Source organism: Malaclemys terrapin, chromosome 3 (assembly GCF_027887155.1).
Source record: "Malaclemys terrapin pileata isolate rMalTer1 chromosome 3, rMalTer1.hap1, whole genome shotgun sequence".
Lineage (NCBI taxonomy): Eukaryota > Metazoa > Chordata > Testudines > Emydidae > Malaclemys > Malaclemys terrapin.
The window spans coordinates 135,369,172-135,945,887 of NC_071507.1; the positions used below are offsets into that span (position 1 = coordinate 135,369,172).

General features: G+C 41.7%; 4 protein-coding genes across 11 annotated transcripts; 3 read left to right on the forward strand and 1 right to left on the reverse strand.

Annotated features, from left to right (window-relative positions):
* Positions 1-24,858: 24,858 nt before the first annotated feature.
* MMS22L (MMS22 like, DNA repair protein) lies at positions 24,859-166,452 on the forward strand. Its single transcript, XM_054023847.1, has 25 exons — positions 24,859-24,918; positions 27,210-27,403; positions 28,672-28,797; positions 32,658-32,710; positions 38,714-38,801; positions 38,914-39,091; positions 40,383-40,476; positions 46,807-46,937; positions 48,623-48,736; positions 51,379-51,558; positions 59,995-60,057; positions 67,037-67,156; positions 67,586-67,812; positions 70,705-71,214; positions 133,347-133,537; positions 139,208-139,358; positions 141,582-141,724; positions 142,531-142,673; positions 142,839-142,998; positions 145,512-145,681; positions 154,534-154,745; positions 159,249-159,415; positions 160,470-160,566; positions 161,610-161,777; positions 165,740-166,452. Exons 2-25 carry the CDS (start codon positions 27,225-27,227, stop codon positions 165,819-165,821), a joined length of 3,747 nt encoding a protein of 1,248 aa, XP_053879822.1. The 5' UTR covers positions 24,859-24,918; positions 27,210-27,224; the 3' UTR covers positions 165,822-166,452.
* Positions 166,453-175,083: 8,631 nt separating this feature from the next.
* KLHL32 (kelch like family member 32) lies at positions 175,084-351,938 on the reverse strand. Of its 8 annotated transcripts, none has more exons than XM_054021346.1 (12): positions 351,736-351,938; positions 335,544-335,667; positions 306,305-306,393; positions 303,425-303,605; positions 269,658-269,765; positions 244,041-244,139; positions 218,371-218,586; positions 196,669-197,395; positions 186,684-186,742; positions 183,486-183,678; positions 181,043-181,137; positions 175,084-176,321 (listed from the first exon to the last, which is right to left on the reverse strand). In XM_054021346.1, the coding sequence occupies exons 3-12, from the start codon at positions 306,325-306,327 to the stop codon at positions 176,160-176,162; spliced, it is 1,863 nt and encodes a 620-aa protein (XP_053877321.1). In that variant the 5' UTR covers positions 306,328-306,393; positions 335,544-335,667; positions 351,736-351,938; the 3' UTR covers positions 175,084-176,159. The 8 variants fall into 8 exon arrangements, 7 of the variants coding, with proteins under 7 accessions (XP_053877321.1, XP_053877322.1, XP_053877325.1 ...); XM_054021349.1 differs by having other exon boundaries at positions 176,219-176,337; XM_054021347.1 differs by lacking the exon at positions 335,544-335,667.
* A 29,280-nt stretch (positions 351,939-381,218) lies between these two features.
* NDUFAF4 (NADH:ubiquinone oxidoreductase complex assembly factor 4) lies at positions 381,219-386,900 on the forward strand. Its single transcript, XM_054023972.1, has 3 exons — positions 381,219-381,441; positions 384,548-384,645; positions 386,336-386,900. The coding sequence occupies exons 1-3, from the start codon at positions 381,315-381,317 to the stop codon at positions 386,618-386,620; spliced, it is 510 nt and encodes a 169-aa protein (XP_053879947.1). The 5' UTR covers positions 381,219-381,314; the 3' UTR covers positions 386,621-386,900.
* Positions 386,901-437,497: 50,597 nt separating this feature from the next.
* Positions 437,498-478,353, forward strand: GPR63 (G protein-coupled receptor 63). Its single transcript, XM_054023514.1, has 3 exons — positions 437,498-437,799; positions 467,363-467,479; positions 476,604-478,353. The coding sequence occupies exon 3, from the start codon at positions 476,748-476,750 to the stop codon at positions 478,005-478,007; it is 1,260 nt and encodes a 419-aa protein (XP_053879489.1). The 5' UTR covers positions 437,498-437,799; positions 467,363-467,479; positions 476,604-476,747; the 3' UTR covers positions 478,008-478,353.
* Positions 478,354-576,716: the final 98,363 nt, after the last annotated feature.

Consider the following 576,716-nt stretch of genomic DNA (forward strand, 5'->3'; position numbering starts at 1 on the left):
TTCCCTGCACAAACAGCGGAACAAGTTTGGGAACCACTGGTCTAGATAATACTGAGTCCTGCCATTAGTGCAGGGGATTGGACTAAAAGACCACTCAAGGTCTCTTCCAGTCCTATGATATTATGATGACTCCTAGATCAGCCCCTAACTTAATCTCTACAGGCAATTTAAGTTGTCCCTCACACTGCTTTTTCACTATACTCCTGAATAAATCTTTGCTCATTCCTAATCCTCCCTTTTTTCTCATATAATTCCTCCATGCTCTTATCAATGAAAGAATCCTCCACTTCCACTGACTTCAATAGGAGTGTTGCCACTTGCAGCCTCTGACTCTTGGCATCCTAATAGTTCACTTTTGGAGATGCATTTTCAAACATTTCATAAATATGCCAATAAAATACTTCCTACAAATTAATAAGAATTGAGAGAAACAGCAATAACCGCCCCCTCCCCCGGGAAACCCTAAAAGCAGTCTTCAGGGGTAAAATAATTACCTTAATTTTAGGGTGAGGAAAAAGCAAGACAGAAAATGACACAATCAGAAGAAGTTCTAGAACCTCAAGAGTACAAAAGACATGTAAACACATTAAATGAAAAACCAGCCCATATGATGACCAGGACGGGCAGGACCAGGATGGGCAGTCTGACCTAGTGAGGGGCCAGGCCAAGTCAGATAGCAGGAGATCAGAGTCTGAGACAGGCCAGAGGGTGAGTCAGGCATAATGAATCAGCCAGGGTCAGGTTACTAGGAGGTCAGAGTCAGGCAGTAGGAACAGGTAACACAAGGAAAGCAGTCCTAAGCAGGGAAAACTGAGTTTCACGGACAGCCTCCTGGTCCTGCACTTAGTTTAAATACAAGCAGGGAACCAATCAGGACCCTCAGATTTCTGCCAATCAGAGCACAGGACCGGTGTCCTCTGTCAGAGTTCAGATTCTAGTTATGGTGACTGTTAGAATGTCACTGGGTGGCAGGTCAGAATTTACTGGTTCCTAAGTGCCCTGTGAACCAGGGTTCAAGATCCAGTCTCTGGCAGACCAGTTGTGCCAATATGTATTGAAAAACTTATTATGAATATAGAAGTAGCTCAAGTACACTACTAGCATTCTAGCCTAAAAAACAGGAATCCCCTACAGCAATATCTACAATATGTTCCATCCAATACAGATTTAAATATCCAACAATGAAGAAGAAATAATCACAGCCTTCATAAATGGTACAGGAACTTTTCACCAAATAGTTAGGAAGAACCTAATCCCACTTTCAAAACTCAGAATTGCTTGAAAACATCCAAGCTCAATAATCTTACTTAATACCAGGTGGCAGCTCTCACAAAGCCATTAGAAACAGAAGGTTTAGGAGGCATCATACCCCTTAGAAACAAAAACCTCCTAATGAGACAGACTCTTTCACAAATTCCATGAAACAAATGTGTAATAAAACTTACAAGAATCACTCTCATAAATTCAAATGTCAAGCTACCTCCTTCAAACCTCAAAACAGCAATCACCAAAACATTACCCAAAGACAAGGGTTTTCTCCAAATACATTTCTTCCAGAACCATCTCCTTTTTTTGGTGAAGATTTTATTGTCTGTACCAAATAAAATATACTAACCTCACTAATTAATTATTTCAGATACCTAGGTCATCCTGCTTCATAAAAGGAAGTCCCGGCTCAAATAACCAAAGAAGGATTTCAGATAATATTCTCCAAAACTACAAACTCTGCAGATGGCTTTCTGCCCTGGCACTGCTGGATACAGAGAAAGCTTTTGACAGGGTGAAGTGGACATACCTTTTCTAGCTGATGAAGCACCTGTGATTCAACTATAAAGTCACAATGAGGATTTAAAGCTTTACATTTGTCCCTCTCTGCAAGGGCATATGCATGTTTCTTCAAGTCTACAGCAGGAAGGACTGAAGAAAAAAATAGGGAGAAACTCAGCAATGAAGTAGGCAGAGAAAGTACCTTTAGGGATAATACAATACCACTTTCTTTAGTATAATAACATTCATTTTTCAGCATTAGGACAGTTACTCTTTTTTCAATTCTTTGTCATTGTCACAGATTCACAGAGTTTAAGATCAGACGAGTCCATTATATCATCTAGTATGACCTCCCGTATATCACACACCACTACATTTCACCCAGTTACCCTTGTATTGATACCAATCACTTGTGACATGACACGGTGTCAAAAGTAAACTAATTTTGAACAGTCATAAATAAAAGAAAAGAAAAAGGCCAAAGTTCAACCCTCTATGACACTTTCAGTTTATTAAGCTATGGAATGGATTAAGTGGAATCGGCACTTCACCAGATTTCATAAGAGTGGCAAAGTACAAGTAAGCTCAATCATTTATGAAAGGAGGAGTAAAGATGAAAACATTCATTAATCAATCAATTGCCTCCACTGAGAATAGAGGTAAGATAAATATTATTCTTTAAAAAGTTTGATTTCAACTTTTTTTCAGAGTATGTACTATGGAAATCCCTGTACTGTATCCAGAAAGATACCAGTCTTTCATTTATATACTAAATAGAACCGGGCAAAAATCTTCTGTCAAAAAAATTGATTTTCGATTTTTGGGGGGAGGGGCGTACTCACAGAAAAAGTTTTCCATTTTCTGACCAGCTCTATTGCTCGCTAGAAATTTTTCACAAAAATGAAATTGCAAGAAAAATGGGTGGAGGTCACTAATTTTCCCCCAAAAATGTATCAGTCACCTCTAACATTTAGGTGAGAACCTGAGTAAGCGCATCAAAGGCTTATGAGAAATGCTGAGAAACTTATATGGGAGGCCATAGAACCATCTCTCCCAATCAGAATGCAAATTCTCGTACATCTACTTGATTACAAGAACTACACCAACTACTTGTGCAATTACGAGAAAATAATATTGCACCAGATAAAAAACAAATGCTATGTTTATTCTTTTCTAGGATTATATTGTACTATATTTACATACACCTCTACCCTGATATAATGCTGTCCTTGGGAGCCAAAAAATCTTCCTGCATTATACGTGAAACCGCGTTATATTGAACTTGCTTTGATCAGCCGGAGCATGCAGCCCCGCCCTCTGGAGCACTGCTTTACCGCCTTATATCTGAATTCGTGTTATATTGGGTCGTGTTATATTGGGGTAGAGGTATATATGTTAGCCTGTGTACTCACCTGTAAATACCCTATAAAATATAGGTGAAAAATAAAATAAACTAGTTGACAGTGTCCATTTAATGTATAAGACAATAGTCCTACCTTGAAGTACTTGAATACATAAAACCCTGATCCTGCACTGGATCCTCTAGTATGGACTTCTGGGCCCACATGAAATCTCATCATCTTTGTTGGACCAGGACTACATATAGATTTCGATTATGGCTGGGTATATTATTCTTCAATTCTTACCAGATCAGAGGGAGTTCGAATTCATCCAGCTAGCAGATGTTTTGTGTTGGTATAGTGGCTATTCATGAGCACATATAATAGGTATCAGAGGAGTTGTTACCAAAATGATTCTAATAAAATTACAAACTGTCAGCTTTTTACTATTTAGCTCCTATGCGTCTAGATATATTCCAATTTGCTTTAGTTTTCTAGAATGAAATGAGAAAAATTGATGACAAAGAGATAACAATTAATCGAGATGACACCATATTAACTGAGGATACTAAAGCATTAAAAAATCAAACTGATGATTTAGCAACATGCAAATTGTCTGATTGGCAATCATTGCTGAAGGTACAGTATATTGTTTTTTGCAAATGCAGAAGAATCTTGGGAATGGAATGGATTACTTGGAACTAGGCACCTGAAAAATCCATTTAAAAGACAATTATTTGAGTAATGGATAAAGTAGTGAATACTAGATACCAGTAGATGTAGAGGAAAGAAGCCAAGAGTGGGAGGGAGCCAGGCAGTAGGACAGACAGTGGAGTGGAGGTCTCTAGGGCTAGAGAAGGGAAGTAGGGGTAATAACCTTCTTCTGGCAGCCATGCTAGCCAAGATCCTGGTAACTGAATTGATTTTTAAGAATGAGATTTTTATGAACAAGAAGCTAGAATTGCTGAATTCATTTACAAAGTGACATTGACCTTATATGATTCTTATTGGAGTCCTCTCCACAGTAGATCCTAGCTCATTACATTCCTAATAAGCCTATCAGACAACAACCCTATGTAGTGTCTGCGGATAAAGCTAGAAGACATATTGAGATTTTCAAAGGCTAGTTTTCAAAGACCTCAGAGTAAGCATGCAATTAGGGACTCAGATATGCAAAGGTTTACGGGGGATGGGGGAAACTGTTTTAAAAAGTGCAATGGGAGAACCTTATGCAACTAGAGATAACTACATTTTCACATGCATTGGGTCTCCAATTCCTTAAAATAAACATATGCTCATTACATTTAAGAATAAAATTTGTGTCCTGTGCTGAAAATCATTTGCATTCTTTCACAGATAGTCATGCTCTAGATTTGCTCACTTAAAATTGTTCTCTTGTTTGGACATCATATGGTAATGTGCAACCAACTGAAATCGTGACGGAGTATTTTGAAGGTGTAGCTGCATGTTTTGTGCAACTATTTCAGGAGCATCTTTTGAAAATTTTAGCCATAGGGGACTTTTACCTGTCCAGATAAAACTCTTTCTGTCTTGAAATAAAGGTGTATTTTAATACCAGAGAAAGAACCGGTTGGAAGAAGATTTCTGACCTGACAGTTCTGCAGGTTGACAGGCAGAGGCAGAACTGACCATCATGAATCACGACATGTAGGCATACCCATAATGATGTTTTGAGTGGTAACATTTTAGCAATAATATTTGGTTCTCTTTTTATATTATTGTTCTGCCAAATGCACCCCCCTCCCAAAAAATGTTTGGAGAAATTTCTTGTGGAAACGTTTGTCTTGCTACTGTGTCAGAGTGATAACATTTGTGTTACCGAGTTAGCCACGCTGCAGGTAACATGGCAGGAATCATAAAGATAATTTTAGCAAAATTGGGGAGGAGGGATAGCTCAGTGGTTTGAGCATTGACCTGGTAAAGCCAGGGTTGTGAGTTCAATCCTTGAGGGGGCCACTTAGAGATCTGGGGCAAAATCAGTATTGGTCCTGCTAGTGAAGGCAGGGGGCTGGACTTAATGACCTTTCAAGGTCCCTTCTAGGAGATAGGATTTATTTAATTGCTTCACTAGACTGAGATTTTGCGCATGTTCTGCACTTGAATTTGTCTTCATAGTTTTCCATGAGAGGGTGACTCACATGGATTCTGGCAGGGAGTGGTTTTACTCTGCCTCTGAAACAACCAACCACTCTACACTCTACTAAAAGATGTAGGGTCCAGCAGATTTGCCCCTCAACAATGCTGTGAACCTTGTCAGCAACAAACAAACTATTCCCAGTGAAATAAAGTATATTTATATTTTATATATAATATAAGTATTTACTTACAAAAATGTTGTTAAACTGTAATTAAGATTGTGTAACCCACACACCTCCTAGGTGTGGTGTTCTGTCCCATCTAGTGGCACTGAGACCACTTAGAGAGAGAGAGATTAATGAGTTTGCTCTACGGCCCAAGCTAACAACTATATGGCTTTTAGCTCATACGATAGAGGCTGATGCATTTGGTTCCAGAGGCCCAAATTCAATCCCACCTGCTGATGACAGGGGTCTCCCGGCATTACAATTGCCCTTGCAATCTTCTGGAAGGTGGGACTTCAAAACACCAAACTCAGATATTAGAAAACCAGCATCATAGGACATTTTTCAGTTTACATCTCATTAGGTTAGGTACCATGAAAAGAGCAAAATCATAATAAGTATTTAGTAAATTAAGCGTGCTTTAAATCTATTACTGCCTACATTTTATTGCATTTATCTGGAAAACATCCACAGCTCTGTATATGGGTTGGAGGAAATGACTAAAGAATATTACTTTTGATAGGAAGACTTGGGTCAAAAATACTGCTGTTCCTATAGGTAATGTAACACACAATGTAGAATTTAAAATGAAAACTATCCTATGAGGCTTGTTGTGTGTAAACAAGTCTTGCACTGCAACTTAATTAACAGTCTTTTAATGTTTGTACTGGCCTAAAGACAAGTTAATAACAGTCTTAAATCAGTTAAATGATTGACATTCCTTGGCTTTTTAACTAGTAATAAAGTATGTGAAACATCCACATCTTGATAACAGTCTCAAGACTTCAATGGAGTCAGGATTTCACACAATATTTCTGGCTGAATCCAGTATCTTGCTTTCCGAAATACTAAAGTTGAGTGTTCAATTTTTGCAGAAAGTTATGCTGGAATACACAGCACCTCACCAGAGACTAAATTATTAATTTTAAAGATTATCTGCAGCATTTAATTTAAACTCTCCACACCTTCCTATAAGCACCCACCAGCAGCCCCACAGATCAGCACCTCCCCCTACCATCCTTCTCTCCTCCCACCTGCTGGTGATGAGCTGATCAGTGGCATGCAGGAGGCGCTGGTGGTAGTGGGAGGAGTAGAGGCAGGAAGAGGCAGGGGAAGGGACAGGAAGAGGCATGATGGAGGCAGAACAGGGGTGGGAAGAGGCGGGGCAGGGGTGGAGTCTTGGGGAAGGGGTGGAGTGGGGGCAGGGCCTGGGGCAGATCGGGGGTCGAGCACCCCCTAGGAACTGTGGAAGTCAGTGCCTATGCTGGCCATGATCTAAAGTGTTTCCTGGCATATAGAATTTGCTGATGTGGGTAAGAGGCAAATTGCCTGAGCTTCCTAAAGTTCTCTGTACTTTTATTTTTGAATTGCCATACTCCGATCTGAAGAAACTCTACATTCCAGTGCTTGTTTATGGATGGTATGATGCATGCTCAGGGCTGGATTAACACAAGGCTTTAGGGGCCAAGGCCTCAGGCTAAGAGGGCCCCCTCAAAAATAAATCCATAATTATATACAATTTAGTGGTCACCAACCCGTTGATCGTGATCAACTGGTTGATCCTGAAGCCTCTGCCAGTTGACTGTGATCTCCAGGCTGCTAAAAGTCTAGCGATGCAGCAGGGCCTGCCTGCCATAACCCCACACCGCTCCCGGAAGCAGACAGTTGCTGGCAAGTCTCTGCGGCCCCTGGCGGGGGGAGAGGCGGCTTTGCATGCTGCCTCCGCCCCCAGCACCATCCCCACAACTCCCATTGGCCAGGAACCAGCCATTGAGAGCGGCAGGGGTAGCACTTGGCGATGCTGCCAAACAGCTGTGGCTGGTGAGTGCTGAGCAGCCACTCTTTTTTTTCCCATGGGTGTTCCAGCCCTGAAGCACCCCTGGAATCGGCGCCTATGTATAGTTGCAAATATGGCAACTGAATGGTTGAATTGAATGTACACTCACTTCTTCTGTAGTGAGTGTACATTGAGAATCTTTGGATCTGCTGAAGTCACCCTGCAGACATCCTCCTCTTCATTGGTAATCTCTATGTCCTCAATCACTGCATGTACTGCTGCTTTATTTTTCTTCGGGTAGCTATGGCATTAGGACATGAAATGGTTCTGTTTCTCACACATCTTGCACTGTTGCCCACAGGCTGGGCATTTTTCTTTTGGCCTTCCATGCTGCTGGACAATGATGATTGTATTCTCAATTGGTCTTTCTCTGTCCTGCCTCCTGGGTACCTTTAGCTTGACCCCATATAATACAAGGTGGAACAGATTGTTTAGCATAAGTAGTTAATTCATATTTCAACAGATCATTCAAGGAGAAGTGGCCCATTAACATCCTTCCTATCATAGGGAGGAAAGGAGAGGCGAAGTAGCTGAGGAGGAGGGGGTTTGCTAGAGGAGAGCCTTATAATAAGCCAGGGCCAGACTTAGGGAAAATGGTGCCTTGGATGAACTTGTATTTTGGTGTCCTTTCTTTGAATTTGAAAACAGCAGGGTGGGGTGCAGGGAGCGAGGACCAGCTTCTGGTCCCAGAGCCCAGCTGGACTGCATGGGGAGGAGTTTCTGAGCCCACCTAGCAGGAGGAGAGCGGGTGCGTGGCCACTGCCCATGCCTGCAGGGAGAGGGGATCCAAGGGCTGGCCCCGCTGCTTCCACAGGGATGAGCCCTGCTGCCTGTGGCTCACCACCAGGCTTGCAGCTCTGGAAGGCATCACCCGCCTCCTGCCTGATTGGTCAGGGGCTCCAGCCCCGGGCTTGCCTGCACTCACCCCACTCCAGCAGCCCAGGCACGCAGCTTCTGGCACTCAGATGGCGCCCACCGCCCTCCGACTGCGGTGCCCTGGATGGTTGCCCATGTCACACACCTGTAAGGCCTGCCCTGTAATAAACCATAAATCCAGTGTGTCTATTCAGTCCATGATTTTTAGTGTCTAGCAAATTTATGAATTTAAGCTCCCAGGCTCCTCTTTTGAAAGTGTTACAACAATCTATCACACACTAACAACCCTTCCGCCCCCCACCACCAGCAGCTGTTTTCCACACACATCCCTTCCCTCCCTGTGACTGAAGGGGTCTTAACAGGCCACTTCACCTTGAATGGTCCCTTGAAATATGTATTAATTGCTTATGCTAAACAATCACCTTGTATTTAGCTGTGACACTCTGAATAAGTTTCCCAGACTGGAAGAAGAGCTCTGTTTAAACTTGAAAGCTTGTCTCTCTCACCAACAGAAGTTGGTCCAATAACAGATTTAAAATTTTTATTAAAGTTAATGTTTAAAATTAAATATACACAAGTTAAGAGGGAAGGTACTGTACATCTGGGGTCAGGCTTGAGCTATGAGGGATTACAGGTATCGGTTGCAAGGATGAAGAGATACATACATATCACATAACCAGCATAGACCCAGACCTCACTTACCCACCTTGTCTCTCTAGCTGCCACCATGTTTCATGTACTGTGTACTGGGAAATAGCATGAGAAGACTCCTGGCTTGTAAAACTAAAAATTACATAGTTTTAATACTTATCATTATTTCCTTTGTCTTTGTATTGTGCTTGGCCTGGCATGACAGTGACTCTAGGCCCAAAGGTCTGATCCTTCAAACATCTGTTAACATGAATTGTCCAGCTGACTTTAATGGAACTACTAACGCCAGATCCTTATGTAAGAAGCATTTACAGGATCAGGCCCTAATTGTTTACCTCAGGTCAGATTTTTGACTGGCCCTTAAATGTTCTGTAGAAGGGAGCCATACAAGGAGTCTTCTGGGAGGGGCTCAGGGCAGGGGCAGAGGGTTGAGGTGTGGGGGTGAGGGCTGCGGGTGGGGCCGGAAATGAGGGGTTCAGGGTGTTGGAGGGGGTCAGAGCTCTGGGCTGGGGCCGGGGATGAGGAGTTTGGGGTGCAGGAAGGGGCTCCAGGTTTTGGGGGAGGCTCAGAGCTGGGGCAGGAGGTTGGGGTGCAGGAGGGGGTCAGGGCTCTGGGCTGGGAGTTCAGGCTCTGGGGTGGGGCCGGGGATGAGGGGTTTGGGTGCAGGAAGAGGCTCCGGGTTTGGGGGCGGGCTCAGGGCTGGTGCAGGGGATTGGGGCACGGGGTTGGAGTGTGGGATTACCTAGGGCAACTCCCGGTCAGTGGCACAGCGGGGGTGCAGAGGCAGGCTTCCTGCCTGTCCTGGCACCGCGGACTGCCCTGCGCCCCGGAAGCAGCCAACAGCAGGTGTGGCTCCTGGGCAGAGGCACGCAAGCAGCTCTGCGTGGCTCTTGCCTGCAGGCACCGCCCCCGCCCACAAGCTCCCATTGGCCGGGAACTTAGGGTGACCGGATGTCCCGATAAAATCAGGACCGTCCTGATATTCAGTCGTTTGTCCCACGTCCCGACGGATGTATTTGGCTTTTGTTTGTTTTGTTTTGTTTTTGCTTCGGCGGCGCTTTGGACCTGCTCCCCTATGTGTCCCGATATTTTGTTCATGTAATCTGGTCACCCTACAGGAACTGGCCAATGGGACTGCGGAGCCAATGCTTGGGGTGAGGGCAGCGCGTGTGCCTAGGAGCCAAATCTGTTGCTGGCTGCTGCCAGGGCGCTGTGCAGTGTTGAAACAGGTAGGGACTAGCCTGCCTTAGACGGGCAGCACCACTGACGGGACTTTTAATGGCCCAGTCAGTGGTGCAGACCAGAGCCACCGCGACCCAGTCCCTTCCATTCCGCAAGCCAGTTCTGGGTCACGAGCCACGGTTTGAAAACCACTGAACTAGAAAATATAGCTTAGATGAACCTACAAATAGGTAGTTGCACAAGTGGCTCAGAGAGTAGTTATCAATGGTTCACAATCGATCTGGAAGGGCATATCACGTAGGGTCCTGTGTGGATCTGTCATGGGTCTGATTCTATTCAATATCTTCATTAATTATTTAGATAATGGCATAAAGAGTACACTTATAAAGTTTGCAAATGATACCAAGCTGGGAGGGATTGCGAACACTTTGGAGAACAGAATTAGAATTCAGAATGATCTTCACAAATTGGAGAAATAATCTGAAATAAATAGGATGAAATTCAATGAAGACAAATGCCGAATACTACATTTAGGAAGGAATAATGAATTACACAAACACGAAATTTGACTGCCTAGGAAGGATTACTGCAGAAAAAGACCAGGAGGCCATAGCAGATCAGAAACTAAATATGAGTCAAAAATGTAATACTGTTGCAAAAAAGCAAACATCATTCTGGGATGTAGTAGCAGGAGTGTTGTAAACATGATATAAGAAGTAATTTTTCCACTCTACTAATAAGGCCTCAACTGAAGTACTGTGTCCCCACACTTTGGGAAAGATGTGAACAAATTAGAGAAAGTCCAGAGGAGAGCAACAAAAATGATCAAAGGTCCAGAAAACATGACCTATGAGGAAAAATTGAAAACACTGGTTTTGTTTAGTCTGGAGAAGAGAAGACTGAGGGGGGACATGACAACCATCTTCAAGTATATAAAAGGTTGTTTTAAAGAGAAGGGTGATAAATTGTTCTCTTTAACCACTGAGGGCAGAACAAGAAGCAATAAACTTAAACCACAGCAAAGGAGATTAGATTAGATTAGACATTAGGAAAAACTTCCTGTCATGGTAGTTAAGCACTGGAAGAAATTACGTAGGGAGGTTGTGGAATCTCCATCACTGGAGTTTTTAAGAACAGGTTAGACAAACATCAGACAGTGATGGTCTGGATAATATTTAGGCCTGCCTCAGTGCAGGGGACTGGACTAGAAGACCTCCTGAGATCCCTTCCAGTTCTACATTTCCATGATTCTAGGATTTCTAGGCTATTCAGAGGGTGAAGGCACCAAATACCAGCAGCAGTATTAATTAATGCTCCCTCTCCTATAAACCCCCTCTTCTATCGTAGTGTTGGACATTGTGGAACACTCACACCATGTAATCATGCTGATTGTTCCTTTGTTGTCATGATTTTTTTCCTGCCAACATGTCTGTTTCAAACTTAGCATGGGATTGGAAGTTGGAGGACTGGATTCTCTTCCCAACTCTAGCGGCACCTTTCTGTTGTAACAACTCACTTTATGCCAGTGATTAGCCCATCCATAAAATGAAGATAGTGCTTACCGACTTTCGTAAAGTGCTTTCAGATCAGCTGAGGACAATTGGTGTCTATGTGCAAAGTACTATTATTGTTTTAATAATGGCTAATGGCTCCTTGTTAGAGAGCTGTATTGATTTCTATTGAAATCACTAAACGTTTGTTTTTACTATGTCCTATTAAGTTTTAGGAGGCATTTCAGAGAGAGAGAGAGAGAGAGTTACAGATAATCTGTCCCCTTCACCACCCCCCCCACACGCTTGACAAAAAAATGTCCAAAACCCAATATGAATTAATTTTAGTGGATTGGGATAGCAATTTTAGTGGATTGGGTGGTCTGTAACCCACAGCCATTTCAATATCTCCAAGACCTTGACACAAATATTGTAGCTAATATCTTAATGAAAAAAGAGTTTCACCACTATATGATTGCGTTGTCATGTTCATGTAGTGCAACCTTCCTCACTGATATCTAGAAAATAGGTAGTCTCTCTTCTGATAACTGGAAATAGTGGTAGGGGTATATAAGGTGTCTTCAACTGACCAACACTGACCTAAACCAAATTAAAAAGAAACCAGATCTACAGAGCTTTAACACAACTCAAAATAAAAATTAATATTTTTATGGAGTTCCCCCAGCAACTCTGGAAATAAACTGCTATTCTAAAAATGGAAAGAGTTTTGCATTTATTAGAGTGCTCTGTCTACAAGGTAGCAAATGTGTGTACTTGTTTGGAAATGCTTGTTTCCCTGAGGAAAAATAATTCCAATTGTTTTTAATATGAAGTTGATAGATTATCAAGTATTTATTGCATGTAAATTCTTTCTAACAAGACATAAAAGTATGATTTGGGCAAATAAAACGTAACATCTTGAATTTCTTTTACTCATTATCTGACTGAAATGATTTTTATTTAGTTTATTTATATTGCTTCAAGTTCAATGAGCAATGTGGTCAAAATGAATGAAAGAAGAGAAAACATTGACTTATGCAGGCCTGAAATGTTCATTTATGACGCTAGAAAAAGAAGGCAGTCATCAAGGATATGTAGTATTGTGTGGAAAGCACTGGATTAGCATCCATAATACTGGGGTTCAGTTCCTAATTCCACTGCAAACTTCCTATCTGACCCTGGGCAAGTCAATTAATCTCTCTGTGCCTCAGCTCCCCATCCATAAAATGGGGGAAATACACCTTTCCTCTCACCTTGTGTCTCTTTGGACTATAAGATTTTCAGGGCAGGCACGGTCTCCCGTTATGTGTTTTTAGAGTGCCCAGCACAATGGGGTCCCAATCTCAGTTGGGGCCTTTAGGAGAGGAAAGATGCTCCATTGGTTGAGGTACTAGCCTAGAATTTAGGAGTCTGGGGTTTAAGTCTACCACAAAGATTCAAAAGTTACCTTTTGCAAGTTACTTAGTCTCTTTGTGTGTTAGTTCTGGAAAAATGGAGCTAAGAGGATTACTTTACCTCAAGATGGTGGTATGAGTGTAAATACGTTATAGACTATGAAGTGCTCAGATACTATGGTGATGGGGCCCTATCAGTACCTAAGATAGACAGATACTGTAATACAAATAAAGATGATAATGGGAGTTTCTATGTGTGGACTGAAGGCCAAATAAGGCCCTTTGTATAATTTCAAAAAATGTATACATGTGCCAGGATATCTCACTGCGAACATATGCTGATGTTTTAGCTTAATAGAGTAAGGATGTATACAATCCAAAAGGAACTACAAAATTTGAGATGAAAAAGCACCTAAGCAGTGGTGTGTTTTGGGTCCTATAGAAATTAGTTTTTTCATCAAAACTTAAGCATAACTCGTACCACTGACATTAGAACAAGGCACCTGGTACACTTTCCAAACAAATGCACGTTTTCTCTAAATTTAAAAAAGTTATTTAGAGAAGCACGAGCAAAAACAATGAGTAGCCACTGAATGTTGGTAAGAATGAGGAAGGAATGTTGCTGAAATGTGAAATGAGAAGTTGAGTTATATATCCTCGTTTACTGTAGCTTTACAAAATATATATAGGCCAGAAACTCTGATTGTTTCTTGAATGATTCTTGTACTTCTTGGTTAGCACTGGTCATAGATTTGAAATACAAATTTTATTTTTAACTACATATTTAGAAACTAGGGAGGTGCCCTAGAAGTTCCATAGTTAAGATTGCATTATGAACCTCTCACCCCACTTCAACTCACCTACCTGCCCATGCTCCCACCTGCTGGGAGCTGAACCTGCCAGGGCAGGGCTACATGAAGGAGTTCAACTGAGAAGTGAGAGGGGATTTCACTAGCTCAGCAATGAACCACATTCCTAGCCCCACAACCACGCTCCTGCCAGATTTTGTGTAAGCTAGAGCCAGGGAGGCTCCAGCTCTCCCCAGAACATGGCCTCCCTTTGGCCCTGAGCAGATATCTCTTATAGAGACAAGGTGAGGCAATACACTTTTATTGAACCAAATTCTGTTGGTGAGAGAGACAATCTTTCAAGGTACACTGAGCTCTTCTTCAGGTCTGTGTAGCTCTGGGTAGTTTGAAAGCTTATCTCTTCCACCAGCAGAAGATTGTCCAGTAAAAAATATTGCCTCACCCCTCTTGTCTCTCTCATGTCCTGGGACCAACACAGCTACTGCAACATTGCACACATCTTCTTATACTCCCTTTCCTCTTACCACCTCCATCCAAACACCCTCAGCAGCACATCTTCCAAGTCATAGCTAAGCAGAGACTTTTTATGGGATAGTATAATAACTTAATTTTTTTTTCTCCACTGGAAATTCTATACTGGAATTTAATCATATTGAGAGTCTCTGCTTAGCTTGGTATTAGGTTGGAAAGTTATGCTATATGTGTTCTCCTCCATTCCTTCCTCCCCTTCAGTTCCAAGCCCCTTCCACCAAACCCCATTCCCTCTGCTAGAGCCACACACCAAATTCCCACCAAATATCTTGAGCCAGACATCCTCAGTCCATAACCAGAATACAGCCTGCACCCTAGAATATCTACATCCCTCCACACCCCATGAACCAAACACCTTACCCCGTCAAGGTTTAGCTTATCTCCCACCCTCCTGACCAGATCCCTGACACACCCCTCCCAGCTATAACACAGCCAAAAGCAGCCTGTAATTTATACCCTACACCACAGTACACAGTTTACACAGAAAGCTCACAGCCCTGATACTCCCACCCAATCTCTTCAGCCAGTCTCCCACATCCCCTCTATCCAGATCCCTGCATCTCCCATTGCCCTCCAATATATAGCCCACATTCTTCTCCTGTCAGCTAACCCCCTACCCCACTCCAGTGCTCCCAACCCTACCAGAGACCTACATTTTACTCCCCAGCAGCTCCTTGCACTTTCAGGTGTCCCCATCATAGCGCTGGGTTACTCCCCCTCAGTCTCTTTCAGAACCCTGCTACCCCACCATAACCACTCCCCTCTCAATACCCTCAGCCACCACTCCTTCTGGAAGAAAAATCCCCATTCCCCAGCCAGTCTCTTGTACAGACAGCTGGCTACAGTCTGCTTCTCCCTCAACCCTACCTTACCAGAATCCAGCACCCCCCAACCAGAGCCTACATCCCCTCTGTGCATGCACCCACTGGAGCTTTGAAACCTCCTATGGCCAGACTCTCCCCATCAAAAAAAAAATCACACTCACCACAGCCTGCACTCCTTTGAGGGGGAGTGCTGGGCAGGGAAAGTGGAGACACTAGGGAACGTTCGAGAAAAATATAAGGGGGTCAAAACCTGCTGTTCTCCTATTCCCCCATTCTCTCCCCCTCATACCCGCTAATGCTGATTCCTCAGTACCCCTGCCCAACACTACCCCCACATTTTTAAAAAGAAAAAGGAAATGTCACAAAACGCTATGGAGTCTGTCAGTGTTTTTAGGTATTAAAAAGGCTAGGCATTAAAGTATGTGAGCTGAGGTTCGTCGGGATGCTAATGCTGCCTTTTCTGGTGGTTTCCTTGGGCTTTAGTGATAGTGCCGTGCAGGAGGCTGAACTCACCATTGGAGTACCCCCTTCTGGCTAGCCCTGGCATAGACGCTCTTTGCACTCTAGATCCCCCTATTGATGGTCATTCTGGTCTGCCTCTTCTTGCATCTTGGCCCTCCAGCCAGGTCAAAGTTTAGTCTCACCCGTTCTGGAATAACATTGTAAGTCCAGCAAATAACAGTCTCAATGTCCTTATAAAAGGTCTTCAGGACCAACTTTGTGTCCTATAGTCTTCATGCCTCTTCCCTCAGGGCTTTCAGCTGCCCTTATCCCCTTCTCGGGAGCTTCACACTTTTCCAGGAGCTGGTGGGGGAACCCAGGACCCCCAGCTATGCTGGGTTTCAGTCCAGAGACCCTGTAACCAGTTGCTATGATCTGCTCCACCAGACTCCTTGCTGCTGCCTCCATGGACCTCTTACTGCCAGTCACAACCTTCACATCAGGCTCCTGCAAGCAAGTGCCCTACAGTGTTCCACTGTCCAGGTCCTCCGCCTGTGAATCCTATGCCTGCTGTATTCCTCCAGGATCTCCCCTTGCTTTCAGGTTCAACCTCTCCTGGCTTCTTACAGACTCTACCTCATGGCCTCCCACTGGAGTCTAATCTGCTCCTTTTAGTTCCCACAGGAACCTCCTGCTCTTTTCAGCCTCCATCACAACTTCCCTCAAACTTCAGTTCAACACCTCCCCAGCCCAGGTTTCTCTCTACCTTTAGCCCAAGAGAGGAAACTCCCTGCTACTCTCACCTGGGTCTCCTCCCCGACGCTCCTTCCCACTACCTGGGTCTCCTTCATTTATGAAGGCCCAACTGATCCTCAAATAGGTTTGATCTCCATTTATGCCAACCACCCCTCCCAGTGCCTTCCAGTAGCTGAACTGGGCTCAGGCTCCCAATGACCCTGGTTAACCTCATCACATGCTGATATGAAATATACTTGAGTATTATTATTATTATTATTTATATTACCATTGCACCTAGGACCCTTAGTCATGGACCTGAACCCCACTGTGCTAGGCACTGTAAAAAAGTCAGTCCAAGAAGACGATCCCTGCCCCAAAGAGCTTACAATGTATGTATAAAACAAGAGACAAAAGACAGATACTGACAGACAAATGGGGTAATACGAGGAAACAATGAAACAATATTGGTCATCATGATATGCAGTGGTCTCAATACACCAGCAGCCTAACTATTATCAAGTTTTTTGTAGGTACCCTAGCAAAGGAAAGTTTTAACAAATGATTTGAAGGAAGACAATGAGGTAGCTTTGTGGATCTTTATGGAGCGCTCCTCCCAAGCAGAGGGGGACATGGTACTTGTTTGAAAATTTAGCAAGTGGACAAGAGAGGTTGGAATCATGGGAGCAGGGCATCAACATCTCAATAGTGAATGACAGAAGGTACTAGGAGTGGAGATAGGCTATTAAGGGCCTTGAAAATCAAGACAGGTAGCTCATAATTGATATGACAAAGAAGAAGGAGCCAGTGGAGGGATGCAAAGAGAGGGGTGACATAGTCAGACTCTTCAGTTAACGAAGTTTTTGTGTGCTATTAAATATTCTTACTCTGTTTTATTCTGGCCTACTATAAAATATGTATAAGAGTCATAAAGATTTCATAGATTTATATTTTTATGGGCACATTATGTTTGAGCTCATATGGTCTATTAAATCTTGCTTGACTTGGCGATGATTCTTTGTTATTTGTAATAAGAATATTTATCAGTGTTGTGTTTTAAAGTACACACTGTCTTCGGCTTGGATAGACACTATTTTAAATCTAAATAAATATTGGATTAACTATATGGAATTTTACTGTATATTTGAATTTATTTACTCTGTTTTCCCAAGCAACTCTAGTAAAATATTGGGAAGCATAAATATGATCCCATCTGTGATTTCCACCAGGTATCCTGATTATAATTGTTCTATACATATGTACCTTTTGGTGGAGATCCAATTTCTTTGGAACACAAATCACCATCAATGTTCAATTTCTTTTTCACTCTGAATATTTTAGTTCCTTTTAGTTGCCCCTTACTCTCAACTTATCAAGCAAAAACAATAATTCTGAAGTGAGGCATTCTGGCACATGTACTTGAATATAATTTCTGAAACTATATTAGGCTCAGTCCTTACAGTCCTGCTACATGCAATATTTCTCTGATTTCAACGGGATCTATGCACATGAAAAGCTTCAGGCCCAAATTAAGAGAAGGCTTTCAGAGGTGCATAAACCACCATTCCTCTTCACAGATTTTTACTCATAATGCTCCTTGAACTTGGAGCAATATAAACAAGATCAGAAAATATCACCCATTTGAATGCATTATGACTACAATCTTCTGATCTTGTCATTAGTATTAAAATGTTATTGAATGTCCTTTATGTAGTTGTCATGTCCTAGAGGCCAGATTAAGGCAATCCTGGGCCCTAGACACATGACTATGCCCCCTCAACTTTGCCCCCACTTGGAGAGACCGGTGGCATGGGGTCCTCCCTTCCCAAAGAAGCAGGAACATAGGTACAGAACCCCATTGTGTTCTGCAGAAGTATTATCAGGCCCCCCCCCTCCTCAGGAGTACATGAGGTCCCCTCAACCTCCTGAGAGACTGGGTGGAAGCAGGCTTATCACTCCCGAGTATATACCTCACAACTGGAGTGCATACGTCTGGTGGGTGGGATGGATCCACTGTACTCTTCTGCATCTACAACATAGAGTCCTCTGCTGGAGTGTTGTTGGTAGGGTGGGTCATTGGGTTAACATCACATTGAGATGCCTTGAGTATCACTCAGAGCTCTTTCACGGTGTATGCCTGAGCTGGCAAACCTCACTGCATCAGTTATACCAGGTCACATTTCCAAGCTTTCCTTCAAAAGACAAGGTCTAGGAAACTAACTTTCTTTAAATTAAAACTTAGAATTTGTCTGTGTGGAGAAACTGACCAGCAGAACTAGACTGGTCAGTTGACCAGTGACTCTACCCTGGAATAAAATGATTTTATTCTGATATAATTATTCTTCTGCAGAACTGGTGAATTTTCCCACAATTTCTGCAGTTAGGATTTTGTGTTTCCTCAGCAACTGTTGAAAGTAAAAGGCACAATCCTGCAAACACTTAGGTCCTGATCCACAAAGAGATTTAGGTCTTGCAACACCTAACTTTTAGGCATCTAGAAAATCAGTGAAACAGTGGGATCCACAAAGGCTGAGTTAAGTGCCCAGACTCCCTATATAATTTAGAATGCAACCCACAAAAGCCAGAACACTAGGTGGGGAGCTGCTTAAACTAGCTAATAGGAGATGCCAAGGAGAGTGGTGGTTCCTAAGCCTGACCACTCTCACAAAGATAGTTGGCTAAGCCTAGGAGGCACCTACCTCTGCTAGTGATCCACAACTGGGAACCCCTCTCCTGGAGTCAGGCAGCTTAGTCATTACTTGTACGAATGAATTAAGCACCTGCCACATCCCATGCAAAATGATGCCATTTTAGCCCACTGGTTAGAGCACTCACCTGGGAGATCTGGATTCAATTTCCTCCTCAGGCAGAGCACGAGAAAGAATTTAGATGGGTAATACCCATCTTTCAGCAGAGTGCTCTAACCACTGAGCAATGGGACACTGTGATGTGAGGCTCCCTCACTCTCTTCTGTTGAAATTGTTCCACTGTGTATAAATACTTTAAAAGTCATTGGGCCAGGAAGAGGGATGAGAGAGGGAGTGAGAGAATGACTCTATAGTCAAGTAGTTAGGGCACCCACCCTGGGAGGTAGGAGACCCAGGCTCTAGCTCCCCGGTCCAAGGACTCCAGAAACCAAGAGTGAGGCAGCAGAGCGCATGCTCGGAAGCACAAACTTAGGCACTAAGGGAACTTTTACTCTGAAAACTTAGGTGCTGAGTGAGTGAAGGAGCCTACAGGTTTCAGCAGGAGTTACATGGATTATAGTGGAAACTAAAACTGAGTTTTAGGCATCTAAAGCCCAGATTTAGGTGCCTAAGTTCCTTTGTGGATCCGGGACATAGTGCCTACTATTGGCTGTAGCAAATAGATCTATGTCTGCTATACGCAGTAGCCTTAGGTAGTTGTTAGGTTATTTCAGGATCAAACCCTAAAATGATTCAGGGAACCCTACTATCAGCTGTTGAAGGGACAAACTGAATTCTGAACTTAGGGCTTGGCAAGAAAGTAAAGAAGAATCTGATTTTCAAATATTTTGTTTTAAATTCTAGATGTACTTAAAATTATTAAGCCTTTGTCTATATTTGAGAACTAATTTGAAATCTTTGATAGTTTTTTATATCTATATTAAACTTGGTAGTCATCATTAAAAATCCTAGCACCCAACTTGCAAACACTTAAGCATGTAAGTAAATTTACTCTCCCGAGTATTGTCTCTGAAGTCAGGAATACATATTAATCAGTGTTAAAATCAACACTCTCAGCTCCAAATAAGATACTGAGATTTTAAAAATGACAAACGTGCCCAGTGAGTTATTTCCAATTAAAATTTTATAAGACACTTTTAGCACAAATTCACAGTGGCCAACCTGATCAGTGCCTGAATATGACAAAAAAGTTATGGTGATTCTTAACTTTTTCTCAACTTCCTTTATCATCACAAACCAGCAATGTGAGATGTAAGGATATGATGTAACCATGCATACTCCCCTAAGTTAAATCACCGAGCCTTACATAATACAAGGTCAGTGATCAATACAGAAAGGGAGGATTGGCACTCTGAGCCACAACAGCACTTTTAGAGTTGGTATTTTTTAAGTGAATAACATGCAGTTTTCTAAATCAACATGCATTCCAAAATATGTATATACTATAGATTCTGAAGATTGAAAAAAATGTCACTGCAGCCATGCTGTTAATTGGTAAGTGCTCTCAAAGTTAATACATATAACAAAACAGTTACTTGTTAAACCATAATAGCTTGATTTAGTTGCAAACTTCTGGGTTCAACATCAACTATAAAATCATTAAAATATATTTAATCACTCTGTTCTCCTATACATTGTTGCTATCTGATGTGTAAATTACTGTCTCCTTTTCACAACAAAGTTTATTTTAAAAACTATATATAAAAAAATGATGGGGAAAAACTGTCAGTCACAAACTGCCAAAAGCAAGGAAATTCAAAGTTTAACTTAACTCTTTTAACTTGCTCCCCTGAACCTAAGTATTGCTGCACATATTGTAACATACTATCACGTGTTATTTTTAAGCCTCCTAAGCACAATGAATGAGAAAGGAACATAGTTTCAGCATTAAATTTGAACTCCCCTGCTTTTGTTAGTATGTGTCACAACCTTAACATTATCTCAACGGTAGACTTTTATCTGTGAATATCTAAGTCCTGTCTGGTGGAAAACTAATTACTGAGCCACTGAGAGCTTCATAATGTCCTGCATTTAAGTCCTGAACATCATACATAATGCATAGGAAGCAGTCTCTGCACTCTGATTACAGAACACTGTCATTAAGTGAGCAAATTAAAGATGTGAATAATTCACTGGCTGAGCTTATTGTCAGTGCTGCATTGTGAAATTAGAATTTCTAATAAGTACTGCAATTTTTAACCCAATTAACACAGAGAACATCTTGAGTTTGATTAGTACAATAAAAAATATTACCTTATTCTTTTGCTGCACAACAGCCAAATTAAATACTATACTTAATTATGCAGCATTCATTGCGTCTCTGTTAAAATAAAAACCCACTATACTTTAATAAGAGTTCTAGTATTTGGGATGCAATCGAAAAAGACAGCACATGCATCTGTAGCTCAATATCTTATTGCAAAGTTGTTGTTGTTGTTTTAAGACTTTGCAGATCAGTTTTAGCACCAGCTGTAAACCATGATGTCACTCCTGAAGTCTGCTTTGGAAACAAATATCGAACAAACAGCACAGAAATAATTGACAAAGTAATCCTTCCAAACGGACTACGAATATGTTATACATTAACTTTTTTTCTGGGTTTCTTTAAACACAGATAAAACACATTTTTGCCTCTTATTGGTTTAAAATTTAAAATATATCCAGTTTTAAAAGAAAGTTCAGGAAACGTGATTACTAAAACAAGATTCTTACCTCGGATCCCTATTTGGCACAGGATAGATTACATTATCTCCTTTCATCCTCGAAGGGAGCCAGGGAGAGAAGTCCAACTGAACATGCAGCATGTTGATCCTCCCCACGCACGGCGCCTGCTGCCATGTTAAATAAAGAAAATGATCATTTAGGCTGCAGCTTTTGTCTCCGAATATTTTCTCACGTTGCTTTTTAATGTCAAGGACCCCAGAAACCCGGTCACGTCTGGCAGTGGCCACCGCTGGCTGCAGCTGCAGCAATGTGATCTCCCCCAACCCTGTTTATTTCCAGCTCCTTTTCCAGCTCCATCCTGGGGAAGTTTAACCACCGAGCCCGAGTGAAAAAATGGCATTGCAATAATGAGCTTTTTTCCCAAAGACTGTGACTGCAGCAACCACCTTGCATCTTTGTCTGGATATTTGAGCCTGTGCGTTTGAGAGAAATAAAAAAATAAAGGTGCCCTGAAAATCAGACAGACACAGTGTAGAGAGAGAAAGAGAGAGAAAACAGAGAGACTGAGAGAGGGAAAGGGGGCTGTCAGTGCAGATAAATCTGCATATGGAAATCAGGGTTATCCTGGGTACAGTTTTATTTAACCATGATGTACTGTTTTTTTAATTAGGCAGGAATTTAGAGAAGGAAAAAGAGAGATTCTTGTAAACCCAAGAGTAAAAGTAGCTTTCTAGTCACCACAGAGGCTTTCACAGCAATAACCCCACCAGCTGTAGCAGCAACAGCAGAACTTTTTTATAACTTTCAGGTTGGGAACAAAAGTTTCGTGCACTTCTAGTAATTTATGTAGAAAAGCCAGAAAGAGTGTTTTGTAATTACCAAAATCAAGACAATCCATAATAATACAATAATTATATAAATGAATAATCGGTTATAGGCAGCACAATGTTAACCTTAATAAAGCTGTGTCACGCACAGAGCTTAGAGGGTTTTAAGGCTTTCACAGAGGGCACCATAATGACTGAGTAATCAAGAGTTTTCAATTCATAACAATGGCAGGATCCGACCTGGATGTTGTATTTATCAGGCACTTTTGTGCTTATTGGCTGAGAACTTGTGTTCCTTCCATGCACTGGTGTATTGGCAGAGAGGAGTGGGCAGCCGAAGGGGGGGCTGATAGGAATACAGAAGGGACAGGAGGTTAATTTTGGCTGGCATGGGAAAGGGTTGGGGACTCTTGTGCAGACTATTGGCTTGTGAGAAAGGTGGATTGGGTGGAAGGATTTGGGTGGTAACATGAGAAGGAGTAACAGGAGAAGACCTGCAGGTTAGTAGGGATCTATGGCAGGAGGCACTAGTTTGGCTGGGAGAAGAATGAGAATGATAAGAGTGATACACTGAAATGTAAGGGGAGGGGAGGGAGGAATGGGCATTTGGGAAAAATGGGAAATGTGTGAGGGAGGGGGAGGGAGATGGCTGATGGGGAACGGGAGGAGAGTGGGTGAATGGCAGAGAATATTGGTTCCTGGCAAGGCAGCTATCATGGAAATGTACATAGAATGGATGGTGAGTGAAAATGGGTGGAGGGTGGCTGGTAAGAGAATGGGGTTTTGGCAGGTAACGTGTAGGAGGGGAGCTTAGGTGCAATTGGTGGGGGCAACAGTGTGTGTGGTGGTAGTTCAGGGACGGATCGGTGGGAAGCAGAATTTAAATGGGCGTCTGTCAGCACAAAACGGGAGGTTGGCTGGGTGGGAATGAGGAGCTGTCTAAATGGGAGACTGAGGGAATATGATGGGCAGTTGGCAAGGAATTTGGGGTTGGATGGATGGGAGAGAAATGAGTGGGGTCACAGGAAGGAAACTGTGGCAGGTATTGTGGGAAATGACTAGGAAGGATGTGGTTGGATCCGTGAAAGGAAATGTAGTGTATGTGTGTGTGTGTGTGTGCCTAAAAGGGAATATACAGGTGGCTGGCAGAAATGATAGGCAGCTGGCAGGGAGTGGGGTGTGTGACCAGGAGGGGGAAAGGTGGACAGCAAGGAATGCGGGGATTTGAATGGGTAGCTGGCAGGGAATGTGTGTGTGGCTGATAGAGAACTTGTGAAAGGTGCCTGGAAGAGGGAGATAGGCAGGGAGGGTGACAAGGAATGGCTGCCATGAGTGTGTGGGATGGGTAGGGCTTAAATTCTCATAGAGTATTTTCCAGAGCCCCCCATGTCTCAACATGCTATAAAATCTCCAGGAAATTTACATGTGCTCCACTCCAGACAGCTCCGGCTGAATATAAGCCCTGGGCATACAGGAGATGCTTGGGTGGCTGGCTGTCAGGAAAAGTGGGAGGTTGCTGAGAGAGGTTGCTGATGAGAGCCTGGCCCAGAATGTGTGGTGGGGCTGATATGGAATAAGGAACCTGAGGGTGTGTGTAGCACAGCCTGATGGATGAATGAGTGCAGGAAAGGTGAAGGATAGCTGGGAGAGGGTAGTCTGAAATACAGGTGGTGGCTGGGAGGAAATGTGTGAATGCTGACTGCTAGGCAGATGCGTGCGGATGACTGGCTGATTGGGGCATTGGCTAGTGGGGAGTAGCACAGAGCCCTATGGCAGGAACGACAGGGCAGAATGCTGAGGGGGTTACTGGTGAGGAGTGGTGCAAAGGCCTGGGGTGGAGCTGGTGTTAAGGCGTGGTGTGTGTGGGTGTGTGAATGGCACAGAGCCCTGGGGTGGGGTGACTGAGGCCAATGGTACAGACCCCCGAGGTGGAAGCAATGCTGGAGAGGTGGCTGGGGCGGATGGTGCAGAGCCCTGGGGTGGTAGAGGCAATGCTAGTGAGGGGGAGGAGGGCAATGCTGTGGGGGAAGGGTGCAGAACCCTGAGGAGCAATGCTGTGAGGGTGGCTGGGGGCAGGGCGTTGGATGTAGCTAGGGGTATGTGGCAGAGCCCAGAAGGGTGACGGGGGGATGGAGCAGAGGGCTGGGGGGGAAATGGAGCACTGCTCAGGAGAGGGCAGCCTGCCCGTCCGGAAAGCAGCGTGCGTTGGGCGGGGGTGGCTCGCATGGCTGTCTCCCTTGCAGGCGGCACACAGGCAGCGGCCCGGTAATTTGCAGATGGCCCCTGCCAGGGGTTTGTCTCTTTCAGTCTGGCGGGCCGCAGGCGGAAGCGAGGTTGGGAGAGCGCGAGCGCCTCTGGAGACAGAGTGGGCGGAGTCACACAGGGGCCTTGTCCAATGAGCAGGGAGCGTGGCCGGAGATCCTGCCTTCGAGCACGCGCAGTAGCTGGATAGTTGTTGTGCGCGGGACGTACGGAAAAGTATCGGGGTTCGAACGGAGAAGAAACCAGAATCCCGAGACACGTAGGTAGCGCGTGCCCTGTGCCGAGGGCCCAGCGCGTGCACCTGACCCCGGGGCTCGCACCTTCCCCGGCGCGTGCTCCTCCCCGCGCGCCGCTCTCCTTCTCTCGCCCTGTGCCCGATTGTCCCTTCCGTGTACACCAAGTGCCTAGTGGGGACCCTCAGGGCATGACCTGCAGTGACTGCACCAACCTGGGTTGTCCCCAGCGCCCTCCCTTCTGCCCCCTGTATGGCCTACAGTGACTGCAACACCATGGGTGATCCACGGCACCCTCTCCACTGCATAGCCTACAGTGACTGCAGCGGTTGTCCCCAGCCCCCTCCCCTCTGGCCCCTGCATAGCCTGCACTGACTGCCTTTGTACCCAGCCTGGGTTATCCCCAATGCACTCCCAGCTGCCCAGTGCATGGCTTCCACCGACTGCTTCTGTGCCCAGCATTTGTTATCCTCAGTGCACTCCCCTCTGCCCAGTGCCTAGGATATATTTTCTGTAGTGCGCTTTTCTCTGCCCAGTGTGTGGCTTCAAGTGACTGCATCCTTTACCCAGCATGTATTATTGCAAGTGCATGTGCTTTATGTGAAGTGTGTGTGTGTGGCCCTAGTTTGTATGCCCCATCAGGGTTTGAGAAAGCCCCATAGAAATAATGATTAGGAAGCTTTCTCTGGCAAGTGTGAGCACCCAACTTAACAAGCTCTTATGGTGGTGACGAAAACCTTTCAAATGTGACCTGATGCAATGTCGTATTGCCTGTCTCTGCAGCCAGACAAATTCCTAGGAAGCGGTAATGGAAGTCTTGTGTCTGTTGCACTGGGGCTATTCAGCACCCTCTTATTATGACCCATTTTGGTGTTACTCATGTCAGTTACGTTCATTTGACTGGAAAACCAATAAGCAGCAGAATGGGAGAAGGACTCCAAGATGTTGGGGCGGAGGGTAAGTTAGGCAAGAGAAACTGGTTTCCAACAGTCAGAAAGTAATGATCGGAGGAAGGAAGAAAGTGGTTCCTTTTGTCTTTGTGCAGAGGTGTAGGGAGGAGAAACTTCCAATTTATCATATACATAGCAGCTAGATTCTGATACAAAAGATATGTGCCCTCTGCATGGTGGTCGGAATTGCCGCATGTTTTTCGGCAGCTGGGGCTACTCTCCTTCCTAAGACATTGACCCTAACATCATCTTTTTTTATTGTCCTCTTGTTTGCATCTCTGGCACTAGATATCTGATTTTTTTTTTCAAATGCTTACTGTAACAACCTAAATAAGAGAGAGTAGTTTTGCATTTTAAAGGAGGTATTTCTTCACTAAGAGCTTGCAAGGAAAGTTAGTAAAATCTCAAATCAGCCATTGATTCAAATGTTCAGCAATACTGCAGGTGGGAAATGCACAGAATTGTATATGGATGGTAACTATGAAGATCCGTCCCTAATCCATCTCTGGAGTTAAATTAAAATGTGCTGTCCAGAAGTCATTGCCCTTTTTCTCCTTAAGGGATTCCTTCTGTGATCAGTTCCTACTGTATTTATAGTCAGGGTTAGTTCAGGAGTGTATGAAGTGATCCCTTTAATTTGGGTCAGCCTATTAAGCTGTACGTCTATGTTTACTGTCATTTGCAAAATTACAATGAATATGCTTAATAATTCATGGGGAAGTTCAAAACCAGGCATAAAAGGTTGAAGATATGCTTAAGCAATGAATATTTGATGATATTGACTTGAGACTAAACAATACTGCAGAGTTAGTTATATCATGTAAAACATTACTAAGAAGTATCAGCAACCAAACTGAAACCATGGTTGAACTTAGAATAGACATAATTATGGTAGAGCTCTATAACCTGCACTTTCAGGTTACTGTTTAAAACATTAATTTTCTGTTGTTTTTTTAAAGTCAGTTACAAAGTTTTCTTTTAGACATATGCCCTTGTTTAGTGAACATTAGTCTTCTTGCTTTTGTTCTCTCCCTTTTCACTTTCAGACTTTTTGGTAAACAGATTTTAAATACAAGCTTTCTTGCAGCCTTAGCTGAATCCGAATTAATCATATGGTAATTTTACTCACTTTATCAACATGCGAGTTACATAGTTGCATAATTAATATTGGAGCAGTGATTCAGTCTGCAGATTTATTGCTATTTAGCATGCACTTTAGCTGCAATGCTCTTTTATTGTAGGTCATGGATAACAGGGGAGTCTTTAACTCAATTAAACACTTTTTTCATTCAGTAGGGAAAATGTAGCTACAAGAAACCCATTTTCAGAAAACTAAGTTTTATTTGGTTTTTAAAATATATTTTCAGGAAAAAGTGTGAACAATGGATGATGACTTCACTATTTCCCTCACACCCCCATACTTCACTGAAAGCTTAGAGATGGCTATGGAAGTGGAAAAGGAGAACTCCAGCCCCCCTTGTTTTTCCTGTGCTTTAGACAATCGAGATGGAGGGAGAAACTTTTCTGTAGAGTCTCATCTAGCAAGTGGGTCTCTTAAGAGGTATGTTTATATTGAATATAAAGTATGTTATACTTTTGGAATGTTTCAGTTGCTTCTTTGTGTCCCTCATACAAGCCTGCCACTCATACCAGGGAAGAAGAGTGGTTTTATGATTAAAATACTCAGGTTTTTGAGTTTATGATTAAAATATTCAATTCCTAGCTCTGCCACAGACTTCTTGTGTGGCCTTGGGCAAATCGCTTCATCTTTATTTTCCCATCTATTCCCCATTTGTAAAATGAGGATGATAATTTCTTTCTCTGCCTTGTCTAGTTAGACTGTAAGTTCTTAGGAACACTGATCAAGGTATTCAGTACCTAGAACAACTGGGCTGCTTGGCACAATGGTAATACAAATAATAATCATACTATCCTAGGCTGTGATTGGCTCACATCTCATAAATAAATAGTGTTTTGGTCCTCACCTAGAAGTATATAGGTGTTGCAGGAAGTAGCACTGGTAATTTAGTAGGTGCTGCCTTTCCCTCTGAGTACTGAACTATGTAGCCAAACATAGTGTCACTATGTTTTCTTTACAGTTAAACTAGAAATGCTGTTTCTTGCTTTTCTTTAAGCTGTGTGCAGTAATGATGCAGAATCGACAATAGGTGGCTGAGGTAAACCCTGAAGTCTGTAGAGCACTTGAGTGTTAAGATCAAATTATTTTCTTGGTCTAGAGTTAGAGTAATTTATTATGAAACCACAAACTATGTGGATGTGATTATTTCAGCTGTTGAAGGTTATGTTCTGTATCTATGTCCAAAGGGTTACTTATAAGTACTAGTAAGTCCACATGGAAGAATAAATGCTCATTCTAGAGATAATTATTAGACATGCTGGACCATTCAGGTGGATCAGTATTTCAACTGTGACATACATTGCAGTGGAGCGCTTTAGGTAATGTAGCAGTCTCCTTCGTCGTATTAAAAACAAACTGTATATCGTGCCTCAAGCAGGCTCCGCTGTAAGGGTGAAAGATGCTTTAGAATGATGGGCTAGTTTTTCTTTGTGTCTAAAATTTATTGTAGTTTATGACAGAGAGATGCTTTTATGCTGTTGGAGCTAGGAGCTATATTTTATATGCTAGATATTGTATCCTTATAAAAGGTTTAACAGCCTTTCCTTAGAGAACATTGTTGGAACTTCCGGTCTATAGCATGTACACTACAGATATATTGATAAAATAACACTGATACACAAGTCATCTGTAAGTACTGTATCCTTTATAATATAGAAGAATCTGTGAATGGTGCTTGCTTTCTTTTTCAGGCTTTTGCTGAGACTGGATCCTTCTCCAACTGACTATGAAGAAGATACAGTGGAAATATTTGGCTTTCATTGGGTTACTGAAATTGCGTTAGTTGAGTCCTGTAGACTTCTCTTCGGTTTACTTAGGTATGATATTCTTATTACCTCATTGGCCCATTTCCAAGATTTAATTATACTGTGTTGCTTAATAAACTTCGGGGGTTTCTACATATGAAAGCCATAGACAAAATATCTTAAAGTGTAGTAAACATGATATTATGTGAGCAGTGCAATCCAGTGAGTGGCAGGTGACTTACTGGTAGAGTAACTAAAATTGATGAACTATACACTAGTGAACTATGCATTAGAATTGGGGAGTAATGTGACTGGATGTTGAATTTTGAAGCAGCATGGCGCATGAGAAGAAATATATGTATTGCAACAATTTTATGCTTAATTCATAATGTACAGTAATACTTGTCTAGTTTCAGAGTCCATCCCTAAACTGTATCAGGTTTTGCTTTAATTAAATAGACTAAATGAACTTTTTTGTATGTGCACATAAACAAACGTGGATGCTATAAATCAAATACTGTAAATGTTGGACGAGGCATTTTCTTCACTTGTTTGGATTAGGATAGTGTCAGCAATCTCTTTGGATACAGTTACTCTGTATTTGACTTATTCAGTGCACATGTTTAATCTGGTCAGTGCAAACATACAGATCATTGATAATCCTCTTTGCTACTGTTAATCCTCAGGATGTAAAGCACATGGAGGGTGGACTGGTTTTTTTGTATGATACTTCAAACATCTGTCATACATCCCATCACTCCTTTGATTACAGTGAATTCTACTGTACCTTGAGGGTATGACCATGGGCATGTCATGGAACATGTCATTAATAGGGTCTGGTCTTTGTAACATAATGGCACAGATCCTGAAAAATGGGGGAGAAATGATTTTTAAAAAATACATTGGCTCTGCTTCTTTGATATAAGCTTTGACTTCACTGTGGGTTTTTTCCCCACATAGAAAAAAAGATGGCAGGATAGCTCGTTAATGGTTTTGATTAGTTAATTGAATTTCTGTGTATCCCTTTTCAGCATTCTATCTGATTCATTTTGTGCCAAAAATTGATCCTGTTTGGTCACAGGAGTGTTTTCTATCCATGTAACTGATCTTCCTAACCCCTCACAAAGCCCTGCTCTCTAGACTCAGATTATCTTGTAGGATGGTAGGGAGGCACTAAGCACATTAATTGCCATCACTGGTGTCATTCTCTAGACTCCAATTGTCATATATAGCAATCAGGCTGGTGGAGTCACAGAGTTCGCCCTGGGGAAAGCAGCAGGGCTAGGTGGCCTTCTAAGGCTGCTTCTGATGGGGAAGCATTTCTTCAGCATAGAATAGAGCTTGTGTGGCATCTGAGCCCACAAGGTATGCATAGCTTTAGCTAACTCTTCACCTACAGAGGCAGTTTTGTAGGGAATGGGGCTCTAATATGTGAACTCTGCTTAGCCAGTTATTTTCACGAATAACATTTGCTTAAAATTGTATTCTGTATGTTTACTGTGCGCATAAAAAAATTGAATGTATCTTTCAAATGAGATATAAAACTGAGTTCCTGAATATTTGTGGCCAGGAAACTTCCTCTTGAGCTTTTTATAAGAATACAGTCATTAAACACTGGTGTCCTGGCCCAAATCCAATTTTGGTAATTACATTTTGCTAGATACATTACCCTTGTGTTTAGTGTTGGATATGGCTGTGTTCATTCCATCCTGCCCTAAAGATTTGTTTAGTGGTAAGGTGATTCCAAATTCCACACCAAAGATTATTTCAGTTGTGGGTGAAGTGAACCTTGTACGGATTTTGTAGCTGAAGTGTAAAGCATTTATCTTTTTGGATGAAATATACTCTATTTATCAAGGCAATATAATTATTCTTTATTTCTGTTCGTTGATGTCTCCACCAACTCCCAATTAGAATCTCTCTCACTCTCTTTACATTTTCCCAAACAGCGGTCTTTATCTCTCCCAATACCATTTGTTCTCCTTCACCAATACTCCATTGCTTTCTTTTTTTGTGACCTTAGGCTATGTCTACACTACAGACCTTACAGTGGCGCAGCTGTACCACTGCACCTGCACCTCTTTAAGGTCTCCTGTGTAGCTGCTTTATGCAGGAGGGAGAGAGCTCTCCCACCAGCATAATTAAAACAGCTACCACCGCTTGTTGGGTGTATTTCGGTGGGACTTTTGTCAGTGAAACTTATGTCAGTCACGGTGTGTGTTTGTTTTTATTTCCCCCCCCCCCCCCCCCCACATCCCTGACCGACAAAAGTTTTGCCATCAAAACTGCTAGTGTAGACAAAGCCTGAGTCTAATTGACTCCTCTCCTCCGCTTCCGCCCCCCTGGGCTCACTCCTTCTCTGAACTATATTGATTTAATGATTTCTTTTTTAAACTATTACTTTATATTTGACTCCTATGCTTCCTGCTCTCTCCACTTATCTAACTTTCAACTTTGGTACTCCTCTATGTTGAAATCACCAAGTGCTTCCATCTTTTCCCATACAATGGTTGTGGTTGAAAAAACTTATCCAGTGTCTAATAGAGTTTGTAGTGTGGATGAGATATAGCTGGCTGAAGCTCAACCCAAATGACTGAAGTGGCTTTTGTACAATGTGGGGAAAGAATGGTGGAACTTATTTTGGTGTCTCCACTTGTAGGAGTATTCTCAACTCTCCTTGTACAGGCTTCCAACTGGGGCTTATTGGATCCTTGCAGGATAGCTGGAGATTTCATAGGGTTTTTAAAATTTGCGCTTGACAAAAAGGATGCAGCCTTTTCTTTCATGACCTCACCATGGTTATGTATGCCTTTCTCACATCCAAATTACTGCCATACACTCTACATGGGGGCTACACTTGAAAGCAATCTGAAAATTACAGTTAGTGCAGAATGTAGCGGCATTATTATTAGTTGGCACTTCCTGTTGGGTTACGTTGCACCTGTGTGCTGTGATTTGCTGTGGCTGTCAAACACATTTCTAAGTGAAGTTGTTGGCTTTCACCTACAAAAACCATGAATTATTGAGCTCTTCCTACCTTAGAGACAATCTCCCCTTACCCAATACTGTGGCTGTTACTATTAATTAAAGTACCCCAAATTAGTAATAGTCATCACCCTACTTTATATAATGAGGGGGCTGCTGGCTGGGCAATCAATCTCCATGGGGGTCTTCTATTCTGTAAATCATTTCTGCCCCACTTGTTTACCAGAGCTTGGAATTGGTGGCCTTAAGTGTGGGCTGCATGACTTGTCTGTTCTCCCAAATTTATATTGGGGCAAGATGGGGGTGTTGAGGAGTGTTTGGGGATAGATGATAAGAGGAGAGTCTGTTGAACTGACTTTTGTAGTTGTTTACTTTTGGACACAAATTAAGAGACTGACTAGTACATTTTATGAATCTAAATAAATCACTTAAGCTACACCTTGCTTATCTCTTGTCTGATCCTTTTTTTGGCTTTCTCTTATCTGACTTCTCTAGTTTGTTAGAAATGCTGCTAAAGTCGTCTTCTGCCACTCCATTCATGTATTTTCCCCCAAAATCCCTTCAGTAGATTGTCTTTTTCCATATCAAATTCTTCACTTTCAGAATCCTGCCCAGTCTTGCCCCTCCTACAACTCTATTCTCATGTCTGCCTGCTCCAGCCCTATACACTTCTTGCTTTAGCCATTATTTTTTCTTGGTGCCCTCCCTGCCATGCTTGGAACAGCATTGCATTTTCCTTATGATGATCCCTCCTATTTGATGTCTCTGTAGCCTCTCCTGAGTGACCTGGTGCCCAGTTTATGCTCTTGTAAGCTTTTGTAGGAAGAGACTGTTTCTTATTTCGTGTTTTGAAAAACATTCTATACATTTACAGCACTATAAAATAAATGTTTGTGAAATATCCTTTAACTCTATAATACATAGTTTTGTGGTATCTTTTTAATTAGGCAACACATACACAAATTGGAAAACCTAGTACAGATGAGTTCATCAGACTTTGGTAAGTTTGACATATTTCCATTTATATTGGGGTGGAAGATGGTCTTTTTATTATATGGGTGTAAAGAGTCTAGCACAACAGGGCTTGATTCCTGATTGGGGCTTCTAGGTGCTACTACAATACAAACATTAATAATATGTATTAGCGTAAGCCTGCAATTTCTTAATATCTCTGGCTGTATATATTTCTGACATTATTGCTGTGGTAGGCTAAAGTGAGTGGGAAGAAAGATGTCTGCTGTTCTTAGCAGAAGTGTCGTGACTCACTTCAGTACCAGCCTAACTATATGTTGATTATCTAGGAAATGCCTAGGGTGAAATCTCGGCCCCCTTGAAGGCCATGGGATTTTTGTCATTGACTTCAACAAGGCCAGGATTTCACCCATAGTGCAGGGCTTGGTGAACTGTTAATTCTTTGAATTAAAAATAAAAAGTTAATTCAAGCTCACAATGATTTTAGTTATTAAGATAGCATTTTTCCGTATCCTCCTGGCTTATATATAAACAAGCTGTTATATTTGCTTAGTTTAGAAATTATTTATGGACTTCATTTGTCCTTGCAACAGAATTGATGAAATGGCAGCGCTACAAAACAGTTAATTTGAATTAAATACTAAGGCATGAGAAGTACGTTTCTGAAGGATTATTGCAGCCTTAGGCTTATTGTGAGTTTGAAGGCCAAATTACTTCAGCGAGTTGAGAACTGAAGTAATTGCTCAGAAATACGCTCCCTATGGTATCCTGTTGCTACTTGGAAATGCTTGTTATAAAGGCACAAATAAATATCTGCTCTTTTTGTTTGAGATTCTTATAATGGTGTTAATTTAATTGATGATCCAACCAATCAGCTGTTCCATTATAGTTGTAGGTCTGAGCTTGTCGTCTTGCTTCTTTTATAAACATCTAGTTTCAAGGGCTAGTTGATTTGTCATAAAAGTCTAGTTTTGGCTGAGATTTTACCTTTAAGGTCTCAGCCTGGAAAGGATTTTATTTTAAATTCCAGTTAATCTTCTATATGTTGTTTATGGACCAAGAAAAAGTAATTTATTTTTTAAATTTAAGCTTCTATTTGAGGCTCTTTACTTTATCTTGTTCACTTTGTCAGATATCAAGGTAGCAACATATAATAAAGTAAAATAGTTAACAAAATAGTACAGAAATGTTTGCCAAAAATCAAATGTAGGAGCCATACTATGTCTTCTTTAGGTGAGGCGCCATGTACTTCTGGGCAGACTTAGCCTAAATTCTGTGGCACTATTGCTGCTATTTCCTCTTCCAGTGAGTCATATGTAACTTCTGTAACGTTACCTGCTTCTGGAAAAACCTTAATAACTTCATGCAACTGCTAATGCACTTCCTTCTTTTACAGTCTTTGGTATAATAATGCTTTCATTCATGTAAGAAATACATGCTGTTGAAGTTCCAGGGTTGACTGAAGACATGGTTCCGTTCAGGCCCTGAGGTGCATGCAGTCTGTAAGAGACACACACGAAACAAATGTTTGTAAAGCATTTGGGTGTCCTTTGTTCAAAGATATCATAAATATTATTGTTACCAGACCTAATGCTAGAAAATGGAGCAAAGTCTGAGTAAAAGCAAACCATTTGCTCTCCTGAAAATAATTGCAAAGCTGAGGGATTAAATCCTCTGCCCCAGTTGCCCAGAGTGCACATGCAACTAGGCCACAGCCACTAAATACAGAGTATTTGAGGGAGGAATGGGCCAAACCTGCTTCTTCCATCATCCCCCAAATTTGGTTTGGGCCCTGTGGATGGGTTGTACATGAACACCAGGCCAACCCATATTACCCTCCATTTCTCCCTCTACTCCCAGTAGGCTTTGGAGAGTCACTGCAGAAATCTCTGAGGTGTGACGGGTGTGTGCAGATCCTTTTTCCCTTTTACGTTTTTGTGTTTCATATTTCAAGTCACTTACAAAATGTTTTACTGTAATGGGAGTACTCACCTCTTGAGTGCGTCCTAGCAGATGGGTTTGGTACTGCAGTCTCTCGCACTCTGCTCTCCCTCCAGACTGCCAATCAACACTGGTGGATCTTCAGTGGCTCGGCCCTCCAACCAAGTCACAACATCCAAATGAACCTCTTCTAGGATAATAGAGAGTCCAATAAATGAACAGTCCTGTTGTCCTCACTAGTGTCTTCAGCCTGTGCTCTGGGCCCATTTAATTCAGTCTTGTTCGGGCTCTCAAATAACTCCTGTCCCCTTCTTGGGGTTTATGCGACTATGGCTGGTGGGGGAATCCAGGCCTGCTCACTACTCTGGATTCCAACCCATGGACATTATAAACAGCAGCTGCACCCTGCTTGATTTTCAGTTCGTTGGTGCTTCATCTCTGGGCCTGTTCCTACCTGGCCCCTTTTAGTTTCACTCTTATATCAGGGTTAATGTTCTTGGGTCCTCTCTCTCTCTCTCTCTCTCTCTCTCTATGCAAACCTAGCTTAAGCAAACACAGCAAGAACTAAACTCTAGCTATCCCCCATACACCTTTGACGAGAAAAGCACTCCCTTCCTCACCCCTCTGGTCCTAGCGAGGAACTGACATGCTGAAACCCTGCAGCTCCCTGCTGGGCTTCGATTGCATGCTTCTGTGAGGTCTCTTTAGGCATTCCTGGAGAACTCACTTTCATTGCTCCTTTCCTGTCATTTTGCTGCTTCGTGGGGAGGGGTGTAGTAGGACTTTTGGGCCTCCCGTAGGGAGCTGCATAGGCCAGGTACACCCCATCACATACTTCAGTTACAGTGTCAAACAAAATTAACAATATTTAACAGCATGTTGCATATTAATTGTACCTGTTTATATCATTCCCCTTTCCCCTTCTTTCAAATGATATAAATGCAACTGTAACATGATATATGTATATTTAATCATTCATATTAATTTTTAAAACCTTTATTGGGAAGCTGACTATTTTCCAGGGATGAAGAGGAAGCTAGGAAATATGGAAAGTTAGAGGTGGGATGGGGAATGTAAGTCAGTTATTGTCCTACGTGTATGCCCTTCTTGACTATTTATTGTTCCTGTAAGTACAAGATTATTGTGTTCATATAAAAATATCTTGATTACTTCAGTATTTCTGTTGTATTGTTTTCCTATCTAAAGTAGACCAATACTTTTATTTGTTTTTATCCCTTTTTTGACAATATCAATAAGTAATAATCTCCTCCTGCCTCGATCATTGCAAATAATTTTCATTACTGGAGCTCAATATTTAATTTAAACAACTTCCCCATTTAGGTCTTATGTCAATGTCCAAGTATCTAATTTTATTATCCACTACTTTTGTTGAGCATTTGTAATCTTTTAAGAATCTTTTGGATGCAAGACATAGTATTAAAGGCTTGTCTACACTTGAAATGCTGCAGCTGTGCTGCTGTAGTGCTTCAGTGTGGACACTACCTACACCAACGGGAGGGGTGGTTCTGTTGGTGTAATTAACGCAAGAGGTAGTAGCTAGGTCAATGTAAGAGTTCCTCCATCAACCTAGTGCTGTCTACACTGGTGGTGGGGTTGGTTTAACTATGCTACTAAAGGAGGTGGATTTTTCATACCCTTGAGTGGTGTATTTAAACCAACTTCATTTTCTAGTGTAGACTAGGCTTTAGAGTAGTTTAGGCTGTACCCCAATTCCTGACCAAAAGCTTCAATTATTTATTTTATACTAGCCAATTTTTATTTATAACTTGCATAACAAGCATAAGGTCATCAGCATATAATGAAACTGTTTTCTATTCTATCTATACACTTATTCCTTGAACATGTGTCCCTGAAATTTTGGGCTAGTGCTTTGATAATTAAATCACGTAAGAAGGGTGTAAGGGACGTCCCCTCTCATTCTGTGTAATGGTATTGGCTCAGTATTTTCCCCCAGGTGCATGTCATAGGATTTTTATAGATTGTTTTGTTCCACTTCTGCAAGTGTCCCTCAAAACCATATTTCTCTAACATTCTGAATAGAAATATGCATTCTATTGAGACTGTTCATAGTTAGAATGTAGACCTCTTTAGTGCTTCTGGAGTGCTGTACCACATATAAAAGTTTTCTTCTTCTTGCTTGCTGCTTCTTTGTGCTTGCTCGTGTCAATTCTATTCTAGTTGTGTGTGCTCTCACGTGCACGGTTGTTGGAGATTTTTGCTTTAGCAGTATCCATAGGGCCAGCTGGCCCACCCCTTGAGTGCCGCACTCGTGTGTCTGTATATCAGGCACCACCAGCTTTCAGTTCCTTCTTACTGCCCGTGGTGGTTAGTCGGAGCGCCTTTCCTTGCATAGCAAGGGCTAGCGGCTTCATTTCTTCTGACTTCAAGCCTTAGGGTCTTGTAAATAGTTGTTTATAGTAGTTAGTGTTAAGTAGCTGTTAAACATAGTTAGAAGTTAGAGTCCCAGCGGGGACTTTGCCCCAGGTGGGCCATGCTCCAGTCTCCGGGGTTTAAGCCCTGCACAGACTGTAACAGGCATATGCCTGTAAGTGATCCTCGCAGCAGCTGCCTCAAGTGCGTATTTGTAAAAATCTTTGACTCAGGACTCAGAAAGAGCGGGATATTCATTTGTGAGCGCTCCTTATGGAGGCTGCCCTTCATCTGGCTTCCGAGTTGTCCCGCCAAGACTCGCCTAGTACCTAGGCCTCGGTGCGCAGCGCACCCCCGTCACCAGTGCCCAGAAAGAAAATGAAGAAGCACAGTTCTGCAAAAAAGGCCATGGGGCATTGGCCAAAGGACCCAGTTCGGGCTGCCCAGCCACTCCAGAGCCATGTGGACATGCCTCCTTGGTCGGGGCCCTTAGCCCCTTAAAGGATCCACGACTGACTCCCGGGAGTGGTAGGGGACCCAAACTTCTGGCAGCATTGACGCTTTTCTAAGTTTCCCTGCCGTCGAGAGAGTGGAGGCCTCCACAGCGGTGGCACTACGTGCACCGCAGGAAGTGGCAAAGGCTCCCTACGAGGGCAAGCCAGCCTCTAAGACCCCTCAGGGGGCAATGGAGCGCCGCCGATCTCCCGGGCCAAGGCAGTGCTCTCCATCTTTGCACCGCAGATCTCCGGCATTGCAGCCCAGATCTCTGTATTACTGGCACCGTTTGCCCTCATGTCAGTCGTCCTCTAGGCATAGATCTTGGTCGCCTGCCCCGTGGGAGCGTTTCCTATCACGATTCTGGTCCCCCTGGCCCTGGTCCCCTGGATACTGGCACCAATCTTCCCACTCCAAACACCAGTCTCTGGCAGCGACGGTCAGCAGGCAGACTCAGACATCAACGGCCCTGCCGTGGTCCCCGGAAGGGGATTCCTCTGGCACGGAAGGGTAGTTTAGCCTCTTGCCAAGACCCCACCAGCGTGACTGGGCACCTGAGGCCGCATCGACATCTATGGCACTGCCTTGGCGGCATGGCCAGTGGTCAGCAGAGTGGCCTTATTGGAGTGTGTGGGGCATGCTGGTGATGATGATGCCCCTTTTGCACCGCTCATCTGCCACCACATCGGAACAACAGCTGTCTGCACCGGCAGCACCGGGCTCAGTACATGATACGCACTCGAAGGTCTGGGTAGAGGAGGCAGTGTGCCCACCCCATAGTGTACCTAGGAATTTGTCTGATGATGGTGTTTTTCCATTCTTCCATCTCTTCTTATTAAAACTAATCCATAACAATGTTTGCTTACATCTTCACAGATTCTAAAGTTGTGCTTTTCTGTTTTTTAATCTACTGTGTCAGGGAAGATAATGTGAATGATTCCCACTGTACTGAACTATGTATGGCATTTTCTCTTTCTTTTTACCTTTAACTGGACCGTGTTTTGTGATAGTTTGTGTGGAGGATACTTAGCAGGGAAAAATTGTAATATAACATTTTATTTACAGTTGAACGATATTGTTTAAACAGAATTGCTCTTAGAACTTATTGTGAAATATTTTTATCACTACAGTGTCATTAGTATTATAAAGATTTCTTTTGAAAGAAGTGATTTATGCCTCTGACTCGTTAATTTTCTGTTTTCAGGTCAGGCTGCAAATCTACACTCTGAAGCAGGCAACATCAGACATCAGTGTATTGCATTTCTGCATTATGTGAAGGTGTTCATCTTCAGGTGAGATGACATACACAATTTCAATAACTAGTTAACTTATTGTGTGTAATTAGTTTTGAATAACCATCTGTTATGCACCCTTAAATTATATATTGATGTGCTGTTCATTCAGATACCTGGAATCACACAGAACAGAGGATGACGGGCTACTTCATCCATATGAAGAACTGGAAGTCCAGCTCCCTTCAGTGCTGGTTGAGGAGCTTCATGCCTTGACCTTACATATTGGACATCTGTATGAACTCCCAAGTAGTATCCTGGGAGCATTTACCATTCAACATCAGGCAAAGGTTTGGCTTATCTTTTTAATACATCATACAACAGTCCAGATTTGACTCTTACAAATTATGATGAATAAAAGTTAGTTTTATTTAAAAAATGGGAATGCATCTCATGCACTTATTAGTTAAGTGTCATCCTATATTGCTCAAACAGTTATTTTTTGACATTGGGTGTATTAGACCTTGCATTTTCTTTGTACAGTATTTCCCTTTTAGAATCCTTATTGGCATTATGCAAATAAAATGTAATTTATATTTAGAGGTGAATAAATAGGCTTGATCAATCGGCTTGTCATAGTGCTATTATTTGTTTTTCAAAAATTAATTGTGTTTATCCATGATGACAATGGGAACTCTCGAGTTCCCAACTAGAAGAGGCACTTTTATAAAGACAAATTCTGAAACTTGTCTAAAACAGGAAAAGAGCATCTTTGTGCAGGAGAAAACTGCAATAACTCCATTTCCCTTTTGGGGGGGAGGGATAGTTCAGTGGTTTGAGCATTGGCCTGCTAAACCCAGGGTTTTGAGTTTAATCCTTGAGGGGGCCATTTAGGGATTTGGGGCAAAAATCTGTCTGGAGATTGGTCCTGCTTTGAGCAGGGGGTTGGACTAGATGACCTCCTGAGGACCCTTCCAACCCTGATATTCTATGAACATTTAATAGACTAGAGCAGTATACAGTTGTAAGATTTTTCCATTTGGGGTAGGGAATATTTTTATTTTATTTTGTTTAAAAGGGATTCCATGATTAGAGCGCTATACAAATCATTACGATGAAGGAAAATACCTATGGTAAGGAGTGACATTTTGATTCCTGCCATTCAGTCTGTTTGGGTCAAGGACTGATGAAGAACTGATGTTCTCTGTCTCTAGGGATGGATGCGTTACACTTTGAGTAGCTCTGAGGTCTCAGAGGTTAAAATGGTTAGGGCTCTGAATAAAAAAGTTGATCCTTATTATGGTCCATTTACCAGTTCTCTGCTGTCTAATAATGTGTGTGCTAGAAGGGCACATAGGGATTTGATGGTGCTTCACCTGTTAACCTTGAACTAAGATGTTTTGGTTAGTTGGATTGTGGGTTAGATTAAAGATTTTGTGAACCTGCTCTAAACAGAAGAGTAAGTGTGTGAGGAAGAACATTTTCTCTTTCACTTTGGAACGTATTATTTAATGCGATACTTGCCATCAGTGGGACTCCACATGGTCATAGGAGTCTGCCTGTCCCCGTGGTTCTTAGGATAGGATCCAGGCTTTGCTTAGGAAATATGAAATTAGAAAAAAAAATTGTCTTTTATCACAGCTGTTTCCTCCATCGTGGCATTTACTGCATCTCCACTTGGATATCCATTGGCTAGTGCTGGAAATTCTTCATGTCCTAGGCGAGAAGATGCTGCGTAAGTCCGTCTGTTTATGGTACATGTTTGTGCTTTGCATATTTTTAGTGATTTAGTTTCCGCCCCCCCAGGTTATATATGTTTCTGATCTGAAGTTGTCCAAATTATTTTACTTTCTTTGGGGATTAGTTTCTGCATTTACTTTATTTTTTTTTTCTTTTTAATTGCTATTAGATACATTGGCTAAAATCAAGAGTGGCGAGGGCAGATTATTTCCAAGTTTTCCCACATGCTTTGGCTAACGCATCTCAATCTGGATGTACAGTACAGTTACTAATCCGGGGTTGATCCTGTCCTAATGAAGGTTGACAATTACATCAAATTGTATTGTGGATTTGTGCTACTGGGATTAGACTGAGCCATCAAATTATTTTCTCTTGAAACTTCAAATGACTCAAGTTTAATTTAAAAAAATACACTTCTGAATGTTGCTTGCAAAAAATCAAAAGATGATGAACAGCACACAATAATTTGATGTGAATGGGGTGGAAAGGGTATCCAGGGATGGCTGATACAGATTTGAAGAGAATGGTCAAGACCATAGAGAAACTCGTTGATGTTCTGTTGAGGCCGTGATTTTAAAAGAGGACACTTCCTCATCAGTTCCAAGCAACATGTCTGTGCTTCATTTATGAGAATTCTTGAGGAGATTTTGTGATTGATTTAAAAAAAAAAATCCACATTTTTGTGCACAGGCGACCACTGAGGAGGTATTGGGAGAAGAGAGAGACCTTGGCCAAAGGAGTGTGTGAAAATATAGTGAGAAAAGGGCAAACCAATATGTGTGTGTGGGGGGTTTTAGTGGCTTTACAGGGCAAGGAGTACACTGAAACTAGTAAGCTGTTTATGGTAGCAACTAAAGTAAAAGGTCAGGGAATGCAGTCGAGGAGAACAGCTTCAAAGCAATTCAGCTTGCTAGAGAAAAATGGTTGAAATACGAAGGAGGGCAATATGAGTTGCATAGTGAGGATTATTTATGTATTATTCATTTGTATGTCAGCCAAGTCAAGCACAAAAAATAATTCTATAGTACTATTTCTTTCCCCTTTCTATAAGTGTTGTGTCACATTGCATTGAAATCCACTTTAGTATAGAGCTTCTAAATAATGGTCCAATACTGGTACATATGTGAATTACAAAAATTGTAGTCATCTAGACATTGAGGTATATGAGAGCCAGCTCCTCTTTTAGTAATTCATTTGCTGTTGTTGGGGTGGAGTGAAGGAGGCCAACAAGACTTCCTTTTAAGTTTCCATTCATAATACAGTGTTATGGAAAGGCAGATATATACTTGTCCAAGAACTACAGTAACATTTAACTGCCATGTACAAGTTGGAGTAATAATAAATATATTTGACATTCATATATCACTTTACGTTAACTAATCTCCACAACTTCCCATAAGAAAGATATACTAAAACATATAAGGGGCTGATTCTGCCACCTTTACTCACGTTGAGTAAAATCTTACTCCATGTGGGATCCCATTGACCTTTCAGCTGAAATTCAACTTGACCTAAATAGGACCCAATAAGGTGTTGATCAACATGAGAAAAGGTGGCAGAATTTCGCCCATAGCTAATACATTATATAATTGTACAAAATGTATTATAGTAGGATGTCGCATAATAAAGAGTTTTCAGCAAAAACAGTTATAAAGTATATGTTCACTTGAATTCAATAAGCGTAACTTTGATATTAGCTGCCCTCAAGCAATGAATTTCTAAACATTTATATCACTTGCTTTTGTTTTTTTTCATGTGTACAAAAAATTTTAGACACTTGATTGCTCAGTTACTTGAGACCCAATGCAGCTGCTATTTAAATTAATAACAAAATGCCTCATTATGTCACTAAGAGCAGTACTCATGCTTGGTCACTTATCTACAGTGTTGTGAGTCCTCCAAAATATTCATCTTTGATTTTGTTCAGCAGTTTAGTTATGGATTCCGTATCCAAAAAAAAATCTTGTATTCCTGTGCGAATTCTGCACTACTGTGCACATGCATAATTAATGACCCATACATATTTTAATTTTTTGCGCAGAAAAAAGCTTCTGCTGAAATGTTGCTGCAGTTCTGCCTTGTGCCCACCAGAGGGCGCAGTGGCGCAAGAACAGCAGCGGCTCCCAGCCAGCAAGGGAAGAGAGGGAGCCTGTAGTGCCTTCTTTGTAGTGCCTGTCAGGCCAGATCAGGAGATAGGGGCTATGGGTTGACCGACAGCATGGGGTGCTGGGGGGAGGTGAGAGTGTCAGACAGGGGCTCATAAGGGCTAGTGCAGGAGGATAGACTGGGGTTGGGGTTGAATGGGAGTGGAGACAAAGGACCACGGGGGAGGTGCAGGGCCACATGGTGATGGAGGGGGTGTAGAGCTACATAAAGACAGAGGGTGGCTGGGTGGAGGCACACAGAGACAAATGGGGACAGGCAAGAGGGTACAGGGACACAGACAGGGGAGTAGCTGAGTGGGGGCACAGAGCCACATGGGGAGGGGGGAGGGATGCAGGGCCACATAGGGATGGGGGGAGTGGGTGTCCGAGTGGGGGTGGAGGGACACATGGGGATGGGCAGATGTGCCTGACTGAATGGGAGAGGCTAGGGGTCTGCATGGGGAAAACTCCCTAACAATCCCTCCCTGCCCCGCAAAAAAAACCTGTTCCATACTTTTCCCACCCATACCCAACAACCCTCCAAGTTCACACCCAGGTTTCTTCCCAGCAATTTACCTCCATCTCCCTCAGCTCCTCTGTTATCCCAGAATCCCCCCAAGTCTTTGCACTGTTTCTGATGGGCGTGGGAAATACGGTTCTGTATTGTAGTTTAAAGGAATTATTACTCAGAGTCCTGTATTAATATGCCTCGTAAGGAATCTATTTGTCCAAAAAAAAAAAAAAGACATTTTCTGAATCTTTTTTGTTGTCTGTCTTGTTACAGACAAACTTGCTGACTGGTATTTTGAAATAAATGACCCAAAATAATTGAAACTGGTGTGATTAACTCCTCACTTAACATTGTCCCGGTTAACGTTGTTTTGTTGTTACGTTGCTGATCTATTAGGGAACAAGCTCGTTTAAAGTTGTGCAATGCTCCCTTATAACGTCGTTTGGCAGCTGCCTGCTTTGTCCACTGCTTGCAGGATTCTCTGGAAGAGCAGCCCCTCCTTGTGGGGATTAGAACCAAGGGGGGCCATCAGCTCACCTAAATGAGCTCGGCAGCTGCCCAGCAGCAGTTCAGCTGTCCCTCCCCCCACTGCCGTGCTGCTCCTGCCCTGCCCTCTGCCTTTGAGCTGCTCCCCATCTTTTTAACCTCTCCTCTTATGGAAACTGTTCCATATACCTAATAATTCTGTTAACTTTTTCCTGCTTGCTGGGGGAAGAGGGAGAGAGGGGTGTTGATATCAGGATGTCCCCCTGTTCCTGCCCCTCCTCCCCCGCTCTGTACCCCCTCTCCACAAAGTGGAGGAGGGGACAGAAGGTGTGGGGGGGAGCTTGCTGGAAGCTGTTGCTTCCTGTCTGAACTGGCTCATCTGCTTAAAAGGGCAACGTACTTGAAGTGGGGTCAGTGACCTTAAAGGGGAAATGCACGTCTCTCTCAGGGCAGGTCTTCACTATGGGGGGGGTTGATTTAAGATACGCAAATTCAGCTATGCGAATAGCGTAGCTGAATTCGACGTATCGGAGCCGACTTACCCTGCTGTGAGGACGGCGGCAAAATCGACCTCCGCGGCTCCCTGTCGACGGCGCTTACTCCTACCTCCGCTGGTGGAGTAAACGCGTCGATTCGGGGATTGATTGTCGTGTCCCGACGAGACACGATAATTCGATCCCCGAGAGATCGATTTCTAACCGCCGATTCAGGCGGGTAGTGTAGACCTAGCCTCACTCATGCATGCACCTCCCAGCACTTTCGAAATTCAGCCTCTGCAGCCGTGCATGTGCTGTCAGGAGGAGGGATAGCGTGAGCTCATCATCATGTTCAGTTTTTGCAGGGAAGTGTTTGCAGCTACTGTCCTGCATCTATTGTGTTTCCTTCCTCCATGCTGCCTTGTAGAGTGTGAGGCTACATTAACAACAGCGTATTAACCCTTGAGGGCTCAGCCAAATGCTAGTTCATCATTTAGCAGCACAGCATTCCCTGGGAAATATTTCACCCTCTTACTCCACCACCTCAACCAAGCTTCACAATCATTCAATGCTGTGTACAATATTAAACTGTTCGTTTAAAATTGTTTAAAACTTATACTGTATATGCATATAATGTTTTTTGTCTGGCAAAAAAAATTTCCCTGGAACCTACTCCCCCTCCCCCATTTACATTAATTCTTTTGGGGAAATTGGATTCACTTAACATCGTTTCACATGAAGTGGCATTTTTCAGGAACAAATCTACAACATTAAGCAAGGAGTTACCGTACTTCCTTTTGTTTGTTTTAAACCTGCTGTCTATTAATTTCACTGGCTGACCTCTAGTTCTTGTGTTATGTGAGCGACTAAATAACATTTCCTTATTCATTTTCTCCACACCAGTCAAGACATCTGTCCTATCCCTTCTTAGTTGTCTCTTTTCCAAACTGAAAAGTCCCAGTCTTTTTAACCTCTCCTCTTATGGAAGCTGTTCCATACACCTAATAATTTTTGATGCCCATCTCTGTACCTTTTCCAATTCCAATATATCTTTTTTGAGATGGGGCGACCACATCTGCTCGCAGTATTCAGGATGTGGGCGTACCATGGATTTATATAGAGGTAATATGATATTTTCTGTCATATTATCTATCCATTTCTTAATGATCCCCAACATTCTGTTAACTTTTTTGACTGTCAATGCACATTGAGCGGATGTTTTCAGAGAACTATCCACAATGACTCCAAGATCTTTCTTGACAGCTAATTTAGACCCCATCATTTTGTACGTATAGTTGGGATTATGTTTTCCAATATGCATTACTTCGCATTTATCAACATTGAATTTCATTTGCCATTTTGTTGCCCACTCACTCAGTTTTGAGAGATCCTTTTGGGGGAGGGATAGCTCAGTGGCTTGAGCATTGGCCTGCTAAACCCAGGGTTGTGAGTTCAATCCTTGAGGGGGCCACTTGGGGATCTGGGGCAAAATAAGTACTTGGTCCTGCTAGTGAAGGCAGGGGGCTGGACTCGGTGACCTGTCAAGGTCCCTTCCAGTTGTAGGAGATGGAATATCTCCATTAATTATTATAATTATTATTATTTTGTAGCTTTTTGCAGTCTGCCTGGGACTTAACTATCTTGATTAGTTTTGTATCATCTGCAAATTTTGCCACCTCACTGTTTGTTTTCCCAGTTCATTTATGGATATGTTGAACAATAGTAGTCCCAGGACAGACCCCTGGAGGACATCACTATTTACCTCTCTCTATTGTGAAAACTGGCCATTTATTGCTACCCTTTGTTTCCTATCTTTTAACTTATTACTGATCCATGGGAAGACCTTCCCATGAAGCTTACTTTGCTTAAGAGCCTTTGGTGAGGGACTTTGTCAAAGGCTTTCTGAAAGTCTAAGAACACTTTATTGATTGGATCACATGTTTGTTGACCCCCTCAAAGAATTCTAATAGAGAGGTGAGGCACGATTTCTCTTCACAAAAAGCCATCTTGACTCTTTCCCAGCAAATCGTGTTCATCTATATGTCTGATAATTCTGTTCTTTACTTTTGTTTCAACCAGTTTACCTGGTGCTGAAGTTAGGCTTACTGACCTGTAATTGCCGGGATAGCCTCTGGAGCCTTTTTAAAAAATCGGCATCACGTTAGTTATCCTCCAGTCGTCTGGTATAGAAGATGATTTAAGAAATAGGTTACATACCACAGTTAATAGTTCCTCAGTTTCATATTTGAGTAACTTCAGAACTCTTGGGTGAATACCATCTGGTCCTGGTGAGTTATTACTGTACAATTTATCAGTTTGTTCCTAAACCTTCTGTAATGACACCTCAATCTGGGATGGTTCCTCAGATTTGTCACACAGAGGCATTTGTTACTGAGAAGAATTTGCAAATGAAGAAACCTTTACTGCAATGTAGTGACTGCAGGGATTATGCCAGCAAAGTAACTATATAATGCCAACCATTCTATTGTCAATCAGAATAATATCAAACTTTTATGAAATGGAGAAGACGACAGGATTAATTTGGAATGGGAAAACTTTCCTCAAGTAATTTTTCTGCTTGTAAGCAAAAATGATACTCCTCTCAGAATTGCTTGTTGACGCAAATACAGTGAATAGAAATCGTTGTCTTTGTTTCCATAGAATCAAGCCCAAGTATTAAGGAGATCTGATCTTTTGTTGTGTTTTAGGACAAATTGTGTACGCTCACCAATTCATGAACCTAACCGGAGAAAATTTAACCAATATCAGTTTATTTGAAGCACACTGTGGAAACCTCTTCTGTGATTTGATAAGCTTGTCAATCAACAAATATACCAAGGTATTATTATTTTATTTCTTTTATGCAGAAAGCATCTGAAAGCCCCAATCACAATCAGGGCTGCTTTGTGCTAGGTGCTGTACAGATGCATAGGAAAACATAGTCCCCTGTTATTGGTGTTTTAAAATTTTGCCTTTGGTTTAATATTCCCAATTTTTAAAGCGTGTTATTTGTTAGAAACTCATACTGTGTTGTATTTATTCATGACCATCTGGCAATTGATTGGGAGAGTAATTTTGAAATGCACTGTGTACAGAACTGAAGTGTGTGCCACATTTAATAAGTTCAGTGTGGTGGGTTTCATGCCAAACATGAGCTATAGATGCAGAAAATATCTTTCCAAACTCTCTCAAAAGGAACAAAAAGAGAGTGACTAAAACCTTGGCAGTAAGCTAACTAGGCACTTACTTACAATGTCATATTACAGTTTATATTTACACCACTCCTATTTCAACAACTTCAGCTTTCCGTTACAGCTTCTTTACGTTTGTCAAGGGAAACTTTGGGTAGACAGACAAACAAACGCTAGTTGTGTTCAAGTTAGTATGCTAAAAATAGCAGTATAGCCAAGGTAGCAGCAGCTCACACTTGCCACCTGAGTACAAACTGGCCCGGACCTTTTGGATGTGTGCTTAGGCAGCTAGCTCATGTTACCCCGGCTACACTGCTATTTTTATCGCACTAGTTGATCAGAGCTAGTGCTTTTCTCTATACCCGAGCAGCATGCTCCAAGCTGCAGTGTAATGTACCCTTTTTGTGTAACCTCTTTATTTTATTTTTTTAAAGATTGGTGCGCTGACTTTTCTTCACAACCTCCTATCATTAGCAGATCTAAACTAGGAAGTCTAATTGCTGTATATACCAGCCAGTAGAGTAATCTCACATTCTTCTTTGATATGTTGTCACTGTGGATTCCGCTCTAGGTGCACACACACATCTCTGTTTCTCTATTCAGAGTATGAGAAACTGAAAGGTAACTCACCACAAGACTGCTTTACATATTAAACATCAGTCAGAAGAGAATTTCTTTAAACAACAAGTAATGATCAGATAACACACATGACTCAAAATGTGCTCTTTGGAGCATGTTAAAATAATGTCTTACCGCAGGACTACCAAAATGCTGCTATGTGAAATATTGTAGGGACATTGAGGCATTTTAACATACTCCCATGAATAAAAACTATCTTCACATGAACAAATTCTATTCTGTTAGCATTACACATAACCATTAAGGGATTTGCATGTTAAAAATAATAAATATTAAATCATTTGGAAGCTTTTTCTTCTCTTCCCAGGAACATCAAGTGAATCTAATCAATCATTTTCTCTCTCTTTCACTAATAGACAATGAATTGGTATTTAGTGCTGTTTCTTTTCATTAGTACTTAGATCATCCCTTTCACTTATTAAATATTTTTTGAAAAATCATTTGAAACTGGTTCAGTAAAAGCTTAAAAGTAATGCTGCTTCTACTGTACATTGGTAGATAATGGTTCCTTTGCTGTGTGCTTGATTTATTTTAGATGTTAATGGAATAGTGCATTGTGCTTCACAAGAATCCTCTGTAATTGTGTATAAATTCTAAATTGTTGCAACAAAGAATGGAAATATTAGTATGTAAAATGCAACTTCAAATACCCTGCTACTCTGTGAGTGAATGGACTTCATATTTTCTTCACCAGGTTAGACCATCGGAGGCTCTAACTAGTCACCACTACCCCTGTAGCTGCATTAAGGAATTATGGGTTCTGCTTATTCATCTGTTGGACCACAGAAATAAAGGGTCTCATACAGAGGTAAGTGGGAACATTGCTGCATGAACAGCATGAGGAAAATATAAGAAAGTGTTTATATCCAAAATATTCAAATAGTGATTGGTCAATTACCAAATTAAGCACCAGATTGTGCCATGAATGCACTAGTTCACATCCAACGTGATGCAGAGTTGCACTGCCCTATCAGGAGCTTTAGGAGAGATTATGCTCCCTGACATACAAGAGACAAATGTGCCAGCTATGCCAACTTAGCCCCCATGCTTGAGAGTTCATTGTGTCCTGGTTCGAGCTTTGTCACTGGTAGCTTTCTTGTGGCCCAGGGCACTGATAGGGAGCAGTCCCTGTTTTCAGAAAAGAAAGGCAATAGAGGCTGGGAGGGGAACCACAAGAGAAGGGAAGTAGTCCTTGCATAAGTGACACACACACACACACACACACACCCCACCCACCATTAGGTTTGCATGGCAAGGCCCAGCTATAATCTTTCCCTGAATATTTATTACTAGAAAAACTCTTTTGAAAGCTGCCAATCTTCATAAAAATCCAAAGCGCTGTTCATCTTTCAAATGGGTTTGTGCACTGCAGTAATGCATATTTAGTCTGTATATCATCAAACAGCTTCATGGTAGAGTATTCAGACTTTTTAATGTGAGCAGACAAAAAAGTCTCTGGTGAAATTTTTTTTTTGGTTAATTATTTGTGCTACAGGAGCATCTACAAGTCAGTCAGAATCAGAGTGCCATTGTGCTAGGTGCTGTACAAATGCTGAGTATAACAAAGTCTATGCCCTGAAGATCTTATAATCTAATTAGACAAGACAGACAAAAGGTGGTTGAACAGGAGTGTTGTTCACATTTTTAGAAATGGTACATGTGCATGATTTGGGTAAAGGAATGGAGAGTATTCTTAACATTTGAGGATGACACCAAGCTGGCAGGGTTTGCAAGCACTTTAGAGCACAGAATTAGAATTCAAAATGACCTTGACAAATAGATATGAATTCAGCAAACTGTAATTCAGGCAAGACAAGTAAAAAGTACTTCACTTAGAAAGGAAAAATCAAATGCACAACTACAAAATAGAGAATTACTGGCCAGCTGGGGGTTATAGTGGATCACAAATTGAGTATGAGTCATCAATGTGTTGCAGTTACGAAAAAGGCGAATATCATTCTGAGGTATATTAAAAGGAGCGTTGTATTTAAGACAAGAGAGGTAATTGTCCCACTTTACTCAACACTGGTGAGGCTCAGCTGGAGTACTATGCCCAGTTGTGAGTGCCCCACTTTAGAAAAGATGTGTACAAATTGGAGAGCGTCCAGAGGAGAGCAACGAAAATGATAAAAGATTTAGAAAACCTGACCTACCCTGTATGAGGAAAGGTAAAAAAAAAAACCTGGGCAAGTTTAGTTTTGAGAAAAGAAGATGGGGGGGACCTGATAAGTCTTCAAATAATAGAGGACAATGATCAATTATTCTCCATGTCCACTAAAGGTAGGACAAGAAGTAATGGGCTTAATCTGCAGCAAGGGAGATTTAGGTCAGATATTAGGAAAAGTTTCTAACTATAAGGGCAGTAAAGCTCTGGAATAGGCTTCCAAGGAAAGTTGTTGAATCTCCATCACTAGAGGTTTTAAGAATGGGTTAGACAAACACCTGTCAGGGATGGTCTAAGCTTACTTGCTATGGCCTCAGCTCAGTAGGCTTGTCTTGATGATTTCTTGAGGTCCCTGCCAGCCCTATAGTTCTATGATTAAGTGTCTTGCCCAAGGTCACAAAGGAAGTCTGTGATGGAACAAGAAATTGAATGTGAGATTTCCACTTCTCAGGCTAATGTGCTAACCACTGGACAATTCTTCGTTCCCATTGTGCTGGGCTGTGGCAGAGCTGGAGACTATAAAAAGATCTGAGTCCCCATCCAGTGCCTTTAACACAAGATCATAATAAATATAAAAATGTCAGGCTAGCTCCTTTAATTAAAATAAATAAATAAATAAATGTCTAGACCTTGTTCTCTCTTACTGGATCTCTCCCTAGCTAATATTTCATATAATTATTTATCTGCTATATGAGGTGCAGGTAAACTGTTACCCATTTTGAGAACTAGGTTGTGTCTAAAGTTCCTGTTCCATTTGATATATTTTGTATATTCTGAGACACTTTTTTTTTTTAAGAATATTTTCATAAACTGTTTTTCACTATGAGGGTTAAATAATTCAGTTTTTCTTTTGTTAGACAAGTCAACTACAGTCTACACCAGTGCAAGATTATTCTGTTTTCTTCATTCTTTTGACGATGGTAGAATACACCATCTTCTAGACCCCTGCTCTATGTGCTTTTGAGCTAGCCTGTAAAAATTCTAGGGGAATGTTCTCCCAGGATGACCAATGGTCATCCTTTTACTGCCCTTGTTTTCCATTTGCCTTCTGAAGAATAAAATCCTAAAATGGCTCTAGGTTTTCCCTGGTGCCACTTAACTTTGTTATTCAGTATTTTTTTCATGACTATCAGCTTGTTTTTTCCTTTAATACCAAAAGCACAATCTTAAGAAGTAAACAGGATAGTATTGAGAGGAATCCCTTTAACATAGACTTAGGTTATTATTTAATCTACTCTACAAAGTCATTTAACACAGCTCTGGTTGGCTCTCTCTGTTCTCTGCAGTCTTTTTGGAGCTGGGTGAATAAACTACTAAAGAAGGTCTTTGAAAGACCCAGTACTGCAGAAGGGATGTCTGTTTCTGAGCCAGTGCAGTGCAAAGATCCATTAAGTTTTAGCTGGTGGATTATTACTCATCTGGCATCACTTTACCAGTTTGACCGTAACGGAAATGTAGAGGAAAAGGTAGGTTTGTATTTTCTAATATTTTAACATTTTATTTAGACCAGTAATCTCATACAGGTATTTGGTGGTGGGGTAGTAACGTTACAGTAATTTTTGATGTCTACATTACAAAGTTCCTTTAAAGGTTCGTGATTTTAAGGTATACTGTTTACAATCTATTCCATGAGCCCTGAGCATATGGATCTAAAAAACAGATTCAGTCAGTAAACCAAGTAAGGGGACTAGAAAGTCCTGCTAGTTAGCAGTTCATGTACTTATTGCTGTAGCATATGTTTTAAGACTGTCTGCCTTCAGCATAATTGCTTCATTGAGTTCACTGCTTCAATAACCGAACATATTAGAATGATTATCTGCATTGGATGCTAGCGTCATGTAGGTTTTCTATTCTTTAAATGAGGTGTAAAGCTGAAGCATTGACTGCACTCAGTTGTTAATGCCACTTGTCATAAGAGTTAAGGGTGTTAATGTTGGTGCTCTCACTGAATTCCAGTCTGGCTAATGACATTCTGCCTATGTAATTTCCCTTGCAGTTTAAATTGCATTAATATTTTTCTTAATTTCCTGTTCTAAACTGTTATGTAGTGTTGCTTTGTACTATTAAATAAACTGCATATTATTAAGATTGCTTGACACTTCCCATTAGAAGATCCTGTTTTCAATTATGTATGACTTTTTACCAAACTTTACCCATTTGGGCTGAAATTTCCCGTGCCAGATGTCTGCCGCAGGATGAGTTTTTTTTGTTTTTTTGAGAAATTTCACTAAAACAATTAAGCTGTTTCTGAGCATGAGGCTAGGAAAAAATATGTTGTTTTGCAATAATACAAAACAATTGGCAGCCTTTTCTTTGGAGAACTCTAGTGCCCTGGTGCTTTGGAGCAGGGGCTTGAAATTTGGCAGTTTGTGTTCGGAGAATGCCTTTTGTTGTCCCTGTAAAAATCCACCTGCATTTGGCCAGCATATGCTCAGTGGAGTCTTTTAAGGCTATAGCAGGTAAAATCTCTGAAGAATCTGTGCCCACTGGTTATGGTCCTGGTGCTGATCAGACTGTGCATGCCCACAGAGCAACTGAGCATGCTCCCTCCAGCCCAGGGCTATAAAGGTGGAATTGCACTTTCCCTGTAATGGTTGCTCCCAGCTGCCTTGGGCAGGAGTGGAACTGAAAGCAGGGAGCCTTTCATTCCTCTGCTTTCAGTGACCCCACTCCTGAAATCCAGACAGCATGAGGGAGGAAGCCATCTGGCTCCAATGCAAAGGGATTGGGAAGATGGGGTAGAATGGATTCGGATAAGGAATTTGGAGGGCGAAATTGGAAGTGGAAGCTGGCAGGCAGGGAGTGGGGAGGAGAGGGAAATTAGGACTGGTAATTGTGGGGAGACTGGGACAAGCAGCCAGTGGAAGACTGGGATTGGCTGGGCAAGGAGACTGGGACAAAGAGGCCTGTCTAATGTTGGTCCACATAGAAGATAAAAACCTACTACTGCTATCAGTTACCTCAAATGGCAGAGGTCTGTGCAGTGGTTCTAAAAGTTCCAACTCTGCTGGTGAACCATATGGGTGTCAATATGATGCCACATGATAGAATTTCTATTTTTTTTTTTCAGATTGTATTTTTAAAACCTAGGAAATTACATAAACACAAATTATGTTAAAGGAACATTGAAGTTACAAAACCAAGCAAACAAAAGAGGTGGTTGTCTTTAGAATCCCAGCTTCATTTGTTGTAAAAATCGGAAGGTGTGCAGTGAATGAGGCAGTGTATTTCATGAAGAGCAAGAATGTTCTCCTGGTTAGGGCAGTGGAATGCTGCCCTAGAGAATTGGATGCTATCCATGTCTCTCCCACAGAGTTCCTGTGTGATGTTAAGCAAGTCATTTAAACTTTTCACAAGGGGCTGCTAATTGTGTACTCCTTACTTTCTGAGTGCCCAATTGAGACCAAGGGCTCTGATTTACAGAAAAGTGCTCATCATTCGCAGCTGAAGTCAATGGGAGCTGTGCTTGGACCATATTGAGTAGTATATAATGTTAAGTACTCTGAAAAATCAGGTCCCAGGTGTCTCAAATTGGATACTTTTGACCTTTGGACCTTAATCTCACTGTGCCATCTATAAAATGGGTATATCTTCCTTCCCCAAATCTCACTGAGTTGTTGTGAAAATAATTGAATTTGTTTGTGAAGCACTCAGATGGCATAGTGATAAGTGGCACAGAAAAGCCCATGAGATAATTAATAATTCTGTCTTCAGAGTTGGGTTTGAATAGTGCAGTAAATAAGGCATGGGACCACATGTGGAACAGTGAGGAGATAACTAAATAATGAATAGCTGCTCATTAAGAAAGCACCATCCATTCTGTACACTGAATTCCTGTGGAAAATATAGTACAGTAGAACCTCAAAGATATGAACACCAGAGTTATAGACTGACCGGTCAACCGGACACCAAGTGAGACCGGAAGCAACCAGTCATACAGCAGCAGAGACCAGAGGGGGGAAAAAAGAAGCAAATATTGTATTGTGCCTGTTTTGCATCTTAAAAGTAGGCACATCTGGGCGGGCTGCCTGTCGCCACCTCCCTACCCCATGCGCAGGGCAGCCACTTACAGCAAGACGCTGGGACTACCAGCCCAAGGCAGCCAGAGCCAGCCAGCAGCGCAGGAGCAGCGCTTCACACACACCCCCCTCCGCCCCTGCCGGGAGGGGGATGCACTGATTTTCCCCCCACCCCCTCCATCCCTGGAAGGGGGACACACTGTTTTCTCTCACACCCACACCCACCCTTATGCCCTTACCGGGAGGGGGACAAGTTTGCAAAATCATGCCAGGGCTCAGTAGGCAGTTCAACTGCTGCTAAAGCCTGGCTTGGAGTGTCAGCTGCTGGTTGGATCTGGAGCCTGAACTGTGCTTTCTTCAGTGTTACAAACATTTCAGAGTTACGGATAACCTCCATTCCTGAGGTTTCTGTAACTCTGAGGTTCTACAGTGTGCAATTGTTATGGTTCCAAGGTGAACTGTAGCTTTGACTTGTTACTCAGTCTTTCCTTGTGCACACCTTTTAAATGACAGACTCATGCCTTTACCTCTCAGGGGGGAATCAATTCACCTCATGCTGAGGGCTTGTCTACTTAAACACTATAGCGGCACAGCTGTGCCACTGTAGCACTGTCACAAATATAGAAGAAAGAGTAGCATAAAATCCCTCCTTGGCAGCTGTACTGAATTGCCTTACTTGTAAGGGGTTAAACAGTTCAAATAACCTAGTTGGCACCTGACCAGAAGGACCAATGAGGAAAGAAGATACTTCCAAATCTGGGGGGGAAGGATTTGTTTGTTGCTCTTTGTTTTTTCCCTCTCCGGACAGAGAGACAAGCCAAACAGATACAACTCCTCCTGAAAATATACCTGGAATAATCCATCTAAAAATCACAGAAATTGTAAGTAGGGGAAGGAAATGCATTAGCTTGTGAATTTTTCCTGTGCTACAGAGGTAGTTTTATTCCTGTTTTTGAAACTGTGAAGCTGAGCCTAGAGGGGGAGCCTCTGTGTTTTAAATCTTTTTATTACCCTGTAAAGTTACCTTCCATCCTGATTTTGCTGGTGTGATTCTTTTACTTTTTTCTTTATTATAAAGTTTTTCTTTTAAGAACCTGATTTGATTTTCAGTGTCCTGAAGACAAAGGGTCTGGTTTGTGCTCATGTTGCTAAGGCAATTGGTTGGTATATTATTCTCAAGCCTCCCCAGGAAAGGGGATGAAGGTGCTTGGGGGGATATTTTGGGGAACATAGGGATTCCAAGTGACTCTTCCCTGAATTTTTGTGTAAATCACTTGGTGGTGGCAGCAATACCGTCCAAGGACAAGGAAATGAATTTATGCCTTGGGGAAGTTTTAACCTAATCTGGTAGAATTATAAGATTAGGGGGTCTTTCATGCAGGTGCCCACATGTACCCCAGAGTTCAGCATGGGGAAGGGGATCCCTGGCATTGTCTACACCAATGGGAGGGGTTCTCCTGTTGACATAGGTAATCCACCTTGCCAAGAGGCAGTAGCTAGGTTGACGGATGAATTCTTCCATTGACCTAGCACTGTCTACACTGTGAGGTTGGCTTTTTCACACCCCTGAGTGATGTAGCTATGGTGATGTAAGTTCCCAGTATAGGCTGGTCTATATATATATATATGGGCTATAGGCCTGGTCTACACTAAAAAAATTATTTTGGTTTAACTCCATTAGTCAGCTGTGTGAAGCACCCACATTCCTGAGTGGTGGTGTTAAGCCAGCTTAAGTCCCCATGCAGACAGTGCTAGGTCGATGGAAGAATTTAAGGTCAAAAAGTCAAAGGTGGACTTCCGGCAGTGGATTCACTTATTGTCCACTAATCATTAGCAATTCTCTGCCTTCCTGCAGAGGAGTAACCCCTCAGAACTGAATTAATGCTTTGTACCTGTGAAGCAGACAACTGATAGTATCCAAATAGAGCTACTCACAATGTTTGTTTGTTTGTTTTTAATCTGGCATCTCCCACATTCTTCACATTGATCATGTAATTAATCTAATTAAAGATTATCATCATGCAGATGTAAAAGTGGGGCAAGTTTAAGCTTCCACAAGCAACCTTAATTCTCAGACTTCCTAACTTTTGAGTGCTTGACTTGGTAACCTTAATATTCTTTTACAGTAGTTTTTGTAGGTAACTCGCTTCCCGGCTCTTTGAGCTCTGGTCAAGCTCTCTGAGCTGTGGTCCAAGTGTAGTATCTATTCTGTGTTCCTGTCTTATGTGTAATGCCTGAGATGAATATAAATCTTTCTTACTTATTAAATCATTAAAGTAATGAAAGGTTCAGTCAAAATTATAATACTCCTAGAAGATTCTAAAATATTCAGTCTGCTCTCAAGGACAGATGCATTGAGGTCTTCCTAAACCACTATGCAAAAATCAAGTGCTCAAACCTTTGCCTCATGAATTGAATTGTCTTGATTTACTGTTGAATAACCCCTGTGCTCTCTCCCACAGACCAGCTCCTGAAATAATGATGATTGTTTCCAGACCCTAAAGGGAGCTGTGTCTAATCTTTGGCCAAAGGGGAGGAATACATGCTTTGGGTTTGCAAACTGGGAAAGATATTTAGAGAGAGAGAAGATCTTAGTTCATCTCACTGCCTCACTTTGACTGTGACACTTGTTAATAACAAGGCTGGAAGAAGCCCAAGAAAATATACCTAAATTTCCTTCTCTGCCAAAATGTCTTCAACATGAGGATACTCTGGTCGTATCACCCTTCCCATCTCTCCTTTATCCTAACTGCATCCGTTGACTGATCCTACATTTTGGATAACCTCCACTTTCCCAAGCACCCCATACCCTTTGTCTCCTTCAAAATTGTCCTTAAATCCTACTTCTCCTGTGGAGCCTTCCTTTGTTATTTTTTATTATTTGTATTTTGGTAGTGTCCAGTAGAGCTGGCCAGGAAACATTGTTCTTGTCCCAAAAGTGTGGTGGTTTTTTTTTTTTTTTTTTTTTTTTTTTTTTGAGATTTCCAAAAAATGTCCTACCCCAAATTGCGACAAAAATTCAAAATCTCAAATTTTTGCAAACAGAAAATCGGACAAATAATTTGGATCAGGTCAATTGAAACATTTCATTTCAATAATTTGTAAAAATGTTGTTTATATTTTGTCTTTTTAATTTTTTTTAAACTAAAAATTAAATTTCAAACCCAAGTCATTTGGAATTGAAAACGAGAACTTTTTCATTTTGAAAATGTCAAAACATCCTTTTTTGACAATCTGAAACGTTTTTAAAAAAAGTTTCAAAATGGGAAGTTTGTCAAAACTGCCTCTTTTCTGCAATTACTGTTTAACTTTGAATTTCCATCCAAAATTAATAGTATAGTAAATAGGAAGTGCATCATTGACCATTTTCTAACCTGATGAAAAATTAAGAAACTGAGTATGTGTAAATTAAGCTATATACTTGCTTAAATAAATATGTATAGATACACTACATTGTATCTTCTTAGTAAGCAAAAAGGAGGACCAAATTTATTCTATAGGCTAATATTTAATTGCAGATCAACATGTTTTAACAAGTACAAGTCAATGAGAATCAACTTTTCTGTAGGAAAATAACTATAAAATAGAAATGCAAACCATGACTGAAACTGATGGTTTCAATCAAGTTTTCCTGCTTGCTGATTGAAATCGTGATTAAAATGGGCGATTTAAATCAATCCACCCAGTTGGGCGCCAGGGCTCCCAGGTTCCAGAGTAGGACCCCCGAGAGCCCCGGCTTAAGCTGGGGGTTATCAGGGCTTCCGGGTTCCCTGCTGAGGAGTCAGGAGCCAAGCCCAGCTTGAACTGGAATACTCAGGGCTGCCAGTCTCTCTGGCTGTGCAGCAGGGAGCCTGGAGATCTCTTGCCCTGGGGCAGTTTGCATGGTAGAGTGTCCAAGAGCTGTGGACCCTGGAAGTCCTGGGATCCCTGATTCTGAGGCAGCGCTGCCCTGGAGCCATGGACCTTGGAAGCCTGAGCCCCGCAACAACCCGCAGGTGAGCTGGCAGGAAACCAGGCAGGTTTGCAATGGACCCCTGCCTGTGTTTTATTGGAAGTTCATTGAAACATGAAGTTCATGTTTCTGTGAAACATTTCAGTGTTGACAAGTCAGCATCTTCTGGTGAAAATCTGTTTTGTAGGAAAATTCTCAACTAGCTTGCACTCCGAGGCGCATAAAACCAAAATTTTATTTTCCAATTTTCTCTGCTTGGTGTTCAAAATAACACCAGAGTCTAAAATATAAGAGCCAAATATGAAGTGGAAAATATTAATATTTATATTTAATATAATATAAAAAGCCTTTAAAATTAAACTTATCTTTGTTCCAGTGCAGAAATATCCTACTAGGTCTATTGCTTCTCTGCTACTTCAGGCACCACATTTACTGTCCTCATTCCTAAGCAGGTCACCTGCCTTAATATATGCCCATTTTACCTACTCTTCTTCCTAACAGAATGACATCTCCCTTTACCTTTCAAAATGGGAGTATTTTTGCTCTTTGCTGTTCCTTTCTGTTCTGTGTTCATTTGTCCTTGTCCTCCTCTCCTGCAGGCCATCCTTTTTTCACCTCTGACCTCTAGTATTAATTTGTGAAGAACCAGTACCACCACCTCCATCATATTCCTTTGAATATTTTTTTTGTCATGCAAAAGTGTGATATCTGCTAAACTCTCAAATGGTACTAGTGTTGAAAAGTAGACGGCAGTATATCTTTTTACATGAGTTAGTATTTAAAATTCTCTTAGCTGGGATAGGCACTGAACTGAACCATAGTTATGTGAAGCAGGAGAGGAGAGTTATTTTTTTATTACATTTGGAAATCCTAATCATAGGTCCATTATGCCGGACTCTGTGCAAATTTATAAAGGACGTCTGCTCCAAAGAGTTTAAAATTTAGATAAAGACAGGATTCAACAGAGGAGTGAAGAGGAGAAAAGTAATGGGAAAATAAGGTTACAGAGATCCTCTATGTGGATATTGTAGCACAGATAAATGAAGTAAGAGATTATCAGGGCTTTAAGTAATCAAGTTTGTGGTAGAAATCTATATGTACATTTTTATTGGCAGATGTTCTTGGTTATAAAAACATGTCTCTTCTTCCACACCTTACATAACCAGATGTTTAAACAGCTTTACTGTCTTTAGTTTAAACTTTTTTTTCCACTTAATACTTCTGCTTTGTAGAAGTGATCTGAATGCCTATTTGAAACAACTATCAAATTTGTCAGACATGAAGGTGATGAATTATGATCCTTGTTTGATTTACCCTACAATCTTTTGAGCTGGACTTTGTCTAAGCAACAGATTATATCCTGGACCAAGTTGGTACTGACTGACATTTATTAGCATTAAACAGCTGTTTGACCTAAGTAAAATGAGTTAGTGAAAGATTTGCAAAGAAAGCCAAGAATGAGTCTGTACTTTGCTTCCCTCCTTTCCATTTTAGAGGGCTGCTGATCTTTTTGTTACTTTTGAGAAACTGTAATACAGAGTTATTACACGTGGAAACTGTCACTAGAGGGATTGATGTACAAATGGCATAAACGTTTTGTTTCTTTACTAATTTTTGGTGACTGAGAGCTATGCATAGGAATAAAATACAATCTCCTGACAAGGTTAGAGTAACACTTATGCTATAAAGACAGAAATAGAGACACATTTTTTAAATTTTATTTTTGAGAGTGCAAATAGTCTAAAGTGGGAGGAAATATCAATTGCATACATAAATGCAAAGGGACTCTTTTAAACAAACTATTGCAAAATGCTTTCAGGAAGTGGAAATTTTCAGGAAATCTCTTGTACTCTTGTTTTTATGTTTTACAATATTATATAATGTCTACTCTAAAAAATAGATATTTAACATTGACAACCATTCCTTTCCAGAAACAAGTAGAATCCAATTGGAATTTTGTGGAAGAACTGCTGAAAAGGTCCACTGATGCTCAAGTAAGTACGGGGAGGAATAAAGAATAGTGGTTGAGGTGATTTTTGAGAAGCATGCAGCACATGAAGCAAAGTATCTAACCAACAAGTTTGTCTTTGGAATTTAGTTTCTTTATTTTGATTGTATGAACATCTTTGATGTAGCTGAACTAAGACAGTGTACAGTTGGCTTCTTGTTAGCGACTACACTTATTTTAAAGTGGTTGTGCTTGATGTTAAATTGTCAGATAAAGGGAAAAGATAATTATCCTGGAAGTGCATGTGGCTACTTTGACGAGATGTATTCAGAATAAGAGCTGGATGCTTAGAAAATGTAAACCGTACACTGAATGTAAGGCTATCAAGTTGAGGAGACATGATGGGAGAGATAGTCATTGCATTGAAAATTCAGCTATATCCTCATCACAGCAGGAAGGTGACTTGCCTTGCTGAGCAATTTGTCTTACAGGCTTGAATCAAACTCTTCCTGATAAGGTTCTAGTTTCTGAGCACTCATTTCATACCTTATCATTTTTCTTTCTGCAGAGCTGTTAATGCATTGCTTCATGGCCCAGAGGTCAGAATTGACCTCCTTTTTAAAGAGCTTTTAAATATGCTGTTCTTCACATTTTTAAATATGTTACATTGCAGCTCGGTATATGTCTTCTTAAGTTGTGTGGTACAAACAGTAATTTCTGTAACGACAACAGCTACAAAAATAATTGTGTGTGCGTAAGACTACCTACATACTAAGCAATAAGAATAAACCTGCTGATTATTTCCCTTTTGATACCAGTTGAGAGAAAAACATGTTGAAATATGATACGGTTGAAAGAGGAAGATGGTTTTTCATTTGGGCCTTCTCTACACTATGGCTGAAAGCCATGATAAAGGGCGCAGTGTTTCTCACAAATACAATTGTTGCTAGCACAGCTCTAATGTAGTTCTCCTGACCATTGAAAAGAAAGATAAATATATTTTAATGGCGCTAGAAATTATGCTGTAGACTATAGTCAGGCAGTGCTGCAAAGTTTTGCTTGAACAACTCTCAGAGGGAGGGGAAAAAAAAAACAATGGACTACATTGCTTAGAGAAGGCAGGGTATCAACAACCACATTTGTATTTAAAAACAGTTACTATTAGCACAGTTTAAACAATGTTGGAGAGAGGTCCTAGAGTATGATAACATGGCTGCTGAATGAAGACCAATCTCATCTAAGAGGACTCTTTTTTGTTAATTGTATCCTACTGTGAAAATCTATTAGACCTGTACCTTTGTTTTAACATCTGTCCGAGGCATGTGTGCAGGGTTCGAATGTACGGTCTAGATTTTGTTTAAACACTTGAATATGTAAATGTAGTCAATATAAAAATGGGTCATATGTTGTAAAAATTGACTTTCACATTGACAAAGGAAATTTATCTTCAAACCTTAATTTAAATTGCAAACTGTATTTCAATTCATGTTAGCATCTGCGGTTTTAATCTGTAATCCTGCTAGCTATGAGAAAGTTATTTTCATGTACCTGTTTTTGTTTAGAGAAGTCATTTGTTAGAATATTAGACTAACTATCTCTTATTTTCATGGTTTATTGAACATTTCAAAGTGTGCGTAACTGCATCCATATCAAGGGTGTAGTACAATATGTACATTATAGATGTATCAAGGATTTTAAACAGAGAAACTAGAGAAATTTGCGATGGGGACCATTTGTTACCCCCTGCCTGAAAGGACCATGTCCAAGGCATGTTACCTTTGGGTAACCTGCCTTAGCTCCAAGGCTTTCTGAATGTAATTTTCAGTATAGATACATAACTTCTTACATTTTTATCCATACATATATTTCACAATGATTATTATGACCTGTGGGCTACTGGCTTTTACACGCCACACTTTGGTGAGCTATTGTGCATATAGCTGACCCCAGAGATCCCTATAAATCCCTGTGACCCCTGTGCAAGTTTGCATCAAGTGGACTCTGGGTCACAGTTGGTAACTCCTGCCGGACAACGGAAAAGACATACCCATCCTTCTGAGAACTACAATAGCAACTGCAAAAGAATAATCTTTAAGAACTCGATAGAGTTGAACCAATCATCTGTTGGCAGTACAGAGATAAGCAGTGATGAGATCCTATTCATGTAGTACATATATCGGGGAGGTTGGCCATTATTATTATTTAATATTTATATTCCTTCAGGGCTCATATCAGCCTGGTGGTCCCCAGGTAGTTAGTGCTGTATTAATGCCAAAGAAGACATGCTCCCCACTATCAAGAGTTTATAATCTAAGGAGACGAGTGACATATGAAAGATGGGGGGAGATGTTTAGGTAGTACTATCATTTTGATTATATCTGGTGTTGAACCCCTCATAAGTTCTGATTATATCCAGCAGCACAGGAGTTCATATTAAACAAAAAAAAGTAATCCTAAACGGAGAGTGCATGATACCCAATAATATATAAAGTCTGAGGACTGTTTCATGTTACATTTGAGATAAAATCTACAATGTATATCTTGTAGTAGAAGTCTGCTCTAATGTAATATTGGACACTGGGATAATGAAGGTCTGAAATCAAAGAAGAGCTCAATGTTGTTTTTTGTTGAATTTTTAAGCTAGGTCCCAGATATTATCCTGTGGGCAAAAATATGGCTCTAAGAATGGACACTATTAATTTTCTTCTTATAGTTTTGGTATAACAAGTCTTGCAACTTGGTTGGTGTCTAGAGAAACTAATACGTTGGCCTGTTGTAATTCTTATATGCAAGATACCCACTTTCACTCTCCTTTAGACAGAGGAGACACTGGAAACTGTTATGGTTGAAGAATCTTAGTTTTCAGATTAGATTTATTCTCAGGGTCTTCTTTTATGGAGATTATTGATTAATGTGTAAAATTATATTAAATGTAAAAACAAAAATTGGGAAGTCCTCAGCTGTAGTATATTCTTATACTTAATAAATTCACGAAGTATTTTCTCCAAAATTTTTTATGTTGGGCTCATTGAAGTAGAATGCAAACATTTGTGGGGGTTTTCACATGCTTCCATATATAAATTGTAGAGAATATCCTTTTTCCAGATTTACAAATGAAAATTCTGCCTCACCCTTTAATTTATTTTAGAAATATGCTATTTTGTAAAGTTTGAGAGTCTGCCAGGTGACCATGCACCCTATATTCATTGCACATAGGAAGAGAGGGCAGAGAGAATTTGAGTCTATTGCAAATGATTTCTTTGATTGCCCACACTATTCTGATAAAATGTGGCAAATAATATTTTTCCCCAGGGATGTATTGATTCAGGGAGTCAAGTGTGACTTAATGTGTTTTAATCTGCATAGCTACTTTAGCATCACAGGTTGAAATGGGGCTGGTCTGAAGCCCAAGAAAAACAACTAGCTACTTGAGCTACGCATTCTATGCAATGCAAGGACTGGCAGTGGGACTGGAATTGGAGGAAATAACTCCATGACCTTTATCTGTGGGATGGGCAGGCATTTCTGTTCTTCCCCAGCAAGATATTTCAAAGCTTCAGATAGTAAGGCGAGTCCTGGATTCATAGAATCATAGAAGATTAGGGTTGGAAGGGACCTCAGGAGATCTAGTCCAATCCCCTGCTCAAAGTAGGACCAATCCCAACTAAATCATCCCAGCCAGGGCTATGTCAAGCCGGGCCTTCAAAATCTGTAAGGATGGAGATTCCACCACCTCCCTAGGTAACCCCTTCCAGTGCTTCACCACCCTCCTGGTGAAATAGTTTTTCCTAGTATCCAACCTAGATCTCCTCCACTGCAACTTGAGACCATTGCTTCTTGTTCTGTCATCTGCCTCCACTGAGAACAGCCGAGCTCCATCCTCTTTTGGAACTCCCCCTTCAGGGAGGTACTCTTTTATTGCTCCTTTCTCTCCCCCTCGCCCCCCCCCCCCCCCATAACTCCTTTAATTATTCTTAATATTGCATGAGTTTGGTCACTTAGAAATATGCAGTGGAATCCTCGAGTAGTGACATCCCTACATGTCTAGAACAATTTCACTGTAATCTCACAATGACCAGCATTTCAGGCTGGACTTGCCAATGTGTTAAAAACAATTTTTGATTTTTCTCTGTCTTTACTATGGCCAACATCTGGGTGGAATCTTGGGAGTGGTAAATGAACAGAATGCTCCCTTCTTTGCAACAGAGCTAGCAAGGATATTGAAACCTCACAGGTGCCATAGTGGCAGTGGCAAGCCCCCAATCTTCTCATGCACATGGTTCTTCTGCGGACATGCTGCAGAGAGGGAAGTGCCTCCTGTTTGGAGCAGCAGTAACATATGCTGCAAAATGTCATTAAGTTATTGGCAATGGCAAGAGTAACATTACTTTTAGATTAGCTGTTCCCTGGCTGCTGCTCATCAGCAGTAGCTAGGCCACCCATCACTTTGTCACATTACTCAATGGAAGCTCAATGGGGCAAGGTCAGGCCTGATGGCTATAAGAGGGTCCAGGAAGGCCAGTAGGTTAGCCCTAGAATGTTAAAGGCTCTTTTTCTACAAGCTGAGAAGGGGTTACCTCAGGTCAATTAGGGACCCCTGAATCCAATTAAGGACTGCCTGAGCCCTTTAAAAATCTTTCCTCTGGAGAGAGAAAAGGAGAGAGAGACAAGCCAAGCTGCTGCCAGGCTAGTGGCAGCAGGGAAATAAGCTTCTCCAGGATGAGAGTTGTGCTTCTTCCCATAAGGGAAACATCCAAACCTGAGTGCATGCTAGGGGAAGGACTGACACCCTGGGGAAAACAACAGGACAACACCCTGCCCCAGTGAGGAGGCAGGGAAAGGTATCCCCCTTTGGTTTTGAGTTTGAGAGACTGTTTCCTTTTTGTTTGGTGGAGGATCACCCCTTAGGCCGAACCCGAGGCCTACCCTGAAAATACGGCCAAAGAAACACAGAAGGAGGAAGGCAAATACTGCTCAGAGTGGGGCTGATTTACCCCAGGCCCGCCACCACCAGAGGGGGAAGTGCTAAGTCTGGCAAGACGAAGGAGGTGCCTCGCCACAGTAAGCTATGCATAACTTGGGCATGTGCTATTGGAGGGTGCTACTGTGCCTCTCACATTCCTTGTAGTCCCTGCCCCATGTACCGTCTTTTGAGGTTTCTGCACCATGCTAAGCGTATGGCCCTATAAACCCGGTTTCGCTATATGTGAGTTTACTGTATCTAAATACAACTAAGAATGTGCACCATAACCTACAATTGTAGTTTAACAGCTAACTGCTTTCTTGTAGAGTATTACTGGGTGACAATGCCGGTATTGCATCACCTTCCTCAACATTGCGGTCAGTTTAAACAGTGAAACACTACAGACAACTATGTACAAGAAGCCACGGATCACTACATCTACCTTCATAGATCCAGTAATCACCAAGAAATCTGTTAGCTACAGCGAGGCATGGAGAGCTTGCCTAAACTTAAAATGCTTCAGCAGCACAGTTGCATCACCGTAGGGCTTTGGTGTAGGCACTACCGATGCCAATGGGAGGTATTCTCCTGTCGGCATAGGGATTCCACCTCCCTGAGAGGGGGTTGCTAGGTCAACAGAAGAATTTTTACATCGACCTAGCACTGTCTACACAGGGGCTTAGATTGGTTTAACTACATGGCTCAGGGGTGTGGATTTTTCACACCCCTGACACACGTAGTTAAACTGACCTAATTTTCTAGTGTAGAGCAGGCCTTAACTACCACAGAATATGCTCCGAGGAGAAAGTTTGGGATAAACACCTTAACACACTTAAAACCGCCTTCTTCAAACAAGGACACTCCACCAGAAAAGTGGATTGTGTCATGGAGTGGGCTACCCAAATACCCTGAGAGAACCTACTTCATTACAGAAATAAAATCCCCTTCGACCGCACATCCTTAGTGGTTACCCCCCACACACACACTAGAACTCATATGGGAATATTCTCAAACAACTACAACCCATACTCGATGGGAACCCCACCCTGAAAGAAATCTTTCCTGAAGCCACTCTTCTGGCCTTCAAAGAACCACCCCAGCCTCTCCAACCTCATCATCAGAAGCAAACTCCCCACAGACCAACACTAGTCAATGTGACACCAGACCCTGCCAGAGCAACAGATGCAAAAACTGCAGACATATCTGCAGTGCTACAGTGATCAACACCCTCCACAGCACACCTTTCAAGATCCATGGATCCTATACATGCCTATCACAAAATGTTGGGTGCACCTCATCCAGTGCACTGAATGCCCCGTTAACAACTATGTGGGTGAAGACAGACACAATCACTATTATCTTGAATGAACTCTCATAGAAAAATGAGAAAAGACAAAAATATATCACCTGTGGGTGAACACTTTTTTCACAAAACAACAATTCTACATCTGACTTCTCAGTTCTCATTCTCAAAGGAAATCTGCACAACACCTTCAAAAGAGAAGCCTGGGAGCTTAAATTCATAACTTTACTAGACACTAAAAATCTTGGACTGAATAGAGATGCTGGATTTATGGCTTATTACAACAATCTGTAACCCACTAACATCATTCTGGCCCTCTCCCCCTCTGGCTCCCTTTTTTCTCTCTCCCTTCCTTTCCTCCTTGTGACTGGAGAGGTGTTAATGGGCCATTTCACCTTGAATGGCCCCTTGAACTATGTGTTAACTACTTATGCTAAACAATCTGTTCCACCTTGTTTTTAGCTGTAATACTCTGAATACATTCCCAGACCTGAAGACAAGCTGTGTAAGCTCAAAAGTGTCTCTTTCACCAACAGAAGCTAGTCTAATAAAGGATATTACCTCACTCGCCTTGTCTCTCTGCCAATGCCTGCATTTGTCAGATATTATTTTCTAGCTCACTGCTCATAATAGTGGATACTTTTACTCAAAAGTATATAACTAGAAATAATATTTATAGAAGAAGATTGTCAGCAGTCTGGAAGTTATTTGTAATCTAAATGGGTTTTTTTAATTAACATATTATTTTATTATTATAAGGCTGCTGTATTAGAGGAACAGATACGAATGCATCTTCAGTGCTGTTTGACTCTGTGTAGCTTCTGGGACTTGAATCTACCTACTGTCACCATACTCTGGGAGTATTACAGCAAGAATCTGGTTAGTAAATGCATATGTGAAAAATGAGAGTTACAAGTGTGCCCCCTCCCATCTGAGAAATTACTTTATGCTCTGAACTACTTGAAATAGCAGTCACATTTGTGAAAAAGTTCTAATCGGTTTTAGCTCAACGTGGGTTGAAATGTCCCAGAAATTGCTACCATGTAACAAAAAAATATTCTTGAACATCTCAATTTCTAGATATTGCACATGTCATGGGGAAGTTTGGGGATGTGTTAACCTCCATTATCATTTGTGCTCAGAGCTGAGAAAAGTGAGATTTCCTAAAGAAGTTCTGTACACAGTGACAGTGCGTTTTGTTCTGGGTGGCAGGGGTGATATGAAGATGACCTTTTGTTGTTTGTATGAAGGAATTTACATAGTTATTTAGCACTTAACATTCTTTTCTGCTTTTACTTTGTCTTCCAGAATAGTTCCTTCACCATTCCGTGGCTTGGTCTGAAGGGTCTAGCAAGTGTTAGTAAAACTCCTTTGTCTATGCTTGAATTGGTGAAAAACTGCTGTTCTGACCAGCAGAGCCCTGACCTGTATAAGTCCAGCAACAGTTACCTAATTTTTCTCTGTATTTTGGCACAAACAATGAAAGAAGCAATGGAGAGCAATGTAACCCATCCTTGGAAACAAATTAAAGGAAGGTATAGTAATCTTTTAACTTGGCAGGTGCCATATACCAGTAGTTCCAATAATATCCTTTTCTTTCTTTTTATAGCCATTTCAACTTTTCCATTTTTAAGTTTTTCCTTTTTTGTGAGGTTTTAGTTTGTTACTTTGTGAGTTTTGAAATATGGCAATAGCCATAAAGGAATAATTAGGCTGTGTACAAAGACATATGAAAAATAGTTAACTGAAACATTAGTTTTTCTAATTTAATATAGGTGTGTGATTAACTTGTGTAATCAGGCGCAGACTCTCCCCTGCGGCGCCTCCTGTTGGTCATCTCAGGAATTAGCTTGCCAGCCTCCAGAGCGCCCTCTGCAGGCCAGGTGTCCCGCCTGTCTTTGGCCCCCGTGTCCCTCCCAGACCCCGGTGCCCTTGACTTAGGTGCTGCCCCCCTGGCAGTACCCCACTCTTTCTCTCTGGGTCTCCCCACCCAGGGGAACCCCCACCCCTTCTCCCAATGTTGCCTCAGTCATGGCTACTGCCAGTCACCATCTAGCCCCCACACCCTGGGGCAGACTGCAGTCTATCAGCCAATCAGCACCGGCAACAAGGGGTTTGGACTGGCTGCCTTTACCTACCCTCAGGCTGCCCCTCTGCAACCCCAATACCTATATGGCCTAGGACCAGACCCTGCAGCCTGGGGAGTTGCACTGGCCTAGGGCTTCCCCACCCTCAAGGCCTTTCTCCAGCCCTGCTTCACTCTAGGTCCCCAGGTGAGCTCCCTGCAGGCAGGCTTGTCTCCCTCTCTCCTGTCAGAGGGAGACTCCTATGCGCTGGCTACCCTGGCCTTCTTATAAGGCTGAGTGGCTCAGTGTGGGGGCGTGGCCCCAGCTGCAGCCACTTCCCCAATCAGCTGGGGTTTTTGCTCCCTTTTACCCAGCCCCTTGCCCTCTGCAGGGCTTTTCCAACTCCTTCAGGGCTGGAGCGGGTAATCACCCCGCTACAACTTGCAATCTTGTATTTTAAGAAGAATAACAACTTCTGCTTCTGCTGATCAGTGAATGCGCTATAACTTTTCAAATGACTTGCATTTACAATGGTTTAACCTCTAAACAAGTAGATTTTCACTTCAGACCACAAATAAATTGATTAGTATTGTTATTGGATGTAGCAAACTATTAGATTAAGTTCTGGGTGTTTTTGCAATATCTTTATTAAGATTTTATTGGACTACAGTACATTTATTACCAGAAAGGAAAGTGTATTGTGATAAACAAGGTAAAAGTTATACATATCACATTTCTGTGTTTCTCTTGTTATACTCAAAAAAGTTAAGGTTTTTAAAAAATGCTCACACGACCAAGTCTGCTGAATCAGTGTCTTGTTTTATTTAGCAATTTTAATTAATTTGCTTTATTGAAAAGAAACTATACTTAATATTTCTCTTATTTTAACTTGCTTTTTAATTCCTTAATTTAAGAGGGGGAATAATAATAGATAATCAATATCATGTGCAAGTCTGCTCAACCAGCATTCATCATTTCTACCTTGAATAAGTCAATTATACAAGTAACAAAATTTTAACAGCCTACAGCTATGATTTTGGGATGAACTCTGTTTTCGGCAGCTAACCAAGCATTAATTGGTGCATGAAAAACATAAATGCCTGTCAGTAGTAATTTACTACTAAACAACATTAATGGGATTTGCTACAATTTTTGGTGGCTAGATTTTAAAACCTCAACACCATTTCTAACTATTTTTCCAGGTGAAAGGATAGGAGGAAATTAGTGTTTATGGAAGTTAACTATTATGCGTAGAACGGGTCGTAAATGGAGGGTGAAGAGTATACCATATTTTTTAACGCCAAACAGTAAAAATTTGGACAAACCATGCTGAGTCCTTTGTTCCCTCATATCTTAAGAAAAATATTTAAAATATGGTAAAATTTATTTAGAGTTCAGTCTAACAGTCTCCACGTTAAAGGGCACCTATGTGAAAGCTTGGGATATGCAAAGTAGCAGCACTTCTTCTTGCTACACTTGACCACCAGTTATATGACCAATGCAGCTTAAAGCCCCCCATCACACTTTCCCACTAAATAGAAATTGCACTCTCAAGTGCCTCTGCCCTCTGTCAGTGTCCTCTCAAACAGGAAGGGCGTTGCAGTTTACACAAATAAGTGTGTTTGGGCCATTCCAGATTGTTGGGGAAAGGGGGCGAGCATTCTGAAGAAAAAAGGTGGTCAATAGGGAATGCTGTGTCAACAGCGCCCGAACCCACCTCTTTTATCACAAGGGGGATGAAGCACAAAGGTCTTATCACAGCTGTGGCAGTATAGCATAGGAGAAGAGGTATTTTTTCATGTACGGTGTTCTCAAGCCATTGTGAGCTTTATAAGTCAAAACAGACTTCTTAAACTCCACCTGAAAACCAGTGAGCATCCATTGCGGAACCTGGAGCACTAGTAACACATGCTGCAACTGAGAGGCCCCACTTAATATTCAGGTTGATGGTGATGTGTTCAGTTCTGAAAGGGGGAAAGGTATGAAGGAAACCATCTGAGCCAAAGCTTTGTTCCAGTAGTACTGGCTAATCTAATCTTTCTGCTAGAGGTGAGACGCTTGCATCAACAGTAGTTGACATGGGGAGAAAGGTTAGGTTTCACCGTGGGTTGGAAATCCCTTGGCATGCACCCTGGATTGGGAAAAAGAAGGGAAGGAATTAGCTTGTTCCAGGTTAAAACAGGTTAAAAGGATGGGGGAGAGAAGAGAAATTTAAAAATAGAGAAGAATTGCTTAAAGTAAGTGTGTGGAGCTAGAGTAAAGGTGTAAAATGGGACTAGTACAGCTCTTCAAGGAGATGGAAAGAAATATGCTTTAACATAATTTAAACTTTTTTGTATTTTTTTTTTTTTTATTTTGTAGAATTTATTCCAAGTTCCATCAGAAAAGAATGCGAGAGCTGACAGAGGTGGGGCTGCAGAACTTCTTTAATCTTTTCCTTGTGTTAGCGGCTGTTGCAGAGACAGAGGACATTGCAAGCCGGGTGTTGGATCTCCTGGATTTTCTTAGCCCAACCTCCACCAGCACGTCTCAGAGAGCTCTAATTTGGAGAGGCTACTTTGCCTTCCTTTTGATGTATATTGAGAAGAACATGGACATCAACGTTCTAGCTGAGAAACTTTCACATGCTTTCTGTGAAAAGGCAAAGGAGTTTTTGGTCACCAAGAATGATCACACACACAAACAAAATCTCTGGACACCACTCTCCACTTACATTGATGGTGTTCAAGAAGTGTTTGAGACCAGCTGCTACTTGAACCTTTCCCAGGAAAAGTTATTGAATGATGGATTTAGTATGCTGCTCCCGGCTTGTCGAGGAACTGAACTCAACATGGTCCTAAACTTCCTGCAGGTGGTTCTGTCCAGGCTCAGGTAAGTTATTCAGATAAATCATGAACACAGACTGGTATCTTGCTTTGTTTTTGTCACTAAATTGTAGTCGTTGAACCAATAAGAGGTGAAGCCATTTTAGATTTGGTATTGGTGAGTAATGAGGACCTCATAGAAGAACTGGTTGTAGGGGACAACCTTGGTTCAAGTGATCGTAAGCTAATGCAGTTTAAACTAAATAGAAGGATAATCAAAAATAGATCTGCAACTAGGGTTCTTGATTTCTAAAGGACTAACTTAAAAAAATTAAGGGAATTAGTTAGGGAAGTGGACTGGGCCAAAGAACTCAAGGATCTGAATGTGGAGGATGCTTGGAATTTAAGTCAAAGCTGCAGAAACTATCTGAAGGTTGCATCCCAAGCCAGGGGAAAAAATTCATAGGGAAGGGTTGCAGACCAACCTGGATGAGTAAGCATCTCAACCAGGTGATTAAGAGAAAGCAGAAGGCCTACAAGGAATGGAAGATGGGATAGATCAGCAAGGAAAACTACCTCTTGGAGGTGAGAAGGTGTAAGGATTAAGTGAGAACTGCCAAAAGTCAAGCAGAGTTGGACCTTGCAAAGGGAATTTCTATAGGGAAAGGTTCTATAGTCAGATAAACAAAAAGAAAACAAGGAAAGAAGAAGTGGGACCACTAACCTCTGAGGGTGGGGTAGAGTTTAAAGATAATCTAGGCATGGCCTAACACCTAAACAAATACTTTGCCTCTATTTTTAATCAGTCTAATGAAGAGCTTAGAGGTAGTGGCAGGGTGGCTAATGGGAATGAGGATATGGAGGTAAAAATGACCACATCTGAGGTGAAAGTCAAACTCAAACAGCTTAATGGGACTAAATTGGGAGATCCAGATAATCTCTATCCAAGAATATTAAAGGAACTGGCAAATGAAATTGCAAGCTTAATAGCAAGGATTTTTAATGAATCTGTAAATTCGGAGGTTGCACCCTATGACTGGAGAATTGCTAATATGGTTCCTATTTTTAAGGAAGGGGAAAAAGGGGATCCTGGAAACTACGGGCATGTTAGTTTGACCTCAACTGTATGCAAGGTCTTGGAATAAATTTTGAAAGAGAAAATAGTTAAGGACATAGAGGTGAGCAATAAGTGAGGCCTGGTCCACACTAACCCCCCACTTCGAACTAAGATACGCAACTTCAGCTACGTGAATAACGTAGCTGAAGTCGAAGTACCTTAGTTCGAATTTACCACGGGTCCAGACGCGGCAGGCAGGCTCCCTCGTCGACTCCGCGTACTCCTCTCGCGGAGCAGGAGTACTGGTGTCGACGACGAGCACTTCCAGGATCGATCCCAGAAGATCGATTGCTTACCGCCGGACCCGGAGGTAAGAATAGACCTACCCTGAGATAAAATACAACATGGTTTTACAACAGGTAGATCGTGCCAGACCAGCTTGATCTCCTTCTTTGAGAAGACAACTGATTTTTTTTTTTTTTTTTTTTGAGAACTAATCTACTTGGATTTCAGTAAGGCATTTGATATGATTCGACGTGGGAAATTATTAGTTACATTGGAGAAGATGGGAATTACTATGAGAATTGAAAGATAGATAAGAACTGGTTAAAGGGGAGACTACAACGGGTCATACTGAGAGGTGAACTGTCAGGCTGGAGGGAGGTTACTAATGGAGTTCCTCAGGGATTGATCTTGGGATCGATCTTATTTAACATTTTTATTACCAACATTGGCACAAAAAGTTGAGAGTATGCTAATAAAATTTGTGGACGACACAAAGTTTGGTCATATTGCCAATACAGAGGAGGACCAGAATATCATACAAGATGATCTGGATGATCTTGCAAACTGGAGTAATAGGAAAGGTATGAAATTTAATATTGCAAAATGCAAGGTCATGCATTTAGGGCCTAACAACAAGATTTTTTTCTATAAGCTGGGAACATACGAGTTGGAAGTGACAAAGGAAGAGAAAGACCTGGGTGTATTTGTTGATAACAGGATGACTATGAGCCACTAATGTGATGCGGCTGTGAAAAAGGCTAATGCAGTCCTAGGATGCATCAGGAGAGGTATTTCCAGTAGAGACAGGGAAGTATTAGTACTATTATACAAGGCACTGGTGAGACCTCATCTGGAATACTTTGTGCAATTCTGGTCTCCCATGTTTAAGAAAGATTAATTTAAACTGTTACGGGTGCTGAGAAGGGCTACTAGGATCATCCAAGGAATGGAAAACCTACTTTATGAGAGGAGATTCAAAGAGCTTGGCTTGTTTAGCATAACCTGCAGTTATCCCTACTAATCCATCCCTCCTAGGAGCACTGGTAGCTTTCCAAAGCCATCAAACAGCAAAATAGACAAACTGAAAACCAGAATCTCCTCAGCTGTGGGGAACAATCCTGACCTGGCAGAGGGGAGGTGGAAAATGTGACCAAAGATGATTGCTCTCTATAAATACATTAGAGGGATAAATACCAGGGAGGGAGAGGAATTATTTAAGTTAAGCACCTGTCAAGGCTGGATCCCCTGCATGAAAACTTCTAAGCTTAACTACCAGCTTAGCTCTGGTTCGGCTGCCACCATTTCAATGGATTCCATTCCTGGGAAACCTTGAAAAACCTTCACCAAATCCCTGGTGAATACAAATCCAACCCCCTTGGATCTAAAACAAGGAGAAATTAACCATTCCCCTCCTTCCTCCCACCAACTCCTGGTGAATCAAGATCCAAACCCCTTGGATCTTGAACAAGGAAAAATCAATCAGGTTCTTAAAAAGAAGGTTTTTAATTAAAGAAAAAGGTAAAAATCATCTCTGTAAAATCAGTATGGAAATTAACCTTACAGGGTAATCAAACTTAAAGAGCTCAGAGGACTCCCCTCTAGTCTTAGGTTCAAAGTACAGCAAACAAAGATAAACACTCTGGTAAAAGGTACATTTACAAGTTGAGAAAACAAAGGAAAACTAACACGCCTTGCCTGGCTATTTACTTACAAGTTTGAAATAGGAGAGACTTGTTTAGAAAGATGTGGAGAACCTGGATTGATGTCTGGTCCCTCTCAGTCCCGAGAACGAACACACTCCCAAACAAAGAACACAAACAGCCTTCCCCCCCCAAGATTTGAAAGTATCTTGTCCCCTTATTGGTCCTTTAGGTCAGATGCCAGCCAGGTTACCTGAGCTTCTTAACCCTTTACAGAGAAAAGGATTTTGGAGTCTCTGGCCAGGAGGGATTTTATAATACTGTACACAGGACAGCTATTACCCTTCCCTTTATAGTTATGACAGCAGCAATGTCAGCACAAAAACAAATGGATATAAATGGGCCATCAACAAATTTAGGCTTGAAATTCAGATGACGGTTTCTAACTATCAGAGGAGTGAAATTGTGGAACAGCCTTCCAAGGGGAGCAGTGGGAGCACAAAACCTAACTGGTTTCAAGACTGAGCTAGATAAGTTTATGGAGGAAATGGTACAATGAGTCTGCCTACAATGGCATTTGGCTGATCTGCAACTACTAACAGCAAATATCTCCAATGGCTAGTGATGGGACGCTAGTTGGGGAGGGCTCCTGACTTAATACAGAAAATTCTTTCCCACGTGTTTGGCTGGTGGGTCTTGCCCACATGCTCAGGGTCTAACTGATCACCATATTTGGGGTTGGGAAGGAATTTCCCCCCCGGGTCAGATCAGCAGATTTGCCTTTCTCTACAGCATGGGGCACGGGTCACTTGATGGATTCAATTAGCGTTAATGGTGGATTCTCTACAACTTGAAGGTTTTAAATCATGATCTGAGGATTTCAGTAACTCAGCCAGAGGTTAGGGGTCTATAACAAGACTGGGTGGGTGAGGTTCTGTGGCCTGCAATGTGCAGGAGGTCATACTAGATGATTGTGGTGTTCCCTGCTGGCCTTAAAGTCTATGAGTCTATAATGTATTCACTTCTCTGTCAAACAGAACAAAACTGAAGAGGTGACTCTGCAGGATTGTGAATTACATTTTAAATTCTGAATTTCAATCCACAAATCTCTCTGTTCAGAAAATCTTTCTCTGCTGTTTCAATCCTGAGGTGTGAGATCCCAGATATCTCTCTTTGCTATGAATTGATGCCACTGTAGGCCAAATTATTTATTTTCCATTTTCTTGGACAGCATTGTGAGCAAAACTGAAGTTCTCTGGGTTTTGGCCTCTTTTAAAATTATAATCAGTATTCAATTAGTAACATTTAATTATATATTGCACACTCTGCTCTAATTTTCCGGTCATATTTTTTCACCTACGCATTCATGCAACAGTGCACCAGGTAAGTACCTAGTTAGAAATAAAACACAGAAAATGGAGGCAAGAAGTGTCTGATGGAAAGAAGGAAATCCTATTTTATCACTAAATAATCAATTTTGCTTTGATTTATTGGTGTAGTTTCCAACATCCAAATTGCCCTTCCTGCAATAAACATTTATGTCTACTAATTCACTTTGGAGGTAGTCCTGCAGTTTAAAGCCAAAACTGCTTTAGGAGGGCTGAAAAAACATTTCCCCCATAATTCCACTGCAAGCCATAATAAGACAGTTATTGATCTGCCACTACATGAGACCTTTGAGCTTGAGATTTGTGGAGGAGGGGCAGTGAGAAATGCACATTATGAATAGTGAGAAAAAATTGACCTGCATGTAAGATCTCTGTTTAGCTGGGGTACTTTGTTACTGTCTAGATAGTTTGCCTGCAGCTGTCAATAGCTTATAAATCCAAAGTCAACTGCTTTTCAGGCAGCCTTTGAAAAAAGATAAAGTGCAGCTGATTTATTAGAAAGGTTTTCTCATTTCTGTTCAACTGAGTTTATATATTGGAATACATTAGAGACTTCAAAAATATTGTGTATATTAACCAAAAGAGAAAACTACCCTCTGTGAGGAAGGTGAACCTCTTATTCCCACTTTGCCTTGGCCAATCTGGCAATGGGAGAAAATCCTTCCCAGTCCCTGAGAAAGGAGTGGCTAGTGCAGTGCCCCCAGCGGATCCTGACCAAACCTGGTCTTTCACCAGGCCATTTCCAAGGCTGGGAGGGTGGGTGCTGCTCCACTTGGTCTGGATATGAGAGAGGGCTTTTCCCTCATGGCTTACCCCCCTACCTACTCTCCCCACCCTTCTAGTCAGGTCACCTGGGGAGATGCGTCCTCTACCTCTTAAAGAGGTATACGCCTTCCCCTGGCAAGCCAGACAACTGCCTCCATGCTTAAGGTGTGGAACAGTCATTCTTCAGGCAATCTCATGGAAATCATTGGAGTACTTGAGGAATAAGGTACTTCTCAACATAAGAAAGGATATCAGTGTCTTGCCCCCAGTCCTCCTGTGCTTCAGTTTCTCCATATGTAAAATGGGGTTGATGGTACCTACTTAGCTACTTTAATGTTTGTAAATCATTTTGATATCCTCAGGTGGAAGGTGCAAGAGATATGTAAAATATTGATGGAGCTTCTCTCCTATGCTAATAGGTGCTCTAAAAATAAATAAGGTAGATTAACACCCTTCCATTCATGGAAGGAAAATAACATTAAAAACTAAATGGTAATTACTTAGCTCAGTCTGAATACTATACCACTATATTTCTTTGCATCTCTGTGTGCCAAGCAGAGGTTAACCAGATTGATGATACTCATTCTTGGCTGCATCTCTGACTTTGAAAAGAATGAAATGACTCACTGTAGCAATCGCTCCTGTTTTAAAATCCAGGTGGGAATAAGATAGCAGACCTTGCATAAATGTAATTTTTCTGTACACTGTACTGTGTAATAGTTTTATAACTGTATGACAGAGAATTTACAGGTAGGAAGGAAGTGAGATCACTGATTAAAGAGAGAAGCGGCTCCCTCTAGGCTGTTAGGAAATAATAACTTCATATGCCACTTTCTGCTAACCCAAGATGATGGCTCACAGGAGCATTCTTTATTGCTGATTAAGTAACATTATGAAAATAGTGACTTGGTTATGTTAAGCAAATGTCTCACTATTTAAAGCTTAGAATGTCAAATAGTTTTAGCAATCCCCTTAACTTATCTCATTGCATTTCTGGAATCACATTTCTGGTTTCCCAATTACTTTTATTTGAGGTTATTGTAAAACTGGCAATCGTTCATTTGCAGAGTGGGATGTAGCCAAAAGTTGTGCTTTAATTATAGCCATTCATGCTGCTGTGGTTAAGGGTCTGTCAGCATTTCCATTATAAACCTTTATTTTCAAGGGTTTGTATCATAGCTATGAAAATTTGCTCTAGGCTGAAACTTGTATAGAAGGTCCTGTAAGAGTGCTCATTTTCTTTTTTTCTTAAATAGGAGTTGGAAAGCAGATACTCCTTTTTTTTCACTGCTGCCTCTAATCTTTTTATTTTTTTTATTTTTTTTTTTAAATGAAGCTTTTAAGGCTTTTCCATATTGTGCTGTCCACTAGAAAAGTAATAGGAACACTAGAGTTTCCTGTCTATGTGTGGAAGATAGTATTAAAGTGGCAGGCTCTTCCACATAATTCAATATTTTCTTCTTCTATCTTTTTTTGGGTTTAAGAATAGTAAATATTATGAGTAGTGTGTGTGTGGAGGGGGAATGGCTATGTTTTTGTTAGTAATTAACTTTTGATCAGTGGTGATTAGGATGCCCAAGCAGAATACTTGTTAGTACAGCACTTAGCACAAAGGGGTCCTAGTCCATGAGTGCATCTCACAGAACAAGAACTTGGTACTGATTGTGGGATGGGATTGTGAGGCTGTAATTAATATAGGTTAAAAAAAAAAGTAGAGTACGTTAAATTAAAAATGTGCTGATGAAGTCGTCTTGTATTTATTTGGGGTATTCCATACCTAACACAAGCTTTAGAGAGACAAGGTTGGTGAGGTAATATCTTCTATTGGACCAGCTTCTGTTGGTGAAAGAGACTTGCTTTTGAGATTCACTGAGCTCTTCTTCAGGTCACAAACCTTTTTCCCTTTTTTTTTCACAACACTGTCAACATGTTTAAACCCTGCCAAAATATCCTTTTTCCTTAATAAAAAAAAAAAAAAAAAGTAAATCCCATGCAGCATGCATATTTATATTCATAATGGTGCCCACCAGCTCAACACATCCAAGTGCCCTGCATCATTGAAAAAAAAAAATTAACGAGGAAATAGTCTGACAGGATCTGACAGAATTCCATTCCCTGCTGTTAAAATAAAGAACAGGGTGAGTTAGAGGCCTAAAATTTACTGAACTTGTGCTCTGGTGTCCACGCACAAGGAACACATTCTGGTGGCAGAAGCCCTCCACTGACATATGTAGTAGAAGAATTTTAAATATTTTAATATTTCTTTATTTGATAAAATTTAATCTCCTTGGTCAAAATGCATCACTTTAGGGTGAGCATTGTATTCTCATTATCTCATCTTTGTGTTTTACTTTGTGCCTCATGTAACAACTGAGATGTGTGTTTATGATACAACAGTGCTTGTCCTATCGTAATACAAATGCTGAATTCTAATACTCTTTGCTTAGAATAAGAGACTGTTGCTACTGATTCCCAAGGTAGATTTGAGAATAATCACTAACCAAATAAAATAATATGTAATCCACATGATTCTTTATAATTTTACATGATTTGAAAATGTGTATGCCAATTTCTAGTGCTCTGGTAGGGTAGCAGGAATCAGAAATGTTACAGAAAATCTCAGTGCACAAATTTCATAGGCTAGTTTAGTATGGCACTGTAATCTCTTGCACATATATGTACAGTTGTCCCGTTGCCACAACTATTTGGTGTCACTGGTAGATGCCTTGTCAATATCCTAGATACCGTATAACCTGTGTAAACTTGAATCACGATTTCCACTAATCTCTCACAGGACGGGTTTTCGTTTGCCTGGCTTTGGACTGGAGGGCAGCCAATATTCCCATTGGCAACACCACTTCCCAGGCTAGTGCCACTTGTTTTTCAGGCAGCACTGGGCCCTTATAGGATGGATTGAGACTTTCACCACCACAGCCATACCCTGCCCAGCAGACTTTTGTCTGTTGTGGGATTGGTGACCTGGTTTATACCATAAAAAGTTAGCTTAAACTGGGATGAATCTTGGCTTGTATATTATTAAGGAGACAGGGTAAAAATAGAATGCTGTCATCATGGCAACTTGACGATGCACAAGATTAGAAACTTCGGCTCCCATTTTACCTCACACCATATACTGATCCCATTGTCACCATCCTCCTTTGTTCTGTCCATTCTTTTTTTGTCTCTGTTCGTGTGTGTGTGTATGTATGTATGTATATTCTCTCCCCCACCCTCCTACTCTCCCCTGCTTCTCTTCCTAATAGCTCTGGTACTCCTCACCTTTCCCACACTCATTAGAAGGCTGCATTATGCTGAGAGTGCCCGCTGCCAGACAAAGCAGTACTAAAATATGGAACCAGAGAAGTGCAGGGTGGAGGAACTGCTGCCTGAGTCTGCAGCCCTGTACAGATGAAATGCTTATGCAGCCACCTTCATTGTGTGCCACAACAGGAGCAGGAAGGGGAGGTGGGTGGCTTTCAAGGAGTCATGTGCTGTTTTGCTAACCATGAGTCATCACTTTTGCTCCCTTTGAGTTTGTGTGTGGGTTGATCTGGGTCCTGTGGCTTAACCTACCCACATTGAACTCTCTGCCTGAGTCCCCCTGTGCTAGTAGGAAAAACTCTGAGGTAGAGGATAACAAAACAAACTAGTGTGATCCAACAGAATATGGAAAAATGGTGGAGAGATTTACACTGTAACGTACTATTTTGTTTTTGGGATATTAGTATTTTTTGGAGGTTTAAGCCAAATTCTGACTATTTTTTTTTTTTTTTAAAAAGGTGTGTGGGGAAAAAAAACAGTGCATACAGATCAAGTAATTCATAGAATATCAAGATTGGAAGGGACCTCAGGAGGTCATCTAGTCCAATCTCCTGCTCAAAGCCAGACCAATCCCCAGACAGATTTTTGCCCCAGAGCCCTAAGGGGCTCCCTCAAGGATTGAGCTCATAACCCTGAGTTTAGCAGGCCAATGCTCAAACCACTGAGCTATCCCTCCCCCACATTGTGTGCACACATTTCTGCATGCATACAAAAAAGCAGGTCTTGGGTATGAGCCTTTGTTACTCCCTTCAGAATGTAAGCCCTAAAAGTTATTTGAACTTGAGAGAAAGGGCTAACCTTGTGATTAAAGCACAGGATTGGAATGCAGGAGATGTGGGGTCAGCGTCCAGCTCTGCCAAACATCCTGTGTGACCTTGAAAAAATCATTTTAATATCTCTCTGTGCCTCCGTTACCTATGTGGAAAATGGAAATAGCAATCCTTCCTTGGTCTGTCATGCTTTTTAGAGTGTAAACTCTTCGGGGCAAAGGCTGCCCTTTACTGTGTGTTTGTATAGTGCATGTAGCATAACGGGCCCACGATATCAAATGTGCTACTGCAATACATAACAATAACCAACTGGTGTATGACTGCAGGTGTGTAGTTTGTAGACACAAAAGATGGTGAAGCCACACAGCAGAACTGAGGGTATGAAAGGTAATGTTCTCATTCTTTTATTAACTTTTGCCAGTGGCTAAAAAAAAAATCCTAGTGTTTCTGCAGTTAGCTGATTGTAGTCATTCAAATCTCAGTTATTTTTATTAACTGACAAGAAGGAAAATCCTCAGAGCACTGGGATTGAACAAGTTTATATTTTGGAAATTAGAGCGTGTCTAAAAGGTGTGTTGTTTCTAAATTGTTTCTAATAAATGTTTAGCAGATTGCTCTGGAAACACTGGGTGTAGGTAAGTTATCCATAGCTAATTTCAATGTCAGTATGCTACTTCAAGGCGTGGCTCTGGTTATTAAAAATGAATTTCATTTGTCACTCTTTTTGCTTTGCCTGGGCTTGAAGTCGTTTCAGGTGTTTTATTAGGGTTACCATACGTCCGGATTTTCCCGGACATGTCCGGCTTTTGGGGGCTCAAATCCCCGTCCGGGGGGAAATCCCCAAAAGCCGGGCATGTCCGGGAAAATCAGGAGGGAGGGAGGGCTCGGCCGGGGCCTCTTTGGCCGGGCCGGTGCGGGGCCGGGCCGGGGTCGCGGGGCCGGGCGGGGAGCAGGGGGCGCGGTGCCGGGGGCCGGGCCGCTGGGGGGTGCGCCGGGCCGCGGAGCCGGTCCGGGGTCGCGCCGGGCCGCGGAGCCGGGCCGCTGGGGGGTGCGCCGGGCCGGGCCGCTGGGGGGTGCGCCGGGCCGGGGGGGTGCGCCGAGCCGGGAGCCGCGGGGTGCGCTGAGCCGGGGGGCCGGTCTGGAAGCCGGTCCGGGGTCGCGGGGCCTGGGGGTGCGCCGGGCTGCGGGGGTGCGCCGAGCCGCGGAGCCGCGGGGGTGCGCCGAGCCGGGGGGCCGGTCCGGGAGCCGGTCCGGGGTCGCGGGGCCTGGGGGTGCGCCGGGCTGCGGGGGTGCGCCGAGCTGCGGAGCCGCGGGGGTGCGCTGAGCCTGGGGGCCGGTTCGGGAGCCGGTCCGGGGTCGCGGGGCCGGGGGGTGCGCCGGGCCGCCAGGGGCCGGCCGGCAGTGCTGGGCGGGCCGGGTGTGGTCGGCCGGGGCCGGCCGGCACCCCAGGGCCCGAGCCGACCCAGGCTGGAGCCGCGGGGGGGCCAGCCTAGGCCGCACCTCCCCCCCCCCCCCTTTACCTGCTTCAGGCTTCCCGCGAATTAAATGTTCGCGGGAAGCAGGGGAGGGGGCGGAGACTTTGGGGAGGGGGCGGAGTTGGGGCGGGGGCATGGGCGGGGCTGGGGGCGGGGCCGGGGTCCCCTGGAGTGTCCTCCATTTGGAGGCACAAAATATGGTAACCCTAGTTTTATGTGTGAGTTGTTATGAGTGAAACATTTTGACTCCAAAATAAAATTGCATACTTAGATCTGCCCTCTTGTGTTGTGCTCCTCAAAGATAACTCTGGTGCAAGCTGAAGTTTCGATTGAATGTCTTTAGCTCTCAGAATAATTATACAAATGAATGAAATAAGGTACAGAATATAATATTGCTTAAGAGTGTGGAAGCAGAGAGAGGGGATGCATTGCATCCCCTTCCTGTCAGTTCTTTCTCTTCTTCCACAACAGATTCATATAGTGCATTGCAGCTATATACCCACTGTTTGGTATATGGAAAATCCTTGTTTTTAACTCTTGTTTTATCTAGCTTTGCTTTAGGATCTCATAAGTATTTATTTCCAATATTTAGCATCCATCTTCTGAATGAGTAGATGAAGATCATGAGAGAGCTACTGCTTAAAATCAAGTTCATATTAGCTAGCTTTTAGTGCAGTAATGGAAGAGCATCTTCCTTGGAATTATTTTTAAAATAAACTGAAAAGATTGCTGGGGTCAGAGAATCTGTTAGAGTTGCTTTTCCCAGCTGCTGATTGTTGATAGCCAAGTAATGCCAACGATGGTAAATATTTGAAGTGAAGGAAAATCAGATGTATTGTCTAACATTAATTATGAAAATATGCTTCTCTTTACCAAGTGCTACAAATTCAAAAAGCCTTCATCCTTCATCCGATCCATTCACTTTCTCTAGTAAAAACTAATTCATAGAAGCTTGTGTGTAGCCTACAGGTCAGCAATACAAGACTTACGGTAGTGAAAGAATAAAATCCAGCAAATGCATTTTCTTAAAATAAAAAAAAAAAAAAAAAAAAAAAAAAACCACGCAAAATCATTTTCAGGTGCCCTGAGCATCTGCTGCTTAGGACCCAATAGTTGTTTAGAAAAGTATGTACTCCTTGGAGAACATCAATGCAGATTTATTTTCTGGTTGAAGCGTTTCACTTTTGAACCTGTATTTTCCGCAAATGAACTTTTCTTTGTCTTCTCCCTTTTTCATTCTTTGCAGATAGTATGGAAAAAAGCTTTTTTTTTTTTTTTTTTTTTTTAAAGATTCTTTTTTGTTGGGGTTGTTAAACAAAGAACTATTTTTGCTAATAAAAATATTAAATGCAAGTAGCATTTAAATCTCTTAATTTTGATTGTTTCTTCTTTACCTTACAAGATATATATTTCTTCTCTCTTTAGGATATCCCTTGTCAGATTTAAGGCTTATTTAAAATGAAAAGAAAGCTGAAGCAATTTTCTTTATTCCATTTCAGTCTCCTAAGGCCTATTTCCCCCTGGTGAGCTCATAGCAACAGGGGGGTTTAAGGGAATTCAGCTTTCTGCAAATTAATGTCTCACATCATGAAAATTCAGGACTTTTTTTTTTTTTATATCTTGAAAAGTAATACAGTGAGTGCGAGTATTATTTCTTGCCAGCGGGTGGAAGATGAATGATTTTGTCACAGTTTTACTGCTTGATGAGCAGTGTCCTGAGGGTCAGGCTTAAGTCTGTGTCACTATGCTGCTCATTACTCTTGAGCTAAATAAGGGCTGATTGGATCTAAATTGCCTAGCACATGGGCCACAGATGAGCTCAGTGAGTAGGGGATGACCTGCTATTCAGGCTGGGAGTAACCCTGGTGTGCAAATGCTGCATTAGAACACCGTGGGAGAATGAGAGGCTACCGACCGCTGCCAGCAAAAGAAATCGAAATGTAAAAACTCTTTGATGCTGCAGTGTTAGAATTTGAAATGTAGGAAGTGACAGGTTGATGGTACTTATCAGCTTTGACTGGATTAGAGAACAGTGTCATCTTGCTTATATAATGACAGAAGAATGAAGCTAGCTCCTAACTACTCTGCAGTGCTGAGCCACTGCTGCCAGAATCAATGCTGCCTTCTACTGGTAGTTTTGATCGAGGGTTAGAAGAAGGGTTGAAAAGCCGTGAAGATATTCCTAAACTTTTTAACATCCCAAAATAGTAAGGGGGTATGTATTCTCATGTGTAGATGTGTGTATTCATGTATGTAACAAAGATTTGATAGATAAAATAGTGAACACTTATTTTTGGACAGCAGCTCTCAAGTTCTGTAACTTGAGAATACGCACATCTACAGCACTGAGCTTTACCCTTCACTTGCTATAAAATACTTCCCTCATATTCTTTTCTGCACCCCCCCCCCCAATCTCTTTGGAAGGATGTCATCTCTGGAGAGAAATACTAATTTGCATCTGCATGTTTAAAGAAAACTTGACCTTTTAAAAGAGTAGAAAAAGCTGCACAAACACAAAAGAGCAAATGAACTTGCTTGTCTGTTAATGGAGGAAAAGTGACTAGCAGGCAAACAACCCACAAAGAGAGCTGAGTGAAACAAGGGTTTTAACTTCACACAATTGTGAATGATTGTCAACGGTTCAAAAAGGATTTTTTTTTTCTCGCATTGTTTTTTTGGAGATTAGTAGAGGAGGATGCAAACTTGTCTTTCCACTTCCTTCATTTTCTGCCAATCTGTACCAGCATCAGTTACTTAAAACCCTGTTTCAGAGTAACAGCCGTGTTAGTCTGTATCCGCAAAAAGAAGAACAGGAGTACTTGTGGCACCTTAGAGACTAACAAATTTATTAGAGCATAAGCTTTCGTGGACTACAGCCCACTTCTTCGGATGCATATAGAATGGAACATATAATGAGGAGATATATATACACACATACAGAGAGCATAAACAGGTGGGAGTTGTCTTACTAACTCTGAGAGGCCAATTAATTAAGAGAAAAAAAAAAAAAAAAAAACTTTTGAAGTGATAATCAAGCTAGCCGAGTACAGACAGTGTGATAAGAAGTGTGAGAGTACTTACAAGGGGAGATAGTCAACGTTTGTAATGGCTCAGCCATTCCCAGTCCTTATTCAAACCGGAGTTGATTGTGTCTAGTTTGCATATCAATTCTAGCTCTGCAGTCTCTCTTTGGAGTCTGTTTTTGAAGTTTTTCTGTTGTAATATAGCCACCCGCAGGTCTGTCACTGAATGACCAGACAGGTTAAAGTGTTCTCCCACTGGTTTTTGAGTATTTTGATTCCTGATGTCAGATTTGTGTCCATTAATTCTTTTGCGTAGAGACTGTCCGGTTTGGCCAATGTACATGGCAGAGGGGCATTGCTGGCACATGATGGCATAGATCACATTGGTAGATGTGCAGGTGAACGAGCCCCTGATGGAATGGCTGATGTGATTAGGTCCTATGATGATGTCACTTGAATAGATATGTGGACAGAGTTGGCATCGGGGTTTGTTACAAGGATAGGTTCCTGGGTTAGTGGTTTTGTTCAGTGATGTGTGGTTGCTGGTGAGTATTTGCTTTAGGTTGGGGGGTTGTCTGTAAGCGAGGACAGGTCTGTCTCCCAAGATCTGTGAGAGTAAAGGATCATCTTTCAGGATAGGTTGTAGATCTCTGATGATGCGCTGGAGAGGTTTTAGTTGGGGGCTGAAGGTGACAGCTAGTGGTGTTCTGTTATTTTCTTTGTTGGGCCTGTCTTGTAGGAGGTGACTTCTGGGTACTCGTCTGGCTCTGTCAATCTGTTTTTTCACTTCAGCAGGTGGGTATTGTAGTTTTAAGAATGCTTGATAGAGATCTTGTAGGTGCTTGTCTCTATCCGAGGGATTGGAGCAAATGCGGTTATATCTTAGAGCTTGGCTGTAGACAATGGATCGTGTGGTGTGTCCTGGATGGAAGCTGGAGGCATGTAGGTAAGTGTAGCGGTCAGTAGGTTTCCGGTATAGGGTGGTATTGATGTGACCATCGCTTATTAGCACAGTAGTGTCCAGGAAATGGACCGCTTGTGTGGATTGATCTAGGCTGAGGTTGATGGTGGGATGGAAATTATTGAAATCATGGTGAAATTCCTCAAGGGCTTCTTTTCCATGGGTCCAGATGATGAAGATGTCATCAATGTAGCGCAAGTAGAGTAGGGGCGTTAGGGGACGAGAGCTAAGGAAGCGTTGTTCTAAGTCAGCCATAAAAATGTTGGCATATTGTGGGGCCATGCGGGTACCCATAGCAGTGCCGCTGACTTGAAGGTATATATTGTCCCCAAATGTGAAATAGTTGTGGGTGAGGACAAAATCACAAAGTTCAGCCACCAGGTTAGCTGTGACATTATCAGGGATACTGTTCCTGATAGCTTGTAGTCCATCTTTGTGTGGAATATTGGTGTAGAGGGCTTCTACGTCCATAGTGGCCAGGATGGTGTTTTCTGGAAGATCACCGATGGATTGTAGTTTCCTCAGGAAGTCAGTGGTGTCTCGAAGATAGCTGGGAGTGCTGGTAGCGTAGGGTCTTAGGACAGAGTCTACATAACCAGACAAGCCTGATGTTAGGGTGCCAATGCCTGAGATGATGGGGCGTCCAGGATATCCAGGTTTATGGATCTTGGGTAGCAAATAGAATACCCCTGGTCGGGGTTCTAGGCATGTGTCTGTACGGATTTGTTCCTGTGCTTTGTCAGGGAGTTTTTTTAGCAGATGGTGTAGTTTCTTTAGGTAATCCTCAGTGGGATCAGAGGATAATGGCCTGTAGAATGTGGTGTTAGAGAGCTGTCTAGCAGCCTCCTGGTCATATTCCAATTTATTCATGATGACGACAGCACCTCCTTTGTCAGCCTTTTTGATTATGATGTCAGGGTTGTTTCTGAGGCTGTAGATGGCGTTGTGTTCAGCATGGCTGAGGTTATGTGGCAAGTGATGTTGCTTTTCCACAATTTCAGCCTTTGCACGTCGACGGAAGCAATCTATGTAGAAATCCTCTGATCCCACTGAGGATTACCTAAAGAAACTACACCATCTGCTAAAAAAACTCCCTGACAAAGCACAGGAACAAATCCGTACAGACACATGCCTAGAACCCCGACCAGGGGTATTCTATTTGCTACCCAAGATCCATAAACCTGGATATCCTGGACGCCCCATCATCTCAGGCATTGGCACCCTAACATCAGGCTTGTCTGGTTATGTAGACTCTGTCCTAAGACCCTACGCTACCAGCACTCCCAGCTATCTTCGAGACACCACTGACTTCCTGAGGAAACTACAATCCATCGGTGATCTTCCAGAAAACACCATCCTGGCCACTATGGACGTAGAAGCCCTCTACACCAATATTCCACACAAAGATGGACTACAAGCTATCAGGAACAGTATCCCTGATAATGTCACAGCTAACCTGGTGGCTGAACTTTGTGATTTTGTCCTCACCCACAACTATTTCACATTTGGGGACAATATATACCTTCAAGTCAGCGGCACTGCTATGGGTACCCGCATGGCCCCACAATATGCCAACATTTTTATGGCTGACTTAGAACAACGCTTCCTTAGCTCTCGTCCCCTAACGCCCCTACTCTACTTGCGCTACATTGATGACATCTTCATCATCTGGACCCATGGAAAAGAAGCCCTTGAGGAATTTCACCATGATTTCAATAATTTCCATCCCACCATCAACCTCAGCCTAGATCAATCCACACAAGCGGTCCATTTCCTGGACACTACTGTGCTAATAAGCGATGGTCACATCAATACCACCCTATACCGGAAACCTACTGACCGCTACACTTACCTACATGCCTCCAGCTTCCATCCAGGACACACCACACGATCCATTGTCTACAGCCAAGCTCTAAGATATAACCGCATTTGCTCCAATCCCTCGGATAGAGACAAGCACCTACAAGATCTCTATCAAGCATTCTTAAAACTACAATACCCACCTGCTGAAGTGAAAAAACAGATTGACAGAGCCAGACGAGTACCCAGAAGTCACCTCCTACAAGACAGGCCCAACAAAGAAAATAACAGAACACCACTAGCTGTCACCTTCAGCCCCCAACTAAAACCTCTCCAGCGCATCATCAGAGATCTACAACCTATCCTGAAAGATGATCCTTTACTCTCACAGATCTTGGGAGACAGACCTGTCCTCGCTTACAGACAACCCCCCAACCTAAAGCAAATACTCACCAGCAACCACACATCACTGAACAAAACCACTAACCCAGGAACCTATCCTTGTAACAAACCCCGATGCCAACTCTGTCCACATATCTATTCAAGTGACATCATCATAGGACCTAATCACATCAGCCATTCCATCAGGGGCTCGTTCACCTGCACATCTACCAATGTGATCTATGCCATCATGTGCCAGCAATGCCCCTCTGCCATGTACATTGGCCAAACCGGACAGTCTCTACGCAAAAGAATTAATGGACACAAATCTGACATCAGGAATCAAAATACTCAAAAACCAGTGGGAGAACACTTTAACCTGTCTGGTCATTCAGTGACAGACCTGCGGGTGGCTATATTACAACAGAAAAACTTCAAAAACAGACTCCAAAGAGAGACTGCAGAGCTAGAATTGATATGCAAACTAGACACAATCAACTCCGGTTTGAATAAGGACTGGGAATGGCTGAGCCATTACAAACGTTGACTATCTCCCCTTGTAAGTACTCTCACACTTCTTATCACACTGTCTGTACTCGGCTAGCTTGATTATCACTTCAAAAGTTTTTTTTTTTTTTTTTTTTTTTTTTTCTCTTAATTAATTGGCCTCTCAGAGTTAGTAAGACAACTCCCACCTGTTTATGCTCTCTGTATGTGTGTATATATATCTCCTCATTATATGTTCCATTCTATATGCATCCGAAGAAGTGGGCTGTAGTCCACGAAAGCTTATGCTCTAATAAATTTGTTAGTCTCTAAGGTGCCACAAGTACTCCTGTTCTTCTTTTTAAAACCCTGTACTACTGGCATTGACCTCCCTCACCTCTAACTCCTATGACAAAAGCTGCCTTACTCAGAAAAGTAATTTGGTTGGATCATGAATCCTGTGGACTAGATGATGTGAAGCAGAAATATGAATTAAATCTCTCTCTTCATATATGTACTGCTTATATGTATGCTACCTGTGGATATACCTTCTGGCTTTCCTCCCTTGGGATGCTGCTGCTTGCATTGAAATATCCTCTGAAGAGTTCTGGGACATTAAGCAGCTTGCAGCATTAGTCTATTAATTTCTGTTCACCTTAAATAATAATAATCAGAAAAACAAAAAATAGTGCCAGAAGCCTAGCATGCATGAGCAAACCTACAACAAACCAGTGTGAGTCCATGTGTTTGAGAGGGAAAATTGTGATAAGGAACCATTTAACTTGAAGCTTCTGAGCTACGTGAAAACTAGGGCTATCAAGCAATTAAAAAAAATTAATCGTGCTGTTAAACAACAATAGAATACCATTAATTATAAATATTTGTGGATGTTTACTACATTTTCAAATATAGTAATTTAAATTATAACACAATACAAAGTGTACAGTGCTCACTTTATATTTATTTTTTATTACAAATATTTGCACTGTAAAAAACAATTTTTTTTCAATTCATCTCATACAAGTACTGTACTACAATCTCTATCATGAAAGTTGAACTTACACATGTAGAATTATCTGTAAAAAAAAAAAAAACAAAACCTGCATTCAAAAATAAAACCGTGTAAAACTTTAGAGCCTACGAGTCCACTCAGTCCTACTTCTTGGTTACAATTTGCAGGAGATAATGCTGCCGGCTTCTTGTTTACAATGTCACCTGAAAGTGAGAGCAGACATTCACATGACACTGTTGTAGCTGGCGTTGCAAGATATTTATGTGCCAGATGCGCTAAAGATTCATATGTCCCTTTATGCTTCAACCACCATGTCATAACTATAAAGGGAAGGGTAACAGCTGTCCTGTGTACAGTACTATAAAATCCCTCCTGACCAGAGACTCCAAAATCCTTTGCCCTGTAAAGGGTTAAGAAGCTCAGGTAACCTGGCTGGCATCTGACCCAAAGAACCAATAAGGGGACAAAATACTTTCAAATCTTGGGGGGCGGGGGGGGGGGGAAGGCTTTTGTTTGTGCTCTTTGTTTGGGAGTCGTTCGCTCTTGGGACTGAGAGGGACCAGACATCAATCCAGGTTCTCCCCATCTTTCTAAACAAGTCTCTCATATTTCAAACTTGTAAGTAAAAAGCCAGGCAAGGCGTCTTAGTTTTACTTTGTTTTCTCAACTTGTACCTTTTACTAGAGTGTTTATCTTTGTTTGCTATACTTTGAACCTGAGGCTAGAGGGAGGTCCTCTGAGCTCTTTAAGTTTGATTACCCTGTAAAGTTATTTTCCATACTAATTTTACAGAGATAATTTTTACCTTTTTCTTTAATTAAAAGCCTTCTTTTTAAGAACCTGATTGATTTTTCCTTGTTTTTAGATCCAAGGGGGTTGGATCTGTATTCACCAGGAGTTGGTGAAAGGAAGGAGGGGGAATGGTTAATTTCTCCTTGTTTTAGATCCAAGGGGGTTGGATCTGTATTCACCAGGAGTTGGTGAAAGGAAGGAGGGGGCATGGTTAATTTCTCCTTGTTTTAAGATCCAAGGGGTTTGGATCTGTATTCACCAGGGAATTGGTGAAGGTCTCTCAAGGCTACCCAGGGAAGGGAATTAGCTTTGGGATGGTGGCAGCGGACCAGACCTAAGCTGGTAGTTAAGCTTAGAAGTTTTCATGCAGGCCCCTACATTTGTACCCTAAAGTTCAAAGTGGGGAAGCAGCCTTGACACACCATTCCAGAGGACTTGCATCCATGCTGATGATGGGTTCCGCTCGATAACAAGCGGACTGATGCATGTTCATTTTTATCATCTGACTCAGATGCCACCAGCAGAAGGTTGATTTTCCTTTTTGGTGGTTTGGGTTCTGTAGTTTCTGCATCAGAGTGTTGCTCTTTTAAGACTTTTAAAAGCATGCTCCACACCTCGTCCCTCTCAAATTTTGGACGGTACTCCAGATTCTTAAACCTTGGGTCGAGTGCTGTAGCTATTTTTAGAAATCTCGCATCAGTACCTTCTTTGTGTTTTGTCAAATCTGCTGTGAAAGTGTTCAAAAATGAACATGTGCTGGGTCATCATCTGAGATTGCATAACATGAAATATATGCAGAATGCAGGTAAAACAGAGCAGGAGACATACAATTCTCCCCCCAAGGAGTACAGTCACAAATGTAATTGACGCATTATTTTTTTAACAAGCATCATCAGCATGGAAGCATGTCCTCTGGAATGGTGGCCAAAGCATGAAGGGGCATATCAATGTTTAGCGTATCTGGTATGTCAATACCTTGCAATGCCAGCTACAAAAGTCCTGTGCGAATGCCTGTTCTCACTTTCAGGTGACGTTGTAAATAAGAAGCAGATCGCAGTATCTCCCATCAATGTAAACAAACTTGTTTGTCTTAGCAATTGGCAGAATAAGAAAGGCCGTACCAGGTCAGACCAAAGGTCCATCTAGCCCAGTATCCTGTCTACCGACAGTGGCCAATGCCAGGTGTCCCAGAGGGAGTGAACCTAACAGGCAATGATCAAGTGATCTCTCTCCTGCCATCCATCTCCACCCTCTGACAGACAGAGGCCAGGGACACCATTCTTTACCTGTCCTGGCTAATAGCCATCAATGGACTTAACCACCATGAATTTATCCAGTTCTCTTTTAAACTCTGTTATAGTCCTAGCCTTCACAACCTCCTAGGTAAGGAGTCCCAGAAGTTGACTGTGTGCTGCGTGAAGAACTTCCTTTTATTTGTTTTAAACCTGCTGCCTATTAATTTCATTTGATGACCCCAAGTTCTTGTATTATGGGAATAAGTAAATAACTTTTCCTTATCCACTTTCTCCACATCACTCATGATTTTATATACCTCTATCATATCCCCCCTGAGTCTCCTCTTTTCCAAGCTGAAGAGTCCTAGCCTCTTTAATCGCTCCTCATATGGGACCCTCTCCAAAACCCTAATAATTTTAGTTGCCCTTTTCTGAACCTTTTCTAGTGCCAGTATATCTTTTTTGAGTTGAGGAGACCACATCTGTACGCAGTATTCGAGATGAGGGTGTACCATCGATTTATATAAGGGCAATAATATATTCTCAGTCTTATTCTCTATCCCCTTTTTAATGATTCCTAACATCCTGTTTGCTTTTTTGACCACCTCTGCACACTGCGTGGACATTTTCAGAGAACTATCCACGATGACTCCAAGATTTTTTTCCTGACTTGTTGTAGCTAAATTAGCCCCCATCATATTGTATGTATAGTTGGGGTTGTTTTTTCCAATGTGCATTACTTTACATTTATCCACATTGAATTTAATTTGCCATTTTGTTGCCCAATCACTTAGTTTTGTGAGATCTTTTTGAAGTTCTTCACAGTGCTTTGGTCTTAACTATCTTGAGCAGTTTAGTATCATCTGCAAACTTTGCCACCTCACTGTTTACCCCTTTCTCCAGATCATTTATAAATAAGTTGAATAGGATCGGTCCGAGGACTGACCCTTGGGGAACACCACTAGTTACCCCTCTCCATTCTGAGAATTTACCATTAATTCCTAACCTTTGTTCCCTGTCTTTTAACCAGTTCTCAATCCATAAAAGGACCTTCCCTTTTATCCCATGGCAGCTTAATTTACATAAGAGCCTTTGATGAGGGACCTTGTCAAAGGCTTTCTGGAAATCTAAGTACACTATCTCCACTGGATCCCCCTTGTCCACATGTTCGTTGACCCCTTCAAAGAATTCTAATAGATTAGTAAGACACGATTTCCCTTTACAGAAACCATGTTGACTATTGCTCAATAGTTTGTTTTTCTATGTGTCGAACAATTTTATTCTTAACTATTGTTTCGACTAATTTGCCTGGTACAGATGTTAGACTTACCGGTCTGTAATTGCCGGGATCACCTCTAGAGCCCTTTTTAAATATTGGCGTTACATTAGCTAACTTCCAGTCATTGGGTACAGAAGCTGATTTAAAGGACAGGTTACAAACAAAGTTAACAGTTCTGCAACTTCATATTTGAGTTCTTTCAGAACTCTTGGGTGAATGCCATCTGGTCCCAGTGACTTGTTAATGTTAAGTTTATCAATTAATTCCAAAACCTCCTCTCGTGACACTTCAATCCGTGACAGTTCCTCAGATTTGTCACCTATAAAAGCCAGCTCAGATTTGGGAATCTCCCTAACATCCTCAGCTGTGAAGACTGAAGCAAAGAATCCATTTAGTTTCTCTGCAATGACTTTATTGTCTTTAAGGACTGAGTGGACTTGTAGGCTCTAAAGTTTTACCCGGTGTGGTTTTTGAGTGCAGTTATGTAACCAAAAAAAATCTGCATTTGTAAGTTACACTTCCACGATAAAGAGATTGCACTTCAGTACTTGCATGAGGTGAATTCAAAAATACTATTTCTTTTATCATTTTTACAGTGCATGTATTTGTAATAAAAAATAATATAAAGTGAGCACTGTGCACTTTGTATTCTGTGTTGTAATTGAAATCAATATTGAAAATATAGAAAAACATTCAAAAATATTTAATACATTTCAATTGGTATTCTATTGTTATAAGTGCAGTTAATCACGATTAATTTTTTTGATTTAATCGCGTGAGTTAACTGTGATTAATTGACAGCCCTAGTGAAAACATGTTCTTAAAATTATAAAAAGGATGACAAGACTGCTCTTTATTTATGCTAAATGTTTTACTTTAAGAACATAAGAACGGCCATACTGGGGCAGACCAAAGGTCCATCTAGTCCAGTATCCTGTCTTCTGACAGTGGCCAATGCCAGGTGCCCCAGAGGGACTGAACAGAACAGGTAATCATCAGGTGATCCATCCTGTCACCCATTCCCAGCTTCTGGCAAACAGAAGCTAGGGGCACCATCCCTGTCCATCCTGGCTAATAGCCTCCATGAACTTATCTAGTTCTTTTTTAAATCCTGTTATAGTCTTGGCCTTCGCAACATCCTCTTACAAGGAGTTCCACAGGTTGACTGTGCATTGTGTAAAAAAATTCTTCCTTTTGTTTGTTTGAAATCTGCTGCCTATTAATTTCATTTGGTGCCCCTTAGTTGTTGTGTTATGAGAACAAATAAATGACGCTCTTATTTACTTTCTCCACACCAGTCATGATTTTAAAGACCTCTATCATATCCCCCCTTAGTTGCCTCTTTTCCAAGCTGAAAAGTCCTGGATTTATTAATCTCTCCTCATATGGCAGCCATTCCATACCTCTAATAATTTTTGTTGCCCTTTCCTGAAACTTTTCCAATTTCAATATATTTTTTTGAGATGGGGCGACCACATCTGCACGCAGTATTCCAGATGTGGGCATACCATGGATTTATATAGAGGCAATATGATACTTTCTGTCTTATTATCTATCCCTTTCTTAATGATTCCCAACATTCTGTTAGCTTTTTTGACTGCCGCTGCATATTGAGTGGATGTTTTCAGAGAACTATCCACAATGACTCCAAGATTTCTTTCTTGAGTGGTAACAGCTAATTTAGACCCCATCATTTTGTATGTATCGTTGGGATTATGTTTTCCAGTGTGCATTACTTTGCATTTATCAACATTGAATTTCATCTGCCATTTGTTGCCAAGTCACCCAGTTATGAGAGATCCTTTTGTAGCTCTTCGGAGTCTGCCTGGGACTTGACTATCTTGAGTAGTTTTGTATCATCTGAAAATTTTGCCACTTCACTGTTTACCCCCTTTTCCCTGATCATTTATGAATATGTTGAATAGGAATAGGTACAGTATAGACCCGTAGGGGACATCACTGTTTACCTCTCTCCATTCTGAAAACTGATAATTTATTCCTATCCTTTGTTTCCTATCTTAACCAGTTACCAATCCATAAGAGGACCTTGCCTGTTATCCCATGATAGTTTAGCTCACTTAAGAGCCTTTGGTGAAGGACCTTGTTAAAGGCTTTCTCAAAATCTAAGAACACTATATCCACTGGATCCCCCTTTTCCACATGCTTGTTGACCCCCTCAAAGAATTCTAGTAGATTGGTGAGGTATGATTTCCCTTTACAAAAACCATGTTGCCTCTTCCCCAACAAATTATGTTCATCTATGTGCATGACAATTTTGTTCTTTACTATAGTTTCAACCAGTTTTCCCGGTACTGAAATCAGGCTTACCAGCCGGTAATTGCCGGGATCACCTGTGGAGCCCTTTTTAAAAATTGGCATCACATTAGCTATCTTCCAGTCATTTGGTACAAAAGCTGATTTAAAGGTTACAGACTACAGTTAGTAGTTCTGCAATTTCACATTTGAGTTCCTTCAGAACTCTTGGGTAAATACCAGCTGGTCCTGGTGACTTATTACTGTTTAGTTTATCAGTTTGTTCCAAAACCTTCTCTAATGACATCTCAATCTGGGACAGTTCCTCAGATTTGTCACCTAAAAAGAATGGCTCGGGTTTGGAAATCTCCCTCACATCCTCAGCCATAAAGACCGATGAAAGTAATTCATTGTGTTTCTCTGCAATGGCCTTATACTTTGTCTCATTTAGGATTAAAAACTATTTTGTAATGACTAGTTTTAACAGATGAAAATGTGTATGTTATAGTATTCTAAAAGTTGTATTGAAATGTAGTTTTAGCAGTACACACTTGATGAAGTGTCTACTGCTACAATATGCAGTGTTCTTGTATGTATTCCTATTTTGTACTAATGGGTACTTTGAGATTCTGGCCATTGAGCAGCAAAGGTGCTCCATGTGCAATAGGCTACCCGTATCTGGACCTGATATTTACAGAAAAGAAGCCTTAGTGAAGTGGGAAATTAATTCATGTATGTGAAGAGAATATACCTGAGACTGGAATTTGATTTATAAAATGTTTTAACTTCTGCTTTATATCTGGCAGTAAAGTTTGTGTGTGTAAGTTATTTACATAGCTTTTTCTTAGGTTCCATGAAGTGTGAAAAGTGGTGTGTGCTATATATACAACCAAGGAGGTATTATTGGAGAGCACTTTCTGTGTTATATGTATTTTTCTGTGTAGGTCTTAAAATCTTAATGAGAAACAGCTTTTAAAATACCAGGTTAGGGCTTTTCTGTGGAATGCTAATGTAGTCAGGGTGCAAGAATTTTTATGATCATACTGTGTAATCCTGCTTGGCATAAGTTATGACCAAGAGAGGTAAAAATGCCATATATAGCTTGGTCCCTGTCTAACCTAAAGTCTTTTCTATGGGAGAAAAATGTACCAATATACCAATGTAACTGAATCTGTGTGTGTGTGTGTGTGTATCTATCTATCTATCTATCTATCTATCTTTTATGTCTATTCAGCTTAAGTCTGTAACAGATTTATATAAGGCACTCTTAAATAAGGGTGTTCATTCAAGGGGATTGAACAGTTGAATAAATTAGTTTCCAGACTGGTACAGCTTTCTCATGTAGACAAGGCCCAAAGCTCCTACTATCGCTAACACCAGTAGAAGTGCAATGGTGGGAGATTTCAAGGAAAATGCCAGTGTAGACAAAGCCTTGTCCATATTCATAGAACGGAATCTGTTCTTGGGGGAAATGAATTTCTATTCCATTTAATGTAGGGGTGCTTACATGGGGAGTTTTTGCTACCACTGATTCCTTTACACAAGAGGTGAAACACTGGCAGCACTAGTATAAACAGGGTTCTAGGCAGCTGCTCATAGTCTAAGCTCAGAGCAGATCTACACAACAGAGTGCTTGTAATGCCATCGACTTCTGACGCCTTGGTGTCACGAGTGCTCCTGCTTTTGCTGTCACACTGGTCTACAACTTTTGAGAAGTCGTCTGCTTTAGAGATAAAATGTGCTATTTATTATGTATTTTGATGTGCTGAATTCAAATATGACAATTAAAACAACTGATGGCTACTGTTTCTAAGATATTTAAGTTTTTACATTTTATGTCTATGTATATTGTGTAGATAGTAGAGTTTTAATCATAAACTGTAAACCTAGGTCTTTTCATATGTTTATGGTTGCTTTACATGATAATATTTCACCTGCCCTGTTTATGTAACACTTTAAAAATCAGCAAAAGAGTTATATAAATAAAATGTATTATGAAACAAAAGGCAAAAAACTATTATGTACATAGTTTAGTCCTATTCAGTGTCTACTCGGCACTTCTTGGCTTGTCTCTTGTATTCATTAAATGGAGCATCTTTTGTCACTGTCCAGCAATAGTCTGCAAGCATTGATGGGCTCCATTTGCCCTGATAGCGTTTCTCCATTGTTGCAATGTCCTGCTGAAATCGCTCGCCGTGCTCGTCGCTCACTGCTCTGCAGTTTGGTGGAAAAAAATCTAGATGAGAGTGCAAAAAATGTATCTTTAGTGACATGTTGCAACCAAGGCTTTTGTATGCCTTGAGGAGGTTTTCCACCAACAACCTGTAGTTGTCTGCCTTGTTGTTTCCCAGAAAATTTATTGCCACTAACTGGAAGGCTTTCCATGCTGTCTTTTCCTTGCCACGCAGTGCATGGTCAAATGCATCATCTCGAAGAAGTTCACGAATCCGAGAACCAACAAAGACACCTTCCTTTATCTTAGCTTCACTTAACCTTGGAAATTTTCCACGGAGATACTTGAAAGCTGCTTGTGTTTTGTCAATGGCCTTGACAAAGTTCTTCATCAGACCCAGCTTGATGTGTAAGGGTGGTAACAAAATCTTCCTTGATTCAACAAATGGTGGATGCTGAACACTTTTCCTCCCAGGCTCCAATGACTGTCGGAGTGGCCAATCTTTCTTGATGTAGTGGGAATCTCTTGCACGACTATCCCATTCACAGAGAAAACAGCAGTACTTTGTGTATCCAGTCTGCAGACCAAGCAAGAGAGCAACAACCTTCAAATCGCCACAAAGCTGCCACTCTTGTTGGTCATAGTTTATGCACCTCAAAAGTTGTTTCATGTTGTCATAGGTTTCCTTCATATGGACTGCATGACCAACTGGAATTGATGGCAAAACATTGCCATTATGCAGTAAAGCAGCTTTAAGACTCGTCTTTGATGAATCAATGAACAGTCTCCACTCATCCGGATCGTGAGCGATGTTGAGGGCTGCCATCACGCCATCGATGTTGTTCCAGGCTACAAGATCACCTTCCATGAAGAAGAATGGGACAAGATCCTTTTGACGGTCACGGAACATGGAAACCCTAACATCACCTGCCAGGAGATTCCACTGCTGTAGTCTGGATCCCAACAGCTCTGCCTTACTCTTGGGTAGTTCCAAATCCCTGACAAGGTCATTCAGTTCACCTTGTGTTAGGAGGTGTGGTTCAGAGGAGGAGGATGGGAAAAAATGTGGATCCTGTGACATTGATGGTTCAGGACCAGAAGTTTCATCCTCTTCCTCGTCTGACTCAAGTGAGAATGATTCTGGTGCATCAGGAACCGGCAGTCCTTCTCTGTGGGGTACTGGGCGTATAGCTGATGGAATGTTTGGATAATGCACAGTCCACTTTTTCTTCTTTGACACACCTTTCCCAACTGGAGGCACCATGCAGAAGTAACAATTGCTGGTATGATCTATTGGCTCTCTCCAAATCATTGGCACTGCAAAAGGCATAGATTTCCTTTTCCTGTTCAACCACTGGTAAAGATTTGTTGCACAAGTGTTGCAGCATATGTGTGGGGCCCACCTCTTGTCCTGATCTCCAATTTTGCAGCCAAAATAAAGGTGATAGGCTTTCTTAACCATAGTGGTTATACTGCGCTTTTGTGATGCAAAAGTCACTTCACCACAAACGTAGCAGAAGTTATCTGCACTGTTCACACAAGTACGAGGCATCTCTGCTCACTTTGGCTAAACAGAAATGTGTCCCTTTGCAAAATCAAACACTGACAAATAAGAGAGCACGACACTGTATGATTTCTAGAGCTGATATAGGGCAATTTGTTCAGCAGAGTGATGTAAGCTTCGTTATGATTGCATCATCCATGACTTCTAGGAATAACATGATGCAATTCATATCATGTATGATGCAATACCAGCTTCAGATTGCATCATTCATTGTTTTGCCTAAAAATTAAGTACTGTCCAAACCCAGTCAGAGATTTATTCATAGATCCAGTCAAAGATGTATTTTAGTCATTTCTGGTTTAAATTGAGATCCCTTCCCTTTATAACTCACTTATCCTCCGCCATTCCCAAGTCCAGGGTCGTATATACTGACCCAATAGCATATCTTGAAAACTAGAGCCAATCAACAATTTTAAGCATCATTTTCGTTCTCAGTGACCCAGAATTAGTAAAGTTTGAGTACATTTATTTCAGAAGCATTTTGACTGTAGAGCAGTGTCACCAGTAGTAGGTATGATGGGAAATTCTAGAGATGTAAGCCTAGTATGGAAGGGCATCACATCTTCTCAGATGGTAACATGAAGAGAGGAGGATGCCTTCAGCAATGTGTACTTTTGCACAATTCTCATGTTGCGAGGTTCCCTTTCCAATATTGTTTTGAGAAGGAGCAAGTAGGGAGGGAAAAAAGATTTTGTTTTATTTAGTTCTCTAACAGACTGAAAGTGCTGCCTATTCTCCTCTTACTTTTTCACAGCCAGAAGGTCTTGCTTATCTCTAATCGGGGTTAATTAAAGCCCTAGGGCAGTGCTGAGACCCTGCCAATGGCTAGAAGGTACAAACATAATCAAGACTACAGCGCCTCACTATAGGGAATGGAGAGGTAACCATGAGCCAGACACAGAATCTGATAATACAACTCTTGGTAATTCTCTTTAACTTATATGAGTGAACTTTTATCAAATCGTTTTACACATGTAGTAATTTTCATGATTTTAGCACAATGGAATGGATTCTTCAACTTAGAGAGGGTGCCTGGAAATTTATGTTATGAAATAGCACCTTTTAGTTTTCATTCATTCATTCATTCATTCATTGATTTATGTGTGTATAAATAAAAACTGAAGAGTGTGTGTGTGTTTGTATATCATAGAATCATAGAATCATAGTTCCATGTTTGCCAGTATACCAGTTCTCTCATTGTTTTTATTTCTTATTGCAGTTATGAAAAGTCAGCAAAGCAAGCAAGAGCAAATATTTGCCTCGTTGCCCTTAACAAATATGTCTCATTGCCCTTTACCTTCTTGACCTGAAATACTTTAATTGATGTTTGCAGTTGTTTCAGAAATATACATGTTGTATAAAAAATAAGAAATTTTTATGAAAATTATTTTGGAGCTACTGTATAGGAATAGAATTGTGCTCAGTCACACTGCAACAGTAAATTTACAGTCTCTTTTGCAATGGCTCGACATGTGTTTGGTTGTGTTTTATGTTTTGGTGCAGGGATGGGAGTCAGATTGTTTCTCATAAAATAATCAACTTTAGCACAGCCGTGATCATCTGATTGTCAAAGGGACATTGAACATATTTAGAAAATGTAAGGAATTTTCAGTGTAGTTATTAGACACTGGGGCAATGTGACCCTGGTTTAGATACCAGGGAGTGTTGGTTAATTGATGTTAAGATAATCAAAGTTGTATTATCTATTATTTCAGAATACAAAGCTATTGCTGCCAAAATTCAAATAAATAAATAAATAAAAAGCATAATAGAGAATCTTCAGCTAGCACTCTTGCACCCCCTTGCTGTATTAAATTACTGTTGTCAAGATTATACGGATTCAGCAATAATATATATTGACTGTAAATTGTCCACATTTGATGCTGCAGTGAAACATGCCATATATTTTTACTCTGATTCTTTATTTCTTAAAGGCATCTATCTGTTTTTCTAAGACACCAAAAATTACTAGCTTTTTAAAATTAACTCAAATCAAAAATTGAGGGTTGTTTTTTTTTACTGTAGCAAAGAAAGGAAGGAAACCCCCTCCCCCTTCTGTATCGGAACCCTTTGATGTATGTACAGTAGCAACATTATGACAGAAAATGTAGTTGATGCAGTCCCCCTTGAGCGTCATTGTCTCCTGTAAGATTAGAACATGAGGACAGAACACAGAATTTCATTTCAGTAGAGTTTATGAAAGGGTTTCCACTATATTGCGATGATACTAAACGCCTGGAATTTCTAACGTCTCAAGCCACCCTTTGGAAGATGTGAAGATTAAGAACACCCTGGCTAATATCTTTTACTGAAGTTTCTCTCTCTTTAAACAGGGTAATTTCTGAAAAGTCTTTAGCAGTCCTATCTCCATGTAAATTAATATTGTAAATTGTGCAGCTAGTGAGGATGGAGGGAGTGGTGGGGTGGGAGAATTAAAATCATTCCAATAAATGGTTTAATTTATGCCTCAGCAGTTAAGCGTGCTCCTGGTTAACAGAAATACCCTTCAGCTACACAGGATTTTGGAGGGTTGGAGGGCACTCATTTGCACATAAATAGCCATTAACTGATAAATTCCCAGAGGTCTCCTGTTGCATGCTAGTGATTCTGACCTACTTAGCTAGCTTAAATTTGTTTTACAGAATTATTATAATTCCATCCTTGGTACTTAAACTTTCTGATTAATGCATGCCTCACAATACAATTAAAGTATAATTACACAGTTTTACAGTTTGCTATCATGGTGTTATTATTATTACAAAGAGCTGGATTTTGCAAATATTAGAAGAATTAGGGTTCCAGTACCCATCACTTTGCTGTTATTAAATGATTATGGGACCCCTTTATGTCTGAAGAGTGAATTGGAGAAAGGTGAGTCATTAACTAACAAGCACATTAAGGTTTTGCAAGTGAGTGAACAAGAGATGTATGGTTGTTTCTGTTATACATCCATAGTTGATAGGTGCAAAGACCTTTGCTCGCCTTATTTTTAGCTGTCCCTGAAATACACTAGAAAAACTTCAGCTTAGTTTCAAAAGTAATTCTGTGCTAAATGTCTGTGATTTGTAACTCTATTGCTGTAAATAATTAACTAGTGTTAAACATTAGAGGTTATTAGGAGTATTTGCTATAGGAACAGTTACTTTGGTATTCTCATAGAAAGCACTAATGGACAGATACTGAGGTACAATTAATCGGAACAGATCATAGGTCAGGTGTGAAAAGCTGTCATAAAGTATAATTAGGCAGGCCAAAAAAGACTTGAAGAGCAACTAGCAAAAGCTAATACAAAAACTGATAGCAAATTTTTTTTTAAGTACATCAGGAGGAACAATCAGTAGGGCCATTGGATAATCGAGGTGCTAAAGGAGCACTCAAGTAAGACAAGGCCATTGAAGAGAAGCTAAATAAATTCATTGCATTCGTCTTCACTGCAGAAGATGTGAGAGATTTCTGTACTTCACGCACGATTTTTAGGTGACAGATCTGAGGAACTGTCCCAGATTGAGGTGTCAGTAGAGGAGGCTTTGGAACAAATTGATAAATTAAACAGTAATAAGTCACCAGGAGCAGATGGTATTCACCCAAGAGTTCTGAAGGAACTCAGATATGCTATTGCAGAACTGCCAAATGTGGTATGTAACCTAGCAATGAAATCAGCTTCTGTAGCAGAGGACTAGTGGATAGCTAGTGTGATGCCGATCTTTTTTTAAGGCTCCAAAGGTGATCCTGGCAGTTACATGCTGGTAAGCCTAACTTCAGTACCAGGCCAATTGATTGAAACCATAGTAAAGAACAGAATTATCAGCTCCATAGATGAACACAATATTTTGGAAAAGAATCAACACATCTTTTGTAAAAGGAAATTATGCCTCACAAGTCTATTAGACTTCTTTGAGGGTGAAAGAAAACATGTGGACAAGGGTGATCCAGTGGCTATAGTGTACTTGGACTTTCAAAAGCCTTTGACAGGATCCCTCACCAAAGGCTCTTAAGCAAACTAAGCAATTATAGGATAAGAGGGGAGGTCAGTAAAGATCAGTAACTGGTTAAAAGATAGAAAACAAAGGGTAGGAATTAACTGTTAGTTTTCACAATGGAGAGAGGTAAATAGCAGGATTCCCCAAGGATCTTGTCGGAGAAAAACTGAGTTCTCACTATTTGTTTTGGTACAGCAAGTCAGACACTTTATTAACTCTCACATGTGCAGAGGGAGAGCAAACAGGTCTCTCCCTGATAACTAATTACAGCAAGCATTTATACCTTTCATTACAAAAATAATGAGGGACAGCAGCATTTTTGTTTATACATAGGCCATCTTGATATCTCATTTCCTCAGTTGTTTTGACTCTTGCCAACATACAATTATTTTCTATACCTTATCTACCCAAGGTCTTCTACACTTTATCTATGCTGAGGTCATCATAACTTCTTACACAGCTCTTTCTCACCCGCCTCACACAATCCTCGCTTCTACAAATCTCGCGTTATCAGGGTTACAGTTAGCCTGACTCTTGCTAACAAACGTCATGCATTACAGTTCCCTTCTGTCAGTTCTTTTCTCTGCTTCCACAACCCCCCCTTTTGTACTTCTAGTACAACAAACATTCTCAAATCTCTATTTGCATCAAGTCCTGGACTTCTGATTCTAAATCAGATGCTTCAACCTTAGGGGTTTTGATTGGATGCAATGACAATGCATGATTAGCATGAACATGAAAGGTATTACTATTATTACGTCTTTTACAACAACAATAACATAATCCTAAACTAACTAATAACAATACAAGCAATAACATTCCCATAGCAATACTATAATGGGGTTGTTGTACAGCCTTTGTCATAAAGCACAATACATCATATTTAATACATAAGGTAGCTACTCTATAAGCAGTGTGAAAGGCATACTTTTCTACTTGATATACATTTTGAAGCATGTGAATTTGCCCTTGTACCTCAGAGATTTTCTGAATCTCAGGTAACAATGAAAGCAAATTTTGAAATCTATCAGATAGTAAGCTAGTCCAATTAAAGGGTATCTGGAACCTAAGGGCTACTTGAAAAACTCTATCTGCAGGCCAATAAATGATATGATTGCCTGCAGTGGTAGTGAGATTAAAATGTATGTCTTGCAATGTAGTGGCTTTAACATACACACAGCTATCATTAGCTTAAAAAAATAAGTGTCCTGTCAGGGTAGTTCCTTGTCCCCTACCCTCCCAGCAAATGTAGTCATGAAGAGTAACAACTTCTCCTGGCTTCAGTTTACGGATACACTGAAGCTGTGGGGGTTGTAACGGCCAAAATGTCCATTGACTCCCTAACCCCACCCAAATGTCAGATGTAATCCCAGGAGCACTGACTAAAAATCGATTGGGCATACCAGGAGGTCTAATTTCCCAGATGTCTCTGTGAATTACCCAATCCCACATGCATCCTCCCCATGGACCCGGCAGGATTCGGTATGTGGGAGCCCACACCCCCTGAACCGGTCCATATGCTTGGAAGGAGCACTGAGAACGTCCACACTTCCACCCAGAAAGTTTCCAAGTATGTCTCCATGGCCACAGATCAGATGGTACTCCTGATGTGTCTGTAAGGGCAGTGGGCCAAGCCTGATGCTCTAGATCATTCCGAATGGCCATTAGCTGGTCATTCAGGAAATCCTGAATTTCTGAGCATGCTAGATCCCACTGCAATGCCTTCCCAGCCTCAGTGATATTCAATACCATCTCTGTCAGCAACTTCTGGGTCATTGAACTAAGGGCAGAAATAACATGTAACTCACCAACTCCAGCCTGTACCTGGGTTAGTTGTGCTCCAGAAACAAGGCCTATGGCCTTCTCTAGTTGGCCCAATTTCTCATCATGTTCCTGGTTCTTAAAAATATTCCAGACTGCTACTGCATTATTGGCCCCATCCCACAGGGATCCGGTCAAGTCTCTCTTCTTTCTAGAAGAAATAACCCAAGCCCTCTGTTGTGCTAATCTAATGGCAGCCCCCTGTGAGCAATTTGGGTATGTAGAGGTAATCTGGAAACTGGATAAGGGTAATGAAAATTTAACAGTCCCTAGTGTAGTGTTAATCACAGTTCATTGATATCCTAATACATTTCTTTTTCCTGCTGTCCAGAAGACACAGCAGAGCTAGAAGGAGAAATAGGCTTATCAGTCGGAGAGTCCTCCCGAGGTGGAGGGGTCTTTTTACAGTGAGAAGCATGGGTCCAGGCAGGTAGTCCTTGGCACTTCATAGTGGTGGTGGTTAACAGGACTTGGAAAGGGCCTTTCCAGTGTGGAGCCAAAGCAGTCTTTCGTTGATAGACTTTACGTAGACTCAGTCTCCTTGTTTCAATGAATGGCAGGGCTGCTAGGGTCTTTGGGTAGCACTTCTTTTATCTGTGAGAAAAGAAACCTAACACATTTCATTAATGCCTGGCAGTGTTTTTCAGATCTCATAGTTGCTTGGGCACATTCAGGCCCCCCTTTTCTTGGCTATCAGCCAAGTCTTAGCTGTGGGCAGTGTCCTTGGATGGTGCCAGCATCTTATCTTTGGACTGAGCTTGCTAGCTATTTTTTCTCAGTTAACTCATTCTGTTCTTTTTCCTTCTCCCCTTCTTGGCTTCTTTTAACCTACAAAGGAAACTTCCACTCTTCACTTATACACCTTTTCCCAACAATGAACACATACACATTGCCATTATACAGTACATTAGTCTTATTATTCAATGTATGCCATGTACACCCTTCCAGTAAAATAACTTTATTACAGAGCTTTGGACCAACAAACCAGGACAAGCACACCCACTTTTGAGGAGTCCACTCAGTACAACCTCAGGTGTCCAATAGCTTTCCTCCCTCCCCAGCCCTCTGGCTAGAAATCTGAGGTAGCCAGAAAGATCCCATGGGCAATATGGGGAGTGGGTTAACCTTCCATGTCCTTGCTTCCAAAGACTGTTGGTATGCAAATTTTAACAACAATTTTTTTCAATTAAAAAAAAAATCTGGCCAATGAAGTTTTTTTTTTTTCTTACTTAAGCAACTGTATTACACTTTAGTATATCACATTTTCCTGATTTATCCAAACACTTTTTGTATTCCAAGTTGAATAAAACAAGTATCTGCTTTTTTTGATTTAACCCTTCTATTTAATTTTGAACTAGACTGTCTTATGAAAATATTAAACCCAACAATTCTGGCCACAAGACAAACACCACAAGACAGGACAAAGAACACAAAAATAATTCCTATTGTACCAGTAAATGCATGGTACATTGAATGCTGTTCAGCTGGCATCCGTTTTCTCTGATGATCTGAAAGACAAAAGAACAGAGGTCTACCCCTTCTGGGTAGTCAGTCATTGCTTAAAATATTTCCTTTATATACACACATACTCTTGTTGATTTTAGACAAAACAGAGGAATTACCCCATATTTCTTTGTATTTGTTTCATAGGCAGCCCAGGTTTCAGTGGCTTCTACCTTATTAGTTAGAAAATTGCATTAATATAGATGCTTTCTGGCTTGCTTCCAGATCCAAAGCTATCCACAGCTTAAAAATTCTTATGTAAAAAGTCACAATTAACTTTCCCAGACTTTTGATTGCCTTTTACTTCTAACTCCTGCTTTCAAACACCCAGTGATCTGAAAGAGACAACACAACCTATATTGGTAGGTTTGCATTTCTTTTACCTCTGCTACAATATACACTGCACATGTTCTGGGGAAAATGCACATCCTCTCCACAATTCAATTTCCACAACACTAGCCACATCAATTTCTACACAAGGTGTAACTGTTTCTTTTGTGCTTACAAAATCTCCATGCACCCCTAGTAAAGTGACAGTTCGACCACACAGAGCCAGGGGCACTGTCCTTCTCTCTCTTTTTACCAGATCTTTTATCTGCTATTTTGTTACCCAAAAACAAATTCAAATCTTTATTCTTTCCTGAACACCGGGTAAAGGCCATTTACTTAACATATAATCCAAAGGGCTATCCTTAGAGAGTTTTACCAGAGACCCACCCATCTGCCTGCTGATACTCTAACAGAGAATTACACAGAACAGAGGGAATTATGGCCTAATAGGATCCTATTACAGGAATTTCTACTAATACTGACCGCTACAGGGGACGGGACAGAAGGATCCCAATTCAACCTCAGAGCTTCATTGCACGCGATGGCTTCCACTTTGAGGAATTACAAATGAGAGGCTCAGTTCCGTCCACACACCTAACACCTAAATGTATAAGACAGAAATTCATTAACCGGAGTTGCCAGTAACTGTCACCAAAATATCAGGTCCACCTAGCTGAGAGCCAATAACAGCCAGACAGGGATAAGGAAGAGTTGCTTTATTCAGCAGAAGAAAGGAGAGCCTTGCACCTTGGTACAAAGACTCTGTCTTACACACATTTTACCATTTCAATTATTATCCTGGGAATTTGAAATCCCCATGCTTATAATTACTTACTCCTTTCCTTCCACTATGCCCTCAAAGTTTCCAACCTGTTCTCCAATCTCTCTATCTATTGCCTGCCCGCTTGGGCCCGATCCTGCTTTTCTCGCTGAACCGTCCCTTCCATGGGCACCAGCTTTTTCACTACCAATTTAGATAGGAGGGTGGGCTTCTCAACTAGCCCCCACCCTTCCTGGTCTCTTCTCTTTATCTTCTTACTCACAAGGCTACCCAAGTCCTCCCCCGTGAGGCTTGCCACTTGGGCAAAACGCATTGCCCATTGGCATTTAACTATTCAATTTTCTCTTGTGGCAAACACACTGCTCTTACAGCATATGCAAACACAAATGGTTAAATTCTGACAAGTCCCTGAAGGACCGGTACTTGCTTAGCCAGTGCTTCCTTTTCTGCCTGGAAGTCCTGTCTCAAGGCTTGCAACTTGCCCTGGGCGTAGGTTTGAGTTGCTGCCTGGTTCATGATCTATGCTCTTAATTGCTCAATTCTAGTTATCAAGTACACAACTCTTCCCTTTTCTCCAACTTCTCTGTTGCCCAGTCCTGCTACGACTGGGGTAGATCCACCTGACACCCTTCCCGGTCAGCCGGGGTGGAAAGAGGAATGCTAAATCCCTCTCCGGTTCTCAGACTTACTGCGGCTGAGAGTAGGCACACTTTCATACTCACACACGTACGTCCAGACTGGCCACGTCTGTGTATAACGTTCAGAGAAGGTGCTGTGCAATCTCCAACTTGCTTCCTCTCTTGGGAGAGCAGTTCTTTTACACCCTGAGGTTTCCTGGGGCGTCTTTTCAGTGATTCCAGTCCAGGCCGGCTGCCTGTGGCTTCTTCAGCTTCCCCAAACCACGCCAGCTCCAGGGTCGCAAAGGCAGACTGTTGGATCTCACTGGACAGTTAAGCTTTGCAAATGTAATCTCAGCACTTTAACTTGTATTGCCTTTGGTTTGACTATGTCTATATTTTTTCACAGTCAGCTGGGGCCGAAAGCAGTTTTTCTTTATACTTAGTCTGGTCTGCATTGATTCTTGACCTTGAACGCAGATTAACTTTCTCTTTATCTCTGGACCAAGCTGAATTTCAAATTAACCCGTTCCTTTCCTCAATAGACAAATTGCTCCCATTGTGTGTCAGAGGCTTTTTGGTGATTAAAAGCTCCTCTGAGATGTATGATCTTATCTAGATTGAAGGTACCTTCTAGTGGGCATTGTTTAGATGAATTTTTCACGCGTGTAATGATTCCAATTCTCTAAATACCTGCAGGTTTTAGTACCATAATGTACGTACATGAAATAAGCTGGGGTACCCTTAGTGGGTGAGAGGGAATCCTTAGACTGTCCCCCACCCATTTTCCAATCACACACACAGGGAGGAGGATGCCCTGTCCGCGCTAGCGGCACATAAACTAAGGATCTCTCCCTACAGGGTATTCACACAGGAGAGACTAACGAGGATGGCCACGACCCTCCTACACCTCCCTTCAGCAAAGAGCGTCGGCTAGTCTCAGAGAGACGGCGCCGCTTACTCTGTTGCATCCAGTGAGATGATCAGACTGTCAGTGGCTCACACGGAGAGGAAAAGGGGAGGGAAGATGGGTTCACACACTCCTAGACCCAGGTAGCCTCCTCGCCGGACGATGCCAGGACGAGTTAGCCCACCGTGGGTCGGATCTCCTAAAAGATCCTCTAGTTACCGGGCTTGCATTAGAGTAGTTCTGGTCACGAGCCAAAAGACTTCGCAGAGTACTCTGGGCGTCTTCCGGTAACACTCAGTTCACACTGGTGTACACACACACACAGACCACACACACACCAAGGCCTTATACCAGGTACTACTCCTGAGTACCTCCAGGTACTATTCCCAAGTACCTCGATGCATCACTTGAGGCGGTAAAAACCCCTCTTGAGGCGGTAACAACCCCTCAACACAGGTGCAAACCTTATGCACCTAGCATATGCATACAGGGGGCGGCAAACAATTCCCCTATTACGCCGCTCAGCATCTGACCTTGCTGCACAGTCAATAAGTTCGGATGGCGTGAGCCCAACAGGGGCAGACGGCCCCACGGACAGTCCTCCTCCGACACCCCAATAGAGATTTCAAAAGGTCTCCTACCTCTATTGTGGCGCCATGGGGTTCGAAGGGGAACGATCCGTAGCAGCTGCCGGTGCCTCTGCGGGCGTTGCCATCCCGGACGAGCCCCCAAATTGTCGGAGAAAAACTGAGTTCTCACTATTTGTTTTGGTACAGCAAGTCAGACACTTTATTAACTCTCACATGTGCAGAGGGAGAGCAAACAGGTCTCTCCCTGATAACTAATTACAGCAAGCATTTATACCTTTCATTACAAAAATAATGAGGGACAGCAGCATTTTTGTTTATACATAGGCCATCTTGATATCTCATTTCCTCAGTTGTTTTGACTCTTGCCAACATACAATTATTTTCTATACCTTATCTACCCAAGGTCTTCTACACTTTATCTATGCTGAGGTCATCATAACTTCTTACACAGCTCTTTCTCACCCGCCTCACACAATCCTCGCTTCTACAAATCTCGCGTTATCAGGGTTACAGTTAGCCTGACTCTTGCTAACAAACGTCATGCATTACAGTTCCCTTCTGTCAGTTCTTTTCTCTGCTTCCACAATCTGTACTAGACTTTTCTGTTCAATATATTCATAAATGATCAGGAAAAAGGGGGTAAACAGTAAGGTGGAAAAGTTTACAAGCAATGCAAAGTTATTCAAGATAGTTAAGTCCGAAGCAGACTGTGAGTGTTACAAAGGGATCTCACAAAATTGGGTGATTGGGCAACAAAATGGCAGATGAAATTTAATGTTGATAAATGCAAAGTAAGGCACATTGGAAAACATACTCCCAACTATACATACAAAACAATGGAGTCTAAATTAGGTGTTAGTTCTCAAGGTAGAGATGTTGGAGACATCATGGATAGTTCTATGAAAACATCTGCTCAATGTGTAGTGGCAATCAAAAAAGCTAAGAGAATGTTAGCAAGCATTAGGAAAGAGGTAGATAATAAGCCAGAATATATCATAATGCCACTATATAAATTCATGGTACTCCCATACCTTGAATACTTTGTGCAGTTCTGGTCTCCCCATATCAAAAGAGATATATTAGAATTAGAAAAAGTACAGAAAACGGCAACAAAAATGTTTATAGATATGGAACAGTTTCCATAGGAGGGGAGATTCAGAACACTGGGATGGTTCAGCTTAGAAAAGAGACGACTGAGGGGGAGATATGATAGAGGTTTATAAAATCATGAATAGCGTGGAGAAAGTAAATAAGGAAGTGTTATTTACCTCTTCACGTAACACAAGAACCAGAGCTCACCCAAAGAAATTAATGGGAAGCAGCCTGTGGAACTGGTTGCTGGGGATATTGTAAATGCCAAAAGCATAACTGGGTTGAAAAAAAAATTAGATAAATTCATGGAGGATAGGTCCATCAATGGCCATTAGCCAAGATGGTCAGGGATGCAACCCCATGCTCTGGGTGTTCCTAAACCTCTGACTGTCAGAAGTGGGGACTGGACAACGGGATGGAACATTCGTTTAATTGCCCTTTTCTGTTTATTCCCTCTGAAGAATCTGGCACCGACCACTGTCAGAAGACAGGCTACTGGGCTACATGGACCATTGGTCTACCCTTTATGGCCGTTCTTATGTCCATAAAGCTAATTTCTGAGCAGTAGTGCTGGAACTAGGGATGCTGGGGGTGCTGCTGCAACTCTGGTTTGAGGTAGTAATAACAAACACCAAATCCATGGTTTCCATCATTAGCACCCCCACTATAAAAATTGTTCCAGCACACCTGCTTTTGAACTTCCATAATCCCTGTGCTGGTCTGGGTATGGCCAGTCCTCCTGCACTGGGTTACATCAGTGTGAGGGCTTATCTAATTTTGTGAGGGCTGCAAAAAGCCACAAAAGGCAAAAATCCTCAATTTTTAGTACAGAGTAGAGGACTGCCTGACCTGCTTCCCTTTTTGCTGATGACACCCCTTTTCCCTGTTACACCTGTGGCTGGAAGGAGTGACATTAACAGTCCCTATGCCAACTCTGCATGAGCTGAGTATCACCTTTGTGCTGAGTGATTTGCCTTGGGTCCTTTATGATTGTGTTTGGGGCCAGTTTATGTCAACAGTGCAGTGCAAAGGGACTTCACCAGAAGAATCTCACTCTGCATGTTTACATTTTAAAAGGTAGTACTTGGGAAGAGGACTTTTTTTCAGTCCTATCCTAATTGTTCCCTACTCTGACCTCGTTTCGAAATTATATTTGCTCTTCCTTTTATGTGTATATTTAAGTTTCTTACATAATGAGCTTCATCGTGATGAAATTTATCATCTGCTCCACTTTCTGAATGATTCTTTTAGCCTGCTGCTCTAAAGCTTGTGAGTTTAAAAATAAAGAATTTTAGCTAATAGTTGCAAAGAGCAAAATTCCAAAGAGTGAATAGAAATAAAGACTACTGATCTATAGTTTGGGTTTTTGATCATTTTGAGAGGAAGAGAAGTTAAAAGTACCTGTTGCTTTTGTGGGTTTGTGCTCTTGAATAGAGCCCTGTAAATCCATATATATCCCCTTTATATCCGCAGATATCCTCATCCACGGATGTGGATATCCGCTGACAATTTTGTGGATTGAATGCGGATACAAATTTTATATCCATGCAGGGCTATACTCATGAATAAAATAAAACCAATAACCAGCCCTATACTTATGAAGTTGTGCTATACAGCACCTTATTGATGGAAAGAATTCTTATTTTTAATTCCTGGCAACACACATGGTGCAAGGTAGGTAGAAACCTTTTCTCTCTGTAACTCCTTTAATTTTAGTCAATTTATTATGAAGCTAGTACAGTGATATAATCTCTGCAGGGCCGGCTCCAGGCACCAGCTTGTCAAGCAGGTGCTTGGGGCGGCCACTCTGGAGAGGGGCGGCACGTCCAGCTATTCGGCGGTATACGGTCCCTCACTCCAGCACGGAGCGAAGGACCTCCCGAATTGCCACTGCAGATCGCGATCGCGGCTTTTTTTTTTTTTTTTTGGCTGGTTGGGGTGGCCAAAACCCTGGAGCCGGCCCTGAATCTCTGCTTCCACTATTATCTGCTGTCACTGAGTCCAGAAAGCACATGCCACCTGAGGCATGTTGTGCATACGCTAAGAAGTGTTACTGATGCATGCAAACATTTGAGCTGGTAGCCAGCAATTACAGCCAGAAGAATTTAGTATATTTCAGTGCTTCCTACTTGAATATATGGGAGTTGGTTTTATTCCTTGTCTTTAAAAAAAATAACTTGTAGAAGTGATTTAAATCACTTTCATGCTATGGCACAGCAAAAATGCAAAGGCACTGCCAGAAAGCAATGGTCAGCTATAACAGCTGTTTTGCAAAGTTGGCTAGCAACAACTACTTCTCTATAAAGAGAAAACAGTCCTCCTGTAATAATAAGGCTAATTAATTCAGAAACCCATTGATTGTCCTGGCTCTGGTTAGATTACGTGCAGACTTGCTTCAAGTAGAGGAATTTAGGAAATGTTTGCCGTATCCAGCAAGCAGGGCTGCTATAATACAGCTGCCTCCTCAGTGGTTTGCTTTGATCCTGTGGAATGAAAGGACAGGAGGATCAGCTCAGGTCTAAATGAGATTACAGCTGGTTCGGCAGCTTATCTGGTCTAATGCCAACTAGTGTGGCTTTGCACGTCCTAAGGGGTTTACAACAGAAACTGTTTATTGAGTATCATCGGTTTACTCAACACAAGCAGGCTAATCCTTCCCAGCCTCAGCATGTTGTAGGATTGTGCATGAGCCAAACCAAAGGCTGTGTAGCCAGGGCCTCTAGAGCCCTTTGTCTCGCTTCATATTGATTTTTTACCTGAGTTAAAGACAGTAAAAATAAAACCAATAACCAGCCCTATTGTGAGCAAAAGGTTAATCTGACCTAAAATCTTACAAAAGCATCTGTTAACCCTAGAAGGGATGGCCAGCCTTTCTTTGACTTTCCACTCAAGGGATTTTCTAGTTTTGAATTTTGAAGAACAAGATAAGAAAAACAGCTTAAACATTTAAGTCTGTATGTCTTGCAAGATCTTTTAAATCTTGTTTAGCAGCTGTAGAGCAAAAAGCTTTGCACTTTAAATATTGGACAAAGTTGTTTTAGAATAGCAGCCCTTATTCCACTGCATCCTATTGCAAAGCAAATTTAGTAGCGTGCTGTAGACAAATGAAATGTAGTAGGTCAAAGGATGCTGAGTACGGAAAAAGAAAGTCAGAGGCAGATGAGAGGAATGCACTGGTTTTTACTGGTGCCAGTTATGTATTGCTTCAGTATGCCACCAGATGAAATTTCAATCAGCAGTTTCCTCCTGGAACAAGCAGGGCCGGCTCCAGGGTTTTGGCCGCCCCAAGCAGCCAAAAAAATAAAAAAAGCCGCGATCGCGATCTGCGGCGTCAATTCGGCGGGCGGTCCTTTGCTCCCAGCGGGAGTGAGGGACCCTCCGCCGAATTGCCGCTGAACACCTGGACGTGCCGCCCCTCTCCGGAGCGGTCGCCCCAAGCACCTGCTTGCCAGGCTGGTGCCTGGAGCCGGCCCTGGGAACAAGCGATGAAGTGGGGGAAAATCACTGCAAATTCATCATCTTAAAGAAACCCCCCTTCCCCGCCTCCCCCCCATTGGAAGACACATGCATATTGTGTGTTACAGATTTTTAAAAAGGTATTTCCTGTGTGGGGAGAACCTCTCTGGAAGTGTGTGCCATATTACTGATGAGGAAAAATTTAAGTAGAGCAGAAATGATAAGCTAAACACTAGGAAATTCTGCGTAGCAGTAAGAACATCTAAACATTAGAACAAGCTGCCAAGGGAAGTTATTGAATTGCTATCACCAGAGATCTGCAGGGCTAGACTAGATACCAGTATATTAGAGGGGGTTTAGGAATAATTAAATCAGTCCTGCCACGACACAGTGGGATGGATTAGGGGATACACTTATCAAATATATAAGGGAGGCATAATAAATGTTTCTAAGTGCATTAAGCACTGAGGAAAAGAAAAAATAATAAAGAGTTGAGCTTTAAATGACTATTTTCTATATACTTCACTTAACTGGAAGTGAACATGTATTGTAAACTATGTGTAAGCAAAAAGGTTACCATGGAGACATTGTGACTCTCGTGTGTGGTGGACTAAAATGATATTTATCTTAAACATGAAGCTTCTCCAATATTTAAACCTAATGGACAAGATGTGTACAAGTTGAAACTGTAATATTTATCCAATCTCTTCTATTTTATCAAAACTGGTTCTAAAGCAATAGGTTGAACTCGTATAGTAATAAATTTTTAGCGCGTTTGGAGATAAAAGCTATTGTTGGTGATTGCTTAAACTCTCTTTGTTCAATCATCTGAATGGTGCAAATCAAAGCATTTTGTCAGACTGTGAGAAGTTGCGCCTAGATATTGCTTCCCACACATGCAGGTCACCAAATAAATTACGTTCATGGTTTTACAGCATTGCTGGTGCTGGAAGTTAAATTGATGCCCAGTGGTGGAACTCGTAAAACTCTTTCTTGTTAACACAACCAGGCAGAGTCGACACTGTAGATGGTGGCTTTGATCTAATAAACTATTGGTTCTAACAGTGATTTTTACTGTGTTTCAGAGGTGATGATGGTAAAAGTTTAGCAAGCCTAGAGTTTTTCCTGAACGACAGAAAATTGGCTCTACTGTCTGTATGGGGAACAATTCAGATGTTGGGAACAATCTGAGTAGGGGTATTTTGTGCCTAATGTAATCTTACTCACTAAAAAGACTTATTACATGAGCAAAATCCTTTAATACAGTAGCTGTCTCACTCCATAAAGAATAAAACTGATTTACCAGGAAAGTTGCAATATCTTGCTTGCTGAAAATTTGGAAACAAGATCCCTAGTTATCGTGTATTCAAGTTTTGTATCTTCTGACATCCATCTATTTTATCTCCCTATTTAGGAATATCTCATAGGATTTTTTTCTCTCCTCTTTCATTGTTTGCTCTGGTGTGTGTTCCAATCTCGTAATGAATAGGAATAGCAGTCAGGGAAGACTGTCACAGATTGCCTTGTATGCAGATGATGTTCTGCTGTTCTGGCTAGCACAATGGATTTCATCCCTCCTTACCAGATATTAAACTATGAGTTACTATTCTGTATACAAAATTGAATATAGATAAGTTTGAGCTATTTTTAGTGTCTTTTCCTTCAAGTCTTCCCACACCACCCTGCAGATTAAAATTGTGGGGATTAAAATATTTGGGAAATAAAATTGGGCCAAAGATGTCTTCAGAGGTTGTTAGCAAGAGTCCATTAGAGCAGTGGTTCTCAAACTTTTGTACTAGTGACCCCTTTCACATAGCAAGCCTCTGAGTGTGACCCCCCCCTTATAAATGAACACTTTTTTATATATTTAACACTATTATAAATGCTGGAGGCAAAGCGGGGTTTGGGGTGGAGGCTGACAGCTCGCAACCCCCCACCATGTAATAATCTTGCGACCCTCTGAGGGGTCCCGAACCCCAGTTTGAGAACTCCTGCATTAGAGCGTCTTAAAATTTTTAAGCAACAGTTTTACATCAAAAAATCCCAGAAGTATTTAATGAAAAATGGACTTTTTTTTGAGCATTTTCATGGCATTTTTAATTAGAACTTTAGTCAAAATAAAAAAATACTGAAACTATTATGTAATGTTTTATTCACTGATTTGTTAATATATTTTGATTTGTAAAATGTTGTGAAAAAAATAGAAAAAATTAAAAATGAGCCTGTTTCAAACCCTGTGAAATGGAAACAATTTAGAAATATTGAATTTTTTGTTATGAATTAAAAAAAACGGGTCAGCTCTAGATTCCATCAACTTGAAATTGAGTCAATATTTTTAAAAAATATGGGTTTAAAAAAGTAAGTATTTCAGGTACTGTATAGTTCTGCCTGAAAATTATATTTTCCACTTTTATAATCTTCCTCTTTCCTGTTGCTGTTTGAAAGATCTGTGATCCTGAAGGGTGTTGGGTGCTCTGGCTTGATCTAGCAAATCACTTAAGCACATACTATAGTGATTGATCCTGCTCCCATTCACGTCAATGGTAAAACCCCTATTGACTTGAATGGTGCAGGATGAAGCCCTAAATGTTTGTCTGGATTAGGAAAAATTGCTCAGTACTTTGCAGGATGGAACACAGATTGGCTGGTTTCTTGTAGGCATTGTGGCAAAGTGAGTCTTGAGAGGAGGTTTTGGCAGGAGGCAAGGTAAGCCTTACAGATCAGGTAATACTGAAGAGAGACACTTTCTCTTATTGAACAATATAAGTAACTATCCCAGGTCTGTAAATTGTGAAAGTGCTTAGATTAAGGAACAAAGAGCTAACCAATGTTCTGTAACTCTGAATGTTTTCCTTCTCCATACCCCCATGTTTTACGGGGGTGTGGGGTGGGGTGGGTTTCTAATATTGTGTATATCTTCATTTCACCTTTTGAGGAAAATAAATTTGTTGGGTGTTCTGTGTTGGTTTTTAAAGTATTAGTGAACACACACAATATTGTCACAGGGCTTGTTCACATGGGAGATTAATGCGCAGTATGGGGGTGTGATTTCTAAGGGGCACCAGTGTGTGGTACATTAATTAGTCCCTGTAGCCCCTGCTGGTGTGCACTAAATGTTCCCTAGTGCACTTTAATGTAGTACTTTTTCAAACTGCACTATCTTAAAGCGCACTAGGGAACATTTAGTGCACACCAGCAGGGGCTACAGGGACCAGTTAGTGCACGCACATTAGTGTGCCTTAGAAATCACATCACCGTAGTGCCTTACTGTGCTGGTGGTGGTTTTGATTGTTATGGTCAGCCTGACTACCTGAGAGCCATTGGAGAGCTGCCATGGAAAATATGAGGGACATACATGTGAACATATATGGGACTGAACATGTGGCTGCCAGCAGGATACACCTGAAAGATAGGTGGGTTCAGTTCTGAATGATACCCTGCCCATCAGGCACCCACCTTTTCTACAACCTATTACTTTCTCCTCAGAGAACCACAGAAGGCTATCTCCCGAGGTGCAGAACTACTTAGTGTCTCTCATGATCAAGGATCCATACAATAGACAAGAAAGTGTAGGACTTGTGGAGAAAGATTTGTCTATTCACCCCTCCATATCCAGAATGGGCAAAACAGGCTGTAGCACCCTGGTTGTCACCTTAGTTATATCCAGAAGTTGTGTGGAGGATTAACAAACTGAACTCTGCCATCCTGAATACCTGGATGGCACACCCTGGTATGGACTTGGTGGTGCTTGCCCAAGGCAAACCAACTAATGATCCTTTAAACAGGGACATGGACAGAGTAGTTATCTCCACAAACACCAGTTATGGCTCTTTATAATTTGACCTTTCCCAATTCAGTGTGTCCCCCATACTTTCCATCGCAGCTCTCCAATGGCTCTCAGGTAGTCAGGCTGACCAGAACAATCAAAACCATCACCAACACCTGCAAAAGATTGATCCTAACATATTTAGGTAAAATCTGTCTTACTGCTGTGCATATCCTAAATTAGACTGCAAGCTGACTTCTCTTGGGACTTAGTCGTGGCATGCAGAGCTGTCTGGATATCTCCATGAGAAGGGTACCTATCCTCTGACCTCAGACTCTTGGCTTGTCTTTCTGAGGGCTCCATGCTTTTGAAAGAAGTGCTAGATTTCTACCTAATGGAGGTTTTAGAGACGAAAACAAGTCTGCCAGCATCTCAGTTTTCATCGTGTTTTTCAAACAAAGGGAAGCCACATTTCTGTAGTCATACTTCTCCAGTGGAGTACAGGCCAACTGTATATCACCACATACGTTGTACAATCATTTGTTGTGACTAATCAGCTACAATTTGAATAGGGAATGTTTTCTATTTATTTCTTACTACATAGGCGGCTGCATTTTATAAATGGGGGGGGGGGAGTTGATCCAACTGAATATTTTAAAAATGTCATTGAACTTGGAAAGCTTTTCTTTAAAAGGGTATCACTGTTTGAGGGCTTTTTGATTTTATGTTAAAATGGGAGATATCAATGCAATGTAGTAATAATAGTAATGTAATTACTTGTGAAAGCAATATGCAAGTAAAAAAATTGAGATTTCTTAACATTTAAATTGCTTCTGATTATTAAAAGGGGGAAAAATAACGAAAGACCCACTTCTGCAACTGTGGATATTGTAATTATGTATTGATACAAGTTATTGATGTGTAGATTGATTTTTCCTTTTAATTGCTGAGAACCTGTATCATATATACTGATGCACATATTCCAGTAAGGTAATTTAGTGAGAAAATATTACTATAGCTGCATTGTATTTGCCAGTACAAAGTTCCTGTAAGTTGAACCTTGGTTACAGCCTTGGAACTAGTTCTGGAAAAAAATGGGTATAGTCAAATCTCACAAATAGTTAAATGGTTTAGGATATTTGTACCTTCAACCAGCTTTGTTTAATTTTCATAATTTGTTGAATATGTTTAAGCAGTGAACATGTCTTTGAGTATAAAGCATTTCTGTATTGATATTATTTAACTTAGATAGGTGACCCTGGGCTGAATTTAAATGAGAAATTTGGATACCCATAGGCCTTCTTCCAATGGCTTGATAGGAGGAGATAAGGATTTTTAATACACTTAATTACTCTGCTTGTATAAAATGTCATATTAGAGGTTTATTATCTGTTGGGTCTGTTGTGTCAGTGGCCACTAAAAACAGGAGTATACTATACTCTTCTATTGAGATCAGAACAGTTATACGATCTATTAAAAAAATTATAGTAGTACCATTTGGATCCATGCTGTGTTCAGGGAGAGTACCTAAGGCGCTTCCACTGAGAGATTAACTCATCTGTCGGGAGACCTGAAGTGTTCTGTTAGCTTTTTATTTCAGTAGTGCAAATATTTTTACAATTAAGAAAAATTGAATGCGTAACCTGCATTAGAGAATAGATGGGGCAAAATTCCCACCATAGCCTCTAACTTTGTCTCCACGTTTGCATGTGGAAAACTGAGGTTGGCCTAAGGGTACTTTTTAAAAAAGCACTCCACAGGCTGTGACTTACAAAGAGGTTGTCACAATTGACAGGCATAAAATATGGCGCGCGCGCGCTCTCTCTCTCTCTAAATCAAGGATTTGCAACATGGCTAAAATCCTAGCTTTTCATGTTGGCAACTTGTTTTCCAACCCAGAGTGCTGCAGTGGTTCAGGTCTGTGCTCCTGAGCTTTATGCCATCTGCTTGCCTGCCAGCTCCATTCTTGTGAGCTGGCAGGTTATTGAAACTTGGAAGAATCCTATGCTACTTGAAAGTAGGACTCTTCCAAGTTTTAGTACACTGACAGCCCACAATAATGAAGCTAGTGGAGCAGACAACTCATTTGGCTTGTACGATGTGCACACCTTTAAATTGAACCACATCAGTTGTCTTGATCATGTCCATTTAAAGGCATAAAATCCAAAATTTAAAACATCTCAGTCTATCCCGCCCATCACACTGTTGTGCCTGGGTATTGCAGAAGCCTCTGATGAATACGTGCTGTAACACAGTGTCGTCTGTAATTATGGGGTACAGCCCTTTCTGATATAGAATGCCTGTGCAGAAATGGGTGAGTTATAGAAGCATTTAACAAAAACTGGCCTGCTCTTATGAGTGTTTTCCCCTCCCACATTTTCCCCTTCCCTCCTTTTTCTAGTAAACATTTCAGCGTGCAGTTTATTTTTGATTATTGAAGCAGACAAAACTGTCGGAAGAACACCGAAACATGTTGTAATAAATACTAAGCTAATGGAGGAGCATTAATGTCTGTACAAGCAGAACTGAAAAAATAATGATAAAATATTATGTCTGCATTACAGCACTACGGTAGAGATGCTATCATTATAGCTCAGGCAACACTGACAGATTCATTATAAGCCCCTCTTTTCAAGCATTTCTAACTTTCTGAAGGGGAAAAAAATATTTTGGGGCTGCAGTTTCTCATGCTACTATCTTGAAATCCAACTTTTTATTTCCTTAAAGGCTTGGTAAAATTCTGTGTGGTTGTTTTTGAGTTATCAGAGCATGGAAAACCCGTTTCTCACATATTAAGAAACTTTTTAGATGCTTTGTTTATATTTGGAGAACTCAAAACCAGCTTAATTTTTGAACTTCTGACTTCCTGAGAGATTAGTTCTTATTTGTATTATGGTAGCAGCTGAAGGCTGCAATCAGGATCAGAGTCCCATTGTGGTAGGTGCTGTACAATCAGATAAGATAAGAGTATACCATGCCCCAAACAGCATACAATCTGAACAGTATATATAGGTAAACACACACAAATACAAACATTTATACTGTGCTCATTGCTGTGGTAGGGACAAGCACTTTTGATGTGTTTGGAGAAATTTCACTAGATATAGTGAATTTAGTCTGTGAAAATTGTTGAACGTTTGTCCATATGCACATTCACTGATGGTGCACATGCGTCTCATGTGCTAGAGATTGGAGTCTTTTGGCCAGCAGTATCTGTAGAGTACACATGTACTCTTCAGACTTCATGCACCTCTGCAAGGGGGTATGTGAGTGAGATGCACCTGTTGCCATTCAGTTCCTGTCTCTGCCTCACAACTTTGGGATTGAGCCCAACAGTCTTGAGAGACTGTCAGCCTACTTTATAGCTTATTTAACAGATTTTTACCTTTAGTCTTGTAACATAATTAGTAGTTTTAGTACTTTGTTAGCTAACCGCCTTCAGTTGTTAGAATTTAATGGTTGATATGGTGCCATCCTGTTCACCTGGGTTTAAATGCTGCCCGTCTTGCGAGGGAGCTATCTCAGCATCAGGTGGACATTCGAAGTGCCTCTGTTGTCTGGGATAATTGCATGTTCTCAGTAAATGTGCAATCTGCATGTCCTTCTGCTCCTGAGCTAGGAAGGCCAGGAAGGCCGACCTTCAGGTCTTCCTGATGGCCAAGTCAATGAAATCGACTTCCAAGCTAGGCTACTAGACCCCTCCTTTTGAGCCACAGAGTGCACGTGAGGGTTTTTTGAGAACCCCAACTTGAATCATGACTACGATGACAGTGTTGTCCTCAGATAGATCTTAGGAGGCTAGAAGTTCCAGGACAGGTGGTCCACTAGGGTTTTCTATAAGAAGACCTCCCTGTGGCACTAAACAGCATCTGACACATCATGGCCCAGAACAGTTCCCGCTGAACATCAGTCTCATACTAGTTCCAGCTGTACAGCATCAAAACACCTGGTACTGAAAACTGGAACGTTGGGAAAAACCCCAGCACCAACTACTTCAAGGGCCCTGGCACCAGCCATTCCGGCACTGGAACAAAGTTAGTTGGGGCAGTGCATAATCACTGTGGTGGAGATTGCTATGCCACTTCGACACAACCTGGATCCTGTGCAGCCATCCGTGACGCCCCACATGGTACCATTTAGATATTTGACAACAATGGACCTGCAGATTCACCCAGAGCCTCAATCTTCTTTGCTGTTGACTTCAGCACTGCAGTTGGCACCAACAATATCTAGTAGCAAGGCACCATCCTCCCCTAACTCACGGCACTGACCGTGGGTCTGAGCTATGCATTCTCTTTGGATTCATCTTCAGAATTGGAGGATGAAAAGATTTTACTACAGCAACATACTTATTCACTCAGACTGTTATTGCAGCCTTTGACATTTTATATAGGATCCACATACTCCTCACGAGAGAGATATTGAGTCCCACAGAATCTGGCTCATGGTTCTCTATCCTCTGACCACCAGGCTGTTACCCACCAATGTCCATGTGGTCTTGCTGAGGTCCCTGGTTGACTCAGAGCAACTTTGGACCCAGGGAAAACACCACCACCAGAAGGCTGCTTCTTCTACAGAACTATGTACCCAGAGACTACAGCAGCCTCTCTTGGTTCCTGCACAATCACAAACAGAGGAGAAAGTAATGAGAGAGCAATGAGGGATCGGCAACCTTTGGCATGTGGTCCGCCATGGTGGCCCCCAGTGGGCCGGGCTGGTTTGTTTACCTGCTGCGTCCGCAGGTTCAGCTGATCGCAGCTCCCACGGGCCGCGGTTCACCGCTCCAGGCCAATGGGGGCTGTGGGAAGTGGCGCGGGCTGAGGGATGTACTGGCTGCCGCTTCCCGCGGTCCCCATTGGCCTGGGATGGCGAACCGCGGCCAGTGGGAGCTGTGATCGGTTGAACCTGTGGACGCAGCAGGTAAATAAACCGGGCCAGCCCGCCAGGGGGCTTACCCTGGCAAGCCGCGTGCGAAAGGTTGCCATCCCTGCATTGGAGGCTGCATTGCTGGCCTGGAGAATCCTTTCCTCTTAATTTCCCAGTGAGGTCATAGTGCCACTGCGACCCCTCAAATGGATGATTATCAGAGCATCCAGGAACTACTAAAAAGGATGGTTGATGCCCTTCAAATCCATATTGAGGAGCTGCAAGATCAGACACACAAACACATAGATTCCAAAGCCAGAAAGGACCATTGTGATCATCTACTCTGAGCTCCTCTATAACACAGGCCACAGAATTTTCCCCAAAATAATTCCTAGAGCCTGTCTTTTTTCAGAAGAACATCCAATCTTGATTTAAAAATTTGTTAGTGATGAAGAATCCAGCCTGACCCTTGCTAAATTTTTCCAGTGGTTAATTACGCACTGCCAATAATTTTGTCATCTTTCTAGTCTGAATTTCTCTGGCTTCATTTTCTAGCCATTGAATTGTGTTATACCTTTCTCTTTGTTAAGCTAAATAGATTGAGATCCTTGAATCTATCACTGTGACAGCTTTTCTACCCCCTTCATCATTCTTGTGGCTCTTTTCTGATCCTTCTCCAATTTATCAACATACTTTTTTAATTGTGGGCACCAGAACTGGACCACAGTATTCCAGCAAAAGTCACACCAGAGCCAAATACAAAGGAAAAATAACCTTCCTATTCCTACTCAGGATTCCCTTGCTTATGCATCCCAGGTTGCATTATCCCTTTTGGCCACAGCATTGCACTGGGAGTTCACGTTCAGCTGATTATCCACCACAACCTCCCATCTGTCACTGCTTCCAAGATAGAGTCCCCACATCTATAATTATGGCCTGCAATTCTTGTTCCTAGATATATATGTTTACATATCACCATGTTAAAACACTCATTGTTTGCTTGTGCCCAGTTTACCAAGTGATCCAGATCACTCTGAATCAGGGACCTATCTTCTTCATTATTTGCCACTCCCGCCTTTTTATGTCATCTGTAAACTTTATCAGTGATGATTTTATGTTTTCTTTCTGACATACTCCAACCCTCCCAATTAACTATATGGATCCTGCCGGTACCCTGTGGCAGACACCTGCCTTGGCACCAAGTATTTCTTTGTATGGCAAATAAAAAATATCAGGTGTCTCCTAAGGATGCAGAATTCTTCTACCGTTGTGGTCACACCAGTGAACAAAAAGGAAAAACAACTCCAATCCATACCAAAAGAGAGAGAGCAAAAGAGACTAGATTTATTCAGGCAGAGCTTACAGATCTGCATAGCCAATTATCAGGCCATATTAGCCTGGATTCGTGAGAGACTGTTTGCTTTTGCAGGCAGACTTCCCAATGACACTCATTAGAACTTCATGTCACTAGTCAGTGAAGGCCAGAACAAATCTCCAAGCAGTGCTGAATGCAGCAGATATGGCTGCCAGAACAATGGCAATGGCTGTAGTCAGGCGTGGGCCATTGTGGCTTCAGGGATCAGGTTTCCCCAGGGAAGTCTAGACACAGTGGAGGACTTGCCCTTTGAAGGAGTCTATTGTTTATCTCTGAAGCTGATGAGTCTCTACACACTCTGAAAAAGGACTCATGAGCCACCTTGCATTCCCTCAGAGCCCACAAGCCAGCTTCTAAAAGGAAGTAAATGAAACAGCAGTATCCCTCACAGAAACCAATCCAGCCATTCTTTTACATCAAAGGTATTTGGAACCACCCAGGAAATGACAGTGTTTCCACAGGAGAAGACTGCCCACTACTCTGCCACAAACTTCCCAGTCTTCCTTGTCCCAGAAGCATGTATTTTGATGTGACAGCCAAGGTTGTGTCCTGCCTCCATTGAGTCCAGAAATAGATGATATCTTCGGAAATCGTTTAGCTCACTTCAGGCACACTTGGTCTCTTATCACCAGCAACCAATGGTCCATGGATGCTTACTCCTTATCCCCTTTCCCTGTCCCTTTTCATGAGGATCTGTGTCAAGAGATTCTCATGCTTCTTTCTCAGAACAATAGAAGAGGTCCTTCCACCTTAGAGAGGATTTCTAAAGCAACTGTTTCCTAATTCTGAAGAAAAAAAGAGGTTGACAACCCACCCTAGCCTTGCAGAACGTCTGTACTTTCATTTGCAAATTAAAATTCTAGATGATCACCTTCAGATTGATAACCCTGACTCTGAAGTCAGGAGACTGGTTTGCATCTCTTGACCTTCAGAATGCATACTTCTGCTTTTCCATCATTTTGTCACACAGGAAGTATCTGAGATGTACGGTGGAACAGGACCACTACCAATACTGGGTGCTACCATTTGGACTCTCTACAGCACCAAAGGTATTCACCAAAATGCTATCAGTAGTGGCAGCTCACTTGAGAAGACACAGTATCAGCATATACCCTTACCTGGACAGTTGTCTGGTGTGGGGAAAATCTGATCAGATCTCAGAAGCTGTGCATGTTATGCTTGACCTTTTCATGAGGTTAGATCCTAGATTCCTCCACATCCAAGGCTTATCTCCCTCAGGACAGATTCATCTCCCTAATTATTCAGCTAGAAAAAACGCAAACACTGATGTGAGGTAATGCTGCACCCTTCTAGGTCATAAGGTCTCCTGTATGTTCATAGAGTGGCACGCCAGACTTCACCTCCAATTCTTGTACATTGGTTGAAGTTTGTCTTCACACCTTCCAAATGTCACTTGGACATGCCCCTCATCATCCCACCCTTTGTCCTATCCTCCCTGAGATGATGGAAGGAGGGGTCCCATTCAGAGCATCTCTACCTTCAAAGATGATAGTCACGGATGCATTCTTACAAAGATGGGGTGTCCATATGGATGAACAAATAACACAGGCCTATGGCCCACTTGAGAGAGGAGAATTCACATCAGTGCCTGAAACTTGGAAGACCTGCAAATCCTTTCTCCATTGGATATCAGGACAGTCGGGCCAAATAATGGCCGACAACATGACCACCATGTTTTACATCAACAAACAAGGTGAGATCAGGTCCTCCTCACTCTTCCAGGAATCAATCAAACTCTGGAACTGGCACATCATCCATCGAATATACCTAGCGGCAATACATTTACCTGGATTGCAGAACACACTAGTAGTGGACAATCTTACCAGGTGTTTTCTCTTAAACAGTGAGTAGGATACTTGCAGACATCTTCATGGGCTGGAACAATCCCACAATAGACCTCTTTGCCACTCAACACAAGTGTCTGACATCCTGCTCAAAAGGAGGGTTGATTCTGAGATCCATAGTGGAATTTTCTATACCTGTTGTGTCTAACTGATCTGATAGGCAATTAGATGCCTATATTAGGGTTCCATGCTCAAGTGAATTTCAAAGGGGTGTGCTCTGCATGTGCTAGGAAATTTTTGTTCTTAAGGAATAGGCATACCTAAATTTGTAGCAAAAAGAACAGGAGTACTTGTGGCACCTTAGAGACTAACAAATTTATTAGAGCATAAGCTTTCGTGGACTATGCATCCGAAGAAGTGGGCTGTAGTCCACGAAAGCTTATGCTCTAATAAATTTGTTAGTCTCTAAGGTGCCACAAGTACTCCTGTTCTTTTTGCGGATACAGACTAACACGGCTGCTACTCTGAAACCTAAATTTCTAGGTATTGTATGTGTAACCAATGGTATAGGTGTCTAGGTGGGACTTACAGGTGGGATCCAAAAAGCTTTCTGTATACCATTTTTTTTTATGCTTGTTTTTTAAGACCTCCTTCCTATTGAAAGGTATACAGCTTGCAGAGCAGCTATGAAGACTTGCTTGTAGCTGCTGCCTTGAATTTCTGTCTCTTACTCCTGGGCGAATTCTGCGCTACTGCACATGTGCATAATTAACAAGCCCCTCAGATTTCTAATTTTTTGCACAGAAAAAAGCTTCTGTCAAAATGTTGCTGCAGTTCTGCCTTTTGCCTACCAGAGGGTGCTGTGATGCAAGAACAGCAGCAGCCCCTAGCAGAAAATAACTTCTGCAGTTCTGCCTTTTGCCCACCCAAGGCACTGTGGGGATAGAACAAAGCTGCAGCTTACGGCCAGCTAAGGAAGAGAGAGCCTGCCTTCTTCACAGCACCTGTGGCCAGGTCAGGAGATAGGAGCTAGGGGGAGACAGACAGCATAGGATGCTAGGTGGGGGGTCAAACAGGGGCTCATAAGGGCTAGTGGGGGAGGACAAACTGGGGCAGGGGGTGAAAGGGAGTGGAGGCACAGGGCTATTGGGGAGGGAGGTGCAGAGACACATGGGGACAGGGATAGGAGGTGCAGAGCTACATAGGGACAGGGGAGTAGCTGGGTGAGGGCACAGACATTGATGCTGGGAACTAGGCGTGCTGGGGGTGCTACCGCACCCCCTTGCTTGAAGTGGTTTCCATTATATATACGGTTTACAGTTTGATTCAATGGCTCTTAGCACCCCCACTATGAAAATTGTTCCAGCATCCCTCAGCACAGAGAAACATGGGAACGGGGGGAAGGGGTACAGGGACATAGGGACAGGGGAGTGGCTGGGTGAGGGCACAGAGACACATGGGGGCGGGCAGATGTGCCTGACTGAATGGGAGAGGCTAGGGGTCAGCCAGGGTCTGCATGGGGGAAGCTCCCTAACAAGCCCTCCTTCCCCCCTCTCCCCCCCCAAAAAACCTGTTCCATACTTTTCCCACCCATACCCAACAACCCTCCAAGTTCACACCCAGGTTCCTTCCCAGCAATTACTTCCTTCTCCCTGAGCTCCTCCATTACCCCTGACTCCCCCAAGCCTTTGTACTGCTTCTGCAGGAGTGCGGGAAATACGATTCTGTATTGTAGTTTAAATGCATTATTACTCAGAGTTCTGTATTAATATCCCTAGTAAGGAATCTATTTGTCAAAAAAACATTCCTAGATCTTTTTTTGTCATCTGAATTGTTACAGACATACTTGCTGACAGGTATTTTGAAATAAATGACCAAAAATAATTGAAACTGGTGTGATTATATTGTGTTATTTTGATAAATAAATTTTGCAGAATTTTAAAATATTGTGCACAGTTTTTTGTTTTTTTTTCCAGAATTTTTAATGTTTTGGTCCAGAATTCCACCAGGAGTAATCTCTGAAGGGGTTGGTTGTCTTTCTTTTTATTTTTTTAAGGGAAAAATCCAAGACAAGCATGAGCAATATAACAAAAGATGTAGATGATTTTAGAGGTCATTTCAGAGTCCAGTGGAGGGTGTCTTCATTTGAAAATATTTGTCTTTGTTGTATGCTGAATGAAAACATAGCCACTGAAGTAGACTTAAATCATTCGGCCAAAAATAAGGAACTTTTGTGACTTCTGTAGACGACTTGTTCATGATCCAAGCTTTGTAAGAAGCAACAATTCTTAAAGAAAAAAGTGCATAGGCGTGTTGATGTTTGTGATGTTTGAAAAAGGTAAAAGTGGATGAATAATCTTAACTAAATTCTAGAATACTGTTGAGTGATCAGATCCGTTATCTCAGTGAATGGAATTTATAGACTATCCCTTCTAACAAAGATCTTAGAATTTTGCTCTTGTTATAAATGCGATACCGTACAAGCTTCAAGTGCATTGTTATCAAAGGTTGTGTATATAATATGATTATGCAGCCAAGATTTTTGTGGCTGCATAAATTGCTGAATGATTGCCCTTTGTTTTGAATTTGCCATGTAATTGTACTCCAGAATCTACATTTTCTTTTTTTTTTTAAGGCACTTGCCTCATCCATATCAATGGATTGTTAACACTGATGCTCAAGGATGCTACTTTAAATAATGCCAACTTTGACAAATATTTCACTCCTGGTCATTTAGCGGAAACATCAGAGTAATGCTCTTTTCCACCATTGTTGATGTAGTGGCAGATTTTCTGGCAGGGTGCAGAGGAGAAAACCTAATAGCTGCCCTTCCCACACACTTCCAGATTTGAAGTCCCTTCTGCCCATGCCCAAAAGAGGCAGTGTAAAGCCTCTTCCCCCAAATCAAAACTCCTCAATTCACACAGGAGCCAAAAATTCAGAACCAGCTCCCCCAGTTTTCTGAGTCCAGGTATCAAAAGACTAAACTGCCCCCCCAACTCCTGTCATAAAATCTCAGCTTTCCTCCAACAACTTCTGTGATGCAGTTATTTGTCAATACTGATATTGAAAACCAAAGATTTGGACCAATGTAAAATACATTGAATTTGCTATCAAAGCGACTGAATAAGAGATAGTGTAGTGATTATACTGTACTGGGGGCACTGAGGGGAAGAAGATTTGGAGCAGGAGAGGGGGAGTGCTTCATTATTTAGGCCTACTGTGCCTCATAGGACACAAGGCCTCTATTATTACCCATACAAAGCTGTCAGTCTTGCTGTAGTGATGCTTTGTTTCATTTGACTGCTTCTGGCCTTTTTTGAAAGAACTGATATTAGTATTTGAAATTCTAAGCATCGAGGACATTTATTGCCTTAAAAATACAGATGTCTCTCAACCCAGTCTTTCTAGTTTTGTCCAAGGATGCTGGTTCTACCCTTATTTATTTATTTATTTATTTATTTAAACCCCTCAACCTAAAAAGATTACTGGGCAGTTTTTGAGCAACATTTCCTGGATTTCATTCAGATTACGGAATGTATTGTACACTCTGCTTCTGTAAGCGCAGCAGTAGGCCTTGGCTGGAGAGTGCAGAACGTAGGTTGTGCTGCCCACACACACAAAGCAGGAACTGTGTGGTGGGGGAGCCACAGAGAATGGTGGTTTCTTTTCTCCAGCCCTGTGGGATATTTGTATGTTCATGCTGACCTTGTCAGCAATATCTAAACCACCTTTTCCCCCCTCCAATGCTGGTATGCCCCTCTCTATTTGCGGGGAATTGGGTCCCTGTCAGCATGGTTTCTAGGGCTGTGATACAGTACTGAAAGAGCAGAGAGGGCTAGATACCATGCAGAAGCACAAGTCATGTGTAGATACAGTTGGGCTCCCTAGTTTCCCTTGTATCTACATGGATCCTGGAGGAAAGTGCTAGTTTTGGTGGCAGATCTTCTGTTTCTTCCTCAGCATGTACCTAATACAGGATTAACCAGGTTGTTACCTTTAACATATCTCAATGCCTAGTCCAAGTCCTTGATCTTCCCCAGTAGAAACCAGGTAAAGGCAGGGTTGGTTTTAATATTTGTTTGTAAGGAAGTATTGATTTTAGGTCATTTAAAACTGCTGTATACACCTTTACTCAGCTGTTAAATATCTCCTTAGCATTCCTGTGAACGTGAATGATTATTTTTCTTCCTAAAAAAATCTCATTCCTCTTACTGATTTAGACTATTTCAAGCCTGGGGCTTGTGGGAGGGAGCCTATTTCAGAGCTGAGGACCTTTCACAAAGAATGCTCTACCTCTGGTCCCATTTCTTTTAAATCAAGAGGGATACGACACAAATGTCTCTGCTGATCACATCCAAACAGCAAGGCAGCCTCTCAAGTTGCAGGGTCCCAAGCCTTTATAGATCAAAATAAACACTACATTCAGCCAGTATGCAGCCAGGGCAGATCATGGAGCACTGGAGACATGCACCTCCATTTAATAGGCAATCTGTGGCATTCTGCACCTGTTTAAATTTCTGGATTGACCCAAAGTATAGCCCTAATTAGAGTGCATTGCAGTAATCTAGTCTGGAGGGGACAAAGACACAGATCCTGGTGGCAAGGGCCAAACCTGAAAGAAATGGCTGCAATCTCCTGTCCAGGCACAAACAGTAAAAAGTGTTCCTGAACACTGCTGCTATAGGATTATCCAGCACAACCTCCAGGCTGCGAACAGGAGTAACAAATGTCCCTGGCTTTTTTAAAGCCAGATTTTGTCGGTTAGTAAACAGAAAAACACCTTGTTTTAGCGAAAATACAAAATTCATTACAAAAACAAAAGAAAAACCCAAGCTTTTATTGACTGTTGTAATGAGATGGCGAATGGTTCCAGAAACTATTAGGACAGTTTTACCTATGGCAAACAGAACGTATATGATCTCAGCAGTGGAGCAGGTTTCTAGTGAGCACATTTGTCGAGACCGCTAAATGAAAAGCGTGGCTGTGTTTATCAATATTGTTATTGCAATAAATGGGTTTGTTTATTGGTGGAGGTGGCTGACTGAACTTTGACTCTAGCACAGGGGTTCTCAAACGTTTGTATTGGTGACCCCTTTCACATAGCAAGCCTCTGAGTGCAACCCCGCATCCCCCGTCATAAAAACACTTTTTTATATATTTAACACCATTATAAATGCTGGAAGCAAAGCAGGGCTTGGGGTGGAAGCTGACAACTTGCATCCCCCATGTAATAACCTTGTGATCCCCTGAGGGGTCCCGACCCCCAGTTTGAAAACCCCTGCTAGCACATATTGAGGCCCCATTGACTCTAAGCATTTACCTCATTGCAAGTGTTTGTTTAGGTCACTATGAATAAACATAAACACAGATTTGTGCATGTTGCCCTTCTCCTGACACAGCGATATATTACCTTACTTTGGAAGTCTGAACATCCTTCCATTAGGCATAGATGGCTAAAGGAGATGCAAACACTCTTTCTTTGGGGAGGCAATTTGGAGGAGTAGAGAAGGACTTTGGACCAATCAGTAGGTTCGTACAGATGTGAGTAAGGACAGAATTTGGTTCTTGTTATTTTATTTGCTGTACTAAAAGGAATTCTCCCTCCCTTTATTAAAACAAATGGAACCATTCAGATTTTTTGAGCCATTAATTTCTTTTATTTTTTTAACTCAGTCTGTTAGCCCTTTGCCCTTTATCTGCTCAGAGTTAACTCAGCCATATTGTTATAAACCCAAATTGTTAAATACTTGTTTTTTTAACTTGTATTTCTGTTGTTGCTGTACCTGTTGTGTGTGTCAGAGAAAATCCCAAAGAAGCACCTTTTTATGCATGTTAACTTAGAGATTATTTCTTTAAATGGATTACTCAACTGTTATACTGAATAGAATATTCATCTTCTAAGCGTTTTTTTACAAGCATTGATTAGTCTTCATAGCATCCTTTGAAAGTGGAGATAAATATTACCACCCCAATACCATGGATCAGATACCCTTTGTGAACTTCAGTAAGTTACTTGTCTAAGGCAACAGAGGGATTAAATGCTAGAGGTGAGCTTAGAATTCAGGAATTTCTGGCTCCCACTCGTGTGTGGACCATGATCCTCTCAACAAAATATTTGATGCCTTATACTACATTACACAACCTATATTATGTGTGTTAAGTGTAACCAATCAACATTCACTAAATTCCCTGTGTATATCCCATTGAAACTAATAGCTGCCTGCGGATAGCCATAAGGTATCTGTTACCTTTGATACCTAGTATGCTTTGTTTTAAAATTATCTGCTTGGGAGAATTTTTGGATACTAATTTGTTATAATGATAAACACTTCTAATACCAACCATACTAAGAGTAGGCCTTGCTGCCTGTCTGCTCTTTATTTAAAATTATTCCATTCCAGATGTCCTAATGAGTGTCATGAGTTGTATAATTCTTTCACATTTCCTAGTGGGGAACTTTATATATATATATATATATATATATATATATTTAGGATGAGCATAGAATAAAAACCTAGGAAGCCAGAGAGAGGAGTTTTGTGCAACATTTGCTACTGTGACTGTCTAATTTTTTTTCTTATGTTATAGTCTACAAACATTAGTGTTAAAGCAAGTCTCCCTGCCTTCACTCTATGCTATTATCTTATAAATATCTTGACTCTGACTTTACAGTGCTGTTTATAGAATTTAATAAAGCAAATGTAATAATGCTGCCTGTGCTTTAATGCACAATCTCAATTGAGTTGACCAGAAGATAAATAGGAACAGGAATGATAGTGTGTTCCTGCAGATTGTTTTTAATAAGCATGTTATTTAGTTGATCAGCCCACTGCAGTAATGCCTCCTATCCTAGTCTACCAGACAAATTTATTAATGCTGCCCCCCCCCCCACCATTTCTCTGAGAACATTGATTCCCTGCAGACATACCTCTATTAAACCTCTAGAAAGTCACAACTTCCAAATTAGATTAAGTAGCAGGAATGGTACTAGAAGAATCAAAGAAAATTGAGTGCATTATTGAATTTATGCCACATTGTCTCACGAAGAGATGGGAGTTGTGTGATAGTTGTAACTTTTGTCCTTACTGTACTAACAAAGCTATGGGCACTGCTGTCAAACCTAATTGTCTACAATGCATCAGGAAAACATGAATCTTTGCTCTTATCCAACCATGCATCTACTGAGGTTTCCCAAATTAAAAAGTAAACTTTAATACTAAGTCTTGCAATTAAGAAAAGGCATTTTTCATTATTTACTCTTTTTCTGTACAGACCCAGCACTTACACTGTTACAGACAATTTAAAAAAATAAAGTGCCTGGCTATGGATTGTAAGCAAGGCTCACTTGTCTTGCCAACAGTTGCAAAATGCAAACGTTCATTTTAAAGCGGCCTATTTCTCATTTTGATCTGACATATTAAAAAGCATATAATTAATGGTTGACATTAGTAATTAACATTAACTTTATGGTGCTTAATATGCCATCATTCATCCATCAAATAACTAGTATGCATAATGTCTTGCATAAAGGTTTTAATTATACAAAATGATCCTTCAGTTCTCAGACTATACAGTTTAAAGAAACTGTGAAAAAATCTGTTTTTTCATTTATTGCATGTTAATGTTGTTTTTGTTTCTCCCTAGGAGTGTGCACAAACGTATGATCCAGGGACCTCAGCTAGGGAAAACGGGCCCAAACACACAACTTCCATTAGTGGCTAAAGAGCACCACCTTGCTGTTGCCAGTGCTCTCTGGAGAAATTTTTTCCCCTTCTTGAAAAGCCAAAGGATGTCACAGACACTGCCTCCTCCACAGCTTGCAGATACAGCTGCAGGTCAGCACTGACGCTCCTTTTTTCTATTGCCTCCTTTGCTATTTCCCTGGATGCAAACTTTTATTCATTTTGAGGTTTTGGCATATTCCTGCTTATGTGTAGTAGCTCAAATCTACCTAAATGTAGAGACGAAGCTCTGTGATAATGGTGGTAAATATTTTGACAACAACAAAAAAATGAACTGCTGTCTCTGTCGATAGGATGCAGATCTATAATACTGGAGTGCTTTGAATCTATAGGACTCTTTGATTTTTGGCATCACTGACAGCTTAAATTATATTTGTAATGTTTGCTGTAATCTAAATAAGGATAATGATTTATGGTTCATTACATTATATCTAAAATCTATTCTATTGCTTTACATGAAAGTTTGTTCTCATCTTGTCTTTTTCAGTATTGCTAATGGTTTAACATAATTCACATTTTGATATCATGTTTTGACATCTATGTAGATATTTTTTAAAAGGTACATTTCATTATCACTTTTTGTAGCATTTTTCCTTTCAGATACGTTCTGACATTACATTGGACTGTTCTGACTGGTCATTTTGTATTGGAAGCTGTTGGGTTGCTAGAATTTTATCTTGCAAATACCACTGCGAATCCAGACAGATGGATAGTGTATCAGTGAATAGTAAGAATGCTGGATCAGATCCTGGGCTTCCCTGGAGCTACACTGATTTGTGGCAGCTGAGGATCTGGCTCAATAAAAATGCAGTATTATTTTTGCTGAAATTTTAATATAATACTATGTTTCAGTTTGAGGGGGCTGATCTCTAGCTATGATGATGTCCTGAATCTAAAAAGTCCAGATTGAAATGGAGTCTTTTTTTTTTTTTTTCACCTTCATGTGAATTAAGAACTACATTTATAAGCTTCAAGGACTAGGTCAGTAACGGAAATGCTAAGAGACCCTTGAACTGGAGCAGTGCTGTCATAGTTGAGAGAGAATGGTAATGAGAGAGACTATTGTGAAAGGATAATGGTCTCTCACCACTGAGGCATTTATAGAAAATGGCAATACAAAACCAAAGCAAAATCCATTCTCCTTCTATTTTCTTGTTTTTCTTCTTCTTCGTCATCGTCATCTTCATAGAATGAAATAGTGAGAGAACCAACCTCTATTAGAAATCTGCTTAGAGTGCTGTAGATATAATTGTAACTTGTGTTATGCACTGATATAGGGGAGCAATGTGGAAGAATGCAACTCCTTACCCCACTGCGCGGGCTACTTGCATTGAAGGTTGCAACACATGGGAGAGCGAGCAGCCTCCACAGCACTGCTACTCCCCCTCCTATTCAAGTGAGTGGGGAGTGGACATCCAGGGACAGGAAGTGGCAGCTTTAACCATGCTGCCCCCTTCCCCTCTCTCTCAGAGTATACTGGTGTTGGAAAACCATTAAAACAACTAAATATCAAGGCCCCTAAAATGGAATCACCCCTCAGGATGCATTCGCAGGAACATTTCTAATGAAGTTTCTTTGTAACGATTTACAAATAAATCTGAGCTTTGAATGAAGATATGTGGACATTAAAGAATCCTAATGTTTTCTGTATCTCCCCTCTCTTTCTAATAGATTAAAGGTAGCACAGAATAACATATACTGACTTGTAACATTGAAATATAAAATGAAGAATTGTTAATGGTAAGATTAAGAGCTTTGATAGCTATATTTTAATGACTTGTAATTATGTGCAGTGAATGAGTACAGATGAGGTATCTCTTAAGCCAAGGTTTTGGTGGTATGAGTGTAGTTTTGCCAATTTTTCTTTTACATAGAATTTCTAATCTGCTTAAAATGTTATTGCCAGCAGAACAGAATCAACGTGTTGTTATATTGGGAGTTGTAAGTAGTAGATACACAAACAAGTACTGATAAATAAAAACACAGAAACAAAAAAGACACAGGGCAAGATGACACAAAACAACATCACCCAGAAACTGCAAAACCAGCAGGAAAAATACCGAAGTTCGGTAACTGAAGCTTGCACATGCGTAATGTACTCGGTTACCTAAAATCCATAAGGTTCATGTGCTTAAAGCCAATTGGATAAAGATTAAGGACTCTGTAGTGTAGAAATGTATAAAAGATTAAGCAAACATGGACCCACACTGGACCAGAAACTGAAGAAAAGGGCTGAAGGACCAGACCAAGGGATCAGAGTAGGTGAAACTATCATGGAAGGTGGAAGAACCTCCCAGTGCTCCAGAATGTGGCAACTTGAGCCTATTTACCAACTCTGTCTCATCTGTTGTTATCTGGATGGCATAAATGTATGTCCAGACACTGAGCCCTGGTCTACACTATGCATTTAGGTCGAATTTAGCAACGTTAGATCAATTTAACCCTGCACCCGTCCACACGACGAAGCCATTTTTGTCGATTTAAAAGACTCTTAAAATCGATTTCTGTACTCCCCGACGAGTGGATTAGTGCTGAAATTGACCTTGCTGAGTCAAATTTGGGGTAGTGTGGACGCAATTCGATGGTATTGGCCTCCGGGAGCTATCCCAGAGTGCTCCATTGTGACTGCTCTGGACAGCACTCTCAACTCAGATGCACTGGCCAGGTAGACAGGAAAAGCCCCGCAAACTTTTGAATATCATTTCCTGTTTGGCCAGCATGGCGACCTCAGAAGTGACTGTGCAGATCTCATCAGCAGAGATGACCATGGAGTCCCAGAATCGCAAAAGAGCTCCAGCATGGACCAAACGGGAGGTACTGGATCTGATCGCTGTATGGTGAGAGGTATCTGTGCTATCAGAACTCCACTCCACCCCAGAGGACTGCCCAAGCAACAGAAAGCTGGCATTCAATAAGTTTTGAAGTGCAGTGTGGCCTTGTCCTTCCCTTCTCCCCTCCTCCACCACCACACCCGGTGCTTCCCTCCTTCCCCACCCCTCCTGGGCTACCTTGGCATTTATCCCCCCATTTGTGTGATGAATTAATAAAGAATGTATTAATTTGAAACAACAATGACTTTATTGCCTCTGCAAGCGGTGATCAAAGGTGGGAGGGGAGGGCAGTTGGCTTACAGGGAAGTAGAGTGAACCAAGGGGGCGGGTTTTCATCAAGGAGAAACAAACAGAACTTTCACACCGTAGCCTGGCCAGTCATAAAACTTGTTTTCAAAGCTTCTCTGATGCACAGCGCGCCCTGGTGTCTGGCTGCGCGTAATCAGTGGCCAGGCGATTTGCCTCAATCTCCAACCTCACCATAAACGTCTCCCCCTTACTCTCACAGACACTGTGGAGCACACAGGAAGCAGTAATAACGATGGGAATATTGGTTTCGCTGAGGTCTAACCGAGATAGTAAACTGCGCCAGTGCATTTTTAAACGTCCAAATGCACATTCTATCACCATTCTGCACTTGCTCAGCCTATAGTTGAACTTCTCCTTACTACTTTCCAGGCTTCATGAGCCATGGGAGCAAGGGTAGGCTGGGGTAGGTGTGACCGCGCGGTGCTGCCGGCTAGGAGAGCAGCCTGAGGCAGAAGCCTCCAGCTCGTATGATATTCCAGGCAGGACTGAATCTCCATGAGATGAAACTTAAAGAAGAGAATGACCTGGAGTCACTCCCATTTATGTCCAGGCGCCCCTAACCGACCTCACCGAGGTCTGCCCGGAGCACCCATGTCTGCCCAAGCACCCCTGACCGACCTCACCGAGGTCAGCCAGGAGCATCCAGGAGACGACGACGACGGCAGTCGTACTGCACCATCTGCTGCCGCGAAGGCAAGGAGCTGCTGCTGTGTAGCAATGCAGTACCTCATCTGCCAGCAGCACCCAGGAGACGTACGGTGAGCTGAGTGGGCTCCATGCTTGCCGTGGTTTGTCATCTGCACGGGTAACCCAGGAAAAAAGTTGAGAAACGATTGTTTGCCGTCGCTTTCACGGAGGGAGCGAGGGAGGGGGGCCTGATAACATGTACCCAAAACCACCCGCGACAATGTTTTTGCCCCATCAGGCATTGGGAGCTCAACCCAGAATTCCAATGGGCAGCAGGGACTGCGGGAACTGTGGGATAGCTACCCATAGTACAACGCTCCGAAAGCGACGCTAGCCTCGGTACTGTGGATGCACGCCGCCGACTTAATGCAACTGTATAAAATCGATCTCTATTAAATCGACCTAATTTCATAGTGTAGACATACCCTTAGTGATATTCCTTTCTGAAATGGTATAAATAAAACCAAAAATTGATTAAGCCTAAATTGGGTGGACTTGTGACTCAGTTTCCCAACTTTTACCCCCAGCACTGGCCAACACTGCTGAACCACCATGGTGGGGAAAGTAATCTGTGCTAAGTATTTAGGGTTGGCATAATTACTTCCTTCCGCGGGGTAAGGGGTGAACTAGGCACCATATTGTTACTGTAGTTTACAAAAGGTCCATAGCCTGCTTCTGGGGTGGCAAAACTACGCACTGACCCTTACTGGGGACTTGTAGTAAGACCACAGACCTAGCCCTGTTCCATTAATTCAAATAGCTACATTTGTATTGTTTCTGAGAATTGACTTATTCTGTACTTCAGCTAGTCAAAAATCAGCTTCTGGATACATGTAGTTCAAAGTATACTGTTAATTTATTAATATGCTGGTTTCTGGGGAGCTGGTGAGCATCTTACATTTTATCAAAAAATAAAGATCAGTCTTCCAAACCTCCTTTCCTGTTGCCGATTTCATTTAGTCTAATAACATATCAGCATTCCACGATATGTCCCCTGCCTGCCTTGAAATGTATTTGTTATCCACGGCATAAAGAATGAGCTCTGAGAATAATTTTTTTATTGTTAGTGTTGGATGTAGGTTCCATGGTGGCCCACCAATTTAAAGAGTATGGTTATGTCTCATTAAAAAATTCTGTATGTAGTGTTGCTATAGCTGTGTCGGTTCCAGGATATTAGAGAGACAAGATGGGTGAGGTAATATCTTTTATTGGACCAACTGCTGCTGGTGAGAGAAACATTATGACATCTAAATTGTAGCGCGAAAGCTTCTCTCTTACCAACAGCAGTTGGTCCAATAAAAGATATTACCTCACCCACTTTGTGTCTCTAAAAAAAATTCTGTGGCAGGTATTTATTTTACAGTTTTCTAGATCTGAAGATGTTGTGTTGGCCTACGTGGGATTGTTCAGTTCAAAAGTAACTTTGTCATTAGCACTGTATTTACATTCTTCTCCACCCCCTTCCCTCCCCCCCCCAGAACTCGCATTTACAAAAGTTTATTCTAAACATAGCAAGGAACACAATTCTACAGATCCCATACCTTTCGAAAGATAGTTTAATCCTCCAAAATTCATTCCTGGAGGAAGAAAGTGTTTTAAAAATGGTTATAGGACAAAAAATGCTCATGCATGAAGGGAGGGGGAATGTATTTTTAAACGGTGTGTATTTGATTGTATCAGTCTGCTAAATTTTGCATCTTGTGTGTTGTCATGGATAGTAAGCTCCTCAGGATAGGGACTGCATCTTCATATGCGTTTTAAACAGTGTCTAGCATGATGGGTTCCCAGTCATGATTGTGGCCTGTGGGAGTGACAGAATCATATGTATTAAATAATAACTAATAGCAGACTCTGTTTGTTAGTAGAACAGGAATATATTTTAAATATTTGGAGAAACTTAACACTCTGCCCCTCCCTTTTCTCTGTTGAAAATCAGGTTTTACTCTGTTAGCTTTGGACATGCCCTGTACAGCTCCATCAGATCTCCAGCCACAGCCTGTTTTAGCAATGATGCAATTGTTTGGATGGGATGATATGGTGTGTCCCCAGCTGGTATCAAGATATCTCAGTCATCTAATACAAAACAGGTGAACAATTTAAACTTCTTGTTCTTTCAGATCCTTTCTAGCATACAAAGTCCCCTCATTGCTCATCGGTCTAAAGGAAAACGTTATTTTAAAAAGCAGTGCCTCCCTTCAAGTGATCCAGTTTCTTTGTTATAGACTTTTTGCAATTCTCTAAGTTCTAGATTCCTTGAATTTATTATAGTTTTGTCCTCCTTTATTTTCTAAAGCTTTTTTCTTATGGCTTTGGATAATGAATGTTGACAGGTAGACATTTAAATTGCAAAGTTAATTTTTCTTTCATGCAGCAAGTCACTTTTTTTTCCAAATGGAAAAAGTGTTCTTGCTAATTGGTATTGGAAAACTGGGATCTGGACAATAACTCTGTATCAATACTCTTCTGAAGGCCATTACATTGCAGCTAAATGAAATGCCTTGACCTACGCAGTATTGTACTTTATTTAGTTGCATATTGACTATTCCTCCTCTTCTACTATTGTTACCATCCCTACCGCTTAAAAGGTAAAGCAGTAGCACCCATAGTTGAATTTTAGTATGTTGAATGTTATGACTTGGTAATTCCAACATCTGTTTATCCCCTTTCATTCATGCTTACAGGTTTTAAGCTTGAGTCTTAATATTCCTCTGGACTTTTTATGATATTGCAACAGAGATCTTACGATAGGTGCTTAATATTACATTCAAGAGAAATAATTAAATATTTAGGTTTCTATTATAACAAAAACATTTAGGGAGGGGTGCAATATAGTATCAATAATATCCAAAATAATAAAATTGGACTTGTGGACGTTTTCATCTGGCAACCTCATACTGGTTTTCTTACAATACTAGTGTCTGAGACTGTAAGAATGAGCACATTGTGTAGAATCCTAAGATTTATTTAACAGATTTTTGCCCCAATCCTACAAACATGAACATGCTTAAATGTATGGGTGTGAGTAGTTCCATTGACTTAAATGGATCTGCATAAAGTTAAGCATGTACATAAACATTCACTGAATCAGAGCCTTCATTCTGAGGGGGGAGGGGCGTCTCTCTTTCACTCTCTGCTGTGGGCTGTATTAGCATTGGAGGTGAAGAAATTAAACCACATGTTAGTTATTATACAAAGTAAACCCAGGTTATGATTCTGTCTGGGGGATATGGCTGGGTTCTGGGGGGCGGGAAGGGGCAGAGAAACAGGAACTGGGTTGTCATAGGGGTTTCTTTAACTCTCTAGTCCTGGGGGAATTTTTGTGTGTCTGTATTGTTACAGACATACTTGCTGACAGGTATTTTGAAATAAATTACCAAAATAATTGAAACTGGTGTGATTATGTAGTTATCTTGACAAATAAAATTTTCAGAATTTTGTAGAATTTTAAAATATTGTGTGCAGAATTTTTAACTTTTTGGCGCAGAATTTTTAATTTTTTTGGTGCAGAATTCCCCCAGGAATATAAATTGCATCACACATTTAAATGTTATAAAATGGTGCCGGTTTCATAATACTTAACATATATATTCAGTGTTGAAATTATGTTTGGTCTGACAGAATATTTTCAAATGATGTTGGGAGTCTATGTGGGACTTGGCTACTGGAAATATCTGGGAAGTGTGCTGCCATGGACTTGTGCACTTGATTTTTCTTCTCTCTTGCACAGTTTTGTACACAAGTATAGCTGCAATGGCTCTGATGTAATTAGTCCTAATTTGCTGTGGTGTAAGCTAGGGGAGAATCTGGCCCCCTTTGTGTTTAAGAAGGGAGTATAAAAGGAACTATCCTCCTCTACAGTCACATCACAGTCGTTTGTGCCATCTCTAGATTGCCTTAGTGAGGTTTTTCTCCTTAACTATTTTTGATTGGTCACAATCTTTTTTGTCGAAACAAATCACCTCTCTTCTAAGTAGAGAGAGACTCCCATTGCTGGATTGAAAAATAACAAACTGTGCAGATTTTCTATACATCAGTTTTGTGTCTTACATCTGACCTGTAAATTATATTGCCATATATGGCACTAGTGAATATAGCAGATCACCTGTATCTGGGCATCTGTAAACTCTGGGCAAAATTCTGTAGGTTGCATGTATTTAAAGGAATGCCAAGTTTGGCCCTCTCTTTGTGTTATGTTTGTATACAGTTATAAATAGGGTTGCTAAAAACATTCTCTATAAAACTAAAGTAAAATTAGGCTTTTTTCCAGCTCTTTACTTATTTCCTTTCCCCCCACCACTGTATCTGTGCAGCACATTGTCTGAAGCTTTTTCTGGTATGGGACATACATCCTCTGAAGCCTTGTCAGTACGTTCTTGGTTTCGATGCATTTTACAAATGTACATTGATCAGCCTACTGGTACATTGACCAGGACAGATGTTGAGAGAACAGTTGGTAAGTGTTCACGTTTCCCTAGTGTTTGAATTGCTGTAGCGATTCTATATAGCAAAAATGGCATATATTTTCAACTAATTACAAAATGTATTTTTGTTTGTATTTCTTTACTTTTACCTTATTACAAAATGTGCTTCTTTACACGGCTTGTGCTATTTCTTGATGTTTTGCCTGTTCTATATATGACAAATTTATCACAAACAAAGATAAAAGAGCTGTTTCCTTGGAAGCAAAGAACAAAAACTTGCTCCCAAGGAGACAAGCTATTTTTTCCCCCATGAAGAACTGCTCTAAAAAAGTGAAAATCTGAAGTAAATAACCAGGAATCATGCTGTGAACTCCGTAAAAAGAAAAACATCCAATTATGAATAATTCTTTCCCATTTTAGATTGGATATTTTGCTTTCTTGGCTGCTTCATCCGTATGTGCTGAATGATATTTATTCAGACTTATTTCGAATACTGCACTTCTAATTATCTATAGGGCAAATCTTCTAAAATATATTGTTCATGTATATTCTGTAAATTGTAATTCATGTATATTCTGGAAGGCTAAAAGTAGAGTGAAGGGCTTGGATTACTCCTAATACTCATTACTCTCACCCAGTGTTGGATACTTGCCTAGTTTAGAAACAAGCCCTTTGTCTAGTAAGAAACCTTAACTTATGGAATCTTCATATTTTAAAGACTTTGAATTGTGTTTTACTTCATGATTTTGTTAACAGATAAATAGAAAACTCAACTATAGGTGGAATTGACTAGCAAAGTATACTGTGTTCTCAGTTATATTCCCTTTATAACAAACAGGGAAAGTTTATATGGAGCAGCTGACTGAAATGACAAGGTTGGTTTTTAAACTCTCAGAAATAGAAAACATCTTCTCAAAGGCACATTTTGATGAGTCAATCTTCAAGCAAGACCCTAAGAATGCTCTTGTCCAATTCATTAAGGTACTGTACCTCTTATAAACAGGACAGTTACAATGTGCAATGTAAAACCAAAACTTGAATGTGATTTTTTTTTTTAAATATTTAGCCAAGCTTCTGCACAGTACTTAATAAAAACAAACAAAATCCAACAGAGTCTGATCTATTTAACTTTCTTTGTGTTCTCAGGCTGTTGGTGTAACTTACAGCGGCCTTCAGACTGTAGCTGAGAAATCTGCCATGGTAACAAAGACTTTAGACTATCTAGGTGACGTGGTAAAATATGTAAAACCTTATTTGCAGAAGAAAGGACCTGCTGAAGGCCTGCAGCTCACTTACTCGATTATAGGTAATTATTTTGCAACTGTACATCATCTTGTTTCATAATTCAGTAGCACAAGAAATAGTTTTGTGCATGGAATGAGTAAAATATTGTGACTCAACACAGCACCAATGAACAACTTTTTGTGTGGACTTTTTAATAATCTATTTTCCTGATGTTTAAAAGATTAAATATCAGAAAAATACTAAAAGGCAAAATTCCTAATTTTCTTTCATCTTTCTTACCCTTTTATCTTGATCCTCTGAAACAACAATATTTTCTCTCCTCCAAAAAATAATCCTTCCTCAGTAGTTGTGCTGTGAATACAACAAACTTTAGCTTTCATTTGAAATCATGAGGTTTTAATATTTTTGTTCACTGAAAATCTTTACTGGAACAAAACAAGGAAAAATGGCAACAGAATGGGATTTTTATTAGTCTGCAGTATCTTTGCTATAATGCTATGGTAGTGCGTCTGACTATGTAAATTATCGATTAAATGAGCATTACTTCGGCACTCTTCTCTTCGATCCTGTGTGCACATTATTAAATGCCATATTCTGGGAGCCTTACCCATACTGAATAGTTCCTTACTCCTTGAGTATTGCCATTAAAACCAATGGGACTGCTCAAAGAATAAAGTGGTACTACCTATGAATAAAGTGCCAGAATCTGACCCAAGGCCTGCCTACCTTTAAATAAAAGATAAAGAGGGTTGTGTGCACATGTATATGTGTAGTGAAAGCACCATCTTTAAAACAGTGGGAATTGTTTACTGAAGTAAGCAAAACTAACATTTGAGTAGAATGCCGAATGTATATCTGATTTAACAGAATTATTGATGGGTAAATGTTTTTATTTTCTGATTCCCAGATCTGTATATTCTGGTACATAAGCTATCAACCAAATGAGCTGTGTTAAGTATCCAGATGCCAGAACCATTTTTATATTATAAAGTGACTAAAGGGTATTTTTTCCCTCTCTTTGCTTGCCCATAGGAAAGGGTGATATTATCAGAATCTGAAATTGTACCACTCGATACAAGAAATTGTCCTTTTCCTTTAATAAAAAAGTAGTGAGTGAAATGGGAATTATGGTTTTGTTCTGTCAGTTAAGGTAATCTCAGACATTTCTTCACCTGCTGTGAGCTTGTAAAACTGCAGTCACACAGTAAGATGCTTTCCAGATAAATCTGGAAGCCTCTCAAATATGGGCGTCATACGTGTCTCTAAACTGCATTGCCATGTGCCACCAAATACATAGTGTCACTGATAATGGGCATAGAACTCTGGGTCAGAGTGATTATGCTTCTTCGAAATATTTGTGTATGGTAGTTGGAAGAAAACTGGGCACTAGACAGCATTATTAGAAATATTGCTAAGTGATCACTGTGTTTCATTATGATTGATCACTGTGTTTTCTTTCACTCCACAAGATGAATGTTGTTGTTCGTTGGTTTTAGAGATGGTAATGGGTTGACTTCTATACATTAATAACGTCTTTTAAAGCCTATTTTTGATCTCTTCCGTTACTTATTCAATCTTGAACATATTTCCTTGGGATGCCCCCATATTTTGTGACGTAGGAAACCTTTTCTTGTTTATAATTGGATATACACTCAAATTGTGCTCAGTTGATGAGAACTACTTTGTATGGGCAAGAATCTGTTTTATTAGACTGTTTATATTAGTTGCACTGTACTTTGAGTAATAAAATGCTGCTGAGTATGCAGCCATTTCCTCAATAAAAACTGCACTTCAGCTTTAATGAAGCTGTTCCTGGATGTCAAGGTATTTTTACATTAACACCCTTTTACAGTCAGTAAACTAAGGACAGGGAACTGTGCAAATCAGTACACAAAGGTATTGAAAAGAGGTAAGAAGTGCTCTTATATAGCATGGAAGTTTTCAAACTATAGATCACGAGCAGTCTATAAAGAGGCACCTGGTTCTATGGACCTGGCTTCTCCTTGTTTTCAGCTGGTAAATTGCATTAAAAGGAGTTAAAATATATATAAAATATTTTCCTAATATTACTCTTTCGTGTAAACAATGTTCTTATTGTCATAGGACTGTTATGCAGTTTTGAATGGAAGCTAAAGGCAATCTGTCTGTTGAAGATGTGATTCACACTGAAAAAGTTTGAGAACCCATATTATGGCATGTGTGGGGGAGGCAGATGTAGTGTACAAATATGCCAAATACAGTAGTTAAATAGTGGAACGCTTATAGCACAGAGGTATAATAAGATGTCCCCCTTGTATGTTGTAGCCATTCCTTTTGCAAAACAACTTCACTGTAATTGAAATTACAATTTGTATGTTGTTATGCATTGAAACAATTTGGGACTTCCATATTGCTGTGCTGTAAATGGACTTTCATTGTATCCAGGTTCACTAAGCAGGGTGGACTGTACTTGAAAATGAGACAACTGGGTTGCTATAGTTACCCATGGATAATGTAACAACAGATTGCCTGTTTGGAATTATTTTTGCCTGCTTGTAATTTACTTTTTTGGGTTTCTTGACTGTTCTTCAATAGGAGGCCTTGTAAAGTTCTGGGCACCAATACTGGCAACTTCCAAAGCACAACAGCTTTTGTTCCGCATCATAGATAGCTTGCTATTGCCACTTGTCGTGTTTCAGCAAGACAAAGAGCTGCCTGCCGTTATGCTGTCTGCCATTCGGGAAAATCTTCCTCTTTATCTTCAGGTAAATATCTGAATTCCTTTATCAGCAAGCAAACAACATCTTGAACAGCAATGGAATTTTTTTCTACAAAAATGCCTTTGATCTCATTTAAATCAAGCACAAGAAGCGGTAGCATTTTTCCTTTTGTGGAGAGTGGGAGGAAAAAGAGCCACCCCAGTTGGTTCACCTCTCTCTGAATATGTATAGCAGTGATGGAGGATGCACTCCAATATACACTAGCTGATCATTGTGTATAGAGAAGATTTAGCTGACCTATTGCCAACACTGGCTTGTTAAATGAGGGACTTTTGACACAGCAGATCAAATAAGCATAATGGATAAAAGGACACTGGTTGAGATTAGAAAGCAAACATGTATTTGAAAATATACGTTATTAAATATACCGTAATAACACTCTAGTGTACTAGGGGTTAGATAATTTTAAATGTTTATTTTTTACTGTTTTTTGTGTTTGTGGACTTTCTGAGAAGACCCTGTTGTTATTTCAGTGGTTTGACAGTGGATTTGGTCCAGTCATTGGTTCCAGTATTGGTTGTAGTCTGTTTCTCCCCCACCCCCCGCACATTTTCATTTACTCTCAAAATGCTGTAAGGCTTACTGGAAGTGCAGGAGGTTGTTTACATTGGGGTTGAAGGAAGACCTATTTTTAAATAAATAATTAAATGTGCACATTATTTTCTGTCAAACCCTTTTTTACAATCCCTCAAAACCTAACTTTGAGCATAAACTTCTTGCTACTGTTCTTAAAAGCAACTAAGTAATACAAGGCAGTAATTAAATTCAGAGGTTGTGGTGACATTGTAGACATCCCACAGCTTTCTTCCTTTATCCAAAAGTCACATTGTGGTTGATGGCATGTCATAGTAAAATTAATATCACTATATAATGACATAGCAGTATATGACTTAGTTCTTTGCTGGTTTGTGGGAATTTTGAGACACTGTCTATACCTTGTGACCATCTTGAAGCTGATATTACTACAGAATGTGGCAGCCTGCTTGCTAAGTGGTATTTCATCCACAGAGTATATTACACTGGTGCTCTGTAGTCTGTGCTGAAAACCAATAGGCTTCTGGGTGTAGTTTTCAGATAATGGTTTTCTATAAAGTCCTAGACTGTTTGGGTCCTAGCTCCCTGGCACTGCTTAATTTGTGCCAGTGCTGAACCCCGGCACCTCTGGGCTTGCTGCATCAGTTATGAATGTAAAAAAAATTGCCGGAGCCCCAGCACCTCTTTCATTACAAATTAAGCAGTGCTCCCTGGTTTCGCTCCCTGACACAGTCCTTATTGAGCTCCCCCTGCAGGTCCACACTCAGCAGCGTAGGGAGTGTCCTATCTGCTGGATCCATGAGCTTTTGAGCACCCTGCCCTGAATCTGGTCAGACTCCAGGCATTGTCTCTGCCCTCTAGCCTCACCCCTTGAGTGCTGACTTTCTGCTGGTACCCTTTTGTGAAAGTGGGACCCCACAATCCACTTGCCCTAGGTCGCACGACCAGTGATGCCCCCCTCTTCCAATCTTCCCAATAGCTTAAGCACACCCTATCCCAGATCTCTGCCATAGTGGGTAGTCCAGTTTAAAGTTTAGCCTTTCCGGGGCATATGACAGTGAGGCTTTGCAAAGTACACATGCTGAATTCATAGAGAAAGCCTAGAGACTTACAGATCCATGCAAAAAACCTGCATTCAAAACCCATCCCTCCTTTGCCCTCTCACTACGCCAAGATGTCTTTGGGTTTATAGCCAGTCCCTTCAGGAGTCCCTGGACTTGACACATCTGACTCAGTCTTCTCTCCCTGGTCATGCATTCTCCTTGTTGACTCCTGTAAGCAAGCTTGAGCTGGTCTGGCAGTCAAAAGATTCCCTCCGAACCAGAAACCACGTCCCTTTGTGTGTGCGCAGCATCTGAGTTTTTAACAGCCAGTCCAAATGCCTGATTTTTTTGTTCTCCTTCTGGGGATTTTCCATCCCTCTGCAGACAATCTGAGGAAAACCAGTTTCCGTACGCTTGAACCATCCATTGTTCTAAGGTGCTCTTTCTCTTTGTGGCTATTCATGTTAATGATTCTCCATTGTTACTGGCCTGGGAGAGATGTGCCACCAGTGCTGGTAACAAGTGGCTGGTTCCAAATACAATGAATTTCATAAAATCCACCGGAATTAATAAGTTTGTATGTAGACAGATTTGCCAAACCATTACACTCCCCATGTGATACTATTGCAGTTGCAATTGGCAAATTACTCAAGGCAACAGGGCCCTGATTTAAAAAGAAGGGGGCTCTCTTCCTAAGGGGTCCTCAAATCTGGAACTTCCCTAACTTATACTGGCAAAGCCCAGATCTTTTAGGGAATATGGCAAAGCTCCTCTCTCTCTCTTTCTCCCCTTCTCCTTTTTTTCTTTTGATTTTCTGTGTTGTGAGTACTTTGAGGGCTACAGCATGAATAGGTGTGGTTTATTAGAATCTCAAGTAAGTATTATTGTGGGAGTTCATTATGATCACTGTGATATGCTCTAACTACGCTAAAAACCCCAAATTGTAGGTATGTTTTAAAGAGCTGAAAATAACTATCAGGTATATCTAGGGTGCCCATTACATATGTCTGAATGCCACGTGCATGAATTAAGAACTGCATTAAGATTGGCCATAGTGTGTTTTTTTGGTTTGTCTAATTACACTTACAGCATTTATTTTATTTTATTTTATTTTAGTTAGCTGCTTAAATAAATGTGAGCTAAAGAACTTATGTATGAGAGAAATTGATTTGACACCACCACACCCATTTTGTCCACTTAGCCACCATTAACTGGAAGTGAGAACACCATGTAGTCAGGAATAATTTGAGCTTTGTATAAGCATATAAAATAGCTGCAGCTGCAGTTTTGCTGATAAGGATAGAAAGTAAAATTGGAGGAACCATGGGAATGGGCGAAAGTGTGGATAGCTGACTTGGGATATGGATGTTCCTGATTATGAGTTTTTGTTGATCTGATACTAGGAGCTGCTTGCTGATGTTAGGGAATTTTTTTAGTTTGCAAGGGGTGACTGAGTTATGCGCTTTGTTCTGAGCAACCTATAAAAAGATGTGTCTGAGTGCGTGAGTTGGAGAAGTTCAGAGAGGTTTTCTACAAGCTAGAAGGCTGACACTCAACTCCCCAGCAACAAGGAGGAAGGCTGACCATTAGAAACCTACCACTGACCACTCGACACCATCTCAGACTTTTGGTAACTATATCTGGGTTGTTCTAAACTGTTGCTATTTTAGATGTGTGCTTTGGACTCAATAAAAAGGGATTTGGGGGCAAAAGCACTCACGTTTGTACCAGTCATTCATCAGAGGAGGAGCTGTGTTCCCACTGATTTATTTCCTGAAACTATCTGGAAGAAAAGATAGTTACCAATAGGTTTGGGTTCAGAAAACCCTAAGTAACATGTACACATCTCGAGGGGTTCCTGATACCCAGAGTCCATTCTCCACTACATTCAGGATACTTACTGGAGATTCTTTAGTGTTCCCTAATTGATCCAGCCTTCTCAGGCTTGCTGAGGCCCTGGCATCACTTCACAATTTTAAACTGGTACTTTTTCTTATCTTAAGAGGTGCTGAAGGAAGGTTGTTCCTTCTACCATTGTACAGACTGTTCTTGTGACAGCTGATGACCTCCTAGGAAATGCTGTAGTTAAGAATTTGATAGGATTTGTTGTCAAAGTTGTGTGCAGAGTGGTTAAGTGTCAGACATTAGAAGGTGAGGCACCAAACAAATGAATGGATGGCCATTTTAAAGTTTTTATGGCACTGTTTTTAATTGTGAGATGAGGAGGCAAGGCATATAACATCCAACATTAGGCATTTTATTCCTTTGGAAATGTTGTTGTAGAGCTGGTTTTATGTATTAGTGAATTGCTGAAGTTTATTACTGGGAATCCGAAAATCGTTCTGATTGTTGATAAAATGGATTTAGAAAATGATTTGGAGGAGTGTTGGTATAATTTGCCAACAGTGATGAAGATAACAGTGTTTGTGCACTAAAACTATTATTTCCAAATTTAGTGGTATAAATGTCTTGCAGAATATGATGTGTGTATGTGAAATGAATATGTATTATATATATATAGGGGCCTATAGTGTCCTCTGTTCAAATGATCAGTATTATAAGAGCTTGATCCTGAAAGGCACTGTGCATGCGCAGCTCCTGTTGTCTTTAATGGAATTGACCATGCTCAGCATCTCTCAAGGGACAGGCCTTCAAAGCCCTCATCTGTACTGTACTGTCAGAGATCTGAAGAAGTTCAGTACCGCATTTTGTGAATTATAGCATGTATTTAATAGGCACTGTACAACATTAATTGGTGAACAGATTTATTCCATCAGCAGGATTGACATTATATGTCATCATTAGACAGTTTGGTGTTTCTGCAGTGAATAGTACCAGCAGTCCATACTAAAAGGTCCTTCTCTCTTCATAGGTGATTGACAGATAGATAGATGAATCAGAAGAAAGAAGCATTTCCTGGCACAAACTGTCCCTGCTGTTAGTGCACACAAAAATCTATTGCCACTCTGCTTAAGTGAGGAGATGATGCTGGCATGCACTTCTCCTCAGGAGACTTTTTTTTCCTTTCTTCAGAAGATGCCTGAAAAACATGATAAAAGTGGAGAAAAATAAGGCAGCCTTTATCAACATTCTCTGTAATGCCTATCTGCTGTATAAAGAAGGTCTGTGTGTCTGAAATGGATGAGGTCAAACCTCCAGTCCAAAACCCAGTTAGCTGCAGTCTAGCAATGTAGGTTCATCCTCTCCTTCACACAAGAGGGCAGGTTCCCAGCTAACTTCTGACAGGATCTACCAAAAGAAGATAGTACCCATCCTTGTATTTGCTTCCTAGGCCACTGGTGGCATGAATGTTTCTCCAAGTCGCCTGACAAAGCTTTTGCTCAGTCCACTTTGCCACTTAGGATATGGAGCTGGCAAAATACCTCAGAGAAGCCAAACTCTCTAATGCTACTGTATCAACTCTCTATCTTGGCCTCCATGTAGATCTTGCCTTCTCTAAACACTTATAAGAGCAAGAAGTACTCTTCATCGCCAAACAAAGAGCCCTATATTGCACAACAATTCTGACATGCCTTTGTGTGCTAAAAACAAATCCAAACTTCTCCCTCAGAAGGTTTGAGGAGGCAGGGGAAATTTATTCAGCATCCTCTTCAGGGTCTGATGACTCTTCACTGAGGCACTTTAAAGAAGAGGACATGAGCCACCCTAATGAGATCAGTGCCCAAGACTTGACTGAAGATTCTGCTTCCACAGAGAAGTGTTTTTTCCTGATGCTCACAAAAAGAAAGGTGTTTTCGCACTATTTCCAATCTAGAGTAGGTGGAGATCAAAGGTCCGTGAGAGGGAAGACCCATGAGGGGGAAGTTTATCACCCATGAGCTGATAAACTTCCTTTGCCAAAAAGCATATAATACCCTCCCCTAAGGAGAAAAATGGTCTGAGGGCCTCTCTAAAAATAGACTCCCATATTACTAGGTGGTCTACAAAATCATATATGTCTTTTGAAGAGGTAACTTTATCTGATCCATCAAACAGGAAAATGGAAGCATCTTTAGGAAGGTATTTGATTCAGGAACGAAAGGCTTCAGCACAATTCTAAATAAATCTTTTGTCACCAGAGTTCTTTTTGTTTGGGTGTCAAGATAGATAGCTCTCTCTTCTCATAAAATAATTAAAGAAAAATGAAAAGTAACTTACATCATATTATTTTGGCTACTGATGACCTAGAATCCATGATGCTACTTCAACTTTGTCAACATTTTTGTTAAATTTTTAGCCAGTGGAGTATGTTACTGAACTTCAGAACAAACAATCACTTCCATCCCTGTCATTCAGTAAAGGCACACTTTTTGGTATTGTCTTCGTTAGGATGGCTAAATATGTTTAGAAGCAGAATTACCCATTTCCTAAGAATAAGAAAACATACCATCAGCCAAGTGGATTATTTTTGTCTTTTCACCTGGCTGCTCTGAGAATTTGCCTTGTTTCTCTCAAGCTCAAGGAGCGTTCCCTCATCTAATCCTTTAATAATAATAATAAATGTTGCTAATATTATTATTTCTTCAGCCTGTGGAAAGGAGAAGCTGTAAACAAGTGTATCCTATACTCCCAAGTTATGTGGTGGTCTTCCTGTCTCTCAGCTCAGCTAGATGAATGTCTTTTCTCTCCTGTTTCCAGTGTTGAAGCATTCAGGAGACTTGACAGTAATCTTAGATTGCAGGTAGCTGTGCTAGTTTTTGGAATAAAGGGAATTCAATATGGAATCTCTTAAGTCTTATTAACAGCTGTGCCACAAGAAGCAATCTTCCATGTACATCTAGTGCAGCATCTCATCAGAAGATACAAGACCATAATAAATAAACTTCAATAACAACCTGCATGTATTTCACATATGATACACTTAAAACATTCTTTCAGTGGTGTTTGAGTTATCCTCAGGCAACATCTATCTGTCAGACAGGTCCTTAAGCTCCTTGGTTTTTGAGTTTCTGGATTTCTCTCTTCCCTGAGAATGGAACCAAAACATCTGTTCTCCAGAAAAACGACTCTCAGTTCCAGAAAATGTCAAGTCTCCCAGTTTGTTTGATCAACCTATTAGTGTGTGAATTCCAAGGAAGTTTCTTTTTCTGGTTTCTGAGTGCATTCTCCATTATGACACTTTGTGACAGGATAGGGCTATCTTTTTTCCCCCTCTAACTCATCCTTCCTGTCAGTCACCAGTGAAGGGAGGAGGACCTATTGTGATGGACCTACTCTCACAGAAACCTATTACACAGGTAGGGGATTTTTTTTCCTTCACATATATTAATATATTATTAATAATATATATTAATTTCCCTAAGACATTATTCAGCTCACTCATTGGGCAGACATTTGCTGCCTAGTTTATTCATTGTGTTTTTTAATGGGTTTTGGTTACAACATGACCAACGTAAAAAAGCAATCTGCTACAATTTTTTTTACATATGTCTAATGATTTTTCACCTTACTCTGTAAAATAAACCACCATGAGGAAAGAGGCAGCAAGAAAAGAAGCAATAATGAATTATTGCATAGTCTCTTGACACCACCATCATGAGCTTCTTTAGGGAGCTAACTTTGTTCGGATACTTGCCACTGAAATGACTTTTAATTTCTTTTTTCTGCTTTTAATTTTTGCGTGTGTAGGTGTGTATATTTTACATCCAAAATTAGAGCAGGTATAATTTTTCATTGAAAAAAAAATAGCCTTTTTCAAAAATTAAACATTTTCACCAAAAGTTGTTTACATTGAATTGTTTCATTTTTTGTATTAAAAAATAATAATCAAGACATCATTTACCATTTTTTGTCTTGGGTTCTGGTAAATAATATTTCAATAGGTTTTGTTTAAACTCAATTTTTAAAAAAGTGACACTGAAATAAAAACAACTTTGAAATTTCAACATTTCAGTTTTTACTATTTGTGGCCAGCTGTCTGCAAAATTTAGAATATAAAATCAGATTTGAAGAATATGCTGTGCCAAAAATAACATAGAGCAGATTTTGGAAGCTGAAAAATATTAAAACTTATCTAGACTATAGAACCAGAACACTGCAGTGTGAATTTGGCTCTTCCCCTATATAAATGTAGGTTGTATACAATATTTTCTTCATTCCCACATATGCCTCTGCCACTGATATAATTTTAGCAGTCAAATTTATAACTAGCTTATTGCCAGGACAAAATGAAATTGATGTGATCCTGGTCAGTTTCAGTACGTATCTTCTTGAGTTGGTATAAGATAGGGGTACACCTTGTATATAACTGTTATAGAATCAGCATGATCATTTGAGTAGAACAGGTAAGGAAAAACACCTTTGCAGCCCTATTTCATCAACCTTAGTGCCCCCATTAGGATAAAATGACCAGTTCCTTCCCTGTGTAGAGGCCAGGATGGTGTCATTTACACTTGGTTGCTGTAGAAGCACTATGGGAAGAAGTGACAGCCCAGTCCTTGCTATAATCCTATCCTGAAGGATTGTCTCACAAGGAAACTCAAAATTGTAGGAAAACAGAACTTTGGCCATCCTGCAGCAAATATAAACTCACTATTACAGTAGTGATCGGAGGCCTCTCTCAGAATTGGTTTTCCATTGATGTTCCCATCTCTCTGCTGTTTGTTTTCACTTCTAAGGACTTGTCCAGATTAGGGGTACCTGCACCAGTGTAATTAAACATTGTAGGTATACCAATAGATAGCCTGTACCAGTGCAAAGCAGAAAGTGATATACCCAGGATAAGTTGCGCTGAAGGAAGCATTGCCTTAAACTGGTGCAACAACCTCCCTATCCCCCTACCCAAAAATCCAGTATAGCTGGTGTCTAACTCAAACAAACTTATTTCATGTCATACCCAACACTCTCCTATCAGATCTTTATTCTAAGAGTTACTTTTTCTATTATGTCATTAATAGGAACAATATTTAACTTCGCTTGGTGCCTTTCGTACTCCAGTATCACAACGTGATTTACAAAGCATTGAGATTCCCTAGTTATGCAGGTTTCAGAGTGGTAGCCATGTTAGTCTGTATCAGCAAAAACAACGAGGAGTCCTTGTGGCATCTTAGAGACTAACAAATTTATTTGGGCATAAGCTTACGTGGGCTAAAACCCTCTTCATCAGATGCTGTTATGCAGTGAACGTGTGAGCCACAGTTACCATTCTGCATGCAGCAATAGCTCACACACAGCTTTAGGCATCAGAAACTGTTGCAGTTAGGAGGATGTTGGACACTTATTTATATTTATACTAGTTAATTTTTTTTTTACTTTCCACAGGGCTTGTCCTTTATATGCTGTCAGTCCCAAACTCAAGGTGCCTATTTGAACCAACTGCTAGGAAGCGTTATTCAGCAGTATTTTGGGCGCTTTCTCCCTCCTTCACCATCTTCTCCCGGAACTGGACAGCATCCCATGCTGCTAGCATTATGCAATTCTATTACCATCCCACAGAACTTACATCTGCGGAAGACCACTGTGCATGTCATAAAGTAAGACCTGAAGAAGGAGTAAGCCAGTTTGTAGATATCTAGACTTAACTTCTTCCCAAATAAGCCATGGGGGGACAATGGTATTAATTATCATTATTGTTTATATTGGAGTAGCGCGCACACAGCCTTCAGTCTGGATCTGGGCCCCATGTGCTGCGGGTTGTACAAACACATAAGAGACAGTCCCTGCTCCAAAGAGCTTTTAATCTAAATTAAGTCAAGATGCAATAGTTGCCTGTAGCAAACATCAGAAGGTGGTTGATGGTGGGGGAAATGAGGATAACTGTAATGAGAACACAGATTATACAGACCAGCTAAGAGCATAATTTTCAGGTGGCATGTCTTTTTTTTGTTTTGTTTTTGTTTTTTGTTAGATGAATAAACAGGCGATGAATGGAATGTCTACAGGATTTACATTTTTAGTGACTTCTGTGTGAAAAGAGTTCTCATGTCAAGTACATTATTATGTTGGTTTATTTCAGTTTTATTTTAAATGAGGTTGAAGTGGGAAAAAGATAAAGCAGTGCAAATATTTTTATTTTTGGTCTATTACTTCCTGAATGTGCAGGCTGGAAAACAGCAGGGAGAATAGAGACTCTGAAATGAACCTCGGTTCAGGACTCCGTTGAATAGTTCATCAGAGATCCTGGTCTTTGTGAACTGGGAGCAGACTCGATAAAGAACAGAAGAGAAGGCAAATGTCTTGCATTGGGGCCATTATTTATTCATTTAAAATTTACCCTTCTTAGCCTCCGAGCACATGCGCAGCAGCTTGAATTTAACAATTAAAACACCACAAAACTATCTTAAAGTACTCTTCCCCAAACACCAAATAAACTTACTGCCTACTTCCCTCAATCAAATCCTTGAGAAACTAGATACTGTATTGTAATCTCTAATTAATGTGACAGATAATATCAGAGGTAGTCTGGCTCATTGATGGGGCACTGGACTGGGAGGCAGAAGATCAGGATCTACTTAGAGCACTGCTGTTGACTCTAACTATGGGCAAATCACTTCAGCACTCAATGCCTCAGTTACTTAATAGGTAATGTTGGCATAATATTTCGACCCACCTCTGTAAAGTGCTTTGAGATCTACCAATGAAAAGCACTTTATAAGTGTTTAGTGAAGGTGGTGGTGTTATAATCTATTATTTATTATTATAGATAGGTCTACTAGCATTGCCTATTATTAAGGTTGTTTGACACTTTCCATTATAAGACCCTGTTTCCAGTTGCTTATAAGTTTGCCAAATTTTAACTTTTGGGCTGAAATTTTACATGCTGGGTTTTTGCCTCAGGTTAAATATATCTGGAAAATTTCAGAAAAACTCAAGAATGAGGTTAGGGAAAAATACATTGGCTTGCCCATTTAAAAGAATTCTGGTGACCTTTTCTTTGAGACGCTCTAATGCATCTATACTTTGGAGCCGGGACTTGAACTTTGGCACTAGGGTGGCTTTTTTGTCAGAAAAAATCCCCCCAAATTTGGCTAAATTATAAGCAATTGGAAAATCACAGTTTTGACTTTCCTTGACTTTCCTTGTGATTGCTGCTCTGGACTACTTATGGACACTGGAACTTGGAACAGAGATCCTGTCTCGTGTTCTCAGTACCTTCCCACTGGCTCAGACAGCATGGAGGAAAAAGCTGGTTGATTCTATAGCAGAGAGGTAAGAGCCAGACTGGCAGGCATAGGGAATAGATTGGAACAAGGAGCTTTGATGTAGGAGAGGGGAAACTGGAACAATGGGTTGGAGTAGGAAAGACTGGGGCTTGCTGGACAAAGAAACTGGGAGGCAGGTAGGGAAGATGAGGACTGGGAGCCAGTCGGTTTAGGGGTTGAGATCAGACCCAGAGAGCGTCTGGGACTGGTTGGGCAAGGAACCAGGGAGAGTGGCGACTGGGAGTAGAGGTGGATGGGAAACAGTTTTCCGGGCCTATTAACGTTTTTGAGATTTCAAAAATTTTCCTGTTCCAAAACAGAGATTTTAACATTTTTTTTTATTTTTATTTATTTATTTATTTATTTGGCAAAAAAAACCAGAGAGAGACCCCCACCATCCACCCCAGAATACCCAATAGCCTGGTGATTAGGGCACTCACCTGGGATATGGGAGAACCAAGTGTAAGTCCATGTTCTAAATCAAACAGAGCAGTTACTTGAACCTGGGTCTCCTACATTCCTGAGTTCTCTAACCATTGGACTATTGGTTATTCTGTGGAGGAACGCTTTTTCTCTGGTTTTGACCAGAAATTCCATCCTGCACCTGAGAAACATTCCCAACAAAAGTTTTGTCAAAACTGATAAGTTCCCACTAAAAGTTTTGGTTTCAAGGAATCAGCATTTTGTGATTTAACCCATTTCATTGAAAAATTCCTGACCAGCTCTAGCTGAGATGAGGCAGGGAAGAGTTGGAGCAAGGTAGACTAAGAGTTTGTCTACATGTAAACCATTTCAGCAGCATTGCTGCAGCTAGTTGGCTATAGCGCTTCAGTGAAGACGAAGGGGTTCTCCCATCGGCGTAGGTAATCCACCTCCCCAGGAGGCAGGTAGTAGGTTGCTGGGAGAATTCTCCTGTCAACCTAGTGCTTTCTACACTGGGTGGCTAGGCCAGTTTAACTGCATTGTTCAGGTGTGTGGATTTTTCACACTCTGGAGCAACGTAGTTATACTGACCTAATTTCCTAGTGTAGACCAGACCTGAGACAAGTTGAGGAGCCTGGGGAGTAAGACTGTGACTGGGAGCCAACGGGGATGGGAACAGGGGCTGGAGGAAAAGTAGTATGTGATTGTATAAACAAACACTGTATCATCATGCATACACACCGGGGAGGGGGGGCAAATTAACATTGCACAGGCTGACAGATCCAGAGGAGCATGTACTGTAATGCCTTGTACTCAGTGTCACTGGAACTTTTTGTAATGTTGCACTTATTAACTGATTTATTCTTAGGACATGTCTACACTTAACATGCTACAGCGGTGCAGCTGCACCACTTCAGTGTACACACTGCCTCCATGGGTTCTCCTATCAGCGCAGGCACTCCACCTCCCCAAGAGGCGGTAGCTAGGTCAAGGGAAGAATTCTAGTGCTGTCTATACTGGCGGTTATGTTGATATAGTTACGTTTCTCAGGTGTAGATTTTTCATACCCCTGAGAGACGTGGCTATACCAATGTAAAGCAGGCCTTATTCCTCATGGGCAATATTTTTTTTTTAAGCTAGTGTTAGATACCTGGAAAGTTATTTTGCATGCTCCATAAGTTATTGTATTACCTGATGAGTAAATGCAATGTTATGTTATTGTACTACATATATTTTCTCTTGAGCTCATAAAATCAAAGGATTGTCTTTATATTTCAATAAACTGATTCCTAATTTCAGACTAACTATGGTTTAGATTCTTGCATCCTCTTGGTGAAAAACAATAACTGAAGTCATCAAGTTGGAACACTTAAAATGTGCTTGATGTCAAAATTCATTCCTGCCCTAGGGTGTCAGTTACCGGTTGTCTTTGTGACCAATGTTATATTTGAGTCTGCTGTATGTATTCTGGCTGAGCAGAGGTAGAGGTTGTCTGTCCCTTTACAATATAATGTTGGCAAAGATGAAGTAGTAGCAACTGTGTTAATATAACTTCAAACCATACTGACTGTGAATAGTTAAAGTTCTTAGGGTTTTAATCAACCAGAAAGCATGTAAGAAATAAAATAATTGACTAAGAATTCTTAAAATATTTTGGAGGCCTATTTTCAAGGTCACACTGTTTGGATACTTTGTCCTTGGAAATCTGGTGGATGTTTCCTGGAAACAAAGGAAAAAGTCAACTTACACAATGGGAGTTCTTTGTTTAAGGAGAGCAGACAATTGGAGTGGAGATCTCAAATGGGGATCTGAGGAGAAGTTTGCCCACAGAGCATAAATGCAAAGGGTCAAATATGGTGTGGGTTTGAAAGGAGCTTATGCATTTAAGGATATGTCCTTGGGTATTATTGCTTATAAGTAGCCATTTGCATGTGTATAATTGGGTTTTGCACAATCAAAAGTTGTCTATAAAAGCTGAATCCACACAAAAAACAGACATATTTGAGCATTTGACCATAATTGTGATAACTGCCATTTCTGGGTTAGCACAACAATAGGTGAGTTGTAAGCCCCTACTCTGTGGTGCTCTGCTGAATTGTGAGTAGGGTGATCAGCTATCAAGTGTGAAAAACCGGAATGGGGTGGGGGGTAATAAGCACCTATATAAGACATAGCCCCGAATATCAGGACTGTCCCTTTAAAACTGGGACATCTGGTCACCCTAATTGTGAATCATTTCTAAGACTAAGATTAAGAGAAGCCAGTAGCTGATAATACATAATGATAGAAATCTACTTAATGGCCCTCCTGGTGATATACGGCAATACTGTGTTTAAAGGATGTAATATTTTATTTGTTGTACCATTGCTTAATGAAGAAATAAGTTATAGACTGAGCTTTATTTTGTTCCAGGGAAAACTACCTCCAGTTCAAAGGTAACGCCCCTCCTCCTCGCCTGGCCTCAGTTCTGGCTTTCATCCTTCAAGTATTTCAAAGAACCAAGAGCACTGAAGTATGTGACATTGAGTTGCTTCTTCCTGCTGTGTTGAAATGCATGGTATTAGTTAATGAAACACAAGGTGAGATGCTTGTTAACTTTAAATATACTTGTACATATGTAATATTTTATACTTACCGAGCACTTTTCCTTCAAGTAGGTAGGTTTATTACACTGCAGAGAGTGGTAGAGGCACATTCCCAGCCAGTACCATCCAGTTTGCAACTGTGTTATCCAGCGTTAGGCCCCCTCTTGAAGCATGAGCTGGCTAAGTTTTGTACTGCCAGGACCCGCTGTAGGATGACTTTCTGCCAAGACCAGGAACCCAACATAACCCAGGGTTGAGTACAGCTCCAAATTTATAAAAGAAGAAAATCAGCTTTGCAAATTAGTATTATCCCAAATAAATTGGGGTGGAAGGAAGGATAAATATATTGAGTACTTTTTGGAGGAGGGGAGGGGGGCGTGGGAGGGGAAGAAAAAGAGAGAGAAAAAAGACAGTAGTACTGTTGGTGATAGTTGATAGTTCCTGTTCTTAGTTTTGATCAGGGTAGAATGGCCTGACTGCTTCCTTCTCATTCAGAGTGGGAATGATCTAAAGAATACAAACAAACCCAAACTGAAATATATACCTCCATTTCCATGGAGCGTGTACGTCTTTAGGGGACAATGCTTAAAATATACATTTCCCCCTTTTAAAAAAGACAGTGCTTAAAATCTGTGTATTTCAATCATAACAGTGGGGAGGTCAGAGTTCTATGGCAGTGGTTCTCAACCATGGGTCCGGGGGTCCTGGGGGGCCATGAGCTGGTTTCAGGGGATCTGCCAAACATGGCTGGCATTAGACTTGCTAGGGTTCAGGGCAGAAAGCTGAAGCCTGAGGCCCTGAGTTCCAGCACCTGGGGCTGAAGCCTGAGCAACTTAGTTTCGCTGTGCCCCTTGTGGCATGGGCCCCCAGGCAGTTGCCCTGCTTCCGACCCGTTAATGCTTTGATATGGAGAAAACCAGTTGTTGTGGGACATGGAATGTTGGAGGGGCCTCAGAAACCCCTTTTCTGTTGAATACGTCTGTGATTCGTTCTGTTCTTTATAGCCAACTTAGCTTGTGATTTTTTTTTTATTTTTTTTTTTTTACAGTTAAGAAACTATCTAGCGAGATTCTGCAGTATATGGTAGAAGGCTGCCAAGCAGGGTTGGGAAGAGAACCTGCCACCCAACTGACTTCTGTGTTTAGGTAACCAGAAAATACGCCAACTGGCAGTGCTGCTATTGCAAAGCATTTGACAGTGAACATATTTTTTTAAATAACTAATTATCCCTAACCTAATGCACTGTTACTTGTTTATGGTACTTAAATTATTGCATTCTTGGCAGTGGTTTAAAATACTGGTTGGCTAAAAAGTGAAAGAAAAAAATACAAATTTTCCTGTGGATTCCATACTGTTTTGAAAGATAAACAACAGAGGGATGTATTGCAACCATAATGGGAGAAACTCCTTGGGCGAATGGTGAAGCATGATGTCAGAGGCCACATTGCCAAAGTGTCCATTCCTAAATTGAAAGGCACATCTGACTTTTTTTTGCTTTTACATTTTTTATTATTGAAATTCTGAATTTGTGACATTCAGATTTTTCACCGTGAAAATTGAGCTTTTTACCAAACTTGACAGGATTGTATTGCCCATGAATCTCACTCCCCATGCACATACAGTGAACAAACTGCATGAGCACAGTGCCCAAAGAAATTTTGCAGACATAGACCCTGATCCTGTATTGTATAGTGTGCAGGTTGACAGCTGGGTGGACAGTCCCATTCAAATCAATAGGGCTCTCTGCTGGAACACCAGTCTGCCCACACGCTACAAAAAGCAACTTTTTCAGGGGGCATTTTATGTCCGATTTTGCATGCCCTCACCTCACCATTCTGACTATTTTATATATATATATATATATATTTAAGCCCTGATCCTGCAAGCTCCTCCAGGAAAGAAGACGCCTGCTTCAGGGCAGAGTGCCCTGGACGAAGGGGTCAGCCCACATGGACCAGCTTGCAGGCTCTCCGGGCTTTAAGTTTCACTGGTAAAAATGTGTGCATGTACATGTTGATCCTGTAGCATTAGCCTTTAAAAATGCAGCCCCTAAAGTCTTTTGTATAAAATGAAAACTTCCAAGCATTCAAGATGGTTCTGCTGATCAGACTCTTTTGGTGGTTGTTCCTTTGCACATTCTCTATATCTAGTTTTGACCTTGCATGAAGTGCCCCTGTTTCTCCTTCAGGCAATTTATCCAGGACTATACCACAGTATACGATCATCAGGTTTACAGCATCCTGGAAGTAGTGGCAGTCTTGGATCAGCCCCTAGTTATCAGTCTGATTCCAACAATCACACAGTCCCTGAAGGATTCAGAGCACAAACAAGGGCTTGGCAGAAACACTGCACAAAGGTACATTTTGTATTATTATTGCTTTTTGTCAGTGAACAACAGAGGTGTATTCTCTTGATGGATGGCAACTTTAGACTGCAGCATAGATTTCGTGTAACTGATGTGTAAGTACATTCAGCCAGAAATTTACCTTTTTTTAGAAATTTAGCACATACAGATAACTTAGAATTGTGAAATGCTCTCTCAGATGTTTTGACACCAAGCTTACAAAAACACACACAGTAATTTAATGCAGAGCCTGCTGGCTTCCATATAAATAAATGATGGTTATTTATATTACATTAGCACTTAGGAGCCCACTCATGGACCAGGACGCTACATGCGATACAAACACAAAACAGAAAGTCAGTCCCTGCTCCAAAGAGCTTACAATAGATTTAATTCCTTAGTTTGATTGTGCTATAAATCCCTATTTTTAAGGATTTATACTGCAATTTTAGTGTAAATATCTGATTCAGGCTTGGCATAAGAAATATCCAGGGATTAATTTTAAGGGTTTTTGTACACAGTATAAAATAAAAAAAATAAAAGCTGGTGATTTCAGAGCTTTCAAAAAAATCCTTTCCTCAGAGTCATTTTAATTTTATATAATATAAACTGAAAATACTAAAATTAAAACAAAAAGAAGATACCAAAATATACTTTACAATGAACCAGAACTTCACCAGTAATGTATGATTTCCCAGTGGAGCATGAGAGAAAGGGTCAAGAAATCAGTCTTGTAGAGAGGATACAGTCATGCAGGATACATATATTAAGGAAGATGCTCACTTAGAGGATTCTAAATGAGGAGGAACGATTCCATTTTCTCATGCATAAAAGTATAATTTATCTCACTTTTATAAGTCAAGAAAATAGAATGCATGCTGTGGTCCTAAGCACTAGTAAGAGATTGGTGTTCAGATTTTTTTTTTCTACCAAAGTAAGACTAACATAATGGGGGAGCAGTACTTTTCTGTAATAAGGTAATGTGTTCCTTTTCATTCCCTTGATACAGAAAAGAGAGGGATGGAGGTTAAAATTTAAAGGGAGGAAAAATACTGAAAGTCAGGAGTTTTTTTTTAATTGAGTAATATGCACATTAAAATGTGTAATGTTTGTTCCAACATGAGTACAGTGTTTAACCATGTAGAATATTAACTCTCATAGGTCCTAATTATTCTTACATTTATTGATTTTTGATCTAGCTAAGGATCAAATATGTAAATTTACTATTGGTGTTTCCTATTCAGCTGGGTATTTAGGCATATGACTGTAACTAACGTCACTAAGAGGTGTGAATAACCCACATCCCTGAGTGCCGTAAATTATACTGACCTAAGTGCAGGTATGGACAATGCTATGTCTGTGGGAGAAGCCTGGGGGAGCTTCTCCCGCCAACATAGCTACCACTTCTCGTGGAGGCAGGAGTTTAGCCGACAGGAGAGCATCTCCACCACAAGCGTTACAGTGACACAGCTGCAAGTGCTGTAGTGTAGATGTAGTCTTAGTCTCTAGAAGTGCTTAAAATTATGTTGTTGCTTAAGTTCCTTGTTGAGTGGGGCTAGGGCTACTGAACGGGTGAAATCCTGGCTCCATTGAAGCCTTTGCAAGTTTTGCCATTGACTTCAGTGGGGTCTGGATTTTACCCACAATTTGTAAAGTTACACACTTGCTTAACTCTTTGCAGGATTTGGGGCTATAAATATTATATTCATTTTGTATTTTATACAGTCATACAAACTCCAACTCATAAAATATGTACAGTGTCTAAGCATATTTTTCAGTCATTGTCCATGCGACGAGTTTCATTTTCAACAGAGAGTACAAATGAAAGGAGTTAAATATAAAATAAAATATACCATGCTTTTTATTCAGTTTCTCTCCTTTTAAAGCCCCTCTTACCCTCCACGAAAAAATAGTTGCTTCTATTTTAAATAAGTACATGCTGTGTTAGACTGCTATTCCACTATTCATAGAAGGATTTTCAAATTCCCTCAGTTTTTCCTTTTGATCATGTAGTCTGTAGACACTTCTATAACATTTTTTATACTGTCAGTAAAGCAAAGCTCATCCATTTGCTAATAGAGCGTAAAAAGACAGTTTGTTTGAACTTCCCCAAGAATATACTAGGGGATTACCAAACTGTCAGTTTTTCTTTAGTAATAACCTCATAATATATACTCTAAGATCTGGTGTTAATGTTCTCCACAATGTTTTCTCTATAAATGCGTAAAAACTTTATTAAATGAATTATTAAACTGCTTCCCTGTCCACCTCTTTAAGGTGATCCATGAATAAGGCTATGATTTTGTCATGGATATTTTTAGTAAAAGTCAGGGACAGGTCACAGGCCGTGACCTGTCCCTGACTTTACTAAAAACACATTCCTGACAAAATGGGAAGGGAGGAGGGTCTAGCACCCTTCCCCTGCCTGCAGCAGCTGGAAGCTGCAGGGTCTCCCTGCCAGCGACGGTGGCGGGGGAGCTGTTTGGGGGCTCCTTCCAGTGGCCGCTGAGCAGCTCTGGTATCCCTCTGCCTGCGGCCCGGAGGGAGGGGAGCGGGGAGGATGACACCGGCTGCTCACAGTGGCAGCTGAGGAGCTCAGGGGTCCCCACCAGCACTGGCAGCAGCCTACGGAAGCTGGGCTACTGCAGGAGTCCCCTGCTGCTGGCTTCAGCAGATGTTACTGAGCATGCGTAGTACACTCTAAGTAGCACATTCAGTCAGATAGCAGTTTTTTACACTACAGGGCGGCTGGTCAGCTGAGAGGGCCCTCAATATGACAAAGGTCACTGGAAGTCAGATTCCGTGACCTCCGTGACATAACCGTAGCCTTATCCATGAACAATGAAAATACAGTCATCCTAGTAAAAAGCTTTTTCTCAAATCTAGATCCTCTAAGCATAAATATCTATGTATATAATTTTGCATTATTCTACGTATGCTTACTATATTTCTTAAAGTTCAGATCCCATGTAAATCAGAACCAATGCCAAGAAATTACACTGGTAATGAACTATCAAATGTTATGGTTTAACATGAAAATCACAGCAAATATATGCAACCTATTTGTAGAATTGAAATGACTGAGAAGGATATTTTGTGAAGAAAAATAGAAATATTTCATATCTGTTCTTTACATAAATGTCTTCATGGATAATTAACTAATGATATGGTGATATCTTTAACCTTCTTTCTAAGCCCATTGTAGCAACCTGTCATAGTGTGCCGTTTTAGAACCACCACTCCACAACTACATACAAAATATCCTAAACAAAAATTGAATATGTGGTAACATAGTGAGCTCTGTACATGATTTTGGTTTTGAGCCTCAGCTAGACAAGTAAATACACAATTTAAAATAAAGAAGTGTCTAGCTTAGGAGGAAAGTTTACTTAGTAAATGGAATATCTTCAAGATCTATGTGCCAAACAAACTAAAGGAAGTATTTCTTCACACAGCGCACAGTTAACCTGTGGAACTCTTTGCCAGAGGATGTTGTGAAGGCCAAGACTATAACAGGGTTCAAAAAAGAACTAGATACATTCATGGAGGATAGGTCCATCAATGGCTATTAGCCAGGAAGGGCAGGGATAGTGTCCCTAGCCTCTGTTTGCCAGAAGCTGGGAATGGGTGACAGGGAATGGATCACTTGATGATTACCTGTTGTGTTCATTCCCTCTGAAGCACCTGGCATTGGCCACTTTCGGAAGACAGGATACTGGGCTAGATGGACCATTGGTCTGAGCCAGTATGGCCGCTCTTATGTTCTTAGGTGCCATGCCATTCGATCCTTGTTTGCCCCTCAGCCAAACTTCGCTAAAAATTCATAGTAAACAAAGCAATTGCGGAAGTGAGGAAGGAAAAAGTTCTGGTTTTACCTCATGTTACGTGAAAAGCTTGCATGAAAACTATTTTTTTTACTCTTCAGTCCTATGAAATTGTTTAACTAACATATTATATGCTTTTGTTTTTAACAGAGAAGCCTACAAAAAACTGTTATCTCGCCTTACAGCAACTGGTCAAAATGAGATACTAAAACTGGAAAATGAGACAAGTTAACGATGTATTGGTGATTAATTCTTTCCCCCTGAAATGTTTGCACTTTGTTACTGCCTGTACTGTTATTGTAATGCACTATCAAAGTTGTTTTTCTTTACAGATAGAATCTATTTAATGCTTTTAAAAAGTTAAGCTGTTTTTCCAATAGCATTGGTAGCGTTTGACTATTGCCAGAAATATGAAGAGTAATTCAAATATTTTGTCTTTCAGTTGATGACTGAAAGATATTGCAAATTCATTAAATATTAGAAACATCCATCTAAAATTCACAAGAAGACACAAGACAATGTGTGGGATTTTCAGTAGAGCCTAAGTGACTTAGCGCAAGTCCCATTGACGTGTGTTTTGAACAAAATTTTAATTTCTAAATTTTTAATGGGAAAGTGTTTTGTAGATCAGAAATAAGTGTGATGTGTAGAACTCTGGGGGTCAGGCAGCGGGCTTTCATACTGAGCACACAAAGGCACTTCACGTCCGTATGTTGAGCTCAGTGAATGCAATGTCTTCACCAAAAGCTGGGTCAGGGTTAGGCTATCTTACGTTAATAGAAAGGCTTATGTATGTGTTACACAGAATAGAGACAGGTGTCCTAACCTTGCTCTTGTATTGAAACCTTTCAGGTCTTTCAGGTTCCTCATCTCTGTTGTCCTGGGGGGGGGGGGGGGGGAGAGGAGGGGAGGGAGGGAGGGAGCAAGCAAGTCAGTCTCAGGTTCCTGAATATCAAGGAGATCTCCCATTCTGACTGAAGGGGTAATTTCCTATTCTCCCTCTTATCCTGGATTTAAAACGAACTAAATTAAAAATCTAGTTAAATCCACAAAATTTTATGTGAATTTCATTAGCTAGTTTAACTTAGACGAAGGATAAAGGAAGAGAGCGAGAAGGCTGATGCACTTAGAAAAACCGATTTCAAAATCTTTAGTTAGTTCAGACTGTGTTAAACATTGGGTGAGTCTGGCTAGATGGATTTCTCAAACATCTCACTGTGTCCTTGACCCTTTCTCTAGTCCGGCATAACTTTTCTCAAATTAAAGTTAAGGAACTTTTATTTTATTTAAAGATTCTGTAGAATTCACATCTTTCACTTAACTCATTAACATGAGTTCCTAAGAGTTATTCCTGTGGCATGGGAAGTGGCATGTGTGTACCTTCTGACAACACCATTGAATTGGTTATCTATTTTTAAAGTTATTCAGCCTTAACTTTACAGAGTTAATGGGGGAGGAGGAGAGACTATTTTTGTGTAACAACTACAGCTTCAGAAATGTCCCTACAATCTTGTTCAGAGCAGCATCTGTTTTGTTACAGTGCTCCTATCACGTAGAAACAGATAATCTTTTCCCTAAATCAGCTATTGTTACGTCAGATAATGTAGTAACTAAAAGCCTCTTTAGGCTACTTAATAGTGCAGAACATGGAGGTTCTTTTCATTATGAAAGTGACTTATTGAACTTGTGTTGTAAGCTTCTGCACCTGGAAGGAGTCTTATTCATCTCAAGAGGCTTGTGCTTCTAAAAAGCTTTTTTTTTTTCCCTTCAAGAAAACTCTCTAAATGAGATTAATAGAGATGCCTTCGAAATCTGAGTTTTATCACACAGTAGGTAGCAGAACAGATGTCTTACTGTAGTATTACTTCCTGAAAGTAAACCCTTTGACTTTTAAAGAATAGGTAGAGTAGGTATTGTAACAAATTATTTAATGGTGTGCTCAGTGAGGTTTTTAAAGGTAGAGTGGATACTGTCTGTAAAGGTTCTAAAAAAGCAACAATGCTTTATGAAAATGTGACATAGCTCTTGGTGCATGAGACACTAATTTAAACAGTTTGGAAACTATTGTTCTTTTCTGTCAAAAAGTGAATGCAAACAGAAATAAAGCATTTTACATGATATCACTTAACTACTGTCAAGCAGGCAATCTGGTATAGTTTAATTATTTGGTGTGGACAGGGACAGATGTGACTGACTGACAGTCTTGCTAATAAAGAGAGCAAGGCTTTTGCAGAGTATTATGGGGTAGGGTGGCTTGTCTAGTATACCTCAAAACACTCCACCCAAATATTTCACTAGGAGAAAGGCTGCTGAATTAAAATACATTGAAGGAAAATTAAAATAAGTCTAAAACCAGCCGTCTATTGTGTATGTCTGTTGTATGTTGTAGCCATAAAGACCCTTTAAGATACTGAATATTGCATGCATGTACAGAAAGTATATTTAATGTTTTTATACTTCCTTTAACAACACATCTGAACACTTTAAAAGCAGAAATACTTCCTTTTAAACAAACCATTCATTTATAAGCTACTGCAGACACATCGTGGGAGGCACTGTGCACCTGCAGATCAGTTGTACGTGGGGCCATTTGCAGAGGAGACCGCAAACAAGGTAGAGATCCTTTCCTGTTCCCTGGAGAAGATCTCAAGAGAGTCTCTGCGGCTAGCTGCAGAGCAAGAGGGATTTTGGGCGGGACTGGAACTACCCAACTGATTTGTGCATTTGTGGATCAGCTGAGCCAAAACCCCATGCAAGGGGAGCAATGGGCCACATTTGTATCTCCTCCCCATTTATGGTAGCAGGAGTTTTACCCAGCTCGTCAGGCATCCTGCCTGCAAGGGACTGTAGATTCTGTTCAGCCCTGCAATATTTTAAAATGGAGTACTAAGTCCTTTTATGCCAGCTTTGCTCCATCCTTGTGATTTGGCCCTTTGCAGGTTTCCCTTGGGGGATCCTCATTTGTATAGTAATAGAGCAGTGCCGCTCCAAAAAACATAATAGCAGAAATGGTCCCCATGTTTTGTAGAACATTGTTAAAGCAATATTATGCTTAGGTGTTTTATAACATTTGTGACTTATTTCCATAATCAAGAAGAAAACCCAGAGAATAAGACTGTAGCTAGGATTGCTAATGGAATTCAGCAAGACTTATATGTGTACGCTTTGTCCAGCTCATTTTATGAATATGTGAGCTGGTGTCTTTCTAAGACATTTATGACATTATTCACCAGCATCCCCACAGCAATGATTGTAATCACATCATTGCAGTATTCAATGGTATTTTGATCAAATATTAAATTTCTGTTAAAGTTTTCAAAACTACTACAGTGGCTCATTAAATGTCATTTCCCTCCCCCCACCCTCATAAAAAAAAAACAGCAGGAGTGCTGCTGTCAGTGTAACAAAAGCCTCATTTATACATCTTCTACTCTGATAGCTGCTTCAGTACTGTTACTGTGTATATAGATGAGGCAGGCTTTCCTCACTGAGACACACAGCACTGATAACTGGATAAAAATAAAATACCTTTTTAATATATTTCCTCTATTACTGAATTCAGGATACTGATCTCCTCTGATCCGTAACACTTTGGTATAGAACAACTGTCCAATATGCCATGCCAAACTGCAGATTCCTTTTTTTTTTGGAACCCTAAAATGATTATCTAAAAGAATAAGAAAAGGAAAAAAAGCATTGTTAAAAATTCACACTAACTTCCATTATTCCCATGGAAGTGTCCATCTATTTTGTAAAATTTTCACATTTTTGTATTGTTAGTGGAAAGCAAGAACAAGATATATTAAATTATGCCTCGCTTCCATTTTCACTGACAAAAAATGAAGTGAGGGGGCATTTCCTAAGATGAAATAGCTCATAAGATAGCAAATTTTACCCTTTTATGATGGAATAAGGCAGTGCACACATGCAAAGAATAAAGATCTGTACAGTATTTGGTGTAATTATACAGAACATGAGCTTCCAGTAACATACACCACTTACATTGTCATTTATGAAAACTTCCATAACTGTCCATTTAAATGGAATTGCCATATTTCCCTCAAGAAATGGATAATAGGCATTACTGCAGTCGTCTTTTTCCCTCTTCTGTAGCTTCTGAAAATTAGATATGTTGGGAGGTTTTTTTAGGAACTACATTTAGTCATAATTTATCTTAATTATTTTTAGCTGCTACTGTATTTAAAATGTGATCTAATCAGCCCTTCTGTTAGAAATGGTTACAAAAATATACTGAAGATAAAAACCCATTGTGGTGTCAGTATGTCATAGCAGAGTTAGATTGTTGTAGAATACACAGAAGTATGAATGGTTAGGAAGTGAGTTTTGTCTCAAAAAACTTCTTTGAGCTATGTATAAAACAAAACCTTTTGAAGGTGGTGGTCTGCCACTACACAAATGAAAAGCAACTGTTAACTAAAAGACCCTTATTCTGTATCTTGATCTATATAGTCTTGTTACAGGTACAGGAATTTGCCCACATCAAAGGGGTTACAGGATTGGGACCAAAATTCACTAAGTTTTCTAGACCAACTTGTTAAGCCCTATAGTGTAGTTCCTGGAAGAGCTTGCCTCTTACATTTGAACAGGACATCACTGTATAAGTATGTTATCCTAGTACCAACTGAATACCCCATATTTATCAGTTGTAAATCGATTTCCCTCATGTCTGTTTTGGTAAAAAGGTTAATATAAAATTATTAATATAAAATTAGCTCATGTGATGAATTCTGCGAGCAACATCAAAACCTGGCACAGCTAGTTCTGTAAATTAGACGTCCATACTGTAGGCTTATATTTCACAGTTGATGTTATTTATACATATATGTCTTAAAGGTGCATATTTATTTTATCAAAAAATGGTCAGAAATTGGCTGAAGGGCAAACATTCAATACATTAAAAAAATACAAGCAACTTAAATTCACTATGGAATTATAGAAGTGTGGACATGAAGAAAAATTGAGATGATGCAACTTCCATTTCGTAGAAGCAGTGTGATGTTGCTAAATAATGCCTTAGACAAGCAGCGCTCCTGCAGAAGGTATCTTGATTTCTTCATATATTAATTTTTTGAGTTCTTGCATTATAAGAAGATAATCTCTACTGAAAATACCATTGAATACTGACATTCTCTCCTTTTCTTTCAAAAATTATTTTGAAAAAAATCTAAGTAATTTCCCTAGAAACAAAATATCCCTTTACATAATCTACATTCTTAAACTGCCTGCCAAGTCCTCCTTCCCTGCAAACTCTTGACTGCAGAGGAAGTATTTTAACCTTGCCCTCTTAATTTATTCTACGTTCTAATTTTCAGTAAACAGATGCCGTCTTTTTTTGCATTTGTTCCACATTCTGCCTATGTTGTTTCTGCTTGTGTGCACATTCAATTATCTATTTCTTCCTGATTCTGCAACTGATGTACTAAATTTCTATATTAGTAGGGGGGGGGGGGGGGGGGGAGAACCCTAGGCAAATCTCAAGGCAAAACAGTACAAACTTTTGTAATTTTATCTCAGGTCCAGGTACTCTACCTGAAAGCTAATAAGTCATGAATATACAGCATACAATAGATATACTGGGATTTAAAAAAATACATATTCTACAACATTTTTGTCATACTGACAAGTGGGCCATAACATCTCAATATTTCTTTGGCCCGTGCTTGGATGTGAAATGCTCAAGGGAAAATGAAGATGCTGTAGAAAGTAAAGTTGATGTTATCTGTGTTCTTTCATCTGTGTCAAACCAGTGTCTTAGCACTATGCTCGGGAATCAGATAAGCCACACAAGATGGCTGAATTTCAGTGATGTGGTGCTTATATGTACAACTGATAAAACACCTCCATATCCTTTGGGATTAAATGCCCTCTATAAAAGGAAAATATTACTCTTTATGGGTGTGACCTAAAAAGTAGACCACAGGAGAGAGATACAAGTATTAGACGCTTCATTACAGCTCAAGATCTTGTGGCTCAAAGATCTATTACAAGATGCTAGCAGATTTAGTCAATAAAATAAGACCTCAGTACCCACATGGCCTCTATCCCAACAATTTATAGACCCACTACTGAATTATTCAGTCTTACCGCTATTTCCCCTTGTTAAGATGATGAAGAGGCTTGAGTGAGTTGTTATTGCTTGAGATCTTGTCCATTACTCCACATTCTTTTCTCCAGTTGGAAGCCCAAGTGAATGATGTTACCATCAGCTTTCTCACTGTTTTCTTCTCAATCCTAGAGTAGACTGGCCATCTGGAAAACATTCTTTTCCTTTTCTGGTCCAAAAGTAAAGTGACAACTTAAGGCTCTGTCAAAAAATAGCAGTTGGACAGATCTTCTATTCGACCGCAGTGTCAAAACTGGTGACTTGGCAGGAACAGATGCTGGGTTTGATTCACTCCAAGATTTGCATTGGCAGAAGATTTGGTAAATTTCACACCACTGAAGTCTCTGGGGAGACTGGGCCTATGGAAGGCACCCACCAACACCAAGGATCCTGCAGCCCATCTAGCCTCAGAAATGGGCGGCACTAGTTGGGGACATGTGCTGATTTAATTGCATCCACTGCACAGCCTCTGCCAGCAGGACTCCTACAGAACCCCAGCTGCTAGTCAAAGCTGCCTTCTCCAAACCATCACCTGCTCATCCCCAATCCTCCCGAGAGCACAGTATACCCCGCTGGCACCAGGGAGAGCCTCTTTGCATAATCTCTCACCTGATAAAAGATAAATGGTACTCCCTAACTTTAGGCACTGAAAAGTAGAATTCCTCTCTCTTGGAGTCAGGTACAAGTCTGCATGTTCTATAACTGAAGCTGCAAATAGCACAGCATGCAAAAGGTAAGTGATCAACATGAAAGATGTCTCTGATTGCTGGAGTCTGATGATTAGAAGCCAGAGCAGAATCCTGACACTAATTGCCGCATAGGCTATGTCCTCAGGCTCTGGAACCATACAACTAATTTAATGCAGTTGCACAGCTGTTTAAAACTGCTATTCACCAGGATAGACAATTGATGAGGACCAGAACAGTAAAAGTGTTGAAAGATCAGAGCAAATGTGATAACTTTTTCTTGCCATATACTCTCCTGTCTGTTGGTCCTTGACCTGTACGGCACGTGCAGCTTTGCATAAGGAAACTAATGCCACTCCAAGTTCTTGAAACTTTCTACACAGCCTGCTGCCATGGATGAATGGCCAGTTAAATAAATGGTAATCCTCTGTCCTTCTGAAAGAAACCTTTTAACTATAACTTCACAGCTATGGCTAGTCGGCCATACAGGGGACTGGTGAGTGGACTTGGGTTTACAGAAATTAAAATACCAAAACAAGAAAACTTGAGTTGTAAATGCAGAAAATATCCTGGGAACTTTTGTCTGTCTCAGTGCTTTACAAACTTCAATAAGTTCTCCCAACACCAATGAAATGGGTAGTATTATATACACCTTTTCCAGATGGGGGAAAATCAGCCTAGAGGTTGATTAGTGATCAATGGCTCCATGTCTAGTTGGCAGCCAGTTTCAAGCAGAGTGCCCCAAGGGTCGGTCCTGGGGCTGGTTTTGTTCAATATCTTCATTAATGAGCTGGAGGATGGCGTGGACTGCACTCTCAGGAAGTTTGCAGATGACACTAAACTGGGAGGAGTGGTAGATACGCTGGAGGGTAGGGATAGGATACAGAGGGACCTAGACAAATTAGAGGATTGGGCCAAAAGAAACCTGATGAGGTTCAACAAGGACAAGTGCAGAGTCCTGCACTTAGGACGGAAGAATCCTATGCACTGCTACAGAGTACGGACTGAATGGCTAGGTAGCAGTTCTGCAGAAAAGGTCCTTGGGGTTACAGTGGACGAGAAGCTGGATATGAGTCAACAGTGTGCCCTTGTTGCCAAGAAGGCTAACGGCATTTTGGGCTGTATAAGTAGGAGCATTGCCAGCAGATCGAGGGACGTGATCATTCCCCTCTATTCGACATTGGTGAGGCCTCATCTGGAGTACTGTGTCCAGTTTTGGGCCCCACACTACAAGGATGTGGAAAAATTGGAAAGAGTCCAGTGGAGGGCAACAAAAATGAGACTGGAGCACATGACTTATGAGGAGAGGCTGAGGGAACTGGGATTGTTTAGTCTGCAGAAGAATGAGGGGGGATTTGATAGCTGCTTTCAACTACCTGAAAGGGGGTTCCAAAGAGGATGGATCTAGACTGTTCTCAGTGATACCTGATGACAGAACAAGGAGTAATGGTCTCAAGTTGCAGTTGGGGAGGTTTAGGTTGGATATTAGGAAAAACTTCTTCACTAGGAGGGTGGTGAAGCATTGGAATGGGTTACCTAGGAGGTGGTGGAATCCCCTACCTTAGAGGTTTTTAAGGTCAGGCTTGACAAAGCCCTGGCTGGGATGATTTAGTTGGGAATTGGTCTTGCTTTGAGCAGGGGGTTGGACTAGATGACCTCCTGAGGTCTCTTCCAACCCTGATATTCTATGATTCTATGACTCACTCATATGCAGAACTGATATAAGAAGCTGGGGGCCCTGACTCTCAGACCATTGCTCTGATCACTTAGGCCACACTCCCTAGACAATAAAACACTTCAGGCTACTGGAAAATACAAACAACTTGGTCCTGGGAATCCCAAATACAAAGCAAGGCATAGACCTTATAGAGTACTTTCTAATGTCAGGGTAAGTTTTCAAGAATTCCTGTTCTGTATTGAGAAATTAAGAAGTGCCTCTGGATGCAGGAGACCAGAGAAAAGCAAAATCAAAAATTCAGTGACCTTCCAGACCCATGAGCCATGCAGTTTTACATACAATTAGTGTCTGTGTGTGTGTGTGTGGGGGGGGGGGGGGAAATACCTTGATCTAAACTTCTTCACAGCTGAGTCTTCATGGAAAGAAAGTATTGTCAGTGCTCAGATAATCATTCCTGGTGACAAATATACAATTAGATCTCTTCTACCCAGTCTACATTTAAGTTGTCTAGGACAATTGACAAAACGATTTTTGATATAAAATCTATGCTGACACATTGAAAAGGTGAAGTTTCCTAAGGACAACTCCAAGAAGAAGAATCAGATGGGATAAGTGGAACTTCCTTTTATCACTAACAGTAGCCCTGAAAAGTTACCATCTGTATGATCAAATTTATTTAACTCAGTAACAGCTCTCAATGGACTAAGAGCAAAATGCTCCTCTCCAAAAATACATTGGGTATTCCTAGATGCTATTCTGAACTTAGAATTCCTGCTGCTATTCATGGTAATTTCATGTTCTGAGATCTGTTCAAACGTTATGGTGGTGCAGGACCTATAAGTACATAGATCAGAGAAATGCACTGTGCCCTTAGGTCATCAACCAAGAGGTTTAATAGTATTTTTCTTGGTTAATATTTACAAACACCCATGTCACATATATGCAAATAAATGGCAAAAACATCCAAAAAAAGCGCCGGGGTCACAATAGCCAGAGAAAACCAGAATATAATGATTTGGTTTTATTATTATAAATTGTACATATGCCTGGAGTATTGCATGGAGACACTCTATAAATTGAAAGAATAAATAAAATATTGACTTTATTATACACAGATTTAGCCTCTGGAGGCCAGTGATTTGTGGTACCATATGTTGGACAAAATGAGACTGTTCATTGAGAATTGTAAATAGTACATATGGTAACCCTTTACAAACTGGCTGTTAAAAATATTAAGTGAATGGTGCATTTTAATTATACAGTAAAGAGGTTATTTCCAACCATTAAAAGATTGCAGGTGTCAGGAAGAATTGACCATCTGATAGAAGATAACATTTAAAAGTAGACCTTGGTAAATAAAGGTAATTTTGTATATCAGTTTCTTTGACAAGCAGGTTCAGTACAGCGTTGTACAGTAATAGCCACTGAAACCTCAGTCCTTCTGTATTTCAGGTGAGATGCAAAAAATCAGTTCCTTGGTAGATGCCCATAATATATTTGGGGGAGGGGGGGTTGGTTTTTTGCTTTATTATGCTTCACACTATCTAAATTTCAAATAAGTTTTGTTAAATGAAAAACTTTAGTGGTGATGAAGTTGGGAACTGAAGGTCAATGCATTTATCCTTTTTTGCCACAGGTACCTAGCATAATAGAATATTGTCCTTGTTAAGCTTATAAACATTGTATTATATTGTCTTTGAACAGTGCCACCGGCACTCCATTTAATGTGAAGACCCCAAGGAACAATAGGCAGGCAGAATGCTGAGTGCACTCAGAATGCCTTTCAAAGATGTATAAAGAACTTAAATAGAGGCAGGTAATAAGTTGTCACCCAGAGAAAATGGCAAACGGGTTAGTATGAAGTGTATGTTCCTAATTTGGGCCGGAGAGAAACTGCAGACTGGTGTGGAGCCTTTAGTGGAAAAAAATGTTCATTTGTTTGTCTGTTGTTATTTGACTTTAAGACAAATGTGTAGAAGATAAAGAAGCAGTTCATGCTTAATTGATCCAAAAGTGAAATTGCTGTATGCAGCATTCCTCCCCCCCCCCCCTTTTGCTTTTATGGATGGTGCATTCTTTTTCTCACATAGTGCCAATCCTGTGGTGAGGCACTTGTAAAGTCTGGAGGTTGGGGCATGTGAAATAGGGAGCTGGAAGGAAGCATGCTGCTATTCCATTAGAAGCAAAAGGAAGTGTAGGCCCGTAGAATACTTCTTCTTTCCCTTCCTTGCTAACATCCAGCACCTGCAGGACCAAAATGCTGAAAATAATATTTCAAGGATCACAAAAGAAATAGGAAACAAATTTGCTGGCACATATTATATACACTTATTAATCCCAAGGAAAGGCAATTTCAGCCCAATGGATTTTATTTAGGGATCAACTGATGTATTAATGTCCATATCACCCAAATCTTATCCTAACCGTCACTTGATAACAAATAGTAAAATTTGATCCCACTTACTAGCTGTACACTTGCATGGTTGCAAATGTAGAACTCTGCACAGAGATGCTAAACCATTACTGCAAAATATGAATCATTTGTCAAACTGGTATTTAGAGGAGCAAGGGAACTCAGGGCTGGCTGAATGACAGAGTAAATGAAGACATACAGAGAAAAGTGTTTTTCTTCAGAAAGAGGGAACAGCATGCTGAATTTGAAAATAGAAGGGCTCATAGTGCTGGTTAAAGCTAGGCAGTGTGCCAGCAACTGAGAGCATATGTAGTCAACACTTACAGCTCTGCCAAAGCACTTTCTCATTTGTTATATTTTTTTTCCTCCTAGGCTCAGGTCTCTCTTGGGCAGACTGCCAGTTCTGAGACGGTTCTGTGATGTGGGGAAATGTCCACTCAAAAGCAGGACCCGAAATGCATTTTCACTTGCCCTCAAGTAGTATTTGAACAGAGATGAAATAATACTCAAAAGGTCCCACAGATTATAAACAAGTGTGTTTGTTAGTACGTTTCCCAACTTGATATAGTGCTGTGTTACATTTTATGTGCTGTACAGTGTTCCTATCCAAGCCATTGTGAATTAATTTTCCATTTAAAATTAATTTTTAATTTTACCCCACTCAACTTATCACAGATGGTTCTACAACTGGGGCACTGCATCACTCAGAAAAATGAAAATAATTCACCTAAAGCCCAGAGTTAAGTATATATAGAGCCCTGTGCGGATACAAATTTATATCCACGTATGTGGATATCCGCAGATATAAATCAGTATCCGTGCAACTGCAGCGGTGAAAGGAGCAGAACATGGGGCCACCACTGCCAGGAGCTAGCGCCAGCAGCTCCTCCAGCGTGGCTATACCGCCCGCAGCCCCGCTCCCAGCTCTACCTCCATCCCTTCCACGCAACTGTCTGCATCTCCTGTCGGGGGCATGCATGCCACTTGAACACAAGAGTGCAACCAGGGACAACTGCTGATGAGCCTGGTGCCCACCCCAGTGGGCGGGCTGGGGGCCGTACAGCCGTGCCGGAGGAGCTGGCTCCTGGGAATGGCGGCCCCACGTTCTGCTCCTTTCGGCGCTGTGGTTCCCAGGACAGCACTGCGGTTCCGCGAGGCAATAGAAAATTACATTAGGGTCATAGAAGCAACAAGAAAGAAAACAGTGGGGGAACTGCTCCACATTTTAGATGTCTATACACCAGTACAAGGAATATGGGGAAGACCTGGAAATATTAGTACAAAGAAATTACATCTTAAGTGGCATCACTGAAACTTGGTGGGATAAATCGTGTGACTAGAACACTGGTATAAAGGGGTATAGCTTGTTCACAAAGGACAGGCAGGGGAAAAAGGGAGGAGGTGTTGCATTATACATCAAGAATATATACACTTGTTCTAAGGTCCAGAAGGAGGTGACTGGCAGAACAGTTGAATGTTTGGGTGAAGATAAAAGTGTGTGGGGGGAAACCAGCGGGGCAACATCATGTAGGAGTCTACTATCAGGAAGAGGCAGAGGTGGATAAGGAATTTCTAGTAAAAATAACAAAAATCCAAAACAAGACCTGGTAGTAATGTGGGATTTTAACTATCCAGCCATCTATTGGAAAAATAGTATGGCAAAACAATATGTCCAATAAGTTCTTCAAATGTATTAGGGACAGTATTGTTTCCGAAGATGAAGGAAATAACAAGGTGAAAACCATTTTAGATTTGATTCTGGATAACGGAGGAATTGAGGCAAATCTGAAGGTGGAAGGCAATTTGGATGAAAGTAATCATACAATTACAGATTTAATGATTCTAAGGAAAGGAAGGAGTGAGAGCAGTAGAATAAAGATATTGGACATTGGACTTCACCAAACTTAAAACTGATAGGGAAATATATGGGAAGAAAATATAAGGGAACAAGTTGTTTAGGAGAACTGGCAGTTTCTCAGAGACAATATTAAAGGTGCAACAGCAAACTATTCTGAGGAGAAAGAAAGATAGGAAGAATAGTAAGATGCTGATACAAGCTCTTTAATGATCTGCAGATTAAAAAGGAATCCTACAAAAAGTGGAAACAGGGACAAATTGTTAAGGATCGGTCCAAAACAATAGCACACGCATGTAGGGACAAAATCAGAAAGGCTAAGAAACAAAATAAGTTACACCTAGCACGGGACATCAAAGGTAATAAGAAGAGTTTCTATGGATGAAGGAAAATGTAGTTCCACTACTTAGCATAGGAGAACTATTAACAGATGACCTCAAGAAGGTGGAGGTGTTTAATATCTGTTTAGTTTCAGTCTTTCTTAAAAGATAATCGTGACTGGATACTCAACACAATTAAAATTAACAAGGTGAAAGGAATACAAGCCAAAATAGGGAAAGAACAGGTTGAAGAATATTTTGATAAAAGTTAGATGTATTCACTTCAATAGAGCCTGACAAAAATCACCCTTAGGTACATAAGGAACTAGCCGAACGAATGTCAGAATGGTTAGCGATGATCTTTAAGAACACATGGAGGATGAGTGAGGTCCCAGAGGAACGGAGAAGGGCAAACATAGCACCTAACTTTAAAAAAAAGGAACAAAGAGGACTCAGGGAATTACAGACCACTCAGCCTAACTTCACTACCTGGAAAGATACTGGAGTAAATTATTAAACAATCAATGTGTAAGCATCTAGAGGATAATAAGGTGATAAGTAATGGCCAACATGGATTTGTGAAAAACAAATTATGCCAGTCCAATCTACTTTCCTTCTTTGACAGAGTTATTGGCCTATGGGCCAGGATGTTGTAGACATTATGTATTTTGATTTTGACACAGTCCAACCTGACATTCTTGTAAGTAGAGAATTGTGGTCTAGATGAACTTACTATAAGGTGGGTGCAAAACTGGTAGAAAGAATGTAATAAAAGAGTAATTAACAATGGTTCACTGTCAAACTGTGAGGATATATTTAGTGGAGTCCCACAGGGGCTTGTCCTGGGTGTGGTACTATTTAATATTTTCATTAATGACTTGAATAATGGAATGGAGAGTACACTTATAAAATTTGTGGATAACACCAGGCTGGGAGGGTTGGCAGACAGTATTAGAATTCAAAATGATCTTTATAAATTGGATAATTGGTCCAAAATCAACAAGATGAAATTCAATAAAAGCGAGTTCAAACTACTACACTTAGGAAGGAAAAATCAAATGCATAAATACAAATGGGGAATAACTGGCTAAGCATTAATATTTCTAAAAAAGGATCTGGGAGTTTATCGGATGAGCCAACAATGTGATGGAGTTGTGAAAAAAAGTGAATATTCTGGGGTGTATTAACAGGAGAGTAGTATGACATGGGGCATGTTGTGTAAGACATGGAAAGTAACTGTCCTGGTCTGCTCAGCACTGGTGAGGCCTCAGCTGGGGTACTGTGCCAGTTCTGGGTGCCACATTTTAGAAAAGATGTGGGCAATTTGGAGAGTCAAGAGGAGAGCAACAAATGACACAAGGGTTAGAATAACTGGGCATGTTTAGTCTTGAAAAAAGAAGATTGAGAGGGTCCTGATAATAAGTTTCAAATGCTTCAAAGTTTTAAATTAAGGGCTGTTACAAAGAGGATGGTGATCAGTGTCTCCATGTCCACTGAAGGTAGGACAAGAAGTAATGGGTTTAATCTGGAGCAAGGGAGATTTCGGTTAGATATTTGGAAAGCTTTCTAGCTATAAGGATAGTTAAGTACTGGCATAGGCTTCCAAAAGAGATGGGTTCCCCATCACTGGAGGTTTTTAAAAACAGTTTAGACAAACATCTTTCTGGGATGGTCTAGGTATTCTTGGTCCTGCCTAGATGACCTCCTGAGGTTCCTTCCAGCATTATATTTCTGTAATTCTATAATTCCACTTTCATTATTATTATTATTTATAGCTTTGGGGATCTATGAAGAGCCAGGGATCAAGAGGGCAGCTGCTGTTATGATGGAATCTAGAGCAGCAGAAGACTGGAGAATGTAGTACCAATGGCAAAGCTATCAGCAGTATTTTTAAACATGCAAAGTAATGAGCACATGCACAACTAAGGCAGGTTGCGGTGTTCCAGCCCAAATTTTGACCTAGATCAATTACTGGTTATTTCTGGCCTCTTTATGGAAAATGAGAGGGCTGAAAAATTAATAGGACATTCCCCCTCCATTTAGACACTTTAAGTGTCATGGCACCTGGTAATATGCAAGTGGTTTGTTTGTTTGTTTGTTTTTTTTTAACCCAAATCTTGTCAAGAGAGGAATTTTCCAGTCCATAGTCCCAGAAAATTTAATGCAGAAGTATTAAATCTAATTACTAACCTGGAAACCTGTTAATATCCACAACATTTCCCAGGTATGTTTTAGAGATTCAGTGACTGCATAAGAATCATCTCTAATCTCGCTCTCTCGCCACTTCAAATAAATTTTGCTTTTTGATAACAGCTATGCAAAAAGTACCCTTGCAGAAACCCTTGAAGAGACTTCAAAAGGAACCTAAATCTCTCACCTGGATACATGCCAAAGGCTCATTTGTCCAAATAGAATAGCCGCCAACTAAATATATTCTTCCATTGTGGACAGCAACGCCAGATTCATTCTGACCTAAAGCAAAGAGGAAATCGAAAGCACTCGCATCTTTTAATTAACTCTGTTAGTATCAAAAGTTGGAGATTTCATTCATGAGATGCACATGGATTTGCTGTAACATGACAGTTTCAGAACTACCAATTCTGGCAGTTAAAGTGGAGAGAAGGGCTTATCATGTGCTATCCCCAGGAATGCAATTTGAGTGCTATCCTGAAGGACAGAGATGATGCCAAAAACCACACACTGCAAGCCAGGTTAGTAACACTTGAATAGGGAACAGACTGCAAAGTTTAAAGTGTATTAAAGAAAAGTATATTTTAAAAACATTATTTTCAGTAGCGTAAGAAATACTAGATACTAATACATCTCTGAAGTAGGAAATAAGCCTCGTGTGCATGTATCTACAACTATACGTGTTTGTGTGCGTGTATTCCATATGTTTAATATAAACATACTACTCTAACAGGGTACACTGTTAGACCAATGAAACCAAACTGGCACGTGTGCAGACCTCTTGAATTCTACGGGGTTAGATGGGTATAGCTAAAAGCAGAAGTTATTCTACAAATCTCAATCCTATTTTAAATAGCAAAAGCCTGTTTAAGAAATCCGCACATGTTAATGACATTCTAGAAAAATGTAAACACTGTTTAAAACTCAGTGTCCCATCACCAAGCACAGCTGTAAGTGGAATCTTTAGTGGCAGTCTCAACAGAGAGGCTGAGTACTGAAGGCACAGAGAGGAAAAAGTACCCTCATCCTTGGAACCATTCCTTCAAGGTCAGGTTTGAAGCACAGGCCCTGCTACTGATCCCGTTGACTTCAGAGGTGCTCAGACACATCCAAAGTGAGGAAGCCCACATTGCCACTGCTCCTGTTGTGCTGCCTATTCTGTGCAAGAACAAAGTGTTTCTTTGCCAGAGGCTGTCAACCCTGCACCTTTAAAAGCACTGAGGGGGGAAGAGAAGGATGGAAAGGAAACTTAATTTAAAACAAAGTTTAGTCCCGCCCCTGTTTTACCAGTTCCAGGTATCTATCAACAGGAAATAGATTAACTCAATTAAGTCTGGCATTTTGATTCCCTGACGCAGCCACCAAACAGCCAGACATGTGTATTATCTATGTCTTTGCTTCCAGAAGTAGCAGCCTCAAAGTAATACTTAAAGAATGCTGTTGACATCAAGCTGGCCCTTAAAGCAACCTAACTGAAGATGAGATTTGGTGACCACTGTGTATTACTCCCTTCCCCCAACTTAACCAGCTGAGCAAACTCCCTGTTCTCGCTGCTGCTCAGCCTTTAGCTCCAGAATCCTTTGTCGGGCTGCATCAAGAAAGTTGTTGTGGTACCTATACAAAGGATTCTGAACAACAACCGAGCAAGATTCTAGGACTCTTACAGCTGATTGAGCAGCCACAAGAACCAGCATTTGGGCGACCAGAAACTCTGCATCTGAAGGAACAGTTGTTCAAGTCAGGCCAATGATGGAATGATCTCAGCATTCCTGCAGTGTGGTTCTGGAGATGCCTCTTTTAATGTGGCTCCCAAGGCAGCTGCCACTGGTTTACTCCTGGGACACATTACTTTCCTGGCATAATGTTGGCTGTCTCTCCTCGCTGCTTATAGTCAATAGTATATCTGAGAGGCACATCAGACAGTCATGATGCTTGGTAATGTGTGTAGCACAGGTAAATGAGGTGCGCTGCTTTGGTAGCTGTTACTGCAATGATCCCTCAAGCTACTTACGAGGAAGTTTTCAAATCCAACGTCCGTCAATGCTAATCTACTCATCGCTGATTGGATTTAGTTCTAATAAATAAACTCCTTTCTGGCATCCTGTTAAGACACTATTGTGTAGTAATAAGTATGGGACTTTTATGCATCTCCATAAATACTCTGAACACCACCACCAGCAGCAGACCCTATAAAACTGCATTTTCAAGGAGTGCAAGGAATAGTTGAATTGCCTTTGTGTACTCAAAAAAGTGAGATATTTCCATTGGTGCAATTAAGCACCTAGTGAAAAGGGAAATAAGATTTAATCATTTTATTATTTTGACTGTTTAACTAAACTCCTTTTAGTTGCATTGTTTTGAAAATGTAGCCTGCAATGCTCCAAAAGAACACTCTTCTTAAATGTTTTGTGCCTGATTCTCTTCTCTCTTAGAGCAGCAAGGGAAAGACTCCTGTTGACATCAATGGGCTCTGCATTGGTTCCTAAATCAGGCGTGATTCCATTGAAGTCAGTGGAGGTCCACCCTTGTAAAAGTGCTGTAAGGGAAGAGAATTAGGCTCATAAAATAAAACAAAACAAAAAAACTCCCACAACATTGCTTTCATTGTACATTTCATGAAAAAGACTTGCCTGTCAACATGTTGAAGCTGCAGCGCGTCCATTGGTCAGTGTCTATGTTATAGGAGTCTATGTGGCGTACAAGAATCCGATCATTATTGTAGTCCAAATCATTCCCGCCTAAAACATAAAGTCTCCTTTGGACAGCAGCCATGGAATGGTACACTCTCCTCTGTAACATGGGGCTTCGGCTTATCCACTTATTCTAGAAATGTAAACAAAGAAAAACTGGTCTTAGGCTAAGCAGTCATTGGAGACTTGCAAGTGCTACAAGTGTCATATATCCCTCTTGCGTAAATATATTGCTAAATTTGAATGTTACTTAGAACAGCAGGTCAACTGATTGGACACCCACACCATAGCTGGCAATCTTTGTAGCTCTGTATTTTAATATTTATCTTTTGGGAGAATTCAGAGGTTTTTTCCACTTCTTTAGAATGTAGCCGTGTGGTAAATGTTGTCTTTGGTTATACTTCAGGCATTGTTGGTTTGATAGGATAAGAGGACAGATGGAAGACACAACCAAATGTTGATTTCTTAAGTGTAACGGAACCATGAAAATGGTGATGCAACAGGAGCACAGGTGAGCCAGGGACTTTTCTCTCATGGACACAACATAGTATTTCCACCATCCCCCAAAACATTAACTTTTTCATCTTATCTCCCTTTATCCTTTATTTTAGAATATATTGAAAAAATCTTATTTCATGACATATGGTAAATCTGAATTACTCATGGACAGATTTTAATCAAGGGATAGATTCCAAGCAAGAGTGTAGATTACAATTATAATTTTCATCTGTTACACTTAATATTATATTGTATCTGTGCTGAAAGAGTCATGATAAAATTTTTGAAAGACTAAAGGTTTCAGACGTTGCTCTCTCATGTCACTATTAAAAAAAAAAGCGATGCGGACGTGTTTCAGTAAGAAAGTATTAGATCTCTCCTCTGCATATAGCATTGAAAACTGGAACAGTAAGCTATATCAGGGCTAGAAGAGGTTTTTTTTCCCCGCCCTTCATTCAGAAACTTATTTGGTTTTTATCTTTAGGAAGCAAAGGAACGGGGAAAAAAAACCTCATAGCATCTTACCAAAGTATTCGTGCATTCCGTTTTGTTTTCTTTATCCCTCCATATTTTGATTTAATCATTTATATAAGAAAAATGTTTTTGAATATGTATTAACCAGGAAGGAGGCACTGCAGGAGTTTTACTACTTTTTTAGGGGTAAAAAGACATGAATCTTTAAGAGTCAGAAAATAACTGCTCCAGCTACCTTTAATAGTCAAACAACCTGCTACAAAAAGTCTAATTTAGTAGTGGGAGAAGCTACAACTATTAGTCTGTGGGGTAATTTCTTATATTAAATACCCTGTAACTTGATAACTCAATAGCCTCTGACAGTGGCCTCCACAGTATATAGCTATACATTACAATATATAAATATCTGAATATTAGGAATTAATTTTTGCATTAGCAGTCCAGTCCCTTGACACAAGACTATAGACACCATCTGCTTTGCAAAGCCTGCCTGCATCCCCTGATTATATCTTTAGCTTCCTCCACTGCAGTGCCTGCCAGGTGAGCCGCCAAGCACTGCAAAGGCAAAGAAACAGAGGGGCCTGGTGGGGTCATTCCTAATAAGCCAGCGTGTGAATACTAATCAGTGGTGGGGAAGCAGAGGTCACCGCAGCCTGCTTGTTGGCAGGTAGCTGTGTGCTCTGTGGCAGATGGCAGGCATTATCGACTCTCCACAAAGGCCTACCACAGAAACAAGCACTACTGCTGAATGATAGAGTTATTGAGATTCTGTGCAAGATGCAAGCAGATGTGATGTTTTCCAGTACCCACCGTAAACAATATGCCAGCAGAATTTTTAAAAAGAGCATGTGTGTACAAACATGAAGTAGACCTCATTTAAAGAATGCTAACACATTCTTCCTCTTTAACTGTTTGTGTTTCAGACTTGCCCTCCTGCAATTAGCAATTTACGCTGAAGTAGCCAAGCCACAGATATTTTTAATGTGCGTCTGCGGAGACTACCTGAGCAACTAAGGAATCTAGGCAAAGCATACACAACATAAAAAGGAGGCAATGTTTAGAAGTATGATGCCCAAATCACAAGCAAAATAAGACTGTATCCTGTGATCACTGTGGGCACAGATTTATAACAGAACCTCTGTATAATCAATAACAACATATTGTGCCCTTTAAAAGAAATTGTTAACTGTGATTCCTATAGCCAAATTCTGCTCTTGGATACAGACGTGGTGCTCCCCATAAAATCAATGGGAGTCACACAAGTATCTGTTGGCAGAATTTGGCTTTAAATATAAAACTCAAAGCCCCTATCCAGCAATCAGAAGTCAATATCCTTCTATAGGGGCATAAGAGTACACCCATGCTGATGTGACTGTAGGATTAGGATGTTTGTTTCCCTAATACAGGAGGAAAGGACATATTACCATGTCCCAGTGCTCTGAAGTTGTGACTGGAGAATTCTAATCTAATCAAAACACATACATAATGTATGACCAAATTCCTAAAAGATATTTTTGGTGCTCAGATAATAAAGAGATAGGCACTTCAGCAATATAAAAAATGGTTAATTTCTTTTTTTTTTTTTTAACAATAATATCTATTTTAATCAACTGCTTTGCAATAAATCAGTTTAACAGATCACTGATGGGCAGTGTAGGTCCAAAATTATGTTTTTGTGGTAAATGAAAATTTTACAAACCCTATTATTAATAGAAATAGTTTCATGTTCATCAAAACACTTTTGTTTGGTTTTACACATTTCTCTGTGGCATGTGGAGCACAAATATCGCAACACTGGGCTACCATTGGAGAACCAGTATGTGAAACTGACTACTTTATTTGCATTGTCCAAGGCTAATGGTTTGCAAAAATCAAAAAAGCAGACTAAATGGTGATAAATACAGTAGATTTTTAACATGTTTTCAGTGTTGCTAATCTAAGACGCTTCTAGTAACCCAGTTAAGGAGTGTTATTTTTTTTAAACAGTCGCCCTTATTCTCTGTTACTCTGTACATGTATACTCATTTACAACAGTGGAAAGCAGGTATAAACCACTAGTAGTTTGAATTGGCAGTATTTTTGATCTGCCAGTATTCTCTAATATACATGTGTTATATACCTTGTCCATGCAAACATATAAGCAAAACCTACAACATAGAAACTCACCTGCTTAGGATCATATACCATTAGCCTGTTCTGGTATTGTGCAGTATTTGTTACTCCTCCTACAAGAGATTTTACATGGGTTAAAATATTTTCATGAGTACCAAAAAGGACCAAGATCTTAGTAAAGCAAATCAATCACATTTAGGACTATAATTTTATATACCACAGTATTAAGTCTACAACATAATTATATTACTTATTACCAGTTTTACTTTCACGCAGTTAGACCTTTTGATCTAGTTAATAACTAGCACAGCTGATCCATGTTGCCAGAATACAAGGCAAAACAAAAACAAACAAATAAAATAATTGATCTCTCTCTGTAAAGCTAATACCTTGGGCTAAAACATGGTACAACAATACTATTTGTTTAGTACACTGACCAGTCTTCAAATGTGCTAAGGACTATTATAAAGAGCATGGTTCAATTGTTCTCCATGTCCATTGAAAGCCGGACAAGGAGTAATCAGCTTAATCTGCAGCAAGGGAGATTTAGGTTAGATATTAGAACAATCTTTCTAACTAGAAGGATAGTTAAATTCTGGAATAGGCTTCCATGGGAGTTTATGGAATCCCCAACACTGGAGGCTTAGACAAGAATAGGTTTGTTAGACAATCACCTGGCACGAGTGACCCTGGTCACTCCTTGGTCCTACCTCAGTGCCGGGGGCTGAACTAGATGCCCTCTCAAGGTCCCTCCCAGCCCTACATTTCTGTGATTCTATGTGCTCAAGCCTGTTCAAGACACAAAGATTAATCATAATAATAATAATCCCTAGCATTTATATAGCACTTTTAGTCAATAGATCTCAAAGTGCTTTATGAAAGAGGTCAATAGCATTATCCCCATTTTACAGATGGGGAAAAACGAGGCACAGAGAGGTGAAATGACTAGACTGTCCCTGCTCCAAGGAGTATGCAATCTAAGAGGCAGTCAAAGAGAAGAGAGGATCTATGGAGGAAACCACAGCACAGGAGAAAATTTAGGAGTTGGAGGTGGGGATTAGAGCTGTAACCAAACAGGAATGGCACTATGAGGCATCATTTTCATTTAGAAACATTGCGCTGAATCTTAGAACAACAATCACTTTCACATATAATTCTGAAAGAAAAACAAAATGAGATTTGTATATAGGAAGAGAATATCTTGCTCATAGAAGTAGCCATGTGAGTAACTAGCATATGTATGCTGTGGGCTCCTTCAACAATGGTTAAGTCTGAAACACCATTAACCATTGCCAAGAAGCATATCCAAATACTGCATCCTGGCTGCTTAGCTGTCAATATAATTTACAAACAAAGATGAAAGGCACCTTCAAAATTCCCAGGATAGTTCATTTGGCCCAAATTGATGCTTCACATTACTGATTTGATATACAATAACCCTGTGCTCTCTTGGTTTTAAATGTTTGTCCTCATAGACCCCGATGCTGTAATCTGATCCACACAGGTGAAGCCCTGCGCACACTCACATCATTGGGACACCACGAAGCATTGCAGCATCAGAGCCTTAGGCAATTCTTTGTGTCAGCGACAATCCTCAACTGTGCAGAGCACGGAGGAGACAAAGTGGTCTCTAAACTGATTTTTGGATTAGTGGGAGGGTGGGGTAGATCAGCCTTCAGTGCAAGTCACAGCAGTCACAGACCAGCTCTAATTTATGTTGGCTAAACTAGTCCCAAGGGGCCAATCACACATTGCGCTTCAGCTCTGCCTCCTCTTGTCCCCAGCCAACCCTGAAATGACCCTACGGTTGAGATAGTGGCCAGGAGAGCTGTCCAGAGAATTCTCCCATGCAGGAGTAATCCTCAATTGCTCTTTGTAGCACTCTGCTTACACAAAGTGACCTTAATGGGGCCCAGGATCTGACCATGTGTCTTCCTATGGGCAGAGCGCACTGTTACCTTTAAAAAAATCATAATTAAAAAATAATTTGCCAATATCTGCTTCCGGGCTGCTCATCAGAAAGCTATAATCATATTTCCCCTTCATCTCTAACCTCAACTTCTCTATTTTTTTTAAATGAAATACTTAAAGGTAATGTCCAAAATAGAGCGATTTCCAGATATTTTGTACATAGATACTTAGAAACTTTGTATCAACATCTATATTGTCTCCATAATTTGGTTAACCTCAAGATTCCATCGCGCCCTGCTGTGATTATTTTTTAATCTCCTGGGTTAATAAATCTTGAAATTCACCTAAGCAAAAGTCAATATTTATTATACCACGTCCTATGGTCAGGAATAGAGACAGTAATGATATTACACCTGGTCATGGAAAAAAGCAAGCTACATCCTGCAATGTCAGTAGTACAACCAATTAATAGGAAAAGCCTCCCATTCAATGTCTTGCAGTTCCAGACATTTTTACACATATAGGAGAAACTAAGGACAAACATATTAAAACAAATTGCCCTTTACTGCTTGGTGATAACACTGATTATTTATATTACAGCCACGTCTTGAGGTGCCAATCCCATTGTGCTAGGCACTGTATATGCATGTAGTAACATGTGGTCCTTGCTCTGAAGAGTTTGCAATGTAAACAGACAAGCCAGACTCTGGGTGTTCTTTCAAAATATTTCCACCCTGCTACGATGTTGCTATTTACTGTCTATCACAACCTCTGTAGATTACATATGCAACAATATGCATAGGCAAGTTCTGATTATTCCCCTTCCTAACCTCAGGATACATTATGTAGCTCTGTGTTGTTGTACATCCTTGTATACTGTCAACTGTACATACAGCTACACAATGATCCTTGTATACTGTCAACTGTATAAACAGCTACACAATGATCTTTTTTCCTAATCTTTGTTTTGTAATTCGATTTCTTTTGCATATTTCTTTTCTCTTGTACAGTAATATTTAGAAATGAGATGTCAGATTACTATTTTGAAACATAAAAATCAGTTATTTTCTGAATTCCGTTAAATGTTAAACTACAGGAGGTATATTGGAAACATGATGCTGGGCCTCTTACCAAGTTACTCTTAGGAAAGAAAAGCCTGGAAACGGTTTTGGTTTAGTTTTGTTTGATGGAGGGGTTGCTTCCTAGTAAAATAATTCATAAATAATCAAAGAAATTAAAACCGTTTCTGTTCCCCATAAAAAGCCTCTCATACCAAGTACTGTACACAGCCTACATTTTTTTCCTGCAATACTACTCATCGGTGGTGTTTTATCATTACATTCCTTTCACATGCTGCTCTTCACTTTTAGATTAATCTGCCAAAATGAGATGCTAAGGATTTGCATACAGATTTGACTACACAAAAATAGATATGGAATTAATAACAGTCTCTATATGTTTTAATTTCTTCTAGACTGGAGTACCCTTGCCTCCAGCAGTATTCTTGGCTTTGAAAGTCATCAAGCTGATTTGTCTGCTCTTAGGTTATGATGCCACATGCTGCTACACTGTCCCCTGCAATCAAAGTGCTTGCATAGATAGATTCTATGCCTTCCCCTAACAAGTATATTTTATAGATTGGCAGTTTTGATCTCCCCTCCCCAAGGGGATAATCTGCATCTTAACAGCTTTCTTTAGCTACATCTGTCATTAAATATGCCATCTTATATCAGCATCAGTTTTCAAAACCAAGTTTCTCCTAACTTTGAAGTGCTATAGTGAAAATTTTAAATTTTCTGCCAAAATTCCAGTTTAACAAGCCTGAAAGTGTCCTCTTGAACTACTGCTTTAAAAATACTGAAGGCAAAAAGGAAAGGGAGGGAAAGGGAAAAAAAGAAAATGTCTCTTAAAAAATACACAATAGGGAGAAATAAAAGTTTAAATGGTACCAACAAGGATAGCGGCTTTCCCTCATAAAAATGGAATTTCTTAAAACTTTTCTGCATTATTCTCCCCAAGATACAGGAATGCGCAAGTGATATCATCTCTATAGAGATACATTTAAAAACAAAATTCATATTAAATTCAAGTGTCAAGCCATAGCAATTACGCTGTAGTAGCTGGCTTATGTGAGAAGAAAGTCTGGGTGTAAATTACTACAGTTTGGGAAGTCCAGCCAGCATTTCCCAAATATCAGGCACTAAATAATAATAGTACATTAAATTCATTGCACTGTGACAGAAGTGATTTGATTTTGGGACCCAAAGCTTCAGTGAGGAGAGGCATTCCTCCCCAGTGGCCTCCCCATGACAGCACAATGCCCAGATCTTCCTTCTGAAGGTGATAGAAAGTGAAAAGGTGGGGGTCCAACCAGCATTAGCGCCATACACCTGTCAAGGTCCTTATACTGCATTCATCAATATTGTCTAACTCCTGTGCAGATTTTGAAGTGGAAATCCATGCCAGGCCTGCCGGAGTAGTGCAATATAGCAGGTACTTCCCAACTCAATCCACCCAAAAATCCTAACCACACAATTCAGATCTCAGATGCCCACCTACACAAAGAAGTTTCTGGAGAAGGCGAGAGGCTTGCCACAGAACCACTTCCCCTCCCTCTTTCACTGACTTAGCCTACATGGGGAAGACACTTTGTTCCCCTGTAGACTATGAAATGATTTGTAAATTGTGTTGAATAACTTCATCCTGCAGCCCTTACTCAAGCAAGTCTCATAGAAATGTGTGTGGGTTTTGGGGGTTTTTTTGCCTTAAAAAGGCTTGTAAAATCAGATCCCAAGTGCAGAATATTATCCATAATACATATGTCCTAGATGCAAAAACCATCACATGACAGGGGGAATGTAATACAATCAAAGTCCCAGAGAAAGTATCACAAACCCATTTGAAGTCCCTGAGTGCTGAATTTTTGAGTTGGCCGGGAGATGTGTAAAACCACATGTTGGCAAAGAGCTCCCATGTACATTTATTCCAGCAAGTACATGGAATATACGGTATTCATGAAATGTACCCCAGGGTACACTCTGCTATTTTCAGGAAAGAATCACCCTCTTCTCTTCCAGTTGTGTGCCAGGAACTGCAGCCAATGGGAGCTGCGGGGATAGCGCATGCAGTGCGCAGATCCCCCTGGCCCCTCCGCCTAGGAGTTGGACATGCTGGCTGCTTCTGAGAACTGCCTGAGGTAAGCACCTCCTGGCTGGAGCCACACTACAAATCCCCTCCTGTACCCCAACTCCCTGCCCAAGCCCTGAGCCCCCTCCCATACCCAAACTCCCTCCTGGAGCCCACACTCCCTCCCATACCCCAACTCCCTGCCCCAGCCCTGAGCCCCCTCCTGTACCCCAAACTCCTCATCCCTGACCTCACCCAAGAGTCTGCATCCCTCAGCCAGAGCCCTCACCTCCTCCTGCATGCCAAACCCCTCGGCCCCAGCCCAGAGTCCCCTCCTGCACTCCAAACCCCTTGGCCCCAGCCCGGAGCCCCTCCTGCACCCCTAACTCCTCATCCCCAACCCCACCCAAGAGCCCGCACCCACAGAGGCAGCCCTCACCCTCTCCTGCACCCCCTGCCGTGAAAGTGAGTGAGGTTGGGGGAAAGCAAGCGATTGAAGGGGGGGGAGGATGGAATGAACAGGGGGCGTGGCCTAGGAGAAGGGGTGAGGCTTCGGGGCGAGGCCTCGGGACAGGGGGTGGGGCAAGATGTTTAGTTTTGTGCAATTAGAAAGTAGGCAACCCTAGCTGCTGCTCATATTTTTCCCTAAAGAAGCAGAAAAAAATTGACCAAGGTTTCGAATAGTAGCAATGAAATCCCAGGAGTCTCTGCTCAGATTTCAATCAGTTGCACCTGGAAAGGCAATGGGCAGCAACAAAGGCACCGAAGTGCCCTGTCTGCAAGATAAGTAAACAGAACTACAATGGTTTGCACTCTGTTCATGTTTGAAAGATTCTATTGGCAATCAGAGTCTAGATACATAAGTGTCATTTTTAAAGGAAAGCTTATACTGGCCAAAATTTTCAAATTTAGGCCCAAATATTTAAGGTGACTCTCAGGGGAGTTAGGCACCTAAATATCCTGGAGATCTGGGCCTTTGTGCCTGAAATTATGTATGGATTTAGATACCTAGGCAACTAAATAGAAATGGCCTGATTTCCCCAGGTGCTGAGCACCCACAACTCCCACAGAAGTGAACAGGAGATGCGGCTACTTAACATCTCTGAAAACCAGACAACTTATTTAATCACCTATTTTTAGGCACTTACATTTGAAGTTTTTGGCCATTCTGCAGTAGCTGATTGCACTTGCTCTGAAAGCTTACTATTGACTATTGAAAAGTGGATTTTTCAAACAGCGAGTACTAATATTTTGGAATAGCAAAATATGTTCTCTGCACTATCCTCCCACTCCTTCTGCATCTACATAGAGAGCACGATTATCTGGCCCTGAGAGATTAATTAATGATAGAAAACTGACTAAAGTTATGGATAGTATCTATACACTACCTTTAAAAATACTAATATTTTCAATGTACATGTCCCACTTATTATCTTGCCTGTCCGTAACATAGATCAATACAATACTAAATGGATTTGTATCATATGCTTTAGTAATTCATAATAAGATGTCATAAGCTAGCAATCAAAAATACACAGAGTACTCTCTTATAAAGATAGAAATTAGATATAAAAGAGAAGACCTATCTAGTTCATCCTACTGCCAGTACCTTGCTCCTTACTGTGACCATACTGTACCATCCATTTTGCAGCAGAAATTCCACCGATACCAATATCAAATACAGATGGTATGATCTGATCCCGTATATTTTCTGTTGCTCTGTCCAATTTTCAATCACTCAAGCAATGGGGCATCCACCAAATTTCTTGGAAGGCTATCCTACAGTCTGATTAATGTATTTTACACATATATTTAAACACTCTACTACACTGGTTCATTAAATAAATAAGGATTTTATTGAAAGATATAAATACATATTTAATCCTGTCTATTGGGCACATTAACTGTCTTCAAAATGCTTCAGCGTAATTATCTATTTTCCTTTACTTTGTATATCTTGATGGCTTAAACATTGCTTTTAACTGCTCCAATGTTCAGCTAAATTCTGAATTGTTTATTCACTGTTGTATGCAATGGGTAAGGTACACCTTCAAATGGGTCTAGCTCTTATTTCTACACAAGCCTGGGTAAACATATTCTCCCACTAAACTTAGCATGGCCAGTTTTGGAAGCCATCAGAAATGTAAACTGTGAGGAGAAATAACTAAGGGCGGAGAGGGAGCATGTCGTACCTGCCTATACTGATACTATGTCTGGACGAGCACCAGGGCTTAACAGACATAAATCACTATTGGCAGATCAGAAGTCAGGTAGTTTGTAACTTAGGTTAGTATACAACAGTAAGATGTTGCACTATTAAGCACTGCACACTATTCTTCCATGATCTCTGACATCCTATGATGCCTCTATCTTCAGCCCCTTTATAAATGATGTTCATGAGTATGTATATACATATACTGGCCACCTGCTATAACTGATTCCCATGTTTTCTTTCTTTCTTAATATCAAAGGTCCCCATCCTGCATTATGATCTATGTAGGCAGACTGCTGCACCCACACCGTTGACCTCATTGACTTCCCAAGAGGGTTACACTGCAGGATTGAGACATAAATACATAACATAATGTTGCATTCACACAGCATCTTCTCTCCAGAGGGATCTCAGAGCACTGTATAATACATTCACTTCTAGGGTGAAGGATGGCAATCAATGGATGCCGTATGTGAAAACTGGACCAGCTTATTCTTGACTTCCCTGAAAAATATTGCACACTTTATAACCTTCCATGACCTATTTCTTAATAAATAGCAATATTTTTCAGAAAACCTATGTAAACACCCTTAAACTTGCAAGGTAACTAATGTCAGGAAAATCAATATGAAGGTTGATTACACTTTGTCCTTAACTCACACCACTGTGAATGGATAAAATAATGTATATTGGACCAAGTTAAGAACGGTATGCTAGTTTGAAAATTGAAATGCTTTACTTTCATCAATTTGGATCATAAAATTGAGATTCATAGATTCCCAGGCAAGCAGGGACCATTGTGATCTAGTCTGACCTCCTCTATAACACAGGCCATAGAACTTCCCCAAAATAATTCCTAGAGCAGAGCTTTCAGAAAAACAGCCAATCTTGATGTTAAAATTGTGAATGATGGAGAATTCACCACGACCTTTGGGAAATTGTTCCAGTAGGTAATTACTCTCACTGTTAAAAGTTTACACCTTATTTCCAGTCTGAATTTGTCTAGCTTCAACTTCCAACCATTGGACCATGTTAGACCTTTCTCTGCTAGACTGAAGAGCCCATTATTAAATATTTGTTTCCCATGTAGGCACTTTTAGACTGTATTCAACTCACGCCCTAACCTTTTCTTTGTTAAGCTAAATAGGTTGAGCTCCTTGAGTCTGTCACTATAAGGCAGTCATGGATCTTCTCTGAACCCTCCCCAGTTTTCAACATCCTTCTTGAATTATGGGCACCTGAACTGGACACAGTATTCCAGCACTGGGCACATCAGTGCCAAAGACAGAGGTAAAATAACCTCTCTACTCCTATGCAAGATTTCCCTGTTTATGCATAGAAAGATTGCATTAGTTCTTTTGGCCACAGCATCGCACTGGGAACTCGTGTTCAATAGATTATACACCACAACCCTCAAATCTTTTTCAGTCACAGCTCCCCAGTATCCCCCATTCTGTAAATATGTTGCATATTCTTTGTTCCTAGATGTATACATTTACCTGTATTAAAACACACATAGTTTGCTTTTGCCCAGCTTACCAAGCAATCCACATTGCTCTGTTTCAATGACCTGCCCTCTTCAGTATTTACCACTCCCCCAAATTTTGTGTCATTTGCAAACTTTAATCGATTGTTTTAGGTTTTCTACCAGGTCATTGATAAAAATGTTAAATAGCATAGGGCCAAAAACAGATCCCTGTGAGATCCTGCTGGAAACACACCTGCTTGATGATGATTCCTGATTTCTATTTAATGTGTGCCACATTACTTTTATTGTTCTAGTTTTTTTAAAAATCAAAATGTTATGCAAAACCAACTCAAACACCTTATGGAAGACTAAGTATATTTTACATCAACGCTACCACCTTTATCAACCGAACTTGTAACTCATCATTTGATTCTTTATTAATCTAGTCCTGTGGCGGCAGCTCCCAGGATCAGTGTCAGACTGATACGCCTATAATTACCCAGGTTATCCCGTTTACCGACACTTGATCACAGCATGGATACAGAGGTTAGGTTTTTTTGTTTGTTTGTTTGTTTTTTTTTTTAAGTAAATATGCAGCATTTTTAATCTTGTATTTGTCAGCAAATAGATTATCATTTTGATCACTGTGATTTATGAATTGTGATTGGAAGTAGCACATATGGTACGCAACTTTGAAGCAGGACATATTTAACAAAGAGAAAAGTACTGTATGAACATTCTAGTGGCACCTTAAAGACCAACAGATTTACGCTCCTCATTGTTTTTGTGGATACAGACTAACACGACTACTCCTCTGATACTTGTATGAGCATTATGCTGCTTCTCTCATTCTCCAGTGGTTTTATGTATCCATACTAAATTCTTCTAAAACAGTGATACTCAGATTTCAGTGGTTCAGGTGCCAAATTAGCAATCAACATTACCCAAAAGAGCCACTGTAGTGTGAATTCATTGTTTAATTTATTCATATTATATAGCATATATATTATTCTCACAGCAAAATGACGGACCAAATATCATTATTTTATCAACTACAATTGGTTAATATCGTAGTAAAAGCATCCTGATTGGTTAATAATTCAGTCACACAGTGTTTGAATATCATGGGCTGCAAAGAGCCACAGGAGACACAATAAAGAGCCCCTTGCAGCGTGGGAGTGTCAGTCTGAGTATCACTGGTCTAAAATAAAGGCTTAGCCCGACCTTTCCAGACATGTAAACCAAAGTAAACTTATTGGTTTAATTCATGACAATAATTTGGTATTTTGTTAGTACCTCAAATTGTGTGAAACGTTTTCTACCTGATATCCAAAGAAGTCCATCCACCACAGATCCTGCATGACATGAAAGGGATCTGTCAAAGGACTGAACAAAGGCCCACTTGTTCTTCTTGGGACAATACCGCTCGACTGTAGGCAAAACTTGACGCAGTTCATTTCGTCCCCCTACCGCATAGAGGTTCTCATCCACAGCTCCCAATACAAAATGTTCCCGGCAGTTCTTCATTGGAGCTATCTCAGCCCAAGAGTTACTACGGGGGTCATACCGACAGGCAGTCCTTACCGCACAAGTGCGGCCTGTGGCATGCTCAACCTCTCCACCAGCTACAAACAGAAAGTCTCCCATGACAGCTACACAGTGGTGACTTCTCCCAACAGGCATGGGAGCCAGTTCACTCCAGTTTGCAATCCCCGCTATGTGAACATTCTCCTGATCTACTGGATTGAAGTACCGGAGTTCTTTTACTTTACAGATCTCACGTTTTTTCCCACCGATAATGTAAAGAGTGTCCGACTGGAAGCGAGGTTTCGTCCGTCTGGTCTGCCAAACTGGCTGTGCATAGATGCTCTGGTGGTATGTCAAGGCCTCATTAATAAGTGCTGTCGCAGTTTCACTAGCTTGGACAAGAGGATGAGAAAGGGCTACAGTATGTAGTGTATCCACATCCATAAGGCCAAAGCGGACATACTGGAGAAGTTCATCCATGTACTGATAGCGGCAGTTGTGTTCCAACCACCTCACAGCTAGCTAAAAAGTAGGGAAAAACACAAACACAAAAAGCAATTATCTATATTAATGTCATGACAGTGTTTGCATTCCAAGAGGAACTATACATTTGAATTATTACACGCATAGAGCAATGTATGAGATACTTATGAGTACATAGATATCAATATATGAGATGCATTCTCAAATTTCATCTGCTATTTACATAAAAAGAAAATGATTATCTACTGTATTAATATATGATCATCATACTGCTATGTAGTAAATAACCTGTTCCTCTCCCTCTACAACATCAGGGGGTTGCTACACAAAATTAACAAGAAATGTTAGCAGTTAGCAATGCTTTAGGAGCTCATAAGGTCCAAGTAATCTGTCAACATAGGAATCAAGCTCCTGGAGAAATATAATAAACAGAAGCTATTTGGTCATTGAAGACCACAGGGTACACTTGATGGGGGAGGGAGGGGGGGAATCAGGAAGGTTATGGTATGGTGATTTAAGAAGAAAAGGCTTTTTCCCCTCCCCACCTCCCTTCATTCCTGTTTATAACAAAATACTGAAGGAAGAAAAATTAGGTAAGTATAGCATGCATCAATTTTCTTCCTTCCTGATTTTTTAAACCATAATATTAATATGTATACACCCCCACACAATGCACAGAGGACAAAATTCAGATTAGTCGGGGTAACAACAGTGCCTTTCACCCTCATGTATTGTTTACCTTAAAAAATAAAATTGCCAGTCCCCCACCTCCTTGCCTGTTCAAATAAAAAACAAACGTTTTCTTGAAAAAATAGGTAGAAATATTAGTCTGGGATAATGAATTGGAATGAAAGTTAAGAGAATAAACAAAGCTAGAAAACTAAAAACTTCCTCATATTAAAAATTAATGTAAATGCTTTAACCCCTTCACTACTGAATTCTCCTGCAGCTGTGGAATGCAGTGGTATTCGTCATTTCAGTGCCACCATAAAGCAGAACAGCAAAAAAGGACTGCAGAATGTCAGTGATGTACAGGTCCTGGGTGGTTCCAATGTGCATATAACATAGCTTGTTGAATAGTCAAGGAGCTAAATTAAAATAAATGTAAAACTGCTCATAATCTGAAATCCCCAACTGAACAGTTTACTAAAGTAATATCCTCTTCTGTTTAGCTGCCATAACTTGAGTTTAATAGATTGCATTTCCCCATCTTCTAGTTGTTTCCACCACTGACACCTAAATCGGTATAAGGAACCCAGCTCTCAGCTCTACTTTAGGTAACAGTGATGTCACCAACTGTAGAAAGAGAGAGATCTCTTATACCTGGTCTGGGGGAGCAAAAAGCCCTTATAGTTCACATTTAAAATGTATTTCTTTGTAATCTGTAATCTAATGTCTGTTAGTTATTTAGAATCTCATCCCCTTTCTCCCTTTAGATTTTTTACCATATGTGTGTGCGCACGCACACCCGCACTCTGTGACTGTGACCATGGTATCTGGATATTTGAAGAGTTATTGAGCTGCAGCACAAGGAACCGAAATCTCCATTATGAGGCACTCAGCCTGCTGCGTGAACTACGGCAAAAGCAACTTCATTTATAAGCAGCTTCTGTGGTACCAACAGTGAAAGTATACATGATTTTGTGGGGCAGTATAAAGGCTTTGTTGGAACTGTGTACTGTCTATATAAAATATAAATTTTTCTCTAAAAATGTGTGAAATACTATTAATATGTACACTGCACATACATGACAGGCTTTAATGTCAGATTTGCCTATGCCCAGCTCCCCCACCCCAGCTTGTGCTGAGCACAGCATGGCTAATACAGTGATCCTAGGCCTACATTTGCAACTAGCATATATTAATATGATTCCTCGCTGGGCCTTTTCTAGGTAGGTAGGTAGGTAAGTATGCAGAAAGAAAGCCAAATGCTTTAGACTTGTTTGTTTTCATTCCCTTGTCTTGCTACTGGTAACGATGACGGCTGTGTCAATTTCAGTGTCTTGAAAAATGATATTTGCATAAGCTTGTTTTTATAAAAGCCACAAAATCCACTAAATATGCCATTCAGCGTATACATTCACAGCACATGCAATGCCCTCCCTGTAATAGTGAAAGTTGCTGAGAAGCGGAGTGCCTGGTGTTACAATGCTATCACAGAGCTGGCTTTAGGATGTGCAGTACCCTGTTGTCATAAAGGTAGGTCCCATGGTTTAATGCCTCAAAGACTTAGCCTCGGGGCTCCAGCAATCCAGTTTCCCTCCACAAGTCCAACTGAGACAGATTCCTGGTCACAGACTTTCACCCTCTCCAGGGATCAATGCACACCAGCAAGTATTTGCAGTGACATCAGGCAGCCTTTCCAACACAGAGTAAGCTTTATTAGTCTACTGGAATACAGCACCAGGAAGTCCTTAGGTTAGCAGTGCACAGAAAGGCAAAAGTTCAAACATAGTCCATCCTGGTCAATGCCAGGGCTCCACCCAGTCAAGTCGTTGTGGAATCCACCTTAGCTGTCCCTCTCTGTCACCTCCAGGTGAGAGCTGTGTGCGACCCTGTGAGCTCAGCTCTTAAAGCCACCAGACACCTTCCCCTTTGTTCTCCAGCTTCTGGCCTTTGCTCAGGTTCCCTGATGAGAGTGGGGGAAAATCTCCTCTTGACCACTGGTCTCTAGGTGTTAATGTCCCAGCCATTCGGTTTCCACAGTCTCATCAAATCCTTCCATTGATATGGGCTAATTCTAGCTAGTCCTGAACAATCCATTCATATCACTGCAGACAATTATGTGACAGTTTTAGATCAGAATCAGGCCTCAGAGATTGAAAACAAAACAGGACATTAAAAACAAACGTCAATAGATTTCTTCAGTTCTGTCTATAACATATAATGTGGAAAGAAAAAAGAAGCAGAGATTTTTTTGACACAATTTTTTTCTGAACAACCTCTCTACATCTCACTGTGGAATTGTAATCAAACAAGCCAAAAGAAAAAGTCATAATTACCATAAGCACTTGGGACACAGTTTTAGACCTATTGATATTGATGAGACAAAATGAGTAATGAAAACAATGCACTCTTTATAGAAAGAGAACTCACTAACATTCTCCATCTATTTATGATCTGTGCCAAACTAATGGAGTTTGGGATTTATAACTTTAGTGCTTTATCTGGTTGTTTGTTTTCCAACTGACAAGCCTGCATTTCTATGTGCACCTACTATAGTGAAAATGGGTGTGTTGGCTGTAAAATATTCCTCCAGAACAAAATTTGGAAGTGTGATCTGGCCTCTGATTGGAGTTCAGGTAATTCAGGGGTTCTTAACCTTTTCCTTACTCCCCTCTTCCATGAAACCGCTTTCCCATCTGACTGGGACCCTCTCCCTTGTAGCAATATGGAAAGGGCATTGTGGCTGTGACCTCAACTCCTAGGGGGCTTGCAAGCCCAAGAATGAGCACTAATGAACCAATTGTTTATTAGGGGTCTGATCCAAAGCCCACTGAAGAAAATGGAAGGACTCTCTGATTCCAGTGGACTTTGGGTGGACCATTAGTGCATATTTATAAAAACAAATGGGGCCAACCCAAATATTGCTTTTGGAAAAAAAGTACCAAATCCCATGAGCTTCTCAAAGCTAAGCTTACACATGAACATTTTAAAAAACAAACATGGAACAGGGTTGCTTGAAGTTGTTGGTCCCCAGGATATTAGAGAGACAAGGTGGGTAAAGTGATATAATTTAGTGGACCAACTTCTGTTGGTGAGACACAAGCTTTCAAGCTTACTCAGAGCTCTTCTTCAGGTCATGGGACAGAGTTAACCACAGGCGCCAACTCCACCCATCAGCTGCTCAGCAGGCCCTGCCAATCAGCTGTTTGGTGGTGGGTGGGAGAAGCTGGGGGAGGGGGTGGAGCAGGGGCAGGAAGAGGTGGCATGAGGGCAGGGTGAGCTCGGGGAGAGGGCGGAGCAGGAGTAAAAAGAGGTGGGACGGGGCTTCAGGGGAAGGGTGGAGTGGGGGCGGGGCCTCAGGGAGATGAAAGTCAGCACCTCTGGAGTTAACAGTAGTCTTGTGACTAAATGTCCAGGACTTCCTTTGAAATTGTGCTCTGCAGGTACTACCTCATATTTGTTAGCAATATCAAGAGCGAGTGACTCAGATCCAGAAACAACATGGCTAAATATATAAAATCTTTTTCCTTCTGTCATTTTTTTTAATTAGAAAAATGTGCATAAAAGTAAGATTGTAATGAGCTGCATGTAGAACAATCAAAATTATTATGTATTTGCATCTCTTTTACGCCATGAACCAAACAACTACAAAATTATGCATAGGATTCTCTCAATCTGAAATTGGTAAATATTAATAATCTTTGAATCTGCAATGAAATGCCTCTTGCCCCTCAACCCTGAAAAGAGGGGAGACTTTCTGATTCAAAAAGTTGTAGGATGTTACTGAGATCACATTTACACTACATTAATCTGTGTATGTGTATAAAATATGCCCCGTCTCACAGAGATATTTTTAAACTGCTGTTTGTCAGTTTTATGAATGTGTGTATATATAAGCAACCCCCTTTGTGACGCTGCATTAGCAAGCAAGCAAACTTCACTTTCATTTGTACACTCTTATTTTACCATCAGAATTAAAACATTTACTTTTATTCAAGGTGAGGGCTAAACAGTGATTTTAAAGTTTCCAGGGTTTTAAGAGAAAATGAAAGAAAAAATGTTCTTCTGGATGTGTTGTGCCTTTGGGCTCCATTTGAGGGGAGGGGAAAAAAAAGACAGAGAAAGCTACTGTGAAGGTCAGAGAGTGAAAGAACTTCCTCAGGGCACAGAATAAATTAAATCCCAAAGAAGAAATAAAATGTGATTTCCAGAGTGTGAGGCACAAACTCAAAATGACAATGATTGACAGCCAAACTATATCCGTGCAATATCGAAGACTGCACGTTCTCATTTACCTCAGTGTAGCCAGCAAGCGCCCATTAAACATCCGTCTGATGCCCAAATTAACCTTCTTGGCAAACTGAAAGAGGCACAAACTATCATAATCAACCTTTCATTATCACAGCAGCCTCTAGTTAAAGGGTCAGAATAATTGTGCCATCAGAGCCCTGATTGTTTTCAATCAACAGACGGCTGGAGTGACAGCTCAGTGATGGAGTAGTTTGATGAAACCGCACCAGGCCTAATCAGAGCAGATGAAAGGAAGGCATGATTGGTGCAAATGAACAGTCGTGCCTCTCTTTTTCATTTACAATCTGAAATTACTCTTAAATTTACAGGGTTTTTTTTCTCTCTTATGAGTACCTCTGAAAGAATGTTTGACTTATTATGAGTTCTGACAGTGCAGAGTTATAAAACACAGGTAGGGTTTTCAGCTGAGGCTTTAAGTGGGTATTCAGCATAATTTTAACAAATTCGCTCTTGAAAAGCACAAAATGACTAAAGACTTCCAATGACCTAACCTTTCAGTGCTGTTTGATTAGCAGAACAGTTTCTCACAGCTAACATTCTTCATGATGAAAGAAGATAAAAAATGATGGGCAAAGATCTCCTGCAAATGTTTTCTCTTAACCAATACATTTATTGCATTATTGCTCTCCTTTCCACAAAAAAACTTTAAAGAATGTCACATTAATAATCTTTTTCCGCTCAGAGTGAATAACAGAATCAAACAGAGTCTGTTTTTTGAGATTAAAGTGGAAATCAGTTACTGTGCTCAGTGTATCAATACGCAAGCTTCATGCAGGCTGCAGTTGATTCAGGCAGAAGTTCTACAGGGATGGAAAGTGAACCTATTTGTTTAGTTGTCATTACCACACTTATCAGTCTCGGATCTGAGTGCCTTACAAATTTTAAAAGTTAATTTTGGCCCACGTTGATTAAAATTGGAAAGATTGTAAAGCCCCAGTTCTCTCCCAGCTCTGCACTCCAGCCACAAGGCTTTCCATAATGCCAATGGCTATTGAAAGGGAAGCATTACAAATCAAAGGAATCTCTCTGTACAGCTGAATAGAGCAGGTATTTCAAGTGGAGAGTGGTAGATCTTTTCTTCCCCGTTGTGTTGTTCGTGGCCAGCATCAGATGTTCTCTCACCAATCAGGCCCCACTTCCATATATCAACATGCAGCTCAGTGCTGCAAAACAAAAGGAAGCTTAGCAGCAAAGATTAATGTTTGTCTGAAGTGGGGGAGGAGGGAGGAGGCTGATGCTAATGCAAAAGGCTTTAAATAATTTTGTAATGTTTCCTGTCCATTATGTATGTGCTGGCTAATGAAAGATTTAATTCTTTGAATGGATTGGGTTATAAGCAGAAATAACACACATTAACCAAGTTAATGAGGAAACCGCCATAAGCACCCACATAATAAAGGACCCTAACTGAGCTGGTGGCAAAGAGGATTCCATTTTATTTTGTTTGTATTTCCTTTTTCTGTAGTGATGTCTATGGCTGACAACAATGTATTTTTCTTTGGAAAACCTGGGGCTGTGAGCAGTACACCTGTGCATCAAATGGATATTAAACCTCATGCTTCAAGACTTAAAACAATCCTTGCCTGTTCGGGATCAGGATGAGGCCTTTGTGAGGGTAGATTATCACACATCTATGGTGTTTTTCCTCTGAACCATCTGGTACTGGCTACTGTGGACACAGGTACTGGAATAGATGGACCATGACAATTCCTACGTTCCTAAAATGTGTGTGCTTTTTTTTTTAAATGAAAGAAGCTCACTCAGGTTGTGTAATGGCTCCAAAAATAAACACAGACACTGAAGTGCTATGGATCCAAGATGAAAGGGAATAGATTAGGCATTCCAGGACCAGGGTTAAAGTAAAGGGCATTTGGGGGGGGGGAGAATTGGGAGATCCCCATCCTCTCTACTCCCCCTTTTTCTTGGCTAGCACAGATGAGAGCACCAGCTTCCTCCTATTTCAATCTTTAACCACTGCACATTCCCACTCACTCCCTGCCAAGCCTAAGCTACTTTGCACAATTAACATATAGGTCGAGTGGACTCTTGGGAATATTGTCATGGAAGTCTGCGACTAAGCTTGCTACTGTTAAGCAGAAAGGTGTAGTTATCTGTCACCTTACATGGGGCGGGGACAAGAGTCGGTGGCTGCTCTTGGGCACCCCAGCCCCCTGCCCAGGGCAGGTGGATGGTTGGGGGCTCCCCACAGTGGCCCGGGCTCTCTGGGAGGCTCTTACCACAGCCCAGCTGAGGCTTCCGGCCTGGCCAGGGAGTGGGGCCTCAGGGGGAAGAGGAAGAACAAGGGACAGTACCACAGATGGGTCATGGCTCCTTCATGTGACCCGCTTTTGCCTTTTGAAAAGGTGGCCATCCTACATTGGCCACAGGTCAATGGTCCATGGATCAGGAATCAAGTTGAGTCAGAATACCATGAGATCAGGACCAGATGATGGAACCAGAGGGCAGGCACCAGGAGGTAGTTACCGGGCCTTGTCAGCATACCAGATCAGGATCAGAAGACAGGAACAGATAAACATCGGACCAGCGATCCATGACAGGGTGAAGCTCAGCTGTACAAGACAAATTCCTGATTCCTCCTCTGGCTTAAATAGAGGCTGCAGTCCAATCAGAAGCCTTGGAGTGCTCCCAACCAGAGCATAGGGGAAGAGGCTTGTGTCCAAGTTGGGCTTCCTGGACCCCAGTTCCAGCTGCTGTCTGTGAGCTGCTGGATGGAGGATTTGCGTGTGAGGACTCCCAGGATCCCCCATAGACCCACGTTCAAGAGTCGTGGAGCCTGACAAGCACAGAGAAGGGAAGGCCAGCCTTATTCTCCCCAAAATGTGAATTAGCTAGGCCCCTTGTGCATACATGATCAAAGAGTGGGGTAGATGAGCCTAAATCTCAAAAGCGGTGGATAGCAGGATGTAGGGACCTCATTCACATGATGTCTTCCTGCTCCTGGAAGCTCTGCAATTTGCTACTGTGAAGTTTCTTGGGAGGCTTCCTTAAGAAGCCCTTACTCAGCTAAACACAGACTTTCATGTCTCAGATATCATGAACATGGCTGGTGTATTCCTGATCTGGGCTCTATTGGCCTTAATGATGACAACCCAGAATGCAGCTACCTAAAAGCATGCTTTATTCCATGAATTAGCTAGTTTCTAATGGTTGAAATTTTGTTTTTAACTTTCAGCACCGAATAACATTCAGTCATCCAGCATTGTGACCGGCTGGTTTTGCAGTCTGGTAGCATAAATGATAAATTACAATGTAATTTAGTTAGAGGTACATAATGCTGCTATATTAATAGCAATTGAATTAATCAGAACTAACTGTATTAAAGTGAATCACAATGTATTAAAATGATTTCTTACTTATTCTCAAGTGTTAATAAGATATATTTGCCTAAAATGTTTAAGCTTTAGGGCACCATTCATCACTCTTAATTGCTTGATTTCTTTGTGGGGCTAGTCAGATGCATTGTCCTGTACAGCCCTCACCCAGAAGAATGAGAGAATACATATCCTAGAGCTGAGGTCTGGCAGACCATATGCTCCGGGCTGCAATTCAAATATGGGCACACGAGAAACAACTTTTGGGGCTACCTGGGTAGTTCTATCACTGGTGGATCGCTATGCCTCACAAACTTTAATGCACTTATCCTTACAACACCACTGACCTAGGAAGTGAGGTTTTTAACCACGAAAGCTTATGCCCAAATACATCTGTTAGTCTTTAAGGTGCCACCAGACTCCTTGTTGTTTTTTTAGGGAAGTATTAATAGCTCAATGCTGAGAATGAGAACTGAGGCTCTGAAGTGCCCAAAATCACACAAGATGTCTCTAGCAGAGCCAGCACTTGAACCTGGATCTCTGGTGGCCCAGGCCAGTGCCTTAACTGTAAGACCATCTGTCCTTCCCTAAATGACAAAACTGTGCAGGCCCTTTCTCAGGCCCATTGGTTTACACAATACTTGTTAAGACAGAAATAGTTTTTGTAAGTGATAGAGAACTTTTGTAAAATCTCTAGGCATTTTCTAAAACACCTTGAAGCTCTGCAGAATATTTTAGAACTTTAGAAAAAATATGTTGCAATTTTATAATGATGGACATTCGTTTCATTAGGAATAATGGGTAAAAAGTTACCTAAGTGCTTCTGAAAATTTTACCTGATAACATTTATTTTACTATTTCTGTTTTTTATTTTTCTTGGAAATTAACCTAGACCCAAGTTTAGATAGACATACTGATCAAGTGAATCCTGTGTTAAAACTAAATTCTGTTTTCTAGAAACAGTCAAACCTTAATGTTATGAGTCTCAGGTGACATTTACATAAGAATTGTGTAAAAGCAGAGGTATATATACTAGCCTACAATCCAGCTAGGCGATGTAAAGGCTTTTTAAATGCAAGAATTCCATAAAATTAGAGTTCATAAAGTTGTGGTTTACTTACAGAACATAGGGACAAGAAAAAACTTCACAAAAATTGCAAAAAGGTGGCACTTTTTCAATTGAAGGAATGTAAAAATTTCCTTTGTATTTTCAGGAGAAAAAAATCTGCTTCATCATTAACCTTATCATTTTGTAAACTTGAAGATCTGTTTTTTCCAGAGTTACAAGGGGGAAGATAGTACTTAAAAGTCAGCCTTATTACAGAACACAGGTTGCAACCATAACTATGCAGATACTATTTCTCTCTACATAACAACACTTTGTTTTTCATGAATTATCTTGATAGACAAAGACAAAAGGGGAGGTTGGGAGGGTGGTAGAATGGAGAATAAATCCCACTCATCTAGATTATCATTACTTCTATGGGACTAGGCCCAAAACATTACTGGTATTATTTTAAAATTACATAGCACCTTTCTTCTAAGGTTCTCAGAGCAATTTATGGGAATTAATAAATTACAGCATCCCTCTGAAGTACTTGTTTACAGATAGGAAAACTGAGATAAAGGGAGATTAAGTGAAAAAGAACAGGAGTACTTGTGGCACCTTAGAGACTAACACATTTGTTAGTCTCTAAGGTACCACAAGTACTCCTGTTCTTTTTGAGGATACAGACTAACACGGCTGCTACCCTGAAACCAGAGATTAAGTGATTTGACATAAGAAATCAGTGGCACATCTATAATCAAGATCTCTTGGCTTTTACACTCTTGTACCATAACCTTCCCAGCAGAAACCCAGCTAACATTCTGTCAAATGTCAAGCCACAAAATAAAGCCTGCTAAAACTTTGATACCAGGCTATTTTGCCTCTGCATAAGATAGGCCAAATCAGATCACTACATTTGACCTGACATTACCATATGAGGTTCATTTGTGCCTTTAGGGCATCATATTACCAGGAAGAGTCAGGATTCCTCCTTGAGCAAATTGCAGCACCAGGGCAAAAATAGCCTATATTTTGATGGGAAGGAAAAATTGCTAGTTTCAGAGGGTACAGCATAATTCCCACTGGGCAGCTGGCTAGCTCCACCGTTTGGTGCATGTTGTTGATGCAATGACCTGTCCCTTTTGGGAGATCTGTGCTTGAGGCCTTAGGAATGGGCTCCTCACACCCTCTTCGTCCCCCGAACCTTTGTGCTGTGGTGGAGCAGTAGGGCTACCTAGTGATGAAATTCCATTGCAACAACCAGCTGCCTTGCTTGAAGACAATTTATATTAGTGGGTTTCCCCTGGAGCAAACAGCTTTGATACACAACTGTTAGCAACCATTCTCCAGTCCTGTGCTTCTAGAATGAGCACATCTGGAAATTTAAAGAAATAAATAAAATAAATTAGTTGGGACTGATGGCAGTGGAAAGCCTATACTTGCTGCTGCAATCAATATACCCTTTTCTTTATACAAGATTGTCACAGAGAAATAAGAGTGCAAAATTACAGCAAGTGACAATCTACCAGAGCATATGGGAGCATAAAAAAAAATAGGGACCAAAGGCCAGGCACCTTGCTGTGTCATTTGGAACAGATCCATCCACAGAAAAGAGAAGGTTAAAAATTATAAGCAAGTACCCACTGTAAACAATTATTTGGTGAACAGATTCTAAAAGCTAGTAATGAACAAACAGCTCTGGGCTCACAAATAGATTTGTCTAGCCATGACTCTCCATTGTTGTTTGATCTCAATCTAGGAGACTGAAGTTAGCAACTGCATTAGATCCATTTTAGGCTGGGGGGAGGGGGGATGAAATAACAATAATAACTTTTTCTGTAAAGTTTAGATTAGACTAGGCTTCAGATTTGCATTGGATTTTTAAATAATGTTTTAGGCTAAGATGTCACAGAAATGCACTGTAACTTTTGATTAAGTGTTACAGATTTGTGTTATAAGTGTTATAGAATTAATTAGGCAGGAAAAAGAATTCTACAGAAATGCCATAAGATTATATAAAAATTAATCTAAATACCTATAGAATGTAATTATTATATTTTCTATAGGTTTTTGAACCATCCTTTAGAAATCTATTGTTGCTATATAATTTTCTATGAAATTTTATAGGCTGGTCCCACAAATCTATAGGACTTTTACATAAGGGTTTATATATTACCATCTCAGGCCCTATGCAAACCATACAATTAAAATGCATATTCGTCATTAGGTTACATATATTCTATGTTGCCATATTGCTACAAAAACATTAGGGCTATTTTTCCAAAAGTGTGTGCCAGTATTGTGTCTACAAAACGGAAGAATGAACATGCAGCACCTCAGAATTGCATGTGTAAATGTGGCTTCTGTTATCCGAATGCATGCCTTTTGTAAGGAGAAGATGTATGCATACTTTTTGCAAGCATAACATGTGAATTCTCCTTTTAATGCCTTGAAATAACTAGGCAGCTTTTCCTAGTCACATCACAAATACATTAACTGCAAGAGGAATGGGGTTCCCCCCCCCAATTCGTTTTAAAAAACCCCAACTCTTAAGCTCTTTGGTAAAAAGTCCGTAACTCTGCCCTTTTGGATTTCCTACCCTGATGCTTCCTGAGTTTGTCTATTTCCTCCTCTCCACTTCAATACCTTCGTTATCAGACATCTGATTGCAGAAGTCCACTCAGAGCACATTATGAGCTCGCAAGTCTGGCACTACATCTCTAAGCACTGCAGGAGCCTACTCCTAACAAGGATGGGCCCAGTAATGTTAACTGTAGGAACATTTATGCATTTTCACGTCAGCAGCCAATTTGTTTTTTTGTTTTCCTTGAATTCTGCCAAGAATGCGTCTCAAAGGACAGCGCAACAGCAATAAAAAAAAATCTTTTAGGACTTACTGCTCAATTCTGATTATTTTTGATTTAGCTACAGAAAAGAACAAGTGAGTACATTAGATGCTGTTCACTTATCTTCTTCAAGTATAGAGCACTTCACATTTTAATCAACTGACCTTCTGCCAAAATGTTGCCACTTTTGTTTACTCTGGCTGAATCTTCATCCCCGCATGATGGTCTTCAGATTAAAAAAAAAAAAAAATGTAATGAATTAAAGTAATGGGTAAAATTTTCAAAAACACCGTAGTGACTTAGGAACATTAGTGACATTTTAAAAAGTGACTTAGGCACTTAAGAGCCTAAGTTCCATTGTTGTCCAATGAGATGTAGGCTCCTAAGAGCTTAAGTCATTTTTTAAATGGGACTTCGGGACATATCCTCAAAGGTATTTAGGTGCCTAACTCCCATTGAAATAAATCAGAGTTGGATGCCTAAATACTTTTCAGGATCCAGACAGATGTTTTTGAACATTTTACCCAATGTGACCAGCGTCATAAAATTTCCATAAGGTGGTGTTAATTTGCAAAGCTTTAAATGGCCCAGAATCCAGCTCTCTCCCACCCTCTGTTCTATCTCACAGGTACAAGCTGCAGGAATGGGAGGAGGGATAGCTCAGTGGTTTGAGCATTGACCTCCTAAACCCAGGATTATGAATTCAATCCTTGAGGGGACCACTTAGGGAATCTGGGACAAAATTGGTCCTGCTAGTGAACACAGGAGTCTGGACTCAATGACCTTCCAGCTCTATGAGATAGGTATATCTCCATATTAAAAAAAAAAAAAAAAGCTTTTGCTGCCCATCTTTAGTGATAAATTTACTGAAATGGGTAGCTGGGCATTCGGTATAGAGGCCTCTTATCTCTAGATTTTGCTCCCATTGAAGTCCACCCCCACAGCCTGAGTTAGGCAACTTCTAAGAAGTAGTGCAGAACTCATTTGTTTAATCAGGTTTTTAACTAGCAAAGGTTTATTATAATTGTGTGTCTGGGCGGAGGGCTGATGTTAAGCACTGTGGGGACAACTGTTTTGAGTGGCCACCTTGCTTAGACATGTGTTATGATTACTGCTTTTACTTTTTGTACTTGTACTTAGATGTCCTCTGATAGGTATGTTATCACTGCAAACAATAAATAGATAAAGTCAAACCTATAAATATACTGTTCCTCATCTTGTAGCTTTAATAGCAGCACAACACTAATGATCAAGAACACTTCCTTTTACTTAAATATACACCTGTACATTGATACATACAATTATACTTCAGTAATCTTGTGTGTTAGACTCCGTGAAGATAGACCAATGCAAATACAACATACAGAAACCATCTTGTTGAGCATGCGCCGCAGTGTCATCTTTCTGCACTTTGTTTTTAAACTAAATCCCATGTTCCCTACTTAGCTGCAGAGATGACCTAAATTCAGGAGCTGCAGGCACAGCAGCCCTTCTGCCTACCAGTGTGATGCTCTATGCAATTCTACAGTTAATCCAGGATAAATTAGGTGGGGCAATATTATTGCAAGACACTGAGGCAAAAGTAATGCACTCCAGTAATTTCTTTATTGCTTACACCTGCAGCAAAAAATCATGGAGTGGAATCGACATGTATCAAAATGATAATTAGAAGCATAGAACACAGAGATGCCTTTCATAAAACACTGCTTTTTAATGTAAAATAAAACCTTTCTGTATTACTATTACATAGGTTTACAGTAGCAATAAGAAATTTTCATGTTAAAAAACAGTCAAACTTGGAATAAGTTCAGAAGAAAGTAACACACAATCTTATTGTCAACTAATGACAAGATTAAGAAAACATTAAGCCTACTGCTAAGGTGAATGAGGGGAGATAACTCCACACATATGTAAAGGGATGTTATAAAGAGGACAGGGATCAAATTTCCTTGTTGGTCAGTGATTCTAAGACAATAAGAAATGGTGCATAAACTGTATTAGGAAAAATGTATGTTAGTAGGAAAAAAGTTATGTAACTATAGAGTCAATTAGTCAATGGAAGAAACAGTCAGAGAGATTGTTAGGAACACCGTCATTGGTAGATATTACAAGTCAGTTTAGATACTCGTCTATCAGGAATAGATTAGGAATAACAAAATCAACCCTCCAAAGTGGTCTTGACTCTGATCTCACAACAGTTTATCATCAATATAACTGCACTGACTACAGTGGAGTTATTCCTGATTTACACCAGTGCAAGTGAGACTCAGAATCAGTATGTTTTATTCTGTATTATGGCCCCTGAGTTGTTCTTTGTCTTGGTTCTTATTTTTACGTGAAGTAGGTGCTTATGAAAATGAGGCATTAAAACCACTAGTGTAAAGCAGACATAACATGCAAAGACAATAGGCTGATTTTTCTAATACATCTTGGCCCTCAGACATGCACCAGTCCTGCTTTTACAGTCGTGGACCTCTCCTAAAGAGAGGCTAGCAATCGTGTTTAAGTGTGGTGGTTTACTGTTGAGGTAAATACCAACTATGGACTAGCATTAGGCCACCAGGCACAATTTCACCCATTGCCAAAGACAGCATTTCTCCAGAGGTAAAAGGTCAGTGTACTAGACACTGCACCACTTCCTCCCACGTTTACTTCCTCTTCTGTATTGTTATTTATTATTTGATTTATGGTACCACCTAACTGCCAAGGTTTAGGTCCCATCTTGTCAAATCACATCGAAGCCCCTGAGAAATGTCAATTTTTTTCACTCCAAGTTAAAAATTACTGTATGGAGTCAAATAATTTACAGTGAAAAACTTCAGATCAGAGCTGGTGTGATAGCACATTTCAACAATCCAAAATGACAACCAACTACTAAAAATCTGTTGTTCTGGATAGCAATCTAAATTTGGGCTTCACTCAGTCCCTAGATGGTATGGGGGAAAGACAGATTTCATATCTCTCAGTAACAACCTTGTATTAAGGATAGAAGGTGGAATTTTCAGAAGCACATAAGTGACTTAAGCTCAGAAATTGCATTGAAAATTAATGGGACTTGTGCTCTTCAGTCACTTTGTTTTGTTTTTTGAAAACCTCACCAACTCAGAATAGCACTGAGAGTTTGAGAAAACGAGGCATTAAAACCACTGGTGTAAAGCAGACATAACATGGTTTGAGAGGGAGCTGTAGCCACACTTCTCAGCCTCTGAGTAAGAGGCCCTCAGACACAGCCTCTGATTGCTTTTGGGAGTGGCATGGGGCCGGGGCAGGCAGGGAGCAAGCCTGCCTTAGCGGCAGCCCCACTGCACCACTGGATCGACAGGGAGATCCTCTAGGATCGACCAGTTGAACGCGATTTACCAGTTGGTAACCACTTCTTTAGAGCCTACAAGTCCATTCAGTCCTACTTCTTGTTCAGCCAATCACTAAGAGAAATAAGTTTGTTTACATTTATGGGAGATAATGCTGTCTGCTTCTTATTTACAGTGTCACCTGAAAGTGAGAACAGGCATTCGCATGGCACTTTTCTAGCTGATACTGGAAGGTATTTACATGCCAGATATGCTAACCATTTGTATGACCCTTCATGCTTCAGCCACCACTCCAGAGGACATGCTTCCATGCTGGCGACACTCATTAAAAAAATAATGCGTTCATTAAATTTATGACTGAACTCCTTGGGGGAGAATTATATGTTTCCTGCTATTTTACCCATATTCTGCATTGTATTTCATGTTATAGCAGTCTTGGATGATGACCCAGCACATGTTGTTCGTTTTAACAAAATTTTCACTGCAGATTTGACAAAACGCAAAGAAGGTACCAATGTGAAATTTCTAAAGATAGCTACAGCACTTGACCCAAGGTTTAAGAATCCGAAGTGCCTTCCAAAATCTGAGATGGACAAGGTGTGGAGCATGCTTTCAGAAGTCTTAAAAGTGCAACACTCTGATGCCGAAACTACAGAACCCAAACCACCAAAAAAAGAAAATCAACCTTCTGCTGGTGGCATCTGATAAAGATGATGAAAATGAACTTGCGTCGGTCCGCACTGCGTTGGATGATTATCTAGCAGAACCTGTCATCAGCATGGACACATGTCCTCTGGAATGGTGGTTGAAGCATGAAGGGTCATATACATCTTTAGTGCATCTGGCACATAAATATCATGCAACGCCAGCTACAACAGTGCCATGTGAATGCCTGGTCTCACTTTCAGATGACATTGTAAACAAGAAATGGGCAGCATTATCTCCTGCAAATGTAAACAAACTTGTTTGTCTGGGCGATTGGATGTACACGAAGGAGGACTGAGTGGACTTTCTAGCTCTAAACTTTTACATTGTTTTATTTTTGAATACAGTTTTTTTTTAATATAAAGTCTACATTTGTAAATTCAACTTTCATGATAAAGAGATTGCACTACAGTACTTGTATTAGGTGAATTGAAAAACACGATTTCCTTTGTTTTTTACAATGCAAATATTTGAAATAAAAAATAAATATAAAGTGAGCACTTTACACTTTGTATTCTGTGTTGTAATTGAAATAAAAATATTTGAAAATGTAGAAAACATCCAAAAATATTTAAATGGTTTTCTATTATTGCTTAACAGCGTGATTAATTGCGTGATTAATCAAGATACATTTTTTAATCGCTTGACAGCCTAATTTATATATGTGTAAACTTTGAAATAAAAAGTCATTTGAAATGAAAAATTGACACTTTTTATACCAAAAATGTCAAAATGGTGTTGCAAAAATTTTTGGTTTTGTCAAAACAGGATTTTCTAATAAAAAATTAGTCAAAACAGCATTCTATTACCAGCTCTAATATCTATATCTACTGATAGATGGATGGTGGATGGATATGAAGGTGCTGGACCTTCTTGTAAAATTTTAAAAATAATCTTTTTAACCTTAACTTCACCAAAAAAAAAAAAAAAAGTATCTAAAATGGCTGTTGATCTCGTCCCAAAATTAACTTTAAAAAACCATTTTACAACCCTTCATATAAGTAAAAGAGGGGAAAAAACAAATCTGTGTTAAATCTCTGTTATACTCACTTTCAGTCCAATGCGATTCAGAGTTGGCTTTTTGATTAAGATCAAATGTAGTACCGGTGTAGTATCATTTGATAAATTGGAGGACTAATATTACTAGTACTACTGCGGGGTTCAGTGACGTAAGAAATATTTCCATCTCTAACTATTATTATGATCCTATGAACAGTGAACTTCTAATCCCTTGAAAATCAAAGTTCTCAATTAAGATGATAGCTGATTCTTATGTATAGCAATATTAAGTGTAACATCAGTTTATTGCTTAAATAGCCTTTAAATTTAGCATATTACCACCCTAAGTTTCCAGCAAGAAGCCCTCTGGTACTAGATTTCTCTGGGAACATGTATTACTGTATAAGGTTGGTTACCTTTTAAATTATCAAAGGAAAGAAATCAGCTGCTTCCTTAAAGTAGAGCCAATGAGCCCTTTTAGAAATAGCCAATTATGAGAAAATTGACTTTCCACCTAATGATAATCTAGACATTTATATCCTCATCTGGAAAGCATTTACAACAACTTGTGAATAAATATCAGTGTTGATCATCTCAGTCAAACATATGACAAGGGAAGGACAAGCTCAAAGAATTATTCACTTTTGTTTTAACTTTCTCAGGATTTTTCTTGTCTTTTCTGTATTTCTATTTAATTCTCTCTTCCCACCTGGATCCATTATTACACACACAAGCCATGAATCATACACACCTGCAATGATCCATCAAAGTAGCATTTAAATATCCCACATAGTAGTTGAATGTAACAATCTATATGGAAAAATCAATAAAATATAGATTCCAAAACACTAACGCCAATGTCCCCTTCTTACACTTATGTTTTCAGGAACTGGTAGCCTCCTCTACTCTAGTCATTTGTTTAGAAGAAACTCTATTTCTTCCCGCTCCTCCTAATCACCATTGTTATTGTTTTAGCACAGTTAAAGTAAGGTTAGAAAAATTCAGAGTTCACATTGAAAAAAATAGTATTTCTGTATTCCTTGTAGTTATCTTTACAAAGGAGAGCCCCATTTAGGCTGGGAAAATGAGGTTCATAAGATTTTTCTGTTAATCACAGTGCACTTTTTACTAAGGAGTGCACTACTACTTACTTTATTCACTATATCCTTCATAAAATCTTGGCTTTCTTTCCAAGATGATCTAGGAGAATTATCACCATAGTACTGTAGAATCTTACTGAACATTAGTCATATTTTGGTGTGTGCTAGAAGCCAATATTACTGTTAAACTTTCCAAAATATGTCTTGCTTCAGGATGTAGTTCACAACATTCAATCAACTGGGGAATCCACAATCAACAACCTAACAAAAATCTAGCATGGACCACACATGAGCTACAGTAGATTTTAGCTTTCATCTCCAGCAAAACTACATCAGTTATCCCAAAGCCAAACTTTCCATGTTTTTCTTTTAACTGTCTTAATCTTTATGTACATTGGGCTTGATTCACCCAGGGGATGCTGTGATTTAAACCTCGCTGCACCAGTGAAAGTAGTAGTGCCCTGGGGACACTGTGATCCTCTCCAGGGACCCTGCGTTGGGAGGGTAGCTTTAATTTGTGGTTGGAATATCATGTGAGGCCCACTGGTGAAGTTGCCTTGGGGACATGTTGCATCAATGTTGTTATAATGTGTGTGTATCTGTGTGTTTTTGGGATGCTACACTAGTTACAGGTAGGACACATTAATCAAATAGTAGTATCCCTCATCAGCTTTTCTATTATCTGCCCCACTTTGTGCCAATTTCCTCTTGCTTCCCCAACACCTCCTGCTCTGCTGTTCTTCTGCAAGACATGGGATAGGGATTTGTCAAAGTCAATGAGCACTTTATTACAGGGAGAGTGCTCAGTAATGAACAATTCAGCAATTTAATGAGATTCTGTAGATCTGTCTCCAGCCTGTCCATCAAGTTTCACTTCTATAAAGCACCCTGACACTAATCCTCTGGCATACCCAATCTTCACCCTGGGCTGAATATTAGATTCTTCCATGGTATATTGCATTACCACTATAACCTTAGCAAAAATGATGAACTTAACTACACTTGAGGCAATATAGCTGGTCTGATTTGATTTTCCTCTATTGGGTTGACTATGAGGGAATTATTTATTTACTAAGATAAAGCAAAAAACAGTTTCTTATTGCCTGCTGAATGCCTAAATTGGTAAATATTTATGTGTGTCTTTTAATTCATTCTGGAGAAGCAGAAATAAAATATATATTTTTTCTGCCCGCAGCAGAAAACTAGTTTAAAACATTCTACATAACAGCATTAGTAACCTTTACAGAGGCAATTATGATAATACTTAAATGGACAGTGTAGAGTTTGTTGTCACTCAAAAAGAAGCACATTATCACGGCTGTACATAGCAGTATCTGCAGTGTGACCTGCAACACTGGCATAGACTATCATATTTGCTACATGGAGTGTCCACCCTACTGTCACGGAGGCCATTAAGAAAACCTTTTCCAGATTTGTCCCACAGGGCAAGGCCAGGGTCACAGTACCAGAGACCTAAGAACTTCCACTTACTAGACTGGAAATGGCAAACGTGGGGAGAACGCATGCCATACCGCACTGACCAGTGCCAGCATGCTATTTAATGCAGCTTGGCTTTCTGCAGCATCTCTCTTATCCAAGATATCTCAAAGCACTTTACGAAACACTTTCATCTTGCAGTGAACCGATAATGAAAGCAAATGGGCCAGTCAGCAATACCCCCACAACCTCACTCATCAAAACTGCTTTACAGAGCAAGGGAATGAGGGCTAGGACTCCGGAGTATCCCCTCCTCCTTTCTAAAAGAGTACACCACCAGAGGATCTCTCAAAGATGGGTAGGCGGGAGTCCAAGTTTATATTTCAATTTTAATGGAAATAGCAGCTTTGGAAAAGACTACATATTCTACCCTCAAAATCTGAGAAATAAATCTGTGCGGTAGTCTCTAGAATAAAGGATTAAACTTTATCTCCACTCTGCCTTGGTAGTTTGAAGAACTTTGTTCTTACATAGCACTGCTCATCTGCAGATCTCAAAACACCTTAAAAAGTAAGGTAAGTATGATACCCCCCATTTCACAGATGGGGAAACCAAGGCACAGAGCGATGAAGTGACTTACCCAACATCACCCAGCAGATATGTACCTTATTAAGAGAGCCATGAATAACATTCAGGTCTTCTGATTGCTCGTCCTGTCCATTAGCCGAGGGTACCTCCCTTTTTATAAGATAAACAGTATTCTCCAAAACTGATATATTTAACAATTTTTTCCTACCTTGCCCTGTCTTTCTCCCATATTGCATGATAGCAAATAAGAAACAAACAGCAGTGTTCCTGTAATGAATATTACAGATGTTTACTTCCACTATATTCTGGAGCTCCACAGATTTACAGTGGGATTGTTTCACAGATTTTTTTTTTTTTTGGTAACAAAACATATTATAGGTATTGGGCTGAGTGTTTCTTTATCATTAAAAGCTATTAAATCATATTCGGTATTATGCCACAACGTTGTTATTCCCCCCCCCCCCGTTATACTAGGCCATACAAGTCAACCATCAAAAAGACTTCTTCCAAATTAACAAATTGTATTAGAACAGAGCAGATCCTGTGTTACCACCAAAATCAAGTTTTCCCCCTATTGTTTCTTTGAACCTTTAATCATTTTAGTGTCTCCAGCACAACAGTTTTCCCTGGTTTTAAACAGTGTCACACATTACACTAACTGATTTCCTTACCTGCCAGATTTGCTCTTCGCTAAGGGAAGTGAGTCGGTCACTCTTCAGGACCTCTCGAAGGAGACAGTATGGGAGAGTCAGGACTTCCTCCGGGTGACTCTTCAACAGCTCAGAGAGGTGTTTAACTAAGAAGTCAACCACTGCCTTCTCCAGCAAAGTGAGGTTGAAGAGGTCAGCGAGCTTATACAGGTCCAAGTAATTAAAGCTATTTAATTCCTGGGTGAGTAAAGGAAAACAAAAAATGTGTCTCAGAAAAAAAGGCAAAAGAGAAATGGGGGAAAATGTGACTTCAGATTGAGGATCATGATCTGACCCGTGTGAAAAAAGCAAATACTGCAATTGCATGTGCAATTACTGCAAATACTGCAACTGCATGTGCAAACTAGGCAATTGTGAACAATAGAGGGTATTCAGAAATCATTTGTGTTGAAATTGCCTGATCTATGCATGCATCTGCAGCAACTGTAAGACACGCAGTTGTATGTGGACCAATAAATAAACCAATGTGTTTCATAGTGTATTACAAGAGCTGGCAGAATTTAACAGGTTTTAAAAAAAATCTTTCCACTTATTAAAAAGCTTTGTTACAGAACAATTGTTTGCTCTTTATTGTTAATTTTATCTACCTTGAAAAGAGAACAGCATGCACTTTCATAAATAAGATTTCTAGTTTCACTGAGGACTTCTGTTTTCTATGCTGAAATTATGTTTCAATTTACATATATATCATCAGTGAATTAAAACAGATTTTCCTTCACCTCCTGCACCAACAGTATCCTGATTTGCCGCTTTTTCCTCTAGAAGCAGAAAAATGAACACTGACAAAAGCTAAGCTAAACCAAAGCAAAAGTACTTTCTACCCAGATATCAACATATCCCACATTTAAAGGCCCACACTTTCAGCCTGGCATATTGCTGCAATTACTACAATCTGGGCAAGTTATTACTACAATCTGGACAATCTCATGCTTTTCAAGATCAAGATCACGTCTTCATCTATGTTAGGAGAACACCTATTACACTAGGCACTACCACAAACCAAGTAAAAAAAAAAATCTAGAAAATAAACAACAAAGTAACTAGTCACCTGACTGCTAATATTTGTACCCACAATCAATTGCAGGTACCATTTTGCAGGCACAGTTTGCACCCATAAAAAGGGAGGCGGGACTTTAGAAAATGTAGCCTGAAGTGCAAACATGAGACTGTCTGATAATTAAAGGTAAACCGTAGTGGAACAAAAGTTTTTAAACAACTCAACACTACATCTCAATGTATCGTGAGAATCAGAATATGTGGAATATTACCTTGTGGTAATTAATTTAGATGGAATATATAAGCCAAAGGTCTATAAAGGTCTAACAGAACCCAGTCACTAGCCAACATTAAATAATGTTAAACTGGGTCTGGGGTTTGATCTACAGAGACCTCAGACTGCTTAGAACATGGCAAACACACCATTAAAAATCCTTTGAACCTTTCATTAAGTATACAGAAAAGAAGGAAAAAACAGTTAAAGCATCTGAAATGTAAAATATTAAACAAGGCAGCTTGGTAGAGTTTTTAGAAGGAAAAACCCCTCATTCCACAGTCTCTTAGAGCGCATTAAAGATGGTAATAACTGTCCTTTTGGGGAAAAGAAAAGAAGCTGGCTGAGATGGGCTAAAGCTGTTGTTGTTCCTGTTGTCATTAAGATCCAAAACTGCCCTTTTGAGGAAAAGAAAATAGTTAGTTGAGATGAACTGGAGCTGCTGTTGCTGTTGTTAAAGTCCAATCCCATTTCATCCAAGGTGCAGTTTGGAATTCAGCTGGAGTTGATATAATGATCCAGATGACATCACCAACCCTCTCTGGCCTGAGCTGGTAAGGATACCCCTCAAGATTAAGCCAAAGAAGGTCTAGGGTCCCAGGAAGTAGTGGGGGTGGCAGCCATGACAGTGAAGCTTGGTCCAGTAGCCTCCATCTGTTCTTTCTTTACCCCCAAAATCTCAGTCTTTAAAAAGCCACAAAGGGTATGGTGGGTGGAATAACCCAACCCCTCAGTATTTTGTCCACCAATTAGGCCCACTATCCAACACACCAATTTTGGTTCATTAACTTCCAGCTCTATATCATCTGTTTTTAACAAGCATAATTTCAACAGTTTTTGGATTATATCAAGATGGACTTTTGGGTTTAGAGTAATCCAGTTTCTCTGTCTGGTTATCTAGCATTATTCCCATCAACATTTGTTATTATAGGTTATTGTGACATGTTATAAACATTTTTGACAGTTAATCTCTCAATTAGGGTAAATTTGTAAGCACAATTATCATAACACTCCCTCACTCTCCTTCCCATTCCTATTCTTACCCAGCTGAGCAATAAGGGAATCAAAACTATACACAGTACCTCTGAATAATAATGGTCCAAATGGTCCTGCCAAGTACACAATGTGGAGGAGAATAAGACAAACTCCTGGAATAAACACCTAAGGACAAGGGAGAGTGAGCAGAGACTTCACCGTATCCTTCCCAACTCTGAAAAAGGCCACCTACAAAAACTGTGTGTTGCTGGCTCTTCGTGGGTTTTGGAGAGTGATAGAATCAGGGAGCAGTTGCTCTACAAGGGTCACTCGCCTCTAAAACCTGTGGATATGCAGACAGAAATCCACATGGGAGTTAATGCTTTCTGATGTAGTATTAACTCCCCCCCTGAAGCTTCTATTCCACACACAGAAGGACTAATCATGTAAGAGAGACAATGGTAGTACATCTCCTCAATGAGCTATTCTGCCACGGGAAAGAGGAGGCTAGAAAGTAACACAAAGGATCATGCAGACCAGGCAGAGGCCCTAGAATCCTGGGATTTCCCACAGCCCCTTGGGTTAAACAGTGATTCCTTCATTCTCAGTATGCGTCTGATGGAGTGGGTATTCACCCACAAAAGCTTATGCTCCAATACATCTGTTAGTCTTAAAGGTGCCACAGGACTCTCTGTTACTTCATTCTCAGTGTGTCCATACACCTCAGCTTCCTAAGGACAGCACAGCAGAAACTCAAGAAGTTATATTATATAGAGCAGGGTCAGCAAGAACAAATATATGTTATTTGAGACATCAGCGTGACAAAGGACCCTAAATAAAATTCATAGAGTTTTATCGGCTTTTCTCTGTTTTTGCTCTTTGTTCCTGTTTTTTTCTCCCCCTCTCCTAATCCCAGGTTTTCTCCTACAATTTACTGCTCTGCTCCCTGCTACCAGACCCCTCATTGTCCCAGTCCTTATGCGAAAATTACAAGAACTCTCGTCAGTTTCACTTTGCTGCTTAGTTAGCATAGGAAGCAGAGCAGACAAGAGGAAAAGACTAAATTACCTGAATTACACTTGGCTGCTCTGCTGGATGAACTGGCAGAGCCAAATGAAACTGACAAGAGATCTTGTAAATGGCCATTTGCTGCTCTGCTGGCACATAGAGTGGACCAGAAGGAAGATGGGAAAGGGAGAAGAGAATCTCCAGAAGGTTCTGGGTGCTACCCATGGGATAAAGTCTGCTTGGTCAGTGAATTCAATGGTTTTCCCATTGATTGATGGTAGAACTGCTACTCCAGGATAACCAAATTCCTTGTGGGGCTCCCATTGCAACATGCCCCCCCTGCATAACCTCCAGTTTGGGGCTGTGTATTGAAGGCAAATTCTATTTAAGATGCTACATTCTATACAGGTATCAGAGGGGTAGCCGTGTTAGTCTGAATCTGTAAAAAGCAACCGAGGGTCCTGTGGCACCTTTGAGACTAACAGAAGTACTGGGAGCATAAGCTTTCGTGGGTAAGAACCTCACTTCTTCAGATGTCTTGCATCTGAAGAAGTGAGGTTCTTACCCACGAAAGCTTATGCTCCCAGCACTTCTGTTAGTCTCAAAGGTGCCACAGGACCCTCGGTTGCTTTTTACATTCTATACAGAATCTCTTCCTTATTTTTTAAAGGATCAGGAGCTGAGGTTTATGCATATTCACAATAAGCACTCAGGGCCTGATCTAGTCTCAAGAGCCACAGGTTTTCTGGTAGATCGTAGGATGCCCCACCTCTCCATAATGAGACAGGTGAGGTGAGGACAAATCCTTCCCCACTACTGTAGACTAGGACAGGAATTCTGCAAGTTGAAACTCCTGGCATTTCTTGTTTCCTACATGAAATGATTTTGCTCATAATCATGGGGAAACAGGGCAAGGGTTGACAATTTTTTGCACTCCTGATCCCCAAATCAACTCATATACTCATTAAAAATAGACAATGGCATTATAGAAAATCTTTGGATTTTACAGTAAAAAAAAATTCTATTAATTAAATATTTGGATTTTTAAGGCAATTTAAAAGAAAAATTTAATCTTCATATAAATTTCATTTTGACAGATTTATAGGATGTTATTTGATTGCTAATTAATAAAGAACTGACAAAAACATTTTAGAAACTACAGTAGTCACCACTGAAAATATCCATATTTGCTAGCAGTTATCACAGTGTGGTATCTCAGGTCTGGCAGCTATTCCCTATTCTAGGCATAGGGAAAGGTTGTGCTTTCTCAGATACCAACTGCTGGCAATTGCTGACCTACTAGGAGTTCTGTTTCCATTTATTTTTTTTAAATGACCTGTATGTATATAAATATCTTGCAAATATTTAGTCATTCTTGGTTCTCTTTAAAAAGTGGAGATGAATAGAAAGAAAAACTTACATTCCAAAGACAGTATTGACAACCCTACGCATTCAGAAATCATAAACCAGTTTCCCAAAATCATGAGATTAAAACAACAAACAAACAAACAAAAACATTTGCAGTTGTTTTTATTTGCTTTCTGGTTTTGAGCATGGAGGGTTAACATTTACATGCTTTTGCCCGCAACCATAAAGGGTTAAAAAAATTACTTTTGCTTTTTAAATGAAAGCTGAGATGCTCAAATAATCAGATGACTTCAGGAGCAGGGACTTAAAGAAAATGCTAAATAGCACAAAGGTTGTGCTAAAATTGAGACAGTTGGCAGCATAACAAAGGGCATGTCTACACTGCAATAAAAGACTGGCTCACAGGACTAAAAATTGCAGTGTAGACATTTGGGTTTGGGCTGGAGCCCAGACTCTGAGGTTTTACACTGCTATTTTTTTGCCCCACAGCCTGAGCCCCATGAATCTGATGAGGGGTGGAGGGGGGTATGTCTACAAGGCAATTAAATAACGGTGGCTGGCCTGTGCCAAGTGACTCTGGCTCACGGGGCTTGGACTGAGGGGGTATTTAACTGCAATGTAGATGTCTGGGCCTGGGCTGCAGCCTGAGCTCTGGGACCCTCTTACCTCGCAGGATCCTAAAGCCCGAGCTCCAACCCAAGTCCGAACGTCTACACCGCAATTAAAAAGCCACGCAGCCCATGTCTGAGTCAGCTGGCACAGGCCAGCCACCAGTATTTAATTGCAGTGTAGACATACCCTGGGTCAATTGGCCCAGGCCAGCCAAAGAAGGCTGGGATTTAGGCCCTGATCCTGTAAACACTTACATATGTGACGAATTTCAAGCATATGAATTATCCAACAGAAAACACAGTTTCTACTTTCTAGGTTTTTATATGGTCACCTCTTACCACGGTAGTTGAGTTAAAAGGAAGAGGAGTAAGATTATACAACCAAAGATTGGGGAGCCAATGGCAATTTGGTACAGGAGCTGACTAGGCTGATGGGGATTAAGAACCTGGATTCATGTGAGACATTTGCTATATGTGCTAGCTCTGGGAAATGCATCTCTGCAGATCACAGATAGTACTGTAGGCCCTGTTCCACCTTGTCTGCGAGATTGGCATCCTATGCATTGAGGCAAGGATGCAAGCAATGTATGTCAAACTGAACTTCAGAGTTTTGCACTTGCAACCTTGTTTAGTCGACTTTGCTACAGAAAGGGATGTTCTGAGCCACTGGAATGCGGTCTTCTCTCGCTGATGGAATGTCAATCATCCAAAAAGAAATTTAAGAGACATGAACTTAAATAAACTGAGTTCTTCTGTAATGGATAACTTCATTTTTGGAGGTCAGCAATAAGGAGAATAAGATCAAAGCCTTGTGACCTGAAGATTAACTTTCCACCAAAGAAAGGTGAGCCTGATCGAACACCCAATAGAGTCAATGGAAAGTCTCCTATTGATTTCAGTCAGTTTTGAAATAGACCCCAGGTGCAGAAGGTGCAGCCTTCTGGATCTTAGCTGTCATGAGTAATGCTGGTCAGGATATTATTTATCTGCTGAAAAGAGCAAGGCCTTACACTCAACTTGATGGCATTTCTCGGTCTGAAACATAATTTTTGAATGCCGATTAATTCCAAAATTTCAGGGAATGTTGTAGGAATCAATAGGCAGAACCTTATTTATTTTGCTGAAAATAGGAAGAGGAAAACGGGAATCACACGGAGTCCCTTGTATCTGGGTTAGCAGAATCATAACCTTCAACCAGCTCTGTATCTATCTACTGATCAAAGAATCGGGTTGATGGCAGCCATTAACACCTTCCGGCATAACAATACTCCCATCTCAACCCATGGTTCCAATACAGTTTAAAATGATGACACCCTGTATGACTTCCCTCCCAGACAGAAAGAAAAGAATGGTTGGGGCAAGGGAGCAATGGGGGTTCACATACAGCTGCTGGCAAGGTGGGTATGGTGGAGGGTTGCAGGGAGTCTCTGAAATAGAGGGGGAGGGTAGCACAGTGGCAATTTGTTTTTTTTTTTTGGGGGGGGGGGGATTGAGAATGGAGGAATGCAATTGAATTTTTGTGGTGAAATTTCCATTTTGTCCAAAAGGCATTTTCCATGGAAGGAGGGGGAAAAAGTTTCAATGGAAAATTTTCAACTAGCTATAGTCAAGAGTCATCATCCCTAGACTGAGCATAAACTGAGGGGCTCAACAACTTGCAGATACTGATCAGCGTATTTTGTTAATTTTTAATTGTTGGGGTTCAGCAGAATGCTGACTCTTCCTCAGAATAGGTCAGCTTGACACAGAGGCTGAAATTAATCACCTTCCGGGGGCTTGCTAGCTTAGAAGGCTATCAATATATTTAAAAAGATTGGGCTTCTAAACAGAAATACTCACTTTTGACTCCAGAAGGTCAGATTTGGCCTTTAGCTTTGAACTTCACAACCATGGAAGCTGGTTTATCAGCTTTCTCAAAAGAAAATCATCCAATTGTCATACCAATCATTTGCTCAAATCAAAATTATACCGGTATTGCACATTGCTATCCTGCTGAGGGCAAAAGTGTCATGCTGAGATTGTGAGATGTATATTACGGATCAGATAATCCATCTCCCAATCAGTGATAAAGCTTTAACAAACATATGACTATGGCAGAATATAGAAGCCTCTTCCCAAAGTTTCATTTTTTTTGTTTCAGAATCTCTCTCTCTCTCTCTCTCTCTCTCTCTCTCTATATATATATATATATGTGTGTGTGTGTGTCTCTCTCACACACACACACACAAATATATATAGTAAAACAGAATCACAATCAATACATCTGCTTCCTCTGAATACATTTCCAAACTAAATTCTTAACTAGATGAAAACCTTCAGATTAACAAATCAATGAAGTGTGCATTCTCTGAAATGGGCTACCCATTCAATTCTGTTGGGATTAGGCATAAGCTAGTTCTGACTGCATTCACCTCCAATGGGTTTTGTTTGATTTACAATTAAATGACAAGTTACTGCTTTGAAATAGTAATTACATAAGTTTAAAAGACTTATTTCTTAAAATAAATATTATACATTTGTATTACAGAACACTGTCCCCTAGTACTATTCATTAAAATGATATTTTTAATAAAAAGTATTTAACACATAATTGAAAGCATGAGGCATAAATAAATTATGTAAAAAAGAATGTACATTGTACAAAGGCTATATGTGTTATGTCTTTTTATGGAGAGCTGAAAAACAAACTAAAAGAGAGCACATGAAGACTTAAAGAAGAGTGGTAGGGAAAGAAAGAGATCCAGTGTTTTGCTAATGTGATCTATGTTACTTTACTAACCCACATTCAGACTAAGTACATAGTTCTTATTACTGAGTTACAGTATAAATGGTTGGTATATTCCATACCGAACATGTACCTCATTAAATAAATTAGTCAAAATGTTAGTCAATGTCTACCTCCAAAATGAACTTGTGTATCTGGTCCTATGCATTCAGCTCACTGTACTTTACTGAAGAGGGTCCCCCCCCCCCGCCCCCACAAACTGCTCTTTTTAGTAGTGAGTGAATCCATCATTCCACGTTAAGCATCTTACTGGGCTTCTATGTTATTAATATCAACCTTTTGGCTGCCAAAACAATTGAATAATGAGCTCACATTTAAAATCTTAAGTTTAGGGGGAATACAAGAAAATCAATTTTTCAGACAAATATGTCCTAACAGAAAGACAATATTAAATGTTTACGTAGACTACATGATACTAACAGCATTTTAATAGAAGGATACAGAAGAGAGTCAAACAGGAGAAAGAACATTTAGAAATATTCTATTTCAAGTTATTTCAAATCGATCTTTATTTAATTTATACTTTTAAGAATAATTGCATTGTGCAAACCACAGAAAAGGATATAAGTAACAGATTGATAAATTAGAGTTCATCATAACCAAGTGCACGCTAGAGTACAATATACTTCTAGTCCTGTGCTCTGCTTTATAAATAGCAGAAAAATCACAAGGAGAACTAAGGGGAGAGACTGCATTTCTTTATGACCTTATTTGAAAGATAAACTCCTTGGGGAAATACAATTTATTCAGATTATCAAGACCCTGCTGTGCAAATCTACAGTCTGGGAGCACACTACAGAGATCAAAAAATATTTACTTTATTCTGTTGGGTATAAAATCTTTTAATGAATGCATAATTACAGAAAAAGTGTATAGAGCTTTAGAAATTCCATTGCTGAGCCAAGCCATTAATATCCAAGGCATCATACCCAGTTGTGACTCCACCTGCTTCCTATTTGGATTACAACACAGTTATAAATCAAGGTATTATGTGACTACCCATATTGGTGCCACAGAAACAGATAGCTTTGCATTATTTCCCCTCTGCAAAATGAGATGACAACCAATGCCTGAAAGCAAAAACATGTCTTCTAAGAGTGTAAGCCCTTAGGGGCAGAGGCTCTGTCTTCGTAATTCTTTGAACAGCACCTAGCACAATGGACTCTTGATCTTGATTGGGGCATCTGGGCGCTATGGTAATATAAATGTTAAGTAAAATAAAATAAGTAACAAATAATAAATAAATAATAAATACATAAAAATAAGTAGATGAATGGTTAAATGTAATTCTGGTGTAAGTCAAAATAGAAATAACATAAATAAACTATTTAAAACAATGAGAAATCTGTAACAAGGCAAAAATACATTAGGTACTGTACTACACTGAGAAATCTAGTGGATAGTTTATCTTTTTAAAATAAAGTTATTACAGAAGAGGAGCCAAATTCTGCCATTTCACACACAGTGCATTATTATTAACTAAGGCTCTGATCCCACAAAGACTTACTCATGTGCTTAACTTTAATGAGACCATTCAAGCTCGAAATCCATGCTAGTACTTATGAACTTAAATTTACGTATATGCATAAATCTTTACAAGATTGGGGCTTTAGGCCTCATTCTGAAACTCTTGCTCATATTGAGCATCTGAGTAGTCCCACTGATGCACGGAAGTAATTTTTGCAGAATCAGAGTCATGCTGGGATAGTAAGGGTTGGGGGGAGGGTTCAAATTCAAATCCCCCCCCCCCATATAGAATAGCATAGACATAGATCTATATATATTTTTAGTAAGTAGACGAATGGTAACTGATCAGTGGCTAAATGTAGATACATATCCTTGAAGACTTAAGGGACACTATCAACTTTATTTTCTTTTAATTGACTAATTATACAAAATTCAATTTATTGGTAGAACATGCTTTCCATAGGAATTAAAAAACCTAGGATATGCTATTTTTTAAAAGTGTAAAGTTGATCTGAAATCTCTGCTGATGTTCTAAAGGATGTTCTGAGTTAGGCTCAAGATCAGCAACATCAAACAGGCTCAGGCCCACTCATTTCCCTCCTTCTCTATTTTCTTTCACACTGTGTCTGCTGCCTTTTCAGTTTCAGCTTTATTGCAGCTGTTGCTAGTAAACACTCTCTTTCAGAGCAGGGGGGAAAAAGGGTCTGTGATCTTCACAAAGACAGAGTATGAAAGTGATGTTATCATCTTAGTACATAAGACTGAAAATGCAACTGACCACCACCAAAACCGTGAAACTGACTATACACAAAGTGCCACCAAATGTACAAGGTAAACCAACTGACAAAAAAGACGACGACAACATATTGTATCTGAGAGAGATTTCAGTGGTTACTTGTAACAACAATAGTTGTGTAAATTTTCAAGATGAAGGGGTCTGACCTTTTAAACGATCATGACTACAGAGATATCCATTCATTTCTGTTGTATATTACATATGCCTATTTCAGAAAAATGATATAAATGCAACATTAAGATGGCGTAGTTCAACATTTTAGCACATCACATAATAGAAAAACAAAGTTTGTACAGCAATGTTAAAGTAGCCACAAGACATTTATGGAGTGTTTTCAATTCCTGTTTACATTTCTTTACCTCCAAAGTTAGTTGGGCCGTCCTGGGAATCCCACATGTAGCTGGCACAAAACCTTCTCAGTTGGGAGGTTTCACATAACAGAGGCAAGGTTAGCATTACTTTGCACAAGGAAAATCCTGTGGGATCAAAGTGAGTGCTACAGCAGAGGCCACCTCTTCCATTGCCTGCCCCTTCTCATACTCACAGTCCCAGGCTCTGGAAATCCCCAAACCCAAAGAGAGTGTTTCTGGAGGTTTAAAGACCTTAAAGATTTTACAAAACTTGGAGAGTCTCCCTCTTCTCGGAGGATACATCATGTGGGATGATTTGGTCCCTACTCTTTACCCTGGCAAGTATTATTTATGGACCTTAAATACGTTTTTTTACTATTTTTTACTCCTGTGGCCTGGCAGAGTGAACACAGTGACGGGAGAGAGCTGAATCCTATTTTGGCACATTTAGCATCAACAATCTTGTTAGCTGACTTCCAGTTACAGCATCTTTATTACTAGTGTCAGAGCCAGAGAGAACAAATTTTGACTTTCAGATCCCAGGCTGACTTTACAGGGTTGGCAGTTAGGAAAAAAAAACATTTACCACCTATAAAATGAAGAATTTTGATAGAAGCCTCTGAAGAGTCAATAAATATGGAATGCCATAAAACCATATTCTCAGTCACTTTGTAGAATATAACCACAACTGAGGTGCAGAATGTCTGGGGAATTTTGCTCCTCTGTGAGGCACAGTAGGAGCGTCTGTGCCTGACAGACAGGGCAAAATGAATCTGAGATGTTACAAATGAGTGTGGGGACTTATTAAGATCAGTTTTAAAATATGCCACATGCTCTGAAATGATTTTTCAGTTGCTTATATCTTATTTTGCAGCTTTTCAGTTAACAGTGCAGCAAAGGCCCTAGTACTCATTGGCAATTTACATGCAAAACTTAAAATTTCAGTTGTTTTTGCATGAATTGTGTCTTAAAAATATGGTTTCAAGTATTTATTTATTTATTAGAATTTTTTCCCCCTTCTTGGAAATAAAAAATAACTGAAGAAAGTTTCCTTAATTTTTTGAGAGAAGAAATTACCTTTAAACTGAGATCATGGACAGAAAGTTTCATGTCAAGAAGAAAGATTCATCAGAAATTTATGAGTGTTTATAAAATAATATTTTGAGTCTTTACTACCAACTGATAGCACAATCTAATATCAAAGTTCCCTTACACTTCCCATTATAAGACCCCATTTCATTTGCTCATTTCCCCCCCTCCCCCACCTAGGCTGAATTTTTCCAGTCTCCCAGTTTTATATTTTCCTTAATTTCAGCCAAAACAGTTGTGTGTTACTGAGACTGATGCTAGGGAAAAATACATTGTTTTGCCAACGTTAAAAATTCTGGCAGCCATTTCTTTGAGACATTCTACCACCCCCATATTTTGAAGGAAGAATTTAAAATTTAGCAGGTGGGTGGGCCTTTGTGTCAGCACCTCACAAGGTTGGGCTGTGGGAGACCTATTGTGAAATAGCGAGTAAGGGCTTGAAGCTACATGGTGCTGAGTGCCATCAGCTCTCATTGAAGTTCATGGGTCATGAAGAAACTGAGCACCTATCAGGATCTGGCCCTAAAGGAATGAACAATAAAAAAGCAAGGATAATGAGTCACAAAATTCACTCTGTTAATTCATTTGGGTAACTATATATCTATTTAGGAACCTAAGTGGCCCCCACCACTGTGGTATCTGAGCACCTCACAGTCATTAATGGATTTTATCCTCACAACAGAAATTAGGCTAGGCATAACAGGTATACTTTTTAAAAAACTAGAGTTGGTTGAAAATGGGATTTCTTTCACAAACATTTGAGTGAAAAATTAGTCCCTTTTTGTCACAATTTTGATGAACTATTTTGTTGAAATTTCAGAATTTGGAATATTTCAACCATCTCTAAAACCCTTACCAATGTCTTGATACAATGGCAGGCTCGGACAGATTATATGTATTTTTAAAGAGGGTGGGACTAATACAACGTGACCCTCGTCATTACTCTGCTCATTTGTTTATATGTTTTAATCCCTTTTCTACAGCCTTCATTTGTTTGTTCGTCTATTGAGTCTGTAAATTCTGGTCAGGGGCTGGATAGTCTTATCTGTTTGTATAGCACATTGCCCAGTGGAACCCGGGTCCTTACCGGGGCCGCTGTGCACTGCCACAATACACATGGTAAATAATGATAATAATCTAATGTTCAGAGGAGCATGCACCACATATTTATATACATACACCCCAATCCAGTAATTAAACCTCCACTCAACTCCCTGAACAGATTGCTCCTGCTCCCAGCAGAAATAATTTGTGCAGGTATTGTGGAGGCTGAAGTGCCAGAACAGAAAACCACATTAATACTGCTTTTGAAGTGTGTACTGTGGGCCCAAGCCTCCTAGCCCTTCATACACAGAACTCCTTTTGAAGCCACTAGGAGTTTCGTGAATAAAGTGTTTTCAGGACTGAGACCTCATATGTATGTATTTGGGGTAGCTACAACACTTTCTTCACACTGGGCAGAAATGTTTAGATATTATAATGATGGGGATCTTATAAATACATAATTAGATTAGATAGGGTTCCAAGTAAATAAGGGGGAGATTTTCAAGGCACGAATAGTTGTTAGACACCTCACTTCCCCTAGTTACTTGGAAAATCTCCTCCTGAAATACTTTGTCCCATATTTTAGAAATTTAGTGAATAGCTTGTTACCACTGTCTCTCTGCTCCAAAGAACATATACAAATTATATACACACACAATATGTGGAGAGAATTCCATATGTTTTTCCCTTCTGCTTGAGACCTACCTACCTCCCTGTTCTTTGACGTCAACAGTTTGAATGTCATAACTGTTGTATGTATTGTAACCAAATGCAAAATGTGCCAATTTAGAAATACTTAGGTTCAGAGCAGACTTAGTTCTACAAAACAGAACAGAGGTGCACATCTTTCCACATCCAAGGCCACATGTACTCCACAGCAAGCTAGACCTAAATTCTGTGACAAGGTCCATAGGTTCTGCAACACTCTGCTGCAGCAGATGGGAAATTCTGCAGCAGCTTTACGCTTCATTCAAATTAATAAGCAAGGTTTTGAAATAATTAGATTGAAAACGGGGGACAGCCAGGGCTTTGGGCATCTGGGTGGCACAGGAGACAGTTTTGGATTGTGGGATAAACATATTAGCTGTCTGTTTCTGCTAAAATAATCTGTAATGAAATAGTTAATATTGATATTTAAATTGTCATCTTTAAATCTGATCATTAGAAACCCATTGAGATGAATGGGGACAGTTTACACATCACAGAGCTGTTGTTCCACATTGGTTGAAGACTGCAGACTGCATAGATTTACATTTTGTTCTGGTTTTCAAGTTTTCTTCACTACCAGGCTGGATAGAAATGTTTCTTTTTTAAGTAGAAGTTTACATTCTGGAACACAGATCTGATGCAAGAAATAGCGTTCCATGGCAAATTCTATTGCTATGGAATTTTGGACAGTACGTGGCACTGTCTAGGTCTATACATACTACAGATGATGGATTGTGATAAGACACTGACATTTACCTTTACTAATGCAGAGCCATGGAAAACGGTCACTATTGGCCTTTCTAGTTAAGAGTTTTCTCCTCTTCTTCTCTCCCATGAAATTAAATGTTTAAATGTAGACCACACATTGTTTAATATAGATTTACAAAGAAACTTCAAAACTGGACATTTATTTTTGGGGTCTCTATTTTTGCACTTACTTTTCAACATTTTGACCTTAGTATCTTGTCATTTTTATTTATAAAGCACCCCCTTTCCTTTAACCATTTACGGCGTTGCACAGTTAAAAAATAACAAACAGCAACAATTAAAGCCTCACAAAATACATTATATAATGCAAAGGCGCCAAATACACAAGGGTTTCAAGTTCAGATTCCAGACCATTTTGGTTCCAATCAAAATCCCTAAAACCAAATATCCCCAGATGTTAAGTATTTAAATCCTGATCGAGTTTTGTGTGGTTTGGGTTCATTTCTGCAACTCAATAAACAGACCACCATTTTCCCATGGTCTTCTCTATTAATCAGATTGTGAAAGCAGCATAAGATGTAGAAGGCTGTTTTTAATGTCTGTCTTATACTGGGCCCAACATTCTGTACTGTCCTGCATTTGTGTAACTGTTTCAAGGATGCAGTTGCCACTTATAATTTAATTTTTAATTTAAAATATGGAGATATCCCATCTCCTAGAACTGGAAGGGACCTTGAAAGGTCATCGAGTCCAGCCCCCTCCCTTCACTAGCAGGACCAAGTACTGATTTTGCCCCAGATCCCCAAGTGGCCCCCGCAAGGATTGAACTCACAACCCTGGGTTTAGCAGGCCAATGCTCAAACCACTGAGCTATCCCTCCCCCCAGAGAGAATGATGAGAGAATGATTATTTTTCAGTAAATATTCTTGACAAAGATTCCATTCCTGCTCAACCTTTGAAATCTCCTAATTGAATGTAATAATAATTTTGCTTCAAAAATACAAAAGAATATAGGATGCAAAGCTTAGTCATCGACTTCATAATGGAAAAAGTAAGAATTTATCTTTCTGTTTTAACCAGTTTAGTGTAAATAAATGAAACAGGGGACAACTAACAAACATCTGATACTTCAGAGATGAAATTTGACTCCAACTCATTCATTAGCTTCATCAGGCCCACATTGCCTTCAAGTTCCTAGGTTTACAAATGATTTATAGTAACTATTTTCGTAGCTTTGTAGCTTTTCCATACTGGTAAAGACTGTAAAACCAAAGTCCTTCCATTTTTCAGAAATATCTTTGCTACAATGTCCAATAACAACTGGAAAAATTATTTATATCAAAAGAAACTTAAATAAAATGTCCCTCTGTTTCTTTACAGGAGATAAAAAGCTCCATAGATCTAGTACTTGTATTCCTGTTCTCTCATATTACAGCAGTAAGTCTCCTCTTTCAGGTCACGTCTTCCACATAAAAGTGCTAAACTAATGCCGCTTAATGACAAATTAATGTCCATGAATAAAAAAATACACCTCTAATAGCATAGAGTAATTTGCCATTACAATATCATCATTGGACATGCCCCTGGTTTAATACGATGTATTTAATTCATAACTTAATGAGTGATATATAAAAAGAGAGAGATGAACCCTGCAATTACATTTATGTGAGTCTGTCACCTTATTTGTAAAACCTTAGAGTCATTTACATTCAAATTAGAACAAATGAGTGATTTCACAAAGTGCAGTGATAAATGACCATTACTGCACAAGACAGAACTGTATTTCCTGTGAAAACATTAACAGTTTCCTATTATTTGTTAAAAATTACAATGCATATTGCCCAGCGTTGTGTGAATAATGACTTTTTTACTGATTAGGTCAGAAGACTAATATGGAACAAAATAAATAATGTTTCTTTTCATTTTTTCTGATTTTTGCTTTAATTCATCCACTCGACAGTGATGGACTTACACTGCCACCTGCTGCCGAGAAGTGGGTACTGACAGCATCCGCTTGGATATATTTTAAAATAAATTCAGCCATTTACCATTTCGGGTTTTTTTTTTGTCATACAGCCAAGTGATTTTTCCTGGATGTACATTGTGAGATTGGCTGGTAAATATAGAGATATTATGTAATTATAAGTAACATGATTTGCATGTGTATGTGTAATTGCCCCTTTTGGTAAGGAGAATGTAACAGCTAAAGACATAGAGAAAATATGTACTGTGAAACCTTGGAGTTGGTCAGATGGTGATAAAAACAAAAAAGAATTGTATGTGATGACTCTAAACATTCAGGGCCTCAATTCAGTCCAGGTTTACACCCACATAAAGGCCCATGAAGGGTCCCAAAGGCAGAAATCCTCCAAGGGGTGGCTGTGGTTAGAAAGAGGATGTGGCAAGGGCAGTCAGGACTGCATTAATTCAGTGAATTTCCTCCTACCAAGTCAAAGGCAAAAACCAAAATTGTTCCTTCTTTCTGATGGAAACCTCTGAGGGAAGGCAGTGACAATAACATTGCCAGCTCTCCCATTTGGGACACAGGAGGCTTGACAATGCAAGGAAGAATAAATTGAATGTCCCTGCACCTCTCAGATGAACCTGAGTTACATCCTGGTGGATGGGGGTTAATGCTCTTGGGGTAGTTTGTCTACCACCATGAGCACCTCATGTAGGTAACTGGCAGTGCAGTAACACATCACAATAAGAACAGGACTCTGATCATATGGGTATGTCAGAGTCCTTTTTCTCACTGCTAGCAGTTGAAAAAGGGAAGAGGAAGTGAGATGAGTGGAAGGGGGGGCACAGTATCATCAGTCCTCCCTTAGTCTCCCAGTTTAAGTACTTAGCTGCATAGACAGAGACACAGCAGATCTTACTTCCTAATGCTGTCTTTGGGCTGCTTGTTCCTGCCCTGGTTCTGTTGGTAGCTCTTCCACTCAATAACTGATAGAACATGATACTCTTTCTAGAATTGCTGGTTCAGCACAGCAGCCACTGGCTGCATAATGGTGAAAACAAGGGAACTGTAAACTGGGTTGTTATTTTTTCCTGCATACATTTGATGTATTCTTGACATTGAAAAGGGTCACCCATTTCCTCCACTGGAGAAAGCTGGTGAGCTTAGCCTTTGGCCTGGTCCCCACTAAGTCCCCACTTCGGACTAAGGTACGCAAATTCAGCTACGTTAATAATGTAGCTGAATTCGAAGTACCTTAGTCCAAACTTACCGCGGTCCAGACGCGGCAGGAAGTCTCCCCCAGTCGATGCCGCGTACTCCTCTCGGCGAGCTGGAGTACCGGCGCCGACTGTGAGCACTTCCGGGATCGATCCGGGATCGATTTATCGTGTCTTAACCAGACGCGATAAATCGATCCCAGAACATCGATTGCGTGCCGCCGGACCCTCCGGTAAGTGAAGACAAGGCCTTTATGGTGATGGCTCTTTTATACAGCATCACTTTGTAATATATATGTATTTTTTAAAAACTCAGTCATACTAAGTAGGTCTTGGTTGCTTGGTGACCTTCAGATTTTTTTCCAGGAGTTTAATTTGCTCTATATGAAAAACCCAGAAGCTAAATTCCCACATGAGTTTGGGCTGCTAGCAATACAGAGGTGATGCTCTCAATCTCTGGTGTAAGAATTAATGTCTCTTTTTAGGAGTGTATCTTAGTGTAGGTTGGGAGTGTGCTATGGGCACAACTCCAGCTGGAGGGGGTGGGATAAGGAAGATTTAATACCTTATCAAACTCTGGCCCTGAATCACAAGATGAACAAAAAAAACCTCTTTTTTCATACACCAGCAGATTTCATTGTAGCCGTTTCCATTTGAAAAAAAAATAGAAAATATATAATTTAAAATATATATAAATAAATGTAAATAGTTGAGAGTCAGTGGAAGGAAATGGACAGGTCACTTGTAAGATGCTCATATTCCATGATGACAAATTTGGTATAAACACCTAGAGAGACCAACGAGAGAGATAAACATTACATGCTCTTTCCTGGGGCTGGTCTAAACTGCCGTGGTAAATCAATCTAACTTACGCAAATTCAGTTACATGAATAACGTAACTGAAGTTGACGTAGTTAGATCCACCTACTGTGGTGGCTACACTGCGCTGTGTTGACGCGAGAGTGTCTCCCATCAACTTCCCTTACACTTCTCAGGGAGGTGAAGTACACAAATCAATGGGAGAGTGCTTTCCCATCGATTTAGCGGGTTTTCACCATACCCACTAAATCGACACTCACTGCATCAATTGCAGCAGTGCTGATCTACCAGTTAGTGTAAACATGCCCTTGGACAATTCCAAGCAGTTAAAACCAAAAGTAAGTTTTGGCATCAGGTTTTACCTTCTTAGAGGGGAATATATCAAAAATTCCAACACTCAAGGAAGCATGAATGGCAATCAGGGCCACCGCATGTGACTAGAACTTCTGCCCTTCCTGGATATAAAAAGAGCAGAAAACACTTGGAATCCCTACATATAAGGACTGTCAATACTTCCTCAGATGAGGAGAATGAACCACATGTGCTAAAACATGCAACTGTCCAAATTACTGTCCAATGTCTAACTTCTCTTCTCTACCAAGGTAATCAAAAGCTAGCAAAAAGTTCCAATGCCACTTGTTGCATGTTTTGCCAGTACTTTGATTGCCATCAGTCAGGCTTTAGCTTGGGTATGGTACAGAGACAGCATTTCTCTCCCAGTACATAGACAAGATAAATATATCCATACTCATCCTGCTGATTATCAAATATTCCTGACCTGACTCCTAGGCGAATGGTAATACTGTGAAATGATTTCTATCATGTGCTTCCTCTGAGACTGAAACAAGGCCCGGATCTACAGAGTTCCACAAGGCTCTCTCCTCTTCCCTATATAATTCAGCATCTATATGAAGCCACCGGGAGAGCTAGTGAGACAGCATAGGCTCAAGGTCCACAGTATGGAGAAGTCACCTAGCTCTACATCCCCAATGTGTCATTTCTCAGCCTTATAAATGCCTGGCTGAAATCAGCACCTGGCTGATGAGCAGTTGGCTAAAGCTGAACCGAGGCAGAGTGGGCTGATACTGTTAAGAAGAGCTGAAGAACTTGTCTTCTCAATAAGCATTCCCCATCATTAAGGACATATGCCCTCACATTGTTCAAACAGTTCGCAGCTTGGAAGTTCTCTTGAGCTCCTCACTCCTATTAGAGGCCTAAATAGTCATGGCAGAAAAAAACACCAACTTCCATCTACAACTGGCCACAAGACTGAACCCCATCTTCTCAGACATAGACCTAGCCACAGTGAGCATTTGTGGCCTCCAGACTTTATTATTGCAGTTTATATCTAAGAATGAAGCCATACACCTGATGAGCTAATAAACAGATGCAAAACGCAGTGACCCATCAGCTTAGCAACAAACTGAGCACATCACCCAATACTCTATTCTCTGCAGTGAATTCCCATTGAATACAGAGTCCAGTTTAAGGTCTGTGTCCAGATATTCAAAGCCCTCTGTGAGATTTCCCTTAGCTACTCCAAAGCTATGGCCTCCTATTTCAGCTATTTTCCACTGGGACCATGAAGGCTGGGATTTTAAAGAAACCTTCAAGATTTAGCACACCAAGTGCCATTGAATTTCCTTGGGAAATCCCAGCCAAAACTGTCAATCAGTTTGGGCTGGGTAAAACACAAAGATTTGTGAGTCCAAAAGACAGAAATCTCACAGGATTGGGATCTAGATTATGGAGAGCATTCCCACAAGAGATAAAAGTGAGCATGGACTTCACCACCTTCAGGTCTAAATACAAAAAATTCATCTCCAACTTAACTTTCCCTCAGTAATTTGTGATTTCTCACACACAGAAGCAACAATAAAAACTATAAACTAATCAGACTATTTCTTCTGAAGGCTGGGATGGCGGAGAGAGATTTCTATTGTTATTTCAATTTTTAAATAGAATCATAGAATATCAGGGTTGAAAGGGACCTCAGGATGTCATCTAGTCCAATCCCCCGCTCAAAGCAGGACCAATCCCCAGACAGATTTTTACCCCAGTTCCCTGAATGGCCCCCTCAAGGATTGAATTCACAACCCTGGGTTTAGCAGGCCAATGCTCAAACCACTGAGCTATCCCTCCCCTCCATACTTAGTAAGCAATCAGATATTACAATGATGGGGATCGCAAGCACCTAGATAGATTAGACAAATAGAACTGTGTTCTGGAAAGAAAAGAAAAAGGTGTAGGGCGCTGGCAGAGAAAGGTCTGTTGAAGGGGAAGCTGAGGCAGTGCAATATACAAACACTGATGAGTAGAGGAATTTTTAAACTAAGAGCTGGGTGAAAGCCTACAGGTGTGGAGGAGCACATGATTCAGACAGACACATCCCTTACTCTATATCCCAGCAAAGAGGAGAGGACAGAAGTTGATAAAGTTCAGGTAGAAACTGAAGAGAAACAGTCAAACAAAAAAGAGTCCCATTCAGTTACATCACATGAAGGCAGGCAATTAAATATTGACAAATTTTATAAGTGCTTATATACAAATGCTAGAAGTCTAAATACTAAGATTGGTGAATTTGAGTGTCTGATATTAAATGAAGATATTGATATAATAAGCATCACAGAAACTTGGTGGAATTATGATAATCAATGGGACACAATAATACCAGGGTACAAAATATATAGGAATGAGAGAGTAGGTCGTGCTGGTGGGGGAGTGGGACTATCTGTGAAAGAAAGCATAGAGTGAAATGCAAAGTAATGCACGTTGGAAAACATAATTCCAAATACATATACAAAATGATGGGGGTCTAAATTAGCTGTTAGCTCTCAAGAAAGAGATCTTGGAGTCATCATGGATAGGTCTCTGAAAACATCTGCTCAGTGTGCAGTGGCAGTCAAAATAGCTAACAGAGTATTAGGATAGAAAATGCCCTGACATAAATGCATAATGCCACTATATAAATCATAATGCCACTCCCACCCCTTGAATACTGCATGCAGTTCTTGTTGCCCCATCTCAAAAATATATTTAGAATTCTAAAAGGTACAGATCAGAGCAACAAAAATGATCAGGGGTATGGAACAGCTTCCATATGAGGAGAGATTCAAAAGACTAGGACTGTTCAGTTTAGAAAGAGATAACTAAGGGGCGAAATGGTAGAGGTCTACAAAATCATGAATGGTGTCGAGAAAGTGACTAGGGAAGTGTTATTTACCCCTTAACAAACACAAGAACCAGGGGTCACCCAATGAAATTAATAGGCAGCAGGTTTAAGACTAACATAAGGAAGTACTTCTTCACACCACACATAGTCAACTTGTGGAACTCACTGTCAGGAGATGTTATGAAAGCCAAAAGTATAACTGGGGTCAAAAAGAATTAGATAAGTTCATGGAAGACAGGTCCATCACTGGCTATTAGCCAATATGGTCAGGGACACAACCCCATGCGCTGGGTGTCCCTAAACCTCTGACTGCTATGACAGGGGATGGATCATTAGATTAGCTGCTCTGTTCTGTTCATTCCCTCTGAAACATCTGGCACTGGCCACAGTCAGAAGATAGGATACTGGGCTAGATGGACCATTGGTTAGACCTAGTATGGCCATTCTTATGTTCTTATCTTATCTATGCAAAAGTCAAGAGAACATGGAATTCTGGCCTTAAAACAAGGAACTTCCTTCATTTTTGACTGAATACTTTTGTTCCCATGTTAGGCAAAAATATAAACTTTATCATTTAAAACTATGTTCCATTTAGACTTCTAAACTTAATTCATACTTCTTTCACAATCAGTTGTTGATCTTAAATTAACAAAGATTTTTCCAGATAAAAACATGGAATCCACGGTAGGAGTAAAAGAATTTGGTGGTAATATGTGAAACATAGAAATAGAAAAGTTCATTCAGTGAACCAGAAATATCACATAGCTTGATTCCACAGTGTTACCAGAAATTTCTAAGATATGTCCATTACATAATTTTGAAGAACTGTCCCAGGGTCTTAAGTTTATTTTGTTTCATATAACATTATCTTTAATCAGAAATTCGTATTAGTGATTTCATACTCTTGACTTGTGTTTGTGATTCAAGCAATTTGTTATAGAAATCTTCGTGAGATTTATCAACAGATTCAATAACTTGCTCTAAGTTAGTCATTCTAAGAGAACTGGCATCTACACTGGAGTCAAATGAATTGAATATATCTTGCAGAAAACTAATTGCAGTGAACTTGGGGCCAAATTCTCCTCTCACTCACATTGGTCTTACACTGGTTTATTTCCACTGAGCGTTATGGAATTTCTGCTGATTTGTATTAGAGTAAGTGAAAAGAGAATCAGAATAACATTTTTCTTTGTATCTCCAAAGAAAATTTGCTTCTATTTGGAGAAAACAATGGCCCAGTCTAATTCCCACTGAAATCAACAGAGACTCCCATTGACATCTATGGGAGTTCAATTGGGCTCATATTCAGGTGGAAGGAATGGAGTCAGACAGTTAATCTTGAATGCCCGTGTTGGCAAAAATTTAAGAATATCCAGGGAGAAACAAGGAAAGCTATTATTAAAAACACCCTCAAGAAGGTTGTGCTACACCCAACCCAAAAATTAAGAAAATCCTAATAACCAAAAACTCTGCATCAGCATCACACAACAATAATAAACTAGATACGTTCAATATAATGTATTTCCTTATGCTATGCTGAGCTAAAGCTCAATATCTCAACAATTCAAAACAAAAAGAAAAAAAAAAAAAGAAAAAAAAGAAATCCAATGCCATGGTAAACCGAGAATTATGCAGCACCCAGGGATCCGACAGCAACATTAGAAAAAGACAAGTGTGGGAAGGGATTATTCCACTCCCCATCCCTTACCATTTGCATCATACTGAGTGGAGTCACACCTGGAGATACTTCCTGGGTCCCACCGGCAGCAGTTTTTAAGGCGGCCTGGTTAACTAAGGCTCACATTTTTAAAGATATTTACGTGCTGCTATGCATTGCAAAGCCTAACTGATTCAGGAGCCTAAACCTCATTTTCAAAAGAGATTTAGGCATGTAGGAGCCTGAATCCCATTGACTATCAATGAGCTTTTGGTTCCTAAGTGCCTAAATCACCTTTGAAAATCAGACGTAGGCTCCTAAATCAGTTAGGGATTGCAATGCTGATTGTAGCAACTCCTAAAAATCTAGGCCTTTTTCTTAGGCTAGGTCTACACTACCCGCCTGAATCAGCGGGTAGAAATCGACCTCTCGGGGATCGATTTATTGCGTCCCGTCGGGACGCGACAATCGATCCCCGAATCGACACTCTTACTCCACCAGCGGAGGTGGGAGTAAACGCCGTCGACAGGAAGCCGCAGAGGTTGATTTTGCCGCCGTCCCTACAGCAGGGTAAGTCGGCTGCGATACGTCGAATTCAGCTACGCTATTCGTGTAGCTGAATTTGCGTATCTTAAATCGAACCCCCCCCTGTAGTGAAGACCTGCCCTTAGTCCTTTATACGATCACCAAAAAAAAATATTTATTTTTTTAAATTAATCAGTGTCATGTGGACTTTAAATAGGCATCTGATAGCTTTGATTTGGACAGTGGGAATTCTCTCTACACTGTTATAAAATGTATTTTGTCAATGTCTAGAAAGAGGTTTTAATATTAGACGTGACACTTGCAGATAGCTTTATATGAATAGACCCTACCCTGCAAAGGAATTAATGCAGGTGAATTCTGACGCGGATTTAGTGGTATAAATCTTCCTGTACAGATCCCTTGGCAGAACCTAAATTTAGTAAATAAACATAATAAACCAAGGGCCAAATACTGAGTAAGTATGAACTGGTGTAGCTACATTGATTTCTATGCAGCTGTGCTGATTTATACCAGCTGAGCCTGACCAAAATTACTGAATAGAAATATATCAGCGCTGTCAGACAAAGAATTTTTTCCTAAGCCTTTACAAACTTTGAGCCTGATTCATGAAAATCATGATTTTACACTGTTTGTAAAAGAGGTGTAAGTGAGGGTAACTCCAACTACTCTTGATTAATATAAGTGCAACTAACTGCTTGATCCTACGACGACTCTAGTCAGAGGAAAGACTCCCTTTGACTTCAGTGGGATCTGGAGAGAATAATTTGCCTGTTGGTTCCAGTCTGGCAGTCCTTGCTCAGTGGGATTTTTGCAATATCGGGTTCATCATTATTATTCATTTGACAGCCTACTTGAATGGACGTCTTCAGATTGTTTTTTGGGTGAGCACAGCAATATAGCACTGAACCCTTTGTGTTACACATCAAGGACCTAACCCAAAGCGCATTGAAACCAATGGGAGTCTTTCCATTGACTGCAATGGACAATGAATTGGTTGTATGCGAGAAATATTAAGATGGTGCAGCGGGAAAAGCAACTAAGTAGAGGGACTAAGGTAAAGTAGAGTGTGGGCTCCATGCTGAACCACCCCAGCCCCTTTCTTTACACTGTCTGATTAACTGCCGTTCCTGTTACACACCTCTTTCATTCTCTAAGAATAATGTACAGTCATTCTGTACACTCACCGAATGCCAGACTGTTGAAAATTTCACTATTTTACCATTTACTTTGGTTTTCTGATTGACTTACACTTCATAGACAAATTAACACCACCATATATCATAAGCCATTGACCCTGTCTCAAAGTGTCTGATTGTGGATAAAATATAAAAACACTATAAAGAAAGGGGGGAAAAAATCAAGTGAAATTGCTGCTTTTAACAGTGTATGCCATTGCGACATTGGTGATTTAAAGCTGCTGCTTTTGCTACCATCAAAATCTGTTTCATTTAGCCAATCCAAATAAACAAACATCTATTTTGTTGCCTCACAACATTGGTACCATTATTAATACTAGAAGAGTGCATGGGGTTAGTCAGTAATGGGGCCGCATTGTGCTAGGCATTGTACAAACAGTGATAGTTCCTACCCCAAAGAGCTTACAATCTATATCTAGATATCTATGGTACTTATATGAAGTAAGAAAGTGCTATTATCCCCATTTTACAGAGGAAGAACTGAGACATAGAGAGAGTAAATGACTTGCAGTAGGTCACATAGGAAGTCCGTGGCAGAACATGGACTTGAACCCAAGTCTTCCAAGACCTAGGCTAGCACCCTAACCACCGGACCATCCTCTCTCTCTAAAGTTAAATAGACAAGACAGACAAACGGTGGATGCGGAGAAAGAGGTTCAATGTCTAGCCCAAACTCACAGAAGATCTGTGGTACAGCCAGGATTCAGGTCTCTTGACTTCCAGTCTAGAACCTTACTAGACCACGCTGACCACAAACTGAACTAGTATTATCCTAGTTCCGTAACATTTCCTATACGTAACTCAAAATTATGGGATATAACCTTGGAAATAAGGTCTGCAGTCAAAGGGAAATGGTCAGTTAATTAGGTATAGGAGCCTTACCTGGATGAGATAGTGAGAACATAAACTGAGGAGCTCCAACAGCTGCAGGTGACTACCAGCTGCCAGCACATCCTGGATTACTCCTGGCTCCAACAGAATCTATATGTAAAAAGAAAAAAAATGAATATCTGTTGTAAAGAACTATCCTAAGAATGGGGAAAATATGGAAAGAAAGGAAGCCAACATTTTAGGACTTTCTAACTTTAAACTCTGAAGGCAAAGCCACACAAACACCTTAAAACGAACTCCCATCAAAATCCTCAGGCCAGCCTTTCTCAGAGCAGAGTGATCATTGTGAACAGAAGTCAGTTACATTAAGGGAGCAGAAAGCGGTTTGCCAACCGCACACAAAAATGCTAAGGCAGCTCTGCCAGTTAGAGTTCTTGGCCTTTCCTGAACCTAGGACTAAGCTGGTTGCTCAGTCAGGTGCTGCTTTGCAGATGCGACTGCCATTGCCACATGTGCAACAGCGGTTTCAAGAGGGAATTCCATCTTGTGTCTTCCACCAGGCTTATTAGGAGTGTCTGGTGAAAGCATCATCGCTGCACCTCTCCCTGATATTGATCATTCCAGCAGTGAATGAAGAAGAAGGGACAGGGCCAAGGTGCTGCTGCTGCACTCGGTGAAAGTCCTCCAGCCACTCTCCTCATCACTGACTGCCTGTAGAGTATGAACAGCCAGTAGGAGAAAACCTGGAGATGTTGCTCCCCCATCCACCATCGCCATCACCTCCCCACTCTTCTACCCAGACCCTTCACACCAGATAGGAAAGGCTGCCAGCAGCCAGGGCATACACACCCACCTCAAGAATCAAAGGGGACCCATTCCCCAACCACAAACTAGCCCAGCATTAGAGGGATTCACCCAACCAACTAGTCAGAGGTTTCAGGAAACCCACCTGACAGCCCTGCTGCTGCTGCAATGCAGAACAACTTCCAGATAGACTAGCCATCTAGAGGATTCTTCATGTGGTGCTAGTGAAGGGGAAATATGGTGGAAAGAGAGGAGTGGAGATAAAAGGATTAATAGATGTGTACTGGCATGATTGACAGGGCTCTTGGGGGTGGATGTGGGGAGAAGAGCATGGAATTAGTGGATGGGAGTTGGTGAGTACTTTACTTAGGGGGATATCATGTGTAATCACCAGCTGCTCTGGAAATCTTTTGAAGGGGCCCTTTATTAAAATTTTGGCAGTGTATTGATGAGAATTTGTGCCTTCCTAGTGTATTCAGGGAAATTTTAGGCAGCATATTTCATTTTTGTTTGTTTATAATTGAAAAATTACAGGGAAAAAAAATCACACCCAGCTAAAATATACCTGTTCTAAGCTTTACTGAATTCAGATGCAGAAAACTACATATAATACAATTTATTTTTGCAAAACCTTGTCCTTACAGAAGTACTACAGAAGACTCCACTATCAAGTGCTATAATAAACTATGTGCTACGGATTGCAATATACCCAATCAGTATGTGCAATATACTTTGTGTCTCCTTGCATAAGACTGTTCATTGTAAGTTTTACTTCTGACATTTCTTATTAAACATGGCTAAGAAAAACAGTGGTTAATTTGGATCTAAAGAAAGCTAACTGTGGTTACAATATGTTATTTTTCTAAATTATAGAATTGCACATAGTTTAATCATAGCTATGGATGACTAAAGCCAATAGAATGAACAGGTTATATTCCATAATTAAACATAGCAATCAATATTATTTATTTAGAGTTTTTTATACCTACACATGGAGACCCATTCCATTCTCTGTATATCCCTTCCAATATTTAAAACATAATAATCAATAAGTACACAATGAACTATTATAAGCCATTACCCACCTCCAAACAATTGTAATTCAACCCCAACACATTACCATAATAAACAAATCCAACCCATTCCATCCCCTCCTCAGATACCTGCCAAAATAAATTAAAAAACAGGAACACTTTGCAAGGTAAGCAGAATGTTACAAATCCAGCATACCTAGAACTCATATAGCATTCATTTTCAAAGCACTTTAAACACATTATCAAATTCTTAGTATTGTCTCCATTTTATGAATAGGGAAATGGAAGCACAGAGTCAAAGTGCCACTGAGGGAGTGTCAGAAAAGGGATGAGAAACTGTCAAGGCTGGATCCCCACTTTGAACTTTAGGGTACAAGTGTAGGGGCCTGGATGAAAACTTCTAAGCTTAACTACCAGCTTAGCTCTGGTTCCGCTGCCACCATTTCCCAATTTTTCCCTCCCTGGGAAGCCTTGAAAAACCTTCACCAATTCCCTGGTGAATACAGATCCAAACCCCTTGGATCTTAAAACAAGGAGAAATTAACCATTCCCCTCCTTCCTCCCACCAACTCCTGGTGAATACAGATCCAACCCCCTTGGATCTAAAACAAGGAGAAATTAACCATTCCCCTCCTTCCTCTCACTCCTGGTGAATCAAGATCTAAACCCCTTGGATCTTAAAACAAGGAAAAATCAATCAGATTCTAAAAAGAAAGCTTTTAATTAAAGAAAAAGGTAAAAATCATCTCTGTAAAATCAGTATGGAAATTAACCTTACAGGGTAATCAAACTTAAAGAGCTCAGAGGACTCCCCTCTAGTCTCAGGTTCAAAGTACAGCAAACAAAGATCAACACTCTAGTAAAAGGTACATTTACAAGTTGAGAAAACAAAGGAAAACTAGCACGCCTTGCCTGGCTATTTACTTACAAGTTTGAAATAGGAGAGACTTGTTTAGAAAGATGTGGAGAACCTGGATTGATGTCTGGTCCCTCTCAGTCCCGAGAACGAACACACTCCCAAACAAAGAACACAAACAAAAGCCTCCCCCCCCCCCAGATTTGAAAGTATCTTGTCCCCTTATTGGTCCTTTAGGTCAGATGCCAGCCAGGTTACCTGACTTCTTAACCCTTTACAGGGAAAAGGATTTTGGAGTCTCTGGCCAGGAGCGATTTTATAGTACTGTACACAGGACAGCTGTTACCCTTCCCTTTATAGTTATGACAGAAACCAAGGACCTGATTATCCTGTCCATTGTTCACATGAAACTCCCGCTGATTTCATTGAGAAGTTGGCTGGAAGCAACTGATAGAATCATATGGCCTCAATTCAGAGCTCCCACTCTTGTGGTCAGATCATTAGACTACGCCTCCCTCAGGAGACCAGAAATTCTTAGTATTTGTACATAAGAGTTATTGGGGAATCTCATTTTTTTCAGGAATCACATTACAAATTACCAAAACTAATATTAATCCAAGAAGAATGGTGCACAGGCCCTCAAATAATCAACAGTAGATAATAGATACCACATTCCTTGAATGTTTGTATTTCATTTAAAAAAAATTAGGAGTACCAAGTACTCCTCATTCTTTTGCTGATATAGATTAACATGGCTACCACTCTGAAACCTGTATTTCATTTGGCATTCTTCCTTGTAACCTGGGACCTAGAATTGAGATTGTTCCCTTTGCAGTTTTGGCTTTGCACCACAAGGGGCCACTCTCTTACTTCTGTGCAGGAAACTAAAGTCTTCAGCTATTTTTTTTTCTTCAATCCACCCTGCTAGCTTTCCCTGTAGTTCTGTCTTTGGGCCTCCCACTAAAATGCAGCGAGAAGCAAAAAAGCAGGAAGGGAGACACTGGAGGCAGTCACCAAAAGAAAGTACAAGTCCTCAGCACTAACATTAATTGCACTTTCTTTCAGCAATAGTATGCTGTAAAAACTGGAGGTAAGGGGCTTGATTCTTGTTTACATCAAGGTCCTTTTACACCACTCTGGCAGAGTAACTGATCCTTCAAGTGGGTGTAAATTACATATATTATCACTTTAAAGAGCCTTTACCCTATCAGAATGGGGACTTTGTGTAAAGTGGTCTTAGTATAAAGAAGACTACGGCCCAATCTGTTCCAGGCTTTTAGTTGATGCTAATTCGGTTTCCACTCATGATGGTATGTGGCACAAGGAAAAGTTGGAGAGGGTTTTAGTTATAAGAATCTGTCAGTTCTAGATATATTAAAAATATATGTTCTATAGCACTTGTCAAATTTGTTCAAATGATAACTCAGGGTCAGACTGCCATACAAATCATTCCCATTCTTTAGAGTCTAAGGGATGTAGACCTTGCAATGTTTATTATTCAACCCTGGTTTAAACTGAACGAGTCCTGTCATCTGTGCTGATGTCACATTATTTATTACATGCCAGCCATGTGCTTGATGCTGTAAAAGGCTCAAAATAAAGAGAACCAGGGACCCAAATAGATTACAATCTTGTGGACAAAGATACATTTGTATTTGTGGTTCCTCTGATGCATGAATATATTGTAAAACTATCAATCCATTTTATAGCATCATGTAGGTAGCATTTGTAGATGTGGTAAGACAGGGTTAAATGAATTAAAATTTAAAGATGATCTGCAAAAAGCCAGTGACATAATTTTATAATTAGGTAACTGATACTCTCCAAAACAGCATAAAGGTTTTTAAAATATCCTGGTTAGCATAACTATTTTTGCCAGGTTTTAGCAGACAAATTTCTCAGTGCTTACAAGCGTTCCACGCCATGTAATAATTCAACGTGCACTATGCTAAGATAACAGATCCACTATTGAAGACCAGAGGCTGCCAACAGAGCTAAGAGAAGTCTGGTTTATTCCAATACTGCACCCTAAACAAATTATTCTGGATTCTTATTTTATACTCATTTAGATATATGATAAAATATTAAATAACCTATGCTGGATGTGACATCACCAGCAGACTGGGATGCTGGGGTGTCTCACAACAGAAAGGAGGACAATTCTACAAAGAAGAGGAAAAATGTCTTAAGATAAATTTAAGAGTGTGCTGGAAAGCCCTCCTTACCCTTTTCACTTGAGTCAGTCAGCACCTCATGCCAAAGTTTCAGACCTATTAAAAAAAGTTAATAGCTCACTTTTAAAGGTCTTCTGGAGACTGTTTTCCTGGCTCCCTGAGGTGCTATTAAACCTGAAATAACATTAGCAGTTTATGTCCAGCTGACTCTTTGGCAGTAAATGTTTATAGTACACCTACCACACTACACATACCCGTGTGTGCACTGGGTCTAATTCTCCTCTCACATTGCTGTAAGCCACAAATAGCTCTACTGAAGTCAATGGAGTTACACTAGTGCAAAACCAGTAATCTTTGATTGAATTCACACCCACAAAACTAATTAAAATATTAGGCTGAAAACTAAAAAGTGAACTATTAAATAAAATCCAGAATTATGAGGCATAATTAAACGTAGCAGGGCAGAACCTCAGCTGATGTAAATTGGCAGAATTTCCATTGACTAATTTACACCAGTTGAGGATCTGGCCCTATGTGCATCACCAGAAGAAGGTATTTGTGTACCTTGGTTTGCAGTGTTATTGTAGCCGTGTTGATCACAGGATAGTAGAGAGATAAGGTGGGTGACATAATATCTTTTTATTGGACCAACTTCTGTTGGTAAAAAGGACAAACTTTTGAGCTACACAGAGCCCTTCTTCAGGCCCAGAACTCGAAAGCTTGTCTCTTTTACTAACAGAAGTGGGCCAATAAACGAATTACCTTGCTCACCTTCTGTTACTTAGGTGTCACTTCTACAGCTAGCCCTAAACTCAGGGTTCTTTTTTAAGGTCTAAGTAAAACTTAACTCAATCATCACACTTGTGATATTATCGTATTAACTTAAGCATGTAGGAAAAATGGTGAGTTACAAATTATTATCAGAGACCCAGGTACTTTGACAGGTCCAATACTATGGAATCCTGGAATAGTCAAAGACTTTTGTGTTGATTTTATATAGGTTACATGCATCTTTAAGGGCTGGCCAGCTATTCCTGGCTGAATGGGTCTGAGACAGAATGTTTCCTACAGGAATTAAAGTCAGTGGGGGTAATTAATGCAAATTAATGCAATACTGAAACAATGCAGGTAACAAATGTTTTGAAGCTTCATTCCCCTGTGGAGACAGCATCCAAACTGGTTTGACCTGGTTCAAATAATGAATAAAGGACCTGAAACTGTATAAAGTGACAGCCCAGACTTGGGAGATGGTCACTTGCACTTGATCCAAGAACTCTCAGGAGTCTGACCAGAGACAGAAAAGGAACAAAAAATACCTTTAAACCAGAGTCTACATATGGAAGATGGGTGACCATTAGTAAACTAGCATGAATGTAAGCTGTTTATTGTTTTTAAGATATGGTTTCTTTGAAATGCTTGTGTTCTAAATAAATAGTACTCTGCTTTATGAGTGCTTGCTGGTTGCTGATTTACCTTGTCATTGTCCCTGAGAGAACAGAACTGTGGGTGTTGACCAAAGTCGTATCTGCTGAGGTGATCACAGTGAATTGCAGGAATCTGAAACCTAGTCCCTACTCTGGATGGAGAGGATCCGTGGATCCTAACCCCAAAGAGATCAAGGGTAAGGGTCTGAGATCAAGCAGGGTGCCCTTGTGGAGGCCACCAGGGGACCCTGGAGGTCAGAGGTGCAGTTAAATTGGGAATTCTGCCACTCAGTAGTACATTGGGACCAAATTCTGAGACATTTTATTCTATCAGCAAGCAACACCTTTTTCCCCCCCATCCCTCCACCCACAAACACACACAGCTATGTCTCATAGTTGAAAATACTCATTGACAGAATATTTGTTGATTATTTTTTACCATGATTATTTTTGAGAATGGATTTTGTCATTATGCTCTCCAGGCTTCATCTCCTAGGATGCGGTCCAAGCGACCAATCTCAACCTCTTTCTCCCTTACGTCTTATGGAAGGGGAGAGCTTGTAGCCAGTTTCAGTAGCTTCCCAGCTCCCAGGCCTCAAGTGCTTCACTGTTCTCCAGACAGCTTAATTTGCTATGTTATGTCTCCAGATCCCCTTGCTCCTCAGTTACAAGCTGGCCTCCATCCCTAACTCCCCAACATTCTCCACCATTGCCTAGCTCCCTGGGGCACAGCAAGGAGCATGTGGTGTAATCCAATTAACTTTGCTTTGTGGGGAAATCTGTAGAGTAAGGAACAGCAATGGGGTGGCCCAGACATAGCAGGGAGACAGAAAACAAAATGTTGGGCACTTGTCAGCAGCAGAATGCTGAATCCTGTAGCATCTTGGGAAAATTCCAAATTACACAGTCACGGAATTGGGGAGTTCAATTCTGGTTAAAGTGAGCAGGGCAGGTCACACCTCTCAGAGCTATTGTTTTGGGCTGTCAGTAGATGCGGGCAGATGACACTGCATTGGTTTACAGTCAGTTCTTGGTTTACTCTGCAACTATATTTTAAATGAAAGCTGAGTTTCTGAAGCACAGTTCTGCCACAAGGGGCTGAATTCTATGACAAATTCCATAACCACGGATACATGGGACTCTGATAATCATTGTTTGTATTAAAGTAGTACCCAGAGGTACCATGAAGAATCAGAGCTCCATAGCGCTGGGCACTATGCAAACAAATTAAAAGATAGCCCCTGTCCCAACAAGCTTGAACACCTAGTTTTCCTTTAGTAAGTGGTGGAAATAATATCTGGGGTTCAGCCAAGGTAGTTTAAGTTTGCTTACACAGTTCTTCATATCCCCAGCTGAACACAATCAAACAGATAAGAGAGGAGACAAGAGAAGAAAAACAGGTGCTTCTTTCGCAAGGAGGTGCTAGGCAGGCAATGACTGTTAACCTCAAGCTAAAGTGGTGGCTCCTGCCTTAGGCAGGCAGAATCCACAGTTCATTTGTCAGGTTAGAGGGCTGGTGAGGTAAAGGTTAGTTCCAACTTCATCGTCTCTCCTTTTGTCATAAGCTAACAGAGATAGACGACCAAAGTCAGGACCATCTGTGATACTTTTTTAAACCCCCCAAAACACCCAGTCTCAGATTTGATTAGAAATAAAGAACAGCAAAGGACAGAAAAAGCAAACCAAGCCAACAGACTTGGACTGGCCTGGTTTACCCGAAGCTTTATACATTCCCTGGCCATGGAACACTACCCAGGCTGTTATGTCTTGCACGTGTCTAATATAGAGCTGATAGGCATGAATCATGGTACCAAGTCCACATCAGAGAATGTTTATGTAGAGTGAAAGTTCTTTGGAGCAGGAATCATCTTTTTGTTCTGTGTTTGTACAGCACCTACCACAACGGGGCCCTGGTTCATGACTGGGGCTCTTTGGTGCTACTGCAATACAAATAATAAAATAATAATGAGAGAAGAGGATGCAATCTCCTGACCAGACACAGGTGGAAAAAAAGCCATGCCACTCACCACTGATAGTCAAAAAGAAGTGAGGACTCTAACCAGACTCCCAATTTACAAGCTTTGGTAACAAGTGGTAGACACAGATCCTCAACTTTGGGAAGGGGGTGGGAAAGGGAGTCTGATATAACCTCAGCCAAATATTTTAGTGGCTTTTTCCTCTACCCATTATAGTCACCTCAGTCTTCTCTGGATTGAGTGTCAACCAATACACTCCCATCCATGTTCCAAGACCATGGAAACACTAAAATATAGATTGTCCAGCCTGGGAAGTGCAAGAATGAGATACAAAGCTGAGTGAAACTACAATATTGAAAGCACTTCAGCCCTGTCTCCTTACTAACTCTCCCAATGGCCTGTCATATGCAATGAGTAAGAGGGGTGATAGCACAGAACTCTGCAGGAGTTACTCTCTGGGATCTCCCTGAGAAAAAGGAACAAAGACATTTGAGAACAGTTCCATCTACTCCTACCAGGGACCAAAAGCAATTTAATAAACACCTCATGATCCCCAGTATCAAAGGCAGCTGATAGAACTAGTTAATAGCTACATGGATCTTACCAAGGAAAGATCATCAACTAGTTTTCTCAGCGATGTGCCCAAGACCCAAACTGAAAAAGATCAGGAAAGTCAGAGGTATCAAGATACGCTCAGAGTTGTCACCTCCATGACATTTTGAATAATTTTAACTGAAATCGATGATTAAATACTGGTTGATAGCTGGATAGATTGTCAACATCAAGGGGTGGCTTTTTGGGCAGAGGTCAAACACATGCTGCTGTAATTGCAATCATTAACAGTACACCTCTACCCCGATATAACATGACCCGATATAATATGAATTCGGATATAACGCAGTAAAGCAGCACTCTGAGGGGGGGGAGGGGGGGCGAGGCTGCGCACTCCGGCGGATCAAAGCAAGTTAGATATACCGCGATTTCACCTATAACGTGGTAAGATTTTTTGGCTCCCGAGGACAGTGTTATATCGGGGTAGAGCTGTACTAGTTGCACTGAGTACCACTTGTTTGTTATTTGGTAGGATTCCCACTACTCTGCGGACTCTGCTAGAATAAATTAAGCTGGAGCACCTAACTTCAAGGGAGCAAGTTGAAAACTGAGCTTCAGGATAACTCATTGACCTTAAAATCTATGAGTCTGAAGGGACCATTATGATCATCTAGTCTGACCTCCCGCATGATGCAGGCCACAAAAGCTGACTCACCCCCTTTCCCTTTACTCAGCTGTTGAAGTCCCCAAATCCTGTGATTTAAAGACTTCAAGTCGCAGAGAATCCTCCAGCTAGCGACCCCCGCCCCATGCTGCGGAGGAAGGCGAAAAATCTCCAGGGCCTCTGCCAATCTACCCTTGAGGAAAATTACTTCCCGACCCCAAATATGGCGATCAGTAGAACCCCGAGCATGCAGGCAAGATTCTCCAGCCAGACCCTCATTGACCATGGATACTGTTTACCAGTGATGGCACGTTGTTGATTAATTGACTAAAATCACGTTATCCCATCAAACCATTCCCTCCATAAACTTATCTAGCTTAATCTTAAAGCCAGAGAGGTCTTTCGCCCCCACTATTTCCCTCGGAAGGCTGTTCCAAAATTTCACCCCTCTGATGGTTAGAAACCTTCGTCTAATTTCAAGCCTAAACTTCCCCACGGCCAGTTTATATCCATTCGTTCTCGTGTCCACATTAGTACTGAGCTGAAATAATTCCTCTCCCTCCCTGGTATTTATCCCTCTGATATATTTAAAGAGAGCAATCATATCCCCCCTCAGCCTTCTTTTGGTTAGGGTAAACAAACCCACCTCCTCAAGTCTCCTTTCATACGACAGGTTTTCCATTCCTCTGATCATCCTAGTAGCCCTTCTCTGTACCCATTCCAGTTTGAGTTCATCCTTTTTAAACATGGGAGACCAGAACTGCACACAGTACTCCAAATGAGGTCTCACCAGTGCCTTGTATAACGGAAGCAGCACCTCCTTATCCCTACTAGATATACCTCGCCTAATGCATCCCAAGACCGCATTATCTTTTTTCACGGCCACGTCACATTGCCGACTCATAGTCATCCTGCGGTCAACCAGGACTCCGAGGTCCTTCTCCTCCTCCGTTACTTCCAACCGATGCGTCCCCAGCTTATAACTAAAATTCTTGTTAGTCATCCCTAAATGCATCACCTTACACTTTTCACTATTAAATTTCATCCTATTTCTATTACTCCAATTTACAAGGTCATCCAAGTCTCCCTGCAGAATATCCCGATCCTTCTCCGAATTGGCAATACCTCCCAACTTTGTGTCATCCACAAACTTTATCAGCCCACTCCTACATTTGGTTCCGAGGTCAGTAATAATAATAGATTAAATAAAATTGGACCCAAAACTGAACCTTGAGGAACTCCACTGGTGACCTCCCTCCAACCTGACAGTTCACCTTTCAATATGTATCAAACAGTTGTTTTGTGTGTGCGATTTCAGTAATGAAAGGATTTTCCAACCACAAGATGGCACTCCCACTGAAATATTAAATCTGTTTTCCTGGTTTGCTGAAGTGCTGTCAGAGACCGGTCACAGAGCCACATACACCACTTGTGTAACCGAAAAAGCTTAAAGCCACATCATGGGTGAATGTCCTTCCTTTTTGGAGAGTTTTAAGAGAACATTGACTACAACCCAAACATGTGAAAGAAACCAACAACTCATTTTACAAGAGCTCATTTCAGAAATAGCATTTGTCAGGAAATACAATAAAGCTGTAAACAACACACCTAATAAGAGAGACTGATTTTAATCTTAATTTTCAAATGGTAGGATTCCTTCTGTTTTCCTACTTAATGGCTAAAAAGAACTTTGAATTTCCCTTATTGCAATATTGATTGAATAAGATAAACAGAGACAGCTAACGTAATATATTCATGTAGGTATGTGAGTGTTTCAAAGACAAATAGTTTTTTGCCACAAAAAACGCACTAGCCAAAAATAGTTTTAAAATGATTTTTTCCTTTACTTACAGAGTAGATACAGTTTCCCATTTGGCTTTCAGAAATGGAAAAGAGTTCTAATATAAATGCAGATTTAAAAACAATGTACATATTGAGCCTGAATTTCAGAAGCTCTGAACACTCACAACTCCAATTGAAGGTAATAGGGACTTCAGATATCCAGAACTTCTGAAAAGTCCAGCCCATTGATGTCTAAAACATCCTTTATACACACAAATTGTAATGCTGTTCTAATCCCAGGCAGGCTGGAAAGCAAATCCCAGCTAGAGTCAAGCCAAAAGACTGTCTTGACCCATGAATCAAGCGCTCAATAATTGGGAAAAAGACACAGATACAAAATGATATAGGAGATCCCTGTGATTAGCACGGTCTCACTCATTCTTCTTAATGTCAAATGCTTTGTTGGTTTACAAGAATTTTAAAATCCAAGGAGACTGCTGAATTTTTTGGTAATGTAGCAGCATCTTTACAACATCGGGAAAGAGAAAAAACCCACACTGGTTGTAAAAGGCCAGAACAATCTGTTAAGCGTTACCTAACGGCTATATCGACACTCTGACCTAGGGATTCCCAGCTTGCGTAAACATACTCGGGCTAGTTCTCATCTGAGCTAGCGTGCTAAAAATAGTAGTGTAGCACTAGCAGCAGCAGAGGCAGCACAAGCTAGCCACTGTGAGTACAGTACCCACGAGATTCAGGTGGGTTTGTATTCAGGGTGACTAGCCCATGCTGCCACTGCCCATGCTGCACTACTAAGCATGCCAGCTCAGATGAGAGCTAGCATGAGTATGTCTACAAGAGCTAAGAACCACATCCCTTAGATGTAGCCTAAGCATTAGAACACAGAACTTAGTTGGGAGAGCTTGGTACTAATCTTTACTATGCCACTGACTTGTTGTGTGACCTGTGTTTCGGTTTCTGCACCGTTACTGCAGTAAAATGAGAATAATGGTTAACCACTTTTATAAGATGCTTAAATTCCTCAGCTGTAAGGAGCTATTTCAGTGCAAAGTATTATTATTGATTATCATATATTAAAAATGTGTGAGATAATGTATTCTATGGGGATAAAAACCCCAATTCAGCAAAGCACTTTAGCTTTTGTTTGAATCAGTGGGACTCAAGCCCTTGATGGTTGTGGGCTTCGCTGCATCAGAGCCAAAATTATTTACAGGAACGCTGCGTTTCTTTCAGTCTACATACTCTTCTTTATTGACAAGATCCCTTGATTCCCCTCTGATGATTTTCAAAGGGAGATTTCATATAGTCAGATTGAATGTAGAAAGAATCCATGGGAAGGGTGTAGCCAGTTGATCTTTTATAACAATGTCTATGTTGCACTGTGTTTATAGCACTATGCATGTATTGGAAGAGTCTGTCAAACTGACAAACTCTGTAAAGATGATGACTGTATTCTGTTTTAATAGGTTATTTAATAAATTCAAAAGTAGAAAATTAAGGCATTTTTGCCAAAAAGTTCATTACCAGGGGCTTACTGAGAATCTACTTCATAGACCATATTACTAAAATTGACTATGTATTGGCTGAGAAAATTTGTTGCTTGATAAACAGACTTGGTACATATATGGCTGGGTCTACACTACCCTCCTGAATCGGCGGGTAGAAATCGACCTCTCGGGGATCGACGCTCTTACTCCACCAGCGGAGGTGGGAGTAAGCGCCATCGACGGGAAGCCGCAGAGGTCGATTTTACCGCCGTCCTCACAGCGGGGTAAGTTGGCTGCGATACGTCGAATTCAGCTACGCTATTCACGTAGCTGAGTTTGCGTATCTTAAATCGACACCCCCCGTAGTGTAGATGTAGCCTAAGTATAGTTGGTGCAAACAGGAACAAACAGGATTGTTATTCCTTAAATTTTGTTTTTAAAATATATTTATCTCCTTTATGTACTGGAGGCCTCATTGTTGTTGTTCTGATGTGATTAGGGACTGTGGGATTGATTCAGTCAGTTGTGCAGTTTGTAATATGAAGAAAAATACACTTTTCTAGCATTTTATTTTCTGAGATAATCATTTTAGTTTCAATTTCAGTTCTTTTATGGGCATAGCAAAGTATATAATATTACATGTATATAAAATATACATCAACAGTCTGTGTATAGGACAGGTTTCACGGTGGTAACAGTGCAGATGGGTTTATATAATGAGCCAGTTTCTGGTCTAAGGTATATGCATAAAACCATTCTAAACATTAATGGAGTTATACATAAACAAACAAGAATGTGACTCATGTTCGTTTTGATTTGATGGGAGCTGTCACACATTTCAAGGCCAATTATTCTGCAGTAATTTTCCAGCATTACATTCCAGGGGGAGGGGAGCATGGTTTAGGGATCTAGACACAGGACTGCAAGTCAGGTATTCCTGAATTTTAAGCCTGGTTCTGACAATACTGTGGCCTCAGAGTAAACATTTGACCTCTATGTCTCAATGTTCCTATCTGTAATATAGGATTTTAATGACCAACTTTGCATGGTTAGTAAGATTGATTACTGAATGTTTGTAAAGCATTTTGAAGATATAAAGCAAATTTAGGCACAAAGAATTATTATACCACACAAAGAATTATTATGCACACAATTGGCCTGATCCTGATGGTACTAAGCCAGGAGAAACTCCACTGAAGTCAGTTAAGCTACATCGGGGTAAAACCAGTAGGAGAACAGAATCAGGGTCATTCTATACCACCGAATCATGAGATCAGGATCAAGGCTCAGGCCCTCTTGGGGGGAAAAAAAAAAAAAAAGCCCCAAAGTGGGAGAAATATTTACTCAATAGTTATAACTTGAGTTTTAATATAATTTATTCTATTGAAAAATCAATTTCCCCTTAAAACCAAAAATCTTCCATCAATAATTAGGATAAAACATGGTCTGCCCATGTGTATTTGACTGCACCATTGGGGGCCTAATTTTCTCTCTTTATCTGTCCATTTCAGTCCCGAGGATGAAAGAACTTCAGAAATTTAAATTTCAGGTAGCATTCTCATGCTCTTTCCAAAGACAGATGACAAATTAAGTTTCTTAATTTTAATAACCTTTAACAACATCTTGGAAACAATGAACTGTACTGCTAACTTCATAGAATACCAAACATTTCCACTAGAGGTCTCAAATATCCCAGAAAGGAAGGCTAAGTTTTTAGTTATATAGCATTTCAGTTTACAGATGAAACTTAGAATGGTTTACAAAATTTAAAGAAAATCAGATGAAAGATTAAATACTTAAACCAGTTTAGATAGCCTATCTTATAAGTAGTAAGTCTACACTACAGCTTATACCAGCTGTAAATCACCCCCCGAGTGACAAAAGTTACACAGACATAAGCACCAGTGTGGACAGCGCTATGTCGGCGGGAGAGCTTCTCTCACTAACATAGCTACTGCCACTCGCAGGAGCAGGTAAGCCGACATTGGTATAGCTGCGCCGCTGTAAACTCTCTAGTGTAGCTGTGTCCTGTGACATCCCGGATAGAATTTCCCCACCCTGTATAACCATTAGTCACCATACCAGGAGACAGAGACACAGAGAGAGAAAAGCCCTCTTAAAAATGAGGCTTGAAACAGATCTTCATCCAGAAACTGAGTGCCAGCCATTTGGTTGATTTTGTCTATGAAATGCAGGGTCCCTTCTGTGGCAGGGGTTATGCTAGGAAACTGATCAGAAGCAATAGGTAACTTGTATTAGAAAAGAGTTTATCGAATTTGAAAGTGTAAAGCCTGAGGTTGCATTCTTATGTTCATATACAAGTTATACAGAAAATATCTGCTTTTCTGTACTATTTTATCTTTGAATCTGTGGTTTTTCTACTAAGTAAACCTTTTATTTTTACCCAGAGCCGGTGTGCAAATTCTGTGGAGTGTGTGTATCAAAGTAAGCTGGTATCTGGGGGTCTGGTTTCATGCCTTTGGCAATGATGAACAAGAGGGAGTTCAGGGAAGTCAGAGTGTCTGGTAGTTAAGAACTCAGGGTGAATGGATTTGGGGAGACTTGGGACTGGAATGGCTGTTGGTGTCGCCCTGCAGTGAGTAACGAGGCTAGTGGAAGCCAGGGTGAGACCTTGTGCTTGTGTGCAGGTAACTGTTGTCAGAGTTCTGAACCAAAGACAAAGAATAAAGGCATCCAAGGTAATAGGGTAGATGCTGATGGTACCCCTTACTGGTCTAGGAGATCCCAAAAATGTCACATATTGTTCTTTCTATATTTGTTTCTGTTTTTACTGGCATACAATCCTTTAACTCTTTTTTTGTGAAAGATTATCCACTTGACCATCCCAATGATTGTAATGAGAAGTTACTGGGGGGCGGGGGATTGGTACGCAGAATAATATTTTCCATTACAAAAAATACTTCTCCAATCCTTACCATCAACTTAGCATCAAGACTCCCAACAATTTGAGTCACCTCATAAGCACTGTGGTTTCACACTTTACATGACAGTTTCCTAATTCAAGAAGGGTACAATCAAGACCAGAAAATTCTACATTACACCTGGTCTGACAAAAAAGAGAAACTGATCACCAAACTTAAAATTAACGGTAGCTTATGTACCTGTGATCTTGACTTCACCACATTTAAAATTTGTAAGTAGAATATTACCAGTAATAGATAAATATAGAAAGAGACAAGCTCTCACAGCTAGTGCTTTGAAAGGCCCAATTTCACAAAGCTGAAAACAATTATGGGCCAAATCAGCTGTGAGGAAGAATTTAATCAGAAAAATGTGAATAATAACTGGGAATTGTTTAGGAGCACTTTTATAGATGCCCCCCCAAAAAGCCAAAATTGAGGAAAGCCATGTTGTTTAAAAAAACAACCTGGTTTAGAGGGGAAGTGAAGGCAGCTATAAAAAAATACACAAAACAAATGGAAGGGAAAGTTGATAATAATGAAAATAAATCACAATTTAGGAATTCTAGAAAATTGATAAAGGAAGCAAAGGGACACAAGGAGAAACCTATTCTCAGCAAAGGGACACAAAGAGAGAGAGTTAAGGACAAAAAGAAGTTTTTAAAGTACATTAGGAACAAAAATTTAAAAAAGGGTAAATGAGATGACTTGGGTAATTATAGGCCTGTCACTCTGACATCGATCCTGGACAAGATAATGGAGTGAGTGATTAATATAGAATAAAAGATGGGTAACACTGCTCTACAGCCAAAATGCTTCTGAAATAAATGTAGTCAAACTTTACTAATTCTGGGTCACTGAGAACGAAAATGATGCTTAAAATTATTGGTTGGCTCTAGTTTTCAATATATGCTATTGGGTCAGTATACACAAACACTTGACTTGGGAATGGCGGAGGATAAGTGAGTTATAAAGGGAAGGGATCTCAATTTAAACCAGAAATGACTAAAATACATCTTTGACTGGATCTATGAATAAATCTATGACAGGGTTTGGACAGTACTTGCTTTTTAGGCAAAACAATGAATGATGCAATCTGAAGCTGGTATTGCATCATACATGATATGAATTGCATCATGTTATTCCTAGAAGTCATGGATGATGCAGTCATAACAAAGCTTATATCAGAAATCATACAGGTGTCGTGCTCTCTTATTTGTCAGAGTTTGATTTTGCAAAGGGACACATTTCTGTTTAGCTAAAGTGAGCAGAGATGCCTCGTACTTGTGTGAACAGTGCAGATAACTTCTGCTATGTTTGTGGTGAAGTGACTTTTGCATCACAAAAGTGCAGTATAACCACTATGGTTAAGAAAGCCTATCACCTTTATTTTGGCTGCAAAATTGGAGATCAGGACAAGAGGTGGGCCCCACACATATGCTGCAACACTTGTGCAACAAATCTTTACCAGTGGTTGAACAGGAAACAGAAATCTATGCCTTTTGCAATGCCAATGATTTGGAGAGAGCCAACAAATCATACCAGCAATTGTTACTTCTGCATGGTGCCTCCAGTTGGGAAAGGTGTGTCAAAAAAGAAAATGTGGACTGTGCATTATCCAAACATTCCATCAGCTATACGCCCAGTACCCCATGGAGAAGGGCTGCCGGTTCCTGATGCACCAGAATCATTCTCACTTGAGTCAGACGAGGAAGAGGAAGAGGATGAAACTTCTGGTCCTGAACCATCAATGTCACAGGACCCACATTTTCTCCCATCCTCCTCCTCTGAACCACACCTCATAACACAAGGTGAACTGAATGACCTTGTCAGGGATTTGGAACTACCCAAGAGTAAGGCAGAGCTGTTGGGCTCCAGACTACAGCAGTGGAATCTCCTGGCAGGTGACGTTAGGGTTTCCATGTTCCGTGAGCGTCAAAAGGATCTTGTCCCATTCTTCTTCATGGAAGGTGATCTTGTAGCCTGCAACATCATCGATGGCGTGATGGCAGCCCTCAACATCGTTCACGATCCAGATGAGTGGAGACTGTTCATTGATTCATCAAAGACGAGTCTTAAAGCTGCTTTACTGCATAATGGCAATGTTTTGCCATCAATTCCAGTTGGTCATGCAGTCCATATGAAGGAAACCTATGACAACATGAAACAACTTTTGAGGTGCATAAACTATGACCAACATCAGTGGCAGCTTTGTGACGATTTGAAGGTTGTTGCTCTCTTGCTTGGTCTGCAGACTGGATACACAAAGTACTGCTGTTTTCTCTGCGAATGGGATAGTCATGCAAGAGATTCCCACTACATCAAGAAAGATTGGCCACTCCCACAGTCATTGGAGCCTGGGAGGAAAAGTGTTCAGCATCCACCACTTGTTGAATCAAGGAAGATTTTGTTACCATCCTTACACATCAAGCTGGGTCTGATGAAGAACTTTGTCAAGGCCATTGACAAAACACAAGCAGCTTTCAAGTACCTCCGTGGAAAATTTCCAAGCTTAAGTGAAGCTAAGATAAAGGAAGGTGTCTTTGTTGGTCCTCAGATTCGTGAACTTCTTCGAGATGATCCATTTGACCATGCACTGCATGGCAAGGAAAAGACGGCATGGAAAGCCTTCCAGTTTGTGGCAATAAATTTTCTGGGAAACATCAAGGCAGACAACTACAGGTTGTTGGTGGAAAACCTCCTCAAGGCATACAAAAGCCTTGGTTGCAACATGTCACTAAAGATACATTTTTTGCACTCTCATCTAGATTTTTTTCCACCGAACTGCGGAGCAGTGAGCGACGAGCATGGCGAGCGATTTCACCAGGACATTGCAACAATGGAGAAACGCTATCAGGGCAAATGGAGCCCATCAATGCTTGCAGACTATTGCTGGACAGTGACAAGAGATGCTGCATTGAATGAATACAAGAGAAGCCAAGAAGTGCCGAGTAGACACTGAATAGGACTAAACTATGTACATAGTAGTTTTTTGCCTTTTGTTTCATAATAAATTTTATTTATATAACCCTTTTGCTGATTTTTAAAGTGTTACATAAACAGGATAGGTGAAATATTATCATGTAAAGCAACCATAAACCCATGAAAAGACCTAGATTTACAATTTATGATTAAAACTCTACTATCTACACAATATACATAGAGATAAAATGTAAAAACTTAAATATCTTAGAAACAGTAGCCAATCAGTTGTTTTAATTGTCATATTTGAATTCAGCACATCAAAATACATAATAAATAGCACATTTTATCTCTGAAGCAGACGACTTCTCAAAAATTGTAGACCAGTGTAATTAATGTCAATCAACACAGGCTTAAGAAAAACAGACCCTGTCAAACTAACTTGATATCTGTTTGGCTGATAACAGGTAACAGTGTTGATGTAATATGCCTTGTAGACATCTAAGTGTTTCACTTGGTGCTGCCTGATATTTTGGTCAAAAAACCTAGAACAATATAAAATTAACATGGCACACATTAAAATGGGTTAAAAGCTGGCTAACTGATAGGTCTCAAAATGTAATAGTAAATGGGGCGTCATCATCAACCAGTGTTTTTCTATTTGGGTCCCATAGGGATTTGTTCCTGGCCTTATGCTATTTAACATTTTTATCAACAACCTGATAAAGTTTGGAGATGGACACAAATAATGAAGATGACAGGTGACTAATACAGCAATCTTAGATTGTTGGTACACTGGACACAAACAAATCCCTAAATGTATATGTATTCAGCTAGGAACAAAGAATCTAGGCCATAATTACAGGATGGGGGACTCTATCCTGGGAAGCAGGGACTCTGAAAATGATTTGGAGGTTGTAGTCATCTAAACAGGAGCGCCCAGTGTGATGCTGTGGCCAAAAGAGCTAATACAATCCTGGGATGTATAAACAAGGGAATCTCAAGTGTTGGTACTGGTGCAACTGCTGCTGGAACTCTGTGACCAGTTCTGATGTCCACAGTTCAGGAAGGATGTTGATCAATTGGAGAGGATTTAGAGAAAAGCCATGAGAATGACTTCGCATTAGAAAGGATTCGAAAATATGCCCTCTAGTGATGGAAACAGTGAGTTGAAATCTATTTAGCTTAAAACAGAGTAGGTTAAGGGGTGACTTGATTTCAGTCTATAAATACCTACCTGCTGTTGCAATCTGGCAGAGAAACTTAAAACATGATCCAATGTCTGGAAGTTGAAATTCAGACTGGAAATATAGTCGCAATTTTTTAATGGTGAGAGTAATCAACCATTGGAACAATTTACCAAAAGATGTAGTGGATTCTCCATCACTGTCAATTTTTAAATAAAGATTGGAAGCTTTTCTAAAAGATATGCTCTAAGAATTATTTTGGGGAAGTTCTATGGCCTGTGTTATACAGTGGGTATTCTTAGATGATCACAATCGTCCCTTGAATCTATTAATAAAGATCAGTTCACAACGGAAAGCATTAAAAACACATTAGGGAAACATCATATTGTCTCTGTAGTTCTGAGACTGCATATCATTGTCTGAGCTATATTTATGAAAACATGATTAATACTACTCTTCAATGGCACTTCTTATTTGCTTACACTTTCATATTAGCATTTGGTAGGTCTGATACAGAGAGGAGAACATAGGCCCCAATCCTGCAAACACTTTCACGCATGAGCAACTTTACACACGTGAATAGTACCAGTTAATTTACCAGGCCAACTCATATGTACAATAGCTCACAAGAGTAAGAGTTTGCAGGATCAAGGCTGCAAACTGGAAGGCACCTATTTTTCAATAGAGGATTGTAGACATTATGTCACCCTGGGGAAGCTCTTGTAGATCTTATTCAAAAACCGAAGAAAGTATGCTGGTATCTTTTAATCACTGGCACAATTTAATAAATTATATCATCAGTATATTTCAGAATAATAAAAATAATGCTTTGCACTTATATAGGCGCTTTCATCTGAGGCTCTCAGTGATTTATGAACATTAGTTAATAAAGACTCTGAATACCATTCAGAGATAGGTGAGTATTATTATCTCCATTTAATAGATGGGAAACCTCAGGCACAAAAAAGCGTAGAGCCAGATTTTCAGCAGTGTCTGGTAATTTTGAGGTATCCCAGTTTAGAGAGCAAGGGCCCTGCTTTGAGGGAAAGTAAGCACCTACAGCCTTCACTGACTTCAACTGCAGTTGGAGATGCTTGGCCGCTATGAAAATAAGGCATGATATGTCTGAAATTGGACACTCAAAATGCTTTGAAGGATAATTTTGAAAATAGGCTTCATTAAATGAGCCAGTGCAGTAACAGAACCTGGAATTCCTGGTTCATTGACAAGAAAGTATGATTTAATGGTTAAAACTTTCTCCTCTGGGTTGGCATATTTTCACTGTCATACAAAATAATACATTCTTCACTAGAAGCACAAGAAAGAAAAGCATTTAAAAAAAAACCCTTCCATTTTATTAAGGAATTCAAGAATACTTAGCTTGAAGGAAGAACAAAATGAGTACGCATGACATGCTTTCAGGATACATACAGCAAAAGGCACTGCTGAACAATGGCTGAATTTCTACCCTTCTTATATATGGCAGAGGGAAAACTTCTTTGAAGAATTTTTATATTCTTCAAACTGACAGAGAGTTAGTCTATAAAACCAAAATTAATTTGTTTACATCTTTGTTGTCTGTGCCACTTGGCTTGGTAACAAAGAACACAACTTTTCTAAAATCAGTTCAAACAGATTTCCTGCCTTCAGAATTTAATTTTCTCTTTATTTATTTGTTTAATTATTTCTTTATACAGAAATTATGGGTTTATAATCTAACCATATTTTGGAAGCAGATATATTAAATGAGATTTTTACAACCTTGTGCAATAATGAAATGGTAACCGATTCTTTTTTCGAAATTAAACAACAGCAAATGTTCACCATGGGATCTATCTACTACATAAGCAATATTTCCAGCAATACTCTGGTTAGCCAAAGTTTCCATAAATAAGAGAAAATTCAACAGTTTATGTATTCCTGATGTCTGTAAGAATAAACATACACATTTTTTAAACAGTTTCTTGTGCATGGTACCTAACAGTTTAGAGTTGGCGCAGCTTTGGTCTCCACATTTAAAGTAAAACTGACAAATTGGAAAGCACAAAGATGAATAATGTGAGTGACAAAGAGTTTGTGAGATTAGATTTTAAAAACTGGGCATATTCAGTTTATAAAAGGAGGTGGGGTGGGGGGGACAAAGGATCTAATTCTCCATTGAAATCAGGAGTAACATAATTTAAATCAAATTTGTGCTGCTGTAAGAGAGTGAATAATCAAGCCCAACAAAGTCTACTAAAAGATTCCAGTCTAAGGGAATGTCTACACTGGAGCTGTAAATTCTAGCTGAAGGAGACATACTTGCACTAATTCTGATCTAGTTAGCCCACTACATATGAAAATGTAGCTGTGGCAGCATGAGGGGCTAGCTTCCCCTAGTATGTACCTATAATCTAGGGCAGGATTGTATTTAGGGACGCTGCTCATCTATTTTTATCACATTAGCTCAATCAGACCTAGAGCGAGTATATTTCCTCAAAGTGAAATTTACACCTTCCAGACCTAGTGTAGACATACCCTAAGACTTGGAATGTCACATGGTATTTTAAAACTAGTTTTTAAAAAACAAAACAGTAACAAACCCAAGGTAACTGGATTAAAAACTGAATATTCTTAGCAATTAAGGAGCAGACAGAAATGTCTTCCAGTAACTTTCAGAGACAGAAATATCATTTGCAGAAGCACGGATTAGGAACCTTAATTTATAGGTTAACTACTGAAGGTCACTGGTCTGGGACATAGGTGATGATAAAACAAAAAGCTTTCTACATTCAGAAGGGGTTTGTTTTTATCCTGATAATGTTAGGTGGTATGCATCCTGTTTTCCATCAACATTAAATAGATCTTTAGTACCATAAAAAGTCATTTCAGATAGATCAAGGCTCCCAACCCTTTCAGAGTGTGGACCACATCTTAGCAGAGAGACTGTCTCAGGGATCACCCCCTGCTGCGATTAGTGAACTTAACATCTGTGGCATCTACAACAAGTGCTTCCAGGAAGATTTATTATCAGGAAAGTCTTTAGTGTATTTTTTTTCCATTTTTTAAATAGGATATAGCAGATGGATATTGTGAAGATTAAAATCATGTGATCAGCCAGCTTTCTGCAGACCACCACCGAGTGCTCTATGGACCATCATTGGCTCAAGCCATCATGACAAAAAGTGATGCAACCACCTTATATAAATTAACCTAGACCATATTTCCATAATTTGCTTATGAGAATGTCATGTGAGACTGTCTCAAAAGCCTTATTAATATCAAGATATATCACATCTACTGGATTTCAATAAAGATTACCTTAAACTCAGATAACTGGTCTGAAGGGTTCCATGGGGGGGGGGGGGGGGATCTAAACGATAAAGGAGCTCAGGAGAGCGAATAGTTTCTCAAAGAGTTAATATTAAAGGCACACCAGCAAACTATCCCAATGTGAAGTAAACATAGAATAATCTGAAGCCAATATGGCTTCATTAAGACCTCTTTAATACCTGAAAAATCTAAAAGGACTCCTACAAAAAGTGGAAACAGAGACTAATTGCTAATACAAATGAATAGCACAAGTATGAGGGACAAACTTACAAAGTCTAAGACACAAAATGAGTTACACCTAGCAAAGGGATATAAAAGCCAATAAGAAGAGGTTCTATAAATACATCTGAGCCTGCCCAAGCCCCACTGTCCTGGGTGGGAGGGCCAAATCTGGAGCCTCACTGCTCTGGGCAGAGGGGCCAAAGCTGACACTCAAGGGCTTCAGCCCCAGGCAAGGGGCCTGCAACCTGAGCCCTGCCACCCAGGGCCGAAGCCCTCGGGCTTCAGCGCTGAGCCCAGCAAGTCTAAGCCAGCCATGGCGACCCCGTTTGGAGTCCCAACCTACAGTTTGAGAACCACTGGGTTAGACAAAAACCTGTCAGAATGGTCTAGGCATAGTTGGTCCTGCCTCTGTTCAGGGGGCTAAACTAGATGACCTTTTGAGATCCCTTCTAACCCTACAGTTTTGGGATTCTAGGATTTCAGAACTACTAGGATAAAGAGATTTTTCTGTTTTATATGGATTCATAGGACTCAGATTCTAGGACTGGAAGGGACCTCGAGAGGTCATCGAGTCGATCCCCTGCCCTCATGGCAGGACCAAATACTGCCTAGACCATCCCTGATAGACATTTATCTAACCTACTCTTAAAGATCTCCAGAGAGATCCCTAGGCAGTTTATTCCTGTGTTTAACCACCCTGACAGTTAGGAACTTTTTCCTAATGTCCAACCTAGACCTCCCTTGCTGCAGCTTAAACCCATTGCTTCTTGTTCTATCCTTAGAGGCTAAGGAGAACAAGTTTTCTCCCTCCTCCTTATGACACCCTTTTAGATACCTGAAAACTGCTATCATGTCCCCTCTCAGTCTTCTCTTTTCCAAACTAAACAAACCCAATTCTTTCAGCCTTCCTTCATAGGTCATGTTCTCAAGACCTTTAATCATTCTTGTTGCTCTTCTCTGGACCCTTTCCAATTTCTCCACATCTTTCTTGAAATGCAATGCCCAGAACTGGACACAATACTCCAGTTGAGGCCTAACCAGCGCAGAGTAGAGCGGAAGAATGACTTCTCATGTCTTGCTCACAACACACCTGTGAATACATCCCAGAATCATGTTTGCTTTTTTTGCAACAGCATCACACTGTTGACTCATATTTAGCTTGTGGTCCACTATAACCCCTAGATCCCTTTCTGCCGTACTCCTTCCTAGACAGTCTCTTCCCATTCTGTATGGGTGAAACGGATTGTTCCTTCCTAAGGGGAGCACTTTTCATTTGTCTTTGTTAAACTTCATCCTGTTTACTTCACACCATTTCTCCAATTTGTCCAGATCATTTTGAATTATGACCCTATCTTCCAAAGCAGTTGCAATCCCTCCCAGTTTGGTATCATCTGCAAACTTAATAAGTGTACTTTCTATGCCAATATCTAAGTCGTTGATGAAGATATTGAACAGAGCCGGTCCCAAAACCGACCTCTGCGGAACCCCACTTGTTATACCTTTCCAGTAGGATTAAGAACCATTAATAACTACTCTCTGAGTACGGTTATCCAGCCAGTTACGCACCCACCTTATAGTAGCCCCATTTAAGTTGTATTTGCCTAGTTTATTGCTATGAATATCATGCGAGACTGTATCAAATGCCTTACTAAAGTCTAGGTATACCACATCCACCGCTTCTCCCTTATCCACAAGACTCGTTATCCTATCAAAGAAAGCTATCAGATTGGTTTGACATGATTTGTTCTTTACAAATCCATGCTAGCTATTCCCTTCCACCTTACCACCTTCCAAGTGTTTACACATGATTTCCTTAATTACTTGCTCCATTATCTTCCCTGGCACAGAAGTTAAACTAACTGGTCTGTAGTCTCCTGGGTTGTTTTTATTTCTCTTTTTATAATTGGGCACTATATTTGCCCTTTTCCAGTCTTCTGGAATCTCTCCCGTCTCCCATGATTTTCCAAAGATAATACCTAGAGGCTCAGATACCTCCTCTATTAGCTCCTTGGGTATTATAGGATGCATTTCATCAGGCCCTGGTGACTTGCAGGCATCTAACTTTTTTAAGTGATTTTTAACTTTTTCTTTATTTATTTTATCTTCTAAACTTACCCCATTCCCATTAGCATTCCAGAAAATAATATCCACTCCAAAGTAAAGTCCATTAATTTTTGTATTGACATGCCCAAACACTTCATACTTTGCAAGTGCAGAAGATTAATAATATCAAATGTAAGCTTGTATACCTGACACTTAGCATTTCTATAGTAGGAAGAATGATTTTATTTTTTGATTTATGTGTTTGAATTTGAAGAATTGTACAATACCTGTCCAGTGTATGCAAAGTCCAGGGCCTGCCTTAAACCTAGGCTTGTGACACCATGCAAATTCACTTCATCAGCTCCACTCTCAACCATACAGAGACTGAACATTGCCTAAGAAGAGAAAAGAAACATTTGCAGACATTAAAAATGAGATGGAGGGAGAAACATGAGAAGTTTCAGATGAACACTGTTGATTTTTGCTACCTAACAACCCCTTGCTATTCTCCAGGTAAAACACCTCCATAGCACCATGACTACTATTGAGGTGCCAGGGCTCAAGCAATTTTTTTACATTTATAACTGATGCAGCAAGCCCAGATGTGCCAGAGCTATGAACTGCCAAGCTTAGAGGTGCCGGGGCTCAGCCCTGGCATAAATTAAGCACTGATAAGTTTTCATTATTACGGTTTCCTTTGACTCCCCCTCAGTAAGTAGGTTAGCAACTGAGCTGTTTCACTGATAAAGAAGTGCAAAGACATATCCCTGAAGAGAAAAACTGCAACTAATCCAACAAGATCCAATTCTGAAAGCTTTACACTGAGTAATACTTTACTATGCAAGTAATTCCACTAAAACCAGTGGGACCACTCACATAGTATGGTACTATTCAGTGTAAGTGGGCAACTTGGACCCTGAAAAATCATTCTAATCAAACACCACTAGAACAGTAAATTAGACTTGCAGGTCTATAAAATATTTAAAGAGTTAAAAAAGGCAAGGTAAACCCTCCATGGTTATTTGAAGAAGTAAATTAGTGTATTAAGACAGTTAAAGCATCTTTTTAAGAAGTGGTAATCCTATCCAAATAGCACAAAAGAATGCCAGGAAATTAGAAATAAAAAAGGCAAAGAGGTAACATGAAGAACAGTCATCTACCGATATTAAGGTACACAAAATATTAAAGTACATTAAGAGCAAGGCCACATATGTATGGATGCAGAACTGTTAGGCCCCATTTTTACGCTCCCCAGAAAATGGAATGAGTCAATAAACTCACTCATTTGTCAACAGTGACAAACAAAAAGAAATACTTCAAAGTTTGTAGCTGGCTGCAGAACAGTACTGCATAATTGACCAGGGCACATGATCTTGGTTTCCTTTCTCTCCCACCTTCCTCCAAGGCATAGTTTGCTGACTGAGGAAGGATGCTAGACTTGACAGGCCAAACTTGCATGGCCTATTTGGTTTAAGATCATTCTCTCCCAACATGATTTGGGACTTAAGATCTAAAAATTGAAAATGAGCTCATCAGAGTTCATTTTTAATATTTGCACAGAATGTCATTGAGTTGTAGACGATGTCAATCCCTTCCCTTAAAACAATGTGAACTTCCTCTTAAATTAGAAACTGAAATTTGCTGTTTCAAAAGTATTTTCCTCCCTTAAGGGTGGGGTTTCCTTCCCCACTTTATGAATACTTTCAAGCTCCCAAAGACACTAAGAACAGACATTTCAAATGTTGTGATAATTAATAAAAATATTTTTATTAGGCCTAGTTCTACCTTCAGATACATATGTCTAAATCTCATTAACTTTGGCATGTACATATATGAGGGCAACAATTAGCCCTTGCGTAATACATTATTTGCTCCAACTCATACTACCTTCCCTTCCCCAAGCCTGATCCATGTAACCTCTCTTTATTCATGTCCATCAATGGCTATTAGCCAAGATTCAAGAAGCTGGGAGGGGAAGATGGGTGGATCACTACAACTGCCCCATTCTGTACATTCCTCCTGAAGTTCTGTTACTGGTCAGTATCTTGTTGGAGACAAGATACTGGGCTAGGTGGACCATTGGTCTTACTCCAGTATGGCAGTTCTTATGTTTATGCAGCACCATTTTGGATTGTCAAATAAACTGCAATCTGCCTCGTACTGGCTATTTGAGTGGTGTGGCTAGGGATGTGACTGAAGCCACAGACCACTAATTGAGTGTTGAAGCAGAAACATTCACTTATCAGCTACTGCAGAGAGCCACCCAGGCCCACACCTTCTCTTTGAGATGGACTCCAAGGGTGAAATCCTGATCCTATTGAAATCAATGGCAAAACTCGAGCTGATTTCCAGGTTGCATGTGTCAATCATATATGGCAGTGGGAGTGACATGATGGGAGGCACCTGGTGTGGAGGGTGAGCTCTTCTTGTCTGAGTGACAGCCAAGAAGTTATTGAAGAGGTCGAGGAGCTCCTGAGCCTACCATCCTAGCTAACATCTCCCCATAACTAGCCTCAAGACCCTCACATCCCCAAAAATCAGCCTTTTTTTAGGGCTCATACTGAGTTCTCCTATAGTCTCTCTCCCTTCCACATACTGCTGAGCAGGGGTCATTGCAATCCAAATGCTAGTGTAGCTAGTGAGAGAAAAACACTAGGGCAGGATTCAGAGGGGCCAATCATGGGGCTACATGAATTTCCCACCCCCATCAGTGGGTCTGCAGGTCCCAACTCTATAGCCCCTTATATCACTACTAAAGTCAATGGAAGACACAAGAGCTCAGCACCTCTAAAATCTGGTGCATGGTATCTCAGTTGAGACTGAGGAGTTTCAGTACAAAAATTGAAGCACCCAAAAATGTGTGTCCACTTCCAAAAGCATTGTTCTGATTGCCACTGAAATGAACTGTTCTGAAATGAATTTGTTCCCTGGCAGTGATCCAATTTAAGCAAACATGCCATTTATCAAGGTACTTGTTCTGCTCTTCTGCAATTTGTATTTCAATTAAAATTTTATCAGGGTTTTCCCTAACTGGCAGTATAATAGAATATGTGTTAAACTAGGTATCACATTTACACAGTAAGAAATAGTCATTCTAAGTTTACCCAACTGAAAAGAAATCAGAACTGAAAAATTCAATGACTTGTCCAGCTCAGTAAAAACTGTAGTTTATTAATTACCATGCATGTCACCCAAAATACCAGTTGTCATTTATTTGTATAGTATGCCAGGATGGCTATTTCATTCTGGCTTTCAACAATATTTCTCACCCTTGAGCAGGTTATAGCTACAATCTTCTTCCTTGCATTAATCACATAACACAAAAAGTCTGCATTATGAATCCTCTCCCTCCAATGTGCTCTGTTCAGTGCCATGTTTTCTACCACATCACATGCTGGCATGTCTTCATTTATGACATCCCACCACTTCTCTGCTTAGCCTGTCTTTTTCCTTCAGTCTGATCTGTTGGACTCTCTTACCTACAGTGTTGTCAGAACTGCACTTTATAGCTACAATATGTAATATTGAAGTATGTAGCTCACCTGGCTAGCTGCAGATCTCTTGTTGCCCTCCCCTCCCCCAACTGAGTTACTGTAAACATTAAAACTAGAAAGGTAGCAGTTTCCAAACATATGAACTGCAAACCTGTTTGTAGGGAGTGATTTCACACAGCATGAAAAGCACTCTAACCAAAATGATGAAAAGTATTCTGTAATGGGGTGTAGGATGCCATGTAGTGAAGTCATTTTAAATGTCAGTCCATAACCTGTGGAATATAGCAAATGACTCAAAATAACCATCACTCCTTTCGGAAATAATTGCACAGAGCTGTGTGGTGCCCCACATCAGATCTCTAAATAAAGTACTTTGAACTGGTAATTTATAAATACCCTATCATTCAAAAGCAGTGGGTTTTGTTATGCACAAAATATGATTATTAAGTTTTGTTATTTTCTTCAGTCAGAAAGCAAACACCAATTAGATCCTATCCAATAATTGTCAGAAGACATTAGAAGATAAGTTTGTTCTGTTGAAATTATCTCCTTACTGTTTTATCCTAATTATTCTCAGACCTTGTCTGAATCATAAACCACTTATTTTTTTCTTAAATTTAGGGCCTTAGTTGGTGAATCTAAAAAAAAATTTAGGAAAAAAAAAAGATTAACACCAGCTGCTGCTCACAAATGTCAGGGCTAGCAGGGTTCTGATGTTATTTTGCTAAACTTCTGCACTTCAAAGAAAGAATTCACATTCCAAACACTACACCACAACTAAGTATTTACATTTTCATATATTCAAATGATACACATGTCATTAGATTTAATTAAAACATATTGATGATACAGAATTTAAACTAAAGCACAGTTACAGAGCTTATTCTGCCTCAGTGCAAGCAGGAAAAGAGTGCTATTCAAAATTGGTTATGCACGTGCAAATCCACATTATTGCTAATGATATGGTGGAAAATGATTTGTGCATCAACTATTATTTATTATAAAGAGTAAATTACCGTTCTAGCACCAGGCATTGTTGCAGTGCTGACTACCTGTTTACTTAGTATGAAGTGTGGAACTGTGGAACAGAAAAGTAACAGCAACAATATGGAACTCATTTAAGATATGCAGAGCTAGATCTTCACTCATTGTAGTCGGCAAAGCTGCACTGGCTTTGATGTAACTATGCTGGTTTATTCCAGCTGAGGATCTGGCCTGAAATTGGAAGGAAGTTTCCAGAAGTTCCCTATTATTATTATTATATTATATTTCAAAGCTCAGAAACACCAGTGCAAACACTTTAACAAACTATTCTGAAGTTACATAAAGGATATATTGTTGTATTGGCAAAAAAACAGCAATTTATACCAGATACAATTTACTTGGCTGATTATCTGTACTTTCTTTCCTACTAGGGCCAAATCCTGGTCTCACTAAAATCAATGGCAAAACTCCCATTGACTTTGATGAGAAAAGGATTTTGCTCTAATTACAGATATTTTGTATTGGGGGGGGAGGAGAAACTATTTCCCCACAGCCCATATTCCCCCTCTACTTAAGCTCACTACCGAGTCAATATCACTTCAGAGTGTGTTGCCAGTGACTACACTGTTTCAAATATAGCAATATAATATAAGAGCTTGTTGCTGTTGTCAAAAAAGAAAACAAGATTGCATGAGGAATGCAAGGTTGCATAAAGAATAGTATGGTAAATATTCTCCATATTATTATATGCCTTTATCTAAAACAATGGTGCAGCCTCCTCTAGAATACCGTGTGCAGGTCTGATCATCTCCATCTCAAAAAGGAGATCACAGAACTAGAGGGGATTCAGGGAAGGGCAACAATTATGACTGGGGCAGGGAAAAATTCTCATCTGAAGAGCGATTGAAACGATCCGGATTGTTTACCTTAGAGAGGAGATGAAAAAGAAAGGACACGATAACAGTATGTAAAATAATAAATGGTCTGGAGAAGGTACATAGGAAACTTCTGTTCTCCCTGTATCCTAACACAAAAACAAGGGAACATTCAATGAAATTAAAAAGATGGCAAATTCAAAAGCTGATGCAAGGAAATACTTTTTCATGCAATGAACCACTGAACTGTGGAACTCACTGTGACAAGATGCTGTTGAGGCCAATAAGAGTCAGAAAGGGATTTTACAAAGTATGACACCCTGTACCCCATGTTCACCACTTGTATATGGTTATGGTATGTTTTTTTTTGTTTGTTTGTTTGTTTTTAACTAAGTATGCCTTGTGAGGTATCATTTGAAAAGCCATAATCTGTTGAGCATCATTATCCTGTTAAAATGTGTGTAACAATATTGTATGTCGGTTAAAAGATTTTGCTATATGTTTGTTACTGAAACATGTTGTAATTCTGGGGAACATTCACAGACTAGCTCCCCAGTGTCAACAAAGGACTGACCACAGTTAGAAAACTATTAACTACTGAGGCAACCATTCACTGTCAGAGGGTACTTTAAATCAAAGATTTGAATATCATCCCTCACATACCCAGAAGGTATGAATAAGAAATATACAATTCACGTAGAAGATACTTCGAATCTCAAGTAGGCCACACACTGATTGTCTGTGCCCCTGCAGGGGGTAATCCTCAAACAGAGGAGGAGGATATAAAAATAAGAGACAATGGCTTCCCCATTACCTCTCCTCCCCCACCTCTACTCAGGGAGCAAGATAGTTAGTTCAATGATGTTTCTTTGTTTGGAAGACTGGGGGGACTGCTGTAAGCTTTTGGGTGAGAGAAATCTTTCTGCTTTCTAATCTTATTTAGCTTGGTAAAGTTTAGGAATTAGATTGTGGTTTTATTCTTTATTTCTTTGGTAACTAATTTTGTCTTTTATGCCTTAAACACTTATAGTCACTTAAAATCTATCTTTCTTTAGTTAAGAAACTTGTTTAATTATTTATCAAATCCAGCATGGTTTTGGTTGAAATGTCTGGGGAATCTCTACTCAGGTTAACAAAAGCTGTTGCATAATCATTACTCTTTGATGGAATGACTTTAATGAGTTTACACTGTGGGAGGGGGCATAAACAGTAGAAGATGTACATTTCTGCGGTGAAAGGCTGGAACTGAGGAATATGCTAGGGTTGCCCTGTATCTGTTTCATGAGTGGCTGGGAGAGCATTCATGTAACTTTGCTGTGTGAGCAGAGCCTGGAGAGGCTGCTTTTCACAAGCAGAGCAGTGTAAGAGACACCCTGGCCTGGAGAATTAAGGTGACAGCAGTTCAGTGGTCCCCCAGCTTGAACCCTGGGAATGTCATACAGGGATTCTAGATAACAAGAATATCCAGAGTTATAACAGCCAATGCTAACATACATGATGGAAGTGGTTTAATATCTCATCTTTCAGGGCTGTAGTCAGTCTCCAACTACTAGGATTGGGGCATTCTTTGCACCTTTCTCTGAAGCTCCTGATGCTGGTCACTGTCAGATGCAGGATGCTAGACTAGATGGACAACTTGCCTGATGCAGTGCAACAATTCCTATGTTCTTTAAATAAAAGTATCTGAAATGATTACTAGAAATACTGTCGCAAAAAAAGACATGAAAAATAAGTACATCTAAACAAGCTTAAACTTTTTGGCTGAAGTCCCTTCCCCAGACTCAAAACAAATTATAGTATAAACAGACTATGTATATTGATCTACGTGGTATTAGAGGTGTAGGGAATAGTAATCGTCATCTGACTCACAGGCAGGGGCAGAGCAGTTTCAGAGCCACACCATGGCTGCTACTTCAGCCCTGGATTGGAATAAGGAGTGTGTTCCATGCATGCTATGTGTAGGGGTTCATTGCCACTGGGTCAACATAAATATGGACCGCGTAGGAATATTAACAAGTGGCCTCCAGCTCACCTTCAGACCCTCAACCCTCCATGCAGAACTGGTACAGATCCCAGATCTGCTGAGCTTTAGAGCCAGAGTCTTATACCACTCTCATTACAGTAGTATCTGAGTGTCTTCTAGTAGTGCATTAAACAGTATGACTGACATCTGTCACATGTATTTTATTCTCTCTCATACTCTCTCCAGGGTGAGAACTGTGTGTACAGTGGAGTGTTTTGGTTTGGTGGTGCTTTCGTTTTACCTTTTAAAAGCTACATGCTGCTGTTTATCTTGGAGAAGGCAAGGTCAAAGAAGTACTCCTTGCATTTGGTGCAGAAGGTGGTGAGGTTTGTGATGGTCCTTAGTTCCCGTGGGAATCCCTTCAACGGGGATGGACTGGCCCCAAGAAAGTGGTCTCCTGCCCAGAAGAGCTTTATCCTGTAAATCCTTCCATGGTGCTTTCATCCATCAACAAATTTCACACACAACCTAATATGAGTGAAAGGTTAACCCAGCATGAAATCCCCTCTCAAAGACCCATACAAGCAAGGGAGTTCAGAATTCCAGTTGAAATTCAGTGCATATGCTCAGTCCTTAATTCATCCTACTGTGCCTGAATATTATAGTAGATACAGTATGCACATATGGATCATAATATTCTGTTTTGAAACTTTTGCAATACTTAGGGAGTGAGTTAAGCATGAACTGTCAAAATCAGATTTCAGATGCACCTCTGAATTGTTCGGTTTTATAAGATTAAGTAAGTCTATCAATAGTGTTTTTATGTAGTGGTAGTATCTCAGTTTATTTTCCCCATAGTACAGTTAAAGGGGGGTGGGGGACATCTCAGCTGGATGCACAGTAACAGAAAAGATATAAACTAAATACTAAATATTTAGACAATTGTCAAAATCTGCCTTAAATTTACTCAGCTCATAGTCAACTGTATCATATTTGATTTGAATATATGTATACAGTGTCTTTTTAAAAAAGTGAATGAAGTTTAATGTAAATCTATAAAATCATTGATCAGACTTTGCTTGCACAAAAAATATTGGAGAATGCCCCTCTCTTCCACCTAAATGAGGCTTTTGTGGACCCAGCTGTCCTCTCAGTTTCATCTTTTCAGTCGCTGTTCTGCTACCCTCCCCCTTCCACTCAGTCAATGAGAGTATTAATACTGCATAAAATTAGGTATTTGTTTGTCTTTGCTGAGCAGGGTCATAGTTTGTTTACCCAAACGGCGAAGCGGGGGTGGGGGGAAAAGCCGCGATCGGTGGCACTTCAGTGGCAGATCTATCGCGCCACTTCATTCTTCGGCAGCAATTCGGCAGCCAGTCCTTCCCTTCAAGAGGGACAGAGGGACCCGCCGCCGAATTGCCACCGAAGACCCAGATGTGCTGCGCTGGTGCCTGGAGCCAGCCTGGTTATTAAACATGTCTTCATTCACAATGGTTTCACCAGAGATCAGAGCATTTTTAGCAGCTATGTGCCTCACCAGCCATTTTTGATGTCCCACCTTTGTTACTATTCAAAGGAAGTCAGCAATCTGCTTGCAGATATTATCCTGTTCCAGATAAGACATACCTATTTAGGAAATACAGCTAGGAGACAACTGCCCTGTGAACTATTTTTATTGATGGAAATTTGTATAGCAAAGCTCTCTTTCAGCATTCTGACTTGAGAGGGTGACAGTAAAATATTATTGAAAAGTTTGAAATACTGCACAGCAAAACTCAAGTGCAAGATAAACATTTTTCCAACTTGTCTGGATTTGCAGTAACTTCCCCCTCCCACCCAGAATATGTTATACATCTGCTTTCACACTAATAATGAAAATTCATACTATCCAACTGTCTCATTCACTTTTTACAGGCTTGTTGGTACCTACTTAAAAAACAAATAGATAAAATTGCATCTGCTCTAAAAAGAGCACAGAAAAATCCATCCTCCCTTCTTTCTCAATTTGAGCTCTGAATTTAACCTGATATGGAATAGGGAACGGGAAAGAGAAAATTATTATTTTCAAATAGGAAAAAGAAAGAAAGGACATAACCTTCTGATAAGCATACTCTCGATAGCCATTTTAAATAATTCTATTTGAGAGTAGCAAACTTCACATTTTTCTACAAATGCAAATTTCTTCAAGAAAATGTATTGCAAAAGCTTTTATGCCAGCAGAGGAATCTGAAATAAAGCAGCGAACAGGATTTTTGATTCATCTAGTATAGTTCTCTCAAGAACTACACTGAATTTTAAGAGCAGTCTAAAAACATGAGAGTCCACTCCTGGGGGGAACCACTTAGATGTATCAGCACAAAAATTATATTTCCATTACACTTTTTCCTGTTCTTAAAGTATCGCCTACAATTAAGTGTTCTGTGTTGAAGACTGAGATTAGAAAAATTGTTAAAAGAAAATTTAGTCTGATAATTTTGATTAAATAATTTACAGTAATTCAGTCAGTTTTCAATGGTTCTTTCCTGTTAGCTGCCATTTATTATTTGTTTACGTTCACAAAACGATGTAATTAAGGAGGAATAAATTATAGCAACTTTTTTTAAAAAATTGCCTTATGAAATCCTTAGCTCTGTACATACATATCAGTATAATACTGTTAGAATAGAATAATGCTCAGCGATTATGTCCAAAGAACTGTAAAAACAATGGCTAATTAAACATACACCTCATCTATGTATGTAGAGACTGTCTAATCCCCATTTTACAGATTGAGAAACTCATGGGTTGCAGGTGTAAGAGGCCAGGGAGGCTAAGCCTCCCAAAAGAGAATGTGGCACCACTCCCTCTGGAGGCATGCCAGTCTGCCGCCTTTGGAGCACCGCCGCTGAAAGAGTGCCCGGGCAGTAGCCCCAACTATGTTGCACCCCAAGGCCCCATTCCCATTCATCCTTTTTCCTGTGTCCCCACCCATGCTGCTCCTCTTCCTGCCCCTGCTCTGCCTCTTCCCCCCTAAGGTCCTGTACTCATGCTGCTACCTCCCATGAACTCCCACCACCTGCCACTTGTGCCTCTTCACACCCTCCTCCCCAAGACCACCCCCCAAGCCCGCTGAGAAGCTGTTGGCTCACAGACCTGGGGGAGAGGGGAAGAGGCGCAAGCAGGGGGGGGGCCAAGAAGAGTGGGTGGAGGGTCTCGGAGGGGGTTGAGAGAAGTGGGCGGTGGAGGACTCGGGTGGGGGGAGGCAAGTGGAAGCAAGCCTCAGGGCAGAGCAGGGGGTGGGGCCACGGTCTGGGAGCCAGTGGTCCCCTCCAGTTCTAGGAAGCTTCTGGGGCTCACCCCCAGCCTCCCCAAATGTAGGAGTCACAAGCCACCCATGGAGAAACTGAAGTACAAAAGGGGTAAAAGCCTCAATTTTCAGAGGTCTTCCATAATTGTGGTTCTCAGTTTCTGGGTGTACAAACTAAGGTATTTTCAAAGGTTGTGAGCTCCTACAATTGCTGTTGACTCCACTGGGAGTGGTGGGTGCCCAGCACCTCTGAAAAATCAAGCCCAAAATATCAGAAGTTGCCACAATCAAGCCATGGGTGTCACCTAAATGTTGATGAATTCAAAATTAGTAGACACTTAAAATTTGACCCCAAGCAACTTGACCAATCTAGGGCTGGTGATCAGTACACAGCATAACACATGCAGATGTAGTGTGCAGCTTCCTTTGTCTGCCCTTCCAGGACCCTCAGCACTGCAGCCAAACAGATCTTCGCACATCAGCCCCCCCATGTACAGAATAGAAAGTAAGATCAGAGCTTACAATTGTATATAGAGCTGTACAAGGGTGATGAGGAGCAGAGGTATCACACTGATGGACCGGATATAAGAACCTACATACAGCAGAACGTCCATCTGGACAGACATTAGGCCTAATTTTCCAGTGCCTTACCTTATGTAGCATCTTACAAATATACAAGGTGAGCACAAAATGGATGTAAATGCTACCAAATCAGAAAAGTAATGTTTAGCAACACTTTGCATAGGTATAAGCCACTACATGAGATACAAAGCAGTGGAAAATTTGGCCCATTGATTTGATCAATGCAGCAGTGCAAATAGAAGGCAGCTTCTGCAACCACATTTAACAGACTCTTTCAAAATGTGCAGGTTTAAAAACCAGAGTCCAGGGAAGAAGAAACAAGAAATCAATGTCCAAGTGCCTAGAAGATGCAATTTCATTCACTGCCATAAGTGATGGGATGCCACATTCCTGTCTGCCTTGGAATTACTTTTCCACATATTCATTCAAAAGAATCAAAGCAGCAGATGTCCAATGTCTGTGATAATATCAGGTTCATCCCTGTTTGTATACATTATTCTCTCAGCTGTGTCTTGCATATCAGATACTAAATCATCACAAACTAATTAAATTGACTATCAATTTATGCAGCAGTTTGCATCAGCCAAATGTGTGGGCTAATTCTATGTGAGTCAGAGTTCTTTTTTAAGATGATGAATAGAATTATGGCATGTACATTGGCTCAGAGGATTGTTAAAAATCAATATAAGATCAAATGGACAGGTTTAAAAAAACCCACACACAAACCTGCATCTAGTCCACTAAATTAGGGTTGTGAAAAAAACAATTTTATTTTTATTTTAGAAAAAAAACAACCTATTTACTTTTTAATGGATTTTAATGGGGTTTTTTCTGTGAGTTTTCATTTTTTAACTTCTACATCACTCCAAATTATTTATAAGGACATAACATTTTTGAAAGATTTTTGATATATAGAATCAAACGTTTTTATTTAAATCCTTGTTTAAAACTTTATTCTAAAATATTAACAGGAAAGTGATGAGATCAGCAAGAAACTGGTTATACTTATTGGGAAGTAATATGGTATTAGAATTGTATGGAAGCCTGAGGGAAAATAAGTAGAATCATTGGTGATTGGAGAGAGAAGGAATAACCAATGTTTAATGACAGTTGATTATACCTATTAAAGAGAGAGGAGTGGTTGGAACTGTGACCCTTTTAGGGGAGGACTACATTTTCTAGAACATAGAAACTTCTAGAAAGTGGGAAAGGCAACTGATAACATGGTTCTCTCTATAGTGCTGACTCACTTACCACTAAAAATGGAAAATAAGGTGATTTCACTTGGTGGCTGCTTCTCATTCTAACTGTAGTAAATGTGAAAGCTGCTGATCAATACTGCAAACAGGATTGGTGATTAGAAATGATCAAACATCAGTGGATGTATGAATGTATCTGACTCAACATGCCTCAAGTAGAAGGAAGTGTAAAGAAACAAGTGATTGAATGAACTGAAGTAATGGGACAGAACAGAAAATAAAAATACAAATTTTGACTATATTTCTTAAGCAGCAAGATAAGAATGATTCAGCCTTATCACAAGATCTACTGAAAATGAGTTTCTTTGCATTCTTCAAGATAAAAATGTACCAGTGAATGCAATTTTGTCTATTCAAGTAGAAGAGATCAACACTGACTAGTTGGATGATTCTGCAAGCGAGACATTATCAACGGCATCATCACCATCAAAATATATGCATTTTAACCACAAGTCCTCTCCATAATTAAGGCACAAAACTGGGATTCAGGAGACCTGCATTCAGTTCCACACTCTCCCATAGACTCCCTGTGTGACCCTAGGAAAATCAACTAACCTTTGTGCCTCACTTCCCCATCTGCAAAATGGGGATAATAATCCTATCTTATTTATTTAGATTATAAACTCTTCAAACTGTTACTATGTGTCCATCTAGTGCTTAGAACAGGGGCTTCTGGTCACTACTGGAATACGACTAGGGTTCCTGGGTGCTATGATAATACTAATAAATAAAAAATAAATCTAGTTTTCTGTATGCTCTCCTGAGACACTTCCTAAGAGTGCAATTACTTCCATAAAATATTTCACTCAATTGGTGTTAATATGCTTTGAATTAAGGCCAATTCTGTTGTTCTGCTCAACCCCACCTATGAGACAATTTAAGTCACTTTAGTTCACTCCCACATCTTTGATGCTGATTGCCACTTCGATCCTACTGTGACAGATGTCACCCAACCTCCCCCGGATAATCTCCAGTGTTATCCTTATCTGGAAGGCCAGAAACCTGACACTTACGGTCCTGAAGCGTGTAAGTATTTCAGAACCTTTTCCTCACAATCAGAGTAGACAGAGAGAATGGAAAGTTGGTATAATGTGAATGTGGGTGCTTTCTCCACGTCTTTCACTACAACACACACAAAAAGTGAATATCCAACTGGAAGATATGAACTTAATATGTCAGCCCTGACGCTCAACTTCTCTATTTTCAGAGAAGATAAGTTCTCTGTTAAAAACTGTGTCTGCTATTTTTCCAGCAAAACAATGTCACAGTATACTCTATAACACACATACATGATGGCCAAAGCAATCCAAGCAGGAAAGTTCTCGGTCTTCGCTGGCACAAGTTAACCAATACATATATATGCCTTCCTGCCACACTTAGCCCTCTCCTCACAGATGAATAACTCCATAGGCACTACAATTGGACAGTAGCTGGATAACTTGTTTGGCAGACACATGTGTTAGAGATGGTGTAATGCCATTATTTTTATCATGAGAGGTGAGATATCTTTTATTGGACCAACTTCTGTTGATCAGAAAGACAAGCTTTCAATAACATTGCATACTTTTTACCATGTAATTTACAAAAGTTATCCCAAGAATGTGAGAGATCTTCATAACTGGTTACTATAATCAAACACCACCAAAAATATGCTGGTGCACAAAACAACTGTACATCTGTTCTGACTTTCTAGCAAGTTAACTGTTACTCACAATTCCCTACCATGCCAAGCTTTTCCTTAACTTAGATTGTAAAATCACATACCGTGGAAAGTAGTTTTTATAACTTTTTTTAGGTGAGCAGAATCAGCACTGTAGATTTTTTAACTATCCTCCACACTTTCACAGTGACTACCTAGACTGGTCTTTTTTATTTAATAAATTTAGTACCTTCATTTTGTAAGTACTATATTTTGTTTATACTTGCTTTCCACAGTACACACATTTATGTCTATGCTCTGGTGTTCCCCATCAGTTTTATTCCCCTCTCTGTTTTAGGTAGTTCATAGTTTGTATGATCTAACATCCCTCAGCCCGCACTGCTTCCCGCCGCCCCCATTGGCCTGGAGCGGTGAACTGCGGCCAAGGGGAGCCACGATCGGCTGAACCTGCAGACACGGCAGGTAAAAAAAACCAGCCCAGCCCGCCATGGTGCTTACCCTGGCGGGCCACGTGCCAAAGGTTGCCGATCCCTGCAATAGTCCAACCAACGCTGAAGAAACCCTGAAAACTGCAGTGCTAACCAACCACTATCCAGTGTCAACCTTCCATTCCTGAGCAAGCTCATAAAGAAACTAGCAAATGGCCAAGATCATCTAGCTGAAGCCAACATTCTAAACCCACCACAGTCTGGATTCAGGCCAGAACACTGAACTGAAACCACTTCAGTGGCACTGATGGGTGATCTGCTCCTGTCAACGGAAACAGGACAGACATCAATTTCCATCCTCCTGGACCTCGACACTGTACTGCTGTCTTGCCTGAAAGAAGTGGCAAGAGTTCAGGGTAAAATGCTCAAATGGCTTTAGTCCTTCCTGGAGGGATGCTCCCATCACTACTCCTCCACTGCTAGATTCCTCACTTTGTGGTGTTCCACAAGGCTAAATTCTTTGTCCAGTCCTTTTAACCATCTACATACAACCACTAGGTGATCTGGTCAGACAAGGTGGACTCAAGTGCCAGCAATATGTGGATGACATATCTTTTACGATATCTGATTACATCACTAACAGTAAGATGGCTCAGTGGTTGGCTGAGATCAGCTTATGGATGGAGAAGAATTAGCTAAAGCTGAACCCAAGCAAGACAGAAGAGATGCGGGTGAGCAGAGAAGAGGAGTTTGCAGTCACAGTGAGTCTTCTTTGACTGGAAGTTCATATCCACAATTGGTCAAGAGAGTCTGTGTCCAAAAGTACTCTTCGATTCCTCACTGACACAGAGCTCATACATTGCAATGGCTTCAAGTAATGTTTTCTACCATCTTCGGTTAGCTACAAGACTCCATCCCATCCTGGCAGACATTAGCACATTATAACTGTCTTCCACTCCCTATGCTGGCTTCCCACAGAATTTCGCATTAAGTTCAAGGTCTTGGTCCTTATCTTCAAAGCACTCCACCGCCTGGTCTGAGGATACCTGAAAGACCGGGTCTGACACCTTCACTCCTCTGGCACAATGAAACTCTCAATAATGAGAGTAAATCTCATCTGTATGGGGGAGAGAACCTTTTCTGGAGATAGTCGAAGACTGTGGAATTAACTCCGCCAAGAACTAAAGACCATCATAAACCTCACTACTTTCCTCTCTGAGTGAAAGGCACATTTCTTTAACCTTGCCTTCTCTAATGTAAACACAGAGCAATGCATATATTTATTTAATACAGAATTAGAAAAAATTCTACCAAAACAAGACACCGCCCCCACTGTACATGCTTCCCCCTCAGGGGAGAAGATGAGAGAACAAACAATACATGAAAGATGTGTAGTCCTTGTTGCTTAATGTGCTTGGATATTATAGTGATGATCACAGTAAAAGAAACTATAGAGAATAGAATGTTTGGTTTGGAAATTCCATTCCTGTAATTAGCATTCCCTCTCATGCGCGCTCCACTTTCAGGTCAGGTGAAAGCCTGCTTTTCTTTCAATTTTTACAATGGGGTGGCACCCGCCTTTTTCAAGCGCCCCCACAGACAATAGTTTTTGTAAATTCTTCAGTGACTAAGCCCTCCAGCTGAGTCACGTACACTGCCCCGCCCCCTTCCAGGGTATACAGTCTCTAGTTCTTTCTCATGGCCCTTGTATGGGGCCATAGCACCAAAACTTCCCCCCCGGAGGCACTGCCTTTTTTAACAGCCTACTAGGGGCCCATCTCTATACCCTCATTTGGTGTCTTCTTGGCAGCCCACCCTTGGCTCAGTTTTCAACCAAACCAGCAGGGCCCATCACTGTACCCTTGCCTGCTCTGGCTAGGTTCTGGGCTCAGTCCCCTGTGGTCAGCCTGCCTACACTGACCTGTCCATGGTCCTGCTGCTCTTTCATCCAGCCAGGCACTTCATCTTCAGCAGCCTTCCCTGGATTCAGTACTGCCTGCAGTGAGCTGTCCATGGTCCTGCTGCTCTTCCAGCCAGGCACCAGGATCTTCCATTTCGAGCTCCAGGCAGCAACTGACCACTCTGCCTCTGCTGCTTCCTTTTATATGGCCCTTCTGGCTCTTTATATTGGCCACCCCAGCAGCCCCTCTGATCGGTTGCTTCTCTGCAGTCATTCTAGGCCACCAAAAGGACTTCTCCTCTGCTCTTTTGGGGGGCAGGGTGAGGGAGGGCCACAAGGCCTCCAGCAGGGCCTCTAGCCCACCTTGTCACAGTTCCATTTTCCAATAATAGGTGCCAATCTACAACTGAAATACCCGAAAAAATATTTACCATAAGGATTTTATCTTTTTAATTAAAATAGCATCTTGAAATATATTTCAGTATTTAAAATGTATAACTCAGTGAGAAGGACACACATATTGGAATCTTGTGTAGTGTAGAGCGGTTAGTAGAGAGCAGAAAATGTAAGAGCACAGGAGATTGCTATAGTTCTTCCAAAGTTAGGTTAACTTTGAGATCACATATAATGAATTGTCCTAACAGTCTAAATCAATCAGTTTGAGATTAATAATATTTTATCAATATTTGCCTATGCTGAGAAGGAAAGCCCTCAGTTTAGTTCCTTATATTATCTCCTTTTTTCAGCTTTCATTTTACAGCAAATGTTTAACATAAAATGGCTAACAGAAAGACACTAGATTTGCTATCAACACTTTTCAATAGCATCCTTTAGAAGAGAAAATGCTGAAATTGTTCTAAAGCTATTCTGTGTTTTGTTGACATTATAGTTTTGTTTCCACAGATGGAGGTGGGTGTTAAAATCTATAATATATTAGGGCCAAGATTTCAAAATGCATTAGTTATTTTGATAGTTCAATTTCTAGGTGCCCAGCTTATTCTTTTTATGGTGATAGCACATATGGACCCCAATCATTAGGACTCCATTATGTTAGACACTGTACAAACACAACAACAAAAGACTTCCTGCCCCAAGAAGCCTAAGCTTTTTCAGTGGACCTGATTTTCAGAGGACAGGGATCCACACGGTCTAAAAAAAACAGGCCCCTTCACATTATCTCCAACTGGGCATCAAAAAGCATGAATCACATTTGAAAATTTTGGCCTAACCTAGCTTTGTGTTTCCCAATGTTCTTCTGACAACATTATCACGTGGTATTAAAACCAAACTTGAAAATAAAATAGGAATAATAGCTAGATCTGATTGTACTAGCTCTTAAGCACACAGTCTCCTTCATTTATAAGTAGCAGGATCTTAAAACTGTCCTTGTTGGTTTCAAAAGCATGTTGACAAACTGCTATAACACCTTTCATTGGTCTTAGCTCTTTTGGGGACTGACTTTTGAAAACTAAGCACATGCGTCACCTTAAAGACCACAAATATCCTGTCCCAACGCATATGAAGCACAGTTAAACCTACATTACAGGACCAGGATTGGTCAGACAGGAGGACAGCTAGGATATGCTGGAGGAAAGGAAAGGACTACCACATCCATTATCCTGCATAATCACATTAGACCCTCCATTTAAGTGTGCGTGGAGGGGGGTGAGGGAGGGAGGAGGTTCGTTAGAATTCTGGTGGGGCAAATTCCACTCAGAGTACTTGTGTCCCATCCACATAATGAAAGTGTGATTTAGACCACTGTGATACACAAGCAAGTAGCTCCATCTGGTGAAAGGGTACCAATTAGGAGCTATGCTAAGCTTGTCTCAGATAGAAGTTACTCTTTGTGTATGGTATAAGAAGCTATACAACAGAACACATCTACAGATATTCAAAATAATTAAGGTCCTGGATCTCAGCTCCAATCAAGGTAGCTCAGTCTGGTCCCAGGAGCCATTTAGAATTAATTGTGGGACTGGCCTCTGGAGGGGATTATAGTTCAATATAAACTCTCAAACTTCCAGTAATACTTGATTTCTGATTATGTAGCCCTCATGCATTTTGAAAACCCTCCTGAATTCCTACAGATCTTTGGTCATGTGCTGGCTCTGAGAATAAGATAATTAAAACTCATTCAGTTCATAGAGGGTAAGTGGAAAGTGAGTAGGTGGAAGGGCCAGGAGGCAGATACAGGAAATTGTGGAAATGGCCATAGAGGACTATCTAAACACAAATGGAGGTAAATGTGGTTTTGCTACCTTCACACTGTAAAATGAATGCGTAGGGGCGCAGCTCCCAGCTCAACACACACATTGTGCCAAACCCCTCCGAAGAGCACCCCAGTGCAGGTCCAATGAGCTTGAGCTCACCTAAATGTACATTTAAGATTTTTCAGGGTGTATGGTAGAGAGGTTTGTGCTATAAACACAATCCTGCAGTATAGCTATACCCATAGAAACTTCTCTAAGGGCATGTCTACACTAGAGATACAACAATCGCCATAGCTATATCAGCACCATAGCCCATAGCATAGACACCACCCACACTAAGAGAAAGGTTTTTTCTGCTGGTATAAGAACACCTCCCACCCTAGCTACTTGGACGGAAGCATTCTTCCATTGACATACCTCTATGTACATCGAAAGTTATGTCAGCATAGCTACATTGGTCCAGGTGTGATTTTTTCCCCCACACATGGCCTAGTGTGAACCAAGGCCAACACTCCATGAAGTGCTTAAAACTGCCCGAAAAATACTCACTGCAACTGATTATTCGGTACTTCAAGTGTCATAGCTACAATGATATCCTCTTATTTCAAAGGTTAAAATGCTATATACATATTGGTTCAATTCTTTTAATGTGGTTAAAAATCATTTGTTTTCAAGGGATTTTTTTTAAAGTCAATCTGTACTTCTCTAATAACCTTCATGGATTTTCAAAACTAAGAACCTTTACTTGCTCAAGTAATTTCCCCCATTTTCTCTGCCTATTCAGGGAAAGTTCAATGTGAAAAGTTGAAGAATTTAATCATCTCACTGCATAGCACTACCTTTGTCTGCACTACTGTAAAATCCTTTTTTCTGGCATCAAGAGCTTTAAATTTTAGATATTATAATTATTCTGCTATGAAGCCAATTTATAGTGGTGACAAATCCCATTACACATTCAAATCCAAATGTAGTGGCCTATGATAGAATACGTCAATTACCTTCAACTCTTGTAACCTCAGTGTGACAGTGAAATAGTATTTGAGAATCCAAACAGGATGTACTTTTTATAGTCCATAACTACATTGAGCAGTTTTAATCTTAAGACTTGCTACTAGAAGTACCCTTAATTTATATTGTCATATTGGTTCAGCAATAGTTTAATAAATAGGACCAAGTGTGAAATCTGCTCACTGAGCACTTTTCTTTTGTCTTTCATCTCCTTTACCAAGAAACCCTAAAATATTAATTAAAGCCTAACAGCCAAATAAAAAAAAAAAAAAAAAAAAACAAATGTCACGCTTGTGCTAAATTAAAGGTCATCCCAGTTCTCATCATGCCAGTAGCAACTGAGCTGCTGTCCTTTTTATGTAATTTCCTCCAGAATAAGTGGCTCTCTAAATAATTTCTTCATTCTTAGTTAGCACACTAAACTTGGCCATGCTCATTTGTCATTTGGCTTTGTTCTTTATAGCCAACATTCAAACTATAGGCCTGATCCAATGCCAATTGAAATCAACAGAAAGACTTACATTGACTTCAGGTCCTCAAAGCCAGATTTTTAAAGGTGATTAGGTGCCTAAAAATGCAGTAAGGCACCTAGTGGGATTATCAAAAGTGCCCAGACACCTCACTCATTCATTTCAGAAATAGCTTTGAAAATCTGGCCACGACTTCAATGGGAATTGAACATACTCAGCACTGTATAAGCATATTGCTGCCTCCTCCCATTCCTTGTTTCCAGATGCTAAATTGATATCAATGGAGCTAAAATATAAAATATTTTTCAGTATTACTTTTCCAAGTAAGCAGTTGCTGAAATTGCCACAGATATATTATGAAATGGTGAATATGAAGAGGGGTGGCCTGCTCAATTGCAAATAGGAGAGTAGGTGGTCGACAAAATAATCTGTTTTAAAATGTGGTCCATGCTATGGGAAAGTTTGCAAATGGACTCTGTAAGGATTTTTCCTAAGCACTCTTGTGATTATTAGGCCTAAAAATGTACCCCAGTTGTAAGTTCATATGTGAAAAGCATGTGCATGTTCATAAGATATAAATAAAAGGTTTTTTTGCCTGCTTGGAAATTAACCATGGTCAAGAAGTTCTCAATAATGAATGTTATGAACAAGTGCAAGAGAACCAGACAGAGAAACGGGATTAGTCCAAACAACAAGGACCTGCTGATATGGTTCAAGGACTGTTGAAATCATGATGGTAAAACCAGAAGATTTGATCCGTTAATTTCTGGCTTCACAATTGGTGTGGCAGATATTAAGCCTAACTGGTGGACAAAATATTGAGGTGATGAACTATGCAGCCCACTTTTTCCCCAAGACAGAAGGAGCAGACCACACTGAAAGTTTTTCTTCCTCAGAGGAAGGCCCATAGGGTTTGCTCTTGTTCAAGGAATTTTGTTTTTCCACTTGTGAGTTCTGAAAATCACCATATCATCATGACATCCAACTCTCAGCCCATCAGTAGGGATACCCAAGGCCGACTCTAGGTTTGCCGGCTCTAGGAATGCTGCCCCTGGAATTGTGCTGCCCCAAGCATGTGCTTGGTTTGCTGGTGCCTAGAGCCAGTCCTGGGGATACCTAATTGCCGGCACCGCAAAGATCTTGTTCTGCCTGTCTTCATTTTGGGTCACTTTCTGTTCCCGCTCCTTTCTCCTATCTCTCACTCTCTCAGCTTTTCATCAAATCTTGAAATCAACTGCACTGCATCAGCCCAGAGAGATAAGATGAACACAATTCTGTCCTGTCTAAGGAGAAAGGACCCAACCAGATGATGTCTCTGACCAGTATATGAACCAGAGTCCAAGCAACATGTGTCGTAGTCAGCCTAACACCCAAAGCATCCATTTGTAATTGACCAGCTCTCCAGTGTTCAAAAAACATCAACAAAAGCCATAATTCCTCTCTTTTCTATCCTCTCTCTCCTCCACCTTGTGTCTGTCTGTCTGTCTTATAGAAACAGAAGTGAATACTCTTCACATATCTGGACTGAGAGTAAAATTAACCCTTTCCTTTTCATAAAAGAATGGTTGTTAATAAAAGTAAAGGGACTTTGATACTTTGCCTCCAAAAAGATATTTTAAAGTTTCTGACTGAATCTGTTTTGCATAATCACTCCATTTTAGTTTCAATATAAATGCTTGCTTTAATTTCTTCTTTCTTGTGTTCGATCAATAAACTTCCAACTTTAGACTGTATTATTTTGGATGTTTCCAAGGAATCAAGTAAAATAAATGCCTCTGTAGAAAAAAAACTCCCAAACCTAAGTATCACCATTTTAATGTTGAGTTGATAAATGCCTTTACTTCTTTTGGCCATTGAGATCAATGGAACAGCAATACATAGAAAAGGAAACTTTCACAGAAGGTTTTTAACAACTGTGTCTATTTTTGACGAGATCACAGATTGGATTCACAAGGATGACATTTGTCAAATGTAAAGAATAAAAAGTTAAGTGATTAAAGAAAGGGAAAGCAGGAAAAGTACAGCTCCCACTCCTCTGTTGGATGCAGAGGGGAGTTCCGCCTCCTTGACTGGTGCATTGAGAACTCCTCCCTGCTCTATGCGCTGGCTCATAACTGCTTTGATGTTTGGATTTTAACAAATGCAGGACATGGATGATTTAGTGCTTCTGGAGCTTGATGTCAAAATGTACAGGATTAACAGTCATATAGGATCGATTCATCTACAGAACAAGTAAAAACTTCCTCCCACAGAACAAGGAAAACCATTAATGCTCCTCAGCCACATTTTAAAAGAGAACTACCATGTCAGGATGCAGACAGACAGACAGACAGAGGGTCGATTCTAAGGTGAGCAGTGTGGTTGCCCCAAATGCCAACTTCCAGGGGTCGACAATCTGATTGGTCGTCCATTTTTTGCTCTGCTGATGACTGTTCAGCCATTTATTTTGGGGGTTTTTTTGCACTGGCCAGCAAAAGAGCTAGGGACACTCCTGCACAGAACTTCTTGCATACATGACTAGATAATTTTCACTTACTTCACTAGATTTTATTTTTTTTGAAGATGTGAAGCAGAGTGGCAGAGATGGTTGCAGCTACTGTTTTGTTAATAGTGTCTAATTCTTTTCTACTACTGATGTGTGTAAGAAGGCTGCTCTTGCTTTTTATAGTAATTATAAGGTATTTTACGGATTTTGAAAACTGTTTTATTTCAAATAATCAGGATCACACACATGGTAATTCAGAATTATGTTCAGATGAGTAACACAGTGGAAGAGAGAAAATGTTCCACTGCTAAGATATTGAAGCATTACAGATGCAGATTATGCTAGTCATCTAGCAGCATTCCACCAAGCTGTTTGTAGAGTCAAATGTGGTGGTTTCAATGCTCACAATCAATATGAAGAGTATATTCTAACCCAATCATCCTTCTTCTAGATGAAGACCTACAGTCTCATTTCAGATAGCAGGAATCAAATCAAATCAACTGAAATGAAGTAGACATTATTTTAAGGGTCACTCTGTTGATGCTCATGAAGTTACTGCGGTGTTCCTTAAAGGAAGAAAATTTCATGTAAAATTTCCATATAGCATAATAAGTAACATGACAGATAAAACATATGCATTCTGTGATGGGCCTCCCTCACCTGGGGGTTGGGTTGCAGGTATGTGTGTTGTGAGAGTCTGGGAGACTAGGAAATTGAAACAAAGTGTTATTGAGGTGGGTGGAGCGGCATGTCACCAGTTCTAGGGGAGGCAGGTGCTGCTGTTTTAGGGCTCTGATGGCATTAAAGTTTGTTGGATTTTTAGACAATGTGATCTTGTCTCATTCCTTCAGGTACTCTGATGTTATTCAAATACACACACTCTCTCTGTATCTCTACACATACATACATACGCTCACACTATTTGCTGTAGCTAGCAAGTGCCACTATACCCAGGGAACTCACTCAAGGTGGTGGAGAGTAGGCAGTGTTTCTGGTGTTACCAGCCACACAGAAGGACAGTTTTAATCTCTGCTAGAGGCTCCATAAAAGCTCTGCTTGTGGAGATTGCAGTAAGGACCCACTAAATGTGTGCATCCTATGACTGCCTCCACAGCCAATAAAAATACCACTTTGGGGGCTTCCCTGACAGGTTTTGGGCACACAGGAGAAAACAGGTAATGTCACCCACCACAATCTTCCTTCTGACAAATGGCCTTCCCATTGCCAAGTCCCTTCAGTAGCATAGACACTGGAGTGAATCTGAGCCAGTTTCTCTAACATCCTCTGTAACTATTTCATACAGTTAGGGTTGTCAACCTTCTAATCGCACAAAACCAAACACCCCTGCCCCACCCCTTTTCCAAGGCCCCACCCCCACTTGCTCCATACCTCCGTCACTCGCTCTACCCCATCCTCACTCACTTTCACTGAGCTGGGGCAGGGGGTAGGAGTGCGGGAGGCCAGTGAGGGCTCCGGCTGGGGATGCAGGCTCTGGGGTGGGGATGATGGGGGCTCTGGGCTGGGGCAGGAGTTGGAGTGCAGTGGGGGGAGGTGAGGACTCCGTCTGGGTGTGTGGGCTCTGTGCTGGGGCCAGGAATGAGGGGTTTAGGGTGCAGGAGGGGGCTCAGGGTTGGGGTAGGGGGTTGTTCAGCAGGGGGTTCAGGGTGCATGGGCCCAGCGGTGCTTACCATGACTGCTAGGAAGTGTCTGCCAGATCCCTGCAGCCTCTAGGTGCATGGGCAGCCAGGGATGCTCTGCACACTGCCCTTGCACCTGCAGGTGCTTTCTCCGCAGCTCCCATTGGTCGCAGTTCCTGGCCAATGGGAGCTGTGGAGCAGGCACTTGGGGTAGGGGCAGCACACAGAGCCTCCCTGGCTGCCCACGTACCTAGGGGCCACAAGGACCTGGCGGCTGTTTCTGGGAGCCATGCGGAACTAGGGCAGGCAGGGAGCCTTAGCCACCAGAGTTTCTTTTTGACCTGGTGTTCTAGGGTGAACAGACAGCAAGTGTGAAAAATCAAGAGGGGGGTGGGGGTGGAGTAATAGGAGCCTATATAAGAAAAAGACCCAAAAATCAGGACTGTCCCTATAAAATCGGGACTCTGGTCACCCTAGGGTGTTCCGGTAGAGAACAGGACACCTGGCAACCCTACATACAGCAGAAGTAAGTGGCCCTGAAGAGCAAAGTTCAGCCTTAGCAAGGTACATTGTACATGTAACAAAATACAAATAACCAGCTGTGCTGAATATATGGAAAGATATCAGTTGACAATACTTCTTCCTGCCAGCAATGAAATAGGAGACTCAAAACTCTCTCAGAGAATGGGTACTTATGAAGCAGCTATGAAAGTTACAGGAGAAAGGAGAAAATCTAGTTCTATTTGGCTCATCTTGAACCAAAAGTATTTAAACTAAGAATTGAAAATGCTCACTATCAAAGATCCAAGTAGTAATGACATTTTAAAATCTGATCTTATTGATTTAGATTGTCCTGATCATCCAGATTACATGAAAGATTTTTGTCTTTTTGGAGATAATTCAGTGGTCTGACTATAAACCCATTCAAATGGAAAAGAAGAAGAAAGAGGGTTGTTCAGACTTTGAGAAATTGAAGCTTTTCATTAAAAACACACACACACACACACACACACACACACACACCCCCAACCCACCCACCCAAGGTAATAAAATCAGCTGCAAACAATCCAAATGTGTGCTAGTAAAGTCATACTTTTTAGTAGCAATGCTCCATATCTGAACCCTGGAGAAAAGAAGAATCTCTCAGTGGAAATCACGTAGCTCGTTAGTACAATTACAATGCAACTATACATCCATTGACTAACCCAACTTTCCAAAGACCGCTCAAGACAATCTAATCGGCCACCTTAGGCAAAACTACAGTCTGCCACTACCCCTCTTCTATTCATTTAGTAGTCTGTGGGAAACCCCCAAGTACCCCCCCACTGCTGCCATCCCTACCCCCCGAACCTCCTGCAGCTGTGTTAGACGATGATGGGGCAGACCCCGGTCTGGGGCTACCAAGGCCTCTGGGCCCTGGTGACAGACCCTGCGAACATTCAGGCACCAGCAGGAGGGCAGCTCCCAGCTCCAAGGGCCCCAGTTAAGAGGCAGCAGCTAGCTCCCAGCCATTATGTCCCCACCCCACACAAGGCTGCCCAGGCTGAAGGTGCAGATCTCCCTCACACAGGAGGCAGCTTGCTCCTTCCCACTGGACAGAGTGGGGGTCACCACACTTTGGCCCCCCACACCTGACTCCCCCTGCTCAGCCCCACACCTTGCATTGCCAGTCCTCCACCTGGCCCCAAGCAACCCCTGCACCTTTCTGGATGAGGTCCTTGCTGTCCAACTTGCAGCCTGTGTCACAGTTCAGGGGACATGTATTTCCCCTCAGTAGTCCAGCCAGGGACATCAACTCTCAGGCTTCCAGCTCCCCAGTGGTTACTTCTCATGGGTGGAAACCTGCATCTCATTCCCTTCTGACTGGGGTGTTTCTAGACTGCACAGTTCCCTGCCTCCACTGTGTTATTCTCAACATGCACAGGCTTCCCAAGCATACCTGCTTGCTTTCGTTTCAGAGACTGTTAATGGTCTGACTGCCCACAGTTACAGATACTGCACAGCTCTTTTTATGCTAGCCTATTTTATTCTTAAGATAAAAGCACTACAGTGAAAACAAATTAAATACAATGAAAGAATCTACATCTGTACGAATAAGTTTGTCAGAGATTTCCCCCCCACACACTTTACTCTGATAAGAGTTCTGATTGGCTATTAGTCCTTCCAACTCTTCCCTAAAGATTAGGGGCCCACCTTGGACCAGAAGTCCTGTCCATTTGGTGGATCAGAAAAGAGGCCATGAGCCAGTTTAAAACCAGGCTATTTTCTTTCTTTGTCTGTTGGCCCCTAGCGACTCCAGTTTGAACCAGTATATTCAAATCTGTTTAGGGGGTGGTGTTTCTCTGAAACTGTTCCAACCTGCATGAGTTTGCCTAACCACCCCCTGCTGTTCTCCTATTTACATTTTCCATGAACATACATTCACAATCCCTTAACACCATAAACAATTGCATTTTTAATACAATGGACCCCAATGTTATTAAACCTAGTTCAATAAGGTTTAACTTAATTCATTAAAGCTTATTCAGGACATTGTCAGTCTGTCACAGTCAGGCCCCTCTCTCCCCGATCAATTTCAGAGGCCTGCTGCAAACAATGGAGGGGCTACAGCTGTCCAAAAAAAGATTGCAAGAACCTTCTATAAAGCAAAGTATAAGCAATGCCTATATTTCGGTTGCCTACAAGGTTCTCCTATAATTAAGGCTGGGTTATTGAAGGGATCTATCAGATCGGTCATTCTGAAAGCAATATTAAAAATCAGTCCATAGACAAAAATCATTGGAAAATTTGATCACAGTAAGGAAGCATAATCAAGGTAAAAAAGTATAGTCACTTATGTGAAAAAGAAGCAATTCTCAGCTATTGATTGTGGTATTTCAATTCACAAGGACTAAGTTTACTAGCAGATATTGGTATGCTAAAGTTATTTTTAAGAAAGGCACCCCTTATCTTACTCTCTCCTGCAGGAAAACACTTACAGGATTACACATTTTCAGCTCTGGAGCCATCTAAAGTTCATGCAGATATAAGAGAAAGTATGTACCCCATTTTCAAGATACTGTACTACCCCTTTTATAAAATTCAAAAACAAGCAAAAGAAAAACTTCAAGAGTCTATGTAAATGAGAAGTACCCAATGGGCTTTTATTGGGAGTTTCATGGTATTTGTTGTTGTTCTTCGAGCCCCAGCTCCTGGAGTCCTGTGATTACATGAGAATCTCACTTTTTTAAAGCAACGAAAGCGAAGTTTCTAGCCCTCATGGTTGAAGAGAAAACCTGTAAACATGACCCAATGAAGCCTCAAGGCTCAGAAGCCAAAATGTAAACACTTTAAATAAAATCATGATTTTAAGCCGATCTCATGATTTTTTATTTGGGGGGACAGTTAGAGGGAAGCTGATTCATTATGTTTGGATGCTTATTGTTTCTATGCTTATGCATTATGTTTCTATGCATCTGAAGAAGTGAGGTTTTTACCAACGAAAGCTTATGCCTAAATAAATCTGTTAGTCTTTAAGGTGCCACCAGACTCGTTGTTTATGTTTGGATGGTTAGGTTTGGCTATGCTGCATTTATTTCCTTCCTCACTTATTATCACCCCATGCAACGTCAATCTTCTCACCCCACAACTTCCTAACGAAGTTTGTGTCTACTAATAGCAGCTATTGTTTGGTTGATTTTCAGCAAAGAAGTGGTACATTTTTTTCAGCAGATATTTACAGTGTGGACAACGTGTCCCACTAAATTATAAAAAATTTTGAGGCAGATCAAATTACTAAATTCTGCATTAAATCACTCCCACAGTATTTTTCAATAGAAATGATGTATGCAGCTTAATAATTTGAACCATCTTAAAATTGTTATTTTTTTCACAGTGTAGCAAGACAAAAATTTGCAATGACAATTCACCAAACACCAAGTAACCCAACTGGAAACAGGGTGAGTCACAGTGCCCCAATCTCAAGGTCAATCAATCAGTAAGCAAGACAGGAGCTGTTCTTGTCACACTGCTAAAGAACACAGGGCAGGCAGGCAGGCAGCCGCCCACTCTTCATGAGAGTTGCCAGGCATTAGAGGGGGGTGGGGAATGAGAGAAGAGAGTGTGCTGGGAGGGATGGGAAGCCATGTGACTACCACACAACTCTTGCAAGGGGTGGGAGAGTAATAAATGACTGAGAAAGAAAGGAAGCTCCAATCTTAAGTCCCCAGACACCTAAGTGGAAGTGGGGATCGACAGGAGCCCCATTCTCCATCCCCTAGACTTCTTCATAAGGCTGTGGAGCAATGGGAGCTGCATGGAAGTGGGAGGCAGCAGGTCCTCATCTTTTCTTCCTGGATCCCTTTAAAGTATCTGGGGAATACTTAACAGCAGTGGGTGCATGCATCCTACCCTAGACCCTTTCAGCTGGGACAGGAGGCAACAAGATTACCCCTCTTATCACCTCCCCGTTGCAAGACTGTGGGCACCAGACAGCAGGCAAGAGAAAATACCTCCATAACCTCAAGCCACTCAGAAGGAGAGTAATAAAAAAATCAGGCTGGGAGGAGAAAGAGCTCTACAGCCATTCCATGGGACCAGGAGAGGCTATGGCAAAAGATCTGGCTATAAGAGGAAAGAGTCAGCACCTATTCCCTCTGAAAAACCAGAGGAGGCAACCAGACTGGGGCAGGGGAAGACTGAGTTGTCAGCAGCAGAATCAGACTGCAGGGGGAAAAGTGCCCCTCTCCTCATTCCACTCACTCCTTGAAATCAGACACAGGTGCCCCAACAATCTACCCTCCTAGGGTTGCCAGGTGTCTGGTTTTCAACTGGAACACCTGGTCAAAAAGGGACCCTGGTGGCTCCGGTTAGCACTGCTGAATGTGCCATTAAGAGTCCAATTGGCGGTGCAGGCAGGCTCCCTACCCAGCTCTGCATAGCTCCCGGGAAGTGGCTGGCATATCCAGCTCCTAAGCGAAAGGGCAGCCAGGGGGGCTCTGCGCACTGTTCCCGCTCGCAGGTGCCACCCCCGAGCACCAGCGTGGAGCCATCTGGCTGCCCCTCCTCCTAGGAGCCGGATACGCCAGCCACTTCTTGGGAGTCACCTGAGTCAGCACCACCTGGAGCCCACACCTTCCCTTGCACTCCAACCCCCTGCCCTAACCCTGAGCCTCCTCCCGCACACCCAGCTCCCTGCCCCAGCCCTGAGCTCCCCAAACCCATCATCCCCAGTCCCACCCCAGAGCCCACACCCCCAGCCGGAGCTCTCATCTCCTCTTGCACCCCAATCCTCTGCCTCAGCCTAGTGAAAGTGAGCGAGAGTGGGGGAGAGTGAGCGACAGAGTGAGGGGGGATAGAGTGAGCAGGGGGCGGGGCTTTGGGGAAGGAGGGGGGGGCGAGGTGTTGGGTTTTCTGCAATTTGAAAGTTGGCAACCCTATCAAGGCCCTCTGTACGCCAGGAAGAAGAGGAGAAACAGGTGTCCTGGCTGCATATGGCCAAGAGGCAACATAGTAGGATCAGAGTAGCAGCCGTGTTAGTCTGTATCCGCAAAAAGAAGAACAGGAGTACTTGTGGCACCTTAGAGACTAACAAATTTATTAGAGCATAAGCTTTCGTGGACTACAGCCCACTTCTTCGGATGCATATAGAATGGAACATATATTGAGGAGATATATATACACACACATACAGAGAGCATAAACAGGTGGGAGTTGTCTTACCAACTCTGAGAGGCCAATTAATTAAGAGAAAAAAAACTTTTGAAGTGATAATCAAGCTAGCCCAGTACAGACAGTTTGATAAGAAGTGTGAGAATACTTACAAGGGGAGATAGATTCAATGTTTGTAATGGCTCAGCCATTCCCAGTCCTTATTCAAACCGGAGTTGATTGTGTCTAGTTTGCATATCAATTCTAGCTCAGCAGTCTCTCGTTGGAGTCTGTTTTTGAAGTTTTTCTGTTGTAATATAGCCACCCGCAGGTCTGTCACTGAATGACCAGACCGGTTAAAGTGATATGCAAACTAGACACAATCAATTCCGGTTTGAATAAGGACTGGGAATGGCTGAGCCATTACAAACATTGAATCTATCTCCCCTTGTAAGTATTCTCACACTTCTTATCAAACTGTCTGTACTGGGCTAGCTTGATTATCACTTCAAAAGTTTTTTTTCCTCTTAATTAATTGGCCTCTCAGAGTTGGTAAGACAACTCCCACCTGTTTATGCTCTCTGTATGTGTGTATATATATCTCCTCAATATATGTTCCATTCTATATGCATCCGAAGAAGTGGGCTGTAGTCCACGAAAGCTTATGCTCTAATAAATTTGTTAGTCTCTAAGGTGCCACAAGTACTCCTGTTCTTCTTTTTATAGTAAGATCAGCAACTCACACTTAAGAATAGTGCATATATCTGGCAGAAGTGTTCTCTCCTGTTAAGTGTGGAGGGTCCCCTCTGATAGCAATAAGGGAGAGAAATTGGGAAAATGTACTCAAAAACTGGAAGTTAAATTGATTTAGTAGTCATTACAGTGAAAGTAACTGGTTTGAAATTAACAGCGTTCCTTATATGTATATAGCAAGCTAAACCTCAAATTTAACAAAAAAAGTTATCAAGTTCCAGGGGAGGACGAAGATCCTGTTTAGACAATTAAGGATACAGAATAGCTCACAATACGTGGGTGTTAAAAACATATAATTACATTAATGGAATGAAAAGGTCACTGTAAAGGCATTTAATGCTACAACTACTATAGCTAAAAATTTAACTGTATTTTGTTACTGAAAACAGACTTTTAAAGCAATTACTCCTTTAGTCTCAGAATAGTGTCAAGGTGACTCACTATTTAATGAGATTTCAAAATAAACCTATAGATACAGTTTAGAATCTCACTTTCTCTCTCTCACACACACACACGCACACGCACACGGTAGGACTGGTAACAATGCCTATAATTAAGCTTGCACACTTCCAATAAAAAGACCTGTTTTTCAATTGCTTTGAATTTCACCCAACTTTCATAATTTGGGCTGAAATTTTCTATGCTGGGTGTCTATGTCAAACTGAAATGTTTTGGAATGTTTCAGCCAAAATCATTCAGCTGTTTCTGAGAACAAGGGACGGGAAAGATATGTTATTGTGCCATGTTAAAAAATTCTAGTGACTTTTTCTGTGAAAAGCTCTAGTACCCCAATGCTTTGGAGCATGGGCTTTAAATTTGGCAGAGGAGTCATCCCCATAAAAATCCACCCAATGTGGCGAAGTTTTAAGCCTTTGGGCGGGGGGAGGAAGCACAGTTCACATATGCTCAGTAGTGGCTTACTAGAACTTCACAGCTAAATTCCCAGAAGATTCCAGCCACAGTGGGCATGCTGCAGCCTGGGGCCTAGCAGGATTTTTCCTGCAACTGCGGGCTGCTGCAGAACATGCTGGGGGTGACCACCTGAACTGTGAGCAGGGAGCCTGTCTCAACTGTGCTCTGAATGAACCTCCAGCTATGCAGAGGGAGCGCGGAAGAGGAAGCTGCTTGGTTTGAATGAAGAGTAGAGAAGAGCTGGACTTGCAGCAGGCTTAGGGGGAGTAAACAGGGGATATGGACCCTGTGGGGGTTGGGGGAGATTAGGACTTCAGTCTGGCAGTGGGTGAGGAGACTGGGAATCTGTGTGGCAAGGAAAGGGCGATCTGACAAGCAACTGGAGGAGAACAAACTGGCTGGGCAAAGACACTGGGTAAAAGAGCCAGAGAAGGAGGGGATGCAGATATTGCATGTGGAGCATAAGAAGGGAGATTGGGAGCCAGCGGGTGTGAGGAACATGAATGGGGTGTCTGGCAATAGGGAAAAGGAGAGAGATCAGGTGAGGAGCTGGGAAGAGAGGACTAGGAATGGTGACAAGACTGGGTCAGGGAGTTTGAAGGGATGAAATTAGCACTTTCTGGGCAAGGAGACTGGGACTAGCTAGGTGAGAAGAATAGGGCTGGGACAAGGAGCCAGGGGAAGGAAAGAGACAGGGATAGGCTGGAGGGACAGGGCAGAAGTGATCTAAACAAGGCAGGAGTGGTCCAGTAGTGTAAACTCCCCTCCAAAGGCTGGAAGGGAACTTCAAGATTTCCCAAGTCTCAGCATGCCACTGCTGTCAGCAAATATATGAGAAATCCTCTGGTAAAGTGTCACATCCCCCTTTAGTGATGGTCCACGTAGAAGATGACAACCTACTATTGCTATTATTTACTCTTTTAGCGCACGTGGCATAGGTCTTTGCTGTAGATCTAAAAGTTCAAACTTTCATGATGATCCATGGGGGCATCAACATGCTCATTAATGATCTGGAAAAGGGAATGAACAGTGAAGTGGCAAAGTTGGCCAATGACACAAAATGATTCAAGATATTAAAGTCCAAAGCAGACTGCAAGGACTTAAGGGATCTCACAAAACTGGATGAGACCAGGCAACAAAATGACAGATGAAATTCAACATTGTTAAGTGCAAAGTAATGCACATTGGAAAAAATACTAACTCAGGGATCGGCAACCTTTGGCACGCGGCCCGCCAGGGTAAGTCCCCTGGTTTGTTTACCTGCCGTGTCCGCAGGTTTCGCAGCTCCCAGGCCAATGGAGGCTACGAGAAGCGGCACGGGCCGAGGGATGTGCTGGCTGCCCTTCCCGCAGCCCCCATTAGCCTGGGATGGCGAACCACAGCCAGTGGGAGCCGCGATCAGCCAAACCAGCCTGGCCCACCAGGAGGCTTACTCTGGTGGGCTGCATGCCAAAGGTCGCCAATCCCTGTACTAACTATACATATACAGTGATGGGTTCTAAATTAGCTGTTACCATACAAAGAAGATCTTGGAGTCACCATGGATAGGTCTATGAAAATGTCTCCTTAATGCACAACAGTAGTAAAAAAAGGTTAACAGAATGTTAGGAATTATTAGCAAAGTGATAGAAAATAAGACAAAATATCATAATGCCATTATATAAAAAAGTATGAATGATGTGGAAAGAGTGAACAGAGGGGCTGTTATCCACAATTGCCCACAATACTAAAAAAGGGGTCACCCAATGAAATTAATAGGCAGCAGTTTAATACAGACAAGAGGAAGTGCTTTTTCACACAACTCACAACTAACCTGTGGAACTCACTGACATGGGAAATTATTATGGCCAAAAGTATAACTGGCCTCAAAAAAGAATTAGATAAGTTCATGGAAGATAGCATCTTGGCTAATAGCTATTGATGGACCTCAGGCATGCAACCCCATGCTCAGGGCAACCCTAAACCTCTGACTACCAGAACCCAGGAATGGAAGACAGGAGTGGATCACTCTATAATTGCCCTGTTCTCTACATTCCTCCATGAAGCTCTGCTACGGGCCATTGTCGGAGACAGGATCCTGGGCAACATGGGCCATACTGACCCAGTATGGTAGCTCTTATGTTCTAATATGATGCCACATAATGGAATTCCCACTTTTTCAGTTTGCTTTTTTTTTTAAAACTAGGAAATTACACAGACACAAACCCCTATACCTCTGTTAAAAGAACATTCTTAAAAAGTCCAGACTCCATATTAAAGACAAAAACTAAATTATACTCTTAATTAGAAAAAATTGCAAATATTCACACTTACAAAAATTATGGATATTTTAATAGCATGATATGCAATTAAAGTGCAGTATGTGCATTTCAAAAAACATAAATCTCATCCTTTTCAAAGACTCAGTTTTAAATTATAACTTGCTCAGCATGGAACCTGCAACCATTTTTTTCTTGAAGTCTCATCATATTTCTTAGTGATTTTATAAGGGAAGGAAAATGCAGAGTTAAAACTTACTCGGAAATAATCACTGCATGCTGCAAGTACTGCCTTATGTGCATGGAATTTCTGGTCTTCTGCAATGAGGGTGATGTCACACAGTATACCATCACTTCTTTGTTGGTTCAGGGCCGCCAAGACAGCATCATTATGTGAACTGGATTGGCAAAGCCTCTGACCTGTCAGCATTTCTTGAATACTGCAAATGAAGGAAACAAAGATTCTATCAACAAATATAAGACCCATCTCCGAGGCTCAGTAATTAATGCGGATCAACGTTTCTGGTTTAAAAAAAATAAAGCAGTATGTGCCCAGACAGAGAGACTCTTGTATGTGGTATGTTTAGCACAGGAAACGTTTCACATAACTTAGTCTTATTTAGGATAGAAAATGTGTTAGATTTACAACAACTCAAGGGCCCTGATTCTTTTCTCCTTTACTCCACTGTTGGGTTCTGTGTTCTGATTTATACAAGTGTTAAGTAAGAGGAGTACAAAGATTTAGGGCTTTATCATCTTCTCACAGGGTAACAGAAAAACAACCAAAGTGGCCTAAAGTAATATATTAGTAGAAAGGAATATTGAACATTCATGTAACTACGTCTACAAATGGTCTGGCTCACGTATTATCACCAACAACAGTTTCTACTACTAGTACTTCATAAAGAATTCTTCTGATTCTGTGCAAGCCAGAAGAGATTCCATCTAATTTTTCCATAGCTATGCTGGTTTAGCTGAACTAATGGAGGTTAAAAAATAGTTCTGATTAGTTAAAATTGTCACTTAAAAAAGCAGATATGACTCACAAGCAGCAGATTTGTGATACCAGAAGGTTCAATTTTTTTTGTTACTATTACTTTTCAGATAATACCTACAATTTAAGGTGTCAAAGCAACAGAACATAGTATTCCTTATTCCTTGGTAATATTGTAAAAGTGGTTTCAACCAATAATTAGTCATTTGATATCAACTTTTGCTACATTTTCACTTTAAAATATGAGCATATTTTAAAATATATAAGTAGGGGCTAGATTGCTGAGAAATTAATAATAGACTAGAGACTTTCACCTTTAGGTTGCGTCTTTAAACCCAACTCAGAATGGCTGTAACTTAAAGTTGTCAGATGGCTACTTGGTGGTTTGTGTTAAGGGCTCAGGTGACTTTTACATGGTACTAAGGACCAATCCAGGTGCTTTTGCAAAAGCATCTCCTCTAAATCCCTGGTGTTTGGACAAAGCCATGGAGCGGATAGTCCCTGAGCTTCCCTGCCTAAATCTGCCTGATCCACGTCTCCTCCACTCCAGGAAATGGAAAGGACAACCTCATCATATGTATATAAAAAAAAATACATGGAATGGAGAAAGAAAAAAAAATCCACATACAACTGGCCAGATACTCTGCTGGGCTAAATCACGTGAATTATATATGAATTTATACCACCTGAGGGGCTAATCCTTTATTCAGTTTCACACCAAAGAAATAAGTGCAAAATAACTTCTGACTATTCTGCTTGTGGAATCCTGTTCATATACAATAAAGTACAGTTGTCAGGAAAGACAATCCTGTAAAAGTGATTTCTTGCTGTTTTACATTTATTTCCTTTCTGTAACTCCATAGCAAATGCACTAAGTCAAGTCAAGATTTAGTATTTTAAGCAGTTAGTGCTGTAAATTCAACTTGATAACTGAAAAAAAATAAATCCAGCTGTGTTTTTTCAGGTTCATTCTTCAGCACCAACAATAAGGAACCCGGAACCAAAGCAAAACAAGCAATTCTGTTACTGATGCTTGAGGAACAATAGAAGACAGTTCGGTAATGTGCATCCTCCCTTCCCATTTCTAACAGGAACAAAACACTGATTTTGTCCATAAACTCAGCAGAGTTAGAATCAGAGGGAGCAAATATTTGTAATGCACAACGTCAACTTTTAGTAATTTTTCTGATTACAACCACATACCATGCAACTATGTTTGTACGTATGTACATCTTCGACAGTTTCAACTGAAAGTTATAAACATGAGAGCATTGATTCACAGGCACACTGTGCCATTTTGTACCATTCTGCGAGTGCAAAGTGGCCATAAGCATAGTAGAGCTAGACAGTTCATTATCCCCCAGGTGTGAGGGAATCTTCCAGTGTTGGGGTCATGGCAGAGGAAAAGGATGTATCGTGGGATACCATTGCCAAGTTGGTCCCAGTGAGATGTAGGCAGTGGGTATAAAATAGAGCAGCCTCCAGGGAACCAGGCTGGTGTTAGGTCCTGCAGAAATTCCATAGCATGAATATATTTTGTATAGCACCTTCTGTGCAAACATTCCCAAAATGAATTCAATAATAATTATTGTCTTAAGTAAAGTAGCCAGTAAGAAGAATAAACAAGAAACAGATTGAAGCATCAGATGGATAAGGAAAAATAGAAATGAGAACTTTGGAAGGGAAGGAATAGGAAGTGTATGAATAAGAATGCATTGCAGCCTTCTTATAGATGGCCATTGTGAAAGTGCCCCAATCACAGCAAACAATTGCCAGCCACCATTATGGCTGCACCAGTGCAAAACCCCATTGATTCCAGGGTTTTCTTTGTCTACACTTTGGGCATGCACTTGCATTGCAAATGCCCATGGGCAAATTCCAAATTCCTAAGGACATAAAGAACAAGAAACAACAGAGAATTGAAGAGGATTGTGGGGTTCAAGTAAATTACTACTGTCTCATGCATGCTTCATGTTGTTCGTGATAATGCCAACAGCAACACTTAAAGCAATCTCTTCCAGGTTATAATTTGGAGATCCAGGTGTTAAATGAATGCTTTTGTTAATGCATCATATGCTGACTAATGTTTCAGTAAACACCATGCTAAATGACAATGACATCCTGCACTGTTTTAAAGTACCATACCTGAGGCACCTCTCAGATGGCATCCTTCACGTTTGTTCTTCAGAGTCTCAATACTTAAAATCTTGTGGAGGAGGAAGAAAACATTACAGCTAAAAAAGACAGAGAAGGTATATTAAAATTTGAAGCAAAGGCAACCTTAACCTTAAAGGACAAAACTTTTAGGAGGCCAAACTCAAATGCAACATTTTTTGTCCATCCTTGGCACAAAACATTATTGGATAGATTGACCCTGGCCTAGAGATAACTTCCTCCCCTCTTTTCTTCCCCAGCACTTCCTACATAAGCCCAAGTGACAACTGCAGTCACTGAAGTCACAGGCATGCACCTTCTCTAACACTAGGGAGGCATATTACCCAAACAAGGTGGGGAGGCAATGCAGACCCTCAATACTAGCCTGCAGAGTTGGCTGGCAGGCAGGGCCACTTAGAATGGTGCAATGTGCATACTCTCCCTGCCCACTAGACAGCTATGGATGGATTACACATCCACAGACACAATCCATCCTAAAGATCCTCCCAAGGTTAGTGGGGCTCTTCACTACCCTCTATTCAGAGCACTATCTGTATTACTTTCCACCACCCCCCACCAGGTGTGTGATTGCAAATTAGTTTATGATTGTTAACTCACTCTACCATAGCAAAACATTGAAGTATTGACTGTCAAAGCAAAAAAAAAAAAAAAAAAAAAAAAAAAAAAAGCACTTATCACCAATATAAACCTGTATGGAAATAAACCAAACAAATGTGATGAGATGACAATGTTGTTGACCTATAGACTACAACTAATCTTCATCCTGCTCTTCAATTTATATCCACAGAATCATAGACATGTAGATTTGGAAGGAACAACAAGAGGCAGGATTGAGTCAACCTAAATCATCCTTGACAGGTGTTTGTCTAACCTGTTCTTAAAACCCTCCAATGATGGGGATTCCACAACCTCTTCTTGCATCTGAAGAAGTGAGGTTCTTACCCACGAAAGCTTATGCTCCTAATACTTCTGTTAGTCTTAAAGGTGCCACAGGACCCTCTGTTGCTTTTTACAACCTCCTAGATAACCAGTTCCAGTGCTTAACTAAATTTATAGCTGGAAAGCTTTTCTAATATCCAACCTAGATCTCCCTTGCTGTAAACTAAACTGCTTATTCTTGTCCTACCCTCGGAGAGAACAAAACTGATCACCATCCTATTTATGAAAACCTATTACATTAAAAAACACCTGGAGGATTAACTATAATGAACATAATTTATATGACAGCTTGAACTGAGGCATTTAAGTACATTACAATAGATAGAGAACCCCTTCCAAACTTTGGCAAACGAGTACAGGTAGCACATTGTTCTCCTTCCAATAGCTACTCCTGGGGAAATTCTGCACATGTGCACTGGTGCAGAATTCATGGGTCATGCAGAATTTTTACCCCCGCAGAAAATACATTCTGCAGGAAAGTTGCTTCAGTTACACCTTTTGCCCACCAGGGGGCTGTGGGTCAGGAGGCATGGCATATGGAGGGGGTGCAGACAGTGGGGGCACATGGGGCTGCTGTGCGGGGGGTGACACAGACTTGGGCAGGAGCTGAATGGGAGTGGGGGTACAGGGACACATGGGGACAGGAAGGCAGGGGTGCAGGGCCTCATGGAGGGAGGGTGCAGCTGAATGGGGGTGCAGGGATATATGGGGACAGGCGGGAGTGAGTGACTGAATGAGAAAGGCTAGGGGTCAGTCGGGGTCTGCATGGTGGAGGAGCCCTAACAATCCCTCCCTGTCCAAAAAACCCCATTCCATACTTCTCCCACCCACATCCAACAACCCTCCAATTTCACACCTAGGCTCCTTCCCAGCAATTACTTCTCTCTCCCTGAGCTACTCCATTATCCCTGAGTCCCCCCCAGCCAGGACCGGCTCTAGGCACCAGCAAAGCAAGCATGTGCTTGGGGCGGCACATTTCCAGGGGCGGCATTCCGGCCATCCTTTTTTTCCGGAAAAATCCACCCATGTACAAAAAATAATAATAATAATACGTGAAGATCAAAAAAAATCTCCAGTAGTGCAATAGGAGCATGACATGAAAAATATCGGATCACATCGTGACACAGTCACTCAATGTGAATGTGTGTAAATGTTAATGGTTATTGATTAATTAAATCAGGAATCACGATTACTTGTGTGTACTGTGCCCTCCGATCGGCGCCATTCCCGCCAATTTCCGTGTTGCATCAGTGCCAGTGGTTATAGGGCTAAAATGCCGGGACAAAAACAAAAACGACTTTCCGGTGCTGCCTACCAGCAACAAAGAAAGAAACGGCAAAAAGATTTAGAAAAACTCTCGTACTTCAAATAAATATTTTAAAAGAGTCAACAATCAAGGAGAAAGCTCTAAGCAATGCATTAAAAGTGATTATTTATCAACTGATGAAGACCAATCGAACCAAAGATCATCTTTATCAACTGATAAAGATGAACAACAATCTGACCAAAGATTATCTTTGCTAACTGATAAAGACGAACAATCACAATCCATCCAAAGATTTACTTCTTCAGCTGAAGAGTCCAGAAATGAAGAACTGTTATCCAAATCCAAGAACAATTATTGGAAGGTGGAGACACTGACATAGGATCGGATCCAAGTACATGGCCGACAATAATTACTGATGCAATGCTAATGATTATTGTGATTAAAAAGTCCTTCAAAACGAAATCCTAAATTTCAATATCCATTTAATGAGTCGAATTGTCGATTTATGCCATCCAGTATGAAGAAAAAAAATGAAAAATGGGGAACAAATTAATAGATTGTGGTTAGTGTATTCACAGACCGAAGACGTAGTTTTTTGGTTTTGCTGCAATTTCTCTGTTTTCATTTTTTTTTTTAATTTTAAACAGTCAAAAAAACAAACAAACAAAAAAAAACCCTGCAAAGTGCAAACGTGTAAAAGCCAAAAAAAAAGGGGGGGGGCGGGGGAGAGAGGCGGCCAACATTTTTTTTGCTTGTGGCAGCAAAAAACCTAGAGCCGGCTCTGCCCCCAGCCTTTGCACGGCTTCTGAAGTCTGCACATGCGCTGTGGGAAATACGTTCCTGTATTGTAGCTTAAATGAATCATTACTCAGAGTTTTGTATTAATATGCCTAGTAAGGAATCTATTTGTCATAAAACATTTCCTGAATCTTTTTTGATGTTTGTATTGCTGCATAGTTGCTGACAGGTATTTTGAAATAAATTACCAAAATAATTGAAATTGACATGATTATATTGTGTTATTTTGACAAAATGGGCAGAAATTTGCAGAATTTTAAAATATTGTGTGCAGAATTTTTAATTTCTTGGTGCAGAATTCTCCCAGCAGTAAACAGTTAATCAAGACATAATATTTTTTTTCACTTTTCTATCACTGTTAATTACCCAGGCACGTTTGTGTGTGTGCACGTGTGTAAAATCAGCTCTCTCTGATATTAGACCTTCCTCCTGCTGCCTGATTTATTCACTGATGCCACAATCTGGTGCTTGTGTTATCACATGCTTCCATGGCAATAAATTTTGATACCACCAGCATCTATCTGTGACATTACCAAAGAATGTAAGCAAGAGAACACAGAAGAAAGCGGTTTGCTTATGTTCACTTTGGGCCTAATTCTGCCCCCTAACCATTACTTGATTTGTGCCAAGGCTTGCCAGGGCTGAACCGCAGCACCTCCAGGTTTGGCAGTTCATAGCCCTGGTACCTCCGGGTTTGCCGCATTCGTTATGAAAGTAAAAGAATTGGCTGAGCCCAGCACCTAATTTCTTGAGGCCTGGCACTTCTTTCGTTGCAAATTAAGCACTGTCCCTAACTCACATTGAATATTATAGCTCCTGTTCACCCGTGTTATGATTTCTTCATTATACATTATCTAAGGGACAGATTCTGCCTGGACCTTACATATGTATATAGCGGGGGCAGGGAAGACAAAAGAAGTCTTCTCCCTTCTTCCTCCCACCTTGCATGTGCTGTCTAAAGACCAGACAGAGTTGCAGCTCCTATCCCCTTGTGAGGCACAGTGGCATAAAGAGGGTAGGGACCTCTCTGCCTCCTCCCATACCTCCCCAATGCACTAGGCCTACACTGGACTGGTGCAGCAAAGCAGAGTAAGCCACAACTCACAAAGATGTCAAGTAGCATACATGCTCCCCATAGGCAATGCAGCACCACATCACCCCTTAAGATGAGCAGTGCCCTAAAGGCAACACTTTATTCCAAACTACAGATCATCCAGGAACGTTTTAAAACAAATGTAAACTAATTTAGCCCTAAGAGTGTAATGAACTGAACTGTATACTTGCGTGTGAAATTAGTCTCACATTCAAGCATATTTATATTAAATTTTAAAAAGCCCTACATTCAAAGAATGTTAAGGTCACAAAAATCAAATACTCAGAATTAGGAAATGCCAGAATAACGTTGCCTGAGCAACCTTGCTTCAAAACCCTTATGCTCATGTATGATGATACAGTCTTTAATTACATGAACACATATACTGTGTTGTTTCTCCCCCCCCCACAGGACACCTCCACGTTGCCTGGCCGCCAGCAGAGGGAGAACTGAGAATAAAAGGCAATTTCGTTACTCTCACTTCTCGTACCTGGCCTCACAGAGGCACCCAGAAGCCCACAAGAGCTATTGCAGGAAAAGACCTGCTCAACCCCTGCAGTGCTGCTGTGGAGAAGCTCAGTCACTCCGTGGAGATGGCACACACGCAGTCTACTTGTCACACAGGTGAGTACTCAGAACAGATGGAATCTTCAAACAATTTTTCTGCCAGCTCTATTGACCATGTGGGAACTGAGATTTGAAGAGGTTTATAGTTTGGTTGACTTTGGGTGAATTTTCAAAAGAAGAGCAAAAAAATCACATCCTTGTCACCAATGCAACTTCCCTGCTCCAAAGCATCAGGTGTTAGAGCTACTCACACAGTTGTAACAAATTTCTATTATAAACAGTAAAAAACATATTTTCCCTAACTCATTTTCTTAAATGGCTGAATCATTTTTGCTGAAATTCCCTCCCCCTCCGCCCCCCCCCCCCAAATTTCAGCCTGAAGCAGACACCCTCACCAAAAATCTCAGCTTGAACAGTTTAAGTTTGGCAAAAGTTATAAGGAACTGAAACAGAGTGGTATTTAGACCTTGCATACAAATTATTTTCCATTAATGTCCTGTAACAGATTAACTAGAAGAAATCTATGCTACTTTGGTAATTTAGGAAATAACTTGTATAGGGAAAAACTGATATGGTTTACTGTTTAATGTAATTCACTGACGAAAAGAAGGGAGCACAGTGATCTATGAAGAATGAAAACTTTTTTCCTCCTCTCGTTTCTTATATTCTACATTTCTTTTATTACAAGACAAATTTGGTAAGGGATGAAATTATAAAGGTATATGCCTCTTATTCTAATCAGTATTGTATCAAGATTAAAAATACTTTAAAATGAAAAATAACTTCTGTTTATAGACAAGTATGTTTCTAATTAACAACATGAAAAAAGGAATATAAAAATGATACAGTGAGGTCCTTCCCTCATACACCACACACTAAAATATTTGCTTGGGAGTGGATTTGGTTCTTCAGGACTGAAATATAAACCTTGTGTGGGCTCCTAAAATGGGAAGATCAGATTTTTTACTGCTTGCCATATTGTAATAGGTTGAGAACATTTAGTTCCACAATAGTTCTTTTGCAGTTTTCAGAGACTGATGCTTTTCTATGCTTTGAAAGCAATTTAAAAATATCATAAGGCCAAATCTTCATCTCATTTAAGCTGGTAGAGTTCCACTGACTTCCAGGGAGCCACACCAATTAACACCAGCTGAGGACCCGGCCCTATGATTTTTATTTTTGTTAATGATATTGCTTTGGCTTCAATATTATTGATAACAGAACAATCCAGAAAACAAACTGTGTGTTAGTTAGTGGTTACTACAGAGTCAGCACAAAAATGTGCTGAATTGGTCTTTTCAGATTTTTTTATGAGCATTAGCTAATGATTTATTATTGGTAATTGAATAGTAAATTTATAAAAGATATTTGGAATCTAAGGAGGACAATCTTCATAGCCTTAAATACATTTTAAGGTAAATAAAGTTTTGATTGGAATTTACTTTACAGTGTTTCCTTAAAGCTGCCTACATATACACACCTTTGTATTTTCAACTCAAATTTACTGTCCTGGATTAGCATATAATCTAGAATTTGTAGAGTTTATTCTCCATAATTCAGGTACAACCCTTTCATCCAACATGCATTCCAAACTAACACTTTTAAAACCTGGATGTCATTGATACTTACAAATTTCAAAACCCCTTTTATCAGGAGTTTTAGCATTTGATATCCTCTCATCTTTACATAACCTAACATTCCTTGACACAAGGAAATGCTAAGCATTATGAAGGTTGAAAACCTAATATTGTCTGTTCTATTTAACTGCCTCGAATTACTAAGTCGGTTTAAAGGATTAGTTTATGAGTTCTGGGATAAAGTTTTCTGCTTAAACCAAAAGTCATCATGTGACCTAAATCTCAATGCTCTAGGAGAATATTCCATTGTGTTGGACAGATTGACTGGAAAATAATAGGCCAAATGGAAAGCACTAGCTTCAATTTAGATGTTAGACAATATATATGGAAAATCCTTGCCTTTGTTCTGTTCAATGTACAATTTGAGATTATTTGACTCTTTTAAATCTATTGTTATATTAGTTATCTTATTCCTGTTACACTGAATTAACACTGTTTTTTCTCTGTCATTCCTTCATTATTGTGGTTGGTGCATAAAACAGGCCACAGTATTAAAATTACCAAACAAAAACTAAACAAAGATGGAGATAAAAAGTTGGGAGAACATTAGGTTAGGGGGAAAAACATGAAAGAGATACTATAATTTTTCCCAAAAATCATTGTAAACCCAGGAAATTCAAAGCTAAAAAAAAGTAAAAGAAATGAAAATGTGTATGAAAGTGTATAGTCAAGGTACCCAAACAACCTTAACTCTGCTCTATAACTATATCATCGGATAACCATATGATTAATACATATTAGTGTTTTGAGTCCCAGATAAGATTTTTAAAAGACATTATATTTTTACATTTTTTTTCCTCTTGGTGTAACTACAGGGGCTGAGGTAAGATTAAGGCCGATGGTGCTCTGTGTGAGCACAGCAAGCTGCTTATGCCACCCCATGTTGTAGTACTGTGATTTAAGATTTTAAATATTGTTTTAACTTGTAATAACTTGCTATTACTGATGTAGTTAAAAAATTGTTTGTTTACAAATTATGATTTTAAGTTGCTAGTATCCTTTTAAATGGTTTGTCTCCCGCCCCTCAGCATTTATTCTCAAGTATAAAAGGTCCATTCACATAGCTTCAGAAACATTACTGTGATATCCAAAATGTACTCATGTTTCCAGAATAATATCGAAGGGCTGAATCCTCCTGTTTTTAAAAAAAAACAAAAACAAAAAAACGAACAACTATTCATTTAAACAAGGTTAATGTGGAGTAAGAACAGCAAAAATTTGGCATAAACATATTACTTTTACTAACAAAGCCATAGTCAGTGCTTATAAAGAATGCATCCAAGTGTATTGAAATCAATAGGACTTGAGTTGTGTAACTACACAGATGTTTGCCTAATTTGTTTACATTTATTTCCATCTCTTCCACAGGATAATTTACAAGAGGGTAAGTACTTCTGTTTATTCCAAGATTTAATATTAGCATTGGTACCAGCAGCATCTGATTTTTGTTGTTTTTCCTTCTAATCTTACTCTTTCAGCTTTCTTCACAACTAAATATAATTTGTATACTGCAAACATTTCTTTGGTTGCTTTGCCTCAACTAAATAACAATTCCCCAATTGTGAGTGCAATGGGACCATTTATACCTATAAAGTTACTTATCTTTGTGTTATCAGGATCAGGGCTCAAGTGCCTGAGTGTATATATACACACACCATATTTTGTTCAAAACACTATTCAGATCTGTTTTATCCTCAGGCTAGCAAGAAAATATATCTGTGTATGTGATACCCAATCAATGATGGCTGAAGGCTTGTAGAGCTTTTCCATGTAATATAAACTCAAAGCTCACCAGGCTACAGTTATTCCAAATATCAACAACTTTAATGTATTTACTCCATATAAATATCAATCCATGGTTATTCTCAACCGTAGCACTATAATTTTGACTGTACCGTGCCATAATTATTTGCAGTGGCCTTGATAATTCAGAGATACAGTGATTTAAAACCCAGAACTGAGAAATGTAAATCAGCAGGAGAGTGGAGATTATTTTAAAGCTATTGACTCATTTCCCCCAGGTGCTTAGCAGAGTTGCCGAGACATAATAGTGGGAAATGTGACAAAACCACCACAAATAAGACATAACATGGTTTTGTATAAATTTGTCTACTTAAGGCAACCGTATACTGCTGATTAATATATTATGTACCAAAAAAAAAAAGTGAAAAATGTTATTTAAATTGCAAAGTCAAGCAGTCAAAGTTAAGAAGATGCAGATATATGGTTGTCCATGCTACCTTTATTCTGCCCCCCTGTGCACTGAATGAGGCAGGGGTCCTGTGGAAAAAAAAAGTATGTGATCACATAATTAACGAGCATATTATGATGCATGTGCACAAGGGGGCAGAATTAAGGTTGCAAGGGCAACTGTAAACCTCATTCTTAAACTTTCAAGAACTTCACTTTGCAACCTAAGTAATATTCTCTTAATGTATTTGTATGTAATTTCTAGGGGCTTTTTGATTTTTTAAAGGAAAAAGATAAATTATATTATGTGCAACTGTAACGATTTCCTCATCATGCATCAGCAGAGTTTGAATTCTGAACTTTCACTGCTGTTGCACAGACTGCTATCACTTGAACAATAAAACTAACTACATCACCCAGTAGGAGGAGAAGGTTGTTATGCTAGAGTAGGAAAAAAAAACACTGCTGGTACCATATGCTGGGTCCAAGAGATGGTTGAGAGAGCCAGGCATGGTCCTCCTCTCTCGCTGTTCCCCTTCCTCCTCAGAAGTTTGTGGGGGAAGAGCCTGGCCCCAAGGGAGAGCATACAGTATTGGGCCAGGCTCCCCCAGTGCAACTCTCCCCCACTTGCAGCTCCCAGGCATTCTCAATTCAGTATGTACTGCTGCTTGCATGGGGCCAGCTTTTTAGAATACTCAGGTCTAGTTATTTTGTTAGATTGCCAAAGTTTTCCTGAGGAATGCAAGTGAAAGAAAGCAAATGCTGATTTTTAACTATTTATAACTCAGCTAAATCTGATCAGAATTTAATTGTACAAAGAAAAGACCCTTCTATGGCCCAAGGTCTCTCTCCCTGACAGATTTGAAAGGCCTGCTGCAAATATTGAGATGCTAGAGCTTCTGAAAGTGTAAAATGTCACAATAATCTTTTATAAAAGAAAACGTTAGAGAAATTAGATACAGGGATCACTACCAGCTCCCCTAAAAAAAGATGTGTATTCTATAACACTGATGATTTCAGTAGTACATTAAATCAGCCCTATTTTCTAAGACCCATGAACCTCCAAGACATTTTAACTGATTACCTTAAAATCCCACAGCAACTACTTTTTACAGCAATGTATGATGCAATTGCTTTTATTTACAGTGATGTATGATAAAGAAAAATATGCAGTGCTTAGAGAATATAGCAAATGTTTATATGACGTATTTACTTAGGATTCATAGTACAGTACATGGAGACTAGTTTCTTGGTGTTTAGATCGTATGGCTCTACTATATTTACAGGACAGCTGTTTGATGTGTAAATAGTATTTTCAAGTTCTCTGTCTTACAATCACAAACAAACAAAAACAACTGAATTTCTTATTAGCTAGATAGCCTTGTGTAACCGAGTATTTTAAGTGGCTGCTTACAAGTGAAGTAAATTGGCCCTGTATATAAAAGTTGAATCTTGGTTTCAAAGTAGAGGTATCTTAAACTTTCCTCCCTTCATTTTACTCACAGAAGCAAAAATAAAAAGGCATTTAAATTTTACAGTGTCAGATTTGTATTTATTTCAGTGGATACTTTAAGAGAGACAGAGGGAGACACTCCTCAAGCATTTTAAAATACCCTGCAATTCTGCCATTCACAGTATTCAGAAAAAAGTTTTTTTTTTTAATTTTAAATATATCAGTCAATCAAAGAAGAGGTTGTGAATGCCCGTGGCTGTTATTCCGTGCCTGTGCACTGTTTAGGAATGACCTTGCATAGCCACTGGGTGGCAGAATCATACCTCACGACTGTACGTACCTCCAGGAGGTAGAACGGAGTGTACTTCAGGGAGTCCATTTTACCCAGACTACATACAAAAGTAAAACATCTGGCAGTTACCTGAACTGGGAGTTTGCTCTGATCTCTACAGATGCATCCTCGCTAGGGAAAAGGCACATTCTTATCATGCTAGCTAACACTTGATAAGGAGGTAAAATCCTACTGAAAACAAGTCAATTTGAGGTTTTTACACATTAACAAATCAAAGTAAACCTTGGCCTCACATTTGAGAACAGTAGTGTGAATTGAAAGAGTGTGATGATGTTAGCTCAGTTCATCTCCATTAATGAATATAAGTTGTTTACATCAAACATGACATGTTTGGCTTCCTCTAGACTATGTTAGAAGATTCTATTTCAAGGGATCACCAAGAGTTTGTCTAGACTAAGATAAAAGGTGTGTTTTTTAAAAATGCTCACCAATGCATTTTAACATTCTAGTGTACATAGGACAAGATGTACTTTAACACGTTAAAAGCAACAGAGGGTCCTGTGGCACCTTTAAGACTAACAGCAGTATTGGGAGCATAAGCTTTCGTGGGTAAGAACCTCACTTCTTCAGATGCAAGTGAGGTTCTTACCCACGAAAGCTTATGCTCCCAATACTGCTGTTAGTCTTAAAGGTGCCACAGGACCCTCTGTTGCTTTTTACAAATTCAGACTAACATGGCTACCCCTCTGATATTTAACACGTTAGCTAATTGTGGTGAAACTCAGAGGGGACTAGGAGACACCTTGACCAGGTATAACATGTTAAAAATCCATGTATCCTGCTTGTAACAGGGTGTGCTGACTAAGGAGCTAATTCAGCATTGTCACTCAAATCCCCACCAGTTTATATTAATTGAGCTCTGGTTGAAAGACAGTCAGTCAGCAGAGGAGGCCAATTATCTGAGTGGAGATACAGCTGAGGGGCTAATTGGGAGGAAATAGCCCCAGCAGGTAGGATTATATAAACAAACAGGAAGGAAATGCTGGGAGGAGAGTAGGGAGCCTGAAGGAAGGCAGAAGTAGGCCAGAACTGGCAGCTGCTACTAGTATACCCTGCCCCAGAAGCAAGTAGGGAAGCTGGCTACTGATTGTAAATATACTATAATAAAGCCTGGTGATGGTGAAGAGGACCTGGATTGGTTGTGGTAGGTGACAGAGGTTGGAGAGGCCTTTTGAGACCACCCAGTGACACTCCTGTAGACAAACCCCAAGCAGTGAAAGTGGGAGGATGAAACTCTGCTACTACTAGTCCTTTTGTTTTTTTATGCCCAAATACTGATTCACAGTCACTTATGAGTAAAAACGGGGGGAGGTTTTTTTACTCCTATTATGCTGAGAGGTAATGGTGACTGCTTGGATCACAAACCTCTTAGAGATTAGGAATGAAAGCACCCTTCACTTGAGTGTTTCATATAACTATCTTATGGGGCCACATCTAAAACAAGGCCTAATAGCCTGCCCAGAAACCTACCACCATTTTGGCAGGGGATTCCACTGGGGGGGCGGGGTCAGGGGAAGCAAAACATACAAAAAACTGGGAGAGCTGGCAAGAGAAGCAGCAGCTGAAATCCATGTCTGATCCTGGAAGAAGCTTGGGGAGAGGTTTTTTGGTCAGGTGCAGGCTGAAAAAAAAGAGTATTTTTGGTGCTTGTAAGCAAAGCTGTTTCCTATTATTTGATTCTTTCTACATTCAGAGACACAGCACTTTGTAAATTCTTAGTAAAACAAACAAACAAAAAAAAACATGCAAAGAAATAGTTATCACCAAATGCTACTCTCAAACTAAACATTGCTAAAAATTGAGCTCCTAATCTCTAATCACCTCCCATCCCATCCCTGCATCCTCCTCTCTAGATCACAGTGGAAAACATCATCATTCTACATGTCATTCAGGCATCATTATTGACTCACACCTTTCTATTGGTCATCACACCAGGTTATGTCTAAATCTTGCCAGTTGCATATTATCTTTAAGACATGGTCTTTCCTGTCCATCCACACAGCTAAAATTCTTCCCCAAGCTCTCATCACATCTTGCTTATTGCAACATCCTTTTCTCTGGCCTTGATAAATGCAATCTCGCCCCACTCACAGCCACTCAGAACAAAGATCATTTTGTTAGTCCATCACTGACCACGACACATTCACACCCCCCTTTGAATATCTCCACTGGCTCCCACTTAGGGTAACCAGATGTCCTGATAAAATCAGGACTGTCCTGAAATTTAACCCTTTGTCCTGCGTCCCAATAGATGTATGATCGGGACCCCATTTGTCCCGATAATCAGGTAAGGAGGCAAGCAGGAGGGGTGAGTAGATGAGTGGCAGGGGGTGAGTAGGTGAGCGGGGAGCCAGTAGCGGGCGAGGATTCTTGGAATGGGCGTGGGGGTTTCTGGCAGGGGAGTGAGGAGGTGAGTGGCAGGTGGGAGGGGATGAGAGGAGGCGAGCAGTGGGTGGGGGACTGAGGAGGGATGCAGCAAGCCAGTGGCGGGTCAGGGGGTGAGGAGGGGTGGGGTGGTGGGGCCAAGTGGGGAGGGGAGTGGAGCCTGGGAGGAGCAGGTGGTCTGTGGGCGGGGCTGACGGCACCCAAATATGTCCCGATATTTTACAGTTCTGATCTAGTCACCTTACTCCCACTTCTTTCTCCCACCAAACATAAGCTTCTTGTATTCACTTTATAGGCCCTTTACAGTCAGTCAATCCCCACTCTACCTATGATCTCTCATTAGCTACTGAAGTTTTCTTCTGATTGACCATGATGCCAGCCTCCACTGCCCATTTGCTAGATTTTCAAACAAGCATCTCTTGTGCTTTCTCCCATGATGCCCTACACCAGGGATCAGCAACCTTTGGCACACGGCCTGCCAGGGTAAGCACCCTGGGAGGCAGGCCGGTTTGTTTACCTGCTGCATCCACAGGTTCGGCCGATCGTGGCTCCCACTGGCCACAGTTCACTGCTCCAAACCAATGGGGACTGCGGGAAGCGGCGCAGGCAGAGGGATGTGCTAGCCGCCGCTTCCCACAGCCCCCATTGAGCTGGAGTGGGAAACCACGGCCAGTGGGAGCCACGATCAGCTGAACCTGTGGACGCGGCAGGTAAACAAACCGGCCCGACCCACCAGGATGTTTATCCTGGCGGTCCGCGTGCCAAAGGTTACCGATCCCTGCCCTCGTTATCCATCTTCAGCCATCCACCATTATCTGCCTCATAACTCTCCTTCGCTGTGATGCTTACAAAAAAACTTGACAATGGTTAGGTATTTGCTGGGCACAGACTACTGCCTATTATGCTGACCAACACGGTCTCATTATTTACTTGTACTCCCCATCTGTCTGTATCCATCTATTGTCTCTAGTCCTATACTTAGACTGTAAGATCCTTGGGGCAGGTACAGCCTTTTTGTTGTGTGTTTGTACAGTGCCTAGTACAATAGGGTCCTGGTCCATGACTCGCGCTCTAGGTGCTATGGTAATCCAAAAATAAGTAATGACTAAGCCCCTACTTAATTTGTGATATTGACACAATATTAGACTTCCACCGCAATTTTTATTTTAATTAGCTTACTTGCACAGTCCACAATTTTGTATACATTTTGAGGTTTGCAACACACTTTTTTCCCCCCATTAGTTCAGTAGAATCCCATTTATCCTCGCTGATAGTAGCTGGGGTTCAGGCTGTCAGCCCCATGCATTTATGACTGTAATATAGGTGCAGGAAAATGTCTGGCTATCAAAAATGTTAGCAGTCATAACTTAATACGTCAGTGTTTATATTGTTCCAGCAAATTTCTCTTAAATATGTCTTCCCTGGCTTTTCCAAATTATCACAATTAATAAAGGTCCATTATTACTTTTCCGCAATTTTCCATGTCTTTTCCATAACTCGGCCACAAGTATTTGACAATCATCCCACAATTCAAATAAAACCTTACTAGTGACAATGTACAGGGTGCAACAGCTTTCTGAAGTTTACTGATTGGGGTAGAAGCAATTCAAGCAGATTGGAAGAAGATACAAATCAAAGATGACCAATAAAATAAAGCCTCCGAGGGAGGGTGAAGACTGTCCCACTGAATGCAAAAAGTTAGCTAACGCTATGTTTAGTTCTTCCTTTTCACCTATGGTTGGTGGTAAAGATACTGAAAATTACAGCAAGGCATCCTAAACCCTGACATAACCTTTGCAGAAACACCTGTACAGGTACTTGTATAGCCCCCACAACTGTAGTATCTGAGCACTTTTACTCAGATAAGTCCACCCAGATGTGATAACCTATTTTAAACATTAGGCCCTGAGTCCTATAAGAAGCTGTACTTTATGCAGGCTTTTTTTGGTTTGTTTTTTTTTGTACGTTTTTGCTAGTAGATTCATAATAGGTTTCCGATACATTAAGTCTATATTACAGGTGGGGCTGATCACACCACCGATTAAGGTTACCTGACTCGTACCATTGTAAGACTCGGTTTTCAGCTGCTTGTAACTTTGCTAGACTTTAACATTTCAACCCAAATGGTTACACCTGCCTCATGCTGAATATTTGTGGAAATTTTTAGCCAAAATGGTTCAGCTGTTTCTGAGAATGAGGCTAGGACAAAATACATGCTGGTAACCTCTTCTTTGGAAATATCTAGTGACTCCATGCTTGGAAGAGGGACTTGAAATTTAGCAGTGGGTGTCTGTGTCAGGGATGTCTCTGTCGCCATCCCTATGAAAATCCACCCAAATGTAGCCAAGTTATAAGCCTCCGGGTTAAAAATTGCGGTTCACACGTACTGAGTAGAGACTTCAGAGATTTTAGATGTTAAAAATCTAAGAGTCTATCCTTAATGAGCATGCTCAAGCCTCTCATACCTCCTAGTGCTAACTACACAGACCATGTTCCAACTTCACAGAGCAATTGAGCATGCTCCATTCCCTCACAGCTCCTACATGTCAGCAGCCACCAATTCAAATGTTTTGGAGGTGGTGTGGTGAGGGGGGATTCCTTCTCCCCCCCCCCACCCACCTCCTTCATCCCCGGTGTCTCCCTTGACCTGGGATTCTGCCCTCTCTCTTACTTTCCCATTGCATGAGCCAGTGCTGCCAGGGGTCGAGTTCTCAGCAGACTCCCATGGGTTCTGTTTTGCAGGAGCTAACTCTGTGTGTTCCAGGTCACAACACCATTTGGCCATGCTGGGAGGGACACCCCGATCAAATTTTGACTCCAAGATCTCTTTCTTGAGTGATATCAGCTAATTTAGACATCATTTCATATGTATAACTGGGATTATGTTTTCCAATGTGTATTACTTTGCACTTATGAAATTGAATGTCATGTGCCCTTTTGTGGCTCAGTCACCCAGGTTTGTGAAATCCCTTTGTAACTCTTCACAGTCAACCCTGGACTTAACCATCTTGAGTAAGTGAGTATTTGCAAACTCTGCCACTTCACTGTTAACCCCTTTTTCCAGATAATCTATAAATAGGTTATACAGGTCCCAGAACAGATCCTTGGGGGACCCCGCTATTTATCTCTTTCCATTGTGAAAACTGACCATTTATTCCTATGCTTTGTTTTGTATCCTTTAACTAGTTACTGATCTATGAGAGGATCTTCCCTCTGATCTCATCACTGCTTAGTAGGATTAAGAGCCATTGGTGAGGGACCATAGCAAAGGCTTTCTGAAAGTCCAGGTACACTGTATCAACTAGATCACCCTTGTCCACATGCATATTGACCCCCTCAAAGAATTGTAATGGATCCGTGAGACGTGATTTCCCATTACAAAAGCCATGGGGAAGAGTCAAGAACATATCATGTTCATCTATGTGTCTGATCATTCTGTTCTTTTCAACCAATTGGCCTGGTACTGAGCTAGGCTTACTGGCCTGTAATTGCCAGGATCACCTCTGACGCATTTTTTAAAAATCAGCATTACATTAGCTACATTCCAGTCATTTGATACAGAGGCTGATTTAAGGGATAAGTTACATACCACAGTTAGTAGTTCTGCAATTTCATATTTGTTGAGTTCCTTCAGAACACTTGGGTGAATACCGTCTGATCCTGGTGACTTATTACTACAGTATTTCAAAACCTTCTCTATTGACATCTCACTATGGGACAGTTCCTCAGGTTGCTCACCTAAAAAGACTGGCTCAGATGCAGGAATCTCCCTCACACCCTCTGCAGTGAAGGCAATGCAATGAATTCATTTAACTTCTCCACAATATCCTTGTCTTCCTTGAGTGCTCCTTATCACCTTGATTATCCAGTGGACCCACTAATTGTTTGGCAGGTTTCCTGCTTCGGATATACTTAAAATTGTTGCTGTGTTTTTGTGTCTTTTTCTAATTGCTCTTCAAATTCTTTTTTTTTTTTTTTTTTTTTTGGAGGGGAGGCATGCAGAGGGAACAAAAACTGGACTCGGGAGAGGGAAAGGAGCAAATTGAGACAAGGAGCTTGGTAAGACAGTCTGGAGTGCGAGACTGGGACTGGGAGTACGAAGAGAGGATGCTGGGATGAAAGCCAGTGAGGGAGCTGTGGGAGAGGACTAGGGGCCAATTGACTGGTGGGGAGGGAGTGCTGAGATCATCTGAGGAGCAAGGAAGAAACAGAAAACTAGAAGGAGGAGACAGACAGGAGATTAGGACTGGGAGTTTATAGGGAAGGTTGGAAGGGCTCAGAGAGCTGATGAGGAGGCCAGGAGGGGGAAATTTGGGACTAGTTGAACAATGAGGCAGACTTAGATGAGAAGCCCGAGGACTGGAGACTTGGATTAGCTTGGTGAGGAGACTGGGCCTGGGATGAGGAGACGGGTGGGGAAGAGATAGGATTGAGACACGGACATATTGGAGGGTCAAGTTTGAGGGGGAAAATGGGCAGACGAGTGTGAGCCACAGAGTCTGGAATGGAACCCAGGACTCCTAAGTCTCACCATTACCCTACTGTTAGCAACTATCTATGAACCCACTGGTAAAGTGTCTCTCTCATTTCCCTGTAGTGCTGACCCACATAGATGACAACTACTACTGATATAATTTACTCCTTTAGCAATTGGTGGTGAATTTAAAGTTTCCAACGTTGCTGATACCCATGTGGGTCTCATTACGATGCCATATGATGGAATTTGTTTTTTCAGTTTGCTTTTTTAAATGGCTAGGAAATCACACACACACACACACACCCCCATATTAAGGTTGCAAAAATCAAGCACTCAAAATTTAGGAAATACCAGAATTAAGATTACATGATGACATAGTATTTTTCTATCAGGTAGGGCACAGGCAATTAAAGGCTGCACGCTAATGAATGTGCACAAAGAGGGCTGAAGTAAGGTTGCACAGGCAACCTTAATTCTGGGATTTTTAACTTTTGCATGCTTAACTTTGCAACCCAGCAATTATGTTCTTTTAAAATAGCTTTTTTGTGTATAATATGTATTTCTCCTGTATGTGGTGTTACAAATGTGGGGAGTAGTAGTTTATTTCTATTTTGAATTAGAAGTGCCTATTGCAGTGATTTTTTTTATGTTGAGATGTGAGGCTTCTTCAAGTATAAAAGGAATTTGGTACAAGAAATTGTACAAGAAAGCACTACTACTACTACTACTACAATTTACACATTATGCTCTAAAGTAAGGGAAAGCTGACTATTTTCCCACCAAAGTGAATTTTTCCACCAGAAGAATTTCTCTCCACCCTCATTCCCTATACTCGTTTCCCAATTATGATCTGTTTAATTTTTTGTGCTGTGGTGAAAACTGGTAAAATATAATAGGATTTAGAGACTGCTACAAAAAACAATTTTATTTTTTGTATAGGTTTTCTAGAGAATACTTCTAACACCATTTACCTGGTATATTGGTAACCCGAAAATACTACTTCAAATTTGTTCACGAAAAACTTTTGCAAAACTTGAAATTTCATGATTGTTTATTTTCCAAAACCTGAACTTTCCAAGAACTGGCATAGTATTGTTGAAAGGATCACAGTCAAATTTGTTGCCACTGACCCTGAGTGAGGCAGTGTCTGAGATTTTGTTATTATAGGATACATTGCATCCATCTATAAAGATGAAAACATTGATATGTTCTACTATAGTTAAACATATCATCAGATATTCAGACTAGCAATAATTGCCTCCTTTATAAAAGAAATTGTTATAAAAGAAATGAATATTGTCATGAAGGAAGCCATTTGCTCAGCAAGAACCATTTCTCACACCACTGGTGTGAAACTGCAACTCTCAGTCTAACAAAAACGACAAAATCAGGACAGATGTGTGTCACTTTCCTAACATTGCTTGGGGGGGTAGCAGTTACTACCTAACAAAACAGAGACATTGGAATCTAGAATATGCAAAAATCTCTGAGCTCAAGACGTTCAACCACCACATCCTCAGTAGTTGCTATTCTACAGTTTCCTTCTTTTGGGACTGGCAATCTACCTGAAATGTATTCATTTTTAGCATTTGCTTTTTTAACCCTCAAAAAATATCATTCAAATGCTGTGAGCACTTGAAGCAGGGCTACAGATTAAGGAGGCATGAAGCCTATGTCGCTCTGGTTGGGATATGGATTGTCCTATCTACAATCTGCTGATTTCTGTAATTCCTGTGTTTGCATGGGACTCTCTCCCAGCCCTGCAATACATTTTAGAGTGCCTTCCGTGGAATAGTAATACTTTTATTGTTTGGGGAAACAAACTTTCACCTCTATCATCTTGATTAATCTTTTGATATGGATTATTTCTTCCAATAGGTATTTATTATCTAAAATGTATTTACACAGTAATCACTTGAGGCTGCAGGATTTGGCCCTTGTTGGCTCAAAATGCAGGAGTATACTGAGGGCAGGAAGTAAAGAAGGTGTGCAGGAGGATTCTGCAGCCCCTTGTATATCCCAAAACCAACCTCTCCAGCACAACAGGGCAGGGGAACAGTTATAAGTGTACAGAGGTAGTGAGAGAACTAGACTGAAACATAAAGGGGAAACCTCTCAGTGTACCAGTTGAGGAGTGGGAAATCCCCAGGCCAGGGAGAGAAATGGGGAGCTTCTCTGCTTTTAGTACAGCAGGAGGGGCTGCACTGCCCCTGCATTCTCTTACTTTAGTCCCTAGCTAGCCCTATGGACCACACCAACTCTTATATTAGGGATACAGCCTATATCATTGTAGCTGCAGATAGGTTGCCCTTGTGCTCCATATTCTGCTCCTGAATTGGAAATGGGGGTGGAAGTTTCTTTCCTCATAAAGATGCCTTCCAGCACTTTTATTTAGGCATTGCATGGGAAAACCAGATTTCATCCCAATCTGTTCATACCTTCTTCTGTCATTTTCCATTTTTAGTTTAACTACCCAGGAGCAAGAATAAATGGTTTTTCTAGAAAGTCTTTCACACTGTCCATTGTCTTCACTCACTGTCAACCCTGCTGATGTAATTTCTTTCTATTGATAATTATTTTTTAAACTTTAAAACAGAGAGTGAGAGAAAGCAGAAATCATAGGTTACATTTTAAAAGAATCATTTGAAGGAGCCCATGGTCCACCTCATGAGTATGACTCACATCTCAGCCAACAGGATTTAAGAAGCTCACTTTAGTGCAACGAATTCTCAAAAATGTTCAGTCACCCAGTTTAAGTTTTTCTGATTACTCTCCTAAGAAAACATGCCAAACCCTATTTCACACACAAAATTTCAATATACTGTACACTTCTCACAAAACAACAAGACCCAGAATTAATGCTTTTTACATATTAAAAGGCTATTAAGGGGAACTGGATGGCTCAGGTGATTGGTAATTGGTAGGGCCCTACCAAATTCACGGCCATGAAAAACACATTACAGACCATGAAATCTAGTCTCCCCAGTGAAATCTGGTCTTCTGTGTATTTTTACCCTATACTATACAGATTTCATGGGGGAGATGAGCATTTCTCAAATTGGGGGGCCCCGACCCAAAGGGAGTCATGGGGTGTTGCAAGGTTATTGTAGGGTGATTGTGGTATTGCCACCCTTACTTCTGCGCTACCTTCAGAGCTGGGTGGCCAGAGAGTGGTGGCTGCTGGCCAGGTGCTCCACTCTGAAGTCAGCGCCCCACCAGCGGCAGGGCAGATGTAAAAGGTAGCAATACCATAACATGCCACCCTTATTTTTGCGCTGCTTCTGGTGGTGGCACTGCCTTCATAGCTGGGCTCACAGCCAGCAGCTGCTGCTCTCTGGCCACCCACCTCTGAAGGCAGCACCACCGCCAGCAGTAGCACAAAAGTAAGGGAGGCAATACCATGACCCCCTATAATAACCATGTGATCCCCCCATTATCCCCTTTTGGGTCAGAACCGTACAGTTGCAACACCATGAAATTTCAGATTTAAATATCTGAAATGATTAAATTTACAATTTTTAAAACCCTATGACCCTGAAATTGACCAAAATGGACCATGAATTTGGTAGGGCCCTAGTAATTGGATATGGATTCTTTTCTAAATCTACACAACTCACAGAGTCCAATTTGACTCATGTTAATAGGTGACAGTTGGCAGTCTCAGCAGAAAGGTCAAGCCCTAATAAATAGGTATGGAAACCTTCCTCACTTCTAAGGATGGCCTCTCAGTAATACAGTTGATGCATATTGGTAGTATCCTGGCATGAACCCTACTTCTCCATTGCCATGCACTTTGTGTGCAGAGAGCCATGCGTGGCATATACTCTAGAGTTCTGGCATGTAGGTTTCTCCACTCTACTTGCCCAAGCAGTGCCTCACTGTCTACACAGCTATTTATACCCATGCTAGCTGGGGTGCAGTCTGTGCTTTATACCCTGCTGTAAATGTAGATGTGCCCTTAGATTCACCTCTCACTTTGTATTGGCCTGATGTATGGCAAATGTTATAGGTGGCATTATACCTTGAAAAATTAAGGCTATAACAAATACTATGAAATAAATCATTTCTTCAGCACTTTAGACTGAAAACATTGAGCCCTGTAGGAAGTCAACTTTGTATGATTACGTTCTGCAATTTAAAAAGCGCTATGAACGTTTATGCCTAAAGAACATCATTCTTTGACTACAAGCACCAAAGTGAAGACAGATTATACTGGTTCTAATACAATAAATGCTGGATATAGCTGCTCATATTTATATAATTTTGAATTGAAAAGGTCATATTTTGAATTGGAAATATGACCTTACGTTTATATTAAACAATATTGGACAGCAACTTCTCCCTGCTCTCCCCCCCAAGAGAATGCTATTATTAATTTTTCTTTTTTTTTTTTCTTTTTGTAGATATTAAACAAATGTCAAAGTTAGTTAAACTCCCATCCAAAACTAATCCTAATCCAATTTAAAATACAGGGTTTGGTAAGTATTTTGTGCACACAGAGACCTAGCATAGGCATGAGTAAATTGTTTTTTAAGACCATACATTTGTTTAAACAGATGGTATCTACACCACATGTTACATTCTGTTGCCAGATAACTATTTATTTGAATTAATAGAAAAGGAGCTACTATTTAAACTTTTTAAGACATCTCATCAGAAAAAACAACATTTCATCTGTGTAACATTGAGGTTATACAAATGAAACTGAAGTTGGAATATAGCCATTAAGGTTCATTATACACAACTGCTAGAATTAACGAGTTCAAGTCCTGTCCCAGCTCCCATCCTAAACTACATATCTGTGACCCAAGGAAATCTTGTATTGGCTCAAGGAAATTCTTCCTACTCCAAAAACTGCAGAGGGATTCCACAGCCATGCCTGCTGCAATAGTCTATGTAATAACTAGCGGATTCATGTAGCCATGAACACAATGGCCGCACTATGCCCTTCTTTCCTGCTACCCACAGGAGTTCACAGAGCGCCTTTGAAAAATCCAAGTTCTATAGCAGAACGGTACGGCAGACCCATTATTCAGACTCCTCAAATCCTGCATCAAATGGAACCCCATTAATTCCAGTCCTCTCAATTGGTACTATACCAACTTAGAGACCTTTGAGAACCCTGGCTGTAATCAGTGTTGACCCCAAAGCTACTCACCTAAAAAGGGTTCAGAAACAAATTTATTTTCATTGAAGCTGGAAAGGCTACCCCATGTGCAAGAATAGGAATTTTTCTTCCTTGAAAGTATCCAGTTATAAGTATTTCATTGTAATTATGATTTGGATGGGGTTTGCATTAAGGAAGACGCATGCTACCAAATATTTTTTAAAAGGTAATCTTTAATCATGGAACATTGACCAGTTTGTTAATGGACCAATGACCAAGAAGGTGTTTTTCCACACAGCTCAAATTTTAGCTGATAATTTTGGAAGAAGTTCCCTGATAAAAGCTCAGAGACCAAAGGGATTAAAATCCACACACTCTATAGCTGCCCTTTCTAAGTAACTAGGTTACCAAATATCAATAGAGTGGTTGGGAATATGTCAAACAGTTTTGTGAGATTTACTCAGGGACCACCTAGAAAAGAGTAGTTGCTAAGAGTAGAGTAAAGCCTCGTGATGTCACACTATTGACAGGGAAAACTATTGCAGACTATTGAATGCTGTGAATTAACATAGAAAAAACCTAACACAGTAATAAATTCAGATTACTGCATCATAATATATGCTTTGGACCAAGCCTTGTTCTCATTTAATTCAGTGACAGTTTACTCACTGACTTCAATAGGAGCTGAACTGAGCCCTCGGCTCATTTCTCTCCACAGCTGTAGTCATTAGAATTATTTATGGAAATACTTCATAATATGCTAGTAAATGTACTACACTATATTTTATAAACAATAATGAAGTCTTATTAATGAAAACCTCACCATAACACTAAGCAATTACATATTTGCGGAGAAGTGGCCACCATTTTTCTGGGCAAATTATATAGTATGCATTGTAGTGAAGTGCAGATGAATGAGGATCTAATTGTATATAATTTTTAAAGAATTATTACAGCTGATGAAGGAAACGAAGTTAGATTCTGGGGTGAGATCTCGGATCTCAGCACTCATCTCCCATTTCCCTTCTGTGACCCAAGTTGTTCCTGGGCTCAGATCAAAGCAATACTGAGCCCTTGGGTGCAAAGAAACAAAAAGTGTTTTTATTTGACTCATCCCTTTTAGGCAGGGGACCACCTGCAGCTACTGAGGTGACAACTGGAGGTATGCTCTCCTTCCCAGTCAGCCCCGCGCTGAGCTGTGCTCTTCCCTTTTAACCCCACCCGCCAAACATGACATCTATAGTGGACTGGAGCTGAGTCCACTGGAGCTCATTCACTCTTTCCTAGTCAGTGTGGGGTTTGTATATCCCCATTGCCTCCTCTCACAATAAAAAGGGAGCCTTAGATCTATCTGCAGAGTAGGGCCCTTCCTGTACAATAACACCACTCTTTTTGAACAAGAGAGGTTCAGACACATCCATTACATTGCTGGGACACCCAGGCAGGACTGTCTACTGGGTTAGGATCTACATGAGGGGAGTAGGTGAGCCAGGCAGGCAATGGGCAAGCCCAGCTGGGTGAGGGTAGGATGGGAGAAGGTCAGGGGAATGCATTTCATCCACCAACTGATGAGGTGAAGTTTAATAGATAAAGGAAATATAGCCTGGGGCAGCATTAACCTTTACGTGCCCCCTCCCTAGGGTGACCAGATGTCCCAATTTTATAGGGACAGTCCCAATTTTTGGGTCTTTATCTTATATAGGCTCCTATTACCCCCAACCCCCATCCCGATTTTTCACATTTGCTGTCTGGTCACCCTCCCCCTCCCATTAAGATGGGGTCTCATGGGCAAATGCAACTAGAAAAGAAACTGATAGCACGGCTCTATTAGAGCCACATTGCCAGGAAGCAAGGGGCTGGTGCGAGGCCCCACAGACAAAGAGGCAGGAGGGTTCCGAACAGGTCGCTGTTGCCCAAGATCAAAGCAGATCCCAGAAGATCTAGGAGATTCTCCCCAGCAGGACACCTGGAAGAAACTTTTCAGAGGACAAGCTTGTGGAGATTTCCTTCCCCAAGCCTTTTCCTATGGGTTTTAACTATAGGAGGGGACAGGGCATTAGCCCTGTCATTCTAGCTGTGACAACCTGCCAGTGAAGTCAGTGTGAGCAGGGTCAGGCTCTGGCTCTACATTTGGAAGTTCCTAGCTCTTCATAGCAGTACCGGGCAAGCTCCTAGTCAGGAGGATTACGTTATTTAATCTATTTCCATGCAAGTATGCATTTTGTAAGAGATTTCACAGACCTCATTTGAACAGATCCCTATGCTGCTAAATGTAATGCCTTTTACTGGATATTGGCACTGTATATCTATGAAGACATCACAGGTGATGTTTTCAATTATTTTAAAAAATTAAATATTGCCTGGTGTCAACAAGATCGCTGATTGCCATTTTAATAATCACAGGCATTTGAATGTCAGGCATTTGATTCCAGCTGCTATGATCTTTTGTACAACTGTGAGCAACATTCCCCTGGAAAGGAAATGGTGATTTCAAAAAGGACATGCCTCTCCAGGGAGGACTTGGTGACCAGACTAAAGTCATGATCTCACAGACATCAAATAAACAATAATGTTTAGCACTGGCATAGCACTTTTCATGTTTAAGGTACTTTATAAACTTTGCTAACAATATTAATTTGTTAAAAATAAACTGTCATAATGAACTATGCCATTTGTAATCATTCAAAGAGTCTTGTTTAAGACCAATTAAAGTATATTCTAAAGTCAGTTTTAACTAGTGCATAAATTAATTCTGGTTTATTCTACAGTTTTTAGATGAGAAAGTTATAAGTGACTTTATAGGATCCTTAGGTTAACCTTCTCTATTCATAGAACTGTATGTGCAACCTATAAAACTAAGTGACAACATTTTGAGCCTGATTCAAAGCCCACTTAAGTCTTTCCACTGACTTCACTGTGCTCTAAATCAGGTCCTTTGAACTGCATTATACTTGATTTTGTATTGCCTTTGTTATACACTATTTCACAATATTCAACAATCCACACTAGATCTCCCATTCATCTGAGTGATTTAGTGATGTTCTGGTATAGTTAAATTCTTCACAGAGCCTCACAGCTAACAGGACACCTGGGGTAACCTGTTTGTTCTCCTTAGGGCTTGCTCCCTTTTCCCTTCCAGAGGTGAGTCTGAATAAGCTTAGATAGTGGCTGGCATAACAGAGGAGCAAAACTATAACACACGCACACCAGTGTGCAAAGGTGAAAATCAAAGCTGGGCACCCACTACTTTAATTTACCAAAATATGAGGTGCAATTTACATGTTGAGAAGCTGTATGCTGGTGTAAGTGAGTGTAAACACTGTAGGAGTCAGGGGATCAGAGTCTAACTGACAGCATCTTCTACATCAATTTGATCCAGAGAATGGTTTATGCAAAACATTGCTCGACTGGTTTTTTCAGAACAATGCTAACTGACAGGTGCCGTCTGCACCAGTTAACCTGGAAAGGTTAATTACAAATTGCCAGAGGTGTATGATGAAAATAAGAGAACAGGAGAGTTAAAGCAACTGTAAGTAAGTAAAAACAGAGGAGAGAGGAAAACTGCTTGCTAACATTATCCAAAATGATGCTACATCTTCTGTATATTACCATGTCTAATAGGCCTATTTGGATTTTGTGCTTATTATAAAGTTCTTTAATCATTTGTTGGTGACAGGATATATTCCTCCCATAAAACAGAAATGAAAAAAAATTACATTAGTACTCCAGGGTCAATCTCTACCCTCAGTTACACTACACCACCACCTCAGAAGTCAGATTTTTTTCAGCATCTAAACAAGTGACTAAAATACCAGTGGTGCTAACTGTCAAGATTTTACTGAAAGTCTCTGGTGGTTTTCTTAATGTCCCAGCTCCTAGAGGCAAATTATGTCAAAATCTCATCTTTCATTTGAAAAATAAAAGTAAGCTTCCAACCCTCAAGATTGTGGGGAAAAGCCTGAAAACATGACCAATGAGTAACCTTCAAGCTATGAAAGCAGAAGCCAAAACCCCTCAAATACTTTTTTTTTTTTTTTTTTTTTAATTCTCATAATTTCTGTGGCCTGGCTAATACTTGGGATTGGCAACATTGAAACCCACACACTTAAACCAGACCTCAAGGAGGATGCTACATGGAAGAGCTATTCATTAGTGTCCAGAGTGTATGTACAACTATGCAAAGATCTGGTGGTAGTGGTTCTGGATGACATTAAATTTCCCTAGAGTTCCTACTCAGCACAGATTAATCCAGTAACTAGTCCTGGAAAGGCAAGCAACCAAGGACATAACAGATGAATGAGCATACTGCAAGGACTAAACAAATAATTAAGTACATTTAACTTTTCTCCATAGTAAGTGACACACAGCAGAAAACCTGCATTTGAATCAGATGACCTCTTACAGACAGATTGTGCCCTCTACAGCACCTTGTCTATGAATAGGAGTAGATGTCTTGCACACAATCCTATGTGATATTGTCAGCACAGAACTATAGATTTTTTTTCATCCTGAACAACATACACCACACCACTACGAAGCACAGGACAGCAATTCTGTCAGTGGGGTACTATAACAAAACAGACAGTAGACTTGAAATTCTATTTGCTCAGCTGACAGGACTGCAACTGTTTTAAGTTAATCAGTAATACAAAGTATCCAATGCACATCTGCAAGCTGAGTTGAGAATAGGTTTTGCACACATTTCAGGTTGGATGCAAGTCTCCTGGGTTGATGCTGGACTTCTCTTCCAATTTTGTAATTCTTGGGTTTAGCAATACTGCCACTCAGCGTGCTACTTCAGATACTGTTGCATCACCACTCTGTCTTGTCTTGCCTCACAGAAGGCGAATTCATTCAGTCACACAACCGTTTATTGAATGTGATTTTTAAGTCTCTTGTCATTGTGATATATCAGAGCTCTATCCCATTGACCAATCCTGGTCATTTCACCTTGGCATCAATACTGATTCTGACATTGCCTATTAAAAGGTGTTCCCGGCCCCTGAAATGAACCAATAATTAAGGCTGTAAGAAAGTTGTGATTTTTTGGTTCACAGCCACAGTTTCAAGTATCAGGGGGGTAGCCATGTTAGTCTGAATCTGTAAAAAGCAACAGAGGGTCCCGTGGCACCTTTAAGACTAACAGAAGTATTGGGAGCATAAGCTTTCGTGGGTAAGAACCTCACTTCTTCAGATGCAAGTAATGGAAATTTCCAGAGGCAGGTATAAATCAGTATGGAGATAATGAGGTTAGTTCAATCAGGGAGGGTGAGGTGCTCTGCTAGCAGTTGAGGTGTGAATGCCAAGGGAGGAGAAACTGCTCAGGGTCGACAACAACGCTTAAATGGAGGGGCATCTAGGCCAAATTTCAGCGAGTGACATTGCAACCTGGTACATGGTGTTGGAACATCACTCACATCTGCAACTACAAAAAAGTTGTGTTGTGTGTGAAAAATTGCAGCTTCCACAACAAAACTGCAACCTGCGACCTTCTTACAACCTTAGCAATAGTCCTGTTATGAAATGCCATGTCCGGGCTACCGTAATAGTGCTAGACCAGGGGTCGGCAACGTTTGGCACGCGGCTCGCCAGGGTAAGCACCCTTGCGGGCCGGGCCAGTTTATTTACCTGCTGACGCGACAGGTTCGGCCGATCGCGGTCCCCACTCGCCGCAGTTCGCCGTCCTGGGCCAATGGGGGCAGCGGGAAGTGGCGCGGGCGAGGGATGCGCTGGCCATGGCTTCCCGCCACCCCTATTGGCCCGGGACGGCGAACCGCGGCCAGTGGGGGCCGCGATCGGCCGAACCTGCCACATCAGCAGGTAAATAAACTGGCCCGGCCCACTAAGGTACTTACCCCGGCGAGCCGCATGCCGAACGTTGCCGACCCCTGTGCTAGACCTTCTTGGATCACTTAAAGCCTGGCTCTGCAATATTATTGTGAGCAGTTTCCCAGTGTTTAACTGAGGTCACTGGAGGAATCCAAACCCTCAGGTCTGGATTACAATTTTCCAAAAAAATGACAGGGGAGGGTGGGGGGAGTTCTTCAATGGTCTTCTAAATGAGAGACTCTTCAAGAAGGGTGGAGGGCTTTGCCCCCACCTGCAAGATACATTGCACTTTGGCCTCCTATCCCACAAATCACAAGGGAGCTGCAGGAGCCAATGGCAACTTGGTCTATGGCACCTCCCACCTCCAGTCTTCCTGGGCACACAGCTCGAGTGGAGCCATGCTACAAAGGCTATCTGTGCCTTTCAGAGAGAACCCATCCATAAAAGTTGTTTCCACTACATGGAGGGGTGCTGCAGGAAAGGTAATAAACTCCAGACATGATCTCCATGGAGCTGGTGAAGAGACTATATGGTCATTCCCAGTTCCAGCCTGAGCATAGCCATTCTCCACCTTAGTTCATCCTAGCCCCTACGCAGATCTCAGTACCAGAGAGCCCTCTGTGGCGACTCGAAAAGCACAGAAACAGTTTCACACAGATGACTGATCTCAGAGACATGAACTGGGCCATAGGTTTTAATCAATCAAAACTCCCATTGATTTAATTAAAAATGGAGTAAAGATTTCAGGTTTCGGCCAAGTTTCTTTATAAGTACTATTTAAAATATCCTCAAGCAAATAGGTACATTCTTCAGCTACATCACTGGGAATGTAGTTCATTCCCTAATTCATTCATTAAGTAATATTAGACTGCAAATTGCGATTCAGCAACAGTACAGGAAATTTGCAAAATAGAGAGCTAGTTTTTAATATGGAAAGATTTTTTCCAGTTTAATTAAATACTAAAATAAGGAAACTCATCTTTGTGTTTAATATTTTGTTAGTGGGGGGAGGGGGAGAAGACCTCTTCACTTTTGCATTACTGCAGTATCACTTGCTTATTATTAACTTGTTCAGCAGCACCTCAACATATGGAAGGAATTTTATTTGACAATACCTTGTAGGAAATTCAGCAGATTTCTGGCAGTATTAATTTGAGTAATTTGAGCAGATTTTCACCTTCCTTTGAGGCTGGAATTGGCTGGGATCACTGCATTTAATTTCCTTGTATCCTCTGGAGGCTGGGAGCAAATGAAAAAAATTACTGAACTTTGCCTCACAGAATCATAGAAATTTAGGACTGGAAGGGACATCGATAAATCTAGTCCAGTCCCCTGCACTGAAGCAGGACTAAGTATTATCTAGATCCATCCCTGACAGGTGTTTGTCTAATCTGTTCTTTAAAACCTCCAACGACTAGATTCTACAACCTCACTAAGTAATTTGTTCTAGTGCTTAAATACCCTTACAGTTAGAAAGTTTTTTCCTAATGTCTAACCTAAATCTCCCTTGCTGCAATGTAATTCTATTAGTTCTTGTCCTGTCCTTAGTGGTTAAGGAGAAGAATTTATCCCCCTCCTCTTTGTAACAACCTTTTAAGTACTTGAAGACTGTTATGTCCCCCCCTCAGCCTATTCTTCCCCACACTAAACAAACCCAATTTTTTTATCTTTCCTTGTAGGTCATGTTTTCTAGACCTCTAATCATTTTTGTTGCTCTCCTCTGGACTTTCTCCAGTTTGTCCATCTCTCTCCTGAAGTGTGGTGCGCAAAACTCAACACAATACTCCTGTTGAAGCCTTATCAGCCCGGAGTAGAGTGGAAGAATTACTTCTCATGTCTTGCTTACAACACTCCTGCTAATACATCCCAGAATGATGTTTGCTTCTTTTGCAACAGTATTACGTTGACTCATATTTAGTTGATCGACTATAATCTGCAGATCCTTTTCTGCAGTACTCCTTCTTAGGCAGTCATTTCCCATTTTGTATTTGTGTAATTGATTATTCCTTCCTAAGACTGTATTTCGCATTTATCCATATTAATTTCATTCTATTTATTTCAGACCATTTCTCCAGTTTGTCAAGAACATTTTGAATTTTAATCCTGTCCTCCAAAGTGCTTACAACCACTCCAAGCATGGTATCATCTGCAAACTTTATAAGTGTACTCTCTATGCCATTATCCAAATCGATTACAAAGATATTAAACAGACCCAGATCCAGGACAGATTCCTGCGGGACCCCACTCCATATGCCTTTCCAGCTGGACTCTGAACCATTTATCAGTGCTGTAGCTAAACATTTTAGCACGAGGAGCGAGCAAGCATATTTGCACCCTTTACTAGAGTCCTGCACAGGACTATTCTTTTAATCCCGCTCCCATCCCATAATACCCACTCCCACCTGCTCCCGCATTGTTTATTCAATTCTTATGCATTCCCACTATTTTGGAAGTGGGTCTTTCAGAGCTGGGCAGCCGGAGAGCAGCAGCTGCAGGCCGGGTGCCCAGTTCTGAAGGCAGCACCACCACTGCCAGCAGCAGAAATAAGAAAGAAAGAAATTAATGGAGATATCCCAGCTCCTAGAACTGGAAGGGACCTTGAAAGGTTATTGAGTCCAGCCCCCTGCCTTCACTAGCAGGACCAAGTACTGATTTTGCCCCAGATCCCCAAATGGCCCCCTCAAGGATTGAACTCACAACTCTGGGTTTAGCAGGACAATGCTCAAACCACTGAGCTATCCCTCCCCCCACAAAAGCACCACAGAAGTAAGTGTGGCAATACCATGCCTGCTGCAGGACTCTACCCCCTACTGTTTTTTCATCATTTTTCCATCCCATTCTTCCGCGGTCCCCAGCTTTACACCCTGGATGGCTGCCCCGCTCACCCCACCCTGGTTATGGTCCTGTCATTTATAACTAATCTGAGTATGGCTTTCCAACCAGCTGTGTACTCGCCTTACAGCTAGGCTACATTTCCCTAGTTTGTATGAGAAGTTAATTGGAGACAGTATCAAAAGCCTTACTTAAAGTTGAGATGCATCACATCTACCACTTCCCCCCCCCTCCACAAGGCCTGGTACCCTGTCAAAGAAGGCTATTAGGTTGATTTGAAGATTTGTTCTTGTTGACTAAATCCATGCTAACTATTACTTATCAGCATCTTATCTTCTATGAACTTACAACTTGACTATTTGATTATTTGCTCCATTATCTTTCTGGGTACCGAAGTTAAAATGACTGGTCTACAATTTCTTAATTGTCCTTATTAGCTTTCTATAGATGGGCTTTTTCCAGTAGTCCGGAATCTCTCCCACCCTCCCTGATTTCTCAAAGATAATCGCTAATGGCTCAGACCTCTTGTCAGCCAGGTACTTAAGTATTCTAGGACAGTGGTTTACAACTGGGGGGGCGTCTGTGGACGATGTCTAAGGGGTCCGAAAAAGGTTGTCGTTACCATAGAACAGTGGTTTACAATCTGTGGTCCGGGGACTACTAAGATGCATTTCGTCAGGCCCTAACAACTTGAAGACATCTAACTTGTGGAAGTAAATCTTAACTTGTTCTTTCCCTATTTTAACCTCAGATCCTATCCCTTTTACAGTGATGTTCACTATGTTAGTTGTCCACTCATTGCTAACCTTTTTGGTAAAAATTGGGGGGAGAGGAGGGAAGAGAAGACATTTAACACCTTGGCCATTGCGGAGTTCTCCATTATTGTCTTTCCTGCCTCATCAAGTAATGGGCCAACCTTGTCCTTGGTCTTCCATGTCTGGCAAACTAACAGCTTTCAGCTACTTAAAAAATAATTTGTTCCTTTTTAGCCACAAACCCTTTTTGCTTTTGTAAACTACCAATAACTGCTGAGCTTTTATTTATTTTGAGTCCATTACATAACCACATTTGTTGTCATTTGTTGTCTCTCCTACACAAAAGCTGCTCAGGAACTCTAGCACCATTTAGGAAATCTTTTACCTTTTTTGTGAATTGTGGTAACAGCATTTGTTTATTCTGATTCAATGACACAGCATTTGTAAACAAAAACCACCAATTTAACATATTTTTCCCCACTGATTCAAGAATCACATGCTCTCGAGCCCTTTTTTCCTCCCATCTTGAGGATCTGCTGCCAGAGATGAGCAGAGTCTGAGCCTACATCTTGGATGTTCACTCAGAGGATACTTCGACACAGCAATTAACTCGCAGCTGGCCCATGCCAGCTGACTCAGGTTTGCGAGGCTCGGGCTAAGGTGCTGTTTATTTGTGGTGCAGACATTCGGGCTTGGGCTGAAGCCTGGGCTCTAGGGGCAAGGGTCCAAGAGCTTAAGCTGCAGCCAGAGCCCAAGCAGCTACACCGCAATTAAACAGCCCCTTAGCCCGAGCCCTGCAAGTCTGAGTCAGCTGGTATGAGCCAGCTGTGGGTGTCTAATTGCAGTGTACACATATCCAGAGAGGCTGACCTGCCTCCTCCAGTCAGCCCCCATCCACCTGACCAGAACAGCAAGATAAGGGTGCATGAGCCAGTAAACAAGGAGTATATCTTGTATGTGGGAGAGAGCAATTATGTTGGCAGCATTTTACCACTCACCTACGTAGACTGGTATCATTAGCTGAATGCAGCAACATGTAGGCAGATTATCTAAATGGAGCTCATATCCCTGATGGAGGCTCCCCACACTACAAATAATAATGTTTAGTTACTTTTTCTGCATCACCCTATGGCATGTTAATTTTGGGAAGGGAATATTGTTTCCTTTGGTTGGGGTATTGCAAAATTATATGTATGAAGAATAATCTAAACTGAGAATTCATATAGCACTCTGCATTTAAAACCTCTCAGGCCTGGTCCCCACTAAGTCCCTACTTCGGACTAAGGTACGCAAATTCAGCTACGTTAATAACGTAGCTGAATTCGAAGTACCTTAGTCCGAACTTACCGCGGTCCAGACATGGCAGGAAGGCTCCCCCCATCGATGCCGCGTACTCCTCTCGGCGAGCTGGAGTACCGGCGCCGACTGCGAGCACTTCCGGGATCGATTTATCGCGTCTTAACCAGACGCGATAAATCGATCCCAGAACATCGATTGCGTGCCGCCGGACCCTCCGGTAAGTGAAGACAAGGCCTCAGTCACTTCTGCCCCTTTAATTTTGAGCAGCACTCCTTCACATCTTTATTTGGAATACACTTCTGTCCCATTTCCTTCTTTAAAGACATGCTCCTGTTTCCATTGTTACAGAAAGTTTTCCTTTTTAAAAACTTGCTTGTGGTGGGGGGCTTTTAAGCCCCATCACATGCTAATATATTAATAACATTTCTTTTTAGCAGAAATCTACTCTGGTCTATTTTATGGGAGAATAAATAGGCCAGAAACTAAAATGGACAACTCACCACTTTCAAAGCAAAATACAAAATTAATTCCTTTTAGTTTTTCCTATAATTATTTAAATAATATTAGTTAACAACAAAACTAAACCAACCAAAGGAAAGGAGTTAAAAGATGATGATTGCCAAAGGTGTAGAAACTAATGTAAAACTAACAGAAATGCACAACTGTGAGAAGAGAGTCTGGCCCCTAATGTTGAAGAGCCAAAGCCCTATAATTTGTAGGACCTATTTAGCACCTTTCCCACTTCTGCCACTGCTTAGAGTCACTCTGCTCCAGAGTTAAAGACCTATTGGAAATCCAAAAGGTTATGAGAGGAGCATGCCACACAGGCTTTGACAAGTTGCCTCCTGACTCATGGATCCCCAGTTGTTCAGTAAGGAGGCTTGACCTTGTAAGGTGGCAGCTACTCTGATGCTGATCCACCAAAACAGTTCAGCATGAGCACAGTCTTACTGAAGTCCACGTGTGCGCTTAAAATTAAGCGCATGCTAAATTGCCTTGTTCAATTCATGCAAGAGCATTCAGCACCTTGCAGGTACACACCCTGACTGCAGAGGGGTTTCTGGGGGCATAGTGGGCAGGGTGTACAGCTGTATTCCTTAACCCATTTCCACATACATTCATGGTTCCCCTCGTCCTGCGTAAGTGAGCAGAGAGCATCCTGCCCATTGTTATTTAAAGTTCAGCAGCTCTTAAACTTTCCCATTTCTAATAGTAACCCTGTTGGAGAATGTGGTGTATGACATACCTTTTGTTTTCTGTGTACAGCACCTTTAAATTCCTAAGCACTTTCCTGGTGAGCAGAATTCAGCGGCCATTTTATTCTCAAAACTCAGCACACACTATAAGGCCTTGGCTACACTTACGAGTTACAGCGCTGTAAAGCCTCCCCCAGCGCTGTAACTCACTCCCCGTCCACACTGGCAGGGCACTTACAGCGCTGTATCTCCCTGGGTACACCGCTGCAGGTACTCCACCTCCCCAAGAAGAATAAGGGATACAGCAGAGTGGCTACGACTCACAGGTGTGAGTGTAAACGCTTGCAGCGCTGTACTAATCACCTTGTCAAGTACCAATCCTCTCCATTGTTGTGACCAGCTGCAGGAATGCGGAAGTGCCAGTTTCAAAGCTCGTACAACAGAGAAAAAGCAAACATTTTGCTGTTTGCTTTGAGTGAGTGAATGAATGAGGAGGGGGCCGGGAGTTCAGAACTTGCAAAATAGAGAGCTGACACATTCCAAAAAGCACTCTCTCTCCCCGCACACTCCCTGTCACACTCCACCCCACCCCACCCCACCCCGGTTTGAAAAGCACGTTGCAGCCACATGAATGCTGGGATAGCTGCCCATAATGCACCGCTCCCAACACAGCTGCAAATGTTGCAAGTGTAGCCACGCCACTGCACTGGCAGCTGTCAGTGTGGACAGACTGCAGCACTTTTCCCTACTCAGCTGTACGAAGACAGGTTTACCTCACAGCGCTGTACAGCTGCAAGTGTAGCCAAGACCTTATAAGAGACAACACTGCATGCTCTTGAACCCACAGAAGATGAAAGTCTATTGTAGTCCCTGGCTAGAGAGCAGGGGTGGGCAAACTTTTTGGCCCGAGGGCCACATCTTGGTATGAAAATTGTACGGTGGGCCAGGAATTCTCATGAAATTGGGGGTGGGGTGTGGACTCTGGGGTGAAGCCAGAAATGAGGAGTTCAGGGTGCAGGGGGGGGGGGCTCCGGGCTGCAGCAGGGGGTGGGGTGGAAGGCTCCGGCTGGAGGTGTGGGCTTTGGGGTGAGGGATTTGGGGTATAGGAAGGTGCTCCAGGCTTCTGGGACCAAGGGGTTCAGAGGGTGGGAGGGGGAATCAGGGCTGGGGCAGGGGTTGGGGCACAGGGTGGTGAGGGCTCTGGCTGGGGTGCAGGCTCTGGGGCAGGGCTGGAAATTAGAAGTTCAGAGTGCAAGAGGGGGCTCTGGGCTGGAGCAGGGGGTTGGGGTGCAGGAGAGGGTCAGGGGTGCAGGCTCCAGGTGGCCCTTACCTGGAGCAGCTCCTGGAAGCAGCGGCATGTCCCCACTCCGGCTCCTATGTGGAGGTGTGGCCAGGTGGCTCGGTGCACTGCCCTGTCCACAGGCACCGCCCCTGCAGCTCCCATTAGCCATAGTTCCCAGCCAATGGGAGCTGTGGAGGTGGCGCTTGGGATGGAGGCAGCACACACAGCCCCCTGGCTGACCCTAAGCGTAGGAGCCAGAGGGGGGACATGCCGCTGCTTCCGGGAGCCTCAGCATACGTGTGCGGAGCAGCCTCTGACCCCACTCCCTGGCTGGAGCGTGGGAGCAGAGCAAACCCCAGACCCCACTCCCCAGCAGGAGCTCGAGTTTTAAACTGGTTTAAATCGTCTGGAGGGCCGGATGTGCCCCCGGGCCATAGTTTGCCCACCCCTGCTATAGAGCCTTTTTGGATTTTTTTTAAATTCATACTGGAAAGGTTCAAGCTTCCAGTTCTGGACATCCCCTGTTCAATCCCCGGTGTTTGCTATAACAGTCATTGCAGTCTCATAAAAGCTTCACTTTTGTTCTCAATCTAAAAAAAAGGTCATTCAGATTTAAAGTATCTTTAAAGTATCTCTTTGTGAAACATCACAGGCACATACAGTTCATTCTGAGAGAAAAAAAGCCTTTCAACAGGGGAACTAAAATGCTTTAGTTCAGTTTTAAAAAAACAACATAGCTTTTGGATGCTATTTGGGATTAGGAATTGGCTGGAAGAAATGTGATCAAAAACCACACTGCTGGTTAGAAACTTAATGGATTGTGGAAACAATTATTCAAAAAAAGGCACATCAAGAGAATGAATCCTGAATATAAACCTTCAAAAAGGTACACACTGTATACCATTATAGTATTTGCTAGATGCAGGTTTTACTTCCATATATCTGGGTAAACCAGGTACAATGCTGGTTCAGCTGATAAAGCAATAGCCCTTTTACCTTCATTTCACCTGAAGTGAACACTGATGGAAAACGTTTTAGACATAATAAGGACATCAGCCTGTTCACAAACATTTCAAAATCCATTATATGTGATTAAGAAATATTGTTGTCCCTTGAACCAATCATTTTTCAAAAATGCATATACTTACAAATCCTTTAGCAGATTTTATAAAACTCGGGTCTATATTGTCTCAGAAGTTACTTCGTGAATAGCCCTATGTCTTCACACGATCCTACTTCACGTGGATCTCAGGGGATCCATGGGGCTTGGGAGCCAGACATGTTATTTTTGTGGGAAGGAAACCTTTCCTCCTGATGGAAGAATTTGGAAGGAAAACTCCTGGAGTTTTCCAACCCAAAGCCTCCTTTCCTGTGAGTGTTTTCAAGAGAGTGAGTGATCATGCCCACTGAATTTGAGAGAGGAAAATATAGGCGAATAAAAAAATAATAATAATTACAAGTGATAGATCATTAAATCAGTTCTGGGGTAATCAGAGACTCCACGGAAATTATCATAGACTCCTAGAATCATAGAAGGGACCTCAAGAAGTCTTCTAGTCCAGTCCCCTGAATTCAAGGCAGGACTATGTATTATATAGAGCAGGCCTGCACAACATGCGGCCCGTGTGGGCTCACTGTGCAGCCCGTGGGGGGTGAGTAGGCAAGCGGCGGGTGAGGGAGGGGGGCTGAGGAGGTGAGCAGGCGGGTAGTGGCGGGGGGTGCAGGTGAGCCGGTGGTGGTGGAGGGGGGCTGAGGAGGCGAGCAGTGAGTTGGTGGCTGACCTGGTCTACTGATCTGGTCTGGCTCCCATCCCCTCTCCAAGGGTTGCAGCTCTCTGGAGGTGCCTGCCTTCCATGCCTTCCTCATTCACACCTCATTCATTCAACAGGGCAATTGATTACAAAGTGGGGGGGAAGATCTTATTCTACTTCTAGCAAAAAGACATTTTTCTTTTACCTTAATTATACTTCCTTAGGAGCCCACTATAACATATTACAAAGATTCAATATCGCTGTTTTGGTGGGGTGGTGCTGGGGAAGGAGGGTTTGTTTCTGCGGGGCAAGCGGTGCTGGGGGGGGTGTTTCAGGGGGGTTGGGCAGCGCTGGGGAGGGTTCGGTGGCGCGGGGGTTGGCGTGGCCGGGGGCGGCTCAGCCCTCAGCTGTTTTCTTTGGAGTAATATGGCCCTCGCCACCTTACGAGTTGTGCAGGCCTGATATAGAGCATCCCTGACAGGTATTTGTCTAACCTGCTCTTAAAAATCTCCAGTGACTGAGATTCCATAACCTCCCTAGGAAATTTATTCCAGTGCTTAACCACCCTGACAGTTAGGAAGTTTATCCTAATATCCAACCTAAACGGCCCTTGCTGCAATTTAAGCCCATTACTTCTTGTCCTATCTTCAGAGGTTAAAGAGAACAATTTTTCTCCCTCCTCCTTGTAACAACCTTTTATGTACTTCAAAACTCATATGTCCCTGCTCAGTCTTTTTTTCCCCATCAGACTAAACAAACCCAAATTTTTTAAATCTTCCCTCATAGGTAATGTTTTCTAGACCTTTCATAGAATCATAGAATATTAGGGTTGGAAGAGACCTCAGGAGGTCATCTAGTCCAATCCCCTGCTCAAAGCAGGACCAACACCAACTAAATCTCTAAAGATGGAGATTCCACCACCTCCCTAGGTAACCCATTCCAGTGCTTCACCACCCTCCTAGTGAAATAGTGTTTCCTAATATCCAACCCAGACCTCCCCCACTGCAATTTGAGACCATTGCTTCTTGTTCTGTCATCTGCCACCACTGAGAACAGCCGAGCTCCATCCTCTTTGGAACCCCCCTTCAGGTAGTTGAAGGCTGCTATCAAATCCCCCTCACTCTTCTCTTCTGCAGACTAAATAACCCCAGTTCCCTCAGCCTCTCCTCGTAAATCACATGCCAGAGCCCCCTAATAATTTTCATTGACCTCCGCTGGACTCTCTCCAATTTGTTCACATCCCTTCTGTAGTGGAGGGACCATATCTGGATGCAATACTCCAGGTGTGGCTTCACCAGTGTCAAATAGAGGGGAATAATCACTTCCCTCGATCTGCTGGCAATGCTCCTACTAATACAGCCCAATATGCCATTGGCCTTCTTGGCAACGAGGGCACACTGCTGACTCCTATCCAGCTTCTCATCCACTGTAACCCCTAGGTCCTTTTCTGCAGAACTGCTGCTTAGCCAGTCGGTGCCCCGCCTGTAGCGGTGCATGGGATTCTTTCTTCCTAAGTGCAGGACTCTGCACTTGTCCTTGTTGAACCTCATCAGATTTCTTTTGGCCCAATCCTCCAATTTGTCTAGGTCACTCTGGAACCTATCCTTACCCTCTAGCATATCTACCTCTTCCCCCAGCTTAGTGTCATCTACGAACTTGCTGAGGGTGCAATTCATCCCATCATCCAGATCATTAATAAAGATGTTGAACAAAACCGACTCCTGGGGCACTCCGCTTGATACCAGCTACCAACTAGCCATTGAGCCGTTGATCACTACCCTTTGAGCCCGACAAACCAGCCAGCTTTCTATCCATCTTATAGTCCATTCATCCAATCCATACTTTTATAACTTGCTGGCAAGAATACTGTGGGAGACCATATCAAAAGTTTTGCTAAAGTCAAGATATATCACATCCACACTTTCCCAATATCCACAGAGCCATAGTAGAAGGCAATCAGGTTGGTCAGGCATGACTTGCCCTTGGTGAATCCATGTTGACTGTTCCTGATCACCTTCCTCTCCTCCAAGTGCTTCAAAATGGATTCCTTTAATACCTGCTCCATTATTTTGCCGGGGACTGAAGTGAGGCTGAGTGGTCTGTAGTTCCCCGGGTTCTCTTTCTTCCCTTTTTTAAATATAGGCACTATATTTGCCTTTTTCCAATCATCCAGGACCTCTCTGAATCACCACAAATTTTCAAAAATAATGGCCAATGGCTCTGCAATCACATCAGCCAACTCCCTCAGTACCCTTGGATGCATTAGATCTGGACCCATGTACTTGTGCACATCCAGCTTTTCTAAATAGTCCTTAACCTGTTCTTTCACTACTGAGGGCTGCTCACCTCCTCCCCATACTGTGTTGCCCAGTGCAGCAGTCTGGGAGCTGACCTTGTCTGTGAAGACAAGAGGCAAAAAAAGCATTGAGTACTTCAACTTTTTCCGCATCATCTGTCATTATCTTGCCTCCCTCATTCAGTAAGGGTCCCACACTTTCCCTGACCACCTTCTTGTTGCTAACATACTTGTAGAAACCCTTCTTGTTACCCTTCACATTCCTTGCTAGTTGCAACTCCAATTGTGCTTTGGCCTTCCTGATTACACCCCTGCACGTGCAAGCAATATTTTTATACTCCTCCTTAGTCATCTATCCAAATTTCCACTTCTTGTAAGCTTCCTTTGAGTTTAAGCTCACCGAAGATTTCACTGTTAAGCCAAGCTGGTCACCTGCTATATTTGCTATTCTTTCTGCACTTCGGAATGCTTTGTTCCTGCGCCCTCAATAAGGCTTCTTTAAAATACGGCCAGCTCTCCTGGACTCCTTGCCCCCTCATATTAGCTTCCCAAGGGATCCTGCCCATCAGTTCCCTAAGGGAGTCAAAGTCTGCTTTTCTGAAGTCTAGGGTCTATATTTTGCTACTCTCCTTTCTTCCTTTTGTCAGGATCCTGAATTCAACCATCTCATGGTCACTGCTGCCTAGGTTGTCACCCACTTCTACTTCTCCCCCATTCTTCCCTGTTTGTAAGCAACAGGTCAATCATTTTTGTTACTCTTCTCTGGACTTTCTCCAGTTTGTCTACATCCTTCCTGAAATGTGGGGCCCAGAACTGGACACAATACTCCAGTTTAGGCCTAATCAGTGCAGAGTAGAATGGAAGAAGTACTTCAATATAGGGCTGTCTCACCTTTTGCCTACAACACTCCCGCTAATACATCCCAGAATGATGTTTGCTTTTTTTGCAACAGTGTTACACTGTTGACTCATAGTTTGTTGTGTGATCCACTATGACCCCCTGAGCTCTTTCTGCAGTACTCCTTCCTAGGCAGTCACTTCCCATTTTCTGTGTGTGCAACTGATTGTTCCCTCCTAAGTAGAGTACTTTGCATTTGTTCTTATTGAATTTCATCCTATTTACTTCAGACCATTTCTCCAGTTTGTCCCGATCATTTTGTGTTTTAATCCTATCCTCCAAAGCACTTGCAATCCTTCCCAGCTTGGTATCATCCACAAGCTTTATAAGTGTACTCTCTACACCATTATCTAAATCATTGATGAAGATACTGAACAGAACCGGACCCAAAACTCATCCGAGTGGGACCCCACTTGATATGTCCTTCCACCTTGACTGTGAACCACTGATGATTACTATCTGGGAATGGTTTTCCAACCAGTTATACACCCACCTTGTAGTTGTATTTCCCAAATTTGTTTATGAGAAGGTCATGCGAGACAATATCAAAATCCTTACTAAAGTCAAAATATACTACATCTACCGCTTTCCCTCCCCCCCCCCCCCATCCACAAGGCTTGTTACTCTGTCAAAGAAAGGTATTGGGATCATTTTACATGATTTTTCCTTGACAAATCCATGCTGTTACTTATCACCTTATTATCTTCTAGATATCTGCAAACTGATTGCTTAATTATTTCCTCCATTATCTTTCCAGGTACTGAAGTTAAGATGATTGGTCTGCAATTTCCCAGGGTTGTCCTTATTCCCCTTTTTATAGATGGGCACTCTATTTGCCCTTTTCCAGTCCTCTGGAATCTCACCCATCTTCCATGACTTATCGTTGAGTTAAAAGTGCTCAGATACCACAGTGACCTGACATGTGTGGTATGAAAACCTATATAGAACTGAAAAGATTGGAAATGTCAAGGATAGGAAATTTCCTGTATTAAGAGACATAAAATACGGAACAATGGTCACACATTTACTAAGAGGAAAGCATAACTATAGTGGATGACATTTAAGCTTGGTCAGTTGCTGCCAAAAGAACTGTCAACTATTATAGCCTAAGTGTTTAAATTAAATTCATTTCTCACTTCATTCAAGTTCTCAAGTCTAGTCCAGCTATAATCAACATTCTCTGTACTAGTGTGGCAATACTTTATTGCCATTCTTGGCCTTTAAGTCAGTCATCTTCCACTCAGGAAAGTCAATTTAAAAGCACTGCTACGGTGCCATGGGTTTCATATTAAGCAGATTCCTTTTCATTGCGTTGTAGCTGCTCATCTCAAACTGACATTAAACACCAATCATCTTTTTGTCAATGTCACAAGCTACATAGTATCGATATGTGATTTTCAAGCAGTAGCTGCAGCAACACATTCTGAATGAAAAATGGAGAAGCTAAAAGCAGTAAGAAAAGAATCCTATTTCTAACTGAACTGGGAATTATCTGGGGCCAAATCCTGTTCACTTTACTCATGCAAGTATCCACTCAACCAATATTTTTACTCCTAAGAATTTTAACAGAATTTGTCCCCTGATGTATGAGTAGATTTCAGTGACAGTGTAATGTGCTTACACCAATCTGAATACAATTCCCTCATGTTCTTCACTGCCACCAATCTTCTTCTTAACTCTCTCTGTACATCTCAGCTACCTGAATGAGTCATAATCTGGTTCTCAGTGTTTTAATTTTCTTCCTGCATTCAAATTCAAGTCACGAGCCAAATTCAGACCTAATGTGCACTCACCCTGACTTTTGGAATTGTTACCACTTACATTATTTCTGAACTTGGCCAGTCATTCTTTCTATGACTGAGGTGCACTCAAGTGAAGTTGTGGGCTCTTCCACAGATTGACTGAAGTCCTGATTAGCCAAAGTTTACTCAAGTTCCCTGAAACTTTCTAATTGTCCAGTTGCTGATTTCAAGTTTGTGAATACAAACCCTGCTGTACTGGTTCCAATGATTATCCAACCCTCCAATTATCTCAAGTTCTGGGGCATCCTCAAGACGTTTTGGCAATCAGGACTGCACTTTAGCTGGCATTTGGTATGGATTAATGTGTTTGACTAATAAGAAATCAAGTGTAGTCTACATAAAGTTTTAAATACATAACTCAATTATTTCTATAATGAGTTTCTTCAACAAGTTAAAACTACTTGCCCTCCCTCAAGACTACATGCATTCTAAGCTGAAGATTTTTAACTTCACCTGTTTTTGAGGTATCCAAGCCCAAACAAACAAAAAGATTTTGAAAACATTAGAAGTACTGTTTCCCCTATATCAGTGGTTCTCCACCAGGGGTACAGGTAGCCCTGTAGGGTATACAGGAGTCTTCTGGGGGGGTACATCAACGCATCTAGATATTTGCCTAGTTTTACAACAGTATACATAAAAAGCACTATTGCAGTACAAACTAAAATTTCATACAGACAATTACATGTTTATACTGCTCTATATACTATACACTGAAACGTAAGTACAATATTTATATTCCAATTGTGTTATTTTATGATTATATGGTAAAAATGAGAAAGTAAGCCATTTTTCAGTAATAGTGTACTGTGACACTTCTGTATTTTTATGTCTGATTTTGTAAGTAAGAGAGGTGAAACTTGGGGGTATGCAAGGCATATCAGACTCCTGAAGAAAAAGTATCATATGGGGCAGTGGCTCTCAACCTAAAAACTGCCCAACTGGTATTTTACCAAACATCGCTATAAAGGAAAAACCAAACAAACTAGCTTTTTGCTGATAGTACGCAGGATAAATCTCAGACCAAATTATATTTTTATTAGCATTATAAATATCTGAGAATAAAGGTTTATACTGAAAAGTATCTCCTCAGACTTAACTATAATATTTACTACTGCCACACTAAAATGAGGGTTTTTTATGTCCCAGTTAGTCACAGTAAAAATACAGTACTTAATATATTACATCTGCAAAGGGCTTTTCAAACATTGTCAAATTGTTTAGCAGCTAAAAATAGACAATAGACTGAAGAAATTTCTCTGGAACTTTTTCAATGCTAAATAAGAATTTCTTTCATTATTTATAAACTTGGTAAAACAAAAAGGTCTACGAAACAACAACATACTGCATTTTAAACTATCTTGTGACCATATTATTTACCCGGCATGTCATCACTAGATTCCTTTCTTTAGAGTCTCAGCCAAATAATAAAAACCCTTACAAAATGTATCTGAAAAACAACTTTTGAACAATCCCTGCAGGCCCTGATCCTGTATGCTTCCCCATGTGGGCTGACCCCAAGACTCTGCAAATGCAAGTGATTCACCCACGTGGTACAGCTAAGTCTTAAGAGTCCAATCCTGATCCCTTTTATTTCAAGAGAAGTTTTGCTATTCACATTCATAGGAACATGAATTTACTTTCTAAATTGAATAATCTGCACGTTATTCCCACACATACTAACACCCCCCTCCCCCAATACTAAAGCAAACCATATTCTAATCTTTTGGAAATTTACACCTTTAAACCAAATATACCTGAGCTCAACAATATTGATATTTTTCATCAGGGTGTGTAAGAACATTTTTTAAACATAGCCATCCAGATCCATTTTTAAAGTCTGGCTTCAGTCTGAATGGCGATTTTTCAAAAGTGGCAACATGGGATTCCAGGCTTATTGTTTCTCAATTATTTCATACAAAATCTGTTCTGTGTATACGGGGGTTGAAGTTTGGTTGGTTGTTTTAATTGCCAGCCCTACAAATTCAGCTAGGAACTTGAAAGCCAACCTGTGTTTTTCCTGGCTCATCCATCAAGACTAATAAAGATTCCATAGACTAAACTCTGCCTTCAGTTACTCCTGTGCAATCCCATAATCATTAGATTCTTTAAATTGCTGCACCTGAACAACCCCATGGTTTTCAGTAGGGCTGCCCAGGTTTAACCAATAGGGTTGTTTTCAATGTAACCAAGGGCCAAATTTGGTCCTGCAACTGGAAGTAAGGCACCAATCCTGCAAATATCTCCCCATTTATTTAAGCACATGAGTAGTTTCATTGAAGTCCATGGTATTGGAGATTCCTCTAACATGCATCAGCTAGGAAAAAATTCAGATCCCTTTTTTTAGTTGGTGGGCTAAAGCTTATTTTTGTCCCTAAATTAAGTAGATACCAGTCTAAATACAAACAAGAACAGCTGTGGCATTTAAGAAGATGCCATTTTACAGGCACTTTTCAGAGCAGAAACACAGGGCTTTTTGTTTCAGAAACAAAGTTGTCTAAAACCTAATGTGTCACATTTGAGACCAGAGCAACTTTTTGTATACAAGTTATAAACCTTCAAGGCTAGTAAAAGGGGATAGGGAGATTAAAATAGAAATATTGACTCATCTATCAATAGTCATTAGTGCAAAGAGAAGCCACTGAACAACGCATGAAAAGTCCTGTTCGATTTATTTCAGAGCACATTTTATACTCCTGGTGACGTGCAATCCCGATGTTTGAACTAAAGTGACGGATACATACAACAGTGCAGATCCCAGCTGAAGTACTGCGGTATAAAAACAATCCCTTCCACCTCGCCTCTAGGATGACTTCTTTTTCGATCACACACACACCCTAAAACGAGACTCTGGTTGTTCTAACCTTACAATGCAGCCAACACCATCGCCGGGCACAGAAACCCCAAGCATCAGTCACTGTTTAAGCGTCTCCTTGGCAACCAAGCTTCCCCACAGACCCCTCCCTGGCTGGGGGGGGGGGGGGGTGCAGGACTCCACTGACAGGTTGGGGGAACTAAGAGGAGGGTGATTGATTCGCGCGGGGACAGTGCAACCCTTGCAGGCGGGACTCCCTTCCATTGCAGGTTGCGGTTCTCCAGCCCTGGCCCCCCCACCAGCCCCACTGCACAGCCCCGGGGGCAGTGACCCCTGATTAGGTAACAGCAGCAGGCGCCTCCTGGCGCACAAAGGGCTCGCTCACCTCCCCGGGCGACACAAAGCGGCTGCGGCTCTGCCCCAGCCTCGGCCGGGTGCTGTCTCTCACGCGCCGGGCGGCCGGGAGTCTCTCCGCTGTCTCGGTGCCTTTGGGAGCCAGGCGAAGCGAAGGAACCGCACCGGCCGGGCTGCCCGCACCGCGCCAGCACAGCGGGACTGAGGGGCTGGCAGCGGCTGGGCAGGAGGAGCTTCTCCTCTGCCTCCTCCCCGCAGGCGGCGGCAGCGGCGGCCCGGGCCCCTTCCCTCAAGTGCGCAGCGGCGGCAGCACAGACCGGGCGGCACTGCACGCACCTGCAGGAGGAGGAGCTCGGCACGGGCATCGGGAGGGCTGGCGGGCTCGCTCGCTTGCAGGGGCACAGCTGGCGGGCACCAGGCGAGCTCCTGTGCCCACCCACTGAGCAGCATCGGCCCCTGCCCTCTCCCATGCGCATCCTTCCCCCCACCCCCTTCAGCTGCCTTGGCCTGGCCAGAGCTATATGCGGCGGAGAGGAAGGATAGGCTAGTGGCTCACAGGCTTCCTGGGCCAGTCCCGCCGGGTGTGTCTGCCCCCCACGTTAGGGTGTAATTACACTGTGGGTAGGCAGCCCTCTGCTGGCTTTAAACTAACTAGCCCAGGTGACGATAGTAGTGAAGATGTGGCAACACAGGCTTCGCAGTAGGCTAGCAATGCATACCAGCAGCCCTCGGTGGGCTTGTATGAGGGCAGCTAGCCTGCATTGACACCCCATGCCACCATGTCTCCACTACTGTCGTTACCTGGGCTAGCTAGATTATAGTGAGTGTGGGTATGCTTATCCTCATTACAATGACACCTTAATTTGCAGCACCTCTCTGGCCCTAAGTTCCTCATCTGTAAAAGAGGGACAATACCCCCCTACCTCACAGGGGTGTTTTGATGGTAAACACATTAAAGACTGAGTTGCTCAAATGCTATGGTATTAGGGCTGTAGACGTACCTAAAATTGATTATTACCAAACCTGTTATGTGGCATGATAAATTTGCCTAGCACTTTAGTATCATAGCTAAAACACAATCCCTGCCCCAAGTGCTTACAGTCTAAACAACACAGACAGGGACTGACAAAACACACAATTTGAGGACAGAAAAGTGAGGGGATTATTAATGATGGAATGAAAAGATGGATCACCCATGTGAGCTGTGACCTAAAGTGATCTTAAAGGAGAGATTTCAGAGTAGCAGCCGTGTTAGTCTGTATCCGCAAAAAGAACAGGAGTACTTGTGGCACCTTAGAGACTAACAAATTTATTAGAGCATAAGCTTTCGTGGGCTACATCCCACTTCTTCGGATGCATCCAAAGAAGTGGGATGTAGCCCACGAAAGCTTATGTTCAAATAAATTTATTAGTCTCTAAGGTGCCACAAGTACTCCTGTTCTTTTTAAAGGAGAGAGCAAATGTATCATGTGTCTTACAGCCATGTTCAGACTGTCCACTGGGGTACTCTCCTTTAGAGGCCTGGTCTGACTGACTACTAAAAAAAGAATCCACTTATTGATTGTCAGGATGTGATCACTAAAAGCCAATCATAGTTAAGAATTTATTTGAAGAGTGAAATTTTTCTATGGTTATTGGAAACTGGAAGCTAGACAGCTGGCAACGCACTGTGTTCACAGAGAGAAGGAATATATTTATTTATTTCCCACTTCCTCTCAAGAACAATAATGATTTTCTAGTTATGTCATTTACAAAGTGTATGCTTCTGCTAAAGAGATGGACAAATTATCCTTACAAATATACCTGTCAGACCTGTGTGTGTGTGTATACACACACATACAATAAGGCATATATGCCACAAATAGAGACATATATTTTTTAATGTTTTTAAAAATCTGACTGGACTTGGAGACTGGATTTTATGTAATTTCTTTCTAGCTGCAACAGAAGGCAGCATTACCAGCTGCCAAAACATGGCCCTCCTTCAGCCTTAGGATAGTGCTTGGGTGAACTCGAAACTGAGGCTGTTTTCACACATGGGAACAGGCATTTATTTTACTTTGTTTTGACAAAATAAAGGAGCAGTAAATTATAAATCTCGGCTCTGCACTTGCATAGCTATGAGGCCCATGGGACATTGAGAGGTGCCAGCTAATATTTGTACAAAAGCGGGGGGAGGGTTCTAGCCAGTTGTAGGGAGCTTTCAAAGAAGCATTTTTCCTGGTAGCCTTTTGATACAGTGGGTAGATTTTGCTGCTAGTACAGTTTTAATATCTGGGCCTCAGTACTTATGCAAGAAAGAAAAGATTATTTTATATACACAAAACTAGGAATCACCAGACCTAGGTTCTGCCTCAGATTTACTGTTGCCAGTCATGTCAGCAAGAATTTTCAGATTTATGTGTCTGGTTCAAAATCCATTGAAGTTAGTACGAATCTTTCTGTTGCTTTGGATCTGGTCTTAAATAAGTAAAGTTTGTGGCCAGATCTTCAGCTGGTGTAAATGGACCCCAGTTTCCTCCAGAGATAGAGGATCTGGCCCTGTGTTTGCAATGATGAGCTGCCAAAAACTTAACAACCGGTTCCCTCCTCACCCCACGAGGGGGTCATGGCCCGCCCCCCCGGGATTCCTGCCCTATCCACCCCCCCGCGTTCCTTGACACCCCCCCCCCGGGACCCCTGCCCCATCCAACCACCCCTTCTCTCTGTCCCCTGACTGCCCCTGGAACCCTTGCCCCTGACTGCCTCCCACCGCCCCATCCAACCCCCGCTCCTTCCTGACTGCCCCCCCGGGACCCTTGCCCCCATTCAATCCCCCTGTTCCCTACCCTCTGACCGCCCTGACCCCTATCCACCCCACCCCGAACTCCCCTGCCCTCTATCCAACACCCCCTCCCTGCTCCCTGCACCCTTACTGCACTCCCTGGAGGTGGCTGGTGGCGCTACAGCCGCGCCGCTCGAGCCGGGCCAGGCAGCTGGAGCCGGAGCCCAGGCCGGGCTGGGCCGGGCAGCTGGAGCCAGGCCAGGCCGGGCGGCTGGGGCCGTGCAGTGCCTGGAGCCAGGCCGCGCAGAGCCTGGAGCCAGGGGTGGGGCGGGGAGGGGGTGGGGTGGGGCGGAGAGTTCCGGAGCTTTACTGGTTGTTAAATTTAAAAGCCCTTTTAGAACTGGTTGTCCCGCGAGACAACCGGTTCTAAAAGGGCTTCTAAATTTAACAACCGGTTCCTGCGAACCAGTGAGAACCGGCTCCAGCTCACCATTGTGTGTTTGCATGTTGCTTGCTATATGAGACCATTTTACTGACTTCATTTGTCTAAGTAGACTTCTAATAAACACCATTTCCTGTCATCTCTCTTAGCTACGTCCTTTTAATTAGGAAAATCTACACTAAATGTGAAATCCTGTCTAGTTCATTTGTAGCATGACTTTTTATTTAAAGGAAGTGCTGTAATACAAGGGGACGAGGTGTATGTATTCTGGTTTTTTTTGAGCTTGGAGGGCTACAACAAACCACTTAAAAGCCGTTCTGCAAATAGAGGCTGCTAAGCATTGCAGAAACCTATGGGATCTGTAGCTGGCTCTGGTGCCAGTATATCTAAAGGAATGATCTAAGACAGGGGTGGGCAAACTTTTTGGCCTGAGGGCCACATCTGGGTGGGGAAATTGCATGCAGGGCAGAGGCAGGGGGTTGGGGTGCAGGAGGGAGTGCAGGGTGTGAGAGGGGGTACGGTGTGCAGGAAGGGGCTCAGGGCAAGGGGTTGGGGCAGAGGTGGGGTGCGGGGTGTATCAGGGAGCTCAGGGAATAGGGTTGGAGTGCAAGAAGGATGCGGAGTACAGGAGGGGGCTCAGGGCAGGGGTACAGGGAGGGGTGTGGGGTGCGGCAGGAGGCTCAGGGCAAGGGGTTGGGGTGCAGGAGGGGTGCGCTGTGCGGCCGGGGCTCAGGGAAGGGAGTTGGGGTGCAGAAAGGATGCGGCCGGGGGCTCAGGGCAGGGAGTTGGGGTGTAGGGTGCAGGAGGGATTCAGGCTCCGGCCCGGTGCTGCTTACCTGGAGCAGCTCCAGGGTGGCAACGGCCTGCCCTGGCCCCAGCCCGGCCCTGCGCTGCTCCGGGAAGTGGCTGGCACCACATCCCTGCCGCTCCTGGGGGATGGGGGGCAGAGGGCTCCGCGTGCTGCACTTGCTTGCGGGTACTTCTCCCGAAGCTCCCATTGGCCGTGGGGTTCCCCATTTCCGGCCAATGGGAGCTGTGGGAGCGGTGCCTGGAGGCGAGGACAGCATACAGAGCTCTCTGCCCCCCCCAACAGGGGCCGCAGGGACGTGGTGCCAGCTGCTTCCAGCAGTGGCATGGGGCCCGCAGTGCCATGGGGGTGGCAATCCCATGGGCCGGATCCATCATAGCAACTGTGTGTGCAGTTTCGGGTCTTCATGGCACTCGTGCACCGGCGAAGAACACCATTCGTTCCCAGAGTGAAAAGAAAAGAAGAAGACATGTTACCATCTTACCTGCCCTGCACCTGGAGAATGTCACCATCCAGAGAGTTCCTGGTCCACTTCTTCTGTCCTGACATCCATCAAGGGACTCTCTAGTGTTCCTCCTCCAAGAGTTTCAATTACCTATGGAGTAGAGGTCCTGGACTTCACCACCGTCACTGAAGTGCTGGGAATTGAGTGAGAAAGCAATTAGGGTTTCTAAGTTGGGGGTCATATTTCTTGAATGCCAGGGTGGGTTTAGTTTCATTCTTGAGCCTGAGCTTCACGCTCGCAGGGAAGAGCTGCTGCGTCACTGGGTTTGTTTGTTATATAGCTATTAGTCATTTACATTTACCCCTTCCCTATCTGTGTAATCCTATCCCCTAATACATTTACCTGTTTGTTTTGAACCTTATCTCTTGTCAGTTATATTTATTGTGCACCACACAAGGGGAGAGGGGTGGAGATCTGCACCAGTACACCGGTGACAGATACGGCAGTGGGCGAACCTGCTCTTTTGAGAAAAAGGGGCCTGTTTCTATTCCGATACCTACACCACTTTACACATTCAGAGTTATCTTGGCTCCCCTTTGAGATAACAACCCCTGTGAGGTAGTAAAGTGCTATTACCCATTTTACAGATGGAAGCTGCATAGAAAGACTAGGTTACTGGCTCCAGATCACACAGGAACCCTCTGGTAGTGTAGAAAATTGAACTTGAGTCTTTCAAGTCCCAGCCTAGCATCCTAACAACTGAACCATCCTTCTTTCTCTATGGTAAAGCCAAATATTTAATTATGGTATACTCCTCATTCTACTGGTGATATGCTTTACTGAGATGCAGTCATCTTTCATCTTTTTATAAGCCACTTCAATTCAGTTTTCTTCTAGCACAGGTTCTTACATTCACTCTCAGATTATATCTATCTCAGATCAAAACTACCTATATGGGTAAGTATATTCCTTATTTCATCTGTGATCTTATTCATGAAAATTTCCTATTTTCATTTATTGTCCAACCCTGCGGTGGGAGAATCAGACTCCTTGATCTTGTTTATAAAGTATGTGGGTGACTATGAGAATCTACTCAAACTAATTGACCAGCTGTCATTTCATGAATTTTACTAGTCATGAAGGATGTTACAGGCAATAAAGGAGTTTTGAGATACTACTCAGGAAATCTTGTTCTGCATTCTACTATTGTACATAGAAAACTGAGTTAACTTAGGCCCTGGTCTTGTAACTTCTTGTGCAGAGAGTGGAAAGCTGTGCCTGTGTGACGTCTCATTGAAGCCCGCCCATGTGAAGAAGCTGCAATATTGGGGCTTTAGAGCTTAATCCCATTCTTATTATGTAGGCAATAAACTGTTGAGTCTATAAGAACTGGATAGCATCCCTTTAAATAGTTTGGGAGCCTTCTAGTGAGCCTCCCTGTCTTCTATTGCAGTAGCCATAGAACCCTGCCAGAGCAGCAGTATGCATATACAGGTAGGCCTTGTATATTAGTAAACATGGTTATATGGAAATAATGTGTGTTCATGTAGTGTCCACCTATCCTTAATGTAGAGAGCAAAGACACAACAAAACTCCCTTTGATTTCAATGGAAGTAGGCTAATGTTGTAGCGTACTTTATGTAGTATTAGGGAATAAATCATTTGCTGCATTCTGTACATCAATAATAATAAATAATTAGTAATAATGCAGCAATATCTTTCAGATTTGTGTTTCACTCTAGAGACTAATGAAACTCTAGATATCCTGTGGATACATTAGGGAGGACTACTAACAAAATGTTTTGAACTAGGTGTACACCAAATCTCGTTGGGGTGGATGAAATATTTATGTGCCTTGGTACTGTTAATCTATTTAAATATCAATCAGTCTTATCTTACCTTATCTCAAAGGCAAATCTAATACTACCTTTTTGTGGTAGTAAGGCAAAGTGGGAATAAAGCTACTTTCCACTGTGGTTACAATAGGGGTAGAAGGCTAAACATTATAGTTAGGAACATAAGAACTACCATACTTAATCAGAGCAGTGGTCCCTCAGGTCCAGTACCCTGTCTCTGACAGTGATCTGCACCAGATGCTCCAGAGAAAGGTGCAAGAACCCCTGTAGTAGACATTTATGAGATAACTGCCCACACGAAAAGTTTCCTCCTAATCTCCATTGGTTTATGCCCCAAAGAATGAAAATTTATTTCCTTTCCCAAACTCTTGGGTTTTTATTCAAATCCCTGCATAGCCCTGGATTCTTCCCACCATTATTATTATTTATTATTATATTACTGTAGCACCTAGGGGTCTCAGTGCTGGGCCTGGACCCCATTGTGCTAGGCACTGTACAAAGATAGAACCAAAAGATTTTCCCTGCCTCAAAGAGCTTACAATCTAAGTATCCCTCATTTCAATCAACCTTGCCCATACCCAGCTCTCATTGAAGTAATGAAAGTTTTTGCATTAACTTCAGTGAGAGCAGAATTAATACTTAACTGATTATTATGAATAATAGGCAAAGAAAGAAATGCACATACTGATCTGTATCACAGAAAGTCTGTGCTCAGGTTCAGAATACTGAGCTATGGTAATCTCTTTGAAAGAATTATTTCTATTTTTCCCCTGTGCGTACAGTAGGTTCATTCTCTGTCAGGAAGATGTGAGTATGAGACGACAGCAATGACAATAACATAAGAATGACCATAAGGGTCAGATCAGTAGCCCATTTAGCTCATTATCCTGTCTTCTGACAGTGGCCAGTGCCAGACACTTCAGAGCGAATTAACAGAACAGGGAAATTATTGAGTGATCCATCCCCAGTCATCCACTCCCAGCTTCTGGCAGTTAGAGGTGTAGGGACATCCAGAGCATGGGGTTGCACCCCTGACCATCTTGGCTAATAGTCACTGATGGACCTATCTTCCATGAATTTATCTAATTCTTTTTTGGACCCAGTTATACTGTTGACCTTTACAGCATCCCCTGCCAACAAGTTCCACAGGTTGACTGTGAGTTGTGTGAAGAAGTATTTCCTTATGTTAGTTTTAAACCTGCTCCCTATTAATTTAATTAGGTTCTTGTGTTATGTGAAGGGGTAAAAAAATCTTCCCTACGCACTTTCTCCGCACCGTTCATGATTTGATAAACCTCTAGCATATCCTCCTCCCTTAGTTGTCTCTTCTCTAAGCTGAACAGTCCCAGTCTTTTAAATCTCTCCTCGTGTGACAGCTGTTCAATACCCTCTTCCTGGAATGACTCTTTAAGAGTTTAAAGGTCCGACTCTAGATACCTGGGAGGAAGACATGTTTGGGAGGAAACTCCATTACTGTTTCTTTAAGGGACCAGGACCAGGACGGTAGGGCAGAGAGGGTAGGGCAAATCTCCTCTCTCACCCAATCAATTGGAAATGAACTGGAAGAAAGGAACCAGCATTAATGCTGCCTCCTCCCTCATAGCAGGACAGATGCTTGTAGGCACAGAAGGAGTAAAAAGGTTTCTGCAGGACCGACCCTGAGTTAGCGGGGAGCAGATGCCAGCAGGAGAAGGCTGCCAAACTCCCTGAGCCTGAGGACTAAGGGTACGTCTTCACTTACCGGAGGGTCCGGCGGCAGGCAATCGATGTTCTGGCATCGATTTATCGCGTCTGGTTAAGACGCGATAAATCGATCCCGGATCGATCCCGAAAGTGCTCGCCGTCGACGCCGGTACTCCAGCTCGCCGAGAGGAGTATGCGGCATCGACAGGGGAGCCTTCCTGCCGCGTCTGGACCCGCGGTAAGTTCAGACTAAGGTACTTCGAATTCAGCTACGTTATTAACGTAGCTGAATTTGCGTACCTTAGTCCGAAGTGGGGGCTTAGTGGGGACCAGGCCTTAGTGTGTGCCAGTTTAGGGAGACAAATTGCAACCCAACTCTAGGATGAGGGCTGGGGGTTCCTGATAAGGAGAAGGACAATAATTGCTGGAACTACCCAAGCTCCAGGAAGCTGGCTAGGGCTCCTGCCATTAAGAGAAACATAAAGACTGAGAGATAACCCTGAGGTGACTGGGAACAGAGCTTAGGGTCAGGCTTCAGAGGAACAATGAGCCTTGAACACCTTTTGTTTATTTGCGACTTTTTGTTAGGGACCCTATTGTATGGAATTTTGTAATAAACAAGTCCCACTTGGAGGTATTATTAAGTCAAGTGTCAAGAGTGCCTGAAGTGAAGTTATTGGCTTTTTGAGAAGGGAAACTGAAGCAAGGGGTATGTGCAGTGCCACACTTGCTCAGCAGAAGGTGCTACAGGACAGACATGCCCTATGACAGGCTCGTACACCATTCCCCTCCTAGAATCCACACAAATGGCTGGCAGGCATATCTCTACCCTCAGCAATCCTCAGGCACTGAACTTGCCCCTGGGGGGTATTAGCAGCTGGCAAAATGTAGAGGCAGCCTGGCCCTAGAACTGGGGCCACCTTTGCACCATTCTCTCTTCCCCATGCATTGTGCAGGATCAGGTCTATAATATCTTGCTCTTTTCCAGTTTTGATTAGGGTCAGTTGTGTGGATCTCTGAATGCGATAGTTTCTATCAAATCAAAACCAGCCATTACCAAATATACAGAAGATACACAAATATATTGGAGACATCAAATAAGATCCCTTAGGATTGAGTACAAATCTTAGAAAGATTCATGAGCGGTGTTTACCTATTTAAATACTATGTTGCAACAGTATCTTCTTAGCTTAGTATTCAATTCAGTTTTGGTCCTTTATTTACTTGCCAGAAAAGTAGTGCTATATTAAGTTATGATTTAAGTTATAATTACAATTAATGGACTAATCACAAATAATTCCTTTGATTTTTAATACAATAGCATTCATTATTATCTCTCTTCTTTCCCTTTTCCCAGATAGCTGGGGTCGGGTTACCATCACCAGATCAATCTTTTCCAGGCTTGCTGGTCCAACACTCACTCTATATCAACTCCATCTTCCCGCACACAATCCATCCACCATTTTCTTGGCCATCCTCTTGTTCTCCACCCTCAAACACTAGTCTCAAATGCCTCCCTTCATCTGTCCTTCATACACATCCATACCATCTCAGCCTCCTCTCTTGCAGCTTCTCTCTGATAACGCAGATCTTGGTCTCATTCCTGATGACATTATTTTGCATGTGGTCTAGCAGTGTCACCTCTTTCACTGGCCTCAAACATCTAATTTCAAGACTTCTCAAGTGCATCTCTTTGGTCACCCATGTCTCTGATCTGTACAGAAGATCTGGTCTTACCATAGTTTTGTATAGTTGTCCTTTAAGTAGTCTGGGCATCAGTTTATCATAAATCACTCCACTTATCTTGTGCCAAACTTCCCCTGTAGGCCTGAGACCTGATCAGCACCACTCCATCCCCATGTTAAACCAGCCTTGCGTGAAACTCAGGGAGTTCATCACTAAAATTGAAAAAAGGAATGTTTTGCTGCTGATAAAATACCATACCTCAGGAATGTCCCTAACGAGAGTTATAACCACCAAGGTTGTAAAGACGCTGGGAAATTAGGGAGGATACAGAAAGAGACTCAACAAATGGTAAGATAAGCTCTGACCAGCGTTTTATGCTGACCATCTGGACAAATAGAGAGGTCACAACTAAGTTACAAATTAGGCATGAAAGATAAAATATAAAAAACTTGGGCAGGAAGGAGGTGCCAGTGTGTAATTGGTTAAAAGTGTTGTTATTTAGGAATGTGGAATATAGCTAATGTAACTGGAAGATAGCTAATGTAACGCCAATATTTAAAAAGGGCTCTAGAGGTGATCCCGGCAATTACAGACCGGTAAGTCTAACGTCGGTACCGGGCAAATTAATTGAAACAATAGTAAAGAATAAAATTGTCAGACACATAGAAGAACATAAATTGTTGGGCAAAAGTCAACATGGTTTCTCTAAAGGGAAATCGTGTCTTACTAATCTATTAGAGTTCTTTGAAGGGGTCAACAAACATGTGGACAAGGGAGATCCAGTGGACATAGTGTATTTAGATTTCCAGAAAGCCTTTGACAAGGTCCCTCACCAAAGTCTCTTATGTAAATTAAGTTGTATGGGATAAAAGGGAAGGTCCTTTCATGGATTGAGAACTGGTTAAAAGACGGGGAACAAAGCATAGGAATTAATGGTAAATTTTCAGAATGGAGAGGGGTAACTAGTGGTGTTCCCCAGGGGTCAGTCCTTGGACCAATCCTATTCAACTTATTCATAAATGATCTGGAGAATGGGGTAAAAAGAGAGGTGGCAAAGTTTGCAGATGATATTAAACTGCTCAAGATAGTTAAGACCAAAGCAGACTGTGAAGAACTTCAAAAAAATCTCACAAAACTAAGTGATTGGGCAACAAAATGGCAAATGAAATTTAATGTGGATAAATGTAAAGTAACGCACATTGGAAAAAATAACCCCAACTATACATACAATATGATGGGGGCTAATTTAGCTACAACAAATCAGGAAAAAGATCTTGGAGTCATTGTGGATAGTTCTCTGAAGATGTCCACGCAGCGTGCAGAGGTGGTCAAAAAAGCAAACAGGATGTCAGGAATCATTAAAAAGAGGATAGAGAATAAGACGGAGAATATATTATTGCCCTTATATAAATCGATGGTACGCCCACATCTTGAATACTGCGTACACGTGTGGTCTCCTCATCTCAAAAAAGATATACTGGCACTAGAAAAGGTTCAGAGAAGGGCAACTAAAATGATTAGGGGTTTGGATAGGGTCCCATATGAGGAGAGATTAAAGAGGCTAGGACTTTTCAGCTTGGAAAAGAGGAGACTAAGGGGGGATATGATAAAGGTATATAAAATTATGAGTGATGTGGAGAAAGTTGATAAGGAAAAGTTATTTACTTATTCCCATAATACAAGAACTAGGGGTCACCAAATGAAATTAATAGGCAGCAGGTTTAAAACAAATAAAAGGCAGTTCTTCTTCACACCGCGCACAGTCAACTTGTGGAACTCCTTACCTGAGGAGGTTGTGAAGGCTAGGACTATAACAGCGTTTAAAAGAGACCTGGATAAATTCATGGAGGTTAAGTCCATTAATGGCTATTAGCCATGATGGATAAGGAATGGTGTCCCTAGACTCTGTTTGTAAGGGGGTGGAGATGGATGGCAGGAGAGAGATCACTTGATGATTACCTGTTAGGTTCACTCCTTCTGGGGCACCTGGCATTGGCCACTGTTGGTAGACAGGATACTGGGCTAGATGGACCTTTGGTCTGACCCAATACAGCCATTCTTATGTTCTTATGGAATAATGTGATAGGTTTAGTCAATTTGAAGGCGGACGCTAGTTTTACCTATATAATGTACATGAAAAACAATGCTCTTTGGGAACCATTTCCGGACTGCAGTGCAACATCAAGCTGTTAGAACTCTGACCCTTCTGCATGACCATGATGTGCAGAGGCATTGCTGGGAACTCCCAGATGAATGAATCCTGCCTGACTGGCTATCGGGTGAAATTTGTCTGTATATTGGGAGTGGTGAGCATAAGAGATTTGCTTGGTATATGTATTCTGTGTGTTGCTAATAAATAGATGTTTAGAACACAACTGTGTACGGCTCTTTTGCTGGGAAAAGGTTCCACAGAACCGTAGAGCCCTGAGCCCCGAGCCCCAAAGGAAAGGACGGGTACTTAAATTGACCAGATTTCTTCCTGAGCCCTCTGGGTAAGGATAGGTGGCTTACACCCTGAGCCCTCAGAAGGGAAAGGGTGGGGGTGCCTAAATTGATTGGGTCATGCCTTGAGCCCTTGGTACGGTATAGGCGGGGTGCCCTAAATTGACCAGGTCACACCTTGAGCCCTCTGTAAGGTATAGGCGGGGTGCCCTAAATTGAGTGAGTAACACCCCCTTGCTTGCAGGGCATTTTCTCCATTTGCCACTAACCAGCACCCAAGGTACTTAAATGCAGAAACCCTGATCTTGGTGCAGCCCTGAATGTTGATATTCATCTGTCTTGATTCTGCATGAGTCATCCGCAAATCTTCAGTCTTTTCTTCACTCATTTTCAGGTCACAGATTGTAAAATTCCCTGTTCTAGATATCTGGCCCAAATCTCCCTTACTATCAACCATTAGTGCAATATTGTCTTCCTACATCTACTTCATCCCATCTTCCATTTGGATTTGCTTACTTATAAAGTCCATCACAATTATAAATAGTAATCTACTAGGCACTGATTTCTGGTGGAGCGCAACTGTCACCTCGAAACCCTAAGTTACACCAAAGGGTATCTGTGCTTTTGTCATACAAACACATTGCCATCTGGACACGGTCCTGTGGTACCCCCACAGAATCATAGTAGAGGCACCACCAGTTGCCTAGTTACTTTGTGGAATGCTTTCTCTGAATTGGGGAAAGCCCATCCATTCTCAGTGTTTCCCTCCAGCTCCTTTTCTACCAACTGTCTAATGATAAGCATGCCATCTGTAGTCTCTTTTCTTTTTCTAAAACCAAATTAATCTCTTCCTTAAATGGGCTCCATTATTCAGTGGATATGACTATCATGATTCTCTCTAACAGCTTAATGCACTGGGACAGCAATTTAATTCCTGGGTATTTTGAACAGTCATATATGTCATCTTTTTTTTGTTTGTTTGTTTATTAGAACCAGTATGGACTTTCTCCAATCTTTTGGGATTTTTCTTCTTTCCAAACTTCATACAGGATTTGCATGAGCCAGCACACACCAACCTCTCTCAAGGCTCTGATCATTTTCATCATGACTTCATCTGGACCTGCTGCTTTTCCATGTGCCATCTTCAGCAGTGTTGCCTGGATATCTGCCTCTGTCAGATCATTGACATCCATGATTATCAGTTCACATGATGATAATGTGGCATCTGAACAGTTCTCTTTGAGGAGACCCTCATTGTATTCTTGCCATTGATTATGTGCCATGACGGCTATCACAAGCAATCTGCCCCCTGCTTCCTTTATGAATGGCATGTTCACTTAGTCTGCCTTTTTTGTTTCTTGTCCACCTGATGGCATATATTTTCTTTTTGGCAAGTTGAGGGCAGTTGTTCAACTCTATACAGCTTGTTTAAAGCTAGGTTTCTAGCCTTTCTGACTGTTTGCTTTGCTGCTCAAGTGGAAGCTCTACAGATGGCAAACACTTCTTCTGAAGGATTATTTTCCACCACCTTTCTGGCTTCTCCCTTATTTCTTACTGCTTTTTGTACCTCCTCATTTCACCATCATTCTTTAAGAGATTGTGGTCTACCCAGTTTAGTGTATCCACATATCACCTCAGGTTCTTGGTCAGGATCAATACATTATTGAAGATATACCACTTCTCTTCTACTGCTCCGATTTGTGTATCTCTTGGCTCAAACTTCATGACTATCTCCTTAAACTTGTCTGCAATTGCACCATGCAGTCTCCTCATCCTGATGCATGTCTCCTTGGAACAAAGTTCACGCTGCCTCTAATAGCTTGTGTTGGAGTGTGACTGTTTTGTTAGGGATAACCTTACAATCCTTAACCATCTTCTTCTGGTTCATTCAGATGAGCGAGAAATCTGTTTGCTTACTCTGCTTCAGTATGTGCAATTATGATGTTCTCTTTTCTTAAAAGCAAGCATTGTAGTCACTCACTAATTGCCTAAACACACGTTAAGCAGGGCAATAATATCAAGCAGGAATCTGGACTGTCCCTGATTGTAACTAAAACATTCTGTAATATGTTTCAAAAGACTTTCTTAGAAATTCACTCCACCTGTGTAGAGCTTGCACATTTAGACTCTCTGCAGATGGAATGTGGAGCAGATGAAAAAGCAGATGAAAAAGTGAAATCCACCCTTGCACCTCCGAGGTCAGGGTGTATGTAGAGTTGCTGTTCACCCCTCATTCACCACTATCCCCAGTTATCTGCTACTCCAGGCAGGATAGCAATCACATATACTCTGTACCAAGTGCACAGGCTTCCAGGGACATTTAATGTACAAAAATATGGCTCTACAGCCTCTCCCCTTCTGGTTTGACCTATGCAAGGACAGCATGGAGACTCTGCCTGTCAGCCTAATCCCTGTGGAGACCCTATGTGAGGTTTAAGTGGTACATTGGGCCTTTTGCTGGCTCTTTGCTCTATGGATGAATTTCACTGTGAGAAAATAGACTAATAATCCTGACTAAATTGGTTTAATTTTCTTGTGAATAAAAACTAGCTTCATCTTTCTATGAGATGGCTCAAACTGTCTTGTATAAACTTTGGGATTAACATTTATTTGTTGGACCCTTTTCATTATATTAAAATGATTGTCCTTTCACACAGCTCAATTTACCTGTCCTTCTATGTAAACCAATTTTAAAAGTGTTCATTGAGAACTCTTTTTTTTTTTTCCTTCCTGGTTACAAAGATTCAGCTTCTTTACATGTAAATAGAACAGTCTCCCAACAGAACAGATTTCCAATTTTCATGAGAGCCCAGCATGCAAAGATACGATTTGTAAAATATGCAAGCCTGCAATGAGAATAGGAATGGAATAAATAAATGCAAATGGTTTTGCAGCCACCTGCAGAAGCGTTAAGTAAATGCAATATCTCAAAAGTCACAGTGAACCACAGTTAATAGGATTAAGTTGGACAGTTCCATATACATTTTTGTATAACGTACATATCAAATATTTATGCATGAACACAAACTAAAAACAAATAGTGAACATAATTTTGGTTTTAGGGTGAAAACATATAAATATTGCAGCAACTCTCCAACACCTACATTTCTTTTGGCCCACTGTATTTAATCATATTTAATGAAAAAGGCAAATAGCTGTCAGTTCAAGGGACAGCTGGTGAATGTGGCAATGCAGTAAAACCATGGCTACTGTTACTACATAGAGTCAGATCCCTAGTAAATTGCAGCTGTGCTCCCATGACCATTCCTTAAAGCAGAGTATATGGATGACAAGAAACACTTTTAGTCTTCAGTCTCTTTTTATTCCCTATCCCCCCAATTAGTTGTTAATAAATGCTTAGCTCTTTAAAGCCACAATCATGAAGTGCTTTTTAAAGGAAGGACAGTATTATTCCCATTTTACAGATGGGAAAACTGAGGCAGTCAGATGCTGCAACTTTCCAAGGTCACAGGTCAATGGCAGAACTGGGAATAGAACCTTATATTACTGGACCACACTTTTATAGTAGTACCTATGTTTTCCTACTTTACGGACACTAAATGAATGTGTGACTGGCTGCGCAGAGACACTGGAGTCATTTGCACAGAAAATCATTAAACCTTATATAGATTACAAAGGTTGAATTATTTGATGATTAAGAATTATTTGATTCATTAAGATTGAATTATATTGAATAATTATTGAAGTAGGGTTGTCTATTAATCACAGTTAACTCACGTGATTAACTCAAAAAATTAATCGTGATTAAAAAAATTAATCATGATTAATCAAAGTTCAATTGCACTGTTAAACAATAGACAACCAATTGAAATGTAGTAAATATTTTGGATGTTTTTCTACATTTTCATATATATTGTATTCTGTGTTGTACTTGAAATCAACGTGTATATTATTTTTTATTACAAATATCTGCACTGTAAAAATAATAAACAAAAAATAGTATTTTTCAGTTCTCTTCATACAAGTACTGAGATGCAATCTCTTTGTCATGAAAACGCAACTTACAAATGTAGATTTTTTTTTGTTACATAACTGCACTAAAAAAAAAACCCCAATGTAAAACTTCAGAGTCTACAAGTCCACTCAGTCCTACTTCTTGTTCAGGCAATTGCTAAGACAAACAAGTTTGTTTACATTTACAGGAGATAATGCTGCCCTCTTCTTATTTACTAGAAAGTGAGAACAGGCGTTCTCATGGCACTTTTGTAGGCATCATTGGAAGGTATTTACATGCCAGATATGCTAAACATTCGTATGCCCCTTTATGCTTTGGCCACCATTCCAGAGGACGTGCTTCCATGCTGATGACGCTAGTTAAAATAATAATGAGTTAATTAAATTTGTGAGTGAACTCCTTGGGGGAGAATTGTATGTCTCCTGCTCTGTTTTACCTGCATTCTGCCATATGTTTCATGTTATAGCAGCCTCAGATGGTGACCCAGCACATGTTGTTCATTTTAAGAACACTTTCACTGCAGATTTCACAAAACACAAAAAGGTACCAATGTGAGATTTCTAAACACAGCTACAGCACTTGACCCAAGGTTTAAGAATCTGAAGTGCCTTCCAAAATCTGAGAGGGACGAGGTGCGGAGCATGCTTTCAGAAGTCTTAAAAGAGCCCACTCTGATGCAGAAACTACAGAACCCGAACCACCAAAAAAGAAACTCAACCTTTTGCTGGTGACATCTGACTCAGATAATGAAAATGAACATGCGTCGGTCCACACTGCTTTGGATTGTTATCAAGCAAAACCCACCATCAGCATAGATGCATGTTTCCTGGAATGGTGATTGAAACATGAAGAGACGTAGGAACCTTTAGCTAAGGTTACCATACGTCCGGTTTTTCCCGGACATGTCTGGCTTTTCGGCAATCAAATCCCCGTCCGGGGGGAACATGTCCGGGAAAATGCCGGCCGGGCACTTCCCCTCCCGTGGCTGCTCTGCTCCTCCCCTGACTCTTCGACTCTGTTTAAGAGCCGAGCTGCCCGAGCGCTATGGGCTTCAGGCAGCCCCCTTGCCTCCGGACCCCAGCCGCCGGCCGGGCACTTCCCCTCCCAGGTTCCGGTGGTGCAGGGTCCGGAGGCATGGGGGCTGCCTGAAGCCGGTAGCACTCGGGCAGCTTGGCTCTTAAACAGAGCCGAAAAGTCAGGGGAGGAGCAGAGCCTCCGGCCGCGGCGGCTCTGCTCCTCCCCTGACTCTTCGGCTCTGTTTAAGAGCCGAGCGCTATGGGCTTTGGGCAGCCCCCATGCCTCCGGACCCTGCGCCACCAGAGCACGGGAGGGGAAGTGCCCAGCCGGGGGCGCAGGGTCCGGAGGCATAGGGGCTGCCCGAAGCCCAAGTGCTACCGGCTTCATGGTTTGCCAGGCAGCCTCCAGTCCCTGCGCTCCCGGCTGGGCGCTTCCCCTCCCGGGCTCCAGCTGCGCTGGGGAAGCGCCGGCCGGGGGCGCAGGGTCTGGGGGCTGCCCGGCAAACCGTGAAGCTGGTAGCGCTCGGGCAGCCCTTTTTGCGTGGTTGGGAGTGGGAGGGAGGAGGGGGCGGAGTTAGGGCAGGGTTGGGGCGGGGAAGTGGCGGAGTTAGGGCGGGGCTGGGGGTGGGAAATGGGTGGGGCCAGGGCCCCATGGAGGGTCCTCTTTTTTTATTTGTTAAATATGGTAACCCTACTTTAGCACATCTGGCACATAAATATCTTGTGACGCCGGCTACAATAGTGCCATGAGAATGCCTGTTCTCACTTTGAGGTGACATTATAAACAAGAAGAGGGCAGCATTATCTCCTGTAAATGTCAACACACTTGTTTGTCTGAGCGATTGGCTGAACAAGAAGTAGGACTGAGTGGACTTGCAGGCTCTAAAATTTTACATTGTTTTATTTTTGAATGCAGTTTTCTTTACATAATTCTACATTTGTAAGTTCAACTTTCATGATAAAGAGATTGCACTACAGTACGTGCATTAGGTAAACTGAAATATAAAGTGAGCACTGTACACTTTGTATTCTGTGTTGTAATTGAAATCAATATATTTGAAAATGTAGAAAACATCCAAAAAAATTTAAATAAATGGTATTCTATTACTATTTATCAGTGCGATTAATCTTGTGGTTAATTGTGATTAATTTTTTTAATCACTTAACAGCCCTATGTTGAAATAATTCTTCTGTTCTACTCTGCACTGATTAGGCCTCAACTGGAGTATTGTGTCCAGTTCTAGGCATCACATTTTAGGAAAGATGTGGACAAATTGGAGAAAGTCCAGAGCAGAGCAACAAAAAATGATTAAAGGTCTAGAGACCTTGACCTATGAGGGAAAACTGAAAAAAATTGGTTTGTTTATCTGGAGAAGAGAAGACTAAGGGGGGACATGATAACAGTCTTCAAGTACATAAAAGGTTGTTACAAGGAGGAGGGAGAAAAATTGTTCTTAATCGCTGAGGATAGGACAAGAAGCAGTGGGCTTAAATTGCAGCAAGGGCACTTTAAGTTGCACATTAGGAAAAACTTCCTAACTGTCAGGGTAGTTAAGCACTGGAATAAATTGCCTAGAGAGGTTGTGGAATCTCCATCATAGATTTTTAAGAGTAGGTTAGACAAACACATATTAGGGATGGTCTTACTTAGTCCTGCCATGAGTGCAGGGGACTGGACTAGATGGCTTCTCTAAGTCCTTTTCAGTCCTAGGATTCCATGATTCTATTATTAGTTAAAGGGGGGGGGTCATGTTTAAACCAGTTGTGCAACCCTTTAATCCATATTTTTTTCTTCAAAGCATTACTTTGTTTTTTGTTAGTTCACCCCCCATGATTTATCTAAGGCAAGGTTTGACAAGCATTTGTATACTCTAGGTTTTCACTTGTCATTTTCACATCAGTCCTTCATATGTATAACACAAGTTTAGGCAGATGATGGCACTAATTGATGTAAAGTAAACAAGATCAATATAACACAAAAAATTACATCATGGAGCAAAAAAGCATTATAGGGACTCAGAATCACCCTGAACCAGGGCCTGTTTTCTACTTTATGAGTGAATTTAGTATACAACACTGACTTTTTAGGTACCAGACAAATAACCCTGGAGAGTGAAGTCTAATTTTTTTTATAGAAAAGGTACAGCACATGCAGCACTATACCTCATAACCAATGTGCCTTAAACTTTAGAGGGTGAGGTGGGGTTATGATATGGACACTGATCCACTTGAAATGTGATTGATACCACCAACTCCTTTCATGCTAGCTACCAAAGGGCATAGGACAGTTATAATATAGGGAAATGGGTCTCTAACTTTTTTACTGGCGACCCTTTCACATTGCAAGCCTCCATGTGCGACCCCCCCACCAATAAATTAAACACACTGTTTAATATATTTAACACCATTATAAATGCTGGAGGAACGCGGGATTTGGGGTGGAGGTTGACAGCTCGCGATCCCCCCATGTAATTGCCTCGTGACCCCCTGAGGGGTCCCGACCCCTAGTTTGAGAACCCCTGATATAGGGCCTAATCCTACTCCCATTGAAGCAGGGCCTGTGTATCATCTACAAAACTATCAACTAAATTCCATCTGAAGAATCCTTATTACTGGTGAAAAGGCACAAATGAGAAAGAATGCAGATTGTCTTTCAGATCCCAGGTTAAGTTTGTAGAGCTGGAAAAATTGTAGCCAGGGCAACAGTAATAGCTGCACACCCAAACCCAAGACCAGAGAAGGTTCTACGGGACGGCACATGAGGGAGAAGCAGGGTGGTTTGAACTGAGATGGGATGAAGTGGAAGGTGTTCTCTTTCCTCTGAAGCACTGGTTGTTGGCCACAGTCTGAGTCAGAATATTAGACTAAACTAGCTAGGCAAATAGTCTGTTTCAACATGGAGGCTGAGATAGTTTAGCACCCTGAAGAAGGTGCTCAGCACCTTGAAGGATTGGGTTCTTCTTACTCCCTGATTTTATGGATTTATCACATGCCCTTCAACATTCAAAGTGGGTGAAAATTGATCAAAAAAAGTCTCAATTTAAAATAAAAACCTTGAAATATTATGATAGTAAACAAAGTGAGCAACTAAACAAAATACCCAAGTACATTATCACTTGTTTAAAAGGGCTTATAGACAAGTTGTCTTAAAGATGTTGGGAAAGATATTCCTTCCTGGACTAGCCCCTGTGGGCTGCTGTGGCAGTGTATAGTGAGTCATATAAGCCCCTTGGCTGAGCAGGAACAATCCTAACGAAGGGAAAGTTTAGGCTGTTTTACATGGAATTATCCCCAGTGTGGGAAGTGAGCTGGTGGCAGGGCTGGGGCCAGAGCAACCACTAATATGACCATTCAGAACAATTCTAGGTTGTGGAGCTGATCAGAGGCAGGTTCCCATGACACAGTAGCCACCAACCTGCCCAGAATTCCAGGGGTACAAACATGGATTAAAACCATTTTTGATCTTCCTTCCCCCGGACTATGCCTGTATATGCTGTGCCTCCAAGAGCGCACAATCTCATCTGCCTTTGAGCCTCAGAGTTGTTGGGTTTTTTTCTTAACATTTATTTACTGAAGACATGTCCATATACCTCTTGCAAATCTAATAATGCACATTTCCAAGATGCACCAGCAGAGTGTATTACCCTTGAACATCTAATTTTCTACTGTCCAGAATGCCCCTGTTCCTTATTTGTCACAGAGCTTAAATTAAAAATTAGAATGTCAAATAACAATCACAATAGTGAATGTAAAAACACAATAGCTTGCAAAAATGCTGGTTCAAGCAGAAAATGCTACTATAAAAAGAGCCTGGAAGTCTGAAACGCTCCTCTCTCATAATAAATGGTTATACAGCATATGGCATGTGGTGAAAATTGGACTTATTCATTTCAAAACAAACTGAAGAACTTTAAGAGTAGACTCTTTTCTAAAATTACATGGCAGAACTCCCTCAATCTCTGTGGAAGAAGAGAGGAGATAGAAATAGACAGATGAGCAATTTAAACTGATATCGGCTAATTTTAGTTCAGTATTTTGAAAAGAGTAATGTAGGTGTCTTAAAAACACATGCTGCCTGACGGTACAGTTGTAGATTAGCTTCAGAAGTAGAGCCGCACAAATATTTTTTGGGGGGTGAATAGCTTATTTGCTGAAAAATGCAGTTTCGGGTCAACCAAAACTATTCACACATTCAGATCAAATTTGATGAACAGTTTCAGGGGAAAAAATTAGCTAGATTTATTTAAAACAATAAAAGGGCAAAAGATACCCAAAACCAAACCAAAATAACACAAACTAAAAAAAAACCAACAAAACCCAAAATATTTCATTTCACTTTCAGCTTTTTGTTTTGGCAAGGAAAACAAAAAAAAATCCATTTTAGTTTGATTCAAAACTAAAAATGTGGGGGATTTTTCAGTTTGGTACCTGAACAGAAAAAATCAATTATTCACTTGCCTCTACTCAGAAGTACTTTTTCCTTAAGAGTTTTCTTTTCCTAGAGAATGAAGTGCACATAGTTGAAAAAGAATCTCTTATCTGTTGCCCGATCTTTAGATTAAGTATTAATTATATTGATTACTTAAAAATCCCGAGTTATCACTTTGAGGGTTGACAGGTTCTTGTCCCAAGATCAGGCCCAGTATTATTTAATTTATTATATAGTTGGGAACCCCGTTGTGCACAGTTGCAACACTCACACTATAGGAACTCTTTTATATTTACAAATATAGTGTATTAATACATTTAGCACAGTCACAAACACCCTCAATTTAGTAAAATAGATAGAGATACTACAGAATGTACATCTGTACATCCATATACTCACACCATCCCTTGTAGAACAACCTGAAATGTTAGCCATCACCTTCCTCATCACCATCACCTTCCCCCTCATCACCAGTGGCCATCATTCCGGCACCTCCCAAGGACTACATCTCTCCTACCGCCACTAGGCTGCAATGCCACTTCTATAATATGTTATATTGACACCATTATGTTTGATGCATATTCAGTAGGGGATTTTTCCCTTTTTCCTTATTTGAATTTCCTTACCTTACTAATGTTGGAGTGTCTTTTTCTTATAGATTAGTATATCAATGATCTTAACTTATTATCATATACGTCAATTCCTTACCATAGCCCTTTTGTGGTTAAGTATCACATTTGTGATTTCTGTCCTAACTGGTTATTTTGGTTCTTTTCAAATTCCAAGTTGTGCTGTACCTATTAAGTTTAAAAGGGTATGAACTTAGGAAAGCCCCAAAGCCAACCTGCTTTAACGTGTCCTTTATCTATCTATGGCAAAGGTCGCAACCATATATGCTTTAGCTCATCACCATCTATCTAGATGAAAGGTCCCAAACATATATATGCTAACTTTGCCTTAGCTTAACATACAGGATGTCATAGGCTCCAACTCCGTGGGTGCTCCGGGGCTGGAGCACCCACAGGGAAAAATTAGTGGCTGCTCTGCACCTACCATCAGCCAAGCTCCCCACCTCACCTCATCTCCTCCTCCACCTCCTCCCCTGAGCATGCCACGTCCCCGCTGCTCCGCCTACCTCCCAGCGCGTTCCGCTGCCAAACAGCTGTAGCAAGCTCCGTGAGGGAGGGGGGAGGAGCGGGAATATGACACACTCAGGGGAGAAGGCGGGGAAGAGGCGGGGCCAGGGTGGGGATTTGGGGAAGGAGTCGGAATAGGGGCACGGAGGGGGCAGAGTTGGGGTGGGGACTTTGTGGAAAGGGCTGGAACGGGGGTGGGACAGGGCTGGAGTCAGGGCGGGGCCAGGGCCAGAGGGGGGTCGAGCACCCACTGGCGCCAGTAGAAGTAGGCACCTATGCAGGATGCGGCCTGTAGGTCCCTTGTGTTACAGCCAAAATATACTCTAATATAAACCTATAAACCTATTATAATAAAACAAATAATCAAATCCATAAGAAACTTATAAGAAAAGATATATAAGCAAGCAAGCAGGCTAGCCTTAGTTGTATCTCATGTACCTGTTATGTACGTCTGTTCGTTTCCACGACACATCTGTGGTTGAATCATGTACCTGTGGCCAGAACTTCCCCTTAAACTCTATTTTCAGCTCCCCAAATACTGGGGATTTTTTGTTGGGCCGTTTATCTGTGCAAGGTTTATCTGTTCAAAGTTCATAGGCCTCACGCCTTATGATAACTTGCCGAAGCTACTGTCTTACTGAATACAGACCTATAGATTTCTTGCATTACTGCTGAATATAATGCAAAGCAAAATATAATGCAAAGCAGTGAATATAATAAAGGCAAGCTAGCCCACTAGGCTACATACCTAAACATTTAGGTCACTAACTTTCTTCTAGTTAATCTTTATTTTATTTACTATACAGTTATTACAACTATCTACAATGGAGCACTTCAAATATTCAGACAACAAGAAACAGGACTTGAACTATTCCTGAAAATGGGTCTTTTTTCCTTTACAATTTAGTCATGGAGGTTGCGGAAGTCACAGAATCTGTGACTTCCAGAGACCTCCGTGACTTCAGCCTGCAGCCGTCTGGGAGCTGCGTGGTCCCCCTGCCGCCCGCGGGGCTCCCCAGAGCTCCTGGCCACTGCGGGTGGTAGGGGGACCCTGCAGCTCGCAGCCACCGGCGGTGGGGAACCCTAGAACTCCGAGTTGGGGCCCCCACATCTGCCCAGCCACCGTGGGTTTCCATGAATTTTTCTTTATTGCCCATGACCTGTCCGTGACTTTTACTAAAAATATCCATGACAAAATCTTAATAGACATTAAAGAATGTAAGCCTACATTTTCAGAAGGAAATAGTGATTTTGGGTGTTTCAATTTTTCGGTGCTCAGCAACTTAAAGAGGCCTAATTTTCAGAGGGCAGTGCTCAGCACTTCTGTAAATCAGGACCCTTCAACAATGTCTCAAGTCGGACACTTAAAAATTGAGGCACCCTAAGTCACTACTCATGGCTCTTCCTATTGGAAGCTAGATATAGTAGTAATGGGCGTGTGCAAAATGCCTAAGGGCCAGATCCTCTTTTGTATAAACTGGCATAGATTCTTTTACTTCAATGGAGCTATGGTGATTTACACCAGCTGAGGACCTTCCCCAATGAACAGAAGCTGAAAGACAGTAATATATGATGTATTATACAGCCAGACTGCCATCAGGGGCAGATGCCTCAAGCAGGAAACCAAAACTAAGTTTTACAACTAGACTTGGCAGAATGTGATTTTTATATTGATGGATACTATCAATGTTTGGTTTTTAGCACTTTTTCTGAGTTTGTATCTCTTTAAATTTTCACAGTTGCAGGAAATTATGGGAGAGTCAGACAATAATTATTTAATAACCATAGGTGTTGAGATTCAAAAAGTTAAAGCTTTATAATTGTTAAAACACAAATTGTCAACATCACATGTAAAAATATATAAATTAAATATCCATCAATCAAACAATTATAAATTCTTAAGCAGCATTTTGGGGTTTTTTTCCTATATGTAAATTTTGATTATTAGCAATGGAAATATTTTTCTCAGTTTGTGTGTGACAGTGCCGGGTTTACAATGGCTCCAGTGGCTCCATGGAGCGGGCCCATGCTCAGAAGGGGCCCTGGCCTGCTCCGCTTGCACTGCACCCTGAGACCCGCTGGCTCCCCCCACCCACCACTTGCTCCTCTCGGCCTGCCTTCCAGCTGGCTGAGGGCTCCTCTCAGCCCCCTGTCCGGACCACAGTGCACCTCCGGCTCTGGGAAGTCTCTGCTTCCACTCCTGTCTCCCTGGAGCTGAGCTGCCTGGGACTGATGGAGAAGCCTGGCCAGTCTCAGCCAGGTGGAACTGGAGACAGTGTGGAGGGCTGGCTGGGCCCCTCCAGGCAAGTGTGTTTTGAGGGACTGGAGCTGGGGCAGGTCCTGGCTTGGCTGGTCACACCACTCTTGAGGGGACGGAGTGATTCCCAGCCCTGGGACCGGCCCTGGCTATGCTGCCAGCTCAGCCCAGCAGACACAGTCGCCTCCCAGCAGGGCTGTGAGTGCAGCCGGGAGGCAAAGCTTGGGGGAGTGGGTCTGTGGGGAGCCTGGAGGAGTGCTGGGCTGTGAAGGGGCAGGGAAGATCTGTGTGTGTTGGGGCACTAGGGAGTGGGAGTTCTGTGGGGGGTGCTGGGCAGTTGTGGTGGGGCTGTGGGCAGGGATGGTGTTGTGCAGGGTGCTGTTCATTTGTGGGTGGCTCGGGGGGGTGCTGGGCATAGTGGGCCCGGGAGGGCTCTGGCCATAGGGAGTCGGGGGATGTTGGGCAGGGGGGATGTGTGGCATGGCATAGGCCCACACCTGAGGGGAAGGGGCATGCTGGCAGCACAGGGCCGGGTAGGCCATTGTGCATCTGGCAACTGCTGGTTTGTAAATAGTGCCCTCGCATTGGACACAGCAGGGTTTCTTATATAGCCAATTACTTACTGCATCTAGTATCCAAGTAACATGTTTTATTTCTATTACTTCAGCCAAACCTTCAATAAGATAACACTGGTATTCCAAAGGGTCACAACACGTTTAACACAACAATTGTTCTTTCTTATGATCTCATGCTTTTTGGTCCCATATTTTGGGACTATTGCTCATGCTAAGTCCTACCATAGTTCACCTAAACCTAATGTGGGCCTATATTCCTACAGGGGAATGTACAATAGATCAACCAGTAATAAAGAAAATGTGCTAGTAAACTCACAAAATAAATATTGTATCCATTTTCCATTCAGCTACAGAGCTGGCCGAAAAATTCAACAAATAAACATTTCGATGAAAAATGGGAAAGAAAATGTTCAGCAGTGTTTTTTCATTCTCCAACCAATTCTATTTCCTACACTTGCCGAGCAGTTTCAAGAAGTCTCTCAGATGTGGGAGGGATTAGGAGACGAAATATGGGGGGGAGAGTTCCCACATCTGCCTAATGTGAAGTTTCTTGCACCTTCCTCTGAAGCATCTGGTGCTGGTGACCGTTGGAAACAAAATATCAGACTAGATGGACTACTGGCCTGTTCCAGCACAGCAATTCCTATGTGCTTGTGTTCTTCATTTTGGTATGTGGGATATCTAGGAGTCACATTGTTTTCTAAAAATATCTCAGAACAATTCAAATAAGCTTGCTGATTCAGTAACAACGAAGCACACTTATAAAACAGGGTAAATGGAATACACTCCGTTTTTATGTTACAAGGAAAAAATATGTTACAACTTTTTAATAACTATGAATGCTGGTATGTGGTTGGGTAAAGGTTTCTGTCTCCTGGTTAATATTACCTGTCAATGATACAGCTACATTGATAAAATGCCTATTTACGCCATGAAAACATCTGCAATTCAAAAATTCCAAATCTTTTGCTTGCTGCAGAAAGTATGAAAGATTCCAGAATTAGAATGAAAACCTTGTAATCCTGGTCCTTCCCAATCAGCAAAACATACAGCCTGGTACCATGCTTAGTAACGGGAAGTGACAGACACAAAATGACATCACTCTTTATTTTTAACGAACTAGTTGCCTTTTGGTGAGTTCATCTGCTGCGAACCAATATAATAGGAGTGTTAGTCACATCAGGCTTTAAAGAGACAGCATCACCGTGTTGAGTCTGATCCCAGTAGCCAGCAGTTCCTGGTGCCAAGAGGGAGATTCTTTAGTTTCAAATTAAGATCAGTGCCTTCAGTCCATAGGCAGAATGGATTATTTATGACTTCTTAAGGGATGGTAATGTATATTGTACCATCAAGGATCTATGAACCCCAAGAAAACCCCCTTGTTCATATGAACAAGAACATTACAGTTACATTAAATAGGATAAACATTTATGAGATAGAAATCCTTGTGCTTTAAGGCATAACCAAGCCAGCCACTAACTGCCTAGTGATGCTAAACTAGACAGACCATTGGTCTGATCCAGGCTGGCAATTCCTACATCCCTATTACCGCACATACTGTGCAGTTGTTCCTAAAATAGAGTCAGATAGGATCTGGCTTTAGGGCAGGTTTAGCAGCATAGGAGGGTTCAAAGAGCCTACTTCCATCCCTCTCCTTGTGTAATGATATGGACAATCTCAGCCTTTGAACTGGGGGAAGGCTATTTAGGGACTGCTTCCTCCAGGACCCCAGAGGGAGCTCAGTAATCCCAGATGCACATCCTGTTATATTTGTCTCCTCTGCCACCCTGTTGGTTTGTCTTATCTACCTGTTATGTCTTGTCTTTCGAATTGTAAATTTTTTGGGGAAAAGACTGGCATTTATTATGTGTCAGTACAGTGCTAGCACAATAGGGCCCAAGCTAGTTGCAACCTTTAGGTCAGTGGTGGTCAGCCCGTCAGCCCACCACTGCTTCAGGTACGACTACAATCTATGGGTTTGATGCATACACCTCCTCACATGCACTGGTCAGTAAAATTGGATGGGTGTGCTGAGAGCAAATGCTGTATTTCCTCTGCTCACCTCAGTCTGGGAGAGGGATCGTGCCTCTACACTGTCCCTAGTCAGGCCTGTGACACAAGCTAGCCCACAGACTGCCATCCTGTAATGATTCATTGTTCTGTAAAGCTCCAACATAGGGCATATAATGTACAGCATACCTCCTTCTAAAATTGTCACGGTATCATTGAAGAGAACGGTGATGCACCGATAAAAAAAAAACACACACTTCTAATCACAGAATAGCAGTAAGAGGGGAAACCATCAGAAATACTTATTTGGTACTTTTATCCAAATAAAGAAACTCACAGACAAAAAGCACAGGGAAGATGTTTTGAATTAATGTAAATGCTTGAAAAAAATAATAATAAATATAATCACCATGGGCTGGTTCCACTCTTCAGCAGGGTACATGGTAGATATGTCATATCATGATGCCATAACTTTTGGAGGAGGCCTAAAATGTGTGGGGTTTGGGGGGAGGGCAAGTAAATGTAATGATTTACACTTGCTATCAGGATCATTCAGCACATAAAGATTCAACTAGCTCATTAACCAGAGTTTGGCAAACTTCAGAGTGCTGCATAATATGTTTCTGTTTGATTGAGATTGTCATTGACCAGGATTATTTTACATGCAGGTAGCATTGGTGTTATTATAGACTCTTTTTTATCTCTGTTTTATTACTTCTGCTGAGATGATGGACACAATTTATAAATCAAATAATTAAAAAGTAATGTATCTATAAATCATCTGTAAAATGATTATTCTTACGCTGTACCATGGCCAATATTAAGATGCTGAAAAAAAGTGGCCATTCTGGTGATTAAAACTCTGGAAGTTGGAAACCCTAGCCCAGTCTGCCACCTTCAGGATATTTCCAACTGTACCCCAAGAGAGGTGACTCCTCGGCCAAATACATGGTCCGTTTCTCAATTATGTGACTACCCAGAGCTTCCATTGATTGACTTCAATCTGAGATTTGGGCTTTCAGCATAGCTAAAAATCAGGAAAAAACCAGGGCTCTCACACCCTTATGAACACCAGTGATTTTACCCACACAAGAAGCCCTGTTGACTAACATAGGACCACTCATGTGCATAAGTGTTTAGAAGCCTAAAGAAAGAAAGATGTTCTCCCACAGCAGCAATAATGGAGAGATCCATTATTATAATTGCAAAACATTAAAAATGCATTTGAGTTTTCATATAGAATATACATATATATGTAATTTCATGCATTTTTAGTATCCCCATATGAAACATTAATGGATCTCTCAGTTACTGCTGCTGCGGGAGAACATCATTCTTTTATTTTTAAAAATTAATTGAATCCTTGGAGACATCATACTTACAATGTATTTATAGGTACAGTAAACTGAAAAGAGGAGCCTCTGCTGAGATCAGTCATAACCTAACCTCCCAATACCCTGTGCAGTAGGCGAGAAAGTGGAGGGAAAGAAAAGAGAGTGAAAAATAAAAAAAGTGACAAGTGGTAGTGTGCTAAAGTGAGGTGGGGTTGGGCTCATCCAGATTATTTCTTTTTTTGTCGCCAGCTGCTGCTGCTGCTTTTTCTCCCCTACTCCTTAAGCATAATAATAATCCGACCTTGCTCTCACATAGTGCCTTTTCATCAGTACAAGGCAGGGCAGCATCATTATTCATCAATTTACAGATGGGGAAACTGAGGCACAGAGTGATGCCTTGACTGGTCACTGGTGGCCCACGTGCCAGGCACAAGAGGGACACTGGTGGGAGATGCTCCGCAGGCCAGGACACTGGGCAGCCAGCAGAGTATGTTGAGCAGCCTCCCCGGCCTCGGCGGGCAGGGACCATGCTGGGAGCCCCGCCCCCTGGCACTCCTGTAGCCGGAGCGCACAGCCGCGCTCCCCCGCCCCGCCCCGGCCCCGAGCGGCTGCCTGACCGCGCCTCCCGCCTCGGCTGCGGGGCGTCCTCCTGCCCGCTAGGTGGGGCGCTGGCGGGCGGGCTGCTCTCTACGCATGCTCGCGGGGCGGGTAGAGCCTTGACCGCGGCGCGGGCCAGTGCCGCGCAGAGGTGATGGGTGCCAGGGTGACCCGCGTGTTCCGCAACTTCAACCTGGAGAGCCGGGCCGCCCGCGAGATCAGCAAAGACAAGCCCACGTCCGCCCCCCGGCACCCCGTCGCCAGGCCGGGACCGCTGCCTGGTGAGTGCCCGCGGCCGGCGCTGCGCCCCAAGGGAGCGAGAGTGGGGGGCGGCGTTACAGGGGGAGGGGGGAATCGTGGGGGTTACAGGGCGGTGGGTACACGCTGCGCGTGCGGGTGGTTGGGGGCAGTAGGGCGCGCGCGCGTTCCCGCGGGGGGATTATGCGGGCCTGGCGCGTGCGCGGAGGAGTGGTGGTGTCCTGGGGTTTTCTGGGGTGGGGGCGGGACGGAAGGGTGCAGGGTATGGGTGTGGGAGGGTTACAGGGGGTGGGATGTAGGGTATGGGCGGAGGATTATGGGGGGGGTGGGATGCTGGTGTGAGGGGATTACAGGGTGCGATGCAGGTTATGGGGGGTGGGATGCAGAGTATGGGTGTGTGGGGGAGGCTTGTGGGGAATTATGGGAGGTGGGATGCAGGGTATGGGTATGTGGGGGAGGGTTATGGGAGGTGGGATGCAGGGTATGGGTGTGTGGGGGAGGGTTATGGGAGGTGGGATGCAGGGTATGGGTGTGTGGGGGAGGGTTATGGGAGGTGGGATGCAGGGTATGGGTGTGTGGGGGAGGGTTATGGGAGGTGGGATGCAGGGTATGGGTGTGTGGGGGAGGGTTACGGGGGGTGGGATGCAGGGTATGGATGCAGGAGGGAGTTACAGGGGTTGGGATGGGAGGTGGGATGCAGGTTTTGGTTGTGGGTGGGATGCAGGGTATGGGTGTGTGAGAGGGTTGCAGGGGGGTGGGATGCAGGGTGTGGGGGGTTATGGGGGAGTGAGATGTAGGGGATGTGTGGGGGGCAGTTAAAGGGAGGAGGGGGTTCTGCACGAATCCAGAACATGGGAGCGGATGTGGGCTGGTGTGGCCAGTGACATTTAATCTCACCAGCCGCTGCCCTCTGGGTGCCCCCTGGGGTCTGGGTCTGCTAGCTGCTACCTGTTCCAAATATCTGCCATGTAGCCCTGTTGCTTGGCTGGATGCTGCTGGTCCAGGGCCTATGCTGGGAGGTGTGGTCCACACCTCTCAACCTGTTATTTTACTTGTGGGTTTTGTGGCTTTGTATGGAAACCCAGTCTTGCTTGTCCTTACTTCTGGGTTGTTCAGTAACTGGCAGTGTGGCAGGAACTCTTGGGTAGCAGGAGGCACAGAGGGGTATGTAAATAGGTGTAAATAGCATAGTCAGTGATTTTCAACCAGGGGTATGTAGAGGTCTTCTGGAGGTACATCAACTAATCTAGATATTTGCCTAGTTTTACAACAGGCTACGTAAAAAGAACTAGTGAAGTCAGTGCAACTAAAATTTCATACAGTGACTTATTTATTCTGCTCTATATATTGTGCACTGAAATGTAAGTACAATATTTATATTGCAATACATGTATTTTATCATTGTAAAAATGAGAAAGTAAGCAATTTTTCAGTAACAGTGTGTAGTGACACTTTTTTTGTATTTTTATGTCTGATTTTGTAAGCAAGTAGTTTTTAAGCAAGGTGAAATTTGGGATTATGCAAGACAAATCAGACTCCTGAAAGGGGTACAGTAGTCTGATAATGTTGAGAACCACTGGCATAGGTGACCATATTAAGGTGAGCACAGGACCGGCGCCTGGCTCGGCCTCACTCTGCTTTGGCCAAGTCACTTCTGTGTCTGTGTCACCATCCGTGACACGGCAACTGCTATTGCAATACCTCGCAGGCATGTTGTGATGGATTCAGAGTTTGCACAGCACTCTGAAGAATAATGGTATGTCTACAGTGGCACAACTGTGGTACTGCCACTGTAACTGTAGTATAGGTGCTTCCTACATCCATGGAAGGGTTTTTTCCATCAATGTAGTTAATCCACCTCTCCAAGAAGTGGTAGGTAGGTCATTGGAAGAATTCCCAGCTGTGACTACGCTGTGTTAGGTTGACCTAACTATGTCATGTAGTGACATTTTTCACAGCCCTGAGCAATGTAGCTAAATTGATATAATTTTTAGGTGTATACCAGGCCTAACTGTTGCTTAGTATTGCAATTTCTTTTCTTGAATAGCCATAATAGATTCTCCTTTCCCTGTGTATGAGACAACATTAAGTATTGTTAATGTCAGAACTAATGCAAAAATGAGATGTGCCTGGAAGTGTTCACACACTTTCATTTTCACTTAAGTTGTGTGATGTCTCATGGGTAAGGCCCTACCAAATTCACAGCCATGAAAAATGCATCATGGACCGTGAAATCTAGTCTTCCCCATGAAATCTGGTCTCTTGTGTGCTTTTACCCTATACTGTACAGATTTCGTGGGGGAGACCAGTGTTTCTCAAATTGGGGGTCCTGACCCAAAAGAAGTTGAAGAGGAGTCACAAGGTTATTTTAGGGGGGGTCAAGGTATTGCCACCCTTACTTCTGCGCTGACTTCAGAACTGGGGGGCCAGAGAGTGGTGGCTGTTGGCCAGGTGTGCAGTTCTGAAGGCAGCACCCTGTCAGCAGCAGCACAGAAGGAAGGTTAGCAATACCATAAACACAACATCCTTATTTCTGCGCCTGCTGCCTTCAGAGCTATGCAGCCGGACAGTGGTGGCTGCTGACCAAAGGCCCAGTTCTGAAGGCCATAAACACAACATCCTTATTTCTGCGCCTGCTGCCTTCAGAGCTATGCAGCTGGACAGTGGTGGCTGCTGACCAAAGGCCCAGTTCTGAAGGCAGCAGCTCAGAAGTAAGGATAGCAATACCATACCATGTCATCCTTATTTCTGCGCTGCTGTGCTGGCGGTGGCTCTGCCTTCAGAGCTGAGCTCCTGGCCAGCAGCCACCGCTCTCCCGCTGCTTAGCTCTGAAGGCAGCAGTGCAGAAGTAAGGGTAGCAGTACTGCAACCCCCCTACAATAACCTTGTGAACCCCCCACAGCTCCGTTTTGGCTCAGAACCCCTACAATTACAACACCGTGAATTTCAGATTTAAATATCTGAAATCATGAAATTTACTATTTTTAAAATCCTATGACTGTGAAATTTACCAGAATGGACCATGAATTTGGTATGGCCCTACTTATGGGCATTCTAAACCATGAAGTATAAGCCAACAAGAATATGAGTGGGAGAGAGTGATTTTCTGCTTTAAATCTTTTTTCTTAGATGATCCACAAATCCAAGAGGAAATTCGCAAAAAAAATGACAAACTTCTCACCTTATTAAAAGAGGTTTACGTTGATTCCAGAGATCCACCTGTGCAAGTGAGCATGTCTTCTTTCTGTAATGGGTATAGCAGCAAGCACTTTTCAGCTGACAAAAGCAACATACCAATGCTCATGTGATGAATAGGCTTTATGAAGTCTGTCGTCTTAGTAGCTTACTAGCTGTTAATAGATAAAACTGAGCTTTTTTATTGCTGTTTTGTATTTCAGTTGTTGTTTAATAGAAGTCTAATTTGAGGGTCACATCCTTATTTAAGAGTGCCATCAACCTTTCTTTATGCCCCCAGTTTTTCTTCCTCTGCATGAAGCTATCTATACAGGCATGTTCCTCTATCACATAGAAACTCCATCTGAGTGCACCTTCCTTGTGCCACAGGCCCCAAAGTATATGCACAGATTTGGCTTTCTAGAAGTTTAAGTGGCCAGTCTGTGGAAGGGATGGGAAATAGAATTTCTAATGCTATAGATGGTAGAAGAAATTGGGACTTGTGTGGGAGAGGATTTGTGGTTCTGCTGGAGAACAAAGAGGCTAGTACCAAGAGTAAAGAAATTATTAAAATATCACTTAAAACATTGGTGTCCCTTTAAGTGAAGTCCTGTTATCTGTTTGGGTGAGGAAATGGTAAGATGTTTTATTTATATTTTCCTGTACAATTTTCTAGATATTTTTTCCCATGAAACGGATGAACTAACAGCAGTTGTGTATGTGATCTGCATGCAAGGCTCAACATATTGGCATTAGATTAAAAAAAGTTAGTCTTAGGCCTCTCTTATGCTTGTTTTCAGTTTGTTTGTTTATAGCAGCATTGACCCCAATACCACTATATGAAAGAGACAAGGTGGATGAGATAATATCTTGACCTGGAGAAGAGCTCTGTGGAGGCCGAAAGTTTGTCTCTTTCACCAACAGAAGTTGATCCAGTAAAAGATAGTACCTCATCCACTTTGTCTCTCTCTTATATTTGGCATTTCTATAACACTTTCCATCTAAGACAAAAACATTTTTAGAAATGTTAATGTATCCCCCATAATGTCCCTGTGAGATATGGAAATAATGTTATCTCCATTTTACTTGGGTAATAAAGAAGCTAAAAACCTAATCCTTCAAAGTGCTGAACACCTGGTTTCAATGGAAATTGGTGCTGCTCAGTACCTTGAAATATATGGGACAAAACACTCATATGTCTGTTCCTGAAATTAGGCATCTACATTCACATTCACACCTACATCAGTGGACTGAATTTCAGAGGTCCTGAGCACCAGCATTTCCCACTGATGTCAGTGGGAATGGTGGGTGTTCAGCTATTCAAAAAACTAAGCTATTGATTTAGGTACTGAACATTTGGCCATGGTAACTGTTTCTGAAACTGTGGTCTATATAGAACATAGTGCTTTGAGGACAAAGTAGTGTTGGGTTATGGTAGTAATTTTCAACCTGTGGTCTGTGGTCCCCTGGGGGTCCACAGATTAAGATTTCCAAAGGGGTCTGCATCTCCATTTGAAATGTGTTAGGGTCCACAAATGAAAAAAGATTGAAAACCACTGGCTTACGGTCTAAGAAAGAGAGGCAATCCATGAAGATCAAAATCTTCACAATGGAAAAACTGGAGAGCCTGTTATATTTAATTAAAATGAAAGCTTTAATTAAAGAAATAGGCGAGAAATATGCAGTACACAGACTAAACAGAACTCTGATTGACTTGAACTTTTTTTTCTCCTCCCACACTAGGTAAAAGATGAAGGTGGAATTATCCCAAGTAAACAGCAGGAATACAGACGTACAAAACTTGGTCATTTAAGGGATCTAGATATTTCGAGCATTCCCAAAGGCAAAATTTCTGTGGTGGAGGTTCTGACTCTTCTCAATAATCATAAACTTTCTCCACAAACATGGACCACAGAGAAAATAGCAAAGGAGTACAATATAGACTTGAAGGAGGTCACCTCTCTCTTAGAATTCTTCATACCTTTTGGGGTGGAGATCTTTCCTCCCAAAAACAGAAAAGCTTTATAACCTTCCTAAAGTGATTGCCGAAATCTTGGTTGATCCACTGGTGTCTTCATTTGACACTTCTCATACACTGTTTATGTGGGAATTTGGTCTCATGCTCTTAAAGGTTGCCCTCTTGTAGCAATAAAATGCTTTATTTAAATGACGGCATTCTCTGTGTGATTGCTGCATGTGAAAACAATGTATTTGATATATTCTGGTTCATAACCTGTCTTATTTATGCCAAATAAGGAGACAATCAGTGGAATAGTGTTCAGGACAATAAATGATCCACTTAAATTGTTCCAGTTGTTTGCAGAAAGAGTTTTATTTTTAAATAAATATCACCTCTTACTGAGAAGTCAAATGGAAAATGTGTTGGCTTTGGACTTCATTCAACCAGTGTTTTCTAGTGATTCTGCAGCAATCTTTATCTGGCATCTATTCTTATTCATGCAAGTAGTCTGCAGGTGTACATACAATACAACAAAACCCCTTTTCCTTTAATTAAAAAAATGATGGGAGAGGCTGTTTGCTTCACAAAAAAGGATAATTGCAGGGGAAATAGAATTTTCAAGCATGTCAAGATCTTAAAAGCAAAAGAGGGTGAATTGTGTGGGGGAAATTGCTTTTGCACCTTCTTTAAACCATGGAGCTGTAATGGCTGCAGTTAAGCATAGCTGCATCTATTCCATTCTAGTTAGCCCCACCTTTGGGGCCAACTTTGTAAGTCATTCATCAATCGGTTTATAAACAGCAGTGTAAAGTGGTAGCATTTGAACCTATTGCAGCGTTCCTTGGCTCCCGCATCTTCATTGTGTGATACAATGGCTCATCTCATGTAAGCATGATTTTAGTAGGTAGCTTTCAAATTCATCTGGTTCCTCTTTTCTATAAATAGAAATATCTATGGATATTTTTATTTTAGTATCCCCATTTACCCATAAAGGGTTTATATATTCTAGCCTAAAAACAGAAATTCAGGTAACCAACTTCTGGCTAGAAATTTCTATAGAGCGCACTACTGTAATGCTGCTATATTACCATGTTGAAGGTAAACTGCATCCGTCATTGCTCTTAGCCAACTATGTTATGTGCAGTAAACTCGATGTAGGCTAGTTGCAAGTTGTAAACCTTTGGATACTATAGCTATTCAAAATGTGAAAATATTGTCTTGTATTGGTGATTGAATAATACGGACTTTCATGGTAACGTGAGCAATGTTAAACTTTGTTTAGTATCTTTTCTGTTTGGGAGGAGGAGGGAGAAACCTTGCCAACTTACAGTTCAACTTCTGCCTAAGGCCTTCTTAAAATACTGATACTCTCCTTTAGCAATAACAACATCCCATAAATTTAGAACTTAAAATCAGGTAAATTCTGAAGGAGGGATACAAATACGTCTAGAATAGGCTTCTTTTAAAAATGTGCCTGTTTTTTTTCCCTACAGGCTTCTTGATTTCAGTAAAATTCCTAGCAAGACTAACATTAGCTTTGCCATTTCACAACAGAATCCTTTCTACTTGCATTACTAGCTGATTCAAAACAAAACCATTTTCTGGATAGTGCATTTAAATACGTTATCCATTTCTAATGCACATGGTATTGTAGTATCTGTGTTCCATACAAAATTAACTCAGTTTGTCTATCCATAAAGGAGCCTGCTGGTCTTCAGTCTTAGGTTTAGCTGCCCTAAAATATACCATAAGAGGACTGCTTTTCTATTGAGTTATTATTCAACTAAAGTATTTTGCCTCTGTCTTAATGATCTCTAAAGCTTTGTGGCAACATTCCCAATGAGCAGACCTACACTGAATGTGTACCTCGTGTCTGTGCTAAGGTTTTCGGGTTTAATCTTGCTGGAGTTCCTTTCCAGCTTCACTTTTAAATGTGGTTTTATGATATTTGTGAGTATTTGCTAGAATAATGAAACATGTTGCACTAAGCAAACTTCAGTGACCTAATACAGTTCTTAAGAACATAAGAACAGCCATACTGGGTCAGCCCAAAGGTCCATCTAGCCCAGTATCCTGTCTTCCAACAGTGGCCAATGACAGGTACCCCAGAGGGGAATGAACAGGACAGGTAATCAAGTGATCTATCCCCTGTCACCAATTCCCAGCTTCTGGCAAACAGAGGCTAGGGACACCATCCCTGTCCATCCTGGCTAATAGCCATTGATGGACCTATCTTCCATGAACTGATCTAGTTCTTTTTTGAACCCTGTTATAGTCTTGGCCTTCACAAAATCCTCTGGCAAGGAGTTCCACAGGTTGACTATGCGTTGTGTGGAAAAATACTTTTGTTTGTTTTAAACCTCCTGCCTATTCATTTCATTTGGTGACCCCTAGCCTCTTGACTAGCTTAGTTAATTTTCCTTACCTCTTACCTGGTTGGTATGCTCTTAGTGCAGTCAACTGTCTTACACTTATCTATATTCTCTTGCCTTTTGATCAGATTTTAGTACATTCTCTCTGATTTTCATATTCATATATTTCTAATTATGCATACTTTTGTTCTCCACATTTTTTTTTACATTTTTTCAACTCATTTTGCTTCTATATCCTCTGTCCTGATAGCATGACTGCACTGATTATTTTTTTTAAATTACCTTGCTTCAGTTACATGTTTAATGTTTTGAAAACATAAAGGTATTTAATTGTGACAGTTCTGGGAGATGGTGCAACACATACTGACTCTGGGAACCCTCCAAATGTGAAAATTTTGCACACTTACTGTCCCAGTTATGCAACATGCCCAATTTGGATCAACTTTTTCCCTGCTCTTGGCCAACAGGAGTCTTCTGCCTTTCACTGAAATCAGCATCAAAGTGGTGCAAGTCTGTTTTCAAATCAAATTGTATTGATCACCATTGTATCAGCTTGGAATATGTGAGCATTATGTGTCTGGATGCTTTGTGACTTTGTGTGACTGCTGTCCCTGTTTCATTGTAAAGGAAAATTATACCGACTGCTAATGCAACAGCTGTCAATCTTTACTGTATAAGAGTATTAAAATAGAATTTTCCAAAGGGCTGTCACTGATTTTGTAACTGAATAGTGCTTGGACCTCTTGGTTGGAAATGACATAGATATTCCATTGGGCTGCCTGGCATTGGGGAAGTAGGCTGTGGACTAAATTGTGCCTTTCATGCAGAGTCATCAGGTGTGCTGCAGAGCTGCATTTCCCCACAGGAGCACCAGCGGGCATTCTCCTTTTCTGAAGCAGAATGTCTCCCTGACAAGGGAGCGAACACACTCTTCCATCCCTTTGTGTGGTACAGCTTAATCCCTCTACTGGGCCTGTGTATGTGTGCATTGTGGGGGGATGGTGTGGCCCCACCTGACCCCTGTTCATGTTGGAGCACCAGGCACCCCCTGTGCTTCCCACATTATGGAATGACAACTTTGCCTGACCTTTATGCAGACTGTACAAGCCTGTGGGCATCCCTTCCCCCCCCCCCCCCCCCCCCGATCCCTTTGCTATACACCCATGTAAGAGCTAGCCCCATTCTGGTCTCAAGATACAGATGACTTGATTATCCCTGCAGACCTATACATTTGAGTCCAATGGGAGATGCATAACGGGGCTCAGAAAATGCATTGCCCAATACAATTTATGAAATGGTTTCAGACTGCTCCCAATCTGCCCTGTTTTTTTTTTATTTTGGTCAGTTGGTTAATTTAACTGTCCATAAGGATTTATTTTTGTGTGAATAATTAGATGTAGGCGGTAGAATATCTTAAGGTATGTCTATACTGCAATTAAACACCTGCAGCTGGCCTGCGTCAGCGGACTCAGGCTTGTGGGCTCAGGATGAGTGGCCGTAAAATTGCAGTGTAAACTTTTGGGCTTGGGTTCAAGCCTGGGCTCAGGGATTTTCACACCTGGTGGGGTTCCAGAACTCGGTCTCCAGCCTGAGTCCAAATATCTTCAGTGCAGTTTTACAGCCCAAGCCAGCTGACACAGGCCAGCTCAAGTGTTTGGTTACAGCATGGACATACCCTTAAACTTGTCACATGCAGCCTCGCCATTCGTGACAGTGAGTTGTCCCTCGCATTTGGTGCTGAGGTAGCAGCATCAGATCTATAAAGCAGAAAAGCATTTGCAGCTTCAAACTGAGAGAGAGGATAGTTGGTCTCCAAACCTCCTGTATTTTCTTATACTGCAGAGCACACCCTTTCTGTGCAGGCTGGGAAAAAGTGTGTGGGCTTTCCTCCTCAGTCCTACGTTATTGCTAACCCCAAGCATTCATAAATCATAAGGCAGAGCCAAAACAATCATGAAATTGGCTTGAAAATTGTAGAATTTTTTGTAAGTATATTTTGGGTTCTTATTTACCATCACATTTTCAATTTTTTTCTCTGCAACCATGAGTGCTAGAAACTTACTTTTTTAAAACATGAAATCTCAGTTTCTCATATAATCAGCTCCAGAAGCTGATGCTTTAAGAAAAGCACCAAATATTGTGAGATTTAAGATAAAATTTAGTAGTGCTGGCACTTGGCAGATTGTCTACACTAGTGCTCCCAATGCTCATTACAAAAGACTGAGTCAGCTGACCCAGTGTTAGCAAGGTGGGGGAAAAGTTGCCTAGTATAGATAGGAACTTAGAAGAGACTATTCCAAACAAGAAACAAGTATCTAATTATGTAAGATGTTGGGGACACCTGTAAGGCTTGCGTGCACCAGAGTTGATGGCAGAACGTGTAGACCTTGGCCATGAAGGCATAACAGCCAGTTATTAGAATATGTCCCTGAGTGAGGAAGTGTCAGAAGGTGACGGAGATGCTTTTGTATTTGCTGGAATTGATCCCTTTTAAATGTACATGCAATAGAAAGCAACAGCACTTGTGAGCTGGGGTGAATCTCTCTGAGCTGAAAGAAAAGGGAATCCCAAAATACCAACGAGCTGCAAACAGTTCTGGCAAAAGCTGGACTCATAACTGCAAGTAAAAAAGGAAACCACCAGCAGCATACCTGACAGCTGGGATCTGTGCATAGGTGAAATAAGTCTGTGCTCCAGAAAAGAAAAAACAGCAGCAGCAACAACGTGTTTGCTGCTGGGAACACAGTTGATTATAGATGTCTGTTGCCCAGGGTTTTCAGAAACCAAAGCAGGTAGTAACTTCACTGTTTCACCCCAAGCCAAGTCAGGAATAAATCAATAGGAACACAGCACTTCTGGCCAATGAAAGATTGAGACAAGTACGCGTGTTCTTATCTAAAACTATTGTTTATTAGATTTAAGCACACACAGACATAAGCAATAGGTTTAGACTATCCCAGCTAATTATCTAAAATCTGAGATGGTATCAAGTAATTAGCAGCAGGTCAGTGATGGCCGGTCGCTTCTCTGCTGGGAAGTATGGTGTCAGGAAAAAGGCTCTTAGGATAGCTTCAGAGAACTGCACCAAAGTACACTCTATTATCTAGTGGTTTTATAACTAATTTTTACAAAACTCATAGCTCAATCATCTACTTATCAACAAAACATTCCTAACAATCTTAGCCATAATCTTCTATATCAAAGGCACCCAAACTCAAGGTCTCCACCCACTTACTTTCTTTCAGTCTCATAATTTGTTGACTCTTTTCTCCCCTCCTTCCATTCTAATTAGCAGAAACTGCAAGCCTGCAGCTAGAATTTAACCTTGCCCCCCAAAGCCCTGCTTGTCCAAATTAACCCTTTATGGTGTTCTATTTTATTCATTCATGGTGGCTGAATGCACACAATATGGCTGCAATTAACTTGATCAAATTCTGGGGTGTATCATCCCTCAATTCCAGGGTAACATTTGTACCAACAGAGATAGGTGAAGGCAGAGGCTGCAGAGATGGTATAACATGTTCTTTGAACTAAACCTTATGCCTTGGCTTATTTTCCTGAGAATAAGGCTCCATAAAATGAATATACTATGGTTGTTTTTTAAATGATTGTGACTCTACTGAGTCTCATTTGATATTAATTAATGGCCTGATCCTGCAACCTTAGATGATCGGGTAGCAATTACCAAAAATGAGAATGAGATATATAGCTGAGTCTTAGCTGCATACTGTTGACGGTAAGCCCATGGTGTCTTGTTCTCTCTCCCAGTGATCTCATGTAGATATTAAAGAGAAGAGGGGATACAATAGTTTGGATCCCCTATGGGACCCTGCAGGTGAGAGCCTTCAGAAAGAAGGAGGAGTTACCCATCACCATTCTCTGAGCTCTTCTGGAGAGGAATGACTGGAGCCATGGTAGTACAGGGCCTTCTATTAGTATGTCACCATCCATGCTTGAGGCAAAGCTGTGCTAGCTGAAAATAGGAAAAATGGGTTTCAAACCTATTTTTGTAACAGAGTAGTTTCTATAGTGTATGTGGGGACTAAATTATAAAAATAGGATAACACTGTGGTATGGACCCAGCAAAAAAGCAAGAAAGCACATAGTTTTGCATTAGTGGGTATGTGCATGAATTTTTAAGATGTGAGATATATTGAAATCTAGTTTTAGTCAGTCAGTAATTTTTTTTAAAAACACCTACATGACTTAAGAGCTTTAGTCCCTTTGTATGTAAGAACATAAGAATGGTCATACTGGGTCAGACCAATGGTCCATCTAGTCCAGTGTCCTGTCTTCTGGTAGTGGCCAGTGCCAGGTTCTTCAGGGGAATGATCAGAGCGGCAATTTTGAGTGATCCTTGTAGTCCAGTTCCAGCTTCTGGCAGTCAGAAGCTTAAGGATACCCAGAGCATGGTTACATCCCTGACCATCTTGGCTAATAGCCATTGATGGTCCTATCCTCCATGAACTTATCTAATTCTTTTTTGAACCCAGTTATAGTTTTGGCCTTCAAACATCCCTTGGCAAGAAGTTCCACAGGTTGACTGTGTGTTGTGTGAAGAAGTACGTACTTTTATTTGTTTTCAAACTGCTTCCTATTAATTTCATTGGGTGACCCCTGGCTCTTGTGTCATGTGAAGGGGTAAATAACATTTCCTTATTCACTTTCTCCACACCATTCATGATTTTATAGACCTCTATCATATGCCCCTTTAGTCATCTCTTTTCTAAGATGAATAGCTGTAGACTTTAACCTCTCCTCATATGAAAGCTGTGGCATATGCCTAATAATTTTTGTTGCTCTTCTCTGTACTTGTTCCATTGCAGTATATATTTTTAGAGATGGAACAACCAGAACTGCACGCAGTATTCAAGTTATGGGCATACTATGGATTTATATAGTGACATTATGATATTTTCTGTCTTATTACCTATCCCTTTTCTAATATTCCTAACTTTGTTAGCTTTTTTTGACTGCCACTGCACATTGAGTGGATGTTTTCAGAGAACTGTTCAAGATGACTCCAAGATCTCTTTCTTGAGCAATAACAGTTCAATTAGACCCTATCATTTTGTATGTGTAGTTGGGATTATGTTTTCCAATGCACATTACTTTGCATTTATCAACATTGAATTTCATCTGCCATTTTGTTGCCCACTGACCCAGGTTTGTGAGAGCCCTCTGTAACTCTTTGCAGTCAGCTAGGGACTTAATTATCTTGAGTAATTTTGTATCATCTGCAAACTTGGCCACATCACTGTTCACCCCCTTTTCCAGATCATTTATGAGTATGTTGGACAGTACTGGGCTCAGTACAGATTGGCAGGCCCTGCTATTTACCTCTCTCCACTGTGAAAACTGCTGATTTATTCCTATCCTATGTTTCCTATCTTTTAACCAGTTACTGATCTATGAGAGGACCTTCCTTCTTATCCCATGACTTCTTACTATGATTATGAGCCTTTGGTGTGGGATCTAGTCAAAAAGGTTTTCTGAAAGTCCAAATACACTATATCAACTGGATCACCCTTGTCTATATGCTTGTTGATCCTCCTCAGAGAATTCTAATAGATTGGTAAAGCATGATTTCCCTTTACAAAAGTCACGTTGATTCTTCCCTAACATATTGTCTTCATCTATGTGTCTGATAATTCTGTTCTTTACTATAGTTTCAACCAAATTGTCAAACGTGACAAGCACTTATGAGAAAGTTCTGATGACTTCTAATGAAACTTAGGCTCTTAGGTCTCAAATCCTCAAAAATACTTGTGCTTCTAACTCCCATTGAACTCAATAGGAATTAAGTACCTAACTACTGTTAAAAATCTGCCCCCAAGTGCCTAAAGTCACTTTTGAAAATGGGACTTAGGTGCTTTTGAAAATTTTGCCTACTGTACATATTCCCCCCATAAATTCCTAACAAAACAGTGATGGGTTGGACCCCCCCCCTTTCTGGGATGCCACCAGTTGTACTGGGATTTTACTGAGCCTCTCCTGCTCAATAAGCCTCGGTTCCCTCTCCCTGCTTTGCTGAATTAGGCTCACTGGCCTCTTGCAGCACACACACACAGGTAGAGCCACACCCCATTGCAGACACAGACTGAAGTCAGCTCTGTGCGAGAGGACTCCCCCAGCACTCACGTGCACACCCCTTGTTGGGAGATAAATTCAAAATAATATTGTCTTGCGCTGTATAGAAAAATCTGCACAGTGAATATAAGACAGAAAACAAAGCAGATTACTAAGCAAATAAAACAAAGTACTCCAGCTAAGTGCAATGTACTTAAGAAACAGGTTACAAAATGTAATTTCTTATCCTAAATATTATTTTAGGCAGGTTGCAAAGTTTCTGTGGTTTAGAGTTCCAATTATATTTCTTTTCAGACTGGACTCCTGTCTCAGTCTGGACTCCCCCTCCCCCCGCCGCCTTCCCTTCAGGTGGCTTTAGCAGTCTTTCTTCTTGGGCAGACAGGCCATGGAGAGGAGTTGTCCCGTTTGCCTTCCTCCCCCCCCTTAAATAGAATTTACATAAGGTGGGAATCCTTTGTTTCCCAAACTTGACATCTTCCCCCCCCACCCCAGTGGAAAGGTGACAAGACCACCTGACTCTGTAGTATCACAGTGTCCATGAGTCGGTAACTGGAGTGTCTGCAGGAAGACCAAGCCTTTTCACAGTCCACTGTCCTCATTGATGGGCCATCAGCCCTGTCTGGCTTTTCCATCTTTGTACCTGAATTGTTAGCAGTGGGCATCACCCAAAGTAGCATAGCTGAAATACAGATACTAAGCCCTGGTCTACACTGGTGGGGGAGGGGGGGGGCACGTGTCGACCTGAGATACACGAATAGCGTAGCTGAAGTCGGCGTATCTTAGGTCAATTTACCTGGCCGTAAGGACGGCGGCGAGTCAACTGCTGCCGCTCCCCCCATTGACGCCACTTCCGTCTCTCGCAAGCTGGAGTTCTGGAGTTGACGGGGAGCGCGTTTGAGGATCGATTTATCCGCGTCTAGACGAGACGCGATAAATCGATCCCCGATAGATAGATCTCTACCCGCCGATCCGGCGGGTAGTGAAGACCTGCCCATAGTCAATATTCCTAACTTCAGATACGGAAATGATACAGGCATTCAAATTGGATAATCACATTCAGTAAATTATAACCTTTCCAATAATACCTTACAAGACCCATCTTGCTAAAGTGCATCTCAGTTGTGTCATATTCATATCATAAACATATTTTCATAAAGAATATGGGGTGTAACATCACATATGCATTTAAAAGGAAGAAAATAAGGAAATGTCACACTAATCCCTAATTTTCTCTGCAAAAGATCTTACATTTCTATGGAGGTAGTCAGTGCCATTACCATCTGCTATTCCCTAACTGCATTGAATGCTCTTAATTTTCCCTGGTAGTTTGCTGCTGAATGCCATCTGTCAGGTCACTGGTACTATTTTATAGATTTTTTAATTGACTGTGTACGATGGGTGAAGTTGATTTACTGTGTACTTAAAGCTACAATGAAACTGGGATAAATGGGAAGTAAGTGCATTAAATATCAATGAATTAAAGCAAACAAGACTAGAAGATGTCTTCTAACACACAATAATGTCACTCTCTTGGTTTTGTTTCTCTACAGAGGAGGAATGTGTGAATATATTTTATGCTATATTTCTGCCTTTTGCAATAAGCTGTCAGCAGTTAAGATTTCCTATGTGGGAGCAAATTCACAGTTGCTGTCCTCACCTAACAAAGGTGAATTCTTATCAGTTCACTTAAACACACACAGTATTTTATGCTTTGACATCTTTTATATTGTAAAATTCCTTCCCATTAGTGTATGAGCTTGTGAAATGTGCCTATTCTGGTGAATCTTTTAATAGACTGATGTACATTTATTCACAATGTAATGTATCTTTTGAAAAAAACTTACTTTTCTTTGTTCTTAGAGAAATTATTTGAAATGCAGTCCAATCTATACTCTGATGATTAAAAGCTTGGGGTGGTGTTGCAGACAAGTTTTCTGTTTTTTTTCCCAGACATACCATAAATATATGTTCATAATAAATAGGCCCCACCACATAAATAGTTGTCTAGCCCTTGAATGCTAATGGAACCGCAAAACTTCTGAAAGGCACTTAAGAAAAATATTGTTTCTCTGACAGACCACTCTGCCAGACCCTCATTAGGTTGCTGTATTCAGGGCCTTGTGCTTTCTGCAGTGCTGCTGCTGTGGAATTTGCTCCAGAGTCCACCTTTTGCCATAAAATTGTGCTGTAGAACTAAGCTTTCATTTTATCAAAGTATGTCTCTAGACCTCATGGATACAAAGAAAAGCTTACAAATGTACTTGTATTCTTTCTTTTCCTATTGAATTAATCAAAATCTCCACAGAATTTAGGGTTACTCCCAGGTCCAGCTTGCCCCATAGTATATGGGGCCTTTCGTTATAATAATCCTTATCCTTAACCAGTGGTAGGTTGGCTCCCAGGTGCCCTCTCCTTTGGCTTATGCCACACAGCTCACTTTAGTTTACAGATGACCCGAGACAAAAAACGTGGGAGGGAAAATGACTTAAATGACAGAAATTTTGAGCTGTTCTGACTTCAAATTCAAAAATTCTTTATAATGCATTATGCCATTTCTGTACAGGAGTCAAAGGAGAGATTCTTTTCTCCCCCCAAAGTGTCTGCAAGGTCTTGATCGGAAGACCTGTTTCAAGTAGAAGACAACTCAGTTAATCTGAATTGCCTTCACTCAGTGCCTGATTCAAGTTTTTCCTATTACAAGGAGCTTTGATTACTTTGCAGATAAAATCTAACAAAGGTTGAGGCTGATCCAGCTGTTTCTGGTGCTGGAGTGGCAGCTGGAGAGGACAACAGCTAAGTCCTTGGTTGAGTTTAGGCCAGTATGCTCAAAAACTAGAAGCAGCTGAGATTTCATGTCATTTCATAAGAAATGGCCTGCTGCTAGAGTACTATGGAGTCCCATGCTATATAGAAGGTTCAGGCAGTGTTGATCATTTACGTTTTGTGGAATCACTCCAACTTTTCCCTGTAGAGATGAGCATGCTGCTTTTTATTCCTCATTTGCATAACTAGTGCTGTGGTCGGCACCTTCCCCTGGGTTTGTGCTGTTACCTGGCAAAGCCTGTAATGCCTCAACAGGCTGTTTTTATTAGGGTCTCAGGAGAAGGATGACTGTATCTGTATACATAGTGTGAGAAATCAGTTTACAAACAAGTATGGATATGTTAAATATAGCCAAAACAAACAATTGTCCTATGTATTGCAAGGAGACAGCCCCGGATTCCTAGATAAATGCTCAAATAAAGCATTGAGTATTTATCCCTGTAGCCTTCTCTCTGATTAGGCATTAGTTGTAATAGTTTTTTAAATGTATATTCCTCTGTTCCTTGCAGGGTAGCTCTGTTTTTCTAAGATCTAATGCAGGCAAATTTGTGAATAAAAAACTATAATGTATTAAATTAATCTTGAGCTTTCCTGGATATGCTTTTTACAAATGCATCTTCTGTCCTGTTGTTATATTACAATTCCTATTTGGAGGAAGTCATTTTTTGTAAGACACCTTTTTGACACGCAGCTAGAGGCGGGGAGAGGGACAAAAAATCACAGTGAGAATCCATAGTTCAGATTGTTTACAAGAGTACATTTTTATTAACAGTAATTCAGAAAACTGTGTGCAATGTCATTGCCTCATAGTAATTGCTCGTCAGTAATATTTCCATGTAATAAGGTTTGCAAGAGGCTTACACTACAGGGGAACACCTTAGAAACACCTCATGATAGGAATGTATCACCTCCTATTGCAGATTTAACAGCTAAAAACCTGTCAATGTACTTTTTTTTTAAACAAAAAAAAGGGAGGATGGAGGGAGGGACAGAAAACTTTCTGGAAACGTTAGAATTCAGGCACTCTTAGATCAGCCTTGAAGTATTATGAAGCTTTTTAAAGACATTGTTGAACCTTGATGAAATATGGAAGTGAGTGAGTACTATTTTGTACCTGTATCCCAAAAGGCCCAAGTGGAGCCAAATTTTCAAAGGGCCCATACAAAAGTGTCAAGTATCAGGGGGTAGCCGTGTTAGTCTGTATCTACAAAAACAACAAGGAGTCTGGTGGCACCTTAAAGACTAACAGATTTATTTGGGCATAAGCTTTCGTGAGTAAAAACCTCATTTCTTCGGATGCATAGAGTGAAAGTTACAGATGCAGGCATTATATACTGACACATGGAGAGCAGGGAGTTACTTCACAAGTGGAGAACCAGTGTTGACAGGGCCAATACAATCAGGGTGGATGTAGTCCACTCCCAATAATAGATGAGGAGGTGTCAATTCCAGGAGAGGAAAAGCTGCTTCTGTAGTGAGCCAGCCACTCCCAGTCCCTATTCAAGCCCAGATTAATGGTGTTGAATTTGCAAATGAATTTTAGTTCTGCTGTTTCTCTTTGAAGTCTGTTTCTGAAGTTTTTTTGTTCAATGATAGTGACTTTTAAATCTGTAACAGAATGACCAGGGAGATTGAAGTGTTCACTTACTGGCTTATGTATGTTACCATTCCTGATGTCCGATTTGTGTCCATTTATTCTTTTGCGGAGGGACTGTCCCGTTTGGCCAATGTACATGGCAGAGGGGCATTGCTGGCACATGATGGCATATATGACATTAGAGGATGTGCAGGTGAATGAGCCCCTGATGGTGTGGCTGATGTGGTTGGGTCCTCTGATGCTGTTGCCAGAGTAGATATGGGGACAGAGTAGGCAACGAGGTTTGCTACAGGGATAGGTTCCTGGGTTGGTGTTTCTGTGGTGTGGTGTGTAGTTGCTGGTGAGTATTTGCTTCAGGTTGGGGGGTTGTCTGTAAGCGAGGACTGGCCTGCCTCCCAAGGTCTGTGAGAGTGAGGGATCATTTTCCAGGATAGGTTGTAGATCGTGGATAATGCGCTGGAGAGGTTTTAGTGGGGGCTGTATGTGATGGCCAGTGGTGTTCTGTTATTGTCCTTGTTGGGCCTGTCCTGCAGTAGGTGATTTCTGGGTACCCGTCTTGCTCTGTCAATCTGTTTCCTCACTTCCCCAGGTGGGTATTGTAGTTTTACGAATGCTTGATAAAGATCTTGTAGGTGTTTGTCTCTGTCTGAGGGGTTGGAGCAAATTCGGTTGTATCTTAGGGCTTGGCTGTAGACAATGGATCGTGTGATGTGTCTTGGATGGAAGCTGGAGGCATGTAGGTACGTATAGCGGTCAGTAGGTTTCCGGTATAGGGTGGTGTTTATGTGACCATCAATTATTTGTACTGTAGTGTCCAGGAAGTGGATCTCTTGTGTGGACTGGTCCAGGCTGAGGTTGATGGTGGGGTGGAAATTGTTGAAGTCCAGGTGGAATTCTTCAAGGGCCTCCTTTCCGTGGGTCCATATGATGAAGATGTCATCAATATAGCGCAAGTAGAGGAGGGGCATTAGGGGACAAGAGCTGAGGAAGCGTTGTTCTAAGTCAGCCATAAAAATGTTGGCATACTGTGGGGCCATGCGAGTACCCATAGCAGTGCCACTGACTTGAAGGTATAAGTTGTCCCCAAATCTGAAGTGGTTGTGGGTGAGGACAAAGTCACAAAGCTCAGCCACCAGGCTTGCTGTGGCCTCATCAGGGATACTGTTCCTGATGGCTTGTAGTCCATCCTCATGTGGAATATTGGTATAAAGTGCTTCTACATCCATGGTGGCCAGGATGGTGTTTTCAGGAAGAACATCAATGCATTGTAGTTTCCTTAGGAAGTCGGTGGTGTCTCGAAGATAGTGCTGGTAGCATAGGGTCTGAGGAGAGAGTCCAAATAGCCAGATAATCCTGCTGTCAGAGTGCCAATGCCTGAGATGATGGGGCGTCCAGGGTTTCCGGGTTTATGGATCTTGGGTAGCAGATAGAATACCCCTGGTCGGGGTTCTGCGGGTGTGTCCATGTAGATTTGTTCCCGTACTGTAGCTGGGAGTTTCTTGAGCAGATGGTGTAGTTTCTTTTGGTATTCCTCAGTGGGATCAGAGGATAGTGGCCTATAGAATGTGGTCTTGGAGAGTTGCCTGGCAGCCTCCTGTTCATAATCTGACCTGTTCATTATGACTACAGCACCTCCTTTGTCAGCCCCTTTGATGATAATGTCAGAGTTGTTTCTGAGGCTGTGGATGGCATTGCGTTCTGTACGGCTGAGGTTATGGGACAAGTGATGTTGTTTGTCCACAATTTCAGCCTGTGCACGTCTGCGGAAACACTCTATGTAGAGGTCCAGTCTGTCATTTCGACCGTCAGGAGGAGTCCACGCAGAGTTCTTCTTCTTGTAGTGTTGGTAGGAGGGTTCCTGTGGGTCGGTGCACTGTTCAGTGGTGCGTTGAAAATATTCCTTGAGTCGGAGACGACGAAAGTAGGCTTCCAGATCACCGCAGAACTGTATCATGTTCGTGGGGATGGTGGGGCAGAAAGAGAGTCCCCGAGATAGGACAGACTCTTCTGCTGGGCTAAGTGTGTGGTTGGAAAGATTGACAATGTTGTTAGATGAGTTGAGGGTACCATTGTTATAGCCCCCAGTGGCAGGTATTAGTTTAGATAGCTTACAGTCCTTTTTCCTCTGTAGAGAAGTGAAGTGTGCATTGTAAATGGCTTGTCTCATTTTTGTAAAGTCCAGCCACGTGGAAGTTTGTGTAGAAGGCTGGTATTGTATGAGAGTCGCCAGTTCTGAGAGCTCATTCTTGATCTTCTCCTGTCTGCTGTACAGGATGCTGATCAGGTGGTTCCTCAGTTTCTTTGAGAGTGTGTGGCACAGTCTCTCACCATACTCAGTGTAGTATGTTGATTGCAATGGATTTTTTACCTTCAGTCCTTTTGGTATGATGTCCATCTGTTTGCATTTGGAGAGGAAGATGATGTCTGTCTGTATCTGTGCAAGTTTTTTGTTGAGGTTGATGGATTTCCACTCCATACGGCTAAATTTAGTGCCTTGCATGGTGTCAAGTATCAGGGGGTAGCCGTGTTAGTCTGTATCTACAAAAACAACAAGGAGTCTGGTGGCACCTTAAAGACTAACAGATTTATTTGGGCATAAGCTTTCGTGAGTAAAAACCTCACTTCTTCGGATGCATAGAGTGAAAGTTACAGATGCAGGCATTATATACTGACACATGGAGAGCAGGGAGTTACTTCACAAGTGGAGAACCAGTGTTGACAGGGCCAATACAATCAGGGTGGATGTAGTGCACATCAGTCCCATAGATACAGTACACAGGGGGTGACTACGCTGGATATGCCCAAAAGTGTGTGCACAATTGGCACACTTTTGCTTATGCCCTTTTGATAGTTTGGGCCATAATCTTTACACTGGGAACAACTATTGTAGCTGTGTATATCAAATAGCTTTTACAGCCTTTTAGCTATTGATTATAGAGCTCTCCTGCAAATGGCCCACTGAAGTTGTAGTGAGATATAGTTGATGATAATGTTTCAAATCAGAGTCAGGTGAATAGGACTGAAAAGCTGTGAACTTCTAACTGATGATCAGCAGCATATGTGACATGATTCTTTGGCTGTGCTCTTGTTCCTACAGGACAGATGTCCTGAGGGCAAAATCAACACAGCTGACATTAGCCCCTGTCTCTACTGGGTTTTTCCTACCTGTGTGGACACACTGATGTCGCTACACCAGTGCAAATCCCCAGTGCAATGTGTACAAGAGGTGAATTACCGATGTAACTGTATTAATATAGTTCCATAGGTGAACATTTTCCTAGTCTGAATAAGCCCTTAATAAATATCAGTACACCTCTACTCCGATGTAACGCAACCCGATATAAAAGGATTTTGGATATAACACAGTAAAGCAGTGCCCCGGGGGGAGGGAGGGCTGCACACTCCGGCGGATCAAAGCAAATTTGATATAATGCGGTTTCACCTATAATGCGATAAGATTTTTTGGCTCCCAAGGACAGCGTTATATCTGGGTAGAGGTGTACTTTTGTTCTAATCTCCACAGGAAGGCCATGTATGGAATAGGCATAGAGATAGATTGTGCTTCCAGGCCAGGGCTGAGGAGCGGTGGGAGGGTAATCTGGAAAGCTTGCCATGCCGTGCTAGCTATATGGTGGTGGTAAACTGGCACCTCTTGCCAGCACTAAAATGTTATTCCTATTAATGGGATGGAATTTTAGGCCCTGATTCTGCAAACACTTATGCAAGTGCTTAACTTTACTACTATGGGTGCTCCCATTGACTTCAGTAGGACTAGCCACCTAAGTAAAGTTAAGCATGTTGTAAGAGTTTGCAAGACTGAAGCCTTAGTTTGAAATGAACTTGATGGCTTGTGGCAGCTTCTGTCACAACTATGTTATTTTCATCTAGGGTTTGGTGTGTTTTTGTTTTTTTTTTAATCTCGGGGTTTTTTTTAAAGGAAAACTCTGCTGTAGGAGTGAGAATGGAAATGCTGTGCAGTTTTTTTGAGTAGTGAGAGGCATGATGATAATTTTCTGACAAAATGTGTTATTGATCTGATGCTTTTAAAGTATGCATGGTGCTAATAAATTCAGTCCTAGCCTAATGCCTTATGGACTACCTTCTAACAAGGAGTACTTTTTATTGCTAAATTTACAAAACCATTAAAACTGTGATCTATAATGTGTGAAGGGCTTGTGGGTCTTGATTTCAAAGACTCTTAAAATATATTTCTGACACACAAACTGTCAGATACCAAAACACTGGCAGTTGTGCCAAATGGTTGGAGCAGAAATCAGTAGCAAGGAGGTCAAGGTCAGAGCAGAGGCCAGATGCCAGAGCCAAGGGTCAGAGCAGGAGTTGGAAGTCAGGAATCAGAGTTGATGGTCAGAGCTGGGTTACCTGAAGTGAGGCTGGGTCCAAAATTAGAGTGGGTTAGGGCCCAAGACCAGAACAGGGCAGCAGCAAGGCAGGGAACAAGCAGGCACAGGACCTATCCCAGTCATTGAACTGCTGCTGGGCTTAAGAGCTGGTCTCCTGATTCTTCCCGTAGCCAGTTAGGCAGCCTGCTACAGGCTAGCTGTGCTCATTAGGTTGCCTGGAGACTGGCTCTGTTGCAGGCCCTGATTCCTGACAACATCCCTCTCCACCACACAAGGGCATCTCTGCTGAGGGGGACGGAGGCGCCCATCTGTCGCCCTGACATTTCATCTCGGGAGGTATGCTGCCTGCCGGGGGCCCGTATCCGAGATGTTACGGAGGCATTGTCGAGGATTATCCGGCCCTCTGACTACTACCCCATGCTACTCATCCATGTGGGCACAAATGATACTGCGCGGTGTGACACTGAGCGGATCAAGAGTGACTACAGGGCTCTGGGAGCACGGGTGAAGGAGTTTGGAGCGCAGGTGGTATTCTCTTCAATTCTTCCTGTTAAAGGTAGGGGCCCGGGCAGAGACAGATGCATCATGGAGGTGAATGCCTGGCTGCGAAGATGGTGTCGCCAGGAGGGCTTTGGCTTCCTAGACCACGGGATGCTATTCGAGGAAGGACTGCTAGGCAGAGATGGCGTTCACCTTTCGAGGAGAGGGAAGACCCTATTCGGACACAGACTGGCTAACCTAGTGAGGAGGGCTTTAAACTAGGTTCGACGGGGACAGGTGAGCAAAGCCCACAGGTAAGTGGGGAACATGGAGACCGGGGAAATGAGTCGGAAACAAGAGGGAGTGTGGGCTATATTGGCAGAGAGAAAGGAGAGTCAGGAAAAAACTGGGAGGAAAGATCAAACCAGTATCTTAGATGCCTATATACAAATGCGAGAAGTATGGGGAATAAGCAGGAAGAACTGGAAGTGCTAATAAATAAATACAACTATGACATTGTTGGCATCACTGAAACTTGGTGGGATAATACACATGATTGGAATGTTGGTGTGGATGGGTACAGCTTGCTCAGGAAGGATAGACAGGGGAAAAAGGGAGGAGGTGTTGCCTTATATATTAAAAATGTACACACTTGGACTGAGGTAGAGATGGACATAGGAGACGGAAGTGTTGAGAGTCTCTGGGTTAGGCTTAAAGGGGCAAAAAACAAGGGAGATGTCATGCTAGGCGTCTACTACAGGCCACCTAACCAGGTGGAAGAGGTGGATGAGGCTTTTTTCAAGCAACTAAGAAAATCATCCAAAGCCCAAGATTTGGTGGTGATGGGGGACTTCAACTATCCGGATATATGTTGGGAAAATAACACAGCGGGGAACAGACTATCCAACAAATTCTTGGACTGCATTGGAGACAACTTTTTATTTCAGAAGGTTGAAAAAGCTACTAGGGGGGAAGCTGTTCTAGACTTGATTTTAACAAATAGGGAGGAACTCGTTGAGAATGTGAAAGTAGAAGGCAGCCTGGGTGAAAGTGATCATGAAATCATAGACTTTGCAATTCTAAGGAAGGGTAGAAGGGAGAACAGCAAAATAGAGACAATGGATTTCAGGAAGGCAGATTTTGGGAAGCTCAGAGAGCTGATAGGTAAGGTCCCATGGGAATCAAGACTGAGGGGAAAAACAACTGAGGAGAGTTGGCAGTTTTTCAAAGGGACACTATTAAGGGCCCAAAAGCAAGCTATTCCGCTGGTTAGGAAAGATAGAAAATGTGGCAAAAGACCACCTTGGCTTAACCACGAGATCTTGCATGATCTAAAAAATAAAAAGGAGTCATATAAAAAATGGAAACTAGGACAGATTACAAAGGATGAATATAGGCAAACAACACAGGAATGCAGGGGCAAGATTAGAAAGGCAAAGGCACAAAATAAGCTCAAACTAGCTACGGGAATAAAAGGAAACAAGAAGACTTTTTATCAATACATTAGAAGCAAGAGGAAGACCAAAGACAGGGTAGGCCCACTGCTTAGTGAAGAGGGAGAAACAGTAACAGGAAACTTGGAAATGGCAGAGATGCTTAATGGCTTCTTTGTTTCGATCTTCACCGAGAAGTCTGAAGGAATGCCTAACATAGTGAATGCTAATGGGAAGGGGGTAGGTTTAGCGGATAAAATAAAAAAAGAACAAGTTAAACATCACTTAGAAAAGTTAGATGCCTGCAAGTCACCCGGGCCTGATGAAATGCATCCTAGAATACTCAAGGAGCTAATAGAGGAGGTATCTGAGCCTCTAGCTATTATCTTTGGAAAGTCATGGGAGACGGGAGAGATTCCAGAAGACTGGAAAAGGGCAAATATAGTGCCCATCTATAAAAAGGGAAATAAAAACAACCCAGGAAACTACAGACCTGTTAGTTTAACTTCTGTGCCAGGGAAGATAATGGAGCAAGTAATTAAGGAAATCATCTGCCAACACTTGGAAGGTGGTAAGGTGATAGGGAATAGCCAGCATGGATTTGTGAAGAACAAATCATGTCAAACCAATCTGATAGCTTTCTTTGATAGGATAACGAGCCTTGTGGATAAGGGTGAAGCGGTGGATGTGGTATACCTAGACTTTAGTAAGGCATTTGATACGGTCTCGCATGATATTCTTATTGATAAACTAGGCAAATACAAATTAGATGGGGCTACTATAAGGTGGGTGCATAACTGGCTGGATAATCGTACTCAGAGAGTTGTTATTAATGGTTCCCAATCCTGCTGGAAAGGCGTAACGAGTGGGGTACCGCAGGGGTCTGTTTTGGGACCGGCTCTGTTCAATATCTTCATCAACGACTTAGATATTGGCATAGAAAGTACGCTTATTAAGTTTGCGGATGATACCAAACTGGGAGGGATTGCAACTACTTTGGAGGACAGGGTCATAATTCAAAATGATCTGGACAAATTGGAGAAATGGTCTGAGTTAAACAGGATGAAGTTTAACAAAGACAAATGCAAAGTGCTCCACTTAGGAAGGAAAAATCAATTTCACACATACAGAATGGGAAAAGACTGTCTAGGAAGGAGTACGGCAGAAAGGGATCTAGGGGTTATAGTGGACCACAAGCTAAATATGAGTCAACAGTGTGATGCTGTTGCAAAAAAAGCAAACATGATTCTGGGATGCATTAACAGGTGTGTTGTGAGCAAGACACGAGAAGTCATTCTTCCGCTCTACTCTGCTCTGGTTAGGCCTCAGCTGGAGTATGGTGTCCAGTTCTGGGCGCCGCATTTTAAAAAAGATGTGGAGAAACTGGAAAGGGTCCAAAGAAGAGCAACAAGAATGATTAAAGGTCTTGAGAACATGACCTATGAAGGAAGGCTGAAAGAATTGGGTTTGTTTAGTTTGGAAAAGAGAAGACTGAGAGGGGACATGATAGCAGTTTTCAGGTATATAAAAGGGTGTCATAAGGAGGAGGGAGAGAACTTGTTCACCTTAGCCTCTAAGGATAGAACCAGAAACAATGGGTTTAAACTGCAGCAAGGGAGGTCTAGATTGGACATTAGGAAAAAGTTCCTAACTGTCAGGGTGGTTAAACACTGGAACAAATTGCCTAGGGAGGTTGTGGAATCTCCGTCTCTGGAGATATTTAAGAGTAGGTTAGATAAATGTCTATCAGGGATGGTCTAGGCAGTATTTGGTCCTGCCATGCGGGCAGGGGACTGGACTCGATGACCTCTCGAGGTCCCTTCCAGTCCTATAATCTATGAATCTATGAATCTCCTACAGCCCTTGGGGCTCAGCTTCTCAAGGTACTTCTGATGGACCTCTCGAAGTAGGTCAGAGGCAGGGTTATTCTGTATTGGTTCCCTAGACCATTCATGCAAACCGTAGCCTTCCCAGTCCACCAGGTTCTGGAGCCTTCCCCTAACTTGCTGAGAGTCGACAATTTGGTGGACCAAGTAATCCTCCTGTCCATGGACTGTTATGGGTAGTAATGACAAGTTGGAGTGGTTTGAGTATGGGGTCTCAGTGTAAAGTTTTAGAAGTGAGATGCGAAAGACAGGGTAGATCTTCAAGAATTTGGGCAGCTGTAACCTGAAGGCCACAGGGTTCACTCGTTCTATAATCTTGAAGGAGACTTTGTATTGGTAGTTTAGTTTGGCAGATGGGTGGCTCGATTTAAGATTCGTGGCAGAGAACCACAGCTTGTCTCTCTGGTCAGATTGGGGACAGCCCTGATGGTCTTGGTCCACATGGTGTTTATAGGCTTCTTTGGCAGAATGCAAGAGTTCTTTGAGCTCCCGGTGCACCTGGTGTAGGTGGGAGGCTAAAGCTGCAGTGGCCAGTACTGAGGAACTTGTGGGTAAGTCTGGGTGAAAGCCATAGTTTGCAAAGAATGGGTTATGTTGGGTCAAGATGTGGATTGCATCGTTATATGTGAATTCAGCAGGGGAAGCCAGTTGTCCTTGTGGTAACAGCACAGAAAGCAGCAAACATACTGCTCCAAGAGTTGATTGACTCTGTTTGCTCATTAGACTGAGAATGTTAGGTAGCTGCAGCAAGGAACTCGATTCCAAGGAGACTTGAGACATTTTTGCCAAAATAGGGAGATGAATGGGGGTCTCTGGTCTGATATAATGCCCACTGGTAACCCGTATTAGGAGAAGACATTTTCCAGGAAGAACTGAGTCATCTCCTATGCAGTAGGAACAGTATGGCATGGGATTAAGTGTGCCATATTTTTAGGAGATTGATGGCAGCCAGGATTACAGAGTATACCTGAGAGCATAGAAGTTCTTCCATAATGTCCATTGATATAGTAGATCAAGACTGTGTAGGTGTGGACAAAGGCTAAAGGAGACCTAGGGGTTTTGATTGTGGGTTCTTGATACAAGTGCAGAAGTCACAGGACCTTATATAATCCTTGATGTAAACTCAGGACCAGATTCCAGGTCTTGACTTGGCCAAAATGGCCTGCAAGTGATGAATCATGGCATAGTTTGAATACTCGAAGCCTGGGTTGTCCTTCTGGAACATAAATACAATCCTTGCAATAGAGAAGGCGGTTCTGTAATCAAAACTTGAAGTTGGGTCAGGTACCAGCATCATTCAGGGTCTGGTGGATCTGCCTTGTGAATGGATCATCAGGGAGTGGATGGAAGATGTCAGACTGCTGTCAATCATCCTGTTGACAGAGTTGGACCCCTGGAGCATGGTGGCAGAGGGCTCTTCATTAGGTTAATGATATTCATCTTTGCAGGATAGCACATCTGCCTATCTGTTTCTTGTCCCTGGGCATTAGGTTACTACAAAATCAAAAGAAGCAAAGAAGAGGGACCAGTGGATCTGGTGTTGGTTAAGGCATCTGGCAGTCTGTAGGTACTCCAAGTTCTTGTGATCCATCAAGACTTGGACCAGGAATCAGGCTCCTTCTAGAAGTTGGTGCCACTCCTCAACACCCACCTTGATAGCCAGTAGCTCCTTGTCCCAAAGATTGTAAGCTTCTTCTGCCAGGGTTAGCCTCTGAGAATAAAAGGGATGGGGCAGAATTGGAGGGCTACATGTTAATATAAAATTGCACTTATGGGGAAATTTGAGGCATCAGCTTTGATCATAAATGATTTAGTGGGATCTGGGTGAATCTGGGTGCTGAGGTGAATGCCCTTTGCAGTTGATCAAAGGCTAACTGAGTCTCAGTGGACTAGGCAAACTGGGCCCCCTTTTGCAGGAGTGCTACTATGGGTGCAAAGGTAAGAGAATCTTTTAACAAATCACCTGTAGAAATTGGTGAACCAGAGGAATCTCTGCACTCCACATAAGTCCTGGGGTGTGGCCTAACTGAATATTGCTGCCACTGTATGTGAATCTATGACACAGGGCTAGCCACACTGGCCGCAGCTTGGGCGGCCTCAGGCAACTGGCTCTGGAGACTACACGAGCAGTGGCTGATCCTGGGGACCACCTGAGCAGTGGTCCTGGGGGCAGCTCTGGAGAGCACCTGAGCAGCAGTCCTGGGTGCTACCCCAGGGCCAGCCACACCGGCCGCTGCTCAGGTGGCCTTGGGCAGTTGGCTCCGGGGACTGCCTGAGCAGTGGCCAGTGCGGCTGGCTCTCGGGAGTGCCCGAGCAGCAGTCTTCAGGGTGCCCTGGGGACCAGCTGAGCAGCAGCGGTCCCGGCATGGCTAGAGCAGCGGCCCCAGGGGTGCCTGGAGGCTATCTGGAGAGTGGTCCCCGGGGAGCAGCGGCCATGGGCAGTCATCCCCAGCACTCGAGCAGGGGCCCCCGGAGCAGCGGGGCCTCAGAAGTAGAGATTTAGTCAGAGCTATTTTTGGTAAAAGTCATGGACAAATCATAGGCTGTGAATTTTTATTTATTGCCCGTGACCTGCCCATTACTTTTACCAAAAATACTAAGTCTTAGCCTTAGTTATAGCCTCCTTGGAGGTCCAACTGTGTGAAGACCTTGGCAGAACTGAGTCTTTCAAACAGTGCATAAATAAGCAGAAAGAGGTACCAGTTTTGGAATGTAATCTTGTTAAGAGCTCAATAGTCAACACAAGGCCAGAGGGAGCTGCTTTCTTTGCCATGTCCCTCTGTTGGGGATGTGGAAGGGTGAATGAACCCCTCTTCTGCAGGTTTTCCTTGAGATAACTCCGCAGTGCCTGTAGTTAGAGTTTGGAGAGTGAGTAAATGTGCCTGAAGGGAACCTCTGCTTCCAGCTGGAGGTCAAAGGGGAATCATAGTTGTGACGAGATGGTACGGTGTCAGCTTCTCTTTGCCAAACATGTTGGCATAGTGCTGATATTTAACATGAATCCCTGGGGATGTCAGAGAGGATGTGGGGGTTGCCAGGGTCCTGTTTGGATCCTCTCTCTACGTTTCTGAATTCTTTGGAGGACCAAGTAAGCTGAAAAGGATTGCTGGTCCTGGGTCCGGTCTTGGGAAACAGGATTGTTGGCAAAATGGGGAGTGCTACCAATATGTGCTCATAGGTAGGGCCCTACCAAATTCATGGTCCATTTTGGTAAATTTCACAGTCATAGGATTTTAAAAATCGTAAATTTCATGATTTCAGCTATTTAAATCTGAAATTTCACAGTGTTGTAATTATAGGGGTCCTGACCCAAAAAAAGGAGTTGGAGGGGGGGGTCACAAGGTTATTGAAGAGGAGTTGTGGTACTGCTACCCTTATTTCTGCGCTGTTGCTGGTGACGGTGCTGCCTTCAGAGCTGGGCAGCTGGAGAGTGACGGTTTCTGGCTGGGAGTCTAGCTCTGAAGGCAGAGCCACTGCCAGCAGCAGCCCAGAAGTAATGGTGTCATAGTATGGTATTGCCACCCTTACTTCTGCACTGCTGCTGATGGGGACCCGCCTTCAGAGGTGGGCACCCAGCTAACAGCCACTGCTCTCTGGTCACCCAGCTCTGAAGGCAGTGCAGAAGTAAGGGTGGCAATACCACGACCCCCCTAAAATAATCTTGCAAGCCCTCTGCAACTCCCTTTTGGGTCAGGACCCCCAGTTTGAGACATGCTGGTCTCCCCGGTGAAATCTGTATAGTATAGGGTAAAAGCACACACAAAATTAGATTTCATGGGGGGAGACCAGATTTCATGGCCTGTGATGTGTTTTTCATGGCCACAAATTTGGTAGGGCCCTAGTCATAGGCAATGAGCCGGGGATGCCAAGCACAACTGATGAATGCAGTGCACGAATTAGTCAAAACTGGAGGGTTTCTTGGTGGCCTGCAGATTTAGCAACTGGTCAATATGTCCCTGCCACAACACCTGAAGTGTGGCTTCAGCTGTATACTTGTGACTCAGGTCATCAAAGATCACCACCATAGCTCAAAAGAAACCCTCAAATTGTCCCATAAGCATGCTTGATCTTTCCAGGAGTGTCAATACCCAAGCCAGGACCTCTCCAATAGTCAGATTGATAACACTGCTCTACAGCCAAGATGCTTCTGAAATAAATGTAATCAAACTTTACTAATTCTGGGTCACTGAGAACGAAAATTATGCTTAAAATTGTTGATTGGCTCTAGTTTTCAAGATATGCTATTGGGTCAGTATATGCAACTCTTGACTTGAGAATGGCAGAGAATAAGTGAGTTATAAAGGAAAGGGATCTCAATTTAAACCAGAAATAACTAAAATACATCTTTGACTGGATCTATGAATAAATCTATGACTGGGTTTGGACAGTACTTGCTTTTTAGGCAAAACAATGAATGATGCAATCTGAAGCTGGTATTGCGTCATACATGATATGAATTGCATCATGTTATTCCTAGAAGTCATGGATGATGCAATCATAACGAAGCTTACATCACTCTGCTGAACAAATTGCCCTATATTAGCTCTAGAAATCATACAGTGTCGTGCTCTCTTATTTGTCAGTGTTTGATTTTGCAAAGGGACACATTTCTGTTTAGCCAAAGTGAGCAGAGATGCCTCGTACTTGTGTGAACAGTGCAGATAACTTCTGCTATGTTTGTGGTGAAGTGACTTTTGCATCACAAAAGCGCAGTATAACCACTATGGTTAAGAAAGCCTATCACCTTTATTTTGGCTGCAAAATTGGAGATCAGGACAAGAGGTGGGCCCCACACATATGCTGCAACACTTGGGCAACAAATCTTCGCCAGTGGTTGAACAGGAAAAGGAAATCTATGCCTTTTGCAGTGCCAATGATTTGGAGAGAGCCAACAGATCATACCAGCAATTGTTACTTCTGCATGGTGCCTCCAGTTGGGAAAGGTGTGTCAAAGAAGAAAAAGTGGACTGTGCATTATCCAAACATTCCATCAGCTATACGCCCAGTACCCCACAAGAAGGATTGCCGGTTCCTGATGCACCAGAATCATTCTCACTTGAGTCAGACGAGGAAGAGGAAGAGGATGAAACTTCTGGTCCTGAACCATCAATGTCACAGGACCCACATTTTCTCCCATCCTCCTCCTCTGAACCATACCTCATAACACAAGGTGAACTGAATGACCTTGTCAGGGATTTGGAACGACCCAAGAGTAAGGCAGAGCTGTTGGGCTCCAGACTACAGCAGTGGAATCTCCTGGCAGGTGATGTTAGGGTTTCCATGTTCTGTGACCGTCAAAAGGATCTTGTCCCATTCTTCTTCATGGAAGGGGATCTTGTAGCCTGCAACAACATCGATGGTGTGATGGCAGCCCTCAATATCGTTCACGATCCAGATGAGCGGAGACAGTTCATTGATTCATCGAAGACGAGTCTTAAAGCTGTTTTACTGCATAATTGCAATGTTTTGACATCAATTCCAGTTGGTCATGCAGTCCATATGAAGGAAACCTATGACAACATGAAACAACTTTTGAGGTGCATAAACTATGACCAACATCAGTGGCAGCTTTGTGGCGATTTGAAGGTTGTTGCTCTCTTGCTTGGTCTGCAGACTGGATACACAAAGTACTGCTGTTTTCTCTGCGAATGGGATAGTCGTGCAAGAGATTCCCACTACATCAAGAAAGATTGACCACTCCGACAGTCATTGGAGCCTGGGAGGAAAAGTCTTCAGCATCCACCACTTGTTGAATCAAGGAAGATTTTGTTACCACCCTTACACATCAAGCTGGGTCTGATGAAGAACTTTGTCAAGGCCATTGACAAAACACAAGCAGCTTTCAAGTAGCTCCGTGGAAAATTTCCAAGGTTAAGTGAAGCTAAGATAAAGGAAGGTGTCTTTGTTGGTCCTCAGATTCGTGAACTTCTTCAAGATGATGCATTTGACCATGCACTGCGTGGCAAGGAAATGACGGCATGGAAAGCCTTCCAGTTAGTGGCAATAAATTTTCTCGGAAACAATAAGGCAGACAACTACAGGTTGTTGGTGGAAAACCTCCTCAAGGCATACAAAGGCCTTGGTTGCAACATGTCACTAAAGATACATTTTTTGCACTCTCATCTAGATTTTTTTCCACCGAACTGTGGAGCAGTGAGCGACGAGCATGGTGAGCGATTTCACCAGGACATTGCAACAATGGAGAAACGCTATCAGGGCAAATGGAGCCCATCAATGCTTGCAGACTATTGCTGGACAGTGACAAGAGATGCTCCATTTAATGAATACAAGAGAGAAGCCAAGAAGTGCCGAGTAGACACTGAATAGGACTAAACTATGTACATAATAGTTTTTTTGCCTTTTGTTTCATAATAAATTTTATTTATATAACCCTTTTGCTGTTTTTTAAAGTGTTACATAAACAGGACAGGTGAAATATTATCATGTAAGGCAACCATAAACACATGAAAAGACCTAGGTTTACAATTTATGATTAAAACTCTACTAACTACACAATATATATAGACATAAAATGTAAAAACTTAAATATCTTAGAAACAGTAGCCAGTCAGTCGTTTTAATTGTCATATTTGAATTCAGCACATCAAAATACATAATAAATAGCACATTTTATCTCTGAAGCAGACGACTTCTCAAAAACTGTAGACCAGTGTAATCAGTCCCACTCAGGGTGGGTCAGTAGGGTATAACTATCTGAGAGACTGTCCTGTGGGGATATGGGGTTAAGATCTCCAAAGGAGCGTAAAAGTCACATAATCAACTCATGCATCTGAGGTTCCAGTTTGAGCTGATCTCTGCTTTCATGGCTGTCTTTCAATTTAAACACCTAAAATGAACCCACATTAAATTCTTGCTTTACCTATAGATTATTCAGGTTTCAGCCTCCTGTGCCACACTGTCGAGATGGGTATTTCACAGCGGTTATGAAGTGGGGGCTATTTTAACTTGCCACTCTCCCATCATGGACCCAGTTGCTTTCTTTCAGGACTGTTTTCTGGCAGGCGGGATTCTTGACTCTAAGGATTTATCTACACTGCCAAAAACCAAGTGTATTCTTAACTCAGGTTAAAATAACAGTGAAGACATGGTAACTTTGTATTTTAACTTTAAAAGCAGCTTGAGCTAAAGCTCATAGGAGAGCTCGGGGATGAACTTGAGCAGCTAAATGTGTTGTGGAGTTGCCATATCTTCACAATGGTATTTGAACTCAAGTTAGCTAATGTGGGTTAGCTAACCCAAGTTAAGAATCATAGAACTGGAAGGGACCTCAAGAGGTCATCTAGTTCAGTCCTTTGCACTCGTGGCAGGACTATTATCTAGACCATTCCTGACAGGAGTTTGTCTAACCTGCTCTTAAAAATCTCCAATGATGGAGACTCCACAACCTCCTTAGGCAATTTATTCCAGTGCTTAACCACCCTGACAGGAAGTTTTTCCTAATGTCCAACCTAAACCTCCCTTGCTACAATTTAAGCCCATTGCTTCTTATCCTATCCTCAGAGGTTAAGAAAAACAAATTTTTCTCCCTCCTCCTTGTAAGAGACTTTTACATACTTGAAAACTGTTATCATGTCCCCTCTCAGTCTTCTCTTTTCCAGACTAAACAAACCCAATTTTTTCAATTTTCCCTCATAGGTCATGTTTTCTAGACCTTTAATAATTTTTGTTGCTCTTCTCTGGACTCACTCCAATTTGTCCACATCTTTCCTGAAATGTGGTGCCCAGAACTGGACACAATACACCAGTTGAGGTCTAATCAGCACAGAGTAGAGCGGAAGAATTACTTCTCATGTCTTGCTTACTGGACTTCACAGATGATGTTGCTCTCCTATCACATACCCAACACCATATACAAGAAAAAACAACTCGACTCAATGCATTCAGCCAGCAAATTGGACTGAAATCAACTGCAATAAGATAGATATCATGACCTCACCATCACTAGTATGGATAGAGGATTATGTTCTCACCAATGTAAAAACATTCACATACTTGGGCAGGCAGCACCATCAGCCATGATGGTGGAATAAGCCAGGACATCCGGAACAAAATCAATAAAGCCAGGAACACCTCTAGGACCTTAAATATAGTCTGGAAATCATCAAAATACAACACCAAAACCAAACTCAAGATTTATCAGAGCTGCGTACTTTCAACACTACTTTATAGTGCAGAATGCTGGGGAATGAGAAAGTATGACATGTCCAAACTGTCTTCATTCCATACAACCTGCCTCAGAAAAATCCTCCGTATCATTTGGCCCAGAACAATCTCAAACCAAGATCTATTGACACAGTGCAGCCAAGAGGATCTGAGCACCATCGTTGCCAGAAGACATTGGAGATGGATCAGTCATGTGCTTCCGATGGAAACTGATTCCATCACCAGAGTAGCAATAAGATGGACACCCGAAGGCAGGTGAAAATGAGGCCGCCTGAAAACAACATGGCGAAGAGCTGTGGAAGCCGAGCTGAAAAACCTGGGGGACATCTGGGAAACTATTGAAAGACTTGACAGAAACAGACAGGAGTGGAGGAGCTTCGTCACTGCCCTAAATGCCAGAGGCATAATAGGAACATGATGATGATAATGGTCTTGCTTACAACACTCCTGCTAATACATCCCAGAATGATGTTCGTTTTTTTTGCAATGGTGTTACACTGTTGACTCTCATTTAGCTTGCGGTACACTATGACCCTCAGATCCCTTTCGGCAGTACTCCTTCCTAGGCAGTCATTTCCCATTTTGTACATGTGCAACTGATTGTTTCTTCCTAAATGGAGTACTTTGCATTTGTCCTTATGAATTTCATCCTATATACTTCAGATCATTTCTCCAGTTTGTCCAAATTATTTTGAATTTTAATCCTATCCTCCAAAGCACTTGTAACCCCTCCTAGCTTGGAACACACTTTTTTTTTTTTTTTTTTGAGTGCAACTTTTTCAATTGGCAAAACTAGGTTGGAGTTGTTTAGCCACTAAAACATACCTTGTCTTATCATATATATTTATGCTTTATTCATAAGAATGCCATTGTCAGCAGTGAAAACCGTCTTAGCCAATTAAGAGAATTGAATGTTTGCTGCTGTTTATACTAACAGAAACCAATGTTTCCCTCAATAACTTTGTTTCCAGGGTCCTGAGCAAATTCAAATGGTAGAGAGTCATTCTTGGATCAGATCAAGAAAAATGAATTAGGAAAACATTAGCTTTAGTTTATAATGGCTACACATTAACCATACTTGCAGGAAAAATGCTGGTGGAGCAATAATGGCTAAGACTCTAAAGCAAAGCTGTGTCACGTTATTTTCACAGTCAATGGATAAACACAGGAAGCTTCCTGAACAGATCTGGCATGTGTCCAAATTGCATACAAAATGTTCCCCTCTGTGTGAATTTCAGGCACTTTTGTGCTAAATGGGACAAGTCTGTCATTTTATATGTATATTACATATATAAATAATATGAATTTTATTTGACAAAATACCCATGTTGCAGCTGACCCAATGCAGCACAGCAAGAGCTAACCTCAGTGGTACCACATAGCAAAATCCCACTTTCAGAATGGAAAAAGTCATCTTAAATGTTGTTCTGCCAGTTGAGAGCATTATTATACAGATGTCACCTCTTGACCTGAAAGATCCCCTTTTAAAAGTGAGATAACTTGAAAAGTTCATTTAGCTTTGTGCATCACACTTGAGAAAGGGAGAATGAATGCATGAATCAGTGGCTAACTGGGTGATGTAGTTATACATCAAGGTGCTTTGAAAGTGTTTGCCCCTAAGCATGTTCAGGGAACCTCATATTATCCAATCTGGGTAATCATCCTAAAGTCTGGATGCTTATTCAGGCCTTAATTAAACCTTTTGAATCCCAAAATCTGTTTAGGCTGCCCTTGCCCAACAGCTCCATTTGCCTCTCACCCCCAACTTGCACAAAGACATCTGATGTGTTGTATGTCATCTTTGGGTGGGGGGGCCTACTGCCCCTTCCTGCCTTTCGGTGACTAGGCAGCAGAATGTGGTATTTTCTGTGAACCCCAGCTACTGGACCTCTTCAGTCTTCATGACACATTGTGGATTCCCCAGAACATCCACCCCAGAGTCCATCATACTCTCACACATAGCAATAATAAATTAGGAACATTAACATTTTAACTCCATTGGACTGGCTTAGAACTAGGGTGAGGATTTACCCATATCACGTGTCCTGTGCTACCTGTGGGAATAGATATAATCTTTTTACTTGTTCACTGACCAGTTCCCTAAGAGCATGTTTCATGTGGATTATTTGCCGCTGACAATTTTTCAGCTACCAGGATGCAGCACTATTATGTATATGTGCTAGCTTGTTAGACCCTGAGTGAGTGACACAAAAGCCTGACATGCATTGCTCATGTTTCTCACTTGGCTCTACAGAACAAGGTATCTGTATGCGAGTTTAAAGTCAGCTTTTTAGCCTGCATCATCAACAGAATGAAAGTTGTACCGCTTTGTTTATCTCTTATCTACCAAGGTTATACACACAATTGGATCCTCATCTGGGTTTGTCTGTGTAGTGGGGTGGCTGCCCCACTCCATGAGAAAAAGGGCTGGAACAGGCCGGAGAGACTGTACAGACCAGCAGCCAATCAGCAAAGGCCTATGGAGAGCCAATCAGGGCAAAGAAAGAGGCAGCCAATCAGGGTTGGGCTGGGCCCTATATAAAGTCTGCCTAGCAAAGGAGAAGGCAGTCTCTACCTGACTAGCAAGGCAGGAGAACTGGCTCCTGAGGTAAGGAGGTAGCACCTTGGACAGAGCAGTGTTGGGCAGGCTTGGGGGAGCAAAGGAGAGCGCCACCCAAGTTGCCTGCCAGGCTGTGCTCTCCCCCTCTCTCTCCCCACCCCCCAAAGGGTCGAGATGGTGCATGGGGCCAAAGAGGAAGTGGCCCAGGGAAGATAGGCAGACAAGAAGGGAGAGAAGGAAGGCAGAGAGAGGCTGCTGCTAGAGGGTCCCTAGGTTGGGACCCAGAGTAATCGGCGCGCCTGGGTCCCCTCCCCTTCCTCCTTTGCACTGCACCTGGCCACGGAGGAGTGTGGCTGAGACAGACTACAACTTGCCTCTTAGGTGAGGGGCTAGACTTTGGGGTGGTAGTTGGCTACTGAGGCAGGTGCAAGCTGGAGGACTGCTGTTTAAACCCCCTCCTCCCCCTACCAGAAGGGGTGAGAATGGGGAGCAAGGCGATTCCCAAATAAGCAGACAATGGCGAGACTCCATGTGCAGAGGGCGCTCCACAGCTGATGAGCTGATTCCCAGAGCAATCAGCAGGAGGTGCCAGCGGTGGTGAGTCCTGACCCTGTTACAGTCCGATCTACTGGATTTTGCAGATTTGTATGTAAAATTATTCAGTGTTTAGAAAATATGCAACAAACGCTTGGTGGCACAACTTGCTTCTTTTGCACTTTTCAATGCCAACCTGATGTATGTGACAATATAGATGCAAGTTAATGCATTTCCCTAATTAATTTTTGTCCACATGTCCTAAAATGACTTAAATGTACAGCAAACTATACTAAAATCATTTTTACTCTGTTATATGACAGGGAGTGATTTGCTATTAGCAGCAAATGTCTGCAGCAATCTTTTGAAGTACATATCCTAATTAAAGTGAACATCCAATATGTTGGCCAAGGATGAGTCATGCTTCGCAACAGCTCTACAGGAAAGGGGACTTGAGCTTTGTACTCTTTCAAAGCTATGGCCATGTGAATACATTGCTTTCTTTTGGGTGAAATTGTATTTTATGTTGTTTATTGCATGCTTAGGAGGCACTTTAGTGAAGTCATAAGGGTGCCAAGAATGTGCATATGTATAGCATGGGACAAGAAAGGCTTGGGAGAGGGGGGAAAGGGCTATTTAAAAACTCCGTTGGCAAAGCTTTGTTGCTAGGCACAAAACCTACTCTATATGCAATGTTATTACTCAGGAGCAAGGTACCAGCATATTCCTAGTTACCATGGTTTCCCTGCAGACACAGTGCCCTCTCAGAAAGGAAACAATTAAGCTTAATTTTATATTCATTACTTAAATCACTTTAAATGGCTTAAAAAAAAAGAATTGCAAACTAACATACATGGGAACATTGTCATGACTTGATTTCTTACATGAGTTTTGTACTTTCACAGACATAGAATATTTTTGGGTTTTTCCCCCAAAGGAATTTAAAAATAAATGCTGCTACAAAGATTCCTTTTATTAAAGAGAGTTGAGTGGTATGTGCTGAGTCTTCTGAAAATTGCAGGTGATGACTCACTGTGAAAGCTGATGGATTGTGCATTTCAGATTTAGTGCTTGACAATATCTTCTAATCACTGGCAAGCTACAATTGGCTTGCAGACTAGAATAAATTGCCTGAAACTTCCAACAACCCTGAAATCTCAACCAACTATAATGATGGCAGAACTATAATGATGGCAGATTTATTTGGTGAAAAATCCTAAAATGTGGAAATGGCCCCCTTCTAAAAGTGCAGGGTGTTGATTGGTAAAAACTGATTCCTTCCAAGTACAATATTTGATTTGCAGATGTTACAGATTTTGGGATCAAATATGTTGCATTTTGAGGAGATATGCTTTTTTTTTTAAATGGCTTCTGAGTTTGAGCCCATGAACAGCTGCAAACCTGCGTAAGCAAATTTAAGGCTGAGCTGGGTCTTGACAAATGTTGCCCTTTAGCAAGGCCCCCTTGTGCTCGCAAGCTGGGTTTACGTGTTGTGATACTGATTCTGGATTCTGTGGTATTCTGCAGAAGCTTCATGTGGGGTGGGGGGAGTTTATAATGAATGAACTATGAAGGTGAATAATAATCAGTACAATAACCCCTTGTGTTATTTTCTTTGGCCAGATACTGCCACATATAATCACACCAATTAGTACTTTGGATCCCAAATAGCATTATTAGTTCCAATATAACTGTAACGTTCTACTGGGAACATCCAGAACTGTGAGCCACTGTGCTATCTCTCTGCCCCAGCAAGGGCTAGTTTTGCTGGAGATTAGACTGTGCATCAGCCCCCTGCCACACCAGTCTGTCTTCCTTACCAGCAAACTTCTCAAGGCTCTCCCTGCTCAAACCTTGCCTAGCAGATAACAATCTGTGAACTCCAGCCCCTGAACTCCCTAGAGATGTCTCCAATGCACAGCACATAGCACTGTACATTCACAAAGTATATTAATTTTGCTGCTCTTTCAAAGAGACAGTACATTATAGCCAGGGCCGGCTCTGACTTTTTTGCCGCCCCAAGCGCACCCCCCCCCCCCAAAATAGGACAGCCGTGCCGCCCTAAGATTGGACGGAATGCCGCCCCTTAGAATCTGCTGCCCCAAGCACGACCTTGCTTGGCTGGTGCCTGGAGCTGGCCCTGATTATAGCTTATTAACTTTATGTCTTTTGTTAATAAACTTGTTTTATTTACTATTATAAAGCAACTCAGTACTGTATATGAAGGGAAGAGTGTGTTTACTTCAGTTAAGTGATACCAAGAAGAAGGAATAAAGATAGAAATAGTTACAAACAAATAAAAATATGCTTTCTAATGGGTAAGACCTTAACAAACTACTGTCTCCGTTCAAGGTAGTTTCCTCTCTAAGCAGTAGCCGACTAACTCTTAACCAGGATCCCCACAGAATCCAAGAAGTTAGTTTTACTTGTCTCCTCAGGTGAAGGATAATCCCAAGTCTTTCTGCCTTATATCTCAAAGTTTGCCTTTGTTTCAGGGTCAAATTGATCCCCTAGGGTTCAGTCTCCGGTCTCCTTCAGGGGGCTGCCTCCATCTTGATTAAGGTGTCCTGTGGGGTACACCCAGGTGATACTTCCTGCTGCAGTTTTACAATGTAAATGTCCTCTTTTTGCCACCTTTGATACAAATGAATAGTCCATTGAATTTGACCACATCTGGTTTGAGGTGTTGACCTCTTTCCTTTGTCTGGAGAAAACCTGTTCATCAATTTCATCTGACATGCCTGGTTTAAGAACATAAGAAAGGCCGTACCGGGTCAGACCAAAGGTCCATCTAGCCCAGTATCCTGTCGGCCGACAGTGGCCAATGCCAGGTGCCCCAGAGGGAGTGAACCTAACAGGCAATGATCAAGTGATCTCTGATCTTTTAGTATCCATAATTCCATACACAGCATTATTACATACATTTCACAATGATATTATTGACCCATGTGGTGTTAGTTTTCAAAATATGCCGTACAAGGCATATTTTATACAAATAACATTGCAGTAGTGTGTAGGTGAGAACACAGAGATACCTAGAATCATAGTGACTTTTCTCAGAATATGATAATACTCCCTGTGAGATTCATGGAGTACATGTAGCGTTCCATATAGCTTTAAACAGTGTACTAAATTCTTTCATTGAAGTCAATAGGGTTGCATGGACATTATTTATTTTTTGTATTAGGATTGGTTTTAGAGCATCACCAAGATTAGGGTCTCATTGTATTGGTGTTGTGCAAACAGGTAGTAAGAGATGGCTCCTGTCCTGAGGACTGTGGTAACTTTGTAGTAAGTATATGTTGGCAAATGTTGACAATTTGATTGTGCTCATGAACCATGAGGACACAAAGACACTTTTGCAATTGTTTAGATTAGCTCTGCTTGAAATAAGTCTGTTGCAACCACTAACCTTTTAATTCCACAACAAAGGACACATGGAGAATAAATCAACTTTTGAGTTGTGGGAAGGAAATTACAGTGCAGAAGGGATAATTATCATAGCAGAACATGTATTTAGGAAAAATCTTCTGTAGTGTACAAACACCTGGATCAGTATTTTTACCAGAAAGAAATGTTGAATGTCCAATTAATATAAGCTATGAGTGTTGAATAAAGTAGCTATAACATTTTGAAATGTGGTCTTATGAGAATCCAAGTAGGCATGAAGAAGTACAGTGCTGGAAGAGATTTCAAAGAAAAAGGAATGTACTAAAGTGATGTTGATGACTCAGCATGCGTCAATCTTCCCTGTTTGCCAATTAATAGTTGTAGAGCTGCCTACAGTTATTTATACACAGGCTTGGAAGGATTAGATTTTTATTGGTAAATGTCAATTTTACTGGCTACACTCACAAACCAATGGAAAAAAATATTTCCATTGATAATCAAAATTTACAGATAGGCAAATTAGGAAAAAAATGCTACTTGAGGACTTAGTATAGTTTGATTTAAGTATATTTACTTTGTATATTTTGACATATTGACAACTTGTGTGTTAATGGTAATAAACTTTATTTAATTACAGTACATGTTGAAATTCAAAACAATTAGTCTGACCCCTCCATAATTTCCAATGACCATGAAAGTTTAAATAGATGACAATAGAAAAAAATGCTTAAAATAAACATTATCTGTCAAAATTACAAAATAAAAATGTAAATCTGCCAAGCACCCAAAAACAAATTGAAATGTGAATAAGTGATCCAGTTTTGTAGCTAGTAGTATGTAAACTGTACCAGTTAATGATTAAAAGTTAACATGGATTTTGAAGTAAACACAGATCTGAGCTGATGTGCGTTTTGGATAACAGGTTTAGACTAACTGTCCAGTAATTTCAGCTAAGTATTTACAAACTAGCAATAGTTTTCCACTATACCAGCTGTATAACTTAAAGGAGTTTACTCGGTTGCCATAAATATGGGTCTGTTGTAAGAACCTACACAGAATAAACAGGAGAGCTTGAAGGTGACACACATGAGAATATCCTATAGCTCAGTGGTCACAAAACTCTGCTGAGAGGTAGCAGTTCCCTGTTCAAACCCTTACTCCCTTTTTTGGGGGTGGGGATTGAACCCTGGTCTCTCACCTCCCTTTGTGGCGCTGCTGGGCCAGAGTGACTTGCCCCAGGTCACGTGTTGAGGCTATGGCAGAAATGAATGCAGGTCTCCCAAATATTAAGCTAGTACCTGTATCATCCTTCTCTGTAATTCCAGAAAAATGTATCCTGGGATAATTTTAAATTGATTTCTTTATTTGCCCCCCCCCCCTCCCTAAATCAAGCCTAAATGAGCTCATTCAGCACATAAATTGATATTTCCTTCAACATGTAGTGGAGGAAGAAGAAGTAGCGCTAGGGTCCAGCAGAGGTATTCACACTCCAGCTATCTGAAATGCCATTGTAGTTCCTACACTCCTACATCCCAAATGGTGTATTGCTGTGGACAGAGGATAGCTGCCTCATTTCCACACCAGAAGTGTTTGCATTTCAATGGTGAATTAAGTAATCCCTGAATATAGTCTATATATCACTATGGGATCCCTCTAGATAAAGTTTTATACAAATACAAGGTGTTATTTTCTAGATATGTGTTTTTAAATAAAAGTAACTTTCTATGAAAACTAATTTTTTTTAGTTTATATTAATTATTACAGGAAAATATTTTTGTTTCCAGCAATTTGTTAATATATTGAATTCTCTTATCCATAGATTAATAAAGTTAGAAGGGACCATTGTGATAATCTATCTGACCTCCTGTATAATACTGGGCATGGAATTTCCCTGAAATAATTCCTGTCTGAACTAGAACATATCTTGTAGGGAAAAAAATCCATTCTTGATTTAAGAATTCCCAGTGATGGAGACTGCACCACAAACAACCCTTGTTAACTTGTTCCGAAGGCTAATTATTCTCCTTGTTAAAAGTCTGCACCTTACTTTATTTCTAGTCTGAACTTGTATAGTTTCAACTTCCAGCCATTGGATCGTGTTATATCTTTATCTGCTAGAATGAAGAGCCCTCTATTATTAAATTTCTGTTCCCCATTTATGTATTTACAGTCTGTGCATAGAGTAATGCCACAGAATAGAAGATTATGCTGCTCTATCGATCTCTAAAATGCTTCATATAGCAATTCTACTCTATTTCAGTGTAGCACTGCTATGGGAGATATTTATTGGCTTCATACACCTTATTCAGTACAACTAGGGTGACCAGAGAGCAAGTGTGAAAAATCGGAAAAGGGGTGGGGGTAATAGGTGCCTATAGAGGAAAAAGACCCTAAACATCTGGTCACCCTAAATACAATAAAATTGCAGTTAATATTATTAGCACTGAAGAAGCTTCCTATCCAGTCATAGCATAGGGATGCTCTTTACATACATACATACAGTAACTTGTGTAATAATTACTGCTTGAGAACAAGAATGGAAAGGCATTTGCAAAACTAAAACTGTTGTAAAAATGATAGGCTCAACAAGTCTGTCTTACTCCAAAAAAGAGAATACAAGCAATAACCCTAATGTGAATTCCAGCCTACTCTCTCTATTGAGCAGAAACACACTAGAGGCTGTAGAAGTTGTTTTGTATACTACAAACTGCTCTGGGACTCGCGCTTTCTCTTATGCACACTGATGCTATTATGTTGAACTGTGACATAAACATTTTCTATTGCAGTGGGATGAACTGTGTGATCTAAAGGATCTTTTCCATTTCTAGATGCTATGATCCTGTAGGCACAACTTTGAAGTAAATATACTAAAAATTGCAAATAAACATTGAGAAATAAATTTCTGTGCATTGGCCAAATCCTGCTGCAAACCATTACTTCTTCACTATTACCTGAAGGAAACATGACTGGTTTACACTACGCGAGTAGGTCGATGTAAGGCAGTTTACATCAACCTAATTATGTCAGTGTACACACTACAGCCTTGTCCTGCTTATGTAAGTGCCCTACTACACCGACATCAGAACTCCACAAGAGGTGTAGGACTTACACGGGTGTAGTTAGGAGAACTTACTTTGGCTGTTTGGGAACCTCTGGCCTACATGTTTGTGGGAGTGGAGGGTACAGCACTTTGCAGGACTGCGCTGTCTGGGAGGGGAAGAGCTCAGTTATAGTATATATCCTGTGTCAGTCTCTATGGCAGATTGCTAACTTCCTGGTGATGACAAGCATTTCTGTCTTGCTTTGCTGGATCTTGATAGTAAAGAACTTTTATTTTATTTATTGATTGATTTATTGCTGTTCACACATTAGTCCTAATCGTTTACACTTGTCACACAGGGACGTAGGGCTAAATTAATCACGGACATTAAATGTGCTCCTACTCAAAAGAGACTGCAAAAATGACTCCTCCTTGGCACTGTTTTTCTGGAGGGTTCACCTTCCATGAGACTGAAACAGTGTTATAAAGTAATTTCTTTTCAAACAAAGGCTGTTCCTTGGACGCTTTACAAAACAAACAAAAAATGGCACGATATTCTTCTTAATGGAAAGTTGTTCTCAAATGCCAATTTTTTTTTAAAGCACAGATTACACAGGGAAAAATGTATACTATAGGACTAGCTTATTAACTGTCTGTGTACTTTCCCTATGCACAAGTCTCATTAGCAAGCATTACTCTTTTGTGTGGATGATGAGTGGCCAAGAATTAATGAGCAAAGTGAAACATAAGATCCACAGCTACGAGATGAGCAGGCAGGTTTCCGGCAAAATAGATCATGCACGGACCAGATAGCAACGCTCCGCATCATAGTCGAGCAGTCTATGGAATGGAACTCCTCATTGTACATCAACTTTGTTGACTATGAGAAAGCATTCGATAGCGTGGATCGAGAGACTCTCTCGAAGCTCCTTCGGCACTATGGCATCCCAGCAAAGGTGGTTAACTTGATTAAGAACTTTTATATGACGGCATACACTGTAGAGTGATCTATGGAGGGCAGCTTATAAACAGCTTCCAGGTGCGAACCGGGGTCAGACAAGGATATTTGTTGTCACCATTTCTCTTTCTCTTTGTCATTGATTGGATTATGAAGACATCCACTTATGAGCGCAGGAACGGAATCCAGTGGACGTTGTGGACCCAGCTTGATGACCTGGACTTTGCCGACGACCTTGCACTCCTTTCGCATAGCGAACAGCAGATGCAAGAGAAGACTAACGTAGTGGCAGCCACGTCATCACAGGTTGGCCTCAACATCCACAAGGACAAGACTAAGATCCTCAAGATTAACTCCATCAGTAATGACCCAGTCACACTGAATGGAAGCCCTCTGGAGGAAGTGCAGTCCTTCACCTACCTAGGCAGCAGCATCGACCAACAGGGTGGCACGGGCGCAGACATCAAAGCAAGGCTCGGTAAGGCAAGAGCAGCTTTCTTACAGCTCAAGAACATCCAGAGAGCTGTCTTTGGCAACAAAGAGTAGACTGTTCAATTCCAACATGAAATCAGTCTTATTGTATGGAGCTGAAACCTGGAGGACAACTAAAACAACCACCAGGAAGATCCAGACCTTCATAAATAGTTGCCTTAGAAGGATTCTCCAGATCTGCTGGCCAGACACCATCACCAACATCTACCTCTTGGAGAGGACCCGTCAACTTCCAGCAGAGGAAGAAATTAGAAGGAGAAGGTGGGGCTGGATAGGACACACACTACGCAAGCAGCCAACCAACATCACTAGATAGGCATTGCGGTGGAACCCCCAAGGCAAGTGGAAAAGAAGCCGTCCAAGAAACACCTGGCGACGCGACCTTCAGGCTGATAGCATAAAAATGGGCTATACCTGGAACTAGCTAGAGCAAATGGCCCAGAATAGAGGACTCTGGAGATCTGTGGTTGGCGGCCCATACCCTGATTGGGGTGACGGGCATGAGTGAGAGAGAGTGAAACATAAGAAAGGTAATGCCATTTAATTTCAGTCCATAAGGGATCCTTCCCTCCTCCCTCCATGTTAACGCAGCTAAAGAAATAGAAAAAGATGGTTCATTGTTTTATCTTTGTTGATCCCAGAAAGCTTTACCATAGCTTTGTAGAGGAGCCATGGTCCTGTGATTAAGTTACTGGCTTGGGATTCACAAGATCTGTATTCAGTTCTGGCTTCTGTCATCTACCCCTTATGGTTTTTTCTTTTCTTTTTTTTTTCTTTTTTTTGGGGGTGGGGGGGGAAAATCATGTAATCTTTCTGTACCTCCGTTCCCCCATTGGTAATGGTAAAATGGATATAAGAATATCTCCCTTCTCCCATCCTGTTTGTCTTGTCTATCTAGATGGTCAGATTTTTCAGATCAGGGATTGTCTCATGATGATGTGTATGTAGAGGGCCTATCTCAGTGGGTCCCTGATTCAGATGGAGCCTCTAGATGCTACTGTAACAAAAATAATAATACTAAACACCCCCCCCCCCCGCCCCCATGAGTGGCCACTGCATACAGAAAGAGTCAGTGCCCTTTATAGGAATGAAATAAAAAAATCCCCAACTTCAATAATAACTCATATGTGGGATGCCAAGGTGTAAGAGCACCCCTCGCCTCCCTCCTGCTCCAGTTCACTTCCTCCCAGAATGTGTATGCCACAGCCCAAAGAAAGGTTATCACAGGGCCCAGAGGAAAGATGTTGCAGAAATAACTCTACTTTGCTTTCTTTTGTACCCCCTACCCCAGTCAGGGATCCACTGTGTTTGCATCTCCTCCACTCTCAGAAGCAGAGATGATGATTTTGGATTAATTTATTAAGAATCCCATTTGACTTCAATGGGAGTACTACATGTAGAGGGGCTGTTGCACTATGGCCAATCCATAGTCCTATCTGATCTTTCATGTAAAGTGATCACATGCAGGATTCAGGATCACAGGTATGCTCCCTCCCTCCTACCAATTTACATAATTGCACAATTGGCTAGATTTGTTCCTTCCTCCTGAAGTATGTAGATTCCTTACAGTGTTTCCATGGCATCTAGCTCTAAGTGTATGAGTTGAAAAGTCTCTTTGGAAAAACTCGGTTGTCAGAAAGTTGATTAGTACCTTTCTGTAAGGACCCCAAGAAACATTTGTAGTCAAGCTCCCCCTGTTTCTAATGAAAGACAGCAACTAATCCCATGCACAGCTTTTGATTCCTAAACAGGGTAATAGCTCTCTAAGACTTAATTGAAAATTGTAGCCAGTACTAATATAGCAAATTTATATTTTTATTAAATTCTTCTTATTCAAAGCATTGCTTCAAGATGCACTATTTCTCCATCATTCTTTGCTCAGGGTTGGAGAAAAACTTTGATTTTTAATGTTTACTTTCCAGTTCACAGAACAGGGCCCTGAACAAATTATTCTTGATGGTGAATTGTTTGCCTAATTTACTGCAATGCTGGCCTGCAATTATAAATAAACACTTAACTGATTTTGTTTGGTTAGATCAAGGAGTCTGAGAGGATATTTGTGAACTGTCAATGTTTCAGTGGTCCATTTCATTACACGGTTTGCTTCTTTATCATAGTAAGTATGTGCAGCATTGTCTAAGGTTTTGAATAACAAGGGTGCAGAGATTTTTATTAAATAGTATTTATTCCCTCTGGCATTTGTAAAAGTATGCTAAAGAATACAGGGCAACTTTCGCACATGGGCCAAAATTTCATTTTCCTAATACTCCCCACATTGGGCATTTAAAAAAAAAAAAAAAAAAAAGCTTTTTTTGGTGTGTGGTTTATTTTAAACATCAGAGACTGAAATGTAATATGAAAGTGCTATTGAGAATAGGGTTAATCCATATTAGCCCATTAATGTGCTAGATTAGCAGGCAAGAAACTAAATTATTCCTGGAAAGATCTGTTTACTAAAGTTTCAGTGCATATAATCATGGATCTATTCCATCTTAAGCTATGAGCAGCCTGCTCTTCCTATTTCTGCTCCATATAAACTAGTAAAAGCCTATGGGAATTTGGATGAATGACTTTAATATTTGCCACAATGCAATTTTTCTTTAAGGGCCTCCCTCTTCCACTTCTTACACTGATAAGTAGCTCTGTGCTCCTCTCCTACATCTGATATCTATTAAGAGATTAAACTCTCTGCAGTGGTCTTGATGTGTTGGCTGTGACCTGGTGTACCTGGGGTAGCCTTCACTGGAAATGCCAAGGTCAGGGCAGGCTGCAAAAGGGAGAGTAGATACTTCCAAGACTGGTGGGTAACAGTGAAGTTAAACTCCTCAACTAGTCAAACTGTGCTTTTGATTCCCCATACTGGTTATCAAGAAAGAAAAAAATAATAATCACACAGCCTTCTTTATGGCATTCCAGTTTTCTGGCTCTCAGTCAGGACCTAGGTCCAGTACAGTGAAGTTATTTTACAACTCTACTCACATAAACAAAATGTTCTTCTGACCCCAAGGGTCAGCCACGTTACCAGGTTAGTATAGGTTTGGATCTTACCCAAAATACCACGCTGCTAGCCAATCCTTTAGTGTCTAAAACTAAAGGTTTATTATAAAGAAAAAAGAGAACAAGATGAGATAAGGTAAAATAGTCACATACATACAAAGACTTCAAAGTCCATATATCAAGTTCCTAGCAGTACTGGTGGGATGGGCCACACAGCTTGGATGGGCTATTCAGGCCTTTATTCAGAACTTCAGTTTGTAGCAAAGTTCCTCCAGAGGTAAGAAACAGGATTGAAGACAAAATGGAGAAAATGCAGCTGCCTTTTATAGTCCTTTGCCATGCAGTCTGTGCTTCCTTTGTTTCAAACACAAGCTATCCAGCACATGGCTTGAAAGCCTTAGGGTATGTCTTAACTAGCAAAGTTAAAGCACATAGCTGTGTAGTCACAGCACCGCTATTAAAACAAACAAAAAAAACACTTCCATGAGGGGAGTAGCTCCCAGTGCAGGTGCACTTTTTTTTTTTTAACCCCCTCATCCCATGAGCGAGAAAGTTGCAGCGCTGTAAAGTGCCAGTGTAGACAAGCCCTTAGGTAAGCATTTCAACTTATTAGAAGAGAACCTCTGGAGGTCCATTCCTCACTTGAAAACCATAATGCAGAATATTTTACTGTATTAGTGCAAAACTCCACCTTGGATGTGCATTTGCTCCAATTGTAGCAATAGGGCCAGCCCTTATACCGCTTCTATTGTTCAGGAAAGATATGCAATTTTGTATATTTAAACACACACACACACACACACACACACACACACACACACACACACACTATAGCCTCACAGTTCCAGTGCTTGTAGCTATGACTAAGAGTAAAAGGCAGTTTATTTCTAACAGTTGTTTTCAGTGATTTATAATTTCCCCCAATATTAGCATTCAGAAGAATAATCTTATTTTATGTATTTATTGCAATTTACAACACATGAGAGGGTATCTTTCTGTTCAACTGGGTACCTTTGACATTATTTTAAATAATCCAATAAAAACAGAACCAGCAGCAACCCCCTAGGAAAAACTACAACCTCTATGCAACCCAATCTATTCATCCACTCAGGGACAAACAGATAGGCATTGCAGTATGTCTGAAAGTTCAGTGATTCCTGACTATTTAGGACCAAGGATAGAAGCTCATTTCTTAGCTGAAAACTCCTCATGGAGAATGTTTCATCATTCTTCTGACCCCAGAGTTACAAGCACCAAAAAACAGTGTTTCCACAAATAGGAACAATTTTGGTGCATTTCTGCTCTATTGACCAATTTCTCTTCCTCTTAGGCTGTGAATGGTCCCACTGGTGCTAATGTAACCCACATACCTTCTGGGTGTGGTGTTCTGTCCCATCTAGTGGTATCAAGACCACTAGAGAGAGATTAATGAGTTTGCTCTACAGCCTTAGCTAACAGTCAGTTGGCTTTTAGTTCATGCAGTAGAGGCTCATGCACAAAGCTCCAGAGGTCCCAGGTTTAATCCTGCCTGCCAACAACCGGGGTCTGTCGGTGTTACGCTAAGACTTGGAGAGTCTCCTTCAGATCAAGTGATAGTAGCCGGTGCTTTTGGAAAAGGAGGATCTAAATTCTATTTCTGCTTATCCCATCATATATCGCCAGAGAAGCCAAGACTTGTGTGAATAAAGTGGGCAGGATTTGATGGTGTGTGTCTGATAAAATGTATCCTTTCTCCAGATCTTTATTAGTTAAGTACTATTTTATTCTTTTTCCCACCTCAGAACTGTTAGATGGCCCCTCTAAAATTGTCTTAAGCTTGGAAGCACTAAAAGACCTATCACTTTAGTCAAAAGGTGAGACTAGAATTTAATGAGGGTATTAGCACAATAGATCACAGCTTGCATCAGGAAGCATATGTTGATTACTAAGCTGTGATTGCTTCAGTGCGTGAAAGTGCTTTTTCAAATCATATCAAACATTCTGCTTTTCCCAGAGTCAGTCTTGTGACATAGCAATACCAACCTTTTGCAAATAAAATGTGGTCATACATTATTTGTCTTACGGGATCAAGAACTGAAGCCTGTTGTACTAGGCTCTTTACAAACAAAGGGACAGATCTGTATATGTATTTAGGCACCAGGAGATGCAGATAGGCTCCCAAGTCCTCTTAAAATCAAGCATCATTGTCATAAAAGGGCATAGAAGTGGAAGATGGATTTTGATATAGTTGAGGTTCAGGCCTTTTAGGGCTTCCTAGCTCACAAAGGGCACCTTGAATTTCACCTGGATTAAAGAGATTATGAGGATGGCACACAGATGCAACTGGATTTCTTTCATCTAGCCTACTTCAAAGGCAAGCAGATCCATCCATACTGCACCAACTGTGAGTGGCCTTTTTGAGAGGATGGTAGTTGGCAGGTTTGTCACCATTTTGCCATCTTTGGTGTCAAAGTGCCATTGACTTCCCTGCACAGATAGATGGTGGGATATTATTTCATATCTTCAGCTTTGTCACTCTTTTCAGGCACATCCAACAGAGTGGAAATCTGAGTCGAAAGGGAAGTACAGTTACTTTTGTTCTATCCTCTCTATTCTTAAAAAGGATTGGGCATGATTTATGTTTTTTTAAAGATTTGTTTATCAAGAACCATTTCTTTTTAATCTCAGGTTTCCAAAGGTGTGATCACTGTCTCTTGTCTTCTATTTTGTTGCCTAGTAAGGGAGACAGAATACTGAAACTGTGAGGAAATAACATGGGAATGGATGCTTGCATTCGAGCAGAGGCAGCTTCACAGCACATCACAGGATGACTTTGGGAGGTGTGAAATGATTTTCATGCTACATTTCAAGCTCAGCTCCAGTTCACTAGCCTTCTGCATCAGTTAACAGATAAATGTCATATGCTTCCACTGCAAAAATAGCAGTCTATTTTTTCCAACATAACCCTTATTCATTTAGTCTTTCTTCACTTGCTTCAGTTAATGTCATATGGTTGCATGCACCCTAGACCTAGATTCAGCAAAAGAACTTAAGCATGTGTATAATTTTAAGCATGAGTTGTCCCATTGAAGTCCATGTAATTGTACATGTGCTGTGCTGGACTGGGACCCTAATTGTTGCAGTGAGTGTTTGCTTTTTTCTCATGGTCTTCAAGTTTAATCCTCTATTACAGTGAAGAAGGTACTAGAGATGTGCTAGAACCAAGCTTCCCAGATCCAAACTTCTGCACTTGGGGGAAGAGGTTCAGATCCATACCAAGTATTTAAACTCAGGCCCTGTTTCTGGTTAGCACATGAAGGACTCTGAATATTTAATGTTATGTAATTGCTTCATAATACAATAAGTGCTCTTGCCTGAAGTCTGTGCAGCATCTCATCTGGTATGCCTATTTCCCGCATCCAGTGCTATTTGGCTTGTATATAAATATAATTGACTTATTCCATCAACTGTGTTCCACATTTTCACAATTACCATTAGTAAAGAGATTTTGGGAGGGTGTGATTTCTGCTCCCAATCTTCCCTATATTAAACTTTGGCTTGTGCTGCACATTACGCAGATATCCAAAAAGAAGCAAGCAAAATCTTTCAAATTGTATTAAGCTCTGTTAGGAGGGAAATCTGAATGGGATATGGCTCAGAATAGTACTTTGGGTGTTGAAAGCCACCCTCCCACAGACACCTCTTAGACGGGGTTGAAAAAGCAACATTGTGGATGAAAGAAATATTCATGTGAGCAAAATACTCAAAAAGTCTAAACACAACACAAATATTCTCACGTAACATGTTTGTGGGTAGTGATTGTTTCAAGGATTCTGACAGTTGTAGTCAAAGAAATAAATTACATAGTACTTGTGCTAATCATTGTGTATTATGCACTGTGAGTAAGACAGGCCAATGACATTTTAGATGGTTACCCACTGCTCTCAAAAACATTGAACACCGCAGCAGGTAAAGGGTAAACAAAGATCTTAACAGTGGGGGTATGCTTCTGCAAAGAACCAAATCTAAAATAAGTCCCTGCCATCAGCATTGCCTGTTCCCACGCATCAGGAATTAATACACACCAGTCTTTGCTACCATACTAGTCCACAAATTGGGCTACTCTTGCTTGCAGGACTTTGTCCACACTGAAATATTTCCTAAGAATTGCTCCATTGCTTTAGCACTGCTGCAGCTCTACAGATGCTAGCGAAGGTGGGAATGCTGGTGTAGAGAAGCCACTAGCAGTTTGACCATTGTGTTATCAGTGGTTCTCAGCCTGCGGGGGCCCAGTCAGCACAGAGATGTGGCCCATGTGACATCTTCAGTGCCACAGAGGTGGTATTGGATGCAGCCCACAATGGTAAATCAGTTGAGAACCACTGTGTTATCTAAACCTGCAGTGCTAGAAGAAACAGTAGTAAAAATGCCAACAGACAATCTTTACTTTCACTCCTACCCCTGAAGGCCCTGTACTAATGCTGGGGCAATGGGATTTTCAAAAACACTTCCTTGTAGATGTAGCCACTCATGACAGTCCTTTTTTTGTTAGGGAAACTTTCCCTCCCCCATCCACCACTTGCTTCTGGGGTAAAATGACCGGAAAAGTCCCTTTTTATTCAAGGGCCCTAGCAGGTACATTGAGACCCTGCTCATAGTTACTGTTTTATTTGAGACAATGTGTTCTCCCTAGCATACCAGCCTAAAAACCCAAGCTTTCCTCCAGCTGTGGGCCGAGAGTAACCTTTCCTTGTATTTTTTGCTACTCATTAGTTTGTCAAAGGGCCATCTCTCCAGACTTGGTATCTTATCTTGGGCAGTTATTACAGGATTAGCCTTTCTACTTTCCTGATTCCGGGGAAGTCTGTTAATCCCTTCCTGCACTGGCTAGGTATGAATTTGCCATAAGTATTTATTGCTACAATCATTTTCTCATTATTTGGAGCTGTTCTGTGTGGTCAGAATGGGCATCAAGGGAGGAAGGTTCAATGCCCATTGAAGGGTGAGGGAGACAAAAGGCTCATTTGTGTGCATTTCTTGACCAGCTCTGTGGGTCTTGACTGCATAGACAAGTGAAGTCCCTCCATGTCCCTCCCAATACTTTGTCCAATGAAGCCAGCTTACCTATAGACGCCGCAGTGTTGCCATAATACAGTCTTTTTGTAAGTATTTCCTAAGCAAAGCTCTGAAAGACTAATGATCTACCAGTTGGTTTCCTTAGGCATTTTGAACTCTCTGTTGGGAAGACCAGCTGTATTGGTGTTTAAAGATGCACGTGAAAAGGGAAACCTTCTTTTGAAGTGCACTACTTGTATTCACCAGAGAGCAGTATTGCTCAAAGGGTGATCCAAAAATGTACAGCCTTCCATGGAATGACAAAGCTCTTCCCTCAGACAAAGAAGAAAGAGAGGTGAAGCTGGTGCATTAATTCAGGGAACAAAGAGGAAAACAATGTGCCCACTGCATTCTATCAGATGAACTGAAAATATAAAAACAACAAGGAGTCTGGTGGCACCTTAAAGACTAACAGATTTATTTGGGCATAAGCTTTCGTGGGTAAAAACCTCACTTCTTCAGATGCATAGAGTGAAAGTTACAGATGCAGGTGTCAGTATATAATGCCTGCAACTGTAACTTTCACTCTATACATCTGAAGAAGTGAAGTTTTTACCCACGAAAGCTTATGCCCAAATAAATCTGTTAGTCTTTAAGGTGCCACCAGACTCCTTGTGGATTTTGTAGATACAGACTAACACGGCTACTCCCTGATACTTGAAAATATAAAGGCCAAGGAAAGATTTATTCTTTTTCTCAGGGATGAAACTCCACTATCCATGCTGGCCTGACAAGTTAATTGTTCAGGTACGTTCAACTGAAGCGTTCTCAATAAAAGCACAAACTGTGTATGCATACAGAGAAACTAGTGAATAAATGCAGAATGCTCTAGGAATGCTAATCTTGAGCAATGAAGATATAACAGGTTGTCAATGAAATAAGCTTTGAAGAGATGTTTTAAGAATAACTAGGGAGTTAATTTCCATCTTGATAGTCACTGATTTGCTGTATCACATTTTTTTTTTAAAGCAGTCGTTGATTTTTGGTGCCTTCATTTCTGAATGCCCAAAGTTGATTTTCAAAAGTTCTCAGCACGCACAACTCCAGCTGAACTCAATAGAAGATACACGTGCTCAGCATCTAAAAAACAAAATATCCCTCCTTCCCGTCCCCCACAAAAAACCTGACCCAGGTTGGATGCATATTTGGTAGCTACTATTGAAAGCATGGGCCTTGATCTCTTATAATATCCACTAGCTGTACTGTGTTCAAGAAATTAATATGAGAGGACCTGAAGCTTCCTGTAATCTTCATTTTCTTTTCTCTCTCTCATTTTGGGTTATTGTCCGATACTTGGAGGTTGGCTACAGACACATGCTGAATACCAACTACATTCTTTGTAATAGCCAAAGTGCAGTCTGACTATGAAGTGCTCTGTGTGCCTTGAAAGCTTGTCTCTCTCACCAGCAGAAGTTGGTCTGTGTAAAAATGGCATTCTGGAGTTTTAAGTTTGTCTTTCTCTGAGTGAGAGATCAAATACACTCAGTTTATAAATTAAAAGAGGAGTTTTCATAGTGGCATTATATCCTTCCAGTTTTGACACTGTTCCCATAACGAAATAACTAGTCTTTCACAAATTATTTTAACTGAAAATACAAATAATTGAAATAAAATTAATACATTTGATACAATGTAATCAAATTTATTGAAAGCTAAGCTCACCCCCTGCCTGAATTGTATTACTGATGCTATTAATATGCACCTTGCTTGAAGATTCTACAGTTAGACTTTGTTAACAATTCGGTTGATGATACATGAGCCAAAACTGAATCCAACCCTCTTCCGCTTGGTTGTATTGGCTTTAGGGGGGGGGGGGGGGGGGAAGCAGTAAAAACTTATTTTAGTCACTAAAGTCAGCAGATATGACTCAATCCACAAAGAGAGCAGATCTCTATGGAGCAAGGACGTGTTATTTCTACAGTCATTTTTCTGTTCATAACTAGATTTAAGGATTGGGGGAAAATCCAACATTAGAGAAATGGAGCATCTTTATAGGTATGTGCTAAGCCAATGGGAGGCAAACGATTTATTGTAAATAGTGTGAAGCAACATCCATCTCCCCTAATGGAAATGTCATGTGTGCATCTGTTTTAAACATCCAATTTAATAGAAAGAACTTAACACACGGTGTTTCCATAGCAGAGGCTGGCGCTAAATCCCAGTTGGTTTGTATAAACTGCTCCTTTACATGCCCAGCGCAAGAGCAGACTAGACTTTCCATTGCACGTTCCCCCTGTGCAGGATTGGTGCGGGCAGGTCCACCCGGCTCTGAGCAGCCCCTAGCAGGCAGCGAGCTCTTTCCCGTGGGAAGCACCAGCCTCGCTCCATTGCAGCGGGCCTCTGCTCTGCGCTCGCTCGCGCCTGCACTCAGGGCCGGGGCTGACTGCTAACGCAGGTGCAAGGTGCGCCAGGCTGCTACCACATACCTGGAGCGGCCGGCGCGGCGCGGGGAGCCCGGCCCAAGGGATGCTCGGCGGGAGCGCGCGGCCACCGGTGCACGTTCTCGGAGCGCGGAGTCTCCTCCCCTCCCGGTCGGGGGCCCGCCCCAGCAGCAGCAGCAGCATTGCATAGACCGGGACTGCCAGCAGCCACTTGCAGGGAAGCAGTTAGGTGAAGGAGGCGGCTGGCAGGGAAACGTTTCCTCCTCCGAGCGGGCGTTGAGTCTGTTTGTCCAGCAGCAGCAGCAGCAGATCCATCCTCAAAGCAATGGGGAAGGTTGCTCTGAGCGGGGCGCAGGCGGGCTACCCTGAGGCAGAGACAGCAGCCCCAGCTTGCAAGCAACGCGCCTCGCGGGCTGCCTGTGTTGCCTCCTCCTGCTCCCAGCTTTGAACCTTTTGTTTTCTCCAGTCGGGGGGCAGCGAGCTGCTGCTGCTATGTCGGGAAAGTTCCAGGAGGCATCGGATCAGGCCAGGCTTTTGCTCTGCCGGGATCTGCAAGGCGCGGTGTGTGTTCTGAGGTGAGACTTTGTTCTCTTCCTAAACACCTTTCTGCCAGCTGTTCAAACCAAGTGGATTGCTCCAGTTGCGGGTGCGGGAGGGTGGATCATCTGAATGGGAGAGAGGGGAGAGGTGAATCCCAGAATTGTGCTGGGGGTTTTCTTTTTTCTGTAGAGTCCTGCACAATTATCCCAGGTGCATTTTTTTCTTTAACTTACAGTGCGGAGACACCTACATGGAAATCTATTCACTTGACTAGTTCTCTCGTTTCTGACTGGGGCTGAGCTAGGAATGCACTGTTTCTCCCTGGCACCTGGTGCCCTTTTACTCAGGCTGTTGTCTCTAAGCAGCTAGGCCATTTTAGAAATCTGCACCCTGAAGAGTACTTACATTCCTGGGCCCCAGGGGAACTGGCTGTCAGGCCCAATTCAAGCTGAACATAATCTCTAGCCAGCCGTCCAGGTGGGAAAAATCCGCTTCATCTTCAGGCTTTATTCCAGGAGCCACTTATCAAGCCATTCATTAATAGGCAGAGTGGTTACTAGGGTTTTATAACAGTCTTCAGCAGTTGCACTGCTGCAGAGTTCAGCCAAAGAAACTGACTCTTCTTTCCGAATCTAAAGGTGCTAAAAAGTAGAGGTTTTGTCAGCCATGAGGTAGGTGCTTTAGGTTTCTCACACACAAATCTGCACATGAGGCCTTTCCATTTCTTCTTCTTTTTTAAGTGTTTCCTCGTCTGGACCCTCAAATTCTGGCATTGTTTTATATCTGCTCAAACTTGGCCATGAAACATGTGCCTTTTATAATGGTCTTTGGCCTCTTTGCAAAGGTGCTGAGAACATACAGTCCATGTTTTTTCTTGTATTGCCTGAGTTGTGGGCTTGTTCTTTAGAGTGGTTGCTAAATAAAAACTGTAGTTCAGTATGTGATCCAAACATGAAAGCTCCCTATTATCCTCTAGGAGTTACATTCATAGTAGATATTTAAAGGGTTGAATGTCATCTCTTATCTTCCATTACCTTTTTAATAGTGATTCTTTACAGTTTGGTTTTATAGCCTATACAGTATCTATATTTCTCTATTTTTCCTTCCAATTCTCTCTTCTATGTATTGTCTTATTATCACTTTGTCTGCAGAAATGCAAATTAAATTGGGTGGCTGGGGTCTGAGATTTTTGCTTTAAAATATATTAAATAGATTTCAAATCCAAAATGCTTTCTACTAGAGGATGCATGTTATTTATTGCCTAAGAAAGGAATATTGACTTGTGAATTCTTGGACTGTGAGAACTGCAACATTATCTATCTAGTTATTTTAGGATTTTCTGTAGTTACCTGCAGTGTTTTGTATCTACGATCTTGATTGTGCAAAGTTTTTTATTAGACAAAAATACTAACATACACTCATTGATATATTTTTGATTGAAGAGTGACTCTTAGCCAAAAAAGTGCCCCATCAGGTTAGAACAATTTTATTTGTGGGATTTGTGTATACAATGCAACTTTGTGCATAGCATCTTTCATACATGACTATACAAGACACTACAATTCTACTTACTGAAACATTTCATAAAGATATTTTTTGGCAAATCAATTACGGTATAATTGTTTCCCCATGAAAATGGAGTGAAACAAAGGAATATATGTGCATAAAGATATAAGCAACATCTACATTCCCAAAAAAATGGGGCAGAAGATGTGACAAGCAAGTTGTGTGGGTGGGTGAGGGGAGTGTCAAAAATTGTTCATTTTTTATTGAAGAATGAATGTTTAAATACTGGGAAATATATTTTGTACAATGCATTCTTTGCTATTGTGAGGAACATACGGTACATAGCTGATCTTATAGCAGAGAGAATAAGAATCTGATATGAGAAACAATTTCTCAGATTAAATAGACCATTTCTGGATACCTGTTAAAAGCTGTTTTTCAAAAAAGCAGTTACTTGAATGGGAAAAACCAAGCATTGCCAGCTCTCCAGTGTGTTTTGCTTCAATGTTTGCAAAGTGTTCTACTCTCTACTATCAGTGATGTCAGGTTTAACACTTATGTTGTCAAGTTCCCAGGGTCATATTAGACTAAAACATTTCATTGTAACGAACCTGTCTACAGAAGCAGATTTGACACTGACCAGTGGTATTGAGGTTTATTATTTTTTTTATTCAATGTGATCATCTTTGAATAATTTTTGCTGGTTTCCATAACTGAAGTTGAATTTTTGCACTTATACTATCCCACATCAGAAACCCAGATGCTTTGCTTATGTTATTAGACAGTGTCCTTATTATTATAGTGTGTGTCAAATGGAAAGCTGCCTTTGTAAATTGAGAAAATAATATGAATCATGAAAATATTAGTGGATCATATGCAAAAACTGCATGTGAACAGCTTTAACTAAGCAGGACAAAACTGACAGGCGCATACTCATTTCCCATTATCTGCTCATCTATTAAGAGATGTTGACACTTTTCATAAGGTAATGGCTGATCACATTGTTTTCACATTTAATTCCTGTGCCACTCTGAAAATCCCCCTTTAATAATAAGTGTAGATGATGTTTAGAGGCATAGCATACTATGTACACATTACCACTTATGTTGGTATAACTTATGTTGCTCGGGTGTGAATAAGCCATCCTTTCTCCACTCCCTGAGTGACGTAAGTTGCACCAACTAAGTACCAGTGTGGACAGTGCTATGTCAGCAGGACAGCTTCTCCCCCTGACACAGCCATCACCTCTCTTGGAGGTGGGTTTATTATGCTGGTTTATTATGCTGATGGGAGAGCTCTTCACCAGATATACGGATTATCACATGCTTCTTAGTGCCTTATTTCACTGGTAGAGGTTTTGCATATTCATTTCAATCTATATTACATTCCACTGTCTTGAATAAACAAAAGATCTTAATTGGGTAGAATGTCTGCCAACATACTTTGCCTTTGCTCATTTCAGGCCACATTCTGGTACCCTTATCCATGTTGAGTAACACCTTGCTCAATGAGTAGTCCCATTGATCTCAGTGGGCTCAATTATAAGTGTCCTAATTCACTTGCATAGTGGGCATAAGGAAACCTAAGCTTCTCCCTCATTCGCTTGTGTTGGCTACCCACAACATCAAGTTATACAGGAGAGTTGGGAAGAGCAGCTGTCTCTGTGATGCTACTCTTCTCTTCTGCATAGGGGGCCAGGCAGGGAGTGGGTAAAGGCTTGACTCCATTCCCCCACGCCCTCACCTTATGCACTGGCCAGTGCAGCAGAGGCGGAAGTAAGCTGTGTCAGGAAAGGGCTGGCACAACTTCCTCCTTCCACTCCAAATTTGCTTCTCGGGCAGACCCACTGGGCTAGTAAGGTTTTATTCAACGTGAGTAAGGGTATGAGAATCCAACCCTGAGCCTGCCAATATTCTTACACCAAGGCCTTTTATTTAAGTGCAAGGAACACTTTCAATAGAACAGTTTTTTTTTACTCGACGGGAAATTATTTACTCTGCAACAACTAGCATGACACAATGCTTGGGCTAAATGGCTCAAAGCTGGTTTTAGAGTAGTTAGCATGGCTGAAGTCCAAGAAGCTTTCTTGATACACTGGTCCTTTTCCATCAGAATTATGAACAAATCTTGGGCATGTGAAATCAGTCTGGAATTTTGTAAATATGCATCTTACTTCTTGGTTCAAATCTATGGTGTTTTTTGGATTTTTGGTCTCATCTTGGTTCTACACTGTGTGTGTGCACCGTATATTATGTTATGGGGGTTTTTTGGGGGAGGGGGAGGAGATTGGGAGGGAAGATATCTTGATGTGTCTAGATAATAGTCCTAGCTCTTACATAGCACTTTTCATCAGAAGACCTCAAAGTGCTTTACAAAGGAAGTCAGTATTATTATCCTCATTTTAGAGATGGGAAAATAGAAATACAGAGAAGTAAAGTGACTTGCCCATGGTTAGCCAGCCAGCCAGCCAGTGGTAGAGCCAGGACTAGAACCCAGTAGGCTACAATGCCCCTCAGGAAAGCAATATATTTTAAAAAGCATGTGTAGTTTCTTTGTCTGTGTGCCAAGGGCTATAACAGGGATGGGCAACCTTTGGCACGCGGCCTGCCAGGGTAAGCACCCTGGTGGGCCGGGCTGGTTTGTTTACCTGCCGCATCCGCGGGTTTGGCCGATCGCGGCTCCCACTGGCCGTGGTTTGCCGCTCCAGGCCAATGGGGGCTGCGGGAAGCAGCGGCCAGCACATCCCTCAGCCCGCGCCACTTCCTGCAGCCCCCATTGGCCTGGAGCGGCAAACCACGGCCAGTGGGAGCCGCGATCGGCCAAACCCGCGGATGCGGCAGGTAAACAAACCAGCCCGGCCCACCAGGGTGCTTACCCTGGCAGGCCGCGTGCCAAAGGTTGCTGATCCCTGGGCTAAAACTACCATCCAAATTAGTAGTACAACTAAGAATTTAGACTTGCTACATACTTTCCTCATGTATTGATGAACCTGAATAAAGAAGAACGTGGATGAATTACAGTGATATTTTAAATGTAGGAAATAATTCAACAAGGAAGTCTGGTGACATTGTAAAACACAGTACATATGTTTTATACATTATAAGTCAAGACCCCAAGACTAAACTAATTCCATATAACATTTTGTAATATGAGGGAGGAATACTATTTAACACTTTGTTAGTAAAAAGGGGAAGAGCAGGGACATGAAGCTTTTAATCACTTAGGTTGCAGTTCAGGAAAGTACTTAAGTACGCACTTTAACTACACATTGGAACACAGCAAGTGCTTAAAGTAGTTTCTGAAGTCCCAGTTTAGTCATTCCATGTAAATTTACTTGAAAGAAACCTCATAAGATCAGTGGTGGCTTTAGACTTAGTGGGGCCCTGTGTGCCGCTTCATTTTTGGGCCACCCCGCTTGGGACCCAACCAAGAAAAAAACCATTCTCTCTTATCTTCCCCCCTGTCCCCGGTTTTCATTCTTTTTTTTTCTTCATCCTCCTCCTATATTACAAGTAATAGGAAGTAAATGAAAATAAAGTGGGGTACCTTGATTGGGCCGGGGGTTGGGGTGCAGGAGGGAGCGTGGGGGTCAGGCTCTGGGAGGAAGTTTGGGTGCGGGTTCTGGGTTGGGGCAGGGAGTTGGGGGGGGGGTGCTAACCCCTCTGGCAGTGGCTTCTAGGCGGGGGGACAGGGGGTCTCTGCATGCCGCCTCTGCAGCTCCCATTGGTCGCAGTTCCCAGCCAATGGGAGCTGAGGAGTCGGGGTGGGGGCAACGCATGGAGACACCTTCCTCTTCCCCCCCCCCCCCAAGGGCTGCATGGATATGCCAGCTGCTTTCGGGAGTGGTGCGGCACAGAAGGAGGGAGGCAGCATGGGCAGGGAGCTGCCTTAGCCCTGCTGCTGGCATGTCTCTGCACACCCCTTGGGGGGAGGGGTGCAGCGGGTCTCTGTGTTCTGTTTGGGGTGGGGGCAGTGCATGGAGCAGCCTTCCCGCAGGGGGGGGGGCCCCGCCAGGGGCACACAGAGATGTGCCAGCAGTTGCTTCCGAGAGTAGTGTGGGGCCACCGGCCACGGAATGCAGGCAGCCTGCCTGCCTGAGCCCTTCTGTGCCGCCCGCCGGGACTTGGGAGCAGGTTGTCAGATGAGATTTGTCCTGCATTTTAGGGGGCCCCCTGTCATTGGGGGCCCCATGCCACAGCGCTGTTTGGTTTCATGGTAAATCCACCTCTGCATAAGATACAAGCATATGATGTGTCTCAGTATTCAAATATTTCAACACCTTTCTTTCCTGAAACCTAGTTTACTGTCTAAGGCCCTGGATTCAGTAAGGTATTTCAGCACATGCCTAATTTGAAGTATGGGAGTAGTCCAGTTGACTTCAATGGCACTTTTTAAGTACCTTCCAGAATTGGGTATAATTTGTTGCCATAGATAGATAGATAGCACACACACACATAACTGTCAAAATAAACATTATTAAGATTGCAGAGTCAAGCACGCAAATGTTAGGCAATGCCAGAATTAAGGTTGCCTGTATTCTTTTAACTTAGTTTTTGTGTGTGTAATTCCTAGGCTTTCTAAAACGCATACTGAAAAAGCAGAAATTCGATCATGTGGCATCCTATTGACGCCTGTGTAGTTGACATTCGTAGCGTTTGAACCTTGAACCACATGCAGACTTGTGCCACTTAAACTAACAGACTGATAGCAGTAGTAGATAGTGAAATCCACTTGTAGAATGACAGATATTTGTTGGCAGCAGAGGAATGGTGAGACTCCAAAATCTTGAATTCCATTCAAGGGTCTGGTGGGAAGTGTGCTCTAGTGGGTGCAGACTTTTCTGCCCATTTCCCTCCCAAGTGTGACCCGTCGTCCTTGTCCCCTCCAACCTGTCTCTTCCCCACATCAGGCTCCTCGTCCTACTACCATTCTCCTTGTCTATGCAGTCCTAGTTTTTTCAGGTTTCTCATCCCAGTCTTCTTGCTCAGCCAGTCACAGTTCACCTGAAGCTCCCATTTCCAGCCTTCTTGCCTATCCGGTCATAGTCTTCATCCCAAAACACCTGCTTATATCCCTCCTGGCTTCAGGCCCAGTCTCAATGTCTCCACAACTTCCACTCCTGGTCCTTTCCCCCCGTTTCTCTAGCTGTTCTGTCTATTCTCCCTGTCTGCATTGTAGGTTTGGCTCTTTTTCCCCCTCAGCATTCAAATCAGGCATTATCCTTCTCTGTGCTGCCTGGGTATCATCGGGGGGTCATTGAAAGCACAGGAGAGACTGGCTCCCTGCTCTCAGTTCTGGTGCCCAAACCCAGCAGGGCCTATAGCAGCCCAGAGGTTATACTCAGTCCTGGGCTGAAGCATAACCAGTGTGGAGGGAATCTTGGGAATTTAGCTGCTAAAATATAAGAAGTCTCTACTGAGCATGTGCAAATGGTGACTTTTTCCCCCCACTAAAGGCTTATAGCTTGGCCAAATCTGGGTGGATTTTCTTGATGAGAGCAAAAGGCACATCACTGATGCAAAGGCCAAACCCCTGCCAAGTTTAAAATGCTTGCTTCAAAGCATGGTGACATGAGAGCTTTTCAAAGGACAGGCTGATGGAATTTTTTAATATGGTGCCCTCGGGGAATTCTGTGCCAAAAAATTAAAAATTCTGCGCACAATATTTTAAAATTCTGCCAATTTTATTTGTCAAAATAACAGTACATAATCACACCATTTTCAATTATTTTGGTAATTTATTTCAAAATACCTGTCAGCAAGTATGTCTGTGACAATACAGACACACACAAAAATTCCTCCAGGACTAGAGAGTTAAAGAAACCTCTCTGACAACCCAGTTCCTGTTTCTCTGCCCCCTTTTCCTCCCCCTTAGAGTCCAGCTGGTGGGCCAGACACTCATAACCTCTTCTCCAACAGAGCCCTGCCAATACACCTGAACCCCTATTCCCCCACAGACTCGCCTTGGGGCCCCCAAGCCCAGATACTCACACTCCCTCCTCCCCCAGAGCCTAGCCATTGCCCCCACTGTGCAATGCAGAATTTTGCAATTTTCCCAGGAGTAATATGGGCAAAACAACATATTTTTCCTTAGCCTTTTTCTTGGAAGTGGCTGAACTATTTTCACTGAAATTTCCCCAGAAATATTGAGTTGGTTTTTTGTTTTTTTGTTTGGCAAAGTTAAAAGCAATTGAAAACAGGGTTTTATAAGGGGAAGTATCTGGCCACCTCGATAATCAGCAGTGCTAACAGCCCAGCCTATAATGTTACACATACAAAACTGTGTTAAAAGAACATTAAGGTTGCAAAGTCAAACACACAAAAGTTAGGAAAAATGCCAGAATTAAAGTTGCTTGTGCAACCTTAATTCAGCTCCTTTGTGCTTATGCATTATGATACTCAGGGCCAGATTTAGCGGCAGGCAACTGCCTGGGTGCTGTGCTATTTTAGTTGTTAGCATCTTATATGATGGGGATAAATCATGCATACAAATTGTGTATCCGAGTCGTGAAATGGGCTACAAATGCAATAAAAAATAACGTATTCAAAAGGTTAACAAATTGGGGTTGGAGGGGTGGGTGCTGAAGATGCTCCTCGCCTAGGACGCCATTTGGTCTTAGGCCGGCCCTGATGATAGTCTTTAATTACATGATTACATGCTATTTTTCCACAGGATTCCTTCCTTATTCAGTGCACAGGATGGGCAGTGTTCACTTAATGAGCAGCTTCTCCATATTTTGTTTTCTCCTCATTGTTCAGTGTGCGGTCCCATGTCTTTTGTGCTGCACACTTTTCAAATCCTGCTCCGAAGACAGAATTATTCATTTCATCATTAATTTTCTATAGTGTTCATCACTATAGTATCAGAATGCTTTGCAAACGTTAATTAATTTATTCTCTGAACACCACTGTGAGGCCAGGAGGTGGTATTATCCACATTTTATGATGGGAAGCTGAGGTACAGAGAAATTAAGGTCAAAAGTGTCCACTAATTTAGGGTGCTCAATTTGAGTTACTTTAAATTCCAGAGAGAAAATTTATGCAACAGATGTACAAAGAAAAAAGCAGATTTTTATATGAAGATTGTAAAAATCATATCTTTTGACAGCTGAATTGGATAGACTATAAAAACTATTAGAGTAGTTTACTGCTTTAGGATTTACTATATTTCATAAAATCACACCTTTTTGAGCATCCTTTAAAGTTCTGTTTTTATAATAATGAAAAAGTATGTGATTTCTCAAAAGTAATAAAGACACTTTTTAAAAAAGTGTTGAAAATGATTCTGAAATAGAAAAATTGAATTTTGTTGCTTAACCTGCAGAACATCAGGATTTATTTAGTACTTTAGCCTTATTCCATTGAGCTTTGTATTCTATCAGATCATTTAGGTTTAAAGTCTTCAGTATTATTTGTCACTTTTGAGGTTTTTCTCCCAAAATCTGTTTGTGATTTTGTATGTTGTTGACAAGAGTTGGTGTGTGTGTATATAGGTGTGTCTAAGTAGGAAGCTATTCAATTGTGTTGTCCTGCCCTGGATATTGTTTGTTATAACGTCTTGTATTATAAAAAAAAAATGTGTGTGTATGTAAGTACACAAACTCTCTTTATGGTACAATAAGTTATTCTAACTTATATTTTGTACCATAATTAACAAAAAAACCCACCAAAAACCCTCCTTGAAGCATTTAAAGAGTGCACTCCAGTGCATGCTTGCACTCAATCTCTCATCAGAGGTTTGTGTGTGTGTGAAGTAAGTGCTTTAGAAAGGTATATGTAGTAACAGCCCAGGAGATGGAATTCCTCTATTCACAGAGAAGAATCAACACATTTAGTGGAAATGAAGAGCCTCCGTCCCCAGAATGCCATAACTCTGATTTGAAGGACTCCCCATTAAAGCTGAAAAGTTAGTTTGGCCTCCAGGACCACTGTGGGTTTGTCTACACTAAGGCCTTGGCTACACGGGCACTGTACAGCGCTGCAACTTGCTGCGTTCTGGGGTGTGAAAATGCCCTCCCCTGAGCGCAGCGATTGCAGCGCTGTAAAGCGCCAGTATAATCAGAGCCTGCAGCGCTGCAAGCTATTCCCCTCGGAGAGGTGGAGTATGTACAGTGCTGCGAGAGAGCTCTCGCGGTGCTGGCGGTGTGACTACAGCGCTGTGAAGTCCCGAGTGTAGCTAAGGCCTAAGGAGACTATGCTGGCATAGCAGCATCACTGATCATGACTTAAATCAGCAAGCAGGAAACGTTGATTTAAATGATCATTTTCAGTCATGTTTTCAATTGTACTTCTTAGTTATTTTCTTAAAGGTTGATCATCATTGGTTGGTAATCATTAAAAATGTTGATTTGCAATTAAATATAGCCTTTGTACTAAGTTTGGTGCTTCTTTTTGCTAACAGGAGAATGTGCCATACCTATACATGTATATATTTAAGCAATGATATACATTAATTTACATTCATTCAAATTCTTAATTTTTACATTTTTAATTAATTAGAAAATGATGAATGATCTATTTCTTATTGACTAGATCATGATTGATTTTTTACTTGTGATTTGTCAAGTTCTATTTGGATGGAAATCAAAAATGCACTAAAACAGCATTTTAAATATTTTTATTTAAAAAATACATTAAATATGCTAAATGCAGAAGGGGGGAAAAGCTTATCAAAAGTTTTGCATTGAAAATTGATTTCTTAAAGGAAATATCTGTTGTTAATCAGTTAAACTGATAGTTTCCTATCCTCATGGCCTTCTAGATTTTAGAACTGGTAGATTTCATCCTCTCACCGACTTTTTCAACTCCCAGTTGGTTTCTTAACTATGAATGGACTAGTCATTGAACTGAACTAGTTGAATAAACTGAAATGAAGAAAATGTTTTCTATGAACCTGCAGAAGAGACTGCTGCTGTCACAAAGTGGATTAGGCATGTCAGCAAACTCTGGTTCCAGGTACTAAGCCAATGACTTCTACTAGTTCAGTGGTCTGACTTTCTTTAAACCTTGGCAACAAATGTACTGTTTATAATTTTTTTAAAATCATTTTAATAGCTTCTAATGAGTTTAGGCCTCCACGTAGATTGTCAATTTCAAATTTAGTTTTAAATAGGTTTATTAAAAAAGTTAAACAAACCTGTGTTTGATTTAAAAAAACGTATTTTTTAATGTTATCGATTTTTATGCACTCTGTGTAGGAACACCATCACTTCCTCGAATTACAGTAGCTACATTAATGGAAGCATTCTTCCATCAACATAACTGCATCTACACTGGGAGTTAGGTCAATATAGCTTATTTCGGGCACAGGTGTGGATTTTTCACACCCCGATCGACATAGCTATGTTGACCTAACTTTTAAATATGGACCAGGTTTGAATCTTTGGAGTATCTGTTGAGGGTATGTCTAGACTAGAAACACTATAGCGTTTCCAGTGTAGACATTTTATTACAGTGCTGTAGTAAATCCACCTCTCTGAGGCCTGGTCTACACTAAAAAGTTAAATCAATGTAAGCTGCCTTGCATCAGCCTAGCTGTATGCATGTCTACACTTGATGTAAGCACTCTCGTACGGCGACACACTTACACCAGCTCCTTGAGCCATGGTTGATGTAATGAGGTGACATAGCATGAGTGCAGACACTGCATTACCCATGTTGTCCCTAAAAGTCCTTCAGCAGCTGTCCCACAATGCCTGACAATGACCACTCTGGTCACAAGTGTGATCTCCACAGCTCAGGAGTGACCGAGACTGGAAGTTTCCCCTCTCTTTCTCTCCCCTCCCCTTCCCCGCCCTACCCACACTTTTAAAAAGCTCTCAAATGTTTGAAAGGCTTTTTCTTGATTGTCCATCTTACCGAGCACATTGAGCAGCTCTCCACTGTTGTCTGCAACTGCCCAACTGACCATGCCAGCTACACGCTTCAGATGCACTCTGGCCTGGAGTAGATGGGAGCTATTAGATCTCCTGAGCCTGTGATGAGAAGAGGCTGTGCAGGCACAGCTATGGACCAGCCACAGAAACGTGGACATCCATGAGCAGATTGCACAGGGGATGCGGGAGAAGGAGTACAACAGAGATCTTCAGCAGTGCCAAGTGAAAGCGAAGGAGCTGTGGCAGGCATATCAGAAGGCTTGGGAGGCCAACAGTCGGATCTGGTGCTGAGTCACAGACAAGCTGCTTTTACAAAGAGCTGTATGCCATAGTTGACGGAGACCCCACCTGCACCCCACAGAGCATGGTGTATATCTCCAAGGAGCCGGAGTCACAGGCCCTTGCCTTGAAATAGGACAAGGAGGAGGAAGAGGAGGAGACTGGGGAGCATATGACTGGAGGGGGATGGTCCAGCTATGCTACAAGACAAGATCTGTTTGAGACTCCACCACAGTCCAGTAAAGCATGGATGAGCCCGATGCAGGGGAACAAATGTTGGGTAAGTGTGTAAATGTATTTTCCATTACAATGAAGTACTGATGATGCCCCCAGCTTAGCAGGACACAGCTATTGACTTTTCACTAATTTAATACTAGAAGAGGTAGCAGTATAACTAGAGAGGTAGGTTTATCTGCTTTTTGTTCTCCTGTGGAGTTAGGTGTGGGCAGAGAGGTATGTGGCGCAGTTTGTTTATGTATGCAGGGATGTCCCTCGGGGATCTTGATAAAACTCTTATGGAGTTTCTCTGTAGTCCTTTCCTGAAGGTTTCTACAGATGGCACCCCTATTTCTTTCTCCGTGGTAGGACACTTTCCTATGCTGGTCAGCAATTACTTTGGCAGTCACCATTGCAGTCAACAGGCTAACGGTATATAGGCCCTGGCGGTTTCGGGATGCCAGCAGCAGCTGTATTCTTTGTGCCTTTAGCACCCTCAGGAGTGAGATATCAGCTAAAATCACCACTGCCTGTAGAAAATGGTGCCAGTATTTAGTACCATTTTCCTCTACTCATGACTTCATGCAACCGAGCAATTCCCTTCTCGTTTCCCTCGCCCCTGACAGGCCATGCTCACCATGGCTGGTGCAGTGAGTGGTGCGGTGCACAAGCACTCCAAAGCAGAAGTGTCCTTAAGCATGTCTTATTTAAAACTTTAGGGGAGCAAGGGAAGAGAATTCTGAAATCTTTACTTTTTCTTTTTATTGTGACTATACTTACAGTGGTACCTCTGTGTGTTTCATCTGTAGCTGCTGCTGTTATGACTTTGAGGGGTTCCTGCTCCACACCCACACAATGCCTTAGCCAGTTAAGGAGGAGAAAGAAGAGGACTTGGGATGACAAGTTCAGCGAGATCCTGCAAACCAGTGCTGTATCAGACCATGAGCAGAGGGCCTGGAGGGGGAACGTTGCAGACTACATGGAGAAGGAAAGAGCAGACTTGAGAAACTCTCAGCAGAAAGAAGAGAGGGAGATGAACCATCCATAATGGAGCTTTTCCAGCAGCAAACACAGCTGCTGCAAACTCTTGTGGACCTTCAGGTTTAACAATCATGGGCTCATCTTCCTTTTCAGCCTCTGGAGAACTCCATTATAGCACCTCCCTATGCGCCCCTCAACATTCCAAATGGAATCTGGGGGTGCATCCCTACGCCTGCCGATTCCACACCAGGGGACAATTGGGACAATCACAACTTCACGTACACTGACCTGTGAGAGCAGTGGTTGCTAAAATGGAAATCAATATTCTTAAGCTTGGTTTCATAAATTTATTAAGTTTTTAATGTACTTCCTTTTAACTTGCGCAGAATTTTTTGCAGTATTTCTGTTAGTCAATAAAATTCTATTGTTTGGAAAATAATTCTTTATTAGCTCCCAAAATATGCTGCAGAATGCCTAGCAGTATTGAAAGCATCCACTTCCTTGTTGTACAGTGTGACACAACTCATAGGATCAGTAACAAACACAGTGTAATGATCATAAATGTACAGCAAGCGCCACAAAATTAATAGGTGCATTGACAGTGTTACATTCATGCATGGGCACCAAGTACCTCAAAGTTGCTAACAGGCACTAGAACAGCAGGGCGAGGTAGAACACAGTACATCACAATTCATTACTATGACTCACTATTAAGTGCTCTTTCAAAGCCTCCCTGAGTTGGATAGCTCTGCATTGAGCTCTTCTAATAGCCCTTGTGTCTAGCTTTTCAAATTCACCAGACAGCCGCTCCACTTCCACTTTCCATCCCGGCTGCAACATTTCCCCCTTTGCTTCACAGATGTTGTTATGCAGGTCACAGCAGGCAGCTAGAACCACTGGGACGATGTTTTCATTCAGATCCAGACTGGTGAGTAAACAATGCCAGCCTCCCTTCAATCTAGCAAAAGTACAATCAACTATCATTCTGCACCTGCTGAGGCAATAGATTAATTTTTCCTTGATGCTGTCAAGATGGTAGGTGTACAGCTTCCTGAGTTAGGTAGGCTGGGTTTCCCAGGATCACTGTTGACATTGCAACATCACCAGTGATAATCCACAAATGGGGAAAGAAAGTTCATGCTTGTAGCTTTCTGTACAGTCCTGTGTTCTTAAAAATGTCAGCGTCTGTGGCAAGGTGGTCTGGTGCCAAAATAGGAATATGAATTCTGTCTATTGCTCCACTGCAGTTCAGGAAATCCATTGCTGCAAATTCATCCATCTCAGATTGCTGATAGTCACAGTCCTGCATAGCAGGAGATGATTAATGGCCCTGCAGACTGGGATGGCAAGGGCCCCCTTAGTGGATTTTCTACCATCAAAATCATTTCCCACTGACTGGTAGCAGTCTGGTGTTGCTAACTTTCAGAGTGCGATTGCCAATTGCTTCTCCACAGACAATGAAACTCTGATTCTGATGTCCCTGTGCTAGAGGGCTGGTGCAAGCTTTCCATATAGATCCAGGAGCATGGCCTTGTACATCCAAAAGTTCTGCAGCCACCACTCATCATCCCAAATCTGTATTACAATGTGATCCCACCAGTCAGAGCTTGTTTCTCAGGCTCAGAAGCAATGCTTCACCATCTGCAGCTGCTCTGTGAATGCCACCAACAACTTGAATTGGCTCTCGCTGTGTCCCACATCAATCTGTCCTCCACAGAATCATAATGTTCCCTTCTGATTCAGTGGTTCTTGTGGGTCTACAAATACTGAAGTATTGTGCGCCCTGTGCTTGCAACACTCATGACAATAGTGCAGAACTGTGCAGGAGCTGTATAAAATTAAAAATATAAATTTAATGAAGATATCCTATCTCCTAGATCTGGAAGGGACCTTGAGAGGTCAATCAAGTCCAGCCCCCTGCCTTCACTAGCAGAACCAAGTACTGATTTTGCCCCAGATCCCTAAGTGCCCCCTCAAGGACTGAGGTCACAACCCTGGGTTTAGCAGTCCAATGCTCAAAGCACTGAGCTAGCCCTCTGTGCTTCTGTCAGAGATGGTGGACAGTGAGGAGGGCCAGACAGGTCTGAGAGAGGTGGGTTTTTTTTTTTTTTATTTATTTGTTATTTATTTTTAAAGGTGCAAAACTTATGGGATATAGATGACATTATGAGATGGAGAAAGTTGCATGCTGGGAAGTTGACTCCTTGCTCTCAGGCAGCCAAGCATGACTCGTTTCTGCCCCCCCCCCGCCTGCATTGCCAAAACTTCCCAAAAAGTGCACTGGACAGTGGTGAATTGCATGCTGGGGTATCTACCCATGGTGTACCACACTGTGCATCGACAGAAGTGCTTCTGGTGAATACGCATAGCACCAGTGCAGGGAGCCAAGTATCACATGTGCAAGTGATATACTAACTGTGGTGACATTGTATTGGTGCAACTTGCATCGGCAAAAGTTTGTAATGTAGACATGCCGTGAGAGGCGGTAGCTAGGTCAACAGAAGAATTCTTCTGTCAGCCTTGCAGTGTCTACACTGGGGCTTAGGTCAGTTTAATTACATTACACAGGGCATGACATTTTTTACGTCCTTGACAGATGTAGTTAAGATGACCTAACTGTAGAGTAGACCAGCCCTGAGACGCCAAATGTTGTTTGTGATGTGAAGGCGGATGTCATCAATACTCACTCACCTCGGCTTGTTCAGAGTGTTTATGAGAGCAGGGAAATATACTGTGCCTAACTTGTAAGAGGGCAGGCAAACCTTCTCTCTTTACCCTGAGATGTTTCCACTGCAGTTACTATGTGGACACCTGTCTACCGGGAACTGGACTGTATCCATTCACTCATTTCACAGAGACTAGCTAAGAAACATCAGTTCGTAGCAGTGTATGGGCAATACTGACCCGGGCTGGATTTATTTCTTTACATTTATTTAAATTGTCTATCCAATCAAGCTCTAGGTATCTGTACAGTTATCTTAAAAAATACACCCCCAAAATCCAAAAAACTGAAGGAGAAATAGCCTTACCATAAATAATTCTGCTGCCAAGCCACCTCATATCTATAGCCTGGTTAGTTCTATGATAAGCCTGTATTACATTTAATAGCTCACCATATGTAGCACCAGACTCCAACTTCCTCAAACTGCTCCTCCCAGAAAGGCCCAAGAAAACAAGTGAGCATTGTAGTGCATCCTGAAGGCTGTAAAATTTGAGCTCTGTAGAATGAAGATGAAGGAAGAGTTCTAAAATTGAAAATCCTTCTTGGAAAATGACCTGCCAGCATCTCTCTCCCTTTCAAGCCAAGGGACTGTCATCTTGAGCAGCTCTGCTGATTGCAGTGAGAGGAGTGGGATTTTTCAGGCAGCCCAGTGAAAGACTGTGTATCCCGTTATCAATCCTCCGAGGCATCCGGTTGATCAAGCCAGTGTGTAATTCCTCCCCCTCCTCTAAGAATACCAGTAACTTTTTTGTTTTATTAGCATACTCAATTATCATAGTGATTACACACTTTGAAATATAAATGCCTTTCTAGCCTATTTGTGATATAGATGAAATATGGTATTAGAATTTAGCTGTGTGCAGCCAGATGGCTTATATAGTGTTGCTAAGGAAACAGACTATGAATGTAGTGGTAGCTGAATGTCCCCAGAATCTCAGACTATTTGAAGCTGGTATTTTTAACCCAGGTAGGCAGATAGATAAAATAGATACAATTATGAAATATTAATTTCCTGGGTTTTACATTTCATTAGTTTTTATTGCTCATTTATATTTACTAAAGGTACTTGAATTCCTTACTGTGCCAACAAAGGTACATGGGGCACTTCGCTACAGTTTACAATTAAATGATAAAATAAAATGCTAAGAAACTACAATAAAAGATCTACCATAAAAAGAATCATCAAAACTGTTTGATGGATGGGTAAAGATATAAAGACCAAACAGCGGTAGGGTCCTATGGAAAAACGCCTTTGGGGTGGGAGGAGAAGTTAAGGTAATTCAAGTGTGGAAGAGATAGAGCTACCAGTGAGGATGATAGAGGGATAGGCTGTATCACAATTTGTTACTATTTGGTCTTCATAACAGCCTGTCAAACTACACTCCAGACAGCAGCCCTGCCCAGGAAAGGAGTCTGATACCTTCTGAATGATAGTCCTTCAACAAGGTATCAAATCTGCAATCTCAGGCCATCGACTTTGACTCTCAAATACTGGCCTACCTCCATGGAACAATATTTTTTCTTCATGGTGGTGTGTATGGTTAGGGAAGAGGATGACAGAGAGAGAGAGAGACTGTCCTTAAGAAGCATGCTGCTGTGAACATCATCGCATGTCAGAAGGACTTGCTGGAGAGTGAGAAGGCAGGAGGGACACTGCCTTGCCTGAAAGGCTGATAAACCTCAGACCAGGGGTGGCCAACCTGTGGCTCTGGAGCCACAAGCAGCTCTTCAGAAGTTAATATGCATCTCCTTGTATAGGCACGGACTCCGGGGCTGGAGCTACAGGTGCCAACTTTCCAATGTGCCGGGGGGGTGCTCACTGCTCAACCCCTGGCTCTGTCACAGGCCCTGACCCACTCCACCCCTTCCTGTCCCCTCCCCTGAGCCTGCAATGCCCTCACTCCTCCCTCTTCCCCCACCCCTCCCCAGAGCCTCCTGCATGCCATGAAACAGCTGATCGGGAGGTGCTGGGAGGGAGGGAGGGGGGGCGCTGATTAGTGGAGCTGCCGGTGGGTGAGAGGCGCTGGGAGCAGGACGGCAGGGAGCTGATGGGAGGCTGCTGACTATTACTGTGGCTCTTTGGCAATGTTCATTGGTAAATTCTGGCTCCTTCTCAGACTCAGGTTGGCCACCCCTGCCTCAGACTCACTTAATTAAAGGGTGGGATCAAACTTGGGGAGGGTTCCTCTCCGTTGTCTGTTATTTTTCAAAGATCTGTAACTCTTGAATGCTTTTAAGAGTAAAGTCTTTGTGGTTAAGAAACTCCTTGGGTAAGCTTCTGTACCTGGCTTTCCTGACACGTTGTCCCCAAATGGCTTGAATTACTGCTTAGTTGGAGTTCTGGGGGAGTGTGTGTAAGTGACTTGGTGGACTCAGGAGGCTCTGCTTGTAAGGCACTGATTTCAGAGTCTGGGGTGGTTGGTTTGCAGAGTGTCAAACAAGGGGTCTGAACCTGGGAGCGTGCCCTATAGACTAGGGTTACCATACGTCCGGATTTTCCCGGACATGTCCAGCTTTTGGGGGCTCAAATCCCCGTCCGGGGGGAAATCCCCAAAAGCCGGGCATGTCCGGGAAAATCGGGAGGCTCGGCCGGGGCCTCTTTGTGCGGGGCTGGGGGCATGGTGCCGGGCCGGGAGCCGGCCCGTGGGGCTGGGAGCTGGGAGCCAGCCCGCGGGGCTGGGAGCCGGGCCGGGGTCGGGGAGCCGGGCCCGCGGGGCTGGGAGCCGGGAGCCGCCGGCCCGCGGGGCGGGGAGCCGGGCCGGGGTCGGGGAGCCGGGAGCCGGCCCGCGGCGCTGGAAGCCGGGAGCCGGCCCGCGGTCGGGGAGCCGGCCCGCAGGGCTGGGAGCCGGGCCGGGGAGCTGGGAGCCGGGTCGGGGAGCCGGGAGCCGGGAGCCGGGAGCCGGCCCGCGGGGCTGGGAGCCGGGCCAGGCCCGCGGGGCTGGGAGCCGGGAGCCGCCGGCCCGCGGGGCGGGGAGCCGGGCCGGGGTCGGGGAGCCGGGAGCCGGCCCGCGGCGCTGGAAGCCGGGAGCCGGCCCGCGGTTGGGGAGCCGGCCCGGGGTCGGGGAGCCGGGAGCCGGGCCGGGGTCGGGGAGCCGAGAGCCGGGAGCGGCCCGCGGGGCTGGGAGCCGGGCCGGGGTCGGGGAGCTGGGAGCCGGCCCGCGGCGCTGGGAGCCGGGCCGGGGTCGGGGGGCTGGGAGCCAGGAGCCGGGGGTGGTCGGCCAGGGCCCGAGCCGACCCAGGCTGGAGCCGCCGGGGGCCAGCCTGGGCCGCGCCTCCTCCCCCCACACTCCCCCTTACCTGCTTCAGGCTTCAAGCAGGGGAGGGGGCGGAGACTTTGGGAGGGGGCGGAGTTGGGGCGTGGGCGTCGGCGGGGTTGGGGGCGGGGCCGGGGCCCCCGGGAGTGTCCTCCATTAGGAGGCACAAAATATGGTAACCCTACTATAGACCCACCACTAGAAATAATGACTAGACTCTGCTCAGACCCAGTTGGCTTGGAAGCACATGGGATCCAGCAATTAGGTGCACTTGCAACAGACTGGTGACTGAATCGGGCCAGGTTGTAAGAAGGCAGTACACCTCTACTTCGATATAACACTGTCCTCGGGAGCCAAAAAATCTGATTGCGTTATAGGTGAAACCACGTTATATCAAACTTGCTTTGATCCACCGGAGTGCATAGCCCCGCCCCCCCGGAGCACTGCTTTACCGCGTTATATCCGAATTCGTGTTCTATCGGGTCACGTTATATCGGGGTAGAGGTGTATAAAAAGAGAGATGATACTAAATGCGCCTTTAAAACGCTTTTTGAAAGGCTCACCTTCTTTTAGCTGAGACCTACCTCATTAAGGCCTCCATCTTGCAGATATTTATACATGTGCTTAACTTAAAGCGTGTGAATTGTCCGTTTGATTTCATGGGGAGTGTGCCCATGCTTTCACACATGTATGTTTGCAGGATGGCAATCTGATTCTGAGAATAGATGCTCCATGGATGGACTGAAGGGGATGGCGGGGAAATGACTTAACAAATCATATTTGTCTGAAACAGGGAAAGGTAGCTAGGCCTCTTCTCTTAGCAGGCATCTAATATAGTGCTGATTGAGCCTGTGGAGCTGGGGACGTGGCACTGGAGGCTCCTGCAGAGATTGCAAGAGTAGATTTGAAAATGTTTGTTGAAGAATTAAAAATTATTGGGGCTTGTCTAGCAAAGGCAATCTGTAAACTAAAATATGAAGTGAAGGATTTGTGGGAGAGTCTCAAGTATGTAGAATTTGTTGGAAGATGGAATTTCCATTCTGCAGGAGATTCTGGACTCTTCAGAATTAGTTTGCATTCTGAATTGGAACAAACTTTCTCATGAATTAAAAACTCTGAAAAAAATTGTTTGAGAAACATTTAAATGTTTTCTTAAATAAGTTAAAACTGTTTCATTTTGATAACCTCAAAACATTATTGTATTAAGTGTGTGTGTGTGTGTGTGTGTGTGTGTGTGTGTGTGTTTGTGTGTGTGGAGAGAGAGTTAAAACAAAATAAAACCAATTTTAACGTTATCAAAATGAAACATTTTAACACAAAATGAGTCTAAATCAGTGTTTCCCAAACTTGGGACGCTGCTTCTGTAGGGAAAGCCCCTGGGGGCCGGGCCGGTTTGTTTACCTGCCGTGTCCACAGGTCCGGCCGATCACGGCTCCCACTGGCCACGGTTCGCTGCTCCGGGCCAATGGGAGCTGCTGGAAGCGGCGCAGGCCGAGGGACCTGCTGGCCGCCGCTTCCAGTAGTTCCCATTAGCCCGGAGCGGCGAACCGCGGCCAGTGGGAGCTGCAATCGGCCAGACCTGTGGACGCGGCAGGTAAACAAACCGGCCCGGCCCGCCAGGGGCTTTCCCTACACAAGCGGCATCCCAAGTTTGGGAAACACTGGTCTAAATGAATAGTTTTTATATAAACGTAAGGAGAAAGTCAAAGCAAATCATTTCTACTGTCTTAGGCTTTTTTTTTTTTTTAAAAAGACACGTTCCCACAAAATATTTTTATTTGTACAAAACTTCATTTTTCAATGGAAAACTGTTTGCATTGAAAATGTTTTGATCAGCTATACAAGTATGGAATTGCTAGTAACCAGCTAGACTTCTGTTATGGCCAGAGTTAGATAAGTGTGTCTAACTGAAACAAAGAAAAAATAATTAGAGGATTAAAAAAAGACATAAAGTGAAAATAATGAGAATTCTAGAGGGGCATAGAAATGGTAAATGGGGTGACATTTTTACTTTAGTTCAGTATATGTTCTGCAGCATACTGGAAAATCCATGTAATTGGATTTGGATTTTTTTAAGAAATATCAAGATGTCACCTCCTGGTTTTGTTGCAGGGCTGTCCTTTTGGGTGTCTCAGGATGCGTATTATTATTAACTATAACATCTTAATCGAATGGGTGGGAGATATCTTTAACAAAAGTTTTCTTTTTCCAAAATGTTAATTATTTATTTGAATTTAAAATAGATTTTAACATAAATAGAGTTTTAAACAGATTTTAAACCCCCCCCCCCCAGTTGCTCAAAAGATGACGTGTTCGCTCTCTTGTTTCTTGTGATGTCATTTCACTTGTTCTCCGGTCATCGTAGGCCATAACTTTCAAGTAACCACTGAAATTGGGGGTTCAACTTGAGTCATTTGTGGCTAGATATCTCAGCAGATGATGAGCACCCATAATCTGACACCATATATTGCTTTACAGTCATTACTGTTTTTAAATTTATACCAGATACAAGAAGTCAATAAATTGTAGAAATTATCTCCTTAGAAGCAGATGTTAAATTCAAAACCAAATAAGCTTCTCCTTAACTTAATACTCATTTTAATGTTAGCAAAATGAGTTAACTGAAATATCTTTAAGCTCTTGGAGGGAAACATGTTGTTGAATTAGTGAGGGAAATACGATCTTATGTTTTCTTACATGTTAGTAATTCGAGTTAATATATAACTGCTTCTAATTATGTAATCCTGACCTTTCCAGATTTTTAATTAATATTCTGGAAAGCAGTCTGAAAATTCTTTTGGTTTTATTTGTGTAAGAGTTAAGAGAGATGTGGTGGGATATTTGAGAAAGTTTGGAGCCCTGGAGGTTGTTTACTTTAGGAGGAGAAATTGCTGACGAAGTCCGATATTTGATACAATTCTGTTTATAGAAATTGTACGAAGACCTGTTCCTCCTGAACAAAGGAGAAAACAAACAGGAGATACAGTTTCTTTGCTCACAGTTCAAAGCCCCCTTTCAGCCAGAACCCAACCTCAAAGCTCTTTCTCTCTTTTTCCAGCACCACACATTCATTGCTTGTTCAGGCTGCATCTAGTGTTCCATGTTGCTTTCTGTCTCTGTTTCTCAGGAGTTTCTCTTCTGCTTCTCTTACACACACAAACTTCTACTACAAACAGTACCCAGCCAAGCCCTTCTCCCTCTTAATTCAAATTCCTGAGCAGCCACTATGTGCCTTGGTTTTGGGTGGTGGCATGTACCTTTGTTTGGGGTGGAAGCTACTACTGTTTCATGAAGGAGCGTAACTGTTTCTTACAGCTATCTTAAATGAAGAGTGGCAGTTACACCTAAGGCTCTGCCAAATTCATGGCCATGAAAAATGCATCACGGATTGTGAAATCTGGTCTCCTCCTATGAAATCTGGTCTTTTGTGTGCTTTTAACGTATACTATACAGATTTCACTGAGGAGACCAGCGTTTCTCAAATTGTGGGTCCTGATCCAAAAGGGAGTTGCAGGGGGGTTGCAAGCTTATTTTAGGGGAGTTGTGGTATTGCCACCCTTACTTCTGCACTGCCTTCAGTGCTGGGCGGCTGAAAAGTGGTGGCTGTTGGTCGGACGCCCAGCTCTGAAGGCAGCATTCGGTCAGCTGCAGCGCGGAAGTAAGGGTGGCAACACTATACCATCCCACCCATACTTCTGCACTGCTGTCTTCAGAGATAGGTAGCAGGAGAGTGGCAGCTTCTGACTTGAGGGCCTGGCTCTGCAGGCAGCAGCAGCGCAGAAGTAAGGGTGGCAATACCATATCATGCCATCCTTACTTCTGCAGCGCTGCTGGCAGTGGCTCTGCCTTCAGAGCTGGGCTCCCAGCCAGCAGCTGCTCTCCAGCTGCCCAGCTTTGAAGGAAGTGCTGCTGCCAGCAGGAGCGCAGAAGTAAGGGTAGCAGTACCACAACCCCCCGCCCCCACCAATAACCTTGTGACCCTCCTCCCCCCCCCAACTCCTTTTTGGGTCAGGACCCCTACAATTACAGCACCATGAAATTTCAGATTTAAATAGCTGAAATAATGAAATTTACTATTTTTAAAATCCTATGATCGTGAAATTGACCAAAATGGACTGTGAATTTGGTAGGGCCTTAGTTATGCCCATCGGTTTCAGTAATGTTTTGCCCAATTCACAGCAATATGTTAAATGTTTCATATTGTAGATGTTTATCATAGCAGAACAGCAGCTTTCTATAGTTAAGGTTAAGACCAGCTTTCTGTTTAAAGCTATATTCTTCTAAGTGCTCTAAAATGTACATGATTACTCTGATTTCCTTGAAATTTGGTGTGCCTTCTGGGGTCCCAGAGTTCTATTAGAGTTCCTAATTTGGGGCCATTTGACCAAGGGGTTCCCAAGACACAGCCCCCCAAAATAAACAGCTTTTCTTAGATTGCCAGAATTTGTCAAGCTTATTTTTGCTCACAGATAGAGATTAAACCAGCACTCAGATCATCACATCAGCATCTCAGACTCTCAAGGGTTACTCCCAATAGAGTACATAGAACCCACCAGACCTTTGGGGGGAAATCAAATTAAAATGTTATTTCAAAAGCAGTTTGCTTCTACTCTTAGGCACTTGAAATCTTGCATGCCTATTTGCATGTCTAATAGATTATACCGAACGTGTTCAGAAAGAGAGGCTACCTAGCTGGGAAACTACCTCTAGGTCACAGGACTTGAGTGACTGTGAGGATATGTTATACTTTGAATCTGAGCTCCACCCCAGGCACTATGAGTTCAAATCAGCCCCAGAGTGGAAATCTGAATTAGAAAAAACGGTGTATTGCTCCAAACTGTCTTTATCAAAGGGAGATTTTTATTTTGGGGAAATGTAATCTGGGTACAGTAGATTATTTAGAAAGCACTGAGATTATTTTTTGAGAAGAAAATAAACTACACAAGCAAATGCTGGCTGGGAGGGGAGGATGATTTGGGGCGGAGGAGTAGGTGGAAAGGGCTTCGGTATCAGGTGATGGGGAGTGGTGGCACACTGGGAATGGTCATAGGGATGAGTGAGGAGGAGAAGAGGGGCAGGAGTGCCTGTTAGCCCATATTATCTTCCTGTGTCTGTGCCATGATCTGAGGCCACCAGCCTCCCCATTCTCTGCCTCCCTCATGTGAGTCAGGTTCTGGAGGGGGTTTGCCTAGCTGGAGTGATTTGAGCTCCTTTCCTTTATTCCCCTTATGTAAACTGGGGATCTATGGGTCCCTGCTCCCCCAGTGGGGTTTGATATCTCTCTGCCCCCCATGTGTGCAAGGATCTTGGGGGGGCCCCTGCCCATCTGTGCCAGTCTCTGACCCTCTTGTGTGCCCCCATGTGAATCCCCCCCCAGCCATGCCATCCCCCTCATGTGAAGGTTCTGGAAGGGTCTTGCCTTTCTGGGACTGTCTGAGCCCCACTCTGTAACCTGTTCAAGTGATTTATTGCTTTAAACATACTTTTTTTGGTACTTCTTAGGAACTTCTGTCCTATTTTCTCTGCTTGCATATTGTTGTTCAAGACTCATTGAACAACATTTAAGACCCTCCCAATCATGACTGCATAGACATTTTTTGTGTATTGTACTGGATTTGTTTTTGTCCAGCTACCAGTATGTAAAGGTCATTTCTGATAGTAAGGCAAATGGAAATTCTCCTTAACCCTCCTCCTGTATGGGCACACTTCTTTGGAATTATTGCTCATAAGATGGATTCATTTTTGTGCAATTTTTTTTTTAAATTTACTATCTTGAGAGAATAATTCTTATTAGCTGATTTGAGAAGTGAAACGTTCACAAGTTATTAAAACGATTAGATAGCTTGGCTTAATAAATACCTATTACTTTTATTTAGATTCTACATTTTTACATTAAGACAAATAGGTTAATGTTCCAGTATGTATCTGACTTGGTAGATTATCCTAGATTAATTCCGCAAATGTTGTTGGAATTCAGGTGAATAATAATGACTTTAGAGTATTTTTGTATTAGTTGAAAATAAAAATTCTATACATTTGATACAAAATAAATAACAAACTTTATATTAATATGTCCCCTTTTTATCCTGAAGGATTCTGTGGTACTTTCCAATCTGTGAGCTGTACTCTTCTATCGCGGAAACAGTTACCTATGCTACTTGGCTAGCCATAACCACCCTACTTTCTTGACCCAAATGCTGTAGGGCCTGCAGTATTCACAAGGAGCAGGAATCCTAACATCTATTTCCTTGGAAGTAGGGGTTGGGTAAAAGTCCTGGGAAGTAGCAGAACTTTGGCTGCAGTAAGGGTTGCAGCAAGAATGGTAATGGCATGGGCTGAGGCATTCCCTTCCAACCTCAGCACCTCCAAACCTGGACACTACCATCAGGTTAGAGCCGTAGCCTAAGAAACAGAGATCCTTTAATAAAGACTTAATAATCAAAATGAAAAATATATGGTGGGTATAAATCAACAGGGGAATGTATAAATAAATAAGAATAAAATTGAAAAAAATAACAGTCACAGATTTAAAACAAAATAAAAGTAAAAATAGGCAATAGGAGGAAAATCAGTTAAATAATGGGCAAGGATTAAAACTATAAAATGGGTAAAAGTCATCAACATGGTGATAAAAACAGCTGAGCCCTGTTAACACTGTTGTTACCTCTGGTGGATCATTGTGGCTGCAAAGTTTGCTAGTAAAGATACTGCCAAAGGCTTTTGCAAACCCTCTGTGCCACAAGTGGGAGGCTCAGTCAGTCACTAGATATAGGGCGACCAGATATCCCGATTTTATAGGGACAGTCCCGATTTTTGGGTCTTTTTCTTATATAGGCTCCTATTACCCTCCCACCCCCGTCCCGATTTTTCATATTTGCTGTCTGGTCAACCTAACTAGATACCATGTGAGCAACATACCTAGCCCACAATTTGTAAAGAATACAAAATTGTCACATTTTTTCCACTCATTCTAATACCCCCATTTCCACCCCAATGTGTCCCCCCTCCCATCACAAATTCTTACTCTTTCACAGTCAGGCAAGTATCTATGAAAGCAATAATGAGATAAGTGTGCATATTTTGCCTTGCTCTGTCAGTAATGGAAGTAAAGACATTTCAGTAATGATTTGTTACTTCATAAAAATGACAAACTGTGTGTGCGCTTTAAGTTCCATTCATAGATAGCTGCTATCGTTTGTTAAACCATTAATGACTGAGGAGCAAATCCAGCCAGCTCCCTCTTCCCTGGCAGCAGAACAGGTATATGTCCAGGATGTAAATGGGTAAAAGTGTAGAGGGGAGCCATGGAAGAGATATACCCCCTTCCTTGCATGGATCCTGGGTCTAGGTTCTCTCTGCTTGGCATTGCACAGTGGACACAGCCAAAAGTGTGCTGCATGGATCCTCTGGTCCTCCCATGCCACAAAAGTGTTTGGTAGGTGACATGTAAACTGCCTCAGCCAAGAGGCTGAAGTAGCTTTAACAGAACAGCTCTGCAGCTGCTTTGCAACCTAGAGTGGGCTTGTCCTAAACCCTACTTACCACCTTCTCAGCGTGCAGATCAGGTTTTCAGGTGGGGCATGGAAGGTGTATTTGACCCTGATTGTGCAGTTTAAGCTATTCAAGGTAAGCAGGGTTTGGTTTATTTAAGTACAAGAGCTCAGACATTGTATCATATGTTACATTCCCAAAATGCCCAAACCAAATTTAATGAAAGCTAGCCAAAATATATTGTTGTTGGACTCACACCGAGCATGGAAAGTTGTCAGAAAATAATATTTTGCCAAAAATTTTGACCAGTTTGAAAAGAGATATGAATGTATTGAAAAGCTTTTTCAGCCTTTTGAGGGAGTCACTAGCATGCTGGTATGTCTTGTATGATGGATGATTCTGAATACTTGCATGTATTATTTGTATTACAGTGGTGTCTAAAGCCCTCATCTGTGTTTGGGGCCCCTTTGTGCTAGACATTGTATGAACACATACAAAGGGCTGGTCTGCACTGGGAACTTACATCAGCATAGCAATGAAAAATCCACACCTCTGAGACACGTAGCTATGCCGACCTAGCCCCGGTACCGGTAGACAGTGCAAGTCGGATAGTCTTCTGTCAACCTAGCTACTGCCTCTTGGGAGGTGGATTAATTACAATGATGGGAGAACCCCTCCCATCGCTGCATTGAGTGTCTACAGTGAAGCGCTATCAGTAGCATTTTAGGTGTAGACATATCCTAAGGGACAGTCCCTATCCTGAAGAGCAGGGTGTGAAGTGATGTATCTCACAAAGCAATACTCATTCGTGGTGCAGCAAGGTATTGGTTTTGACCTTGAAATCAAAATAATTTGGGTATTCTTATAATTTCTTTGATGAGTGCCTTCATTAACATACAGTGGCTGAAGTTAGGCAAGCTGCTTTGTGTGGGCAGACAAGTGTGCCTGCCCAGAGCCCCATTGACTCAGCTCTGTCTATGCATGGGGTTCCATCCATACAGAACTCATTGCTGGATCAGGACAATTTTTTTTCACGTTGATGGATTCTATTGATTTGAGAGAGTTTCTCAATACATATAATGGGGAATACCAATTGGACACAGTACAAACTGTTCTGGTTCACTTTCATTTCTTTAAAAAATGCTTTGTTTTTATCCACCTGCTTGGCAGCTTGAGGTTAAAGTTATTCCTATATGTCACAGATATTTTAGATTACTTTTTTAATTGGGTTTAAAAACACTACCAGCTCTTACTGATGGCATCTTCTCTTAGCATGCAAGTAATGAGAAGAAATAAAAATTATTTCAGAGAATATGCTTACCTTGTGGGAAGATCTGACAAGTTAAATTTGAATTTAATCCTTCCGAGTTCTTGGCACTATTTTCTGCCTGCTGGCAAACCTGCTCCCTTAGCTGATGCTTTAGTGAGGCTGGGAAAAAAGATTAACAGTTTATGATGCTGATCTTGTTAAACGGGGAGCAGATTTAGTCATGAATGCCTATCATAATCTTAGCACTGCATTTTATCTGTGTGTTTTTTATACATGACTAAATAATATTCCCTCTTATCCTATTTATTGGAATAAACAAATTGTTAACTTTGAGCTGATTGCAAAATAACATCCATTAATACTGACTTCTGACCATTTGGGAAAACTGTGACAGAGTGATTGTGAAACAGCTCAAAGCCTTTCCAGCGTTTTAAAAACCAGAAGGTCCATAAACATTCCAGAGGAATGCAATTTTGTCTCCCACTACATTTATCTTGTGCTTTGATTTTTATGTATACAAAATATTTGTAAATAATGGAGATCATTGGGAGCTGCCAAAAAGCATTAAGATGTTTCAGCTTTCAAGGCTCGCTGATACTCTCTCATTTCCCTTTGAGAATAAGTGGAAGAGTCTGCCAAAGTGCTCATTTGAAAATGGATGGTGTGAATTCACCAGAGCCATATGAAAAAGTAATACTCAGGCCTCCTAGCCTGTTTGACAGATGTCACATTAGATATTTGTTAAAGTAGAGCAATATCCTGTTGACGACTGGGTGGTGGTGGTGACTAGATGGTCCATTTATATTATTGTAACTGTCCAATCATTTTCACTCCTCTAATATGGTTGGGTTGATGTCTGTTATTTTCTGCGAACTTCATTCACCTTCCTTATGAAATTCCACAGCAGCCTGTGTGTTTAAATGCTGTTTCTTTTCATTGTTTTCAGAGGGCTTTGGATCAGGCCCTTAACACAGCTAGGTTTCTAAGCATCTTCCTAACTTTAAGCACGTGAGTAGTCCAGTTGACTTCAAAGTTAGGTGTATGCTTAAGTACCTTGCAGAATTGGGGCCTAGGTTCTACTTAACAGAATATTAACCCCATCCAGCAAAAAGTATCTTTTCAGTTTTACTGGAGGGAAAACTGCTGCCTTTCTGCCCATGTTCTGCCTTATGTTTGGACTTAGTTGTTACAGTTTCAGAATAACTGCCTCTTTGACAACCTCCAGGTCGGCTCCAGGAATGCTCTCTCAGGTCTCTAGCTGTCCCCTCTCTGGACAGGGACTCAGGTTCTCCCCAAGCAGGTCTGACTAACGTCCAGCCTCTGGACTTTGCTTTCTCTTCAAGGACAATGACAGTGGCTTAGCAGTGGTTATAAGTGACTATCCAGCTCTTTCTTAGCAGAGTACATTTACTTAAGAACAAAAACATACAGAGAAAACATATGAAACAAATAAAAGATCTCAATGCATACTAGTTGTACCAGGAGTTGCCCATCAGTCCTGTGTGGACTCTGGCAGATTCCAGTCTTTCTAAACCTTCAGCAGGGTAGAGTGCTACCTTGGATGAAAGGTCATGTCCATTTGTGGGATCAGAGAGCAGACCGCTGAATCTGTTTAATCCTAGCCTGTGTATCCCCAAAACTGTTGTCTCCCAGCCTCCTGAAAATAGGTAAAACCAGTCAGTGTCCCTTCCTCTGGGAGGTAAGACTTCAAAGGCTGCATAATCAGCCTTGGAATTTTGTATTAATCACCCTCTAGTGATTCCAGATTTCCCCAGTGACCAAGAATACACAATACATATAACATGTATTGATACGAAAGGCTATGAATATTCTACGATCTGTATCATCTGGCACATCTCAACATAATGGTCTTTGAAGTTTTCATACTTTCAAGGCTGACTCAAACATTCAGATAACATTCATAACGATAAATACAATCGCCTTAAGAGAGGCCTGTGTTTGTCATATCTGTGTCAGTAGTACTGACTTACTTATTTTTTAACAGGCTGCTTGAAAAGGGAAGATTCTGCTGAACATCAGTGCATGCAACCTCACGAAGAGCACCGAAAGATGACTTATTCAGACTATTCCTTATTCTGTTCAAGGGATCCTGCCTGGATTGGTATGTTTTGGATTTTTGTGTCAGGAAAGAGTGTAAATGGACGCTAAACTTAAATATCCAATTTAGATACATTGGATACAAATCCAATGTAAATTTGAGAATGAAGTTGTGAAGTTAAAAATGGATCTTCCTATTGGTTAATTTAAAAATTAGGCAAAGACCATGGAACATCATTGGCAGTGCAAGTTTTCAGCAATACTTTGCACTTCTTTAGTGCTTTTCATTTGATGATATTGAAGGGTGTCCCAAATGCTAACTAGTCCTCGCAACATCCCTGTGAAGCAGGTGAATAATAACTGTTTTACTAATGAGGAAACTGGGTCACAGCAAGTCAGTGGCAGCACCGGCAGTTAACCCAGAATGCTGATGCTCTTTTTTGTGATCTAAAGACTAGACCATGCTCTTTCTGAAGAACTAAGTAAATGGTATTTTTCTTTTCTTTTTATATCTGTTCACAGTTTGTAATAGGACTTCCATGTTGGGCATTTTTTGGCCATTAACCATCAGCTGAATTAAGGGCAGAAGGCATTCTTCTTAAGAGGGTAATTAAGAGTCACTAATTGCTCAATCCAGATTGGTCATTGTTGCTTTAGTACTTTTCACTTTTAAATATAGATAGTTCTAGTTTTAAGAGGAAAAGAGAAAAATACTTCAATTTTAAATAAACTTTTTTTATGAATAATTCTGCTAAAATCATACCACTTGAGTGCTTTCCATAGATCCTCTCTGTTTACAAAGTCAAATGCTTTCTTAAAGTCAATGAATGTGCAAAACAGAGGTTCGTTGAACTCTGCGTCTCTCCAAGATTTGATAAAAAACAAATATCTTATCTACAGTCCAGGTTCAGGCATAAAACCAGCTAGTGACTCAGAAGGGATTTCCTGTGCTCTTTTTTGCATTTGGTTGAGAATCACTCTACAGAATACCTTGCTAGGAATGCTTATTAGACATATTTCTCTATAGCTGTTGCAATATGTTGGGTCACCTGTTTAAAAGAGTGATACAGTGATTGAGCATTGCCAGCCTTCAGGGACTTCACCCTTCATCCAAATGAGGTTAAATCGTTTGCAAAGGAGCATGACTATGCCTGTTCTGCCATGTTTTAAAACTTCAGGTGGATACCATCTGGACCAAGTGCCTGATTGTTTTTCAGAGACCTGGTTATGGCACAATTTTAGAAGCAAGTTGATTCAAATACTGCAGAATCTATATAGTATAGCTTGATATGCAATACAAGTCATCAGTGAGCTGACATAGTAGTTTGAAGTGAAAACTGAAGTCAAACAGGGGTGCATACTAAATGCAATATTTTTTGCTCTACAATTAGGCCTGATCTACACTTAAAAGGTTGATATAGCTACAATGCTCAGGGGTGTGAAAAATCCCACATGCCGTAGTGCAATATCTTTGCCATCCTATGCCCCAGTGTAGACATAGCTATGTTGATGGAAAAATGCTTCTGCTGATCATTCTACCATCATTCAGGACAGTGGAGTTTCTACAACAATGGAAAATTCCGTTCCATCACTTTAGTAAGGATCTAAACTATGACAGCATAGCTAGAGCACCCTAACTGTGCCTCTGTAGTATAGATGTGGCCTTAGAAAACATCTTGTTCAGCTCCCTTAGGACCCATCTACACTGGCAAGCTTTTGCGCACTAAAGCAGCTTTGAGCGCTATAACTCCCAAAGTGAACACACTGCCAAGGCATTTAGTGCGCAGAAACTACGCAGTTGCAGCACTATTAAAAAAGCTAGCCTGACGAGAGGCGTAGAGCTTTCTGCGCCGGGGCTACAGTGCTGTGGTGCCAATGTAGACACCGTGGTGATTACAGTGCTGCAATTGGTCTCCAGGAGGTGTCCCACAATGCCTGTTCTCACCTCTCTGGTCATCGGTTTGAATTCTACTGCCCTGCCCTTAGGTGACCAACTGTCAGCCCCACCCCGTACATTCCTTTGCAAATTTGAAAGTCTCCTTCCTGTTTGCTCAGTGATGCATGCAGTGGTCTCAGCACATCTTTCCAGGTGGCCATGTCTGCTCCATGCACCAGGCAATTCCCCACTTGGAGCACTGCCGAGCTGCTGGGCCTCATTGGCATTTGGGGAGAGGAGGCTGTGCAGTCCCAGCTGCACTCCAGCCATAGGAATTATGATACCTACGGACAGATTTCACGATTCGTGATCGAAAGGGGCCATGACCGGGGCACATTGCAGTGTAGGGGAAAAGTGAAGGAGCTGCAGAACGCCTACCACAAGGTGCGGCAGGCAAACCGCCGCTCCGGTGCAGTGCCCACGAGCTGCTGGTTCTACAAAGAGCTGGATGCGATACTCGTTGGCGACCCCACCTCCACTGCGAAGACCACTATGGATACTTCATTGGCTCACGTGCCAATCGAGAGTGAACCGAGCCAGGAGGAGGCAATCTTGGACAAAGTGTGGGGGGGACTCAGAGGCAGAGGATGACTCAGAGGCCAGAGATGCATGCAGTCAGGAGCGATTTTCTACCCCGGAGGAGGCAAGCCAGTCATAGCAGTCGGAGCTTGGCAAACTGGAGAGGAGGCCCCTGGTAAGTGGATCTGATTTGGGGAATTGATGAAGCGAGTTGTTGGCGGTTGCAGGAAGCAGGCTTGTTTCCCACCGCATGCCTAGTTTGAGAGGCAGAAGAGGCTGTTGATAGACTCCCTCACTTCACGTGAATCTCCCTCAGATCTGCAGGAAACTCTCATGGAGATACTGGGCAATCCGCTGCTGCAGATTCCTCAGCAGAGCTGCTTTGTTTCTTGCCCCATTAACAGTAACTTTCCCGCGCCACTTTGCCATGACGGGTGGCGGGGGGACCATTGCTGCACGCAGGCTAGCCGCATAGGTGCCAGGGTGGAAGCCGCAGGCTCAGAGAACACCCTCCCTTGATTCCCTGCTCACCCTCAGCAGCGAGATATCTTCCATAATGATCACCTCCTGTGGAAAATGTGGGGACAGGAATGATTATCAGGCCCACTCTACAATGCTGGCTGTCCCCAAGAGCCACGTGCCAAGTGTACAGCAGGATCCAGGAAGAGTGATTTACCCTGCCCCTGCAGCTACTCACCATTTTGGGGGGTCTTGTGGCTCATGTGTGCTTGCCTGAGGTCATCCAGTTAGTGACAGGTGTGTGAGTACTGGCTGTGTTTTAAAGCACTGAATCAGTGTTGTCTGTGTTGCAAATAATATTGCTTCTGTAAAATGTTGCATTTAAACTTCAGAGATGACCTTGGGAGGCCAGCCTCCCTTATCGGCAGCAGAACGGATGCGCAGAATTAGAAAGTGTCCAAGAAGAGCCAAGGAGGACTTTCTGCTTGAGGTTATGATGCACTCAGCTGCTGAGAAACAGGAATTGAAGGCGTGGCGGGACAGCAAGGAGAATGACCGAAAGGAGAATGCAGCATACCAGAAAGAAGCCACGCAGCGGCTCCTAACAGTTATAGAGCGCCAAGTGGACACACTCCAGGCGATACTAGCTCTCTAAACCAAGCAGCTCCGTGCCCACCCTCCCCTGCAGCCACTGTCGCAAAACTCTTTCCCATGCGCCCTCCACACACCACCAACACACTGTTATCAACCTCCTGGCTCCACTCTCTACCCACAGCATTCCACTCGAACCTCCTCACAGTCCAGCAGTGTGGACTCCACTGCACTCAACACCCATCCCTCAGCAGCTTGGCCTTGCTGAAGTACAGCACTGGATGCATAGTACTCCAAAGGAGAAGGTTGGGTATGATCCCTGGACACAGACAAATTTGTAGCTGTCCTGGGACCCCTGCTCCTCTTGAGAACTTCCCTTCCCCCATACCCTCTCCCCCTCCCTGCTGATGAATTTTTTCGTTTGACTCTCTCCTCCGGTTGTTGTTTTTTAATAAAAGAATTGTGTGTGTTTGAAAGCAATATTTATTCTATTAAGTGAAACCAAAAAGAGCACTGCAAAGCAACATACAATTATGTTAATAATTGTAATAATTGTAAATAATGTCTGTCAGAGGGTGGAGATGGATGGCAGGAGAGAGATCACTTGATCATTGCCTGTTAGGTTCACTCCCTCTGGGGCACCTGGCATTGGCCACTGTCGGTAGACAGGATACTGGTCTAGATGGACCTTTGGTCTGACCCGGTACGGCCTTGCTTATGTTCTTATGTTAAGGCCCCTTCTTGCATCATGTGCACCAATCACGGCCTAGCATTACAAGCACTGCAATCCTGAGCATAGCAACAAAAATTAGTGGCTTTCAGCTTCAAATTAACCTGTATACACCAGCCAGAGAATGGGGATTAAAAATGAATGAACAAAAGACCAAACTAATTTGAAATCAGAAATCAAGAAAGTGACTAAATTAGTTATTAATGGTGTAGACTTCACACAAGTAGATAGATTCTGCTACTTGGATTCCATTATAACATATGACAACTACTATGAAGATGACGTTGACAAGCGGATAGCTACTGCCAGGAGACCATTCATGTAACTGAATAAAAATGTTTGGAATGTAAAATCCGTAACAACTAAAACCAGATTATATACAACACTCGTACCCACATTTCATTATGGTTGTGAAACATGAATATTGACAAAATGTCTGGAGCAAAAGCTGCAAACATTGGAAATAAGGTGCCCTTGCCATATTCTAGGTATGACATGGCTAGGTAGATTAAGAAATGACGACATCCATAAAGGACTGAAAGTGTAGTCCATGACTAGAGTCATCAAAAGATGCCAACTACAATGATTTGGCTATGTTGTTAGATTGACTGACTGCTTAAAATTGTTCACTGTGGAAGAGTGCATGGAGATAGAAGCTGTGGATAGCCAAGGAGACAGTGGTATAACATGGTATATAAGACCAACCAGGTAATACCCCAACAGGCTCAAATGGAAATGGTGACTCAAAACAGATGTGGATGGAATCTATTCATAGCCCTGGCTCTACCCAATCTTGGTATTTGAAAAAGAGATGAATGAATGGTTCTGCTGGTGATACTGGACACGCAAGTCTGCGTGATTGGAAACTAGCTAATTCAGTTGTCTCACCAGTGGAAAATCAGGTAGGTTAACAAGTAAATTGCCCATTCCCATCGGTTCTATGCCCCACTCCTTGCTCTATCTGAAGCAGGGAATTGAATGTTAAGGCATTGAAGAAATCCTTTCCCTCCCATGTAGTGAGAGAAATCTGCCAGGTCCCCCTTACACATGTATGGGGTCAAAGAAAGGATAGTTACATTATTTATAACGTTTCGGTTTTGTATTTAAAAAATGTTTCCCTAATCTGTACTACCTACCTATATCCGTGTTTGTGCTAAATGTATTTGTTACCCTAGTTATTTAGGGCAGTCAGCACATAGACTTATGTAATAATAAGTTAATTTTTTTACCATGTTTAACATTACAGGTCATCTTTAACCCAACCAAATGTAAATTAAAATAAACCATTCATGATAATTGTAAAAACAAAGCAAAACAAAACCCAAGTGGGACCATGTAAACGGGCAGGTTAAAGTTCTTCCTTTCTATGTGTTTAAATCACCTGTCAACCTTAAGATGGTTGGTTGGTGGTAGGTGGCTAGAATTTGATACAGAAACAGGTAAAATTAAAAAGGAAAACTTTAAATTTAATGGCAAACTTGAGCAACGGCCAAATGTAGACTAGCCTACTCTGCCTCAAACCCAACTGTTGCTGTAATACTGTATTTACAAGTATAAAGAAAAACCCTCCACCATTTGGCTATATGGGAGGTTCTGGTTTTGATGGTTATTGGCTTTCTACATGAGACATAATCTTTGACAGTTGGGTATACTTTCCAAATTCTAAACAGATAGATTTTTGCCCTAGCAATAATTATATTTGATGAATGAAATTTGTGCGATATTTAGCTGTGAGTTTACACTGCATCAGAAACAATTATTTCTATTATGCTCCATATAAAGAAAGTTGCATTCGAGTGAGAAATTTGCTTCAGAGGAAATGTGCGTACCCAGTAATTTTCTGCATTGAAAAGGAAAAAGTAATTTGGACTGTAGCTTTTCTGAATTTGAAAAGAATCAACGAGAGTGCATGTTCCAAAAATGAGAATACAGTGACAAAAATGTATCCGCGTTTTACTTGTCCACTTTGATCAGAAGCAAATTTGCCGATTTAGATTATCTTCAATCTATGGGCTCATTTATGCTCAGTTCAATAACTGCTATCCAATGCATCTGTCTCAGTTTCAAACTGTAGGATTTGGCCTTCACAGCTAGTAACTGCAGAGTGAAACAAAACCACTGTGAACTTCTCTTAGCTCCTTTCTTTCTGATTTCTTTTCAACCTCTGTTTCTATTTCCAATTTTTTTTTGGAGGAGGGAAACACAGGATGGATGATAGAAAAGATTGTGTGCTTGATGGTGGGAGGAGAGAATAACTGAAACATAAATTTGTTGCAACTTGCTCTCTGTGCAAAAAGCCTGATTACTCAGGTTTTGTGGGAGGAACTCTGTGGGGTTGGATGAAGAGAATCCTACCCACTCCCTCAACTCACAGACAGGGCAGAGGGCTGAGGCTCAGCCCTTCCTTGCTCTCTGCTTTCCCAGCCCATTGGGATAGAGTATCTACAGCCATTCCGTGCACCTATATGGCTGTTTTTACTCATGGACCTAGCAGCTCATCCACAATGCTAAGTTATTTGGAATCAGTGAGGAGACCCTGTCCTCGTTTCATTTGCAAGGAGTGAAACTGAATGCAGATTAAATTGAACAAATGGAGCTGCTTTAAGCCCTGTGCATTGCTCTGTCCATGTGGCTGAATTGCTCCCAGTCTAACTTCCGTGTTGCCTGTTTTTCTGATGTCCCATCATCAATGAATAGCAACCCCGCCAGGGAACATTGGTCCTCTGTCTCCAATTGCACTGATCCAGTACCTAGAGGGCTCAGAGGTCCCCCAGCACAGCCTTTCAGAATGGATTAAATGGTGCACAAAACCTTTCATTGGTACTCTGCACCTGGGTGAATTTCACACTCTCTGTGTTGCATATATTAGCTACTGGGATTTAAATAGAAAGGAAGGAACAGTGCATGTATGCTTGTGAGTTGATATAGTATACGTAAAATAAGCTTTGTGGCTCGTACTTTTCCCCCAAGTTGTTTTCTGCTGTAGTTAAAGGGTAATGAATCATAAAAAACATATATTTTTAAATCCCTTCCCTCTAAACAAGAACACCTTAGATTGATTGGTTTGTTTTCTGTCTAGCATTTTGTGAAACATCCTCTGCTATCTGGACACCTAAGGCTATCTAAATTTAAAACATCAGAGCTAGATTAGATGTTATGAAGATGTTTAAAGCCCTGATTTTGCAGATTTGGATGGTTAACTTTAAGTATATGAATAGTCCCATTGTCTTCAGTGGGATAATGTTTAATGATAAGCATGTGCTTAAGTACCTTGCTGAATTGAAGCTTGAAGATGGGCCTACTAGCACCATCATACTGAGTTATATCCCTCACTTCCTATCAGAACATCTCCAGGATTTCCTCCATTTGCTGCTCATAATGAATACTGAGTCTTAGGGCACGTCTTCACTACCCGCCGGATCAGCGGGTAGCAATCGATCTATTGGGGATCGACTTATCGCGTCTACTGAAGACACGATAAAATCGATCCCTGATCGCTCTGCCGTCGACTCCGGAAATCCACCGTGGCAAGAGGCGGCAGCGGAGTCGACGGCAGCGCGGCCCTAAGACTCAGTATTCAAGCTTCAATTCAGCAAGGTACTTATCCACCATTCTAAATCATGAATTATTTGTTGTTTTTATGCTCCCTTTCAAATCACTCCTTACGGAACACTGATGCTACTTTCTCTCTACACTGCTTACAGTGTTCATTGAGTAATAGGCCTTTGTGGGTCTCCTAAATAGGATTTTGATACTCATACTGTCCAAATTATTGTTCATCTGAACCAGAAAAGAGTGGGATAAATTCCTATTAGGTATTGATTACACACAGAATTCTAACATTTTTGGTGGAGAAGACTATTAAAGGAAAGATTTCTAAATTGGCTTTTTCTCTCAATAAGTTCTGGGCAATTTCTCACTATGGATCTACCCTGTTTGTGCTTTAGTTTATTATTAACATTAGTGCTTGTTGCAGAGGAGTTAATATAAAATACAAATGAAGGGCGAGGAATAAGGAGGAGAAGAAGAAATCTAGAACAAGGTAACTAGTTTATCTGGCATTTTTACAAGAATCTCACTATGTAGTTTAGGACAGTCTGCTTTCCCTGAGCTACCAGCAGGGCTCTGAAATGTAAAAGGTAGGAGGGAAACATAAAACATTAATCCTCCGCCTTCAAGCAGTAAGGGAAAATAATTAAACTCATGAATCAACAGTGTAGTTATGTTCATAGTAATACTGTACCTTCCTGTGAGGGAGTGAACAAACACCATACAAGACCAGACTAGGAAGAAGTTAAAGGTCTGTCTGAGGAAACAGAAGCTGAAAGTGGCCTTGCCCTGCAACACCTGCCAGCAATATGGAGCCTGGAGGGAGGCCACTCCTGCTGGGGGCATTTGAAGTGGAGGAAGCAGGCTTGAAGGCTGAGAGGTCCTAGACAGCTAGGAACCTTAGAGGAAGCCTGGATAAAAGTTTGGACTTCTTGTTCATGATTTGTTTTTATTATTGTTCATTTCTTTGTTAATAAACTCCAGCTGTGGGAAGGGATTGTATTTTTGATCCTATGTGTTTTAGAGCAGGTAGGATAGTCTCTTACTTATGCTTCCTCATTATTCTGTGACTTCAAAGTGTACCTAAAATCAATGCCAAATAAAACTAAGCCAAAGACTGCGTTTCTGGTGTGGTGCTCCATCTCCCTTCAGGCTTGAAATTTTAGCAGTCTCGGACTCACTCAGATTCTAAAACACATTCAGAATGTTTAAATTAATAGTCCAGGACTGGGGGATGGGTGAAGGAGGAGAATAATTACAGAAATTATCAGACAGTTAATATCAGAATACAGGGGTTCTCAAATTTATTACATTATTTGTCCTTTAGTGATGTCTAAGAACCAAATTTTTTTCCTGCTCATTTTAAGTTTCATTCCTATGTTTGTTTGTTTTTGTTTTTTTCAGGCATAAATATTGGCATGAAAGTTGGAGCTCTGCTGTTTTCAGTTGTGTAATCCTGATTTGGTCCATGGCCAAGGAACATGATACTACCCTTACAAGCTGAAATGCCTTGAGGACCTTGGCTCTGCATTCATTCCTCCCGAAGCAATGGTTTTCTCCGCAATGTTGACATCTGCCCACTCTAGGACATTGAATGCTACTTTTATTGTCTATGAAAACGCCTATATGAATTTTACCACTCCCCAATTTTTGCTTCATAGTGGCACAACACAGCCATTGAATCACAGTTCAGGGGCCATGGTCACCACTGAGATAAGTACTTTACTAGTGAACCCTACAGCTATCCTCCCAACACAAGAAGTTTTCAAGAGCTTGAGTCTGCCACTCCAGATCATTCTTTCTGCTGCTATGATATTTATACTGTTGGTTTCTTTTCTTGGAAACTTTGTTGTCTGCCTCATGGTCTACCAGAAATCTGCCATGCGATCTGCAATTAACATTCTCTTAGCAAGCCTGGCTTTTGCAGACATGTTGCTTGCAGTGCTGAACATGCCTTTTGCTCTGATAACCATCATTACGACGCGATGGATTTTTGGAGATCTCTTTTGCAGAGTCTCTGCCATGTTTTTCTGGCTGTTTGTCATAGAGGGAGTGGCCATCCTACTCATTATTAGCATTGATAGATTCCTTATTATAGTTCAGAGGCAAGATAAGCTGAATCCTTACCGTGCAAAGATCCTCATTGCTGTTTCATGGGCTGCATCCTTTGTTGTGGCTTTTCCATTATCTGTGGGGAACCCAAACCTGCAGATACCTTCTAGAGCACCTCAGTGTGTTTTTGGCTACACCACTAGTCCTGGCTACCAGGCATATGTAATACTAGTTGTACTAATTTCTTTTTTTATTCCATTCATGGTGATGCTATACTCTTTTATGGGCATACTCAATACCGTACGCCACAATGCAGTTCGTATCCACAGCCATCCCGACAGCATATGCCTCAGCCAGGCTAGCAAGCTTGGTCTCATGAGCCTTCAGAGACCTTTTCAAATGAACATTGATATGAGCTTTAAAACTCGTGCCTTCACAACCATATTGATTTTGTTCATTGTTTTCATAGTCTGTTGGGCGCCCTTCACCACCTACAGCCTTATTGCCACATTCAACAGTCACTTTTACCACAAGCACAACTTTTTTGAGATAAGCACTTGGCTCCTTTGGCTCTGCTACCTCAAGTCTGCACTGAACCCGTTGATTTACTACTGGAGGATTAAGAAATTTCATGATGCATGCTTAGATTTAATGCCCAAGTACTTCAAGTTTTTGCCACAGTTTCCTGGTCACACAAGAAGACGCATTCGGCCAAGTGCCATCTATGTGTGTGGGGAGCACCGGTCGGTTGTGTAAAATTGCAGCTATTTGACATGATGATTATTTTCTGGGATTATTTGTTTTTATGTAATTGTTTTATTTTAATATGGCTCCTTCAACTGCCATATCTTATAACTTGAGTATGTTTTCCAATATCTTGTTCAATTTTAAGGAAGAACGTGATTGATTAGAACTGGGTTTACTGTCAGAAACATTATAAACAAAATTACAAATATTACCTCCCAGGATTCAGTGGAAACCCAGACTATTTTTTATTACATTTCTAATATTTTGTCAGTTTTCTGCTTATTAAGCCTGCAATTGCATCTAATTGTAGGGTTTTTTATGCTGCTATGGTACAGTATATTTAGTTGGTGTAATTTTTCTGAAAATGTTGCTGCTTTCTGCCAAGACATTAGAGCCAAAAAGTCACATTTAGGTAACTTCTATTTAATTTTAACAATATTTCATGAGTTTTGATGATGACATTAGAACCTTTTAAAAAATATTTCCATTAATATTTTGTGCACTTTACAAAACTTGCTACAGAATCTGTTTTTCAGAATGTTTGTGATGCCTGTAGAGAAGGTTTTTACACATTATGGTGGTAGTTTAATGAAAGATATGTTTAGTTTCTAGAGGGCAGATTTACACTGGTGTATCTAAAACTACAGTTACTGATTTGCTAGATATTGTTTCTGAAAATTAACCTAATGGGATATTAACTCCTTAATCCTGGTGAATGAGGAAATGGAGGCAGAATGAAAAGATAAAATATCATGCCCAAAATGTAAGGCTAGCACAAGTTCTGGAAAAATGGGCCCAGGCAAAAATTGATATTTTTTTGATCATTGCACACATTTTAATATTTTAGTGGTTCTGAAACTCCGAAATCTATTGCTATGTCCAAAAGTCAAAGTTATAAATTATGGTTGTGATCCTGTGATTTACAGCGTGTGGGCAGACAGATGTTCCCATTCAGAGCCCTAAGGAAGTCAATGGGAGACTGTGTGAGTGGAATGTTGCACCCAAGCATTCTAAATGGGCAGGATCAAAGCCTGGGAGAGTCTACGGCCAGAGGAGAATTGGAATAGGTGTTTCTGGGTCCAAAAAGGAAAAAAAAAAAGTACATGAACCATGTTTTGGACTGGGCAATAATAAACACCCTCATCTAAAGCAGGGGTGGGCAAACTTTTTGGCCCGAGGGTCACATCTGGGTGGGGAAATTGCATGCAGGGCCATGAATGTAGGGGTGGGCCAGGGGATTGGGGTGTGGGAGGGAGTGCAGGGTGTGGGAGGAGGTGCGATGTGCAGGAAGGGGCTCAGGGCAGGCGGGGTATGGGAGGGGGCTCAGGGCAGGGGGTTGGGTGCAGGAGGGGTTCAGGGTGCGGCGGGGGTTGGGGTGCGGCAGGGGGTTGAGATGCAGGCAGGGGGCTCAGGGCAGGGGGTTGGGTGCGGGGTGCAAGAGGAGTTTGGGGTGTGGGCTCCAGCCCAGCGTTGCTTACCTGGAGCAGCTCCAGGGTGGCAGTGGTGCGCAGCAGGGCTAGGGCAGGCTCCCTGCCTGCCCTGGCCTTGCGCCGCTCCCGGAAGCGGCCAGCACCACGTCCCTGAAGCCCCTGGCGGAGGGGGCGCAGAAGGCTCCTTGCGCTGCCCTCGTCTGTGGGTACATCCCTTGAAGCTCCCATTGGCTGTGGTTCCCCGTTCCCAGCCAATGGGAGCTTCAGGAGAGGTACCCGCAGACGATGGCAGCATGCGGAGCCCTCTGCTCCCTCCCTCCCCGAGAGGCTGTAGGGACGTGGTGCCGGCCGCTTCCAGCAGCAGCATGGGGCCCACAGTGCCATGGGACTGGCAATCCTGCGGGCCGGATCCAAAGCCCTGATGGGCCAGATCTGGCCCGTGGGCTGTAGTTTGCACACCCCGATCTAAAGACTAGCCACAGCGCTACGGTTTATAACCACGACAAAAAATTGAGATAATCTTTCAGTGAAATAATCTGATTTGTAATTATAAGACATTGGGGAGATGGTTTAACAATGGGGAAAGGTTGGAAAGCTAGTTCAGAATTTATGATGGAGAGTTGGGCAATGGGGCTTGAGTGGGATCAAATAAGTCAAATTCCGTACCTCTCTCCTGTATTTCTTTATGTCATTTTTCTTTGCTATCTCCCACTCACATGTCTGCTGTCCCACTAGTTTTCTATGTATTACAAATCAGCTTGTTTAGTGGAAGCTTCTTTCACTGGAATGCCAAACCATCTCTTGGATTCACATCAGGTACTGACTTTGCCTTTCTTGATAACTGCCTTGAAAACATCCATTCTTATTTGAAAACAGGAAAAATGTTGGTGGATCTCACTCAGTGATCATAATCCAGGTATGTATTTTTATCAACTACATAAACTTGTAAATGACAGGTGAATCAGATAAACAGGGGACATTTGTGGCATTTAAGTGACAGCCCTGAATTGGGCATCAGGGTGGAGAGGGACACAACCACAGGGGAGATTGCGCTTTTGGAAAGTGAAGTCTCTTCTGGGCTGTATTTGTGCATGGGAGGAGTGCAGCCTGCTCCCTCCACATAGAATCCCATTGGCTACAAATTGAAGGAGCAGATTGCACCAGCCCTGCTCCAAGTAGGGGATAGAGTCATCGGCCTGCTTCCTTCCTACCCCCTTTTTCAGCCTCCTGCTCTCCAGGAGTAAGCAGTCCCTGTACGGTGTCAGTTCTTCCGAGTGTCCCCTTCTGAGCTGCAAAAAGTGTGTGTGCGCGTGCATGCTGCATAAGGCTTGTGTGGGTGTGCAAAGAAGCTGCTTGTTCTGTATGAATGCATAGGGACCACTTGCTGTCTGGAGAGCATGCCTGGATTAGATTTTATGAAGCTATTTAGTGAAGGGCTAAGACCACTCTCAAAGTAATCTCTATTCCTCTCACCTAAAAATATTGATAAAAGGGCATTTGTATTTTGAACAGATTAAAGGAGGAATTTTGCCTTGATTTTTATTTCATTTTTAAAGAGTATTTTGCTTTGAACATGCAAATGCACTGCCACTCAATGCAGATTTGACAAGGTGTGGGCTTTCAAGCCAAGGTGTTGTTAAAATGAAGAGGCCCCTTGAAGTCAGCTCTTACATCCACATTTAATTCTTCTGGTGGCATAATTGAAACAATTATCCTCTGATCAGATGACAGGCAGCAATGGAGTTTTAGAGCAAAACAACTGGTTTTTTGTGTTCCTCTTAGAGAACAACTCTTATTTTTAATTAATTTTGCATCTGTGGCTCCAGTTTATGGCCGGGCTTGGTATAGATTTTGTATTTCAGAGCTATCCACCCCTTTTCTCTCTGAAAACAGAAAAATTGTGCTTTAACTAATGTTATATAATGGGAGTACACACACTCTGCCACTGGCAGGAACAGATATTTTTGCTCTGTCTTCCAGAGGAACAAAACTGGTTTGAATGGATGTAATAAAATATAATAATTCAAGTAGGAAAGAGGATGAGTAATCCAGTGAGGTTGGTTAAATGATTCCTTGAAGGGGGAATATGACCTTTTGGGGATTTCATAATCTCTGATCTGTGCAAACTGTGAAGTAGAAATTGCATCTGTCAAAAATTTGATTTGTCTTGGTAATGCAATGTTTAAGTCCACATTGGAGCATGTTCTCTTCTCAATGCTTGAACTGTTAATGTCAACTCTCTGCATTGGGCCAAATTCAGAGGTGTCTTAAATTGGGGGTGAAACATACACATTGAATAGGTTTTGGGGATTGGGAGGTTAGCAGAAAAAACAAACCAGCTAACCGAGAGGGAGTACAATAAAGTAAAGATGACTTGCTCAGCATATAAATCAGACCAGTTTACCCCAATGTGTTATTTACAGAACCAGTTGGCTTATTGTGTTCAATTGGCTGTTACAGAGCAGTGCCTTGTTAATTTCAGTTGAATTCTTAGGATCAAGATAAAGATTGATAAACTGCTTACTCTCGCTGGCTATGATCCTGCAAACACAAGTGTTTGGAGTATTAGGGCAATTCTGTAAGAGAAATTTTAGCTGGGGAGGGGGGTTTAAAATCTTAAATAAATTTGATCCTTTTTAATTCTAGGAGATTACAATATTATTCTTCCTCTCCAAAAATGATTTATTTATTTTTTACTCATTACTGAACTGTTCCCTTCTATTATATTTTGAAGATTCTTTGGTATTGAAAATGAAGATGAATGTATTTTTTATTACTTTGCAGTTATCTCAGTGTTGTTCAGTCAAAGCATGAAGCTGTCACAACTTTCATGTGTACAAATCTGTTGCTAAAATGATTTTTTTATACTCTTAAGGGGTGTTGCATATTCTTGTATAGTTTTTGCTACTTATGTAAAGGTATTTAGGTATATAGAGAGGAAAATGCTTTGTTTCTTTTCTTCCTCTGTTGATTTTCACTTTTATGCCTGATACTTTTATAATTTCTTTTATTTGGTTTTATACTTAAACACTGCCAGATTTTAATGTTCTTTCTAAGAACGTGAGAGATTTTTCACTCTCAAGTCATGCAACATTGCCCTCCTTGAAAGATTTATTGGTTTATTTTTATGTGAAAGCAGAACTCCAGAACACAAATTTGTTGCAGCGAAAATGGTGAAGAATTTCTTAGAAGTCAGTTTTTCCTGGAGCCACTACTTTGTCATTATGAACTGGTTTAATCTTTTTGAGCAGTAGTAATTTACCTATGTGGAAAAACCTTGAATTTATTGTTTTAAAAACAAATTGTTAAGTAGAATTGTGTTGTATTTTCTGTACATATCACACCCATGAAAATAACTCAAAAACAAAAAAGGAAAATAAACATGAACATTCTTCAACCCTGTGGAAAAAGTCCTTGACATTAAGAAATTGTTATATTCACACTCAAATGTAGGCCTGTCAAAATGCCTATAATTTAATATCTGCTTTTATCATTTCAAATAGTTTTAAAGCTTCCTTTATAATTCATATAATGAAGACTGATATCTGCACCATTAGAAACTTTCCTATATTTGTAGCTATTTTTGTTTAACCCAAAACATTTCCTTTACAGTAATTGTACAACAAAATGCAGTAATGCTAAAACTGCTATGGAGATGGTGCCAATATATCTGAAACATATGTTAGCATTTTTAATGAAGGAAAGAGTGAAAGCCTAAAGGAGGATACGTAACTTTATTTCCATATAAAGTAGATGTGCTGCCTTTTAGCTATGGCTGAGTAATTAAAATCATCTTGGTGTGGAATAAATAGAACATATGCCACGGGCAGTGGTACATTGTAACATGATTCATTTCCACACACGACAGCGACCTTTATGACTCAATTTCTGCCTAATTGTAAATGACGGATTATTTCCATCAGTAGTAGAAATAAGAATTGGGGTGAATTGGATGATAAGCATCTTGTGGTTTTATAGGAATTTTGAGTTAGCAAATGAACTACACCTCTGCCAATAATTTTTGAAAATTATGGCGGAACCAACCCTAGGGGCAGAGCTCTTCTTGACCTGCTGCTCACAAACCATAAGGAATTAGTAGGGGAGGCAAAAGTGGATGGGAACCTGGGAGGAAGTGACCATGAGATGGTTGAGTCCAGGATCCTGACACAAGGAAGAAAGGAGAGCAGCAGAATACGGACCCTGGACTTCAGAAAAGCAGACTTTGACTCCCTCAGGGAACTGATGGGCAGGATCCCCTGGAAGAGTCCAGGAGAGCTGGCTGTATTTTAAAGAATCCTTATTGAAGTTGCAGGAACAAACCATCCTGATGTGTAGAAAGAATAGTAAATATGGCAGGGGACCAGCTTGGCTTAGCAGTGAAATCCTTGCTATTCTTAAACACAAAAAAGAAGCTTACAAGAAGTGGAAGATTGGACAAATGACCAGGGAGGAGTATAAAAATATTGCTCAGGCATGCAGGAGTGAAATCAGGAAGGCCAAATCACACTTGGAGTTGCAGCTAGCAAGGGATGTTAAGATTAACAAGAAGGGTTTCTTCAGGTATGTTAGCAACAAGAAGAAAGTCAAGGAAAGTGTGGGCCCCTTACTGAATGAGGGAGGCAACCTAGTGACAGAGGATGTGGAAAAAGCTAATGTACTCAATGCTTTTTTCACCTCTGTCTTCACGAACAAGGTCAGTTCCCAGACTACTGCACTGGGCAGCACAGCATGGGGAGGCGGTGACCAGCCCTCTGTGGAGAAAGAAGCGGTTCGGGACTATTTAGAAAAGCTGGATGAGCACAAGTCCATGGGGCCGGATGCGCTGCATCTGAGGAGTTGCTAAAGGAGTTGGCAGATGTGATTGCATAAGAACATAAGAAAGGCCGTACTGGGTCAGACCAAAGGTCCATCTAGCCCAGTATCCTGTCTACCAACAGTGGCCAATGCCAGGTGCCCCAGAGGGAGTGAACCTAACAGGTAATGATCAAGTGATCTCTCTCCTGCCATCCATCTCCACCCTCTGACAGACAGAGGCTAGGGACACCATTCCTTACCCGTCCTGGCTAATAGCCATTAATGGACTTAACCACCATGAATTTATCCAGTTCTCTTGCAGAGCCATTGGCCATTATCTTTGAAAACTCATGGCAATCCCGGATGACTGGAAAAAGGCTGATGTAGTGCCCATCTTTAAAAAAGGGAAGAAGGAGGATCTGGGGAACTACAGGCCAGTCAGCCTCACCTCAGTCTCTGGAAAAATCATGGAGCAGGTCCTCAAGGAATCAATTTTGAAGCATTTTGAGGAGAGGGAAATGATCAGGAACAGTCAGCATGGATTCACTAAGGGCAAGTCATGCCTGACTAACATAAGTGCCTTCTATGATGAGATAACTGGCTCTGTGGATGAGGGGAAAGCAGTGGATGCGTTATTCCTTGACTTTAGCAAAGCTTTTGATACAGTCTCCCACAGTATTCTTGCCAGCAAGTTAAAGAGGTATGGGCTGGATGAATGGACTATAAGGTGGATAGAAAACTGGCTAGATCGTTGGGCTCAACGGGTAGTATCAATGGCTCCATGTCTAGTTGGCAGCTGGTATCAAGCGGAATGCCCCAGGGGTCAGTCCTGGGACCGGTTTTGTTCAACATCTTCATTAATAATCTGGTTGATGGAATGGATTGCACCCTCAGCAAGTTTGCAGATGACACTAAATTGAGAGGAGTGGTAGATACATTGGAGGGTAGGGATAGGATACAGAGGGATCTAGACAAATTAGAGGATTGGGCCAAAAGAAATCTGATGAGGTTCAACAAGGACAAGTGCAGAATCCTGCACTTAGGACGGAAGAATCCCATGCACTGCTACAGATTGGGGACCGAGTGGCTAGGCAGCAGTTCTGCAGAAAAGGACCTAGGGGTTACAATGGACGAGAAGCTGGATATGAGTCAACAGTGTGCCGTTGTTGCCAAGGCATTTTGGGCTGTATAAGTAAGAGCATTGCCAGCAGATTGAGGGCTGTGATCATTCCCCTTTATTTGACATTGGTGAGGCCTCATCTGGAGTACTGTGTCCAGTTTTGGGCCCCACACTACAAGAAGTATGTGGAAAAATTGGAAAGAGTCCAGCGGAGGGCAACAAAAATGATTTTGGGGCTGGAGCATATGACTTATGAGGAGAGGCTGAGGGAACTGGGATTTAGGGGGGATTTGATAGCTGCTTTCAACTACCTGGAAGGGGGCTCCAAAGAGGATGGATCTAGACTGTTCTCAGTGGTACTAGATGATAGAACAAGGAGTAATGGTCTCAAGTTGCAGTGGGGGAGGTTTAGGTTGGATATTAGGAAAAACTTTTTCACTAGGAGGGTGGTGAAGCACTGGAATGGGTTATTTAGGGAGGTGGTGGAATCTCCTTCCTTGAGGTTTTTAGGGTCAGGCTTGACAAAGCCCTGGCTGGGATGATTTAGTTGGGGATTAGGTCCTGCTTTGAGCAGGGGGTTGGACTAGATGACCTCCTGAGGTCCCTTCCAACCCTATGATTCTGTGATGGAAAACTTCTTCCATTTGTCTATCTGTGTATACACCAGTGTTAGGTTGACCTAAATATGGCACACAAGGCACAAATTTTGTTGCAGCCCTGAGTGATGTAGCAAGATCAACCTAAATTTCAGGTGTAGACCAGGCCTTAGTTTGCTTAATCCCAGAATTTCCTCTGGTATTAAGGGCCTGTCTACACTACAGCTGTACAGCTACAGGACTGCAGCTGTGCTACTGTAGAACTGTAGTGTAGATACTTCTTACATCAATGGAAGGGATTTTTCCATCAATGTAGTTAATCCATCTATTTTAGAGGCGGTAGCTAAGTTGATAGAAGAGTTTTTCCATTAATCTAGCTGTCTCTACACCTGGGATAGGTCAACCTAACTACTGTGCTCGGCATGAAATTTTTTCACAGTCCTGAGCAATTTAGCTAGGTCAACCTAATTTTTAAGTGCAAACCAGGCCTAAACTAAGGCCACTTTACTTCTGCATTTGAGAACATCCACATCGGGGGTATAATGTTCTTTAACTTCATGCCATTAGTTAATTGATCTTAACTTTCCTGAGTGTCCCTGTGTAGAGAAGCCTTTAATGCAAATGAGTAACTTCGGAACCCAATTGTTACCATAATGGTGTGAGGCTTTTTGCAGATTTTTTTTTTTGAGTAAAATTTTTGGATCATTGTTTTGTTTTTGTCTTTAGAATAAACATTTGTAATTTATTTCAAATTCTGAAAATCAAAAGGGATCCATCCATAGATCTAGGTGCCCAGCTATCAATTTTATTGTACTGTACAATTTTGTATGTTTCTAAACACCCTAATCAACCTCACCCCTTAGCAAAATCCTATTGTAGTCAAAATTAACAGATCAATACCCCATTCTGTAGGTGCCGTATAGCTATAATGTCTTCAGAAATACTAGATGTTGCCATTGTAGGAGACAGGGCAGCGGACTGGACAGACCTCTGGCTTGTTTTTGTATGGCAATATTTTGTTCTGAGATAGCAGTAATTATTTTTAATTCTCACTGTTTCAACTTTAATCAACAATAAATTTAATTATATGGTTAGTAATGGTCTTTAAAAGGCCATTTCTTTATACCTCTTTATTTACTTTTAAGATTCTTTCTATTCATTAGCTAACCTTGACAATGGCACTAGGAAACTTCAGTGTCTTTATATGCATAATTGAAGGTCTATCTTAGTGGTAGTGATTGTGGAAGGCTGGTTTTCTTAATCAACTTTCTCAGAGGAATTCATTACCTTGAAACCTGTGCCTAATAAGAGATGTTTTTAGCTTTTGAAGTTCAACTAATTTCCATGAAGGGATACCATTACTAAGCAACAGATTCTGTGGAGTGTCTCTTGAGGGGTAGAAGCTACAGTACATACAAAAAGTAAAAGAAAATTCCAGTACCAGAAGCAGCAGGGAAAATAATTGATGAAATGCCGTCCTAGATAGACCTAATATCACATACAGCATATCTGTCGAGAAGAGGCTTCTTGGAGGCCAGTCCTATACTGTGGAATGAACTCCAGGAACTAAGGTCCATCACCATCTCTGCTCTAAGTGCAAGGTGCATTTCTTTGACCTTGTGTTCTCTAACATAAATACATAGCAACATATACACTTAAGAAAAAAAACAAAGCAAAGCACTACATTAAACAGGCACAGTTCACCCCCAGAGGAGAGCGAACCACACATGCCACATGTTAGTCACATCGCTTAATGAACTACTGGAAGACACAGAGATATTATGGTGATGAGGATGGTATAGGAATCTATATAGAGTAGAATAGAATACAGGAATGATTGCTTCTTAGGCCGTAAAGCATAATGTCACTTGTCCATATTGGCTTTTCTGTCTGGTTTTACTATGGCTAAGTGTACACTGGCACTTTTGTCAGTATAACTTATGTCACTCAAGGGTGTGAAAAAAAAATCCCTCTGAGTGACATAAGTTACACCGACAGACGTGCCAGTGTGGTAGGAGACGCTCTCCTGCCTACATAACTGCCGCTGCTTGTTGGAGGTAGTTTAATTATGTCAATAGGAGAACTCTCTCCCGTCTCCATAGAGCAGTTACATGAGCGATCTTACAGCGGCACAGCTATATCGATACAGCTGTGCCTCTGTGAGCTTGCCAGTGTAGACCAGGCCTATGTTAGAGTGGAACCTTATATATGCATCGTGGCTGGAATTATGACAGCTAAACTTTCTAGAGCCTTTGACACTTGTGTACTTTTTGTTTGACTTTGTCCTAGTGGCGACCCTAGATACTAGAAGTAGGTGAGCCTGCAGAAAACTAAACATAAGACCCCCCCCGCCCCAAGTTTCCCTATGAATTTGAATTTGTTTTGACCCTGTCCGTGTCATTTTTGTGTTCAGTTTGAGCAAACATTCAAGCTCTGTCCAGATTACTGGCACAAATTTTGCATTATGTGAATTTCAGTATTCATGGCAGAAATGTTTTACATAGTATTGTTTTTCTTACCTGATTGGATTACTATGTGATTTAGGTGACTAATTCCAGATAAGCCGTCCAGTATACATTTTGGATGACTATGATCAAGCCAGGAAGTAAAACATTCTAAAAGACAGATTTGACAAATTTGAATAATAAGTACATTCAAGCATATCACCATCTAGTCATGAATGTTCCAGAGAGAGAGAGAGAGAGAGAGAGAGTGAGGCAATCTTCAGTACATTTGTCAAATTAGTGGTTGCCCAGTGATGGGATGAATCAATGAGTAATCAAAGCTCCTGGTTCTACGATGCCTCCTCCCAATCTAACATCCAGTCATGCCCTAAAGCAGCAGGAGACAGATCTCATTTAGGCTACTACCTCGTTCAGCTGAAAAGTCCCTGAAAAATCTGCCTATACAACATGTTCTCAACAAAGGAAAAAAGCTAGACTCTTACCATAATATTACCCACCCCTCTGAAGCAAAGCAAAACAAACAAATTGAAACACACCCATGTCTGAAACACATTGTTACTCTGATACTGGGCCTCTCTTGAGCACCACCTGCCAGTTATGACAAATTGTTCCAGGCTGGGTGGTGCATTTTATATGTGAACCAATTATAAGGACTAGGCTGAGACAACCAGACTCAAACCCACAGGGCATTAATAGTGGCATCAAGTTAAGCCACAGCATAGCACTCCAGCTGGTGTAAACATGCCTGTCTTCTGAAAGCAGAAATACTGACTTCTTGTCTTCTCAGATATGCTTCAATATGTTGATCTTTCAAACAATTTTTTGTTTAATATAATAATAGATTCAGGCTTGATCCTGAACCACAAATGTTGTGGAAGTTCAGGTCTGAACTGGATCCAAACTGGAAATGACTGAATCTGAATCCCTACTAACTTTAGAGGAGTTCAGATCTACATCTGTATGTGAATTTCACAGCTCATTTCTATTTAAAGATCACATTCTATATCTGCTGGATGTATTATATATGCCAAATATCATTAACTTTTCAAAAATTATTGAGCTACTAAAAAACAGGAGTTCTCTTCTTGACTGTATCATCAGTCTGTTACAAGTTTTGGATCCTTTTAATTATGAAATAAGAAGAGGTAAGATATGCTCACTGATTAATTGACCACACAGATTATATGTCCAGTCCTGGCACAATTAAAATTTTAAAATACTGCTATAGATCATTTAAATATCTACATTTGATTATTCTATTGCAGAGAAGTTTGGGTCACAAATACCTGGGAAATGTCTTCATTTTTAAAAAATGTACAGTATCTACATAATTTAGTGGTTGCATCTGTTGACTTCAAAGGAGCAAGTAGAAGGAGACATTCCTTTTGATATTGTGTGTTGGATTTAATCAGAGAGCAGTTAACATGTTACATAGGCTTCAGCATGCTGAAAATAACTGTGATGTTCCCTGTCCCTTTTTATTACTCAAAGTATAAATTGCCATAATCAGTTACAGAGTATGTTCATGCACTAGATCTAAAGGAACCTGAAATCCACAATGATGTGTGAAACGGTGAATATAATATAAAATCTAGAGATGAGACCAAGCTCCTGAAAAACAAGCTTCTGGATCTGAAGCCTTATACAGATCTTACTCGGGCTTAAATGGTTCGTAGATCCTTTTGTTGTGCATCTGAGGGTACATCTACACTACAGGGGGGAGTCGATTTAAGATACGCAAATTCAGCTACGTGAATAGCGTAGCTGAATTTGACGTATCGCAGCCGACTTACCCCGTTGTGAGGACGGCGGCAAAATCGACTTCTGCGGCTTTCTGTCAGCGGCGCTTACTACCACCTCCGCTGGTGGAGTAAGAGCACCGATTTGGGGATTGATTGTCGCGTCCCGACGGGACGCGATAAATCGATCCCCGAGAGGTCGATTTCTACCCGCCGATTCAGGCGGCTAGTATAGACCTAGCCTGAGAGTGCTTAATGGGGTGTGGTAGTATAAAGGGTTTTTTTGCCTGTTTTCCCATATAGAGAATTTGAGAGAATAATTTTTTCTCTAGGCTTGTTTTGTTTTTAAAACCGTCCTTTAAAATGTGATACATTATATGAAATTTTAAAAGATGGTTTGAAAGCACCGTAGAGGAAAATGTAGTCTCAATTTTTGGAGGTTTTAAAATCCTGGCTTCATCCATGCCACAAATGGCTTATGCAGGTGATCCCATCCCACAGCATCACTTGTTCTCTGTATGCCATCTACTTTATAGGAAAAGATTTTAGAAATATTTTAGAGAGGTGCAAAATTTTGGGTGTTATTTTTGTTTATATTTCCATCAATAAAGCCAGAATTTCTTAGTTACAATGGGACAATTTCTGCTCATTTACAACAGTGTAAATCTGGAACAAATTAATTGATTTCAGTATAATTGCTCTGGAGGTACCTAGGTATAACTCAGTAGGATTTGGCTCCATCAGCTCAGTTTAGTCTAGATCTCAGAGACAGAGGAAAAGTAAATAAAACTTAGAAAAGGTATGTTACGTATTTTAATGGTATTTTGTCTCTGTGTATATTAGTGCTCCAGTTTTAAGGTCTGATACCTCAAGCCATTTCAGGGCTAGAAGCAAATTCTGTCTATTTAATTGGAAAGCAGGGAATCTATCAAATCCAATAGCATGTTGCTACTTTTTCCAGTTCTGGTGGATATTGATAGATCAGACATGAAATCTGCCTGTGGTCCAGAACTAAATATGGTCAGTCCTCCATATCAGGCCAGTGTAATTTTTGGAGAAAAGAAGGAAATACTTTTTGTGGCTTTTATTATTGCTATTATTTATTATTTTATTTTTTATAAAGGCAACTGTTTAAAGCTGAAGAAGATTTGGGATGTTAAAAGTAGTACTAGCTGAAAAAGATTTTAGGGCAGAGTGCAAGTGGAGAAGTCAAAGGTGGAGCTACTTCTCTAGTTGTGCAATTGGATATTACCTACCATTACCTATGTTGTGTACCTACAGATCTAATATATAATCAATGTATTTGTTAATTATCTGTTTTATGGGAGAATTCCCTTGTCATACAGGCTGTGAAAGAGAATATTCATGATAATAATTTTTAATGACAGAATATTAACAATTTGCCCCAAACAGGGTGGTGGCAGCATATTCACATCATCAGATTTGCAGCATTCCCAAAGCTATCTGGGAAAACAAAGCAGCCTTTACTATTCCATTTCAACAGCTTTAATTCACACTGTTCTCTAAAGCCAGACTGTCCTGATTGCTGGCTGCCTAGCAAATTACTTTACAAGACAGAGAAAAATAAGCATGCTTGTAGGATGAGTCTGAATAAATCACACAGACTAGGATGACCTTCTGAGTACCAAGGCTTGATTAATAATGTATTCATGATCTGTGGATCACTTTTCTTCTCCAGAATTCAGGAATACTGCTTAATGACAAGCTTTGATAAATAAGAGATTTGCATTTGTTTTCCTTTAACTGGAGTACACCATGATAGTGATAGCATATTTTAACTTTTTCCCTGTGTTCCTATTCAGGAATATTTTATCTAAGTAGTCATCAGTCCTCCATAAACCATGTGCTTTGACCAGTACTGTGTCCTACTGAACTCAGTGCACATCAGAAGACTATAGGTAATGTAGTTTAGGAGAGAATGCAGGGGTGTGTATACATATATATATTGTGATGGGGCAAGGCCAGATGGCTACAGTAAAGTAGTGAGGAACAGGTATGTTAGCCCCAGGCTAAACAAATCCTTGGTACCATGGTAACCAAATGGCAGTTGCTCCAGGCTAATCAAGACACCTGGGGCCAATTAAGATCCTTCTCAAAGGCAGGAGAGACAGCTAGATTGATTGGGACACCTGAAGCCAATCAAGGCCTGGCTGGAACTAGTTAAAAGCCTCCCAGTTAGTCAGTGTGGTGTAGGTGTCAGGAGCTATAGGAGGGAGCTGTGCTGTTGGAGGAATGAAGTAGTATGAATCCGTATCAGGTGCAAGGAAGGAGGCCCTGAGGTAATTGTGAAGAAGATATTGAGTGGGGGCTGCTGTGGGGAAGTAGCCCAGGGAATTGTACACGCCCTATTTCCAAAAAGTCAGCTTTCATAGCTGCTAAGTTTAGGGTCCCTGGTCTGAAGCTTGGAGTAGAGGGTGGGCCCGGGCTCCCCCCTCCCCTCCCTGATTAATCACTGATACTGGGAGACAACAGAGACTGTGTGAGGGAGGGTTGTTTCTCCTCACCTCCCTTGCTGGCTTATGATGAAAATGGCTCAGTAGACTGTGACCCTTGCCTCTAGAGAGAGAAGGGCTATGTGGAGGGTCACAGTGAGCCTCTGAGGCTAGCAAAAATCCATCAGGAAACGCTGGACCCACGGAGTCAAGGACAGAACTTTGTCATTATATATATAACAGAATCTGATTTTATGTTGCCTTTCATACCTAGTGTATCTCAAAATGCTTTATAAGGAAATGACTTGGACAATGGTAAGGCAGAAAGAGCATGACCTCAGCCATGAATCCTCTCCTGGAGTTAGGAGCCTTAGCCAGGTCAGGCCGTACTCTCAAAAAAATGAGAAAAAGGAGCTGCCAGCGCCACCAGACCTCTCTCCCCTTATATTTTCAATAGTCCAGGGACTTAAACTTGGGTTTGCCACATGAATGCCCTAACCACCAGGCTGTGGAGTCAATCTCTCACACTTGTTCTCTGACCCAATAAATATTTAAATAATATATAAAAAATGGAACACCTTCAACAAGCAAGAGACCGACCCCAGCATACTTCATAGTCCAGTGATTAGTGCACTTCTCTGGGAGGTGGGAGACCTGGGTTAAAGTCCCTGGTCCATGTGGGTATCTGAACCTGAGTCTTCCACATCTGGCTGAATCCTCTAACCATTGGGTTATTGGTATAAGGAGGCGGCTACTGCCTCCTTATTTTGTGCAGGTATTGATCTGGTAGGTAGCCTCTGAGAATGCCTGCTGGACCAGGGGCTGCAGGCAAGATAGGTGGGGGAGCACCTAGTTTGAGGATCCCACTGGGAGCTGGGCATAGGGTGACCAGACAGCAAATGTGAACAATTGGGACAGGGGGTGGGGGGAAATAGGAGCCTATATAAGAAGATGACCCAAAAATCGGGACTGTCCCCATAAAATCGGGACATCTGGTCCCTAGCTGGGCACCAAGCTCCTCAGCTGGGTCAGGATACAGGTGGCTGTGCACATGCGTGCAGACAGAAATTTAGATGCCTCGGGGACTCTACTGGCAGAAACTTAGGCCTGGTCTACACTGGGGGTGTGTGGGGGGGATTGATCTAAGTTATGCAACTTCAGCTACATGAATAATGTAGCTGAAGTCGATGTACTTAGATCTACTTACCATGGTGTCTTCACTATGGTGAGTCGACTGCTGCTGCTCCCCCGTCGACTCTGCCTGTGCCTCTCGACGAGCTGGAGTACAGAAGTCAACGGGAGAGCACTCCTGGGGATCGATTTATCGCATCTAGACTAGATGCAATAAATCGATCCCGTCTGGATCGATCGCTGCCTGCCGATCCAGCCGGTAGTGAAGACCTACCCTTAGGTGCGTATGGGCTTTAGAGGCCTATGGGGTTAGGTGTTAGCTGAGTGGAGGTTTCAGATTTAAATTTTAGACTTGGACACTTAAAGTGGCAGTTAGGCATCTAAATTCATAGCCTCTAGTGTCTCCCTGATGAATCAACATTAATATTTTCTTTTATTCACTATAACCAAGTACATGTTTGCTTTCACAGGCTTGTATTTGCAATGTAGCAAAAGAGCCTATTACAGATATTTTTCTGAACATAAATACACTTTATTATCACATCTTGTCTACTTCCCAGTAAACAGTAATGTGAGACACAAAACTAACTGTTATTTCACTTACCTGCTCCTCGCATGTCTTCCAAATTGCACCTGCTTTGTCTACTGCCAAAAGCAAAGCTTTAACTGCTGTCAACCTTTCAAAAGCAATACAAGTGTGGAAAAGTAAGCAGAGTTCAATCTGCCTTATCAAGTATCTTTTGCAGCAATCTTATTCTAGAATTGTTGTGGTTGTTGATGTAGAAAGCTGACCTAAGGTGCCACAAGTACTCCTGTTCTTCTTTTTGCGGATACAGACTAACACGGCTGCTACTCCAAAAACAGAATGTGAATTTCAGATACAAGATTAGGGCAGCAGTACAGGAAACTTGTATGTATATATTTTTAAAGAATATCCTTCATCTTTATACTGTACTTACATTGTCCAGCAGTATCAGCCTTGTTTGCAGGGGTGAAGAAGTCAGCATGTATGCTCTGACTGTTTTGTGCCACTCCAGTGTTGCAAAGCAACCATAAACCCAGTTTACCTAGCTAGTTAAGCTGGGTTTACTGTTACTTTATATCATCATGGGCACATGGCAGTGAAAGTGAATCTAGCACATAGTTTATAAGAACAAACCATCTGTGAAAGAATCTAGTTTTTCATCCATTAATCTGTTGAGCAGTGTTTCCTTTGTCACAACGGTATCAGTACATGGGAAACACGGAAGCTTCTGTTTCAAAGTGGATTATGCCTTTGTGCCATTTAAGATGATTTGATATGATCATTGATAGATATGTTTGTCAGAATTAAATGATCATTCCTATTTTATGAAGCTATGGGGTTTCTTTTAGTTCCTTCGCTGAATTGCAATCTTAGTGAACCTGTAGTTATCTCTGTGCCCTACAAGGCATGCATACCAATATGCCACAATTAGGACCTGAGCTTGTGAGGTGCTGAGCACCCTCAGATCAATGGGACTAATCATGAGAATAAGGTTTATAGGATTGGGTCCCTACCTTGTAGCAATATGGCAAACACCATGTGTATTGTAGACATAGTAATTATGTAATTAAGCAGATGTAGCAGGTAATTACACTTGGAAATATCAAGTAATTCAAAGGTTAATTACTATGTAACTTGTTTATTAAACAGAACATATTGTGTTTATGCAAGACAGAACCACATAATTACCCAGAAACTATTAAATACACATAATTATCCCGTGATTATTACAAGGTCCTTACCATGTACTTGTAAGGAGTCAGAATCCTTTGTGGGTATGATTCATTTGTGGTAGGAGCTAGGAATTTTAAACACCACCCACTTTGTGCATTGACCCTGTGCAGCAAGGCTGCACTCAGAGGTACAAAGGGTTTGAAGGTCACTTCAACTGAAATATGACTGGTCAGTGTGTTGTAACACCTGTCTTCTTTCTTGGGTATACTTAGGTGCTTAGGCTGTGGTTTCCATGAACACTGATGTCCCTGATGTCCTTTACATTATTTCAAGTGCAGGAACAATTGCTGACATTCCTAAGTGCTCTCTCCCTAAGTTATTGAGTTAACAGTTCTCAGACTTAGCAGTGTGATTCTTCCAGAAAACCTTGGAGTTTCTCTGAACTGCCGCACTTTACTTTCTTACTATAGTTTACTCTGTTATTGTTTGCAGGGGTTAATGTCTTTGTTTCACTCTTTACCTTTCTGACTTTGACTTTCAAATTTTAAAATGAAAAATAAGCTATTACTAAAGCTTTTGCTAAGGCAGATACTGTGAGGTGGTTATTAATGCTGTTGCTATCAAATGTTCTAGCTACTATTTTTATGCAGTGTAATTAATATATTATTTACATAAACCTCTTTTATAACTGCTTCTGTGAGAGAGAACTTGTATACATTAATTTTGTATTGCTTTTGAAAATACTGTACACAGAAATCGTAGCTCTGCATCTTATGCTCCAAGCTATGATTAGTGGCATTTATGTCTCTTAGCTGTCTTCTCCAAGAGTACTTCTAACACATTCAGCCAATTACCCCTTCAATTGTTCCCACAATCTGTGCACCAGAAGAATGAACCTTCTGTTGTTAGATACTGTGCATGAGAACTTAAATATGTCTGTGATGGGAAACAATATGAACTCGCAATATACTGAAGCCAAGGCTATTCTAACCTAGTGCTGTGCTAAATAAGGTGGAAGAAATGCTGTCAAATATCTCTTTTCATGTGCTTTTATTATCAACTAGCCTATTCCTACAGTGGGACAGGCAAGATACATTTCTAGGAGCCCTTTCCAAGCTTTAAAACCTGCCAGCACAACTGGGACTAATTAGCAGACAGGTCTGCAGTCTCATCCGACTGATTCTTCCCCAAGGATTGAATGGGGCACTGAACTGTACTTTCACCCTTGTATTCCAGGTAAGAATGAAAGCCCACTGGTAAGGCAGGAACAGGTACTTAGTAAGCTTGCACTGCCAGATGTAGGTGTTCTGGGGCAGATTTTCAAGAGTACTGATTGCCCAGCAGATTCAGCTCAGAACTTTGAGAGCTGCAGGTTGCTGATCTCTTTTGAAAATCTGGCCCATGTGGCTAAACAGACACCAGTTTCGGAGCTGTCTGAGGACTAAAATTCACTTTTAAAAGAAGGGGGATGATCAGGAAAAGAAATACACTTATTCATATATTGTCTTGTTAAAAATACAAATGATTCTTACATTTTCTTAGATATTAGAATTGCCACTGAAAGGATTCCAGTTATTGCATTTCAGTGGAGGTGGAGCTTATTATATTCAAAATTTGTAATGCTGCAAAGGCACAATCATATCAATCAATGTCAGCTATGGGAAAAACAAATTAAAATAATCCCTTTGTGTTCAAAATGATGCTTGAAGATTTAGCTGCAAAATTTTCATTAAAGTCAATGGAGTCACACAGCGAATTCTCCATCCACTATTTTGATAATGTAAGGGTAGAAGTTTTGCTAAATTCTCAAGAAAACTTACGGCTGAATAAAATCCTTGCTAATGCACACACAGCTACAACACCCCAATTACCTTATTAAATCTTTGACAAGGCTTGTTCATTTCTTCTTTGGGTAGTGGCAGTGGTTTGCTTGTGATCTTTGTCAAGAGCTATTTCCTTTCTCTGTATAAAGTGTATAACTTGCACCAGAAACCGAAGAATTTTAGATAAATATTTCACCTAGGCATACCTATTACTTCAATGTAAGGAGAACTGAGAGGAGTCAAAATTCATCATCCGATAGCTCTGCCTCTAGCTCAGGCCTGGTCCCCACTAACCCCCCACTTCGGACTAAGGTACGCAAATTCAGCTACATTAATAACGTAGCTGAATTCGAAGTACCTTAGTCCGAACTTACCGCGGGTCCAGACGCGGCAGGGAGGCTCCCCCGTCGATGCTGCATACTCCTCTCGCCGAGCTGGAGTACCGGCGTCGACGGCGAGCACTTCCGGGATCGATTTATCGCGTCTAAACCAGACGCGATAAATCGATCCCAGAACATCGATTGCCTGCCGCTGGACCCTCCGGTAAGTATAGACGTACCCTCAGTGTGTTTATGATTACGTTTAGAAGGATGTAGGTATTTTTTTATAAATTTCAATGGATAATTTATGATTTCAAAGTAGTTTTTTTAGTGAGGTATCAGATTGTTGTTGTTTCTTCAAAATATAATGACTGTAGAAGTCAGTCCAGGTTCATTAGCTTCAGAAATAGTCATATTTATAATATCTTATTGTTGTCAGATAGAAATTACAGTATGAGCACATCAGTGAACTACAAATGCAATTTGTAATAGTAGTAATCTTTGATTGTTGACTATGGGAAAAAATTCATCAGTTTTTGGGTGGAGAAATAAATTAACTACAGACATTTTACAGATTAAAATACAAGTTCTTGTAAGACTAGGCAAATATTCAGTAGGCCATTCTCAGAAGTAGCGCACCAGAGCCATATGCTTCCTTTTTTCAAAAATCCAGAGTCAGTGGACTTTGCACTGGAGTTCTTCATGGAAGGTGAGGTGGGAAACAGAATCCTTTTGTTTCCTGTGGCCACTAAAGCAGCCAGGCTTTGGCTGGTGGGTGCAAATGACCACAATCCTCTTCCCATACACCCAATGATTCTCAATACTACTTCATTTGGGGCCCCCATAGAGCATAAGTTTTGACCCCCCAATACAGGATTTCTGCTACCTGCATAGTACATCATCAAATCCATTGTCTTTTTGGGCCCTGTATGCCTGTGGAAGGGTATGGATAAGGGAAGGACAGAGTTTGGACCTGAAAAGTTATCTTAAAATAGGAAGCATTTTATATCCCAGTTGACCCCAATGCAGCATACACGGTGTTAATACATTGTGAATGAAGTGTGCCACCTCTGGGATGGAGGATAGCACGGTTGCATAGTACATTGCCTAACAGTGATGGTGGGCAGGTAAAAATTTGACCTTATATTCTGGGAGCTAGATCCACAAAGGGATATAGACACCTAAATCCAAAATTCAGATCCTCAAACCACACCACCTGCCTAACCCTGTAAGTGCCTAAATTCCCATGGCACCTAAGTTTCTGCTGTTACAGTTCCCTCGGCAACTACATTTCTGCAGGTGGTTACGAACAAAGTTGCCTCAGTCCTGAAGCCCAGCACATAGCTCATGCCTTAGGCCTGGTGGGATTCACAAACTAGATGTTCCTTCTCCTATCTCACCTTACACAAAACACAAGAAGAGGCAGATGTGGTGGTGGAAAGACCCATTACCTCAGAATGAGCGACCTGGGTTCAAATCCCTGTTCCCATCTCTCACATCCTCTGTGAGTGTTTTTACCACTGAACTATTGGGTAAAAGTGGGGAGTGTAGCACAACCATCTCCTCTTATTTTTTTTTTTTTTTATTTGTGAGAAAGGTCCAACCTGATTTAAGTGCCTAACTCCAGGAGGGGGATCATGGCTGTGGATGCTTTCTGTAAAATGCCTATCTTCCTTTGAGGGGCATGGCTTAGGCCAGGGATCGGCAACCTTTGGCACACCAGGCTGGTTTGTTTACCTGCTGTGTCCAATCACAGCTCCCACTGGCCATGTTTTGCCGTCTCAAGCCAATGGGGGTTGCAGGAAGTGGTGTAGGCCAAGGGATGTGTTGGCCACCACTTCCCGCCGCCCCCATTGGCCAGTGGGAGCCAGGATCGGCCAAACCTGCAGACGCTGCAGGTAAACAAATAGGCCCAGCCCGGCAGGGTGCTTACCCTGGCGGACCGCGGGCCAAAGGTTGCCGATCCCTGGCTTAGGCCAAACCTCTCTCCTTGGCATTTTCTGTTGGTTAATTTAGGCAGCTCCCTTCTCATCATGTTGGCTTTTGTGAATCCCATTTTTAGGCCTCTAACTCTGGCCATGCATTGTATAGGGAACCTGGGCATCTAACTCAGGGCTGTCAGTTCCACTAGGTAGCAGGTTGCCTAAAAGTTAGGCACTGATTCTAAGTCCCATCTATGGATCTAGCCCCAGAGGAAAACATCTGTTTTTACACCATGTTCTACGGGATCATGGGACCATGAGATGGTTGAGTTCAGGATCCTGACAAAAGGAAAAAAGGAGAGCAGCAGGATATGGACCCTGGGCTTCAGAAAAGCAGACTTTGACTCCCTCAGGAAAGTGATTGGCAGGATCCCCTGGGAGGCTAATATGAGGGGGAAAGTCCAGGAGAGCTGGCTGTATTTTAAAGAAGCCTTATTGAGGACGCAGGAACAAACCATCCCGATGTGCAGAAAGAATGACAAATATGACAGGCGACCAGCTTGTCTTAACAGTGAAATCATCGGTGAGATTAAACAGAAAAGGGAAGCTTACAAGAGGAAACTTGGATAGATGACTAGGGTGGAGCATAAAAATATTGCTTGAGCATGCAGGGGTGTAATGAGGAAGGCCAAAGCACAATTGGAGTTGCAGCTAGCAAGGGATGTGAAGGGTAACAAGAAGGGTTTCTATAGGTATATTAGCAACAAGAAGGTGGTCAGGGAAAGTGTGGGACCCTTACTGAATGGGGGAGATAACCTAGTGACAGATGATGTGGAAAAAGCTGAAGTATCTGCCATCACAACTGGGACTAATTAGCAGACAGGTCTGCAGTCTCATCAGACTGCAGCTCCCAGACTGCTGCACTGGGCAGCACAGTATGGGGAGGAGGTGAGCAACCCTCAATGGTGAAAGAACAGGTTAAGGACTATTTAGAAAAGCTGGACATGCACAAGTCCATGAGTCTGGATCTAATGCATCTGAGGGTGCTGAGGAAGTTGGCTGATGTGATTGCAGAGCCATTGGTTGTTATCTTTGAAAATTCGTGGCAATCAGAGGAGGTCCCAGAAGATTGGAAAAGGGCAAATATAGTGCCCCTCTTTAAAAAAAGGATGAAGGAGAATCTGGGGAACTACAGACTGGTCAGCCTCACCTCAGTCCCTGGAAAAATCATGGAGCGAGTCCTCATGGAATCCATTTTGAAGCACTTGGAGGAGAGGAAGGTGATCAGGAACTGTCAACATGGATTCACCAAGGGCAAGTCATGCCTGACCAACCTGATTGCCTTCTCTGATGGGATAACTGGCTCTGTGGATATGGGGAAAGTGGTTGACGGTGATATTTCTTGACTTTAGCAAAGCTTTTGATACAGTCTCTCACAGTATTCTTGCCAGCAAGTTAAAAAAGTATGGATTGGATGAATGGACTATAAAGTGGATAGAAAACTGGCTAGATTGTCGGGCTCAGCAGGTAGTGTCAATGGCTAAATATCTAGTTGGCAGCTGGAATCAAGTGCCCCAAGTTGGTCCTGGGACCGGTTTTGTTCAACATCTTCATTAATGATCTGGATGATGGAATGGATTGCACACTCCGCAACTTTGCAGATGACCCTAAATTGGGAGGAGTGGTAGATACGCTGGAGGGTAGGGATAGGGCCCAAAGTGACCTAGACAAATTGGAGGATTGGGCCAAAAGAAATCTGATGAGGTTCAACAAGGACATGTACAGAGTCCTGCACTTAGGACAGAAGAATCCCATGCTACTGACTAGGGACCGAGTGGCTAAGCAGCAGTTCTGCAGAAAAGGACCTGGGGATTACAGTGGATGAGAAGCTGGATATGAATCAACAATGCGCCCTTGTAGCCAAGAGGGCTAATGGCATATTGGGCTGCATTAGTAGAAGCATTGCCAGCAGATCGAGGGAAATGATTATTCCCCTCTATTCGACATTAGTGAGGCCTCATCTGGAATACTGCGTCCAGGATGTGGACAAATTGGAGAGAGTCCAACGGAGGACAATGAAAATGATTAGGGGGGTGGGGCACATGACTTGCGAGGAGAGGCTGAGGGAACTGGGCTTATTTAGTCTTCAGAAGAGAAGAGTGAGGGGGGATTTGATAGCAGCCTTCAACTACCTGAAGGGGGGTTCCAAAGAGGACGGAGCTTGGCTGTTCTCAGTGGTGGCAGATGACAGAACAAGGAGCAATGGTCTCAAGTTGCAGTGGGAGGTCTAGGTTGGATATTAGGAAAAACTATTTCACTAGGAGAGTGGTGAAGCACTGAAATGGGTTACCTAGGGAGGTGGTAAAATCTCCATCCTTACAAGTTTTTAGGGCCCGGCTTGATAAAGCCCTGGCTGGGATGATTTAGTTTGGGTTGGTCCTGCTTTGAGCAGGGGATTGGACTAGATGACCTCCTGAGGTTTCTTCCAACCCTAATCTTCTATGATTGTTAATGTACTGTCCCAATGTCATAATTTCTCAGCAGCTGTAGAAATCAGAATGTCAAGTGCCAATGTAGATGAGTGTGGAAAAGGAACACTGTATGCCAAGAATTAGAGGAGAACAAGCTGTTTTAAGAATTTGTCTTTGGGGCCATCTGCTATGCAGTGCAAATCTCTCATGGGGTTTGGTGTACTTGTGGAACTAGACAATATGCCAAATAAATTGACTTGAAGTGAACTGGAGAAGGTCTTTTAGGACATCTATAATGATTGCATTTCCCATATGATGTGCAAACCAACTAATGTTTAAAGACACTTGCAGTACTTGGGTACAGAAATTCACAGAAACTTAATCCTGAATTATCTTGGATGGTTATCTTGTAGGATGTAGTTAGATGCTTGGGGAGAAAATGTGTAAACTGCCTGAAATGTGCCACAAATGTTATAAATTCAGTCTAGGTAGCCAATTCTAGAATTGAGGCCCTAAATATTTTGGGGTTCCAATTGGTCTACAACGAAAAACTTTACAGTAGAGAAGACAATTCTGAGAGAATTGAAATAGATTATGGCTTTGCATGATGCTTTTCATAATTATGATACCCCAAAGCACTGAACACACCAATGTATTGATTACTGTAGTATGCAGCTAGACTTGGCAGTTATTTTGAGCTCCACAATAGCTCAGACATTGCCTTAGATATTAAAACCTATTTGAGAGAGAGACTATTAATGCCCTAGTCTTTTTGAGGGCTGGCAATTGGAGGCCAAATTCTGCTCTATAATAAATCTGGAGTAATGTCATTACTGTCAATGGAGGTATTCTGGATTTGCACCGGTGTTATTTTGGGCAGAATTTGGCACTAGAACTTTAACTTCCATCTGGACAGTCACTAAAGATGAGTAGAGGGGCAGCTTAATTAGTTTATAAGAAAAAATGACAATTTTAATAATTAAAAGGTATATGTTGTTGGAGACGAAAAAGCTAACCACTGCATATCCTTTCCTAACTGAAAGTGCTACAGCTTTATTGACTGTTCTGTTTTGTCAGTGGTTGATTAAACTTTGCTATTTTACATGCAAGTCAGGGTTCAAGATATTATTAGTACCACCACTACGCAGTAGTGGTGACTAATTACACCCTGCTTGAAACCACAAGTAGCCTTTGGCATTGTGTTGGAGTTATTTATCTTCCTCAAAGTAAATTGCATTCTTGGGTGAAGACTAGAGTGACACAGTTGCTAGAATCCCAATCAACTACAAAGCCATCACACAATATCTTGGAAGTTTCTGTTACAAAGTGATAGAGCACAGAAGCTCTCTGAGACAAGAAAATATTGATCTGCTTGGGAAGCATTAATTAACATTTGTAGGAAAGCAGAACAACTTTTAAAGTGGACAGTGCTGTCCTTCTATTCACTACTTCCACCTTTCCTTCATTCATTCTCCAACAAATAACAATAATATTTACTATACAATTAGTCTATGGAGCAAGAATTTCTATAATCAATAAAAGATTTTCAAATGTGAACTCCCTGTTTTCATGTTGTTTTTGCTTTTACTGTAAAGTCGGGTTCAATGATTATTAAATTCTTATTGAATTAATTTAAAGTGGATTAATGTTAAAACATCAACTCGTAAATCCTTGGGCTATCATAGTTCTCTTCGTAAAGGAGTTTACCTTTACAAATGTTTGCCATCAAGTTTTAATGGATTTCTTCGTGGTTTTATTTACAAGACAAACTTCAAGGGGCTGATTACTTCAGCTACCGATGCAGTCTCTGTGCGTTGCATGGTAACATTCCAGACAGGCCACAAATAAATGCAAGTTATTATAAAACTTCATAGCACAATTGACAGATCTTTCCTACCATAAGTTTGGTAAAGAGGCAACTGATTTTGTCACATCTGGCAATGATTGTTGTCAGGAAGCTTACTGAAGCAGAGCTGGCGAAACTTATCAGTTGATTTCACCATCCTGACTTTCAGTTTCTTCTCTTGAGGTCCATCTGCTACAGCTGGCTCAGAAATCTCAGCTAGCATACACTGCAGAACTCCACCCTTCCATCCTAGATGACTATATAAATGCAGTACTATATCATTGTACTTAAAACTAAGTGAGTGGGAGGTGTAATTAATTGACATGGGAGCTTGAATTGTCCAAGATCCTTTCCCTGAGTTCTCTGCCACGGTAAAGTTCTTTTTTACAAGGATAAGATTCTAGAGATGTGGAAGAACAGGCCCAATTCATCAAAGCATTTAAGCACATGCATAATAAATTGCATTGAAGTCAAGGACTTACACACTTGCTTAAATTCTTTGCTGAATAAGGATGGACTTAAGAATTTACTTATGTGCTTTGTTGAATCATGGCTTGCCCTTCTATCTTCTTTCTGGTCTGTCTGACTGCACTTCCTCAGGTATTAGGTCTCATGCCCTTACCTGTCTTTGGGTGATATTTCTCAGTTCTCCCACTCTTAAACCAGGTTCTGGGTATAACATCCCGGCTATAACAACCATTTATTGTTGTGCAGGTCCAGCTTGACACCTGTGTTTTTTCCCTCTATGGGAGCCTGTGATGAACAAACTTAGTAAAATAAGTATGTTTAATAGCAAAGAGAAAAAGCATTAGAGAAAATTATTTAAAAAAATAGCAGCTTTACTCTCATTTTACCTTTTGCTTCACCACAAGCTAAGGTTAGATGGGCTTCCCTCCTTAATTTAAGGAACAGGACAAGGTCTAGCTTACATTCTTCTAAAAATCTCAGGAGTTCTTGCAACTCAGCCTGGTCTCCCTTTCTTCTTCCTCCAGTCCTTTTCCCCCCAGCCCCTTTCAGGAAAATGTCCCTTTTCTCAAAACCCCACTTCTTTGTGTGAGCCCAGTTACCATATATCTCAATAGCTTTTGTTACAGGGCCTAGGTGTGAAGTCTTCCGTTTGCCTCGGACTGGCTTTTCTCACTTGGCCAGCCAAGCCAGTGCTCTGTAATGTTTGTAAAGATAATTTGAACATACCTCTTAAAAAAGTTCAGATGAGTGATAACTCAACAAATAATGTAACCATATATCTTGTAGGAAAAATCAGCTAAAACTGACCAAAGCCAGCCTACTCCTTCCTATAGCAGATGTTATTAACAATGATTCTCTCAAACAAGTAGAATTTGCCCCTCTGCTCTTTAAGATCATGCTGTTAAACAGACCAGGTTTAAGCAGAAGTAAAAATATGCAATAAGAAAAAAGATTGTCAATGTAAAAACTGTGTAGGCAGGAAGATTTAAAACAGATGGAAAGTTATATATTTTAAATTCTGATTTCATGTTACAAAGTAAACTTTTAAAAATATTGAAATTACCTTTTGTGAGTTTAAATGCAAACAAATGTACTTTCTTCAGACAAGATGTCCACTAAGTGATGAACTGTCTGGAATTGCAGAGTCAGAGCTGCCTCTCTTTGAAATTAATGGCAACACTCCTATGAGTGCAGATCTCAGTTGTGCTTCATCTCTACAGGAAAATGGAGGAAGATGACTGTGGCCATAGGTGTGCATCAGTCAGCAAGTTGTTGTTTCATCTCCCCTATGTTCTGTTCAGTATACGAGGCACGGATCGTAGATGCCCATTGGGTACCTCTACCTTATGTTCTAACACTCTCCTTTTCCTTCTCTGCGTTCTTTCGCAAACAGATTTTATTATAGACTCACTGTAGTGACTCCAAAGTTAAGGCTGTAACTCACCCGTTATGAGCCTGATTTTGACCGTATCCCCACACCAATCAAGACATTACTTTTAAAAAGTCCTTTCCATCTGAAATTGTCATGCATAGTATGAACTCTAGGCAGAGGAAAATTTTCCTAGGAGAGTTTCAGATTAATGGACAGTCTATTTTGCAGACACTGAACTCAAAATAAAACTGACAAAACATGCTTGAGCCCCAGTGCATAATTGCTTGAGCCCTGGCACCTCTTTCATTACAAATTAAGCACTGGTTAAACCTCATTGAAACTGGGTGATGTAACTGCCATCCAGAACACTAGCTGGAGAGAAGGGTTCAATTCCCTGCTTTGCCACAGACTTCATGCTTGATCTTTAGTCTGTCAATAAGGACTTAACAGCACAAAAAAATGTACTGCCATAGTTATACCATTGGAACACTCTTATTCAGAATAACTGTGGCCTTTTTTGAGTGTAGCTTATGTCACTTTCTACATAAGCTAAGCCAAAAAAGACCACTGGTGTTCTGAAGAGAGTGTCCACCCAGGGAGTTATACCCATATAACTGTAGTGTTATATGGGTATAGTAATGTCATTAAATTTCCCCATGTAGACAGGCTCTTAGTCTCTCTGTGCCTCAGTTCCCCATCTGTAAAATGAGGATAATAGCACTTCTCTCTCTTACAAGGGTATTGAGGATAAATACTTTAATGATCAGGAGGTGCTCAGTTACTACAGTAATGGGGCCATATTAGTACCTTAGATAGATCTGAAAATAAGGTAGATTGGAAGGAGAGGTATGTTGACTTATTCTTTTAGGGCTAGATTCTGATACCTTTATTCACAGGGAGCCCCAACGTTCCAGTAAAACCAGTGGGACTGCTTGTGGAGTAAAGCAGGTTTGACATGAGTAAAGGTGACCGAATTGGTCCCATGATTTTTAGTGTTGTTTTAGTTTGTTAAAGGAAAACAGAAAATAAGAAACCTGGCTTCTGTTTAATTTCATCTGGCTTATATGAAAAGACTTAGCTAAACCACTAGTAAATAAACTGGCCAGATGGCAAGCCAACAGTTGGTAATAGAAGCAAAAATACACAACCTTCTGTGGTTCCTAGGGGTTTTTTGTGTCCTAGAAGCCCATATCATTTATGGTAAATAGAGCTGTAAGTCACAGACAAGCAAAAATGCATGAATGGAAAAGGAAATTGTTCAGCAGACAGAGAAAGCAAACCTGCTCCCTTTATCCTTTCCCCATCTGTTGTCCTCCATAGAGAAATTGAGAAGGACGTCATTGGGGATTCCCAATCTGTTGCGGCCAAAAGTTATGTTTTTTTTTTTTATTTAAAATTGGTCACATTGCTGAATCTGTGTATCCCAGCAGGATTTTGTTTTATTACTGGCAGCTTCCTCATACTTCACATCTATTACTTCCCTTTTCAAAATATGCTGTAACTTGCTTCTTGGCTCTCTGAGCTCTAGTCAAATGTAGGTAGTCTCTTGGTCTGTCCAAGGCCGTGATCAAGTGTCTTGATGTTTTTGGTCTTTTGGCCTCGAGATGAAAACCTTGTCTTTGCTTCTGGGACCTTGAAGTGAAAAAATTCTCTAAGCTTAATAGTTATCCAAATTCAGGCAATCAAAAATTCTAGTAAGAAATTCTGAAAATGTTGAAATCCCATTATAACATTTTTGCAGTCTCGCATTGAAGAAATAATGATGATGCTTAAGAGATTCCTAGTACAATACAGCAAAGTATTGTACTAGGAAAGATGTCTTTCATAGATGTAAATGTGCTGCCCATATCACTGCTGTATGCAATAATTTGCATACAACATTGTGAATGTAATTTAATTTTTCACTTTGCCTGTTTCTGCAACAATCTGTGACTTAGTTATGTCACATATAGGAATTTACCTGTTTTAAGGACTGCGTTTCTCTGGAAGACAAGATTAACCAACCACTCCACTCACACTGAGTTGAGGAAATCTGGGTTAATCAGACTACTTCACAACATGAAATAGCCCTGCTGATTGTCATAGCATGAAAATAAACAAAAATCACTTAGGATCAGAAGGGAAGCATTTATCAAAAAGGACACTGCAGGTGAGAAAGTCATTTGAACTCACCCACCTGACATGGAGAAATCAGACATAAAGCTAACGTTAACTTTGTACTCATTTATTGTCCACCAAAGTCTGCAGGCTGGCTAGTGGCCTGGGAGACTTCAACATCCAAGCTGACAAGTCATCAGATGCAAAAATCCTGAACCTCCTTTCCTCCCTTGTGCGTTAGGACTTTCCAAAGTATTCTCAGGGCCAGTCCTCAGCGGAATGGCCACACCCTTGACCTAATCTACTGATATTTGGACTGATGTCAACACACAGGAAGTGTACCACTGTCTGCAGACAGACGGACCATCACCTCATTAAGTCACTGGCTAGAACTCTCCCAGGTATCAGGCAAAGCAAAAGGTCTATGATGCTGGATCACCCAAAAAGGCTCGTGGCCCAGCCCTGCCAAATTCAAAAACATACTAAAGGACAACAGTGCTCCACCATTAGTCCTGGATTTCATGAATCATTATCATATTATACTGGGTTACACATTATCATGTTATTTGCCTCCCTCATCCCCAAACAGCCCCTTCCTCTTTGAAGAGCTCCCTTGAAGATGAAGAAATAGAGATGGAACCTTGAGCTAAGAGTAGGTGGACCCTGACACATTTTCAGAGTCCCATAAAGCTCTATGCACATGCATGGAGCCATCCCCACACAGCTCATTGCCGGATTGGGGCTTGGGACATTTAGTGGACTGTTTCTAAGGGATACATCTCTGGCCAATGGATATCTACTCAAAGTTTATAAATGTATGCCAGGTTCAGTTGGCTTTGTTCTGCTGCTAATAAAGAAATGGGAGAGCTGGAAAAATCATAACAACCTACTCGACAGCCTGAGTATTAAATGATTTGATTTTAAATGATCTTTAACTACTGTGTCCTTTTGCTTGAAATATTAATTTAATAGACGATCCTTCAGTGAGAGGGTGGGAAGGCTCACAGTGGATAGGTACATGTTTTATAAAATAAAATCAATAGTTTTAGCTTGCCTCGCACTGTATCTGGGTACTTTACAAGATTAAAGATGGAAGGAAAGAAGATAAGAACACTCCTAAATAATGATAGTGGGTGACCAGCTATGTGCCTGGCCCAAAAATGCCTGGGAGTACCTCATGGTCCAGTGTTAGTATTTTGAGGTGCCATTCATATGGAAGGTGAAACCTCTGACCACAAGCCTTGGAGGCACCAGGACCAGACTCAACACCAGCTCTGTTAGTGGATCTATAATTTTATTTGTAAGTGGATCTATTAATGCATATCTATATTTATATGAAGACCCCAAACTATGAACAGTCTTACAGTGTGTTTTTTCTTATGACAAAGAAAATAGATGGGTTTATTTTTGCAATTTATTGGGAACATGCTGTTATGGGTTGGGTTAAACCCAGTGCTTAATTTGTGCCAGGGCTTGCCAGGCCTGAGCCCTAGCACCACTAGGCTTGGCAGTCCATAGCCCTGGCACCTCTGGGCTTGCTGCATCAGTTATAAAAGTAAAAAAATTGCTTGAGCCCCAGTGCATAATTGCTTGAGCCCTGGCACCTCTTTCATTACAAATTAAGCACTGGTTAAACCTCATTGAAACTGGGTGATGTAACTGCCATCCTTCTTTTAAGATAGTTGCAAAAAGTCATTCTACTCTTTTATGGAACTTGGTAACTGAGACAATAGCAGCCTTCACCCACAACACAGGCACAAGTGAAGTGCTCAGGAATTTGAACTATGTGAGCAGAGGGGATTTGCTGAAAGAAAGCCAAGAAACTCCACAGATATTTGATTCCTACTACTGTTCAGGGAAATAGGACTTTGTACATTCTTTGTAAATAAACAGGATTGTGTCAAAGAAATAAATGACTATCATCAATCTCTCTTCCTAATGAAAACAATTCACAGAACCCTGAGTTTTGGCTAACTGCTAGTAGTAATGAGAACTGTATCTTTAAGTGGTTGAGCTTCCCCGAGAGGAAGTCTTGTGGAGGGATCTACAGTAGCCCAAGTTCTGTCATGCAGAGGCAGCTGGACCTGAATCACTGAATAAAGTGGATCTCTTTCAAGCATCTTGGGCCCAGAGCGATTCCTGAACAACACACCACTTAGGTCAAAAATGGGAAACAATGTCATAAAGGATCACTGTGGAATGACAACAGGATACAAAGGATCTGAGAAACTCAATAGAGCATTGCAGCTTTATGTATCAACACTCTTTCCTCTGAATCCTCAGACCTTCAACTGTGTTTGCATTGAGTTTATTAATGTGCTGCTATCCATCTGGTATTTACATGCAGTGTTCATTTCAAATAGGGAGGAAAATAAGTAAGGGATAAGTGCTAATAGAGTAACTGTGGCAACATGAGAGTCCTGCTGTGACAAGGATCCTTTTCTTTCAGAACTAAGAATAGCACACCGTTTCAGCAGCTTTCTTTTAAGTGAGATTGCCAAGTCTGTAGGTGATATTAGAAAAGGATTTTTAATGGTAGATGAATACAGCATCCACGGGAGTTACTGCAGAAGGGGAAAAAGGTTACTAAGATGTTAATTACATGTCCCGCTTTTCACATGTACATTTCTCCATTCAATTGCCATGCAGCTAAACATAATATTCCTTTAATAGCTTTCATCTTGAGGGACAAGGTTAAAATCATATATACACATGTATATATTGACACATTTCCCTACCTGTGTCACAAATACCTAGAATCATTACATCTGAATGAATTGAAAACATCTAAATGATATTGCCCTATTTATGCTGTGTTTTCCTTATGAGCTGCAGCAGGATTACAAAGACTCTGTATGACTCTTGTTAACAGAACCAGCCTTTGGGATTCACAAAGGAGACTCTCAGCTTGCTGTCTTTTCTGTAAACTGGGTTTCTAGATCTTTTCCCTGCCAATCTGGCCTCAGAAAATGCAGCTGGGCTTTATTTCTGCAGCAAGAAGGTGGGGGTTGGGCTGACCTAAAAATCACCTCTCCCCAGAACACTTTCAATGTAAAAAGGAGACAGTAAAGTTTAGGATAGAGCTAGTCTAGAGATTGCTCTCACTAGCTCTCCCCAAAATCCTTAAGCAAGCCCAATGTAGTGGTGAGATCATGGTGGAGAAGATCTGGTTACATTTGGGAGAGATGGGGGGAAATGGGAAAAGTGATTTCACTAGCCTGCCCAAAGATAAAAAGGCTGATATTGTTAAAATGTACAGTTCTTCATGTTGCTGGGGCTGAGACGGATGCTGCAGCTCTCTGCTACTGCCACAGAACCAATACAAAGGGAAGTAAATTTCTGGGTCCTCCCACCCGTGCTTCTAGAAGGGCACTGGGGATGCACCACACAGTCTCCACACATTCATTTACACCATGTGCACACCCCCTCAAACCATCTGCTGCAATACCGCACACAAAGTAGGAGGAGAGCAGGCAGGGGCCAAGCTGCTACTGCTCTGAGTGGAAGTCCTGTATCCAACTGCAGCTTGCCTCTTCCTCTGCCAATGCCTGGCTCCCAACCTCTGAATTTGAAAAGCCAGTACTGAAGGAGATCTAAGAGCCCCACTCCATCCTCAAAGTCCCATGGGCGACCCCATCTTCCCTTGCCTCCCACCAACTGCCACAGACCCTCTCCCAAACCCCCACACCAGCTAAGAGAGATTGCCACCAGTCAGGGAAGGCCCACCCACCTCAAGAATCAAAAGGGACCCATTTTTCACCCCAACACACAGCTCACCATCAAAAGGACTCATGCTACTCACCCACTGCACAAACAGAGGTGGCAGGATAACTTGCTTGCCATGATTGCTGAAGCCAAAGTATAATCCATCTGCCACCACCACTGCTGCTGTGGGGAACATAAGTAAGGCAGTCTACTCAATTCCTGAGTATTACTTATAAGCAGGATCTGAATGAACTCTCCCCTGATATCACCTGATGGGCTGGGGAGAAGACTTCAGAAGCCGACCTTGTTTGCATAGACACTTCCACTCTGCTTAAGTGTGCAGCATGATGGGGTGGCTTTGCCCAAATGATGACTTTTTGCTGGTGTTGGATCACACGTCACTTTGTTATTGGATGCAAGGGTGATAAATTGTTGTTACTCTTGTGTGAGTAAAGGGCATCAGAAATGTGCGAGGCATGCCCTGATTGAAGGGTTCACTATCAACTGAACTGTACTCACCAAGCAGGAGATAGGGGTACCAAGGGCCAGTGGAGATCAGACTGATGCTTGTGGCTGGTGGTATGGATTTTGCTCAAACAGTCTCAGACACCATTTGGTCTTTCCTTTCTCCACTGTTCAATGACAGAGATGATAAGGCTCAATGGGGAGTCTTTTGTTGTGCATCATTAGAGTTGAAATCACTGATAACCATTAGACTTGCTATGGGACAGTGTCACTGGTGAAAGAGAATGCCTCGCCCATACTAGTAGTGAGGTTCCCACACTAAAAGCTGAAATCATTGAGAGCTGTGTTAAGTAGTAGGATCTCAAGACATCCCTGAGGTTGCAGTAGAAAGGAAAATAATGGAATCAGAGATGGCAGAGCAGCTGATAGTAGAGTGAATGGCTGATGGCAGAGCTAGCAGCCGGCGGTGGTGAAGCAGCAGCTGAGGCATTGATCGGTGCCTCCCCACCCTGGGTGGCAAGTGAATTTATGGGAATGTAGCTCTGAACTCTGGGTCTTCGCTGACCAAGGACAACAACTGTGAGTGTGGTGGAGGGAGAGGGGAGTGGCGTGTTAAGGGGACATTTGTTTATGGGACTTCCACACTGCAAGGTGAGAGATTGAGGAAAAGGATGCTGCCTGGCATATGCTGGGGTGGGTGTTTTGTTCATGGTCATATTTTCGAATCATGCTTGTAGTGTTTTCCCAAATTAATGCTGGGTTCCTTTTCCCTTTTATTAAAAGTTTTCTTTTCCCTACACAGACTCTGTGGTTGCGTGAGCAGAAATATTGCCTCTTGGAGGCACCGGGGAGTGGTGTGTAATTTTTCCATGTTACTGGGTGGGAGCTTGAGCTGGTTCTGTGTTGTATTGTTAAAAAGGAACCCCTAGATATTGAACCCAGCCCTTGTTGCTCCCAGCTCCACCTGGCAAGAAGGGTTATATACTGATGCTGAAATTGTCCTGGTAGAGAGAATGCTTTATGAGCAATCAAATGTAACACTTTGCAGCTAGAGGATAGAAAAGAAATTCTAAAGGAGACTAAGAAATGGTACAGAGAGACACAGAGCAATAACTTGAAAACGGAAAGCAACAGGATTATTAGGCCTAGAGAAAAAGTGTTTAAGAGGTAACCCAGGTCACATGGAAGAGGAGAGATAAAGTAGAATGGTTTGATTAATCTTATCCACTCTCAGCAGTTCTATTCATTGTGTTATTTTTAGTCTTAGCTGCACTGTGTAAATGGGGCCCTACAATCCCTGGAGGGAAGTATTCTTATTCTAAAGAAAGCTCTCCTGTCATTGTTCACTGAGCTTTCTAAATTAATTCTCATGCTTTAAAGCTAAAACTTTTTTTTTTGGGGGGGGGGGGGGGGGGGGGAATTATCACATCACAGCTAAACTTCCAGAAATCAAAAAAACAAAAGACATGACAGAAGTCTAGAAGAGTCTTTTTCTGTAAAGAAACACATTTTGGAGAGATTATCATTCATTGACAGTTAAAGTCGCTAGCTCTGCTAAAAGCACTCTAAACCTCCTAAATATGGAGAAACTAAATTAACCCATTGCAATGTTAGTAGGTGTGCTCCTCTGTTTGAAGAGAGCTTTTTAAATTAGGAATGTTTTAATTAGGAATGACAAGACATTTATCACTACTGAATTTGTACCACTATATCTTAGTTCCTTGCCTTGCAAAGTAGGGGATGTGGCATTATTGACCTGTTGCTGAATGGTAGCAGGATTTGGGGCCTTCCAGGTCAGTTTTCTGTTTGGAGCAGAAATTTGGTGAGGTGGCATCAGGTATTTTCTTAATATAATTTGTTTATTTACAAAATGTACATAAGTCCTGTTTCTTCAGAGTGGTAACAAGCAGCCACATGGCCACTCCCATTTGCAGAAAGCTTATCTAAGGAAGGCAATTCTGCCCTGACCCCAGAAGCAGCTGTTTTAGGCCTCTGTCTCTCTATGCCCCCTTTCTTCTTTCAGCTCCTGCATTTTTCATCTGGGAAATTCCTAGAGCAAAGCTGCTCAAGGAAATCATACTGTCTGGAAAAGTGAGCCGGGGCAGGGGGTGTCTATCCTCTATTTGTGCAATTGCTTTGTAATAAAAAGTAAGCACATAAAAGTAATCACCCAGACCATTAAAGGAGAATGCTTTAATCCATAACACCTCTTCAAAACCCCTCTGGGTATGTTTAACACTTTCTACAGTTTTACCTTGGGTGCTTATATGTCATTGACCCCTAATGTGCAACTTTCCCCATAACAATATTTACCTTTCTTCCTAGGGGTGTTATGAACCTAAGAGACAAAAAAAAAAAATCACCTTTAACTTAGGCTCTGTCTACACTAGCACTTTTATTGGTAAAACTTACAATGCTCAGGGGTGTAAAATACGCACCCCTGACCGACCTAAGTTACACCAATAGAAATGCTGGTGTAGACAGTGCTATGTCAGTGGGAGACGCCAACACAGCTACCACTGCTTGTTGGGGGCGGTTTACTTATGTTGACAGGCGAGCTCTCTCCCACTGCCATAGAGCGGCTACATGGGAGATCTTACAGCGGTGCAGCTACATCGTTACAACTGTGCTGCTGTAAGCTCTCTAGTCTAGACACAGCCTTAAAATGTGTTCCTACTCTGAAAAGTCTGCACCTGGGTCAAACTCTAGGAAAGTCTTTAAGACATTCTTGCTGGATGTTCAGTCTATGTCCATCATTTGAAGCTTTTGGTGATCACTCAGTGTTGGCTGTGTAGCTTAATAATGGCCGTGACTGTGTAATCATGTCACCTTACTCAAGGTGCTGAAATAAGTGTTGATCGCGTTCTCTGAACGAGTTATAGAAATGGTTTTATCCAGTCTATGCTAGCACTTAGATCAGTATCCTTACTAATTCAGGGGAATCTAGTCTATTGAAAAACTTTTACAGCAACAGTTGAATATTTTAGTGTAAACTGTGCATTAATATGGTCCTTCCAGGTCAGAGTTGAGGCACAGTGTCAGGATACTTGTGTTGTCGTGGTACATAGAGTGTATATATCTTTTTTGTGGGTAAGGCTAGCTGTGATCTCCCAGGCTGGTCAGTCCTGCACTAATCTATCTAGAGTAGAGGCAGTCAATAGCAAAAATCTCAATGACTTTAATGGATACAGGATTGGGCCTTAAATGATGACTACAGTATAGAAATGTTACATTTAAGGGCTTGATTCTGCAAATCTTACAGTATTATGTATAATGAGTAGTTTCAGTGAACTCAGTTGAACTACTCATGCAAGTATTACTTAGCAGGAGCAAGGATTGCAGAATCAGACCTTAAACCATTTTGAATTACATAATGATTCTAAGTTGCCACTGGCAAAGAGAAGAATACGCTATTAAGTTCACTTTTGACAACACTTTGTGGATTTATATTGTTCAGTGTGTAAACACAAATGCAGTAGAAATACCTAAAATAGCTAGATACTTGACTGGGGCATGGCTGGAACTGGATGTGTAAATGAGATAAACACCGAGATCTAAAAAGTGGAGTCTGGAGATCTTAGCACCAAAACAGCATAATAAGCTCAATTATGGCCTGATCTGAAGTCTACTTAAGTCAACAAAATCTAATTTATTTCAGTGGGCCTTGGATCAGGATTCTAATAACCAGGATTAATGTTAGTACAGTGTTTTAGGACTGGAGGCAACAGCATGGTTCCTGTAGTGAAGAATGTTATGGAATGTTTGGCAACTAGACTATGATGATTATAATCTAGAAAAGCTACAAATTCTATGTGCCCACCTTGATATGTATATGTGTAGACTCACAGCTGCTAAAAATACATGCAGATATGTATAAATACTATAAACCTACTGTGAAGGTTTCGGTCACAGAAACCCCCGTGGTACAGTCACCTGATGTGCTAAAATGACCTCTGAGCCCATTTTTCCTGCCAGCTTGGGACTCCAGAACCTGGCCTTGTTGAGCCAGACACTCTAGCCTGTTGCAACACAGACCCAGGTCTGGTCCACGCCTCCAAAGCTGCAGACTTTAAAAACTGCTCAGCAGGTCACCTATTTACAGCACCCGGACACCCAGTTCCCGATGGTATCCAAACCCCAAATAAATCCGTTTTACACTGTATTAAGCTTTTACACGGTAAACTCGTAAATTTTCCGCCCTCTATAACACTGATAGAGAGAAATGCACAGCTGTTTGCTCCCCACAGGTATTAATCACTTACTCTGGGTTTACTAATAAACAAAAGTGATTTTATTAAGTATAAAAAGTAGGATTTAAGTGGTTTCAAGTAATAATAGACAGAACAAAGTAAGTTACCAAGCAAAATAAAACAAAACACGCAAGTCTAACCTAAGACATTAAGAAACTGTTTACAGGTAAATCTCACCCTCAAAGATGTTCCAATAAGCTTCTTTCACAGACTAGACTTCTTCCTAGTCTGGGCACAATCCTTTCCCTGGGTACAGTCCCTGTTAGTTCCAGCTCAGGTGGTAACTAGGGGATTTATCATGACTGAAAGCCCCCTTTGTTCTCTTTTACCCCCTTTTATAGCTTTGGCACAAGGTAGGAATCTTTTGTCTCTCTGGGACCCCACCCCTCCTTCTAAATGGAAAGGCACCAGGTTTAAGATGGATTCCACCATTCTTTCTGTGCTGGCTTACACGAACACAGGAAGGCTTGCAAACAGAGCCATTTACAACCAATTGTCCTAGTCAATGGGAGCCATCAAGATTATAAACCATCATTAATGGCCCACATTTTGCATAATTATAATAGTACCTCAGAGTTATACTTTATATTTCTAGCTTCAGATACAAGAATGATACATACATACAAATAGGATGAACACACTCAGTAGATTATAAACTTTGTAATGATACCTTACAAGAGACCTTTTGCATAATAAAGCATATTCCAGTTACATCATATTTACACTCATAAGCATATTTCCATAAAACATATGGAGTGCAACGTCACACCTACATATAACATGCAGGCACAGGATTCAATATCTATTGACTTTTGTTGGCTTTGCATCTGTGTAACAGTGTAGAATTAAGCTTATTGACTTTAAATTGTATAAAAATCCTACATGATTGTAAGGATACACTGGTGCTAATTCAACTGGGATTTGTGTCTCTCTAACAACACTTGGGTGATTTAAAGGCTATTTAAAGTGTGACCAAGGTCCTAGTGGGCAGCCAGTGTGGTCACTCAATTAGGGTGAAGTGCAAAGAATGGGGCAGACAATCCCCAAAAAGCTGGTGGATATTCCAATACTTAGATTCACTAACCCAGCAAAGAACAGCTTCTTTATTACCTCACTGGTTACTCAGAAGTCCAAACAACACAGTTCCCTTAAAGTGATCCAGCCTCCGGCCCCCATTCAGGTACTCACGTCAAATATGATGAAAATGTCTGTAAATCTTATTTCATCATATAAAAGGATCGGACACATTACCTCCTAGGTTAATGAATGTTTCAGATCTTACCCAAATACACCCTACAGCCAATTCTTATTAATTAAATAAAATTTATTAAAAAACAAAAGAGAGAGAGTATGGTTAAAAGATCAATATACATACAGACATGAGTTCAATTCATTGAGGTTCAGATTCATAGCAGAGATGGTGAGCTTTGTAGTTGCAAAGAGTCTAATGTCCAAATCTCATATTCAGGGCATATCAGTATAACTGGGACCTCAGTCTTGTGACTCAAACTTCCCCTGATGAAGTCTAAGCAGATCTGAAATGACAGATTCAGGACCCAAGGATCTTTTATAAAATTTCATGTTTTATAGGAATTAACATAATTCGTTCCTCCACCATTCACAGTACATTTCAAAGAGAGATGAATACTGAGATATCCTGTATGTACAATTCATTTAAATGCTAGGATCCTCTTTTGACCTCTGAGTTATCAGAATACAGCATAGACAGGGACTGTTGATTACACTGTCCACCCAACTCATACATATGTAAATACACAAAAACAAAAACATTATCTCCCCACTTCTTCCCTGGTTATTTATTTTCCAGGTGTTTAACCCTTTCTAGCCATGAGTCACATAAAGGCATACAGAACTCTGTGTATCCACTGTCGTTGCTTCTATCACACACCTGCAAAGGAAATGGTTTATAGGAATTTGTGTGATCTAACAGAACAAGAAAATGGAAGTTGCTTTTACAATAAAAATTAATCTGTCATTAAAACAAGCTCTGCTGATTTCTGAGTGTCTGTATATCTGGCTGTGTGCACCCGGAGTATGTTTCTTTCAGCGTAAATGAACTAAATCCTCTTGTAAATCTGCATTGAAAATGTTATGCTGCTTTATCAATTACCTTCCAAACCAATTAGCTTATTTTAAAGCCTAAACCGTTTCACTATTTATAGAACATATTCTTCCTTCTACTTGAATGTAGAGGCATTTTTTATATATAGATGATCCTTGAAATATCAAAGCAGTGAGGCAGGCAGTCACAAAGACCTTATCTAGCCTACAAAAATTAGTATCCATATTTCAGCAGCTACCAGTAATATCAGTGGTAGCAACAGAAAAAGCTTTAGGTTGAGATTTTTAAACTGCTTAGGGGACTAATGGGAACCAGACATACATATCTCCAAGCAGGCTTTGAAAATTGCAGTCCTACTGCACACAGGGCTGAAGCATTTTTTCAATCATATCATGAAAACTTGCTCTGAGGAGGTTTTCATAAGACAGTGGTAAAGACGCGTGAACCCTAGCAACACTAATGGACTAGCACCACCGTAGCTGCATCATTGCTGCTGTTACAGATACTCATTTTTGTAGAGAGGAAGGATGGGCTAGTGACTTGGCCATAAGCCTAGGACTTAAGAGACCTGGGTTCATTTCATGGTCTAGGGCTCCAGTGTGACCTTGGGCAAGTCCACTTACGGCTAGATTTTTGAAGGTATTTAGGAGCCAAAAGATGTAGCTAGGCACCTGAAGAAATTTTCAAAAGTGCCTAGACTAGACACTTTTGAAAATTTCACTAGTGCCCAGATCCTCAAAGGTATTTAGGCCCCTAATCGCCATGATGTCCAACTGCCTTTGTGGAACCAAGCCCAGGAGCCTCTCATGGTGCCTAAACACCTTTAAATACCTGGCCCTTAATTTCAGCTGCCCTTGTGTGAAACAGGGATGATAGTACTCCCTACACTACAGGATGCTGTGAGGATAAATACATTAGATGGTGAGGTGCAGAGAGAGGGAGGCATATCACTACCTAAGGTAGAGAGCCACCCAAAAGTTTTGGCAAAGGAATATGCAAAAATATTAAAGTATCATCAATCACAAATGCCTGAGTATCGGAAGATTTATCGTCTCAGTTTCCCCTAATAATATTCCAGAACATTTGCTGACTTTTAATTTGAGATTTGAATATGAAGTTCTTCCTTACCTAAAATGATGCTTTGCTGTATTTTCAAGATGATTATGTCCATAATTAGTAACCAAGCATAATTAATCTTGTGAAAACACTGTGGAGATGCCGCCAAGAAATGTTACTGTGCTTGTGCTCCAGAAACTTGCATTATTCTCCCTTTATTAGAGGGCCATCTGATGCTACTAAAGCTGTAGTATTGAATCTTCTCAGGTGGATGGTTCTTCTTAATGGAGATGAAGTGTGATGGGGCATATAAACCTTACAGTGGACAACATGGGGTTAATGAGCTAATGTCTGAGAGCTCCTTCTTGAGGAAAGGGAGGGTTGGATGCTGATGGACTAATTCCCCTCTATTACCTGTGAAGTCGGTTTATTTGAGTTAATTCCCCTTGTTTTTGTTTGTTGACTACCCTGGAAGAGGAGCGACTTTAAAGTGATCTGTTTGGAGGACCAAGTTACAGGGAGAGGCAGACCACTGCTGGCCCAGGGTGACTGTCAGCATGAGGTACAAACAGATAGACAGCTGCTATACCACACTTGGCCACAAGGAGGTGCTAGTGGTGAATCAACTCCTTCACATGATGGTTGAAACATTGGCAGTGCAGACAAAACTTGCACTGTAGCTACCTTTTAACTATCAGCCTTGGATAAAGAGAATTTTGTTTAGAGCCCTGCAAAATCCTGTAATATTCACTGGAACATAACATTTTGAAAATAAAAATAATACTATAAGAGCATAATATGAAGTTCTCAGATGCCAGAAAGACTTCATGAAATCCAGCAGCACCAAGTGCATTTCTTTGGCAGAAATTCAGCTCTTTTAAATAGCTCCCATCCGCCCGCCTGAAGCAGTATTAGTCCTGACAGCAAGTTGCTGTAACTAATTTCTTTTAATTAGGGAGAGGAAGGACTGTCATTTATTTTGCTTTTCAAATTGTTCACTAATCACCTGGCAGTGACAGTGCTTTTAGGACTCATCAGTGTTAGTTCTAAAGGAGATAAGACCTTTCTTTAAAAGTACATTCCAGTTAAACACATGCCTCCAGTCTGGATTTCTCAAATCTTCCAATGCTCTCCCCTGAGGCTTTAGGCCTCCTCACCTCCTCTTTAAAATGTTTCTTTTCACTGTATTGCCAGACTCCTCTCAGAATCATATCAAAACAGGAAAAATAAACCGGGGGAGGGGGAAACTACAGGTAAAACATGCAAATAAATACAGAAACAAGGAGAGCAAAAGGGTGGAGCTTGTATGTGCTCCTATCAGCAAGTCTTGTCACAATGCTAATTTGCAGTTTAGGCAAATCCAATATTTTAGCCCAGGGGTGGAGAGAGAAAGAGAAAATAGGTTTGGATCTGCATGCCTTTGCATATTAGGGGTTTGGCCTGGAACTCAGGAGAAGTGGGTTCAATCTGCTTCTCTGCCTCATACTTCCTGTGTTATGTTGGGCAAGTCCCTTAGGCCCTCATCCTCAAAGGTGTTTAAATACCTTTTGAGGATCTGGGCCTTAATCTGTCCCTGCCTCAGTTCCTTATCTGTAAAATGGGGATAATAGTATTTCCCTACTTCACGGGGTGTTTTGGAGATAAACACATTAAAAATTATGAGGTACTCAGATACTACAGTAATGAGGGCCATGTATATTGTTTAGATAGATTGCACCTTTTTATTGAGAGTAGGGCCCTGAATGAAATTCAGGCAGGCGGCTCCCTATATGCAAGTTCAGCCAGTCTAAAATCCAGGGGACTACATGTGCGCACAGAGCTCATTGAAAGATGAGGGCCAAAGTTACTAGCTATGTCAAGTTGGCTATCTCTGGAAAATCATGCACATTTCAAAAATGTTAATTCTGTTTAACAATGAAAAGGGGCATGATGCTGCTGTGCATACATGATTTTTCTTGTTACTGATTACGTCAATTACCCCCTAATCTCCCAGGCAATTTTATCTCTTGCTGATTCTACTGAATTTACTTCTAGGCTCTGGCTGTTTCCTGTGGGTTTAAAATGTGGATCTACCCACAAAATACAGATCACTCCGGAGCTATTATAACATGAAGGAAAGCTTAGAATTTTCCTAGTTAATAGCACAGTTCTGCTTGGTGTTGTATGATATGGCTTGGGCATGTACGTTGCATAAAAATAGCTGAAGGACATTCAGGATCTCTGTTTTTCATGCTCCATTTCTAATTGCCAGGATTGTTTTTTATAAAACCATTCAAAAACCATTATACATTTTTCTAGACATATAAATTGCCAGATGAGGTATAATAATAATAGTAAGAACTATTAACAAAAGCCCCACAAACTATGAAAAAAACAAAGTCTTTGTTGCTGGTTTTGATTCTATTGAATAAATCATGTTTGAATCATGAGCAATATTAAGCATGCAAAGAGACTAGTAGTAACTCTGCATATAAAAAGGTTGGCATGAAGACAAAACAGATGCTCTGTAGTGCAGTCCCCAGTTTAAGTGCTTGTTGCTCCATATGTAAGTTTGCAATAGCATTTCTTTTTCAGGGTGACTTTCCAAAAGTCTTGAAAAGCCACACACATGATCAACTCTGCTTGAAAATTGGTAGGCCAGGTCTGAGCCTGGGCTATGGTTTGTGGTAAAAATTTGGAGTCATTTGGTTAAGGAGGTCCTGAAATAGCCCCCTTGCCCCACACAAAAAAAGTGATCTGTTTTGAAAAAGTTAATGCTTTCAAAATGTGGTGTTAGCTGGATGGGTTGTGTTTTTTGCACAGAGACGGGGAAAAATCCTTGGGCAATATTAACATGAAACTTATCACTGGACTGTGCTAAGCTCTAGTGTCCTGTACCAAGAACAAGCACCTGTGTCACATTACTAAAAAGTTGTTAGACTTTGTTTCCAGTTATATGGAGTGGTTCACCAGATTATTCTGACCCTAACAAGAATTTCTGGCAAACTGAGTATTTTGTGACCCAGATGGAAATCATGGCAGCTGTGTTCACTCAAGAACTGCTGTTGCAATTTTCTGTGCAGTTCAACACCTTTCGTAAGCCCTTATAACCATAATGATGCCTCCTTTGGGGCATGGTAAAGGACCACAGGTACTAGGGGGAAACAGAACCAGATTTAAAGTAGGGAATGGCTCACAATACAGTAGGCAAAGGGTGGCCAGGAGAATACTGAGTACATTCTAAGTCCCCGCAGTAGAACTGTTGTCACTTTAAGTGTGCAGACAAGATAAGAGAACAATGGATCTTAGTTGGATGCAGTGGGTACTTTGCTAACTTATAAGATGGCTGGAAAAAACAAAGAAATGGCACTGGACTGTTTGAGCCTTTGTTTTCTTGATCATCCTTGATCAGCCTGGTGATAACCCTCCTCTTGTGCCCTAAAAGAGGGGATAGGGCTGACCTAGGAGAGAAAAGCTTAAAAGCCAGAAGCTAAGCGACCAATGGGAGCTAGCAAACAGGAGACTGCAAACAGGGGAGTTTGAGACAGAGTTTTCGGGGGGGAGGTGTAATATAATCACTACGTTAGGAAAGGACGCATCACCAGTGCCAATGCTGCTTCTGTCTCTTCTACCGGTACCTGTATCCAGACAGAGAACCTGACCATGGATGCCCTTATCCAGATCCTGGTGTGGATTTGCAGAAACTGTGGCCTGCATTTCCCTTTCATAAAAAGCCAGGCTCTGGAGACCGTCCAGCGTGAAAGGTGGCTGCTGATGGAATCTCGCAGGAAGCAGGTGGGGCAGCTACAGGAGGAGGTGCTAGACTGAGAAGCATCCGTGTCCACGAGGAATTCTTCAAGCGCATTCATATGGAGAGCTCCAAGGCTGAGGAAGCTATCCAGCTAGAGAGTACTGCTGTCACATCCTCAGGGGAAGAGGATACAGCTCTGTCACTGGGAGGACACTGGCTGCTGGTTACTCTGGTGACAGGCAGTACCCCTGCTCCCAAGCCACTGGCCATACTGATAAGGAACTCTTATGCTGCCCTGGCAATGAGGAATTGCCCCCAAAGGTGGAGGAGGAGAAGCTCTGTACTACCAAGGCTGAAAGGATTGCAGCCACCACAAATGTAGGGTAGTGGTGGTCAGTGACTCCCTTCCGAGAGGGTCAGAGGCACCCATCTGTCGGCCTGACATGGCATCATCGGAAGTATGCTGCCTTCCAATGGCCCATATCCAAGACGTTACAGAGGGATTGTCGAGGATCATCCAGCCCACTGACTACTGCCCCATGTTATTCATCCATGTGGTCACTAATGATACTGCGAGTATGACCTGGAGCCAATCAGAAGTGACTACAGGGCACTCAGAGTAAAGGTAAGGCCAGATCTATACTACAGTGTTAAGCCAACTTAAGTTATGCTGACTATCATAAACCACTGTAATTACATTGCTTGTGCATGTTCACACAATGCTCCTTGTGTCAGTGGAGTGCATCCACAGTTGGTGCTCTAGCACTGACAGAGCAAACAGTGCACCGTGGGTAGTTATCCCACTGTGCAAATCACCACCTTCTTCCACTAGGAGTTCTGGGAATGGATTGCAGTACATCATGGAACAGGATCACCACTTCCATGATGTGATTTTCCCCATCCCATAATTCCAAGGGCTTCTGACTGCATTTCGCACCATTTTTCAACCGCCACCTCTAAACTTTGCACTCACCATCTCCAGGGGTGCTGGAACAATTTGTATCGTGGGGGGTGCTGAAAGCCATTGAACCAAACTGTAAACCCTGTATATAATGGAAACCACTTCAAGCTATGGGGTGCAGCAGCACCCCCAGCAGTCCTAGTTCCTGCACCTATGGCCATCTCAGCCTCAAAGCCTGAAATCCTGCACTGCTTACCAGTCTTGTGATAACTGTTATGAACACAACATGGCTGATCCTGCAGTATTTCATGAACTGTGAATCTGAACAAGAATCTGTGGTGCCTGCCCTGCTGTGTGCCATGGAAAGAAACAATTCAAGATTGATGTTGGCATTCATGGAACAGCTGGACCATCGTTATTGAGCTCGGGAAACAAGCACTGAGTGGTGGGATCGGATTGTGTTGCAGCTAGGGGATGACAAGCAGTGGCTGTAGAACTTTTGTATGAGTTAAGCCACATGCCTTGAACTCTGTGTGGCATTTGCCCCTGCCTTGCAGCACAAGGAAACCAAAATGAGAGCTGCCCTAACAGTGGAAAAGTGAGTGGTGATCACTGTGTAGAAGCTGGCAACTCCAAACTGCTACCGGTCAGTCATGAATCAGTTTGGAGTTGGGAAGTTCACCGTGGGGGTTACGGTGATGCAAGTGTGAAGGGCCATTAATTACCTCCTGCTATGCAGCACTGTGACTCTGCGCAATGAGCAGGAAATAGTGGATGGCTTTGAGGCAATGGGATTCCCTAACTGTAGCAGGGTGATAGATGGCATGCATATCCATTTTTGGCTCCAGACCATGTTTCAACGGAGTATATCAACAGAAAGGGCATTGCAGGCACTGGTGGATCACTGGGGTCGTTTCATTGACATCAACATGGAGTAGTCAGGGAAGGTGCATGACACATGCATCTTCAGGAACACTGGCCTGTATAGGAAGCTGCATGCAGGGACTTGCTTTCTAATAGGGGATGGGGAAATGCCCATACTGATTCTGGGAGACCCAGTCTACCCCTTTCTCCCATGACTCATGAAGCCATACACCAGAAATCCGGACAGCAGCAAGGAGCGCTTCAACAACAGGCAGGCTCATCAGATGCAGAATGACCATAGAATGTGTGTTTGGCAGATTAAAGAGTCACTAGTGCTGCCTTTTTGGCTGGTTATAGCTCAATGAGGAAAATATTCCTACGGTCGTAGCAGCCTGCTGTGCTCTGCATAACATTTGTGAAGCCAAGGGGGAAAAGTTTCCCTGGGGTGCAGCGTTGAGGTGGATCACCTGGTGGCTGATTTTGAACAGCCAGACACCAGGGCAATTAGAGGGGCTCAATGAGGGGCCTATTCAAATGAGGGAGGCTTTAAAACAGCATTTTGACAATGGGCCCCAGTAATGTGTCTTTCTGTAACGAATTGAGCCAGGCATTGTTTACTTGCCACTTTTAATGACTCCTGTAATGACTCCTGCCTTAGGGTTAACTGTAGTCTGCAAAAGTGGCGATTGACACTGTTTGAATTTCCATTGCTGCCACCTTGTGTAGGTCACAAATAAAGAATCACTCTCTTTGTAAGCCTAAATTTTTATTAAACAGCAATACACAGATTAACATTTCCTACAAGGGACATGACAGTGAGCAGTACTTGCTGAAGAGAGGATCTCACAGCTGTGTGTGAGTCCAGCTGTCATTATGGAAAATGTCCCTCGGGTGGAGTGCAAGGGGTACTGCAATGGGCCAGGAACGTGAGAGGAATGTGTATGGGGAGTTTGAGGTGGTGAGGAATGCAGTTCTGTATGGGATGCAGGGGGATTCGAGCACACATGTGTTCCACCTTCAGCGCAGTCAGGGTCCTCAGCATCTCTGTTTGGCCCTCCGTGAGCTTTATTATCCATTCTTGACCCTATCTTCTCTCCTGGCTATCCATTTGTAGTTTCTTGTTTATTCTCTCTTGCCACGCTCTGTGCTCACTATCAGCCTGATCTGACGATTGCAGCAATTCCTGAAACATGTCCTCCTTACTCCTGCTCGTTTGCCTCCTTATCTGATGTAGGCTCTCCTCCGGTGGATAGGAGCTGGCCCGCAAGGGCACATCTACAGAAACAAAAGAAACAATACACAGAGTCAGCATTGTGAGTGCACTCACATTCTTGAATCATAAAAGTTATATATACCTCTTTCTCACTTTCCCTTGGCAAGCATGTCCAGAGCACTAAACATGTTTGGCCTGGGAGTGGGGATGAAAGACAAGACAGGGTCTGGGTGGTTTCTGAAAAGGATAAGTACAAGTGCCTGGAGACACTATTCTGAATACTGGCACCATTTTCCACAGTCAGGGGTGATTGACACTGAAATCACACTACTGAGGGTAACTGAAGATGCAAGGGTGCATTTCCTGCATGCTTGCAGCTTCAGACCGGGTCTGTATGCGCTCTCCTGTGTGCTGATTTGGTTCCTCCAGAAGTAATTGCCGATTGAAGCAGCAAAGTTTCCTACAACAGGGGAAGAACAAAGCAGCTCTGCCAAGGAAACTTCAGCAGGGGATTGCAGAGTACCTGCAGGGAAGCTTCCCAGAGATCTCTGTGGAGGATTCCTGGGAGATCTTGGTGTTCATTAACAAATTTTTCCAAAGAGCCCCCATTGCGTAGCTGTGTGAAGTGTGAAGCAGATGCAAACAGTACCTAGTGTTGTTAATTTTGAGCCCTTCTCCCACATGCCCCATGTAACAACATAAAAGACACTTCAACTTCATATAACTATGCACTATTAAAGAAAAATGAGTACTTATCAGAGCTCCCCTCTCCTGCTTCAAGTGTGCCAGAGTCGGACTGCTGGGACTGGCTAGACCTCTCTGGAGTCAAAAAGAGGTCATGGCTCACCACACCACCGGACGAGCCTGTCGCCTATACCACATCCTCCTCCAACTCGATATCCTCCTCCACCACTTCATCCTTGGGGTTGAGTCCATTGGCCACTGCCTCCAGTCCCCCCAAAGTATCCATGAAGCTCTTGGTGGTGGAGGTGGGGTCACCACTGAGGATGGCGGGCAGCTCCTTGTAGAAGCGGCAAGTTTTCAGCGCCACACCAGAGCAACAGTTGGCCTCCTTGCCTTCTGATACGCCTGCCTCAGCTCCTTTATCTTAGCACAGCACTGAAGTGTGTCCCTTTTGTGCCCCTTCTCATCCAGGCCATGAGCAATCGCAAGTGTCAAAGTTTCTGTGGCTGGATCGGGGCTGCGACTGCACAGCCTCCTCTCCCCACAGACAAAACAGATCCAGCAACTCTGGCCTACTCCACGCAGGAGCCCATTTGCTGCAAAAGCCAGCATGGTCAACTGGGAAGATGCGATGTGAGCTGTCCACACTGAGAAAAAAGGAAGAGGAATTTTAAAAATGTCCAGGGCTTTAAAGGGGGAGAGGTGCATGCCTGTGTACCTGGCCACAGGGCAGCAGAGCAGAAACTGCTTACCAGAGCAGTCATGATGGGCATTATTGGACACTTAGGGCAACATGAGCAAGTGCAATATCTACACTGACACTGTGTTGCTCTAACTTTGTTGCAAAAAGCTCTATGCCGCTCATTGAGGTGGTTTTATTATGTTGGTGTAGCAGGAGAGTTAAATTGATAGGAGGAGCATTGTTGTGTGTACACGTCCACTGTTTTATCGATGAAATCTGAAAAAGGTCTGGAACAGGCCAGAGAGGCTGTGCAGGCCAGCAGACAATCAGCAAAGGCCTGTGGAGAGCTAATCAGGGCACAGGGAGAGGCAGCCAATCAGGGCCGGGCTGGGTCCTATATAAAGGCTGCCTAGCAGAGGGGAAGGCAGTCACTCCCTGACTAGCAAGGGAGGAGGACTGGCTCCTGAGGTAAGGAGGTAGCACCTTGGACAGAGCAGTGCTGGGCAGGCTCTGGGGGAGCAGAGGAGAGCTCCAGCCCAGTTACCTGCCAGGCTGCAGCCCTGCTAAAAAGGGTCGAGAAGGTGCACGGGGCCAAAGGGGAAGTGGCCCAGGGAAAATAGGTGGACAAGAGAGGAGCGAAGGAGGGCAGAGAGAGGCTGCTGCTAGAGGGTCCCTGAGTTGGGACCCAGAGTAGCAGGTGGGCCGAGGTCCCTCCATCCCCCATTTACACTGCACCTGGCCACAGAGGAATGGGGCCAAGACAGACTGCAACCTGCTCCTGAAATGGGGGGCTAGACTTTGGGGTTATGGTTGGCCACTGAGGCAGGTGCAAGCCGAAGGACTGCTGTTAAATGCCCTCACCCCTGGAAGAGCGTGAGACTGGAGTAGTGGGCACTGCCTGAAGCAGACACAGCCGAGCGGGGAGCAACGCGGTTCCCAAAGCAGCAGAGCAGGTGATGGACGAGACACCATGCGCAGAGGGTGCTCCACTGCTGACAAGAGCTAATTCCCAGAGAGACCAGCAGGAGGCGCCCATGCCGGTGAGTCATCGCCCCGCCACATACACGTTCAGTTTTGTCTTGAGGGAGATATTTTTGAGTTGCCAGATGTTTTTGAGTCTTCCAAATGCAGCGTTTGCCTTCCCGATTCTTCTTCTTATTTCCTCAGAACTCGTACCATCTTGGCTGATGGTACTTCCAAGATACGTAAAATTGTCCACCTTCTCCAGTTTCTCCTCTTCAATTTTGATTTCTGTCCCTATAGTCCCCATTAACATGACTTTATATTTCTTTGCATTGTATCTCAAACCTATCTTCTCCATTACTTCTTTTATTTGGTTTGTGTGGTTTGTGTGTTTTTGTAGTCCTCGCTGATAAGAACAATGTCGTCAGCAAAGTCTAGATCAAATAGCCTTGAATTGTTCCATTTTAGGCCATATGTACCACTGTCGCATTGTTTTAATCCATAGTCGATGATTAGCATAAACAAAAAAGGAAACATGATGCTGTAGCGTAGCTGGGGGGAGCGGGGATGCGGCCGCTCCCTCACCGAGCACAAGTGGCACCTTTTTAACTTTACTCACCCGGGAGCGTGGGGGGGAAAAAAAAAAGGCGCCACCCGCTGCGGCGCTTTTACTGATGGGGCGGTGCTCCGGGTCTTCGGTGGCACTTTGGAAGCAGGACGTTCACTCGCTTCAGGTGTCTTCGGCGGCATTTCAGCAATGAAGCTTCAGTGCACCAAAGACCTGCGGAGCGAGTGATGGTCCCGCCGCTGAAGACCCGGAGCGCTGCCCCATCACTAAAAGCACCGCAGCGGGTGGCGCCTTTCCCCACCCCCCACTCTCCCTTTTCCCTCCACCTGGCTATGCCACTGACAGGACGCACTCCTGCCTTACACCTGTCTTGATGCGGAATGGCTTACTCAATCCATTTTCCATTTTAATGCAGCATTTTGAGTTGGCGTAGAATGCCTTCATAATGTTAATTAATTTTGTTGGAATTCCAAATTGTGGAACAATTTTCCACATTGTTTCTCTGTTTACACTATCAAATGCCTTTTGAAAGTCCACAAAATTGATGGCAAGACTGCCTTGGAATTCAACTGTGGTCTCAATAATTTGTCTCGGGGTGAAAATAGCATCTGTGCACGATCTCCCTTGTCAAATCCAGATTGTTGTTCATGTAGGATGGTAATTGCAACTACCAGGGCAATTTTAGGTAGACCAAATATAATTTGGCCAGTACACTAGTGTTAACCCTCCAACTCTAGGGAAAAGCACCATAGGGTCTTTAATGATAACAAGTGGTCAGAACCTCAGTCTTACACCATATTTCGATTATGATGATTATACTTCCTCCTTATTACCTTCTAGCTTAAGATCTCATGGCACATTCCAAACAGAAATTAAGCCTTTCAATACGCTTGTGACGAAGGATGGTGCTGTCAGCAGCATACTCCCCACTTGCTGGTTTTATTTATTTATTTTATTCAGCATGTGCATAGTCACCTAGCCAAGTGATGGCATCTTCAGTCGCGTGATGCAGTTCTTCTAGGCCACTGCTGAACCTAGTTAGCAGGCATTCATCGACAGTGTGCGTCATCACCTGTGTTGCGCCGCAGCTGCACAAAGGGCTATCACAAAGGCCCCAGCAATATTGGTTGGCTGCACAGAGATCTTGTTCGGTCTGGAACCTGTTCAACAGGGACCCATTGGCGATGGGGCAGGTCAAAACCAGGCGGGCAAATTGTGGGGTCGGTGACAAGGGACTGGTTGTGGATTATAACAGATATCCCATTCCTCTCACCAGAATGTTTCCACCCTAACATCCTGGTGTGGCGGATGAGACCATAATGGACAACGTGGTGCAAATGTGCAGCTGGTGGTTTTAAAAGGTCATTGTGCAGCAGCAGGCTTGAAATGGTGCATACTTTCTCCAGTAACTTGCCAGTGGCAACATCTCATCTGATATGAGAAGGAGCAATATTGCTCAGAACTGGGAGCCATGGGAGTGGAGTCAGATGCCAGGTTCCTGGAGATATTTCGCATGGCAGCATGTAACAGCGTATCCACCAATTTGGTGTGTGACGATTGACTGCAAACTAGTGCACAGTACTCTGTGCACACCACCAGGATGGCAAGAGCTGACATCTGCAAAGTTGGAGCACCTCATGGCGAACCTGCCAGTTTGCTAAGAAGATTGTTGCGCATCTTAACTTTAGCTGCTCTCTTCTTCATGGGCATGGTAACTCCGTGTGCCGTCCAAGGTCACACCTAGATAGACCGGTGCTACTTCATGCTTCACCTTCTAACCAGTCAGATAAACATTAAGTTCTCGGGTTGCACTGGCGTGATGAAGATGGAACAAACTGGAGACTGTTTTTATGACGCTTGGCTGGAGGCACCAAGTCTTACAGTAGGCTTACTAGAGGTGCCAAGTCTTGCTTGCTGGTGTCTGGTTGTACAGCTGCATGTTGTGCTGTCTTTGGATTAGATGTTACTGTATTTTATCTGGAAATCTTCCATAGAAATTGATGCAAGAAAAGGTTTAGGGGAATCTGAGCTTGAGCATGGAGCTACTGAGATCACCTCTCCCTGGAACCCAGGCAGGTATGTTCATGAGCATTAGGGAGCTCGTTTCAGTGAGGCACGGTGAATTCTCAAAAATAAATGGTACAACTCTTCTTCCCCAAACACCTGATATTTCTTTTTTTCTTTACAGAGTGTCAGAACTTTAAAATAGCTTAAACAGGTTTTTGTGTCTGTGTACAGACTATTTGTAGCCACAGTCTGGGTACAGAAAGTCAAGTATATTTAGCAATTGTGATATCACTCTGAATTAATTAGCACCGCACATCTGAAAAGGTGAGAATGTAAATTCACAGATGACAATTGCAAATTGTTTTTTTTTTTTTGTATTTTTTAAATGTGCAATCAGCAAATGTGAACAGAACATTAGAAACTGGTAAAACTTTCATTACATCTATTGCACATTGGGTTTTGGCAGATCTGATACTGTGGGCCTGATCAAGGGTTTTAAGACCACCGTGTAAGAGGTCAAAAATCTCACAAAGGATTTTGTACCTTTCCAGGTGCAGTTAACCAAGGACTTGTTGAGCTACTGCATAATAGCCTGTAGGGAGTTGTTTCCTTCAGCATAGGTTAGAGCAGCCCTGCAGGTGCCGTATCTTTGCCAGGAACCAAATCTGCCCCATCTGCTCCCAAGATCAGGGGAGCACAGAAGTGTCCTTAATTTGGACCTGTCTCAGTATATCTTGCAGCTAAATCAGAGCTATTTAAGATGAGCTCTGCTGACAGTTGCATAGGACTCAAACCTGAGAGTGCAGCAGTAAGGAACTGATCAACCTCGCATCTAGCTCAGCCTGGATGAGCAGATGTGGAGAATGTAAGATTTCTGCATTACTTTTATGAAATATTGTGTGTTTAGCTGTTTAATCTTGTGCTGCTTATTAACTGACCTCAAGGAGTTAATTTCTTTGCCGAGACACTTGCTGGGAGTGTGTGTGTGTATGAGAGAGAGAGAGAGACATAGCCATGGAAGGGCTCAATAAAGGGACTGTCAAGATTCAGTGACCTTTTAAAAAGTCTAGCTGGACAATATACTGGATATGCTAAAGAAGAAAGCCAAACTAAGAACACTACCAGGTAGGCTGGTAATTAAGCAAATGGATCACCTGGTAGGGGACTTTGATTTCCCCCATGAAGCTGTATGGGGAGTCCCCTTACAAAAGGGGGCTGAGGTTATAGAAGGAAGGGTCTCTAACCATCCATTTGAAAGAATGGAAGGGTACTAACTGCAGGAGTCAGGGAGAGGCTCCATGATTTGGAGGTGAAGCTGTGAGCAGCAGGATGGGTATCCTAGACACTAGAACTCTGCCAAATCCCAGAGAGTGCTAAAGAGTAGTGAAGAAACTGAGACGGGAAAGGCATACAGGTGTTTTCTTGTTGGAGCTATATATTTTGTGTGCTGTCTAAAGAGTTATTCCTTTTTTTTTTTTTTTTTTTTTTGGACCCTTCTGGCAAAGTCTGTGTCTGCTTGCTTCAATGGTCATGTTTTCCTGAAAAGGTAAACTGTAAGCAAACATGCCCATAAGGTCAGCACTCTGGGAAAGGGTGTGCTTAGACTATTGGGGAATCTGGGGTAGCTGGAAAAATTTTCAGGATGTAGACAGTTGGACTATGAGGTCTCAGCTCTCAGAAGGGAGGTGTGAGACAGGAGCTGTACCCCAAGAGCATGCCTAGAGAGCCAGAACTAAAGGAAATACCTGGACATGTACTCTTAAGCTTCCCGAGTCTAAGCAATGAGTCCAGAGTGTTGAGACCCTAACACAGCAGCCCGGTGAGTGTCCAGCAGGGGGAGCTTGACCATCTCCATGACAGTATCTCCGGGTCAGCTTACTAGGATGCTTATTGGTCAGCAGTCATATGGCCTGAAGGACATTCAGTAGGCAGTATTTGGTTTGGTGCTTAACACTAACATTTGTACTATTCTGCACACTTATCCGATTAGCCCATCCCTAGCTGTAAAGCTGTGCAACATACTTCTCAGAAAAGTGAGAAGAAAATCACCAGCTGGCCTTTTGGCTGAGAAGCATATGGCCTTGCTACTCAATTCACTGAGACCTTAACTACAGCACAATAACAAGTGAGGAAAAAGACCTAGTTATAACTCTATTGTCCTTGGGCCTGGATACAGCATGGTTAGATGTTAGAGAAGATGGAACCTTGCCTTTTCCCTGGGTCAAAAGCCCATCTAAACCATAGTTCAGCTAAATTTCAGGGACATAATTAGGTGAATTTCACACTGGAAGTTTTGACCATGTTGAATTTGTTATAGGCATGGAGCAGGCAAAGGCCTAAGCAGTACAGAACATACTGACAGATTTGGCATTAAACTTAATTCAATAAGGTTTTTCCAGGATAAGTATCTTTGGGATCCATTATGCTAAATGCAAAGTTTATGTATTAATGTGGGCTGGGATTGTGTGTAATCATGCTAGGGGGGCAGATGTGATGTAGGGCCTGGATGACCAAAGGCTATAATGAATGATGTGACAGACTAGAATGATCTTCTGGGACAATACAAGTTAAGTGGATTGCCTAGGAAATATCTACGGGGTGATAAATGCAAAGTCCCCACCTCCAGCTATGTAAAAACTGAGCCTTTTGAAGCTGTGCCTTGAGGAGTGAACCAGTGTCTGCTGATCACCTGTTACAGGAGGCCAAGATCAAAAGCCCAAGCCATATAAAGGAAAAACTGAACTATTTATGGTTGGTCTGAGACAGTTCTAAACTTGTAACAATGGGCAAAACCCAGTTGTGGGTTTTGAAGCACTAACACTTACCAGAGCCCAAGGCTGGAGTAGGGGTGACCTCGGCTAAACTTTTAGCCAGCGCGTAGGTTCTTTTCTACATTTGTAATGTTTTCTCTGTAATACTTTCACTTTAAGAATAAATGTGCTTGTTTATAAAGAGCTGTGTGCTAACTTACAAGTGTGGGCAATTACAGCTGTTGATAGCCTCTAGAGAGAAAGGATAATGCAGACAGCTGGCTTGCTGGGACTATCACAGTGTAGACAGAGACTGTGCATCCTGGAAAAACCCCAGTCAGGAGGGAGAGAGATGCATGTCTCTCTCCAAAAGAGGTGACATATAAAGAACTGGGAGCCTAGAGTGGGTGCCCTTAAGGGACCATGGAGAAGGCATACAGGTGCAGCTGCCCTGAACTGTGACACACACAATGGTCTGACCCTCTGTCTCACTTTGTATCTAACAGCCCCTTCTCCACAACATCTGATGCACAGGGGAGTTTTCATGGGACGAAGAAAGAACCCAGTTTTATAGCACCACTTATTTCGGGAAGTAATATCTGAAACACATGCATAGACTGAAAATCTTTGACAAAAAATGTGGGAACCATGCCATGTTTGGGGGAATATTTTGAAAACTGGGACACAGAATATTTAACGCACCACCCATGTGACTGGCCATCAAGAAAAGTTCATCTGTCTTGTTGGGAGTGGTGAGCATTATATGTGTAGCGTGTGCATTCTGTTCTGGTGATTGTTTAATAGAGGTTAAGTAGGATATTACTGTGTAAGGCTCTTTCAATGGTAAAAGACCCCGTAAACCTGCAAAAGATTAAGCTCTGAGTCCACAGGGAATGGGTGTTTTCCTGGAGGAGTAGAGTCCAGAGGAGTAAAGTTAGGTGCCTTTCATCTGGACCCCTAGGAACTGGGAAAGGGTGGGGGTGCCTAAATAAAGCGAGTTACTCCTTGAGCCCTAGGAACTAGGTGAAGGTGGGATGTCCTAGAGGGTGCGAGTAACAGAATTTTGTGCAGGTAACACATACCTCCCAGAGACCCGGGATCTTGGCCACACTGTTTCATGCTGTACACAGAAATATGAATGATACTAAACTGCTAAAGATAGTTAAGTCCAAAGCAGACTGTGAAGAACTTCAAAAAGATCTCACAAAACTAAGTGATTGGGCAACAAAATGGCAAATGACATTTAATGTGGATAAATGTAAAGTAATGCACATTGGAAAAAATAACCCCAACTATACATACAATATGATGGGGGCTAATTTAGCTACAACAAGTCAGGAAAAAGATCTTGGAGTCATCGTGGATAGTTCTCTGAAAATGTCCATGCAGTGTGCAGAGGCGGTCAAAAGGGCAAACAGGATGTTAGGAATCATTAAAAAGGGATAGAGAATAAGACTGAGAATATATTATTGCCCTTATATAAATCAATGGTATGCCCTCATCTCGAATACTGCGTACAGATGTGATCTCCTCATCTCAAAAAAGATATACTGGCACTAGAAAAGGTTCAGAAAAGGGCAACTAAAATGATTAAGGGTTTGGAACGGGTCCCATATGAGGAGAGATTAAAGAGGCTAGGACTCTTCAGCTTGGAAAAGAGGAGACTAAGGGGGGATATGATAGAGGTATATAAAATCATGAGTGATGTGGAGAAAGTGGATAAGGAAAAGTTATTTACTTATTCCCATAATACAAGAACTAGGGGTCATCAAATGAAATTAATAGGCAGCAGGTTTAAAACAAATAAAAGGAAGTTCTTCTTCACGCAGCGCACAGTCAACTTGTGGAACTCCTTACCTGAGAAGGTTGTGAAGGCTAGGACTAAAACAGCGTTTAAAAGAGAACTGGATAAATTCATGGAGGTTAAGTCCATTAATGGCTATTAGCCAGGATGGGTAAGGAATGGTATTCCTAGCCTCTGTTTGTCAGAGGATGGAGATGGATGGCAGGAGAGAGATCATTTGATCATTGCCTATTAGGTTCACTCCCTCTGGGGCACCTGGCATTGGCCACTGTCGGTAGACAGGATACTGGACTAGATGGACCTTTGGTTTGACCCGGTACGGCCTTTCTTATGTTCTTATGAATAATTCCCAGGAAATTTTACAGCATTAGACAATGAGCACATATAAAGGATGTGGGTGGGCAGAGAGATGCAATTCAATGTATATGACTTTTTACATGTATTTTCTGGTAATTATAAATATACAAACAGTGTCAACTATCCCCATCTGCCTGTTAAGCCATTATGAATTATTATTTTTCTAGGCATGGTGGAGAGTACAGTCAGGCACAGGGGAGAATAAATATCATGCTAGCGGATGTCCAACATCAGGCAAACCAAGAGGCAAACCACAGCTAGAGCACTCATGTCATTCACTACAGCACCTCCTGCTGGCAGAGCCTGGGGCTGCAGCAGTATACCACCAGCAGTTCCCCCCATGACTTACAACAATTTCTGAAGAGACTGAAGGAGCAAAACCCTACTGGACGTGGTGTAGGTACACAAGAATGCTTGATATACTTTCTTCTTAACTCATTGAGGACACTGACCTTCCTAGCCATGTTTCAAATCACGCTGAAGACATCCAGCATATCTGCACAGCCAGGTATGCTACTGGTATTGGAACCTGAATCTCTCAGGAAATAAGCAATTGATTTTTAGAACACTTGGTAGTGGCAGCCTGACATCTATTTTCTGTCCATCTCTTTAGATAATTATATTTAACAGAATTTTTTTCTCTTCAGTATCTGTCTCAACTTACACACATTGTCTTTGGTTCTTTTCTTTAAAAAATATCTAGACAGAAAAGGACTGCTTAGATTATCACCTTAGCCCATTGTAGTCCTGGCAATGGATAGAGAACGATTTGGCCCAAAGGAAAATACATGAATTTGGAGCACATGACTTATGAGGAGAGGCTGAGAGAACTGGGATTGTTTAGTCTCCAGAAGAGAAGAATGAGGGGGGATTTGATAGCAGCCTTCAACTACCTGAAGGGGGGTTCCAAAGAGGATGGAGCTCGGCTGTTCTCAGTGGTGGCAGATGACAGAACAAGGAGCAATGGTCTCAAGTTGCAGTGGGGGAGGTCCAGGTTGGATATCAGGAAAAACTATTTCACTAGGAGGGTGGTGAAACACTGGAATGCGTTACCTAGGGAGGTGGTGGAGTCTCCTTCCTTGGAGGTTTTTAAGGCCCGGCTTGACAAAGCCCTGGCTGGGATGATTTAGCTGGGAATTGGTCCTGCTTTGAGCAGGGGGTTGGACTAGATGACCTCTTGAGGTCCCTTCCAACTCTGATATTCTATGAATGAGAGAAACCTCTAATTTATTGCATTTTCTTCAGAGTAACGTTAAAATCTTAACTAAAATGCACACAAATGGCCACATGGGGGAGGGAGCCTGAAGTGTGTTTTTGTGTTTAGAGTGCTAAAATACATTTTCTAAATCTTTCATATTTACTGCTTATATTACACAGTATTGTAGGATTTGAAGGATATTTCATGCTCATGAAAAGGCACAAAAAGCACCTCTCTCTGACTGTATGCAGTATCAACCTTGTTAAGAGATCCATTCTTTATAAAATTCAGACTGTTTATTGACTCCCAAGTATAGGGTGAATGAGGATGTACTGCATCAAATCAGCACATACACACAACATAATATCTGTATTTATAGCAGTGTTCTCTTACGTGATTCGTTTATTTTCTTTTCTATCCCAAGAGCATTTGCTTTAGGAAATTAAAAGGTAAGCTTTTCTCTGAGGCAGAAAAGTGTTCTGTTCTTGCTGGATGGATGTAGCAAACAGAATTCACCTACAGTTATTTCTAAAACAGACACCTATCTAAAAAGTAAGATGTGTGTGGTATCCAGTATGCACCATGTCTTTCAGGTGTTTGTGAGTACAATGGTATGGGGCGGGGGAGGGAATCAAACAAAAATGAACACTGGACATAGGAATAAACATCCTACCTGGCGGGTCCCACTGAGATGGGCACAACTTTGGAAGTGACTAATGGAAGGGTTGCTATGCATTCTGAAGAAGGGTAACTTGAAAAGATTGGAAAAAAATAAGATCTTCTTTTAAAATGAGGCAATTCTACAATCTAATGGCTTGGTGGTATTGTGGTATCTTTAGAAGTGTCTTAGACCCCATCAGAGGAAGGGCAATAGGTCCAGCCTATAACGCAGAGAAAATGAGAGCAAGTAGCTGTGTAGAATACTGACAAAAGATCAAGAGGGTGAAGGCTTAATTGATATACCATAGTTTTTCCTTGAGCCACACACATCATGGGATTTAAATAAATAGGTGGGAGAAGAGTTTAAATGTAATTTTAAGGCAGTAGCACTACAAATCAAATGCACTCATTTACATAGGGTCAATTACAACAAATACTCTTTCAAAAATATTTGCGACCTAGCCCATAGGCAGCCAATGGCAACATGCATCAACACTCCAGGCTGCTGTAATTTATGCTTGGACCTGTAATGACCCTCATCCAGCGCTATACTCAGATCCTCAAAGGTATTTAGGTGCCCAATTCCTGTGAATTAGGAGTCTAAATACCTTTGATTTCAACCGGAGTAATGTGCCCAAATACTTTTAGAGGATCTGGGCCCAAAATTGTAAGGGCCTAAATGTCCCCTACTTTCCCCCAGAATGCATCTTCTGTGCAGCACAGAGCTGGAGTACTGTGACACTGGCAGACCAGATACAAGCTCCTGCCAAGGCTTTAGGCCTCAGCAGAGCCCTGACAAATCACTTGTTGCAAACCAATGTAATAGTATGGTATTGGACTTATAACAATGTGTTTATTGTTTAGACTTCATGAAAAGCTTGTAAGTGCTGCATTCATTAATCTCACTTGTAACAGCTTTATCACATGCTATAAGGTAACATTTAAGTTTTTGCTTTGTAACTATAAAAAATGTTTGCTCTGGCACTGTGAACCCAGTTAGGAAGGATTGTCTCCTGCCCATCAAGAAGGCCTATCGAAATGAAATGAGCCATTGTAGAACATCACAATACAAACACTTTGTTAATAGCCTCTGCCTAAATGTAAGGGGCAATGTGCAAAAGGGCTTGTCTGGAAAAAAGGAAACAAAAGTAGCTGTCAAGAAAATCTGTCATCTCTTTTGCTGTTTGAACTCTCACAGGGCTGGAGCTAGGAAACAGAAGCAGAGATCCACAGAGTCAGCCTGGGTTAGCCATAAAAGACATTCAGAGCTGACAGATTACTACAACTCTGTCACCTTTTAAAACCATAGACCCAGAGGTTGGCAACCTTCGGCAGGCGGCCCATCAGGGTAATCCGCTGGCGGGCCGGGAGACATATTGTTTATGTTGACCGTTCACAGGCACAGCCTCCCCGCAACTCCCAGTTGGCCATGGTTCACTGTTCCCGGCCATGGGAGCTGTGGGAAGTGGTCACCTGATGAAGGTTGCCGACCCCAGCCATAGACTGTAACTAATTTGTGTATATATGTTTGCCTGTTTTAACCTTGCAGGGATCTGCCATTTTATTTGTATGTATGTAATTATGTATATGCGAAGATATTTTATTTGGATGCCTGTGCATATTTATAGTGCTGTGCAGCTAGCATTAATGACAGTTATGCACTGCATGTCACGTGGAGAATAAATGTTTGCTTTTATCTGCTGTTTTCCATGTCCCCAGCACATAAGGTCGTGACGATGCGTTATTTTTCTGTTGATATACCCCAGGAGAAAGTACACAGGAAGAGATTTATCATTTCTTTTAGAGCTTACCTGTCAGTTTGGCTTGTGTGATTGCACCAAGGCACATATGCTTTTCCGGTGTCATAGCACAGATTATTTTGCTTTCATCCAAGACAAGCTAGAAGTATGACGCTTTTTTACAGGAAACACTGCTCTACAGCCAAAATGCTTCTGAAATAAATGTAGTCAAACTTTACTAATTCTGGGTCACTGAGAATGAAAATGATGCTTAAAATTGTTGATTGTCTCTAGTGTTCAAGATATGCTATTGGGTCAGTATATACGACCCTGGACTTGGGAATGGTGGAGGATAAGTGAGTTATAAAGGGAAGGGATCTCAATTTAAACCAGAAATGACTAAAATACATCTTTGACTGGATCTATGAATAAATCTATGACTGGGTTTGGAAAGTACTTGCTTTTTAGGCAAAACAATGAATGATGCAATCTGAAGCTGGTATTGCATCATACATGATATGAATTGCCTCATGTTATTCCTAGAAGTCATGGATGATGCAATCATAATGAAGCTTACATCACTCTGTTGAACAAATTGCCCTGTATCAGCTCTAGAAATCATACAGTGTCGTACTCTCTTATTTGTCAGTGTGATTTTGCAAAGGGACACATTTCTGTTTAGCCAAAGTAAGCAGAGATGCCTCATACTTGTGTGAACAGTGCAGATAACTTCTGCTATGTTTGTAGTGAAGTGACTTTTGCATCACAGAAGCGCAGTATAACCACTATGGTTAAGAAAGCCTATCACCTTTATTTTGGCTGCAAAACTGGAGATCAGGACAAGAGGTGGGCCCCACACATATGCTGCAACACTTGTGCAACAAATCTTCGCCAGTGGTTGAACAGGAAAAGGAAATCTATGCCTTTTGCAGTGCCAATGATTTGGAGAGAGCCAACAGATCATACAAGCAATTGTTACTTCTGCATGGTGCCTCCAGTTGGGAAAGGTGTGTCAAAGAAGAAAAAGTGGACTGTGCATTATCCAAACATTCCAGCAGCTATACGCCCAGTACCCCACGGAGAAGGACTGCCGGTTCCTGATGCACCAGATTCATTCTCACTTGAGTCAGACGAGGAAGAGGATGAAACTTCTGGTCCTGAACCATCAATGTCACAGGACCCACATTTTCTCCCATCCTCCTCCTCTGAACCACACCTCCTAACACAAGGTGAACTGAATGACCTTGTCAGGGATTTGGAACGACCCAAGAGTAAGGCAGAGCTGTTGGGCTCCAGACTACAGCAGTGGAATCTCCTGGCAGGTGATGTTAGGGTTTCCATGTTCTGTGACCGTCAAAAGGATCTTGTCCCATTCTTCTTCATGGAAGGGGATCTTGTAGCCTGCAACAACATCGATGGTGTGATGGCAGCCCTCAACATCGTTCACAATCCAGATGAGTGGAGACTGTTCATTGATTCATCAAAGACGAGTCTTAAAGCTGTTTTACTGCATAATGGCAATGTTTTGCCATCAATTCCAGTTGGTCATGCAGTCCATATGAAGGAAACCTATGACAACATGAAACAACTTTTGAGGTGCATAAACTATGACCAACATCAGTGGCAGCTTTGTGGCGATTTGAAGGTTGTTGCTCTCTTGCTTGGTCTGCAGAGTGGATACATAAAGTACTGCTGTTTTCTCTGTGAATGGGATAGTCGTGCAAGAGATTCCCACTACATCAAGAAAGATTGGCCACTCCCACAGTCATTGGAGCCTGGGAGGAAAAGTGTTCAGCATCCACCACTTGTTGAATCAAGGAAGATTTTGTTACCACCCTTACACATCAAGCTGGGTCTGATGAAGAACTTTGTCAAGGCCATTGACAAAACACAAGCAGCTTTCAAGTACCTCCATGGAAAATTTCCAAGCTTAAGTGAAGCTAAGATAAAGGAAGGTGTCTTTGTTGGTCCTCAGATTCGTGAACTTCTTTGAGATGATGCATTTGACCATGCACTGCGTGGCAAGGAAAAGACGGCATGGAAAGCCTTCCAATTAGTGGCAATAAATTTTCTGGGAAACAAGGCAGACTACTAAAGGTTGTTGGTGGAAAACCTCCTCAAGGCATACAAAAGCAACATGTCACTAAAGCTACATTTTTTGCACTCTCATCTAGATTTTTTTCCACCGAACTGCGGAGCAGTGAGCGACGAGCATGTCGCATCACGGCGAGTGATTTCACCAGGACATTGCAATAATGGAGAAACGCTATTAGGGCAAATGGAGCCCATCAATGCTTGCAGACTATTGCTGGACAGTGACAAGAGATGCTCCATTTAATGAATACAAGAGACAAGCCAAGAAGCACCGAGTAGACACTGAATAGGACTAAACTATGTACATAGTAGTTTTTTGCCTTTTGTTTCATAATAAATTTTATTTATATAACCCTTTTGCTGATTTTTAAAGTGTTACATAAACAGGACAGGTGAAATATTATCATGTAAAGCAACCATAAACACATGAAAAGACCTAGGTTTACAATTTATGATTAAAACTCTATCAACACAATATACATAGAGATAAAATGTAAAAACTTAAATATCTTAAAACAACTGATTGGCTACTGTTTCTAATTGTCATATTTGAATTCAGCACATCAAAATACATAGCACATTTTATCTCTAAAGCAGACGACTCCTCAAAAATTGTAGACCAGTGAAAGTGGGGAATACAATTTGGTTTTATAGAGTTATTTGTTATCTTCAAGTTTTCTCCAAGAGCTAAAACAAGTTAAATATGTCGAGCTGCAGTACCCATATGGTCAAACAGAGCAACCATTATGCATTCACAAAGAGCTTTGGACATTACAGCCTATTTTTTTTAAGGACAACATGTTGGCTGGAACAATCTCTTCAAAAGTGCCATAGGAGCTTTTCCATTTGCACAGCTACTCCCAGTTGGGCAGAAATTACCTTGGAATGCCAACAATGGCAAAAACATTCTCCGCCCATATGTAGCACCTTTCATCCTAAATGATCACAGAACAATTTACAAACTACTGAATAAACATAGTGTTTATTTGTATAGTGTCTAGCACAATGGTCCATAACTAGGGCTCCTGGATGCTATGATAGCATAAATAATAATAATTTGATGCTAAAGTTTAATGGCAACCTTTTGGGAGATTAGCTTGCATGTGAGTCAATCTGGCAGTCATAAGAAGCTGAAGAAAAAGGTGAATGGTGGCGGTCAGGAAAAGTCAGCCATGGAAAACCTTGGGAAGCATAAGGGCCAAAGCAGCCATGGATAGCAGTAAAGCTGAGGCACAAGGAGACTGTGCAGGAGACAAATAAGAACTGGAGAGAAGACAGAGTGAGGGTGTTAGGGCTGTGTAAAAGCTGTATGGATGACCAACGCTGCCAAGATATGGGATATAAGCATGAATGTTGTTCTGGGATTCAGCTTAGCAGGAGGCAATGCTAAACTTGAGTAGACCTATGCAGCACTGTGACTGTTGTCCTCCTGTGAGAGAGAAGCTGCAAGGGGCTGAATTAATAGCAAAAAATTCCTACACAGGTCACCTGCAAATAAGTGTCAAAAGGTTATTTTCAAGTAAACAAACGCCTGTGAAAATTTACGTTCAAAGATTGAGAGAACCTATGTGATCCTGAATCACCTAAGGTCTGGCACAGCAGTAGCGAGCAATGCAGGGGTCACTAGAAGAGCTGCTACAGGATTACATGGCAGATTATGGGCAAACCAAGAATGGTGTTGTCGGACAATATGCAAAATGATTCAAACCCTCTGACGTACAGCAAGATATGGAACAGATAAAGGGTACAATATGTTCCTGGAGTGGGCATTTATCACTGTCCGCTTTCCTCGGCATCACTTGCTTTATTTGAACTTTCCATAAAGTTAAAAATAGCTGAAGTGGGACGTATTTGTGCAACACACATGAAAAATACAAAGGAACTGGTTACATGATTGCAATTACAGTACATTCTCCTTTGATCTATATTTCTTTAGAGAGTTGATTGAAATAAAAAAACCTCTCTGCTTATGCACAAAGTGCTATAGTAATGATGCCGCTGCTTGATCAGGTTGTTAGCACAAGTGCTAGAATGCCAGGAACTCATTCAGCGAGATCAAAATTCAAGTTAAAACATGGAAAACAGTTAGAGGCAAGAACCCACGTAGTTAGGTGCAGAAGACTCCCATTACTAAAGGATGCTTTATTTACCATAATATTAGTTTTTCTACTTAATTCAAGGATTCCAGGGGAGCATTAGTTACATCAGAATTTGAAGGAGAAAAATATAGGCTTCACTTGCTAAGGGCTTGTCTTTACACAAATATTTAGCTTGTGGCAAGCTGGAGTGTGAATCTAGCCCACAGTAGCCTGCCATGGTCTGCTTGCTTGTGTGCACCTTGTTGATGCACATAAAAAGTACACTAACGTGCTTTGAAGCTTCAAAGAGGAATAGCTCAAAGCACTCTAATGAACTGTTAACACCCATCAGCAGGGCACACATGAAAACTTAGACCCTGGCAGGCTAGTATGGGCTAGAATCGCTCCCCAGTTTGCCATGGTGTAATTGTTGGTGCAGAGAGCCTTAAGCTGTATTTGCTATAGGATTTCCCACAGGTCTTTTTAACCAGAGCTCTCTTTTCCTCTTGACTAGAATGTCATATGATCATCCAGGCCTCTGGAAGTCTGCCATATTTTTGCATCCATGAAGTATGTGCAGAAGAGTAAGTTTGGTTCCACTGACTGTATAGAATGCAGTTGATGGCATGTACCAGTTTTCTCAGTTTGCTTCCCAAGGGATGAGTCTTGTCATCTTTTTAGATCACTTGTCACAGAAGAGATTACATAGGTCTTGCAGGTCCACTTCTCTGAAGAATCATGGCAACTTATTTGGTCACAGGTGTGGTGGCATATTAGGGTTTATTATCCTAACATGCATAGCCTTAATTAGAGCCTGGTACAACTCTCCTACTCTCTCATTTCTTTTTTGGCATTTGTGCAGTCCAACTCCCGATAGTTCCTCCTTAGCAATTGCTTGTTGCTGATGAGAGTCCATGTTTTCTTTTCATCCTTCAAAAGCATCAATTTGTCTTGGATAAGTTTATATCTAGGTATCCGTATTAGGTCTCTTGCTTGCAAAGCCTCAGAGTGACCTTTCAATTCTTCCAGAGAATCCAATGTCAAGCCTAGATTTAAGAAGTCTTGGTGAATAGCTCTTCCGCAAACCTGCAGTGGTGCCTTTCTTCTGACTTGTGTCATCTTTGGCTCTAGAGAACTGGATATGAATACCAAGCAGCATTTACAATTTTGAAGCTGGAGCTAATCCATGTCATACCAGATGTCTTCCTTGCTGCTGCTGCTTTTTTTTTTTTTTTTTAAATGCATACCCCTTGTTCAGCGAATGCCTTTGCAAGCCCTTTCTGGTTTTTGGCTGACTTGCTATAAACCCCCAGACAATCTGTCTATAAAACTTGCGAAGTGGTTTTATTTCAGTGCAGTTTTGCATGGCATCTACTGATGGCTCCAACTTGTGATTTGAGCAGTGCCATCCAATCAGTCAAGGGAATTTTTCTTTCAGTTTAGTGAATATGCCGGATTGATCACCCAATGTTACAGAAGCACCATCCAAGCAAAATCCAATTAAGTGCTGTGCCAGGAAAAGTTCATCTAGTCCATGAGATAAAAGACAAGCCAACAATGCAGAGCTGGTTTCACCAGCTATTATAATCTCCAAACCTATAAAGGTTCAAGAAAAATGTAAGTGGCTGCTTTTCACCGACTGAACACTGTAAGTTTATGAACAGGCATGGTTCTGCAGTCCCATTTATTTTCTCATCTGGCAAGACAGACTAGAGAACAGGTTTATTTGATGTTGTCAGTTAGTTTTAAGTTGATCTGCTTGGCCAGAAATATCTATGATTTCAGTACACATGACATCTGACTGCATAACCTCTCTGATGTTGAGGCCCTTTATCTTCTGCATTATTGTAAGACGAATATACTCACTAACCGAGGAGGGTTTTTTTTAAAGCAGTTTGCAGTCCTGATGGCATATTTTCTTCTACTAAGTAAATCCCCATCCTGCTTTAAAGTCTCTGCTTTATTGTGTTTTAGAACTTGATAGCTTCACAGCGAGCACTAGATTTATGTTCAAACAAGTTATGCAAATGATGGTTGCCTTTTTGATGTGCTCTTCCCAAGTGTACAATTTGTCCCCAGCATCCATTCACTGGAAAGCTGTCATTTCATCCTCAGCATGGGATGTGCAGACAGACTTTTGGCTTCCTGGCAGATTGGCTTGCTCAGAGTATCTTTGGGCACCAGCCAGCTATTCCTGTCTTGGAGTGTTTCACAATATACTTCAACATTCCTTCCAATTGCCATCAGAGGTGAAAGTAAGCTGGTACGGGCCGGTATGGTGTACTGGTAAGAAAGTGGCTGCTGGTATGGGCCGGTACACAGCCAACATTAAAGCGTTACCGCAGGAGTACTTTAAGGACAGTTCCAGCAGGGCTGCTGACGGGGGTGGAGGGGGGTGGGAGAGGCAGCTGCCCTGGGGCACAGTGATTTAAAGGGGCCCGGGGCTCTTGGCCACTGCCGTTGCAGCAGTTGGAGCCCCAGGCCCTTTAAATCACCCCTGGAGCCCCAGGTGGCACATGCCAGGCAGCGCTGAATGGCTGGCTGGGGGAGGCTGGCCCCCAGCCCCACCCATAGGCACTGGAAGTAGGGGTGTGGGGGGTGTTGCAGGACCCCCAGGCTTTGCGCCCAAAGTGGCTCCGCACCCAGGGGCCCCGCTGCCACCAGGGTCCTGGCCGCCAGTCCTCCGCCCCGGGGCTCCACTCCTGGCCCTGGCCCTCTGTAGTCATCCCTAGCTGTGGTCCCAGCCTGGGGCAGTGAGGGACATGGACGGAGGCAAGGGGGGGGGGGGAGTTGCAGCTCAGCACCCCCACCCTAAAAATTGTTCCAGCACCACTGGCCCCACCCCTTCCGTGGGCCTGGAGCTTCCCCTCCTGCTCCCTCCTTGCCCAAGGGCCCTGCAGCCTTGCGTACTGGTAACAAATCTAAGTTACTTTCACCCCTGATTGCAATTATCTTAGGCTGGGGTGCTGGAATGGGGGGAAGGAGCCATAGCCCTCCCACTTTTTACTGGCCATAAGGGCAAGTGTCAGAGGAGAGGAGGTGGAGAGGATCAAGCAGGGGGCAGGGTCTTGGGGGGGAAGAGGTGGCATGGGAGTGGGGTCTTGCGGGAAGGGTCAGCGCAAGGGCAGGGGCTCGGGGAGAAGGGTCGGCGTGAGGGCGGTGGCTCAGGGAGAAGGGGCGGGGTCATGGTTTGGGTGCTTATGGCCACCCACTTTTGCGGAGCTTCTGCTGCTTCCGTCTGGGGCATCACTGTGTACCTCTGTTTGTCTGAAAGGCAGACATTGTCCATTGAGTCTGTTTTAACTGATTCCTCAAACTTAAAAGACAGACATTTTAATTGGTATTATATTTTTTTAATACTCAACAGGTTACATTAAGACAGAGACCATTAAGGGATATCTAGACTTTTTGGAAATTTACACTGATGGGTCTACATCAGTCTTTTTACAGTGATGTAAATACAGTAGAAAATGGATGGTCCATATTCACCATCTTAATCGAGGCCATTTTGGTCAGCTTACACAAAAAGAAGTGAGATGACAACCCTTCCCCCATACATTCCCTGTAGACCTTTCCAAGTTATAGCTCAACAAGGTTATGCTGGATAGGGGCTTGAGTGGGGTTGCTGAGCTGGATGACTTAACAGAACATGGGTCTCTTCCAGTCTTAATGACTCTTAGGACTGCAGAAAGATTTTGGAAAATAAAAGCAGTAATAGAGAGCCACATAAAAAGGCACGCCAGATGGTGCAATTCTCCTCTTAAGCAAAGAGAAATCCCAATCACTGAGACGTTTCCAGCTATTCTTTCCTTAAGTAACTCTCCCACCAGGTTCCACCTCTATGTTGTGCTCTATTGCCATTAGTCACGTTGATTTTAGTTGACTCACAAATGGCCTTAATGTCATTGAACAGTAACATTATGTTTCAAGGTGGGGAGTGTCAAGTGATTTTGTGATTTTGCTGTCTTTGAAGTCATGATGCTTTCACTTTGAGGCAATAACTCTTCAAGAGTGTCTAATGCGGTGATTTAACCAAAACAGCAGTCATGCTGAAGGAAAAATAAAAGGAACATTAGTTAATTGCTATTTTATTTCCCCAACTTTTAAAATACTCCAAAGTTTTGGCTTATGGTCTAATAGCTGATCAATTTCATTTAAGTTACTTTTTATAAAATATGGAGACATGAAAAAAAATTTTCTTCGGTACGGGGGGAGGAGTGGGGAAAAATCTTGTTTTTCCTCCAAACTCAGACCGTTTGAGGTTTCTTCTAAAACACTCACTGATATGGAACATGCTGCCCCCGTTTTTTCAAATCCATGGATTACTGTAGCTTAACAGGTGTCAGCAGCCATAAGATGTGCAAACACTTAACATGAGATCTTTGCCAATTTCACATTGCAGTCAATTCTGGGCATGTAAAGCCTTCCTGTACGAGAGAACCATTTTAAGCATCGCTGTTGTCAGCTTGTCAGAAAATAGACGAAAAGGCCAGAAGAAAAAGAGAACCTGTGGGAGAGAAGGAGAGAGAGAGAGAGGGGAAAAAATAGACAAGTAGGATAATCTAAAGTAGCTATCAACATGTGTGCCTTGGTACCCACTGGACTGCCATTCAATTAAGAATGGGAAATGGAGGAGGGGAGTATGAGATGTCATTACCCTGAGCCTCATTAAATGTTTCCCTATGCTGTTGGCTCTCTACCCACAATCTTTCCCAATATCCTAGGGGAAACCTTGTCTCTGACAGGGTTTAATATATTTTCTCTTGTGGGTGGGTGTGAAAGAGTATTGGCAGGAGGTGGGGGGTGTGTGAAATTTGTTTTTCTAATTTTTTTTAAGCAACCAATCTAACTATAGACAGTTCTCCCCCCCTTACCTCCCCCCCCACGGGGTTCTCTTCTCTCCACTGAACCTTTTGGGTTTCAATTCCTTACCTTTCCCTTGTTTCTGAAATGCTCCCTTTTTTCCTGTAGATCTCTCCACTTTGTTTAATTTCTACCCAGTTTTGGTTTGAAGTTCTGCTCTCATGTGTTTTGGGAGGTGGTATTCCAGTATCCCCATTCCTCTCCTCTTCTTGTTTCTTACCTTCAGAGTCCTGTCTGGGTGGGAATCCCTCTTCTCTGAGAGGAGAGCTGGGTGTGATTCTCTTCCTAAACCATCGCTTCTTCAGTCAGTCACACAAACATGAGTATACTTCACTAGCGTGATGAGGCTCTTTTCTTCCTCCATACAGGGATGTAGGCTCTATCTATTCTTCCTAACATTTGACTGCTTGACTTTGCAAATTGAATGTTGTTTTAGCATTTAAAAAATATAATTCAGATATAAAACATTCACTGAGGAGACACTCCCAGCCTTATATGTAAGTGCACAGAAGGAACTGCTGGTACATACACAGCTAGCACTAGGTTATAAAAAGGCATTTATAAAGCTCCTATTCAACATGGGCTCCACAGGGCTGCCACCTCCTGCTGGCCCAAGGACTTTAATTTCTTTCCAAACTAAACCAATCATCTCTCCTTTGCTCTCCTTAGTGCCATGTCTTTAAGCTTAGTGCATCAGTGCAGTTGCCCTAATGGAGCATTTTAAGTGTATACCTGCCCTCTGATAAGTCACATCCTACTACAAAAATGGGGCCCGGGTGGCATGTGGCACACACACCAACTTCCTGGAAAAGTGGGAGTGGGAAGCAGAACTCTTATGGGGGGGAGGGGAGAAACTGAGGGGCTTACAGTACCACATGTGAGGTGCTACCCCTCCTCCTGTGAATTCCTGCTTTCCCTTGTCTCTTTGCTCCTCTCAGTCACCAGAGACCATTGTTCTGATCAGCAGGTGAATTAAGGAATCTGCAGTTAACAGGAGCTCCTGGTAGGACATTCCCCACTTTTTCAAACTCTTCTCTCTCTAAACTCTTTGGATCAACTTCCCAGTTAAGTGTAGGGTTGCCACCTTTCTAATGGCTGGTAACCTGATCCGCAAGGCCCCACCCCATCCCACCCCTTCCCCCAAGGCTCTGTCCCTTCTCTGCCTCTTCCCTCAGGTCCCACCCCCTTCTCTGCCTCTTCGCCCAAGGTCCCCACCCCCTTCTCCGTCTTTTCCCTTGAGGCCCTGCCCCCTTCTCTGCCTCTTCCCCCCCAGACACAAAAAAAACCCTGGATTGCAGAGCTTGTCAAATGGCACCAGGAGACAGAAGACAAATAGATGTTGATAAATAGCTAATAGAAGTTGGTTTTTTTTTTTTTTTTTTTCATTTCCTGCTGGGTTTTGAGCCTTTAGGGTGCATTTGGGTCATGTCTTTAAGCTTTTCTCTGCTAATCATTTACATTTTTAAGAGCCAAGCTTGTCATGAAACAACATGACTCCCAGAGTGGGGGCTTTAAGAGAAAAACTAAACTGCAAGTGATGTGTGATAAATTCACAAGATTTGGCAATGGTGTTGTTTAAATGGAAAATAAATGCCATCCCCAAAAGAAGCAAGATGTTTTGCTTTTCAGACAAATTTTTAGAAAGTATTTTCTAAAATTTAAAATCACCAACAAAATAGAGAAAATTCCCTGCATCACCCTAGGATGTCCCATGTAGTGTTAACAGAATACTCCATTGGTGTATATTCCAATAGCCCCCTTTGTGCACCATCTGCAGAGGATATGAATTTTTACAACCCCTACCTAGGGAACTTTAGCTCAAGCTATAGCAGCTTATGCTTTTAGGACTGAGGGTCTCCAGTTCAAGCCAGTGGGTCAGACAAGAAGGGTGGTTGTCATAATAGCATGTGCACCTACACCGCAAGAGCGGCCATACAGGCATTCCACTGCAGGTGCCAAAGGTGCTTCTCAGGTGTCCACTAGATAAATAAACACTATATTAGTACAAGACCCACCTGCTCTGTAAAGCATTTGAGTAGGGTGCTTGTTCTGTATTGTTCATTCTACATCCTCAGACTGAGCATTACTTCAAATATTTATTACTCTCTCTTTGCCGGACAGTGAACTCCCATAAAGGCCATTTATACACCAAATATGCAGTAAATAGGGAAGGGACTTCTGTAGAATCTTGGTTCATTCATTGCACAACTTACAAGATGCACCTTGCAAGTGCATTAGAAAATAATGTATGACATTAAATGGTATTATTTGAGAGAGAGCATATGTGACCATAATTAAAAACTATTGCAATGCATATGCACAAGAGGTGAGAGAGAGAGACCATTTCCTGCAGCACTGTAGAAATTGGCTAGAAGAAATGGAGATTTTTATCATCTGGGTAGGGAGTAATTTGGGCTTTGGAACCTGAGAAGGTGTTAAATGCTTTGGGTTACTGGTACCTAGGAAAGGGTTGAGGCTTTTGGCAGTGAATCTCTTCTTTCCTTCCTTTTTGGAGGCAGAATTAGAGGTCCCGTGAAACTTTTGGTAAGGAGAATTGAACTTTTTTCTAGTAATCAGCTAGCCCCAGAGTCCTAATCCACTACTACACCCCATTATGGCTCATTACATTAGTTAGATAAGTGGTTCTCAACCTGTGGCCGTGGGCCACTTGCAGCCCAATCAGCACACAGCTGCAGCCCATGTGACATTGTCAGGGCCATACAGGTAGTTTATATATTGTGTGAATGAGGCCCACATAATGCAGAGAGCTGCATATGCAGCCCACAATGGTAAATAGGTTGAGAACAACTGAGTTAGATGTTTCTGATAACATCAGACTAGCAGTGAAATAGTGAACAATGTAGACATTTAAAGCCGCTTCATTATGTTTCAGAGTTAACACCCCATTTCTCCATTTTAAAGTGGGATAATACGTCCCAGCTTCAGAGGGGTATGGTGAGGATATATTTGTGAGGTGGTTGGATACAATGGTGACACAAAGGCTCTACTTCCATTCTTTGCTATTTCTTTTCCTGAAACCTATTTGTTCCAGGAGAGTTTATTAAAAAATGTCTCAGTCAAGAATCTGTGCTGACTGCTAATAGAAGTGAGCCTCAGAGGAGCCCACAGGAAGTCAGTCAGTCTTACCACTCATGCATTTGCTTCCCCTATCTAAGTCTGACACTGTAGTTCTTACTTATTTCTATATTATTTTTAGAAATGATTTTAGTTCACCTTTAAGTGTGACAATACAGTGCCACTTACATTCTGACAAAGGCCACACAAGGGTATAGTTATTGGGAAGAAATGTAAATTAATGTGTGACTGATTCTGTATTTGAAATTGACCATTTTAGTCACTTGTAATTCTGCTTTATCAAGCCACTGCGTGCGGCAAATCAGTAAGTGCATTTTCATTTGTCAATACCTTGAGACTCCCAGGGGCCTTAACAAATGTGCTGTCCATTTTTCTTTGCAGATTGAGCATAGTGGTCCTTAGCAGTAATTTCCTACAAGAAAGCTATGGAATCAGAAAACCCTGATATTCCTCAAAACTCAGTGGGATATTTGTTTTTATGGCGTTGCCATTAGAACTCTCACCAAAGGCCACTTGATAGGGGATTAGGTTGAGAGCAATAAGTAATCCCCCTAAAAGCTGGAAACCATCAATTAAAATAAGAATATATAGCCTCAAGAAGAAGCTTATTAAATGTGCAATACTTTTCTTTTAAAATGTGTCATAGTCCTCACACCTTTAGGCTCCTTGGCTGGAGAGTGTGGAGAATCTTTCTGGTAAAGAGGCGTCTGTGTCTTTTTTTCCCCACACACATCCCGCCCTTTCTCCCCAGTTTTTAAGATGAATTTATCCTCCCCCCAAAAATGTTAACATTCACTGAAACAGGGGTGTTTAAGTAGCTCCTCTGCAAGAGCATGAGCTAGCTCATAAGCGCCACTGGGGATTGGGGTGACTTCATACTGTCAGCATGAGCACATTGAGCTGTCGCTGATAAGGGCTGTCAGGAATGGGTGCCTGTGAATCAGTGATGAGAACAGTTTAACTGGTGGCACATGCTGGGATGTCATTGTTCTCAGACCCATTACAGAAAGGATGATTAAGACTTTTCTGACTGCGGAGAACTCAGAATTGTAATCATGATGTCATACAAACTTACCTCTTTTCACTGACTTTCCTTTTTTTCATAATTTAAAAGGCATTTGGGTTTACATTTTAAATTAAAAAAGCACAGGTTTATCGTTAACAATACACTTAGTAGTTATTCACTATAGCAGTTCAACATTTTCAAAGTGTTGAATAAACAGTAATTAACCTAATTCCTTGAATGCGTAGTATGAGATGAATACATGCACTGAATAAATACAGGATCATTGTGCTTTCTATCTCATAGAATTGAGTGTGAGTGTGTGTGTGTGTGTGTGTGTGTGTGTGTGTGTGTGTGAGAGAGAGAGCGAGAGAGTGTGTGTGTGTGTGTGTGTGTGTAAGGGGCGAGGAGAAGATCGGCCCAAAGCTGCAATTTTCAATCAGGAAAAATGTCAATTGAAATAAATAGAAGTATCGCCTTTGTAAAGAAATCAATATTGTATGCCATGCAACAATCATAAACAGAACTCCATATATTTTTTTTAAAAACACCCTTAACAATTGTGCAAATTAAACAGGGATTCAGTTCCTTTCACTAATCAAACTAGCTTTGTTGATGGTACATTTTATATCTAGTCTAATCCTCCGTTATTACTTGTGTTACAGAAGCATTTAGAAGTCTCAACTGAGGCAAGGTGTCATTGTGCTAGGTGCTGTACAATCACTTGATAACAAACAGTTCCTGTCCTGAAGACCTCAATATTTAAATAGAGAAGCTAGACTATGGGTAGGAGAAAGGAAGCACTGTTACAACCATTTTACAGCTGGATAGCTGAAGCACAGTTATCCGAGGTTACACAGAGCTAGAAGTTGAATTCAGATCTCCTGAGTTCCAGACTAATGCCTTAACAATGCACCCAATCTTCTTGGTTCTTATATGGGCCCCAAACTGTGGTGTCTCAGAACCTAACTGAAATGAAAGATAAAAAAAAGGCACTGTCAAAATCTTGAGTCTTTAGGTTTTAGCTAGGTTTGTGTTATTAGTAGCCTTAGGCAGAACGACTTTCATTTTTCTTTTTGAAACTTTCATTAATTTGACTTCTGAGTCATGAATTTTGAATGGCACTTACCAAGTTTGAGAAGACTGGTCTATAAAAAGTTTGGTGAATCCCTGGCTTGCATGCTTTCAAACCAGCTTGAAAATAGAGGGACTGAAGAAATGTTTGCATGTCTATAGCTGTGATTTTTGTAAATAACTTATTTTTGGACTATTAAGTGCTCTGCTACCTCTATGATTTGTGAAGTAAAGCATTTCCAGAATTTTGTTATTAGTTTGTAATTTTCTTTCTAGGTATGTAAAATAATTACAGGCCCTGAAGCTCAGAGCATGTATTGAACATCATGGTGGCTACAGTAGGGGTACAACCCATCGGGGTTTTACACGGACAGTCTGGTTTTCGGCTTCTGTGTCTGGGTGCCCTTTAGGGTTACCATGTGAGTCCCCAGACTGTCCGGTTGAAAAGGAGTCCTGGCAATGCTCAATGGCACCAGAACCAAAGATCTGGTTACCGTGGGGTGGGGGAGGCATCGGTTCATTAACATGTGCCAGCCCCTGCTCACCTGGGGCCACCTCCTACCTGTAGGCAGGCTCCTTGAGAAGATCCAGCAAGTGATGGAGAGAGGTGGAAAGGAGTGAGTCATTGGGGCAGGGTGTAGAGGGAAGAGGTGGAGCAGGGGGCGGGGCCTCCAGGGTCCAGTTACCAGCAATTAGAAAGGTGGCAACCCTAGTATTGCCAGCCCCACCATTCAAAAATCGTGAGCGAGGCCTATGGTTGCCAGCCTCCAGGATTGGCCTAAAGTCTCCAGGAACTAAAGCTTAATCTTTAATTAAAGATTATGTCATGTGATGAAATCTCCAGGAATACATCCAGTCAAAATTGGCAGCTCTATTTAGGCCCCAAACATGATGAGAGTCTAGTTTTTTTTTTTATATAATATACTTTGGATTTTTATTATTTATCTCCTGGTTTAAAGCTTTGAGGGGGTCACACAGTCAAGCTTTTCTTTGCTTCCAGGAGGGCTAGAAATATGCTTTTAAAAAAAAAAAGAAAAAAAGAAATGTGAGAGTTTCAAATAATCACAAGACTCTATAACGGAGGCTTTAAGAAAAACACCAAATATTGTGAGACTCACAATAAACTAGCTGATTTCATAACACTGCACTTAAGACCAAAAAAAGAGCACCACCATTAAATTTCTATACAGCACAGAACTAGATGGAATATCAGGGTTATCATCCTGACAGTACCAAGCACTGAAATTTTACTCTTACTGCTTTTGTATTGTTTTTATTGTCCTATAATCACATATAGACCTTATTTATGGAGTAAGTTATAGCCAGAATGTAGGAGCGTTATTGTTTTTTTCATCTTTTTGTCTGTTGAAGAAACAAAACACACAATGATCTATTTTACATTTTATAGTGTGCTTTATTGCATAAAATAAAGCTAAAGCTCGTTTCACCTAGACAGAGACAGTAAAACTGAAATGCAGACAGAACTGCAGTGAAGGACAATATTCAAATGGCACAAAACACAGCTGCATTTGGTGGGGAGGGGAAAATCTATGCCAAGGAGCTATTGGGAATACCATCTCTTATGAAAAATTCCACGTGATAGTTAATGTCACACAAAACAGGCAGACTGATCTCCATGCAGCAAAGAACTCAGAAGTGCAACTAGTATTCAATTGTGCATGCTTGTAATATTTTTGTGTTTTGGGATTAGCTAGTGAACACACCTTAAATGTTATAACCACTATTTTTATTTTTTTCTTGAAGTTTTTGTTCTATTCATTTTGCTATATAACAGTGGCTCTCAAACTTTTTGTACTGGCGACCCTGCTGAGTGTGACTCCCCCTTATAAATTAAAAACATTCAATATTTAGCACTATTTTAAAGTGATATTTGAATGTTTGTTAATATCACTTTTCACAGCAGATTTACTAGCTAGCTGGGAGGCATGTATTCATGACTCCCGCACATAATAACCTCACAACCTCCTGATGGGTCATGAATCCCAGTTTGAGAACCCCTGCTATATAGCATTCCTGCTGCAATATGGGTGCAATCCAGTGATTTAAATAACTGTAAATTCCCAGTAACGAAGAAAGTATAACCTAGTGAAGGGCATGCTTTCAGAAAACCATGTCTAAATTGTGTGTAAGAAGAGACTGGGCACATAGGTGCTGATGTGGAATACATGTGTCTTTCAGTGACCCCTGGAACCCCTGCTTCAGTGGTACCCTTTGAAGGAGTCCCAGTAGAAATTCAGAGTCAGCTCAGCATGATATTCCCACCTGGCTGCCAATTAGGTCCATATGATCCTAACTTAGGGTGATCAGATAGCAACTGTGAAAAATTGGGAGGGGACTGAGGGGGCAGTATGCACCTATATGAGACAAAGTCCTGAATATCATGACTGTCGCTATGAAATCAGGACATCTGGTCACCCCGTGTGATATTGCACGCTATATGATTTTATGAAAATATGCTAATGAGTGTGAATATGATGTAACTGGAATATGCTTCATGCAAAAGGTCTCTTCTAAGGTATCATTACAAAGCTTATAATCTACTGAGTGTGGTCATCCTATTTGTATAAATGTATCATTCTTGTTTCTGAAACTAGAAATATGAAATATAACTCTGAGGTCCTATTATAGTTATGCAAAGTGTGGGCCATTAATGGTGGTTTGAAATCTTGATGGCTCCCATCAACCAGGACAATTGACTGTGGATGGCTCTGTTTGCTTGCAGGCCTTCTGGTGAGTCAGGCTGGGAGAAATGAAGGCTTGGAGTCTTACAGTGACATGTGATCATGTCACCTGACCTGGAATCCATCTTTACCTGGTGCTTTTCCATTTAGAAGGAGGGGTGGGAACCAAGAGAGGAACAAAGGATTCCGGCCTTGTGCAAAAGATATATAAGGGGGTGGAACAGAACAAAGGGAGCTGCAATCATGAGAAATCCCATAGCTACCACCTGAGCTGGAACAAGGGCTGTACCAGGGGAAAGGATTGGGCCCAGACTAGGAAGGCATCCAGTCTGTGATAGAAGCTTATTGAAACATTTCTGAAGGTGAGATTTTATCTGTATTCAGTTTTCTTACTGTACTAGACTTAGACTTGCATGTTCTATTTTATTTTGCTGGTAATTCTCTTTTTTCTGTCTGTTATTACTTGGAACCACTTAAATCCTACTTTTTGTATTTAATAAAACCACTTTTTACTCATTAATCAACCCAGAGTATGTATTAATACCTGGGGGGAGCAAACGGCTGTGCATATCTCTCTATCAATGTTATAGAGGGTGAACAATTTATGAGTTTACCCTGCATAAGCTTTATACAGCGTAAAATGGATTTATGTGGGGTTTGGACCCCACTAGGAGCTGAGACAGGAACACTTCTTAAGCTGTTTTCAGTTAAGCCTGCAGCTTTTGGGGGATGTAGTTCAGACCTGGGTTTGTGTTTGTAGCAGGCTAGCATGTCTGGCTCAAACAAGGCAAGGTTCTGGAGTCCCAAACTGGCAGGGAAAATGGGCTCAGAGGTAGTCTCAGCACATCAGGTGGTAGTTCCAAAGGGGGTCTCTGTGATCCAACCCATCACACTGGTCACCCTATCTTAGCTAGGCTGCCTTCACACATTAGAGATGGGCTGGATTACTTCCTGGGAGAGCTGGGGGGTGGGTAGGTGGGGAGAGAGAATGAGACAGGTTTTGCTGCCTGGAAACCATGACATGGTGCTCTAAGGAAACATAAAACATACCCTGTTTGTTGATTTCTCTACTGATTTTGTGATGAAAAGAATACAGCCAAGAATGTCTCAGTTTGGTTAACTAGCCTCCACCTTCACTCCCCCACAATAAACCTGAATCTCCAAAAGGTTTTTTTGTGTGCAAGTGTTTTAAACCTGAGTCATTGTTGAGGTCTTCAGGTTCCTAGCTTGTGATCCTGCTTATTGTGCATGCAAACATCCCATTGCACAGATAGTTATACATTTTGTGAATTTCACTACATGTTGTGTAGTCACATTTTGTGTGCACTCATATTTTAGGCATCTGCTTTTAAAATCTTGGCTCAAAGTGTCTGCTTTGTATTTCAGATCTTTTTGGAGCTGCATTTTAATTCTTCATATTGTTTTTCTATGCTAAAAATGGCTATGCTGATAGTTGGCAGAAATGACCGATTCAATATTGTTTATTTACCTATATATTTAAAAATGTTTTTGGCACTTATCTTGTTTATGAATGTGTGATTTAGACCAGGAATTAGATAAAATTATTAAACAGCTCATCTTATGACAAAATGCTGGCTTCTTGAAGATTCCCTGCTCTGCTTACTTATTTGCTTCAGTAAAGGATCTACATTTTAAACAGAACAATACATTAATGTATTTTGTATTATTAGCAGCAAGACTTTGTATTGCACATTATTGGAAAAATGTGTCCTCCTCCTTTGGAATTGTGGTATAGTAAAATCTGGACTGATCTTGTAATGGAAAATATTTCACTCCAAGATTTTAAGATTTGATAGGAGACACTGGGCTTGTTATCTTCTGTGATACACCAGTTTTAAGCCAGTGTAACATGTCCTAAGTGGTCTAATAGATGCCTATTTTCATACTAGCTACTGAATTTCTTATTATAATAATAAAAAGATGCAGTGACTTGCTATTATTCTCCTATTTGTGATTCTAGTTTTACTTTTATTTCTTTTCGGCTTGTCTTCACTACCGGGGTCAACCTAAGTTACGCTACTCCAGCTACGTAAATAAGGGAGATGGTCTCCGGTCAACTTACCTTACTCTTCTCAGAGAGCTGGAGTACCGGCTTCACTAGACTGACTAAATTGATCCCTGCTGCATAGATTGCAGCAGTGTCAATCTTCCTGTAGTTGAGACTGATGCATTTGTTAGGACCTCTGACAAGTTGTGAGCTTCCTGACACTAGGGTTACCATATTTCCTCATTTAAAAAAACAGAGGACACTTCCTGGGGCCGTGGCTCCACCCCCGGCCCCGCCCCAGCTCTGCCCCCTCCCCTGAGCACCCCGCATTCCCCCTCCTCCCTCCCAGCCGCAAAACAGCTGCCCAAGCGCTACCGGCTTCATGGTTTGCCGGGCAGCCCCCAGACCTCGCCCCCGGCCGGGTGCTTCCCCAGCACAGCCGGAGCCCGGGAGGGGAAGCGCCCGGCCAGGGGTGCAGGGTCTGGAGGCTGCCTGGCAAACCGTGAAGCCGGTAGCGCTCGGGAAACTCGGCTCTTCAGCTGCACAGAGCTGAGGTGTCTGGGGGGAGCAGCAGCAGCCACCGCGGGGGGAATCCGCCTGCAGCTCGGGAAGTCTGGACATTTACAAATTCCCCCTGGATGCTATTTTTAACTGAGAAAAGCTGGACATGTCCGGGGCAATCCAGACGAATGGTAACCCTACCTGACACTGAAATCAGCAACCAGTTTGAAAAAGAAATATGAAAATCATAATTAATTAAAATGGTAATTAAAGGGTCAAAACTCAGCCAGGGTCAGTGTAGGAAGAAGAGTGAATCCTTTCTGTTTAGCTGTCTCATTGCAAAGATTCATGTCTCTCAGCCTAGGAGATCATGAGCAAGAGGTAGTGATCAGGTGGTAACTGATATTAGTGTACTCTTCTTGCTTGTATGCACACTGCCAGCAGGAGGAGCTCTTGCTGTGCTGTTTGTCAGTGACACAGGACAGTAGCATCAGGGAAGGTAACATATAGAGCTAGATGAAAATAAATGCCTATTTTCATAAAACCATTGGAGGTTGTTTTAGTTTTTCAAGTGTGTGAAACTGACCCTTTTAATTATTTCCTATTTTTCCCTCCAAAAAAATTCTCATTGAAACAATTATGATATCCCTTTGATGTTTATCAAACTTTTCTCATGTGCAGAAAATCTGGATTTCAATAAATAAAAAAGCACAGGAATGTTTTAGAATGAAAAAAAGAAAAGAAACAAGGCACAACTTTTTGTTATTTGTTATTTTAGGAAAAAATTTCAATTGGAAAAAATCTATTTCAAAACATTTTGACAAGCCCTACCCCTGTAGTTCAGAATTGCTTGGTGGTGTAGACATTGCACAGACTACTTTCGCCAGCTACTCAAAGGTATTTAGGTGCCTAACTCCTATTGATTTCAATAGGAGTTAGGCAATTAAATACCCATGAAGATCAGGTTGTCAAGCTGTCTGGAGTGGCTCAGGAGTGTGGGTACCAACCTGAGGCAGACTGTTAAGAAGCAGGGCATGCACGCTAAATTGGTAGAGTTCTATACTTAAATTTCACCAACCAAGTATCAGATGTGAATGCCTCAGGCACTACAGCAGTTTTAACATGGAGTCACAGACAGTACCCTTGGGTACTCTGGTCTATCTTGCCCTCGCAAAGTCTAAGCAGCATAAATATGCAGTTCCCTCTTGTCAAGGATATTTTCCCCTTCTTCCAGAGTTCAAGCTGGTGGAACGAGTCCACCTGCATGTCTCCTCTTCATTGTGTGTGTGGGGTTGGGAGAGGGAGGTGTGTGTGGAAGGGATGGGGAGTAGCTCCCTTTGATGGACAGGCAGCCAGACAGTTAGTTATAAAATCCCTCTTGGGCTGTTCTCTGCTCGCTTTACCTGTAAAGGGTTAACAAGCCCACGCGTAAAAGAAAAGGAGTGGGTACCTGACCAAAAGAGCCAATGGGAAGGTAGAACTTTTTAAAATTGGGAAAGAAACCTTCCCTTTGTCTGTTTTGCTCTCTGGGCTGAAGAGACTGGGCAGGAGGAATGCTGTGTAAAGTTTGAACCAGGTATGAAAATCATCAGATCATATCTAGAACTACTTTTAACAACCCAAAGGTGTAAGTAGATCAGAATGTTTAGCTAGACGCGATCAGGTTTATTTCTGTTTATTTTTTTAAGGTTTGTGGATCTCCTCTGTGATAACCCCAGATGCTTTTATTTGCTTGTAACCTTTAAGCTGAATCCTCAACAAAGTTATTTTGGGTGCTTGAATTTTGAAATTGCTCTTTTAAAATCTATCAAAAGCCTAAGTTCCAGATGTAATTTTTTCCTTTTTTTAAACAATAAAATTTACCTTTTTTAAGAACAGGATTGAACTTTTGGTGTCTTAAGAGGTTTGTGAATGTTATTTGATTAGCTGGTATTCACAGCTAATTTCCTTTGTTTTCTTTCTTAGCTCTTCCTTGGAAGGGGTGGTGGTGAAAGGGCTTGAGGGTACCCCACAGGGAGGAATTCCCAAGTGCACCTTCCTGGGTTCAAAGGTTTTTGGGTTTTTTTGCATTTTGGTGGTAGCATTTACCAAGCCAAGGTCAGAGACGAGCTATAACCTTGGGAGTGTAATACAAGCCTGGAGTGGCCAGTAACAATTTTTAGAATTATTGTGGGCCCCCACCTTCTGCACTCGAAGTGCCAGAGTGTGGAATTAGCGTTCAGCCTCGACAGCAGTCAACAAAGTCTTTGTTCTTTGATGTTTCACAATGGCTCATTTGGGTTCAGTGGGCCTTCTTGGTGGGCAGGACCTAATGCCTTCCATAGGAAGCCAGCATTTTACATTAACTAATGCACCTTTTCTCTTTGATGACTTACACAATTACAGAGGATTACAATGCAAACACTTAATATAACCTTATAACATGGGGTACAGATGTTATAAGTAAGATTATGAAATGTTTGTAGGATCTTGCATGTTTTAAAAACTAACACATTCTTATAAACATAACATCACTTTTAACAATACTAACATAGGGGAGCCAGACTGGTTTCCAGCTATGCATTGGTCAGTGTTCATAGATTAATAGATTCTAGGACTAGAAGGGACCTCGAGAGGTCATCGAGTCCAGTCCCCTGCCCTTATGGCAGGACCAAATACTGTCTAGACCATCCTGCATAGACATTTATCTAACCTACTCTTAAATATCTCCACAACCTCAATTTATTTATTTATTCCAGTGTTTAACCACCCTGACAGTTAGGAACTTTTTCCTAATGTCCAACCTAAACCTCCCTTGCTGCAATTTAAGCCCATTGCTTCTTGTTCTATCCTTAGAGGCTAAGGTGAACAAGTTTTCTCCTTCCTCCTTATGACACCCTTTTAGATACCTGAAAACTGCTATCATGTCCCGTCTCAGTCTTCTCTTTTCCAAACTAAACAAACCCAATTCTTTCAGCCTTCCTTCATGGGTCATGTTCTCAAGACCTTTAATCATTCTTGTTGCTCTTCTCTGGACCCTCTCCAATTTCTCCACATCTTTCTTGAAATGTGGTGCCCAGAACTAGACACAATACTCCAGTTGAGGCCTAACCATCGCAGAGTAGAGCAGAAGAATGACTTCTTGTGTCTTACTCACAACACACCTGTTAATGCATCCCAGAATCATGTTTGCTTTTTTTGCAACAGCATCACACTGTTGACTCATATTTAGCTTGTGGTCCACTATAACCCCTAGATCCCTTTCTGCTGTACTCCTTCCTAGACAGTCTCTTCCCATTCTGTATGTGTGAAACTGATTATACCTTCTTAAGTGGAGCACTTTGCATTTGTCTTTGTTAAACTTCATCCTGTTTACCTCAGACCATTTCTCCAATATGTCCAGATCATTTTGAATTATGACCCTATCCTCCAAAGCAGTTGCAATCCCTCCCAGTTTGGTATCATCTGCAAACTTAATAAGCGTACTTTCTATGCCAATATCTAAGTTGTTGATGAAGATATTGAACAGAGACGGTCACAAAACCGACCCCTGCAGAACCCCACTTTTTATGCCTTTCCAGCAGGATTGGGAACCATTAATAACTACTCTCTGAGTATGGTTATCCAGACAGTTATGTACTCACCTTATAGTAGCCCCATCTAAATTGTATTTGCCTAGTTTATCGATAAGAATATCATGCGAGACGTATTAAATGCCTTACTAAAGTCTAGGTATACCACATCCACTGCTTCTCCCTTATCCACAAGGCTCATTATCCTATCAAAGAAAGCTATCAGATTGGTTTGACACGATTTGTTCTTTACAAATCCATGCTGGCTATTCCCTATCACCTTACCACCTTCCAAGTGTTTGCAGATGATTTCCTTAATTACTTGCTCCATTATCTTCACTGGCACAGAAGTTAAACTAACTGGTCTGTAGTTTCCTGGGTCATTTTTATTTCCCCTTTTAGGGAAAATAAAGTTGAAGCCTTTGACGGTTCAGTTGAAGCCTAGGGACCTGCCAATGTCACACTGGCCCTTTGTGCTTTTTGCTTTCTCACTATATTTGAGACTGGGCCACTGGTGCCCACTTTCAGCTTTCACCCCCACTCCCCCCACTTCCCTCAAGGCCCACCATTGCCCCACCTCTTCCCATCCCCGCTCTGCCCCTCCCCACTGAGCGCACCCTTCATCGCTTCACCTCTTCCTGCCCCCAGTACTCCCCCCAGAACCTCCCGTCCACCACCCAACAGCTGATCGGGGCCAGGCGAGAGGCACTGGGGGAAGGGGGAGCAGCCAATCAGCGGGGCCTGCTGAACAGCTGATCCGTAGGTGGCTGTTGGGTGCTGAGCACCCACTATTTTTTTTTCTGTGGGTGCTCCAAGGCTGGAACACCCATTGAGTCTGCGCCTACGAACTGGGCTAATCCCTGAGCTTTGCCCAGGCTTCATGCCTGCTCTCACACCTTTCTAGTCTGCCCCACCCCATTTCCATTAAATTATACACATTAGCATGTGGCAAAGTGTTAGATAGTGCTCATCATGCTGGGACTACACACGGTGCTGGATAAAAGGATTTTGGGGCCCTCCGCACTATTGCAATTGTTGGCTTCCCAACTTCCCTGCCTGAGGGGTAGGAGGCCACACCTTTCCCCATGGGGTGGGAGGCATTGGGGAGGGAGTTCAGGTCCTGCCCCTGGGGGGTGGGGAGTACGGTTCGAGAGTGAGCCCAACTTGCACACTGACCCCTCAGGGGCTCCTGTGCTGCAGGGCTGGCCCAGCTCCCTGATCTGGGCCATTGGCTCTTGCCACAGCAGCTCTTGCCCTCCACCCATGATGTCCCTGTTCCTGGCGCGCGCATGTGTGTTTTTCCCTCTCTTCTGCCCCCCACCCATTCCTCCAGTGGTCAAGGGCTCTGCAGAGACAGGAACCCCAGTGCGCATTGATTCATTTGGACCCTGATTATATGATGTTTGGGCTCTGTGTAATTTCTTTGCCAGGCCATCTGTCAAGTCATATTTAGGGATGTCAAGGCATTAGATTTCAAAGGAAAGCTGTCATAATGATAAGATTTTGTGGCATCTTGCATACCATGAAAAGAAAGTGGCACACACCTTCTGTTTGTGATTTGTAAGTGGAAATCCTGATTAAGTGGACACGAGTTAGCTGTAGTGGGTTGAGGGTAACAGGTGGGTTCCATGAGACAACCAAAAGTGATGGTTATCATCGCCTATTCATGACACTGAGGCAAAAAGTACCAACAGTATGAAAGCAAAGTACAATGTTGTGAATGGCATTTAACCATATCTAATAGCCCACTTTCCCCATCTCTCTACTCAGTAAGGTCTGAATTTTTAAGGGATGATAGCAAGTAACTTGAATTGCTGTTTTTTCATGCTGAAAGGTGAGTCTCTGGTCATTTCTGAGTGCTGATGTGAGGAGCATTAGTGCAATTTGCTGTGGTTTTGCATTACACCTGTCAGAGCAGCATTATATCTTTCATAATCTGACAAAACAATTTAGTGGTTTCTTGGAGAATATAGCCCTTAAGGGATTGTCTGATGGACATAGCTGCTAATGTTTGCTTTGTGAGCTTTATATTAGCAGGTCTATGTGGGTGCATTCATTTATCTGCCTCACACAACTGCTTCTGAGGTGGCTGATGCACCAGTTAATATTTATATGTGGTATTAGATAGCTTCATTTCAAGACAGAAAAATCCCTATTTATGGTATAATAAGCTAAAAATACCTATTTATCCACATTCCCTTTTGGTGATGCATTGGGCTAATTGCAGAGGAAATGTGCAAGCTTCTCAAATCCTTGTTAGCATCTGGAAAAGCCATTTGTCCCCTGTGCGACACAAGTAAATTGTTAGTCTTGCTATTTGCTTCAGCTCTTTAGATACAAATGAAAGGGCCAAATTTTGCTTTATTATGCTGGTGTAAATCCAGAGTAACTTCACTGACTTTCATTACTCCAGCCTAAATGAGAACAGAATTTGGCCCAGGGAAATTAATCCAGTGTAAATTTTTCAGTCTGTCAAGCTAACTTGGTTATAGCCACTTTTAAACAGATTTTAGAGTCTCTGCACGAGGGATTGTACTGATATAAATACTAGGATTTAGTTGAATTGATGCAGTTTGTGTGTGTAAACAAGTGATTGGCCAGACACTGCTACATTAATTACACATGGGTCATATTTTCTTCAAAACTATGAGGACTAGAAATTTAATTAAAAAAAAATCTGATGTAATTGCATGACTCCAGGAGCTGAGGCCATAGGCATGGGTTTATAATGCATATCTTCTGGCCCTGATCACCTTTGCGCACAGGTGTCACTGACTTAAAAGAACATGTAGTAGAGGTAGTAGTGGTGTGTACCCAAAGGGTAGAGGGAATAAGATCTCTTTGAAAAGGCCTTTTATGTTAAGTGTAATAGTAGAAAACTAAAGGCACTGATTTATGTATGTATTCTGAAACAGAGGAAATGCTCTAGCCAAAATATATTTTGATTAATGAAATCATTAAAAAGCAGTTTGTGATAACAGGATGGTGAATAGCCCTTTTTGTGTGGAAAAACTGTAAATTCATATCCTTTATTTCTTATCCATTTTAAAACAAGACACTCACCTTCCTTTAGTTCTGTGACAGCCATCTTAATGGACTTGAATGGTTCATAAAGATGAACATCTCCAGCTCTCTCTGCTTTACATCTCTAATCTGACCAACTATTAATCATATTGAAAACCTACCAGCGTTTGAAAGGAGAAAATACAGAGAGAGTCATGTGCTTTCACTGCATTCACTTCTCACCTAGGATATATTTACACTACAATTCAAGGTGTGATTGCTGGCTGGTTAGGCATGCATGCAAGCTTTAATCTGGCTAGCATGGCTATAAATAGCAGTGAAGATATGGCTTTATTGTGAGTGTGTACCCACAGTTCTGGGAGAGCTTGGACAGCCCAGGCTGAAGCCTGTGCCACCATGTCTTCAGTGCTATTTTTAGCTGTGCTACTTAGATTAAGCTAGCGTGAATAAGCCTACCTGGGCTGCAATCACACCTCCAACAGCAGGGTAGACATAGTCTTTGGGACCCTCCTGGACAATGCAGTTAAAAAGGTCATGTGGTAATAACACACGCTGTGGGACTTGGTCTTCAGTTTTTTCCAGAATATCCATTCTGGAATCAAAAATGCTACTTTTTATTATTAAATTCCAAACATAATAGATAAGTTTGTTACATGAATGAGTCAATATTTCCTTTCCATAATTAAATTGTACTATTGCATTTGAATGCAATAAACTTTTGTTGCCCTTGTGGTTAATACTATTCCATAAAATTGTCGGCATAAACACCTTCATTTTTATGCTTTACCTCACTGACTTTCAGCTTGCTGGGCTCACCATTTCTGGAAAGTCTGTGTTTACATGTTTAATATTTGATAGCCAAACGAATTACATGAATGCTTTGGTTTTACTGCTTGTGAAGATAATTTTAATCAATAAATGGGAGCCAGCTAAATGAAATAATTTGTTTTCAGTCTGTCTTACTATTTTCATACTTGGTGAGTTTATTTTTCCATTACCACTCCTTTCCATACCCTATTATACCATTCACTAATATTTAGAAGAGGTTTTCTTTTCTTCCATCAGTTAGACAGTAATATCCTAGCAACCAACAAGGGCGTTATGAAGGAAGTTCTATTTTATCTGCATTTTTACAACACTGTACAGATAATTCTCCTTACCACAACACCATCTCACAAGAGAGAGAGAGATTGCTAAAAAGAGTCATCCTCAGTTGTTCGATATGACTTTGTCCAATAGCAAAATTGCCATTCCACTACATAAAAACATGAGTGGCAAAGAGCAGATGCTGTTTGAAATGTTTCCCAATTACCTGATAAAATGCATGAATTGCCTCCTCCAGACTGACACTGGAAACGTGCTGCCAAGGCAGAACTATATTATAATTTTCACTCCTAACAGTGATGACATCTCTCCATTCCCTGACCCAAATCCTGTGTATCCCATAGTGTCTGAAAATAACCTGCATAACATTGCTCACCAGGAGGTAGAGAGACCTCAGTAAACCAGCATTTAAAATCTTTACACTATAGACAAAAAAATCAGTGGAAAGGGTGACTTCCTAGGTTATTTTTTCTCTGAATATTAATTTCAGACTCCATTTTTAGAAGATTGGAATTGAACAAGCTAATGAATGCCATGTTCTGAGTGCAATGGGATCTGCTCACCATGCTGGCACCTCCTGATGGCTGTCTTGGGGATTAGCTCCACAGGTCAGTACACCCTCCCGATTGTGCCTCACCCGCTGTCACTTCTGCTCCTGCACCCACATCACTCCAAGGACCACAGCATCCTCTTCATGACACAGCCCTCTGGATGTGTCACAGTCTGTGCTCTCCCCTTCCGGGGGGGAGTGCTGCAATCCGACTGACCTGCCACTCCCCAGTAGCAACTGCAGCCACTTGTCTGGTCACTTCCCCATGGCCCCAGCACCCTTTTCGCCCTTGCCTCATGACCTCACCCTGAAAATCCCAGCAGCCAGCCAGGAGCTCTCTTTAGCTCCCCCGGTCCCTGCTAGCAGCACTGCTCTGTCCAGGGTGCTAGCTTCTTTCTGCCTGCCAGCTACCCAGTCCTCCCTCCTTAAGCTCCAGGGAGTAACTGACGCTTCTGTGCCCCGCAGCTATGGGCCTGTCAGGCCACGATTGTTCCTTGCAGCCTCTCTCCTATTGGTTGCTTTCTGCTCAGCCTCCCTATTAATCCATTGGAGGCCAGTGTGGGGCCAATACCTCATCACAGCATGAAAGAGATTGTGATGGTACCTGCTTGAGGTTCTCCAATCCCACCAATAGTACTATACAAGTTCGTACCAATGACACAATCTGGTATAACTGAAAAAAGATCAGATAACTTGGATTGGGTTTCTGGATACATTAGCCTCACTATGTACGTAAAGCAATCTCTGAAATAGGGATGCTGTGTCAATGGCAGGTGTGTGTATTTCTTCCGCATGTTCAGTATCTTGTTGCAGGTTTCCTACTGCACTTAAGGCATACTGGTCAAAGTACACTCTGAGTTGTTTTCTTGGCCAGATCATTGATGACAACAATGCCAGTGCTGTTCTGTGGCTGTTCATGAAGGGCTACACTGTGTCTTTATCTTATTCACCATGCTAATAAAAGGGAGAAAATCCCTTACCTAGACCTTGCTGGGTCTAGATCTTGTATTCAGTGTGGAGCGCCAGTCTCTGTTTGCTGGATGCTCCTCACTGCAAACAAGTTGGAGGAAAGAGCTGAAGGGGGGAGCAGGGTCTTTGTTCCATCTTTCCAACTTGCACCTGATTAGCCTCTCTGGTCAGCAAGGGGAAAAGTAAGCTGCATCCTTTTAAGGGCACCAGTAACTTCCTTCCTGTCTATCCCTGAGCAAGAGACAAACAGGGTAGGAACTGTGCAGAGCAGTTGTAGCTATAATATGGCCATTAATGCTACATTTGTATCACAATGATTTGTTCAATGAACTTCTGAATTTCAATCTGGGTTCTGCCAAACAACTGGCCACATTGCCTGACAAACTCCAAACTTGGGCTCTGAGACTCTCCCCCCTCACTGGGTTTCCAATCCCAAGCTCCAGTCCAAGCAGGAACATCTACACTGCTATTTTTAGCCCTGTAGCACAAGTCTGAGTCAGATGACCTGGGCTCTGAGGCTCACGGTCGCAGATTGATTTTTTTTTTTCAGTTTTAACAGTATTTCTTTGGGCTTGCAATCAGCCTGGTGTCACTGCTGAATTTCCACCATTGACCATTGTTTTGCACCACTTTACAAAGCGACTTCACTCTATCTTCAGTAATACAAAAGCAATTAGCTATGCACGAAGAACAGAATCACAACTATATATTTCCACCAACCCTACTGTAAAAAGTCGATGGTCCCAATTTAGTGGGCCAAATCTGACTTATGCTAAATAGCTCCAGACTCAGGAAATAGTTCTTTTGAAGTCAATGGGACTACTCAAGCAATACGGCCCTACTCAATGTGAGTAAGGGTGGCAGAATCTGCTCTAATTTAGGATTTTCTATACCACCCTGTGAGACCCTGTGCAGTATGGGGTGAGTTCACCCAGTCCGTCAAGCTGTCCTCAGTCTCCAAGCCATGAGACCTAAGGGCAGGAATCCATAGAGAAGCCCTGATCCGCAGGGCTTTAAGGTCTACTGGCTGAAGTCTATGGAATCACCTTGCTCCACATGGCAATAGGGTCACGTGACCCACGTCTGATGGACAGCCCTTCTCTGCCTGGCAGTAAGGCCTAGCGGCCAGAGTCCATAGGAATACCCTGGGGTTTGCAAGGCAATAAGACCCAATGGCCAAAGTGAATAGAGATACCCTGGGTCTACAGGGCAGTAAGGCCTAGCGTCCAGAGTCATGAATGATCCACTGGGTTCACCGGCACCCAGGTCTAGCAGCCCGAGTTAATGGAGATACCCCTCCAGGCATGGTAGTATGGCCTAGTGGCCAGAATCAATAAAGTCTCCCTCCAGATGGGTCTGTATGGTCTAGCAGCCGAAGCCAATAGGGTCACCTTCTGGGCATGGCTGTGTGCCCTAGTAGCCAGAGCCAATAAAGTCATCCTCTGGGTGGGGTTTTACAGCCTAGCGGCTGGAGTCAATAAAGTTGCCCTCCAAGTGAGACTGTATGGTCAAGGAGCCACTTGTGTGTGCGTGTGTGTGGGGGGACGTATGGGCCGCCACCCGAGGGGCGGGGGATGGGGTGGCCAGATAGGGGGACCTGGGCCCTCCCTGCTTCACCGAGTCCGCACCAAGGACCCTTGCAGTGGTGAGCGAGTCCGCCATTGGGTCAGCAGGGATTCGTCTGCAACATGCTGACTGGCCTCAGGACAATGGTTTGTCCTTCCCAGGCTACTTCCTACCTTGTCACTCCAGTCTGTGATCTGTGCATCTTCGGGTTCTCTGGGTTCTTCGGTCGGTGAAACTCCCTGTAGCTCGGACCTCCCTGGGGTGTCCACGGGTAGCTGGGTGTCCGTGCTGGTCTCGGCACCTCTGGCTTCCACAGTCTGGGGCTCCAATGGTTCCTGGGCAGGAGCCAGCAAGGAGCGTCCTTCCTCTCCAGCGGTCAGCCCAGGCTGAGCCAGGCTGCTCCCTCTTATCCTGCTGCTACACCTGAAGCATGCCTGGTAGGGACATGGGGACATGGCTTTGTCTACCCACAGTGAGGAGTTAACCCTTCCCCATCCACTGTGGGGTTAACCCTTCCCCATCAAACACCCATTAGCCTAGTTTCCAAGCACAAAGTTGCTAATGTGTACATCTGGGCAATTCATTTGAGGGTTAATAAATTTCTACATACATAGCTGAATAGTCAAGGATGCCAGTTTGTAATAAATTAAAGTAACCGGTTGTATCCTCCACTGGTATAAATCTGTATGGCTCTGTTGAAGTCAGTAGAGCTATGTTGATGTGCACATCTGCGAGTTTGTATGAAGTTTTGTTTTCAGTATCAGGTTTGCATCATTGCGGTTGCTTAATGGAAGAAGAAAATATATTTTTGCATTGTTTACCACTTGGACAGCAGCAGTTTTGTGCCATCTAGTGGGTAATTGATAGAATATACCAGATGTATATTCAAAACAGAATACATATTTATCTACTATCACTGGGCCACTTAGCTCCTCATCACTTTGTTCCTTAGCGAAAGTGACTGAATAGCTAATGTAAATCCTTAATTATTTGCCCTTTTGAAAAGTCTGGCAGTTATACCAAAATATGTACTGAAGCTGGGGGCAGAATTTTAACATGCGCACACACTCACACTGTGGCAGAGTGCAATCCTCAGAGCACTCCTTTTTGTGGAACTGCAGGCGTGCCATCCTCAGTTCCCTTTTAGTTCCCCTCATCACTTGTTTGCATCCTGAAATAGTTAAAGTAATAGCCCCCTTCCTGGGGTCCAATTTATTAAATCCATATCAAAATAGCCTTCTCTGGCTCCCCAGGTCCAAACCCTTCACCCACTAAGAGATTCCACAGCCCTCTTTTGTGGGGCTGTATGCTGCTTCCCCCGGTGAAGGAATTCCACCTTGGTGCTGTGCTATAAGTCAAGCCAACTTTCCCAATAAACCAGTAACCAAGGTCCAGCCCTGTTTCACAGAGCTCCTTTTCTCTTCCCTGGAGTCAACTAACAGCTGAACACCTTAAATGCTGGCAGAACTTGAGAGAATCCATGGATATGACCCATCAGAGCAAAAAAGTGTGGTCGACCATATGTAGACTCCCCAGCAATACAAAGACAGGTGGACATTTCAACCTCTCGGCTGATCAGATTGCCCATCAAATGCTACTCAATGGGAAGGTTAAGTGGATCACTACCAATTGGTCAGCACTTTGGCAAAAATCCCTCGGTACCTCAAGCAATCTAGGTCTTACAGCACCTTTCTCCATGGAGAAATTGGACACTGGCATCAGTGGCCTGAAAACGGGCCTAGATGAAAACAGGGACATCAACAGGCCTAGATGACTTTTCAAAGTGAGCAGATCAAAAATTTCAGCTCCCAACACATGGAAGTACCTCCTGAGTGTGTTCAATATCTGTCTCATCCAGCTCAAGATACCGAAAATTTGGCAACAAGCTGAGATAGTGGCCCTTATGAAGCCTGATCCAAAAAACTTTTGCCCTAACTCATTCATGTGTGATATTTTAAAATTATTTGAGTGACTACTCCAATTATTGAACTTCTTCTTATCAACAAACAGGCTGGCTTTCACCTGGGCTGGTCATCCACTGGACAGCTTCTGAACTTCCCAAAAATGTATCAAAGATGGATATGAAAGGAGACTGATTGCAGGAGCAGTGTTTTTCTCTCAGCTGCCTGTGATACAGTCAATCATGGTGGGCTCCTTCATAAGGCACTCATGGTAATGTAGACCCCGCACTTCACAAAACTTTTGTTTCAAATGGAGAACTAGATAATACAGACCAGACTGGAGAACAGAAAATCCTCTCTGAACTTTGGTTTCAAACAGAGCTGATGGTGATGACAGAAGAACAGCCTCCCTCAAGGTAGTGTCTTAGCACCTACATTATTCAATATCTATACAATGACTAGCCAAGCTACCCTGGCACTAGATACTTTATTTATGCAAATGATCTGTCCAGCAACACACAACACAAGGAGGTTGGCACATTAGAGAGTACTCTGGTGAATGCACTTAACGCCCTAGGCAAGTACTATGCAGCCAACCAACCGCACCCAAACACAGATAAAATGCTAGTCAGTGCACTCCATCTCAAAAACTGAGAGGCCAAATGTGAACTCAACATCAGTTAGCTTGGGATGAAATTTACTCATTCCATAAATCCCATATAGTTTGGTGTTACTCTCGACCACACACTCTTCTTTAGAGCCTTTGTTGAGACACCTAAAGCCGAGGTTAGGATATGAAACAACATTCTCAGCAAGCTGGTTATATCAAAGTGGGGTGTAGATCCATCCACTCTGTGATCAACCGCACTGGCTACTCCTTTGCTGAATACACCTGTGCAGTGAGGGCACAATCTCCTCACTCCAAGAAGGTAGACCAAGTGCTTAACACCACCTGCTGCTATGTTATAGGATGCCTTAAGCCTATCCACATCAATGGCTTCTAGATCCTTAGATATTGCTTCTCCTGATATATGCCAGGAAGTTGCTAGTCAAGGCAATGCACAGATCCACTATGTGATATAATACCAACGCTGAGTTGGCTGAAGTTTTCTTATCACCTTTAAACCTCTAATATTGTCACCCAAACAGACTAGGGTTCAGTTATGGCAAAAAGGAGAAGAGAATGACTCTGTAGCCTGTGCATTCTGGCTCCCATCAGTTGAGCACCAACACCCAGTGCCAATCAGCCCTGGACTATATGGCACACCTCAATCGAGTCCACATTGGAATTGACCAGTCTAGAGATGTGACGATTAAGTGGGGCTACATCGCTGACCCTATTGCCTGTGATTATGGCAGAGTTCCTCAAAGTGTGAAGCATCTGCCTGTGATGCCAGCTACTTTAACGCAATTGCTCTTCTAGTGAATTGGTGAAGTGCATCGATCCAGAAATCGCATGTGCCTGATGTGATAGGAAGCAGAATGAAGACATGACCAAAAAAAAAAAAAAAGAAACTAACTGCTGAATTTTATCCTGTTCAGGAGTTAGCTCCCTGCTTAATACAGGGCGCCATCCCCCTGCTTGGTCTGCTGCTCTCTTAAACACCTATTCCCTTAAAGGGGCTATGTCACGGAACAGGGTCGGCTAGCCCTGAGCCCCACTACTCCTTAAAAGCAAAGAATCACCCTATTCAGTTACAACCAACAAACTATGTTTAAAGAACATTACTAAGGTTGCAAAGTCAAGCACTCAAAACATTTCCGTGGGAGTTGGATGCCTAAATACCTTGGAGATTTGGGCCTCTATGGCAGTGGCAGGGATATAATCTAGTTCTCCAGGGAAGCAGTCAGCTGCCATAGTCATGAGACCATCTCCTCTCTTCCTGCAACCCCCACCTCACTCACTGCACATCTTTCAACCCAGGCCTCCCAGTGTGTGCAATAGGTACATGCCTTCCCACCTCTGTAACAAACAAGGCAGGGGTCCAACAGACAACAGCCTCCTTCACTATAAAACCCTGATTCATCCTCAGGGCAGGTCCATCCTCTGCACTAAATAAGCCAGGGGTCCTGTGGAAAGCATAGTATATGATCACGTAACTGAAGACTGCATCACAATGCGTACGCACAAGGTTGTCTCCCCTGAGTCAGCCTTTTTTCCCCCTCTGCATTTGAAGCAGATGGCTTCTTTCTTCAGGCTGCCTGGGCATCAGCAGAAAGAGCTGTTGAGAGCCCAGGAGAGACAGGCTCCCTGATGTCAATTCTGGTGCAGAGCCTGGAGCAGCCATTACAGGGACAGTGCTCCAACCTCCTCATCCCATAGCCCTGGGCTGCAGCATGCTCACTTGCTTTGTGGGGATGGCACATATGCAGTCTAGTCAACAATAGGAGTTGTGGAAGGCTCCAGCATGTTCTCCCACATGGAATCTTTGGAGATTTTAGCTGATTTCCTAAGCATCTACTGAGCCTGTGTGAACTGCTACTTTTCAAAGGCTTATTACTTGGCCAAATCTGTATAGATTTTCACAGGGATGGCAAAAGACATAAAGGCCACCCCCTCGTAAATTTCAAGTCCATGCTCCAAAGCATGGGGGCATTAGAGCTTTTCAAAAAAAATGATCACCAGACATTTTTAACACAGACAAATCATATTTTTCGGTAGCTTCATTCTCAGAAGCGCTGAATCATTTTGTCTGAAATATTCCTCCCCAAATCAGCCTGAGGCGGGTACTCAGCATGGGAAATTTCAGCCCAAATGGTTAGATTTTGGCAAAGTTATAAGCAACTGAAAAAAAGAGAGTCTTATAATAGGAAGTGGTGAGCAACTGAAGAAGAGATCTGTGTAGCTCGAAAGCTGGTCTCTTTCCCCAACAGAAGCTGGTCCAATAAAAGATATTCCCTCGCCTGGCTTGTCACTTCAATAATACACATTCTCAGGAGGGGAAAAGGCAGTAAGGCTGAGACTGCCGATCAGTAATTTAAGGATTAAAATAATATATAAGACTGTTGAGATTTAAAAAAATAAATGACGCAAACAAAACCTCCATCATTAGAAAGCCCGGAAATTCAAGAGTTAAGATCAAACTTAAAGAAACCCAAACTTTTGGAAGTGTAGGAATGCACAAAGGTCACCCAAATAACCTTATATCTGTGCCTATAAATAGAGCTGGCTGACCCTACCTCTTGAGCTGCAATACAGAGATCAGCATGCAGAGGTCTTCTGTGTGCATAGACCCAGGGGCACAATTTGGCCCATAGTTTTAGTTACAAATTTGGTATCTGTTGAGGTCAGTGCTATTCCTCATACTAACAACCTTTTATGGCCATCTGCATTGATAGCTAGAGCTTACTACTCCAAGACCGTTACCCTTCCTGGGAAAATGTTTGACTAAATTCTTGCTTTGTCTTTGTGGTTTAAAAAAAAAATGAAGATCATGCTCTCAAGTAGTAAGAAGTACTGTCAACCCCAAAGGTTAAACAATCATGCATAGACCCCGAAATTCATCAGACTGGCCCCAAAGTCATGGGATTTAAAAAAGATTGTGTGTGTGTGTGTGTCCCAACATATCCAAATTTATGAAGCTGATTTTGGTCCCTGCTGCAGGTGGTCTTGCCTCACCTCTGCCTCCTCCAACTCCCATCAGTTCTCCCCTCACTGCACCTGTCCAACCTCTCCAGCCACCACTCCCTTTCCCCCATTGATTCTGCTTCCCCAACCTCACCTGTGCTTTTCCAGGGCTCTTCACTCACTCACCTTTCCCAGGTTGGGGGGAAGGGAGCAGTTCCATCTTCACCCTCCTCAGGCTGAGTGCTACAGGGCAACACTTACAGCAGTTGATTTCCAGTGGCTCTTCTGAATTCTAAGCCAAGATTTTGGCTGAATTTATTGAGGCTTGGAGTGATCAGGTGAGGGTCTTCCCCCAACAATGGCTTAAAGGTACTTGGGTTATGTCTTCACCGCAGAGTTAACCTGGGTGATTGACATCAGGGACTAAGCACCTGGGTTAGCCGAGCCCAGGTGTGAGCAGCCACACTATAAACCCCTCTCAGATTTAGTGTCCCCAAAGGTGCTGTACTCACCTGTGGGTATCACTAGGACTAGGGGGAGGCACATCCCAGGATTCTTGTGCTGCAGCAAGTTGAGCCGCTCCATGATTCTTCCCAGTGAATTGTGGGAGAATTTCTGTCCTTTGGGCACGTGGGGGTAATTATGGGAAGGCACTGCAGGGTTACTCACACTTGGGTGGTTTAGTCTGTCTCCTCTCTATAAAGTGGTGGGTCACCAACCTGAGTGAATTCAGCACAGGGGCTTTAGTCTATACCCCAGGGCAGGCCAGCTAGCCCAGGCGTAAAACACCAACACACTAGGCCAGAGAACTTTGTGTGTGTAGAGGAGCTGGGTTAGGGGCAACACCCAAGCTAATTCTGCAAAGACGACATGCTCTTGGGTAGTACAGATCTAGGGCTCAACATAGGCCATCTCCAGCAGATCTTAAACAAAGTTGAAGAAGTACTGTAAAAAAAAATTCGTTTGTTAGCCCGCTCGTTTATAAGCTGACCCCCCAGATGGTTAGGTAAAAATAACAAAAGCTGTATGACCCTTTCATAAGCCGACCCTATATTTCAGGGGCTGGCGAGCTTTGGCTCCTGGCCCGTTAGGGTAAGCCACTAGCGGGCCTGGATGTTTCGTTTACCTGGAACGTTCACAGGTACAGAGCCCCTCAGCTTCCAGTGTCCACGGTTTGTCTTTCCCAGCCAATGGGAGTGGCAAACCGAGGACACTGGGAGGTGAGGGGCTCCATGCCTGCAGACGCTCCAAGAGGTCCATTTATAGAAATGCATGAAGCGATCAAATTACACAGTAGCGGACTGACACCAGTGCTATAGTACTATCATTCATTGTATTTTTCTGATTGGCTTGTAAGGCATAGTATTTTGAGAAATGCATGGGTCAGATGTCATGCAAATCTGCAGCACTGCTCTTTTAGTGTTCCTTTCAAGCCAATCTAGTCCACTAAACAAAGCCTTTGCAACTTTAAAAGGCTGCAGTATTGACAGCAATAAATGGGTCAGCAAACTTTGGCTCCCAGCCTGTCAGGGTAAGCCTCTGGTGGGATGTTTTGTTTACTTGGAGCATCTGCAGGCATGGAGTCCCTCAGCTCCCTGGGGCTGTGGTTCACCGTTCCCAACCAATGAGAGCTGCGGGAAG

Coding starts and splice junctions, on each gene's coding strand:
- KLHL32 (XM_054021347.1), bottom strand. CDS start 306,327: ATGCCATCTGAGAGGTGCCTCAG. Junction 303,606..306,304: donor CCATCTGAGAGGTGCCTCAG/GTATGGTACTTT, acceptor CTTCATTTGCAG/TATTCAAGAAATGCTGACAG. Junction 176,322..181,042: donor AGCCTTTGGCATGTATCCAG/GTGAGAGATTTA, acceptor TTGGTCCTGCAG/GTGCTGGATGTTAGCAAGGA.
- GPR63 (XM_054023514.1), top strand. CDS start 476,748: ATGGTTTTCTCCGCAATGTTGACATCTGCCCACTCTAGGACATTGAAT.
- NDUFAF4 (XM_054023972.1), top strand. CDS start 381,315: ATGGGTGCCAGGGTGACCCGCGTGTTCCGCAACTTCAACCTGGAGAGC. Junction 381,442..384,547: donor CAGGCCGGGACCGCTGCCTG/GTGAGTGCCCGC, acceptor CTTTTTTCTTAG/ATGATCCACAAATCCAAGAG. Junction 384,646..386,335: donor CCAGAGATCCACCTGTGCAA/GTGAGCATGTCT, acceptor CTCCCACACTAG/GTAAAAGATGAAGGTGGAAT.
- MMS22L (XM_054023847.1), top strand. CDS start 27,225: ATGGATGATGACTTCACTATTTCCCTCACACCCCCATACTTCACTGAA. Junction 60,058..67,036: donor AAAGGTCCACTGATGCTCAA/GTAAGTACGGGG, acceptor TATTATTATAAG/GCTGCTGTATTAGAGGAACA. Junction 67,157..67,585: donor AGTATTACAGCAAGAATCTG/GTTAGTAAATGC, acceptor TTTGTCTTCCAG/AATAGTTCCTTCACCATTCC.